At 46.0% G+C, this 554,390-nt stretch overlaps 2 protein-coding genes across 4 annotated transcripts; one reads left to right on the plus strand and one right to left on the minus strand.

The window, feature by feature from the left end:
* Nucleotides 1-98,190: 98,190 nt before the first annotated feature.
* cacna1g (calcium channel, voltage-dependent, T type, alpha 1G subunit) lies at nucleotides 98,191-470,722 on the plus strand. The gene is made up of 35 exons (XM_070857502.1): nucleotides 98,191-98,297; nucleotides 105,424-105,557; nucleotides 136,006-136,103; nucleotides 148,166-148,325; nucleotides 154,713-155,019; nucleotides 164,291-164,383; nucleotides 165,918-166,737; nucleotides 179,387-179,766; nucleotides 252,625-252,776; nucleotides 253,880-254,065; nucleotides 255,885-255,999; nucleotides 260,970-261,125; nucleotides 271,660-271,728; nucleotides 282,057-282,150; nucleotides 284,942-285,129; nucleotides 290,436-290,876; nucleotides 293,167-293,267; nucleotides 295,459-295,582; nucleotides 333,596-333,664; nucleotides 335,854-336,038; nucleotides 350,415-350,541; nucleotides 353,690-353,815; nucleotides 356,373-356,462; nucleotides 361,075-361,267; nucleotides 397,106-397,257; nucleotides 402,788-402,897; nucleotides 404,268-404,401; nucleotides 407,175-407,245; nucleotides 412,758-412,836; nucleotides 416,130-416,251; nucleotides 417,881-418,222; nucleotides 430,040-430,180; nucleotides 449,054-449,237; nucleotides 450,929-451,098; nucleotides 464,092-470,722. Exons 1-35 carry the CDS (start codon nucleotides 98,199-98,201, stop codon nucleotides 464,941-464,943), a joined length of 6,864 nt encoding a protein of 2,287 aa, XP_070713603.1. The 5' UTR covers nucleotides 98,191-98,198; the 3' UTR covers nucleotides 464,944-470,722.
* Nucleotides 470,723-510,666: 39,944 nt separating this feature from the next.
* fdxr (ferredoxin reductase) lies at nucleotides 510,667-549,582 on the minus strand. Of its 3 annotated transcripts, none has more exons than XM_070857504.1 (13): nucleotides 549,415-549,582; nucleotides 547,233-547,330; nucleotides 545,967-546,062; nucleotides 544,742-544,864; nucleotides 544,014-544,127; nucleotides 539,487-539,588; nucleotides 538,811-538,918; nucleotides 536,508-536,592; nucleotides 533,000-533,199; nucleotides 531,983-532,154; nucleotides 528,901-529,074; nucleotides 527,620-527,735; nucleotides 510,667-511,167 (listed from the first exon to the last, which is right to left on the minus strand). In XM_070857504.1, exons 1-13 carry the CDS (start codon nucleotides 549,515-549,517, stop codon nucleotides 511,156-511,158), a joined length of 1,503 nt encoding a protein of 500 aa, XP_070713605.1. In that variant the 5' UTR covers nucleotides 549,518-549,582; the 3' UTR covers nucleotides 510,667-511,155. The 3 variants fall into 3 exon arrangements, 2 of the variants coding, with proteins under 2 accessions (XP_070713605.1, XP_070713604.1); XM_070857503.1 differs by lacking the exon at nucleotides 510,667-511,167 and adding an exon at nucleotides 511,288-513,448; XR_011587296.1 differs by lacking the exon at nucleotides 510,667-511,167 and adding an exon at nucleotides 513,369-513,448 and having other exon boundaries at nucleotides 520,708-527,735; nucleotides 549,415-549,581.
* Nucleotides 549,583-554,390: the final 4,808 nt, after the last annotated feature.

The raw sequence follows: 554,390 nt of genomic DNA on the forward strand, positions 1-554,390 counted from the left end.
CACTGCCAGATCTGGCTGGACCACAAAAAGCATTACGGGGACCTACTCTTGTCTGCAAAAACTGCTCACTATTCCAGGATCACTCTGGAATGAAAAAAATAACTCCCAACTTCTATTCTCTACTGCTAACCGTCTTCTTAAATCCCTCTCCCCTGTCTCCACCACACTCCCCTCCAACAACAAGTGCGAGGAGCTCATGGACTTTTGTCTCTAAGATTGAAACCATCCAATCAGCTTCCCTTCCTTCCGCCAGCCCACTGGGCCAAACATCCTCTGAGGTTCCCCCCTGCCCTATCCCTGAACTCGCATCTTTCTCCAGTTTATCTTTGATCACCCCTCTTGACCTCTCCATATTTATCTTGTCCATGAGACTCACTTCCTGCTCCCTCGACACTATTCCCACTAAACTGCTGACCACCCAACATCATTTTCTGGCTCCCATGTTAGCCGACATTGTTAACCGTTCTCTCTCCTCAGGTACTGTCTCACTCTCCTTCAAATCTGCCGTCATCAACCCCTCCTCAAAAAAACAATCCTTGAACCCTCCGTCCTTGCAAATTACCGCCCCATCTCCAACCTTCCTTTCCTCTCCAAAATCCTTGAACATATTATCACCTCGCAAATCTGTGCCCATCTTTCCCAGAACTCCATTTTTGAATCCCTCCAAACAGGTTTCCGCCCCTGTGGTACAGTAACAAAACGGTTCTCATTAAAGTCACAAATGTCATCCTTTGTGACTGTGACAAAGGTAATCTATCCCTCCTCGTCCTTCTCGACCTATCTATAGCCTTTGACACAGTTGACCACTCCATTCTCCTCCAATGCCTCTCCACCATCGTCCAGCTAGAAAGGACTGCATCGACTGGTTCCATTCTTATCTATCTAATGGTTGCCAGAAAATCATCTGCTTCTCTTCCCGCTCCCGCATCATTACCCCTGGTGTCCCCAAGGATCTATCCTTGGCCCCCTCCTATTTCTCATCTCCATGCTGCCGCTTGATGACATGATCCGAAAACACAGTGTCAGTTTCCACATGTACGCTGACAGCACCCAGCTCTAACTCACCACCACTTCTCTCCAGCCCTCCACGGTCTCTAAATTGTCACACTGCTTTTCTGACATCCAGTTCTGTATTAGTCAAAATTTTCTCCAATTATATATTTGGAATACCAAAGCTATTGTCTTCGGTCCCTGCCACAAACTCTATTCCCTAGCCACTGACTTCATCCTTTCCCCTAACATCTGTCTGAGGCCAAACCAGACTATTCGCAACCTTGGTGTCATATTTGACCCTGCAATGAGCTTCCAACCACATAACCGCAGCATAACTAAGATTGCCTATTTCCACCCCCGTAAGATCGCCCATCTCCGCCCCTACCTCAGCTCATTTGCTGCTAAAACTCTCATCCATGCCTTTGTTACCTCTAGACTTGACTATTCTAACTATTCAAACGCATATTCACCCTTAACTTTCTAAATTCTAGGGAATACAACCCAAATTTGTGTAATCTCTCCTCGTAACTTAACCCTTGAGGTCCTGGTATCATTCTGGTAATCCCACGCTGCACTCTCTCCAAGGCCAATATATCCTTCTGACAGTATGGTGCCCAGAACTGCTCACAGTACTCCAGGTGTGGTCTGTGAATGTTAAACCAAAGCCCCATCTGCACTCTCAGGTTGACGTAAGATCATTTGGCAATATTTTGAAGAAAAGCAAGGGAGTTCTCGCCAGTGTTCCAGCCAACGTTTATCCCTCAATCAACATCACTACAACAGATAAAGTGGTCATTATCATAGTGCTGTTTGTGGCACCTTGCTGTGCGCAAATTGGCTGCTACATTTTCTATATTACAGCAGTGACTACACTTCAGAAAAAGTACTTCAATAGCTTTAAAGCACTTTGGGATGTCCTGAGGTCATGAAAGTCGCTATTGAAATCCAGTTTCATTCAGTCATTCATAGACGGTGTTTATCACCATGACGACCTCTTTTAGATTGATAGTCTGATCAACTGGAACCATTTTAGAAAATAGGTGCAGGAGTAGGCCATTCGGCCCTTCGAGCCTGTACCGCTATTCAATAAGATCATGGCTGATCATTCACCTCAGTACCCCTTTCCTGCTTTCTCTCCATACCCTTTGATCCCCTTAACCGTAAGGGCCATATCTAATTCTCTCTTGAATATATCCAATGAACTGGCATCAACAACTCTGCAGCAGAGAATTCCACAGGTTCACCACTCTCTGAGTGAAGAAGTTTCTCCTCATCTCAGTCATAAATGTCTTACCCCTTATCCTAAGACTGTGTCCCCTGGTTCTGGACTTCCCCAACATCGGGAATATTCTTCCCGCATCTAACCTGTCCAGTCCCGTCACGTCAGTATCTTATACGTTTCTATGAGATCCCCTCTCATCCTTCTAAACTCCAGTGTATAAAGGCCCAGTTGATCCAGTCTCTCCTCATACATCAGTCCAGCCATCCCTGGAATCAGTCTGGTGAACCTTCGCTGCACTCCCTCAATAGCAACAACGTCCTTCCTCAGATTAGGAGACCAAAACTGAACACAATATTCCAGGTGAGGCCTCACCAAGGCCTTGTACAACTGCAGTAAGACTTCCCTGCTCCTATATTCAAATCCCCTAGCTATGAAGGCCAACATACCATTTGCCTTCTTCACCGCCTGCTGCACCTGCGTGCCCACTTTCAGTGACTGATGAACCATGACACCCAAGTCTCGTTGCACCTCCCCTTTTTCTAGTCTGCCGCCATTCAGATAATATTCTGCCTTCGTGTTTTTGCCCCAAAATGGATAACCTCACATTTATCCACATTATACTGCATCTGCCATGTATTTGCCCACTCACCTAATCTGTCCAAGTCACCCTGCAGCTTCTTAGTGTCCTCCTCACAGCTCACACCGCCACCCAGTTTAGTGTCATCCACAAACTTGGAGATATTACACTCTATTCCTTCATCCAAATTGTTAATGTATATTGTAAAGAGCTGGGGTCCCAGCACTGAGCCCTGCGGCACCCCACTAGTCACTGCCTGCCAATCTGAAAAGGACCCGTTTATCCAGACTCTCTGCTTCCTGTCTGCCAACCAGTTCTCTATCCACATCAGTACATTACCCCCAATACCATGCGCTTTGATTTTGTACACCAATCTCTTGTGCAGAACCTTGTCAAAAGCCTTTTGAAAGTCCAAATACACCACATCCACTGGTTCTCCCTTGTCCACTCTACTAGTTACATCCTCAAAAAATTCCAGAAGATTCGTCAAACATGATTTCCCTTTCATAAATCCATGCTGACTCGGTCCGATCCTGTCACTGCTTTCCAAATGGGCTGCTATTTCATCCTTAATGATTGATTCCAACATTTTCCCCACTACTGATGTCAGGCTAACCGGTCTATAATTACCCGCTTTCTCTCTCCCTCCTTTTTAAAAAAAGTGGCGTTACATTAGCTACCCTCCAGTCCATAGAAACTGATCCAGAGTCAATAGATTGTTGGAAAATGATCACCAATGCATCCACGATTTCTAGGGCCACTTCCTTAAGTACTCTGGGATGCAGACTATCAGGATCCGGGGATTAACGGCCTTTAATCCCATTAATTTCCGTAACACAATTTCCCGCCTAATAAGGATATCTTTCAGTTCCTCATTCTCACTAGACCCACTGTACCCTAGTACATTCGGAAGGTTATTTGTATCTTCCTTTGTGAAGATAGAACCAAAGTATTGGTTCAATTGGTCTCCCATTTCTTTGTTCCCCATTATAAATTCACCTGAATCCAACTGCAAGGGACCTACGTTTGTCTTTACTAATCTTTTTCTCTTGACATATTTATAGAAGCTTTTGCAGTCAGTTTTTATGTTCTCTGCAAGCTTCCTCTCATACTCTATTTTCCCCTTCTTAATTAACCCTTAGTTCTCCTCTGTTGAATTCTCCCAGTCCTCAAGTTTGTTGCTTTTTCTAGCCAATTTATATGCCTCTTCCTTGGTTTTAACACTATCCTTAATTTCCCTTGTTAGCCATGGTTGAGCCACCTTCCCAGTTTTATTTTTACTCCAGACAGGGATGTACAATTGCTGAAGTTCATCCATGTGATCTTTAAATGTTTGCCATTGCTTATTCACCGTCAACCCTTTAAGTATCCTCTGCCCATCTATTCTAGCCAATTCACACCTCATACCGTCGAAGTTACCTTTCCTTAAGTTCAGGACCCTAGTTTCCGAATTAACTTTATCACACTCCATCTTAATAATGAATTCTACCATATTATGGTCACTTTTTCCCCAAGGGCCTTGCACATCAAGATTGCTAATTAGTCCCTTCTCATTGCCCAGTCTAGGATGGCTAGCTCCCTGGTTGGTTCCTCGACATATTGGTCTAGAAAACCATCCCTAATACACTCCAGGAAATCCTCCTCCACCGCATTGCTACCAGTTAGGTTAGCCCAATCTATATATAGATTAAAGTCGCCCATGATTACTGCTGTACCTTTATTGCACACATCCCTTATTTCTTGTTTGATGCTGTCCCCAACCTCACTACTATTATTTGGTGGTCTATACACAACTCCCACTAGCGTTTTCTGCCCTTTGGAATTCCGCAGCTCCACCCATACCGATTCCACATCATCCAAGCTAATGTCCTTTCTTACAATTGCATTGATTTCCTCTTTAACCAGCAACGCCACCCCGCCTCCTTTTCCTTTCTGTCTATCCTTCCTAAATGCTGAATATCCTTGGATGTTGAGTTCCCAGTCATGTCTCCGTGATGCCAATCAAATCGTATCCATTGACTGCCATCTGCACAGTTAATTCATCCACCTTATTCCGAATACTCCTCGCATTGAGACACATAGCCTACAGGCTTGTCTTTTTAACACACTTTGCCCCTTTTGAATCTTGCTGTAATGTGGCCCTTTTTGCTTTTTACTTTGGGTTTCTCTGCCCTCCACTTTTACTATTCTCCTTTCTATCTTTTGCTTCTGCCCCCCTTCTATTTCCCTCTGTCTCCCTGCATAGGTTCCCATCCCCCTGCCATATTAGTTTAACTCCTCCCCAACAGCACTAGCAAAAACTCCCCCCAGGACATTGGTTCCGATCCTGCCCAGGTGCAGACTGTCCGGTTTGTACTGGTCCCACCTCCCCCAGAACCGGTTCCAATATCTTTTAAAGAAGATATCTTTCTTTACTGATCCCTTTTATTGAAGGTAATTTGCTTTTCCAACCTATTTAAAGAGGGCATCTTGCTTCATGACTGTTTTTACAAAGGTGTCTCCCTCAAAGCCCCCTTTTAGAGGAGCATCACTTTCACAACTGCTTTTTTCTTCCAAGGGAAGCACTTAGTTTTCTTGCCTTACCTCCCTGAGGATCCCAGTTGAAGTCATGAAACCTCAATGAGAATCAATGCCCAAACACTCGACAGTGGAGCAGGCTGAGAGTACCCACAACACATCTCTTCTGTGTTTGCCGAGATCCCAGAATGTCATGTGTGTAATGTATGCACCTGTGAATATGCTCACAGGTTTGTTGATATTTGAATTGGAAGTGGCTTAGCCTGTCACGTGATGTTCACAAGACTCACTGGTTCTGTAGTTTAGTTCCACTCCAGCGGGGAGCTTATTGACTGTAAGGTGGAGCATGGCAGCGAGGAAGATTGAAAAGAGGGTTGGGACGATGACGCAGCCCTGTTTGACTCCGGTCCAGACATGGATTGGGTCTGTAATGGATCCGTTGGTAAGGATCACAGCCTGCATGTCGTCGTGGAGCAGGCGAAGGATGTTGACGACCTTTTGGGGGCATCTGAAATGGAGTAGGACGCTCCATAGACCCTCGCGGTTGACAGTGTCAAAGGTTTTGTAAGATCAAAGAAGGCCATGTATAAGGGCTGGCGCTGCTCCTTGCATTTTTTCTGCAGCTGTCGCGTTGCAAAGATCATGTCCATTGTGCCTGGTAGGGAATGAAATCCGCACTGTGACACCGGGAGGAGCTCCTCGGCCACAGGGAGAAGATGGTTGAGGTGGACGCTAGGACAGTAGACACCTCAAGTCACTGGAGAAATACCACCAATGAATGCTTCGCAAGATCCTACAAATCTCCTGAGAGGACAGACGCACCAACATTCGTGTCCTCGACTAAGCCAACATCCCCAGCATTGAAGCACTGACCACACTTGATCAGCTCTGCTGGGCAGGCCACATCGTCCACATGCCAGACATGAGACTCCCAAGGCAAGCGCTCTACTCGGAACTCCTTCATGGCAAACGAGCCAAGGGTGGACAGAGGAAACGTTACAAGGACACCCTCAAAGGCTCCCTGATAAAGTGCAACATTCCCACCAACACCTGGCCAAAGACCGCCCTAAGTGGAGGAAGTGCATCCGGGAAGGCGCTGAGCGCCTTGAGTCTCATCGCCGAGAGCAGGCAGAAATCAAGCGAAGGCAGCAGAGGAAGCGTGCGGCAAACCTGTCCCACCCTCTCTTACCCTCAATGACTGTCTGTCCACCTGTGGCAGGGACTGTGGCTCTCATATTGGACTGTTCAGCCACCTAAGGATTCATTCTAAGAGTGGAAACAGGTCTTCCTCGATTCTGAGGGACTGCCTATGATGATAAGACTCAATAAAACCCCAGCCTGTTGAGTTCGGGGGATCCATGGTGAGGCAGGTGGTTGTGAGCCTGGTATGAACTGGTAATGTGTAGTGTGATTGTTAAACCTTTTGCTAATAAATCAACTAGTTCTTAATACAATGTGTTGCTATGAATTCTGAAGCAAATACATTACAATGTAATGTCAAACAATATGGACCCGATCAACCTTAACAAATAGTCGCATGATAGAAATGGAAGTAATAGATCCAAGGCTCAATAGCATTCTATTAAAAGAAAAGAAGCTCACTGCAGATATGAAGTGAAATGTGGGCCTGGGTATTCGGAATGGGGGCAGAGGTGCAGTATTGTCGATTGCCACAGTTGCGTGTCTTGAACAGACTGGATTTTCAGCTGACTTGCACCCCATTTAGCACCTCGGCGGGGCACAACAATGATTTTTGGGGCGTAAAACAAGGCGCACAAGATTTTGCACCCTGGCGGAACTTTCACCAAAGGTTTTGTGGCGACGCTAAAACTTAGCGCCCCGCCGCTGTTTTGACGCTTTGGATGACATAAATCATCTTGCATCACTGCGCTAGTGCCCCGGGCAGAACCTTTGAGCATTTCGCCCGATTTAGCGTCCACCCGGGAACCCACCAAGAAAATCCAGTCGGACCCAGGCGCTAACGGCACCATGTTGAAAGCGAAGGACAAAGTTGCAGTTGTGAGTGATTAAAAAGATTGGGAAAAGAACGCTGCGTTACTGTATACTTTTGATTGTGACGTTTATGTGAGTTTCTAGTTTGTTTTATAAAGGACATTTAAGAACATTTTAAAAGATGGGGGCCATGCTAGGTCAGAAGCCATTCATCCTGGCTGCTATATTCATACGGCTTCAAGATGGATCATTTGCAACATAATCGAAGAGGTCACAGACGTATGGGGAGGAGGCCTTACTCCCCACGAGTTTACAGGGAACTTCATTCATACCTGCAGCTCTCTGAGGCACAGTGCGTTAGAAGGCTGCGCTTCTGAAAAGAAGTGCTGACAGAGATATGCCAGTTCCTACAGGCAGGCCTATGGCCTACCAGTGGCAACAGAACTGCACTGCCCATCGAGGTGAAGGTGACTGTGGCACTTGCCTTCTATGCCTCCAGCTCCTTTCAGGCATCAGCAGGGGACATGTGCTCCATCTCGCAGCACACTACACATTGCTGCAATCACCAGGTGACTAATGCACTATATGCATGCACGATGGACTTCATAAACTTCCCAATGACCAGGGAGACCCAGAATGAGAGGGCTATAGGTTTTGGATGATTTGCTGGCTTCCCCAAGGTTCAGGGTGCCCTTGACTGTACGCTCATCGTCCGCGAGCACCTTTACAGAATGCAGAGGTTTTTCAAAACCGAAAGGGATTCCACTTCATGAACGGATAGATTCTCTGCGACCATACTCAGCGCATCATGGCAGTCAATGCCCAATATCCAGGGAGCATCCATGATGCTTTCATCTTGCGTGAGACCTTGTTCCAGCGTCAACCACAAGGTCAGAACTGGATGCTCGGGGACAAAGGTTACAGCTTCGCCACCTGGTTCATGACCCCCCTCCGGAACCCTCAGACAGAAGCCGAGCATCGCTATAATAAGAGCCATGCAGCCACACGCAACATTGTCGAACAATTGGAGTGCTCAAGCAGTGCTTCCGATGTCTGGACCACTCTGGAGGCTGACTACAATACTCCCCTCAGCAGGTCTCTAAGTTTATTGTGGTGTGCTGCATGTTACACAACTTAGCCATCATGAGGGGACAGGAATTGCCAATGGGGATTGCAGGATCACCTCAGGAGAAAGGGGAGGAGGAGGAGGAGGAAGACGAGGAAGAGGAGACTAGTGAGGAACCCATACCACCACCTCAACCACAGGGGAGGCATCGTGGGGATTTTGCCACTGCAAAAGTCTTATGTCAGCAGCTCATAATTGAACCCTTTGCTTGAAGAATGAGTGGCACGATTGAGCGCTGCCCGGCCACTCTATCCTACCATGTTGACAATTCCCCCTCTTATTCTGCAAATGAGACACTGCACAGAAATGGTTAAGGTAAAGAAAAAATGTATTAAACATTGTAACATTGTAAACTTTGTAACCTTCATTGTGAGACTTAAATAAAATAAAATGAGCTGCATCCAGCAATGTGATAATTCAACAACTTTATCGGAACATGATCCAGCATCAAGCATCAACAACATAATCCAGTATGATACTGTATCATAATGATCCTGTAACACAAAACATACGATGCATCCAGCATCAACAACATAATCCAGCAACATCAATTCCTGCCCCACTATATTTTCCTTCTGTCTTTTGCCGTCCTTCCCTTCATCACCCTCCCTTGCCTGCCACTCCTAATCAAAGTGGCACCAGGGCATGCAGTAAGGCTGCCAGAGTGCTGCTGTGTTGGGGGGAAGAGACAATGAGACGCCATCTGGGGACACACTGGACCAACTCATGGCGTGGAAGGCCCGGCTTCTGACTGGCTAGCCTCTTCATCGGCATCACCAGTCACAGGTGGTTTGGGCGACAACCGTCATTGATGCTTGGTTGGCAAGTGAGTGAGGGGAGACGGAATGCTGTCATCTGGAAGAATGACACCGCCTCCCATATCCCTGAAGCCACTCAGTTGCTGGTCCCTAGCAACCGGAGTACCTTGCTGGCCTGCTTCGGTACCATCACTTTCCCGTGGGACAGTGGGGAACGCAGAGAGTATGGAGGCAGGCATGGACTGCATCACCTGCCCAAGCTGAAGCAGAGCTTGTGCCTGTGTGCATCACATTCCGCAAGGGCTCGCGCCACACTCTCCAGGACTCCACTGTCACTGCTGGAGGTCACCAGCCTCCGTAATGGTCGCTTTCAGACTCTCGATGGTCACGAGAATCCTACCCCAAGATATCAAGGAGCTGACGGCTGACCTGGATGCTCTCCCTGGACATTCCCACCATGTCCAGTTCCATGTCTGCCTGTCCGTCAGCAGACCGACTTTGCTGACTCACCCTCTGGAGAGATGGCCTGCGGGATTCCACCCCAGCACTGCTTTGCTGCAGGAGCCTCGAGAACGTCGCGTTGTCCTCAGGGTAGCTGAGTGTCGGTGGTGGAGCAGGGGTCGAATGACGCTGCACCAGAGTCGGCTCATCGGTATCCTCTTCTTCCTCCTCCTCCAGACCATGGCCTGACGTGGACTGTTCCCTTGAGGGTTGCTGCACCTGTGGCTGGTCATCTGGAAATAGAAAGCAACAGACGAATGGTTAGCAGCAGGGGAGGGGGCAGGGTGACATGGGGAAGGTTGCATAGCACAGGCTCATTTGAAGGACTGCCGCTACTCTATTATATCTAGTCCCGAGACACTGCATGACATTGCTCCATCCCAGCTCAGGGAATGTGCAGAACATTGCCCCAACCCTAGTCCAGAGGCACTGCAGGACATTGCCCCAACCCAGCCCAAGGAGTGTGCAGGACCTACCCTCAGTATCCAAGCGGGGGTCAGCACCCCCAGTGGCAGCTGCTCAACCTGAGATGCCGGTGATGCCTGTCACTCTCTCCTCGATGTCCGTGATTTGCAGAGTCTGAAGCGGACCACTGCCTGTCCGCAGCTGCTCACGGCAGTTATGGGACTTCTTTGCCTGCGAAGATGATAATGGGAATGGTTACAAGAGGGTCCATCTGCTCTTGTGCCACAGATAGCCACCAAAGCATTTATACCGTCTGAATGTAATACAGTTCTCTGTTTAATGGCCTTGGAAGTTCCATGTGGTTCTTCAGGAGGACATCGAAATAGGGAGCCATCTTATGAGATCTCAGAAAGCAATCTTAATAATGTGTAAAGATCATTCATCATTCATGGCAAATAGGGTGCCGAACTAAGCCTACCGATGTGTCATGCATTTTAGGAGGCAACCCACAGAGTGCTGAGTAGCACCAACAGCATGAGAACAAATAGTGTGTCAGATTTATAATTGAAGGAGTGTATGAATTAAAATTGTACTCACTCTGACGACCCTTGTCAGATCATTAAACTTCTTTCGGCACTGTGTGCCACTACTGACCACAGTGTCTGAGGCAGAGACCTCCTCAGCGATTTCCCTCCAAATCCATTTACATGTCGATGGCAGGGGTCTAGATCCACCCGAAGATGCAACTCCTGCCTTCTTCTCTCACCAGCCCACACGAGAGCTTCATTAGCCTTGTGACTGAGTCGCCTGGCACGCTGTCTGGAATCGTCGTCCTCCATCATCAAAATCCAAATGTGAAATGGCTGATTCAGCCCCGGGCTGACTGCGCATGCACTCAACTGCGCCCTGCATTAGGGTTTGCGACTGGAGACCAGACCAGAAACGCGGGAAGAAAAACAAATTGCGCATGCGCAGAATAGCCAATTTTTTTTTTTCAGTGCCGGAACGTTTGGCTCCGGTGCACAAAGTCTGTGGTGCAAAGCCGGAGTTAACGCTAACTCTCTTCGTGAACTTTCATTCGGCGAAAATTCCTCGCTCTGGCGCTAACGTTAACCAGGAAATGGGTGAAAATGCAAAAAGCCAAAAATCCAGCCCAATGTATTTTTGAAACTGATGATAATATTTGCAGGAGTGGTTATTTTTCGGGTGGCAACAGACACCTATTAACCGTGATGGTTAATGTTCAGATGCTGCCATTTTGGATATGTTGATTGGCAAGAACCCAATTGAGCAACATACATCAGGACTGCATTATGCACATTGAGAATCAATTGGTGCATGAGAACATTTTGCCTTTAAACATTATCGTTAATAGGTGCCTGTTGCAGCACTAAGCCAACAGTGCTAAGTAGTGCCCATCTGTTTCATATTGTTTTGTTTAAAGTCTAGAAAACCTTGTGTTTGTCAAAGATTGAACTAGTGCTTAGCTAGGCCATACCTGAGAGTACTTATCATTAGAAGGAAGGTAATGTTCCATTTCCCAGCATGTAATCCCTCACCCTAACGAGCACAAGAGGCTAAAAATAGCAGAGAAAGCTTCTGAATGGTACAGACCCCATCATTATTAATCAATGTTTCAACTTGCATTTCATTAATTGATGGGGGCCAAAATTAGAGGCTCGAATTCACATGGCTGCGCACTTTCTATAAGGACAGCAGCTTCTCCGGGGTTAAGATCATGTCTTACAATCCAGCAATGTTTCGAAGGGCCAGGGCTTCGGGTATTATGGGTACGCAAGGTAGCTGTGGACTGCAAACACAATCACTAGACCTCCAGAAACCGAGGCAGACACAACCTCAGACAGACAGGTCTCTGCTACTAGAGTGCAACAAGCACATACATAAGAACATAAGAATTAGGAGCAGCAGTCGTCCATTCGGCCCCTCGAGCCTGCTCCGCCCTTCAATAAGATCATGGCTGATCTTCTACCTCAACTCCACCTTCCTGCCCTATCCCCATATACCTTGATTCCCGTAATATCTAATGAATTACTGATGCACGGACCACCAAGGCAGCAAGTGGAGGCCCAGTCAGACAATAAACCACTGGGGCTGGACACACACTCACTACCTGATACATGCACACTCCCTGACACTCACTGATACACACACTTTCCCCCTGACACAGACTCTCCCTCTGACACACACTCTCTCCCTGACACGCACCCACTCTCCCTGACACACACTCTCCCCCTGACACACACACTCCCCCTGACACACACACTCTCCCTGACACACGCACTCTCTCCCGACACACACTCTCCCCTGACACACGCACTCTCTCCCGACACACACTCGCTCCCTGACACATACTATCCCCCTGACACACACACTCGCTCCCTGACACACGCACTCGCTCCCTGACACACGCACTCTCTCCCGACACACACTCTCCCCTGACACACACACTCGCTCCCTGACACACACACTCGCTCCCTGACACACACACTCACTCCCTGACACACACTCTCCCCCTGACACACATTCTCCCCCTGACACACGCACTCGCTCCCTGACACACACTCTCCCCCTGACACACACTCTCCCCCTGACACACACACTCGCTCCCTGACACACACACTCTCCCGACACACACACTCTCCCCTGACACACGCACTCTCTCCTGACACACATTCGCTCCCTGACACACACACTCTCCCTGACACACACACTCTCCCTGACACACACACTCTCCCCTGACACACACTCTCCCCTGACACACGCACTCTCTCCCGACACACACTCTCCCCCTGACACACACTCTCCCCCTGACACACACACTCGCTCCCTGACACACACACTCTCCCGACACACACACTCTCCCCTGACACACGCACTCTCTCCTGACACACATTCACTCCCTGACACACACTCTCCCCCTGACACACACTCACTCCCTGACACACACTCTCTCCCTGACACACACTCTCCCCTGACACACGCACTCTCTCCCGACATACACTCTCCCCTGACACACGCACTCTCTCCCGACACACACTCTCTCCCTGACACACACTCTCCCTGACACACACTCTCCCCCTGACACACACTCACTCCCCCTGACACACACACTCTCTCCCTGACACACACTCTCCCTGACACACACCACACACTCTCCCCCTGACACACACTCTCCCCCGACACATGCTCACTCCCCCTGACACACACACTCGCTCCCTGACACACACACTCTCCCTGACACACACTCGCTCCCTGACACACGCACTCTCTCCCGACACACACTCTCCCCTGACACATGCACTCTCTCCCGACACACACTCTCCCCTGACACACGCACTCTCTCTCGACACACACTCGCTTCCTGACACACACACTCTCTCCCTGACACACACTCTCCCTGACACACACCACACACTCTCCCCCTGACACACACTCTCCCCCTGACACACACTCTCCCCCTGACACACGCTCACTCCCCCTGACACACACACTCGCTCCCTGACACACACACTCTCCCTGACACACGCTCACTCCCCCTGACACACACACTCGCTCCCTGACACACACACTCTCCCTGACACACACTCGCTCCCTGACACACACACTCTCTCCCGACACACACTCGCTCCCTGACACACGCACTCTCTCCCGACACACACTCTCCCCTGACACACGCACTCTTTCCCGACACACACTCTCTCCCTGACACACACTCTCCCTGACACACACTCTCCCCCTGACACACACTCACTCCCCCTGACACACAAACTCTCTCCCTGACACACACACTCTCTCCCTGACACACACCACACACTCTCCCCCTGACACACACTCTCCCCCTGACACACGCTCACTCCCCCTGACACACACACTCTCCCTGACACACACACTCTCCCTGACACACACTCGCTCCCTGACACACGCACTCTCTCCCGACACACACTCTCCCCTGACACACGCACTCTCTCCCGACACACACTCTCCCCTGACACACGCACTCTCTCTCGACACACACTCGCTCCCTGACACACACTCGCTTCCTGACACACACTCTCTTCCTGACACACACTCTCCCCTGAAACACGCACTCTCTCCCGACACACACTCTCCCCTGACACACGCACTCTCCCTGACACACACTCGCTCCCTGACACACACTCTCCCCCTGACACACACTCTCCCCCTGACACACACTCACTCCCTGACACACACTCTCTCCCTGACACACACACTCACTGACACACACACACACACATACACACTCTCTCCCTGACACACACACTCTCCCTGACACACACTCTCCCCTGACACACACGCTCTCTCCCGACACACACTCTCCCCCTGACACACACTCTCCCCCTGACACACACACTCGCTCCCTGACACACACTCTCCCTGACACACACTCTCCCCCTGACACACACTCTCCCCCTGACACACACTCGCCCCCCCGACACACACACTTGCTCCCTGACACACACTCTCCCCCTGACACACACTTGCTCCCTGACACACACACTCGCTCCCTGACACACACTCTCCCCCTGACACACACTCTCCCCCTGACACACACTCACTCCCTGACACACACTCTCTCCCTGACACACACACTCACTGACACACACACACACACACACACACACTCTCTCCCTGACACACACACTCTCCCTGACACACACTCTCCCCTGACACACACACTCTCTCCCGACACACACTCTCCCCCTGACACACACTCTCCCCCTGACACACACACTCGCTCCCTGACACACACTCGCTCCCTGACACACACTCTCCCCCTGACACACACTCTCCCCCTGACACACACTTGCTCCCCCTGACACACACTCGCTCTCCCTGACACACACTCTCACTGACACACACACACACACTCTCTCCCTGACACACACACGCTCACTGACATACTCACTCCCCTGAGTCTGTACTGAGCTGATCTAAGGTCAGAGGGCAGTAAATGTGGTACCGCTGACTTTAGTGCCCAAGACTGCAAGGGCAAAATCAGTCCGAGATCCTGTCGCTTATTACTACTCCGAGTCCTGGAAAACATGTGTGTGGTGTGCCTGGTAAAGCTCAATTGTTATGTCCTCTACTGTCAAAGAAAGGATAGCACCATCCCCCACCCTCAGGATATACTCAAGCACTTAGCCAACAATTGATTATTTTTGAAGTGCAGTCACTGTTAGTTCGGGTGACGTAACAACCAGATGCATACAGCACGATGCCACAAAGAAAGAAAGAGGAAAAAACTTGCATTTGTACAGCGCCTTTCACAACCTCAGGGTGTCCCAGAGTGCTTCAGCCAATGAAACACTTTGGGAGCTTAGTCACTGTTGTAATGTAGGAAACTTGACAGCCAATTTGTGCACAGCAAGCTCCCACAAACAGCAATAAGATTAATGACCAGATAATCTGTTTTAGTGATGTCGATTGAGGGTATAAATGTTGGAGAACACCCCTGCTCTTCGAATAGTGGCATGGGATCTTTTATATCAACCTGTGAGGGAAGATGGGGACTTGGTTTAACATCTCATCTGAAAGACAGTACTCAACTGAAGCCCTGGAGTAAGACTACAACCTTCTGATTCTGAGGCAAGCCTGCAACCAACTGAGCCAACATATTACAGCGGACAATCCCACTGAAACTCAGGCCCCCAAACTCCTGCCGGAACAGCAGTGAGGTGGGACCACCATCTATCCGTCCACCCTGGCCCAGACCTTGGGGTCAGTGGGGTATAAAGGTTAGGCACCCGCACCATTCTGGCACCCGTGGGTGTCAGCTACAGGGGGTGGGTGGGAGGGTCCAGCAACTTCAGAGTCGCATCCTGCTGCTCGGTCAGGGAATGGGCTGGGCCATTCTGGACAAAGGTTTGTAGGAACGTAAACAAATTAATTGGAAACTGGCATTTTGGATCACACTTATGCCTGGATGTTATCCGGGCACTCAGACATGCTTTGTCTTGGGGGTGTGTGTACTGGAGGCAGAACTGTTCGGATTTCTGGTCATTCCATTGGTCCTCTTCTGATGTCAGCTGGGCGGGCAGACGGAAGAAGAATCCAGCCCCATTTCTGCTGAATTTCTCCACCTAAGAAAAGAAAGGTGACAGAGACCGGGGCAAAACCAGGCCCCAATTCAAACTCCTACGAGCACCTCTGATCTCCCGTCTCTTGTTCCTTCCAAGCTGCAAATACCCCGTTCTACCTGCTCTTCCTCCTCCCTGAATCTTCACGTGTTGAAAACATGATTCCTCACTCAGCTCTCCTACTCTTACTCATTCTTTCTCAGGATTTTCCAAGCTGTCAGCTGTGGCTCAGTGGATAGCACTTTCTCGCCTCTGAGTCATGAAGGTCGTGGATTCAAGTCTCACTCCAGGGACTTGAGCACAAAAATCGAGGCTGACACTCCCAGTGCTGAGGGAGCGCTGCACTGTCGGAGGTGCCGCCTTTTGGATGGGACGTTAAACCGAGATCCCGTCTGCCCTCTCAAGTGGCCGTAACAGATCCCATGGCACTATTTCAAAGAAGAGCAGGTGAGTTATCCTCGGTGTCCTGGGCCAATATTTATCCTCAATCAATATAACAAAAAAAACAGATTATCTGGTAATTATTACATTACTGTTTGTGGGAACTTGCTGTGCGCAAATTAGCTGCTGCGTTTCCCACTTTACAACAGTGACTACACTCTAAATGTACTTTATTGGCTGTAAAGCACTTTTGAGATGTCCGGTGGTCATGAAAGGCATTATATAAATCTAAGTCTTTCTTTTCTTTCTACGTTGCTGCATTCATATTGCTGGTGTGTCTGCTCTAAGTCTTGGTTATTTACCTAGCTTTCTCAATCCTTTTTTTTAAATGTTCAACCAAGTTCTGTAATCTCTTAAAGGGGCAGTTCCACAAAAGAATGGATCAGGCTTGAATGCAGTGTGACTGAATTTTCTTAACATTTTATGATGATGAAGCTCATTACAACGTCAAGTACTGTCACATTGGAAGGCAATCCACAGGAAATGGTGCCATTGATTCCATTTCTCCTGTGTGTTTTCATGGTGTCTCACTGTGTAGAGCAGCAGAAAGACTCTGTTGCTCTAGAGGTGGCAATGTCACTCCCAATCTTAGCTAAAGTGGTGGTTGCTATAGTTACATGAAGTTCAGCGGATTTTTTTGAGTTGGCAGCGATAGTTCAAAGAGATTTCCGGGTTCTACCAGTTCTGGCTCTTAGCCATAGTTGAGTCTCTGCGTGATTCACCAATAGGCATTGACTGCCCTCTGCTAAACGTCTCTGTGTTTTCAGGGCGTCGATAAGACTGCTCCCACGGGAATGTTTTTTAAAAAATTAGTTCCGGGATTGCTGGCAAGGCCGGCATTTATTGCCCATCCTTAGTTGCCCTTGAGAAGGTGGTGGTGAGCCGCCATCTTGAACCGCTGCAGTCCGTGTGATGAAGGTACTCCCACAGTGCTGTTAGGGAGGGAGTTCCAGGATTTTGACCCAGCGACAATGAAGGAACGGTGATATATTTCCAAGTCGGAATGGTGTGTAACTTGGAGGGGAACTTGCAGATTGTGGTGCTCCCATGCGCCTGCTGCCCTTGTCCTTCTAGGTAGAGGTCGCGGGTTTTGGAGGTGCTGCCGAAGAAGCCTTGGCGAGTTGGAAAGGAAAGAAAACAGTGCCCATGAATACACTGCTCCTTTAACTGCAGTCACTGGTGCAGATCTACAGCTCAGTGGCCTCACAATTCAACAGGTCGGTTTGCCTGACAACCGAGAACAGTGTGCGTTGAACCTGTAATTAGGTTTGAACTACATATCTGCTCACTGGCAGTGCGCTGTGTTGCCGTTTGAATTGCCACCTGTGTTTACGTTCAGTTAATAGCATTTCACGCCCGCATCTCACTCAGCAGGTGGAGTTGGATGCAGTTGAATAGGACCATCAACGGAATTACAGGATAATTATTAGTAATTAGAATTCAAGAAGTAACATTCAACAGCACCTTCAAGAAAACCATAACTTAATCCACCATTCCTTAATTATACCCCCCGCCCCCCCTCATAGTGACACCTTCATTTAATACCACAAATGGCATTGAACGAGGTTCTGTTATGTAACTCTGCATACTGCCACCCTCATTGCCCACCACAGGTTGACAAAACTGACAAAGGAATCACCTGCTTTCATTTTTTAATTCATTCTCGGGATGTGGGCGTCGCTGGCTAGGGCAGCATTTATTGCCCATTCTTAGTTGCCCTTGAGAAGAAGGAGGTAGACCTTGATAGAGCCGAATGGCTTGCAAAGGCCCCTTCAAAGGGCAGATAAAGAGTCAACCACTTCGGTGAAGGACTGCTGTCACATATAGGCCAGACCGGGTAAGGATGGCAGCTATCCTTCCCTGAAGGACATTAGTGAACCAGTTGGGTTTTTAACGACAATCTGACAGCTCCATGGTCACTTTTAACTGGTTCTCATTTCCAGATTGTTTTTTGAAAAAACGAAATTCAAATTCTCCAAAATGCCATGGTGGGATTTGAACTCATGCTCTTTGGTTACTACTTCAGTAACATAACAACCACATTGCTATTCCTCCTTGCTGCAACAGTGCCACAGCCACTGAAAAAGCTTCACATGCCACCTTTAACATCCACTATACAGCAGGAGGCAGTAGGAAACCCTTGAACTGAACAACGTCATTGTTGCCAAAGATAAATCTATGTGCATGAGTGCATGGGAGGAGGAACCTTGTGCAAAACCACCTTCCTTATTTTGTCAAAATGTGACAGCACCTTAAGCATGAATTTGATGAGTGACAGTCCAGTTTGACTGGTCTGGAATAATGGTGATGATTGACAATGGGATGAAGAGGAGTAGGAAAACGTTTGAACAGTGGCCCGCATGGTCTTCATAAGTAACAGGTTCACTAGGCCCAATTACATCATGCTCAATTGGAACTGACTATGTCTCATATTGGAGAAGATGTGGAGAAGTTGGAGAACTTTTCACATCTTCAGGAGTTGCCCATTGTTTAAGATTATTGGAGCATGGTCCTCAAATGGATTGGAGACCTTACACCATCTCCGGAGGTGGCAGGACATGTTGAGAAGGATGTTACAAAGCATACGGAATCCTGAGCTAGGGCCGAAATTGCCCCCCCTCCTTAAAGTCCATTACCGCCTCTAAGGTGGTAATGGGTAGTATGGCCTTTCCGAGCGGAGGCAGTGGATGGGCCGACCCATATGCAATTGCCCCCGGGCCGAGAGCGGCGGAAATGGGTTTCTGTCCCGCCTGTGTTCCCGCCCCGTCAGGCACGCGTCAACCCCTTACCGCCCAGCGGCAACCCCTTTTCCGCCACTGCTCAGTGCCCCCGACAGCTTTTCCTGGCGGGAAGTTGCCAGTGGCTGGGCGGCATGTCCGCCCTTAAAGGGGAAGGGGTGGCCGCCATTTTATTTTAATTGTTGACTATTCTAAAGACGGTCCGACAATGGCAGCCATGAGTTCGACCGGGCCACCAACAGGCAGCCTGGCACCCCCTCTTGGGTGCCAGGCCGCTGGCCCGGCTGAAGCCCTCCCTGGTGGCCCAGTGGGTGCCACTAAAGTGGCTGCAGAGCTCGCAACGGCCCTCCCCTTTAACTGAAGGGGAGGAACGTTGCCAAGTGTCAGCACGATGGGCCACATCCCGTTGATGTGCTCAGCGTTGCGCTGATGACATCGCCCGGCTTCTGCACCGCTCCCAACCCACTTCCACCCCTCAGCTGCCCGAAACATCGCCCGGACAATTTCCCTCGATTCTCCATCCCATGGATTGGGGCAGAGAATAATCATTTATTTCGAAATGTGCGCTGCGTTTGGGGCGGAGAGGAACTTCGGCCCCATAGAGTACAAACGCAAGGAAGTTATGCTAAACCTTTATAAATCACTGCTTAGGCCTCAGCTGGAATATTGTGTCCAATTCTAGGCACCACACTTTAGAAAGGATGTCGAGGCCTTGGCGAGGGTGCAGAGGAGAAATTACAAGAATGATACCAGGGATGAGGGACTTCAGTGATGTGGAAAGACTAGCGATGGTGGAACTATTCTCCTTAGAGCAGAGAAGGTTAAGGGGAGATTTAATAGAGGTGTACAAAATTATGAAGAGTTTAGAGTAAATAAAGAGAGACTGTTTCCACTGACAGTAGGGTCAGTAATCAGAGGACACAGGTTTATGATAATTGGCAAAAGAACCAGAGGAGAGATGAGGAGAAACGTTCTGATTTAGAATACACTGCCTGAAAGGGTGGTGGAAGCAGATTCAGAAATAACTGTCAAAAGGGAATTGGATATGTAACAACAACAACTTTCATTTATATAGCACCTTTAACATAGTAAAACGTCCCAAGGAACTTCACAGTAGTGTTACATGAAAAACAGATAAATTTGACACCGAGCAACATAAGAAGAAATTACGGCAGATTGGTCATAGAGGTAGGTTTTAAGGAGCATCTTTGCTCCTTAAACCACAAGGTGATAGGAAGGGACAATGTGTATGAATATAAAGGGGCTGCAGGAGGGGTCAAAACTAAAAATCATGGTTTAAAAACTAGTATTAAAACACTCTACCTAAACACACGCAGAATTCGAAATAAAGTAAATGAGTTGACGGCACAAATCATTACAAATGGGTATGATTTGGTGGCCATTACAGAAACGTGGTTGCTATGGGGGCCAAGATTGGGAATTCAACATACAGGGGTATCTGACAATTCGGAAAGATAGAAAAGAAGGGAAAGGAGGTGGTGTAGCTCTGTTAATAAAGGATGATATCAGGGCAGTTGTGAGAGACGATATTGGCTCTAATGAACAAAATGTTGAATCATAGGCCCCCAAATAATAATCAAGGGAATAATGGAGGCATGTGAAAAAGGAACGGCAGTAATCATGGGGGATTTTAACCTACATATCGATTGGTCAAATCAAATCGCACAGGGTAGCCTTGAGGAAGAATTCATAGAATGCATATGGGATTGTTTCTTAGAACAGTATGTTATAGAACCTACAAGGGAGCAAGCTATCTTAGATCTGGTCCTGTGTAATGAGACATGAATAATAAACGATCTCCTAGTAAAAGATCCTCTCGGAATGAGGGATCACAGTATGGTTGAATTTGTAATACAGATTGAGGGTGAGGAAGTAGTGTCTCAAACGAGTGTACTATGCTTAAACAAAGGGGACTACAGTGGGATGAGGGCAGAGTTGGCGAAAGTAGACTGGAAACACAGACTAAACAGTGGTACAATTGAGGAACAGTGGAGGACTTTTAAGGAGCTCTTTCATAGTGCTCAACAAAAATATGTTCCAGTGAAAAAGAAGGGCGGTAAGAGAAGGGATAACCAGCCGTGGATAACCAAGGAAATAAAGGAGAGTATCAAATTAAAAACCAATGCGTATAAGGTGGCCAAGGTTAGTGGGAAACTAGAAGATTGGGAAAATTTTAAACGACAGCAAAGAATGACTAAGAAAGCAATAAAGAAAGGAAAGATAGATTACGAAAGTAAACTTGCGCAAAACATAAAAACAGATAGTAAAAGCTTTTACCGATATATAAAACGGAGAAGAGTGACTAAAGTAAATGTTGGTCCCTTAGAAGATGAGAAGGCGGATTTAATAATGGGAAATGTGGAAATGGCTGAGACCTTAAACAATTATTTTGCTTTGGTCTTCACAGTGGAAGACACAGAAACCATGCCAAAAATTGCTGGTCACAGGAATGTGAGAAGGGAGGACCTTGAAATAATCACTATCACTAGGGGGGTAGTGCTGGACAGGCTAATGGGACTCAAGGTAGACAAGTTCCCTGGTCCTGATGAAATGCATCCCAGGGTATTAAAAGAGATGGCGGAAGTTATAGCAGATGCATTAGTTATAATCTACCAAGATTCTCTGGACTCTGGGGAGGTACCAGCGGATTGGAAAGCAGCTAATGTAACGCCTCTGTTTAAAAAAGGGGGTAGACAAAAGGCAGGTAACTATAGGCCGGTTAGTTTAACATCTGTAGTGGGGAAAATGCTTGAAGCTATCATTAAGGAAGAAATAGCGGGACATCTAGATAGGACTAGTGCAATCAAGCAGACGCAACGTGGATTCATGAAGGGAAAATCATGTTTAACTAATTTACTGGAATTCTTTGAGGATATAACGAGCATGGTAGATAGAGGTGTACCGATGGATGTGGTGTACTTAGATTTCCAAAAGGCATTCGATAAGGTGCCACACAAAAGGTCACTGCAGAGGATAGAGGTACGCGGAGTCAGAGGAAATATATTAGCATGGATCGAGAATTGGCTGGCTAACAGAAAGCAGAGAGTCGGGATAAATGGGTCCTTTTCGGGTTGGAAATCGGTGGTTAATGGTGTGCCACAGGGATCAGTGCTGGGACCACAACTGTTTACAATATACATAGATGAAGAGGGGACAGAGTGTAGTGTAACAAAATTTGCAGATGACACAAAGATTAGTGGGAAAGCGGGTTGTGTAGAGGACACAGAGAGGCTGCAAAAAGATTTGGATAGGTTAAGCGAATGGGCTAAGGTTTGGCAGATGGAATACAATGTCGGAAAGTGTGAGGTCATCCACCTTGGGAAAAAAAACAGTAAAAGGGAATATTATTTGAATGGGGAGAAATTACAACATGCTGCAGTGCAGAGGGACCTGGGGGTCCTTGTGCATGAATCCCAAAAAGTTAGTTTGCAGGTGCAGCAGGTAATCAGGAAGGCGAATGGAATGTTGGCCTTCATTGCGAGAGGGATGGAGTACAAAAGCAGGGAGGTCCTGCTGCAACTATACAGGGTATTGGTGAGGCCGCACCTGGAGTACTGCATGCAGTTTTGGTCACCTTACTTAAGGAAGGATATACTAGCTTTGGAGGGGGTACAGAGACGATTCACTCGGCTGATTCCGGAGATGAGGGGGTTACCTTATGATGATATATTGAGTAGACTGGGTCTTTACTCGTTGGAGTTCAGAAGGATGAGGGGTGATCATGTAGAAACATTTAAAATAATGAAAGGGATAGACAAGATAGAGGCAGAGAGGTTGTTACCACTGGTCGGGGAGACTAGAACTAGGGGGCACAGCCTCAAAATACGGGGGAGCCAATTTAAAACCGAGTTGAGAAGGAATTTCTTCTCCCAGAGGGTTGTGAATCTGTGGAATTATCTGCCCAAAGAAGCAGTTGAGGCTAGCTCATTGAATGTATTCAAGTCACAGATAGATAGATTTTTAACCAATAAGGGAATTAAGGGTTACGGGGAGAGGGCGGGTAAGTGGAGCTGAGTCCACGGCCAGATCAGCCATGATCTTGTTGAATGGCGGAGCAGGCTCGAGGGGCTAGATGGCCTACTCCTGTTCCTAATTCTTATGTTCTTATGTTCTTGAAGGAGGAAAGAGAGGTAGAGAGGCGGAGAGGTTTAGCAAGGGAGTTCCAGAGCTTAGGGCCACCAATGGTTGAGCAGTTATAATCAGGGATACTCACGAGGGCAGAATTTGAGGAGCTCAAACATCTCGGTGGCGGGGGGGGGGCAGTTGTGAGGCTGAAAGAGATTACAGAGATAGGGAGGGACAAGGCCATGGAGGGATTTCTAAACAAGGATGAGAATTTTGAAATCGAGGCGTTGCTTAACCGGGAGCCAATGTAGGTCAGCGAGCACAGGGGTGATTGAAAAGGAAACACTTACAGAGCTCTGGGGAAAGAGCGGGGGAATGGGACGAATTGACAGCTCTTCCAAAGAGCCAGCACGATATGATGAGCTGAATGGCCTCCTTCTGTGATGTATTAATTCATGATTAGCTCCAGACCTTGACACTGTACTTGAATACGATTTCAAATTCATTGGATCAGTCCATGGGGAGATTAATCGACACTGATGTGCAGAGCCAGAGGTCCATGTATACATTCTATCTTAATAGGATAAATGTCTGAGAATAAGTTGCCTTGTTGACAGGATGCCAAGCAGTCACCATATATTTTACCATGATTATCCCTTTAGATAGTAACAATCGGTGGAAACTCTCTCTAACTCCGGCTCACACTTCACATTTCTGAAAATATTGGGAGTGCTTCTCTAGAATTATTATGGACACACTTTCATTTTCTGTGGGATAAATGTATTTTCCCCATCTGTCTAATTTTATTATTGCCTTCTTATGTTGAGTGATCCAATATTCCAACCTCACTATTTAGCTGATCGACTGGTCATACTGCTGACTAAATATTTCTATTAATGAACTCTGCTGCCGTATTGCACTGTCAGATTTTGACCATCTTGTACGTTATTTCCTTCATGCAACAGGCACTAGCTGTACGGTATACCGCGGTGCCACTGTACACAGTACGCTGATTCAAAAACTGGCTGGATGAAAGATTAACCTGCAGCAGAAATAGCCATGTGTGGTTCTTAAAAGCATCATAAACTAGACCAGTTTCTTTTTTTTTTATTCCAGTTTATATACTGTGAAATATTCTTCACGCCATCACACCCAGGGATACTGCCAAGAACAGAGATACAAGTTGGATCACACAATCACTTGTACAGCACAGAATAGTCATGTTAGGACTGCTGTTCACAAAACTAATACAGATGGGGGCCATTCGGCCCAGCTATCTGCTCACTTACTAGAACCTAAGGCCCCTTGCCTCGCCCATCATAACATGTAGCTGTCTCTTGATTGAAGTACTTTTGAAGTGTAGTCACTGTTGTAATGTAGGAAACTCAGCAGCCAATCAGCACACAGCAAGGTCCCATAAACAGCAATGTGATAACGATCAGATGTTGGTTAACAGGTAACTATTGGGCAGGACATTGAGGAGAGCACTCTAGCTCCTCTTCACAATAATACCATGGGATGTTTTACATCCAGAGTGGATAGCTGAGGTCTCGGTTTAACAACTCAACCAAAAGGTGGCATCTCCAAGAGTGCAGCACTGCCTTCGTACTGCATCAAAGTGCCAGCCTGGAATTTGCACTCGGGCCTCTGAATTTGGACTTGAACCCACAACCTTCTAACTCAGATCAAGAGTGCTACCCACTGAGGCATGGCTGGCACCTTTATCACTCTTTGTGAAGTAATGATTCTTGTTGATGTTTGCCTGGAATGTACCTTTTGACCAGTTTGTATGTAACCCTTGTCTTGTTATCATGAACTCATAGAAATTTACAGCACAGAAGGAGGCCATTTCAGCCCATTATGTCTGTGTTATGTCATGGTTTAGCTTGAAATAGTGTTCCTGATTAATATTCCACTTAGTAACCTAACTACCTCTATTAGGTCCCCTTATGCCAAAGGTGTTCTGATGGCAAGATTTTCGTCTTGAAAAAGGGACCCGGTAGCAGGGAGCTGTCGATGGTGGGGCATTGTGTGAAAGAAGCCCTAATGAGACTCTAGGCCAGCAACTCCTCCAGCAGATCATCTTCTAAAGTCCCCATTTGATTTCATTTGGCATGCCCGTAACTGCGTCCAGTTATTTAATGGAGAGGAGTCAACACGGCCAGACTTGCCTGAGACTTACAACAACAACAACAGCAACTTATATTTATATAGCTCCCTTAATGTAGTGAGACGTCCCAAGCACTTCACAGGAGCGTTGTGAAACAAAATTTGACACTGAGCCACGTAAGGAGAAATTAGGGCAGGTGACCAAAAGCTTGTTCAAAGCGGTAGGTTTTAAGAAGCGTCTTAAAGGAGGAAAGATTGGTGGAGAGGGAGAGGTTTAGGAAGGGAGTTTCAGAGCTTGGGGCCTCAGCAGCCAAAGGCACGGCCACCAATGGTGGAGCGAATCAAATCAGGGATGCTCAAGGGGCCAGAGGTACAGGTGAACTTAAGATGCCAACTGTTTATCACTCGGACCATTAACAATCCGTACCTTTGCTGCAAGACAAGCAGCGGGAATTTGTTATGTGTGTTATACTGTATCTTCCTTCAGAAGGTTATTGATCGCGGATAACATGCCCCCTACCAGGCTGACATTTGCTATCCTCGGGCCTGATGGTAATTTGTTTGTGATTTCGGAGTCTCAGTGATACTGGCCCCCGCTGTGCTGGGACAAGATCATTTGTCTGTTTCATTCATACAGCGGAAGCTATAAAGCCGGGCCGGCTGTCTAATGAATGAGATTAAAGCGCAGATCTCGTCGGACAACCGTGGCAAAATCACAACCTTAGTGACCTGAAGTGGCAGGGAGCAGCTGAGGTAGATTTGTGATGTCAGCTTATCAGTAAAAGGGGGGGGGAAATAGAGCATTTTTACAAGGTTAGCAAATGGAAAGGAATTTTCCCATTCGAGCATATGTCCGTTAAAAAATGTACATATATCTATATTGTCCTCCCTCTTTGCTTGCCATCCCCAATCAATGCATTCTGATGTAGGCAAGAGCTGCCTACTTTGACTTGCCTTCGATGAGACAAAATGACTAGGCTCCTTTTCCCCCCTTCGAAATTCACCCCTCCCCGATGAACCTGTCATGGTCTCCACCCCATCCATGTAATCACCTGAGATAGAATTCTATGTAAATCCTCTCTGATCCCCAAAGATGATCTAGTATATCCGCAGACTACACATTCCTGCTCATAGCCCCAGTACCCAATCCTGGCCTGGCACTATCTGGACACCATCTTCACTCACTCTCAGGAGTATCGGAATCATTCCGCCCCGTGGAGTATTGGGCCATCTCTGTAACCACTGGCGACATTCCCAGACAGATGTTTATCCAGTTCCCCTTTAGAAGGTTTGTTTGTCTGCGCCTCTGCCAGTTTTACTGGCTACCTGTTCAATATACCAACTGCCGATGTTCCCTTTCATTTTCTTTTGGATGCGCGGCCCCTTTAAGGGGCTGTGTGGCCCATTCATATTACCGCGTTTGCGGGGTTGTTCCTGTATAAAAAGCCAGTGTGCCAGCTACGTGGGAGCTGCAGATTGGCCGTGCAGCTTAAAGGGAACATTGCCCAACAACAAATTGTATTTATATAGCGTCCCAAGGCGCTTCACAGGAGTAATATGCGATCAAAATTTGACACTGAGCTGCATAAGTAGAAATTAGGGCAGGTGACCAAAAACTTGCTCAAAGAGGTAAGTTTTAAGAGTGTCTTGAAGGAGGATAGAGAGGTAGTGAGGTTTAGGGAGGGAGTTCCAGAGCTTAAAGCCCAGGCAGCTGAAGGCACGACCAACAATGATTAAGCGATTATAATCAGGAATGCTCAGGAGGGCAGAATTAGAGGAGAGCAGACATCGCGGGGGTTGTGGGGCTGGAGGAGATTACAGAGATAGGATGGGGCGAGGCCATGGAGGGATTTGAAAATAAGGAAGAGAGTTTTGAAATTGAGGTGCTGCTTAACCAGGAGCCAATGTAGGTCAGCGAGCACAGGGGTGATGGGTGAGCGGGACTTGGTGCGAGTTAGGACACCGGCAGCCGAGTTTTGGATCACTTCAGTGTGTAGTGGGGGGGGGGAGGGGGGTGAGTGGGGAATGGTCTTTACTAGCTGTGGACTCACTCCAAACTTGCTAACTTTATACTAATTTGGCCCTCACAATCCACAATGAAGCAGCGTGCTTACATCTACACCAGACACGAGCACAGACACCTTCTTCACTTCCCAATACGCTCACAAGTAAAGATGTGTGTCAACACAAGCAAGGCCTGAAACCACGCCGGGTTGCGTTTGAAAACAAAGTAGTGGACCAAATCCAATGGCTCCATATTCTTTGAGGGATTCTACATAAAATAAGCACAATATGAACCGGAGTCTTCAGGAGAGGAGAGGACTAGAATCGCCAAACCCCCAAGGTTGTCCTCGAGCCACCAGCAATGAAGGATTCATCTCCAAGACACCAATCAAACCAGGGAGAAAAGAAACCATAGAAGCTTTTAAAAACAAAAGTGTTTTCATTTTCTCTGAACACATTTGTTTATTAGTCATAAAAATATTAGGGATGGGTTAAAACAAAAAGGCTGTTTGACAGACAGTCAAGAATTATGCAATCGAGGAAGGAAGTCTCTTTGCTTTTCAATTGGTGCAGGGTTACAGTGCCCTATGAGGTAGGATGTGTCAAGGTGACCAATGGCGGTGGAATGGGGACGGGAGGTCACGTGATGCAACCTCGAGGAATATATCCAATCAGAGTTGGCAACTCTAGAGAGGTGGGATGTCGGGGGGATGGGGGGAGGGGACATAAATTGACAGCGCTAACAGATTTGGTTATAAAAACAGAAAATGCTGGAAATACTCTGTGGGGAGAGAAATAGAGTTATTGGCCTTGAAATTCCGTTTTGGCCTTCCCGCGGACATTTTAGAGAAAAAATAAGCATCTACCTTAAGCTGCTGCCCACGTTCGACTTTCCGATGCCAGTTGCAGCACGTGCACGGTGGACGTGCGCAGGCCTAGAACTGGAGTCACATGGCTCTAGGCAGCCAATCAGGTAAAGTATCATAGTAATAGGAGTTCCGAAAGGTCCTAAACTCCTATTACATTGATTGAGAAACAGCCCCAAACACCCAAAACACTAATAAAAAATAGAAAATATACACTATATTCATTTAAATTAATTGTTAATATCTTAAAAAAATATTTTCCCGCTTTAAGTTTTTTTAAATAAACTTACCATTGCGGGGAGGGTTTTTAATGATAAAGTATGTTTTAATAACTTTATTTTTATATGTTTTTGTATTTTGTAAAACACTTGCGCCTGTAAAAGTAGGCTATCCGCCTGCTTTTTCAAGCACAAGATTTTTGAGGATATTTGTAAGTGTAAATATCTGAAATTTGCACTTACAAATGTCCTCGCTCTCGATCTGCAGAGGATCTGTCAAGCCAGAAACATGACAGATCGGAAAAGCCGGTTTTCAGCGCATGCGCATTGCGCGCCGAAAACGGGCTTTTCTGATGCCTTCCCGGGTCCGTAGAAACTTCGTATGGACCCGAAGAAACCGGAAATTCAGGGCCAACGTTTCAGGTCGATGACCTTTCATCAGAACAAATCTGAATAAGTAGCATGGGAACACCACTGCCTCCACGTTCCCCTCCAAGTTACACACCATCCTGACTTGGACATATATCGCCGTTCATTCATCGTCACTGGGTCAAAGTCCTGGAACTCCTTCCCTACCAGCACTGTGGGAGTATCTACACCACACGGGACTGCAGCGGTTCAAGAAGGCAACTCAAGGACAAAAAGGGATGGGCAATAAATGCTGGCCTTGCCAGCGACGCCCACATCCCAGGAACGAATAATAAAAAAACAGGTGCAGAATTTAATTTACTTTGGCCCTAAATGAGAGCAAAAAAAAGAAAATAGGCCCTAAATTGGTTCTATCGCTTTGCCCTTAATTTGCAATGAAGTCTAGCCTGGTTTATAGCCATCAGCATTTTGCATGCACTTTGTGAAGAGGCCAGGGGACCAAAGGGTCAAATGTGCTCCAGTGATCATTAAAAATGACTGTAAATGATGAATTATAAACTACCCTTAAGTATAACACAGGGAAATGAGAGAATAATAACATTTTTGAAAAGCTCTTGTAAGCGAGATCGAGCCTTTTAAAAAGAGAGTGCGGCTCCATGCAATAATTATATATATTATTTCTCGCTGAAATGCACTGCAGCCTATCTCCCTCTCCGTCGTCATCCTTCAAACCAATTTGTCGCACGGTTATCAAAAGGCACGACTGCTGCATGTGACCCACCAGCCAACTGAAGTCGACAGTTCTCATTAATTATTGAGTACGTTCCCACATTTTCTGAGTTTACTGGGAGTTGACGATTATTTGGCTTGCAAATCTGCTTGCCGCAAGCTAAATTTATCCCAAATAATCAATAAAATGCAAGACTATAGAAAGAAAACAACAACTTGGGATTTGTATAAAGAAAGAAAAGAAAGACTGGGATTTATATAGCGCCTTTCAAAGCGCTTTGCAACCAATGAAGTACTTCTGGAGTGTAGTCACTGTTGTAAAGTAGGAAATGCCGCAGTCAACTTGCGCACAGCAAGCTCCCACAAACAGCGATGTGATAATGACCAGATAATCTCTTTATTATGTTGATTGGGGAATAAGGATTGGCCAGGACTAGGGTTGCCAACTCTGCTTGGACATGTTCCTGGAAGTTTCATGACATGACCTCCTGGCCCCATGACCCCGCCATTGGTCACCTTGCACATCCATCATTCCGGGGATCATATTCCTGCCCCCGCCATTGGTCACTTCGCACATCCATCATCACGGGGGACCATATTCCTGTGCTAATTGGAGAGTGATCAGATGCCATTACTCGACTGTATGAATCTTGATGGTCAAACAGCCTTTCAAACAACCCAATAGTTTTATAACTAAAGTCTATAAAGAAAATTGAAAAAAAAAACATTTTTATTATCGCCCCTTTATTTTTTATCCTGGGTTGCCTGCAGTAGTGTCCTGGAGGTTAATCTTTAATTCCTGGAGACTCCAGGACAATCCAGGAGGGTTGGCAACCCTCACCAGGACACGGGGGATAACTTCCTGCTCTATATAGCGCCTTTAATATAGTAAAACAACCCGAGGAGCGTTATCAAAGATAATTTGGCACCGAGCCACTTAAAGAGATAGTAAGACAGGTGACCAAAAGCTCGGTCAAAAAGGTAGATTTGAAGGGGCGACTTAAAGGAGGAGAGAGAGGTGGCGACGTGGAGAAGGTTAGGAAGGGGATTCCTAAGAGAGGGATAACATTTTTAAGGTTTCAGCAATGCCCCAGGCCGGTTTCCCTGCACAATACATCCTCAGCAGCCAAGAGAACAGGTGGACAACCCGCTCTCTGGACTCTGTGAGTGCAGCTCTGTGTTCAGTTGCTAGGCAGTTTGTAGGAAAAGACCGGGGACGACTGATAATCCTTTTGTCCATATGGGGAAGCAGCAAGCCTCCAATTGACATCTTAACATGGCAACATTCGACACAATTAATGAGTGTGTGGGTGAGTGGGAAATGCTGGACTTCACATGTCGCTCTCAGTGCCACAGAGGGCTGGTGTTCCCGTCCAATATCTTGCACCAGTGTGCCGCCCACTCTTGCATTCTATTTATGCAGTGGGATTAGGGATGATTTTATTTAATCCAAATTTTTCTTGTTATAATTTCTCTTTAGTTTAAATAGATATTCAAGAGGGTTCTTCAATACTCTCCATAATGTAACGTGAGCCTGCCTCTCAACTTTTGCTGACTTTTTTAGGATTTGAATATATTTAAAGCAGAGATAGGCAGATTGTTTACGATAAGGGAGTGAAGGGTTATAGGGAGCGGGCGGGGAAGTGGAGTTGAGGCCAGAATCAGATCTGCCATGATCTTATTGAATGGCGGAGGGGCCAAATGGCCTACTCCTGCTCCTATTTCTTATGTTCTTATGAGGGTAATTCTGATTTTGGGCGACAGTGTAAAATGGGCACTATCTGATCAGCCATCCGTTATACACCGCTATAATAGCGTGGGCTATTATTGCAGCTCTAACACTTTGTGCAACTATTTGTCATAAGAGCCTGAATTCCAAAGGCATTTAATTTCTCAGTGCTAACATCCCTCATCTTTAATTACAATTTCACTAAAGGAAATATTTCTGCTATGTCTGCCATGCCATTACCTTACACTGGTTAGACCAAACTTGGAGTACTGTGCACAGTTCTGGTCTTCATATTACAAGAAGAATATAGAAGCACCGGAGAAAGTGCAAAAAAGATTAACAAGAATGAAACCAGAACTAAGTGGTTATAACTATCAGGAAAGACTGAACAGGCTGGGGCACTTTTCTCCAGAAAAGGAAATACTGAGATGTCGGAAAAGACTGATAGAGGCCTTTAAAACTATGAAGGGGTTCAATAGAGTAGATATAGAGATGATGCTTCCACTTGTAGGAGTGTCCAAAACTAGAGGCCATCCATATAAGATAGTCACTATTAAATCTAATAAGGAATTCGGGAGAAACTTATTTAACCGCAGTGTGGAGAGAATGTGGAACTTGCTATCATAGGGAGTGGTTGAGGCAAACAGCATAGATACATTTAAGAGGAAGCTAGATACGTACATGAGGGAGAAAGGAATAGAAGGATATGTTGATCGGGTTAGATGAAGGGTGGGAGAAGCATAAGCACCAATATTGACCAGTTGGGGCCGAATGGCCTGTTTCTGTGCTGTAAATTCTATGTAATAGCAACCAAAATAAATCTTCCTTGGCGTTACCTGCTGCACGGACAGAAATGCTATCACCCCACCCCCCCCGGTCTCCCCTCCCCTCCCTTGGCAGTTCAATTCCACACAACCACTGCAAGTTACAGCGCCACTGCCATAAAGTGATGGAATGTGGCAGCTTCGTGGCAGAAATGAGACTGGGGAGATGTCGTTGCCGTCCTGTGACCCTCGCACCCTGCCATCACCGTCACGATAGCTCGGATTAATCTCAGTTGATTTACATCAGCAACGTATCTGTGAAGAAATCTGACCGCTTTCTTCTGGTGACATGAACTGGTTGATATTCTGGCTGAGATTAATGTTAAAAATAGACACTGGGGGCCGATTGTGACCTTTTGGCCGCCTGCCCGTTCTGACGGCGAAGAGGCCCCGTGTTACTTTGCGGCTCCGGCCTCATTTACATTCGCCAGGCAAGCTGCAGCATGCCAAACAGCTTGCCAGATTGAAGCTTGAAAATCGCGCCAGAGCTGCGCTAGAAAGGTAAATAGTGCAGTGGGGGTGAGGGGAGGGGGCACAATCGCAGAGCGTAGCAGGGCCCAGATTATTCATGTGGTGTGCTCCTGCCCTTCCAGGGTCCTCAAAAATAATTGAACAACCATCTTCAAAGGGCTTTGTCTCTTCCATCGCCCATGGAGCTGGTCGGAGCCTGCGCAAGATCCTACCAGTTTCAGTCAGGGTTTACGTCCTAGGACCTCGCTTTCCATGTTAAAAGGGGCTTATTGCCTGAAACAGGCATCAGTGTTAATGGGGCAATAAAGCTACCGACCCCTTTCTGAGTCCATTACTGTAACGATATAATGTATCGCGCCCTCTAGCTATGAGGTCTAGAGTCATGGCTCTGTATTTTTAAGAAACCTGCTTGTCTGCAGTGGAACTCCATTTTAATCAGCACATGGCTGTCTGAGTGTTCAAGAGACTATAAAATACATGGTGTCAGAAGTTAATATCAGGCGAGGGCCACTCAAAATCAATCCCATTGTTCTTACACTGATCAAGAAGTGTCTTTTCGTTGAATGTGCGTTCAGGTTCTCCTTGCTTTGCCTAAATCCATTGGAGTTTAGATCTCAACAAATGCAGTGGATTACTAAAGCTCCCTGTCAGAAATGAATGTTCTTCATGTGGATAATTCATTGGCCGTGAATTGGACCTGAGGCATATATAAATATAGTTCCTTTGTTCTTTCTTTCTCTCTGCGCAGTTGGAATATGCCCACTGTCTTTAGAATTCTTATATCAAAAGCAGTCCTTGTATTTGTGCCTTTCAACAGATTGTGAAAAGAATATGAGTTTCCCCTCTTTCATAAGAACCAGTTGGATGCTCAGTCCCTGCTGTATGAAACAACAGCTGTGACTGAAGGAGTTCTACGTCACAAAAGAATGATATGAAATTCAATGGTTCCCCATTTTACACTGGTTGGGTTTTGCTAATCTGCTAAACCAAAATGTCATTTATTCTGTAAAGATTTTTCCCCCAAAATTATAGCAATTTGCTCACAAGTTGAAAAACAAAGGTTAGCTATAGAGGAAATGGTCCCGACTACAGTTGCCGCACACGTGTGCTATTTGTGCCTTTCCCATTTTACCACTTGCTCACTCTCTGATAGATTTCGCCTGCAAGACACAAATACAAACCAGTAATAGTCAGGTCATGGGCAATAGTACATTAGGGAAATGATATCTTTAAGAGAAATCAAAGGATGTCGACTCTTACTTTGAAATCAATTGTATTTTACTTAACGTGTTAATGATAATTTGTTTCAGAAACTTTGAATTTTCCTTTTATTGAACTGCAAACATGTAAGATGGTCAATTGGGTGGAAGTTACAGTGCGTTCATGCACAATTTGTGCTCCTCTGTAGGTTGTTCCTTTCCAAGTAAATCAAAGAAAGAATAGAAAGACTTGCATTTATATAACGTCATTCCCAACCTCAGGATATCCCAGAGCACTGAAAGATTATCATTATTGGCAGTCAAAGACTGGCATGAACTTGTGCCAATCAGGAGAAGAAGATTGTACCAGTGTGTCCTCCTGGTTCTGTGGTTACTGTCCTGGAACACAGGAATTATCCTAAAAACATTTTTTTTAATTTATTTGTTGAGCATCCCTAATTGCGCTTGAGAAGATGACAGTGAGCACCTTATACAACTCAGTGACTTGCTCGGCCATTTCAGAGGGTAGTTATGAGTCAACCACAATGTTGTGGGTCTGGAGTCACATATAGGCCAGAACAGGTAAGGACAGTAGATTTCCTTCCCTAAAGGACATTAGTGAACCAGATGGGTTTTTATAACAATCCAGTAGTTTTCATGGTCACCATTACTGATACCAACTTTTAATTCCAGGTTTATTAAATTAACTGAATTTTAAATTCCCCAGCTGCAGTGGTGGGATTTGAATTCATGTCTCTGGATTATTAGTCCAGGCCTCTGCATTGCTAGTCTAGTAACATAACTACTATCTACCATACCCGAGATAACTCTGGGTACATGAAAAGAATTAGCAATATTGGGTTTCATGCCAGCTCTTGAAGTGCTTTTTAAAAATTCATTGTTGGGATATGGGTGTCATTAGCATTGCCCATCCTAAATTGCCCTTCAGGAGAAGGTAATGGTGAGCCGTCTTCTTGAACCACTGCAATCCGTGTGGTGAAAGTACTCCCACAAAGCTGTTTAGGGAGGGAGTTCCAGCATTTTGACCCAGCGACAATGAAGGAATGGCAAAATATTTTCAAGTCAGGATGGTGTGTGACTTGGAGGGGAACTTGGAGGTGGTGATGTTCCCAAGCGCCTGCTGCCCTTGCCCTTCTAGGTGGTGGAGGATGCGGGTTTGGGAGGTGTTGCCAAAGAAGCCTTGTTGGGATGGTGCAGTGCCTGAAGAAGATGGTAGACACTGCAGCCACAGAGGTTTGTGGAGGGAGGCAACTTCAGGATCCATTGAGGAACATTCAACTACCTCAATGACAACCTGGACTTTGCATAAACATGTAATCGTGGCAAATGAAGCATATTTTATGCATTCACCAAATATTGTTATTTGAATGTATCACCCAAGACAGTTCTGCCCTTTGGCAGATCAGATCTTGAGGGGGCTATTAACCACTGAAGACTACTTCAAGGTCTCCACTTGACTTGTATCGTTGTCCTTGGCACATAGCAATATTTAAGCTTCTATTATTATCTTTGTAAAGCAGCCAGTTCCTGATCAATGTTTTAGCACTGACTGGCAGATCAGTTCTTGGTCGGTGCACAAACGTCACAAGGAAGACCGATTCCAAGTCGGTGGATAAACATTGAACAGCAGCCAATGACTGTTTGGTGTATAGCTCTGAAAGGAGGCTGATTTCCTGTCAGGGTATAAACACTCGAATAAGAACAGACTCCTGGGCCGGTGTATAGCGTGGAGACCGACTCCCAGTTGCTACATAAACAGTGATCAGTTTTGGATAGTCATCAGTGGCATTTTCAGGTTAAACACATCCCACTTGCTCCAAACTTACTTCTTTAAAATAAAAATATAATTTATGTTAACCCTTTGTATTATTCACAGACCCTGGATCTTGGTTGGCAGAATGAATAGGCAGCCAAATTATCCATAACCCTCCGTCAGTGTAAGTTGTGGCTCAGTGGGTAACACACTCGCCTCTGAGTCAGATGGTTGTGGGTTCAAGTCCCACTTCGGGACTTGAGCACATAAATCTACATTGACACTCCAATGCAGTGCTGAGGGAGCGTTGCACTATCGGAGGTGCCATCTTTTGGATGAGATGTTAAACTGAGGCCCCGTTTGTTCTCTCAGGTGGATGTAAAAGATCCCATGGCACTATTTTGAAAAAGAGCAAGGGAGTTATTCCTGGTGACCTGGCCAATAATTATCCCTCAATCAACATAGCATAGAAACATAGAAAATAGGTGCAGGAGTAGGCCATTCGGCCCTTCTAGCATGCACCGCCATTCAATGAGTTCATGGCTGCAAAAACAGGTTATCTGGTCATTATCACATTGCTGTTTGCGGTAGCTTACTGTGTGAAAATTGGCTGCCTGCTTTTCACTTTGCAACAGTGACTACACTCCAAAAGTACTTCATTGGCTGTAAAGCACTTTGAAATGTCTGGTGGTCGTGGAAGGCGTGATATAAATGCAAGTCTTTCTTTTTTTTCTTTCTGCCACAAGGAGTGTCGAGATGTGACTGGAGTGGGGAGACTCTCTCTCTCCCTCTCCCATTGACCGGCCATTTCACTTCCACTTGACAGCCTCACTGACATTGGCAAGTCGCTGTACGGGGAAAGCCTGAACAGAGGCATTGGTTGCGACTGGGCTGGTGGCCTTTTCTCTCATTTCCATATTGCAGTGCTGCATCTCTTCCTGGGCTGCTTTTATATCATAATCCCAAAAGCTATATGCAAGGCCCCTTTACAATGAGGAGCTCTAATTTTTGCATTGCTCGGTCTAGTCTGGCATGTTTTATTTTCCCCTTGAAAAACAAAAGACTTCAAAGTAGATTAAATGATCTCCTCAAGATGATGCGACGAAGTGAGAAAGCTGAACAAGACAAATTGTTCTCTATATTATTGCCCATGTAACAACAGTGACTGCACTTCAGGAGTAATTCATTGGTTCTAAAGTGCTTTGGGACATCCTGAAGATGTGGCAAAATGCTATATAAATGCAAGTTCTTTCTTTAATGAAGGCTTTAAATACCGTGTGACACAAGTTAAAAATTTAAAAAGGGGAATCAGTCAGAACGTTTTTCACCTAAAGAGAAATAGAGCTGTGAAATAAGCTAGCAGGGAAGGCCATTGAAGTGGGCAGTTTAAATCAGATTAATGGGCAATTAGGCATGTTTGTGGACAATAAAGGGACTGAGGGACATTGTGAGAAGGCAGTTAGATTGGATTAAGATCTTTCAAAAGGGGATCTAGTTGGCAGTCTGAAGCCTGTCACAAGGTAGACTATTCCACACTGGCTAGCTGTGGAAGGGAAATGGAGCTTTCTATGCTCTGACTTGATTCCTCCATTTTTCTTTGTCATACCTATTCAAATATTTATGATTCATTTCTGTAGCATTTGCATCCACCTGAGCTCCATGCCAAGCCGTGCCATGCTTTGTGTATGAGCCAAAGCAGCGGACTTGATATTCAGGTGACTGACAGGCCGTGCTTGTGCTGGAAGATTTCTTGGATTGATTTTGTAGTCATCTCAACATGATTCACCTCCTCTGAAAAATGGGCTTTGAGTCCCATCCATATGGTTCATCCCTCAATGCTTCCCGTGGAGGTCACTCCTGTCAAGCAACTTTTATTCATTATTTTTGGATTTTCCCCAAATATTGTTTTGTTATTAGGAAGCCGAGGTGAAGGGCAATGGCCCAGAGTCCACCAAGGCTGATAAGAGTAGTAGAGAAGAGATGTCAAGCTTGGGCCCTAACATAGAACCGTAGAGGTTTACAGCCCAAAAGGAGACCATTCCGCCTATTGTGGCTGTGCCAACTCTTTGCTGGAGCAAGCCAACACTAAACACCCCTGCATCTGAAGAGCTGTTAGAGCATTGGCATTGCCACCTTACCCGATGCAGCTGAACACAAATGAGCAGCACACCGAGAATTAAGTTTAATGAGCTGGTACATATGTGGAAAATCTCTCTCAGCGATCAGCTCCCATGTGCAACGAGAGAAATTGCTGCTCTGTGCGGGGACCGATATGTAAAGGTCTACCAGCTGCCTTACCTCAGCACAGAGCAGGCTGTTTTTATCATTCTCAGAGGTTTTTTTCACAGAAGCGCAGGTTGCCCACAGAACGAGAGAACAGGCTGTTAGCTCCACAGGCCACTGCACACCAGCTATGCAGTGGGCTTGGACTGTACACAGGGGAGCTGAGCTTAAGGACTTTTGTGTTATAGTTTCCAACTTGAGCCATACAAGCTTGTGAAGCTAGGCTTTTACTGAACTAGTTTTACCACCAGGGCTTCCAATAACTGAGCTGTATTGTCAGTGCCCCTTTAAAAAAGGACATGTTACCATCAATGCCCCATAAAAACGTAAGAACATAAGAACATAAGAAATAGGAGCAGGAGTAGGCCATTTGGCCCCTCGAGCCTGCTCCGCCATTCAATGAGATCATGGCTGATCTACCTCAACTCCACTTTCCTGCACTATCCCCATATCTCCTGATTCTCTTAATATCCAAAAATCTATTGAGCTCTGTCTTGAATATACTCAACGACTGAGCTTCCACAGCTCTCTGGGGTAGAGAATTCCAAAGATTCACAACCCTCTGAGTGAAGAAATTTCTCCTCATCTCAGTCCTAATTGGCCAACCCCTTATTCTGAGACTGTGACCCCTAGTTCTAGACTCCCCAGCCTGGGGAAACACCCTCCCTGCATCTACCCTGTCAAGCCCTGTAAGAATTTTGTATGTTTCAATAAGATCGCCTCTTATTCTTCTAAACTCGAGAGGATATAAGACTAGTCTGCTCAATCTCTCCTCATAGGACAATGCCCCCATCCCAGAAATCAGTCTGGTGAATCTTTGTTGCACTCCCTCTATGGCAAGTATATCCTTCCATGGGTAATTAAATGCAACATCACAGAGTTTTTTGGGGCATCTCGTTATCAATATCCCTTTCAAAAGAGCATCTTATTATCATTGTCCTTTTTTAGACATCTCTCCATTCAGCACTATCTCTTTTAAAGAGGGTATCTCAGTAGCAGTGCCCTGTTAAACATATTACTCATATAATTGTCAAGTAATTCAGCTACTCAGGAATACCCTCCCTAAACCCGTCCACCTCTCCTCCTTTAAGGCACTCATTAAAGCCCACACCTTTGACCAAGCTTTTGGCCACTCCTCCTAATATCTTCTTCTGTGGCTCAGCATCCAAGCTTTGATTATGCGCTTTCCCGAGATGTTTCTCTCCATGAAAGTCGCTTTATAAATGGGTGTTTTTGTACAAGAATATTACACCCACAAGAGGCTGCCGAAAGTAATTTCACGCAGGAATCTCACAGCCGGCACAAAGAAAACATGTACATCCCATCACTGCAAGCTGGATTTAAACTTGGGTCAACAGAGGTGACAGGCAATGAGCACAAACTCACTGTGACACCCTGCCTCCTGGGAAATTGTTTGAAAGCATATTTAGTGAAAGGTCAAGAGTGGCAGAAAGAGTTAATGGAAGGATGTTGTGAGTGGATAACAGTGAATCAAGGCTTGTTTGGCCTGCAGCAATTGTGTGGGCTATGTATCAAGTATAATTCCAGACTGCCATGTGTAGACCAGTAGCCGTCAGTAGCTTCAGGCTAAACCGCAGTGAATGTTAATTGAAGACGAGGTCTAACCTGACTAGGTCAGCCATGTAATATATGAAAGTTGCCTTGATGTTTCTCACTGTATATAATGTTGTTCCAATTTGGTGCTTTATTTTTTACTAGAATGATAGTGTTATGAATGTCTGTGTGATGTGTGTATTATATGGTATTACTTGTGAGTATATAGTGTGTCAATGCATGATGTGTTACATGTGTGTATGGTATATAGACGTATGTGGCTCTACAATGTGTTACATATATATTGTACATGTGTTTGTTGTATTGCATGTATCTGCGTGTGTGTTATGATGTTGTATGTGTATTGAATGTGTGTGTATGATGTGCTAGTAACATAGGAACAGGAGGAGGCCATTCAGCCCCTTGGGCCTGCTCTGCCATTCAATTAGATCATGGCTGATCTACAACTCAACTCCATTTTTCTGTCTCTGCTCCATAATCCCTTGATACCCTGACCTAACAAAAAATGCTACATGTATGCACACACACCGAGTTTGTCATATACAATGTACACATGCACAATGTGCTCCGTGTGTCTCCCTAAAACATCACAAACAAGCTTTCCCTGTATACCATGCAGATTTCTCCTTTCCAAACCTGCCCCATTTGTTTGTGGATCTCCTTGTATAAACCCAAAGAAATGAAAATACCAAGAAAGTCTAGGAAGTATAGGACTTGGGAACATAACCTAAATATTAGAGCCAGATCTTTCAGGAGTGAAGTTAGGAAACGCTTCTACACGCAAGGGGTGGAGCTCTCTTCCACTAACGGCAATTGATGGTAGGTCAATTGTCAATTTTAAATCTGCGATTGATAGATTTTTATTAACCTAACCTATTAAGGGGTATGGAGAGAAAGCAGGAATGGGGTACTGAAGTTGCATGTTCAGCCATGAACTCATTGAATGGCAGTGCAGGCTCGAAGGGCCGAATGGCCTACTCCTGCACCTATTTTCTATGTCTATGTCTAAGGGATTTAGGCCAAAGGGCGGGTATATAGTATTAGGTCACAGGTCACCCATGATTTCATTGAATGGTGGAACAGGCTTAAGGGGCTAAATAGCCTACTCCTGTTCCAAAAAGTGCAGGAAAAATGGCATTGTTCTGATAGATTGGACAACTGCAGCTGGTGGGGACATCATTGTTTGTTTGTTAATTCTAGTGAAATAGCAGCCAAAGATCTGAAGTGCTGCTCCCCACTTTAAACTCCTGTCTCATTTTCATCTAAATTAGCTCAAATATAACCTATTGTTTCTTATTAAATTTATTTTGTTATTGCTATATTCCTTCCTATTCGCCACATGCTTACTGGACTAATATCCATGTGTGAGCCTGGTCACTGATTATCAACAGGACTGATAAAGCACAGCGGGGATGGGGCATTAGATCACAGTTCAATCTGGACCTTACCCCAAATCCAAATACATGCCTTTGCCAGAAGGGGTCCGTACCCCGGAGGCACTGAAGCAAACTGCACCTCCAGCTCAAAACTAGGATAATCCAGGGCTGTGTGACTCAATAGAATGTGCCACACTCACTCACTGACTAGACTAATATCCTAATGATGTTCCTCCCACCACTCCCAGAAAGAGCGTACCTGAAGTGGAATTGTCCATATATCCAGGTTCAGGTCATTGCCCTCGGCCCAACATATCTCAAGTACTGGCCCGCCCTCTAGGAGGGCCCAACACCTAAAATAGAGGCAAACTCCACCCACTGCTGAAGCCCTAAGTGGCCTTCACATGTGGTAATGGCCGCTGACTGTGGGGGATTCTGTCTGTGGTCCAGAAACGGCATCTAGAAGGCTGATAACCCCTATCTACTGGCCACCTCTGGATAAGACAGGTGGCACTTGACTTTGTCAACCTCCATTGCCTTGCTGCCCACCCATCTCAGGTCGTCCCATCTGAGGAGAGCCAGGCTCAAGGTCTGATGACATCACACAGGTTGGTTGTAAGACATTTCTGCACTTCACCGTGAGGGGGAGCTCTCGAGTCTTCCATTGAGCCACTGACTTGTCATACAAACAGAAAGTTCTGGAAACATTCAGTAGGTCGTGCTGCATCTGTGGAGAGAGAAATATAAGGTTAACATTTCAGGTCGATGACCTTTCATTGTCTTGTTTTATAAGGCCCTTAACTGATGAACCAAGTCTGTTTTCAGAACCTAGCAATATTTGTGTGAATCACACAGGACTTTTGAGGCATATAATATTGAAAGCACGTACAAACAGTTAATCGATTTTTCTATTACTGCCTAAACCTCCTTCTCTTCTGGCTGGTCAACCCTCCATCACTTGCATTCGTCAGTGTGATGATTGAGCAGCCAGAAGTACATGGCTGGGTGGGACATGTGACTTTTAAACAGCTAAGTGGAGAATTTATGTGACTACAGATCATCTTTTCTTCAGAAACATTAAACGATAACATTTGGAACGGTATTACTTGAATCAGATAAACCGGAGCCAGATCATTTCCGTAGCAAAGCTAAGAGAAAAAAAGACCAGATAATCTGTTTTTTTGTGATGTTGGTTGAAGGATAAATATTGGCCAGGACACCAGAGAGAACTCCTCTGCTTTTCTTTGAAGAAAGGAGAGTGAAAGACTTGCATTTATATAGCATCTTTCAATGACCACTTTACAGCCAATGAAGCACTTTGGAGTGTAGTCACTGTTGTAATGTGGGAAATAGTACAATGGGATCTTTTTTTGTCCACCTGAGAGGGACAACAAGGCTTCAGTTTAACAGCTCATCAGAATGCAGCACCTACCTATAGTGCACCATTCTCTCGGTACCCCACTGGAGTGCCAGCCTAGATTTTGTGCTCAAGTCTCTGGATTGGGGCTTGAACCCATGACCTTCTGATTCAGAGGTGAGAATGCTACCCACTGAGCCACAGCTGACACCCTGGATGGACAATATGATAGTTAGCAGCTTCTGTAACTTTAGAAAGTATAGAAATAAGGGCAATCGCGAAAAGGGGGTTGGGTGGTTATGAGGGATCAAATTCCTCTGGGATAGAATGAACACAACAAATTTCTGAGGGGAAGGAAAGGTGACCTTTGATTTAGAGAGCCTGAAAAGGCAATTAAGACATCGATAAGGTGTACCTTTGGAGTCACTTTTATTGAGGACAGTAAGAGGCTACTATAAGGTGAAGAGATCTTATTGGGGTCCAGGGAACAAAGGATCCGGTAGTCATGATACAATAAAAGAAAGGTGGGCATTTATATAGTGCCTTTCATGACCTCAGGATGTCCCAATGCACTTTACAGCCAATGAAGTACTTTTTAAAGTGTGGCCACTGTTGTAATGCAAGACCATTGGGAACAAAATAATGTTGGGCAATTTGGTAGAACAGAATGGAGCAGGAGACGAAAGTTCTGTGCCAAATCGTCAAGATTAGAGTTGGAGAAGGAAGAAAGGGCAGCTTTTTTTTTTAGTAGAACACCACCAGGATAATCGAGGGTTGAACAGGAATAAGAAACAGCTTTGGCAAGGGAACAGAAGGAACGACTGCTGTTGAAACAGCAAGGCAGGGCAGGGCAGGGCAGCAGTTCAAGAAATTAGGGATGCATGCAGTAAAGGTACAGCAGTTATCATGGGCAACTTTAATTGACATATAGATTGGGCTAACCAAACTGGTAGCAATACGGTGGCCATCCACAATATGTCGAGGAACCAACTAGAGGGCTGGCCATCCTAGACTGGGTGATGTGTAATGAGAAAGGACTAATTAACAATCTTGTTGTGTGAGGCCCCTTGGGGAAGAGTGATCACAATATGGTAGAATTCTCTATTAAGATGGAGAGTGACACAGTTAATTCAGAGTCTAGGGTCCTGAACTTATGGAAAGGTAACTTCGATAGTATGAGACGTGAATTGGCTAGAATAGACTGGCGAATGATACTTAAAGGGTTGAAGGTGGATAGGCAATGGCAAACATTTAAAGATCACATGGATGAACTTCAACAATTGTACATCCCTGTCTGGAGTAAAAATAAAACAGGGAAGGTGGCTCAACCGTGGCTAACAAGGGAAATTAAGGATAGTGTTGAATCTAAGAAGAGGCATATAAATTGGTCACAAAAAGCAGCAAACCTGAGGACTGGGAGAAATTTAGAATTCAGCAGAGGAGGACAAAGGGTTTAATTAGGAGGGGGAAAAGAGAGTATGAGAGGAAGCTTGCTGGGAACATAAAAACTGACTGCAAAAGCTTCTATGGATAAGTGAACACAAAAAGATTAGTGAAGACAAACGTGGGTCCCTTGCAGTCAGACTCAGGTGAATTTATAATGGGGAACAAAGAAATGGCAGACCAATTGAACAAATACTTTGATTCTGTCTTCACGAAGGAAGACACAAATAACCTTTCGGAAATACTAGGGGACCGAGGGTCCAGTAAGAAGGAGGAACTGAAGGAAATCCTTATTAGGTGAGAAATTGTGTTGGGGAAATTGATGGGATTGAAGGCCGATAAATCCCCAGGGCCTGATTGTCTGCATCCCAGAGTATTTAAGGAAGTGGCCCTAGAAATAGTGGATGCATTGGTGATCATTTTCCAACAGTCCATCAACTCTGGATCAGTTCCTATGGATTGGAGGGTAGCTAATGTAACACCACTTTTTAAAAAAGGAGGGAGAGAGAAAACAGGTAATTATAGACTGGTTAGCCTGACATCAGTAGTGGGGAAAATGTTGGAATCAATTATTAAAGATGAAATAGCAGCCCATTTGGAAAGCAGTGACAGGATCGGTCCAAGTCAGCATGGATTTATGAAAGGGAAATCATGCTTGACAAATCTTCGAGAATTTTTTGAGGATGTAACTAGTAGAGTGGACAAGGGAGAACCAGTGGATGTGGTGTATTTGTACTTTCAAAAGGCTTTTGGCATGGTCCCACACAAGAGATTGGTATGCAAAATTAAAGCACATGGTATTGGAAGTAATGTACTGATGTGGATAGAGAACTGGTTGGCAGACAGGAAGCAGAGAGTCAGGATAAACGAGTCCTTTTCAGAATGGCAGGCAGTGACTAGTGGGGTGCCACAGGGCTCAGTGCTGGGACCCCAGCTATTTACAATATACATTAATGATTTAGATGAAGGAATTAAGTGTAATATCTCCAAGTTTGCAGATGACACTAAGCTGGGTGGTGGTGTAAGCTGCGAGGAGGATGCAACGAGGCTGCAGGGTGACTTGGACAGGTTACGTGAGTGGGCAAATGCATGGCAGATGCAGTATAATGTGGATAAATGTGACGTTATCCACTTCGGTGGCAAAAACACGACGGCAGAATATTATCTGAATGGCGGCAGATTAGGAAAAGGGGAGGTACAACGAGACCTGAGTGTCATGGTACATCAGTCATTGAAAGTTGGCATGCAGGTACAGCAGGCGGTGAAGAAGGCAAATGGTATGTTGGCCTTCATAGCTAGGGAATTTGAGTATAGGAGCATGGAGGTCTTACTGCAGTTGTACAGGGCCTTGGTAAGGTCTCACCTGGAATATTGTGTTCAGTTTTGATCTCCTAATCTGAGGAAGGACATTCTTGCTATTGAGGGAGTGCAGCAAACGTTCACCAGATTGATTCCTGGGATTACAGACTGACATATGGGGCCCAAGTTTCGGGCCGCGCCTAGAACGGCGCAGCCCCGACCTGGACGCCCGTTTTTCGCGCCATAAAGTGCGCCTAAAAAATACTTCCGGATTCTCCGGCTCCCTGCTGGTCCTCTGGCCCTCGGCGCGGCGCAGCATGAGCTGTGGGGGGCGGAGCTAGGTCCCTGCGCTGAAAACAGCTGGGACCTCTGCACATGCGCGCTACAGTGGGCGCGCATGTGCAGTAGCTCCAGGCGCCCAAAACTGTGTGGGAGGGGCCCGAAGCACGTAGCCCCAAGCCCTGGCCGAATGGCCTCACTGGGGCTGCGTGCATAAGGCTCCTCCCACGCCCAGCTCCTGCTTCCTCCCGACCCGACCTGACTTCCGCTCCCCCGCCCCCGGAGTGGACCCGACCCGCGCACCCCCCACCCCCGACCCGAACCGAACTGACCTCGATCCCACCACCCCCCCGACCCGACCCGCGCTCCCGACCTCCCCCCCCCCAACCCGGACCCGACCGACCCAACCTGACCTCCCTCCCCCCCGCCCCCGACACGAACCGACCCGAACCGACCTCCCTCCTCCCCCCCGGACTGGCCCCGACCCGATCCGACCCGCACTCCCGACCCGCGCTCCCCCCGACCCGACCCGCGCTCCCGACCCCGGACCCGACCCGACCCAACGCCACCTACCTGTAAATCTGGTGCTGGGGACGGGCCCTGCCCGAAGTCTTGGGAACGGCCGCCGGGCCCGGCCCGTTCAGCCTCCCCCCCCCTTCTCCTTCCCCCCCCCACTCCTTCCCCCCCTCTCCTTTCCCCCCCTTCTCCTTTCCCCCTCCCTCTCCTTTCCCCCCTTCTCCTTTCTTCCCCCCTTCTCCTTTCCCCCTTCTCCTTTCCCCCCTTTCCCCTTCTCCTCCTCCCCCCTTCCCCTTCTCCCCCACTTCCCCTGCTCCCCCCCTTCTCCCCCCCTTCTCTCCCCCCCTCCTTCTCCCCCCCCTTCTCCCTCCCTCCCCCTCTGCCTCCCTCCCTCCCCTCCCCCTGTCCCCCTCTCTCCCTCTACCCCCCTCCTCCCCCTCCCCTCACTGTCAGAAACACAGACACTGACAGACAGAGAGTGAGAGACACTGACAGAGACACACTGTGGGGGGGTGGGACATCCCAGCATGCTGTTGGAGGGCTCCTGGTGCTGCAGTCAGTAAGTAGAAAATGTTTTATTTATTGATTTTTTAAAAATTATTTCTTATTAATTTTTTTTGATTGATTTATTGGTTGATTTATTGATGTTTTTATCATTTATTATTGATGATGGCTCTTTATTTGTAAAACTGAAGTGTTTAATGTTTGTAAACTTCCCTTTAAACCCCCCCCATTCCCTACACCTGATTTGTAACCTCCGCCTGATTTTCTAAAGTGTAGACAAGGTTTTTTCGAGAGTACAAAAATCTTCACTTACTCCATTCTAAGTTAGTTTGGAGTAAGTTTTCACTGACGAAACTTTGAAAACAGGCGTAAGTGGCCGGTCATGCCCCCTTTTGAAAAAAAAATTCTGTTCCAAAGTGAAACTGTTCTAACTGACTAGAACTGGAGCAAGCTAAATGCCAAGAATTTGCCGAAACTTGGGCCCACGAGGAGAGACTGGATCGACTGGGCCTGTATTCACTGGAGTTTAGAAGGATAAGAGGGGATCTCATAGAAACATAAAATTCTGACGGGACTGGACAAGTTAGATGCAGGAAGAATGTTCCCGATGTTGGGGAAGTCCAGAACCAGGGGAGACAGTCTAAGGATAAGGGATAAGCCATTTAGGACTGAGATGAGGAGAAACTTCTTCACTCAGAGAGTTGTTGATGCCAGTTCATTGGATATATTCAAGAGGGAGTTAGATATGGCCCTTACAGCTAAAGGGATCAATGTGTCTGGAGAGAAAGCAGGAAACGGGTATTGAGGTGAATGATCAGCCATGATCTTATTGAATGGTGGTGCAGGCTAGAAGGGCCTAATGGCCTACTCCTGCACCTATTTTCTATGTTTCTATGTTTCAATGCATGGGGGATGTGTGACTTGGAAAGTAAGACGATCACACGGGTGCTGGACTGGGTGCTCCTGAGATTGGGATCATATTACTGAGCTACACTTGATGGGACTTCACATACAATTACGTTTTAGACTGTGATGGACTTTGTTCCTTTAATGTGTATTTGAAAGATGACCTAGAGGACTGTACTTTACTTATTCGCCTTGCCATGCATTAATATCCAGTAACTGGTGTATTGTCAGTCGAACATATTAAAGAGCCCATCCCCTTAATTGACTATGGACCAGTAGCAGACAGGAGCCACAAATCATCAGCTGTTCTTGTGGCATTTTTTTGAACTCTACATGACCTTTGACTTCTGCTACTCTGCTACTGATACCACTCTGTTGCAATGGTTTTATTTCCAGTTTTATTTCACCTGTCTGGTTGTATCATGTTAAATGAAGGAGCAATAGTGCTGAGTAAAATGTAGTTGCTGCATGTGTGGTGTTAATTGATATGTTTGACAATCCTGTTAGCTGAGCAGGGTACAGTTAAAGGACTAAAGACTCTGGGCTAGAAACTGCCGTCCGCCCCAAACGGGGCGGATAATTCGAATTGAATGAATATTCTCCGCCAAATCCATGGGGTGGAGAATAGAGAGAAATTGGCCTCTTTAACTTTTGCAAATCGTCGGGGCGGTGTTTGGGGCGGCTGAGGGGTGGAATTGCGTCGGGAGCAGGGCGGAAGGCGGACGATGTCATCAGCGCTGTGCTAAGCACATCAGCGCCCCTCTCCTTCAGTTAAAGGGGCAGGCCGCTGCAAACTCTGCAGCCACTTTAGATGCGCCCACTGGCCCACTGGAGAGGGTTTTGGCCAGGCCAGCGGCCCAGTACCCAAGAGGGGGTGACGGGCTGCCTGTTGGCGGCCCGGCCGAACGCACTGCTGCCATCGTCAGGCTGACTTCAGAGTCGGCCGACAATTAGAATAAAATGGCGGCCGCGACGGTGCGCCCTCCCCTTTAAGGACGGATGAGCCGCCCAGCCACTGGCAGCTTCCCACCGAGAAAAGCTGTCGGCGGCACCAAGCAGCGGCCACTCTGCTCCCCCGGGGCGGTAAGGGGTCGGCATTTAGCTGACATAACGGGAACACGGGGCGTGGCGGAAACCCGTTTCAGCCGTCCATGACCCGGGGGCAATTTCTGATGGGTCCATCCATCCGCCTGCCTCCCCATTGGAAAGGCCTTACTGCCCCATTACCACCTCTTAGAAGCATTAATGGACCTTTGGCCCAATTTTGGCCCCTCTGTTCCCTAGGCACAATCATCATCCCTCTCGCTGGTCACTGTCTGAGGCTGGACCAGACTTTTCGCAACCTTGGCATCCTCTTTTACCCTGAGACGAGTTACCGACCACATATTCAGTCCATCAACAAGATCTCCTACTTCCACCTCCGTAACATCGCCCTTGCCTCTGCTCATCTGCTGCTGAAACCCTAATCCATGCCTTTGTTACCTCTAGTCATGACACTTCCAATGCTCTCCTGGCTGGTCTCCCATCTTGCACCCTCCATAAACTTGAACTTGTCCAAAGCTCTGTTGCCTGTATTCTAACTCGCACCATATCCCATTCACCCATCACCCCTGTGCACACTGACCTACATTGGCTCCCGGTCTGGCAACTCCTTTGATTTTAAAATTCTTGTTTTCAAATCCCTCCAAGGCCTCGCCCCTCCCCATCTCTGTAATCTCCACCAGCCCGACAACCCTTCGTGATCTCTTCGCTCCTCAAGTTTTGACCTCTTGCGTATCCCCGATTTCCATCGCTCCACCATTGGCGGGTGTACCTACAGCTGCCTCAGCCTTAAGCGCAAGAATTCCCTCCCTAAGCTTCTTCGCCTCTCTAACTTTCTCTCTGTAATGTATTTGCTTCATGAGTTCTTTGCTTAAGAATTCAGAGCAACACATTGCCATTAAGAACTAGTTGGTTTATTCGCAAAAGGTTGAACAATCACATTACACATTACCAGTTCATCCACCAGGCTCACAACCATCTGCCTCACCGTGGATCCCCTGAACCCAACTGGCTGGGGTTTTATTGAGTCTTGTGAACATCACGTGACTGCCTAAGCCACTCCCAACTCAACAGCTCGATAAACCTGTGAGCATACTCACAGGTGCATACATTACACTCTCCTCCTTTAAGACATTCTTTGACCAAGCTTTTGGTCACCAGTCCTAATATCTCCTTATGTTGCTCGATATCAAATATTGTTTGCTAACACTCCTGTGAAGCGCCTTAGGACATTTTATTACGTTAACGACGCTATATAAATACAAGTTGTTGTTGTTGACGACAAAATGGTTCTATATTTTATATGGACATCTGTCTATTTTCGCATTTCTTCCAAGGAGATGAATGGCCTACTCCTACTCCTATGGTTTCCAGCATCACCTCTACCGGACTCTGGAAATGGCCTCCGAAATACAGGTGTGCCCAATTAAAGGAGGTGATGTTGGTGTTGCATTTTCCATCTTTACTGCCCCGGTAATGTTGGAAGTTACTTGCGCTGGTATGCTACAGGCAGTCAGCATTGCCATGTGGCACAGAATGTGTATGTGTAAAAAAATTACATTAATTCTCTCCAACAGGAAGTCACATCAATGGAGAGACTGTAGTCAAACATTGTTCTTTAATTGAATTGTCATCAGCGATAGCAACATTAAATTGACTTGGAGGCTGGCTGCCCTTTAAACTGCGGGTGTCTAGATCCTGCGGTGCCTGTCATCTACCGCCCCCGCCCACCCTTCCACCCCCGCCCGCACAGCAAGATCTCAGGAGCAGATGGCAATACCGCCAAGAGCTGACTGAAAATATGTAAATACTCCCTGACCCCAGAAAATTCGTCAGGGTCGCCACCAACTATCCTTGAGCGGATGCAATATAATTGGCAATGACATCTCTGTGTAAGTGTCCCCAATGAGCTACAGCCACTTTTTATTCCATTTCTATATGTGAAGGAAGAAAAGAAAATGAGTTTGATTAGTTAACTAGGCCCCAAAATGGCCGACAGTGCCTCAGCACTGTTTTCCTATAATTTTGACCCCTGCTAAGATAATAGCTTAATGATACTGATGGCAGGACAATAACACAGTGCAAAGATAGACTGTATTTTTTAAATTATTCAGCCATTAATGCAAGGTTCTCATTAGATTTAAGCAACGGGCTAATTACACAGCTACTCACTTTCGTGTTGTGTTCAAATTCTCGATTTGCATCCCTAATCCTGGCCTGGATTAAATGCCGAGCCAGCCTTGAAACTTTCCATATTTTGCCTTAATGGTGATCTAAAATGATGTGATCTTCAGTCTTCTGGTTTGTGATGTTATTTGGTTACACGGCACTAGCCCCATAATTGTTAGTCACTCCATTAATACTAGGATGGTTCCTGGGATGAGGGATAACAGTTACGTGGATAGACTAGAGAAGCTGGTGTTGTTCTTCATGGAGCTGAGAAGGTTAAGAGGAGATTTGATAGAGGTGTTTAAAGTCATGAAGGGTTTAGATAGAATAAATAAAGAGGAACTGTTTCCAATGGCTGAAGGGTTGATAATGAGAGGGCACAGATTTAAGGTGATTGGTAAAAGAACCCGAGGCGATATGAGGAAAGACATTTTTATGCAACGAGTGGTTAGGATTTGGAATGCACTGCCTGATGCGGTGGTGAAAACAGATTCAATATTAGCTTTCAAAAGAGAATTGGATAAATACTTAAAGGAGAAAGAATTGCAGGGGAGTGGGACTAACTGATTTGCTCTTCGAAAGATCCAATGCAGACCTGATAGGCCGAGTCCTCCTTCTGTGCTGTACTATTCTATGATTCTAATACTGCTCTGTGATCTTCATGAGTTAGTTTCAGCTTTGAACTGCAGCATGAGTGAAATAAAAAGTCTCACAAGAGCTACAAATTCGGTTTTCAGGAAAAACGGTATTTTTTTCACCAAAATTACATTTTCGCTTCGCTACCATTAGTAGGCCAGATATTTAATTTGCGCAGTGGCAAAAATTGGTGTTGCACGAGGATTCATGGAGCAAACCGCGAATTTCGGTATCTTTAGTCCAAGGCCGATAGTGCTGCGAGAGAGGCCTTGGGAAGGGGGAAAAAAAACAAAGAGAAAAAAATTCATAAAACATTCACAAACCTTTACCTACTAAATCGCTGAAAAAGCAATTAAAAATTAAAAATGTAACTTAACTTTTTTGCAGGAATTTATACTTACTGCTGTTGGCAGAGCTGTAACGCAGGTTTTTCCCCATCGGTATTCTGGGCGCAAAATACGTTTGAGAAGAGAGCCAAATTTTTGGCGAAAACGCTATTTCGGGTCTTGAACGGAGGCACTCCTCTCCCCAGTGGTACATGGAAAGTGCCACCGCAAATATGGTGAAACCCAAGTTGCAAAGTCGGCGAATTAAAGGCTGTAGAAAGAATGAAAAAAAGACTTGCATTTCTATCGCACCTCTGAGTCAGAAGGTTGGGGATTCAAGTCTCACTCCAGTAACTTGAGCACAAAAATCCAGGCTGACACTTCAATGCAATACTGTGGGAGTGCTGCACTGTCGAAGGTGCCGTCTTTCGGATGAGACGTTAAACACGAGGCCCTGTCTGCTCGCTCAGGTCGACGTAAAAGATCCCAAGGGCACTATTTAGAAGTAAAGCAGGGGAGTTCTGGCCTGGCCAATATTTATCCCTCAACCATCATCAGTAAAACAGATTATCTGGTCATTATCACATCGTTGTCGTGGAACCTTGCTGCGCTGCCACGTTTCCTATATTGCAACAGTGACTACACTTCAAAAGTACTTCATTGGCTGTAAAGGGCTTTGGTACATCCTGAGGTCGTGAAAGGCGCTATGTATTTTGTTTTATTAATTCACGGGATGTGGACGTCGCTGGCAACGCCGGCATTTATTGCCCATCCCTTCAGAAAGTGGTGAAGAGCCAACCTTTTGACAACTGAGTGACTTGCTATAGCCATTTCAGTGCAGTTGAGAGTCAACCACATTGCTGTGGTTCTGGAGTCACATAGAAACATAGAAAATAGATGCAGGAGTAGGCCATTCGGCTCTTCGAGTCTGCACCACCATTCAATATGATCATGGCTGATCATTCAACTTCAGTACTCCATTCCTGCTTTCTCTCCATACCCCTTGATCCCTTTAGCCATAAGGGCCACATCTAACTCCCTTTTGAATATGTCTAACGAACTGGCCTCAACAACTTTCTGTGGTAGAGAATTCCACAGGTTCATAATTCTCTGAAGAAGTTTCTCCTCATCTCAGTCCGAACTGGCTTACCCCTTATCCTTAGACTGTGACCCCTGGTTCTGGACTTCCCCAACATCGGGAACATTCTTCCTGCATCTAACTTGTCACATATAGGACAGACCGGGTAAGGACGGCAGATTTCCCTAAAAGTCATTACTGAACTAGACAGATTTTTGTGACAATCCAGTAGTTATACTGTCAGCATTACTGATACTAGCTTTGTATTCCTGATGTATTTAATTAACTGAATTTAAATTCCCCAGCTGCCATGGTGGGAATTGAACTCATGTCTCTGGATCATTAGTACAGGCCTCTGGATTACTGGTCCAATAACATAACCACTGTGCTACTGTATCCAGAGATGCATTGCTTTCTTTTTCCCCAATCTCTCTCTCCTGCACCAGTGTTATATTCCCAGTGTTAGAAATAACCAGTATTATATATTCCCAGTGTTATATATAACCAGTGTTATATTCCCAGTGTTATATATAACCAGTGTTATATTCCCAGTGTTATATATAACCAGTATTATATATTCCCAGTGTTATATTCCCAGTGTTATATATAACCAATGTTATATTTCCAGTGTTATATATAACCAGTGTTATATTCCCAGTGTTATATATAACCAGTATTATATATTCCCAGTGTTATATATAACCAGCGTTATATTCCCAGTGTTATATATAACCAACGTTATATTCCCAGTGTTATATATACCCAGTGTTATATTCCCAGTGTTATATATAACCAATGTTATATTCCCAGTAATATATATAACCAGTGTTATATTCCCAGTGTTCTATATAACCAGTTATATTCCCAGTGTTATATATAACCAATGTTATATTCCCAGTGTTATATATAACCAGTGTTATATTCCCAGTGTTATATATACCCAGTGTTATATTCCCAGTGTTGTATATAACCAGTGTTATATTCCCAGTGGTATATATAACCTGTGTTATATATTCCCAGTGTTATATATAACCAATTATATTCCCAGTGTTATATATAACCAGTGTTATATATTCCCAGTGTTATATATAACCAGTGTTATATTCCCAGTGTTATATATACCCAGTGTTATATTCCCAGTGTTATATATAACCAGTGTTATATTCCCAGTGTTATATATACCCAGTGTTATATTCCCAGTGTTATGTATAACCAGTGTTATATTCCCAGTGATATATATACCCAGTGTTATATATTCCCAGTGTTATATATAACCAGTGTTATATTCCCAGTGTTATGTATAACCAGTGTTATATATTCCCAGTGTTATATATACCCAGTGTTACATTCCCAGTGTTATATATACCCAGTGTTATATATTCCCAGTGTTATATATACCCAGTGTTATATATTCCCAGTGTTATATATAACCAGTGTTATATTCCCAGTGTTATGTATAACCAGTGTTATATTCCCAGTGTTATATATACCCAGTGTTATATGTCCATTCCCTTTGCCACCTGCCCGAATGATTTGCAAATTAGATGCTAAAATCAGGCCAGTTGTCTACTCGCCAGCTGAGAAATGAGCTGCAACTGCCCGACCTATTTCACACAGGACTGTGAGGGCCACGAGAGGAGATTTTCACCCCGTCAGGACGGATAAGATTCAAACGCAGTTGCCAGGTGTAAAAAGATTACGTGCACACTCACAGTGCCAACCAGTAATGCCCCCCCACCTCCCCGGCTCAGGTTAAACTCCATGCTGACGGTTGCGTTCCATGACACAGGAAAGCTGGCGAAAGATTTTGCAATTTCAAAGCTTCCTTTTGCACTCTCACTGCAGTGAGAGCTTGTTGAGCTTGGAGGGTGTTGTGTTACGAGCTGTCTGCTGAATTGCATCCTGCAGGTGTGCTGGCAGCACTGTTATCCCCACTAACACCTGGGAGTCCCTGGCCATAGACCTGGCCAAAGTGGAGGAAGTGCATCTGGGAGGGCGCTGAGCATCTCGAGTCTCATCGCCGGGAGCGTACAGAGATCAAGCGCAGGCAGCGGAAAGAGCGTGCGGCAAACCAGTCCCACCCCTTCCCTCAACAACTATCTGTCCCACCTGTGACAGAGCCTATGGCTCTCGTATTGGACTGTTCAGCCACCTAAGGACTCATTTTTAGAGTGGAAGCAAGTCTTCCTCGATTCCAAGGGACTGCCTATGATATCAGTCTCAGAGCAGGGAGAGAGAACAGACAGACGAACAGGAGATCAGGGCTGCTGCAGTAAGTTAATCCTGTCAGGTCACGCCAGGAGCTGGAACAGAAAACTGAGAAGTAAGTCGCTTCACTCATGAGCCCTGTCAAACGAGAGTCCTTTCTTCCCTTCATCACTAATGTACAGCGCTGCGCCCCAAGCCCATTAGTCCTGAAATGTTTCACGATTCACTTTGTTCTGTCACTTGTCCCCACCTGACCCTGCTCAGCCTTTCACCAGATGTTTGCAGCATTATGTAAGGAAAACACACACAAATAAGTAGCATTTCTCCTGTAGCTTTGGTCATAGTGCTTCAGAGAATTCGGTGCTTTATCGTACGAGGAGTGTTTGTTTCATGTGGGGCATAACATCAAGGGCCAGTGGTTTACAGTGACTGAATAAGTCATGTTCCATTTTTTGTTAAATGGTATGTTTTGAGCATAGAATCTTTTCGTCATTCTGTGAGAACCATAAATGATCAACTTTTCTTTTACATAGAATTTCCAAATGCATTTAATTTTTATCCCTTTGCCCGTTTTAAAGCTGAGGATACGTAGCCAGGTAAAGGTGCGCTGGGAATACCCTTAATCATTTTGAATGCCTCTATTAAGTCGCCCAGATTTTTAAATCAGCATTGATTTACAGTCTATCAATAGCCAATTTCTTTTAAACGGGGGACTCTGACATTAAAATAATACTGATCAGAAAATCTGGGCTTGTTTATCTTCATTTCCATGGAAATGCAATATTGCTCCCAAACATTGTTAAATATGATGAGAGTGAAAATTTCTCCCCTCATCCCATGGGTGGTAAGGTGGCCGAGCAGATTGCCTGCCCATTGTAGAACCTGCCCGGTTTTAACCCCACTGGTACAACGTCTGAAATCCAGCAAACCTCGGGACGGAGTCCATGCCGGTTTTTGGGTTTTGCCGGATTTCGGACAAGAAAATCAATAGTCTGAAATCCGGCAAACTCAGGACCGAATCCGTTCCCTTTTATGGGTTTTACTGGATTTCGAACCTCACTGTTGGCGCTCCTTTCCGCCGCGCCCCCACCCCGCTCCCCCACGGCACTGCGTTTTTTTACCAGTTTCCTTGTCCCTCGCCGCCCGATGTCGCCATCTTGGCCACTTCAAAAATATCCGGTTTTCGGACAATTCTGGTTTTGGAATTCTGGATTCGGGACGTTGTACCTGTGCTGATTATAATGCTAACCCGGCCATTCCCACGATCCTCCTGATAACGTGGAATGAACTTACAGGATCTGGCTCTTGCCTGGTGTGTCGGGTCTGGCTTTAGGCCGATGTGATCATTAAACGCAGCAATAGCTACTCCAATTTTTTTAGAATATTTTATCCATCAAATATCTTCCCTCTCCTCCAGTTTCCTTTATTCTGCTCCTCGTGGTCTTGGCCAATACTTATCCCTCAAGCAACATCACTAAAACTGATTATATGCTCATTACCATTAGGATAAAATTAGATAGAAATGTGATGCTAAATAAATTAACATCGCTCAATGTTAACAAGCCACTCGATCTAGGTGGGACGCATCATAGGTTGTTGAGGAAAGCAAGGATGGAGATAGCAGAAGCTCTGACGGCAATCTTTCAGTCCTCCTTGGATAAGGGAGTGATGCCAGAGGTTTGGAGGATTGCAAATGTTGCACCCTATTCAAAGAAAGGGAGATTGATAGACTGATTGGCCTGTATTTACCAGGTCTAACGTCAGTGGTGGTCAAACTACTGGAGACCATTGTCAAGGATAAATTAATTCTCACTTGGAGAAGCATGGCTTAATAAAGGACAGCCAGGATGGATTTGTTAAAGGAAAATTGTGTCTGACTAACCTGATTGAGTTCTTTGATGAAATAACAGAGAGGGTTGGTTAAGGTAGTGCAGTAGTTGTGTATATGGACCTTCAAGAGGCATTTGATAAAGTACCACATTACAGACTTATTCAGAAAATACAAGCACATGCAATTAAAGGGACAGTGGTAACTTGGGTGCATAATTGGCTCCGAGCTAGGAGGCAGAGAGTGGTGGTGAATGGATGTTTTCTGACTGGAGAGATGTTTGCACTGGGATCCCCAGAGATTGGTATTAGGGCCATTGCTTTTCTTGTTATATATAAATGACTTGGACTTGGGTATAGAGAGAACAATTTTGAAGTTTGCGGGTGACACAAAACTAGGCAACATAGTAAATAGTGAGGAGGATAGCAGCAGACATCACGAGGACATTGATAGACTGATAAAATGGGCAGACACATGGTAGATGCAATTTAATGTGGATCAATGCGAAGTGCTGCACTTTGGGTGGAACAACATGGAGAGGCAGTGTAATCTATGGTACTACTTTGAGGGGGTGCATGGACAGAGGGACCTGGGGGTGCATATTCACAAATTCTTGGAAGGTGGCAGGGCAAGTTGATAAGGTGGTTAAGGTGGCTTTGTAAATAGGGGCATTGAATACAAAAACAATGAAGTCATGCTAAACCTTTACCTATCTCTGGTTAGACCTCAGCTGGAGTATTGTGTACAATTCTGGGCCCCACACTTGAGGAAGGATGTCAAGGCCTTGGTGAGGGTACAGAGGAGGTTTACTAGGATGATGCCAGGGATGAAGGACTTCGGTTTGTAGAGAGCTTGGAGAAGCTGGGATTGTTCTCAGAGCACAGAAAGTTAAGGGAGATTTAATAGAGGTGTTCAAAATTATGAGGGATTTTGATAGAGCAAGTAGGGCGAAACGGTTTCCTCTGGCAAGTGCGGCGGTAACCAGAGGTCATAAATTTTAAATAATTGCCAAAAGAATTAGAGGAGAAATGAGGAGAATTTATCTTCATGCAATGTGTCGGTAAGATCTGGAATGCACTAACTGAAATGTTGGTGGAAACAGATTCTATGGACATTTTCAAAACACAATTGGACATCGACTTGAAGACTAATTTTCAGACTTATGGGATAAAGCGGGGGTGTGGGACTAAATTGGATAGCACTTTCAAAGAGCCAGCACAGGCCTGACGAGCCAAAGGCCTCCGTCTGTGCTGTAAGAGTCTATGATGCTATCTCATTGCTGTTTGTGAGATCTTGCTGTGCGCAAATTGGCTGCCCTCTTCCCTACATTACATCAGTGATTACACTTCCAAAGTACTTAATTGGCTGTATAGCACTTTGCGACATCCTGAGGTCATGAAAGGCGCGATGTAAATGCAATTTCTTTCTTTCTTTAACAAGAGACTCGTACACCGCTTGACTGTCAACACATTTGGGAGGTACTGCACGAATCAGCTCATGTCATTCTGGAATGACAAGAGGAGGTTTTATTGGTGCATCATCATAAGGATCTCAGTAGGAGGGAGCCCGGATGGGATTAATTTCATCAATGGATTGGTTCAGAAGTTGTACAATCGCTCTTAATCCCAGTAGGTTGGGTTCAATTAAGATGCAGATGTTCAGTGTTTTTACAGTTGTGGGTCTGTATTAGTTATACAGCTGCTGCTACACACTTCAGCCAAAACTAGCAGGGATGACATTCCTGCTATAAAATGTGTCTCCCCTCCTCTCCCCGGGCTCCTGTTGCCCTCTTTTACAACACCCCCCTCCCCTGGGGTTGTACTTCTATGTGTAAATTTAGATAGTGAGTGTGCACAGACTATTTCATCCTGGAGAACATCATAGGAACATTAGGAACAAGAGTATTTAAGGAAGGATATACTTGCATTGGAGGCAGTTCAGAGAAGGTTCACTATGTTGATTCTGAGAGTTGAGGGGGTTGACTTATGAGGATAGGTTGAGTAGTTTGGGCCTATACACATTGGAGTTCAGAAGACTGGGAGGTGATCTTATTGAAACTTATAAGATAATGAGGGGGCTCGACAAGGTGGATGCAGAGGGGATATTTCCACTCATAGGGGAAACTAAAACTAGGGGACACAATCTTACAATAAGGGCCGCCCATTTAAAACAGATGAGGAGAAATTTTTTCTCTCAGAGGGTTGTAAATCTGTGGAATTCTCTGCCCCAGAGAGCTGTGGAGGCTGGGTCATTGAATATATTTAAGATGGAGAGAGACAGATTTTTGAGCGATAAGAGAGTAAAGGTTTATGAGGAGCGGGCAGGTAAGTGGAGCTGAGTCCATGATCAGATCAGCCATGATCTTATTGAATGGCGGAGCAGGCTCGAGGGGCCAAATGGCCTACTCCTGCTCCTATTTCTTATGTTCTTATGTAGGCCATTCAGCTCCTTAGAACAGAGAAGGTTAAAGGGAGACCTACTAGAGGTGTTCAAAATTATATGGGGTTTTGGTGGAGCAAGTAGGGAGAAACTGTTTCCTCTGGCAAGTGGGTCGGTAACCAGAGGGCACAGATTTAAAATAATTGGCAAAAGAATTAGAGGGGAAATGAGGAGAAATGTCTTCACACAGAGGGTTGTTAAGATCGGGAGCTCACTACCTGAAAGGGTGGTGGAATCAGATTGCACAGGAATTTTCAAAGGTTAATTGGACATGTACACAATTTGCATATGCCTCAGCTGTACAGAGCACTGGTCAAACCCTATTAGGAGTGCTGCATTCAGGTGAATCTCCGCTGCACTCCCTCCAAAGCCAGCATATCTTTCCTGAGATGCGGTACCCAAATCTGAATGCAGTACTTCAGACGGGGTTTGACCAAAGCTTCGTACAACTGAAGCATCACTTACTCCCCTTTGTATTCCCGTCTCTTTGAGGTAAAGGTCTTCATTCCAATTTAAAACAGAAATGAGGAGTAATTTCTTCTCTCAGAGCGTTGTAAATCTGTGGAATTCGCTGCCTCAGAGAGCTGTGGAAGCTGGGACATTGAATAAATTTAAGACAGAAATAGACAATATCTTAAATGATAAGAGGATAAGGGGTTATGGGGAGCGGGCGGGGAAGTGAAGCTGAGTCCATGATCAGATCAGCCATGATCTTATTGAATGGCGAAGCAGGCTTGAGGGGCCGTATGGCCTACTTCTGTTCCTATTTTTTATGTTCTTATTACATTGGCCTTCTTTTCACATTGCACCAAAGCCTGATCCTATCCTCAACTATAATGAATCCACAAACACTCCCTTCCCAATAAGAATCATTTTGGATAGTGATTCAGAGCAGCACTCTGGCTGGTGTTGTGTTCTACCCCCTCCCGTCCCCCCCCCCCCACCACCGCAACCCCCATCCTAGCCCAAGACACTGAGTCCCAAAGGAGATCATTGCCCCATCTTGCCTGTACCTGCTCTGGAACTGAGTGGGACGGGTCTGAACCTGTGTCATAACTTGATCTTCACCCATTATTTAATTTTGAAGCAAGTGAATATAGTCAGAAGTTAAATGAATAGTTAAATAAGATGTTGGGAGCTAGATTACATACCTCACTATGATTTCAGCCCGAGGTATGAGCATTTGGCACAGGGTCTCAGATGACTACTGTGTTCTTTCGGATGGATCTCTTCAATGAAGCCGTGTTAAATTCAAGTTAATTACACAAATTGTCATACTCAGTGAGAGAAGATTGTACGGTGCTCTGCTCGATTTGAAATTGCCAATTGAACCGAGGTTGCCAACTTTGCTTGGATCTATTCCTAAGGTTTCAATACCTGACGTTCTGCATCCCTCCAATCACTCCAAGTGGTCAAGCAGCCTTTTTTCCCCCATCTCCAATAATGTTATAACTAATGCATTAAAGTATTCAAAGGAAAAAAGCGAGAACACATCGGGGCTGAATTTGTGACCCCTACGGGCACCTACCAAATCCGTGCACACCCATAGGGACCCCACAAGTTCCCAGTTTAGGCATGCACTGCGCATGCGCAGAAATCCGGAACTTGCGATCTGTCAAGAATCCTCTTAATCAATCGCACGAAAGTAAAGAGCCTCCACGGGCGGAGAGTTGGGCTATTTGCCCAACTTCTCCCCAGCGAATGCCCATGAAATTCTCATGCCTGGTAAAAGCAGGCATAAGGTTTGCTTTTCACAGCGTAAGAGTTTAAAAAAAATAGAAAAATAAAATGTTATTTATTAAAAACCCTCTCCAATAAGCTAAGTTTATTTTTAGCCCCATTAAAACATATTTTTAAAAAATCAAAAGTTAAATTTTTATTTAAAATATTGAATTAAATGGAATTTTAATTCATTTTAAATATGTAATTTTTAAAATACTTATTTCATGTGTTCGTGTATTTTGAAGCAATTCCCATTCATACTTATGAGGAGTTCCGTACAAACAGAACCCTCCATAAGTATGAATGGGGATTCTCTTCTTTTGTTGGTTGGGTTGGCCCATGTGATCGCAGGGATGTTTGCAAACCGCTTGCTCCCCTGGGATACATGAGCCTCTACCCGCGGGTACTTGGAGAGGCCCAGGAGCACGAATCTACGAACTCCTGGGCCACCCGGTAAATTCGTAGATTTGTTTGCAGGTCGGAGGCCTGCGGGATGTCTTCGAATGCCATTTCTACCCCATCATTTTTTTAATGCCTCTATGGTTTTCCTCCTAGGCTGCTCACGGGAGTGTCCAGGAGACTGATCTCCAATTCCCGGAGACCCCAGGGCGATCCTGGAGGGACGGCGACCATAACTGAACCCCTATTGGCGCAAGCTGTGGTCTCACAGATTTCATTGTTCATTTTTCCTCTTTTTAATTTTTGGGCAGTGCGAACTGCTGGGCTGCAATTCAGTACTTGTTAAAATGGAAGTGTTTCTTCCATGCGGTGTAACTCCACATCTGCCGAAGCTAGTTAAACCTTCCTGAAAAGCCGAAAGCTCCAATTGGCCAGTAAAAACATGCACTCGTTTTCTTCAAAGCAACTCACAATAACATTTTTCAGTCTTTCTTTAACCCAGATTTTGTGCTTTTTGAACAAGAAGAATTGTGTTGATTTCTTCCTGCTTGAGGAGGTAGTGTCTATTCGCTATTTTTTAAGAATTTGTCATTTTTCCGAAAGTGCATGGAATTTGTGGAGAAATGTTTTTTCTTCCCTGTGGGAACTGAAGGAAAAAATTCTTAATGGCGCAGAAGAGGTTTTGAAATCCATGCACAGCATGCCTACCAACATAGAATAAGTGCCATTTATTTCAATAATGGACAATCATACCCATATATAGCAGAGCCATTGGCAATCATACCAAATATGGTCGAGCAACATTAGTATTAATCCTCAATACTGACTGAGGCATTTTTCTTCAAGTTGCATGCTTTCTTCCTCACATCCTTTCTGAGTGGGGCGGGTTGTGGAGACTGTGGTGACTTTCAATGTGTTTGCCCTATTGTGTTCCTAACACAGATGAGGCTGCACACAGGGAGGTTAAAGTAACAGTGACCTCAGTCTTTAATAAGACACTCCAACGTGAGGAACAGGCCTTAGGGGCCGGCTTATATACAGTGCTCCCAAGGGATGCTGGGATCCCTTGGGACTTCAGGGGATGAGCTCCCTGGTGGCGGAACATGGAGTGCATGCTTTACAGATACACAACATCACTCTCCCTCAAAGTCAAAGTGAAAACTATTTACAAGGTAAGGCGGTCGGGAGCCTTTCTTTCCTTGGTGGACCGCCTCGGTACAAATGTCTGTTCTGGTGTGTTGGCTGTGCCCTCGCTGGGCTGGCATGTTGTTGGCCCTGCAGGGCTGCGAGGTGAGCCTGGCCTTGCTGGGCTGTTGGGCGTGTTGGGTTCGATTTCCTGGTCCGACGTGGTGTTGTTGATCATTTGGGTGTGTGTTGTGGGCTCGAAAAAGGTGGTGTCTGCTGTGGGTTGTTCAGGGCAGTCTGTGAACCGCAGCCTCATTTGGTCCAGGTGCTTTCTGCAAATTTGTCCATTGTCTAGTTTGACTACAAACACCCTATTCCCTTCTTTAGCTATCACCGTGCCTGCGATCCACTTGGGACCATGTCCATAGTTTAGCACATACACAGGGTCATTCAGATCAATTTCCCGTGACACAGTGGCGCGACCATTTTTTACATTTTGTTGCTGCTGCCTGCTCTCTGCCTGATCATGCAGGTTGGGGTGAACCAGCGAGAGTCTGGTTTTAAGTGTCCTTTTCATGAGTAGCTCAGCCATGGACACCCCTGTGAGCGAGTGGGGTCTCGTGCGGTAGCTGGGCAGTACTCGGGACAGACGGGTTTGGAGTGAGCCTTCTGTGACTCATTTAAGGCTCTCTGTGATTGTTTGTACTGCCCGCTCTGCCAGCCCTTTGGAGGCTGGTTTAAACGGGGCCGAGGTGACATGTTTGATCCCATTGCGGGTCATGAATTCTTTAAATTCGGCACTGGTGAAACATGGCCCGTTGTCACTGACCAGTATGTCAGGCAGGCCGTGGGTGGCAAACATGGCCCTCAGGCTTTCAATGGTGGCGGTGGCGGTGCTTCCCGACATTATTTCACATTTAATCCATTTTGAAAAAGCATCCACCACGTCCAGGAACATTTTACTGAGAAACAGGCCCGCATAGTCGACATGGATCCTCGACCATGGTCTGGAGGGCCAGGACCACAAACTTAGTGATGCCTCTCTGGGTACGTTGCTCAACTGAGCACATAGGCTGCATTGCCGTACACAGGACTCTAAGTCAGAGTCGATACCGGGCCACCACATGTGGGATCTGGCTATCGCTTTCATCATTACTATACCCGGATGTGTGCTGGAGATCCGAGATGAACGTCTCCCTGCCCTTTTTTGGTAGCACTACGCGGTTACCGCACAACAGGCAGTCTGCCTGAATGGACAGCTCGTCCTTTCGCCGCTGGAACGGCTTGATTAGCTCTTGCATTTCAACGAGGATGCTGGCCCAGCTCCCATGCAGTACACAATTTTTTACTAGGGACAGCAGAGGATCTTGGCTGGTCCAAGTCCTAATCTGGCGGGCCATGACAGGTGATTTATCATTTTCAAACACTTCCATGACCATCAACAAGTCTGCGGGCTGCGACACCATCAACAAGTTTGCAGGCTGCGCCATTTCCACCCCCTTGGTGGGCAATGGTAGCCAACTGAGAGCATCCGCACAGTTCGCGGTGCCTGGCCTGTGGCGGATGGTATAGTTATAAGCTGATAGCGCGCGTGCCCACCTTTGTATGCAGGCTGAGGCATTAGTATTTATCCCCTTGTTTTCAGTGAACAGGGATGTGAGGGGCTTGTGATCGGTTTCCAGCTCACATTTGAGGCCAAACAGGTACTGATGTATTTTCTTTATGCCGAACACACATGCTAATGACTCTTTCTCAATCATGCTGTAGGCCCTCTCGGCCTTCGACAAGCTCCTGGAAGCATAGGCAACAGGTTGCAACTTCCCCGCAACGTTAGCTTGTTGTAATACACACCCGACTCCGTACGACGACACGTCACATGCTACCACAAGTCTTTTACAGGGGTTATACAATACAAGCAGCTTATTGGAGCATAAAATGTTTCTGGCTTTCTCAAAAGCAATTATTTGTTTTTTGCCCCACACCCAGTTCTTACCTTTACGCAATAACACATGTAGGGGCTCTAAGAGGGTGCTTAACCCCGGTAGGAAGTTACCAAAATAGTTGAGGAGTCCCAGGAACGACCGCAGCTCCGTGACGTTCTGTGGCCTGGGCGCGTTCCTGATAGCCTCTGTCTTGGCATCTGTGGGTCGAATGCCATCCGCCGCGATCTTTCTCCCCAAAAACTCCACTTCTGTTGCCATGAAGACGCATTTCGACCTCTTCAGCCGCTGCCCTACGCGATCCAGTCGCTGGAGGACTTCCTCCAGGTTTTGTAGGTGCTCGGCAGTGTCCCGACCCATGACCAATATGTCGTCCTGAAAGATCACCGTGCGTGGTACCGACTTGAGTAGGTTCGCCATGTTTCTCTGGAAGATCGCTGCAGCCGACCCAATTCCAAACGGGCATCTGTTGTAGATGAACAGTTCCTTGTGCGTGTTGATGCAGGTGAGGCACTTCGAAGACTCCTCCAGCTCCTGCGTCATGTAGGCCGAAGTCAGGTCGAGCTTGGTGAGTGTCTTGCCTCCTGCCAGCATCGCAAATAGGTCGTCTGCCTTAGGTAGCGGGTATTGGTCCTGTAGCGAGAAACGATTAATAGTTACTTTATAATCGCCGCAAGTCCTGACCGTGCCATCACTTTTGAGTACTGGAACAATCGGGCTGGCCCACTCACTGAATTCCACTGGGGAGATGATGCCCACGCATTGCAGCCTGTCCAGCTCGATTTCCACTCTCTCCCTCATCATGTGAGGTACCGCTCGCGTCTTGTGGTGAACGGGTCATGCTGCTGGGACCAAGTGGTTCCGCACCTTCGCCCCGGAAAAGTTTCCAATGCCTGGCTCAAAAAGGGAAGGAAATTTGTTAAAAATCTGGCTACATGAGGCCTCATCGACATGTGATAGCACTCAGATGTCATCCCAGTTCCAGCAGATTTTGCGCAGCCAGCTCCTTCCAAGCAGTGTGGGACCATTGCCCAGGAGAGTCCAGAATGGCAGTTCGTGCACTGTGCCCTCGTAGGTGACCTTGACCATGGCGCTGCCCAGGACAGTGATAAGCCCTTTAGTGTACATTCTCAGTTTCATGTGGATGGGGCTCAGGGCTGGTCTGAATGCCTTGTTGCACCACAGTCTCTCAAACATCTTTTTACTCATGATGGATTGGCTAGCGCCAGTGTCCAGTTCCATGGCTATGGTTAAGCCATTCAATTTTACGTTTAGCATTATAGGTGGACATTTCATCGAAAATGTGTGCACCCCGAGTACTTCAGCATCTGCCTCCTCTCTCTGAGGCTTGAAATTGCTTTGATCCACCATTGACTGATCTTCCTCTGCCACGTGGTGATTAGCAGGTTTTGCAGAGCTTGCAGCTCGTTTGCAAGCTTGTTGGAGGTGCCCCATTGTTCCACAGCTCTCGCAAACATACCCTTTGTAAGGGCATGAATAGGTTGAATGGAAGCTTCCACAATGCCAACAAGGTGTGGTGGATTCTGAGTCATCTGGGCCACCTGAGGCCTGTTAAAGTTGCAGACTCGTGGGTTCTGCCCTGTACATTTCTGCTCGCAAACACAGTTCCAGTTAATTTATGAACATTGCTCGCACATGTGTGCTGAGAGATTTGTTTGGTGTTATCACTGGTGGACATAAACGCCTGTGCTATCGCAATGGCCTTACTGAGGATCGGTGTCTCTACAGTCAAAAGTTTTTATAGGATGGTCTCGTGGCCAATACCCAGTACAAAAGAGTCTCTGAGCATTTGCTCCAGGTAGCCATCAAACTCACATTGTCCTGCAAGTCACCTCAGCTCGGCGACGTAGCTCGCCACTTCCTGACCTTCAGATCGCTGGCACGTGTAGAACCGATACCTCGCCATCAGCACACTCTCCCTTGGGTTAAGATGATCTCGAACCAGTGTAGACAGCTCCTCATACGACTTATCTGTGGGTTTCACCGGAGCCAGCAGATTCTTCATGAGGTTGTAGGTCGGTGTCCTGCAGACTGTGAGGAGGACCACTCTCCTTTTTGCAGCGCTTCCTTCTCCGTCATGTTCATTGGCTACAAAGTACAGGTCTAGCCGTTCGACATAGACTTCCCAGTCCTCACCCTCTGAGAACTTCTCCAGGATGCCCACAGTTTGCTGCATCTTTGCATTGGATTCGTATTCTCGTCGCCAGATGAGGCTGCACACAGGGAGGTTAAAGTAACAGTGACCTCAGTCTTTAATAAGACACTCCAACGTGAGGAACAGGCCTTAGGGGCCGGCTTATATACAGTGCTCCCAAGGGATGCTGGGATCCCTTGGGACTTCAGGGGATGAGCTCCCTGGTGGCGGAACACGAGAGTGCATGCTTTACAGATACACAACATGCCCCTCATGCTTATTTAAAGAAGGATATACTTGCATTGGAGACAGTTCAGAGAAGGTTCACTAGGTTGATCCCTGAGATGAAGAGGTTGTCATAGGTTGAGCAGGTTGGAGTTTAGAAGACTGATAGGTGATCTTATTGAAACGTATAAGATTCTGAGGGGGATCGACCGGGTAGATGCAGAGAGGATGTTTCCCCCCGTGGGGGAATCTAGAACTAGGGGGCAGAGTCTCAGAATAAGGGGTCACCCATTTAAAATGGAAATGAGGAGGAATTTCTTCTCTCTAAGGGTCATGAATTCTCCACCCTAGAGAGCTGTGGAGGCTGAGATTGGGTCATTGAATGTATTTAAGGTGGAGATAGACATATTTTTGAAGGGAAAGGGAGTCAAGGGTTATGGGGAGAGGACAAGAAAGTGGAATTGAGGCCAAGTCAGGTCAGCCATGATCATATTAAATGGCGAAGCAGCCTTGAGGGGCCAAATGGCCTACTCCTGCTCCTAGTTCTTATGTTCTTATGCTGTTAAATCCTCTGTCAGATGGTGACATGCTGCCCCTGCCTGCAGAGGACATTTATTCATTCCTTCATACTGTGCACTATAATCCAAGGAGCCTCGTCAGTAAAGTAGGTCTTTCTACCCCTTCCCTACTGAATACCATCGCCACATGGCCTGCAGTGGCTCAAGGAGGAGGTCCACCACCACCTTCTTGGGGTGATTGGAGGTGGGCAACAAGTCCGGTCCGACCAATGAAACCGACCCCCGCCCCCCACCCCCGTCAGATCCTCAATTTGCACACTCCGCATTATGGATTGTATGAGATGAAATCTTGCAGAGAGAAGTGAAGGTTGCCTCAAAAAAAAATCTCCTTAAAACCTACTTCTTTGAACAAGAAGTGTCACCCTTTCTAAACCGTAGTGATTGCGCACACTGATTCTTATTAGCTTCTTTGTGCCAAACAAGTTTTTTGAGAGGCTGACCGCCTTCATGGTTGCTATTCCTGCTGTGCACAGGCGATTTTATCCTCCCACGTCTTCCCGCAATTTATTTTTATTCCATTTTTTCAAAGCTTTCCATTTGGCCTCCTTTCTTCAACATTTTGTGCTGGTCGAGCAAAAGAAAGAAAGACTTGGATTTATATAGCGTCTTTCACGTCCACCGAATGTCTCAAAGCGCTTTACAGCCAATGAAGTACTTTTGGAGTTTAGTCACTGTTGTAATGTGGGAAACGTGGCAGCCAATTTGAACACAGCAAATTCCCACAAACAGCAATGTGATAATGACTAGATAATGTTTTTTTTGTTTTATTGACTGAGGGATAAATATTGGCCAGGACAGCAGGGATAACTCCCCTGCACTTCTTTGAAATAGTGCCATGGGATCTTTTACGTCCACTTGAGAGGGCAGACGGGGCCTCGGTTTAACGTCTCATCCGAATAAGGTGGGAGGAGGCTCGTGTGGAGCATAACAACTGACGTAGTCCTGTTGGGCCGAATGGACTGTTTCTGTGCTGTATATACCATGTAATGTTTACCCCTCTCCCTAGCCCAGAGCACAAAACCCAGTTGTAATTACTCTGTTGCTACGTGTCGAGACCAGGTGTTGCACCTGTGACCCTCTGGGAAGTAGAGCTCAGTTACAAGCCGAGCTTACCAACTGAGAGATGGAGTGGGGGGAGAGAGTTGGGTGGGTGGGAAAGAGGGTAAGGGAAGAAAAATATCCTACACGTCTCGTTCAAGAAGAGAAAACAATAACTATCCGGCAGTGAATGATCTATAAAAAAAATGAAATAATTGGATGGTTTCCCAGAGTTAAATGTCTAAAATGGCGTGCGGAACTTTATTGTGTGGGTATAAGATTATAGACTGGGGAATAGTTGCTCAGATGCACACTCGGAGAGAAGGCACCAGGGTAGAAGTGGAACTCCCAACGACCGATCTGAAGCAACGAGTACAGCCAGTTAAGGAGGAAGTATTGGCAGAGTCCCGGGCTGAGGATACCCTACTCTCGACCTTTTGAGACAGGCATCAGAATAACATCAGGGAAATTTGAAAAATAATTCAATTTGTAAGCTATTAAAAATATCATTACAAACAAGCAATATCTTTCATTTTTGCTTTTCGTAATTTTATCTTTCAAACACACAGGGGTCGAAATTTGGTCCTGCCGTTTTTGAGGTGGTGTCACCGGCTGAGTGCTAATTTTAACGCCGGGCGGTAGGTGCCGCCTCAAACTGCAAAATTCAGTTTTGCCGCCCAAAGATGAGAGAGCAGCGCTAAAAGTGGCGTTGCAAACTCATCCTCGGGCGCCACGGAGCAGCATCTCAGGAGGCCGACCGAATTTCCCCACGGTCGGCTGCCGGCATGCGAGAGAAAAATAAAGAATAAAAAAAGTTTCCAGCATTTCTCCCTCACCCACACTTCCCCACTGGTCCCATTAGTATCTAAATGCTAAAAAAATTAAACTTAACTATTGTGTTCCTAACACAGATGAAACTGCACACACGGAGGTTAAAGTAACAGTGACCTCAGTCTTTATTAAGACACTCCAGAGTGAGGAACAGGCCTGAGGGGCGGCTTATATACAGTGCTCCCAAGGATGCTGGGATCCCTTGGGACTTCAGGGGATGCGCTCGCTAGTGGCAGAACATCTACCAAGATTCTCTGGACTCTGGGGAGGTACCAGCGGATTGGAAAGCAGCTAATGTAACTCCTCTGTTTAAAAAAGGGGGTAGACAAAAGGCAGGTAACTATAGGCCGGTTAGTTTAACATCTGTAGTGGGGAAAATGCTTGAAACTATCATTAAGGAAGAAATAGCGCGACATCTAGATAGGAATAGTGCAATCAAGCAGACGCAGCATGGATTCATGAAGGGGAAATCATGTTTAACTAATTTACTGGAATTCTTTGAGGATATAATGAGCATGGTGGATAGAGGTGTACCGATAGATGTGGTGTATGTAGATTTCCAAAAGGCATTCGATAAGGTGCCATACAAAAGATTACTGCAGAAGATAAAGGTACGCGGAGTCAGAGGAAATGTATTAGCATGGATAGAGAATTGGCTAGCGAACAGAAAGCAGAGAGTCGGGATAAATGGGTCCTTTTTGGGTTGGAAATCGGTGGTTAGTGGTGTGCCACAGGGATCGGTGCTGGGATCACAACTGTTTACAATATACATAGATGACCTGGAAGAGGGGACAGAGTGGAGTGTAACAAAATTTGCAGATGACACTAAGATTAGTGGGAAAGCGGGTTGTGTAGTGGACACAGAGAGGCTGCAAAGAGATTTGGATAGGTTAAGCGAATGGGCTAAAGTTTGGCAGATGGAATACAATGTCGGAAAGTGTGAGGTCATCCACCTTGGGGAAAAAAACAGTAAAAGGGAATATTATTTGAATGGGGAGAAATTACAACATGCTGAGGTGCAGAGGGACCTGGGGGTCCTTGTGCATGAATCCCAAAAAGTTAGTTTGCAGGTGCAGCAGGTAATCAGGAAGGCGAATGGAATGTTGGCCTTCATTGCAAGAGGGATGGAGTACAAAAGTAGGGAGGTCCTGCTGCAACTGTATAGGGTATTGGTAAGGCCGCACCTGGAGTACTGCGTGCAGTTTTGTTCACCTTACTTAAGGAAGAATATACTGGCTTTGGAGGGGGTACAGAGATGATTCACTCGGCTGATTCTGGAGATGAGGGGGTTACCTTATGATGATAGATTGAGTAGACTGGGTGGCAAACATGGCCCTCAGTCTATCAATGGTGGCGGTGGCAATGCTTCCCAACATTATTTCACGTTCAATCCATTTTGAAAAAGCACCCACCACCACCAGAAACATTTTACCGAGAAACGGGCCCGCATAGTCGACATGGATCCTTTACCATAGTCTGGAGGGCCAGGACCACAAACTTAGTGGTGCCTCTCTGGGCACGTTGCTCAACTGAGCACACACTTGCATTGCCGTACACAGGACTCTAAGTCAGAGTCGATACTGGACCACCACACATGGGATCTGGCTATCGCTTTCATCATTACTATACCCGGGTGTGTGCTGTGGAGATCCGAGATGAACATCTCCCTGCCCTTTTTGCGTAGCACTACGCGGTTACCCCACAACAGGCAGTCTGCCTGAATGGACAGCTCGTCCTTTCGCCGCTGGAATGGCTTGATTAGCTCTTGCATTTCAACAGGGATGCTGGCCCAGCTCCCATGCAGTACACAGTTTTTTTTTACTAGGGACAGCAGAGGATCTTGGCTGGTCAAAGTCCTAATCTGGTGGGCCGTGACAGGTGATTTATCATTTTCAAATGCTTCGATGACCATCAACAAGTCTGCGGGCTGCGACACCATCAACAAGTTTGCAGGCTGCGCCATTTCCACCCCAGTGGTGGGCAATGGTAGCCGACTGAGAGCATCCGCACAGTTCTCGGTGCCTGGCCTATGGCGGATGGTATAGTTATACGCTGATAGCGCGAATGCCCACCTTTGTATGCGGGCTGAGATATTAGTATTTATCCCCTTGTTTTCAGCGAACAGGGATGTGAGGGGCTTGTGATCGGTTTCCAGCTCACATTTGAGGCCAAACAGGTACTGATGCATTTTCTTTACCCCGAACACACACGCTAATGCCTCTTTCTCAATCATGCTGTAGGCCCTCTCAGCCTTTGACAAGCTCCTGGAAGCATAGGCGACAGGTTGCAACTTCCCCGCAACGTTAGCTTGTTGCAATACACACCCGACTCCGTACAACGACGCGTCACATGCTAGCACAAGTCTTTTACACGGGTTATATAATACAAGCAGCTTGTTGGCGCATAAAATGTTTCTGGCTTTCACAAAAGCAATTACTTGTTTTTTTCCCCATAACCAGTTCTCACCTTTACGCAATAACGCATGTAGGAGCTCTAAGAGGGTGCTTAATCCCGGTAGGAAGTTACCAAAATAGTTGAGGAGTCTCAGGAACGACCGCAGCTCCGTGACATTCTGTGGCCTGGGCGCATTCCTGATAGCCTCTGTCTTGGCATCTGTGGGCCGAATGCCGTCCGCCGCGATCTTTCTCCGCAAAAACTCCACTTCTGTTGCCATGAAGACGCATTTTGACCTCTTCAGCAGCAGCCCTTCGCAATCCAGTCGCTGGAGCATCTCCTCCAGGTTTTGTAGGTGCTCGACGGTGTCCCAACCCATGACCAATATGTTGTTCTGAAAAACCACCATGCGTGGTACCGACTTCAGTAGGCTCTCCATGTTTCTCTGGAAGATCGCTGCAGCCGACCGAATTCCAAACGGGCATCTGTTGTAGATGAACAGTCCCTTGTGCATGTTGATGCAGGTGAGGCCCTTCGAAGACTCCTCCAGTTCCTGAGTCATGTAGGCCGAAGTCAGGTCGAGCTTGGTGAGTGTCTTGCCTCCTGCCAGCGTCGCAAATAGGTCGTCTGCCTTAGGTAGCGGGTATTGGTCCTGTAGCGAGAAACAATTAATAGTTACTTTATAATCACCGCAAATCCTGACCGTGCCATCACTTTTGAGTACTGAAACAATCGGGCTGGCCCACTCGCTGAATTCCACTGGGGAGATGATGCCCACGCATTGCAGCCTGTCCAGCTCAATTTCCACTCTCTCCCTCATCATGTGAGGTAACGCTCGCGCCTTGTGGTGAATGGGTCGTGCCTCTGGGACCAAGTTGATCCGCACCTTCGCCCCGGAAAAGTTTCCAATGTCTGGCTCAAAAAGAGAAGGAAATTTGTTAAGAGCCTGGCTACATGAGGCCTCATCGACATGTGATAACACTCAGATGTCATCCCAGTTCCAGCGGATTTTGCCCTGCCAGCTCCTTCCAAGCAGTGTGGGGCCATCGCCTGGGACAATCCAGAGTGACAGTTCGTGCACCGTGCCCTCGTAGGTGACCTTGACCATGGCGCTGCCCAGGACAGTGATAAGCTCTTTGGTGTACGTTCTCAGTTTCGTGTGGATGGGGCTCAGGGCTGGTCTGAGTACCTTGTTGCACCACAGTCTCTCAAACATCTTTTTACTCATGATGGATTGGCTTGCGCCAGTGTCCAGTTCCATGGCTACGGGTAAGCCATTCAATTTTACATTTAGCATTATAGGTGGACATTTCGTCGAAAATGTGTGCACCCCGTGTACTTCAGCATCTGCCTCCTCTCTCTGAGGCTCGAAATTGCTTTGATCCACCATGGACCGATCTTCCTCCGCCACGTGGTGGTTAGCAAGTTTTGCAGAACTTGCAGCTCGTCTGCAAGCTCGTTGGAGGTGCCCCATTGTTCCACAGCTCTTGCCAACATACCCTTTGAAGCGGCATGAATAGGCTGAATGGAAGCCTCCACAACACCAACAAGGTGTGAATTGCCTTGCATTCATCCTTTGTTGGGGATTCTGAGTCATCTGGGTTACCTAATGCCTGCTGGCAGTTGCAGACTCGTGGGTTCTGCCCTGTACATTTCTGCTCGCAAACACAGTTCCAGTTAATTTATGAACATTGCTAGCACTTGTGTGCTGAGAGATATGTTTGGTGTTATCACTGGTGAACATAAGCGCCTGTGCAATCGCAATGGCCTTATTGAGGGTCGGTGTGTCTACAGTCAAAAGTTTTCGTAGGATGGTCTCGTGGCCAATACCCAGTACAAAAAGTCTCCGAGCATTTGCTCCAGGTAGCCATCAAACTCACATTGTCCTGCAAGTCGCCTTAGCTCGGCGACGTAGCTCGCCATTTCCTGACCTTCTGATCGCTGGCATGTGTAGAACCGATACCTCGCCATCAGCACGCTCTCCCTCAGGTTAAGATGCTCCCAAACCAGTGTACACAGCTCCTCATATGACTTATCTGTGGGTTTCACCAGAGCCAGAAGATTCTTCATGAGGCTGTAGGTCGGTGTCCCACAAACCGTGAGGAGGACCGCTCTCCTTTTTGCAGTGCTTCCTTCTCCATCCAGCTCATTGGCTACAAAGTACTGGTCTAGCCATTTGACATCGGCTTCCCAGTCCTTACCCTCCGAGAACTTCTCCAGGATGCCCACAGTTTGCTGCATCTTTGCATTGGATTCAAGTACTCGTCGGCAGTTATTGTGTTCCTAACACAGATGAGGCTGCACACAGGGAGGTGAAAGTAACAGTGACCTCAGTCTTTATTAAGACACTCCAGAGGGAGGAACAGGCCTTAGGGGCCGGCTTATATACAGTGCTCCCAAGGGATGCTGGGATCCCTTGGGACTTCAGGGGATGAGCTCCCTGGTGGCGGAACATAGGAGTGCATGCTTTACAGATGCACAACATTAACCACTTACCTGGCTCCCTGTACTTTGCCACCCGGGGATCCCCGATGTCCTGCCAGCTTTTCCAAACTGCATGAACGCCTGCTGGTAAGGCCACCGAACTTACCTAATTTCGCAGCCGCGGCAGCAAGGGAGCGTTGCACGCTCGATGACATCACCACATGGGTGGCGGCACAGTGCGCAGCGGTAGGTCTTGGCACCGCCCCCATCACCCAACTAAATTTAGGAACCTGGTCGCCACCGACGATAAGTCCTTAGCTGTCCCTCTCCAGCGGTAACGGGTGGCATTATAAACCGAAATTCGACCCCCACATTCCTTTCACCGAATTTTGCTCGCCAGACGGGCTTATAAATACCGTATATACTCGCGTATCATGCGACTTTTGAAGACCTAAATTGTAACCTAAATTTGGGGGGTCGCATGATACGCAAGATACAAAATTTGCGGGTGTGAAGTGCTGGCCAAGATTAGGCTGTTAGGCTGTTAAGCAGACCGTATCCACGCTGAATCTCGGCAGGTATCTCCTGGGCTGGATTGCAGCCTCTATTGTCACTTGTACTGTATCTTTGCTGTGGTCTAGAGATCGCCACCCACAACTCCCTCTGAAGTTTGCTGCATTATTAGAGGCTCCATCTATCTCAGCCCATGCTTCTTTTACCCGCAAACACAGTAGAGGCTGTGGCTGAACGATGCTAGTCAAGCCAGCTGGAACGATTGCTATATCGGTGTTCGATTCGCGAACAGCTTTCACAACAGAATCTACTCGATGTTTCATGATTCGGTTGTTAAGGTCTGTATTCGATCGTTGTTATGTGTTAGGGTACTTGTTACGTGTTGGGTACTTGTTAAACTTGTTTGAAAGCCTAGCCTAGTGGCATCTGGTATCTCAAAAAAGTGACTCGCATGATACATGAGATATATGATAAAATCATGTTTTGGGGATGAAAATTTAGGGGTCGCATGATACGTGAGATCGTAGGATACGCGAGTATATACGGTAGTTGTCATGGTCTCCAGCCTTTTAATTTGCGAGCCTTTGGGGAGCCCTTTACAATTGACAAACATGATCAATAAATAGTACGTAATGAAATCATAATTGGGGTGTCTCATAGTTTCCTTGTGAAAATTAATTTAGCCATAAAGCATGTCCATTTGCAAATTGCTGCTTAATACGTAATACGTAATGAACAGAGTGATAAAACTCTGCATTGAAGCTCTTAGTGTTTAACTGCAAGTCTCTGGTGAGTTTTCATTAATATTTACAGTAAATCAGAAATGGCAGGCTGCAGATAGCCGACAGGCTTGAGGCTGCACAGCAGCGCAGTCTCCACAGACACCATTTGGTTTGGCACTACACCACATGGATCAGAAGGTCCCAGGTTTGTTATTCTGTCTGGGCTGACTTGGCTGAGCCCAGCCAGGCTGGTAGTTTTGGAGGATGATGTGGGGGATTTCAATGGGGCCCAGGCGGGGGCGATTTTCGGCAGCATGTTCAGGCGCAAAAGAGCCTCCCAGCTGGCCAAGATGGGGCCTTGAGCCGAAACGTTGGTTTAGCCTGTATTTCCATAAGACGTCATCTTGGTAAAGGAGTTGAAGTGCACGCTGGGAACGGCCGCCCGGAGGATTGTTAAGGACCTGATTGCCACTTAAAATGCCCGCTGGCTTATTAATGAGGCTGCATGGCAGTTAGCAGCCACGCTTGTCCTAACGCCCTCTCCTAACATCGAGCACCTGTTTGGGGGTAAACTCGATGTTGATGTGGATTGCAAGCACTACTTAAAGGGATGCGCAAAATTTCATGTTTATTGCTGTGAAGAGGACCTCTGAAACACATCGGGAGACTTTCTGGGACATTTTATCAATACCAACACACTGGCAATTTATTTTTTAATGGAAATTCTCTGAGGAGTTCACTTAAAAAGAGTAAATGCTGTGCTACTCCACCTTATTGGACACCATATAGGAGTCACCAGGAGGGAGTGCTTGGTAATGCCCAGCTTGCTAGGGGCCCCCTTGGTCTGCAGGGGGAATGGGAGGAGGACATGAGGCCGGGCAGAGCAGCAGGAGAGAGGGACAGGAGAGCAAGGTGGGCAAGGTGGCATCCTTTCCCCCCCCCCTGCGGGTACAGGACATCCCTCCTCCTCTGGACCTCTTCCAGCAGGACCTCCAGTGCCGCGTCCGAGAACCTGTGCGCCCTCTCCCTCGGTCCCTGAGCCATCCTGCAACGCGCCGCTGTGTGCCAGCCAGAGCACTCCACACCTTCAGTGGAAGTGGGTGCGAGGAGTCCACATATACTGCCCCACAAAAATTGCATCCAATCAGCATTTGAGTGCTAAACCTGCCGGAGTCTGTTTAGCACCTCGAGGCAAGTTCAAATTATGTTAATCAGCAATTAGGACCAAAATTGTGTGCTAAATCCACACTTTCAAACAGGCGTGTCTGATTAGCACGGCACCCATTTAGCCCCTTTTTTCACCCTTTGGCCCAAATAGCCCCCAGCATCCTTGGGTTAAAGAAAATGAAAAATCAGCCAGAATTCCTACATCATTATGTCCAATTACCTGCCCCCCTCCACCACCACCCCTCCCCCCCCCCCCCCCCCCCCCGCCACGCCTCCCCCGCCTCCCTGGAAAGTTCATGGACAGAGTTCACGGGCTTGGTTGCGACGCCTTCCATGATCAACTAAATATTGACTGGAACATAGGAACAGGGTCTTTCAGCCCCTTGAGCCTGTTCCGCCATTCAATTAGATCGTGGTTGATCTGTATCTTAACTCCATCCACCTACCATGGTTCTGTAACCCTTAATATCCTTGCCTAACAAAAATCTATCAATTTCAGATTTGAAATTTTCAATTAACCCCCAAGCTTCGATGGTATTTTGAGGGAGAGCGTACCAGATTTACATGATCTTTTGTGTGAAGAACGGCTTCCTGACATCGCCTCTGAACGGCCTAGCTCTTATTTTAAGGTTATGCCCCCTTTGTTCTGGACTCCTCCACCAGAGGAAATAGTTTCTCTCTATCTACCCTATCAAAATCCTTTGAACACGTCAATTAGATCACCCCTTAATCTGACTTTAGTGTGGCTCCTACCTGTCAACCTGTCTGGCCCTATTACTCCCAGCGTAGTTCTTTGGATGACAGGAGCAGGTAAGCCTTCCCACCATGTCAGTGTAGACCTGAGGGGAGGCAGGAATCTGGGGCAAAATCCTGATCCATCCTGTGCAACTTGCGGCCTAAATTCCTGTCGGGCAGTTCCAGCCTCCACGCCCTCCAATAGGCCCAGCAGAACTCACTACTGAGACAAGATGCAGGTTCCGTGCTGGGCCTACAGAAGGTCCCAAACACTCCCTCTTTCCTGCAGCAGCTGGTGTTGCTCTGCCTGGCCTCATGTCCTTCTTCAGAGAGCTCCTGAGGGGGTGGATTACCCAACAATGGCCAATGTTGTTCCCCTGCAGGGGAACAAATAATCATTGGAGACTGTAATCTTCAGCCCGTTAAGGTCCTCTGTGTTTCTCGTATTTTCTATTTCTGCCTGCCGTAAGGGCTACTCTTTCTGATAGTCTCCAACCTGCGGTTGACGTATTGGGTTTCGTTTCGCTAAACCTGGTTTTAATGAAACAACTCACTTGAATGCTTTCATGGTTTAGCCCTCGAGGAGCAGTGAAACATGACTCGGAGTGCTGCATGGGCTCTGTGGAAATTCTTGGACCGTCCAACTTTTGTACCTAAAATCCATTTTTCCCCACTTCGGTATGTTCACATCAGCTGCTCAAGGAGTTTTTATTAGCAACAAACCAAGTATCAGAATTCAAGTCGTGCTCCCTTGCTCTGCCATGCCCCAGTCTCCTGCTCTCATTTGATTTTGGATTTCATAACTACTCAGAACGGATGGCGAAGTTTGAATGGGTGTGAATATATTACTGTGGTGGCGTCAGTGATGTGACACAGTTATCAGGAGCCCACAGAACACGTCTGTCTATCCCCCCCCATGAGGTTTGGAACTAAGAGTGCACACTGCGGGGAGGGGGATGTCTGAGGGATTCGAGCATCATTCACAATCGAATCTGATCTTGTACCAGACAGGCTCTTTAAACAGCATCATATTGTACGTTCTGGAGGTAGCGGTGGGGGAAAGGGTTTTCAGTTCATAAATCCTACCCCCCACACTCACACAACAGCCATGATCCCTGCACCACACACACACACACCAACCTGCGCGCGCGCACACACACACACACACACACACACACACGCACCAACCTGCACACACACACACCATACACACACACACCAACCTGCACACACACACCACACACACACACACACACCAACCTGCACACACACACACACACCAACCTGCACACACACACACATACACACACCCCCACACACACCAAACTGCACACACACACACACACACACACACACACCAACCTGCACACACACACCACACACACACACACACGCAAACACACACCAACCTGCGCACACATACACACCATACACACACACACACACCAACCTGCACACACACTCACACACACACACAAACACACACTACACACACACACATACACCAACCTGCACACACCACACACACACACACCAACCTGCACACACACACCACACACACACACACACACACCAACCTGCACACACACACACACACACACACCAACCTGCACACACACACACACCCCCACACACACCAACCTGCACACACACACACACACACACACACACACCAACCTGCACACACACACCACACACACACACACACAAACACACACCAACCTGCGCACACATACACACCATACACACACACACACCAACCTGCACACACACATACACACCCACACACCAACCTGCACACAGACACACACACCAACCTACACACACACCATACACACGCACACACACACACCAACCGACACACACACCATACACATGCACGCACATACACACACCAACCTACGCATACACCATACACTCACACACACAGAGCAACCTACACACACACACACACATAGCAACCTACATACACTATACACGCACACAGCACACACACCAGACACACACATTCCACACACACATAGTATTGAATAAGATTTGTCCTTTTAAGCAGAGGAAGTATTATTCAGTTTGTTCTGTTTTTTTATCTGTGTTGTATGAGAGGCGGCTATAAATCTCTGACTAGTGGTACGACTGAGTGCTCAGCTCTGGGCAACAGCATGGAGTACGACTTGGGGTGTTATTAGTACCAGGAATGGAACAGACAGTAGGAAGTCTGAAGTTCAATGGATTAAGTAGCAAATTGGGGACTGTAATGTATTTGCTTCTTGGGTCCTTGCTTAATAACAATGTGTTGCTATGGGTTCTTAAGAATAGTTAGTTTATTAGCAAAGGTTTAACAATCACACTACACATTACCAGTTCATCCACCAGGCTCACAAATACACCTGCCTCATCATGGATCCCCTGAACCCAACTGGCTGGGGTTTTAATGAGTCTTATGTGAACATCATGTGACTGGCTAAACCACTCCTAACTCAACAGCTCTACAACTATTTTAGTTGTGATTATTAAACAAGTATCCCCTGAAAAGGGAGGGGAGGTCACACTCCAGAAACTTTTCAAGTGCCCCTTGTTTTTTTTTGAGGGCACGAAAAAACACAAATTATACAAATGCCCCCTGGCTAAAACGGGGTGGGGAGGGGGGGTACACTAAAACAGGAGGGACACTAAAACCGACAAACATAGACAAATTAAACTTTAAACATTAAGGATCAAATTAAAATTTGTTTGCCGGGGGTGATGATGCACTCCAGTCCCTCCGGCGCCTACCTCTCGCGGAAGGCCGCGAGTGTACCGGTGGACACCGCGTGCTCCATCTCCAGGGACACCATGGCTCGGATGTAACCGTGGAAGAGAGGCAGGCAGTTGGGCTGAACGACCCCCTCGACCGCCTGCTGCCTGGACCGGCTGATGGCCCCCTTGGCCAGGCCCAGGAGCAGTCCTACGAGGAGGCTCTCCGACCTGCCCGCTCCCCTCCACACAGAGTGCCCAGAGATCAGGAGTGTAGGACTGAAGTGCAACCAGAATTTGAGGAGCAGCCTCTTCAAGTATTGGAAAAGAGACTGCAACCTCATATATTCAATAAAAACATGGAACACGGACTCTTCTAGACCGCTGAAATTGAAGGTGGCCTGGGAGCCCGTGAACCGACTTAAAAACTTATTGCACGGGACTGCTCCGTGCAACACACTCCAGGCCAAGTCCCCAATAAATAAAGGGAGGACTCCCACGTAGAGTACACTCTATTGGGGACCCCCGCGTCCTCCAGACGGCAAGATGGTGCACCATGGCATGACTGGATGGCAGACGAGGATGGCAAGATGGAGAGTGTGCAGGAGCAGCCTGTACAGGAAACCCCTCCATGCAGAACTGAAAGACACGGAGGTGATTTCCCCGAGGAGGCTCAAGTTGTAAGGCGCCGGCTTCTGAGGGAGGTTTTGGGGCTTGGCGCCAATGAGGAATTCCTCAACAGCTCTACAAACCTGTGAGCATACTCACAGGTGCATACATTTCAAGGACATTCATCGGACCTTTGTATTCCTTATTTCTCTTCCCCGCCACCCCCAACCCCCAGCATCAGACAGAATCAGTTAGTTTGGACACTATCAATTTGCAATATGTAGCGATTAGGAGTGTCTGTGATTAATGTGTCATGTCCTATAACCGATTTGTGGTCTAAATTGCTATTAAACTTTTTTCAGCTATTAGATTGGATTTTTGAAGGGGGAAAAGATATTCTTGGTGTTTAAAATAGGACTATGGCTTAAATCTCTTTGTGACAATGCTGGAAGGTTTTCGTCGCTACCAGTTAGGAAATCCTCCGATGAGACAGTGTACAGTTGTGAGGGTGTGTGCTGGTCCTCAGGTTGGGAAATTCAAATGTGGACTGGCGTTAGTACTGGAATGGCCATGTACCCACTAGGGTTGCTCAAAGCCCAATGCACCGCCGACATACAGTCAATGAAATTCCACCCTTTACTCAATGTAACACGTGGACTAACTATTTTAGGGCTTGTGATGTCAGTTTTCACTTTTTTATTCATTCCTGGGATGTGGGCGTCGCTGGCAAGGCCGGCATTTATTGCCCATCCCTAATTGCCCTTGAGAAGGTGGTGGTGAGCCGCCTGAGACAACTGAGAGGCTTGCTGGGCCATTTCAAAGGGCAGTTAAGAATCAACCTGTGGATCTGGAGTCACATATAAGAACGACAGGTTTCCTTCCCTGAAGGACATCAGTGAATCAGATGGGTTTTTACTCATTCACAGGGATGAGGTGTGAATGGGACAATGCGAGTCAGGATACAGGTAGCAGAGTTTTGGATGAGCTCAAGTTTATGGAGGGGAGACCAGCCAGGAGAGAATTGGAATGGCTGAGTCAAGAGGTAAGGAAGACATGAATGATGGTTTCAGTAGCAAATGAGCTAGCTCAGAAACCAGCGGTGTTACAGAGGTGGAAGTAGGCGGAGTTGGTGGTGGAGAGGTTTCCAGTGCTAACGCCAGTCCACATTTGAGTTTCCCAACCTGAGGATCATCACGCACCCTCACAACTATACACTGCCTCATCGGAGAATTTCCTAACTGGTAGCTCAGGGCAATATAAATTTGGTAACAAAAACATTCAATTGTCAGGGCAGAAATGAGAATGTTTTTCAGGAGAAGATACAGGCTCCAAGCACACTCCTGAACTGTCATAGTGAGTTCTAGCCGCAGACTCTGCAGTAACAACGCTGGTGAATTCACACAACCACCAGACAATAGAAGCAGTAACTATATCCAACTTATATTTACAATGGCGCTTTCAGTATAATTTGACTTTTGCCATTTTTTTGCAGCACCAGTGGTTGTGATTGAACACATACAGGGAACGTAGCTCGAGTTTAAGTAGAAACAGGTGATGTCAGAACATTCTGTCACCACGGCTTCACAAACTGCTTAGTTTTACATTTATGGGTTACAGCCAGCAGCTGGAACATCAGCAGTGAGCGCCCCAGTCTGAAGGAAGCTATTTAAAACTATTGTTACACAGCTTCAGCAGCATGAGGTACCGGGGCCAGATATATCAAAGCTTGCTGTACAGTTTATGTGCACTTGATATTATTCGGAACCACTGTGGTATTCTCAGCCAATTCAGTGTTGCTATAGACACAGTCAGCGCACTTTTCAACTGCCCTGTCTTCATCACAACATTAACCAGGAGATTTCTGAATCCCACCATTTCCACCTACTGCAAGCTGAGAGATGTGACCACCAAAACCAACCAGGAATCAATGCAATCATTCCCAGCATATCGAATTACATTTGTTTTTATAAGGACATTAGTTGCACCAAACTTGACTTGTATTCCCTTGAGTGTAGAAGATTGAGGGGTGATCTGATTGAGGTGTTTAAAATGATATAGGGATTCTTCAGTCGGGTAGATACAGATAAATTATTTCCTCTGGTGGGGGCATCAAGAACGAGGCAACATAATCCAGGCCATTTAGGAGGGTAATGAGGAAGCACTTTTTCACTCAAAAGGTAATGGGAATCTGGAACTTTCTCCTCCAAAAGGCTGTGGATGCTGGGGGATAATTGGAGCTTTCAAGACCGAGATTGATAGTTGAGTGTGAGTATTGTAATATATAGCTCCATCTAGTGGACTACTGCTCTACTTAATGGACTACTGTGGTAATGCAGCCATTGCTGTAAATAATAAAAGGTGACAGGTCACCTGACAAGTTCCTGAGTTGACGCCATCGTGTAAGTGTGTGTTTGTGATGTTGTAGAGAATATACCACAAATATCAAGCAACACGGAGCAAAGGTGGGTAAATGCAGTTGAGATACAGATGAGCCATGATCTAATTGAATAGTTGAGCAGGTTCAAGGGGCTGAATGGCCTCCTCCTGTTCCTATGTTGCATTAGTGGAGTGTAGAGGGTTGATACGAGCAGGAAATTTCACGTTTGATGGGAACGCCAAACTATATATCGTAGGTATTAAAAGCGAACAAATCTTCAATGAAGGAACTTCATGCCACAGAGAAGCTGTTCTGTGGAACAGATCTGCACCATAAGCAAAAGGAGCTGGGGAACTGAGTGGTGCATTGGGTTGAAGACTGGCCTTTCTTCCCTGATCTTGGATTCAATGGGATGAAAGTCTCTGCCAGCTGTAAGTGACCGTGTGAAATGGATTTGGACGGGCTCACTGCAGTTCCAAGTGGACTGGGCCTATAACACAGAACTCTCTCTTGTATGGCACCAATTGGCAGCAACACTCAGACAGGCCTGAGGATGGTTGGTGTGAGGAAATGGAACAAAATTGATGCAGCAGGGAGCACTCCTTGGAAATTGGAGTTGAGAAGCATGGGCAAAGCTTTACTCTGTTCCTAACTGTGGAGTACCTGACCTGGATGTGCTTAATGCTAATGCTGGGTACCTGAAATGGAAAGGGTTCCATTTGCTCGCAGTGGCATCCTCACAATCAGCACACAAAACAGTTGCATCTGGCCTTTTGTGCATCCCCCACTTCCTTTGCCTCATCATTGGTAGCCGTGCCTTCAGCCGTCTGGGCCCTAAGCTCTGGAATTTCCCATCTCAACCTCTCCCCCTCTCGTTCCTCCTTTAAAATGCTCCTTAAAACGTACCTCTTTGACCAAGCTTTTTGCCATCTGACCTAATGTCTCCTTAGTATTCATCTTTTGACACCCTTGATCTCACTGCTTTGTGGTTTGTATCTTCTCCCGGCATCTAGTCTTGTGCTCATTGTGGAAAGGCAGCTTCCACAAGCAGATGGAATCCCCGTGATTCCCGACCTTGTCCGAGATTGTGTGACCAGAATTTACCTCGGTGTTAATTTTTGTCGAATAGCACTCTTGTGAAGCGCCTTGGGTTGGTTTACTACATTAAAGGGGCTATTTAAATGCAAGTTGTTATTGTTGTTGAGTTGCTTCAGAAAAGCAGATGATTGAATGTGCAGGTAGGAGCAGCTTTGGTGGTTGTACATTTTAACTGGGACCAGGGGAGAGTGTTGCATGGGGAGCTCAGCAGGCTAAGAGGGTATAATAAGTATGGATGAATATTTAGAGTTTACCCTGATTATATTAATGGATCAGGGAGTATATACGCACTCTTTCACTAAAGATTAAATGCATGGAGTAGAGTCCATGATAGGACAGATTGTACATGATCTGTGGAAGGAGCGGGTTTGAATGACATTTCCTTGGTCTAGGCTTTCATTCGTTCTTCTAACCCACATCTCATTCGGATTTCAAATGGGTCTGGTATCTGGGGTGGCGTTGGGGATGTGCAACCCGAGCATATCCAGTCCACTGGCAGTGTTTTCCTGTCGCTTACTGCTTCTGTGTATTATACAGCCTGGGAATAAATCCAACTGTTAGATTAAGCCTGCATGCATGGGCCTCACGTCGTGGTATTTTCCTCCTTTCACAAGACCCGGCAACATGGTTATGTGATTTTGTCTGGTTTGTTGCCTCTCCCTGGATATTGCATGATTCCAGGTGGGATGGGGAGCCTATGTATCATGATACACAACTGTGTGGGTCAGGCTGGATGGACCAGTAGGTCTTTTCCTGTCCATCATTTCCGTATGTTCATATGGTTGGTATCTCGCCTATCTGAAGTGGTCAATGTAACAAACTAGAAGGTAACTGTTAATCCCGGGCACGCAATATCAGACATGGTTGCGATTCACAGGAGATTCGGTCCGCGTATGGAAAGTGTTTTTTCACAATGAACACAAGACGCGATGCGATGGGAAAAGACAAAGACCACAACAGTAGTTAGGTCAAGGATGTCAACAACAACAACACTTTGCATTTATATAGCACCTTTCAGATAATAAAACGTCCCAAGGTGCTTCACAAAAGTGTTATAAAAATACAATTTGACACAGAGCCACATAAGGAGATATATGGGCAGATGAACAAAAGCTGGGTTAAAGAGGTGGGTTTTAAGGAGCATCTGAAAGGCGGAAGAGAGGTAGAGAGGCGGAGAGGTTTAGGGAGGGAATTCCAGAACTTGGGGCCCAGGCAGCTGAAAGCACGTCCACCAATAGTGGAGCAATTAAAATCAGGGCATCTCAAGAGGCCAGAATTAAAGGAGCACAGATATCTCAGAGAGTTGTGGGGCTGGAGGAGATTACAGAGATAGGGAGAGGCGAGGCCATGGAGCGATTTGAAAGCAAGGATGTGAATTTAAAATTTGAGGCGTTGCTTAACCGGGAGGTCAGTGAGTACAGGGAGGGGCGCTGGTCAAACGGGCATTGGTGTGAGTTAGGATACGGGCGTCAAGTGTACAAAGGGTTGAACATGGGAGGCTGGCCAGGAGTGCGTTGGAATAATCAAGTCTGAGGTAACAAAGGTAACAAAGAGTTTCAGCAGCGGATGAGCTGAGGCAAGGAGTGGAGTCGGGCGATGTTCCAGAGGTGGAAATAGGCATGGGCGTGTGTATTTATTTGTGCGTTCGTGTTTGTATACGTATTTGTGTCGGTATACGTGTGGTTTTATGTGCGTATTTGTGTGGGCATGCTTGTGGTTTTGTATGCATGTGTCTGAATGGAAAGATGCAGGAGGCACTGAATCTGTCCCTCATTAGCCTTCCTCTCCCAACTGAAAAGAAAAATTCATGCAAAACAAGAATACAAAGAGACTCATCAATGAAATATCCCTCTGTCCCCAGCTGCTAACGTGAAATACGATTATTTTGTAGCTACATAACTTGACGAGACAAAGCAAGGTATTGCACAGAGCCTCGTGTTATGTAAACCACAATGTGGGATGTTCAGTAAAAGTGACACTTTGGAAATGACACGAAATAAAAATGCAAATACTTCCATTGGGAGAGCTCCTCTGAGTTGGAAGAAAATTGGTATTAAAATTGGATTTTAGAATGTTTCTGTTACAGCTGCGCTAAATGCTAAACTCCAGCGCTGCCTGCATGTCATTTTGAGCTGGAGTGTGAATTTTTTAAATACACTATAAAACTGATTTAAAATGCCAAATTACTTTTATGGTCCCATTGGGAATACTCCCCATTGTTTGCTGCTAATGCTCTTTCATTGTGCAGCACCTGTATGCAAAAAACTGTGTCGCTGAAATGTCATTTTGATTGTGAGTAAATTGGAGAGCCACTTAAAGTCAATTTAATTAAAATTAAAACATTGTATTCTGGTCACTAGCTTTTCATTAAATGTACTGCATTAAATCTCTCCATTCTGACACACGCACACACAAACTTACACACACATGCACACGCAAAGACATGTGTGCACAAACACACATGTACACAAACACACACACAAACACATGCAAACACACATGCACGTGCACACATGTACACACATGTACACAAACACACACAAACACACACATGCACACATATACAAACACACGCATATAATCACGTATGCACACATAATCATTGCCTGAGTAAACTGTTATCCTATGGCAGTCTGCAGCCATTTCCAGCCCTTCAAATCAATTGTTCCTCATACTGACATTTCTGCACAGACCTGGAGACAAAAAAAAAGGAACAGAATGAGAAAAGCCCATGTGGCCCATCAAACACATATGCATTCTACATTATTATGGACAACATGACTTAAATCCCATGAATGATTTTCTTCTATTTAATTTATAATGCATTAGGAAACCATGCCTCTAAATTGAATGTGGGATGCTGCTGGATCCTGGAACCTGGAGCTGGAGCTGTAAAATGCTGAGCTACCATTGTCTCAGCAGTCGAGTACTTAATTTTGGCTAGGTTGTTGCCTGATCTTGGCTGCATCCATAATGGTGTCTGTTAAATATGTAAACCTGTAAATACTCTGTTTAACTACCAGAAGGCTCAGCCCCTGGAGTCCTAAGGGACCCCACAATCCCTTGGGAGCACCCGTACATAAGGAGGCCTCACAGGCTGGAGAGGCACTCTGGAGACCTGAATAAAGGACTACAGTCACACGTTACTTTGAGCTCACAGTATCTGGTCAGATTCTTTATGCAAGACATAACAATGTCATAATGTAGAAGACAGCATTCTAACCTGCCTCATCAGCCAGTCTCACAGATCTGGACTGAACCTCCGCCAACCAACCTGAAAAGTGTTGTGAATAAAGCTTTCTAAGATTGGTTGGAAGGAAGTTCTCTCCTGGTCTGTGGGACTTGACGATGCAGTGTGTTAGAATGCTGCCTTCTCAACTCTAGCCAGTCCAGCCGAATGTGATGGGATTAAATACTCTGTCTGTGTGTCCCTCCCTCTTTCTCTTTTGCTCTTTCTCTCTCAAGGCCGTAGGGTCCTGGGTAGAGATTTATCTGGGGTGGAATTGATGGGCCGCCTGCGATATGCCTCGCTTGGTATGCAGTTCTATTGAAGTCAACTGAACTGAGCGTCAGGCGGGCCGTATAATGGGCGTCCGATTTGATACCGCCCACTTGTGCTACAATGAATTTCTACTCCCTGAAGTTCTTTGTGGATATGGCAGAAGGACCCATAACTAAGCACAATTCTGACTCTAAATTGTTATTTTGTTGGGAAAGACCACAACGTGGGTGGTGTGAGAAGTGGAGAAATTGTCTTATTTGGTATTAGAGCACGTTGTTGGGGCAGAGTGGAGGTAGATGTACTCTGTGTCTAACTGTGCGATATCTGCCAGCTCCTTATTGTTACTGGGCAACAAGAGTGAGCATTTAGGACTTCAAACAAATTCTGATTGCCAACTGATATGTTTGTGTGTGTGGAATGGGGGGAGGGCGTGTCTGAATTCCCAGCCCGCCTGGGAACGACCACTCTGTCCCAGTCTGCGATACACGGTGAGAATCAGCAGCAGTGGGAGGAAATTTGCCCCCTTTTTCCCGAAATACAACAGTGACTACACTCCAAAAGCACTTCATTTTCTGTAAAGCGCTTTCAGACATCCAGTGGTTGTAAAAGGCACTAGATAAATGCAAGTCTTTCATTCTTTTCTTTCTATTTTTCTCTTTGCCTCTCAGAGGCTATACTAGGCCATCCAGATCTAAACATCTCCCGATGTGCTCGAGGGATTGGTATCATGGCTTACTATTCCCCTTCTCAAACAATGGATATAGATGACTCAATATGGATCTATGAGAATTCATGCAAGAACCTCACTATCCATTAGCCATAATCTAACTGTAAGGTCTTCATAGTTTTTCCAAGTTCCCAGCTGGCTGGCAGAAAGGGTTTCTTTTAATAGTGGAGTCCAGCATTGCAATAGGAGAGTGCGGGGTGGGGGAGGGGAGCGGGGGTGGGGGATGGTTGGGGGAGAGGAGGGGGAAGGGAGGGGTGGGGGTGGGGGATGGTTGGGGGAGAGGAGGGGGAAGAGAGGGGTGGGGGTGAGGGATGGTTGGGGGAGAGGAGGGGGAAGGGTTGGGGGAGGGGTGGGGGAGGGGGAGGGTGTGGGAGTGGGGGAAGGAGGAGAAACAAGAAGCAGCAAACTTCCCATGTGATTAAGTGCAATTCAAGTTAGCTGTTTCGAACCATGGTCAACAGAGGCCCTTATCCTTCGCTTTAGCCTGAAGGACATCAAGGGGAAATGGGGATTCAGAAAATTGATGTAAAGTGTAGAATTACAAAAATAAAAAATAATCAATCCAACGCATTAAACGTTATTGCTGTTGGCATACATCGTTTATAATTTTTGTTTTCAGGGAAATCTATGAAAAGCAGAAAGCCAATCCATTTTAAGGTAAATCGCTGGCAAGTATGTGCTCAAAGGCATAATTGCACATTGGGTTTGCCATGCTTGGATGGGGGATGTGTTTAGTCAGACTTCACGTTAAGGACATCAGGATAGTTATAGATGGGAAAGAGTCATTTGGCCCATGGAAGTTCACCCCTCCAGTTCCTCAGCTCTCCGAGTGTATCATCTAGCTACATTTTAAATGTCTCGATAATGGTGTTGTCTCCAAACTGCTTGGCAGATTATTCCAAACATTTATCACTCTTTGAGAGAAGCTCCTTCCTGATATCTAGTTCAAATTTAATTTTCACCATTTTGAGATTTATGTCTCCTGGTCCCACATTCCTGTCTTAATTGGAAATGATGTTCTGAGTCGGCCTTAATTATTACATTGACTATTTTATATAACGTAATGAGGTCAACATTCAACCACCTTCCTTCCTACGCTGCAGAATTTGAGCAACTCCAATTATTCCTCACTGTCTTTTTTAAGTTCACGCCGCTGTTTCTTATTAAGCTATTACTGCACAGGTACTCCTCCAGCCAAGACCCTGGAATGATTCCCATTATGTTGCCTGTTAATGATTATTTGGCCAATGACTCTTAGTTGCATGAGTTGGATTGTCATGCTCTTTACGTATAGGTTTCCCGTGTTTGCTGGCTTCCCTTCCTTTGGAAACCCACTAGTGTCCCAATAATTCCTTCACAGCGATGGTCAATACTCCACAAATTCTTTCCCTCATTTCTTTCGGAGCCCTAGGATGCATGCCATCTGGCCCAGGTGATTTGTGCTCATCTTTAGATCCAAAATCTTGAGCTCTCCCGTTAATCACGTTGAGCCTTTGAGACATGGGATGGCTTGTTTGAACGAACATCGAGAGTGACTAATGGCAGTGTCTGTTGTGTCTGTGCTGAGCTGGGGGTGATTTCGAGTTGACTCAGAGTTCAGCGGTGACAGTGGAGCGGGGATGGGTAAAGAACAGCCCTGTCAAGTGTTTACCATAAAATGACAAAGAGAGAGAGATTTAAAACCACAGTACATCTCTTTACCATGTATAAACACTGCCTCTTTGAAATACAACATTCTGCTTTACGTCAATAATTAATGCCCACTCGCAAAAAGATCTCCTGCATACACTTAAACAGACTGAAAGTTACTGTACATAAACAATACAAGTAGGGCAAGTGCTGTCTTATATTAACAATAGGACAATTCATAGTTTATCTTATTATTCTTTGGGATGTGGGCATCACTGCCAAGGCTGGTATTTATTGTCCATCCCTAGTTGCCCGTGAGCAGGTATTGGTGGGCCGCCTTCTTGAGCCGCTGCTGTCCGTGTGGTGGAGGTGCTGGTCCTTTGGTTTTGACCCAGCTTAAGGTGTGATGTCCACTGGCTGGAGTGCAAGATGAATTTGGAACAGATATTTATTGTGGCCGGATGACTAGAGCCACATCTATACTGAAGAGCAACAGGCCCCAATAAAAACCAATGTTTATGGAAGAAAATGGGACATTTGTGTTTTATTTGAATCTTCAAGATTCTTTCTTTATCGGAAGTGTTTTTCTTATATTTTATTTCTTCCCCATTCAGTTCTCCTTATTCTAATAAACCCCAAAGAACCAGTGAGGCACCAGATGGAATAGGGGAAACTAAAACTAGGGGACATAGTCTCAGAATAAGGGGCCGCCCATTTAAAACTGAGATGAGGAGGAATTTCTTCTCTCAGAGGGTCGTGAATCTGTGGAATTCTCTGCCCCAGAGAGCTGTGGAGGCTGGGTCAGTGAATATATTTAAGGCAGAGAAAGACAGATTTTTGAGTGATAAGGGAATAAAGGTTTATGGGGAGTGGGCAGAGAAGTGGAGCTGAGTCCATGATCAGATCAGCCATGATCTCATTGCATGGCGGACCAGGCTCGAGGGGTCGTATGGTCGACTCCTGCTCCTATTTCTTATGTTCCTAAGCTCTTATGACAGCTGGACATGAATCTGTGATGCCAGGTGAATAAGGGAGGGAACTGGAATTAAAATGACACAGAAACCAGGACTACAAGCTCCGAGGTGATTCAGCGACTTCAGCAATTGAGTGCGACTGACCTTTCTTTGCAAATTACTTTCCAGAGTCCAAATCGTTCAGTATAGAGCTGGGCCATAGATATTACTCTTGTGGAGAACCAGCTATCCACACCATGTAGCTAAACGCAGAGCTGATTATCCTCTTAAGGAAACACCCTGTGTCCTCAGAGAATGCACAGGATTTTCAATATCAAATACTGTCATGCAATGTCCCCTGTAATTTTTTGGGGGCCCTGCGCAGTACCTTTATGGGGCTGCACAATCCATTCAAAATACCACACATGGGCGGTTTGTACATTGGAAAGCTGGCAAGCCAACTGCACAGGAGCCCTGTCAGGCTGCACAGCCACGCAGCTTACAGGGAACATTGCTTTCACGACACAGGGCCTTTGTTTAATGTCAGCAATCTGTATTATGAGACGGTAGGGAGCCGAAATTCACCGCCACCCGAAACGGGTCGCACCTACCGCTTTTCTTGTGTTTTCACTGCCGCGGACGGTGAGGTGGTCTCTTGAACGAAATTCAGCTCTTTGGCGTTTTTTCCCGAGCGGAGCGGAATTTGGTCATAATGGGGGCGGAAGTGGAGGCGGGACGGAATCTCCGTTGCTGTCATCCACCAGCGCAGCGTTGATGATGTCATGACGCCTGTGTGTCACCGCGTCTCACCCCTTCACTTAAAGGGGAGGGCCGCTGCGAGCTCTGTGATTATTTTAGTTAGGCCCACTGGGCCACCAAGGAGGGTTTCGGCCGGGTCAGCAGCCTGGCACCCAAGAGGGGGTGCCAGACTGCCCATTGGCAGCCCGGCAGAACCTGGGGGCATATTTTTCCAGCCAACAAAAAAAATAAGATGGCGGCCACGGCAGTGTGTCCTCCCCTTGACTGCCTGCCGCACCGCCATGTCACACACACTGCAAGCACAGTGCACCGACAAAAAAAACTGTCGGGAGCACCGATCGGCGGGCCAAAGTATTTTTCAGGTGAATTTTGCTTGCGGTGTGGGAGATTGGTGGTGCGGACTTTGATGACGCATTTAGGAGAGGTCGGCAGCAGCGGAGCAGAAGTGGGATCGGCCGGAAAAAAAACACCGGGGAGAATTTCGCGAGCAGCGGCCATTCGGCTCTGCCGCGTGGCTGAATTTCAGCCCCTAGGCGTCGGTCGTAGTTCAGTGGGCAGCATTCTCGCCTCTGAGTCAGAAGGTTGTGGGTTCAATTCCCACTCCGGGACGTGAGCATATTATCCAGGCTGACACTTTGGTGCAGTACTGAGGGAGATCTGCACTGCCTGAGGTGTCATCTTTTGGATGAGACGTTAAACCGAGGCCTCGTTTGCCCTCTCAGCTGAATGTAAAAGAACCCGTGGCACTATTTTGAAGAAGAGCAGGGGAGCTATCCCCGATGTCCTGGCCAACATTTATCCCTCAACCAATAGTTTAGTTGGTCATTTATATCATTTCTGTTTGTGGGAGCTTGCTGTGCAAACATTGGCAGCCACGTTTCCTACAATTCAACAGTGACCACATTTTTAAAATAATTAGTTGTCAGTGAAGCAGTTTGGGGCATGCTAAGGTCATGACAGGAGAAATATAAATGCAAGTCCTCTCTTCCTTTACTCAATCTTATACCATCTGACTGTTTACAGAGGGAACGTCAGCACTAGAGTGACGGTCATCCCTGAGCCTGCCTGACTCACACCAGCATTGGTTGGTTGCAGACTGGACGACAAGCCCAGTGCAAACTAGCCTTCACTTAATGGCAGGCTGGGGCAGTATGTCAGAATCCTAATCAGTTGTAAAGCTGGTTCTGTCAGGAGTAGTCACAGTCACAGACGGCTGGCTGGCAATTTTCAGCATCTAATTGCGACTGCTATGAATTTATTTATCAGCTAATCTGTCAAAAGGATTTCCTTTATCAATTTCCTGTTATTAAGGATGGAGATTTCTCAACTCGAAGACACAAGCTGTCATTCATTAAACGTTGACAGTCACTGAAGGATTAATAATTGGGCAGCTTTAAAGCAAGACTTTTTGTAACCTGCTTGGCTGATGCTCTGAATTTGTCTTTAATCAGATCTGTGCAACACGGATAGACCTCCGCCCTCGCAGTCAGGACCCATGTTTCCTGGATGAACGAGGGGTGGGAGGAGGCTCATGTGGAGCTTAAGCCAGTTCGGCCGAACGGCCTGTTTCCGTGCTGTACATTCTGTGCGATTCTATGTCATTTTTAAGGAGATGGGCGAGAAGGGGGGAGGGGTTTGTGTGTGCGTGTGTGTGTGGGGGAGGGTTGTTTGTGTGTGTGTGGGGGGGAAGGGGGTTTGTGTGTGTGTGGCCGGGGGTGGGGGGGGTTGTGTGTGTGTGTGTGAGAGGGGGGTTGTATGTGTGAGTGTGTGGGGAGGGGGTTTGTGTGTGTGTGGGGGGGAGGAGGGGATGGTTGTGCGTGTGTGTGTGGGGGGGGGGGAGGGAAGGGATGGTTGTGTGGGTGTGAGGGGGGGGAGGGGTTGTGTGTGTGTGTGGTGGGGGGAGGGGATGTGCGTGTGTGGTGGGGGGAGGGGATGTGTGTGTGTGTGTGTGTGTGTGGGGGGGGGGGAGGAGGGGATGTGTGTGTGAGTGTGGGGGGGGAGGGGAGGGAAGGGATGGTTGTGTGTGTGTGAGGGGGGGAGGGGTTGTGTGTGTGTGTGGTGGGGGGAGAGGATGTGTGTGTGTGTGTGTGTGTGTGTGTGTGGGGGGGGGGGGGAGGGAAGGGATGGATGTGTGTGTGTGTGGGGGGGGGAGGGGTTGTGTGGGGGGGGGGGGTGTGGAGAGGGAATGGAGCCTTAAACTTAGAGTGCCGTCCTCCATTCCCATTCCAATCCTACCTGCCACCATTTTTCCCAGGACTTTTAAAAGGGCAGCCCAGGTACCTGGGAAAGCCTGATTACGTTGTGTAAATCGGAAGTTTAATGATGTATATACGACCCCGATTACGATTGTGAGAAAAAGATGGGTGTAACATGTGCCATGCACTCTCGGCCCAGTTGTACTAGAGGGTTATTTGACATGTCTGTTGTGCCAGCACGGAGCCTTGCCCACTGGGAGCACTTATCGGAAAGACAAGCGTGCACTGGGTGCCTGTTTCGGAGCATGCCCCAACAGTCACAAAGCAAAGCGGGGAAATCAACAAGAGGCCCTGCTGGAAAGTGCGCCTATAGAGATCCAGCCGAGCACAGGATTAGCTCCCCATGGTGGAATAGCCTGCCTGAACGCATCCTTTAGGGTCAGACATAAACACTATTCCACGTGGGCAGGATAGCTGGGTGCTGCCGATATCCATGGGAACAAGTCTGCAGGAGTCAGACGAGAGGAGCAGAAGAGTGGGGAGTGGGGTGGGGGGGGTGCGGGGAAACCGGCTATGTACTCACAACACAACCCTGGGCGCATATTAGGGTTAAATTTTAACCAGCAGATGGAAGCTGGGGCCAGTCAGAGGCACAGGCCTCATTCCCATTCCCACTGGCGAGGTGCAATATTGAGCGGCTCAAATGTGGCACTGGCCTGAAGGTGAGTTCTGGGTAGGGGGAAGAGGAGGAGGGCAAGGTGTAGTGCGGGAGAGGGAGGGAGAGAGCAAGGTGTAGTGGGAGAGGGGGAGGTGTAGTGGGGGGGAGAGGACAAGGTGTAGTGGGGGAGGGGGAGGACACGGTGTAGTGGGGGAGGGGAGGACACGGTGTAGTGGGGGAGGGGGAGGTGTAGCGGGGGAGGGGAGGACACGGTGTAGTGGGGGAGGGGGAGGACGAGGTGTAGTGAGGGATGGGGAGGACACGGTGTAGTGGGGGAGGGGGAGGTGTAGTGGGGAGGGGAGGACACGGTGTAGTGGGGGAGGGGGAAGTGTAGTGGGGAGGGGAGGACACGGTGTAGTGGGAGAGGGGGGAGGTGTAGTGGGGGAGGGGAGGACACGGTGTAGTGGGGGAGGGGGGAGGTGTAGTGGGGAGGGGAGGACACGGTGTAGTGGGAGAGGGGGAGGTGTAGCGGGGGAGGGGAGGACACGGTGTAGTGGGGGAGGGGAGGACACGGTGTAGTGGGGGAGGGCGAGGACGAGGTGTAGTGGGGGAGAGGGAGGACACGGTGTAGTGGGGGAGGGCGAGGATGAGGTGTAGTGGGGGAGGGGGAGGTGTAGTGGGGGAGGGGAGGACACGGTGTAGTGGGAGAGGGGGAGGTGTAGCGGGGGAGGGGAGGACACGGTGTAGTGGGGGAGGGGGAGGACACGGTGTAGTGGGGGAGGGGGAGGACGAGTTGTAGTGGGGGAGGGGAGGACACGGTGTAGTGGGAGAGGGGGGGAGGTGTAGCGGGGGAGGGGAGGACACGGTGTAGTGGGGGAGGGCGAGGACGAGGTGTAGTGGGGGAGGGCGAGGACGAGGTAGAGTGGGGGAGGGGGAGGGGAGGACGAGGTGTAGTGGGGGAGGGGGAGGGGGAGGACGAGGTGTAGTGGGGGAGGACGAGGTGTAGTGGGGGAGGGCGAGGACGAGGTGTAGTGGGGGAGGGGGAGGACGAGGTATAGTGGGGACGGGGGAAGAGCCCAGACCAGCTCCTCCGGAATCACAAGGAGCACTTCTGCTCCTCCTGGCTCCGGAAAAATACAGGCCAGAAACACTTCGGGCCATCTTCCGAGAGGCCTCCCTTCAAGAAGCGCTGGCGAGGCCTCTTGACGCCCGGTCCAACTGCATGGGGAGTGCGTGGCACATGTTGCACTCGTTTGTATCTCGCAATTATAATCAGGGTCGTATATACATCATCGGCCCTCCGATTTACACAACTTAATCAGGCTTTCCCAGGTATCCGGGCTGCCCTTTTAAAAGCCCCGGGGAAAAATGGCGGCAGGTGGGATCGGAACGGAAATGGGGGAGGGGGTTAGGACTGCACTCTAATTTTAATGCTGCAACCCCGCCCCCTGCCCCTGCCCCCATCCCCTCTCCCCCCCCCACCCCACCCCACACAACCCCTCCCCCGTTGCCTTAAACATCACACATAATGTACAGCACAGAGACAGGCCATTTGGCTGAAGTGCTCCGTGCCGGTGTTTATGCTCCACACGAGCCTCCTCCCACCCCTCTTCATCGAACACTGTCAGCTTAACCTTCTAATTGATTCTAATTATTCCTTAATTGTTGCTTACAAGAATTGTGCCCGGGGGAACATTGTGCTGCTTGCTCGTACGTTGTCACAGTGAGCAGCAATGAACGGAAGTCATCGCTCAGTTCACAGGTTCCCTGGTGGGCAGGGCAGGATTGGCTTTGGAAGTCGGGGAGCATTTATCTTCACGTTGAGCAGATTTGTAAATGTATTATGGTGCTGTCATCGATCAGGATAACTCGTGATAGAGTTTGGACAAAATCAATTGTTGTGCCTACTTGGTAGTCAGGCCATGTTTTGGGTGACCACAGCTAAACCGTTCAACTACTTCATTGCTCCCCACAGTGGGACAGACAAAGTCATTTGCCAGAGGTAATTCCCAGGATGTTGCCTGGACTGGAGAATTTTAGCCATGAGGAAAGATTGAATAGGCTGGGTTCATTTTCTTTGGAACAGAGGAGGCTGAGGGGAGACCTTATTGAAGTGTATGCAATTATTAGGAGCCTAGATAGAGTAGATAGGAAGGACATATTTCCCTTAGCAGAGGGGACAACAACCAGGGGGCATATATTTAAAGTAATTAGTAGGAGGTTTAGAGGGATTTGAGGGGAAATGTCTTCACCCAGAGGGTGGTAGGGGTCTGGAACTCACTGCCTGAAAGGGTAGTAGAGGCAGAAACCTTCACCACATTTAAAAAGTATTTGGATGTGCATTTGAAGTACTGTGACCTACAAGGCTATGGACCAAGAGCTGGAAAGTGGGATTAGGCTGAGTAGCTCTTTGTCAGCCGACACGGACACGATGGGCCGAAATGGCCTCTTTCCGTGCTGTAAATTTCTATGATTCTATGGTACAGTGTAGGAAGATCTTCAAGGGCCTCTATTTAAATCTTGGCCTATCTTAGTCCGTCTACCCTGAAAGATCCTGAAACCTCCCCCATTGCAGTATCCAACTGTTTCTTCAACGACTGGAGTGTTTTCACCTCCACTACGGTGCCTGGGAATCCGTTCCATGTGTTGGTCATTCATTACATGAAGAAGAACTGCCTGATATCTGGCCCAAATGCACCTTTTACTAGTTTAAACCTGGCGAGGGCAGGATTGGACTTCGCTGTGACAGGACCTCCCAAGCCCACGATCTCCACCACCTGGAAGGACAAGGGCAGTAGGTGCATGGGGACACCATCACCTCCAAGTTCCCCTCGGTAATGTATTTACTTCATGGGTTCTTTGCTTAAGAATCCATAGCAACATATTGCTATTAAGAACTCATTGGTTCATTAGCAAAATGTTTAACAATCACACTACACATTACCAGTTCATCCACCCGGCTCACAACCACCTGCCTCATCGTGGACACCCTGTACCCAACTGGCCGGGGTTTTATTGAGTCTTGTGAACATCACGTGACTGGCTAAGCCACTCGCAACTCAACAGCTCTACCAGCCTGTGAGCATACTCAAAGGTGTACACAATACACCCTCCAGGTCACACATCATTCTGATGTGGACAAATATCACCATTCCTTCATCGGCGCTGGGTCACAATCCTGAAACTCCCTCCCTGAAAGACTCAGCAAAGTGCCCACTGTCTCGGCTCACACATGAACAGTGGCCACTTGACTGGGGCTCTGAAGAGCCATGCACTTGTGCTCCAGCGAGAGTCAGCACCTGCAGCAGACAAAGGGAGAAACCCAAGGGAAACATGGCAATAAAAAGAATGATGTGCAAAGGAAAGCTCTCCACTCCCAGTGTGAATATAATGCGTGTTAAAGTGTTTTGATACAAGTTCAGTTCGTCCTTTTGAAGCGTTAAGTTACAGTAATCATGGAAATCCAAATCCTTGAATGTGATGTATCCTCTAGGAACACAGGAGAGTGCTTCACTGACACCCAGATTTATGGGGGTCACTTCAACCTGACCTGCCTGGCAGGAAACTGACAGGATCGATATAATATAGAGGGAATGCAACTACTGCTGTAACTACAATAAAAGTCACATGATGTATTGGAGCCAGCTTGTAAAGTGTGTTTGTTGGTGATGTTGTAAAGAATAAATCACAATCGGATCAATTTCTTTGGAACAGAGGAGGCTGTGCCGTCAATCGGATTAGTTTCACACCCGGTCCGATTGACGGCACAGTTCAGGGCTGTGATGTTAAACGGGCAGCTCATCCGATCCCATCAGTCTCCCGCCAGCGGACTTTGATCCATCAGTGAATCATTTTCCTAACCCCGTTATGTTCTGTGTGTGTGTGTGTCACAGTGTGTGGCTTTCTTACAGTCGCAGTTTTGTTGTGTGATCATCTGCTGCAGTGTCCATTTCTGCAAAGTTTCCTTAACTCCTCCTCTCTCTTACGTGGTTCGAACGGATGAGCATGTTGGTCATCTTGCTGAACTGTGTCACCCTCGGAATGTTCCAACCCTGCGAAGACAACACCTGCATTTCGGAGCGCTGCAAGATTCTCCAGGTGAGCTCACGTTCTTTATCCTTCGAGTACCAATGTTGAATCTGGATGGGGTTGGTGGGTTGGCAACACCTCTTGAGATCTGAGTTCAGATGGCGCCCAGGCTAATGGGACCCAGATCTCCCCAGCCATCTGTGAGCTGCCTGTTGGGCCACCACAATTCCTCAATTTCCTTCTCCCTCCCTTCTCCCTCATGTTCGAAATTCAAAGCTCAGCAGAGCAAGCCTCTGGCCTGAAGGGGGCAGTGTGAGAAACTAGTCCAGGACTGCTTCTGCCAAAGAAACTTAATAATACAGCAGTTCTCCTTTAGCTTCATCAGCATGTGTTGGCTACACGTGAAAAACAGTGTTACATTGGAACTTACACAATGGGAGCAGAAAATAAGGAACAAAATTGGCAGTACAGTTTACGCCTTCTGCTCCAATATTGCATCCTGGTGATCTAAGTATCAGTTTTTCCTACTGCAGAGCTGAATTACCATAACTTTTATGGTTTCCAATAGTTAAGCACCTCATTAGCAGCATGAGAAGTGTGGAACTGCCCTATTGTGTCGTGATTATGAAATATTTGGCTACCAACACTAATGATTTCACTGAAATAAAAACCAAATGCTGTGGATGCTGGAAATCTGAACTAAAAACAGAAAATGCTGGGAAATACACAGCGGGTCAGGCAGCACCTGCAGAGAGAGAAATAGAGTTAACGTTTCAGGTCGATGGCCTTTCGTCAGTACTGGAAGATGTTAGAGATGAACAGCTTTCATCAAAGAACAAAAGGGAGGGTCTATGATAGGGCGGAGGGCAGGAGTGATTAAATGACAAAGGGATAACGGTGCATGGCAAAATGACACGTTGTAATTAATGAATTCACATTCAACAGAGCAAAATGGTCACTGTAATGTATTTGCTTCATGGGGTTCTTTGCTGAAGAATCCATCGCAACATATTTGGTTTATTAGCAAAGGTTTAACAATCACACTACACATTACCAGTTCATCCACCAGGCTCACAACCACCTGCCTCATCGTGGAGCCCCTGAACCCAACTGGCTGGGGTTTTATTGAGTCTTGTGAACATCACATGACTACCTAAGCCACTCCCAACTCAACAGCTCTACAAACCTGTCAGCATACATACATTACAGCCACCAACTGCCATTTTAATTCACGCCCATTAATATAGGGCGAGGGGGTGGGCGTTGGAAACTGAAGAAAACTTTTCTTTCCATGACAGCAAAATATAGACACTAGTGTTTCAGAATTTTAAAGAGAGTTACATTTGAAATGCAAACCATGAGATTAACAGTCAGTAGAATTTTCTCATCAGAGGCAGTTTTGACATAAATTGGAAAAGCTCTTTTGAAACCCTTCAAAGGTTAAGCAGCCATGAAGTATCTGAAAGCCATTATGTTTTCATTTTGTACATATTAGCATAGAGATTGTCTGTACATAAGTAGTACAAGATCAGATCTGCATACATCAGATGTATCTTCTTAAACATGTTAAAACTAATGGGTAACCAGACAGTGACAAAGGCCTTTGAAGTAGAATACAACTGCACTAGTGGCCATATTATGCAAACAATTTTCCCACATTGCTTATGGCGAGCCCGGTGGAAGAGCCTACACTCAGTGTAGGACACCACCAACAAGGAACTATGCTGTGGTACATCAGGAAAGAAGGACTAAGTGACACCAAATTTGTGTTTCAACTGGTTGCAGATGGTAGCAGGAAGTGATGATGGTTCAGGTCGGTCAGGAACGCTACAGTGTTGAGGTCCTGGGAAAGAATGAGTTAGAGTAGGAGATCCTACATGGAATTTTCATTTCAAATGAAAAGTGGGGATGTTGGGAGGAGGAGAGAATAGGACAGTGTAATGTATTTGCTTCATGGGTTCTTTCCTTAAGCATTCATCGCAACACATTGCTATTAGGAACTAGTTGGTTTATTAACAAAGGTTTAACAATCACACTACACATTATCAGTTCATCCACCAGGCTCACAACCACTTGCCCCATCGTGGATCCCCCAAACGCAACTGGCTGGGGTTTTATTGAGTCTTATGAACATCACGTGACTGGCTAAGCCAGACACAACTCAACAGCTCTACAACTATTTTGGTGTAAAACCATAAATCAAGTGCCCTCTTATTAAAGGGACACTAGAACCGACAAATGAACCAATCAAACTTTTTAAACAATAAACAGTCAAATTAAAATTTGGTTGCCGGGGATGATGATGCACTCCAGTCCCTCCGGTGCCCACCTCTCACGGAAGACCGCGAGCGTACTGATGGACACCGCGTGCTCCATCTCCAGGGACACCCTGGCTTAGATGTAACTACGGAAGAGAGGCAGGCAGTCGGGCTGAATGACCCCCTCGACCGCCCGCTGCCTGGACCGGTTACAGCTCTACAACTCTTTTGGGGGGGACAAAATAAACATTAGATCAAGTGCCCCCCGATCTGGGGGACATTCTAAACACTTTTAATTACCCTCTTTTTTTTTAATTTATTTTTTTTGGTTTTTTTTTTGTGATTTCTTTTTTGGGCATTAAAATGATATATTTTACAAGTGCCCCCTATAAAAGGGGAGGGGGACACTAAAACTGGCAATTAAAACAAATTAAACTTTAAAACATATAAAATCAAATTAAAATTTGGTTGCCGGGGGTAATAATGCACTCCAGTCCCTCCGGCGCCCACCTCTCGCGGAAAGCCCGAGCGTACCGGTGGACACTGCGTGCTCCATCTCCAGGGACACCCTGGCTCGGATGTAACCGCGGAAGAGAGGCAGACAGTCGGGCTGAATGACCCTCTCGATCGCCCGCTGCCTGGACTGGTTACAGCTCTACAAACCTGTGAGCATCCTCACAGGTGCATATATTAAAGATGGCAAGAGAGGAAAGTTCAGAGAAAGATTGATTGTAGTAGTCAATAGAAAAAGGTTGAGTCAGCTCACATCCGCAAATTTCTCCTATTCTCCTTTGACAACTTTATCCCGTGCATGCTGTATATGAGCCCCAGTTTCCACCTCCTGTGTGCTGTATCCTGCACTTGTCCATGTTGAACTGCATTTGCCACTCGGCTCAGGTGAAAATCCAATACCTTGACTGGGCTGATCTCTGCATTTGACTACCTCGCACTGAAGCTGTGTTACCATTTGCACAGTATAAATATATATAGCAACAGGACAGGTCGCTATATTGACTCTTGGGCACCAAACTCAGCACCTCCCCTCATTTCAGCCAAGCTCCCCTTATTATTGTCCTTTATTTCATGCTCTTCAGCTGGTCACTAAAACTGTATCAGTGTGAATGTTACTGCTGCCGCTCAGTTTGGTGTATAAAGGACACTTTCATGTCGTGTCTTTCAGAAACCTGACTAGATAATGCTTTCTGCCAATAACTTGGAATGTGACCATCTCAAAAAGTTTGAGTTTGTTCAGGCAAGGATATTCTCCCATTTTGCTTTATTATTAAGTTTATTTGTTTTTGAATTATTGAGGCTATGACAATGGATCTGCAGTTTCCAGGTATTGTTTTGTCCCCTTCTTGAAAATGGGAACTACATTTGCTTATTTCCAGTTGATCAGAACCTCCCCACTGTCACTGATTCCTTCAAAACAACCATCACTGCTTCACAGATCTCGCTAGCCTTTCTACTTACCTTGGGATATAGTTAATTTGTCCTTCAGGATGAATTAGTTCACCCTTTTGTTCTATCCTCCCCTCCCCCTATCACTGCCCCCTGCACTTCCTTAAGAATCTGTTACATCTCACACTTTTCCAGTTCTGACGAAGGGTCACCGACCTGAAACGTTAACTCTGTTTCTCTCCACAGATGCTGCCTGACCTGCTGAGATTTCCCGCATTTTCTGTTTGTATTAGTCCTCCGTCTCTTTAGCTGATCTGGAACCTTTGCTTCACTAAGGTCAAAGCCCTGGAACATAAATGGTGTGAGCTAGATGTTGGAGGTTATAGTGTCCTGATTGGTAACTGCCTGATGTAATCCTTTGACATGTTTGCTGTCTCCTGTCCACCCTCATTTTGAACGCCATAAGGGTCCCTTGGGGTTTTAACATTTCCTCCCTATTGCTGTTGACTCGAGCTGCCTCCTCCAAGTCTATAGTCTTTGAACCAAGATGAGACCAAACGTCGGTAGCCCGCGCAAGTGTCCATTCTTTATATGTGAGTAAAGGCAGCGAGCGTTGCTAGGCTGTTTTACCTCTAGGGGGCATCATAGCCGAGCTCTGACACCTGACCTGTGACAGGGACATTCTCCAGCAGTCACTGAACCAATACCAGGAGTGGGAACCCTGGCTGTCCCTACTGATAAGTGTGCATAATTGAAGGAAGCAGAGCGTGCGGAGCTGGAAGATTCCAGGTTTAGTGTCCGGTCTGTGCTGAGTTCACTGTAGTCTTGTGACCATTGACCTCTCAATGTCCATGTGCCACCCCTAATTACCATAAAGTGTATGTTAAGTGAGCAGAGAATCAGGCTCGCCTCTAATGCCTTCTTTAAAGCTCACAACAGAAGAATGGTCACATAGATCAGGTGTCAAAGGGCACCTGCAGCCTGTGAAATTAGACCCAGAATGCAAGAATTCCTTTCAAAGACAAATGGGCTTTTTAAAAAGGAAAACAAAATTTGCTTATCCCGTGATCAGCCATGATCTTATTGAATGGTGGAGCAGGCTCGAGGGGCCGTATGGCTTACTCCTGTTCCTATTTCTTATGTTCTTATGATTATGAAACCAGGTTAGGGTTACCGACTCGATTCGTCGCACTCCAGGAGGTTTCACTGCAGGACTCTCCATCTCTAACTGTCCCGCCCAGTCAAACAGCCTGTTTTCCCCACATATCCAATATTTTTATAACTAATAAACAAAAACGTTCAAACAAGATGGAAAAAAAACCCCACATCATTTTCCTTTTAATGAGTTTTACCCAGGGTTGCACACAACAGTGTCTAGGAGATTAATCTGTAATTCCTGGACACTCCAGGTTGACAACCCTAATTCAGATGCATGAATCCCAACCTTCACATATGTTCTTTGACACAAGTGATCTGTTGCCCCTCAGTCTCCTCAATATAAAAGGCAGGTGTGAGACTATCTCTTATGGTCCACTAAAATCAGCGACAGCCTCCTAAGCATTCAACTTCAGCAAATAATTGGGCTTCTTTTAGATGAGTTTACCTAATGCAACATTAAAATGGAAAGTTTGCCGAATTGAATTTCGAGTGATTGCTATTTTTTATTCCCCATGCTGCTCATACTTCACCCTGCCAATTACTGCATCGATGGGAATGTCAGCGGATGATAACTAGCATTCATATATTTTTTAAAGTATGTATATTTGTATTATTAGATTGAGTACAGATTGCACTCCCGGCAGCTGCGGTCATCCCTGTGGGAATATGTGTTTGCTTGAGCTGCAAATTGAACTGTCGAACAGACAATTGGCATTTGAATCAGATACGCCGGTCAGGTACCAGCTGTCCAGGTTGGACAGCCTGTGAGTAGTTTGGTGCAGTGTGGTTGTCCTGCCAGTAGAAGTCGCTAGCAAGATTCTAAAAGTGCTGTAGCTTAAACGACTGCAAACTATCGTAGGGTGGAACTTTGACCTAACCCACCTGATGGGAAAGGGACACAATTAGGTGGCCGCCCGATTCACACCCCACCCGATTCACACCCCGCCTGATACACACCCGGTCCGATTCACACCCCGCCCGATTCACACCCCGCCCGATACACACCCGGTCCGATTCACACCCCGCCCGATTCACACCCCTCCCGATACACACCCGGTCCGATTCACACCCCGTCCGATTCACACCCCGCCTGATACACACCCGGTCCGATTCACACCCCGTCCGATTCACACCCCGCCCGATACACACCCCGCCCGATACACACCCGGTCCGATTCACACCCCGCCCGATACACACCCGGTCCGATTCACACCCCGCCCGATACACACCCGGTCCGATTCACACCCCGCCCGATTCACAGCCCGCCCGATACACACCCGGTCCGATTCACACCCAGCCCGATTCACACCCCGCCCGATACACATCCCGTTCGATTTATCCCCTGTCCGATTTACCCCCCCGCCCGATTCACCCCCGTCCAATTTAACCCCGTCCGATTTACCTCCCCCGTCCAATTCACCCCCTGCCCAATTCACCCCCGCCCCATTTACCCCCGCCCCATTCACCCCTATCAGATTCACCCCCCACCTGATTCTCCCCTGCCCAATTTACTCCCCCCGCCCGATTTACTCGCCCTGCCCGATTCACCCCCCACGCCCGATTCACCCCCCCGCCCGGTTCAACTCCCCGCCCAATTTACTCCCCCGCCCGATTCAAACCCCCGCCCAATTCAACCCCCGCCCGATTTACCCCCACCTGATTCACATCCTACCCGCTTTACCCACACCCGATTTACTCCCTGCCCGATTTACCCCCCCCCGCCCGATTTACAGCACCTCATCCCCTCCCCCAATTGTACACCCCACCTGAAACTCTCTCCCCCAAAAAGCTGTTGAGGCTGGGGGTCAATTTGAAAATTTCAAAACTGGGATTGATAGATTTTTGTTAGGCAAGTGTATTAAGGGTTACGGAACCAAGGCGGGTAGATAGTTAATGTCCAGGTCAGCCATCATCTAATTGACTGACGGAACAGGCTCGAGGGGCTGAATGGCCTCCTGCCGTTCCTACAGTGCCACACTCAGATGTTCCAACTTTTTATTAGATTGATTGATATTCAGAGATTGAGATCCTTCTATCGTACAATCACATCTCACTGTGACTGCAACTTTGTGACTAGCAAGTTGCCCACCAGACAAAAATTGACGGCGCCTTTAATGTTTAATTCAGGACTGACGGTGAAGGCGATGGGACATAAGTGGAGACGGGTCTGATTCCAGGCTGAATAGCTGAGAGTGGCGCCATCACCAAATAGCATCAATAACTTTGCTCTGTGGGTTTTTGTTGGTTACCCGCTGACAGCTCCTCAGATCCAGTCCCATAAATGTCAATCCTTTTATAACGGTTGGCAGTAACATCCTCGTGCTTCTGCTCAGGCTCCACTCAAGTGCAACATACTGACTGGCAATTCTCTCTTTCAGGGTTTCGATGATTTCATCTTTGCATTCTTCGCTGTGGAGATGATTGCCAAGATGATTGCGCTGGGCATCTTTGGCCCGAAATGTTACCTCGGTGACACATGGAACCGTCTCGATTTTTTCATAGTTGTTGCCGGGTAAGTTCTCTGAGCTCTTTGTCTGTCCTGCTGCCACTTTGTCCGCTGAGTGTATTAGAGAATGGATCAGAGAATGGAGGTGCACTGAAGCCCATCGAAGTGCACACAGGTGGAATTCAGGCTTTTTTCAGAATCCAAATTCTTTTGTCGGTGTTAAGTACTCTGGTTAAGTGCCACGTTCTCACTTCATCGGCCCATTGTTACATGCAACGAAAATGTTTCATACCTTTTAGCGCAAATTCATCAGGTTGGATTGCTGAAGATGTGTCTGCCCGAGATATTGATAAACTGGCATGACGGCATACGGTAAGATCCAAGTCATCTTTCCAGCAGTTCCTGCTCTTGCTCCCACCTCCATTGCCGAAAATCAAACAATCACCACACTTCTAGACAAGTGTTTATGGCATGAATGAGGTCAGTGCTACACTGCCACTTTTAAATGTAGACCATCTTAAATTCAAGTGTGTACTGATTAACTTTAAAGTTCTTCCCTCCTTAACTTCAAATAGCTCAAATTATTCTTCAAACTCTGTTAGCTTGACATCTGGAATGCAGTTCCATGTATGTGCTTTTTCTTTCCCATTAAAGGGTTAAATCTGTTCAAACCTGTGATTTATTCCACTTGACTAACATTGCTCTCCCTTGTTACATCTATTGTCTTCAGAAGTATTTTGTTGGCTCTAAAGCACTTTGGGATGTCCTAAGGTCATGAAAGAGACTATATAAATGCACGTTTTCTGTCTTTCTTTCTTTCCTTCTTTCTTTCTTTCTTTCTTCTTTTTACTGCCTTTCTGTCTTACTTTCAGTCTTTCTTCTGTTTCAATATAGTGCTTCAGTCAGGAGGTTATAGGGAAACTGAGTTCTCGATAATGAACTCCACAAAGGTAATTGGCTTGCTTTACCGAAAAGTCTTGCCAAATAAGGAAGTAGCCTCTCCGGCCACTCTTGGCCACCCTTGCTTACACTCCACTCCTCTGGACACTCCCGTTCCACTCCCCTCCAAGGTCTCTCTGATCACCTTGACTCCTACTCCCATTCTACTCCTCTCACAAGGACTAACTTTGGCTGCCCTTACTCCCTGGATACAATAAAAAGCACCTGGTTACATATCATGCACATCTGTAAAATTCCACGCACAGAAGAGCTGCCAGTTTGATGTTGAGGTACATATGAGCCATGATCAAATAGATTGGCAGAACAAGCGACTGATTGGCCTACCCCTGTTCCTATGTTAACTGCGCAGCCAGTGCTTGCGCATGCACATTTTTAGCTGGCATGTGTATTTAAATGGATAGTGTCTTTCCATTGTGTTACAGCTATTTTCTGGCATTTTGGATAAGGTAATATTTTAGTCACATCATTAACAACATAGCTGTAATGGAGTCTGAGCCCAAAGCCCGTCCATTCTAGTCATGGCTGAAACCCATCACTCATTTTACTCAAGTCTGTCTGGAGTGCTGTGCAGCTACAGAGAAGAAATGCCTACCTAGTTGTAGGTTTCACAAGCCCTTTACCCACCAGTGTCCTCCCAGCCCCTAACCTATGATACCTCATATGGCTTTATTCTTATACCATGGAGAGCTACAAGAGTTGATCTATTATCTACAACAAATGGTCCAATGACCTGCAAATGCTAATTTCTAAGTTAAGAATATCTTGAAGACATTTTCAAAACCCTTTAGAGCCGAACTTGGTGCACTTACCGCCCGCTGCCACTGAGTTTTCTGGGTGGTCTCCCCTCCGAGGGAGTTTGGTGGAGGCCTCCCAATGGCGGGGAGGGAAGACCGCTTGGAACCGCCTGCTCACGTCCACAGGCACGCAACGTGCATAAGTGTCCTCCCGCCCGCCGAGTTGCCAGTTTGGTCCGGGCGGAAGTCCGCTGCAGCAGGGGGGAGGACCTCCGCGTGGAGGCAGGTCTAACCTCAACGGTAAGTATGAAGACCTGCAAAAAAAGGTTAGAAAACTTCTTTTATTTATTTTTTTCCAGCGATTCAGGCGGATGGGGTCCCCTGAAGGTTTTACATAAGAACATAAGAATTAGGAACAGGAGTAGGCCATCTAGCCCCTCGAGCCTGCTCCGCCATTCAACAAGATCATGGTTGATCTGGCCGTGGACTCAGCTCTACTTTACCCGCCTGCTCCCCATAACCCTTAATTCCCTTATTGGTTAAAAATCTATCTATCTGTGATTTGAATACATTCAGTGAGCTAGCCTCAACTGCTTCCTTGGGCAGAGAATTCCACAGATTCGCAACCCTCTGGGAGAAGAAATTCCTTCTCAACAATTTTGTGAAAATTTTTAATTTTATATGTTCCCCCCTCCCTGGGCAAGACTCAATCCTCGGCGGTACTTTGCCGAGGATTGCATTTGTCGCCAAGATTGGGAGGTCCCGCCTGCTGTCGCCCAGATTCACAGCGTAAGTCGTTTTTTTGCCGCCCGGCGGTCTTTCCAGGACGTTTCCACGAAAGTACTGTCAGTTATCTCAGCGGTCCTTTGGGTGGCACTTGGGTGGAATTTAGCTTCCACCAAGTTCAGGGCCTTTGTCTCTCGCACCTTCTAATATTTTCTCCTTCAGGTTTCTGTATTTCTGAATTCATGCATTTGGCGGGAAACGGGGAAAAATCAGCAACAGATGTATATTGTGCTTCCATGACTGGATATGGAACAATGTTTAATAATAGGAGAGGTGGAAAAAGTGGAAAATCTGGGGGTCGGCTGTGAAAATGAGGATAGAGCTAAATTTGGAAGTTACTGAATTCAATGTTCAGAACAGAGGGGCGTAGGGTGCCGAGGATAAACGTGAGATGTTGTTCCTGAAGCTTGTGTTGAGCTTCATTGGAACTGCATACAAGCTCAATGTCAGAGAGGGAATGGGGGAGGCCAGCCAAAGGTAGTTCGCGATCACACTTGTGGACAGAATGAAGGTGTTTGGCAAAGCAATCACCTAATCTGCCTTTGGTCTCCCCATTGTAGAGGAGACCGCATCATGGGCAGTGAATACTAAATAACAGATTAGAGGAAGTACATGTAAATGGAAAGAGTGTTTGGGGCCCTGGGCAACTGTGTGGGAGGAGGTGAATGGGAAGATGTTGCACCTTCTGCGTTTACACAGGAAGGTGCCTGGGGAAGAGCAGATTGAAGTGGGGTGAATGATCCAGGGTGTCACAGAGGGAACAGTCACTAAGAGAAGCGGAGTGAGGAGGGGAGTGGAAGATGTGTTTGGTGGTGGGAGAGATGTCCACTCCATTTTTAGTTGGTCCCTCACTCCACATTCACACACATGTTTATCCATGCACCGAGGAACAATGTAACACAATGTACTGAAACCTAATTATGTGCATTGCAAACCAGAGCAAAGTCGGAGTGAAAAAAGAGTATTTGGCCCATGACCATCACCCACACATATCATCGACCCTTTTCCTCAATGCCAGGCTCATTTTCCTCTACTTTCTGCTGAATTACAAATCTGTCCATGTCCTCCGTTAATGCATGAACTGAGTCAGCATGTGCTCTACCTGGACACGTGCCGAACTGAACATTAAGTTAACTTTTTAAGTAGTATTTAGCTCGTGGCTCCCTTGCCTTACAGTCATATGCTGTCCTTCTCTTCCCTGGTCTTGCAGAGACTGTTCCTGTTAATCTGCCTGCTGATTCCATTCATTAGGTTACAAACTTGGATCACGTCCTGGCTTCTCCATTTCACAATGAGAACAGATGTTGTTCCCTAATTGCGTTTAAACAACGAAAAAAAGTATTCATTTTCCTTAGGTGTCCCTAACAACGCCTTGCAACACAGGTTTTCATGAGCCTCATATTTTCTATAATTGTAGCCTTGTTACGTGGGAAGTGTGGGATCTATTTCCCCATCCCCTCCCATACCCATTGAAAGTAGGGGGAATCGCAGGAAATGGTCTAAAAAGACCAACTGCTCTGTGCCAGTGTTTATGCTCCACACGAGCCTCCACCCACTCTACTTCATCAGCATATTCTTCTATTCTTTTCTCCCTCATATACTTATCTTAAATGCAAATGTGCTATTCGCCACAACTACTCCATGTTCTAACCACTCTCTGGGAATTCCAGATTGGATTTATTAGTGACTATTTTATATTTATAGCCTCTAGTTTTGGACTTACCCCACAAGTGGAAATATCTTCTCTACATCTACCCTATCAGCCACTTTCACAGTGATCAAGACCTCTATTAGGTCACCGTTCAGCCTTCTTAGAGAAAAGAGTCCCAAACTATTCAGACTTTCCTGATAGTTATAACCTTTCAGTTCTGCTATCACCATTGTAAATCTATTTTGCACCTTCTCCAGATAGTTAACAAAGTTGGCCATTGGACTTTGTGCAGTGACCTGAACTCATTATTAATTGTACTGTCTTGCCTGAATTTTTATATTAAGCTCTTCAGCAGGGATTTTATTTTTCAAAGTAAAAGAATGCTTTTGCAGCAGATTGTGTTAAAACAAGGCTGTGCGGTTGGATATTAGCAGATTAAGAACATTCGCACACATGCATTTGAGCAGGAACTGGGTCAGTAAATGCTGCACGAGGATATAGTCTGATCCACAAGGGCCTTTCATCTGCCTATATACGGTTAGTGATGTAGGTTTCCAAGGTACAGTCTGGTGCTAGCTGTTCCAGGAACCACCTATCCCCGTGAAATTACTCCACCAGAAGACAGCACATCTCCTTAAAGCAGAAAGGAAAGACTGAGAATAAGTTAATTTCAAAGGGTTAGGCATCTCATCTGATTTGGGAATGTTAGAGGAATTCATTGATCCATTAGTATAAATAGTTGTGTTTTGTGAGAAAGTGTAGACCGATGGATAGGGTGAAGAGGCAGAACAGAATATAAGAGTTGCTGGACTAAAAAGACCTACTGGGGGAGAAATTCAGGGCATTTGCGCCCCCCGTTAAAGAGGTGCATATACATGGGGCGAGGGGGGACATCACCATGCGCAGCAACCCATTTTCGCCCCGGAGCGAAATTTCAGGAGAGCCCTCCCAGTGACAGCTTCAGGGGGCATGTACCAGGCTGTAGGCCACTCGTGGGGCAAAATTTAAAGGGAAGGTGGCGCTTAAAAAAAAATCGTCCTACTTACGGGTCGCGGCCTGCTTCAGGTTGGATCAGGGGGTCCATGCCGCCATCTTGCAGCCCGGCACTCCGCTTGAGTGCCAGGCTGATGCCACGGCACCACGCTCCCCGGTGGTCCAGGTAGGGACCCACAGAGTCGGCAGCTCGGCCCTCCCCTTTAATGAAGGGGAGGGCTCCTTCTACGACGCGTAGCACTGCACCCCTCACTCGGATTCCTTCCGCCCCACTCACACCCCACAGAACAAATGGAGTGTGTTATCTTGCGCTCCACTTGCTCTACAAGGTAACGCATCCCACTTGCTCTTGGGGGCGGTAACCCCAAGATCGCGACCGGGGCAGGACTTCCGCGCCTGCCGCAGGAAATCCCCTCTCATGGCTACTACCGCCCCCAAACGGGGCGCTTAGCAATCCCCCCCCCCCCCACACCACCACCACCAAGATCCATCATTTTGCCTTCTATCCTCCAAGTCGTCGCACGATATAGCGATAATGGAGTTGTTGACAAATCATTGCAATTAATCTCTATCATACAGACCTAGAAATACTACATGGAAAACCCCCAGTGATGCAGAGTTTTGGGAACCATGGGTCTAATGTCACCCGTTCCTCCCAAGCACGCTACACTTACCACATCATGTCTCAAATTATTCACATATTCTATTTCAAAAGGCTATTATTTGAAAGAAATCTATCTCATTTGCAGTTGGCACAATGAAAAAGGATTGGGTTTGTTGGGCCTCATAGCTTTTCCTGCTGCTAAGATTGCTTGTTTTCTATTATGTTGCTGTTCATGTAGTCTACTTTTGAAGTTCTTTTCTCTTTAGGCCTTTATTCAGTCTGTCCATCGGGTCAACACTCAACTTGTTCCTGACCTCTGCCAGTGCCCTGTGTAATAGATCACTGAGTGAATGGCTTGGCTGGGTTGACTCATACGAACAGTCAAAAGGTCAGTCAGGAAAAGACCAGCTGGTCCATCTAGCCTGCCCCATGCTCATGATGCCTGAAGCATCAGAACGAGACACTTTCTAACCGCACCCCCCCCCCCCCCCCTGCCTCGGACCCCCACCGTGTAGCCATGTAATCTCCTGGGAGAGGCAATAAAGCAAAAGAAACCCCAGGGGCCAATAAGGGGAAAAAAACTCCAGAAAATTACACTCTGACCCCCTCAAGCAATCAAACCCAGTCCGGGAGATCACTTGGACCATGCGTACGTTGACTGTTAATCCACTTACCTTCTGTATGATGTGATCTCTGCCACAGCCAAAAAACAGTCCAGCTCCTGTTTGAAGGTGTGCAGAACGACAGCCCTCCACCAGCCGGCAATGCATTGCAGAGGCTCACTACTCTCTGGGAAAATATTCACAGTTACATTTCTGTATGGGGGCATTAGCACTCCCCCAGAGTCCCAGAACAGAACCCATTGTGTGGGGGAAATCACCAATACCAACCCACCTCATTCCCGTTGCCTCACCCATGAGGTTGCATAGCTGTGGGGGTGGGGAGAGGAGATGGGTGGTAGGTGGTGGTAGGAATGGAAGAAATGTATAATCATGATGCTCCGGCCATCATGAGTGTGAGGCAGGCTTGTGGGACTAGGTGGTCTTTCCCTGTACGTGTGTATGCAATGCATCGACGCCACTTATGCCTTACGTTTGAAGAGTTTGAATTGCACGGTGCTGGTTGTCTCAACTCTTTAGTGGACATTCAGAAAAAGGATTCTGGGATTCTGCTCCTTAAACACCTGCACATTGTATCAATTAAAACTTAACATTTAAAGAAATTGAATTGAACATATGTGGCAGTAGCTGCGTGCTACAAAGTAATATTTCTTCCCGTAGCCTTAATGGTTTTGAAATATTGCTATAGTAGGGCAGGAAAAATGGTCCTGTTGTTCCTTTCAAGAAATAATTGTTCAGCACCTTCAATGCCCAGGATGTCTACTTGTGCAGCCAGGATACCATGTGTTCTGGCTTTATCCTGCTCTGACATCATTTTAATGGGAGGCTGAATGTTTGTATTTCGTGTGTGTTTCCCCTTTTCAAAGTCTTCCAGTCACCTGCTTTACATTAAATGCAATTCCTGCCGTCCAGAATGTACTGCTTTGCGCTTAGATTTTGACAAGGGAAGGTTTTCTAACTTAATCAAATTCCATTGTGTTCTCTTGGCAGGGCCGAGCTACCAGCATTCGTTTCTCATTTAATTTCTCCATGTCTCGGCCCCTGCCATTTTACCTATTGCAACATTCTCATCGGGCCCTGTAGCATTCAATCTTTATGAAACAAATTCTGCAGAAACATACGAAACAAACTGTTAGCTCTTTTTTTTAAACTATGTGTAATAGAACTGATGTAAATTTTGCAAAACTATGGAACACAAGATACGATTGAATTTAATATCTGACCAGGCGGTGCAACCTAAACTTTCAAAGCTGCAACCACATGAAGGGCTCTAAACGGTGATGAGGGAGCGTCCAGAATTTACTGCTTCGTACTTGGATTTTGACAAAGTTCCTCTGGTTGGGGAGTTTAAAATTGTCACTACGACAAGGAAGGTGAGAAGTTAGGATTTTTTTAATGCAAGGAGTTGTTAGATCCCAGAATGCTGTGCTAGAGGAAATAGTTGACCATTGTATCTTTTAAGAGAAAAGAGGATAAATAATTGAACTATAAGAAGATATGAGTCGATAGGGAGAGAGTAGGGCAGTTGAATTAGTTTTGAATTGCTCTACCAAAGTGCTGGCACGGACACAATGGGCTAAATGGCCTCCTTCTGTGCTGTAAACTTCTATGATGCTATTAAACTAATAGGACTCACAGCTAGAAACTTTGTACTCAAAGGATTGGTCTCCCTGCATGGAATTGTATAGAAGATTAAGGGGTGATCTAATTGAGGTTTTTAAGATGATTAAAGGAGTTGAAAGGCCCAATAGAGAGAAACTATTTCCTCTGGAGTGAGAAGAAATGACAAGGGGACGTAACCTTAAAATTAGAGCTGGGACGTTCAGGGGTGATGTCGGGAAGCACTTCTTCACACAAAGGGTAGTGGAAATCTGGAACTCTCTCCCCCGAAAAGCTATTGAGGTTAGGGGTCAATTGAAAATTTCTAAACTAAGATTGAGAGATTTTTATTACGTAAGGGTATTAATGAATATGGAACCAAGTCGGGCAAGTGATGTTAAGATACAGTTCAGCTATGATCTAATTGAATAATAGAACAGGCTCAAGAGGCTGAATGGCCTACTACTGTCCCTATGTTTTCACTACATACAACAACGTATAGAAGTACCTTTGGGGCATGGGGTGAAAGAAAAAATATTAATCCCCTTAAAGCTACAACGCCACTGCATTGAACTCCCAACTAAGTGAGACAAAGTCAAGCAGCAGTACACTTGTAACTCTGCATTCAATTAAGAAACACAAATTCCAGTCTCTCCTTACCTATAACGTTAGGCTATTTGAAACTCAATTAGGAGCCTCGTGATCCAATCACCATGTTGCTGCAATGTTCGGCCTGCCAACTACAATCCCCAAGGTCGAAATATTGATCGACTGTCATTCTCCCCTGGGATTCCCTGGCAGCAGTAACATCGAGACTGTGATCTGCAAATTTTAAACAGACTTTGAAAGGTTACTATACACCTCTTCTCTCTAAACCATCAAAGTAATTTGTGTATAATGAATGTGACTCACACTGGTATGCAACAGCAACAGGTACTTTTCAAACAAATAATATACAAATCTGTTAAATTGTGTTCGTCTTTGCCGACCTGTATAAAAGATAATTAACAACAATTAACTCCTCTCTATTTAAGTCTACATTCACATATTTAAAGAAAACAAATATTTTAACCTCTTAACATTGTTTATAGTTCTTTGTTTTTTGGATAGTAAGTGTAGCTAAAAGTCCTAAGAACAGGAAACACTGAAATTTTCCCTGACCTGCAAAGGCAATTAACTGAAAAACTCTAAGATATCAATCCAATGTTACAGTCTATCCTTTAATCAAACCTGCACAGTTCCATTCCATACATGGTAATCCCATGGCCCCAGCAGTGCTCCCGATAACATACTTACCCCTAAAGCCATCAGTCACTTTGATAACCACAGATTTATCCCTCTACTTTTAAAACTTTGTTAATATTCACTTCACAATTTTTGATGGGAGCTTATTTCACATATGTAGTTCCTGTGGAAGATCAAAATTCATGTTAACCAGAGCCCCTTATGAAGCTCCTCACAGATAATATCAACACTGGTCCTGGGCATGACAGCCATGTTGTGGAAAATATATTCTAAGACAGGGCATGTATTCAGTCCTTGTATCAGGATAGTAAAGCGAATTATATCACTGGATTAGGGAAGCGCAGTGTGGGGGTAATTTTTCCCTGGGATCAGACGCCTCCACCAACCCCCCCCACCCCCCAACCAAAGATCCCCCCTCCACTGCCGATCACGATTTGGACAGTTGCTGCAGGGTATCTTAGAGATGGTACATGGTACACACTGCAGCCATCATTCACCGGAGGTGAAGGGAATGAACATTGAAGATGGTGGATGTGGTGCCAATCAAGCGGGCTGCTTTGTCCTAGATGGTATTGAGATTCTTGAGTGTTGTTGGAGCTGCACTCATCCAGGCAAGTGGAGAGTATTCTATCACACTCCTGACTTGTGCCTTGTAGATGGTGGAAAGGCTTTTCCAGTTATAATTGTGCTCACGGAGCCTCCTCACTTCTAACCACTGGTTTCGCCTTAGAGTGTGATTGTTTGCTGCCAGCAGTGTTGTCTACCTTGACTCAGTGGGTAGCACTCTTACCTCTGCATCAGAAGGTTGTGGGTTCTCGTCCCCCTCCAGGGACTTGAGCACATAATCTCGGCTTTCATTCTGATACAGCACTGAGGGAGGTTCTGTTTTTCAGATAAGACGTTAAACCTCTCCGGTGGATGTAAAATCTTCCATGGCACTATTTGAAAAAGAGCTGGTAAGTTCTCTCCCGTGTCCTGACCAATGGGTCCCCCTCAACCGCCATCACCAGCAGATGATCTGGTGGTTATCACTAGTGCTGTTCGTGGGATCTCGCTGTGCACAAATTTGCTGCCGCGTTTCCTACATTACAACAGTAACTATACCTCAAAAATAATTCATTGGCTTTGGGAGGTCATGAGGTCTTGTTAGGCTCACGTCTTACTGTCACTATTCTTAAAGCCTGTCCATTTTCGACCATCACTACACTTTCAGCAATTGTTCCTGCAATACTTTGGCGGATTCCCACCACTGCTGTACCCTTGGAGCATGCTGCATCTTACCAATGCCGTCTGGTTGCAGCATGTCTACCTTCGAGCATCAGTGCCCATTCAGACCTCCTGCAGGTCCTTCCATCACGTGCTGGCTTAACCTCATCCACTTTCTCCGTTGGAGTTTAGGATCTTCGTGGATGTCGTTTTGGTCCATATCTGCTTCCCATTATTGGCACCACAAAGAAAGCAGATGCACCTCACCATTCGTATCCATTTGGAGCAGGCTCTGGCCAAGCTTCTGCAATATCCTAGCTAAAGAAAATCAGATAAAACACTGATGCAAAGGATATGAGGTGGCCACACTCCAAGAGGATGCTTTGGCTGACATTTCTGTCATAGGTCAGATGTTTGGCTGACTATACAGAGCCTACAAGAGCACAATGGAAGGGCTCTTAAACTGCGAATACTTTGATAGACTTTTCATAATAAATAAAAAGAAAAATGAACTAGCTGAGTCAAATGTAGGTTCAAGTCATTCCAGGTTATTCCTGAATTTTCTTTCTCTTTTATCCATAACAAATGAAATGTTTTGTGCGATGCACGCACTTGTGAACATTTCCCATCGATGATTTGCTGTCATAATCTTGCCACCATGCTTTTCTGTCACATTTGAACTTTCCTATTAATTCTCCTTCTCTTTGCTCGAGTCCTTGAACTTCTGTTTCTAAGGTCAGCGGTGCGGCATTCGATTCACGCTGACTTGCTTACCCAAGGTGGGATCCCGCTATTAGTGAGAATGGGGTGTAACTTTATTTAGCACTTTTAAAACTAATAAAAAGTAAAGCAGCGAATGAAATTTAAAGTCGGTTCCTGTTGATGGGCAGATAATGAGGCATGCCATGGAGCAGGCATACGAACCTTCGCTCCCGACGTTCCTGTCAGTTGAAGCTTTGACACCAGGAGAGTTATCTTACAAAATCTGCTCCATGGTCCAACGTCCTGCCTCATGATGCACCACTGTTAGCCACTCACCAAGATCAACACAACTCCCCCAGCTCAAGCCAACATTCACATTTAACATTCAAATGTTCATAAATATTTTTATTTTATCAAAATACAACATTTTCTATATAAATTATATTGTGCGCATATCATCTAAAAATGCCTACCTCCTCAATTCTCCCAAACTCTTCTCTTCAATCATCCCAGACCCTTGCACGTCCATCTTCAGTACTTCTGCACCACCTGACCCCCATATCTTGTAACCCACCCCCTCCCCTCCCCACCGCCCCTCCTTGCTAATAGTCTTGGACATAGGCCCCCTTTCCCAATACTCCTGTAGCCCAGGCACACCTTGCACCCGTCCCAGTTTTCAGAGTCCATCTCCTGTTGCCTCCTTATTCCACACCCCACATCGCTCCCTCCCACTTTTCCCACCGCTGCAGAATTTCCTTCAGTTATTCTCATCCCCAGCAACTCCTTCCTCAATGCTGCCACATCTGGCGAGTGCTCCCCATGCCTAAGACACTGCCACATCTCAGCAGTTTCCCCATGCCCCCCATACTGGAGCATTACTGACTACCCAAAGACCCCAACAGCGCTCCTCTTTCACCCCATTGCTTCCCAACCCCTGTACCCGACCCCCCCCCCCCCTCCCCCCACTCCCACAGCACTACCAAAACACATGAGTTTTGCTCCCTCTCCAGAGCTGGTACACAATTGTGACCCACATTTGCATCAACCGGATTATCTCCCTGCGTATCCAACACTTTAAAAAAAGAAACACAATACAAAATTAAGTACGAATTTAAACAAATATATAATAATAATCGAAGCCACAGATTTACAGCTTCCATGAAAATATGGACATAATCACACAATTTGATGCCAGAATTATTCCTAACAATCCCATCTATTCAATCACTATAACTTATTGGCCCTGATAATATATTACACAGGACACTGTGTGTAAGCAATGCCACTGGACGTAAGCTCGTTGTAATGTATTTGCTTCATGGGTTCTTTGCTTAAGAATTCATAGCAACACGTTGCTATTAACAAGTAGTTGGTTTATTAGCAAAAGGTTTAACAATCACATTGCACATTACCAGTTCATCCACCAGGTTCACAACCACCTGCCTCATCGTGGATCCCCCGAACCCAATTGGCTGGGGTTTTATGGAGTCTATGAATATCATGTGACTGGCTAAGCCACTCCCACTCAACAGCTCTATAATTATTTTTGTAAGAACGTTTAAATCAAGTACCCTTTTTTTTAAAAGGGAACTAGAATCCATAAATCCAAATTAACATGGGAACTTTATCAAATCAAATTAAAATCCTGTTCCTGGGGGTGATGATGCACTCCAGTCCCTCCGGCGCCCACCTCTCACAGAAGGCTGCAAGCGTACCAGTGGACACTGCGTGCTCCATCTCCAGGGACACCCTGGCTCGAACGTAACCGCGGAAGAAAGGCAGGCAGTTGGGCTGAACGACCCCCTCGACCGCCCGTTGCCTGGACCGGCTGATGGTCCCCTTGGCCATGCCCAGGAGCAGTCCTACGAGGAGGCCCTCGGACCGACCCGCTCCCTTCCACAAAGGGTACCCAAAGATCAGCAGTGTGGGACTGAAGTGCAACCAGAATTTGAGGAGCAACCCCTTCAAATATTGGAAGAGGGGCTGCAACCTGACGCACTCAATAAAAACATGGAACACGGACTCCTCCAGACCGCAGAAATTACAGGCGACCTGGGAGCCCGTGAACCGACTTAAAAACTTATTGCATGGCACCTCCAGGCCAAGTTCCCAATAAATAGAGGGTGGACTCCCGCATAGAGTCACAGCTCTACAACTCTTTTAGGGGGAGGCAAAATAAACATTAAATCAAATGCCCCCCGATCTGGGGGACACTCCAGACACTTATACCTGCCCTCTTTTTTTTGGGGGTTTTTTTTTGTGTTTTATTTTCCTTTTGTGATTTTTTTGGGGCATTAAAATCATATAATTTACAAGTGCCCCCTATAAAAGGGGAGGGGGACACTAAAACCGGCAATTAAAACAAATTAAACTGTAAAATAAATAAAATCAAATTAAAATTTGGTTGCCGGGGGTTACGATGCACTCCAGTCCCTCCAGTGCCCACCTCTCACGGAAGGCCGCGAGCGTACTGGTGGACACCGCGTGCTCCATCTCTAAGGACACCCTGGCCCGGATGTCGGCGCGGAAGAGAGGCAGGCAGTCAGGCTGAACGACCGCCTCGACCGCCCGCTGCCTGGACCGGCTGATGGCACCCTTGGCCGTGCCCAGGAGCAGTCCTACGAGGAGGCCCTCGGACCTACCCGCTCCCCTCCGCACAGGGTGCCCAAAGATCAGGAGTGTGGGACTGAAGTGCAGCCAGAAATTGAGGAGCAGCCCCTTTAAATAATGGAACAGGGGCTGCAACCTCGCACACTCCATAAAAACATGGAACACGGACTCTTCCAGACCGCAGAAATTACAGGCGGCCTGGGAGCCCGTGAACCGACTTAAAAACTTATTGCAAGGCACCCTCCAGGCCAAGTTCCCAATAAATAGAGGGGGAATTCCCGCATAGAGTCACAGCTCTACAAATCTGTGAGCATCCTCACAGGTGCATACATTACACTTGTAATCTATTGAAAAGAGATACATTCCACTGCAACAGATAGTTTAAAGGGTTACATTATGAGGACAGGTTGCATAGACTAGGCTTGAGTATGGAACATTAAAGGGTGATCTAATTGAGGTGTTTATGATGTATAAAGGAGCTGATAGCATAGATAGAGAGAAACAATATACTCTCGTGGGGTGTCCAGAACAAAGGGAGCATAACCTTAAAATGAAAGCTAGGCCGTTCAGAGGTGAGGTCAGGAAACACTTCTTCACCCAAAGAGTAGTGGAAATCTGGACTGCTCTCCCCGAAAAAATGTTCAGTCTAAGGGGTCAATTGAAAATGTCAAAACTAAGATTGATAGCCTTTTGTGAAGCAAAGGTTACAGAACTAAGGGAAATAGATGGAGTTAAGATGCAGATCAACCACGGTCTAATTGAATGGCAGAGCAGGATCGATGGGCTCCTCCTGTTCCTATATTCCTGTGCTTTTCAACATCGTGGAACTCCCACTACCCAGTGCCGCAAGAACCCCCCAGGAATAAAGTTGCTTCTTAAGTAAATACAGCGTGATACAAGTGGCTGATTTGATGCAGCTGTATTCTCTTCTCTTGTGAAAGGCAATCTGTTAGCAAATAAAACCCAGCACCTTGAGCGACGGCAGAGCCTTCTGCTTGGGCCTCTCTCTATCGAGCTCAGGGTTGAGCAGGTGGTCCCGTGTAGGTCAATGCCAGTCCCTCCTCGCAGGTGCATTGCCACTGAGCACGCACGCCCGCCTCGAGTTCGCCGAATGTGACTGCCTTCGCGTGACTTTTGCCAGATTATGCCTGCTCACTTTTTCTCTAGCCTCACTACTGTTTTCGTGTATGAGATTTTGCTTTTTTTGCATCTGGACTTCATCAAAAACAATTGATTTTGACAGAGCGCAACCAGATTTGAAACAAACTCATGAAGTAACATGAAGAAAAAGACCCATAGCAGTCGCACATGAAAGTGATGTTAACCCCTTTGAGGTGTTTATCCCCAGCTTCAGTGGGGATGTTGACACGCTCATGGAAGCTCAGTGGGTGAGGGCCCCGCCTGGTGCGGCAATGAGCCAAGTAGTTCAGAAAGGACCTGGGTTCAATCCTCCGTCAGAGCTGAATTAGCTGATCGCAGCCGGGATGGTGGTAGGGCCCCTACAGTTGGCTTTAGTGTCCAGTGGCCATGCACCCACTGCCTTCACACTCCTGCAAGCCTTGGCTCAGTGGCTAACACTCTCGCCTCCGAGTCAGAAGGTTTGTGAGTTTAAGTCCCACTTCAGAGACAAGTGCAAATCTCTAGGCTGACACTCTCAGTGCAGCGCTGAGGGAGTGCTCCACTGTCAGAGACGGTACACCAAGACCCTAGCTGCCCTCTTTTGTGGACGTAAAGGATCCCATGGCACTATTTTGAAGAGGTGCTGGGGTGTACTTCCTGGTGTCTTGGCCAGTATTCATCCCGCAACTAACGTCACTACAACATGGTCACCTTGTTTGTGGGACGCTGCTCGGGCCAGCTGCGACTCATAGGGATGGTGTTGGTTGTTCTTTCATTGGCTTGAAAATGCAGAAGTACTTAGTTGTCAGCTGTGGTTCAGTGGTAGCTCTCTCGCCTCTGAGTCAGAGGTTGTGGGTTCAAGTCTAACACCAAATCTAGGCCGACACTGTCGGAGGTGCCGTCTTTCAGATGAGACGTTAAACCGAGGCTCCATCTACCCTCTCAGGTAGACGTAAAAGATCCCATGGCACTATTTGAAGAAGAGCAGTGACGTTCTGGCCAATATTTATCCCTCAACCATCATTATCATGTTGCTGTTTGTGGGAATTAGCTGTGCGCAAATTGGCTGATGCATTTTCCATATTACAACACTGGCCACACTTCAAAAAAAGTACTTCATTAGCTGTAAAGTGCTTTGAGACATCTTGAGGTCATGAACGGCACTATAGAAATACAAGTTTTTCTTCCTTACATCATGGTAGCTCCACCCGGCTGTGTAGCGGTAGAAGAAATGTTAAGAGTGTTTCTCTTTTAAGTAAATGATTTGTGATAAATTATTGGGAATAACAAAAGTCTAACAGTAAGTTTAAGGCTATATTTCAGTCTTGTGGTTCTTCAGATTAGGGCTTTGTATTTTCTTGTTAACATATAGCCTTTGATTTTCCTGGCAGCCACTCATAATCCTCTATGTAAACAAGCTCTTAGGCTATTGGCTGTTGTCTAAAATCTGTTAAATTTATCAACTACCAATCCTCATTGTATAGCTTTTCTGATCCAAGCATTATAATTCCTGACTACTCCATGGATTTCTTAGTATTTGTCAGCAATAGTAATCTCTGTGGGTACATGCACTGTATGGTACACTACTGGAGGTGTACACTGCACAATGTTCTGTCACTGGTCGCTACTGGAACAGAAAAGAAAATACATATTTATATAGCACCTTTCATGACCTCAGGATGCTCCAAAGCTCTTTTTAGGCCAATGAAGTAATTTTGGAGTGTAGTCACTGTTGTAATGTAGGAAACACCACAGCCAATTTGTGCACAGCAAGCTCCCACACACAGCAATGTGACAATCACCAGATAATCTGTTTTTTGGTGATATTGGTTGAGGGATAAATATTGACCAGGACACCAGGGAGAATACCTTGCTCTTCTTGGAACTGTGCATGGGATCTTTTACGTCTGCACGAGAGGGCAGATGGGGCCTCGGTTTAATATTGCATCCGAAGGACGGCACCTCCAACATTGCAGCATTCCCTTAGCACTGCATTGAAGTGTCGGCCTAGATTATGTGCTCAAGCCTCTGGAGGGGGCCTTGAATAACGCCTGCGGCCACTCGTGTTGAGGCTCACGTGTGAAGGACGGGCATTTCTGTGAGTTATCAGCTTCTGATACCTGTGGATTTGGATCTCAGAATTAGATTCAGAAAAGAGATAACGGAAGATAATTGAACAGGAGTAAAAAAAAATCCCTTGCTGCTGTTATTTAAGGCCTGAGACTTATCTTCGAAAGGAAAATTTATCAGTAGATTTCTAAAGGAAAACCTTTACAACTTTAAGTGTGGAGAACTTTCAAAATTTCAAGTAACTTGTAACATCTTTGATAAAGTTAGCTTCATTCAAACAGGAGCTCAAAGCTTGGTTTTACTTCATAAGTCATCAGTTATATTTTAGGGTGCATTTGCACTACTAATGGAAGGTCAATGTGATGGTTTGCACCAATGCTGCAACTATAGTATAAATGAGGCCTCAGTGCAGTGAGTCAGGATTCAGCCTGACACTGGAACCAAGGAGAGTAAGATTCCCCTAGAGGCGACAGTCTCACACCGCTTCACTTTGGAGTCAGTTTGGATCTTTGCAAAATTAGAGCTCGACCATTCAGGGGTGATGTCAGGAAGCATTTCTTCACACAAAGGTTAGTGGAAATCTGGAACTCTCTCCCCCCAATATTTGTTGAGGCCAGGGGGTCAATTGATAATTTTCAAAACTGAGATTGATCAATTTTTGTTTGGCATGGGTATTAAGGGATATGGAACCAAGGCGGGTAGATGGAATTAAGCCACGTATCAGCCATGATTTAATTGAATGGCAGAACAGGCTCAAGGGGCTGAATGGCCTCCTGTTCTTATCCATCTAATTTACACTCTGAGTTTTCATTTTGGTGTGAACTACTTTGGAGAAAGCTGCGTTATGTGAAAGTCAGCTCGAATTGGCTGAGTTAACTTTGTTGGAGCGTCTGACTAGAATATGAATATAATAGTGGGCCTCTCGGATTGCTGCATTCCAATAAACAAACTATCAGCCGGTACTAGTGGACATAAGGTTTCATTGTTCAAATGTCTTCCTCAAGTCTTGTCATCTGCTGAACATGCTGACTCCTGCTGGAATACAATTCCATAGGTGCTGTCAGCCCTCAGTATCTCACCCAAATGACGATTCTGGTGGTTGTTTCTGCAGTGCTAATCACTCCCAAAAGTGACCTGCGTGTGTTTGGGTCTGTGCCCATACTGCCCAACATCCAACATTACCACAGCATAAGCATGGGGCATAATGTTAGTATCCTTTTCTGATCAGAATCAGATATTTGTGTCTCTTTCACACTGAGAAAAGACTTAGTAAGACAAGGTCAGATATCAATCATGAAGCTGTTTTGTTTCACAGCAAGTAAACATGCAGAGAAACATTATGTTCAGAGTCACTTAATAAAACTTGTCTTCATTTATGGTAATACAAAATAATAAATATGCTATGTTTCCCCACATCAATTTGAATTAAACAAAATAACTTCCATCTAACCTCTTGCATTCTACATCTGAGCCTAGCCAAAGCTGGTCTATGAAGCTTTCTATTTTAAAAAGAAATGTTTGCCTGATATGACTTCAAAATCTTGATTTTTTTTCTATAAATTTCTTTACCACCTTGCACCGCTCTACCTTCGAGTGTCCTCCAGTCCTACATTCCAGCAATCATCCTCCACACCTCTGATCTCAGTTGCTATGCCTCCCCTCTCCTTCGCTCCTCCATTTTGTACAGAGCCTTCAGCACCACGCTCCTGCACCCCCATCCTCCTTGTTGTGTGCCTGTCCTGATTCAAGAGCCTCCTCAAAAAAAAACACCTCTTCAACCACAGCTTCAGTCATCACTCTCACATTGCTGGTGTGCAACAGCCACCACACGTTTAAAAAAAAATCCATGCACAGGCATCTTCCACCCTTCAAAATTTAGTTCGAGATCTGGAATTTTGGGTCCTTCAGTGAAACATCTGTGAACTTTTTGACGTGGAAATAAGTCATTCTCGATTCGAAGGACTGCCTACGATGATGATTACATTTCCCCCAACTTCTGCTGGCCCCTTTCCCTGTGTGTGAGACACTGTGGGTGGATGCTACATAAAAGGTGCGAAGCAATTGCAAGTTGCCTGTTTATGAATGGCCTTATGAACGAAAGATCAGATTTTCACAAGGATTAGCTGTTAAAAAAAAAGTGTTTTTAGTTATGTAAAGATTCTGAAAAGATTCTGCTGTTGAAGGGTTATTGTTGCTAATAAAAAGTTGACTTTTCATTGATTAATGCCCTTCAACACAAATCACATTTGAATGTTGAAAGAGATTTTAATGAAAGCACACTGAAATGCTGACCAAGTTATTAACTAGTTTGAAAGGAGATATGCTTGACAGAGCTTTTCTCGGAACAAGGTTGCACAGAAATGAGGCTGGAGTATTGCTTGGATGGGCCACATATTTGCTCAGATTCCCCTTGGTACCGAGCCTTGAGTCAAAACCTCCGGAGCTCTGCATTTCCTGGATCAGTCACCAACTCAACAGCATCCGTTTTGCTACACGCCAGTTAAGGATTCCGATAATGAAGAGACGCTGCCTTTAGGGAAAACTGTTGTGTCAGCTGTGGCTCAGTCGGTAGCACTCTCCCCTCTGAGTCTGTAGGTTGTGGGTTCAAGTCCCACTCCAGAGACTTGAGCACCAGATCCAGGCTGACAGGCCAGTGCAGAACTGAAGGAGTGCTGTGCTGTCAGAGGTGCTGTCTTTCAGATGAGACGTTAAACTGAGGTCCCGTCAGCCCGCTCAGGTGGATGTAAAAAAATTCTATGGGATTATTTTAGAAGGAGAGCAGGGGAGTTATCCTTGGTGGCCTGGCCGATATTTATCCCTCAACAAATATCACTAAAACATAATATGGTAGAATTCTTTATTAAGGTGGAGAGTGACACAGTTAATTCAGAAACTAGGGTCCTGAACTTAAGGAAAGGTAACTTCGATGGTATGAGACGGGAATTGGCTAGAATAGACTGGCGTATTATACTTAAAGGGTTGACGGTGGATAGGCAATGGCAAACATTTAAAGATCACGTGGATGAACTTCAGCAATTGTACATCCCTGTCTGGAGTAAAAATAAAACGGGGAAGGTGGCTCAACCGTGGCTAACAAGGGAAATTAAGGATAGTGTTAAATCCAAGGAAGAGGCATATAAATTGGCCAGAAAAAGCAGCAAACCTGAGGACTGGGAGAAATTTAGAATCCAGCAGAGGAGGACAAAGTGCTTAATTATGAGGGGGAAAATAGAGTATGAGAGGAAGCTTGCTGGGAACATAAAAACTGACTGCAAAAGCTTCTATAGATATGTGAAGAGAAAAAGATTAGTGAAGACAAATGTAGGTCCCTTGCAGTCAGATTCAGGTGAATTTATAATGGGGAACAAAGAAATGGCAGACGGGTTGAACAAATACTTTGGTTCTGTCTTCACGAAGGAAGACACAAATAACCTTCCAGAAATACTAGGGGACCGAGGGTCTAATGAGAAGGAGGAACTGAAGGAAATCCTTATTAGGTGAGAAATTGTGTTAGGGAAATTGATGGGATTGAAGGCCGATAAATCCCCAGGGCCTGATTGTCTGCATCCCAGAGTACTTAAGGAAGTGGCCCTAGAAATAGTGGATGCATTGGTGATCATTTTCCAACAGTCTATCGACTCTGGATCAGTTCCTATGGACTGGAGGGTAGTTAATATAACACCACTTTTTTAAAAAGGAGGGAGAGAGAAAACGGGTAACTATATACCGGTTAGCCTAACATCAGTAGTGGGGAAAATGTTGGAATCAATTATTAAAGATGAAATAGCAGCGCATTTGGAAAGCAGTGACAGGATCGGTCCAAGTCGGCATGGATTTATGAAAGGGAAATCATGCTTGACAAATCTTCCAGAATTTTTTGAGGATGTAACTAGTAGAGTGGACAAGGGAGAACCAGTGGATGTGGTATATTTGGACTTTCAAAAAGATTTTGACAAGGTCCCACACAAGAGATTGGTGTGCAAAATTAAAGCACATGGTATTGGGGGTAATGTTCTGACGTGGATAGAGAACTGGTTGGCAGACAGGAAGCAGAGAGTCGGGATTAACGGGTCCTTTTCAGAATGGCAGGCAGTGACTAGTGGGGTGCCGCAGGGCTCAGTAATGGGACCCCAGCTATTTACAATGTACATCAATGATTTTGATGAAGGAATTGAGTGTAATATCTCCACGTTTGCAGATGACACTAAGCTGGGTGGCGATGTGAGCTGTGAGGAGGATGCTAAGAGGCTGCATGGGTGACTTGGACAGGTTAGGTGAGTGGGCAAACACATGGTAGATGCAACATAATGTGGATAAATGTGAGGTTATCCACTTTGGTTGCAAAAACACGTAGGCAGAATATTATCTGAATGGCGGAAGATTAGGAAAAGGGAAGGTGCAATGAGACCTGGGTGTCATGGTACATCAGTCATTGAAAGTTGGCATGCAGGTACAGCAGGCGGTGAAGAAGGCAAATGATATGTTGACATTCATAGCTAGGGGATTTGAGTATAGGAGCAGGGAGGTCTTACTGCAGTTGTACAGGGCCTTGGTGAGGCCTCACCTGGAATATTGTGTTTAGTTTTGGTCTCCTAATCTGAGGAAGGACATTCTTGCTGTTGAGGGAGTGCAGCGAAGGTTCACCAGACTGATTCCCGGATGGCAGGACTGACATATGAGGAGAGACTGGACCGACTGGGCCTTTATTCACTGGAGTTTAGAAGGATGAGAGGGGATCTCATAGAAACATATAAAATTCTGATGGGACTGGACAGGTTAGATGCAGGAAGAATGTTCCCGATGTTGGGGAAGTCCAGAACCAGGGGACAGAGTCTAAGGATAAGGGGCAAGCGATTTAGGACCGAGATGAGGAGAAACTTCTTTACTCAGAGAGTTGTTACCCTGTGGAATTCTCTACCGCAGAGAGTTATTAATGCCAGTTCATTGGACATATTCAAGAGGGAGTTAGATATGGCCCATATGGCTAGAGGGATCAAGGGATATGGAGAGAAAGCAGGAAAGGGGTACTGAGGTGAATGATCTTATTGAATGGTGGTGCAGGCTCAAAGGATCGAATGGCCTACTCCTGCACCTATTTTCTATGTTTCTATTATCTGGTCATTATCATAGTGCTGTTCGTGGAAGTTTGCTGTGCGTCATTTGGATTCAGCACTTCCCACATTACAACAATGACTAGCCTTCAAAAGTACTTCATTGGCTGCAAAGTGCTTAGAGACGTCCTGAGGTTGTGAAAGGCGCCATATAAATGTGAGTCTTGTTTTGTGAGCTTTTTTCTGTTGCTAGAAAGAGAAAAGTTCATTTCTGTTGCAATGACAAAGCCCTTTGACAGCATTAATGTCATGGAAGTGAACTCTCCCCTAAAAATCCACTCTCCAAAAGCCCCAAATCCTGAATTGCCACATTGAACTTAATTACCTGAATTCTGCAGTTTGCCTTTTTTTAAAAAGATTTTGTACAAAGTCTTCCAAAAAGTGATGTCATGGCTTGAACAAACATGGCTGAGAGTCAAACTGTGACTTCATCCATCAAACAGCCCATTGAGAACATGGACAGATTATCTGTTTGGATATCAAAGTTGTGATTACATCGTTAGCAAAGAATCCATCATTAGTCGGTCTATAAAAACATATGCTGCCAGTATGTCAGGCTGGAATTGCTTTAACTAGATGAGATGACAAAACAGTAAAAAACTAAGAAGGGATGAAAATAGAACAAACATAATTGACCCGTCAACCCAAAGAACTATATGTGAGGGCTCCTCCAGTGCCTCAGCTGGTATTATGGACTGTCCACTGTACAACTGAGCCATATTCCAGGTTGGGTCCCTGAATTCGCTGATCTCAGTGAGGGGCAGTTAGTACAGCTAGCCAGACTGGCCTGGCATTAGCAGACAGATCAGCCAAGTGTCCCGATGCAACAACAATTTGCATTTATATAAAGAAAGAAAGTCTTGCATTTCTATAGCGCCATTCACGACCACCGGACGGCCCAAAGCGCTTTACAGCCAATTAAGTACTTTTTGAAGTGTAGTCACTGTTGTAATGTAGGAAACGCGACAGCCAATTTGTGCACAGCAAGCTTCCACAAACAGCAACGTGACAATGACCGGATAATCTGTTTTAGTGATGGTGATTGAGGGATAAATATTGGCCAGGACACCGGAGATAACTCCCCTGCTCTTCTTCGAAATAGTGCCATGGGATTTTTTACACCCACCTGAGAGAGCAGACGAGGCCTCGGTTTAGCGTCTCATCTGAAAGACGGCACCTCTGACAGTGCAGCACTCCCTCAGCACTGCACTGTAGTGTCAGCCTCGATTTTTTTGCTCAAGTCTCTGGTGTGGGACTTGAACCCACGACCTTCTGACTCAGAGGTGAGAGTGCATGGTGAAAGGTGCCATGGCGGTTCACCGGAGTTTTATCAAACAAAGTTTGATGCAGATTGCTATCCAGCACCCATCCCACCCCACAGTGCATGTTGGGTCCCGGCGCTCAGGGATCAAACTTGGAATACGATTTTGTTTTGACCTGGACAGTCCCTCTACCACCTGAGCCACCGGAGGAGCCCTTACATATTCTTTGGAGTTGCCGGGGAGAGCTTGTTTCCATGACGATAATGCGGCTTGCCTGTGATGCTGTCTGCGGTCGAGCAGCCTGCTGAAGCTCACTGCCTGTGCTCGCACGTGAGGAATGCTCACTTGAGACAGTACTGGGGGACATTACCAAAATAAATTTTAAAAAAGGGGTTGTGTTTGTCTTTTTCTCTAAACGTTCCAGCTGTTGCTGTCGCGGAATTTGTCAAGTCTTTGAGTGGTGACATTCAACCTCGAACCCCATTTGCTCGTGCAGGTCCCATAAATAAATCAAGTCTTTCTTTCTTCACCTCAAGGGAGCTGGAATACAAAGGGGTGGTAATTATGCCACAATTATATAAAGCTCTTGTTCAATTGCATCTGAAGTACTGTGTTCAGTTCGGGGCACTGCACCTCGGGAAGGTTACATTGGCCTTGGAGGGGGCAGCGCAGGTTCACCAGAACGATACCGGGGCTAAAAGGGTTAAATTATGAGGACAGGTTGCACAGGCTAGGCTTGTATCCCCTCGAGTATAGAAGATTAACGGGTGATCTTATTGAGGGAATTAAAAGATTTGACAAGGTAGATAGAGAAAATCAATTTCCTCTGGTGGGGACAGTCCAGAACAAGGGGGTATCTTCTTAAAATTAGAGCCAGGCTGTCCAGGGGTGATGTCAGGAAGCACTCCTTCACACAAAAGGCCAGGGGAAATCTGGAACTCTATCCACCAAAAAGCTGGAGGCTGGGGGGGTCAATTGAAAATATCAAAGCTGACATTGATAGAATTTGTTAGGCAAGGATGGTGAGGGTTACGAAACCAAGGACGTCATGTGGTTGTGAGAGGCGCTATAGAAATGCAAGTATTTGGTTTGATCTATTCTTTGCTGCTACTGCAAATGCATAAATGCCACCCCTTTGTATTGCAGACCCCTTGAGATAAAGGCTGGCTTTCCATTAGCCTTCTTTATTACTTTTCGTACCTGTCCACTCGTTGTATCGACCCGTCAGTTCATCTGTAGGTATTCTCCGCCGTTCCAACTGGAGTTACCTCTTGCCCTTTAAGAACATAAGAAATAGGAGCAGGAGTAGGCCATTCAGCCCCTCGAGCCTGCTCCGTCATTCAATAAGATCATGGCTGATCTGATCATGGACTCAGCTCCACTTCCCCGACTGCTCCCCATAACTCTTTATTCCTTTATTGCTCAAAAATCAGAACCAGCAGAGGGAGAATGGGTACTGCCACTGGGAAATGTACCTGGCTGGTTTACCTCATGTTTACTGTACAGTACATTTCTTAAAAATGGTAGACATAATGGCTGATTCCTCAGTCGACTGACCCAGCGAGGAGTGGCCCCTAGAGGGAGCCCTGTGCCGGAATGAAATGGGCATCATTTATTTACTCACTTAAATTAATGGATGAAAAATCAAGATCTGTGGGCCCAAGTTCATACAATCATACTACACAGAAGGCAGCCATTCAGCCCATCATACCTTTGCTGGCTCTTTGAGAGAGCTATTCAATTAACTCACTCCGCCACTCTTTCCCCATAACCGTGCAATTGTTTCCTTTTCGAGTATATATCCAATTCCCTTTTGAAAGTTGCTATTGAATCTGTTTTCATCACCCTCAGGCAGTGCATTCCAGATCATAACAAGATGTACATAAACTAGATTCTCCTCGTGTCGTCTCTGGTTCTTTTGCCAATTATTTAAAATCTGTGTCCTAATTACTGACCCGCTATCACAAACCCCATGTGGTTTTGAACACCTCTATTAAAGCTCCCTGTAACCTTCTCTGCTCTAAGGAGAACAATCCCAGTTTCTCTAGTCTATCAACATAACTGAAGTTCTCATTGCTGGTACCCTCTCCAAGGCCTTAACATCCTTCCTAAAGTATGGTGCCCAGAATTGGACACAATACTCCAGCTGAGGACTAGCCAGTGATTATAAAGGTTTAGCATAACCTCCTTGCTTTTGTACACTATGCCTCTATTTTTAAAGCCCCGGATCCCATTTGCTTCTTTATCAGCCTTATCAACTTGTCCTGCCACTATCAAAGATTTGTGTATGTAACCCCTCAAGTCTCTCTGTGCCTGCACCTCCTTTAAAAGATTCCCCAACCAGTGTTCTCTGTGGGTGCTGGTCTTCTGTAAGGCCTTCCGATTGGGCAATCAGCTCTATAAACACGTAATGCAAAAATATTTACTGGCCCGACTTGCCTCCAGGTTCGGCCGGGCCGCCAACGGGCAGCCTGGCACCCCCTCCTGGTGGCCCAGTGGCCTAAGAGAAAAAACGTTCGAAAACCTCTCCTTTAACAGAGGCGAGAGAGCGTGGTGACTCGCACGCGCTGTGACATCACTACATTGATTGACAGCGGGCGGAGGGCCCAACCGACCCATTTTCAGCCAGTCAGCCTGACTTTGAGTCTAAGTCCCGCCCCCCGTTACGATCCATTACCTGCCTTTAAGGGTGGCCATGCTGCCGGGCCGCGCTCAGTGCGGAGATGGTGCACCGGCAGAAAAACCTGTCGGGGCACCGCGCGGCGGGGGATCGAGGGATTCAGCTGAAAATGGCTGGGAAGTATTTTTTCATTCCTTTAAACTGGCGGTAAGCAACTACTTGGGCGGTTTGGGGTCCAGGCCAAAAATTCCCCGACCTGAATTTAGGTCGGGTCGGCCTGTTGACCCCAAAGTGGCGGCCATTCGATTTTTAGGAATGGCCGCCGCAAACGGGCATTAACGGGTCTCTTTGAGGCCCTGAGTTTCGGCCACATTATCTCTACTCATTCTCCCTGCCAAACATTTGAGGTACAATGTCACGGTTTATGACACTATTGGGACCCGTTGATTAGATTATTGCCTCATAATCATCTCTGGGATCCATTATTTTCTGCATGGACTATATCTAGTTGTATGGTTGGTGTGCCACGGATGGGTTTATCTGCTCAAGGGTACTTTTCCTCGGCAGACTGTGGAATTGTTTGCTTTAACTTTATTTCAGGGCTGATCTTACAATAAACCAATTCTTATAGTCTTAGTAGCTTTATAACTGTAATATATGTGTTTGTTTCAGGATTACAGTGTGCAAGCAGGGAAGATAAACAAATTTAACTGTGCCAAGAAGACACAGGTTTCTCTCAAGCTGACTGCAGTCTAAGTGTGAAATCTGTTTTCTGCACTTGAGGGAAAGTAGATAGTAAAGAAAGAAAGACTTGCATTTATATCGCGTCTTTCACGACATCATGACGTGCCAAAGTGCTTTGCAGCCAATGCAGTACATTTGCAGTGTCGATATGTAGGAAATGCAGCTGGCAATTTGCACACAGCAAGATCCCATAAACAGCAATGAGATAATGACCAGGTAATCTGTCTTAAGTGACATTGATTGAGGGATAAATATTAGCCCGGACACTGGGGAGAACTCACCTGCTCGTCTTCGAAATAACGCCATGGGTTCCTTTTAAATCCACCTGAGAGGGCAGACGGGGCCTCGGTTTAACCTCCGACAGTGCATCACTCCCTGATAAAGTATCAGCTTAGGTTTTGTGCTCGAGTCTCTGTGGTGGGACTTGAACTCACAGCCTTCTGATTCAGAGGCGAGAGTGCTACCCACTGAGCCACAGCTGACACCAAAGCTTATAATAATACAGGAACTCCTCGATTTGGGAAGGTGCTGGTTATATTTGCAATAATTACACATTTTAGACAGGTAAAGCTGCAGCAGAGAAGTTAACAATTAACCAATCGGCATTTACAGTGAAAGCAACTTAAGTATTTTCAATGGAATAAAGATGCCTGGCAGCAGAATATTAAAAAAAAAATTGCTTTAAGCATTTAAACCAGTGCTGAGTGCCGATGGTTACCATGGAAACAGAACATTCTGTGGTTCAAAGCACATCACAGGCACCCGAGAGCTCCTCCTGACCAGGAGTGTCTTGATTATTTACATTGAACGCCAGTGCAAACTTCCCCAAAAAATCATTTAACTCACCACAGGCAGAAACCGCCAAGTGGCTGTGTATCCGAGACATTTTCTCTTGTGCTACCGTGATAGCAACCGCTGGCAAACAGAGCTGTGGTGGTCTCACCACCAGAACATCGGAGAACTTCTGTTGCCTTCTATCACACATGGTCCAATGCAAATGCCTTGGATGCTACTTTTGTAGCTGGTGGACCAGCTGTCATCAGGCATTCCTGAGTTTGAGTTTTTGGAAAAATGTCAAGCACAGCAGGAGCCCAATTTTCATTCTCTATTGAGCCTGAAGATAACCCAGTGAGGCCTCAATATCCCGCTCCCCACTATATTGGCCAGTGGTGTTCACTTCACAGCTTTCTCCAGCATCAAGTCCTGGATGAGTTTAACTTCCCGCAGTTCAACATCAGCAGAACTAGTGCCATCCCATTCAGCTCACCCTAACCGCGGACTCCATTCCCCACGTTGGCTGCTTACGTAGGTTGAGCCCGCTGATTGCCAGCCTCTGTGTTCTGTTCATCACTGAGCTGAGCTTTCTACCCCACGTCCAGTCCATTGTCAAAGACCTACTCCTCCCCCCTCTGGAATGTTTGCCCACTGACACGTTACCTCACGCACTCTGCTTCTGATATTCTCATTCACACCGTCAACAGCGTAATGATGAACTTTCAAATGTTCTCCTTGGCAGCCGCCCCAACTCCAGCTAATGGATATCAGCTCAGCCCATGGCACGCTGCACTGGCTCCCTGTGCCCCCAGCAGATCCAATTGAAGCTCTTCGTCTTCATTTATGTCCCTTCGTGGCCTCTTCTACTAAATACTTAACTCACTGTGCTCCTCTCTAGCCACATCCCTCACTCTGCACCTACTATTCCCCTCACTGTGAATTACTGCTTGTTCCTCACTCCTACTGCTCCTTCAAAGGCCAATCTTTCAACCACTGCAGCTGTGCCATGTGGAATTCTCTTCCGAAACCACTTTGCCTTCCTCCCTCTCCCCTGCCTGTAAAAACTCTCCTAAAAACCCATCTGTTTGACAGGGCTTATGATCCCCCTCCAGTGTGGCTCAGTGAGTAGCACTCTCATTTCTGAGCCCAAAGATTGTGGGTTCAAGTCCTGCTCCAAAGACTTGAGCAGAAACAAATCTAGATTGATGCTCCAGTGCAGTACTGATCACTAAAGCAGGTCATATGGTCATTAACTGATTGCTGTTAGTGGACAAATTGGCTGTCTTGTTTACAACAGTGACTACCCTTCAAAAGTACTTAATTGGCTGTAAAGCGTGTGGGATGTCCTGAAGTTGTGCAAGGTACTATAGAAATGCAAGTTCCTCCATAGTTTTGCCCCTCCCTATCTCTGTAATCTCATCCAACCCCACAGCCCCCCGAGATGTCTGCATTCTTGAGCATCCCTGATTATAATCGCACAGCCATCAGTGGCCGTGTCTTCAGCTGCCTGGGCCCCAAGCTCTGGAACTCCCTTCCTAAATCTCTCTGCCTCTCTACCTCTCTTTCCTCCTTAAAACCTAGCTCTTTGACCAAGCTTTCTCCTTTGCTTCCCTACTTTCTCCTTAAGTGGCTTGGTGTCAATTTTTTTTGACTTATAACGCTCCTATGAAGCGCCTTGGGACGTTTTACTACGCTAAAGGTGCTATATAAATACAGTTATTGTTGTTTTACTTCCTGCTCCGTGCCCACTGATAAAGTGCTCTGACACATTCTTTCATGTGATGAGTGCTACAAGCATGTCAATTCCTGTTTCAAATCACTTTACAAGATCTTAAGCCCATCAGCTACGTCATTGTGAAAGCATTCTGAACCCTGGGTCTCTATCTATTGTCCTCCCCCTTTGCTTTGGTCTGGACTATAGGTAGGGTTGCCAATCCTCCAGGATTGACCTGGAGTCTCCAGGAATTGAAGATTCATTTCCTGGACACTCCGGTGAGCAACCCAGGAGCAAAATCATAGCGGTATTATACAAAAGTGTGGCTTTTTTTCCAGTTTCTTTGAACACTTAAAAAGAAAAAAGAAAGACTTGGATTTATATAGCGTCTTTCACGACCACCAGACATCGCAAAGCATTTTACAGCCAATTAAGTACTTTTGAAGGGTAGTCACTGTTGTAATGTAGGAAACAGCAGCAGCCAATTTGTGCACAGCAAGCTCCCACAAACAGCAGTGTGCTAATGACCAGATAATCTGTTTTAGTGATATTGATTGAGGGATAAGTATTAGTCAGAATACCAGGACTAACTCCCCTACTCTCCTCCGAAATAGTGCCATGGGATCTTTTATGTCCACCTGAGAGGGCAGACGGAGCCTCATTTTAACATCTCATCCGAAAGACAGCACCTCCGACAGTGCAGCACTCCCTCAGCACTACACGAGAGTGTTAGCCTAGATTTTTGTGCTCAAGTCGCTGGAGTGGGACTTGAACCCACAACCTTCTGACTCAGAGGCAAGAGTGCTACCCACTGAGCCACAGCTGACACTTTCATTAATAAGTTATAAAAATATTGGAGATGAAGAAAAATGGCTGTTTGACTAACAGTCAAGATTAATCTAACCGGGTATCAAAGAGTCTATGTGCTTTCCAATTGGCAGGGGAAGGCGGAACGTCCGGAGAATGGACCAATGGCGAGAGTGTGGAGGAGGGCCAATTCAAAGTGGGAGGTCATTTGATAAAACCTCGGAATGCACCCCAAGCTATGGAGGAGGCCTGATCATGTTAGTTCTGCTGAAGTGTCTCACCTGGAACATTAACCTTATCTTTCTCCTTCAGGTGCTGATGGGCCTGTTGTGAATTTTCTGGTTGTGGTTCATATTTACAGGACTTGTGTTTTTTTTTCTTTCCTTTCTTTCTGTATCTACGCGATATCACAGAATCTGAAAAGAGATGATGAGAGCGTAAACCTAAATCATGCTCCTGTTGTAGAACTGTCGAGAATGGCAGGGATGAGGGGAAGAATTGAATGGCGTCCTACAACAATTACCTTGTGTACTGTCAGGAACGATCCACACTGGATAATCATTGCCTTCTCTTTGCTTTGCAGCATGTTAGAGTATTCACTGGACCTAGAGAATGTCAGTCTATCAGCAGTCCGTACTGTGAGGGTCTTGAGACCACTACGAGCCATTAACCGAGTTCCTAGTAAGTATATTTGTTCCTCAGTAATATTTAAACAGTTGATTCCTCCCCTATGTATTTATATTTTTGGGGGTAGCTGATGTGACTGCAAGAGCAGCGTGTGATAAATGGGATTTCTTCCCGCCCCCCCCTCCCGGAACATGTTAGTGATGGAATGTCCGGCGAAGGGCGATGGAAGAAAACAAAGGCTGTCCCATTTTTATAAAACAGTGGATGGCCTTGCATTATAGGCCTTTTACTGGGTCTTGAAGCCCGCTGGATGAGAGCAAGCACAGTAGTCAAGGATCCTCATGGTAAATCTTATCTTTGTGTGCTGGTTTAAAACATCTCTCCCAATTGAAGTTGATGGAAATGAAATTCGGGAGAGATGTAAGAGGGGCTGCCAACTTGCTCTCACCCGTTTTACACTCGCGCACAAAGTCAAGATCCATGAACAGCAGACTACAAACTGTTTATAGGAAGCTTCGCACTCAATGTCGAATTTCATTTCTTCCCATCCCTCACCCCCTCCTTACGACCAATAGAACTGGGCGGAGGGGGGCATTTTTCACCCGAGTGTTGAGTTCTCAATAGGACTGAGCACAGTACTAGGCCAAGGTGCTGAACCCTTTCAGTCTTAGCTAAATCAATGAAGTCATCTGTACAATGCAAAATGGCCTAGTGAATCTGCAAACTTAGTGCTTTGACCTCAGGCTTTGGGTTGATGAGCTACGATCAAACCTCAAACGGCCCAAGCCGGTCTCAATTCAGTCATTCCCCAATGAATCAAATGAGGTTGAACTGAGATCTGCCTTGATTGTGAAGTAGATACTCCAGGTGCATTTTGCTCTGTTGAACTGAGACTGGAGCTATACTGTTGTGGGAAAGGCAGGTTGGAGAACGGGGAAAGTGCTCACCAATCACTCACAACTCTTTCAAGTGACCGACGCTGAGTTCTGGTGCGTACTGGGGAGTGGTGGTCATTTGTGTCATGTATGTACTTTTGGGATCACTAGCCACTAGATGGCGTCACTGTTGGAGGCCATTGGGTTGTAAGCACATGTTTGCAGTCCAAGTATAAAAGGCCAGCCATTTTGTATATTAGTCACTTTGGGCTTTAATAAAGCAGAGCCATGGTCATACCTCTTGGAGTTAAACAGTACCCAGTCTAACAGTTATTGCATACACAACAATTTGCCATCAGGGAAATGTGAGATGCTTGATCAAACAGCAAGGCCGTGAGAGCTGAGCCAACCGACCCTCTTGTATTTAGGATGTTGGAGGTGCAGAGATCCCTTGACCCAGCCTGAGTGTTGCAATCTCTCACGTTTATGGAGTGTATGATTGTACCGATAATGAACCCTGTTTTCCTCTCAATTGGGCCTTTGGCTTGAACAGAGGGCTCTCAGTATGACCACAGATGATAGGATAGCCCTGTCCCTATAACTTTCGCTCATTGATGAGGGACTTCAGTTACGTGGAGAAATGAGAGAAGCTGGGATTGTTCTCCTTAGAGCAGAGAAGGATAAGGGGAGATTTATTAGAGGTGTTCAAAATTATGAGGGGAATTGCTAGAGAAAATAAGGAGAAATTCTTTCCAGTGGTGGGAGGGTCGTTCACAAGAGGGCATAGATTTAAGGTAATTGGAAAAACAACCAGAGGCAACATGAGGAGAATTTGTTTTTACACGGTGAGTGGTTATAATCTGGAATGCACTGTCTGAAAGGGTGGTGGCAGCAGATTCAATAGTAACTTTCAGAAAGGAATTGGGCATAGACTTGAAAAGGAAAAGGTTGCAGGGCTGTGGGGACAGAGCCAAGGAGTGGGACTAATTGGATAGCTCTTTCAAAGAGCCAACAGAGACACGATGGGCCGAATGGCCTCCTTCTGTGCTGTAAGATTCTATGATTCATCAGTACTAAATAAAAGGAAAGACTTGCAACTCCCACAGCATGCAGGCTGTGAAGACATTAGGGAGACGGAAATAGAGAAATGAGAAAGACAGGAGAAGAGGATAAGAACGTGGAGAGAACAACAAATGGATGCCAGTTGGCTGTTTCATGCGACAGACAGAGTTCCTACTTTTAACCATGTTTACACTGCACTGGGTCAATGCTTTAGGTCCTCAGCTCACAACCGAGACTCTGTCAACTACAATCTGTCCAGCGCTGACAGCTGTTTAAACATACGGGCCTGTGTTTACTTTACAGAGGGAGATGCTTTCAAATAAAGTTTCATTTTTATCCAAGGTGAATGAATCTCACTTCGATTTATCAGGCCTCCCAATCATATCGTATGCAGAAGTTTTTTTAATGGAAATTTCAGTTCTGAAGAAGGCCATTCGGCCCTTCGTGTCCGTGCTGGTGCTGACTACACAGTAGAGCTGCTTACTTCAATCTTATTTCCTGACATTCTTTAATAGTTTTCACCCCCAACTGTTTGTCTGATCCCTCCCAAAATGCCGTGATTGGCTCAGCTTCAATAACCACTAATCGTAATGGACTCCATATTCTACCAGCCCTCTGTGTGAAAACAGTTCTCCAAACTTCCCCATTAGTGTCAGCTTTGGCTCAGTGTCAGCATTCTCATCTCTGAGGCAGCAAGCCTTGTGTTCAAGCCCCACCTCAGAGGCTTGGGCTAATAATCCGGGTTGATGCTTCAGTGTAGCACTGAGGAAGTGTTGCACTGTCAGAGGCGCTGACTTTCAGATGAAGGGGTAGAAATTGGTATGCATCGCGCCCATTTTTCGGATGCAAAAAAGGCACAAAGCACGCCAGGTTAGCCGTGGGGACCTGCGCCCAGTCTGCACAGGCGTTGGTCCTACTGTTGAATTTGTGTGACCCATTTTGTAGGCGTTGCTGGCAGATGTCAAAAACAGGCATTCAGCCCCTTGTAAGCATTTACCAAAGGTATTTAATTCTTTCCAATCTGCTGATTTAAATGCCATGTAGTTTATTACATGGTCACCAAAGTCCAGGTCGCTGATTGGAGTGCAGGCAGGTACAGCAGGAGCGGCGAGATTGGGGTGCAGGAGCAGCGAGAGATTGCAGTGTGACGTGATCAGGGCCCAGGAGAGGCGCGAGTTCGGGGCCCGGAAGAGGCGAGGGTCCAGGGGCAGCACAGGCCAGCCCACACTGCGATATGTGTGCGCACTAGGTCCATGCAGCAGAGCCAGTCTCCAGTCGTCCTTGCCACAGGACCAAGACCTAGCTCTGTCAAACCCGTGTGGTGGCTGGTGTGCAACAGCCACCCCACGTTAAAAAAATCCACGCACAGGCATCTTCCACCCTTCAACATGTAGTTCAGGACCTGGAATATTAGGTCCTTCATTGAAACACCTGTGAACTCATCCCTTTTTGGCGTGGAAGCAAGTCATCCTCGCTTCAAGGGACTGCCTATGATGATATGGTAATTAGGGGCCTAATGCCTGTCGATATCTATCGATCCTCGGGCCCCTTACTTTCGCAGTGCCGAGGATTGGACCAGTGTTTACCCCGAGATGTTAAACTGAAGTCCTGCCTGTCAGCTCAGGTGGACATAGAAGATCCCACGCAGAGGTGCGAGGAAGAAACAGGTTGTTCTCTTGGTGTCCTGGCTAACATTCAGCCCTCCACCAACATCCTCAAAAAGAAAAACTGATCGACTGATCTCAATGCTGTTGGTGGGATCTTGCCGTGTGCTAATTTGCTGCTGCGTTTGCCTACATTATCGCAGTGACTACACATTGAAAGTACTTCATTGGCTGCAAAGCGCTTTGACAATGTGAAAGGCGCTATAGAAATACACTTTGGCAGGGATGTGCACAACTGGAGGTAGCAGATCAGCTGCCTGTTATGGACCCCATTTAGTGGAAAGGAAAATCAGGTGGAATGTATAACAGGCGGCTGATGTGTTACTACCTATCTTGGATCCCGACCAAAGTTGAATTTTAAGCCCTATGTTTCTAATGCTATCTGGAGTTACGAACCCAGCAATTGGTGGAAATAATCTTGTGCTAGCCTTTCCTTCCTCTTGCACCATTGCTGGCCGTGCCTTCAGCTGCCTGGGCCCTAAGCTCTGGAATTTCCTGCCTAAACCTCTCTGCCTCTCCACACTTCTCTCCTCCTTTAAGACATTCCTTAAAACTTAACTCTTTGACCAAACTTTTAGTCACCTGTCCTAATATCTGTTAATGTGGCTCTGATTTCACTCCTGCAAAATGCTTTGGGACATTTTACTACATTAAAGGTGCTATATAAATGCAATGTGCTGTTTGCTCTTCTTTCTTGTCTTTGGCCGGAATTCTGCCTACCTGAGCGGGTCCGCTGCGGGCGGTGTCCCTGGCAGGTCGCGACCCTGCTACTGGCTCCATCCCGTTGTAGAAAATGAACTTACCTTAATGGGGCCTATTAGCCGCCCAGTGCGTTACCCAGCCCAATGAGATACAGTGGGACATCACTTATTACATGTTTTCAGCCAGGATCCTTAAAGGGACCATGGCCACATTAGATTTGAAGTTTCATCTAACATACTGCTGTCACACTGCAGCATTGGAGTGCGACTAACACTGACACTGACTGCACAGAAGCAGCGGGCTGCACCCAGGTTCTCCGATGACTCTCTCTGTGTTTATGGAGGGAGTCAGAGCACGCAGGAAGGTCCTCTTCCCATCCGATGGGCAGAAGAGACCTCCCCCAGGAATCCTTTGCAGAGGATGCCACAAGCAGTAATGTGGTCGGGAGGACCACGCTGCAGTGTCGCAAACATTTCAGTGACCTATTAGATCAGGAAACATTAGTACAAAGCCGAACTTAACCTCATCCTGCTGTGCCCCTCATCACATCCCCATCACTTTGCCTTCCCTACTCCTACACATCCTTACTCACACCACTTACCTTGCAACTCTACCCATCCCTCTCCCTCTATCTACATTATCAGATCCCCATCTCACTAGCCATCCCTCATCCTAATGCAATCATAGCAACTGGCAACACACAAGGGTAGCCACTTTATGCAATCTTTATGTAAAGTTTTTGTTAATGCGCTGTCAAACATAAAAATCTTTATTTACTTTCCAGTCTTGGACAGATCTGTGTGCACCTTTGAAAGTGGCTTAGTGAGTTGCACTGAATAGTGAGACATAAAGCTACCCCCCGCCATAGTGATGAGCGTGAAAGGAATGGCTTGAGCATTGTAGGGATGCTTTATGGTGTTGCTGTGGGGTGGTACCAATCTGGCGCAGCATGTGGCAGCCATATGCGTGTACAGTGTAAGGTTAAATAAATCTGGCCATGATGAGGCCATCCCTGGCCTCCCAGGCAGCAACATGGTCGGGTGCTGATAACCTGTACCCTGTGCAGCATCAGGTGATTGTGGAGAAGCTTGGTGTTGTTGTTGGTGCTGCTGGTGTATCTGATGCTGCTGGTGTTGGGGCTTATCATGGTCCGATTCTGAGGATCAAGGTGAAACAGTATAAACGGCACCCATGTTGATGGAATAAATGGCAGGTGAAGTACAGATGACAGAAGCGATCTGTCAACGGTGAGAGAGTTCTTCCAGTGAGGTGACATTGGATGGAGACTTTGCTGGAAACACTTGCAGCCTGCAGAATCTGTGCTGGAAATGGATTGAGCAACAGCTGCCTGAGGAAAGTGCTCATCTGTCAGCGGGAGCTTTTACTGTACATTTGATGCTGTCAAGAGATCAGATGGAGCAATGGCCATGGAACTCCTGCCTCAGGTTGACAGACGTGGTTCCCGAGCAGCGTGAATCCCGTGGCCATGCAGGGAAATCTAAAAAGTAAGTAAACTACCTGATAATCATCTCCATTGGGTCGCCCACCGCTGCCGGTCGGGTCGGCTCCGCGATGACAGATGCGCCTGGGGGAAAGGCGTGTGCGAGCGGGATGACAGCAGGTTACGGATCCGCCACTGATCAGGCCCGCTACCACCCCGGAAAATTCCGGTCTTTGTTTCTCTCCTTTACTCTCTCCTGTCTTCTTCTTCTTCGGCAATCCTCCGGAGTCGAGGATGACTTGCTTCCACACTAACATGAGTTCTCAGGTGACTGATGAGACCAAAGCGGGATCTACAGTCTCTGTCACAGGTGGAGCAGACGGTGGTTGGAGGGACGGGTGGGTGGGGTGCTTGATTTGTCGTACGCTCCTTCCACTGTTTGTGCTTGGCTTCCTTGTGCTCTGGCGAAGGGACTCAAAGTGCTCAGCGCCTTCTCGAATGCTTCTCCCCCACTTTGAGCGGTCTTGGGCCAGGGATTCCCAAGAGTCGGTGGGGATGTTACATTTTTTCAAGGAGGCTTTGAAGCGTTTTCTCTGCCCTCCTGGGATGCGCTTGCCAAGACGTAGCTCGGAGTAGAGTGCTTGTTTCAGGAATAGAGTATCGGGCATGCGGACAATGTGATCCGGAGGGTCTCTCCTGTAGGGTTGCATTCACGGCAGGCCCAACGCATTTGGCCATTTTGCCCCATCCTCAACAATTGTTCTCACCAATTACTTTCAGCAGACAGCAGCAACTCCACAACTTCATTCGCAATTAGGCGTCTCCTGAAGATGGATGGCCCAGCATTGGCTATGCTTCAAAGTGTCAGATTAAAAGCCAGTCATTTAGGCGATGTCATTAATAACAATTATTTTATCGGTGGAAGTGCTGTTGCACCAGCTTTTCCGAGGCCAGAAATTATCATCTTTTGCAGTTTAATGACAATCTGATAGATGATATAAACCAAGCCTACGCTGTTTAATTGTTGCTATAATTAGGTAAATTCATTTTCAAATCAGCGAGCCTTAGCTCATATCTCTGAAATATAATTTTGGTTGAATCGAGACATAAGGTGATGTGATAGGACAAGTAATAATTGCTTTCATCATTTTCATCAATATTAACAGTTGTCGGGAGTGATTTTCTCACTGGCCGTTAATACTCTCTTTCTATGAAGTATTTTTGGATTGGATTAAATGAGTAATTTTGAAAGCAGGAGGCAGACACAAATGTCATTTGGATCCAGTTGCTTTAAGTGATTTTATTTCGGCAGAATTATTGAAGGGCTTTTTTCATCGTTGTTGGAACAGTTCGGAGCTGAAATTCTGACCATTATTTTTGGTATAAAAATGATGTTGTTCTGGCTTTGAGGGAACTGGAATTTGGGGCATGTCAGATAGGGCAATGTTCCACCCATTCTAAAGTACACCGTCGATTCTGGCCATTGGCCATTGGCTCAGGGTGCGCCTGCCCCAAGGTGGTCCATGTTTGTAAATGAGGGCAAGAAACTGCTGTGCCAGAAACACTGCCACCTACACCCGACCCAAGTTAACCCCGGTTCAGGGTCCTGCACGACTTCTCAAACCAGGAAGTGGTTGAGTTCACAAGCTTTGAATGTCCGAAGCACTAGCCTTGACTGGGGCGGTTAGAAAAATATTTTCCCTGCTGCACAGCTAAGTGTGGATTCCGCAAGTTGCCTTTAGCAGTTTCAGGCAGGGATATCTTCTGCAACCCTCCTGCACCATGGGGCTCATTGTGGCCACCCCCCAGGTTTGTCCCTGTAATTGAGGCAGAACCGGAGGCAGGAGGAAGAAGAACTGAGAGAGGCACGATGGATAAAGCCACATCCAAGAAGAGAAGACCGACTGGGAGGTCCCTTCCACCACAGTCCACAGACCTTGCTACTCTCTTGATGAGGTCTCAGAAGAGGTCTGCTTAAGGAGGCAGTGGTTCAGTGAGAAGACATTAAAGGGACTGACTCCTATTACACATTGATCCCCATACATCCTCTCAACACACAAAAAAACAAAGGACAGGCCCATTTCAGAACACTGGAGCTAATATCTCAAAGTGGTTTTACTCTGGTCTTCAGTGCATCTTAATCCCACCGTGCCCAATCCTGTGCTATATCGAGACCTATCCTGGTGGTGTGCCAAGGTGACCAGGGCTGCTGCTTGGTTGCTCCGTTAACACGAGCCTCTTGCGACCAGGGCTTCTGAGTCCCATGAGGACCCCAATAGGCTGCAACTCCACGGGCAGCCTGGTCCCGCATCTTCACACCAAAATGAGCAGGCATTTGAGGGGCTGCAAACCTCTGCCTATTTCAATTAACCAACCTCACAATTGTGGGCAAGGTCAGTGCCACTACCTGACGTCGCATCCTGCCTGGGTTCCAACGACGGAGTGGCGCCATCAGAATTTTGGGCCCCTTATGTTTTCCTTTTTTCCCCACTTCCCCTGAGGAAGCTGACGGGGTGCAGATATGCACGGTCCCCGATTGGTCTCCAAAACTCCCCCCTCAAGTGGCCATTCTACACACGTGAGCCTAAACACCGAGGGTTAGCAGGGGCAGCGCAGCCAGTCCCCCATCCCACCCTCATGCGATGCCCACACGTCAGTTCCTTCCCAGGAGTAGTCGCTGGATAGTGCTCAGGAGCAGTAACGCTGGCTGACCTTTCAGCTGCCGAGCCTACAGGTGCTGATGCCAATCGTAACGGACATCAGCTAGCTCAGCACTGGCTGGGATTGAACCTGTGCTTCGTGAGGCTCAGCGCAGCTCAATGGGACAGATCCTGCTGGAGCAGGGCAATTACTCTGCAAACCCAGCAGCTTCTTGACAATAGCCAGGAGACAAAATGCCATTTGTGCGAGGCAAACAGCAGAGTAGTGTAAATCAGTCAGCAACCTCTCGAGATTCGCCACTCGCGCGTATCTCTTCATCAACCGATTTGCACATTAATAACAGCGTGGATCGTTCACACTTCGTTATTTTCCCAGTAATCTTTCGCCGATTAACCCATCAGGGGAACCTGAAACTCCTTGGGGGGGGGTGACATTACCCCTCACCCCGCTGGGGGGCGATAAGTTCCCGAGGCCGGGACTTTTATCGCAATGCCTGGAAGTCCCGGCCCCAATGCGGAATTGGGCCTTACGCTCCTTAAAGGAAGCAGAGCGCTGTCTCTGGCACTCCACTTCCCTTGAGGGATGCTCCTGGGGCAGGGGCACGGCACTGAGTCAGGCACTACACAGATGCTCCACGTGGTGCCATTGCCCTACAACGCCCCTCCCCTTCCATTAAAGGGGAGGGCCACTGCGCACTCTGCACGAACTTTGATGGCCGCCACTGGGCCACCAGGAATGCGTGAGACCCTGTCCACGCTGGGGCCACCACGGTCCAGTCGACCCAAGAGTCGGCCGACAAATAAAGATGGCGGCCCGGAGCGCTGCAGCCCTCCCCTTCAAAAGAACGCCTTGCGGCGCATTGCACGACAATGATGTCATCGGCAGTTGTGCGCCGGACGGGGCCCTAATCGCAGGGTCCACGCTGCCGGGACAGCGCCACCCAAACCTCCGGGGCAATTTCCCGTGAGGCAGTAACGCCCTCCTCCCCAGGGCAAAAACGCCATTACGCCTGTTATCGCCCCCCCGGAGGCGCTAACAGCACTATAAAAAGGGCAATTTTGCCCCCCCTTATTATTTTTCAGGGGCGCTCTATTTGTTTGGTGCACTGAAGCCAAGGCTCCAGCGTTAAATTGTAAAATGCCCCCATACTCTGAATTTTATTATTTGTGCATTGTCTCAAAAGGGACCCATTGCGTATTGAGTAATATTTCCAGCCTTTGGAATATGGAGATTTCCTATCTGCAATGATTTTATGCAAATTTATCAGATGTTAAATATTTATAGATCATTCTTTCTGTGACACATTTCTATCTATTTTTATTTATTGAACTGATAATGCATTACCCACGAATGTCAAAAGCACATTGACGCGGTATGGACATTGAATAAAGATTTATGCTCAGCCACTTCTGCCAAAAGCCAGAGTCGTGAGACTGAATAAAGGTTTCTTTGAAAGCTGATGAGAGAAGTGTTGAAAGTCAATCACAGCATACTAGACACTGCCCAGTCAGTCTTCCTTTCTCTTAAGTCTTAACTCTCCAAATTTCTGCCCTCCACTCATAAAGGTGCTGACTCTTGTTGGGTGGGGTTCTATGACACTCGCCACCTTTCGGTACCTCCACCGAGCTCTTTCTCTTTATGTTCGAACGGGCTGTTCAACCATAAGGGGAGGCAGGAGGACTGATGATCGCCACAGGACCATATCTTGCCACAAAGCCCCACTTTCAAGAGGGGGTAAAAAGAAAGTAAGACTTATCTTTATGTAGCACCTTTCACCGCCACCAGATGTCTCAAAGTGCTTTACAGCCAATGAAGTACTTTTGGAGTGTAGTCATTGTTGTAATGTGGGAAGAATGATAGAATCATAGAATCTAATAGCACACAAGGAGGTCATTCCGCCTGCTGTGCCTTTGCTGTCCCTTTGAAAGAGCGATCCAATTAGTCCCACTCACTTGCTCTTTCTTTACAAGTAAATATCCAATTTCCTTTGGAAAGTTACTATTGAATCTGTTTCCATCACCCTTTCAGGCAGAGCGTTCCAGATCATAGCAACTCACTGTGTAAAAAATATCTCCTCATTTTCCTTCTGGTTCTTTTGCCAATGACGTTAAATTGATGACCTCTGGTTACCGACCCTCCTGCCAGTGGAAATAGTTTCTCCTTATTTACTTTATCAAAACCCCTCATAATTTTGAACACCTCAATTAAATTACCCCTTATCCTGTCTCTGCTCTAAGGACAATCCCAGCTTTTCTAGTCTCTGAAGTCCTTCATTCCTGATATAATTCTGGTAAATCTTCTCTGCGTCCTCTCCAAGGCTTTAAAGAGGGAGGAAAATAAAGGGACAAGATAATCCAGTGCCTCAGTTTAAAGCATTCTGCTGCACACAGATAGAAAGAAAGACTTGCATTTATATAGCGCCTTTCATGGCCACTAGACGTCTCAAAGCGCTTTACAGCCAATGAAGTACTTTTGAAGTGTAGTCACTGTTGTAATGTAGGAAATGCAGCAACCAATTTGCACACAGCAAGCTCCCACAAACAGCAATGTGATAATGACCAAATCATTTGTTTTTTTTGTTATGTTGATTGAAGGATAAATATTGGCCATGACGCCAGGGATAACTCCCTTGCTCTTCTTTGAAATAGTGTCTTGGGATCTTTTACATTCACCTGAGAGAGTAGATGGAGCCTCGGTTTAACATCTCATCTGAAAGACGGCACCTCCGACAGTGCAGCACTCCCTCAGCACTGCACTGAAGTGTCAGCCTAGATTTATGTGCTTAAGTTCCTGGAGAGGAACTTGAACCCGCGACCTTTAGACTCAGAGGCAAGTGTGCTACCTACTGAGCCACAGCTGACCCTATCGGAACACTGAAGCTAAAACGTAAAACCTAGAGCATTTGTGTGCGTGGTGCAATGTGGGACTTTCACCTCAAGCCCGCAACTTGAGGTGTCCATTTTTGACTAAGGCATAAATACAGTTAAAAAGCGACCAGCTGAATCTGTCACAGGGGATTGCGCAGTGACATTAAACGTGATCTGCTTCTCTCCTCCTGGCTTAAGGGATGTTCAATTAGTCTGTGTATTTCTATAACCCTTCATTCTAATGTTTGATCTTACAGATCTGTAGAAGCTCTAGATCTACAGACATTATCGTAATAAAAAAGTGCTGTGTGCTTCGATATCTGAAAAAATAGTTGGTGTTTTTGACTGCAACAAAGATGGAAATACCCTGTACTGATTAAAATACATCAATGAATCGATAAATTAAGTACTGATTGATAGTGATACAAATATTAATCAATATTTATTGATGGATATTAAAAGCTGGTAGAACAATGCTTAATTGGAAGATGGCAGATTAATATTTAATGTATTAATAATGTATTTAAATAATGTATTAATAATAATGTACTTAGATGAATGTGATAGATATTAATGAATAACTGATGTACGATTTGCATAGGGTATCTTAACTGATTAGCCAACATGGGCACAGAGCGGTATATGAATCTATTTGGAAACATATTGACATGAATAGATGATTGATGAACCTGACAGACGATTAATGCATTGATAAACTGCACAATTTGTCTTGCTGAGCATTGATAGGCTGACAAACAGTTGACAGCTGCTGTCAGATTGCTGCGCTCGCTGGGAACAGGAACAGCAAGAAATGGTTGATTCTTTTTCTGCTCTTGTCCCACAGGTATGCGGATACTGGTGACCCTGCTGCTGGACACTTTGCCTATGTTAGGCAACGTACTTCTCCTCTGCTTTTTTGTCTTCTTTATTTTCGGCATTGTCGGGGTCCAGCTGTGGGCAGGACTACTGCGAAACAGGTGCTTTCTCGAAGAAAACTTTACAATGTGAGTATTTCTCTTCTAAAGACCTGGTTGGATTGATTGACTACATAGCAACAAAAAATAAATGTCCGCAAGCCTGTAAATGCTAATGTGTATGTTGCAGGCACAACACTCAATCGGATACTGGCGCCGATGTCACTGTACATCACATGGGAGGGGAATGGCAGCTAATGTACATACACGAAGAAATCTCACAGGGAATTCAGAAGAAACTTCTTTACCCAATGAGTGCTGAGAATGTGGAACTCACTACCACAGGGAGTGCTTGAAGTGAATAGTATAGATGCACTTAAGGGGAGGCTAGACAAGCATATGAGGGAGAAGCGAATAGAGGGTTATGCTGATAGATTTAGATGAGGAAAGACAGGAGGAGGCTCGAGTGGAGCATAAACGCCAGCATGGACTGGTTGTGCTGAATGGCCTGTTTCTGTGCCGTATATCCAATGTAACAAGATGCGAGGCAAAACAGTACCAAATCCACCAGCACCAATGCTGGTTTCTCTGCTCTCTCAGTTTGCTCATGGCAGCCATACATTTGCCCAGCTGGCAATGAGACTTTATACTCGCTATACAATACCATATGTGCATGAATTGTAGGAACATAGGAACAGCAGGAGGCCATTCAGCCCCTCAAGCCTTTTCGTTCATTCAATTAGGGCATGGCTGACCTGTACCTCAACACCATTTATCCGCCTTTGTTCCATATCCCTTTATACCCTCGCCGAACAAAAATCTATCAATCTCGGTATGTAAATTTCAATTGATTCAACATCCACAGCCTTTGGGGGGAGGGAGTGCAGAGTGCGTCCTGATTTCACTCCTAAACAGCCTAGCTCTAATTTTAAGATGGTGCCCCCTAGTTCGAGATTTCCCCCAACAGAGGAATGTGTTTCTCCGTATCTAGCCTATCAAATCCCCTAATCGTTTTAAACACTGTTTGAATGTATTAATTGGTGAGTGTGGATGACGCTAAGGGGCTATCGAGCCTTACTGTGCAGAAGCTGATCCGGTGTGGATAGGAAGGCTGACAGGCTCGCTGGGATAATGCCAGTCGCTCGAACGCTCTCACAGCTCTCACACCATGCCAGGCTCGCTCCACCCACTAGTCATTCAAACTATTAAAAAAAAAAAGAGAGAAATCGGAAGAAAACGAGATGAGCGTGTAGACCATGTTAACAGTGAAAAACCCTTTTTAAACAGGAACAGAGACAAACATCACCATTTTGCTGGTGGGGGTGGGTGGCGGGGTGGGGCGGGGGTGAAATCCAAGAATAAGAAGCCTTGTCAAATTTTGGAATTTTAACACTTTAAAACCAGGAAACAGAGCAACTTTTCATCCTGTTAATCATTATTGGATTGAAGCGCTGGTTTCAGAAGAGAAAACCCAGCATTCTGACTCAATAATACAGCCACTTTCCACTCCATCCACCGCCTGCCTTCCATTCGAGAGTTAATAAAAATGTTCAAACAATTGTGAGTTTTAAACTCCATTAAAAGTTTAAAATTCTGCATCAGTTGAGGACAGAAGGTGTGAAAATGTTCTTACTCGGGGAATTGGCCTCAGCACCCCATGACCAGCGAGGAGACGAGTTCTCCAGAGGTCCCATGTAGTGTGTACACCTGTGAGTGTGCATCCTGTGCGGAGGGGAGCGGGCAGGTCGGAAGGCCTCCTCATAGGACTGCTCCTGGGCTTACCAAGGTGGCCATTAACCAGTCCAGGTAGCGGGCAGTCGTTCAGCCCAACTCCTGCCTCTCGTCTGCGGTTACATCCAAGCCAGGGTGTCCCTGGAGATGGAGTACGCGGTGTTCACCAGTACACTCGCGGCCTTCCATGAGAGGTGGGCACCGGAGGGACTGGAGTGCATTATCACCCCCGGGAACAGAATCTTAATTTAATTTGGCCACTTGAAGTTCCCGATTAATTTGGAAATGTCTGGGTTCTAGTGCCCTTACAAAGAGAGGGTACTTGATTTTAAGTTTCTATTCAAATAGTTGTAAAGTGGTTGTATTGTGAGTGACTTAGCTAGTCACGTGATGTTCACAAGACTCAATAAAACCCCAGTCTGTTGGGTTCAGGGAATCCACGATGAGGCATGTGGCTGTGAGCCTGGTGAATGAACTGGTAATGTGTAGTGTGATTGTTAAACCTTTGTTAATAAACCAACTAGTTCTTAATAGCAATGTGTTGCTATGAATTCTTAAGCAAATACATTACAGTGCTGTCGATCATCATCTCGTGACGTCTGGTGGAAAGTGTATCCCGTCGGGTGAGCACTGCGTCAGGCTCGGCCATGATTCCCGCAGCGTGTTAGGCCCACCCGTGAAGATTGGTCACGTCAAGGCTCAGGAGGGTCAACGGGCCCCATGGAAACTCCAACAGAATTCAGTGCCTTTAAAGAAAGAATTTACATTTTTATGTAGTCCCTTCACGGCCTCATAATGGCCCAAGCGCTTTACAGCTAATGAAGTACTTTTAGAAGTGTTGTCGTTGTTGTAATGTAGAAACACGGCAACCAACTTGCGCACAGCAAGCTCCCACAAACAGCAATGTGAAGATGGCCAGATAATCTGTTTTAGTGATAGTTGAGGGATAAATATTGGGCAGGATACCGGAGATAATTCCCCGCTCTTCCTTGAAATTGTGGGATCTTTTACATCCACCCATGATGGCAGGCGGGGCCTCGGTTTAACATCTCACATGAAAGTTGACATCCTCCGACGGTGCAGCTCTCCCTCAGCACTGCACTGAAGCATCAGCCTGGATTATGGGGTCAAGTCTCTGGAGTAGGACTTGAACCCATGACCTTCTGACTCAGAGGGGAGAGTGCTACCCGCTGAGCCACAGCTGACATCTTAACACTTTAGCGAAGGGAGAAAATTGGGACAGGGGAGGGAAGTAGAAGGAAATACGGTCTGATGCCAATGAAAGGTGGATGCGGACCGGGTGCCTAACAGTGAAGACTCTGCCTGCTGAGCGGGTCTTCCCTCTTCTCTCTGAAGTAGATCCGATTCACCTCGGGGATTGCAGAGATTTTTATTCCTGTGGACAGCTCTGGCCCTGACTTCTCCTTAAATACAATATTCAAAAGTATGTTCATGAGCGATTCAACTTTATTAAAAAACAATTAAATAATCACAATTGTTTGATCATTCTGATTAACTCTGTAGTGGAAGGAAGGCTGCAGATGATCGAGGATTCACTGTGTTCAGCGTATTGTCAGAATGCTGGGTTTTCACCTCTGGGACCAGCGTTTCAATCCAATACTGGCTAATAGAATAGAAGCCTGCTCTGTTCGCAGGTTGTGTGGAGCTTCCTCCATCCCACATTGTGAATCAAATATCCCCAATACTACTTCGATAACTCTCAGTTCCCTTTTCTCATTGTCAATACCACTAAGTTAAAATTAAAAAAAGACTTGCATTTATATAGCGTCTTTTGCAATGTCTAAAAATGCTTTACTAGCCAATGATGTACTTTTGAAGTGTAGTCACTGTTGTAATGCAGGAAACGTGACAGCCATTTGTGCACAGCAAGGTCCCACAAACAGTAATGTGACAATGACCAGATAATCTGTTTCAGTAATTCTGGTTGAGGAACCAATATTGGTCAGGAAACGCGGGGAGAACTTCCATGCTCTTCTTCGAAACAGTTCCAAGGGATCTTGTGCAGCCAACTGAGAGAGCAGTTGGTTTTACATCTCATTTGAAAGACGGCACTCCCTCAGTTCTGCACTGGAGTTTCAGCCTAGATGTTGTGCTCGAGTCTCTAGAGTGGGACGTTCACTTTGCAGCAAGAATGGTAGCATAGTGGTTATGTTGCTGGACTAATAATCCAGAGGCCTGGGCTAATGATCCAAGAGATATGAATTCAAATCCCACCATGGCAGCTGGGGCGTATAAATTCAGGTAATGAATAAATCTGGAATTGAAAGCTAGTTTCAGTAATGGAGACCATAAGCTACCAGATTGTTGTAAAAACCCATCTGATCCTTTAGGGAAGGAAACCTGGCCTATTTGTGACTCCAGACCCCATAACAATATGGCTGACTCTTAACAGCCCTCTGGCCTAGCAAACCACTCAGTTAATGGCATTTAGGGATGGGCAATAAATGCTGGCAACCCCCATCCTGTGAATGAATGTAAAAAAGAGTCATGGGATAGAACATAAGAAGGAGCAGGAGTAGGCCATTTAGCCCCTCGAGCCTGCTCTGCCATTCAATAAGATCATGGCTGATCTGATCTTGGCCTCAACTCCACTTCCCTGCTCGTTCCCCATAACCCTTGACTCCCTTATGAACAAAAATCTGTTTATCTCCATCTTAAATATATTCAATGATAGTAATCTGAAGTGCGTAAGCTGAACGATTATTCCCATCTAACCTAGTTTGAAGGCAGTTTTAATGCCCAAACTGGGCAGTGAATTCAAGTAATAGGCCACAGGCTCACTCCTTGAATCTTTGTGGTGAAGCAAGAGGCAAAGTCAAGGGAAGACCTGCGCCAAAAGAAGGAAGAGAAAGTTACAGGGGAAGGCATTCCTGCACTGTTCGGCATTGCCTTCAGAGCAATTTTAGGGGGAAGCCTAGGGGTCACCTTTGCTGTGAATGGTTACATGGCAACCAGGTGTGCAAGGAAGGCTGGGGCAGAAAAATACCTTTATAAGGCGAAGGAAACAACATGTTATAAACCTGAGGCACAGTAACATCCGTTTGCAACCAAATAGAATAACACCAAATGGTATCTCGAGGAGCACTTTACTGTTACCACGGCATGGTTTCTTTTCAATAACACTTTTGGTATCTAATCACTGGACAGGCCCTTTCATATCTTTAAATTCCAATTGTGTAAATGACTGCTAGTTGACCCCACTCTTTGCGAGCACTAGAACCAGAACATCTCTCAGTGCAATGGGAACGATTCAACACCGAGCCACTACTTGTAGTCCCCACTTAAAGCTATCTTTATGAGCTGTCGGAGAGAAAGCAGAGGACCCTTCGGAGCTGTTAATGATCCAGAATGCGAGTAGACCTGAATTAGATTGGGAGGTAATCTCAAATGCCACCTGCTGCTTTTAAAGAAGAACAGGCCAGTAGTGATTTCCTGGGCAGAGTGGCGTTACATAGAGTTACATAGAATTGACAACACAGCAATAGGCCATTCAGCCTAACAGGTCTGGGCCCGTGTTTGTGCTCCACACGAGCCTCCTCCCACCCCTCTTCATCTCACCCTATCAGCATAGCCTTCTATTCCTTTCTCCCTCTAGTACTTATTTAGCTGCACTTTAAATGCATCTACGCTATTCCCTCAATGATTCCTTGTGGTAGCGAGTTCCACATTCTAATCCCCTCTCTGGGCACTGGAGGAGCGATTGTTGACCCCAGGCCGTTAACATGTTCAGAACCAACGCCCTCTGTGGTTTTGGTGGTGCGGACGATCACGTCACTGTGTGATCAGAGTGCTCCCTTATCACAAGTTCAGAACAAGGTTCCTGTGAAGAGTTTCTGTTAGATAATTTTGCCCAGGCCTTTGAACTTGTAAGGCCCCATTGAGTCTGAAACAATGCAGGAAGAAGATCTGTCACCGCAATAACTCCAAGTATTGCATGGGTGAGAAATCGACTAAAACGTGTTGATTTTTTTGTTGGGATATCATTCCCTTTTTTAAAACTGGCTGCTTAAACCTGACACAAACACAAAAGCAAAATACAGCGGATGCTGGAACCTGAAATAAAAACAGAAAATGCTGGAAACCTCAACGGGTCAGGCAGCATCTGTGGAGAGAAAAACAGAGTTAACATTTCAGGTCAATGACCGTTCGTCAGAACTGGCGAATGTTTGAAATGAACAGATTCTTAAGGAGCACTGAAAGGGGGAGGGGAAGAAAGAACAAAAGGAAAGGTCTGTGGAAGGCAGGAGAGATTAGAGAGACAAAGGGGATGATGAGCCGACTTGAAATGGTAATGGCAGAAGTTAGAAAAAGGTTAGTCTAGATAGGGTGTGAATGGTTGAATAATTACCAGCTGCCATGGGAAACAGAGAGAAAAAAATGGCATAAAATCGGGGGTGTGGGGGGAAGGAGCCAAATATTGGCAGAGGTTATGGTCTGAAATTGTTGAACTCGATGTTGAGACCAGAAGGCTGTAAAGTGCCTAAACGAAAGATGCTTACACCTGATGCAGCCTCTGTTAACTTGAGGATAATTAATGGAAAATAAATGTTTGTCCTCATCTCCAGTGTGCATACCTTAGTCGCAACTCATAGGCTTTGAGCACACAAGGTGATAGGAACCAGAACAGGCCAATCATCCATCTATCTGACTTACTGAGGCCACTTTTCCCACCCTGGTGTCCAGCCTGTTTCTCTCTAATTCTGCTGCTTTTCCCTTTTCTCACAGACCTGCCTCCCAAGAGGAGGACCGATATTATCGCACCGAAAATGATGATGAGAACCCTTTCATCTGTTCCCTGCTGAAGGATAATGGAATGCGCTACTGCCGCAGTGTGCCCCACAGACGCGTGAACGACATGGAATGTACCTTGGACGATACGAATTACTACCTGTTACTGAGTAACACCACAGACAATGTCAGCTGTGTAAACTGGAATCAGTACTACACCCAGTGCCAGCCTGCTGATCACAACCCGTTCAAAGGAGCCATCAACTTCGACAATATTGGATACGCGTGGATAGCAATATTTCAGGTAACTTGAGTGTTTCTCCCTCTCTTGGGCTAAGACTTTTACAGAGAAGCAGACTGGGAGGCTCCATGTCCATTGGCCTCAAATAGTAAGTAAGAAGCTGTCACTTGCATTTGCAAGATAGTGCTACTGTTCATTAGTTGATACCAAGGACAATAGTCTTCGGTAAATGGCATCCAGAAGCAACAGTCATGACAAGGCAGCATCATTGGACAATAGTCTTCAGTAATTGAGGACAATAGTCTTCAAGACTGCACCTGGAGTACTGTGTTCAGTTTTGGGCTGCTTACCTAAGGAACTTATACTTGCCATTGAGGGTGTGCAACAAAGGTTCACCAGACTGATTCCTGGGATGGGAGGATTGTCTTATGAGGAGTGATTGAATAGATTAGACCTGTATTCACCAGAGTTTAGAAGAATGAGTGGTGATCTCATTGAAACATATAAAATTCTTACAGGGTTTGACAGGGTAGATGCATGGGGATGTTCCCCCTGGCTGAGGAGTCTAGAACCAGGGGTCACAGTCTCAGAATAAGGGATCGGCCATTTAGGACTGAGATGAGGAGAACTGTCTTCACTCAGAGGGTGGTGGATTTTTGGAATTCTCTACCCCAGAGGGCTGTGGAGGCTCAGTCTTTGAGTATATTGAAGGCAGAGATCAATAGAGTTTTGGATATTAAGGGAATCAAGGTATATGGGGATAGTGCAGGAAAGTGGAGTTGAGGTAGATCTGCCATGATCTCATTGAATGGCAGAGCAGGTTCGAGGGGGATTTAGAAGGATGAGAGGGGATCTCATAGAAACATATAAGATTCTGACGGGACTGGACAGGTTAGATGCGGGAAGAACGTTCCCGATGTTGGGGAAGTCCAGAACCAGAGGACACAGTCTTAGGATAAGGGGAGGCCATTTAGGACTGAAATGAGGAGAAACTTCTTCACTCAGAGAGTTGTTAACTTGTGGAATTCCCTACAGCAGAGAGTTGTTGATGCCAGTTCATTGGATATATTCAAGAGGGAGTTGGATATGGCCCTTACGGCTAAAGGGATCAAGGGGTATGGAGAGAAAGCAGGAAAGGGGTACTGAGGGAATGATCAGCCATGATCTTATTGAATGGTGGTGCAGACTCGAAGGGCCGAATGGCCTACTCCTACACCTATTTTCTATGTTTCTATGTTTCTATCCATCCAGAGAATAGGAATAAATGGGTAATTTTCAGATTGGCAGGCTGTTACTAATGGGGTACCCAAAGGATCAGTACTGGGGCCTCAGCTGTTTACAATCTATATTGATTATTTAGATGAAGGGACCAAGTGTAATATATTAATATTTACTGACGATACAAAGCTAGGTGGGAAAGTAAGCTGTGAGGAGGACACAAAGAGCCTGCAAAGGGATATAGATAGGTTAAGTGAGTGGGTAAGAAGTTGGCCAATAAAGTATAATGTGGGAAAATGTGAGGTTATTCACTTTGATAGGAAGAATAGAAAAACAGAATATTTTTAAAACGGTGAGAAACTATTACATTTTGGTGTTCAGAGGAATTTGGGTGTCCTTGTACAGGAAACAAGGAAAATTAACATGCAGGTACAGCAAACAATTAGGAAGGCAAATGGTATGTTAGCCTTTATTGCAAGAGGGTTGGAGTAATGAAGTCTTGCTGCAATTGTACAGGGTTTTGGTGAGACTACATCTGGAGTACTGTGCACAGTTTTGGTCTCCGTATCTAAGGAGGGATATACATGCCTTGGAGGGGGTGCAACAAAGGTTCGTGAGATTGATTCCTGCGATGAGAGGGCTGTCCTATGAGGAAAGATTGTGTAGAATGGGTCGACACTCTCTCTCTGGAGTTTAGAAGAATGAGCGGTGATCTCATTGAAACATATAAAATTCTGAGGACTTGACAGATGCTAAGAGGCTGTTTCCCTTGGCTGGAGAGTCTAGAACCAGGGGGCACAGTCTCAGGATAAGGGGTCGGCCATTTAAGACTGAGATGAGGAGAACTTTTTTAACTCAGAGGGTTGTGAATCTTTGGAATTCTCTACCCCAGAAAGCTGTCTTTGCTCAGTCGATGATTATATTCAAGGCTGAGATCGAGATTTTTTTTTGGACTCAAGGGATATAGGGATCAGGTGGAAAGTGGAGTTGAGGTCAATGATCAGTATGATCTTATTGAATGGCGGAGCAGGCTCGAAAGGACGTATGATCTTCTCCTGCCTCTTGTTCTCATGTAACGGGAAATAGTCTTTAGTAAGTAAAGCCAGTGAGCATTCATATTTTCAGTGAGTAGTTTTGGAGAAAAATAATAGAAACTTTGCCCTTTGACACCAAATACTCAGGCTATCAGTTATGCAATGCAGCTTAACTTATTGATATGAACATCAGTATAGACTGCAAGTTCTCAGGATATCGGTTAAACTATTTTGCCTCAAGTAATGGAGATGGCCTGGAGTGTATAAAAATGCCTCCAACTTGGTTAGTTGCAACTCACTCTCAGTCACTCTTTGATCCTGAGTTGCGTAGTTTCTTAGTTGTAATGTATGAACCTGTAGAGCTGTTGACTGCGCAGAGGGGTTTCCTGTACGGGCTGCCCTTGCACACTCTCCATCTTGCCATCCTTGCCTGCCATCCGGACACGCCATGGTGCACCATCTTGCCGTCTGGAGGAGGCAGGGGTCCCCAATGGAGCGTTCTCTTCGCGGGAGTCGTCCCTCTATTTATTGGGGACTTTGCCTGGAGGTGTTGCACGGAGCAGTCCTGTGCAATAAGTTTTTAAGTCAGTTCACGGGCTCCCAGGCCACCTGTAATTTCTGCGGTCTAGAGGAGTCCCTGTTCCACGTATATAGTGAATGTGTGAGGTTGCAGCCCCTCTTCCAATATTTGAAGGGGCTGCTCCTCAAATTTTGGTTGCACTTCAGTCCCACACTCCTGATCTTTGGGCACCCTGTGCGGAGGGAGCGGGTAGGTCCGAAGGCCTCCTCATAGGACTGCTCCTGGGCATGGCCAAGAGGGCCATCAGCCGGTCCAGGCAGCGGGCAGTCGAGGGGGTTGTTCAGCCCGACTGCCTGCCTCTCTTCCGCGGTTACATCCGAGCCAGGGTGACCCTGGAGATGGAGCACATGGTATTCACCGGTACGCTCGCGGCCTTCCGCGAGAGGTGGGCGCCGGAGGGACTGGAGTGCAACATCACCCCCGGCAAACAAATTTTAATTTGATCCACTAATGTTTAAAGTTTAATTTGTTTTAGTTTGTTGGTTTTCGTACTCCCCTTTAATCAGGGGGCATTTGATTCATGGTTTCAACTGAAATAGTTATAAGGCTGTTGAGTTGCGAGTGGCTTAGCCAGTCATGTGATGTTCACAAGACTCAATAAAACCCCACCCAGTTGGATTTGGGGGATCCACAATGAGTCAGGTGGTTGTGAGCCTGGTGGATGAACTGGTAATGTGTAGTGTGATTGCTAAACCTTTTGCTAATAAACCAACTACTTCTAAATAGCAATATGTTGCGATGAATTCTTAAGCAAAGAACTATTGAAGCAAATACATTACGTTAGTAAAGCCACAAACTGCAGTCATTGTGTAAATAACAGAGGGCCTTTTTTCTTGACAACAGTTCATTCCCGGTATGTAACCGGACTGCTGATTAATAGCTAACAGATTCAAATGGATTATTGAGATCTACTGTGATATTTTTGTATCATTCTTATTTGTTTAAATTCTTGTGTGACTGTTTAAACTGAATGAACCAAAAGCTGACTGGTGGGAAGCACCAGGGTAGCCAGTGGCTGTAAGCTTTGTGTGATGAATGTATGCGGATCAGAAAGCAGATCCCTTAGATCTCAGTCCAGCTAAAGCTCGTCTGCATTGTAATCAGTCCTGATGTTTTGGGTCAGTGTCAATACGGACAATCAGATAAAAGGAGCAGTTTAATTTACGCCAACTTGCCCCACCATCACAGAGTTCAACTGTGACAAGAAAAAAAAATCCTTTTACACTTTGGTGCTGGTTGCTATGGAGAATGTGTTGAGTTCGATGCTGGCTCTGTAACAGAGTGACCCTGGGTCCACTGTATAATAGGTGGGAGCTTATTTTATGTCACTCAAAAATGACAGAAGAGGAAGCATTTCTAGCCGACCAGCTTTAACATTTCTCATCAAACCTGAATGTTGGTGGCGAGCAATAACAATATCAAACCAAGCACTGGGATTCATTTCCAGAGGCATAGAATTGAAAAGTTATCGAACCTTGGTTAGACCACACTTGGAGTACTGTGAAAGGTTTTAGTCTCCATATTATTAAAAGGATATAGAGACATTGGAGAAGGTGCAAGAAAGGTTGACAAGGATTATACTGGAACAGAGAGGATATACTTATCAAGAAAGGTTAAACAGATTGGGACTCTTTTCTCTAGAGAAGAGAAGGGTGAGGGGTGACCTCACAGAGGTCTTTGAGATTCTGAAAGGGTTTGAAAGGGTGGACGTAGAGAAAATGTCTCCACTTGTGGGGGCATCCAAAACTAGAGATCATAAATATAAGATAGTTACTAATCAATCCAATAAAGAATTCAGGGGGTATTTATTCATCCAGAGAGAGATTAAAATGTGGAACTCGCTCCCACAAGGTGTGGTTGTGGCGAATAGCATAGATGCATTTAAGGGGAAGTTGGATAAGCAAATGAGGCAGAAAGGAATAGAAGGATCTGCTGACGGGTTTAGATGAAGAAGGGTGGGAGGAGGCTCATGTGGAGCATTGACCAGTTGGGCGGAATGGCCAGTTTCTGTGCTGGTGCCTTGATGTAACTCTATGAGCTACTAGGCTTTCAACATCATTTTAGAGATGGCATAATAAAATGACACTCTTCATACGCCCTCTGGAATACTTTAGAAGCTAGGAATCCCAGTCTGTAAATAAACCAGCTTGAGGAGGATTAAAGGATAAGAGGTTTATTTTTTATTTTGCGTAACAATAACCCAATTAATTCAACAGCCTGAAAAGATTGTGTTTTGGCACTTGGTTTTACCTCAGAGTGTGGTGTGCTGAAGTCGTGTTCATTACTGCCTGAGGGAAGCAGTATGTCGGGTGAAAGGCTTGTGGTGTTGGACAATACTATTTTGTCTCACTCTTTGCCTTCGGTGTGGGGGGTGGGAGGGAGATAGGCACCACGCTTTCTGTCATAGTTCCATTCCGGGCTTAGTCGCAATCCTTGACTCGGTTCTCAATTAATCCTTGGTTTTTTTTCCTCTCCTTTTAAACGGATTAATTAAAACAAATGCTCGAACCTAAAATCAAATTCCCAAGCTGACGTGCTTGGACTGGGAGTTAATCCATGCGTGTGGGAATGTTCAAGTGCAGATAATCTCTCAAAGCACACTTAGCGTTACAGAAGTTGGCGATCTGAACGCTTGTTTGACCTTAATCAACCGACGACTTTTAATGGTTGGTGTTGAGGGGATTGTGTAATGTTACTTCTGAAGCCAGACACCCTCCACCCACCCCACTACACTCCTGCCTAACCCCCTCCTCCAAACACATCCTGTGCTTGCACGGAGGAGAGAATGAAATTGAAGTTATTGCAACACATCGCTTAGGAAAATGCCTCCGTTGCGTTGCAATGGTCGGCTAATATTTACAGCTTGTGGTGTTCATTTTGCTGGGGAGTTCCCGGATGTTCAGAAGTTCACTGGTGGCTCTGTCCGGTATCAGCAGTTTTTTGTGTACTTTAATTTCCTTCTGTTTCTTTTTTCACTCCGCTCCCACAGACATCGGGGGGGGTGAAAGTAGTCTTGGGCGGGTAGCGAATCGACCGCCGTTTTACACCCCGCCCGATTTTCTTAATGGCTGTCGCCCACAACTTCCTTCGCTCTCAATTTTCACACCTTTTTCTTTGGCCACCTCTCCTGAAAGAAACGCCTCATTTCAGCTATGGCGTTACCCGGCTTCTTTCAAGCAGCTTACGAGGTCAGTCGGAAAAGCGGGCCAGGGCATTGGGTGCCAATACTTTACGGGTGAGTGCTACAATACTGCGCTGTCTCGGTCCCGGGTCTGGCAGAGCCGGTTTTCTGACTGCACGGGGGCTCCTGATCGGCAGCACGCAGTCCGAGAGCCAGCCCAGGTGTACCCTCTCTGTCGAAAATCAAAACAATCAATAGTTCTCTTGTCCATAATCTTCCTTGCATCAACACTCAAATAGAGAGGACTTAAAATCATTTGATATGATCACTGACACATTGCGTATGCTAATAAATAGTTCCAGATGCTAGTGAGACTAGTATTCCGCCACCCCCTCCACCCCCCCGACACTTCCCCAACAACGCCATATGTTATTTCAGGAGTGATAGATAATCCCTGATTCGTGCAACAGAAGTATTTTGGACCAGACGTGTGGGGTGTACTGTGGTGGTCCAGGCACTGTATACTGCGGATCTCGCGTGCCACTGCTGCAACTATTGTTCCAGCTCTGTGAGACAAAAGCCAATCCATCCCCTTCTCCCCCCCTCCACCCGCACCTCTCCGTCTATCCCCCCCCAACCTCCCCCCTCCTCCTGTATGCCTGCCGACTGGCAGCTGTTGCCTTTCTTCCCCAGCCGCACAGTTTCTCTCCCTACTTCAGCTGGCTTCGCTCCCGCACACATCTGTCCTTGCTCAGAGCCTTGCTCCTCTCACGCTCGCACATCTTTCTAGACGTTCCTTTTCACTGTTCCAATTTTTTTTTCCCCAAAGCTTCGCACGCCAGCAAGCGGGAGTCCCGTGGTGGTGATGCTTCCAGTCACGCTGACCCGGCAACATTAGGAACAGGAATCGGCCATCTAGTCTCAGCTGATCAAGGAAGGGGTGAACCAGGTGCTCCAGTGGCCCACCTTGTTTTTGTGAATCCCCGAGGGGCAGCCCTACTCCTCCTGGCCCCATGGAAATAATTAAAAACTTAGAATTTTAACTCTCCTTCGGTTGGAATTGATTAGGTTGGGCCTATATTCTCTGGAGTTTAGAAGAATGAGAGGTGATCTCATTGAAACGTATAACATTCTGAGAGGGCTTGACAGGGTAGATGCTGAGAGGCTATTTCCCCTGGCTGGAGAGTCTAGAACTAGGGGGTACAGTCTCGGGATAAGGGGTCAGCCATGTAGGACTCAGAGGGTTGTGAATCGGGGAGTTCTCTACCACAGAGGGCTGTGGATGCTCAGTTGTTGAGTATATTCAGGGCTGAGATAGATAGATTCTTGTGCACTAAAGAAATCAAGGGATATGGGGATCGGGCGGGAGAGTGGAGTTGATGTCAAAGTTCGACCATGATCTTATTGAATGGTGGAGCAGGCTCGAGGGGCTTTAAGGCCTACTTCTGCTCCTATTTCGTATATTCTTATGGACCGCCAAGTGTCACTATGTGGTGTTGTCCACCCACTTGTGTTCCAAGATGGTCCAATTTGCATAACAAAAGGGCTGACTGCCTTAAACAGGCAGGCCATAGTAAGGTAGATAGAGAGAAACTATTTCTGCTGGTTGGGGAGTCTAGGACTAGGGGGATATTGTCTAAAAATTAGAGCCGGACCTTTCAGGAGTCAAGTTAGGAAGCACTTCTACACAGAAAGGGTGGTACAATTTTGGAACTCCCTTCCGCAAACGGCAATTGATGCTCGGTTAATCGGTAATTTTAAATCTGAGATTGATAGACTTTTGTTAAGCAAAGGTAGTAAGGGATATGAGCCAAAGGCAGGTAGATGGAGTTAGGTCACAGATCAGCCATGATCTCATTGAATGGCGGAACAGGCTCGAGGGGTGAAATAGCCTCCTCATGTTCCTATGTTCGACTGGGGCCACCCAACGCTGGGTCCTTCTGAACATGATGTTGTGGATTGGGAACGGGGCAGTAAGCTTTTCCCCACCATTTTTGGGGTGCTACCACCCTGTTTCTGCCAGTGAAAAATCCCTCTCATAAGAGTCTTAAAATGGTCGGGGGCTATTGGGGGCTTCACCTGTTTATTAGTCTTGGTCCCCCTCCTTCTGCCTATCACCTTGTTGAAATAATTGGGCACACTGATTATGTCCTGAGCTTTGTAGCAGTGATCCTTGATAGCAATTGTTTGGAAAATTGGTCATCCAATCCAGGTAGATTGTCCAGTCAAATCGAATTCTAAGCCCAAATGTCTGATTGCATGTTATTTTTTTTTTAAATTGGGATAGTCTTCACTCTCAGGTTAAGTATACAATGCTACAAGTCTCTTCAGAGGCACCCTCCAAAGTCACATTACAGAGCCAGTTTAATATGGATGGGTGTCTGCTATTTTTGTTCTAATGCTTTTGTAAGGAGCACCTATGTGTGATACCTAAAGAAAAGGTACCCAGTCATCATATTCAACTGTAACTCCGACAGGAACGATCAATTAGTCGAATCATTGTGCGCTGCAACGTGATTGGCAGGTTTCTTTCACTTTCCTTTCTGGGGAGGGTCCAGCACAAAGGGGCAAAACCTTAAAATTAGAAACCAGGCCGTTCAGGGGGGTGATATCAGGAAGCCCTTCTTCACACAAAGGCTGGTGGAACTCTGGAACTCTCGCCCCCAAAAAACTGTTAAGGCTGGGGGGTCAATTGAAAATTTCGAAACAGGGCTTGGCAGATGTTTGTTAGACAAGGGTATTAAGGGATACGGAACCAAGGAGGGTAAATGGAGTTAAGATACAGATCATCCATAATCTAATTGAACAGGCAGAACAGCTCGATGGGCTGAATGGCCTACTCCTGTTCGTATGTTCCTACTTCGAGTTGTCTAAAACTGGCTGACGTTATTGAATACGCCAGAATGTCACTCACCCCTAGAATGGGCCATGAACCCCTTCCAGACCAATCTGACAAAGCCTTTGTTAGGGGAAGGAACTGCACTCATTTCAATGTATTAAGCTATACTATCGTGTTATTGCAAATATTAACATTTATAGATATAAAAATTCTCCATTTTCCTTACGTCAGAAATACATGTTGCCATCTAATAGCCTCATTTGGTTGTTAAGTCATGTAATTAATGTTCTTGCATAAATTATGTAATGTAAGTGCCCACACAAGTCTTGGCCTCTGTGGATTTACGACTTGGTCTGGCACATCAATGACTTAAAATCTAATGTTCAAAAGGTTTCTACAACCATCTAGATATGAGCAACAGTGGTGGTCAGCCCTTGATGTTATTGATTTAAAGAGCAGAATGTCTTGCTGAATTAGAACCAAGTCTATCTGATTTTATTTCAAACTCTCTGACCGGCTGAAATATTTGATTTTTCTCTCAGGTTATCACCCTGGAGGGATGGGTTGATATCATGTATTTTGTCATGGACGCTCACTCCTTTTACAATTTCATCTACTTCATCCTTCTGATCATAGTAAGTATTTAAGTAATAGTGTTTTCTAATTCTCCCTGTGGATGTGGGCATCGCCGGCAAGCTGGCATTTACTGCCCATCCCTAGTTGCCCTGAGAAAGTGGTGTTACACTGAGCAGCTCGCTGGGCCATTTCAGAGGGTAGTTAAGAGTTAACAATGTTGGTGTTAATGTTGGGACTGGAGTCACATGTAGGCCAGACCAGGTAAGAACAGCAGGTCTCCTTCCCTAAAGGACATTAGTGAACCAGTTGGGTTTTTATAACAATCTAGCAGTTTCATGGTCGCTTTTACTGATACCAGCTTTTTATTTTCAAATGTTTTTGGAGCATATTCTCAAATTGCTACTGTGAGATTTGAACTCCCATTCACTGGATTATAAGTCCAAGCCTCTGAATTGCTAGTCGAGTAACATAACCACTATGTTGGCCTTTATTGCAAGGGGTTGGAGTATAAGAGTAAGAAAGTCGTGCTACAATTGTACAGGGCCTTGGTGAGACCACACCTGGAGTACTGTGCACAGTTCTAGTCTCCTTATCTAAGGAAGGATATACTTGCCTTGGAGGCAGTACAACAAAGGTTCACTAGATTAATTCCTGGGATGAGAGGGCTGTCCTATGAGAAGAGATTGAGTAGATTGGGCCTATACTCTCAGGAGTTTAGAAGAATGAGAGGTGATCTCATTGAAACATACAAGATTCTGAAGGGGATTGACAGGGTAGATGCTGAGAGGTTGTTTCCCTGGGCTGGAGTGTCTAGAACTAGGGGTCATCATCTCAGAATAAGGGGAAGCCCATTTAAGATAGAGATGAGGAGGAATTTCTTCACTCAGAGGGTTGTGAATCTTTGGAATTCTCTGCCTCAGAGGGCTGTAGATGCTGAGTCTCTGAATATAGTCAAGGCTGAAATAGATGGATGTTTGGAGTCTAGGGGAATCAAGGGATTATAGAGATCAGGCGGGAAAGTAGAGTTGAGGTTGATGATCAGCCGTGATCTTATTGAATGGTGGAGCAAGCTCAAGGGGCCGTATGGCCTACTCCTGCTCCTATTTCTTACATTCTTATGTATGACACTACCGTTCCTGCTAACTAATATGTTGTATTTCCAGTGGGGACGGGCTGAGTGTGGTTTCCACAAGGTTTTCCCCGGCACTGAGCTGCGAAACATCTATTATTTAAAATAGATCGTGCACAGTATATACTTTTAATGGCAAATGCTTCCTAGCTCAAAACAGGAAAAAACCTCCACTGTTTAAAATACTTACTGAGTGGCTAATAATGGTGGGGAAAAGCTTGCTACACTTCTTGAGAGTTAAGGCATTTAACTGTTCTTCACCCCCTTCCTCCCATATTCCCACCCTGATCAACCTCAAGCATTTATACCTCCCCCCGACAACCTTCCCACTCAGTTCCAGTCCTGTGCTTTCCAAGGTTCCCTCCGACCACTTGTGACGGTTGAAGTATATCAACTGCAGCGATCTGGTTGAATACGATGTTCGTCTCGAATTATTTCATTCCTGTATTTTTTTTTCTCTTCAGGTTGGGTCATTTTTTATGATCAATTTATGTCTCGTTGTCATAGCAACCCAGTTTTCTGAAACCAAACAACGCGAAAGCCAATTGATGAAGGAACAGCGAGTCCGCTTCATGTCCAATGCGAGCACGCTGGCGAGCTTCTCTGAACCGGGGAGCTGCTACGACGAACTCTTGAAGTACATCGGCCACATGCTGCGAAAGGCCAAGCGAGAGGTCGTGCGCGTTTGCTTCGCGGTGGTGGCCAGGCGGGGGGCCCAGCCCGTCAGCAGGAGCAAGCCGAGCGCGCAGCCCCGCAAGCGGCAGCAGCGGAAGCGGGTGGCCTCTGTCCACCACCTGATCCACCACCACCACCACCACCACCACTACCACGTGAGCAACGGCAGCCTGCGGGCCCCCAGGGCCAGCCCCGAGATCGGCGAGGTAGAGACCAGCTCCGCCCACCACGGCGGCAGCAGGCTGGTGATGCTGCCCTCGCCCCTGCCCAACCTGCACCCACCGCCTGCCCCCGCCGCCCCCGGTAACACCGAGTCTGTCCACAGCATCTACCACGCCAACTGCCACATCGAGCCCATCCAGTGCCAGTCCTCCCTCGGGCAAGGCACGGGCCCGATCGCACCGGACGGACTTCAGAAGAATGCTGCCGATGCCAAGAGCTACCCGCCGGTGCACCCCAGCTCCCCGCACGAGGTCATCAACTTCAGCACCGCTGGGGAGAAGACACTTAAAGACGCAACAATGAATCCTGACAGCACGATGGCAAACCTCAACATCCCGGCTGGGCCATACCGGAAAATGCATCGACTCCTGGAAACACAGAGTGCCGGTGAGTGACCCAGTCCAAAGGCTCTGCATTACCAGAGTGCCAACCATGTGTGTGTGTGTGGTGATCTTTTAGAGCAGAGCCTTGCCATTGAGACCTCTCCTAAATATCCGACGTTTTATAAAAGAACCGTCATTTACTTTGACCTGCTTTGCTACACGTAAGACGGTTTCCGGAGATGGATTGGAGAACACAAAACCAGCAGATGACCTTCCCTTGGGACGTTAGCGCAAAATGAGCAATATCTGATCGACTGCCCTTTAGACGCCCGCCTGACTTTCAATTCCATTCACTTCAATAGAATTGAATATCGGGCAGGGAGAGCATAAGAACATGAGAATTAGGAACAGGAGTAGGCCATTCGGCCCCTCGAGTAGGCTCCGCTATTCAATAAGATCAGGGCTCCACTTTCCTGCTCTATCCCCATATCCCTTGATTCCCTTAATATTCAAAAATCAATCGCTCTCTGTCTTGAATATACTCAACGACTGAGCGTCCACAGCCCTCTCGGGTAGAGAATTCCAAAGATTCACCACCCTCTGAGTGAAGAAGTTTCTCCTCATCTCAGTCCTAAATGGCCAACCCCTTATTCTGAGACTGTGACCCCTGGTTCTGTATTCCCCAGCCAGAGGAAACATCCTCCTTGCATCTACCCTGTCAAGCCCTATAAGAATTTTGCATGTTTCAATGAGATCACTTCTCATTCTTCTAAACGCTAGAGAATATAGGTCAAGTCTGCTCAATCTCTCCTCATAGGACAATCCCCCCATTCCAGGAATCAGTCTGGAGTATAACAGACGGGCGATGCAGTGCCCACCCAACCGCTTAGACCTGCCGCACCAAGATTAATTTCTACCCTAGAAAGTACTAAATAAAAATCCTGAAAGACATGATAAATCTGCATTGAAAAGGCAAGGATTAATTAGGGACAGTCAGCACGGATTTGTTAAGAGAAGATCGTGTCTGGCTAACCTGATTGAATTTTTTGAGGAGGTAACTAAGAGGGTCAATGAGGGTAGTGCGTACGATGTAGTATATATGGACTTTAGCAAACCTTTTGATAAGGTCCCACATGGTAGACTGGTCATGAAGGTTAAAGCCCATGGGATACAGGGCAAAGTGTCAAGTTGGATCCAAAGTTGGCTTGGAGGAAGGAAACAAAGGGTAATGATTGCTGGATGTTTTTGTGACTGGAAGGATGTTTCCAGTGGGGTTCCACAGGGCTCAGTACTGGGATCCTTGCTTTTTGTGGTATATATCAACGATTTAGATTTGAATAGAGGGAGTATGATTAAAAAGTTTGCAGACGACACTAAAATTGGCTGTGTGGTTGATAATGAAGAGGAAAGTCATGGGCTACAGGAGTATATCATCTGGTCAGGTGGGCAGAGCAGTGGCAAATGGAATTTAATTCAGAGAAGTGTGAGGTGATGCACTTTGCGAGGGCTAATAAGGAAAGGGTATACACATTAAGCGGTAGGCCACTTAATAGTGTGGATGAACAAAGGGACCTTGGAGTGCTTGTCCACAGATCCCTGAAAGTAGCAGACCAGGTGGATAAGGTGGGTTAAGAAGGCATACGGAATGCTTACCTTTATTGGTTGAGGCATAAAATATAAGAGCAGGGAGGTTATGCTTAAATTGTATAATACTTTGGTTAGGCCACAGCTGGAGTATTAAGTACAGTTCTGGTCACCGTATTATAGGAAGGACATGATTGCACTAGAGAGGGTGCAAAGGAGATTTACTAGGATGCTGCCTGGAATGGAGAATCTTAGTTATGAGGACATATTGGATAGGCTGTGTTTGTTCTCATTGGAACAGAGGAGGTTGAGAGGAGACCTCATTGCGATGTACAAAATATTGAGGGGCCTGGACATAGTGGATAGTAAGGGTCTATTTCCATTTGTGGAGGGGTCTATTATGAGGAGGCATAGTTTTAAGGTGGTTGGAAGAAGGTTTAGAGAGGATTTGAGGGGGGGAGCGGGCTTCTTTACGCAGAGGGTTGTAGGGATCTGGAACTCGCTGCCTGGAAGAGTGGTGGATGCAGAAACCCTCATCACTTTTAAGAGATGGTTGGATGGGCACTCAAAGTGCAGTAACCTGCAGGGTTATGGACCTAGAGATGGTAATTGGGATTAGACTGGATGAACTTTTGTTGGATGAAGCTGATATAATGGTAAGTACTGCAGGGAATCGAATACGGCCAGGGTGATCTCCTGGACTAGTTTCGATCACCTGGGTGGGTCGGAGAGGAATTTTCCCAGATTTTTTCTCCCTAAATTGGCCTGGGTTTTTATCTGGTTTTTGCCTCTCCCAGGAGATCACATAGCTCCAGTCAGGGTGGAGTGTAGAATGTTTTAGTATAAGGTGTGTCGCAGTTGTGATGAGGCAGATTGGTTGGGCTGGGTGCTCTTTGCCTTTCCGCCATTGTTCATTGTTCATAGGTTTATTTGTAACCTTCAGGGCTGCTGACCAAGGGCCGTGCGGCTCTTTGTTGGTCAGCGCGGACACGATAGGCCGGAATGGCCTCCTTCTGCACTGTAAATTTCTATGTTTCTATGTTTCTAAAACACCAAAAAACAAAATTGCATGGACCCTTTTAAAGGTGGGGAAGGACACATCTTACCTGCCACTCTGTCCAGCTGTTGGCCCTGCCCCAAATCACAGGGATGAGGTTGTTTAGATTCTTGTGGGTGATGGATGCGCAACAGAGAAGCCCGCTCGATGAGTCAGCATAAGTCGGAGCAGCACCTTGTCACTCTGGGAAGACCCAAAGAAAAATGTCTGAAAAGTGTCTAATTAGAAGGCTTCTCAAGGAGTAAAATATGGTGGCCTATACAAGGCAACCAGCCTATCTGGCATTGATTAGCTGTCTCTTCAGCATTTCTGGGGCCTTCTTAAAGCCTGTTACAGTACCGGGCCCTCTCAGCAGACATTGCTCCTGCTGGAGTATCAGGTGGCGAGCGGGGGAGATTCCACAAGTGACCCATATCCATTGCTGGCTGCAGGCTTACTGGGGATGGGGACCCATGATTCACCCATCCTACCTTCCAGTTGTTACTCTTTGGACTGGGGGATAATTGCTACTGAACTGGGAGGGTCATTGTTACAGGACTGGGGGATAATTGTTACTGGACTGGGGGATAATTGTTACTGGACTTGGGGATAATTGTTACTGGACTTGGGGGGGGGGGGGGGGGGTCAGTGTTACTGGACTGCGGGGGGGGGAGGTCATTGTTACTGGACTGGGGGGGGAGGTCATTGTTACTGGACTGGGGGCGTGTCAGTGTTACTGGATTGGCCGGGGGGGAGGTCATTGTTACTGGACTGGGGGGGGTCAGTGTTACTGGACTGGGGGGGGGGGTCAGTGTTACTGGACTGGGAGAGTCATTGTTACTGAACTGGGAGGGTCATTGTTACTGGACTGGGAGGGGGGGAGGTCATTGTTACTGGACTGGGGGGGGAGGTCATTGTTACTGGACTGGGGGGGTCATTGTTACTGGACAGGGCGAGGTCATTGTTACTGGACTGGGGGGGTCATTGTTACTGGACTGGGGGGGGTCATTGTTACTGGACTGGGGGGGTCATTGTTACTGGACTGGGGGGGGTCATTGTTACTGGACTGGGGGGGTGGTCATTGTTACTGGACTGGGGGGTTCAATTTTAATGTACGTGGCAGCCTTTATGTGGATTTTCTACATTACAACAATGACTACCTTTCATTGAGTGTGACAGGAGGGGACAGAATGTATAAAAATAAGAGTGTATCAGAAAGTGTAAACAGAAAGCAGGGAAAAATGGTAAAAATACAAAATTAAAAGCTCTTTATCTGAATGCACGCAGCCTTCATCACAAGATAGAAGAGTTGACGGCACAAATAGATGTAAATGTGTATGATCTGATGGCCATTACAGAGATGTGGTTGCAAAGTGACCAAAGCTGGGAACTGAATATTCAGGGGTTTTTGACAATTCGGAAGGAAAGCCAGAAAGGAAAAGGAGGTGGGGTAGCTTTGTTAATAAAGGACGAGATCAGTGCAGTAGTGAGGAATGTTATTGGCTCAGAAGATCAAGATGTAGAATTAGTTTGGGTGGTGATAAGAAATAATAAGGGAAAGAAGTCACTGGTGGGAGTAGTCTATAGGCCCCCTAACAGTAGCTACACTGTAGGACAGAGTATAAATCAAGAAATAATGGAGAGAGGTATGGCAATAATCATGGGCGATTTTAATCTTCATATTGATTGGATAAATCAAATTGGCAAAGGTAGCCTTGAGGAAAAGTTCATGGAGTGTATGCAGGATGGTTTCTTAGAACAATACATTGTGGAACCGACCAGTGAGCAGACTATTTTAGATCTGGTAATGTGTAATGAGATCTCAAAGGATCCTCTTGGGAAGAGTGATCAATACCATGGTTGAATTTCAAATTCAGTTTGAGGGTGAGAAGGCTAGCTCTCAAACTAGTGTCCTGAACTTAAATAAAGCTAATTACAACAGTATGAAGGCAGAGTTGGCTAAAGTGTAGTATGAAAATAGATTAAAGGGTAGGATGGTCGATGAGCAGTGACAAACAATTAAGGAGATATTTCATAACTCTCAACAAAAATATATTCCAGTGAGAAGGAAAGACTTTCAGAGAAGAGAGAACCATCTGTGGCTAACTAAGGAAGTAAAGGATGGTATCAGATTGAAAACAATGGCATACAAAGTGGCCAAGATTAGTGGGAAGCCAAAGGATTGGGGAACTTTTTAAAAACCAGCAAAGGACGCCTAAAAAATAATAAAGAGAAGGGAAGATAGATTATGAAAGTAAACTAGCAAGAAATATTAAAACAGATAGTAAGAGTTTCTACACGTATATAAAAGGAAGAGAGTAGCTAAAGTAAATGGTCCCTTAGAGGATGAGACTGGGGAATTAATAATAGAAAATAGAGAAATGGCAGAGATTTTGAACAAATATTTTGTATCGGTCCTCACGGTAAAAGACACTAAAACTATCCCAATAATGGATAATCAAGGGGCTATAGGAAGGGAGGAACTTAAAACAATCACTATCACTAAAGAAAAAGTACTTGGTAAAATAATGGGACTAAAGGTGGACAAGTCCCCTGGACCTGATGGCTTGCATCCTGGGGTCTTAAACGAAGTGGCTGCAGAGATAATGGATGCATTGGTTGTAATCTACAGAAATTCCTTGGATTCTGGGGAGGTCCCAGCGGACTGGAAAACATCAAATGTAACGCCCTTATTTAAAAAAGGAGCCAGACAGAAAGCAGGAAACTATAAACCAGTTGGCCTAACATCTGTCATTGGAAAAATGCTGGAGTCCATTATTAAGGAAGCAGTAGCAGTTGGAAAAGCATAATACAGTCAAGCGGCATCATGGTTTTATGATAGGGAAATAATGTTTGACAAATTTGCTGGAATTCTTTGAGGATGTAACGAGCAGGGTGGATAATGGGGAACCAGTGGATGTCGTGTATTTGGATTTCCAGAAGGCATTCGATAAGGTACCACATAATAGGTTACTACACAAGATAAAAGCTCACGGGGTTGGGGGTAATATATTAGCATGGATAGAGAATTGGCTAACTAGCAGAAAACAGAGAATCGGGATAAATGGATTATTTTCCGGTTGGCAAAAGGTAACTAGTGGGGTACCACAGGGATTGGTGCTGGAGCCTCAACTATTTACAATCTGTATTAATGATGTGGATGAAGGGACCGAGTGTAATGTAGCCAAGTTTACTGATGATACAAAGCTGGGTGGGAAAGCAAGTTGTGAGAAGGACACAAAAAATCTGCAAAGGGATATAGACAGGCAAAGTGATTGGGCAAAAATATGGCAGATGGAGTATAATGTGGGAAAGTGTGAGGTTATCCACTTTGGCAAAAAAAAATTATTATTTAAATGGAGAGAAATTACAAAACACTGCAGTACAGAGGGACCTGGGGATCCTTGTGCATAAAACACAAAAAGTTAGTATGCAGGTACAGCAAGTAATCAGGAAGGTAAATGGAATGTTGGCCTTTATTGCAAAGGGAATGGAGTATAAAAGCAGAGAAGTCCTGCTACAACTGTACAGGATATTGGTGAAGCCACACCTAGAGTACTGCGTACAGTTTTGGTCTGCTTATTTAAGGAGGGATATACATGCATTGGAGGCAGTTCAGAGAAGGTTCACAAGGTTGATTCCTGAGATTAAGGGGTTGACTTATGAAGAAAAGCTGAGTAGGTTGGGCCTATACTCATTGGAGTTTAGAAGAATGAGAGGTGATCTTGTTAAAACATATAAGATACTGAGGGGGCTCAACAAGGTAGAGGCAGAGAATATGTTTCCCCTCATGGGGGAATCTAGAACTAGGGGGCATAGTTTCAGAATAAGGGGTTGACCATATAAAACTGAGATGAGGAGGAATTTCTTCTCTCCGAGGGTTGTAAATCTATGGAATTCTCTGCCTCAGAGATCTGTGGAGGCTGGGTCATTGAATATATTTAAGGTGGAATTAGAAAGATTTTTGAGCGATAAGGTAGTGAAAGGTTGTGGGGAGCGGGCGGGGAAGTGGAGCTGAGCCCAAGATCAGATCAGCCATGATCTTATTGAATGGTGGAGCAGGCTCGAGGGGCAAAATGGCCGACTCCTGCACCTATTGCTTATGTTCTTATGTTCTTAAAAGTAAATTGCTTCGGGACATCCTGAGGTCATGAAAGGCGCTACATAAATGCAAGTCTTTGATTCTATTTAAAACTGGATTTGCCAAATTCCATAACCCCCACTCCACTGTGCCGCATTTCTGCTCATTTTGTCCCCTGAATTTCTGGGCCAGTGTGTTCATCGCAGCCTTTGAACTGATTCATGGAGCTGGAGTTGAGTTGTCCATTAGTTGCAATGTTCCTCGGGAGCTGGTCATTTTCAGCTTTATTGAGCTCCCTCTTCCTGTCAGGCTCAGTAGCCCCTCCAAGTCTGTCACACTGATGACGTGATCGGCCCTCACTGTTTGAGCGAAAACATCTGAACAAAAACATCTGATAAAATGGGGGGAAAAGAGGCAATCCTCTTCCCTTCTTGTTCGATGTTTTTGATGGTGATGCCCTCTCGTTAAGTCTCATGAATAATAATGTCTTGTACACTCATTCGGGTGTGGCTAGTTTGCATGCTAAGGCAATTTAGTGTAATGGTATGTGTCAGTAAATGTACATCTTAATCATTATAACTGTGCTGTGCTTCGGAACACTTCCCCAGTTGGAGTCAGCCTAGTAGTTGCAAAGCACAGTACAATAATACGAGGGATGGTGCTCAAAGTCAACACTGGTGAAGAAGTTCTGGAGCTGCAACACTCGATTTATTGTTGAAAAGAGCAAAAAAACAAACTGTAGACCCTGATTTTCCCAACCAGTGCTCGCTGTGAACACTGCTCCTGATTGGGGAATCAGGCCTTGCGCATTCATATGTTTTGACAGCGCAAATTCTAAGTTGCATGAGGAGATCTGAAGTTGATAGAGGATTCAGTTACCATATTATTAATTGGTGAACTACCATTCTTATGAAGAAAGGTTGAGCAGGTTGGGCCGATACTCATTGGAGTTTAGAAGAATGAGAGGTGATCTTATTGAAACAAATAAGATACTGAGGGGGCTCGACAAGGTAGATGCAGAGAGGGTGTTTCCCCTCATGAGGAAATCTAGAACTAGGGGCATAGTTTAAGAATAAGGGGTCGCTCCTTTAGAACTGAGATGAGGGGGAATTTCTTCTCTCAGAGAGGGTTGCAAATCTGTGGAATTCTCTGCCCCAGAGAGCTGTGGCGGTTGGGTCATTGAATATATTTAAGGTGGAGATAGGCAAGAGTTTTGAGTGTTAAGGCAATGAAGGGTTATGGGGAGCGGGCAGGGAAGTGGAGCTGAGCCCAAGATCAGATCAGCCATGACCTTATTAAATGGCGGAGCAGGCTCGAGGGGACACTCTTGCTCCTATTTCTTCTGTTCTTATATTAATTCCTCTCCAGCTTAAACTGAAACAACAAACTGCCTCAGTGCAAATAATAACAATGAGCTCCGCAACAACCATGAAAGAACTTGACCTGTAGTCGACATCTTTCATGGTCGCCTGCTTGCCCTCAATTCCTCAGTACAGCCGTTCATCTGTTACTAATTAGCTCTGTTCACGTTGCACTTACTACTGAGATGAATCAACAATTGCAATCTTGGGCCCACAATTAAGTATTTTGTAATAACTGAAATTGAGCTGAATTAATACATTAATTAGGTACTGAATGGCAACTGAAGCACAACCAAAGGGCTCGGATGAAGTCATAGATTGCACAAGCGAATATTGTTTGCCTCTGAGGGTGTACAATCCGTTACTCAGTCTGCCAGAGGTCCTACTGTGTAAGGGACACAGTGGCCACATCATTTATGTGCCTGTGAAGAGTCTGGAGTGGCAGTGGAATTTACCTCTTCCCATAAACTTCCATCATGATGGTGTTCTGGAGACATCGGCCAGTGTGTCATATATCAGAGTGAGTGAAGACACAGACATGTCGGACATGTGACTAGAAGGACAGTGATACAGGCACATTTATACTGCGGTGGTACTGAAGAGGATGGAGCTAAGATATAAACTATGCTAGGCCTCTCATTTCTTAATAATGACATTATTTGTGGAGCCAGAATCAAAGGACAGAAATGTATGGGCTTTTTCATCTGAATTTTCAGTCAGGTTTTCAAGAAAGGCTTTGTCAGTTCCCCAGTTGCAATCGTTAAGTGAGGCATCAAATGATGTCACTCAGACACCCATGCAATTTCCTGGAGATTTCGCAGCAAAGCACTTTGTCAAAAATCCGCCCACATAAACCTTGTCCAGGGTTCTTACATGGAATGACATAGTATTTACAGCACAGAAACAGGCCATTCAGCCCAACTGATCTGAGCCGGTGTTTATGCTCCACACAAGCTTCCTCCCACCTTACTTCAGCACATCTTTCTAATTATAGGGAACATGTAATCTGGTTCTTTAAATCCCCTATGATTATGCTGCTGAAATAACTTCACATTCCGACATAATGGCTTTGAAATTATGATGGTCTTCTGAAGACGGTTCTTGGGAGCTATGTTACATCCATAAGAGTATTTAAAGAGGCCTATAAGCAGACTAATTTGTTGTTTTTGGAGGCCGCTATACCCAGATTGTGTTCCTTTTTTCCTTGTTCATTCTTAATTGCTCCGATGGTTTTATGCCAATTCTTTGTCTGTCCTATTTTTCGGAGTGTTCACAATATTGTCACAGCAGGTTGCCCCCTGAGAATTCCCCTTAACTTATATTTTTTTGAAGGAGAAAGAGGAGGTGCAACAGAGGGATGCAGACCTTGCTCACCTGATGGTGCCCTCACACCAGCATTTACAGGCAGGGCTACGCCTAACTGGATCAGGTAGATTTTCATCTCTAATACCTCGGGCTAGAAATTGCGGAGCGCCCCGTGTGGGGCGACAACTTTTGCGGGAGCGCAAAAGTATCGCCGGGCAGTAAACACTTTATTCTGCCGGGAACTTCCACTTTAGCATTCTAAGACAGAAGTGGAGTTAAATCAAGAGGGGCGGTATCGGCAGGGCACTACGCAATGTCCTGTGCAGTGCTACCACTTTTACAGGCTCCTTCCCTCCCTTAAAGGAAAGGGCCAATGCTGAGATCATTCATCATCATAGGCAATCCCTCAAAATCGAGGAAGACTTGCTTCCACTCCAAAAGAGAGTTCTTAAGTGACTGAACAGTCCAATATGGGAATTACAGTCTCTGTCACAGGTGGGACAGACAGTCGTTGGAGGAAAGGGTGGGTGGGGAGTCTGGTTTGCCGCACGCATTCATTGAAGGCTAAGGTTGTGTATGTTTGTCGATGGTACCTGCGCTACGGGCATAGCAGCCCCAAGCACTCAGAGTGCAGGGCTGAGCACTCGCGGGGTCCAAAGAAATCAAAATGCAACACACTGCGGACATAATTAAATTTTGCCATACCTGACCCACCACTGCCTTTAATTAGCGCTCCCCAAGCAGCCAGCCGAGGTGACAACGCCTCCTGCAGCTGCCATTGTTGACGCCCGGCAATGCTGCAGGGGGCAGAAACGAATTTTACATCCAGGGTGGTAACGGGGCTCTGCACACAGGATGACATCACGATTGCCGGCGAGGTAGCAAATTTTAGTTACTCCCATTGGGATGCTCAGTGGACAGCGGTAGAAATGCTTGAAAGGGCTTCTCAGTTTCCTGCAAAATGCAAAGAAATAAGCGAAAGGAAAAATCATGCCTTCTGAAAAGGAAAGAGTCACATTTAAATGTGCATAGTCAAACAGACATAAAAACAGAAAATGCTGGAAATACTTAGCAGGTCAGGCAGCATCTGTGGAGAGAGAAACAGAGTTAACATTTCAGGTCGCTGACCACACAGACCAGAATCACAAAGACTATAACTACACAGATCATAATAAAACAGACCATAATCACACAGACTCGTTCCTTCAACCACTGTCTGTCCCACCTATGACAGAGACTGTAATTCTCATATTGGACTGCACAGCCACCTGAGAACTCACTTTTAGAGTGGAAGCAAGTCTTCCTCGATTTCCAGGATGTTATGTCTGTAATGCACTTATGAATGACTCCACAAGGCAATGTGTTGTACGCAAACTGTAGTGACCTTGGTCCTTTATTCGTAACTCCAGAGTGAGGCACAAGCATGGTGGGCAGCCTTTTATACTGGGCCCTGCACACCTATGCAGATGACCCTCAGGTCTCCCACCACAGTGCCCTCTGGTGGACAACCTCTGCCACTGGGGCAGGAAACCCCGGTCTTCACCAGTTGCACCCTCTAGTGGTGCCAGCATAGTATATACACAGTATAAACCTTATTGATAGTCCATCAGGTAACAAGTCTCCATCTTATGCAACTATACAGTGACTACACAGAGAGTATATCTATTGTCTGCATATATAACAGAGGGACTGCCTATGATGATGATGAATCACACAGACCATAATCACACAGACCATCTTCATCAAGGTCATTCCCCTTTTGATTCTGGAGTGTTTTGAATTAGCAGTGTGATCAATCGAGACCTACAATATCAATGACAACAGGTTTGTATCTTGAGCACCAAGGACATCCTTCAAAACTCATGGATTTATTTTTGATGTCAATATGGATGAGAGCATTATTTGAAAGTATGACTTGAAGTTACTGGGCAATCGTCCATGCAGCAATTGGGCCCATGGATTACAACAGGCTTTTAATATTCCCTGCCTTTTGACCAATATTGTGTTGTTGAATCCAGCAGATAATCCCATAACTGCTTTGCTAAGGATTATCTTTGAGTTAAGATTAGCTGCAGTTTATGGCTATCCTAATTCAATGATAATTCTTAGCAAAGCATTTATGGGATTATCTGGCTTCAATAACAATATATCGTAACCTATCAATCGATGAGCAAATTAATCTCAACAGAAAGAGCAAACATTTGAGAAAAACATGTCTTTTACATAAAAGTGATTAACACGATGACCTGTACTATTTTATTCAGTGAGCCCTGGCAGTGCAGAAATATTGTACAAAAGCCAGGAAGTTTCAATAAACCTTTATAAAACACTAGTTCAGCCACAGCCCCAGTATTGTGTGCATTTCTGGGCGCCACACTTTAAGAAGGACGTCAAGATTTTGGAGTGGGTGCAGAAGAGATTTACTCGAATGGTTTCAAGGATGAGGGATTTCAGTTACACAGATAGACTGAAGAAGCTAGGATTGTTCTCCTTGGAGCAGAGAAGGCTAAGAGGAGATTTGACCGAGTTATTTAAAATCATGAAGCGTTTAGATAGAGCAAATAAAGAGAAACTCTTTCCAAGGGCTGAAGGGGCCATAACGAGAGGCCACAGATTTAAGGTAATTGGCAAAAGAACCAGAGGAAAAACATTTTTACGCAGTGAGTGGTTAGGATTTGGAAGGCACTGCCTGATACAGATGGTGGTGGATACAGATTCAATTGTAACCTTCCAAAGGGAATTGGATAAATACTTGAATGTGAAAAAATGGCAGGGATATGGGGATAGAGCGGGGGAGTGGGACTAACTGGATTGCTTTTTAAAGAGCTGGCGCCAGCTCTATGAGCCGAATGATCTCCTTCTGTGCTGTACTATTCAATGATTTGATGATTCTATTATTCAGCCTAAAGGAAAGGCTTGCATAATAGAAGACTGTCACATCCCGGCATTTGGCACTTCTGATATTGTACTTCGATCAGAAATACTGTCTGTGCTAATAAGTGGAAAAAGATGTAGCTTGGAGTGTGTTTATCTGGACACATACAACCCCGAATACAAACAGAAAACGCTGCAAACACTCAGCAGGTCAGGCAGCATCTGCAGAGAGAGAAACAGAATTAACTTTTCAGCTTGATGGTCTTTCATCTGAACTAGAAGATGCTGAAACAACCTGAAATGTTAATTGTTTCTTTCTCCGCAGATGCTGCCTGACCCGCTGAGTGTTTCCAGCATTTTCCGTTATTATTTTGGATTTCCCACATCCGCGAGATTTTTGCTTTTCGTTTTACGCAAGTTTTTTTTAAAAAAAAGACATTAAACATCCAAATGTGATTGTCCCCTCTCGCAGGCCCTTGTAAAGGTTCCTGCAAGCTGTCCGGCCACTGCCTGCCCTACGGCTCTCCCAGTGGAACGGCCGACATCCTGAACTGCGACCCACAAAGCTGCCCCATCTGTATCCGGAGCAACGAGTCCGAGGTGACGGATAACGAGACGCTGGACTCAGACAGCGAGGGAGTGTACGAGTTCACCCAGGACGCCTACTATAATGACCAGAGGGACCCTCAGGGGAGCCAACCGAGAGTCAAGGGAGCAAACAAATGCTGGGCCTTTTGGAACTTGGTCTGTGACACCTGCCGCAAAATTGTTGACAGCAAGTATTTTGGGCGCGGCATTATGATCGCTATTCTCATCAACACGCTGAGCATGGGGATTGAATACCACGAACAGGTGAGGCAGAATAAGTTGCTTCTTTAACCTTGTAATGCTTTTATCTTCCCAATATATTTAAAGTAAGCAAGTGTCATTTTGCCTTTCTATTTCAGTGCTAAGCCCTAGAAATGAATTGTCTGTGATAGATTGAGCACAATGTTACAACATATTGAATCAAGTAAAGTCATTTGTGCTGACATACTGATTTTCACCTTCAGAGATAAGTCTCGGAACAGTAATAGATGGAGCAAGAGACAGAGAACAGACTGACCCTCAAGGAACTGTTAAAAAATTAAAACCCTCAGATATTTTTCTGTCAGATCTAACTTAGTAGATCTCCACTTCTACGTTTGGAGATATAGGAGGTGAAGTTGGAGCTGGTCGGGAACACAAGCCAGGCAGAATTGCTTTTGCCGCCCTATATAGGACACAACCCATATTTGGTTCTATTGAAGTAAGTGGGACTGAATATCGGGTGGGGCGTATAATGGGCGGCTGATGCAAACTCGCCTGTGTTCCGTCCACAGACATGTCCAAATTCACCCGCTTAATGTTTTACAGTTGTAGCAAACGTTTCCCACAATTTCATTTCAAAACAGCAAAGAATGCTGTGGTTTTGGCATTGGTTGGTGGCAAATTAGGAAGTGTGTAAAGCAACACAAGTACAGAGAATGGATGTTTAATAGAGGGTCAGTCAGGCGATTAAGCTAACCTCGGTGCCAGGCAGAAAGAAACCACTCGGGTTTCTTGAGACCATCTCTCCCCGTTTCCTCTGCGGACACTCGGACACTCAGTGATCTCTGCGTTTGGGGACAGTCTACTTGGGGAAATTAGCAGCGCTTAATGTGAATAGTTCCAACTGCAATTATTTGTAGCCGACACTGCCTTTGAGGAATTAGAAACTTATCATTTAATCCGCTGCGCCTCCGTCTTTCTGCTCCTTTCAGACGCTGCTTAAAACCTATTTCTTTGACCAAGGTCACCTGTCTTAATGTCTCCTTCTTTACCTCAGTGTCAGTTTTTGTCTGATTACGCTCCGGTGAAGCACCTTGGGATGGCTCACTACGATAAAGACGCTATATAAATCTAAGTTGCTGTTGCATAAATACCGAGCGGGTTTGCTTTATCTTTTGTTTTGTGAAGCAGGGGAAAATGTGAACTCAGTCCACACACGAACACGAATGAGCCAGTCGGTTTTGTGCAACCGCTGCTTTCTTGGCTTCTAATCATGGCCCCAGTTGCCTGTCCTTGGTTTCATAAAGCAGTACATTCATCCCGTATCCCAGTAGTCTTGCTCCATGATTTAAACAACGTGCATCATTATACCTATCATATTGTTTTTGTTTTACAGTGAAATTTCTGGTCCCTAAGGCTAGTGGAGTAGGCACTGGACAGGCACTAGGGGATGAGAACAGCTGGCTCAGGGCCATGTAGCTGCATCTGTGCCACATTAGCACCAAGTGCAATTTTCCAGTGGACATTTTAGACGTAGCTAAAGTGGCCTTGCCAATATGGAGCCCTGGCTGCATTTAAATATTATAATGTATTGAAATGAAGTTTGGCGTGATTTTCTGTTTGCTGAGGCCAGAATTTCCGATAATATTTTTTCACAAATCTTTTGAAAAAAAAATTCTGAGGTTTTTTTTTCTTCTAACAGTACACAGACCTGCTCCCGCTCCACCACCACCATAATTTTTCTGGGAGCATGACTCAGTTCATCGGCTGCTGAAACCCTCACCCATGCTTTTGTTACCTCTAGACTCAACTACTCCAAAGCACATCTGGCCACCCTCCCACAATCTACACTACGTAAACATGAGGTCATCCAAAACTCGGCAGCCCATGTCCTAACTCGCACCAAGTCCCGCTCACCCATCACCCCTGTGCTCGCTGACCTACATTGGCTCCTGGTTAAGCAATGTCTCAATTTCAAAATTCCCATCCTTGCTTACAAATCCTATCATGGCCTCGCCCCTCCCTATCTCTGTAATCTCCCTCAACTTCACTACTCCCCCGCGATGTCTGCGCTCCTCAAATTCTGCCCTCTTGAGCATTCCTGATTTTAACTGCTCGACCATTGATGGCCGTGCCTTCAGCTGCCTGGGTCCCAAGCTCTGGAACTCCCTCCCTAAACATCTCCAACTCTCTATACCTCTCTTTCCTCCTTTAAGACGCTCCTTAAAACCTACCTCTTTGACCAAGCATTTGGTCATCTGCCTTAATTTCTTCTTTCGTGGCTCGGTGTCAAAGTTATTTGTTTTGCCTTATAGCACTCCTGTGAAGCGCCTTGGGACATTTTGCTATGTTAAAGGCGCTATATAATTCAAGTTGTTGTTGTTGAGCGTGGCAGAAACCCTGTTTGCGCACATTAACATAAATATGAACTTTCACAGAAGCTCAGGGAGAAACAGGTCATGTGTGAAGAATCGTTCAGCGTCAGCAATAGGGTTAGAGGTGCTGCTGGAGTTTTCATCACATGTCCTCCCGACTCCAATCGTCCCGCCCCCATGCTTCCGCCATTGGTCCTTCCCCACATCCCCTTCCCCCCGCCAATTGGAAAGCGAACAGACACTTTGTTACCCGATTGGATGGATTTTGACAGTCAGTCAAACAGCCGGTTTCCTCCCTATTGCCAATATTTTTATAACCAATAAACAAAAGTGAAATTGAAAAAAAACAGAGGGATAGAGATTCTGCTTTGGGCTCAATCGGCAAATTGTGTCCAGAATGCATTTGAAATTATGCTGTTTATTCTAGTTTCAGCAAAAGTTCATCGCATAAAGAAAAAAAGAAGGAAAGACTTGCATTTATATAGCACCTTTCATGACCACAGCCGGTCTCAAAGTGCTTTACAGCCAATGAAGTACTTTTGGAGTGTAGTCACTGTTGTAATGTGGGAAACACAGCAGCCAATTTGCGCACAGCAAGCTCCCACAAACAGCAATGAGATAACGACCAGATAAACTGTTTTTTGTTATGTTGATTGAGGGATAAATATTGGCCCAGAACATCGGGAATAACATCTTCGAAATAGTGCCATAGGATCTTTTACGTCCACCTGAGAGAGCAGACAGGGCCTCAGTTTAACATCACATCTGAAAGATGCAGAATCACAAACGTTAAATCTTCCATGAACCAGCGCAATCGGGCAACACAATAGAGCCTAATTGTTTCTTTCTTTCCCATTAAAAAGTATTCCTTGATATATTTAAGAGTGGTAACATGGCACAGTTTTATTAATACAGCTGAAACTGGAATCATCACCACAAAATGAGCATTTTTAATCAGGGTGGCCAGGCCTCCCCCTGTGAGTAACCTGATTTAAAATCACCGAAAATGACTTTATAAAGCTATACTGAACCATTTAATAGTTTCACTGGTGTACACTCGCCAGTTTCTTAGTAAATTAAATCTTTTTTAATATGAAAAACTTTTAGAATGTGCCTACTAGTGCCTGTATGTCTAAGATAATTATCGCAATTTGATGAGCCTTCCCGAAGGAGTGCAATAGGCAGAATCTCGCTATTCAACCTCGGGCCAGGGCTAGCTTTGTGGGCGGGGCCTGATTTGGGCAAATTGAATCTTAAACCAGAGTAAAAGATCGTGATTTTAGGTGTAACTCACTTATGTTATGGCAGCGTCAGCTGTGGGTCAGTGAGTAGCATACTCGCCTCTGAGTCCGAAAGTTGTGGATTCAAGTCCCACTCCAGGAATCTTATTGAATGGCGGAGCAGGCTCGAGGGGCCAAATGGCCTACTCCTGCTCCTATTTCTTATGAACTTGAGCACATAAATCTAGGCTGACTCTCCAGTGCAATGCTGAGGGAGTGCTGCACTGTCGGAGGTGGTGTCTTTCGGATGAGACGTTAAACTGAGGTCCCATCTGCCCTCTCAGGCGGATGTAAATGATCCCATGGCACTATTTTGAAGAAGAGCAGGGGAGTTATCCCTGGTGTCCTGGCCAATATTTATCCCTCAATCAACATAACAAAAACAGATTATCTGGTCATTATCACATTACTGTTTGTGGGAGCTTGCTTGTGTGCAAGTTGGCTGCCGCGTTTCCTACATTACAACAGTGACTACACTCCAAAAGTGCTTCATTGGCTGTAAAGCGTTTGAGACGTCTGGTGTTCATGAAAGGCGCTATATAAATCCAAGTCTTAATATTTAAAATTCCCCGATCTTACGCGCTGATATTACTAGTGGGACCGACCACATATCCGTTGCATCATCAAGACTGCCTATTTCCACCTCTGTAACATCGCCCGACTCCGTCCCTGCCTCAGCTCATCTGCTGCTGAAACTCTCATCCATGCCTTTGCGACCACTAGACTTGACTGCTCCAAAGCTCTCCTGGCTGGCCTCCCATCTTCCACCCTCCATAAACTTCAGCTCATCCAAAACTCTGCTGCTCATAGCGGTATCCAGGAGATCAATATTTAATTCCTGGAGACGTCAGAGCAATCCTGGAGGGTTGGCAACCCTACTCAACATGCCAAGTTGAAATTAGCTGTGGTGTTTGGGCTCCTAAAAAGAAAGAACTTGCATTTATATAGTGCCTTTCACAGCCTTAGGATGCCTCAAAGCGTTTACATCCAATGAAGTACTTTTGAAGTGTAGTCACTGTTGTAATGTTGGAAACGCGGCTGCGGATTTGGAATGTCAGCCTATTTTGTGCTCACGAATCCATGATCTTTTGACTCAGAGGTGAGAGTGCTACCACAGAGCCACAACGAACACCAGTGTGAAGGCAATAGGTGTAGTTATAAATGTAGTCACTGTGGTAATGTAGGAAGCACGACACGCAATTTGCCTATCAGTTTACAAGAGGTGCTTTTATTCTCAAAATATATGTGTCGACCCTTAGAATAAAGCCTTTGTTTTTTGCAGAAGCTAGCTAACAAGTGACTGCTTCCCCTCCGGCATTGACTGCCAACGACTGTCAGGCCTTGAGTTCATGTGTAGAGTGGTGTGAGGTGGGTGATTCACAAACTCGCTGCTGTGTTAATGGGACAAACTAAGCTCCAGGGCTGTCTCACGCTCGGTTTGATGTTATTCCTGTTAAAGTCACACAAGAGAATCCAAGAATCTTCGCTGAGCCTGACACACAAATCTAACAGCAGCCTTGCTGTCAGTAGCTGCATCAGAACACACACTGAGAATTGTGACACTTTAACAGAGGCCTTGTAGTGACGGCTTAGTGTAAATTTAGCCCATCATATCAGGCAGGGAGAGTGAAACGTCAAGAGTTGCAGACAAGCTATTAAGGGTCCCAAAGATAGGGCAGGAGACTTCAAACTAAATCCCTTCAGAGGGTTTGGATAAAGCACTGGGATTAGGTTGGAACTTTACAGATGAATCTGCCTGATCAGAAAATGGTGCTCATTACTTAAGTGTGATGCCAAATCAGAGTAAGGTCTGCTGTTGAGGGCAGTGAGTGACTGCTGCAAAGTGAGGAGCGGTTCAGTGCTGACAATAACTGTCCATGAGCCACTTGTTCACTTCTCATTTCTACCTGCGCTGTGATTGCTTTAAACCAAGTCAGTTATGCTCAGGAACACACCTGTCACCTTCCTCAGGAACACACCTGTACCTTTCCTCAGGAACACACCTGTCCCTTCCTCAGGAACACACCTGTCACCTTCCTCAGGCACACACCTGAACACTTCCTCAGAAACATACCTGTCTGCTTCCTCAGGAACACACCTGTCCTTTTCCTCAGGAAAAAACATAGAAACATAGAAAATAGGTGCAGGAGCAGGCCATTCAGCCCTTCTAGCCTGCACCGCCATTCAATTTCATGGCTGAACATGCAACTTCAGTACCCCCTTCCTGCTTTCACGCCATACCCCTTGATCCCCCGAGTTGTAAGGACTTCATCTAACTCCCTTTTGAATATATTTAGTGAATTGGCCTCAACTACTTTCTGTGGTAGAGAATTCCACAGGTTCACCACTCTCTGGGTGAAGAAGTTGCTCCTTATCTCGGTCCTAAATGGCTTACCCCTTATCCTTAGACTGTGACCTCTGGTTCCGGACTTCCCCAACATTGGGAACATTCTTCCTGCATCCAACCTGTCCAAACCCGTCAGAATTTTAAACGTTTCTATGAGGTCCCCTCTCACTCTTCTGAACTCCAGTGAATACAAGCCCAGTTGATCCAGTCTTTCTTGATAGGTCAGTCCCACCATCCCGGGAATCAGTCTGGTGAATCTTCGCTGCACTCCCTCAATAGCAAGAATGTCCTTCCTCAAGTTAGGAGACCAAACTGTACACAGTACTCCAGGTGTGGCCTCACCAAGGCCCTGTACAACTGTAGCAACACCTCCCTGCCCCTGTACTCAAATCCCCTCGCTATGAAGGCCAACATGCCATTTGCTTTCTTAACCGCCTGCTGTACCTGCATGCCAACCTTCAATGAACACACCTGTAGCTTCCTCAGGAACACACCTATGGCTTCCTCAAGATCACACCTGTCCCCTTCTTCAGGAACTCACCTATGGCTTCCTCAGGAACATACCTGTCCTTTTCCTCAGGAACATACCAGTAGCTTCCTCATGAACACACCTGTCCCCTTCCTCAGGAACTCACCTATGGCTTCCTCAGGAACACACCTATCCACTTCCTCAGGAATACACCTGTCCCCTTCCTCAGGAACACACTTCTATCTTCATAAGAACATAAGAAATAGGAGCAGGAGTAGGTCACCTGCCCCTCGAGCCTGCTCTGCCATTCAATAAGATCATGGCTGATCAGATCATGGACTCAGCTCCACTTCCCAGCCCACTCGCCATAAACCTTTATTCCCTTATCGCTCAAAAACCTGTCTATCTCCGTCTTAAATATATTCAATGTCCCAGCCTCCACAGCTCCCTGGGGCAGAGAATTCCACAGATTTACAACCCTCTGAGAGAAGAAATTTCTCCTCATCTCAGTTTTAAATGGGCGGCACCTTATTCTGAGACTATGTCCCCTAGTTTTAGTTTCCCTATGTGAAAATATCCTGTCTGCATCCACCTTGTCGAGCCCCCTCATTATCTTATATATTTCAATAAGATCACCTCTCATTCTTCTGAACTCCAATGAGTATAGGCCCAGCCTACTCAACCTATCTTCATAAGTCAACACCCTCATCTCTGGAATCAACCTAGTGAACCTTCTCTGAACAGCCTCCAATGCAAGTATATCCTTCCTTAAGTACGGAGACCAATACTGTACGCAGTACACTAGGTGTGACCTCACCAATACCCTGTACAGTTGTAGCAGGACTTCTCTGCTTTTATATTCTATCCACCATGCAATAAAGACTAACATTCCATTAGCCTTCTTGATTATTTGCCGCAGCTGCATACTAACTTTTTGTGTTTCATGCACAAGGACCCCCAGGTCCCTCTGTGCTGCAGAACTTTGCAATTTTTCTCAATTTAAAATTATAATTTGTTTTTCTATTTTTTCTGCCAAAAAGTGGATAACCTCACATGTTCCCACATTATACTCCATCTGCCAAAGTTCTGCCAACTGACTTAGCCTGTTTATATCCCTTTGCAGATTTTTTGTGTCTTCCTCACAATTTGCTTTCCCACCCATCTTTGTGTCATCAGCAAACTTGGCTACATTACACTCGGACCCTTCATCCAAATCATTAATATAGATTGTAAATATTTGAGGATCCCTGCGGCACCCCACTAGTTGCTGATTGCCAACCTGAAATTGACCCATTTATCCCGCCTCTCTGTTTTCTGTTGGAGCCAATTCTCTATCCATGCTAATATAATACCCCCAACTCCTTGAATATTTATCTTCTGCAGTAACCCTTTTATGTGGCATCATATCGAATGCCTTCTGGAAATCCAAATGCACCAAATCCATTGGTTCCCCCTTATCCACCCTGCTCGTTATATGCTCAAAGAATTCCAGCAAATTTGTCAAACATGATTTCCCTTTGATAAAACCATGCTGAGTGTGCTTGATTGAATTAGGCTTTTCCAAATGTCTCGCACCTGCTACCTTAATAACGCACTCCAGCGTTTTCCATTCCTCAGGAACACACCAGTACCTTCCTCAGAAACACACCTGTACCTTCCTCAGAAACACACCTGTAACTTCCTCAGGAACACATCTGTCCCCATCCTCAGGAACACACATCCGCCCCCCCCCCCCCTCCTCAAGAAGACACCTGAACACATCCCCAGGAACACGCTTGTGCCTTCCTCTGGAACACACCCGTGTCTTGCTCAGGAAAACACTTGTCCCCCTTCCTCAGGAACATAACTGTCCCCCTTGTTCAGCAACACACCTGTACCATCCTCAGGAACACACCTGTACCTTTTTCAAGAACATAGCTGTACCCTTCCGCAGGAACCCACCTTTAACTCCCTCAGGAACAGACCTGTCCCTTTCCGCAGGAACACACCTGTCCCTTCCTCAGGAACAAACTGTCACCCTACTCAGGAACACACCTGTACCTTCTTCAGGGACATAACTATACCTTCCTCAGGAACACACCTGTCAGCTTCCTCAGGAAAACACCTGTACCTTCCTAAGGAACACACCTCAACACTTCTTCAGGAACATACCTTTACCTTCTTCAGGAACACACCTGTACCTTCCTCTGGAACATACCTGTACCTTCCTCTGGAACATACCTGTACCTTTCCTCAGGAACGCACCTGTACCTTCCTCAGGAACACACCTGTCACCTTCCTCAGGAACACACCTGCACCTTCCTCCGGAACACGACTTGGAAGAAGGGACTGAGTGTAATGTAACCAAGTTTGCTGACGATGCAAAGATGGGAGGAAAAGCAATATGTGAGGGGAGGACACAAAAAATCTGCAAAAGGACATAGACAGGCTAAGTGAGTGGGCAAAAATTTGGCAGATGGAGTATAATATTTGAAAGTGTGACGTCGGGCACTTTGGCAGAAAAAAAATCAAAGAGCAAGTTATTATTTAAATGGAGAAACTTTGCAAAGTGCCACAATACAGCGGGACCTGGGGTTACTTGTGCATGAAACACAAAAGGATAGTATGCAGGTACAGCAAGTGATCAGGAAGGCCAATGGTACCTTGGCCTTTATTGCAAAGGGGATGGAGTATAAAAGCAGGGAAGTCTTACTACAGCTATATAAGGTATTGGTGAGACCACACCTGGAATACTGCGTGCAGTTTTGGTTTCCATATTTACGAAAGGATATACTTGCTTTGGAGGCAGTTCAGAGAAGGTTCACTAGGTTGATTCCAGGGATGAGGGGGTTGACTTATGAGGAAAGGTTGAGTAGGTTGGGCCTATACTCATTGGAATTCAGAAGAATGAGGGGTAATCTTATCAAAACGTATAAGATTATGAGAGGGCTTGACAAGGTGGATGCAGAGAGGATGTTTCCACTGATGGGGGAGACTAGAACTAGAGGGCATGATCTTAGAATAAGGGGCCACCTATTTAAAACAGAGATGAAGAGAAATTTCTTCTCTGAGAGGGTTGTAAATCTATGGAATTTGCTGCCTCAAAGAGCTGTGGAAGCTAGGGCATTGAATACATTTAAGACAGAAATAGACAGTTTCTTAAACAATAAGGGGTTATGAGAAGCGGGCGGGGAAGTGGAGCTGAGTCTATGATCAGATCAGCCATGATCTTATTGAATGGTGGAGCAGGCTCGAGGGGCCGAATGGCCTACTCCTGCTCCTATTTCTTATGTTCTTATGTAACCAACTCCCTCCTCAGGAACACACCTGTACCTTCCTCAGGAACACACCCATGTCTTGCTCAGGAAAATATTTGTCCCTCTTCCTCAGGAACAGACCATGTCCCCTTCCTCAGGAAAAAACATGTCCCACTTTTTCAGGAATACACCTGAATCTTCCTCAGGAACACACCTGAACTTTCCTCAGGAACACAGCTGTACCATCTTCAGGAACATACCTGTCTCTTCCTCAGCCACAAACGTGTCGCCCTCCTCAGGGATGCAGTTGTACCTTCCTCAGGAACACAGCTGTCCCCGTCCTCAGGAACACACTTGTACCTTCTGCAGGAATATACTTGTCCCCTTCCTCAGGAACAAATCTATCACCCTTCCTTAGGAACACTCATTTCCACTTCCTCAGGAACACACCTGTACCATATTCAGGAACACTACTGTCCTCTTCCTCAGGAACACATCTGTACCTTCCTCAGGAACACACCTGTACCTTCCTCAGGAACACACCTGTACCATCTTCAGGAATACACATGTAACTTCCTCAGGAACAAACAATTACCTTCCTCAGGAACACACATGTACCTTCCTCAGGCACACACCTGTACCATCTTCAGGAATGTACATGTTTCTTCCTCAGGAACAAATATTTACCTTCATCAGGAGCACACCTGTACCGTTCCTCACAAACACACCACAACACATCCTCAGGAACACACCCTTGTCTTGCTCAGGAAAACACATGTCCCCCTTGTTCAGGAACACACCTGTACCATCCTCAGGAATACACCTGTCCCTTCCACAGAAGTACAACTGGACCTACCTCATGAACACAACTGAACATTCCTCAGGAACACATCTGTACCATCCTCAGGAATACACCTGTCCCTTCCACAGAAGTACAACTGGACCTACCTCATGAACACAACTAAACATTCCTCAGGTACACATCTGTACCATCCTCAGGAACACACCTGTCCCTTCTACAGAAACACAACTGGACCTACCTCATGAACACAACTGAACTTTCCTCAGGAATACACCTGAACTTTCCTCAGGAACACACCTGTCCCCTTCCTCAGGAACACACCTGTCCCCTTCCTCAGGAACACACCTGTCCCCTTCCTCAGGAACATACCTGTACGCTTCCTCAGGAACACACCAGTACCTTCCTCAGGAACACACCTGTTCCCTTCCTCAGGAACACAACCTTCCCTTCCTCGGGAACACACCTGTACCGTCTTTAGGAACACTACTGTCCCCTTTCTCAGGAACACACCTATCACCCTCCTCAGGAACACGCCTGTATCTTCCTCAACAACACACCTGTACCATCCTCAGGAATACACATGAACCTTCCTCAGGAACAAACCTTTACTTGCCTCAGGAACACACCTGTACCATCCTCAGTAACTCACCTGTAATTTCCTCAGGAACACACCTGTCCCCTTCCTCAGGAACACACCTTTCTCTTCCTCAGAAACACACCTGCCCCATTCCTCAGGAACACACCGGTCCCCTTCTCAGGAATACATCTGTCCCTTCCTCAGGAACATACCTGCACCTTTCGCAGCAACACACCTGTAACATCCTCAGGTATACACATGAATCTTCCTCAGCAACAAACCTTTACCTCCTGAGGAACACACTTGTACCATCCTTAGGAATCACCTGTACCTTCCTCAGGATCACACCTGTACCTTCCTCAGGAACACACCTTTTCCTTCCCCAGGAACACACTTGTCCCCTTCCTCAGGAATACACCTGTGCCATTCTCAGGAATACACCTGTAGCTTTTAAAGGAACACACCTTCACCTTCCTCAGGAACACACCTATCACCCTCTTCAGGAACACACTGTCATGCTCCTCAGGAACACACTGTCATGCTCCTCAGGAACGCACCTGGACCTTGATTAGGAACACACCTGAACACATTCCCAGGAACACGCTTGTGCCTTCCTCAGGAACACACCCCGTCCCCTTCCTCAGGAACACACCTTTACCTTTCTCAGGAACACACCTTTACCTTCCTCAGGAATACATCTGTCCCCTTCCTCCGGAAAATTCCTGTCCCCTTCTTCAGGAACACACCTCAACACTTCCTCAGGAACACACCTATACCCTTACTAAGGAACATGCCGGTCCACTTCCTCAGGAAAATACCTGCAACTTCCTCAGGAATAACCCTGTCCCCTTCCTCAGGAACAGACCTTTACAATCCTCAGGAGCACACCTATACCCTTCTGCAGGAACACACCTTTCCCTTCCTCAGGAACACACCTGTCCCTTTTCTCAGGAACACATCTATCACTCCCCTCAGAAACAGACTGTCACACTCCTCAGGAACATAGCTGAACACATCTTCAGGAACATGCTTGTGCCTTCCTCAGGAACACACCCGTATCTTGCTCAGGAAAACACTTGTGCACCTTCATCAGGAACACACCCTGTCCCCTTCTTCAGGAAAACATCTGTCCCCTTTGTTCAGAAACACACCTCTACCGTCCTTAGGAACACACCTTACCTTCCTCAGGAACACACATATGCCTTCCTCAGGAACACACCTGTCCCTTCCGCAGGAACACACCTGTACTCTTCCTTAGGAACACACGTTTACATTTCTCAGGAACCCACCTGTTGCTTCCTCAGGAACAAACCAGTCCTCTTCCTCAGGAACAAACCAGTCCTCTTCCTCAGGAACACACCTGTACTTTCCTCAAGAACACATCTGAACCTTCCTCAGAAACATACCTGTAACTTCCTCAGGAACACACCTGTCCCCTTCCTCAGGAACACAACTGTCCCCTCCTCAGGAATACACCTTTAACTTCCTCAGGAACACACCGACTATTTCCTCAGGAATACTCCTGTATTTTATCAGGTGCACACCTCAACACGTCCTGAGGAACACACCTGTACCCTTCTTTAGGAACACATCTGTACCTTCCAAAGTAACACATCTGTCCCCCTCCTCAGGAACACACCTGTCCCCCTCCTCAGGAACATACCTGTACCCTTCCTCAGGAACACAACTGTACCTTCCCTAGGAACGCACCTATCACTCTTGTCAGTAACACACTGTCACCCTCCTCAGGAAAACAGCTGTTTCTTCATCAGGAACACACCTGTACCTTCTTCAGGAACAAACCCTTACCTTCCTCAGGAACACACCTGTCCCCTTCTCATGAACACATCTGTACCTAACCTCAGGATCACACCTGTTCCCCTTCCTCAGGAACACTCCTTTCCACTTCCTCCAGAACACACCTGTCCCCTCTCAGGAACACACCTGTAGTCTTCGCAAGAACACACCTTTACCTTCCTCAGGAACACACCTATCACTCTCCTCATTAATACACTGCCATGCTCCTCAGGAATACACCTGTATATTCCTCAGGAACACACCTGGACCTTGATAAGGAACACATCTGAACATATCCCCAGGAATACGCTTGTGCCTTCCTCAGGAACACACCCATGTCTTGCTCTGAAAACACATGTCTACCTTCCTCAGAAACACACTCTGTCCCCTTCCTCAGGAAAATACCTGTCCCCCTTGTTCAGGAACACACCTGTTCCATCCACAGGAACACACCTGCCCGTCCACAGGAACACACCTGTACCTCTCGTCAGGAACATACCTATACCCTTCCTCAGGAACACAACTGTACCTTCCTTAGGAACACACCTATCACCCGCGTCAGTAACACACGGTCACTCTCCTCAGGAAAACAGCTATATCTTCATCAGGAACACACCTGTGCCTTCCTAAGCAACACACCTGTACAGTTCTCAGCAACACACCTGTCCCTTCCTCAGGAGCACACCTGTCCCCATCCTAAAGAAACACACCTGTACCTTCCTCGGGAACACACCTCAACACTTCCTCAGGAAAAAACCTGTACCTTCCTCAGGAACACAACTCTACCATTCTCAGTAACAAACCCTCCCTCCTCTTCAGGAACACACCTGTACCTTCCTCAGAAACGTACCTGTCCACTTCCTCAGGAACGTACCTGTCCCCTTCCTCAGGAACACACCTGTAGCTTCCTCAGGAACACACCCTTACCTTCCTCAGGAACACACCTGTCCCCTTCTCATGAACACATCTGTACCTAACCTCAGGAACACACCTGTCCCCCTTCCTCAGGAACACTCCTTTCCACTTCCTCCAGAACACACCTGTCCCCTTCTCAGGAACACATCTGTCCCTTCCTCAGGAAGACACCTGTACCTTTCGCAGCAACACACCTGTATCATCCTCAGGTATACACATGAACCTTCCTCAGCAACAAACATTTACCTTCCTGAGGAACACACCTGTACCATCCTCAGTAATCACCTGTACCTTCCTCAGGAACACACCTGTCCCCTTCCTCAGGAACACACCTGTCCCATTCTCGGGAACACACCCGTAGCTTTCTCAGGAATACAACTTTAACTTCCTCAGGAACACACCTGTCCCCTTCCTCAGGAACACACTTCCATGCTCAGGAACACACCTGTAGCCTTCGCAAGAACACACCTTTACCTTCCTCAGGAACACACCTATCACCCTCCTCATTAATACACTGTCATGCTCCTCAGGAATATGCCTGTATATCCCTCAGGAACACACCTGGACCTTGATAAGGAACACACCTGAACACATCCCCAGGAACATGGTTGTGCCTTCGTCAGGAACACACCCATGTCTTGCTCTGAAAACACATGTCTCCCTTCCTCAGGAACACACCCTGTTCCCTTCCTCAGGAAAATACCTGTCCCCCTTGTTCAGGAACACACCTGTTCCATCCACAGGAACACACCTGCCCGTCCACAGAAACACACCTGTACCTCTCGTCAGGAACATACCTATACCCTTCCTCAGGAACACAACTGTACTTTCCTTAGGAACACACCTATCACCCGCGTCAGTAACACACAGTCACCCTACTCAGGAAAACAGCTATATCTTCATCAGGAACATACCCGTGCCTTCCTAAGCAACACACCTCTACAGTCCACAGCAACACACCTGTCCCTTCCTCAGGAGCACACCTGTCCCCATCCTAAAGGAACACACCTCAACACTTCCTCAGGAAAATACCTGTACCTTCCTCAGGAACCAACCTGTACATTCCTCAGAAACACATCTGTACATTCCTCAGGAACACAACTCTACCATTCTAAGGAACAAACCCTTCCTCCTCTTCAGGAACACACCTGTACCTTCCTCAGGAACATACCTGTACCCTTCCTCAGAAACACACCTGTATCTTCCTCAGGAACATACCTGACCCCTTCCTCAGGAACTCACCTGTCCCCTTCCTCAGGAACACACATGTAGCTTCCTCAGGAACACACCTTTACCTTCCTCAGGAACACAGCTGTCCCATTCTCAGGAACACACTTGTCGCTTTCACAGGAACATACCTGTACCTTCCTCAGGAATATACCTATACCTTCCTCAGGAACACACCTCAGCATTTCCTCAGGAACACACCTTTACCCTTGCTTAGGAACACATCTGTACCTTTCACAGTAACACACCTGTACCATCCTCAGGAACACATTTGACCCCCTCCTCAGGAACACACCTTTACCTTCCTCAGAAACATACATGGCCCCTTCATCAGACACACACCTGTACCTTTCGCAGGATCACAACTTTACTTACCTCAGGAACACACCTATCACCATCCTCAGGTACACACCTGTGTCTTCCTCAGGAACACACCTGTACCATCCTCAGGAATACACATGTACCTTCCTCAATAACAAACCTTTACATTGTTCAGGAACACACCTGTATCTTTCTCAGGAACACACCTTTACCTTCCTCAGGAACACACCATTCCACTTTGGTGGTAAAAACAGAGAGACAGACTATTATCTGAATGGTGACAGATTAGGAAAAGGGGAAGTGCAAAGAGACCTGGGTGTCGCGGTACATCAGTCATTGAAGGTTGGCATGCAGGTACAGCAGGCGGTTAAGAAAGCAAATGGCATGTTGGCCTTCATAGCGAGGGGATTTGAGTACAAGGGCAGGGAGGTGTTGCTACAATTGTACAGGGCATTGGTGAGGCCACACCTGGAGTATTGTGTACAGTTTTGGTCTCCTAACCTGAGGAAAGACATTCTTGCTATTGAGGGAGTGCAGCGAAGGTTCACCAGACTGATTCCCAGGATGGCGGGACTCACCTATCAAGAAAGACTGGATCAACTGGGCTTGTATTCACTGGAGTTCAGAAGAATGAGAGGGGACCTCATAGAAACATTTAAAATTCTGACGGGGTTAGACAGGTTAGATGCAGTAAGAATGTTCCCAATGTTGGGGAAGTCCAGAACCAGAGGTCACAGTCTAAGGATAAGGGGTAAGCCATTTAGGACCGAGATGCGGAGGAACTTCTTCACCCAGAGAGTGGTGAACCTGTGGAATTCTCTACCACAGAAAGTTGTTGAGGCCAATTCACTAAATATATTCAAAAAGGAGTTAGATGAGGTCCTTACTACTAGGGGGATCAAGGGGTATGGTGAGAAAGCAGGAATGGGGTACTGAAGTTGAATGTTCAGCCATGAACTCATTGAATGGCGGTGCAGGCTAGAAGGGCCGAATGGCCTACTCCTGCACCTATTTTCTATGTTTCTATGTTTCCTCAGGAACACACCTTTACCTTCCCCAGGAACACACCTGCAGCTACCTCAGGAACACACCTGTAGCTACCTCAGGAATACACCGTCCCCTTCCTCAGGAAAATACCTGTACCTTACTCAGGAACACACCGGTACCATTCTCAGGACACTCCTATCCCCCTCCTCAGGAACACACCTGTACACTTCCTCAGGAACACACATTTACCTTTCTCAGGAACACAGCTGTAGCTTCCTCAGGAACACACCAGTCCCCTTCCTCAGGAACAAACCTGTACCATCCTCAGGAACACACCTGTACACTCCTCAGGAACACAACTCTACCATTCTCAGGAGCAAACCTGTCCCCCTGCTCAGGAACACACCTGTACTTTCCTCAGGAACATGCCTGTACCTTCCTCAGAAACATGACCTATACCTTCCTCAGGAACACACATGTACCTTTCAGAGGAACACACATGTACCTTCCTCAGCAACCCACCTGTACCTTTCTCAGCAACCCACCTGTACCTTTCTCAGGAACACACCTGTCCCCTTCCTCAGGAACACACCCTTACCTTTCTCAGGAACACACCTTTACCTTCCTCAGGAATACATCTGTCCCCATCCTCAGCAAAACACCTGTCCCCTTCCTCAGGAACACACCTGTCCCATTGCTCAGGAACATACCTGTACCCTTCTTCAGGAACACACCTACCCCATTGCTCAGGAACACACCTGTACCCTTCCTCAGGAACACACCTGTAGCCTTCCTCAGGAACACACCTGTCCCATTTCCTCAGGAACAAGCCTGTAGCTTCCTTAGGAACACACATGTGCATTCCTCAGGAACACATCGATTCCTTCCTCAGGAACACACCTGTCCCTTTCTCAGGAACACAGCTGTAACTTCCTCAGGAACACACCAGTCCCTATCCTCAGGAACACAGCTGTACCTTCCTCAGCAACACCTCAACACTTCCTCAGGAACATACCAGTCCCCTTCCTCAGAACACAGCTGTACCTTCCTCAGCAACACCTCAACACTTCCTCAGGAACATACCAGTCCCCTTCCTCAGGAACACAGCTGTAACTTCCTCAGAAACACACCTATCCTGTCCACAGGAACATAACTGGACCTTCTTCAGCAACACACCTGTCCCCCTTCTTCAGGAACACACCTGTCCCCTCCTCAGGAACACACCTTTACCTTCCTCAGGAACACACCTGCCCCTTCCTCAGGAATACTCCTGTATTTCATCAGGTGCACACCTCAACACTTCCTGAGGAACACACATGCACCCTTCTTTAGGAACACATCTGTACCTTCCACAGTAACACAGCTGTAACATTCTCAGGAACACATTTGGCCCTTCCTCAGGAACACACCTGTCCCCTTCTCAGGAACACACCTGTACCCATCCTCAGGAACACAACCGTACCTTCCTTAGGAACGCACCTATCACCCTCGTCAGTAACACACTGTCACCATCCTCAGGAAAACAGCTGTATCTTCATCAGGAACACACCTGCCCCTTCCTCAGGAACACACCTCATCACTTCCTCAGGAACTCACCAGTACAATCCTCAGGAAGGCACCTGTACCTTCCTCAGGAACACACCAGTACTCTTCCTCAGGAACACATCTGAACCGTCCTCAGTAACAAACATGTACCATCCTCGAGAACATACCTGCCCCTTTCCTCAGGAATATACCTCTACCTTCTTCAGGATCACATCTGTACCTTCCCCAGTGACACACCTGTACCAGCCTCAGGAACACACCTGTTCCCTTCCTCAGGAACATACATGTCCCCCCTTCGCAGGAACACGCCTCTACATTCCTCAGGAACACACATGTAACTTCCTCAGGAACACATCTGTACCTTCCTCAGTAACACACCAGTCCCAACCTCTGGAATACATCTGTACCAACTGCAGGAACACACCTGTCCCTCTTGCTCAGGACCATACCTGTCCACTTCCTCAGGAACACACCTGTCCACTTCCTCAGGAACACACCAGTCCCTTCCACAGGAACACAACTGTCCCTTCCTCATGAACACATCAGTCCCCTCGACAGGAAAACACCGTTCCCTTCCTCCGGAACACAACGGTCAGGAATATACCTGTTCCTTTCCTCAGGAACACACCTGTAGCTTCCGCAGGAACACAGCTGTCCCTCTTGCTCAGAAACATACCTGTACTCTTCCTCAGAAATGCATCTGTACCTTCCTTAGGAACACACCTGTACCTTCCTGAGGAACACATTTGTACCTTCCTCAGAAAAATACCTGTCCCTTTCCTCTGGAACTCACCTGTACCTTCCTCAGGAACACAGCAGTACTCTTCCTCAGGAACACATCTGTACCTTTCTCACTAACAAATATGTAATGTCCTCGAGAACACACCTGCCCCTTTCCTCAGGAAAATACCTGTACCTTCCGCAGGAACTCATCTGTACCTTCCCCAGGAACGCACCTGTACCCTTCCTCAGGAACACAACTGTACCCTTCCTCAGGAACACATCTGCACCTTCGTCAGTAACACACCTGTCCCAACCTCAGGAATACACCTGTACCAACCGCAGGAACACACCTGTCCCCACCTCAGGAACACACCTGCCCACCTTCTCAGGAACACAACTTTACCTTTCTCAGGAACACACCTTTACATTCCTCAAGAAAACTCCTGAACATTCCTCAGGAAAATATCTGAACATTCCTCAGGAACACACCTGTACCTTCCTCAGGAACACACCTGTGCCTTCCTAAGCAACACACCTGTACAGTGCTCAGCAACACACTTGTCCCTTTCTCAGAAACACACCTGTCCCCTTCATAAAGGAACACACCTATACCTTCCTTGGGAACACATCTCAACATTTCCTCAGGAAACTACCTGTACCTTCCTCAGGAACCAACCTGTACATTCCTCAGAAGCACATCTGTACATTCCTCAGAAACATACCTATCCCATTCCTCAGGAACTCACCTGTACCTTCCTCAGGAACATACCTCATCACTTCCTCAAGAACACACCAGTACTCTTCCTCAGGAACACATCTGTGCCTTCCTCAGTATCAAACATGTACCGTCCTCGAGAACACACCTGTCCCTTTCCTCAGGAATATACCTGTACCTTCCTCGGGAACACATCTCTACATTCCTCAGGAACACATATGTACCTTCCTCAGGAACACAACTGTACCTTCCTCAGGGTCACATCTGTACCTTCCTCAGTAATACACCTTTTGCAACCTCAGGAACACACCTGTACCAACCGCAGGAACACACCTGTCCCCCTTGCTCAGGAACATACCTGTCCACTTCCTCAGGAACACACCTGTCCACTTCGTCAGGAAGAAAACCTGTCCGTTTCCACAGGAACGCACCTGTCCCCTTCCTCAGGAACACACCTGTCCCCTCCTCAGGAACACATCTTTACCTTTCTCAGGAACACACCTGGCCCTTCTTCAGAAACACACCTGGCCCTTCTTCAGGAACACACCTGTCCCCTTCCTCAGGAACACGCATTTACATTCCTCTGGAACACACCTTTATCTTCCTCAGGAAACGCTTGTGCCTTCCTCAGGAACACACCTGTGTCTTGCTCTGAGAAACACGTGCCCCCTTCCTCATGAACACACCCTGTCCCCTTCCTCAGGAAAACACCTGTCCCCTTGTTCAGGAACACACCTGTCCCATCCACAGGAACACAATTGGCCCTGCCTCACGAACACACCTGAACATTCCTCAGAAACACACTTCAGCCCTTCCTAAAGGAACACACCTGTACCTTCCTTGGGAATACATCTCAACACCTCCTCAGGAAAATACCTGTACCTTCCTCAGAAACACATCTGTACATTCCTCAGGAACATACCTGTCTCCTTCCTCAGAAACGCAACTGTGCCTTCCTCAGAAACACCCTGTACCTTCCTCAGGAACACTCCTGAACATTCCTCAGAAACACATCTGTATATTCCTCAGGAACATACATGTAATGTCCTCGAGAACACACCTGCCCCTTTCCTCAGGAACTAACGTGTACCTTCCTCAGGAACACACCTGTCCCCTGCCTCAGGAACACACCTGCCCACCTTCTCAGGAACACAATTTTACTTTCCTCAGGAACACACCTATTCCCTTCCTCAGGAACACATGTGATCCCCTTCTCAGGAACATACCTTTACATTCCTCAGGAAAACACCTGAATATTCCTCAGGAAAACATCTGAACATTCCTCAGGAACACACCTGTACCTTCCTCAGGAACATACCTGTACAGTGCTCAGCAACACACCTGTCCCTTCCTCAGAAACACACCTGTCCCCTTCCTAAAGGAACACACCTGTACCTTCTTTAGGAACATATCTCAACACTTCCTCAGGAAACTACCTGTACCTTCCTCAGGAACCAACCTGTACATTCCTCAGAAGCACATCTGTACATTCCTCAGAAACATACCTGTCACCTTCCTCTGAAACGCACCTGAACCTTCATAAGAATTAGGAACAGGAGTAGGCCATCTAGCCCCTCGAGCCTGCTCCGCCATTCAATAAGATTATGGCTGATCTGTAAGGTACAGGTGTGTTCCTCAGGAACATACCTATCCCTTTCCTCAGGAACACACCTGTACCTTCCTCAGGAACACACCTGTACCTTCCTCAGGAACATACCTATCCCTTTCCTCAAGAACACACCAGGACTCTTCCTCAGGAACACATCTGTGCCTTGCTCAGTAACAAACATGTACCGTCCTCGAGAACACACCTGTCCCTTTCCTCAGGTATATACCTGTACCTTCCTCAGGAACACATCTGTACCTTCCGTGTAACACACCTGTATCAGCCTCAGGAACACACCTGTCCCCTTCCTCAGGAACATACACATACCCCTCCTCAGGAACACATTTGTACCTTCCTCAGGAACACAATTGTACCTTCCTCAGGACACATCTGTACCTTCCTCAGTAACACACCTTTCGCAACCTCAGGAAAAACCTGTACCAACCGCAGGAACACACCTGCCCCCCCCTTGCTCAGGAACATATCTGTCTGTTTCCACAGGAACATACCTGTCCCCTTCCTCAGGAACACAACTGTCCCCCTCCTCAGGAACACACCTTTACCTTTCTCAGGAACACACCTTTACCTTCCGCAGGAACACACCTGGCCCTTCTTCAGGAACACGCCTGTCCCCTTCCTCAGGAACACGCATTTACGTTCCTCTGGAACACACCTTTACCTTCCTCAGGAAACGCTTGTGCCTTCCTCAGGAACACACCCGTGTCTTGCTCTGGAAAACACGTGCTCCCTTCCTCAGAAACATACCCTGTCCCCTTCCTCAGGAAAATACCTGTCCCCTTGTTCAGGAACACACCTGTCCCATCCACAGGAACACAATTGGCCCTTCCTCAAGAACACACCTGAACATTCCTCAGAAACAAACTTCAGCCCTTCCTAAAGGCACATACCTGTACCTTCCTTGGGAACACATTTCAACACTTCCTCAGGAAAATATCTGTACCTTCCTCAGGAACACATCTGTATATTCCTCAGGAACATACCTGTCTCCTTCCTCAGGAACACTCTGTACCTTCCTCAGGAACACCCCTGTATATTCCTCAGAAACACATCTGTACATTCCTCAGAAACGCACCTGTAACTTCCTCAGGAACACACCTGTCCCTTTCGACAGGAACTCACCTGTACCTTCCACAGGAACTCACCTGTACCTTCCTCAGGAACACATCTTTACCTTCCTCAGTAACAAACATGTACCATCCTCGAGAATGCAACTGCCCCTTTCTTCAGGAAAATACCTGTACCTTCCTCAAGAACTCATCTGTACCTTCCCCAGTAACACACCTGTACCAGCCTCAAGAACACACCTGTCCTCTTCCTCAGGAACATACACATCCCCCTCCTCAGGAACACACATATACCTTCCTCAGGAACATATCTGTACCTTCCTCAGTAACACACCGATTCCAACCTCAGGAATACACCTGTACCAACCGCAGGAACACACCTGTCACCCTTCCTCAGGAACACATCTGTCCACTTCCTCAGGAACAAAACCTGTCCCTTCCACGGGAACAGACCTGTCCCTTCCTCATGAACACACCTGTCCCCTTCCTCAGGAACACACTCTGTACCTTCGCAGGAACACACTGGCACCCTCCTCAGGAACACACCACTATCACCCTCCTCAGAAGCACACTGCCACACTCCTCAGGAACTCACTTGTGCCTTCCTCAGGAACACAGCCGTGTCTTGCTCAGGAAAACACTTGTCCCCTTTCCTCAGGAACACACCCTGTCCCCTTCCTCAGGGAAACACCTGTCCCCCTTGTTCAGGAACACACCTGTACCATCCTCAGGAACACACCTGTAGCTTCCTCAGGAACACACCTGCCCCCTTCCTCAAGAACACACATGTACCTTCCTCAGGCACATACCTTTAACTTCCTCAGGAACACACCCATCCCCTTTCACAGGAACACATCTGTACAGTCCTTAGCAGCACACATGTCCCTTTCCTCAGGAACACACCTGTACAGTCCTCAGCAACACACCTGTCCCCTTCCTCAGGTACACCTGTATCTTTCTTAGGAACACACCTGTCCCCTTCCTCAAGAACACACCTATACAGTCCTCAGCAACACACCTGTCCCCTTCCTCAGGAACACACGTGTCCCCGTCCTCAGGAACACACCTGTATCTTCCTCAGGAACACAATTGTCCCTTCTCAGGGACACTCCTTTCAACTTCCTCCAGAACTCACCTGTCCCTTCCTCAGGAACACACCTGAACATTCCTCAGGAACACACCTGAACTTTCCTCAGCAACCCTCCGTTGCCTTCCTCAGGAACACAACTAGACCTTTCTCAGGAACACATCTGTGCCTTCCTCAGGAACACACCTCGGCACTTCCTCAGGAACACAACTGTATCCTTCCTCAGGAACACACCTGTACCCTTCCTCAGGAACACACCTGTACCTTTCGCAGGAACACGCCATCACCCTCCTTAGGAACACACCCCTATCACCCTCCTCAGGAACGCAACTGAATACTTCCTCAGGAACACGCTTGTGCCTTCCTCAAGAACACACCCTGCCCCCCTTCCTCAGCAAAACACCTGTCCCCCTTGTCCAGGAACACACCTGTACCATCCTCAGGAATACACCTGAACATTCCTCAGGAACACAATGGATCTACCTCAGGAACACACCTGAACATTCCTCAGGAACACACCTGAACTTCCCTCAGGAACACACCTGTCACCTTCCTCAGGAACACACTGTCACACTCTTCAGGAACACACTTGTGCTTTCCTCAGGAACACGCACTGTCCCCTTCCTCAGGAAAACACCTGTCCCCCTTGTTCAGGAACACACCTGTTCCCTTCTTCAGGAACACTACTGTCCTCTTCCTCAGGAACACACCTGTACCCTTCCTTGGGAACATACCTTTACCTTCCTCAGGAACACACCCATCCCCTTTCACAGGAACACACCTGTACAGTCCTCAGCAACACACCAGTCCCCTTCCTCAGGAACATACCTGTACAGCCCTCAGCAACACACCTGTCCCCTTCCTCAGGAACACACCTGTCCCCTTCCTCAGGAACACACCTGTACCTTTCGCAAGAACATACCTGTACCTTCCTCAGGAACACACCTCTATCACCCTCCTCAGAAACACACTGTCACACTCCTCAGGAACACGCTTGTGCGCTCCTCAGGAACACACCTGTCCCTTCCACAGGAACACAACAGCACCTACCTCAGAAATACACCAGAATATTCCTCAGGAACACACCTGAACTTTCCTCAAGAACACACCTGTACATTCCTCAGGAACGCACCTGTGCCTTTCTCAGGAACATACATGTCCCCCTCCTCAGAAACACACCTTTACCTTACTCAGGAACACACCTGTTCAGTTCCTCAGGAACACACCTGTACCCTTCCTTAGGAACACATCTGTACCTTCCACACTAACATACCTGTCCCATTCCTCAGGAACACATTGGCACCCTCCTCAGGAAAACAGCTGTATCTTCATCAGGAACACAACTATCCCCTTCTCAGGGACACTCCTTTCAACTTCCTCCAGAACTCACCTGTCCCTTCCTCAGGAACACACCTGAACTTTCCTCAGGAACACACCTGAACTTTCCTCAGCAACCCTCCTTTAACTTCCTCAGGAACACAACTATACCTTTCTCAGGAACACATCTGTACCTTCCTCAGGAACATACCTCAAAACTTCCTCAGGAACACACCTGTACCCTTCCTCAGGAACACACCTGTACCTTTCGCAGGAACACGCCGTCACCCTCCTGAGGAACACACCCCTATCACCCTCCTCAGGAACGCACCTGAACACATCCTCAGGAACACGCTTGTGCCTTCCTCAAGAACAGACCCTGTCCCCCTTCCTCAGCAAAACACATGTCCCCCTTGTACAGGAAGACACCTGTACCATCCTCAGGAACACACCTGTCCCTTCCACAGGAACACAACTGGATTTACTTCAGGAACACACTTGAACATTCCTCGGGGACACACCTGAACTTTCCTCAGAAACACACCTGTACCTTCCTCAAGAACACACCCTGTCCCCTCCCTCAGGAAACACCTGTCCCCCTTGTTCAGGAACACACCTGTACCTTCCTCAGAAACACACCTATCCCCTTCCTCAGGGACACTACTGTCCTCTTCCTCAGGAACACACCTTTACCTTCCTCAGGAACACACCCGTCCCCTTTCACAGGAACACACCTGTACAGTCCTCAGCAACACACCTGTCCCCTTCCTCAGGAACACACCTGTCCCCTTCCTCAGGAACACACCTGTACCTTTTGCAAGAAGACACCTGTACCTTCCTCAGGAACACAACCCTGTCACCTTCCTCAGAAACACACTGTCACACTCCTCAGGAACACGCTTGTGCCTTCCTCAGGAACACACCTGTCCCTTCCACAGGAACACAACTGGACCTACCTCAGGAACACACCAGAATATTCCTCAGGAATACACCTGAACTTTCCTCAAGAACACACCTGTACCTTCCTCAGGGACACACCTGTGCCTTTCTCAGGAACATACATGTCCCCCTCCTCAGAAACACACCTGTACCTTTCTCAGGAACACACCTGTACAGTTCCTCAGGAACACACCTGTACCCTTCCTTAGGAACACATCTGTACCTTCCACACTAATACATCTGTCCCATTCCTCAGGAACACACTGGCACCTTCCTCAGGAAAACAGCTGTATCTTCCTCAGGAACACACCTGTACCTCTCCTCAGGAACGCACCTTTACATTCCTCAGGAACACACCCATCCCGGTCCTCGGGGACACACCTGTCCCCTTCCTCAGGAACACACCTGTCCCCTTCATCAGGAACACACCTGTCCCTTTCTCAGGAACACACCTGTCCCCTTTCTCAGGAACACACCTGTACCATTCTCAGCAACACACCTGTCCCTTCCACAGGAACACAACTAGACCTACCTCAGGAACACACCTGAACATTCTTCAAGAACACACCTGAACTTTCCTCAGGAACACACCTGTACCATCCTCAGGAACATACTGTTACCCTCCTCAGGAATACACATGAACTTTCCTCAGAAAGAAAGCTTTACCTTCCTCAGGAACACACCTGTACCATCCTCTGGAACATACCTGTCCCCTTCTTCAGGGACACACTGTCACATTCGTCAGAAACACGCTTATGCCTTCCTCAGGAACACGCTTGTGCCTTTCTCAGGAACACATCCATGTCTTGCTCAGGAAAACACTTGTCCCCCTTCCTCATGAACACACCCTGTCCGCTTCCTCAGGAAAACACCTGTCCCCTTGTTCAGGAATGCACCTGTACCTTCCTCCGGAATACAACAGTTCCTTCCACAGGAACACAACTGGATCTACCTGAGGAACACACCTGAACATTCCTCAGGAACACAAGTGAACTTTCCTCAGGAACACACCTGTCCCCCTTGTTCAGGAACACACCTTTACCATCCTCAGGAACACACCTGTTCCTTCCACAGGAACACAACTGAATCTACCTCAGGAACACACCTGAACATTGCTCAAGAACACACATGTCATCATCATAGGCAGTCCCTCGAAACGAGGATGACTTGCTTCCACGCCGAAAACAGAGGAGTTCACAGGTGTTTCAATGATATTCTGGATCCTGAACTACATCCTGAAGGGTGGAAGACGCCTGTGTGTGGAATTTTTTTAAGTGTGGTGGCCGTTGCACACCAGCCACCACATGGGCTTGACAGAGTTAGGTCTTGGTCCTGTGGCAAGGATTAAGCAAGACAACTGGAGACCAACTCTGCTGCACGGACCTAGTGCGCACACATATTGCAGTGTGGGCTGGCCCGTGCTGCCCATGAGCCCTCGCCTCTTCTGGGCCCCGAACCTTCGCCCCTCCTGGGCCCCAATCACATCCTTCTATCAACTCTTGCCACTCCTTCGCCCTGACCTCGCCGCTCCTGCTGTACCTGCCTGCACTGCAGTCATCTGTCGCCCTCCTGCAGCAGCATGCACTGCTCCCTGAAATGGCCCACCGTCGCACACTGCTCCCTCTAATGGCCCCGGCCTGCTGATGGTCTTGCAGGCTGGGACCACGCCGATTTCTGGGCCGGGCCGTCGCACGCTGCTCCCTCTTACATCATAGGAACTCCCGATTGCATTTTAACCCCAGCCTGAACGAGGAATCTGCTGCGATTTTCCTGTCCGGTGAAAGCAGGGTCTTCCACTGTAAGGAAAAACTTTCCTTACGGGAACACGAGAACTCCCCCGGACCCTATAACAAAAGTCTGTGACCACCTTGCACTGAACTTCCCACCCCCCACCTTTCCCCTCTCACTCCCTCCCAAAGCCGCCTCCCCATGACTTATCTCCTCTCCCTCGAGCCTGCCTTTGGTGCAGGCCAGAGACATCTAGCCGCCCAAACTTCCTCTGCAGCCTGCTGGCCAACTGTCATACACCACACATTTTGGGTGTACAGGTGACTAACTGCTGCACACACATGTACCTTCCTCAGGAATACACCTTTACCTTCCTCAGGAACAGAACTCTACCATTCTTAGGAACAAACCCGTCCCCCTCCTCAGAAACACACCTGTACCTTCCTCAGGAACAAACCTGTACCTTGCTCTGGAAAACACTTGTACCACCCTCAGGAATACAAATGAATCTTCCTCAGGAACAAACCTTTGCCATCCTCAGGAACTCACCTGTACACTTCCTCAGGAACACACCTGTCCCATTCTCAGGAACACAGCCATAGCTTTCGCAGGAACACACCTGGACCTTCCTCAGGAACACACTGTCATGCTCCTCAGGAACAGACTCGTGTCTTGCTCTGGAAAACATGTGTCCCCCTTCCTCAGGAAAACACCTGGCTCTCTTGTTCAGGAACACACCTGTACCATTCTCAGGAACATACCTGTAACTTCCTCAGGAACACAACTGTCCCCTTTGTTCAGGAACACAGCTGTACCATCCTTGGGATCATACCCATCCCTCTTCTGAGGAACACACCTGTCCCCCTCCTCAAGAACAAACCTGCCTGCCTCCTCAGGTTCACACCAGTCCCTTCCTCAGGAACACACCTGAACCTTCCTCAGGAACACACCTGAACCTTCCTCAGGAACATATCTGAACCATCTTCAGGAACACACCTGCACTGCCCTAAGGAACATACCTGTCCCATTTCCTCAGGAACACACCTGAACCTTCCTCAGGAACACACCAGTCCCTTCCTCAGGAACACACCTGTACCTTTCTCAGGAACACATCTGAACCATCCTCAGTAACACACCTGCACTGCCCTAAGGAACATACCTTTCCCATTTCCTCAGGAACACGCCTGTACCTTTCTCAGGAACACACCAGAACATTTCCTCAGGAACCAACCTGTAAATTCCACAGGTTCACACCTGTACCTTCCTCAGGAACATACCTGTCTCCTTCCACTGGAACACACCTGTACCCTCCTCAGGAACATACCTGTCTCCTTCCACTGGAACACACCTGTACCCTCCTCAGGAACACACCTGTAGCTTCCTCAGGAAAACAACTGTACCTTCCTCAGGAACACATCTCTCCCCCTCTTCAGGAACACACCTGTACTATCTTGAGGAATGCGCTCGTCCCCTCCTCAGGAACACACCTGTCCCCCTCCTCAGGAACACACCTGTACCATCCTCAGGAACACACCTGTAGCTTCCTCTGGAACACACCTGTACCATCCCCAGGAATACACCCATCCTGCTCCTCAGGAAGACAACTGTACCTTGCTCAGGAACACAACTGTACCAACTTCAGGAACATATCTGTCCCCTCCTCAGGAACACATCTGTACCATCATCAGGGACTCACCTGCCTACTTCCTCAGGAACACATCGGTACCTTCCTCAGGAACACACCTGTAAACTTCCTCAGGAACACACCTGTAACTTCCTCAGGCACATACCTGTCTACTCAGGAATAGATCCATTCCCCTTCTCAGGAACACACCTGTATCTTCCTCAGGATCACACGTGTCCCTCTCCTCAGGAACACACCTGAATACTTCCTCAGGAACACACCTATCCCATTCCTCAGGAACACACCTGTCCCTTCCTCAGGAACACATCTGCATTTTCCTCAGGAACACACCTGTCCTCTTTGCTCAGGAACACACCTGTACTTTCCTCAGAGTCACACCTGTCCTTCTCAGGAACACACATGTCCACTTCCTCAGGAACTCACCGTCCCCTTCCTCAGGAACACACCTCTCTATTCCTCAAGAACACACCTGTCTCTTCCTCAGAAACACATCTGTACCTTCCTAAGGAACACACCAGACCATTCCTCAGGAACATACCTGAGCCATTCCTCAGCACCACACACCTGTAGTCTTCCTCAGCACAACACTGACTAATTATTAGTTAGAATTGCACAGAAGCAGCAGTACAGGATCATGCCATGTGTTCTATGCCGATGTTTATGCTCCACGTCTGGACCGGGGTCAAAAAGGGTTGCGTCATCGCTCCAACCCGCTTCTCAATCTTCCTCGCTGCCATGCTCCACCTCACTGTCAACAAGCTCCCCGCTGGAGTGGAACTAAACTACAGAACCAGTAGGAGCTGTTTAACCTACGCGGCCTCCAGGCCAGGTCCAAGATCACCGAAACCTCTATCGTTGAACTGCAGTACGCGGACGACGCCTGCATCTGCGCACATTCTGAGGCTGAACTCCAGGATATATGCAAAGTATTCACTGAGGCATATGAAAGCATGGACCTTACGCTTAACATCCGTAAGACAAAGGTCCTCCATCAGCCTGTCCTCGCCACACAGCACTGCCCCCTAGTCATCAAGATTCACGGCGCGGCCCTCAACAACGTGGACCACTTCCCATACCTCGGGAGCCTCTTGTTAACAAAGGCAGACATTGATGCGGAGATTCAACATCGCCTCCAGTGCGCCAGTGCAGCCTTCGGCCGCCTCAGGAAAAGAGTGTTCGAAGGCCAGGCCCTCAAACCTACCGTCAAGCTCATGGTCTACAGGGCTGTAGTAATACCCGCCCTCCTGTATGGATCAGAGACATGGACGATGTACAGAAGACACATCAAGTTGCTGGAGATATATCACCAACGATGTCTACGCAAGATCCTACAAATCCCCTGGGAAGACAGACGCACCAACATCAGTGTCCTCGCCCAGGCTAACATCCCCATCATTGAAGCACTAACCACACACGATCAGTTTCGCTGGGCAGGGCACTTAGTTTGCATGCCACACACGAGACTCCCTAAGCAATTGTTCTACGTAGAGCTCCTTCATGGAAAACGAGCCAAAGGTGGGCAGTGGAAACGTTACAAGGACACCCTCAAAGCTTCCCTGGTGAAGTGCGACATCACCACTGACACCTGGGAGACCTTGGCTGAAGACCGCACAAGGCGGAGAAAGTGCATCCGGGAAGGCGTTGAGCTCCTCGAATCGCAATGCTGCGAGTATGAAGAGGTCAGGCACAGACAGCGGAAGGAGCGTTTGGTAAATCAGTCCCACACCCCCTCTCCCCCTACACCTTCCCCCAACGAATAACTGTGACAAGATCTGTGGCTCTCGTATTGGACTGTTCAGCCACCAAAGAACTCACTTTAGGAGTGGAAGCAAGTCTTCCTCGAAACCAAGGGACTGCCTATGATGATGATGATATGCTCCACACGAGTCTCCTCCCACCTTATTTCATCTAATTCTATCTGCATGTCTGTCTTTAAGAGCAAATTACTGCGGATGTTGGAAATCTGAAATAGAAACACAAAATGCTGGCAATTATCAGCTAGTCGGGCAGCATGTTTGGAGAGAGATACAGAGTTAACGGTTCAGGTTGATTCCTCGACCTGAAGCTTAACTCTGTTCTCTCCACAGTAGCTGCCTGACCTGCTGAGTATTTCCAGCAGTTTCTGTTTTTACTGCATGTCCTTCTATTCCTTTCTCCCTCATGTGTTTGTCCAGCTTACCCGTGCATGCACCAATGCTCGTCACCAAACCTGTTCCATGTGGTAAGGTGATCCACATTCTAACTGCTCTCTGGGTAAAAAGGTTGCTCCTGAAATCCCTGTTAGATTTAGGCCCCACGGATCTCCCGCCCTCACAAAACAGCGCACTGCTTCCAGCACGGAGAGTGCACCAATAAGGGAATGGTAGCATAGTGGTAATATTACTGGACTAGTAATCCAGAGGCCTGGACTAATAATCTAGAGACAATAGTTCAAATCCCACCACGGCAGCTGGGGAATTTAAATTCAGTTCAATTAAGTTAATTTAAAAAATCTGGAGTAAAAGGCTAGTAATGGTGACTTTGAAACTACCGGATTGTTGTAAAAACCCATCTGGGTCACTAATGTTCTTTAGGGAAGGAAATCAGCTGCCCTTACCCAGTCTGGCTTATATGTGATTCCAGACCCACAGCACTGTGGTTGACTCTTAATTGCCCTTTGAAATGGCCCAGCAAGCCACTTGAGCAATTACAGATGGACAATGAATGCCAGCCTTGCCAGCAACGCCCACATCCGGTGATCAAAATCTTAAAAAAATAGAATGTGAGCAAGAGTCTGACTCTCCAAATGGTCTCCACTGTCAACATCAGGCGGGCGTTGCGATTGCTCGGCCCACCGGCAGCCCGATAAAACATTGGCGATGAAGATCAGTTCCGTTGCACCATAGTGAACACAGTGGCCACTGAATGTAATGAATAACTGCACGGGAGCAAGGTCCCTTTAAAACTGGCTCGGGTTTCAGACCAGCAGTCAGGACTCTGCAACGCCCGAGTGCTTTTTTGAAGTGCTAGGCAGGACCAGCGAGATCTGATTTGATGCGACTTTTATCAGGACTATTTTTCTCTCTCTCTCTTTGGGAAAGAGCAAGTCAGCTTTGATGAATGCCAGACCTCAGCAGGTTTCTACTTCTAACGAGTATATCCTGGAACTCCATTTGACACACCATTCATATTTTTCGCCCGAGAGAAAGAGGCCAAAAAAAAAAGCAAATCTCACATTCGTATAGCAGTAAGGTTGTGACTGTAACAGATAGCCCAGGCACAGCAGGGACTCACTGGGAGGGGAATTAAATCAGGGAAAACTAAAATGTATTAGCAAAAGTAACAGTTGACCTCTGATAATAAAAGGGGCAGAATATTCACACAACTCTCTGTGATTGGCACATTTTTATGTCTCTTCAACTCTATGGCCTCCCTGAGTCCGTACGGAGGTCTATGGACCCGGCAAGACATCGGAAAAGACGGTTTTCAGCGCACGATGTGCATGCACTGAAAACCGGCTTTTCCGATCTGTCAAGCTGGAGTTTCACAGATCATCCGCAGATCGGGAGCGAGGACATTTGCTTGGGTAAGATTGTGGGATTTACGCATACCTTGCCCAGCAAATGTCCTCAAAATTCTTCCGCCTGAAAAAGCAGGCACATAGCCTACTTTTACAGGCGCAAGTGGTTAACAACATACATAAACATAATAAAATTAAATTACATAAACACATTTTATTGTTTAAAAACTCTGCCTACTAAGGTAAGTTTATTTTTAACCCGAATTACAAAACTTTTTTAAAAATTGGAAAAATATTGTTTTTTTCTAAGGCATTTATTAACTTTAATTTCAATTAATTTTAATTATGTGAGGTCTGGTTTTAATTTTTTTATTAGTGTGTGTTTGTTTTTTTTCCCCATTAATAGCAATGAGAACTCGTAGGTACGGAGTTCCCATTGCTATTAATGGGAAAGCTGTAGAATACTGTACCTGATTGGCTGAGCAGTCACATGTGACTGCACCTTCTGTGTGGGAACCCTCCGGACGGGAGCGCGCTTCGCAGTGCGGGAAGAGAAGGCCTCCCCAACAGAATCCAAGGCGCCTCCAAGACCACCAGGTAGATTCGTAAAAATTCTCCGGTCGGAGGCAATTGCCTGCGGGAAGCCTCCGACCGAAATTTCAGGGCCTATTTCTAGATTTTTTTCAGCTTTCGAATTTTAGCCTGCTCTCTTTAATTCTGCTGTTCCCGTTAATATTTTTGTTGGGGTGGGCGACCCCTTTAAGGGGCTGAGCGGCCCATTCAATATATTTAAAAACCGGGGAGTCGGCTGTGCATGGGGCTACACTGCCGTACAGGCCTGCGGCTTAAAGGGAACGGAGATAAGCCCAAACTCCCTATGACTTCAAGAGCAGCTTGATTTTTTTGACATTTATCAATGATTTAGACTTGACTATCGGGGGTATGATTAAGAAGTTTGCAGATGATACAAAAATCGGCTGTGTGGTTGATAATGAAGAAGAAAGCTGTAGACTGCGGGAAGATATCAATGAACTGGTCCGGTGGGCAGAACAGTGGCAAATGGAATTCAGTCCAGAGAAGTGTGAGGTAATGCTTTTGGGGAGGGCTAACAAGAAAAGGGAATATACAATCAACAGTGGGATTGTAGAGGAACAGAGGAACCTTGGAGTGCATGTCCACAGATCCCTGAAGGTAGCAGGCTAGGTAGATAAGGTGGTTAAGAAGGCATACGGAATAGGTGCCTTTATTAGCCGAGGCATAGAATACAAGAGCAGGGAGGTGATGCTTGAACTGTATTGCACACTGGTTAGGCCACAGCTGGAGTACTGCAGTTCTTGTCACATTACAGGAAAGATGTGATTGCACAAGAGAAGGTACAGAGGAGATTTACGAGGATGTTGCCTGGACTGGAGAATTTTAGCTATGGAGGAAAGATAGGATGAGCTAGGTTTGTTTTCTTTGGAACAGAGGAGGCTGAGGCGAGACCTCATTGAGGTGTATAAAATTATGAAAGGGCCTAGATAGAGTGGATAGGAATGACCTATTTCCCTTAGCAGAGGGAGCATAGATTTAAAGTAATTGGTTGGAGGTTTAGAGGGGATTTGAGGGGATATTTTTTAACCAGAGGGGGAACTCACTGCCTGAAAGGGTGGTCGAGGCAGAAACCCTCACCACATTTAAAAAGTACTTGGATGTGCACTTGAAGTACCGTAACCCACAGGGCTACGTTCCAAGAGCTGGAAAGTGGGAATGGCTGGATAGCTCTTTGTCGACCCGCACGGACACGATGGGCAGAATGGCCTCCTTCCGTGCTGTAAATTTCTGTGATTTCTATGATTCAGTGAGTAGCTCCACCAGCTTTCACTCCAGTTACATTTTAAGAAAGCTGTTTGTGGGATCTTTGACATTAGCTGCCGCGTTTCTCACATTACAGCAAGTGAAACATTTTGAATAGCTCCAGCAAAGAGCTGGCATGATGGGCCGAATGACCTGGTTCTGTGATGTAAGTGTCGGAGGTTCTCCGGGAGAGATATATAGAAACGGCTTTTCCCTGTTACCACTGATCTCGGGTGGCTGGCAGCTTCCATACAACTGTCAGGCTCAGTAACTCCAGTGAGCAAGGTCCCTTAGCTGATGGCACCACTGTTTGCACAGAACACTTCCCTGATTTTTACAGTATTAGACAAAACATGATAGCCTTGCTAATCTTGATACTTCCGAGGGCCTTAATTCAGAGATTCCTTGTACAAAGTACCTGTTGGGATATTCTGTCAACGATCTATCGACCCTGATAGGCATCTAGTTATAAATCAATTTATTTCCTATTAAATATAAACATATTTATGTAAATCCTGAATGGTTGTTTCGTATTTACCTTTCTTCCGATGTGAATAACGGAAAGCACCAGATAGTTGGATATTGCAATTAGCTTTACAATTTAAAAAGCACTTGAATTTATACAGCATTTCCTCAAATGTCAAAAACGCATTTCAGACAGTGACTTGCATGGAGTGTAGTGACTGGTGTTCTGTCAGCCGACATGGCGCTGATTCTGTACCCGCATTCTCCATGATCAGTAATGTGAAGAATGAGCCTGTTTTTTGTTCTACTTGTGCTGGGGAGAAAGTTCTCCAGGAGAGATGAAGCAGACTGAAGCTCAATTGACTGCTGCAACTACTGCAAAAAGAAATAGACAGGCTAAAAGTGAGTGGACAAAAATTTGGCAGATGGAGTATAATGCTGGAACGTGTGAGGTCATGCACTTTGGCAGAAAAAAATCAAAGAGCAAGTTATTATTTAAATGAAGAAAGATTGCAAAGTGCTGCAGTACAGCGGGACCTGGGGGTACTTGTGCATGAAACACAAAAGGATAGTATGCAGATACAGCAAGTGATCAGGAAGACCAATGGTATCTTGGCCTTTATTGCAAAGGGGATGGAGTATAAAAGCAGAGAAGTCTTGCTACAGCTGGACGAAAGGATATACTTGCTTTGGAGGCAGTTCAGCGAAGGTTCAGTAGGTTGATTTCGGGGTTGAGGGGGTTGATTTATGAGGAAAGGTTGCGTAGATTGGGCCTCTACTCAATGGAATTCAGAAGAATGAGAGGTGATCTTATCAAAACATATAAGATTATGAGGGGGCTTGACAAGGTTGATGCAGAGAGGATGTTTCCACTGATGGGGGAGACTAGAACGAGAGGGCATAATCTTAGAATAAGGGGCTGCCCATTTAAAACAGAGATGAGGAGGAATTTCTTCTCTCAGAGGGTTGTAAATCTGTGGAATTCGCTGCCTCAGAGAGCTGTGGAAGCTGGGACATTGAATAAATTTAAGACAGTAATAGACTGTTTCTTGAACGATAAGTGGATATGGGGTTATGGGGAGTGGGCGGGGAAGTGGAGCTGAGTCCATGATCAGATCATCCATGATCTTATTGAATGGCAGAGCAGGCTCGAGGGACTGTATGGTCTACTCCTTTTCCTATTTCTTACGTTCTTATATTCTTAACAGCAACATCCGCAGTAAGCAACAGCACCTCCAACAATAAGTCCCTCCCCTCAGTAATGCACCAGAGTGCATTTCACTCGTATCTGCCCTAAAGTCTTGGTTTTGAGCTGGAACAATTAAGCTTCCGACCCAGAAACAGGAATCATAGAATCACAGAAAATTATGTCATAGAAGGCCATTTGGCCCATCATGTTCGTGTCAGTCAAAAAAGGACTACCCAGCCTAATAGAAATATAGAAACATAGAAAATAGGTGCAGGAGTAGGCCATTCGGCCCTTCGAGCCTGCATCACCATTCAATAAGATCATGGCTGATCATTCACCTCAGTACCCCTTTCCTGCTTTCTCTCCATACCCCCGATCCCTTTAGTCGTAAGGGCCATATCTAACTCCCTCTTGAATATATCTAACGAACTGGCATCAACAACTTTCTGTGGTAGAGAATTCCACAGTTTAACAACTCTCTGAGTGAAGAAGTGTCTCCTCATCTTGGTCCTAAATGGCTTACCCCTTATCCTTAGACTGTGTCCCCTGGTTCTGGACTTCTCCAACAACGGGAACATTCTTCCTGCATCTAACCTGTCCAGTCCCATCAGAATTTCATATGTTTCTATGAGATCCCCTCTCATTCTTCTAAACTCCAGTGAATACAGGCCTAGTCGATCCAATCTCTCCTCATATGTCAGTCCTGCCATCCCGGGAATCAGTCTGGTAAACTTTCACTGCGCTCCCTCAATAGCAAGAATGTCCTTCCTCAGATTAGGAGACCAAAGCTGAACACAATATTCCAGGTGAGGCCTCACCAAGGCCCTGTACAACTGCAGTAAGACCTCCCTGCTCCTATACTCAATTCCCCTCGCTATGAAGGCCAACATGCCATTTGCCTTCTTCACCGCCTGCTGTACCTGCATGCCAACTTTCAATGACTGATGTACCATGACACCCAGGTCTCATTGCACCTCCCCTTTTCCTAATCTGCCGCCATTCAGATAATATTCTGCCTTCATGTTTTGCCACCAAAGTGGATAACCTCACATTTATCCACATTATACTGCATCTGTCATGCATTTGCCCACTCACCTAGCCTGTCCAAGTCACCCTACAGCCTCTTAGCATCCTCCTCACAGCTCACACCGTCACCCAGCTTAGTGTCATCTGCAAATTTGGAGATATTACACTCAATTCCTTCATCTAAATCATTGATGTATATTATAAATAGCCGGGGTCCCAGCACTGAGCCCTGCGGCACCCCACTAGTCGCTGCCTGCCATTCTGAAAAGGACCCATTTATCCCTACTCTCTGCTTCCTGTCTGCCAATGAGTTCTCTATCCACGTCAATACATTACCCCCTATCCTATGTGCTTTAATTTTGCACACCAATCTCTTGTGTGGGACCTTGTCAAAAGCCTTTTGAAAGTCCAAAGACACCACATCCACTGGTTCTCCCTGGTCCACTCTACTAGTTACATCCTCAAAAAATTCTAGAAGATTTGTCAAGCATGATTTCCCTTTGATAAATCCATGCTGACTTGGACCGATCCTGTCACTGCTTTCCAAATGCGCTGCTATTTCATCTTTAATAATTGATTCCAACATTTTCCCCACTACTGATGTCAGGCTAACCGGTCTAAAATTATCCGTTTTCTCTCTCCCTCCTTTTTAAAAAAGTGGTGTTACATTAGCTACCCTCCAGTCCATAGGAACTGATCCAGAGTCGATAGACTGTTGGAAAATGATCACCAATGCATCCACTATTTCTAGGGCCACTTCCTTAAATACTCTGAGATGCAGACTATCAGGCCCTGGGGATTTATTGGCCTTCAATCCCATCAATTTCCTTAGCACAATTTCCTGACTAATAAGGATTTCCTTCAGTTCCTCCTTCTCACTAGACCCTCGGTCACCTAGTATTTCCAGAAGGTTATTTGTGTCTTCCTTCGTGAAGACAGAACCAAAGTATTTGTTCAATTGGTCAGCTATTTCTTTGTTCCCCATTTTAAATTCACCTGATTCTGACTGCAAGGGACCTACATTTGTCTTCACTAAACTTTTTCTCTTCACATATCTATAGAAGCTTCTGCAGTCAATTTTTATGTTCCCAGCAAGCTTCCTCTCATACCCTATTTTCCCCCTCCTAATTAAACCCTTTGTTCTCCTCTGCTGAATTCTAAATTTCTCCCAGTCCTCAGGTTTGCTGCTTTTTCCGGCCAATTTATATGCCTCTTCCTTGGATTTAACACTATCCTTAATTTCCCTTGTTAGCCACGGTTGAGCCACCTTCCCCGTTTTATTTTTACTCCAGACATGGATGTACAATTGTTGAAGTTCATCCATGTGATCTTTAAATGTTTGCCATTACCTATCCACCTCAACCCTTTAAGTATCATTCGCCAGTCTATTCTAGCCAATTCACGTCTCATACTATCGAAATTACCTTTCCTTAAGTTCAGGACACTAGTCTCTGAATTAACTGTGTCACTCTCCATCTTAATAATGAATCCTACCATATTATGGTCACTCTTCCCCAAGCAGCGTTGCACAATTTCCAGCACTAGGTCCATAGCCCTGTAGGTCACGGCTCTTGAATTGCACATCCAAGTACTTTTTAAATGTAATGAGGGTTTCTGCCTCTACCACCCTTTCAGGCAGTGAGTTACAGACCCCCACCATCCTCTGGGTTACATCATTTTCCCTTAAATCCCCTCTATTCCTTCTACCAATTACTTTAAATCTATGCCCCTTGGTTATTAACCCTTCTGCTAAGCGGAATAGGTCCTTCCTATTCATTTTATCTAGGCCCCTCATCATTTTATACACCTCAATTAAATCTCCCCTCAGCCTCCTCTGTTCCAAAGAAAAGAATTCCAGCCTATCCAATCCAGCAGTGCTACCAACTGACATTGAAATAAAATAAATATAAATTAAAAAAGAAATGAAGGGAGCAATGTCCTGATTCCATTTTACCAGCGGGCTGTTGCACTGATGAAATTAGATCATAGAATTGGGGCTGCAATGTTGTTGTGGCCCCATCTCCATCCCTGAGAATGCCTCCCCTTGCTGGAAGCAGAGGGTCATGGAATTACCCCTTGAATGGGATTTTAAAACCAAAGCTGCCATCATTGCTGACAACACACACACACACAAGACAAATTCTCGAATGAAAAATGGATTGAAAAAGTGTCACAGATGTGCTACTGTATCACTTGAGAGAACATTAATGGATGTATATGACTGGCAGTCAGGAACTCTGGAAATGGGACAAATTGCTCCAAAGGGAGTTGAGCTTCACAAAAAATATGAGCGACAAAGAAAATGACGTGTTGCCTTTCGTTCAAGTCTCTGAGAGTGTGTGCGCAGACACTGCAGTGCAAATGGGTTTTGTCAGAATTAATTGAAACTGCAGTCGGAAAGTTCCAACAAAAGAGGCGGTAATTAGTCGACAGGAGTTTATGAGTCACGCAACAGAAAGAACAGGCTCCTCGTGGACTAATAACTTGCTTATACCAGAGCTGTAAATCTGCATTACTTCCAAATTAGCAGCATAATCAATCACCTTTCCCTAGTCAGCTGTCAACCGTGCGTAAGGGACTGGGTGACAGAGTGGATCGCAGTACAGTCATGTTGCTTCTGACAGTCGAATTTGCATCTAGCTATGGAATGAAGGTGTGAAGACCATTCTCTCTCTCTCTGGGACCCTTGGTGATACCGAGACAGAGGTGTAGTGGGGAATGGTCCGTAGCTTTGCGGGTGGTACCAGGTTTTGTGCAAGTGTTAGGACAGTGGCGGAGACTAAACTACTGCAAGCAAGATCTGGTGTCGGGGGAATGCGCCCACTTTCTGCAAATGGCATCTAGCTTAGAGAGGCGCATTGTTATCCCTATGGACTGGATCAACACTAAGCATGCTTGCACCTTACAAGGGAACAGAACTGAAGCCTATGATTACAGAAAAAGATCTTGGTATCGTAATTTGTAACTCTCTAAAGATTCACGACAAATGCCGTGAAGCTATAGCTGAAGCAAATGGTGTTTTGGGCTGAATTCACAGGACTATCCATTGCAAAAACAAAACATACCATTTTATCCTTGTACAAGACCTTGACTAGGCCTCATTTAGATTATTATGTCCAGTTTTGTTCCTCTCATATAGTGGGTGATATTGAGGCTTTGGAAAAGGTTCAGAGGAGGGCCACAGGAATGATTCCCAGATTAAAACAGGTTAGCTACCCAGTTAGGTTTAAAGAGCTAGATATATATGCTTCAGAAAAGTAGACAGGCAATTTGATTGTCAGTAAGATAAGGAAGGGACGACATTATGCGCACACTGATAAATTATTCCAATTAGATTGAGGAGGGCCATGGGTCATGCATATAAATTACGCAAGGGAAGAAGTATCCCCACTGGTCTCTGCAGCCAAGTTGGATGTTAGGTAGTTCTTCTTTTCCCAGAGAATAGGAAGACCGATGGGACAAGTTGCTGGCTTGTGCAGTGAGTGCTGGCTCACTGTATACATTCAAGAGACAGCTGGACCGACTCCTGTCTGGGGTGGAGATTGTTATGTCTGTAATGTACTTATGAATGACTCCACGAGGCAATGTGTTATACTCAAACTGTATTGACCTTGATCCTTTATTCGTGAGGCAGCCGCATGGTTGCTGCCCTTTTATACAGCCCCTGCCATCAGAGCAGGAAACCTCGGTCTCCCTCAGATGCACCTTCTAGTGGTGCCAGCATAGTATATAGATAGTGTAAACCTTATTGATAGTATATCAGGTGAACAAGTCTCCATCTTATGCAACTATGCAGTGACTACACAGAGAATATATCTATAGTCTGCATATATAACATCACTCCCCCCAAACCTTTGTGCCAATTACCTTTGCACGATGTGCTCTGGCTTAACTCTCCCCAGACTTAAGTGCCAATAGCCCTTGCACCTTGGCTGTGCTTTGGCTTGGCTCACTCCCTGTTAACCCCCAATCCTTTTGCCACAACGTTGGATAGTGGTTACCAGTTTGGATAGTTTGATGATGCAGTGGAGGTTCCAGTGGGTTCTGGGTGTGATCCATGTGTGTGTCCATGGCTACATACATCTATCACCCCACCCGCCTCCCCCCCCCCCCCGCGCCCACAGCGAGATCATGCAGCTGGCCCGTTACATTAACATACAGGATCAGACACAGTGCAAGCACAAAGAAAGGAAGAAAAAAAAACAGTTTGTATTGTGACACCTTGGTTCAGTGACTTAGATTTGTACGTTTTACAGTCGTACGCCAGGATTGGGTAGATTGCATTCATGGTTCAGTCATGGTCAGTACTGAGGTAGCAGTACAGGTATGCGAGGACGCTAGTTCCAGAGCAACCAGACGGGGTCCTAGTCGTCTGATGGTGGTGCTGCGTCCCCTGCTAGTGGGGTGGGCTCGGTTCGCTCACCTTGTCAGGACCCAGGGCCTTTGCCGTTGCCTAGTGGTGGGCAGAGCCACAGATGTGTGTGGCCTCCCTGTCCTCCTTTGAGGGCTGCAGAATTTTCTGCCTGCTCTCTAACGGTGTTGGGAACCTGGCTGTTCCAGGTCCCGTTTGGGGAACTCGTTGGTTCTGACCTTTCAGTCCCGGACATGGCCGAGGTAGCGACTGGGTCTGGGGGCTGCGCCGTCTCCACCCAGGTGGTGGGCAACGGCGGCCTACTGTGTATATTGGCACTGTTTTCATTTCCAGATCCGTGCCAAATTGTGCCATTGGGTGCCTGCAGCGTGGGATAGACCTGGGGCAGGGTATCAGGATCAGTACCTTCACCCTCCTGAGGTCGCTGGCCTGTAACTTGTGGAGCACCTGGGGCAGGGCATCAGGATCAGCTCCCTTACCCTCCCGAATTCGCTCGCTTGCTACTTTTGGGGACACTCTATTCCCGACATCTCGCAACAACATTTTGTTCTTTACATTAGGAATGGTACCGACATCTCGCAACAACATTTTAATCGGTTCGTTACATTGATTGCCATGCATACAATGTCTCTTTAAGTTCAATGGTTGCAGGTGTCCTTTAAGAGAACTCTGCTGGCTTTACCCCAATCAAATCCTTTGTTAGGCACCACATGTTGGTCCCTCAGCGTTGCACCTCGTGGTCTGGCCGTGGCCATCTTTTGTTTCAGCCACGCTGCACCTTGCTGCAGCAGGGACGCCATTTTGCCTCTGTCCTCGAGGTCGACTGCCTTGATCCTTCTCTCCCGTGATTCTGCCACAAAAGCTGGAAGAGTACCTGTGAATCCGATCTTCCTCCCCAGGAGTCCTGCCACTGGAGCCGGGAAGGTACTTTTAGGTCGTTCCGGTCGGATCATTGCCACACAGTCGTGATGGATGGTGGTCTGTGCCTCAGGTGCTGCGCTGGTCTGTCCTCTGGTGCCTGGCCCAAGCGAAGGTGAGGTTTTACTCTGCCTCTGGGGACATCGATTGCTGGAGTGGAGAGGTCTTTCCATTTCCACTGGATCTTCCCCATTCACCTTCTTCCGAGTAGCGTTGGACTATCACCTGCAACAATCCACAGAGGTAACTTGTGCACCACGTCATTATGGATTACACTTACATCCGCACTACCAAGGACTGGGATCAGTTCCTTGGTGTAGGTGCGCAACTTTTCCTGTACTGGAACCAGCTCGGGATGTTTTCGTTCCACAGCCTCTCTAAGGCATCCTGGCTCATCACTGACTGGCTCGCTCCCGTGTCCACTTCCATGAAGACTGAAACGCTGTTTATCTCAACTTCCATCTTCACTGCAGGACAATTGGTGGTGTAGGTATATAGTCCATTTACTTCTCCTTGGGGCTGAGCTGCCTCTCTGGCCAATTCATCATACTTCCCGCTGGGTTCAAAGTCATCTACTGACTCCTTTGCTAGACAGTAAGTCGTATTTCTTTTACATATACGCTAGAGGTGGCCTTTTGTGTTACAGGCTTTGCATACGTACTCAGCAAACTGACACTGGTGAGCCCTATGGTTTCCTCCGCAACCCCAGCATGGTGCTACTCGATTAGCACCCCTTGGCGGACTCTGAGTTCTGGAACCCTGAGGTCTGTGCTCTCTGCCCTGGTCAGAGCCACGTTCTACAGTCTTGCCTGTGAAAGGCACCATTCTGTGTACAGTACTTGCCGGGTTTGAGTCCACAGGATGAATAATTTGCTTGGTGCTGCAGGTCGAGGTCATGAACGCCTGACTGATGCTGATGGCCTTCTGCAGGTTGACTGTGGTGTCTGCAGATAATAGCTAGTGAAGGAGGCCCTTGTGGCCAATTCCTATAACGAAGATGTCTTTCAATGCTTCGTTGAGGTGCGTGCCAAAATCATATGGTGCCGCAAGTCTCCTGAGGTCGGCAGCATATTTTGCAATCTCCTGGCCCTCAGGTCTGCGGTGAGTGTAGAATCTGTGCCTGGCCGTGAGGATGCTCTCTTTTGGTTTGCCAAGGCCAAGTTAAGTCCTTCAGAGACACTTCTGCTCATTACCCCCGCGGGTATAACTATTGTTTAATTGGGACTTTCAGTCTCAATCTCGGTCAATCTCAATCAACATCCTGTGCAAACAATAGGCAGTCCATTCATTAGCTGCTTTAATAAGGACCAGTTCTTTGAATCTTCACCCCTGAAATCTTAAATAGCACCAAAAAAAAGTCAATGTGGAATTTTGGGCCGCTTATACGTGCACTGATGAGCATGGTGCTGAGGCGCACAGATCAGGAAGGGTCCATTCTCCCGTCTGTGCTAGGTTAGTTGATTTCAGTGGGTGTAGCGCTTGTTTTGGCCTCAGTGCCTTTTGGGCTGGGGCAATCAGGGTTCTCGCTCCTGACTACTGCCCAGTGACCTCTGCCTTAATGCATGGATGTTGGGTGGGGGCAGGATTAGTTTTGGCTGTGGTGTCCCAGGATCCCATCAACTGCCAACAAGCGGTCTCACAAGTAGAAGATTGTCACCTATTTCAGTGAGGCACTGGAAGATGGTCGGCCCCGATGGAATCATACTTCAGGTTGAGTCAGTGACTTCATGAAAGGAGGGAAGGAATAAAAGGGAAACATGTTTTTGGTATTCAAAGAGATTTGGGGGGTTCTTGTACACGAATCACAGAAAGTTAACATGCAGGTACAGCAAGCAATTAGGAAGGCAACTGGTATGGTAGCCTTTGTCGCAATGAGATTGGAGTATAAGAGTAAGGAAGTCTTGCTGCAATTATATAGGGCTTTGGTGAGACCACATCTGGACTACTAAGTACCGTTTAGGTCTCCTTACCTAAGGATGGATTTACTTGCCTTAGAGGGAGTGCAACGAAAGTTCACTAGATTGATTCCTGTGGTTTCTCTGCAGTTTAGGTTGTAATGTATGTATGCCTGCGTTTACCTGCCACCAGGGGGAGTGACCATCGGAGGTCATTGGGCCACAGACACACACGTGCAGCCCTTGTACATAAAGAAAGCCTCCATGTTTAATTCTCACTTTGAGAGCTAATAAAGTAGTCAGGTCGTACCTGATTGAGTTCACGGTACTAAGCCTATTGAGTTATTGCATGCACAACAGAGGTGATCTCATTGAAATGTAGAAAATTCTGAGAGGGCTTGACAGGGTAGATGCTGAGAGGCTGTTTCCCCTAGTTGGAGTGTCTAGAACTAGAAGTCACTCAGGATAAGGGATTGGCCATTTAGGACTGAGATGAGGAGAAATTTCATAACTCAGAGGGTTGTGAATCTTTGGAATTCTCTAACCTAGAGGGCTGTGGATGCTCAATCGTTGGGTATATTCAAGACTGAGAGCGATAGATTTTTGGGCACTAAGAGAATCAAGGGATATGGGGATAGGATGGGAAAGTGAAGTTGATGTAGGAGTTCAGCCATGATCTTATTGAATGGCGGAGCAGGCTTGATGGGCCGTATGGCCTACTCTGTTATGTCTGTAATGTACTTATGAATGGCTCCATGAGGCAATGTGTTGCACTCAAACTGTAGTGACCTTGGTCCTTTGTTCGTTACTCCAGAGTGAGGCACAAGCATGGTGGCTACCCTTTTATACAGCCCCTGCCACCAGGGCAGGAAACCCCGGTCTCCACCAGTTGCACCCTCTAGTGGTGCCAGCATATTATATACACAGTGTAAACCTTATTGATAGTACATCAGGTAAACAAGTCTCCATCTTATGCAACTATACAGTGACTACACAGAGAGTCTATCTATAGTCTGCAGATATAACAGACTCCTGCTCCTATTTCTTATGCTCGTATGTTGATGATCTGACTGGACCTAATGCACTGACAACTTCATCGACATTGTGTTGTGTTGTTGGGGTCAGCATCATAACAGTTATACTGTACTGATCTTGACTGAGCATCTTTAGGTGTCAGCTGCTTCAGTAGTCCTCTCACCTCTTAGTCAGAGTGTTGTGAGTTCAAGTCCCACTCCAGAAACTTGAGTGCACAATCAAGTGGTGCTGGTACTTGGGTGCAGTGCTGAGGGAATGCTGCACTGGAGGAAGTGCCATCTTTCGGATGAGACATGAAACTGAGGCCCTGTCTGTCCTCTCAGGAGGATATAAAAGATCTCACGGCACTATCGTGAAGAGCAGGGTGATTCTTTCCATTTCCCGCTCACCCATCACCCCTGTGCTCGCTGACCTACACTGGCTCCTGGTTAAGCAACACCTCGATTTCAAAATTCTCATCCTTGTTTTCAAATCCCTCCATGGCCTCGCCCCTCCCTATCTCTGTAATCTCCTTTAGCCTCACAACCGCCCCCCCCCCCCCACCCCTCCCCCAAGATGTCTGCGCTCCTCTAATTCTGCCCTCTTGAGCATCATGATTATAATCGCTCAACCATTGGTGGCTGTGTCTTCAGCTGCTTGGGCCCCAAGCTCTTGAACTCCCTGCCTAAACCGGTCCGCCTCTCTACCTCTCTTTTCCTCCTTTAAGACGCTCCTTAAAACGTACCTCTTTAACCAAGCTTTTGGTCATCTGACATAATTTCTTCTTATGTAGGCTGGTGTCAAGTTTATCTGTTTTGTTTTATAATACTGCTGTGAAGCACCTTGGGACATTTTACTCTGTTAAAGGCGCTATATAAATACAAGTTGTAGTTGTTATCCTGACCAACATTCATCCCTCAACCAACATCACAGACACAGAATATTTGGGCGTTATTACATCGCTGTTTGTGGGACCTCGCCATGTGAAATTTGGCTGCCGTGTTCTTTACATTACAACAGTGACTACACATCCAAAATGTAGTGTATGGAGAAAGAGTCAGACTGAACACTGTGAGCTCAAAGTAAATTGTGACCTTAGTCTTTTATTGCAGGTTTCCAGAGTGCCTCTCCAAACTGTGAAGCATTCTTAAATACCTGTGCTCTCAAGGGATTATGAGATCCCTTGGGACTCCGTGGAATGAGCCCTCTGGTGGCTGTAAAGAGTATATACAAGTCCAGATATATAACACGTGTTATGGATGTAAACCTGTAATTACCAGAGGGTTTATCCCCTGGAGTCCCAAGGGATCCCACACTCCCTTGGGAGCACCTGTATATAATGAGGCCTCACAGGCTGGAGAGGCACTCTGAGATCTGTAATAAAGGACTACGGTCACACTTACTTTGTGCTTGCAGTATCTAGTCTGACTCTTTATCCAAGACATAACACAAAGTAGTTCATTGTAAAGCATTTGGGACTTCCTGAGGTTGTGAAAGATGCTTTCTAAATGCAAGTCTTTTTTTCTTTTGTGGTTATTCTAGCTGCGAGTAACTGTTTTGCTGGTCCATTATCAGCTAATGTTCATTTCCCAGCTCAGAGTATCAGACAGTTGACTCATTCAGAGGCTTGCATGTATTTGAGCTAAGGCCCTCCTTGACCTCTATGCTTAACCTGTTGAAAGTAAGACCAGAGATCTTTGAAGTAGCATTCTCTTCCTGCATTCAGTTGACAAGTCCCCAAAGAATCGTGGAAGCTTAGTATGAGTGGCAAGTGATATAATTGAGTCACTCGTGGTTCTTTACAAGAAAATCTCCTTTAGATGAGTGTATGGATGGGTTCTGAGCTGGCTTTATGGGATTCCAAGTGAACTAATTCAGTTGCTCTGAGAGCTGGCAATAGTTTGAAATGAACTTGAAGTCCTGGGGCCCGAACTTGGTCAAAGCCAAGGCCCACCTAAGTACCGCCCAAAGGACCGCTGAAGGCCGCCGAGAGACCGGGCGGTACTTTGCCAGGAAGATCCCTCTGAAAGAGATGGCAGTACCGTCCGACGGCAAAATAATGGCTTACGCCGTCAATCTGGACGGCAGCGGGCGGAAGCTCTCAATCTCGGCGGCAAATGCGATCATCGCCAAAGTGCCGCCAAGGATTGAGTTGGGCCCGGGGGGGGGGGACACTGAAGAATAAAAATCTTCACAAAAAAAACCACCAGGACACCTTCAGGTAAAATGCGTAAAAAAATTTTTTTTAGAGATGTTCGCTAACCTTTTTTGCAGGTCTTCTTACTTACCGTCAGGGTTAGACCTGCTTCCACACAGCGGTCCTTCCCCCTGCTGCACCAACATGGCAGCTCGGTGGGCGGGAGGTCACTTACGCGACTTGGCCGCCAGCGGTAGTCAGCGGGCGGTTCCCGGCGGTGCTCCCCTCCCGCCGGCAGCAGACCAAGAGGAATCTGTCACCGAGGGGAGAGCGTCGAAAAAACTCGCCAGCAGCCGGCGGTAGTGGACGGTAAGGCCATCAAAATCAGGCCCTTGGCCTCTGAGCGAACCCATGTGGGACAATTAGTGATCTCTTTCTTAGTGACAGTACAAAGTGAAATGACGAGAGCACTATCTCCTCAGGGATGTCGGTAATTTCCTGCACTGTGTTGAGAGTGACACTGTCACATCCTCTTCTTATTTCCCTGTTGCTGAGGTAGCTGCAGTCTCTGGGTATTGGAGTTTACCAGTCATAACGCTGGGAATTATAATGGAAACAGAAGTAATACAAACCCACAGGAGACTTTCTACTGAAAGCAGAACCTGTAACTCAAAGTGGGGAGCATTTACGAGTTAAGATCACCTGAACATGCTCCAGTTTTCCGAATTGTTGGTTGTTTCATGATTGTGATCTATTTTCACAAAGTCAGTGAAAAGATCCCAGCCTTGGGAATCTATCAATGATTTTTGATGTCCCGTTTGATGTTCTAAGCAATTCTCCTGCAACAATGGTAATTTGCATTTACCATGCGCCTAACAGTGAAAAATGGCGTAAGTGTATCACAGATACACGGCTACACAGGTATAAGGAAAACAGATACCAAGCCAAGAAGGGAATGATTAGGAGAGCTGAACAAAGGTTTGGTCAAAGAGGTGGGTTTAGAGTTTCTAAAGGGGAATGGAGAGGTGGACAGGTTTGGAGAGTGGATTCCACAGAGTCGGACCACAGAGTCTGCAACCAATGGGGGCAAAGGGAGGGGGAGGTACAAAAGATCCCAGTCAGAAGAATGTTTGGAGGGGTGTACACAGTGGATGGAGGAGATTGCAGAGATAGGGTGGGGCGAGGTCATGGAGGGAACTCAAAACTAGGGCAAGAATATTAAATTTACTGTGTTGAAAGTCAGGGAGCAAGTGTAGAACAACGAGGTGATTGGTGAGCAGGAATGAGTGTTGGGCAGGATGTGAGCAGCAGAGTTTTGGACAAGTTGGGGTCTGTGGTGGATGGACCATGAGAGGCCAGCAAACAGAATATTGCTGTCATCCGGACTACAGATGACTATGGTATATGTCGGGGTTTCAGTGACTGAGTGGGTGAGGTGGGACAGAGGCGAGCAGTGTCGCGATGCTGGAAGGAAGCACTCTCAGTGACTGAAATGATATGGGAGCTGAAACTTAGCTCTATGTCAAACAGGACATCAAGGTGGAGAGCAGTTTGGTTCAGCCTGAGTCAGTGACCAGGGAAAGGGATGGAATCAGTGACAAGGGTGCAGAATTTGTGGTGAGGCCCAAGACGATGGCTTCAGTTTTCCCAATGTTCAGCTGCAGAAAGTTAAACTCATCCCAGACTGAATGTCAGACAAGCGGAGGCGGACGAGGGGTCAGCAGAGATGCTAGGGAGGTAGATCTGGGTGTCATTGGCGAACTTGTGGAGGCTGATCCTTTGACCCTGGAAGAAAACCCCAGTTTTTCTAACCTTTCGTCGCAACTATAACCTCTCGCTCCTGGTATTAGTCCAGTGAATCATCATTGAATCCTTTCCACAGCTCTAATATCCTTCTTATCTTGCACAACATACAATACTCTGATTGTGGATAAACTAATGCCTTGATTTTCAATTTCTCACTCGTGCTCAAATCTCGTGGCCTCTTCCTCCCTATCTCTGAAACCTCCTCCAGCCCTACATCTATGTGTTCATCCAATTTTGGAATGCCCGACTTGCTTCGCTCCACCATTGGTGGGTGTACCTTCAGCTGCCTGGGCCCTAAGCTCTGAAATTCCCTCCCTAAACCTCTCCACCTCTCTCACCTCCTTTAAGATGCTCCTTAAAACCTACCTTTTTGACCATGTCATTTCCTAATGTCTCCTTCCTTGGCTCGGTGTCAATTTATGAGTGATTATGCTCCTGTGAAGCGCCTTGGGATATTTTACAATGCTAAAGATGCTATATAAATGAAAGTTGTTTCATATTAAATGAGCCAATATATTGGAATTGGAAGTGATAAAGAATTGACAGTATCTTGACTTCCTGCTTAGCTCCCTAAACAAAGAGCAAAATAGAAAAGAACATGGAGAGATAATGGGGTAGAAATTGCCTGGGCGCAATGGATGCGGCGGCCTATCCGGCGAAATTCAGCTCCTCTGGGGTTTTTTCCAGTGGGGCGGAAGTGGCCTCATCATTGGGGCAGAAGTGAGAGTGGAGCAGAGTAGCCGTCACTAGCGGGGTGGAAGTGGGGACAGGATGGACTATCCAAGGCTGTCAGTCATCAGCGCTGCGCTGATGACATCATCACGCTGGTGGGTCACAAGGTTAAAGGGGAGGGCCACTGCGAACACTGTAGAGTTTTCAGTTCAGTCCACTGGGCCACCAGGGAGGGTTTCAGCCGGGCCAGCAGACTGGCATCCAAGAGGGGGTGGCAGGTTGCCTGTTGGCGGCCCGGCCGAACTCGGGGGCATAATTGTTGGGCTGACCTGGCAGTCGGCAGACAAAAAACAATAACTTGGCGGCCGCGGCATTGTGCCCTCCCCTTTAAGGACGGCCTTGCCGCCATTTCACACAGAGTGCACCGACAGCAAAAGCTGGCGGCGCCAATCAGGCGGGGCAATTTCGCGAGGGGGTATCCGCCAGATGGTAAGGGATCGGCGCCTGCACGCCGCGGCGGGTAAACAGACAGAGCAGTCCCAGACACCGCTCCGCTCCTGAGGAAGGGCAATTTACAAAATAGCGGCTGGTCCACGGAGAGTCGGCGATCATTCCGTGCTGCCCTGTGGCTGCCACTTTCCGGTGGTCAGAGGCCTTATCGGAAGGGCCAGTTGCAGCCCCAATGAATACTTTTAGCTTTCAAACAGGATGAAAACTTCTAGCCAGATTTTTCTGTGACAAGGCACAGTTGTGTACAAGTCTGACTTCCTTGCTTTTGAAGAGCTTATCCAATTTAGTACAGATGTCAAGTGCTTGTTGGAAGCTCAGAGGTTCTTATCTCTGGGATCCTGCCTGTCATTGCATTTAATCTTAATCAGTGGCAGCTCAGCCTGTGGTGCCTCGTAATTAATCTTGTCTTCAGCTGTGGGGAGGAGTGCAGCGGTTTATCTGTATCCGAAGAATAGGCAATTCAGATTTTAGCATTGGACACCAATCATTAGGTGCTGTACTCTTGTGGTTATGACCTCACTTGTTGAGAGGTCCTGACTGTAGTCAGCAACAGTTAGGGTGGAAGGTACTGTAGTGTAAAGAAGGGAGAAAGACTTGCATTTATATAGCGCCTTTTATGAACACCGGGCATCCCAAAGTGCTTTACAGCCAATGAAGTACTCTTGGCATGCAGTCACTGTTGTAATGTGGGAAATGCAGCAGCCAATTTGCACACAGCAAGCTCCCACACACAGCAATGTGATAATGACCAGATAATGTTTTTGTTTTGTTGATTGAGGGATAAATATTATCCAGCACACTGGAGATAACTCCCTTGCTCTTCTTCAAAATAGTGCCATGGGATCTTTTGCGCCACCTGAGGAAGCAGACGGGGCCTCAGTTTAGCGTCTCATCCGAAAGACGGCACCTCCGACAGTGCAGCACTCCCTCAGCACTGCACTGGAGTGTCAGCCGAAATTTATGTGCTCAAGTCCCTGGAGTGGGATTTGAACCCACAACCGTCTATAGTGGTTATGTTAACTGGACTAGTAATCCCGAGATTCAAAATCCAGATTTAATAAAAATCTGGAAATAAAAAGCTGGTACAGGGTATCTGTAAAAATGGCCTTGAAGCTGTCAGCCTTAACTGATATATGACTCCAGGCCCACAAGACTATGGTTGACTCTGAAAGGGCCTTTCCAGCCATCTAGTCAAGGCAACTGGGTATATAGGGAATAAATGCCAGCCTTGCCATCGATGCCCACATCTTGAGAATTATTTTTTTTAAAGAAAGATGGAGGGCCATGCCCAATGAAGAAAGAGAGAAAGACTTGCGCCTTTCACGACCACCGGACGTCCCAAAGCACATTACAGCCAATGAAGTACTTTTTGGAGTGTAGTCACTGTTGTAATGTAGGAGACGCGCCAGCCAATTTGCGCACAGCAAGCTCCCACAAACAGCAAATGAAAGAGAAAAGGATAATATATCCATGTTATCCTTGTGAGCTTTGTCCGTCTCTCTTCTGTGCACCAGTGGACTGTGACCTCGCACTACTCCCTGTTACCCTTTAAGCTGTGCTGTTACCTTGAGCATTCCACCCTGGAGAATGGAGCAACATCAGGAAATGACCGAAATGTGGTTGCGGGTCATCCCTCAAACCTGCGAACAGAGGCTCCCCACATGAACCTCCTCTTTACATATGTTTTGGGCACATTTCTCTTTCATTGAGAACAAACTGTCCTGCAGCTGACAACGATGAACGACATAGCCAAAACAATGCAATACAAGTCAGAGGAAGTCATGATCCAACTATGCAGTGCTCTGGTCAGTCTGCACCCTGAGTGCTGTGTCCACTTCTGATCATTGAGACACAAGTGAGACATTCAATTGTCAGAGGAAGTGCAGGGAAGAGTCGCAAGGCTGATTCCTAGTGTCAGGATTCTGAGCTATGAGGAAAGACCGGTGAACGTTTGCTTTATCCCTCAACCAACACCTAAAAAACAGATTACCCGCTCATTTATCTCATTGTTATGTGTGGCAGCTTGCTGTGTGCAAATTGGCTGCCATGTTTCCTACATTACAACAGTGACTACACTTCAAAATTACTTCATTGACTGTGAAGCGCTTTGGGATGTCCTGAGGTTCTGAAAGGCGTTGTAAAAATACAAGTCTTTCTTTCATAAGAACATAAGAATTAGGAACAGGAGTAGGCCATCTAGCCCCTCGAGCCTGCTTCGCCATTCAATAAGATCATGGCTGATCTGGTCGTGGACTCAGCTCCACTTACCCGCCCTCTCCCCGTAACCCTTAATTCCCTTATTGGTTAAAAATCTATCTATCTGTGACTTGAATACATTCACTGAGCTAGCCTCAACTGCTTCCTTGGGCAGAGAATTCCACAGATTCACAACCCTCTGGGAGAAGAAATTCTTTCTCAACTCGGTTTTAAATTGGCTCCTCCGTATTTTGAGGCTGTGCCCCCTAGTTCTAGACTCCCCAACCAGTGGAAACAACCTCCCTGCCTCTATCTTGTCTATCCCTTTCATGATTTTAAATATTTCTATAAGATCACCCCTCATCCTTCTGAACTCCAACGAATAAAGACCCAGTCTACTCATTCTATCATCATAAGGTAATCCCCTCATTTCTGGAATCAGCCTAGTGAATCGTCTCTGTACCCCTTCCAAAGCTAGTATATCCTTCCTTAAGTAAGGTGACCAAAACTGCACGCAGTACTCCAGGTGCGGCCTTACCAATACCTTATACAGTTGCAGCAAGACCTCCCTGCTTTTGTACTCCATCCCTCTCGCAATGAAGGCCAACATTCCATTTGCCTTCCTGATTACCTGCTGCACCTGCAAACTAACCTTTTGGGATTCATGCACAAGGACCCCCAGGTCCCTCTGCACCACAGCATGTTGTAATTTCTTCCCATTCAAATAATATTCCCTTTTACTGTTTTTTTTCCCAAGGTGGATGACCTCACACTTTCCGACATTGTATTCCATCTGCCAAACCTTAGCCCATTCGCTTAACCTATCCAAATCTCCTTGCAGCCTCTCTGAGTCCTCTACACAACCCGCTTTCCCACTAATCTTAGTGTCATCTGCAAATTTTGTTGCACTACACTCTGTCCCCTCTTCGAGGTCATCTATGTATATTGTAAACAGTTGTGGTCCCAGCACTGATCCCTGTGGCACACCACTAACCACTGATTTCCAACCGGAAAAGGACCCATTTATCCCGACTCTCTGCTTTCTGTTAGCCAGCCAATTCTCTATCCATGCTAATACATTTCCACTGACTCCGCGTACCTTTATCTTCTGCAGTAACCTTTTGTGTGGCACCTTATCGAATGCCTTTTGGAAATCTAAATACGCCACATCCATCGGTACACCTCTATCCACCATGCTCTTTACATCCTCAAATAATTCCAGTAAATTAGTTAAACATGATTTCCCTTTCATGAATCCATGCTGCGTCTGCTTGATTGCACTATTCCTATCTAGATGTCCCGCTATTTCTTCCTTAATGATAGTTTCAAGCATTTTCCCCACTACAGATGTTAAACTAACCGGCCTATAGTTACCTGCCTTTTGCCTGCCCCCTTTTTTAAACAGAAAGGTGATGAGAGGTCATCATCTAGGAAGGTATATAAGAACATAACAAATAGGAGCAGGAGTAGGCCATACGGCCCCTCGTGACTGCTCCACCATTTAATACAATCATGGACTCAGCTCCACTTCCCTGCCCGCTCTCCATAACCCTTTATTCCCTTATCGGTTAAGAAACTGTCTATTTCTGTCTTAAATTTATTCAATGTCTCAGCTTCCACAGCTCTCTGAGGCAGCGAATTCCACAGATCCACAACCCTCAGAGAAGAAATTCCTCCCCATCTCAGTTTTAAATGGGCGGCCCCTTATTCTAAGATCATGCCCCCTAGTTCTCGTCTCCCCCATCAGTGGAAACATCCTCTCTGCATCCACCTTGTCAAGCCCCCTCATAATCTTATACGTTTCGATAAGATCACCTGTCTGAACTCCAATAAGATAGTTAACGGTGTGGAATAGGTACATCCAGAAAATGATTTCACATCAAATTACAAGAATAGGACAAGGAGGCACCGGTTGAAAATATTAAAAGGCACCTTTGGGACTAATATCAGGAAGTACTTCTTTACACAAAGAATCATCAACAGCTGGAATTAACTCCTGGATAATGTTGTGTAGCTGAAAACCCTGGAATCATTTTTGAGCCAATAGATTTCTGGAATGGGGGTGGGTGGGGAGGAGGTGGGCTTTAGTGTGTCTCTGGACAGATAAACTAAGATGGGCCCAATGGCCATCCTCATCCTTGTCATCTCAAATGACCATGGGCTATGAGCAGCTGCTCATCTCTTGAACCCCCTGCCCCAATCATTGCTTTATGTAGCACTCCATACCCGTCATCTCTGTCTCTTTGACCACTTTCTGTTCAGTCACCAGTTTCCCTTCATCAGCTCTGCTACCAAAACTGGACCTCCTTCGCCCCGTTCTGTTGCTAATTCAGAAACAATTGTAAATTTCAAATCTGCCTTTCGCAATCTGTATCACAGCTTGTCGAGTTCACACCCTGTCTGCAATCTACCCTTTCTAAATCTGTTGATCGGTAATGATGCTGCTGAGCTGTTGCGAAAACACTTAATACTGACACCATGAATTTAATCGTGCATGTTAATTTTCTTTGTGCATCTTTATCACAAACTCCCCTTCCCCCATTTCCTCCTGTCCTCTCCTGAAGGCACTGAAGCACCAGCAGCTCTTTGGAAACTCCCCAATGTGGCCACTTTTCATGCATCATCCTATTTAGTGAGTATTGGCCGGCTACTCAGCTGTGGGAGCCAGCATCCACTCACTTTCTAGTTACACCCACGGGATAGCAATCAAGTGCAGGAACTCTTTCTAATTTATTTTCCCCCTCCCGAGCCTCTGGGGTATCAAGGCCATTCAAAGCATCCCCACGACTCCTCTGACTGAGATGGGCTGGCTCATTGGAGATCGGGGATCAAATCTGGGACATTCCTGGTCTGTGTGGCTCATTTCCACATCGGCAGGGCACTTGCCAACTGAGTACTAAATTTGTACATTTATCATGGCACTTATTAACTAACAGAGAACAGAGAGTCGGGATAAATGGTTCATTCTCTGGTTGGCAACTAGTAACTAGTGGGGTGTCGCAGGGATCAGGGCTGGGACTCCAACTATTTACAATCTATATTAATGACTTGGACTGAGTGTAACGTAGCCAAGTTTGCTGACGATACAAAGATGGGAGGAAAAGCAATGTGTGAGGAGAACACAAAAAATCTGCAAAAGCTCATATAGAGGCCAAGTGAGTGGGCAAAAATTTGGCAGATGGAGTATAATGTTGAAAAGTGTGAGGTCATGCACTTTGGCAGAAAAAAATCAAAGAGCAAGTTATTATTTAAATGGAGAAAGATTGCAAAGTGCTGCAGCGGGACCTGGGGCTACTTGTGCATGAAACACAAAAGGATAGTATGCAGGTACAGCAAGTGCTCAGGAAGGCCAATGGTATCTTAGCTTTTACTGCAAAGGGTATGGAGTATAAAAGCGGGGAAGTCTTGCTACAGCTATATAAGGTATTGGTGAGGACACACCTGGAATACTGCGTGCAGTTTTAGTTTCCATATTTACGAAAGTATATACTTGCTTTGGAGGCAGCTCAGAGAAGGTTCACTAGGTTGATTCCGGGGATGAGGGGGTTGACTTATGAGGAAAGGTTGAGTAGGTTGGGCCTCTACTCATTGGAATTCAAAAGAATGAGAGGTGATTTTATCGAAACATATAAGGTTATGAGGGGTTTGACAAGATGGATGCAGAGAGGATGTTTCCACTGATAGGGGAGACTAGAACTAGAGGGCATGATCTTAGAATAAGGGGCCGCCCATTTAAAATAGAGATGAGGAGAAATGTCTTTTCTCAGAGGGTTGTAAATCTGTGAAATTTGCTGCCTCGGAGAACTGTGGAAGCTGGGACATTGAATAAATTTAAGACAGATATAGACAGTTTCTTTAACGATAGTTTCTCCTGTTCCCATCGGGTTACCTCACGAGTCCGAAAAGACTCCATCCTCGGCTGACTCCTGTTCCTTATCTATTTGGTGGCTTTCTCACATCTAGACGGTTGGGGATTTGACGCCACTCCAGATCATAATCTAGACTGGCACTTTGGTGCAGTACTGAGGGAGTCCTGCATTGTCAGAGGTGCAGTCTTTTAGATTAGACATTAAAATGAGGCCCCATCTACCTGTCGGATCTAAACGCTTCCATGGCATTTCTTAGAAACAACAATAGGGAGCTCTGCTGATGTCCTTGATGACAGCTGTTGTCATTTATCCTACATGGCTGCTGTTGGTTCTATCACAAGGTGTGCCACCAGAGGGTACAGCAGTGGGAGACTTGTAGGTTACCTGTACAGGTGTGCCTGGCCTAGTATAAAAGGCAGGCCACCAGGTGTGATCCTCACTCTGGAGTTAACAAATAAAGAACTAAGGTCACTACAGTGCAAGTACAACATTTTGCCTCATGGAGTCAATATTAGAGCATTTAAGGACACAACAGCTGTCTCTCAATCAATACTACCTAAACCAGTTTAATTGCTTAGTCATCTCATTTGTTCTTTGTGGGTTCTTGCTGTGCATAAATGGGCTGTCAAATTTGCCTCTATAACAGCAGTGACTACACTTTAAAAAAAAGTAACTCATTCAATGTGAAAGACTTTGAGGTGTCCAAAGATGCTATTTGAATGTAAGTTTTTTTTTTCTTTCTTTTACACTACCCCGCTCCCCGTGACATCAGCTTCCATAGGTATATTTATGGCACCCAGCTCTACCTTTCTGCTATTACCTTTGACACCAGTGTGCCATGAAACTATTTGTCTAACATTAAGTTGTAAATTGGCCAGTCCTTTCTCCAACTTGGCATTAGAAAGCTTAAAGCTATCCTGTTCCAGTGCAAAGGTTCTGCACGTGACCCTGATTTCATCTCTATCTCCTGCTGCTCACTCAGGTTGAACTGGTCAGAGTGAATATTTGGTGTCCTGTTTGATCCTGAGCCAGGCTTCAAACCCCATATCCTATTCATCACAAAGGCTGCCTCTTTCCAGCTCTACCTTTACCCCAATATCATGTTTTTGTCTTCTCCCTGGTTGACTACTTCAGCATTTCCATACCAGATTGCCAAACTCTACCCTACGCAAACTCCAACATTCCAAAACTCTACTGCCAGCGTGCTATCCCGCCCTAAGTCCGACTTCCCCATTCTCGTTGACCTCCACTGGCACCCCATCCCCCAATGCACTGCATTCAAAATCTTGGTGCACGTTTACAAACCCCTCTATGACTTTTACTCACTGTGGGGGTGAGGTGTAATTCAGCTTGGGTAGCAGGGCAAAATGGTGCATCAATGGAATATAAATTGAGCAGAGTATAAAATAGGCAGTTAATGCACTCCATGTATCTCTGCACCATCCTCAAATGCTGCGTGCCAGCCCATATCCCCCCACTCTTTCAATTCCACCTTTGCTGGCATAGCCTTCAGACATCTTGGGCTGGATTTTTGGCTTTGCTGATTTCGGGGCAGTAATGGTGGCGGGGCGGTAAAGTTTGTGCCGGGGAATAGTTTGCGCCTCAGTCAGCAAAATTGGGCATCAGGGGGGCGCAGCGCTAAGGGAGGCATTGTACACCTCTCTTGGGTGTTAGCATGGGAAACTCCGGAGCTAAAGAGCCGCGCCGGGAGATGCCTGGGGGGGAAAAAACCTGAAAATAAAACCAACTAAACCTTCCCAATACATAGCCCACGCCACCAGAACATAAATCACAAAAAAAAATATGTAAAGAAAAAACAATCACATTTACCTTAGGACTGCATTACTTACCTCTCTGCAGTCACTATCGTTGGACCATCTGATTTCCCAGGCGGTCACTGTGGGGCATGCTGCAAGACATATAGGTTGGGCGGAAGTCAAAACTCGCGCCAGTGTTGCAACCAGGGGCGTTGCACACCTGGTGCAGCTCTTCCGGGCGGTAATGCTCCGCGCCCCCGCAAATCCGGCCCCGAAAACCCCCACGGAGCGTTGGGGGCTGACCGCCGCCATTGCTGCCGCTCCGGGGTGAAAAACAGAGCACAGTGGACCAGAAAATTCGCCCCAATGGTCCTACATTCTGCAGTTCTCTCCTTCAACTCTTACACCTTACTCTCTCCACCTTAAAAAGCCTCCTTAAAAACTATCACTTTGGCTGCAGCATTGGTCCTTTTCACTGATCGACTGGTGCTCAGTGCCCAACTTTGCCTTCGGGATGATCCAATGTGTTAATGCTGCTTTTTAAAATGCAAGTTGTTGGTGTTTTCTGAAACCTTAGTGTCCCAAATGGTTCCGGTCTGTAAGTACTTTACACGGTTTTATATTCTGCTAAAAAGTTCTACAGTCTCTGAAATCCCCAGTCTAAAATTGGTTAATGACGGTTAATCTCACCAGTTGTAGAGAGGGGAAGAATGTTACTTCTCCAGCATTCGGCTATATGGAGCTTGACACCTTGTAATTGACTTCTTCGCGAACGTCACTGAAACCGCATCTTGTAATGAAGTGCCTCGGTTTCTAGTGTTGTGCTAATTCTGGTAGCAGCTTGTCAGCACCCTTCCACATGCTTCCAAAGCCCAAAAACCTTCGGGAGGGATAATCCTCAAGTAGCTTATCACAGCATTGCATGAATGACGATATCATAAGAAATAGGAGCAGGAGTAAGCCCTACGGCCCCTCGAGCCTGCTCCGCCATTCAATAAGATCATGGCTGATCATCGACCTCAACTCCACTTTCCCGTCCGATCTGCATAATCCCTTGATCCCCCTAGACTCCAAAAATCCATCTATCTCAGCCTGGAATATATTCAGAGACTCAGCATCCACAGCCCTCTGGGGCAGAGAATTCCAAAGATTCACAACCCTCTGAGTGAAGAAATTCCTCCTCATCTCGGTCTTAAATGGCCGACCCGTTATCCTGAGACTGTACCCCGTAGTACTAGTTCCATATCAATACTGGGCTTACCTCTAGCCTCCATTCTTTCTCTTCTGCTGCAACCTTTCTTGTCTCCTTTTTAATACTGCCATCATCATTTTATAAATAGGTGCACAGAGTACACGAAATAATGATAGATATGGTTAGGCCGTATTCATTTCATTTTCCCAGCACCATTTAGAGGCCTTGTACTTCCCATTGGGTTTCTCTGGCCCTGTGCAAAATCTACCCCTCTCTGTGTTCACAACGTTTGGAGTCCTGGAGACTCCCTCAAACCAACATGTATATTTAGCATTCTCTCTCACCAAGCTACATTTTGAAAGTCAATTCTTCATGGAACATGTAAGTTCTTTGGTCCTGAACAGGTGTGACAATCTCAGGGGCAAATATAAACCGAGATGGTCAGATATTCCACGGAGCTCATTGGTTGCTGTGGGCTGAGACTATGGCAGGGACATCTGTGCAAAGCAACCAGCCAGTGTTGAATAATGAAGGTAATGGCGCTTAATAGATATTCTTGAGTTTCACTCCATTACCTCTAGGAGTCAGGAAGAGATATTGAAGTTCTTTCACCCCGGGAGATTTAGTAAGCTGGAAAGAGGCCTTGGCAGAACAGATGTGGAAGAGCTGAATGCCCTTTTCTTGTTCCGTACTCTCAAGCGTTAACAAGTAGGCACAATGGGATAGCTAAGCAGTGTGTTCCTTCACTTATACTAATGAGAGCCTGTGACCAGCTTGTGAAAGGACATTGTTATGTGGTGGGCTGGGATGAGGTGATCCATTCCTAGATAAAAAGCAACCAGCACTGAGGTGCAGAAATAGACCAGAAATGTTTCTGCCCTAATTGTGCCTTTTCTATAATTTCATTGGAATAGAATAGCTGTCACACAATGCAGGAGAGAGGGATGTATGTGCCTGCCTGAATAAAGTTGGAATAATAGCCGAGTTTGGCAGGACATCAGACCTAGCTATAGACATCTTGCTAAGGAGCTTAGATATCTGTGGCAGGGAGAAATTCAATGTCCACTACGGGAAAAGTTAAGTATTGAAGGGTAACCATTAGATGAGTATTTTAACCTAGAAGCTTCGAGGAGACAATGGCAAAAGTGTAGAAAATGAATTGGGCCATAGCTTTTGGTTTGTATAGCTAGCGACAGGCTAAATAGGTCTCTTTGAGGTCAAGGTGACATGCCTGGAAGTTCAGAGCCGAGTCAACCCGCTGCGATAGACTTGCTAATCCAAAACCTGTCAGGCCTGCGTTGCAGATTGCTGATTGACCAACCTGGCTCACAAATAGAACCTGAAGGTGTGGACCTCTTACTGGAGACCACGACACATAGTAGGGAAGTAATAGGTAAGTTGCCAGTGTTTAGCTGGTTAAACTCCAACAGTAATATTGTGCACACTTGAGGGGTCCCGATTCCTTAACTCTGCCAACATGCGCTTAAGCTCTGACTTATGTCAGTGGAGTGTGTCCCTATGGGGAGAGGGCGTGCCTTCCATATTGGGCAAACGGAAACCAGGCACGGAAGTCCCGCCCCACTCGAAAAATTCGGGTTACCGTCCCCAAAAGGAAGTGGAGCGCAAAATAACGCGCTCCATTTCCTTTCTGAGGTGGTAGTGCGGCGGACGGGTCGGGAGCGGGATGCAGCGCCATGTACTGGGCTGTGTAAGAGGAGCTCTTCCCTTTATTACTGCACAAGATAAAAGTTCACGGGGTTGGGGGTAATATATTAGCATGGATAGAAGATTGGCTGACAAACAGAAAACAGAGTCGGGATAAATGGTTCATTCTCTGGTTGACAATCAGTAACGAGTGGGGTGCCACAGGGATCAGTGCTGGGACCCCAACTATTTACAATCTATATTAACGTCTTGGAAGAGGGGACTGAGTGTAATGTAGCCAAGTTTGCTGACGATACAAAGACGAGAGGAAGGGTACGGTAATGTGTGAGGAAGATGTAAAGAGGCTGCAGGAGGACATGGACAGGCTAAGTGAGTGGGCAAGAATTTGGCAGATGGAACATAATGTTGGAAAATGTGAGGTCATGCACTTTGGCAGAAAAAAAATCAAAGAGCAAGTTATTATTTAAATGGAGAAAGATTGCAAAGTGCTGCAGTACACAGTGGGCCCTGGGGGTACTTGTGCATGAACCACAAAAGGATAGTATGCAGGTACAGCAAGTGATCAGGAAGGCCAATGGAATCTTGGCCTTTATTGCAAAGGGGATGGAGTATAAAAGCAGGGAAGTCTTGTTACAGCTGTACAGAGTATTGGTGAGGCCACACCTGGAATACTGCGTGCAGTTTTGGTTTTCACATTTACAAAAGGATATACTTGCTTTGGAGGCAGTTCAGAGAAGGTTCACTAGGTTGATCCCGGGGCTGAGTGGGTTGACTTATGAGGAAAGGTTGAGTAGGTTGGGCCTCTACTCATTGAAATTCAGAAGAATGAGAGGTGATCTTATAGCAACGTATAAGATTATGAGCGGGCTTGACAAGGTGGATACAGAGAGGATATTTCCACTGGTGGGGAAGACTAGAACTAGAGGGCATGATCTTAGGATAAGGGGCCGCCCATTTAGAACTGAGATGAAGAGAAATTTTTTCTCTCAGATGGTTGTGAATCTGTGGAATTCGCTGCCCCAGAGAGCTGTGGAAACTGGGACATTAAATAAATATAAGACAGAAATAGACAGTTTCTTAAACGATAAGGGGTTATGGGGAGCGGGCAGGGAAATGGAACTGAGTCCATGATCAGATCAGCCATGATCTTATTGAATGGCGGAGCAAGCTCAAGGGGCCTTTTGGCCTATTCCTGTTCCTATTTCTTATGTTCTTATTAAAGGGAAGGGCCCAAGCTGCAAACTCTGCAGGGATGAAACGGGTCTTCAAGGATTACCAGAGATCAGGGTTGCCGTGCCAACAGGTCGCGACACAAACTCTGCGATCGAGGTGCCAACAGAATGCAGAAGAAAAACGGCAGATTTTTTTAACATGGCCTACACCTCCCTTTTAAGTATCGCCCCACAAGCAGCCTGCAGCCGGGTTTATGTCCCCTGAAGCTGTCGCTGGCATCACCCGGCGCAGCTTCAGGGGGCGCGCCCCAATTTTTGGTCCGGGTCGATAATGGGGCACTACGCACGGTGATGACGTCGTCAGCGCCGGATCAGCAGAGCGAGGCACTACGGGTTAATGCTGTCGCTAAATTCCCACAAAGTTTAGCGGGAATCATTAGCAGTGCCGCGGCCGGGCGAACAGTCGTTTGCATCCCGGGCGCTAACGGGGGGCGCAAACAACCCGAATTTCTAGGCCAAATAGTCCTTGGCCTCCCGATGCTAGATGAAGGTGAGGAACCTTCCTCTTCATCAATTAATGTCTGGGTGAGAGTCAGTGGCCTTGCTTGTCGAATGTTTCGCTGCATTGCACTTGGGTTCACAGTTGGGGCGTTTGATGGTAATTGAGCAGGTAAGATAATCTCAGGTGTGCTGTATGGTTGAGCGCACCTGATTTCAATAGGCATGGATCACAGGAAGCGAGAATGATTAGCCACTTTAAGTTTTCTGACATGTCTATAATGTGAAGCGATTTGATTAGCCCCAAATGTTGATTGAAAAGTTACGGAGCGGTAACTATGGATACGAAACAGCAACTATGGAACTGAGCAAGGTGTGATGGCTCCTGGGAACTTGGCTTCTTGTGAATACCCATTTATGTTTGGCAGTTAAGTGGCATTGACTGAATAAATCTTTTGAGATTAAAACAAGACGGGCAAGGCCTGCTCATGCTCAGTCCTGAAGACGTTACTGCGGCACACTCACACAGAGTCTAACAATTGCACCAGTGACAGACCCAGTTCCAAACTAACTGGTGCAGGGCAAGCTCATAGAGTTTCCCTTCCGTTTCTCATTGGCCTGAAAAACTCACAAACAAAACACCACTATCTGTCATTGAACAGCTGAAATGTTTCACCTGTTATTGAATTGGTAGAGAAATATAAATAAAAATTTGGGCTCAACTTTCTCTGGTCATTTGCGGCGCTTTTAAAATTAAAGCTTCCCCAAGGAATCTGCGCCAGCATAACTGAGTTAGGTACGATTTTTTTTAGGTCATAGGGGGCGTTCATGTCTACCTCATGTCTGTGACAGTTTTTATCATTTTTCAAAGTTTGCCCCCAGTAAATTTCTCCTAGGTCGGCGTATCTGGCCACTCCCAAAAAACCTTCTGGTGAGTTAAGAGAAAGCAGCGCACATTGAGAAATCGGTGCAGATAGACACCATTGTTTTCATCGAGGTTTTGGAGGGAGATAGGAACACTTTAAATATGCCTAATAAAGATTAAATTTTTTTACCTTTCAACGGAGTAGATGGAAGTTTGATAGAATTCTGAACTTTTCTTTTTTTTTTAAACTCACACGCCACCACCCTGCAAACAGGGCTGGCGGGTCAGAGCGTCGGCCGACAGAATCGGTCCCACGCCCGGACACAGGCTTGGGGCTCGGCTGCAAAACAAGCCCGGGGGGGGGAAGTGGCGATCAGAAGACCGCACTAGGCATCAAATGAGCCCGGGGGGATTTGGTGGGGGGGGGGGGGGGCGGAACGGGGTGGAGATGGAAGGTGCTGTTGAACGCGTTCGAAAGAAGTCACAAGACTACAATGAGCCCGGGACATTGGGGGAGAAGTGGCAGATGTGGAGAGCCCGACTTGGGGAATGGAGTGGGAGTGGCAGTTGATTCTGTCAATGGGCGCGGGATCTGGGCATGTTCCCTTATTGCAGCAGCTAACTGCAACATGCCGTCCCTCATGTGCCCTGACAGTGTCTCAATGACCTCCAACATTCCCTCCCTCATGTTCACTGAGAGTGTTTGAATTACCTGTGACATTCCCTCCCTCATGTTCACTGAGAGTGTTTGAATTACCTGTGACATTCCCTCCCTCATGTTCACTGAGAGTGTTTGAATTACCTGTGACATTCCCTCCCTCATGTTCCCGGACATCGTTCCCATTTCTCATGAGAGTGTTGTTACTTCTCCCGACAGTCCAGATACCTACTGCTCTGATGATGTCCAGCAGTGATTGCGTAAGGTCAATGCTCGCCGCAGTCATTGACATCATCTGAACCACATCTGTTAGATCCTGCACCTCAGGAGAGCGCGGTCGAGCTCTCCTTCCCCTCCTCACCCTGACTGTGGCTCGCTGTATCCCACTGGAATCCCCAGTTTCGGACAGTGGGAAACCATGGAATGTCCCACCAACACTCAAACCACTAGTCAGGGAAGGGGCTAGCACCTCCTCAAAAGTGAGTACAACAGTGTGGGCTTCATCCATCACCTCACCCTCCCCCCCATGCTCTTGGTCTGGAAGCTGGGATTGGAAGATGTTCTCCTCTTCAGGCTCGTCCTCATCTAAATCTTCTTCTGCATCATCAGGGTTGGCCTCAAGTTCTGCAAAATATAACAGAACAGACAAATGGTTAGCAGCAGAGGAGGGGGCAGGGTGGGTGGCATGAGTAGGCACACACAGCGCAGGCAGCAGGCTCATTTGAAGGACCATGATGAATGATAGCACATTGCATCAACCGGAGCGTAGCTGAGGGAGACATCCCCATGAACCGAAGCATGGCTAGCCCGCGCAGTACTTAACATTTAGCAAAGCCAGACTGTGGAATTTGCAGGACTTACCCTCTCCCTCGAGTGTGGGCCCAGCTTGTGCAGTGGTGGTTGCTTTTCTCCAGGCAGGACCCATCAAAGCAGCGACGCTCTCTTCCAAGGGTGTCAGTGGGTGCAGATATCCTGGGCCTCCTCCTGTTCGAGATCTTTCCTGTTTGTTGTGTGCAACTTTCCTCTGCAAAGATGAAAATACAGAGAGGGTGTCTTTCTGTTGGGAGAGACATATACAGCTTGTCACATTTACATTAAAATTGCAATTGCATTGAATAAATGAAAATATTACTTGTACTAACTACTTGACCAAGGTCCTGCCAATTCTTTTTGCACTGGCCTCCAGACCTCGGGGTGGTCACCATTGCACAGTAATCGTCTGCAAGTTTGTTCCAGTGTTTCTTCATTTCTTTGAGTGGAACTTTTATGTGACCTCTGCTGGTGTCCAGCTCGTGCCATCTGCCCTCAATCACAGTAACCAGTACCTCCACTTCATCCTGTGAGAAATTCTTGGTCCTTGAGCCATGTTGCATCTTGTATTGCAGCTCCGATTTTTCCAGTGTTCTCACACAGCACTCAATTTTCTCACACACACAACTGGCTCTTTAAAAATGGCCGATTGCAGATCGGGAGCTGTACTGCGCATGCGCGCCCATTGGAATCACGTCAAAAACGTCCTTTTTTTCCCCACGCATGCACAGAAGGTGTGGCATCGCTTTTTCAGCACAGCCAGCAGGCTCCACCCCGCGAGGCGACTGGACAGGCAGGCGCGGTGACAATTTTGAAAAATACAGCGGGGAAACTATTTTTGGAGTATTTCTGGCCTAGAAAAACGGGCGTAACTCTGGAAATACGCCAGAAAACGGCTTTGGGCAAAATTGAGCCCCTTGAGTTCAAATTTCAATGATCTGTAATTTGAAGGAACTGTTGAAAGAAAAATTTGTATATTGGAGCGGTTAACCTATTCGCGTATCCTAACCAAATGTCTCCTTCTTCAGCTTGGTGTCAATTTTTATCTAATTACTCTCCTGTGAAGTGCCTTGGGGGGCGTTTTGTAACGTTAAAGGTGCTATATAAATGCAAGCTGTTTTATCAATCAAACCACCAGCTTAGTAACCAGGAATGTTGTTTTCAGGCATAATTAATTTAACAACAGCAAGTGGCCTATCATTAAATCAACAGCTTATCAAGAAGAACTGTTCTACTAAGGCCTAATTCTCTTAGCAACAGCAAATGGTCTGTGACTACATCAGCGCTTTAGCAACAGACCGTGGAGTGGTCAGTAATTAATTCAGATCAATCATTTATATAAGATACTGGGGGCTAGATTTTAGGCTTTCCTGTATTCTGGGCGAAAACGGAGGCGGGGCGGGAAAGTTACTGGCCGGCAATAGTTTGCATCTTGTTATTTAAGTTTGGGCAGCTGGGCCCTGCATCAGGGTACGCAGCACGAAGGGAGGCGTTGTACACTTCTCTTGGCGCTATGGTGGGAAACTCCCGAGCTAAACTGCTGGGTCGGGAGTGCTCCAAGAGAGGCGGGGGCGGAGGCGGGGGGGAGGGGGAACACAAAAACATTCCCAAATATTGCCAACGCCACCACAATAAAAATCGTAAAAAAATTAAAGAACAAACACTCGCACTTACCTTTGCAATCCATTACCTTCCTCTCCGCCGACGGGATCGCTGGACCGCCCTGATTTCCCAGGCGGTCATTGTGGGCGCACTTTCTGGTTGACGGGTCGGGCAGGAGCTCAAACTCACGCCGGCATTGCAACCAGTGGCGTTTCACACCGGGCGCAACTCTTCCGGCCGGTGCTGCTCCGCGCCACCGCAAAACCGGACTGGAGGATCACTGCGGGGAGCAGGAGACCTCACTGCTGCCTGTCACGCCGCTCCGCAGCGAGACTTGGAGCGCAAAGGACTGGAAAATCCAGCCCTGGAGATCTGTAGACTCCATGCAGCTTCCAACATCTGCCAAGTCCATCACTTTGGGCCTGATGTGGCTGTACATTCGGGAAAACTAATGCACTGGCCTAGATCTTCCGATCTGGTTTGCCCAGTGAACGGGTATAAATTGGGATGAATCCAAAAATAAAGGGGACGGGGGGGAATCCAAATGGCAGATCTTAATTTCACAGATAAAACAAAGCCGATTTCAGGAGCTTGACTAAACATTGCTGTGAGTGCTTTCACTCTAATTGTTTAACTGTTTCGCTGGCCTTTTTATTCTTTTCCTGCTGTTCTGACTTAGGTGGAACTTGGGGGATAATTTTAACACAATTCGTGGGGAAGGCCGGTTTTATAGCCAGCCTAATGTTGCTTTCTGTTGACTTCACTGGAGAGTAAAATCGGGCAAAACCAGCCCGATCCCATCGGTTTCCCGGCAGACGGCTTAGGTTAAAATTAGGTTAAAAGGGCAGTTGTAGCATGGCCATTAATTTGCTCATGGCAATAGTGGCTCAATGGGTGCATCCCCCCATCTATGTTTATGCTTCTTGGAGGAAGGAGGACCAGCGGAAAGAGGCCAACACAGGTCAGACTGCACCAGAGATGTTTTGCACCCACCCAGTTCATCCTGCACACCCACATCTATTGTCAGAAGTACACAAATTTCACTGCCAGAGGATGAATCCCTATTCCAGCAGGTCGAATGGCATGAATGCGAGAAGTCAAGGCCAGACTAAGTTTGATTCTGGATGGTACGTCAAAAGTTCCCCAGTCATGGTATGACACCTAGTAAGTGGTGCTGAATGAAAGAAGGCGTGCCACAGTGATCAGCCAGCTGAGCCTGATTATCCGCACCTGCCATGTTGCCAACAAACAGGGCTGCAAGCCCTGCCACACCTACTTAACAATAACCGTGATGTTGGTTGAGGGATAATTATTGGCCCTACACTTCTTCAAAACACTGCCGTGGGATCCTTTTCATCCACCTGGGAGGGTAAACAGGACCTCAGTGTAACGGTTCATCCAAAAGCCAGCACCTCTGACAGCAGCTCTCCCTCAGTACTGCACTGGAGTTTTTTTTTATATGATCCTGGGATGTGAGCATCATTGGCAAGGCCAGCATTTATTGCCCATCCCTAATTGCCCTTGAGAAGGTGGTGAGCCGCCTTCTTGAACCACTGCAGTCCTTGTGGTGAAGGTACTCCTACAGTACGGTTAGGAAGGGAGTTCCAAGATTTTCACCCAGCGACGATGAAGGAACGACGATTATTTCCAAGTCAGGATGGTGTATGACTTGGAGGGGAACGTCCAGGTGATGGTGTTCCCATGCGCCTGCTGCCCTTATCCTTCTAGGTGGTAGAGGTCGTGGGTTTGGGAGGTGCTACCGAAGAAGCCTTGGCGAGTTGCTACAGTGCATCTTGTAGATGGTACACACTACAGCCACGGTGCGCCAGTGGTTGAGGGAGTGAATGTTGAAGATGGTGGATGGGGTGCCGATCAAGCGGGCTACTTTGTCCTGGATGGTGTCGAACTTCTTGAGTGTTGTAGGAGCTGCACTCATCCAGGCAAGTGGAGAGTATTCCATACTCCTGACTTGTGCCTTGTAGATGGTGAAAAGGCTTTGGCAAATCAGGAGGTGAGACACTCACCGCAGAAAACCCAGCCTCTGACCTGCTCTTGTTGCCACATTATGTATGTGGCTGGTCCAATTAAGTTTCTAGTCAATGGTGAATCCCAGGATGTTGATGGGGGGGGATTCGGCGATGGGAATGTCGTTGCATGTCAACGGGAGGTGATTAGACTCTCACTTGTTGGAGATAGTCATTGCCTGGCACTTGTGTGGTGCGAATGTTACTTGCCACTTATCAGCCCAAGCCTGAATGTCGTCCAGATCTTGCTGCATGCGGGCATAGACTACTTCAGTATCTGAGGAGTTGTGGATTAAACTAAACACTTTGCAATCATCAGCGAACATCCCCATTTCTGACCTGAGGTTATTGATGAAGCAGCCTGAAGATGGTTAGGCCTAGGACACTGCCCTGAGGAACTCCTGCAGCGATGTTCTGGGGCTGAGGTGATTGACCACCAATAACCACAACTATCTTCCTTTGTGCTGGGTATGACTCCAGCCAGAGGAGAGTTTTCCTCCTGATTCCCACTGACTTCAATTTTACTAGGGCTCCTTGATGCCACACTCAGTCAAATGCTGCCTTGATGTCAAGGGCAGTCACTCTCACCTCACCTCTGGAATTCAACTCTTTTGTCCATGTTTGAACCAAGGCTGTATTGAGATCTGGAGCCGAGTTGTCCTGCTGGAACCCAAACTGAGCATCGGTGAGCAGGTTATTGGTGAGTAAGTGATGCTTGATAGCATTGTCGACGAAACCTTTCATCACTTTGCTGATGATTGAGAGTAGACTGATGGGGCGGTAATTGGCCAGATTGGATTTATCCCGCTTTTTATGGACAGGACATACCTGGGCAGTATTCCAGATTGTCGGGTAGATGCCAGTGTTGTAGCTGTACTGGAACAGCTTGGCTAGAGGTGCGGCTAGTTCTGGAGCACAAGTCTTCAGCATGACAGCCGGGATGCTGTCAGGGTCCATAGCCTTTGCTGTATCCAATGCGCTCAGCCTTTTCTTGATATCACATGGAGTGAATCGAATAGGCTGAAGACTGAAGATATGGGGACGTCAGGAGGAGACCGATATAGATCATCCACTCGGCACTTCTGGTTGACGATGGTTGCAAACGCTTCAGCCTTCTCGGCCTAGACTGTAGAGAAGCTCAGGTTTGACGACCGAGAGTGAAGAAACTCAAATTAAGACTTTATTGAGCTCTGTAATATATAGTATGAGGTCAATCCACAATTTATTTCAAATTCAGTCAAACTTATAGGAACAGAGAACATAAATTTGAGAAAATTTTAAAAAGAAATGTTAGATAGATCTTAGATGTTAACAGATCCCAGCATCCGTAGTATTTTGCTTTTGTATTAGATAGATCGTCGTTACTCAAATATTTGGATTGTCTGCCATGCATAAAGTAGAGACAATTAAGGGCATTTAATATGCAGTTGGATGTTTTGCGAGAATGGTTAGGGTAGCTCAGGGACAATGTTTAATGGACGAATGACCAAACTTCATTGTGTATGTTATGTTCCCAAGGAGAGCAATGAACCACAGATAAATGCTGTAGGAAGATAAAGCTCTGTGAACATACCCAGACTTCTAAAATTAATTGAAGAGGACCCAACTATATTAATTCAATCTTACAATTCAGGCTATTCAACCATGAGTAGCTGCACTCCATAAATGAGTCGTCCATAGCCTCAGAACGTGACCATTCATGCCTGTCCTTGCAACCTTCAATCCTCTTCTTGCTCCAATTTTAAGAAGCACCCATTAGTTGCCATATTGTCAACTAAGGGTCGTCCTTTAAGAGGCTTGTTGCAGTATATTTCTGCAATGAGCAATGTGTAGAACCCATCTGAGGGAATTATTAGACTGTAAGTAATTATTGGTGATGTGACTTTTCATTTCACAGTCCCCACAGAAAAAACCTAAGCCATATGAACTTTTATTTTTGATTTAAGCTCTTCATTATTACTGTCTGGCTAACGGTCTGGTGCAAAACAAATTTAATGAGGAGCGCTGCGTTTAACAAAGAACTCATGAGGTACAGTAATTGTGTTAGACACTGAGAGACATGTTTTCAACTGCCGGGTAATTTGGCAGGGAGCTACAGAGAATTTCAAGTGTTTTGGGGGGGTTTAATGAATCCGATTTTAATAACATCGACAAAAGATTTTGAAACTAATCTTCCGCTCCATCTGGAAGACTGAAAATGTTTTAGGTCCCCCAAACTCTTCGAGCTGGATTTTCACTATGTTGCCGCCTCTGCTCGCGCCCCGGAGGGACGATAATGGCGGCGAGGATGATTTCCGGGCAGACGGCCAGCTCCCAGCGACTCGCCGGGAAATTAGATGCCGGTTTTGCGGGGGCGCAGAGCAGCACCGCCTGGGAGCATCAAGACGGTGTGCATCGCCGCCGCTTTCGACTGCGCAGTGAGATTTGTTGTGCACTGACCCTCTAGCGCCCTGTAGCACCGTGGTGGCACCATCTGATAAACCGAGCTGTCCCGGCTGGGTGAATGATAGAATTGGTGAATGAGGTAAGTTTGATTGTTGAGTTTCGTTTTATTTTTGTGATGTAGCTTAGTGTGGGCTGTTTAAGGTATTGGGAATGTTTGCCGTAGTTTTAGGTGCGATTTATTTTTGCCACAGAATCCTCTTCGAGGGCGCTCCGAGGCCGGCTTTTTAGCTCGGGATTTTCAGTTGCTCAGCCGGCCTTGCGCCCCGAGAGCTGTGTAAAGCCTCCCTTAGCGCTCCGCCCCACACTCAGGGCCCAGCTGATTAATTTTGCTGACTGAGACGCAAACTGTTTCCGGGCCTAAACTTTACCGCCCCGCCAGCCTTACCACCCCAAATGAGCAGAACCGAAAATCCAGCCCTCAGTTCTTATATGACATCAGTAGACGTTTTTAACTTTGGATCTAACTCCTAACTATGTCAGTATTGATAACACTGTCCCTATGATGTACAAATTTCAGTGTTCTTTCGATCTATTTTTTCCAACTTGTTCTGCTCACACGTTTGATGTCTTCTTGTGAACGCTCATAACTGTGCTTCAAAAAACTTCTCCTTGTAGGTGGAGAAATGTGGTACTTTGAGGGATGGAGACACAGGAGACAGTGGGGGTGAAATTGATCTACATCAGCAGCACTAAAAGGGCTCATAGCAAAAAGTTGACAACCATCTTTTACATTGTTTTGTATTAATGTATTACATGGCACCCGATTTTCTTTGAAGTCAATGGAAAAGAAGCTCGGGCATGGTGTATAGCGGGCTGCCGATTCACTATGAGCACATTGCACACTATTGCTTTAGACCAATTTCATCCCCCACCACTTGCTGAACCCTACATATACATTTTATTAAATGATCTTTGGGGGGTGGGAGTAAAGAACTGATGGCTCAGTGGGTATATCCACTACCCAATGTGGTATTCCATCCAGGGAAGTTCCAGGTTCACTCACTGACCAGGGCTGAGATAGCAAATTTCAGCTGAGGGTGAGGTAGGAATATCAGTTAGCTCCCCAGGCTGGGGAGAGAGAAAAATCAGCTAACCTGCTCACTGCTGATTATCATGCCTGACCTCCGCTGCAATGAGTATATGGCCGTTGCAGGATCAAGCATGGAATTCACAGACTGCTTTAACTGGAAAGCCATGTAAACAGGTAGCTTCCCTCCTCCCTTCCACAGTGGAGTCTGTTCAGAGAAGGTTCACTAGATGGGGAGATTGACTTATAAAGATAGGTTGAGTAGGTTGGGCCTATACTCATTGGAGTTCAGAAGAATGAGAGGAGATCTTATCGAAACATATAAAATAATGACAAGGTGGATGCAGGGAGGATATTTCCACATAGGAGAAACTAAAACCAGGGGACATAGTCTCAGAATAAGACCATCCAAATTACCACCCATTTAAAACTGAGATGAGGAGGAATTTCTTCTCTCAGAGGGTTGTAAATCTATGGAATTCTCTGCCCCAGAGAGCTGTGGAGGCTGGGTCATTAAATATATTTAAGACAGAGATAGACAGTTTTTTGAAAGATAAGGTTATAGGGAGCGGGCAGGGAAATGGAGCTCAGTCCATGACGAGATCAGCCATGATCTTACTAAATGGCGGAGCAGGCTCGAGGGGCCTAATGGCCTACTCCTGCTCCTAATTATTATGTTCTTATGTTTTTATGTCAGCGTCAGTTCAGTTCCTAGTGGGCTTGGGCATCATAGAGCACGAATTGAGAGTGGTCTTCAGAGAGGCCACTAGATGGCTCATGTAGGGAAGTGGAAAAATTCACACTGGTGCAATAGGGCATGCTCTTGTGAGTTTGTGGTTCAGGCACGCTGTTGAGGCAGAAAAGGGAGAGCTTTACTCTGCATCTAACCATGCCACTCCTCATTGGATGATAACAATCAAACAACTGTTGCATTCCACAGTACTGACATCCTTTGCATCGATAAGTGCAAAAAGTAGGCCCCAAAAACAATGACTGAGGGAAGTACTGCCCTGACAGCTGGACTAGACACAAACATGTATCTCTTTTCATTCTGATGCATTTTTCATTTTCTTCCTCAGCCAGAAGAGCTGACGAATGCCCTGGAGATCAGCAATATTGTCTTCACCAGCCTGTTTGCATTGGAAATGCTCTTGAAGATCCTGGTGTACGGGCCGTTTGGCTACATCAAGAACCCTTACAACATTTTTGATGGCATCATTGTAGTCATTAGGTAAATTGTCAGAAGTAAATGCAAAATCTTTTCTTGCAACCATTAAAAAAAAGGTGCTCTCAGTGTAAATGGAGTACTAAATAGTAAAATAGCACATACAAGAACCTTTAAAAACACAAGCATTAGGAAATTAAAAAATTGGCAGTGATGTCAAGCTGGCTCTCGATTCACTATCGCTCATTTTACACCATGGCACAAAGTCAAAATCTACCCCCCTGTCTCTTCCGTTATGTGTCCCTCATTCCATCTCCTTTTTCCCCGTCTCACACATTTTATCTCTTGTACAGTCACCAGCTCCACCCAATCTCACGAAGTCCAACTGATGCCGCCCCTCCAGGTAACACTGCGTGAGAGTGAAAGTTGCCCATTGTGAGGTATGCACCCAGTGCATCGCACCAGCTTCTCTTTCAATACGTTTTGGCCTTTGTTGAATCTCCAGCCAGTAACTCATGATTGTCAGACTAGTACAATGCTAGTTGGCCACCTCAATATACCCTAAATCGTGAAAGATGCAGAAATCCTATGTGCTGTACATGACGGTAGTGTGAGGGCACTGAATCCTATGTAAATATATATAGGACTCCATTTCATCAATTATTAAGATTTGGCAATTTAGAAATGTTTTGTGGTTGCTGTTTCAACTTGCTGTTCAACTTAAATTTACTGAATTACTTCTATATCCTGAGAGGCATGGGACCATATTGGAAATCAATCAAGAGTTGATGGAGGGTTAACCTACTATCTTGGTAAAGGGAAAACTGACAGAACCAGTGATGTCACGGTGCTAGTTTTGTGAAGTAATGACGTTTTGTCAAATGCAATTGTTTCTTCCCGCTGCAATGATCCCAGTGTGATGTAACTCAATCACGTTTCGCGAACGGAGCCAGCAGCTTGTCAGGAATCACTCTGCCTTTTCTGCCAGTCCGTGGCGTTGCATTTGAGCGCGCGATTTTCTGAAGCAGGCCACCCAATTTCACTTCGGGCTCCCGTTGAAATCTGTGCCTTTTGCGAGCTTCGAGAGTTGACTGACATCTGTTTGCAAGTTCTCATACTAACATTCCGCTTTTCGCATTTCATTTGATGTGCCCATCACTGCTCCGCAGTGTGTGGGAGATTGTAGGGCAGCAGGGTGGGGGCCTCTCAGTGCTGCGTACCTTTCGGCTGATGCGAGTGCTGAAGTTGGTGCGGTTCATGCCGGCCCTGCAGCGCCAACTGGTGGTCCTGATGAAGACCATGGACAACGTCGCCACCTTCTGTATGCTGCTGATGCTTTTCATCTTCATCTTCAGGTGAGCGGGCAGCAGTTCCTCAAAACTGCAACTCGAGAGTCTATGAGCGCATGGGCCGCAAAGCATCGCCCGACAGAGCGGAGCAGAGAGGAAAATGAGGCAGAGAGGGGAATTACCGCCATTAACAAAGCCTGCCTGATGTTCCTTCCGTTTGAATTAATGGACAGAAAATCGGGTGGGTTCCATTGCAGGCATTCAGTCCTCCCGCCTCATGTTCTTCTCTGAGCTACACCCTGACGATGCTTTCTGCCAAGTACCATTTACCCCCATCCTTTGGATATTTTTCGGGGGGGGGGGGGGTCAAATCTCCATTGCAATCAGTCGGCAAATCAATGTGAATCTGACAAATGGGCCACTGGACTTTTCAATGTTTTTTGTTACAGGGGTTTTTGTTTAATAGGAAACTCATGACTAGAAACAAATAAGTTAAGCTTTCCATCCCCATGATTCATTTCCCTTTTACAAGTGCACTCTTTAAATCTTCGTATCTACTGGACTGGAAAAGATTGGAGTCACAGTGAATGATTAAGATGCAATTTGATGAGGTGACACTTTGCTTGTATTGAGAACACAAAGTGAGGGGCAGGCCCAATAGAGCAGAACACGGTCAAGGTGAAAGGTATACAAAGGAACAAGAGTAGGACATTCAGCTCCTCGAGCCTCTTCCACCGTTCAATTAGATCATGGCCGATCTGTTTCTGAACTCCATCTACCCATCTTGGTTTCATATTCCTTAACAAAAATCTAGCAATCGCAGTTTCAATTTTTTTTTGTAAAAGAGATGATGTGAATCAGGAAGTAAATGGTTAGGTGATGTGCAACTTTGGTGATTGTCATGGGGGAAAAGAGCAGCTAAAGATGTAAGGACAGAAAGGCAATTGTTAGCAGGTAAGGTGGACTTTTCTTAAAGATAAGGTGAGCACGAGTAAATTTCCACAGAGAAGGAAAGGAGAATTGGGAGTAAAAGTAGGATAAGGATAAATTTGGAGGCATCTATCTTCAGGGTGATGAAAAGAAAAAAAGACTTGCATTTATATAGCATCTTTCACAACATCAGGGCATCCCAAAGTGCTTTACAGCTAATTATGTACTTTTGAAGTGTAATCACTGTTGTAACACAGGAAACGCAACAGCCAATTTTTCACTAGTTTCCACGAGCAGCATTATAATAATGACCAGATAATCTGTTTTAGTGGCATTGGTTGAGGGATAAATATTGGCCAGGTTATCAGGGAGAACCTCTCATCTGAAGGACGGCACCTCCAACAGTGCAGCACTCCCTCAGCACTGCACTGGAGTGTCAGCCTAGATTTTGATGCTCAGGTCTCTGAAGTGGGACTTGAAGCCAATACTCCTGACACAGAGGCGAGAGTGCTGCTCACTGAGCCACAGCTGTAAAAAAATTCCTATTTGGCAACCTAGGGATGAATGGTGGCACTCACCTCAGGTGTACCCAGGGCAGATGAGTGATGTAACCAGATGACCACCATCGCCATGTCACCTTCCTTAGTCTCAGATGTCCCACATGAGGTGCCTTATGTGGTATGAACTGACACAATCTACTCCAACAGTGCCTCCTGTGACTGAGCTCCGGATCGATCTGATGGTAGACAGGGAGAAATGCCTGATCCACCGAATCTCTGCTACCGGAAGGAAAGGGGATTTTGGGAGAACACTGGGATGAGAGGATAAAGCTTTTTAAAGTATCAGCCCTTTGACATTACCACCAATGTACCTTCAATGATATAATTATGTACTGGAAAGATATGCTGTCCTTTACTTCCAGTGGTTATATTATATGTTCTTTGTTCCATTACAGTATTCTGGGAATGCATCTTTTTGGCTGCAAGTTTGCAACAGAAAAAGAAGGAGACACTCTTCCCGACAGAAAGAATTTCGACTCACTTCTCTGGGCTATTGTAACTGTTTTCCAGGTATAGAAAATTATGCTCAACCTTCATAAATCACTGGTTAGGATTCAACTGACGTATTGTGTACAATTCTGGACACCACACTTTAGGAAGGGTGTCAAGATATTGGCGAGGGTGCAGAGGAGATGTACTTAGAATGATGCCAGGGATGAGGGACTCCAGTTATGTGGAGAGACTGGAGAAGGTGGGACTGTTCTCCTTAGAGCAGGGAAGGATAAGGGGAGATTTAATAGAGGTGTTCAAAATGTTGAAGGATTATGATTAATAAGGAGAAACTGTTTACATTGGGAGGAGGGTCGGTTATCAGAGGTCACAGATTTAAGATAATTGCCAAAAGAACCAGAGGTGATGAAGAGGATAATGTTTCTGTGTTCGGTGAGTTGTGGTGATCGGGAACGCGCTGCCTGAAAGGGTGATGGAAGCAAATTCAAAAGTAACTTTCAAAGGGAATTGGGTAAATACTTGAAAGGGAAATATTTGCAGGCCCATGGGGAAAGAACAGAGGAGTGGGGCTAATTGGATAGCTCATTCAAAGAACAGGCATGATGGGTTGAATGGCTTCCTTCTGTGCTGTCTGATTCTATGATTCTAAGAAAGTCACCAGGGTGCAATTGAAAGTAGGCAAACCATTTCCTAATCTTCCGACCAAGTGCTTCCACAGCAACTTTAATTTTTCCTAATTAATTTTATACTCTTATGATTAAAAAAAAATCATTATTTTCTTTCTCTCTTAATGTTCTTCCCAGGCAGTGCTATGTACCCGATCAAACTGTCACCAGTTATAAGAGGTGCAAAAGAGTAGCTGTTACTTTGGGTCAGGGTGCCCATATAGGGCTGATTTTCCTTCCCTTCCTGTGCTGAAGTCCTTCAGCATTTCTGAGCACCTCTTGTTAGCACAGCTGATGTTGATAAGTTAGCATGTGGAGAGTCACAGCATGCTTCTAACTACTTTCCAAAAAGAATTGGCCTGAATTTAGAGAAGTGTGATCGAAGGCGCATCGCTAATTGATTGATGAGGCTTTCCAAATACAATTGTTAATTATGTGCATAATACCATGAGTTGGACAAGCCTGGTTTCCTGCTGGAATTCAGTAATAATAGTCACACTACAACACTGGCACCAATACAGGAATTCATCTTGTTTTCAACTCTTGGAGTTATGCACAAATTAACATCTGTACTCGGTTTTAAAATTCTCATCCTTGTGTTCAAATCACTCCATGGCCTCACCCCTCTCTTCCTCTGTAGCATCCCTCCAGCCTTACAACTCCCCAGCTCTCTGCCCTCCTCCAATTCTGGCCTCTGGCACATCCCTGATTTTCAACACTCCACCATTGGTGGCCGTGCCTTCAGCTGCCTGGGCCCTAAGCTCTGGAATTCCCTCCCTAAACCCCTCCGCCTCTCTACCTCCCTCTCCTCCTTTAAGTTGCTCCTCTTTGACCTAGATTTTGGTCATCTCTCCTAATATCTCTTTATGTGGCTCAGCATCAAAGTTTGTCTGATTACGCTCCTTTGAAGTGCCTTGGTACGTTTTTACTACATTAAAGGTGCTACATAAATACAAGTTGTTGGTGTTATACTTGTCCAAATATTCTCACGTGCCAAAAATTAATCTGTTTCTTCTATGAACAAATGTTGTTGGCTGTAATGAATATCTCATTAAATATACCTCAAGATGATTAATGCTGTGACAATGTGTTTCTCTAATGATTGTAAGCTTAAGTGCAAATGTACGCAGAGTTAATACTTTGAAAGGCTTTATATCCAGAGTAGTCCCAGTGGACATGTACACTTTTCCATCTGAGGGCTGTATTCAATTGATGAGGGGAGAATAACAGGAGTGTACCACAGATGTCAAGTTTATGTCAGACAGTAAACAAAGTCTGCACAAACTTCACCAAGCAACTGTGCCAATCTCCCACAAGGTGATGCAAAGATGAGCAGCTTCACACTCGGCAGACTGGACAGCTGCAGCGAAGCCTTCCAGGAGTAGTAGTGATGGGTGTGGGGGATGCAGCGTCTGCAGTTATCCATAGAATGCTGCTCGATGTTACTCTATTTCAACGTTGTACGTTGTGTGCAATGGAAAGTAGCCTACTTGGAGTTCACTCAAGAACCAGGCCAAAGACCCATGAGGCAGTCACTTTAGCCAAACTGCTCGATGTTAATACAGTTGGATCGCCAGATTGCTTTGCATTTTAGAAACATTTTGCCACCATGGGGCCGGCCTGTCACCTATTGACTTGCGGATCGTCCTTCATGGCAGCACGCAGCAAACAAGGTCACATCAATACCCGACCGTACAACAACAACTTGCATTTATATGGCGCCTTTAGCATAGCAAAACGTCCCAAGGCGCTTCGCAGGAGCTATGACTTGCCTTGGTAGAACTAGTGCACAGATGGTGACAGTATTGCTTTGTAGGGCTGCCAGCTTCCCACAAGCAAGATCTAGAATCAAGTCATTTCTAAGTCATTTCTCAAGGAGAGAAAACTCTGTTGGCTACAGATTTCCATCAGCCATCTGCCGATGATTCCCTTTTCACCCATTTATAAAATATCACTGGTCCAATTAAACCCCCTACAATGCCCTGGACCCACCATCCTCCAGATCAGTGACAATATACCAGGAAGATTGACAGGAAGCAAATCATGAGACCCTCTTGTGCTTTCCTGTGAAGTTGATAATGGCCCTCGTCCAGCTTTAGCAGCTACTTGGATCTAACACTGACTCCCACAATCACCTGAAAGCATCGACAAAGGACCAGCTGGCACCTTGTAATCTGCATCCAAGCGATCTTTTGTCGAAAGGAATAATAAGTATACGAGTAGAGAACAGTTGGAACAATCTCAAACAGGAAGTTGCGACCTTGCATTGGCATCTCGTTTGGTCAGTCAAAAGTTTGAAATTTCCTCGGGGCACAGACCAAGCGGTTCATGTTTGGCACCTCATTAAATATAGTACAGTCTCAAGGAGAGAACTATGAACCAAGCACCTCGACACCGGCATCAGCCCACAGCCGTGGCTTCATGAAAGGCATGCTTCAACACTGGCCACAAAAACAGAACTGACTTGGGGTGATCAGGGAAGCCTATCTCCAGAGAGTCCCAGTATGGAATGCTTCTATGTCATCTGTTTATCAGAGGTACAGATAAAAAGCCAGTGCAGAGCTGCATGAATCACAGGCAGATGACAAGGACCGGTGGGAAAGTCAAATTCATTAAAAACCTTGGCTTTGTGCGATATCAGATGCAAACACTCTATCACCCATTTTACACTATCATACAGCCAAGATCTATCCCATTAAGTCATTTTCTCTTAAGAATAGAATTAATATTCCACATGGAACTTGAAGAATTAACTTGGTGTTAGTTGAATCATGCTGTTATATTTCACTAGACACAGCACCAGAACACTATTGATCTCTTACATTTCCAATTAGATTGCTTCCTTAGTAAAGTCAGTGCAATGAATATGTTACAATACCAGTCAGTTTACTAGGTGTAGATTCAATGGGCTGATCATGACTTTGTGCAATAGTGTATAAAACAGGTGCTAACAAATCGGCAGTATGTCAAACATCTCTCCCTAATGGAAATAAAAATCAAGAGAGATGTAAAATGGGCTGTCGATTCGTGATCACCCACCTTTCAGAGGGTATTAATGAGGCCACACCTAGAATACTGTGTACAGTTTTGGTTTCCATATTTAAGAAAGTATATACAGCGTACTTGCTTTGGAGACAGTTCAGAGAAAGTTCACCAGGTTGATTCCGCAGATGAGGGGGTTGACATGAGAAAAGGTTGAGTAGGTTGGGCCTCTACTCATTGGAATTCAGAAGAATGAGAGATGATCTTACCCAAATGTATAAGATCATGAGGGGGCTTGACAAGGTGGATGCAGAGAGGATGTTTCCACTGATAGGGGAGACTAGAACTAGGGGGCATAATCTTAGATTAAGGGGCCGGCAATTAAAACTGAGATGAGAAGGAATTTCTTCTCTCAGTGAGTTGTAAATCTGTGAAATTCACTGCCTCAGAGAGTTGTGGAAGCTGGGTGATTGAATAAATTTAAGACAGAGATAGGCAGTTTCTTACCAGTAAGGGAATTATGGGGAGCGGGCAGGGAAGTGGACCTGAGTCCATGATCGGATCAGCCATGATCGTATTAAATGGCGGAGTAGGCTCGAGGCCCACTCCTGCTCCTAGTTCTAATGTTCTTATATTTTTACACTATCACACAAAGTCAAGATCGACCCCGATCAGTCTTGTACGAGATGGGAGTCAGGTCCTGTACTCTACACTTGTGGATAGAATTAACTTGGTGCTGATGGAATCATGCTGTTACACTCCACTAGATATACATAACACCATACATTCCAACCTAGAATGGTAACGACGGCTGGTCAGCATTTTTTTTAAAGCTACTACAGCCCCAAAAAACTGACAATTCCAAAACTGCCCTGAATATAATTCTATGACAAGGATAAGAAGGAATTACACCAAAAGCGCAGTGGAATACAGTCTTACGTTTTAGGTGCATTGAACATTTTGTCACTCGTATTGGAGTACAGGAAAGCCTGAGCAGATAGAAGTGTTGCCAGCACATGACCATTGTTTTTCAGGAGGGTCTGGGGGCACAAAGGCCCCAGAAAATTTAGGTTAGGAATATGGAACTAAAGCAGGTAAATGGAGTTGGGGTACAGGTCAGCCATGATCTCATTGAATGGCCGAGGGGCTGAAGGGCCAACTCCTGTTCCTATGTTCCTAGGTTCACAAAGGCCAGGTCTCTGAATCCTACTGTAGTACATACAGATAAACATTGCATTAATTTGTGGATAGGATCCTGGTTGTAGAAAATGTGGATATCTACTTACTGGGAATATAACGAACTGAAGATCTGTGTAGTGCAGTTGGAAGTTTAGGTCTATGTTATTTCATAATGGATAATAATTTGTGTTTTGTCTTCCACAGATATTGACTCAAGAGGATTGGAACAAGGTCCTGTACAATGGGATGGCCTCCACCTCCCCATGGGCAGCTTTATACTTCATTGCCCTCATGACATTTGGGAATTACGTTCTCTTTAACTTGTTAGTTGCCATTTTGGTGGAAGGATTTCAGACCGAGGTAAAATAATATGTGACAAGTCTTTGAATGATGCATGTCAGTCAGTATTGGACAATGCCATGTAGCTTAATGCTGTACGTGATTGCTAATGTTCACCGGCATTCCCAGCTACCTGATAAATATGCGGCACACAAGAAAACATAGATAATGGGGTCCTGTGTCACCCTGAACAATGACACAAGAATGGAAATAAACGATTGAATCTAAAGGTCCCGTAGAGGGTCCTGGGAGAGCCAGGCAGTCTTGTCAATCACCACTGAATTTGCTGACATTCAAGAAATTTTTGAAATTATCAGTAACAAATGTATTAAAATGCTTAATTAACATTCTATTAAATCCCACTGCTCAAGATGGATAAGTAAATTGGCTATAAATTGGTTATTATTGATTGACTAACATCAGTTCTACTAAGACCGTAAAAATATAATTTTAAAAAGTTATTTCCACGATACACTGTGATATACCAATATATGTGATATACAATGATATACAGCAAAATACCATGATACGCTGTGATATACAATGATATATTGTGATATGCAGTGATGCACAGTGAAATACCACGATATACTGTGACATTCAATTATATATTGTGAGATAGAGTGATGTGCTGTCCCACAGTGCTATCCTGTTTTGAGCTGTGATACTCCACATTATCTGTTTGCTGTCAATAAAAAAAGAGGTTTGTCAGTAAAAATAGCCTTGTCTGTCAGCACAGTGGTTAGCAACCCTGCCACATTCTATCCTGTAATAGGTTAATCTGACATTGATCTGACAACTTAATCTGATGATCTGAGTTTGTCACTCCGCTGTACTTGTCACTTAAAGGGAAACTATTCGTCAGAATTGCCGTATCATTCCAAATGTTATGAAACGATACCTGTATATCTAGTCGCACTTTTCGATATGCCCCACATGTTTATTTTATTGTGCTTTAAAACTGCTGTTTGGAGGGTATCTGGAGGCGGATGTTTGCACAGGATTTTCCCATCAATGATATCCTCAGGTTCTGCTTCCGTGACACCTATGTGGACAGAGAGCTGAGTGGCAGCTTTCAAGCATTAAACAAGGGAAAACTATGACATCAGTTGGTGCACCATCTAATCCTCCCTTTTATAATATCAAAGATTATGCGACAATTCAGATGAATGCACTCTCCCTTTAAGGACAACTGATGGCAGTTTGAACCATGGCTGAACTTGGGACGTTTATTTCTTTCTAAGTTCATGTGGTGTCGGCTTCACCTGTTACCTATAAAGTGTCTTGATACAAAAAGATGCAAGCATCTTATGGAATTACTATAGGGTTTGTTGTAAACTGATTGTGAAGTCCATTTCTAAATTCCTGTGCTTTTTGTCACTGATTGATGGTTAGTCTTCATTACTGTGCCCCATATCCAGACGCACTGTACCATTTATTATGGGCCCCTGGAACACCTTCACTTGGAAATTTTTAATTGTGCCACAGAAGCAAAGCCATTATGACTGGGAAAGTGCCAAGTCTAATCCACAGTTTGGGCTGAGTCACTTGGTCTTACCCGGGCTAGGGGAAGCTGAGCTTCAGTTGTCAGCACTCTTGGGATTGGGTGGGGGGTGGGAGAATCAGTCTAGGTCCCTGATCCTTGCTCGCTATCCAGTGAAACTCTTTTAGAGTTTATCTGTAAAACAAAACATTAAACCGTGCCACCCGAACTGGGTGACACACAAGACATTTACAAGGCCCTTTTTTTCCTTTTTTTTTTGTGTTTTTCTTTTTTTTGGGTTTTTTTTTGGGCACTAAAATCACAATTTTTCCCCAGTGCCCCCTATAAAGGGAAGGGGGACACTAAAAGCACCGGCAATTAAAACAAATTAAACTTTAAAACGTAAAATCAAATTAAAATTTGGTTGCCGGGCATGATGATGCACTCCAGTCCCTCCGGTGCCCACCTCTCGCGGAAGGCCGCGAGCGTACCGGTGGACACCGCGTGCTCCATCTCCAAGGACATCCTGGACCGGATGTAAGAGCGGAAGAGAGGCAGGCAGTCAGGTTGAACGACCCCCTCGACCGCCCGCTGCCTGGACCGGCTGATGGCACCCTTGGCCGTGCCCAGGAGCACGCTATCCAGTGAAACTCTTTTAGAGTTTATCTGTAAAACATAAAACATTAAACCGTGCCACCCGCCCTGGATGACACAGCAGACATTTACAAGGCCCCTTTTTTTTCTTTTTTTTTGGTTTTTTTTTGGGGCGCTAAAATCAAATTTTTTCAGGTGCCTCCTATAAAAGGGAAGGGGACACTAAAAGCACCGGCAATTAAAACAAATTAAACTTTAAAACGTAAAATCAAATTACGCTATCCAGTGAAACTCTTTTGAGTTAACCTGCAAAACATAAAACATGTATCCGTGCCACCCGACCTGGATGACACACACAAGACATTTACAAGGCCCTTTTTTGTTTTTTTGGGGGTTTTTTTGTGGGTTTTCTTGGGCACTAAAATCAAATTTTTCCTTTTTCCAGTGCCCCCTATAAAAGGAGAGGGGGACACTAAAAGCACCGGCAATTAAAACAAATTAAACTTTAAAACGTAAAATCAAATTAAAATTTGGTTGCCGGGCATGATGATGCACTCCAGTCCCTCCGGTGCCCACCTCTCGCGGAAGGCCGCGAGCGTACCGGTGGACACCGCGTGCTCCATCTCCAAGGACACCCTGGACCGGATGTAAGAGCGGAAGAGAGGCAGGCAGTCAGGTTGAACGACCCCCTCGACCGCCCGCTGCCTGGACCGGCTGATGGCACCCTTGGCCGTGCCCAGGAGCACGCTATCCAGTGAAACTCTTTTAGAGTTTATCTGTAAAACATAAAACATTAAACCGTGCCACCCGCCCTGGATGACACAGCAGACATTTACAAGGCCCCTTTTTTTTCTTTTTTTTTGGTTTTTTTTTGGGGCGCTAAAATCAAATTTTTTCCGGTGCCTCCTATAAAAGGGAAGGGGACACTAAAAGCACCGGCAATTAAAACAAATTAAACTTTAAAACGTAAAATCAAATTACGCTATCCAGTGAAACTCTTTTGAGTTCACCTGTGAAAACATAAAAACAATAAACGGTGCCACCCGACCTGGGTGACACTCCAGACATTTTCAAGGCCCTTTTTTTCCCCCCTTTTTTTTTTTTGTTTTTTTTTTTGTGTTTTTCTTTTTTTTTTTTGGTTTTTTTTTTTTTGGGCACTAAAATCACAATTTTCCCCAGTGCCCCCTATAAAAGGGAAGGGGGACACTAAAAGCACCGGCAATTAAAACAAATTAAACTTTAAAACGTAAAATCAAATTAAAATTTGGTTGCCGGGCGTGATGATGCACTCCAGTCCCTCCGGTGCCCACCTCTCGCGGAAGGCCGCGAGCGTACCCCGCTATCCAGTGAATCCCAGCTGGCAAGTACACAAGTGGAAACCATCACAAGAACCGGAGTGAGTGTCAACACTACTGTGTCAGTCAATGAGTTGGAAGTGGGGCGGGAATTACGGCACAGAAAACAGGGTCTATTCAGCAGCAAACAATCTATTTACTCAGCAAACAGTCTATCTTACAGCAAACAATCTATTTACTCAGCAAACAGGATCTATTTAGCAACAAACAATCTATTTACTCAGCAAATAGTCTATCTTACAGCAAACAATCAATTTACTAGCAAACATGATCTATTTAGCAACAATCTATTTACTCAGCAAACAGGATCTATTTAGCAGCAAACAATCTATTTACTCAGCAGTCTATCTTACAGCAAACAATCTATTTACTCAGCAAACATGATCTATTTAGCAACAATCTATTTACTCAGCAAACATGATCTATTTAGCAGCAAACAATCTATTTACTCAGCAGTCTATCTTACAGCAAACAATCTATTTACTCAGCAAACAGGATCTGTTTAGCAACAAACAATCTACTTACTCAGCAAACAGGATCTATTTAGCAACAAACAATCTGTTTACTCAGCAAATAGTCTATCTTACAGCAAACAATCAATTTACTCAGCAAACAGGATCTATTTAGCAACAATCAATTTACTCAGCAAACAGGATCTATTTAGCAACAATCTATTTACTCAACAAACAGGATCTATTTAGCAGCAAACAAACTATTTACTCAGCAAACAGTCTATCTTACAGCAAACAATCAATTTACTCAGCAAACAGGATCTATTTAGCAACAATCAATTTACTCAACAAGGATCTATTTAGCAACAATCTATTTACTCAGCAAACAGGATCTATATAGCAGCAAACAATCTATTTACTCAGCAGTCTATCTTACAGCAAACAATCTATTTACTCAGCAAACAGGATCTATTTAGCAACAAACAATCTATTTACTCAGAAAGCAGAGTCTATTTTGCAACAATCTATTTAATCAGCAATCAGAGCCTATTTAACAGAGTCGCTACGTACTTCAGCAAACAAAACTCATGTCCAAAACTATAGCAGTGCCTCCTGATAAAAGCAGGTGACTTCTCTAGGAAGATGCAGTGAGTGAAGGATAATTACATACAAATTACACACATAAGCTCAATCCCAGCCATTTACAGCAGTGCAATCTCCAGGCGTGATTGACCGGGGGCGGGGGGGAGATTGCCCAATCATCTCTATTACTGCCAGGACTTGTGGTGCCCCTATATGTTGCCCATAAGAACAGGGCCATGTTCAGCTGTGAGATCGAACAGACGACTGTCTAGGCTCCACGTTGCTTGGCTGAGATCTCGGGAGCTGCAGAGCCTTACCCAGAGCCAGCCACCTGAGGGGAGAAAATGATCAAAACAAACCTTTGCTGTCAGATAGAGATTTGCCTTAATCTGTAATGGTTTAGTGATGCCGAGAGATAGATTGGATATAGCTTTGCTTCTGAGATTTACTGCCATTAAAGGCTGTGCTTTTGCCTCTGTAATTCAGAGCACCATTAACAGGTTACAAATGAGCACGCAATCCTTTTTGATGTGTAGCAAATGGTTTTTTAATGTTGATCCCTGTTAAATAGCTGGAGTTCCCTCTGCTTTTAAGATAAAGTGATGGGTGGTGGTGTTTCACATCTTTTTCCATCTGTTTTGGATGTGGCAAGGCAGAGCATGCCATTTCCTGATTTGGTGGCACTTTAATGAAGAGTAAGCAGAACAGGCTCTCTGGGTATGACTGCAATCTGCTACATCAGAGTACATCAATCTCCAAGTGCTTCACATTAGCAGGCAACTTTTGACTGGCTGATTTGTTTTAAAGAATTATCTTTTTTTATCTTCCGACTCAGGCTGGGTATGTTGATGATTGGGAGTGGTAAGATCAGACTGTGGCCATCTTTCAGTGGTTCTGCTCTCTCATCCTAGTACCGCTCTAGAGCAGCAAACGCAGTGGGGGAATGCTTTAGAGAAGGGTATATTGTCAAAAAGGTCGGACATCAGCCATACCATTGGCTTTGCCACCCAGTTTTTTCACATTCTCTTAATCCTACCATGGTCAGGGACAATACCAGTTCGACATGATGAATTTTGGAAGGAAAAAGGACGAAAGGCAGCATAAACTAAATGGTACACTTTTAAAGAAGTTGCAGGAAAAGAGAACCTTGGGGGTTCACACACACAAATCTTTGAAGATGGCAGAACAAGTTGAGAAGGCTCTTATAAAGGCAAAGGAGATCCTTGGCATTATAAAAAGAGGCATAGAGTGCAAAAGCAAGGAAGTTATGCTAAACCTTTACAAATAATTGGTTAGACATCAGCTAGAATATTGTGTCCAATTCTGGGCACCGCACTTTAGGAAGGATGTCAAGGCCTTGGAGAGGATGCAGAGGAGATTTACCAGAATGGTTCCAGGGATGAGGGGCTTTAGTTATGTGGAGTGACTAGAGAAGCTGGGGCTGTTCTCCTTAAAGCAGAGAAGGTTAAGTGGAGATTTAATAGAAGTGTTCTGAATTATATGGAGTTTTGATAGAGTAGCTAAGGAGAAACTGATTTCACTGGCAGGAGGTTTGTTAACCAGTGGACACAGATTTAAAATAATTGCCAAAAAAAGTCTGGACGGAGAGAAGGGGAGATTTTTTTTTTTACTCAGCGAGTGGTTACGATCTAGATTGCACTGTCTGAAAGAATGGTCAAAGCAGATTCAATAGTAACTTTCAAAAGGATATTGGATATATACTTGAAGGGGAAAAAATTGCAGGGCTGTGAGGAAAGAGCAGTGGAGTAGGACTAATTGGATCGCTCTTTCAAAGAGCCAGCTCAGATACAATGGGCCGAATGGCCTCCTTCGATGCTGTATCATTCTATGATTCTATGCTGATTTAATGCCCACTATGGTCACCTGATTCAAGTCCTTAGTCATCTCTCTTCTGCAGCCAGGCAGTCGAACCCTATCCTTTGGTACTTCAACGCCACTGAAGCTTTTTAACAAATGGCCCTCAAGAAACATTCCAGCTCCCCTCAGGCTAAGAAAGTGGTCATTTCAAAGTATTGGCTGGACACTGGCTTATTTTAAAGTTGCTGCAATTGCTGCCAGTGAAAGAAATGATTTCTTAGCGATTAACCCTCTTTTGCCAAAGAAAAATAGCATGGTGGAATTCCTCTCCCCTCACCTCACCCCTCAATTTTGAGATCTGTATGTGAGAGGAGTGAGCACATGCCCAAAGGTAAGTGTTTTACTCTTCCCACATTGGTGGTTTTGTTGACACGGCTTTCTATACAAGAGAAAATTCTCTCCCATTTGCTTAACCACTGGTTCGGGCAACCCTGAGAGGAGGAGTTGGCCAACTTTCCACGGAGTCAGTGTTGTCCATTCCCAATGTTGTTGCTAGAGGGAGGTGTTTCACTTTGTTTGCAGAGCAAATCTCTTGCTTCCCTTTGGAGTATCCCACTTCAGTCACGCCTGACATTCAAACTTGAGCAGAAGTTGTCAGTTCTTGCCTGGGCCTCTACACGGACCACTTCATATTGGTTCCTTCCAAGGGAGAGGGTAAATCTGCGAGGTGGGGGGACATGACTTATCCTGCACAGTAGGACCCTTGTTAGCTGGCATGGAGTCATTTTACAGCCTTCTGTGGTGCGAATTATGATGTAGTACGTACCATTTTCCTGGCTGAAGGAACAGGGCAGGAGCACTGAAAGTCAAAATAGAAAAGGAGGCAAATAACCTTCCAGCCACTCCAACAACAAAAAAATCTACATTTTAAAGATTTCATTAATCATAGTTACTGAATTCCAGCCTGTAGAAGTAACCAAACTGTACAATTTTCTTTCTATGCCACCTATTTGTAATTTGAAAAAAGGCAAATGGATAATAAAATTGATGTGGTCTAATTAGCAATGATAGAACAGGATAACAGCAATGTAGAGTGGTAGATACATGGGAGTGATCATAGGCCTGTAATCCAATTAAAACATTCCAGTGAAAACATGTATGGAATGAATGGTTCAGGTTCTGAACCCCAGGACTGAGTAACAGCCTTGAAGTCACTCCCTGGTAGCTATTACTTTTTTTCATAACATGTACTGTTATTATCCTACAAGAAAGGTTTAATTTTGTTTCCGATGTGTTGAATTGATGGTGGCCATCAGTCCATCAGTGCACAGTGTACTCCAGGTCATTGATGTCAAAAGCTGTCCGTCCAGGGAATCAGTGGTCTCTGAAGTCATAGTTGCTAGTTTACTCAAAGTAATCTGGAGTTGACTCGCATTCCCAGCATGTATTATACAAAGCATCATTGATAACATGTTTTCTCTTGTCAAGAACCATTTTATTATACACCTGAAGTCTTTTGCTCCCCACTCTTCATAACCCAATGCTACATATGATAGTAGCACTTGAAATATTTGTTCTCCAGCAGTAGAGCACTATATCTGTGACCACAGTTACTGGTTACCATTAATGCCAAGTTCAACCTAAATGAGCTTGCCAAATCTCAGAAGGCTGCTTGCTTCTTAGTAGCAAGCAAGGGTCTAGCTGATTGGCTTTGTCTGATGAAAGTCTCCAACCATTTTATTTGCATCGAGTTGAAGCTACACCCAACAAAACAATGATTGCCTTGCAGAGCTACAGGATTCTTCCACTACTACAGATTGATATCTGCATCTGCGCAAAGTCACATTGTACTTGTCTTATCAAAGTTGCCAAACATTGACTTGGGCAGGTGTTCAACTGTCCCCCCAAAAAACATAATTTCACCCAAAGTATTTATTCAGGTCTACAGTAAGATGGTTCTTGATGGAGTGCTGGGAACCTCTGTGTATCTGAAGTGATTGTGACAATGTAGTGCTGGGTCACTCAACCTTGTCCAAGCCATTTCCATTCTCCATTGACAGTTCTTCACTTGAGCAAATTGACAATTATGCTACATTTATCCCTCCAGCCCGCCAGTGATTTACAGTATATAAACACCTTTTGTTATCTGTAGTGCATGGCTCTGCTAACAATGGTGGTTGCTAGGTAGCAGCAATAGACTAGAAAGGAGACAGCTCTATAAAGCATGATTTGGCTGCTACACGATGTTTGGGGGAAGAGGGGAATCTTTTGCCTGATGGATGCACGGGCTGTGTGTGGAATACACTTGCTTTCTTCTCTTTATCCTGCTTTCAGCCTCTAACCACTGCTGCTTCTGCTCGAGAGTTTGGTACATATTGGTGGCTTTGACAGAAGGTGTCATGTGATGTGTGAAGTGACTGGCTGGCTGGCTGTGTGTTATCACAGGGTAAATTAAGTCACTCGACTTATATACAGTGCGAGGTGCGTTGGATGTCCGCTAGAAAGTTAATCATTTACTGTTGACAACGCTACCCTTGGGCATAAGTGCCAACTTGTCAGAAATATGCCATGTTGTCTAATAATGTCAGGTGAAGAAGAGCCATTTGTTTTGTTTCTCTCATCCCATACATTACTTCATGCCTGTATCCTTCCCTATCGATTTTTAAAAGATATTTTCCCCACTGCCCCTGCTTTACCCTATACCACACCTTCACTCACTGTTTTACTCGTCATCCCCTGTGTTGTTCCAGCTTTGTTCCTTGTTATGTTACAGGTGCTGTATAAGTGTGAGTTGTTAGTACTGGCAACATCTCTCTGTAATAGATCGTGTTTTCTCTCTTTCTCTCTCTCTCTCCTTCCTACAACACCATCTTCATTCGGTTTACTTGCTGTAAGATTTCAACTCGCAATTGAAACATTGTGATTTGCCTCCAGACAGCAGACATCTCCCCCATAACCAGCTCCATCCTAACAATACCCTGTATTATTGTCACAGCCTCCAGTAGTACGAGTATTAATCCCTACCTCAGAAATATGTATGTATTTGTTGCCAAGACATGAATTATTAACATTCACTGTTATTCAGGAGTGTCTATTCTTCCCCCATTTCAATCGGGTTATCCATTTCCCCAAATCTCCTATACATGCAGAATAAATCCTTATAGAGGAGCAGCAAGCCACATTGCAATATAGAGAGCTCTGAATTCATTTTCAGATACAGTGGAGCCCTCTAAGGATAATTTTTATTATGGCAATAAATATTGATACTTTAACCGGTAGTTTATTTTTTTGTCAGAGATGCTTTCTGCAGACAATAACTATTTCTCTCTTCAATTGGATGTCTTTTGAAACACTTTCACTTACCAATGTCCGCTTCTGAAACTTTTTTCTCTTGCATTTTGCACCCGTTAAGTTGAGGGGTGATTATACTTGACAAGTGGAAGCTTTGCCTTTCGGTCACCCGGTGTCTACAGTTCGATACAGAGTTACGTTCTTGCTCTACTCCCGATAATGTGCCCTTACTGCGACAGCGTGATTTTTAAAAAATCTATCTCTCGCACCGACCATCCTATGACCTCGGAATGAAATTGGTGTCAATTAGCGGCGGATTAATGCCAGCCCAGTGCTGCTGACTCTGGAGATGGGGTTGAGCCCGCATAAGCTCATTTCACATAGACTATGAAGCAAATTCGAGAGATAGCTAAACTACATCAATACTACAGCAAGTAACGAACCCTTGTTAGCACTACTGTATTGCTCATAAAATAATGGCTGCAAGTAAATTACACATTGAGAAAGGGAAGGGGGGGTGGGGGGTTATTTTGTTACACATATTTCACATTGGCTTTGATTTCAAATGAATTGTAGAGGTCTATATCAATCTGACTTGGAAATCTATGTGGCCAAAACAAATCATTGCCACTTTGTTCTTGAAAGGAAGCAACTATTCAAATTGATGCTTATTAGTACAACTTACTGGCAGCAATAAGACATAAACACTACCTGGGTACATCATTCTTTCATGTCTGATATATCCTGTATTATGGATATTGGTTACCCCGATATTATTGTGTCATGTTTTGTCTGTGCCTGTGTGTGTGTCTGTGTGAACTGCTCCTAACCACAGTGCAAATATTTGAAAAAGGTAATGGTGATATTTTTTTAACCTTTTTTTGCAATTAACTGTGTTTTTTTTCTCAAAGTGCCTGAAATATTTAAGTTGAGCTTATTTCAGTCACCTCAATGTCGACACCATCTTTGTTTCACTTCAGGAGGTCCCGAAGAGGGAGGATGCGAGTGGGCAGTTAAGCTGTATTCAGCTGCCTGTCGACTCGTCTGGGGTACGTAACTGTTCAGCGCGAATTCACAGGCGCCAAAACCCGACAGGGGAAGGGAAGTTGGCGGCCTCAAGAGCTGCTTTTATAGCATGAAATCATTTTTGTCCGTTTATTGATTTTTTTCCCCCCCTCATATGCAGTCCCTTAACTTGATCTGATGAAAGCTTAATCATTTCACCTGACTGTGGAGCCAGTCAAGGATTGACTCTCTTTCTCGATTGAAGTCAGTTCCCTTTGCAAAGTTTTTTTCCACAAGGATATTTTTTTCGACAGACTGAAAAGGCCAATGCCGAATCAATATATTTCTTTATCAAGTTGGATGTTCGTGATTCTGAATTTGATTTGAATGTGTAACACAACAGATCAGTAACAATGACACAAAGATGTTATTTTATCTGTTTATAAAGCAGTATTTCAGTGCTCACCGTGATGGCCACCTTAAGGTTAAAAACCATTAGAAATGGCGAGTCTGCTGTTTTGTTCTCTTGAACACACAAAATATAAAAAAGGATGTTGTGAGGAAAGGTTGCATAAACTTGACTTGTATTCCCTTGAGTTTAGAAGATTGAAGGGTGATCTTATAGAGGTGTTTAAAATGTTAAAAGAATTTGGTAGGGTAGATACAGAGAAACCATTTCCTCTGGTGGGGGAATCAGGAACGAGGGGAAATAATTGTAAAATTAGAGCCAGGCCATTCACGAGGGAAATCAGGAAAAACATTTTCAGACAAAAGGTAGCAGAATTCTGGAACTCTCTTCCCCCAAAAGGCTGTGGATGCTTGGGGACAATTGGAGCTTTTAAGACTGAGATTAATAGAGTTTTGTTGGGTAAGGTTATCAAGGGATTTGGAACTAAGGCAGGAAAGTAGAATTGAGTAGATCAGCCATGATCTTACTGAATGGCGGAGCAGGCTGAGAGGCTGAATGACCGACGACTAAGTTCATGTAAAGGAGCCCTACTCTTTGGTACTGTAATTCCTTGAGAGCATAGAAAGACAAATTGTACCAGAGCATCAAGAGGCAGGACATAGATTTCCTGCAGTCTAAGACATGCTCCATTCGCCCTGGTTTAAAATCAGATGCAGGGTAAAGTGCCCTCTACTCTGCCCCAATAATATATCCTACTTCATCACTGTGACATTTTCCATCTCTCACACCATTCACTCTATGGCCTCTTTGAGTGAGATTGTGCCGATTAGTGCCAGTTTAATACTGTGGACCTGTGCCCACTGTGAATTTGATTGTACCTGCACACACTCTCATTTCACATGGTCACCTCTCCTTTTGAACTTCAGTACAGAAGGGGACATAGTTCAAGGTAGTTCAACATTGTCGGAGAGAGAGCACCATATGTGAGGAGGGTTGTGTGGAGTTTTGTTACTTATACACTGTTCAGGGAGTTTGAACTGATACAGAATGTTAAAGTGTAGGTGCAGCATCTTTTGCATTACTGACACACAGATGGAGCAGCAACAACTCCTGTGGTGCTGTTCTGGCAGTGGTTTTTGTGGAGGACTCACAGCCCAGTCACATCTCTTTGATGTTAGAGAGGGGTCCTGGCATGGGATAGGTTATCTTAGCAAGCACACTGCACGGCTTTGGATTACACTGAATCTTAGTTCCTCTCCAGACTGCCAGACAAGCAATAAAATATTGCACCACTTGGCAGGAGTAGCTTCATGGAACACTGTTGACCGTGGTGAGTCACATTCCTGCTCATATTCCAGATTATCCAGCCATCTGTGGCCTTGATGAGATGAGATGTGAAAACCAAGCCAAGGAACTGATCTTTGGTAACTGAAGAAAACTTACAGTTCATATATATATATATATATAGTCTTTAAAATAATTAAGGGATTCGATAGGGTAGATGTAGAGAAGATGTTTCCACTACCGGGGGAGTCCAAAACTAGAGGTCATAAATGTAAGATAGTCAGTAATAAATCCAGTAAGGAATTCAGGAGAAAGCTCTTTACCCAGAAAATGGTTAGAATGTGGAACTTGTTACCACATGGAGTGGTTGAGGCGAACAGCATGGATGCATTTAAGGGAAAGCAAGGTAAGTACGTGAGGGAGAAAGGAATAGAAGGATATGCAGATAGGATGAGATAAAGTAAGGTGGATTGAGGCTCTTGTGGAGCATAAACACCGGCACAGATCCATTGGACCAAATGGAGTGTTCCTGTGCTGTAAATTCAATGTCATTTGATGTAATATAAAGTGACAACATTTTGGCCAATCTTTCTTGAAAGGTTGTTGACCTAATCTCAGTGCCAAAAGTAACACTTTATTTTTCCACCCTCTGTCAACTCCAGTCTATCTCTGCCTGCAATGATTCAGTTGGCCCTTGTCTCGAATATAATTCTGCAGAGGCTGGTTTTATCAGAAAGAATAATGTCACTTTAATATTATTAATGGTGATGAGAAACAGAGCTTGGCTGGGCCCACTTCCCTAATGGCCCCTATGTAGCCATTCTGATAAAATGGCAAATATCCATTTGTCCTTGTGTCCATGCCCATGCTTGCATCCTCGAGGTCAAAAGCTCACCAAATGCATCACAGAAACCACGAGCTTATCACTGAGGCTCGTTCTAGAAATGTTGAAGGCTATTGATTTGACTTTTCGTTGGACGCCAAATGAAAAGTTTTCCGTTCTGTTCTATCAGATTGAAATATCACAAGTCAACCCATGTGCTATGACACCAGACTGGTGACTGAGAGCAGGTTGTTGTGATTGAAAGGTTGCAACAGTTTGATACACAGCACAATTAGCAGTAGAGATATTGGTCTGTAATGATCAAGATCTGATTTTTACCCCTTCTAGGATCTATGCATAGCCCTATCCTCTTCCTCATCTACATGTTTCCCCTTGGCGATAGCATCCACAGACATGGGGGTCAGCTTTTCATATGTATGCTGACAACACCATGCTCCATCTCTCTTGACCCCTCTGTGTTGTCAGACTGCCTGTCCGATATCCAGTCATGGGTGAACCGTTATTTCCTCCAGTTAAACTTTGGGAAGACTGAAGCCATTGTCTTCAGCCTCCACCACAAACTCAGTACTTTCGCCATTTATTCCAGCCCTTCCCCAGCCATTGTCTCAGGCTGGACCAGACTATATGCAGTTTCAGCATCCTCTTCAACCATGAGCTGAACTTCTAACCGCATATACACCCCATCACAAAGGCTATCTCTGTAACATCGCCCATCCCTGCCCCTGCCTCAGCCAGTCTGTTGCATGGTGAAAGTACTGAGTTTGTGGTGGGGGCTGAAGACGATGGCTTCGGTCTGTTACCGAAACCCTCATCCATGCTCTTGTTACCATTCTCGACTGTTCCAATGATTGCTTGGTCACCTCCCATCCTTCACTGTCCATGAACTTCAGCTTAACCAAAGGTCTTATGCCCATATGCTATCTCGCAACAAGTTCCACTCAGCCACCACCCATGTCCTACTTGGCTCGGAATTCCCCAATGCCTCAGATTTAAAATTCTGAACCTCATATTTGAATCCCTCCATGGCCTCACCCTTCCCAATCACTGTAACCTCCTCCAGCCCTATAATGTACTCGCTTTCCCCCCTAGAACCCTCTGTTCATCTGGCTCTGGACGAGGTGCATTACCCTCTCCCTTTGCCCACTATGGGCGGTCATGCCTTCAGTCACCTAAGCCCCACACTCTGTAATTCCTTCCCAAATCCCTCTGCCTCTCCATCTTCTTCTCTTCCCTTAAAGCCCACTGCTTTGGCCAAGCCTTTAGTCACCCTCCTTATATTGCCTTTTTGGATCAGCCCCTATTTTTGTCTGATTATACATCTATGTAGTGCCTTGGGGCATTTTTCTACAATAAAGGTGCTATTTTTTTGTTTTTCATTCATGGGATGTGGGCATTGCTGGCAAGGCTGCCATTTATTGCCCATTCTTAAAATGCACATTGAGATATTCAAATTAATAAAACACAGAGATAATGACTTGATATTGAAAAGCAGAACAATGGGACACAAGCGTAAGCTGAAAGGAGGTAATTTGGATGAGACATAAGAAAGCATTGCTTCTCTGAAGGTGCTCAGTTTTTAGACTAACTTATCAAGGGAGTTTGTGGGGGGGCAACCTAGGTTCAAGGTCAAAAGGGACACAATACATTATCAGTTAAACTGCTTGGTCTGTAGGACAGATTAATTGGACCAACAGTCTTCAGATATGTTTCTAACCTTTTAAAATAGATGCTTCACTTCCTTGATCCCCTCCACATCTCTTGGCCCCTCCACTGCTACCTTGCCAGATTGCTTGTCCGGTATCGAGCCGTAATATGGTTGATTGAGTTGCTGCAGTTCAGTGACACCTTTGGCACCTAACCTTGGAGTTCAAATGAAACTTCAGTGAGTCTGAAGCCTGACACTGGATATAGTTTTGAATGTATTTCATTCGTCCTTCGAGCACATTTCTAAATTGAAAAGATTGAAGCTGATTTTAGACTTTTGATGAGCTCAGGACTGAACCTTTTCTGTGCTCGCACCCTTCGGAGGTAGGCTTCCCCGTAGTTGCCTTTTCTTTCTCCTTTAGGATAGCATTTCTACTTTTTAATAAATACTGCAGGACACAATGACATAACTTAATTAGTGTGAGTCCAGGGGAAGTCGGGGTCTGTTTGCTAATAGGTAGGTTTCCAATCTGAGTCATCTTCCTCTTTGAAACTTCTGATTTATGCAATCACACGGCCAGATCTCGCAGTTGGCATTCCTTGTATGAAGATAGTCATCATGGTCATGACCGAAATACACGCTGAGAAACATTCTTGCTTTATTCCAATGTGTTAATAGATACATTTTGGCTGCACAGTATGTCCTCCACTCCTACTGATTTACCTGAGAGATAAAAGAGGACAAAGTAACTAAGACATTGGATGGAAGAGAAAGGATTACTTTTTTCATGCTGTCATAAACTGGCCATGCAATTTTACAACTATGAAACAAAATTGATTTTTCAAAGCACTGAGCGTGCAGATTGCAAAGCAGGGGAGAGTACAGGAACTTCCATACTATTCAACAGTGCTTGGAAACAGGTATCAGGAGAGGATTTAGGATTGTACCACACATTTCTCCAGTCCATCATTGTAGGCCACTTGCTGAAGTATTCTAGCCAGTCCTTAGTTCCATAGCAAAGACTAACCCCACCCTAGCCAACAGAATGAGTCTCTGTCACCAAAAGTATTTCATTCTTTTCTTCATGATTTGCACAGGGTACAATTATTCTGTAGGTCTACAATTGTCAAAGAACCTGAAGAGATACAGATTGTTTGCACATTTGTTGCAGTCTTGTCTGCCAATCACATTCTGGATATTGATAGTCATTCTGAGATCCTCCATAGATCACAGAAAATTCCAGAAGAATAGAAGGAAGTACAAAATACTGAGCTCCATCTCTTAAGTGTTCAGACTAATCACGCTTACCTGAAAAGATTGACTATATCATTATTTTAGACATCCTAGTGCAACAGACATCCATTCAAAGGGACTTAAGGAAAACAATACGGAGTGTTTTGGAAAACCCCAAATCTGTTCAGCAGTGCAGCGAACAAGTTGACTCACTCACTACCCATTCCCGGACAAATAAAACTTGTGTCCTCTACCCATCGTGCTTTTGCTCCATTTCTTTTCTACCTGAACCACAGCAAGCTCTGTCAATGCAAACTCAGTGCAATCTTCTCTGAACACTCATGCTTCCATTTCCTATGCACCTTCCAAGTCCTTCAGAATATAAAGGAACATGCAGTTGTACTACATAAGTAGTTTACCGAGCATTAATTAAAATTTTCTTTCATAAACCCTTTTTCTTTGCTCAGAAAGTCAAACTGGGACAAGGACCTCAGGTAAATAATGTCGCCCTGGTGCATTCCTTGCCTGCTTGCCAGCTAAAGTTAGGTGATAGGTTGACAAGGGCTTGTGGGATGTTGGTATGTCGCTACCATGGTGTTGCTGCACTAGTCATAGAGAGTCACGTTTTGCGCTCTTAGGTGAGGGTGGCTGTCTTTTTCTGTTTCGCTACTTTATTCTGTCGCAGCTTTTGTTGGGTTATGAGGATCTGAAGTCCTACATCTCTGCTTGCTGGCACGTTTGGCTCACAAGAGACCTGAGGTCACAAGCTCCCCAATGTATTTTAAAGCATAATCAGTGATGCAACAATTATTACAACAAGCTGTCAGCAGCCTATGCCATTTTATTGTTGATAAATAAAAGTTAGTTTGGTTGGCCGAGATCCACATAGGAAGTGGGTCAGCAGTCTGAGGTATGAGTCAGAATTCATAATGAACCCTCAAACTCAGATCCAGCCCGATACAAAGTGTGCTATCGGGAGGGCAGAGTGACAAATGAACATTTATGCGAGATAAACTAAAGCAATACAAACCACATAAATAAACCTAATCCATGTTGGAAGCAAGTGTTAGGTAATTGGCTGCAATGTTTGTTGGTTATATCACATGATACCGCAAACTAAAAACCCAAAGTAGTTGAAGTTGGTTATTTTTGGCCCAAATCCGTTGACATTTTGGATTTATTGGTGCATGTCCCTTAGACGTAATGGTGAGTATGCAGCGGGGCACACTTCCTGTACATGGTCAATGGCATTATCTACATCCTGTCATTGTAATGACTTGGACCTGATCAGTATCAAAATCAAAGACAGATGTTTTGTTTTTAACATTATTCAATTCCACATATTTTCCAACGTATTTGACTCTCAATGATCTAACCAATGATTTAGTTATCAAGTAATCTAGAGGGGGCGAGGTCCTCCATTGGTGAGTTTGGGAGTCGAGGAGAGCCAATGGTGGGAGAGCTCAGTGTACTTTTAAACCTAGCATTCTGACACTAGCACTCCCACATACAATTCCAGAACTTCAATCAGTAAAAGTACAGAAAAAAATATAATGTTGAAAATTAATGTAGAAAACCAAACTTTAACAACATGATAGGATACAAGATATCTTGCACGCCATGAGTGTTCATTGGAAAAATAGCATGAAGCCAACCTGCCATGCTCTGATGTGCGTTCACTGTCTGAAAGTACATCGCAACTCGTGAGGACTTAGAGAATCTATCCTTTGGTCTATAATGAGTGCAGGTGAATCTTGGAGCACATCAATGCTTCTCCAAGCTTTAATTTTCAGATTTGAACAGCTTGGATTCTTTCTATAGGATTTACCTACAATACATACTTAGATGTAAGGCTAGATCCAACCATTTTAAAGGCATCACAACCAGCTGTCCATTATTAGTTTGACCATATGGTGTCAGCTATGATTCAGTGGGCAGCACTCTCACCTCTGAGTCAAAATATTGTAGGTTCAAGTCCCTCTCCAGAAACTTAAGCATAAAAATCTAGGCTAACTCCAGTGCAGTTCGGATGAGACGTTAAACCCCCCTCTGCCCTCTCAGGTGGACATAAAAGATCTTATAGCACTGTCTTTGGAATTCTCTGCCCCAGTGGGCTGTGGATGCTGAGTTTTTGAGTATATATCAAGACTAAGATAAATAGATTTTTGGGGGCCGAAATTGCCCCTTTCTATAACAGCCGTGACCGCTTCAAAGAGATGGCCACGGGTCAGTAAGTACTCACCGCTCGGTCGGCATGGAGGGGTCGCCATTTTGTAAATTGCCCTCTTTGACGCGCCGACCCCTTACCGACCAGCGGCGACCCACTTCGCGACCCCCGCGGGAAATTGCCCCACGCGGAATTGCCCTGCGGGAGCGCCACCACAAAGGGAGGTCGCGATGCCGGCGACTCCATTTTATTTTTTCTTGTCGGCCGACTGCCCTGTCGGGCTGCCAATTATGCCCACGAGTTCGGCCAGGCCGCCAACAGACAGCCTGGCACGCCCTCTTGGGTGCCAGGCCACTGGCCCGGCCGAAAGCCTCCCTGCTGGCCTAGATTTTGCCACTAAAGTCGCTGCGAAGTTCACAGCGGCCCTCCCCTTTAACTGACACGGTCGCGCTGATGTCTTTGGGCGACTGCCGTTCCGACCCACCCCCAGTTCCGCCCCTCTCCCGACCCCAAAATTGCTCCGACCAGAAACAAGAAACAAAGTGCTGAAAATCGCTGGATTGTCCGCCCCATGCATTAGGGGGGACAGAACACTTAAAAATCGTTAGGTGCGCCCCGTTTCGGGCGGAGGGCAATTTCGACCCCTTGGACTCTAGGTGAATCAAGGGATATGGAGCTCGGGTATGAAAGTGGAGTCGAGGACAATGATCAGCCATGATCTTATTGAATGGCGGAGCAAGCTCGAGACGCCGAATGGCCTACTCCTGCTCCTATTTCTTATGTTCCTATTTTGAAAAAGATCAGGGTAATTCTCCCCGGCGTTCTGGTCAATATTTATCTCTAAACCAATATCTCTAAAACAGATTATCAGGTCATTATCACATTGCTGTTTGTGGGTTTTGCTGTGTGCAAATTGCCTGCCGCTTTTCCTACATTACAACAGTGCCTACACTTCAATGGTACTGTAAAGCGTTTTGGCATGTCTTGAGGTTGTGAAAGGTGCTAAATCAATGCAAGTTCCTTCTTTTCTATCTTTCTTTACATTAGCTAGCCAGTGATCAGGGAAATAACTGGCGACAATGAACTCACATTTCTCAGCTAAATTCTGTTATCATATTATGTTTTCTGAGGTGAGGGAAGTTGCAGTAAATGTAAATGCCAAATGCTGCCATAGTTCCGAAGCTCGCTCCACTCTGCTTTGTTGTAGGCTGAGTGGCTGGGTCTCCAATCTGCATTCTTAATGGGTGATGAGCACACAGGCTGCTGGCTGGGAAGCGTTGTGCCGGCACATCACACGGGAGGAAAGCTGCCATCTCTTCCATTTTGCCGTGCACCTCTGAAGTGGTTGTGCAAGGACCAGCATCTGCTGGAAGACGCAGTGAGTTGTGCAGCCAGGAGAAGAGAATGTTATTAAAATGGAGCATTGCCAATGAGCAGCTGGGCGGCGAGATGGAAGGAAGGTGGTGCAGCACCAGAAGAGAGAGAGGAGGGAAGAATTGGCCCTGGTCAAGTGAAGTCTCCTGCTGAGTGATCACGGAATGGCATTGTAGGGAGGTCATGTCATACCCCCTAGTGTCAGCATGCTTGGCTCAGGAGCATCTAAAGAGAGGGATGGAAACAACTATAATCTTAAAAAAACAAGCAGGTACTACAACTCACAGTAGTTATTTCTTCAGCCGTCAAAAATATGGCTTGAACTTTACCTCAAGAAGATGCAACCCTAACCTACGATAAACTACACTTCTGGTGCAGATAAAGATTGAGTCAAGGAGCGCATGATAATCTACTCCAGTCTGCAAGAACCCAATGTCATGAAGAAAGTAAAGAATAAAAAGCAGCGGAGGGGTGATGTATTATACTTTCTGCAAGATGTTTGTTATCCTACCTAGAATTTTGCAGAACTGCTATATAAGCTGCCAATGGCTCAGTGGGTAACACTCTCACTCAACTTGAGTCAGAAGGTTGTGGGAGACTTGAGTACAGTATCTAAGCTGACCCTTCAGTGTAGTACTGAGGAGGTGCCGTCTCTCCGATGAGACGTTAAACTGACTGCCCTCCCAGGTGGATGTAAAAGATTCCATGGCGCTGTTTCATGAAGAGCAGGAGAGCACTGGCCAATATTTATCCCTCAACCAACATCACTGAATGAGGTTATTTGGTCATTATCTCATTGCCATTTGTGGGAGCTTGCTGTGCGCAAATTGGCTGCTGCGTTTCCTACATTACAACAATGACCACATTTCAAAAAAGTACTTCATTGGCTGAAAAGTGCTTTGGGACATCCTAAGGTTGTGAAAGGTGCTATATAAATGCAAATTCTTTTTTTATAAGTCTATCTTACCTCCCAGATAAAGAATGACGCGTGACGCTTTGCTACCTGGAAGGGAAGGAGAAACAGGTGTCAAAAAAGAGCAAAAAGAAAAACTAGCGTTTTATTATTTTTGTTTAATTGCGACATTAGCTTGGGGTTAACAAGGAGCACTTGGTGCTGCATGAGCTGCTCACAGCAAGCATGTTTCTTCATGTTGTAATAATTGTTGCACGGCTGAAATTAAAATCAATTTCAAAGACTAAAATCAAAGAAACTATTTAATAGCTTTTTCAAAAACATCTCCAATAATCGAGGTAAGGACGGTAATATTTTATTTACATTGTTAAATAGAATTTTTCTTCTAAAATTTTAATTTAGTGAAGATTACTGTCAGTGACTGGGAACATTGAGGCGATTGTGCCTGAATTCTGCACCATTTCGTGTCTATAACTTAAGCCTCTGCTTCACTCACACTCAAGGGAGACATATCGAAGTCGGACTCGGAGGCTGACTTTTTCTGTCAGAGCCTGGAAGATGACAGTGGAAGCAAAAAGGATCTTCCAAACACCACGTGTAAGTTCAGCTGCTGCGTGGCTCGTGAGTTTTAGGAAAAGGCAGATGTTTTTGTGTAAGCTTTGGGCATATCCATCATAGACTGTCCCTCATATCGAGGATGACTTGCTTCCACACCAACAAGGGATGAGTTCACAGATATTCCAGATCCCGAACTGCATGTTGAAGGCTGGAAGATGCCTGCGCATGGATTTTTTAAATGTGGGGTGGCCGTTGCACATCAGCCACCACACGGACTTGATAGAGCTAGGTCTTGGTCCAGTAGTAAGGATTAACCAAGGTGACTGGAGACTAGTGCGCACACACATCGCAGTGTGGGCTGGCCCGTGCTGCCCCTGGGCCCTCGCCCCTTCTGTGCCCCAAACTCACGCCACTCTTGGGCCCCGATCATGTCGCTCCACGCTATCTCGCCATATACAACATGACGACAGCTATCCAAATCCATGTATTTCTGATAGCAGCATCAGTTCAAAAGCTTGTCTTTCAACATGATTCAAAAGCAGGTTTAATGTATTTAAAGGTTGAAGCAGACCTCCACTTTTGCTGGCTGGTAAACCTGTGTGTAACTTGGACTCCTCAAATATATATATATATATTTTTGTGTATATATAAAGTTAAAAATTTGCATAGGTCGCATGCAGGAGGTCCCAGAAACCTTGAATTCCTGACTTCACAAGTCTTGAGTGAGGTTTTTATGTCAGTATTTGCGATGATATAATGTTACAGCCCCGCTCGTCATTCTGGTGCTGCTCCTTTATTCTGCTGGTGTCTTGGCCGAATTCACCTTCCCAACTCTCCACCTTTCCCAGACCCACCGGCCTACCCAACCTCGCATCTCTCATCCCCACCGGCCTATCCAACCTTGCATCTTTCCCACCGGCCTACCCAACCCCACACACCTCATCCCCACCGGCCTACCCAACCCCACACACCTCATCCCCACCGGCCTACCCAACCCCACACACCTCCTCCCCACCGACCTTCCCAACCTCACACCTCTCATCCCCACCGGCCTACCCAACCTCGCATTTCTCATCCCCACCGGCCTACCCAACCTTGCATTTCTCATCCCCACCGGCCTACCCAACCTTGCACCTTTCCCACCGGCCTACCTAACCCCACACCTCTCATCCTCACTGGCCTACCGAACCCCACACCCCTCATCCCCACTGCTTTACCCAACCCTGCTCCTTCTCATCCCCACCGGCCTACCCAACCTTGCACCTTTCCCACAGGCCTACCCAACCCCACACCTCTCATCCCCACCGGCCTACCCAATCCTGTACCTTTCCCACTGGCCTACCCAATCCCACACCTCATCCCCACCGGCCTACTTAACCCCACACCTTCTCATCCCTACTGGCTTACCCAACCCTGCTCCTTTCTGGCCCCATCGACCTAACCAACCCTTCCATGGCACCAAGTCTTTTACCACATTAATGGACCAGTGCAATTCCCAGGACAAAACACCAAAGGCGGATTCTACGAAGCTCCGTGCCACCAGCGGGACTTAACGGGCAAACGGCTTCTGTGCTATTGCCTGGCGCCATGGAGGAGTCAGGTGGGCAATTGTGCTTGCCGTTATCCATTTCCTGATTGGGTGATGGCACAAGATGGAATGTCAGTGGTTCTCCACAGGAGCACGTCACTCTGAGCCACAATAAATAAAATCCTGGGTGTGTTGCAAGCGATTTTTCTCCCATTAAGGTCAGTGGATGAAAAATCACAGGCAAAGTACCCGTGATCTTCTGATAAGTCGACTACTGCGGGCCTGGTCTGCCCAAGGGAGGCGTAGGGCTGCCAACTCTGATTGGACATGTTCCTGGAGGTTTCATCACATGACCTCAACCCGCCCCCACACCCCCGCTATTGGTCACCCCACACATCCATCCTCACGACGCACCGCCTTCTCACGGCCAATCAGAATGCAAACTGACTCTTCATTACCCAATTAGATGACTCTTGCCTGTCAGTCAAACAGCCTTTTCTTTCCACGTTTGATATTTTTATAACTTAAGAAACTAAAAGAAAACACCATTTTTGCAATGCCCCTATGATTTTTCTCCTGGGGATTTGCTCCCAGCAGTGTCGTGGGGATTAGGCTTTAATTCCTGGAGACTCCAGGGCAGACCTGGAGGGTGGCGATCCTAGTGATGCGGTGCCTCGGAAAGTTCTGCCCAGTACTCTCCAAAAATTTCAACCCGATGGTAACGCCAGCCCTGTGCCTGTGCGCAGAAATGTTTGGAAGGAATGAAAAAGAATGGGTGAAATTGTCAGATTGTCATGTCCAATGGGCTTGATTAAGTGTCAGCTATAGCTCAGTGGTAGCACACTCTGAGTCAGAAGGTTGTGGGTTCAAATCCCACTCCAGGGAATTGAGCACCAAAATCTAGGCTGACACTCCAGTGCAGTGCTGGGGGAGTGCTGCACTGTCGGAGGTGCCGTCTTTCGGAGGAGACGTTAAACCGAGGCTCCGTCTGCTCTCTCAGGTGTACGTAAACGATCCTATGGCAATATTTCAAAAAAGAGCAGGAGAGTTATCCCCAGTGTCCTGGCCAATATTTATCCCTCAACCAACATAACAAACACAGATTATCTGGTCATTATCACATTGCTGTTTGTGGGAGCTTGCTGTGCGCAAATTGGCTGCCGTGTTTCCCATATTATAACAGTGACTACACTCCAAAAGTATTTAATTGGCTGTAAAGCGCTTTGAGACATCCACTGCTCATGAAAAGTGCTATATAAATACAAGTGTTTCCCTTCTTTTTATCGCCTTTCTCACCAACAGTGATGGCAGTGAATGGTCATGTGGACGTCAAAACCAGTCTGACCCCACCGCTCATCATCCACACCAATGCCACACCGATGCCGACGCCAAAGGGGATGCTCTGTGGTGACTCTGTGCATTTGTACAATGAGTCCCGCAGAGGAAGCAACGTCTCGATCGATCCCAACTATTACGAACAAAAGTCACCGGTGAGTCCATTTGCATTTTCTTTGAAGCAGATATTGGTCTGTTTTCTTTGACTTTACATTTTGCATATTCCACGATTTGTTCGCGCTATCTTCTTGCAACTTGTGGATTGTCCTGATTGGATTGGTGAGACCGCACCTGGGGGCCGAAATCGGTGAAGGTCAAGTGCCGCCCGAAGGACCGCCGAGAGACCACCCGGGGGCCAAATGGCTTACGCCATCAATCTGGGCGGCAGCAGGCGGGAGCTCTCAATCTCGGCGGCAAAGGCTCTTGCCGCCCAAGTGCTGCCGAGGATGGAGTCGGACCCAGGGAGGGTGGAAGACCTGAAGATAAAAATCATAGGAACCCCATCCAAGTAAGTCGCTGTAAAAAAGACATGTTTAATATTTTCACTCACCTTTTTTTCGTTTCTTCGTACCTACCGTCAGGCTTAGACCTGCCTCCACGCAGGGGTCCTTCCCCCTGCGGGCGCCAACTCTCACTCGCACCAATCTGGCCTCTCAGCGGGCGGGAGGCCACTTACGCTACTTGGCCGCCAGAGGGCGTCAGCGGGCGGTTCCCGGCGTTACTCCCCTCCAGCCCAAGTGGAAACTGGGAGTGAGAGGAAACCGGAGACGAAACATGGCGGCAGCCGGTGACAGCAGGCGGCAGTGGGTGGTAAGGCCACCAATATCGGGCCCCTGGAGTACTGCATACAGTTTTGGGGGCCGAAATTTACTGTCACCCGAAACGAGTCACACCTTCCGCTCCAGAGGTGTTTTTTCCGACGTGTGGGAATGAGGTCGACTCTTTCGGTAAATTCAGCTCTTTCTTGGGTTTTTTTCCCGGCGGACCGGAAGTTGGTCATAATAGGGGCAGAAGTGGGGCGGTAAGTACTCAGGCGGGACAGAGTCGCCACCGTTGTCAGTCAGCAGCGGAGCGGAGATGACGCCTCGACGCGTGTGTGCGTCACCACACTCTCCCCTTCACTTAAAGGGGAGAGCCTTCGGCATTTAGAAACTTCGGCCACCAGGGAGGCTTCCGGCCGGGCCAGCGGCCTGGCACCCAAGAGGGGGAGCCAGACTGCTTGCTGGCGGCCCGGCCGAACCCGGGGGCATAATTGTCGGCCCGACCTGGGAGTTGGCCGACAAAAAAAAATGGCAGCCGCGGCAGTTCGCCCTCCCCTCGAAGGACCGCCGCGCTGCATGGCTCACAGAGTGAAAGCAAGGTGCACCGACAGAAAAAGCTGTTGGGGGCACCGCGCGGCAGATTATAGATATTTTAACCTAAATTTCGCGGGAGGTGTGATGGAGGTGCGGGAGATCGGCAATGCGTGCTTTGATGACGCACTTAGGATGGCCAGCAGCAGCAGTGGGGCGGAAGTGATGACCGCCAGAAAAATCCCCAAGCTGAATTTCGATCGCGGCGACCTTTGGACCGGAAGTCATCGGCCGCTCGACTCTGCCGCCTGGCCGCTTTCTGGCGGTAAGTGGCCTTTTAGGGCAGCTGAATTTCGGCCCTTTGGTCTCCTTATTTAAGGGATGGAGTACAAAAGCAGGGAGGTCCTTCTGCAACTGTATAGGGTATTGGTGAGGCCACACCTGGAGTACTGCTTGCAGTTTTGGTCACCTTACTTAAGGAAGGATATACTAGCCTTGGAGGGGGTACAGAGACGATTCACCAGGCTGATTACGGAGATGAGGGGGTTACCTTATGATGATAGATTGAGTAGACTGGGTCTTTACTCATTGGAGTTCAGAAGGATGAGGGGTGATCTTATAGAAATATTTAAAATAATGAAAGGGATAGACAAGATAGAGGCAGAGAGGTTGTTTCCACTGGTCGGGGGGACAAGAACTAGGGGGCACAGCCTCAAAATACGGGGGAGCCAATTTAAAACCGAGTTGAGAAGGAATTTTTTCTCCCAGAGGGTTGTGAATCTGTGGAATTCTCTGCCAAAGGAAACAGTTGAGGCTAGCTCATTGAATGTATTCAAGTCACAGATAGATAGATTTTTAACCAAAAAGGGAATTAAGGGTTATGGGGAGCGGGCGGGTAAGTGGAGCTGAGTCCACGGCCAGATCAGCCATGATCTTGTTGAATGGCGGAGCAGGTTCGAGGGGCTAGATGGTCTACTCCTGTTCCTAATTCTTATGTTCTTATGTAAGACCACACCTGGCAGTACTGCGTACAGTATTGGTCTCCTTATTTAAGGAAGGATGTTCTTGCATTGGAGGCAGTTCAGAGAAGGTTCACTCGGTTGATTCCTGAGATGAAGGGGTTGACTTGCGAAGAAAGGTTGAGCAGGTTGGGCCTGTACTCATTGGAGTGTAGAAGACTGAGAGGTGATCTTGTTGAGATATATAAGATTCTGAGGGGACTCGACAAGGTAGATGCAGAGAGGATGTTTCCCCTCGTGGGGGAATCTAGAACTAGGGGGCATAGTCTCAGAATAAGGGGTCACCCATTTAAAACGGAAATGAGGAAGAATTTCTTCTATCAGAGGGCCGTGAATCTTTGGAATTCTCTGCCCCAGAGAGCTGTGGAGGCTAAATATATTTAAGGCGGAGATAGACAGATTTTTGAAAGATAAGGGAGTCAAGGGTTATGGGGAGCGGGCAGGGAAGTGGAGTTGAGGCCAAGATCAGATCAGCCATTGATCTTATTGAATGGCGGAGTAGACTCAAGGAACCAGATGGCCTACTCCTGCTCCTTTTTCTTATCTTCTTATGTCTGTAGCTGCACTAAAATCTTTTTCTATGCTGGAGACATGAAAGCTACCAGATTGTCATATAAACCCATCTGGTTGACGAATGTCACATTAGGGAAGGAATTCTGCTGCCCTTACCCATTCTGGCCTATATGTGACTGTAAACCCACAGCAATGTGGTTGACTCTTAACTGCCCTGTGCGGTTCAAGAAGGCGGCTCACCACCATCTTCTGAAAGGGCATTTCGGGACGGGCAATAAATGCCAGTCTAGCTAGTGACGCCCACATCCTAACAACAAATAAAAATAAATAAAGGCTACAGAACTCAGGAGGACTTTGTTAGAGTCTTAACTGCACAGTCTGGTATCAGGAACTTCCTTCTTTCCTACACAGCACCTCTGTCTGTATAATGGTGTCAGCCGTGGCTCAGTGGGTAGCACTTTCACCTCTGAGGCAGTAGGTTGTGGGTTCAAGTCCCACTCTCGAAACCTGAGCACGAAATCTAGGCTGACACTTCAGTACTGCATTGTCAGGTGTCGTCTTTCGGATTCGATGTTAAACCTGAGGCCCCGTCTGCCCTCTCAGGTGGATGTAAAAGATCCCACGCTGCTATTTCAAAGAAGAGCAGGGGAGTTCTTCATAGTGTCCTAGCCAATATTTATCACTAACACAGATTATCTGGTTATTATCTAATTACTATTTGTTGTGTGCAAATTGGTTGCTGGGATATAGACAGGCTAAGTGAATGGGCAAACATTTGGCAGATCGAATATAATGTGAGAAAGTGTGAGGTTATCCACTTTGGCAGAAAAAATAAAAAAGCTAATTATTATTTAAATGGAGAGAGATTACAAAATGCTGCAGTACAGAGAGACCTGGGGGTCCTTGTGCATGAAACACAAAAAATGAGTATACAGGTATTGCAAGTAATCAGGAAGGCAAATGGAATGTTGGCCTTTATTGCAAGGGGGATAGAGTATAAAAGCAGCGAAGTCCTGCTACAATTGTACAGGGTATTGGTGAGACCACACCTGGAGTACTGCGTACAGTTTTGGTCTCCTTATTTGAGGGATATACTTGCATTGGAGGCAGTTCAGAGAAGGTTCACTGGGTTGATTCCTGAGATAAAGGGGTTGACTTATGAAGAAAGGTTGAGCAGGTTGGGCCTGTACTCACTGGAGTTCAGAAGAATGAGAGGTGATCTTATTGAGACCCGAAATGATGAAGGCCTCCGCCCGCCCAAGGCCGCCCAAAGGGCAGCCGATGACCACCAAGGTACCTGACGGTACTTTCGGCGGGATTTTCCTCGGTGAGGTCCCTCGAAGGTCAGCGGGCATCAAATGAGGGACAAACCGCCAATCTGGGCGGCAGCCGGCGGGAGCTCTCGTTCTCATTAGCAAAGGCTGCCGAGGATGGATTCGGGCCCACGGAGGGTCGAAGAGCTGAAAAGCAAAAGCATAAAAAAAAAAATCTGAAGACCTTCAGGGGACTCCATCCAGGTAAGTCCTTGTAAAGAAAAAAATTACAAAAAGCGTACTAACCTTTCTTTCACCACCTTCCTACCTACCGTCTGGGACAGACCAGCCTCCAGCCAGCGGTTCACCCCCGTTCTGCCGCCGACTCCCGCCCGCATCAATATCGCAGCTCAGCGGGCGGGAGGTCAGTCGCGCGGCTCAGCCGTCCGCTGTCGTCGGCGGGTACTTCCCGGCGGCTCTCCCCTCCCGCCCACTCCAGGCCACGTCGAAAGTGGCACTGGGCGGTTCAACCCGAGGAATGTTGGCGGCAGTCAGCGGTAAGTTCTTCAATTTCGAGCCCATAAGATAGTGATGGGGCTTGACAAGGTGGATGCACAGAGGATGTTTCCACTCATGGGGAAATCTAGGACTAGGAGACATAGTTTTAGAATAAGGGGCCGCCCGTTTAAAACTGAGATGAAGAGGAATTTCTTCTCTCAGAGGGTTGTAAATCTGTGGAATTCTCTGCCCCAGAGAGCTCTGGAGGCTGGGTCATTGAATAATTTAAGGTGGAGATAGACAGATTTTTGAGCGATAATAAGTAAAGGGTTGTGGGGAGTGGGCAGGGAAGTGGAGCTGAGTCCATGATCAGATCAGCCACGATCTTATTAAATGACGGAGCAGGCTCGAGGGGTCAAATGGCCTTCTCCTGCTCCTATTTCTTATGTTCTTATGTTTCCTACATTGCAACAGTGACTACACTTAAAAGAAAAATTACTTCATTGGCTGTAAAGTGCTTTGGGATGTCCTGCTTTATAAATGCAAGCTTTTTTTTTCTTCTTTCTCTCTTTCTCTCATTCTCTCTCTTTCCTTCCTTCCTTCCTTCCTCCCCTCCCTTTTTCCCTTCCTTCTTCCTCCCCTCTTGCCCTCCCTCCTTCTCTACACTGGCTATGCCAACCGTCTAATAAATGTGATGTTCTTTTGATCTCCAGCAATAATGATCATTGGCATGACACTCTCCTTTCATTGAAGGTGCTGAACCTTGCTTGGGTACAAACCCTATGGTCACTATGAGCTCTGCTACATCTTCTCCACGTTCCAACTCTGAGCCTGGGCTGCGGCTAAGGTTTATTGGTCTTTTATTCCAACCTTTCTTTCCTTTCAGACCAGTGCACGTAGCTCCCCCTACGCTCCCTGGAGCACAGCCAGCAGCTGGAACAGCCGCCGCTCCAGCTGGAACAGCCTTGGCCGAGCTCAAAGCCTGAAGCGCAAGTATCAGTCGGGCGAGCGGAAGTCCCTCCTCTCCGGTGACGGCAAGGAAAGCTCCGAAGAAGGCGACGGATCGGAGGATGAGAGAGCCAGTCGAGCAGGTAGCGGGAGGGGACCACAGCGCATGGAATCACTGGAGATAAAGAGCTCGTTCGACATTCCCGACACCCTCCAAGTACCAAGTCATCACAGATCCCCCAGCATCCATAGCAGCAGGGCCCCACCGACGGACCGGCAGGACTGTAATGGTAAAACCTCTCCGGCCGCTATGCTCCACCAGTTCCATATGGATGAGCAGAGAGCTGAGTTTGAACATACTGAAGATGATGTAGATATGGTGAGTGATGCCAGCGACGGAAAAATACAAGAAATCAACAATGTTTGGTAGAACTCAGCAGCGTATTGTATTTGAATATTTTCTCTGGGGATATGTGTTTGAACTTGGTGCTAACAGAGGGAATGGAAGTTCTCTCACACTCTCTCTCTGCAAGTGTCTTCTTCACCACGCTCCCCACTTCAAACAGACGGTGAGAGCAAACTGGGTATAGAGAGGCATGGCAAGGCGGAGAGGACGCTCTCTCTATCTACTCTTCCCATTTCTCTCTCTGTCTCCATCTCTTGCTTCTCACTCCCTCTTCCCAGTTCTCTCTCTTTCTCCATCTCTCCTTCTCACTCTCTCTTCCCCTCCTTCTCTCTATCTCTCCTTCTCACTCTCTCTTCCCCTCCTTCCCTCTATCTCTCCATCTCACTCTCTCTTCCCATTTCTCTCTGTCTCCATCTATCCTTCTCACGCTCTCTTCCCCTCCTTCTCTCTGTCTCCATCTCTTCTCACTCTCTCTTCCCCTCCTTCTCTCTCTCCATCTCTCCTTCTTACTCTCTCTTCCCCTCCTTTTCTCTGTCTCTACCTCTTCTCAGTATCTCTTCATCTCTCTCTCTCTTCCCCCTCCTTCTCTCTGTCTCCATCTCTCCTTCTCACTCTCTCTTCCCCTCCTTCTCTCTGTCTTTATCTCTTCTCACTCTCTCTTCCCCTCCTTCTCTCTCTCCATCTCTCTTTCTCACTCTCTCTTACATAGAAAATATGTGCAGGAGTAGGCCATTCGGCCCTTCGAGCCTGCACCGCCATTCAACAAGATCATGGCTGATCACCCACCCCAGCACCTCCCCCCCACGCCCCCTCCACACCCCGCCCCCGACCCCCCCCAGCCGCAAGGACCACATCCAACTCCCTCCCGAACACATCCAATGAACTGGCATCAACAACTCTCCGCGGCAGGGAACCCCACAGGCCAACAACTCCCGAGTGAAGAAGTCTCTCCCAATCCCAGCCCCAAACATGCCAGCCCCCATCCCAAGAGCATGCCCCCCTCCGGCTCCGGACCCACCCAACACCGGGAACACTCTCCCCGCACCCAATCCTCCCCGTCCCGTCCTTTTCTCTGTCTTTACCTCTTCTCACTCTCTCTTCATCTCTCTCTCTTCCCCCTCCTTCTCTTTGTCTCCATCTCTCCTTCTCACTCTCTCTTCCCCTCCTTCTCGCTGTCGCCAGCTTTCTCTCTCACCCTCTGTCTGTATCTCTCACCCGCCATGGTTGATAAGAGTTTCACTCTGATTATGAGCTTGACTGGTCTAGTTCTCAGTGGACATTCCTCAGTAGAAAATTGATGCAAGTTATTTTGTTGTTCTCCAACATCTACATAAATACAATACATTTGAAATAACAGCCATGTGAGGCATAGCAGATGTGGATTGCCTGGACAATCAGGTAAATCTGACAGTTTTCCCAAACCCAATGCATTAACAGTAAGGCACATTTGTGAGTTGACATCAGTCTATCAGTTTCCTGCAACTTTCTGTACTTCAAGAACTGCAGTTGCAGGAGATATTACCACATCAGAAATGATTTGATTTGAATCTGGAATCATTTTACTCTCTGTGTTGTTAATGACGTTACTCATTTGAAAGTTTGAAGTTCTTATTAAGTCCATTACAAATGCTTGCATTTTATGTGCAGTCAATTGCAAGAGAATTTATTCAAATAGAATTTTTTAAATCATTTTTACATTCAAAAATCTATCAAATAAGTTGGTGAAAAAGATTTTAATTTATTTTTCAAAAAATATTTTTTTTGTTTTAAATGTTTAATTAAATTGTACTTTAATGAATTTGAAACATGTAATGATTATTTTCTATTTCAGTGTGTAAACATTTATTTTTGGGGTGATTCCTATTAAGCATATGGGGATTCCGTACGCAAACGAACTCCTCATAAACAGAGTGGGAATACCCTTTCTGATTGGTTGGGCTGGCCCACATGATCCCTGGGATGCTTGCGCACCGACTGCACCCCTGGGATACATGGGCCTCTACGCAGGCCTGCACATAGAGGCCCAGGATCGCGAGTCTCCGTGGATCCAGGACTATCAGGTGAGTGCGGAGTTTTATTGCGGTTTGGTGGCATCCGCCCGCGGGAAGCCTCCGACCGCAAATTCAGGCCCAATATTGTTTGTGTCCCGACAAATAAAAAGAATCACCTCCAGTACTGAGCTGGAAAGTGAAGCCTCCCCTTTTCAGTGACTGAAGCTGGTATACAGACACCAGGATTGACATGTGCCAACTTGTTTCCGCAGAGTAAAGGGGCACGGTTACGGGCATGGATTCAAGCCAAGCTGCCGCCCTGTTTCCGGGAGCGCGAGGGTTGGTCACTCTACCTCTTCCCACCACAGTCCAAGTAAGAAACTATAAACCATGGACTTTGTGCTGGTCAGTAAAAGGAAATGTTTTCTTATTTTGCCAAAGGGATTAGAAAATAGCAGGTCAGCGCGTCCTCCCAGTAACACAACAACTTGCATTTATATAGCGCCCATTAACATTGTAAAGCATCCCAAGGCGCTTCGCAGGAGTGTAACCAAACAAATTTATTAGAACTGGTGACCAAAAGCATGGTGAAACAGGTAGGTTTTAAAGAGTGCCTTAAAGTAGGAGAGAGAGTTAGAGAGGCGGAGAGGTTTAGGGAGGGAATTCCAGAGCTTAGGGCCTAGATGGTTCCAAAGGTGGAGCAATAAAGATCAGGGATACACAAGAGACCAAAATTGGAGGAGTGCAGAGATCTCGGAGGGTTGTAGGGCTGAAAGAGGCTGCAGAGATAGGGAGCGACGAGGCCATGGAGGTATTGGAAAACAAGAATTTTAAAATCGAGGCGTTGCCAAGCCGGGACCCAATGTAGGTCAGCGAGCACAGGAGTGATGGGTGAACAGAACTTGGTGCGGGGTAGGATATGGGCAGCAGAGTTTCATATCACTGACTATATTGAGCTGCCTGCCAGGGTTTGCCCACAATGGGGGAAAGGAAAGAGCAACTATTTCAAGAGCTCTTGTCAAAGATGCAAGTGGTTTCGGGAAGGGAAAGTGGCAAAAGTAGCTTCGAGAAGTGGGGCCCGTCTTCCAAGACTGGGGAGGAAAAGTCAGTTTTCTCATCAGCACACATTCACTTTTTTTTTTATATTCGTTCCTGGGCTGTGGGCATCGTTGGCAAGGCCAGCATTTATTGACCATCCCAACTGCCCTGGAGAAGGTGGTGGTGAGCCGTCACCTTGAACCGCCGCAGTCCATGTGGAGAAGGTTCTCCCACAGTGCTGTTAGGGAGGGAGTTCCATTGACGATGAAGGAACGGCACTATATTTCCCAGTCAGGATGGTGTGTGACTTGGAGGGGAACTTGCAGGTGGTAGTGTTCCCATACGCCCGCTGCCCTTGTTCCTCTAGGTGGTAGAGGTCACGGTTTTGGGAGGTGCTGCCGAAGAAGCCTTGGCGAGTTGCTGCAGTGCTTCTTGTAGAACTAAACTGGCACAAAAGGCAAAAAGGATTACTAATGTTAACTCATCTTTGTTTGAAGGTGTTTTTTTTTAACGTGTATGAACATTGAGACCGTTATTTGCTTTGTTCTGAAGTGAATGCAGCAATGAGAAGACGAGTACATCGTGCTATATGTGGCATGAGCTGACCGCCTAACAAAAGCATCCGGAAAGGTTCATTTGTCTCTTGTACGAGTTCTGAAGAAAGTTCACTCCACTCATGGAGTATCTTGATTGCAAGTTGCTAGTGGGGGTTAGACTCTTGGGCTTGGCTGGGTGGGGGTGTCACCAGGACTCGGGGTAGCTTGAGGGATGCACTTATTATGGTCTGGCTGCTATCCACCATCAATGAGTGCAGACTGTAAAAAAAAAAAGGTAAAGGATAGCGAAAATGCTGGAAATACTCAGCAGGTCAGGCAGCATCTGTCTTAGGTTGATGTTTTAGGTTGATGACCCTTCATCGGAACGTTTCGTCGACTTGAAAGGTTAACAGTTTCTCTCTCCACAGACGCTGCCTGACCTGCTGAGTATTTCCAGCACTTTCTGTTCTGTGAGGTTATTCACTTTGGTGGAAAGAATAGAAAAACAGAATATTTTTTTGAATGGTGAGAAACTTTTAAATGTTGCTGTTCAGAGAGATTAAGGTGTCTTCGTACAGGAAACACAGAAAGCTTGCACGCAGATACAGCAAGCAATTAGGAAGGCAAATGGCATGTTGGCCTTTATTGCAAGAGGGTTGGAGTACAAGAGTAAAGAAGTCTTAACTACAATTGTGCAGGGTTTTGATGATACCACACCTGGAGTTCTGTGTACAGTTTTAGTCTCCTTATCTGAGAAAGTTCATAGTTGCCTTGGAGGCGGTGCAACGAAGGTTTACTGATTGATCCCTGGGATGAGAGGGTTAACCTGTGAGAAGAGATTGAATAGATTGGGCCTATCAACACCCTTCAAGGTTTTGAACTTATAGAGTAAGGTAGTGTCTGCTCGGTTTGGTCACTGGTTGCGGGTGATGGTTGTGCCTCGCTGTAATTGTTGTGTGTTGAGGGTAAATGGATATTTTTCTTTTTCAGGATCCGTCTCATTTGCAGCAAAATTATTTCGCACAAGATGTTCGACCACATTGTTCTGGTCATTATCTTCTTGAACTGCATTACTATTGCCATGGAGAGACCGAAGATTGATCCCAAGAGTGCAGTAGGTTTTACTTCTCCAAATCATTCTTTATTGCCGGTTTGATTTGCATGGTTACAGTGAATGCCCCAGGGTGATTTATGGTGGGTTAGAGGACTGAGGTCTAATTAAAATGTAGGATGAACTGGAATGGATCTCAGTCCAGGAATGCTGCAACATGAATTTTTAAAATGAATGACAGAGATAACAGCAAACCAGAGTGTTTGGTGGTTGAAGACATTGTGCTGTGTCACTTTTGATCTGGTTTCATCTGGCATTTGAGGAAAGGGTAACTCTATGGGTATGTCTTGTCACTGGTAGGAACTTTTCCAGAGAATTCCTCCGGAACTGCCTCTGATAGAAAGAGTGAGAAATAGTTCGGCACAAAGTTAGACAGACAGATAAACATATACTGTAAGATAACTAAGTAGACAAATAAATGGATGGACAGACAGACAGACAGATAAACTTATAAATAAATAGATGTGCGCAGGCAACCCTTTGAACAATTCTGTTCCACCTATATCCTTCAAATGAAATCTCAAAACCACTCACCCAGTGGCAGAAGCAGCATGTGACTGAGTTGTATTAACTGGAAGATCAGCTAGGGCTTCTGCTCCGGATCGTGATTCGGTGCGTCAGTGATTCGGTGAGTTGGTGATTCGGTGCGTCAGTGATTCGGTGCGTCGGTGATTCGGTGAGTTGGTGATTCGGTGAGTTGGTGATTCGGTGAGTTGGTGATTCAGTGAGTCGTGCTGGAATATTGGAGCACCAACAAGGACAGGATTGGTCATGGCTATGTTGCCCCCGAAATCCAATAGCCTGCCAACTCACCCCATCCAGGCTTCCAATTTGCAGGAGGTATTGGAAGGCTACAGTTCCCCTAGAGATGCACCAAAACAGCACCTACCATTTGTTATTCTGACTCTCCTTCTAATGTTAACCATCCCTCCCCTTTGCCATTATTGGTACACCTTTCAGTCATCAGGCCACAGCAGTCTAGTATTCGTTCTTAAACCCCTCAAAAAGCCTCCTCGAAACCTACCATTTCAATTGTACTTTTGGTCACCTCTCTTAACCCTCCTCCCAAGCTCGTGCCCAGTATCTAATCTTTCCTTTGCAAAGCAACTTGAGGCATTCTGCTATGTTAAACATGCTGTATAAGTGCAATGTCCTCAGGCAGAACTGCCACTGCGATGACATGGTCCTTATCACCAGGTTTCATCTTTCCCCGTCCCCTAATTCCTCTGGCACCTTCTCTTTCTTTGCGTACCTCGCGTTGGATGATCCGTCTCACCTGTCCTTATTCTCTACCCTCCTCCAAGTTCTCTAGGAATAATAATAATAATATTTGTATTATAATAATAGTACTTGAACGTGTAGTTGCCTCCCAAATCCGTAATCATCTTTTCATGAATTCAATGTTTGAATCCCTTCAATCTGGTTCTCGTCCCCACCACAGTACCGAAACTGCTCTCATCAAAGTCACAAATGACATCCTTTGTGACTGTGACAAAGGTAAACCATCCCTCCTCATCCTTCTGGACCTGTTTGCAGCCTTTGACACAGTTGACCATTCCATCCTCCTCCAACGCCTCGCCACCATTGCCTAGCTGGGTGGGACTGCACTTGCCTGGTTCCATTCTTATCTATCTAATCATAGCCAGAAAATCACCTACAATGGCTTCTCTTCCCACTCCCGTATCATTACCTCTGGTGTCCCCCAAGGATCTGTCCTTGGTTCCCTCTTATTTCTCATCTATATGCTGCCCCTTGGCGACATCATCCGAAAACACCAAGTCAGTTTCCACATGTACACAGACGACACCCAGCTCTACCTCTCTACCACTTCTGTCGACCCCACTTGGTATATAAATTGTCAGATTGCTTGTCCGACATCCAATACTGGATGAGCAGAAATTTTCTCCAGTTAAATATTGGGAAGACCGAAGCCATTATTTTTGGTCCCCGCCACAAACTGCCTTCCCTAACCACTGACTCCATCCCTCTCCCTAGCATCAATCTGAGGGTAAACAAGATTGTTTGCAATCTAGGTGTCATATTTGACCCTGAAAGGAGTTTCCAGCCACATATCCGCGGTGTTATGTATTTAATAAAGAGTCTGACCAAATACTGTGAGCTCAAAGTAAGGTGTGACCGTAGTCCTTTATTACAGGTCTCCAGACTGCCTCTCCAGCCTGTGAGGCCTCCTTATGTACAGGTGCTCCCAAGGGATTGTGGGATCCCTTGGGACTCTAGGGGATAAGCCCTCTGGTGGTTAAACAAGGTATTTACAGGTTTATATACATAACAACACTAACCACCCCCCGCCCGCCCCGCCCCCCCCCCCCCCCCCCGCCCCGCCCCCCCCCCCCCCCCCCGCCCCCCAAGGTCAACAGTGTAACTATTTACAATGTGAGTCGATCTGGGGGCCTTCCTTTTCCTGGTTGATCATCTCGGTGCAAATGCTGGTTTTGTGAGTCGTTTGTTGGGCCCTCGCTAGGCTGCTGTTCAGCTGGCCTTGCTGGGCTGCCTGGCGTGGCGAGTCCAGCTGGGCTGCTGCGAGTGATTGCTTCTGCTTTGTGGTCAACCGCTGGGTCGGTTGCCACTGGTGTGTGTGTTGGAGGGTCAAAAAAGGTAGCTCTGGATAGTCTGTGAATCTAAGTTTGGTTTGGTCCAAGTGTTTCCTGTAGGTGAGTTCATTTGAAAATTTGACCACAAGCATCCTACTCCCCTCTTTGGCCACGACAGTGCCAGGAAGCCACTTGGGACCTTCTCCATAGTTCAACATAAATACAGGATCATTAATCTCGATTTCACGTGACACATTTGCGCGATCATGATATGTATTCTGTTGAAGCCGCCTGCTCTCTACCTGTTCGTGTAGTTCAGGGTGGACTAACGAGAGCCTTGTCTTAAGTGCCCTTTTCATGAGCAATTCAGCAGGGGGAACCCTGGTGAGCGAGTGGTGTCTTGTGCGATAACTAAGCAGGACTCGGGATAGGCGAGTCTGCAGTGAGCCTTCAGTTACCCTCTTCAAGCTTTGCTTGATTGCTTGCACTGCTCTCTGCCTAACCATTGGACGCTGCTTTAAACGGGGCAGATGTGACATGTTTGATCACATTATGGGTCATGAACTGTTTGAACCTGACACTGCTGATGCATGGCCCATTGTCACTCACAAGGACATCAGGCAGGCCGTACGTGGCAAACATGGCCCGCAGGCTTTCAATGGTGGCAGCGGACGTGCTTGCCGACATTATCTCACATTCAATCCATTTGGAGTACGCATCTACAACCACTAGGAACATTTTTCCCAAGAGGGCCTGCATAGTCGACATGGACCCTGGACCACGGGGTTTGGAGGGCCAAGGCCTTAAACTTAGTGACACCTCCCTGGGTGCATTGCTTAACTGTGAATATGTGTTACATTTGTGCACGCAGGACTCTAAGTCTGCACCGATACCAGGCCACCACTCATGGGATCTGGCTAGCGCTTTCATCATTACAATGCCTGGGTAGGTACTGTGGAGATCACAAATGAAAGTGTCCCTGCTCCTTTTTGGTACCACTACCCGATTACCCCATAGCAGGCAGTCTGCCTGTATAGACATTTCATCTTTGCGCCGCTGGTACGGCTTTATTTCTTCCTGCATTTCTAATGGGACACTAGACCAACTCCCGTGGAACACACAATTTTTTTTTACCAAGGACAGTAAGGGGTCCTGGCTCGTCCAGGTTCTAATCGAGTGGTAACAGGTGATTGCTTACGCTCAAATGCTTCCATTACCATAACTAAATCTGCAGGCTGTGCCATCTCCAACTCTGTGGCGGGCAATGGCAGCCTACTGAGAGCATCAGCACAGTTTTCTGTGCCTGGCCTATGGCGGATGGCGTAGTTGTATGCAGACAACGTGAGTGCCCATCTCTGGATGCGGGCCGATGCATTCGTATTTATCCCCTTACTTTCAGAAAAGAGGGATATCAGTGGCTTATGGTCGGTTTCCAATTCAAATTTGAGCCCAAACAGATATTGATGCATTTTCTTTACCCCATAAACACATGCTAATGCTTCTTTTTCGATCATGCTGTAGGCCCTCTCAGACTTAGACAGACTTCTGGATGCATAAGCAACCGGTTGGAATTTCCCAGATTCATTAGCTTGTTGCAATACACACCCGACACCGTATGATGACGCATCACATGCTAGTACTAAACGCTTACATGGATCATACAACACAAGCAATTTGTTTGAGCATAACAGCTTTCTAGCTTTTACAAAGGCATTTTCTTGGCTTTTACCCCATACCCATTCATCTCCTTTACGCAGTAAAGAGTGCAGTGGTTCTAACAATGTGCTAAGTCCCAGTAGGAAGTTACCAAAGTAGTTCAGGAGTCCTAGAAACGACCGCAGCTCCATCATGTTCTGTGGTCTCAGTGCGTCCTCGATTGCCTCCGTCTTCGAATCGGTGGGCTTGATGCCGTCCACCACGATTCTTCTCCCCAGGAACTCCACTTCAGGCGCCAGGAAAACACACTTCGAGCATTTTAACCTGAGCCCCATGTGATTAAGCCGACTAAGAACCTCCTCCAGGTTCTGCAGGTGCTCGACGGTGTCCCGACCTGTAACCAAGATGTCGTTCTGGAAGATCACGGTGCACGGGACCGACTTCAATAAGCTTTCCATGTTCCTCTGGAAAATCGCCGCGGCTGATCGAATCCCAAACGGGCACCTGTTGTAAATGAAGAGATCTTTGTGCGTGTTGATGCAGGTGAGGCCCTTCGGTGATTCCTCCAGCTCCTGCGTCATGTAGGCTGAGGTCAAGTCTAGCTTCGTGAACGTTTTTCCTCCCGCCAGCGTCACAAATAGGTCATCTGCCTTTGGTAGCGGGTATTGATCCTGCAGGGAGAAACGATTGATAGTTAATTTGTAATCACCACAGATTCTGACAGTGCCATCTTCCTTGAGGACTGGAACAATCGGACTGGCCCATTCGTTGAATTTGATCGGCGAAATGATGCCCTCTCATTGCAGCCGGTCCAACTCAATCTCCACCCTCTCTCTCACCATGTAGGGTATGAATGGAAACCCCGCAGCGCCAACAAGGTGTTAATGGTCTTGCATTCACCACCCTTGATGGTGGACTCTGAGACACCTGCGGACGTGCAGCTGCAGGCATGTGAGGCCTGCCCTGTACGTTACGATTAGAAAACAACTTTACTTTGTTCGCAGTACTTGCAGCAGCACTCCTGTGCTGAGAGATTTGTTTGGTATTGTCACTGGTGGCGATGAATGCCTGGGCTATCGCTATGACTTTACTCAAGGTTGGGGTCTCTACAGTCAAAAGTTTGCAAAGTATTACTTCATGGCCAATGCCAAGTACAAAGAAATCCCCGAGCATGTGCTCCAAGTGTCCTTCAAATTCGCAATGTCCTGCAATGCTTCTTAGCTCGGCGACGTAGCTCGCCACTTCCTGGCCTTCAGTCCTCTTGTATGTGTAGAATTGGTACTTCGCCATCAGAACGCTTTCCTTAGGTATAGATACTCCCGGACCAGTGTGCACAAATCATCATACGACTTCTTTGTGGGTTTCGCTGGAGCGAGCAGATTTTTCATGAGGCCATACGTTGGTGCCCCGCAAACGGTGAAGTGGATCGCCCTTCATTTGGCAGTGTTCGCTTCTCCTTCCAGCTCGTTGGCCTCGAAGTATTGGTCGAGTCGCTCCACGAAGGTTTCCCAATCATCTCCCTCCGAAAATTTCTCCAGGATGCCCACTGTTCTCTGCATCGTTGCAGTGGGGTTCGCCATCTGTATCTCGTCGCCAGTTGTTATGTATTGAATAAAGAGTTTGACCAATTACTGTGAGCTCAAAGTAGGGTGTGACTGTAGTCCTTTATTATAGGTCTCCAGAGTGCCTCTCCAGCCCGTGAGGCCTCCTTATGTACAGGTTCTCCCAAGGGATTGTGGGATCTCTTGGGACTCCAGGGGATGAGCCCTCTGGTGGTTAAACAAGGTAGTTACATATATAACACACGGCATAACTAAAACCACCTTTTTCCATCTCCGTAACATTGCCCGCTTCTGCCCCTGCCTCAGCTCTTCTGCTGCTGAAACCCTCATCCATGCTTTTGTTACCTCTAGACTTTACTACTCCAACTCACTCCTGGCCAGCCTCCCACATTCCACACTATGTAAACTTGAAGTCGTCCAAAACTCAGCAGCCCGTGTACTAACTCGCACCACACCAAGATCACCCATCAACCCTGTGCTTTCTGACCTACATTGGCTACCGGTTAAACAACACCTTGTTTACAAAATTCTCATCCTTGTTTACAAATCACTCCATGGCCTCACCCCTCCCTATCTCTTAATTTTTTTTCAGCCACACAATGTCACAAGATGTCTGTGCTCCTCAAATTCTGGCCTTGGGATGTTTTAGCACATTAAAGGCGCTATATAAATAAAAGTTATTATCTATCCTCACTTAGCTTCTACACCAAGCGACAACCCATTGGTGATTTCAACGCTCGCCTAAATTCCTCCAGCCCCTCCTCCTATGATTTCTTCACACCCTGCACATCAGGACCCCCCCACCCACACTCATGGCCAAGTTGACCATGTTATCTTGCAGAGACTTTCCGTCTCTGAGGTTTTCCTCACCAACTGTTGTGTATGTATATACCCTGTACACTCAATGTGCAGTTACATAAGACCAATGAATGTATCTCTACACTGTATACAAAATGCCTGAGGGTGCAACAGGTGGAGACCCTAGAGGTCACCTGTACACCACAGGTAACCAGGTATAAAAGGGAGCCCATCTTACTGTAACCTCACTCAAGAGCTACAATAAATGGACTAAGGTCACAACAGTTCAAGTGCAATTCCTTACCTGTGGAGTCATTACTAGAGTGCTTGCAAACACCATACCAACAATGCCATTTCCAATCACCTTCTTGGTCTCTAGAAGAAATAACTTGCAATTATATAGTGTGTTTCACGTTCTCAGGTCATCCCAAAGTGCTTTGCAGCCGACGAAATACTATTGAAGTGCAGTCACTTTTGTAATGTAGGGAAACATCCACATCTCTATGGCCACCGGCAGCCCGTAACCTCACCTTCCAACCCTGGGAAAGAACTACCCCCTTTCCAGCACGCTGTCAGATTCTCAAACTTCTCTCCTCCATCTGCAATAACAGCACACCACTGTTGACCTGATCAACACCTGCCTTACCTGCGGTCTCAATACCTTATCGTCCCTTCATTCCTCACAACCGCCCTACCCCCCCCCCGCAACCATTCTCCCAGCCCCACTGGAGTTACCTCTTCTGCATGCTTATAGCAAAGGGCTGCAGGCTTAACCATAACTGGTGCAAGACTAGCTTGGCCATTCACTGCCAGATCTGGATGGATCACCTTGAGCATTAATGAGCCTTCCTCTTCACAGACAAATCCTTCAACTCCAGGATCATTATCCTTCTGAATAACAAACCACATTCTTTGACCCTGTTCTTTTGCCCCTCACCCCCTCCGCCAACCCCAATTTTCACTTTCAACACCGGGAAGAGCCCATGGAATTTTTAATCTCAATGATCATGATTATTATCTTCTCCCTATCCTTGTGTCAGCCTCCACTTTTCTCTTGCCTCAGAATCTTCCTTCTCTTTCCCCTCCTCCCCTGTCCCCACCAAGCCCCTGGCCTCTTATCACTCTGTAGCTTCTCCCCACCTTCCCTCCTCACCCAGCCCTCATCAAGTTACTCTCTTCCATCAGACCTACCTCCCAACCAATTCCCAACCACACAGCTATTTCCCCTTTAGCCCTGTGCTAGCTGATATTGGAAAAAGTTCCCTTTCATCAGTCTCCATCCCCACCGCCCTTTAAAATTGCTCTCATCAAAAAGCCCGCACTCAACCCATCCGTCCTCTCCAACCATTGCTCTATCTCCAAACTCCCTTTCCTCTCTAAGGTGCTCAAATATGTCATTGCCATCAGGCTCTGTGTCCCATTAGTCCTTGTTTGAAACCCTTCCGTGTGGTTCCATCTTGACCACAGCAGTGGTTGTTCTGGTCAAGTCACCAATGACGTCCATTGTGAGAAATGTGCTGTTTCTCCTTGTCCACGTGATCGTTCCATGACTTTCAACACAATCGGCCTCTGTTGTCTCCTGTGGTCAGTGCCATGATACCACCCAATGCATTCACATGAAATAGTTGGTAGGGTGGAAAAGGAAGCTGGGAACAGTAAAGACTGGAGCTAACACGTTGAAATTTATAGTCGACATAATATTTAGCAGTTAGCAACTGCAGATTAATTCTTAATGAACTTGCAGCAAAATTGTGAGTCATTATAGTTCTGGTGTGAATGCTGTTATGTTTTGAGGACTTGAAGACCACTGACAGGTGATATCTGTATTCATAACTATTGCTGGCAGAAAAACTGACCTATAGTTGACTTATTTTGTTTCTAGCCAATCCTTACTCCCCACCCAGCCAACCTCTCATCCTCTGTCACTCTACCGTTTCTTTCCGCAATCACTTCTGCCCTTCTTCCATGAAATCATATCATTAAACGATTTGCAATAGACATTTAAGCATAGAAATCGCTGTTGGCAATATCAACAGGCAAATGTTTATCACGTTCGTTTGACGCTCTTCTGTCCACTCTTATGGGCTGTGCGTTAAAATAAGAGAGCGAGGATTAAACGTTGACCTGTTAACATCACCAGCACTAACTCCTCGGCAAAATCCTGATAGCGCCACATGTTCACTAGCCTGGTCAGGACCATCACTCAGTCACTTCCCAGTCTGACACATGCTTACATACAATGACATTCTTTAAATTGAGGGATGCAAAACTGTCCTTTAAAGGCTATTGTGAACCAAGGGTTACTCGGTACTTTGGAATTTGTTCCCAACTCAAGCTAAAGGTTGAGAACAGAATGAAGAAAAATGGTAAATTTTAATTTTACAAAAGAGTTGGAAGGTTCAAGTCGAAAAGGAGAAATTTGCAGGGCTTGGGATTAATTGGATAGATCATTGAAAGAGCCGGTACAGACTCGAAGGGCCGAAGGGCCACCTTCTGTGCTGTGTGATTGTAATACACATTCTATAAAATCCTAAAAAAAAACTTTTGAATCAAAAACATGACTGCAGAAATTCTTCATATGAAGGAAGTAACAGGCTAACAATAATAAAATTAGGGGCGAGAGAGAGAGATTCGAAGGAAGCAGATGATGACAGGACTAGGACTAACCACTAGGCTAGAATCCCTACTGCGCCACATGTATTTACCAGCCCAGACCTTATCCGACTCCTGAGACCACCAATTGGGGCACTCATTGAGAGAGTCATATTCCAGTTTGACGCATGTTTACATTCTTAAACGCAAGAGCAACAAGTCAGATGTTTATATTTTTAAATGTTTAGAAAATGTTGGATTTGAGGTTGCTTTTGTAGTTTAGCATTGTAGTAATTAATCTCCTGCATGTATTTAGGTGACAGTCTCGGCTTCACTGTGTGTGTGAATAGCTAACTGAGAAGAGGAGATAGGTACATGCTGGCTGTCCATGGGTTAAAGCAAAGCTCGTTCATTGTGCCGAGAGTTGACAGCCATGTGTAGTTGTTTAAGTTCCGAGACTAATGTTTGTAATGGATTAACAACGCCTATCATACAACAATTCCGAAACTTCTGAGCAGGTTACAGTTCTGTATTTACAGTGTGACTGAATCATTACTAGATACTTATTACAGCGATTAAAAGATCACGTTGATTGAAGATGTGCTACTTATTTATAGCAACCGTACTAGTGTTGTTAAATACATGGTTTTATTTTAGTGTTGGGTTATTGCCTTTTGTTAAGCATCAATTACTGGCCTCTGGCAGACACTTAAATGAACTGAGGCCAGAAAAAGAACTGACCTGTGGAAAGAGAGGAAAAAAAGATTTCTACTATCAGAAATAGTTCTACTATACAAAACACTAGTTAGGCCACAGCTAGAGTACTGCGTGCAGTTCTGGTCACCACATTACAGGAAAGATGTGATTGCAGTAGAGATTTACAAGGATGTTGCCTGGATTGGAGAATTTTAGCTGTGAGGAAAGATTGGATTGGCTGGGGTTTGTTTTCTTTGGAAGAGAGGAGGCTGAGGGGAGACTTTATTGAGGTGTATTAAACTATGAGGGGCCTAGAGTGAGTGGATAGGAAGAACTTATTTCCCTTAGCAGAGGGGGCCAACAACCAGGGGGATAGATTTAAAGTAATTGGTAGGAGGTTTAGAGAGGATTTGAGGGGGAATGTTTTCACCCAGAGGGTGGTGGGGGTCTGGAACTCACTGCCTGAAAGGGTGATAGAGACAGAAACCCTCACCACATTTAAAAAATACTTGGATGTGCACTTGAAGTGCTGTAATCTACAGGGCTACGGACCAAGAGCTAGAAAGTGGGATGAGGCTGGATAGCTCTTTGTCGGTCGGCGTGCACACAATGGGTCAAAATGGCCTCCTTCCGTGCTGTAAATATTTGTGATTCTATGAAAGGATGCGGAGAGCAAACCAGACTAGGCTGACACTACATGACACCCTGCCGAAGCAGTTTATATTCACTGCCAGTGCTGTAATAGAAACAAGGCTCTGTGAGTGTCAGCTGTGGCTCAGTGGGAAGCACCCTCGCTTTTAGATCAGAAGGTTGTGGGTTCAAGTCTCACTCCAGGGACTGGAGCACAAATTCCAGGCTGACACTCAAGTGCTGCACTGTCAGAGGTCTCGTTTTTTCAGATGAAACGTTAAACCGAGGCTCCGTTGTTAGAAATTTCCTTTTTACGACTATCTCTGGTCACTTTAAATAATTAGGTTCAAGTGCAAACCAATATGGTGAATATTATGGGCTAGGAGTTCCATAAAACCCGCCACCCAAAAAACCACTAAGATTATTAAATTAACACTCACGAAAAACTGCACAAAAAAAAGAAACAATTCCATCCCCGAGAATAATAATGGGTCTTACACGCAGATTCTTGGCGGAAAACGCAATCCTGGGCCAATTGGGCGGTTCTGAATCAAATTTAGTCCGAGGCTGCGGGTTGGGAGTGGAGGGGAAAAACACAAAAAATATTTTTTCCAAAAAACGAAAAATAAAAAAATCAGAAAACATTCTCAGGACCATTTTCCACTTAATCGCTGTAAAACAATTTCAAAAGAATTATAAAAAACGCTTTAACTTACCTTTTTTTGCAGGGCTTCATATCGACCGCCCAGCTCTGGCAGGTTTCTCGTGGGCCTACGGGTCACCACTGAGACAAAACTTGGGCGGTTGTGGTTTTTTCGGCGGTGCATGCCGGCAGTCTACTCCCCAGCAGTATTTCAAAACCGCCGGCGGAAATCTTTGTGGAAATTCTCGGTGGGTGGTATTCCGCCGAGAAACCCGGCGGGAATGGTGTGGGAATTCTAGCCCATTGTGTTTAATCAGAGTTTAAGACGGAATATAACACATTAGTTATACAGTAAAAATATACGACTAACAATAGTTGAAATCGATCTGATTGGAGAGACGGTTGACACATGTGAGCAGTTCTGTTCCAATAGGGCTTCTTTCACTCTCTCTCTCTCTCTCTCTCTCTCTTTCTCTCCTTCTGTCTGTGAGCCCCCTTTTCTTTCTTCCGTCTGTGACTACAAACTTCCAGGAGATCACTTTTAACCTATCTTTAGGGGTGGGTCTGCACCTGAATATTGATAAGACCTTTTGACCGATAGAGGTTCCCCTAAAAACTTAATAGCCAATAAGGCTTGTAGTTCTTTGTCTCGATTCTTGTTTCAAGAACTCGCCTTAAAGATGTCTTACAATTTTGTTCACCTGTCATTGTTTATACTTTCTCGAAGTCGCTTTTCTGTAGAATTCCTTTTATCTCTCTCTGTCCCTATTCCCTCGGGTACAATCAATACAAAACCGAGTCCTCTATCCTTTGAACTGTGAGGCCCAAACCAGAGCTTTGTCACCTCTAACCAGTGGTCAACATCGTTACGACGTCATAAACTGCCTGTGTTTACGTTTATTCCTACGAACTTCCTTCGATTCTAAGCCTTTCCTATATAAATTGTCTTAAAGATCCATCAACAAACTGAAGCTTTAACCTGAAAACCACAGATAATTAGCATCTTTAAGCATTCCCTATCATTCTAAGCAGACACCTTGTCTCCAGTCCAAAACAACAATTTAAATACAGCATTCGTATCAGCCTTATACATTTTCAGGCATCCTTTGTTTGCAACACCATCGGATGTCTCAGCTGGACGTAAAGATCCTATTTTTAAGAAGAACAGGGAGTTCTCCCCAATGTCCTGGCCAATATTTATCCCTCAACTAGCATCACTAAATTAGATTAATGACTAATGTGACAGTCATTATCACATTGCTGTTTGTGGGAGCTTGCTGTGCGCAATTGACTGCCACTTTTCCTACATCACAACAGTAACTATACTTTAAAAAGTACTTCATTGGCTGTAAAGCACTTTGGGACTTCTGGAGGTCATGAAAGGTGCTATATAAATGCAAGTCTTTCTTTTTTTTTTGTAACTCTGGACACAGTGCTGTAATATAAACACGGCTCTGTGAGTGCCTCTAGATCCAGTGCTGTAATATAAACACAGCTCTGTCAGTAACTCTGGAGACCGTGCTGTAATATAAACATGGCTCTGTGACTGCCTCTGGATCCAGTGCTGTAAAGTTGAAAGCACGATGCTTTTATTGTCACTACTGTGAATCTGTCCCAGATGTAAATGGGTCAAAGTGAGAGCACTAGCTGTCCCATCATATTGCAGAAACACTTGCAGTAGATAGAGCTTACTGCATGACATTAGGCAGAATTACAGCCACACTCTACAGTATGAATGGGGTATCAGATGCGCCTACGATATGGCTCTATGTTATAAACAAGGCTTTAGGCAGACTGCGCTATCGATCCGCACAGGGGCAGATTAACCGTGGGGCAGAAGCCCCAGGCCCTCCAAAGAACATAAGCCCACCAAATAACTGTAGTAAAAAAAATATAAGGCCTCCCAAATAGGCTGAATAGATTAGACAATAAAAGAGGAAAAACAAGACCGAGGAAAATAGATTCACTTGTTTATACCTATATATAGAAGTACCTATATACACTAATGTACCTATATACAGAACAGAATATGTACTAGCCTGTTTTATTTCACATGTTATTGAGAGAAATTTGCATATATGTGTAGGAATCTATTATTGCAATACCAGAACCAATATATACCTATTTGATACAGAATATATGCTTTCATCGTTGAATATACTGGCCTATGTTTTTATACTCAGAATCAGAATCATATAAGTCTTCTCTTCTTCTCCTCTTCTTAGACAGTCTCTCGGAGTCGAGGATGACTTGCTTTCGCACTAAAAATGAGTTCTCAGGTGACTGAAGAGTCCAATGCGGGATCTACAGTCTCTGTCACAGGTGGGGCAGACGGTGGTTGAAGGAACGGGTGGGTGGGGGGGCCTGGGTTGCCGCACGCTCCTTCCACTGTCTACGTTTGGCTTCAGCTTGTTCTCGGCAAAGAGAATCGAGGTGTTTTGCGCCCTCCCGGATGCTTTTCCTCCACTTTGGCTGGTCTTGGGCCAGGGATTCCCAGGTGTCAGTGGGGATGTTGCACTTTTTCAAGGAGGCTTTGAAGGATGTCCGTGAAGCGTTTCCTCTGCCCACCTGAGGCTCGCTTGCCATGTCGGAGCTCTGAGTAGAGCGCTTACTTTGGGAGTCTCGTGTCAGGCATGCGAACGATGTGGTTCATCCAGCAGAGCTGGTTGAGCGCGGTCAATGCTTCGATGCTGGGGATGTTGGCCTGAGCGAGAACAATGACGTTGGTGCGCCTATCCTGCCAATGGATTTGCAGGATCTTGCGGAGGCAATGTTGGTGGTACTTCCTACTGTTTTGAGGTGCCTGCTATACATAGTCCATGTCCCTGAGCCATGTAGGAGGGCGGGTATCACTACTGCTCTGTAGACCATGAGCTTAGTGCCGGGTTTGAGGTCCTGGTCTTCAAACACTCTCTTCCTCAGGCAACCGAAGGCTGCACTGGCACACTGAAGGTGATGTTGGACCTAGTCATCAATGTCTGCCCTTGTTGACAGCAGGCTCCCGAGGTATGGAAAATGGTCCACGTTATCCAAGGCCTCGTCCTGGATTTTGATAACCGGGGGGCAGTGCTGTTTGGTGGGGCCAGGTTGGATAGAGGACCTTTGTCTTATGGATGTTTAGTGTAAGGCCCATGCTCTCATACGCCTCGGTGAAGGTGTTGACGATGGCTTGGAATCCTCCTCAATCGCCTTCTCCCTCTGGCTGAAGAGCTCCTTCCAGAGTCGCAATGCACATTCTGCCCACTAAGGGGCACAATGTACTTGATCTTCACCATGCGGCAGATACAAGAGAAATGCAGGGAACAACATCAACCTTTGTACATGGCCTTCTTCTGTCATGTATTCTACTGTCATTGTAATCCATATATAAACTGACCGAAGTTGTACACTGTGAGAACACTGACCACTAGATGGTGAACTTGTGAGAGACACTCCTAACCTGGACTTTCAGGTAGAAAAGGGGAAGCTCCACCCATCTTCTCGACTTCAGTGCTGGCAAATAAAGGTTACTGGTCACAGAGTGACTTTCTCTCTAGTATGGGCCTCACGTGCATTTGTACTGTATAGTAAGGACATATTATTGGCGACGAGAAACTGGGATTTAAACCACGCGAGCGTGGCCACTAACAGCACGGAATAGAGGTACTGTGTTGGTGATGATTGGAATGATTTTATTGAGAGACTACAGCAAAGTTTCGTCACTAAGGAATGGCTGGGACAGGATTCGGCCGACAAACGCAGGGCTCATCCCCTGACGGTTTGTGGATCCAGGACGTACTCCCTGATGAAGGACCTTCTAGCGCCAGAGAAGCCGGTGGACAAGACTTTTGAAGAGCTCAGTAAGTTGATCGGGGAACACTTTAAACCGGCGAGCAGCATACACATGGCGAGACACCGGTTTTACACGCACCGGTGGCGAGAAGGGCAAAGCATTCCAGACTTCGTGGCAGACCTCCGGTGACTGGCGAGCCTATGTAAGTTCCCAGATGCATGCAGAGAGGAGATGCTGCGAGACTTTTTTATTGAGGGCATCGGGCACGCTGGGTTTTCAGGAAACTGATTGAGACCAAACTGATTGAGACATTTATCTCAGGGGAGGAAGAGACCAGAATGATGTTTGACAAAAATCTTGGTTTAAATGCAGCAAATGGACAGGGAGTCAACATTGTTAACACGGCAGACAGTTCTCCAGGCAGACAGGGACAATCGGACATGCCCGAGCATGTAGTCGAACCCAAAGGGGGAATTCAACAGAGACAATGGCTAGCTGAACGGCGATTCATGCCATCGCAAGGGACGATGTGGCCAGTAATGGGGCCATCAACACCTGTCAATGGTGCGTTTAAGGACAATTACAGAGACAGTCAGAGATCGACTGGTAATGGACCTTTTGTTTCCAACAACGGTTCATGTTGGTGGTGTGGAGGCAAACACACAGCCAGAGCTTGCAGGTATCAGCAATTGCAACGTCAGCGGTCACTTGGCGCGTATGTGCAGGATGCCTGCAACCAGGTTGATGTACGAGGAGGACGGGCCTGATGTAAGCTCTACGAGGCCAAATGGACACTGAGGGAAATCGTTGGAAGCTGAAGTTCAGCGAGTTCATGTGGAGCACATATACAGTTCATACAGGACGCCACCGATAATGCTGAAAGTGCTCCTCAATGGCATCCCAGTATCAATGGAGCTAGACACGGGGGCCAGCCAGTCCCTGATGAGTATCAAACAGTTCGACAAGTTGTGGGCGTCCAAGGCCAGGAGGCCAAAATTATTGCCAATTGACGCACAGCTACGAACATATACAAAGGAGATCATTCCGGTGCTAGGCAGCGCCACGGTAGTCGTGACCCACAAAGATTCGGAGAACAGGTTGCCACTCTGAATTGTCCCATGAGATGGTCCCACACTGCTGGGGAGGAGTTGGCTTGCTGTCATGAACTAGAAATGGGGCGATGTCAATGCAATTTCTTCTGTGGAGCGAATATCATGCTCACAGGTCCTGGACAAATTTGACTCACTATTTCAACCTGGCATCGGCATTTTCATGGGGACCAAGGTAGTGATTCACATAAACCCGGACGGCAGGCCAGTACACCACAAGGCCAGAGCGGTGCCGTACGTGATGCGGGAAAAGATAGAAGGTGAATTGGACCGCCTGCTGAGGGAAGGCATCATCTCGCCAGTCGAATTCAGTGACTGGGTGAGCCCAATTGTGCCGATGCTCAAAGCGGATGGGTCGGTCAGGATATGTGGTGATTACAAGGCCACCATCAATTGGGTGTCACTCCAAGACCAATACCCGCTACCGAGAGCGGAGGACCTCTTTGCGACGCTATCCGGTAGCAAACTTTTTTCAAAATTCGACCTGACCTCAGCTTACATGACCCAGGAGCTGGCAAGTGAGTCGAAGAAGCTGACCACCATCACGACACACAAGGGATTGTTTCAGTGCAACAGATGTCCGTTCGGGATTCGCTCAGCCGCCGCGATCTTTCAACGAAACATGGAAAGTCTCCTCAAGTCGATTCCAAGGACGGTGGTTTTTCAAGAAGACATCCTCATCATGGGTTGCGATACTGAAGGGCACCTCCACAACCTGGAGGAGGTGCTACGCAGACTGGACCGGGTAGGCTGCGACTGAAAAAGGCAACGTGCGTTTTCCTAGCTCCAGTGGTAGAATTCCTGGGGATGAGGGTAGCAGCAGACGGTATCAGACCTACTGCATCCAAAACGGAAGCGATCCAGAGAGCACCCAGATCCCATAACACGACGGAGCTGCGTTCGTTCCTGGGGATCCTGAACTATTTTGGTAACTTTCTTCCCAAATTGAGCACATTGTTAGAGCCGCTACACGTGCTCCTACGCAAAGGTCACGAATGGGTCTGAGGGGACAGCCAGGAAAGGGCTTTTGACAGAGCACGCAATTTGTTATGCTCCAACAATCTGTTAACGCTATATGACCCATGTAAGAAACTTGTTTTAACGTGCGAGGCGTCGTCCTATGGGGTCAGGTGTGTGTTGCAGCATGTTAATGCCAAGGGTCAGTTACAGCCGGTAGCTTATGCCTCCAGAAATCTGTCCCAGGCAGAATGCTGCTGAGATGGTCATGGCTGTTGAAGCTTTCGAAAGCAAAGGCTCACCCATGACAGCCCGTCAGGTCAAAGTCTGGACAAATAGAGACCCACTACTGTCTTTAGTCAAGAAATGTGTCCTGAATGGGGACTGGGCAGCCGTGTACGGGGCATGCCCTGAGGAATTTAAACCATTTCACAGGCGCAAGGTTGAACTCTCGATTCAGACCGATTGCCTACTGTGGGGAAACCGCGTAGTCATGCCCCAGATGGGCAGAGTGGCGTTCATCTGAGAACTCCACAACGAGCACCCGGGCATTGTCATGATGAAGGCAATTGCCAGGGCACACGTTTGGTGGCCAGGGATAGATGCAGACCTGGAACTTTGTGTTCGCATGTGCAACACGTGTGCCCAGCTGGGTAATGCGCCCAGGGAAGCCCCCCTTAGCCCCTGGTCCTGGTCCGCCAAGCCATGGTCATGCATCCATGTGGACTACGTAGGTCCTTTCATGGGAAAAATGTTTTTGGTTGTAGTAGACGCCTACTCCAAATGGATCGAGTGTGACATTCTCAATTCAAGCACATCCTCTGCCATTGTAGAAAGTCTACGGGCAATGTTCGCCGCCCATGGTCTACCGGATGTCTTGGTCAGCAACAATGGCCCGTGCTTTACAAGCATTGAATTCCAGGACTTCATGGCAGGAAATGGTATCAACCATGTCAGAACGGCACCGTTCAAGCCGGCCTCAAACGGCCAGGCGGAACGAGCAGTGCAGATAATCAAACAGGGGATGCTCTGAATCCAAAGGGGTTCCCTGCAAAGCTGCTTATCACGCCTCCTATTGGCCAATAGATCCCGACCACACTCGCTCACAGGGGTTAGCTGCTAATGAAGAGGATGCTCAAAACCAGGTTATCCCTTATACACCCCACCATGAAAGAAATTGTTGAGGGCAGGCGTCGGTCAAAATGTGACTACCATGACGGGAATGCGAGGGTGCGATGTATTGATGTCAATGACCCTGTCTTTGTCCTCAACTATGTTGCAGGGCCCAAATGGCTCGCATGCACTGTGACTGCCAAAGAGGGGAATAGGATTCTGGTAGTTAAACTTACCAATGGACAAATCTGCCGCAAACACATGGATCAAACAAAAAGAAGGTTCAGCAACCCCGTAGAAGAAGCAGAAGAAGAACATGATGTAGAGTTCACTCCACCACAGGTGACCAAACACCGGAACCAAGTGGAGGAGAGCTCAGTCACTGTGGGCAGTCCGGACAGGCCTAAGGTACCGCAAATAGCAGACACTCAGGCCAATGCCCAACAACCGGAGCCCTAACTCAGGCGCTCTACAAGGGAGCATAAACCACCAGAGAGACTCAACCTGTGACGGGGTTAGACAGGTTAGATGCAGGAAGAATGTTCCCAATGTTGGGGAAGTCCAGAACCAGAGGTCACAGTCTAAGGATAAGAGGTAAGCCATTTAGGACCGAGATGCGGAGGAACTTCTTCACCCAGAGAGTGGTGAACCTGTGGAATTCTCTACCACAGAAAGTTGTTGAGGCCAATTCACTAAATATATTCAAAAAGGAGTTAGATGAGGTCCTTACTACTAGGGGGATCAAGGGGTATGGCGAGAAAGCAGGAATGGGGTACTGAAGTTGAATGTTCAGCCATGAACTCATTGAATGGCGGTGCAGGCTAGAAGGGCCGAATGGCCTACTCCTGTACCTATTTTCTATGTTTCTATGATCCCAATAAGACTTTGGGGGGGAGGTGATGTCACGTATTCTACTGCCATTGTAATCCATGAATAAACTGACCTAAGTTGTACACCGTGAGAACACTGACCACTAAGTGGTGAACTTGTGGGAGACACTCCTAACCTGGACTTTCAGGTATAAAAGGGGAAACTCCACCCATCTTCTTGACTTCAGTGCTGGCAAATAAAGGTTACTGGTCACAGAGTGACCTTCTCTCTAGTATGGGCCTCGAATGCAATTGTACTGTATAGTAAGGACATATTATCTTCGACCTCACAAAAGCCTTCAACACTGTCAACCGTGAGGGATTATGGAGCGTCCTCCTTAGATTCGGCTGCCCTCAAAAGTTTATCACCATCCTCTGCCTGCTGCATGATGATATGCAAGCTGTAATCCTGACCAATGGATCCACCATAGACCCATTCCACGTTCAGCCTGGGATCAAGCAAGGCTGAGTCATTGCACCAACGCTCTTCTCGATCTTCCTTGCTGCAATGCTCCATCTCACCCTCAGCATGCTCCCCGCTGGAGTGGAGCTAAATTAGAGGACAAACGGGAACCTGTTCAACCTCCGCCGCCTCCAGGCCAGATCCAAGGTTGTCCCATCCTCAATCATCGATTACAGTACACAGACGACTCTTGCGTCTGCGCACACTCAGAGGCCGGACTCCAAGCCATCGTCAACACCCTCACCTGTGAAGGATTATGGAACATAATGAACATGAACAAACATAGCTATAAGCCCATTTAGAATAGTTTGCTCCAGGCCCATCAGGCCCTTAATCCGGTCTTGGACCCACAGTATAAGTGAGGAATTACACAGATTGTGCTTCTGCTGCACAGTATATATGGGATAATAAACAAACGTGCGATATTGCTGCGTAGTACATACCTGTGGTACAAGATAGTCCCGCAGTATAATCAGGGTATTAGACAGTCTTGCAATACCACGCCGCAGTGTAAACTATACATTAAACAGGTTTCCGCTCCGCATGACCACATGATTAACAAAATATTGCAGTACGTGTGCGATGAGATCCCAGATCTTATTAAAAATGCCTTGCCTATTCGGAGTATGGAATCCCTGGCATTCTGAGGTAAACTCTCCATCATTTCTTTTGACCTGCAATTGAAGTGTCAGCTTTGGTATTTTCATGCTTGCCAGCACAAATATCTAAAGTGTTTAAAATAAATGCCTGAGGGATGCTAAAACCTACATGCAGCATCTGTACTTACTATTTCACATTTCTTTTGTGCAGTCAACATTCTCTGATCTCTGGCCCATTGTGTAAATAAAGAACATGTGACAAAGCTGAAGTTTAACTAATCATTCTGATGGCTTTTTAACTTGGTACTTGCGTGTGAGAGACACTCACAGAGCAGATTTTGATGAGGAAAAGGGGTGACCCGATAACTCTCATTGCTTGCTTTGACTTGAATCACTTTTCTTTCACTGCTGGTGGAAGGGCCGATAACCAGAGGTCAGAGATTAATGATAATTGGCAAAAGGAACCAGAGAGGAACTTCAGAGAATGTTTTTTTACGCAGTGAGTTATCACGGTCTGCAATTCACTGCCGGAAAGGGTGGTGGAAGCAGATTCAGCAGTAACTTTCGAAAGGGAATTGGATATATCGTTGAAAAGGGAAAAAAAATGCAGGGCTACAGGGAAAGAGCGGGGGAGTGGGACTAATTGGACAGCTCTTTCAGAGAGCCAGCGCAGACATACGGCCAGAGTGGTCTCCTGGACTAGTTTAAGTCGCTTGGATGGGTCGGAAAGGAATTTTCCCAGATTTTTTTTTCCCCAATTGGCCTGGGTTTTTATGTCTTCTTGCCTCTCGCAGGAGATCACATGGCTTCGGGTGGGGAAGAGTGTAAAGTGTTGCGATACATGGGGTATTGCAGTTGTGTGGGGCGGACTGGTTGGGCCAGATGCTCTTTACCTGTCCGCCATTGTTCATTGTTCATAGTTTTTGAGGTAACTTTCAGGGCTGCTGACCAAGGGCCGTGTGGCTCTTTGTCAGCCGGCGCGGACACGATGGGCCGAAATGGCCTCCTTCCGCGCTGTAAATTTCTATGTTTCTATGATGGACTGAATGGGCCCATGTGTGCTGTTCCCTTCTCTCTTTATTCTCCCTTTCTCTGTTCACTTATACTCTCCTCTCCCAACTCCTGTCTCTCAAGCAGGTTGGATTTATGATTTCCACGGTTCGGCTGATTTGATGCCGCTCGAATTATTTTCTGAGCACTTTATGTAACTGAATTCAAATGTAGATAAAATCATTTTTTGAGATGGCGTGCTTTTTATGTGTTTGTTAAAATGTAGTATACATAAGAACATAAGAAATAGGAGCAGGGGTAGGCCATACGGCCCCTCGAGCCTGCTCCGCCATTTAATTCAATCATGGCTGATCCGATCATGGACTCAGGTCCACTTCCCTGCCCGCTCTCTCTAACCCCTTATTCCCTTATCGTTTAAGAAACTCTCTATTTCTGTCTTAAATTTATTCAATGTCCCAGCTTCCACAGCTCTCTGAGGCAGCGAATTCCACAGATCCACAACTCTCAGAGATTTAGTGCAAATCCTAGATAGTTTTATGGTACAGGTTGGTAGCCACTAGAACTGGATAAAGAGTGCCCCGGAATAATTTCACCTTGGATCTTTGCAGCAGGGAGACAAAGAACCTTTCATTGCTTTAGGCTGGCTGTGAACCAGAAGTAAAAGGACAGCTAACTCATTCATCATTCTGACCTCCAACTTAAATTCAAGTCAACTTATTTGTCTTATGAAAGCACCGTGTCATAAATATGAGTGTTTGAAGGGACTTTGGTAGCGCAGTGGACTGGGAATTTAACCAAAGGGCTACAGGCTATTAATTGAATTCAAAATACGCCTCTCACACTTGACCTTAAACCCTTTGATCATCTCTTGGTTTCTGTTTCAAGCTGCGAGTGACTTTTCAAAATATTTTGACTTGACTTAATAGTTATTCTAACCCATGATTTCTTCACCAATTGCCCCTTTCTATAAAGCCTCTGGCTGCCTGACAGCGGCAGCCACGGGTTGGTGGCGGAATGGCCACCGAGTCTCCGCGCAAGGGTCGCCATTTTAAAAATTGCCCTTGCTCATGTTCGGAACGGTGTAGGGGACCACGCCGCCCATTTTCCCACCGCAGCGTGCATGCGCCCAGCTCTTACTGACTGGCGGGGACCCCTTCCCGAAATTGCCCCTTTCCCAGAATTGCCCGCGAGAGCAGCACCGTTGCCGATCGGCTTTTGCCGTCAGCACCCTTTGTATGGCTTGGCAGCTCGGCCGCCCTTAAAGGGGAGGTGGCGCTGCCGGTGACAGTTATTTTATTTTTTGTCGGCCGACTGCCAGGTCGGGCCGACAATTATGGCCACGGATTTGGCCGGGCTGCCAACAGGCAGCCTGGCACCCCCTCTTGGATGCCAGGCCACTGGCCTGGCTGAAGCCCTCCCTGGTGGCCCAGTGTTTGCCACTAAAGTGGCTGCAGAGTTCGCAGCGGCTCTCCCCTTTAACTGAAGGAGCGGGACATTGTGTCGTGTCACGGTGACGTCATCAGCGTGGCGCTGTTGACTGGTCGGGGCAGCTGACCTGCTGCAAGAGTACCTCCACCCCGCAGCCGACCCAGCCCGAGCCCAAAAAAATCTCAAAGATGTGAATTTCTGCGGTATCTCCGCCCCATGGACTGGGGCAGAGAAAAACATTCAAAATCGGTAGGTGTGTCCCCTTTTGGGGAGAGGGCTCAATTTCAGCCCCCAAATATTTGTAATCAATTTAAATTTAATGGATTCAAACATATCAATACAAGCCAATCCCAGGATTCTCCTTGTTTCCATTAAAATAATGGGATTGAAACAGAATCCGAGAAACAGTACTTAATTCTGCATCAGTTAACACCTTTAACTAAGGTGGGTAGATGGAGTTAAAATACATGTCAGTCATGTTTTAATTGAATGATGGAACAGGCTCGAAGGGCTGGATGGCCTGCTCCTGATCCTATGTTCCTATTTGATTCACATAGAGATGAGGAAGAGACTATTGCAAGCCAGGTGTGGTGGGGCCTGGTTCCTGACTCAGATCGTTACTCATGGACTGGGAAAGCAGCAGGCTTAATGGGCCAAATGGCTTTTTCTCATTCCAAGCTTTCTTACTGCTCATGTGTGACCTCCTTTAGACTTATTTAGAATGTCTATCCCGAGAACCAGTTTAGTTCAGCAGACATTTCAATCCCACCGTTTGATAGCGTGGATACAGAGAAAATGTTTCCACTTGTGGGGAAGAGCATAATTAGAGACCATCGATATAAGATAGTCACCAAGAAATCCAATCGGGAATTCAGAAGAAACTTTTTACCCAGAGAGTGGTGAGAATGTGGAACTCGCTGCCACAGGGAGTGGTTGAAGCGAATAGTATAGCTGCATTTAAGGGGAGGCTATACAAGCATATGAGGGAGGAGGGAATAGAGGGTTATGCTGATAGATTTAGATGAGGAAAGACGGGAGGAGGCTTGAGTGGAGCATAAACACCGGCATGGACTGGTTGGGCTGAATGGCCTGTTTCTGTGCCGTATATCCGATGTAATAAATCAAGAGACAAACTCTTAAAAATCAAGAAATTTGGTATAAAAATCATGAGTTGCTATTCCAAACATAAACCAATATAGATTGACAGTTGGTTTATAAACATCATTGGTGGCTTATTTAATCTTAACACATCACTGCTCTGTAAAAAAAACGATATTGGTGCATCTGAAAAAGCTTTCCCAAAAACTATTTTAAAATCCGACCTGTGGCATCTGTAGTGGTGCTGCTTATTTAGATTTTTCTTTTCCTGTTTCAACATGGCTAAAAGACAGAGACAGTTGTTAAAAAGCGAAACCTCCTTGTAACCGCCTGTCAAATATTAACGGCGGAGAAACTAATGACCTCATTGTCCTCCAGAAAAAAAAAGTGCAGCAGTAATGTGTAAATCGAGGCAATGATTAACAAATTAAAGTGCTCGATAAGCGAATATTAACAAACCCCTGGGTTCTGTGATAAAGGATATTACACTGAACTGGAAAAACAGAAGTCAACGGGGCTTGAAAGCCGACTAAATTTATAATGCAGCTATTTGCACAGATAGCTTCTACTTTCAGGGCCGGTTCTCAGTCCAATTAAATATATGGGGTGGAAATTTGGTCGCGCTTGTGTTGCTGCGTTAACCCGGGCAGAGCAGTAAATTTTGTGCCGGCAAATAGTTTGCGTTTGCCGCCGCAAAATTCATCAGCTGGGCCCGGAGTTTGGAGCGGAGCACGAAGGAAGCGTTACACATCTCTTTCAGGGTGCTAGAACGGCTGAGCAAGTGAAAACCCTGAGCTAAACAGCTGGCCTCAGAGCAACCCAAGCGAGACATCGGGGGGAAAGAAATCTGAAACAAAACGGCAAAAATATTCCCAATAAATAACTCACGCCACCACAACATAAATCGCGAAAAAAAAAAACAATCACACTTACCTGAGGTCGGCATTACTTACCTCACGGCAGTCGCTACAGCTCGAAATGCCCGCTTCCACAGGCGTTCCCAGCAGGGGGCGCTCCAGGGAGCACTATGGGTCGCGCGGCAGCCAAATATCGAGCCGGTGTTGCAACCAGGGGCGTTGCACACCGGCTTGCCTCTCCCGGGCGTTAACGCTCCGCGCAGCGCCGAAACTGGCCCCGAATGTCCAGGCGGGGCGCCGGAAGCTAGCTGCCCGCCTGGAAGTGCTTACTGCCGCCATTGCCGCCCCTCAGGGCGCTCACAGGAGCAGCAGGAGACCGTAAATCTAGCCCTAGGTGTTTGCACCTTAATAAATAGTTGGAAATGTGCTCACGGGCCTGACGAATCTTTCACTGACCTTCCACTGTAAGATATAAACAATTCAGAGAAAGTGAATAAAATCGCGGCACATAACGGAGGGACAGATCCCTCGGGGGCCGTGATTGAACCCAGCCAACTCCCCCAGAGAAGTGCGGGGGGTAGACCCCGGCCCTGGGGGGGGCCCCTGGGCGATCCCAACCCCTGGGGTGGTGGGCGGGCGGGCCCTGTGGGGGGGGGGCACTGGGCGATCCCAACCCCCGGGCGATCCCGGCCCCTGGGGGTGGGGGCCCTGGGGGAGGGGCCCACCTCTATCAGCCACACAGTGTAACAGGTCGGATCTTCCTTGTTTTCTCAGGAGCGCTGAGCCGATTGCTGGAGACCTCCCCGTGCCCGGTAACTAACCATTGCTCAGTAATTATCCCCCGGGGCCGCCCCAGCAGCTCAGGTCTATCCTCCTCCCCGGCCCCGTGGGTTGCGCGATGAGTTTTGCTCTGGAGGAGTTGGCCGCATCCAGTCACGACCCCTGACCCTGCCCCGTAATGTGCTGCGGTGGGAGTTTGGTGAGCAGCAGGCCCGGGCCTGGTCACTTACAGGGAAACAAATCGGTTACAGCAGGCCCCGAGTGCGGCTGTGGATCCGCGCTGGCAGCTTGCCAATATTATTCTAATGGGGCCCGAACCTCATGGAAAGCCTCCCCCTCTTTAGGGAGGGGGCACTGCACGTGTGTGAGAGTTCGGGAAAAACAAAATCATGAGATCACGAGTGAGGCTTCATTTCACTCAGCAATCGCATCTCTCTCGATAGATCCGCGAGAGCTGGCGTGTCTGATTCAGTGAATACGGCTGATTCGGCCCAGATTCACATCAGTCCATCAGCCAGCACTTGGAGAGGCCTTGATGGAATGCCGCAGCTCACGCCCTATGAATCAGGATGCTATCCCCCTTTAATAAAGCCTAATGTGGAACATGCAGGCAGGGTAAGGAAAAGTGATTGGCCTCGGATTTCATTGACTTCCCGCCAGCTTATGGTTCGACAGCAGCATTTCCCTGGAAATTCCTTTAATACTTCCCTTGGCGTTTTGAGGGGAATACTCCATGGTCTGCACGCAAGCCTCTGATAGCTTGCCAGACCGCTGAAGTCTGTATTGCCCGTCCACAGCACGCTGGATTAGGAAGCCAAGTGGTAATTGCTAGCAGCTGAAGATTTTCTCATGCAAGCAAACCTTCGATCAAACTGTTAATCAGCTCCTCCTCCTCTTAAAGGATGAGGATCCCAGTTTATAACTTTGAGAGGATTCTGTTGTACCCCTCCCACCCCCATCCCCACCAGTTTTCTCTCTCCTGCTCTGAAGGTAATTTTTGTCTGGTTGCACTCCAGTGAATGAAAATAAAGACGTGCATTTATATAGCACCGATCACGGCCTCAGGGTGTCCCCAAACCACTTTACAGCCAATGAATTACTTTTTTTGAAGTGTAGTCACCGTTAAAATGTAAGAAACGCAGCAGCCAATTTGCGCACAGCAAGCTCCCACAAACAGTAATCTGATAATGACCAGGTCATTTTTTTTTTTAGGTGTTGCTTGAGGGATAAATATTGGCCAGGGTAAAGGGAGAACTCTCCCACTCTTCTTCGAAATTGTGCCGTGGGATCTGTTACGTCCACCTGAGAGAACAGACAGGGTCTCGATTTGACGTCTCAGCTGAAAAACGGCAGTGCAGCACTCCCTCGGAGTGTCAGCCTGGATAATGTGCTCGCGTCTCTGGAGTGGGGCTTGAACCCACAACCTCTGACCCAGAGGCAAGAGTGCTACCCACTGAGCCATGGGTGAGGGTTGGAAGGTTGTCCTGCATTAAAGGCGCAATATAAATGCAAGTTGTTCATGTGGAAGGCACTGCACCAAGCTTGTGTTTGGTCCATAGTTGCTGGCAGCATTCAGTCTCTTGCCCAAGTGACCGTTCTCCAGGCAGGATATTCCACAGGAGTAATACCAGTTCCATGCTGAGAGTTGTTGATGCCAGTTCGTTGGATATACTCAAGAGGGAGTTAGATATGGCCCTTACGGCTAAAGGGATCAAGGGGTATGGAGAGAAAGCAGGAAAGGGGTAGTGAGGTGATGATCAGCTATGATCTTATTGAATGGTGGTGCAGGCTCGAAGGGCCGAATGGCCTATTCCTGCACCTATTTTCTATGTTTCTATGCTCCTATTATTTCCTGAATTTCCTGCTAACAATGAGGGGTTTGGGAATGATGTAGAATATGGCAGCCCAAATATGGGCGAGTGTGTGCCAAGAAAGCTCAGAATTCAACACATTTCCCATGATGGTATCCTGGGTTACTTAAGAATGAAAGGATGGCTGTAGCCTGTGTAATGGATCACAGGACCACCAACAAGATAGGTTAGAGCCAGATCGGGCCGCAGTTCAAAACAAAAAGATGTTTATTCGACCAGCCCAGGAAACCGCAGCTGTGGCCCGAGGCCTCTTACAACCATTTTCACTGTATCCGCAGCAACCACCTGCAGGCTCCCCATCGGAGCTGCGTCTCGTTGTCCAGATCGAACCCCCTCCCCCTCTCCTGGTCAGCCTCAAGACCCTCTCTGGGTCACCCCCACCCGATCACCCCCGACCGGCCTGTGTGTCACTGCTGCTATCGCGGTCCACTAAACGCTGGTGTCATCCCCCGGCGAGCTGCCTGGGACTCCCAGGGTCAGACAGTCAGCAGGAGTTGGAAAAGTGAAGGGAGGTGCCCAAAGGCATGGTTAAAGAGTTTGGCATTGGAGAGGTAACGCAGGCTGGGAGAGAGACAGCGAGGTAACAGGATTCAGGAAAGGAATTCCAGAGTGGGAGTGTATGTGAAGCTGTGCCACCATTGGTGGAGTGGAAGGAGGGAGGGGCTACACGGTAGTCAGTAGAACAGAGGTTGTGAGCTGGGAGGCAGAGGTAGAGAGGTAAGATGGAGCCAGGCCCTGTAGGGATTTGCAAATGCGGAGGAGGATTTGGAACTCAATGCATGGGGGTGCAAGGAGCCCAATAAAGTTTGGTGAGAACAGGGGTAACAGGTTAGCAGAGTTAGTCCTTGACCAGGCCAACATCCCCAGCATCGAAGCACTGACCACACTCGACCAGCTCCATTGGCTGGGCCACATCATCTGCATGCCCGACACAAGATTCCCAAAGCAAGCGCTCTACTCGGAACTCCTACACAGCAAGCGAGCTCAAGGTGGGCAGAGGAAATGTTTCAAGGTACCCTCAAAGCCTCCTTGATAAAATGCAACATCCCCACTGACACCTGGGAGTCCCTGGCCAAAGACCGCCCTAAATGGAGGAAGAGCATCCGGGAAGTCGCTGAGCACCTCGAGTCTCGTCGCCGAGAGCGTGCAGAATCCAAGCGCAGGCAGCGGAAGGAGCGTGCGGCAAACCAGACTCCCCACCCACCCTTTCCTCCAACCACTGTCTGTCCCACCTGTGACAGAGACTGTAATTCCCGTATTGGACTGTTCAGTCACCTGAGAACTCACTTTTAGAGTGGAAGCAAGTCTTCCTCGATTTCGAGGGACTGCCTATGATGATGATGATGATGATGTTAGTATAGAGTAGAATGCGGGTGGTGGAGTATTTGGTGAGTTGAGGTGTGTGTAAGGGTGAAGCTCGGTGACGAAAGTGTTGAAGAAGCCACACCTCGACTTGATTATTTTTTTCATTCATTCACGACATTTACTGCCAATCCCTAATTGCCTTTGAGAAGGTGGTGGTGAGCCACATTTATGAACCGCTGCAGTCCGTGTGGTGAAGGTACTCCCACAGTGCTGTTCGGGAGGGAGTTCCAGGATTTTGTCCCAGCGACAATGAAGGAACAATGATATACCTCCAGGTCAGGATGGTGTGTGACTTGGAGGGGAACGTGGAAGTGATGGTGTTTCCATGCGCCTGCTGCCCTTGTCCTTCTAGGTGGTAGAGGTCGCGGGTTTGGAAAGTGCTGGAAGAAGCCTTGGCGAGTTGCTGCAGTGCATCTTGTAGATGGTACATGTGGATCAGGCTTTCAACGGTGAAGTAGGGTAGAGGTGGACGGTATTATGGAGATGGTGGAAGTAGCACTCTCACCAAGGGTGGTGTTTGAAGCTCAGCTCAGTGTCGAATGAAACACCTGGGTTATGAGCTGGTGCATGCATCAAGGAGGGATTACTGCTCTTTCTCAGAGCAAGACTGGCACTAGACGGTATCAAAATAAGTCCGAACCAATAAGAATGAAAATGCTGCATAGATTTAATTTCTGCTTATTACTTCAGCCCAGCATGTATCCTGAAGGATCAGCTTCAGAACCCCCTGTTGTCAACACGCTTCAACGAAGCCGTCCATAAGCTGTTGTTCTGCATTATATGGAGGAAAAGCAATTTGTGAGGAGGACACACAAAATCTGCAAAAGGACATAGACAGGCTAAGTGAGTGGGCAAAAATTTGGCAGATGGAGTATAATATTGGAAAGTGTGAGGTCATGCACTTTGCCAGTACAAAAATCAAAGAGCAAGTTATTATTTAAATGGAGAATGATTGCAAAGTGCTGCAGTACAGGGGGACCTGGGGGTACTTGTGCATGAAACACAAAAGGTTAGTGTTATGTATTTAACCCCTTGTAACCTTGTAACCTGCATCACACCTGTCCATCAGAAGGCCTACCTGTTGGCGTCCCAAGGGATCCCAGTATCCCTTGGGAGTACAGTATATAAGCAGGCTACCCATGAGGTACCTGCACTCTGGAACTACAATAAAGGAGCTAAGGTCTCACTTGCTCATTACACACAGTACTCGGTCTGACCATTTATTATGAGTATAACAGTTAGTATGCAGGTACAGCAAGTGATCAGGAAGGCCAATGGAATCTTGGCCTTTATTGCAAAGGGGATGGAGTTTAAAAGCAGGGAAGTACAGGGTATTGATGAGACCTGGAATACTGCGTGCAGTTTTGGTTTCCATATTTACGAAAGGATATACTTGCTTTGGAGGCAGTTCAGAGAAGGTTCACAAGGTTGATTCCAGAGTTGAGAGGGTTGACTTATGAGGAAAGGTTGAGTAGGTTGGGCCTCTACTCATTGGAATTCAGAAGAATGAGAGGTGATCTTATCGAAACGTATAAGATTATGAGGGGGCTTGACAAGGTGGATGCATAGAGGATGTTTCCGCTGATAGAGGTGACGAGAACTAGGGGGCACGATCTTAGAATAAGGGGCCGCCCATTTAAAACTGAGATGAGGAGAAATTTCTTCTCTGAGGGTTGTGGATCTGTGAATTCGCTGCCTCAGAGAGCTGTGGAAACTGGGACATTGAATAAATTTAAGACAGAAATAGACAGTTTCTTAAACAATAAGGGAATAAGGGGTTATGTAGAGTGGGCAGGGAAGTGGAGCTGAGTCCATGATCGGATCAGCCATGATCGTATTAAATGGCGGAGCCGGCTCGAGGGGCCGTATGGCCTACTCCTGCTCCTATTTCTTATGTTCTTATGTTCTTATATTCATCTTTTGTGAGAAAACTGCTTATTGAGTCAGCTGGAAAAAAAATAATCTTTTTTTTTCTTTTAAAATTGCCACAGTGGCAGGAAAGTGACAGTAATCACAGAGTGAAGCTGAGCTTAAACTCAGTAATGTTGACGTGGTGGGGTAGCCTTTGAGTCATGGATTTGCAGCCTAAGCATTTTGCAGTGTCCTGTTGTTATTATTAAACTGACAGCCAGTCGCAAGGAGCTGCTTCCCTTGTAGCGGTAATTCTGTCATGGGGGGGCGAGCGGCAGTAGGATTTGGGGCCAGCGCTCCCATTAAGCTGCGTGGCCGCGCAGCAGTCTGGAGGTCCCACACAGGCCGCTCACCGGCTTTTACATGGAACAAATTGCTCCCCGAGAAGATTTGAATGGGGCAGCAGCCAGTTAAAGGAACTACACACGGGAAAAAGAATAACAGGGGACATATTATGTCGGAGGCTTCCCGCGGGCGGATATCTCCAACCACAAAAGTATTTACAAAGGTACCTGGTGGTCCAAGAGGAACGTAGGCTTGCGCTCCTTGGTCTAGCTGCGCAGCCCAGTGTAGGGGCCCACGTATTCCAGGAGCGTGTGCGCAGCCTAGGATCACGTGGGCAGAACCAACCAATGAAAATGGCGTATCCCCATTCACAGTGAGTTCCATTTGTATGGAGATCACCGTTTCTGTGAATAAGAATACCCCCCAAAACACAAACATTTAAAATAAATAAGAAAAACACTTCACATATTTTAAATGAATTGAAATTGAATTTAATTAAATGTTTTATACAAAAATTTATATTTTTATATAAATTTACCTTAATGGACAGGGTTTTTAATGTAAAAATTATTGATAACATTTAACTTTGCTATCTTTTAAAACTCTTATGATGGTAAAAGTAGTCCTTACGCCTGCTTTTACCAATCGGAAAAGTTTGAAGGACATTCGCTGGGCAGGAGTTGGGCACATAGCCCAAATCTCTGCCCGCGAAGGCCCTTCTCCCGGGGATGCGTTGGAACTGTCTCTTTTGACAGTTCGCAAGTGCCGGATTTTGGTGTGTGCGCATCGCGCGGCGAGTATCGGCACTTGCAGGACCTCTACGGGTGTGTGCGCACATGGTACATGCCCGTAGTGACCGCGATTTTTGGCCATTTTTTGGGACCACCATAAAAAGCAGGTGACCGATGTTACTGATTGCTGATTGGCTGTCAGGTATGCGAGCCACGCCCCCGGCCGGGAAAATCTGGAACGGGGAAACTCTCATCAAATCTCCCCAAATTGAAGAAATGTAGTTCATCATCAGTTTGTGCTCCAAATAATGGTTAGAATTATGGACTAGAAATCTCTGTTTACGATAGCACCGTGCAAATACTTGTAATGCGTTCATATAGCATTCCTCTCTCTGCTCCTTTATTGCAAGCGGTAACCTGGTTATTTTAAACAGGTTAACACGAAAGAATATCGCATCAATGAGCAAAGCCTTTGTTCATACTCGTACCCAGTTGTCTATTCGAAGTTGTAGTGGACTCCTGAGCATTGTTTTTTTTTAAACATACACACAAAATTGACAGGCAGGAAAAGACCAACTGATCCATCAAGCCTGGCCCCCACCAGGATGGCCAGAGCATCACGGCTAAACACCTCCCTGCCCACCTGCCAACCCCACCCTTACCAACTGGGGGCAGGCGGAGGATGTGGCCCATCTGCAATTGCACCCGAGCCTGGGACAACGGAAATGGGTTTCCACCGCGCCCCGACCTTCCACCCCGCCCGGCACTCCAAACCCCTTGTCGGCCGCGCGCCGACCCTTTACCGCCCCTTTTTCCACCCCGTGGGGGAAGTTTCCCCATGGGAGAGGGGCCACCACCGGTCGGTGCCACTGACAGTTTCATAAAGGGAGGGCGCACCCCACCGCGCCGCCTCTTAATCTGGCTGGCTGTGGGTGGGTGGGAAACAGTTAATTCAGCATTGCCTGTGAGAAACCCGTTCTCCCGGGTCTCCCCACCGCTTCCGGGCCCCCCATTCCCAACCCACCTCCCAATTAGAGTTCAACCCACTTGGGCACCTTTTCACCTTCACTTCCTGGAGTGGAATTTGGCAGTGCAGATCTTTTGGTTTACTTATTGTAAAAGGCTTAGGGATAGACACTACAGCATGCACTGCAGCAACTCGCCAAGGCTTCTTTAGCAGCACCTCCCAAACCTGTGACCTTGAAGGAACAGGGCAGCAGGTGCAAGGGAATGCCACCACCTCCAAGTTCACCTGACTTGGAAATATATCGGCCGTTCCTTCATCATCGCTAGGTCAAAATGCTGCAACTCCCTCCCAAACAGCATTGTGGGAGTACCTTCACCACACGGACTGCAGCGGTTCAAGAAGGCGGTTCACCACCAGCTTCTCAAGTGGAACTAGAGTTGAACAATAAATGACGGCCTTACCAGCGATGGCAACAGTCCGAGAAAGAATTAAAAATTTAAACAGGGTTCACAGTGCAAGAACAAAAATGGACCACTGGGCTATAAAGAGCTAAATCTATTCTCATTGAAAGAAAGGTTATTGAAGAGAACATGACCTAAGTTTTAGAAATCATTCACAACAACAACAGTTTGCATTTATATAGCGCCTTTAACATAGTAAAACATTCCAAAACACTTCACAGGAGTGTAATCAGAGAAAAATTGATAGCGAGCCACAGAAGGAGACACAGTAGGTAGGATTTAAGGAGTGTCTTAAAGGAGGAGAAATAGGTGGAGAGTTTTAGGGAGGACATTCCAGAGTTTAGGGCCGATTAAGTTTTATAGAGTGGAACTGTTTAAGTTACAGACAAGATAACTAGATAAGAACTAGGTGAAATGATTATAAGGTAAGGATACCTAATTTAAGAGGTTGAACGGCACTATTTTTAGCATTCTGATTAACATGTTTGCACTGTACACTACTTTTAAAGAAAGATTTTGCATTTATATAATACTCAGGATGTCACAAATAACTTCAGAACCAATGAAGTACTTTTGAAGTGTTGTAATGTAGGAAATGCCGGCAGCCAATTTGAGCACAGCAAGCTCCCACAAATAGCAGTGTGATAAATCAGCAAGTAATTTGTTTTTGTGATGTTTAGCAGTCTGGTTAACACTGCATCAAATTCCTATGCGCGCTATTTAACAAAGTCATTAATCCATTTATTTTAAACAAATGCATCAACCAGTGCAATAAAAATAGCAAAATTCCAACTGCTTCGCAAGTGACTACTTCCCACCTGGTGGGATATTTCTCTCTTGATGTTTAATTTAATGAATAAGTCAGTGAAAGGAGATGGAAAATGTCCATGGACTGTCTATCCATTCATACCTCTGCTCTTGTCTTGCTCCCATCCTAAAATGTATTAAAATTAGCAGCAACAACAAAAAACATAGAAACATAGAAACATAGAAAATAGGTGCAGGAGTAGGCCATTCGGCCCTTCGAGCCTGCACCGCCATTCAATGAGTTCATGGCTGAACATGCAACTTCAGTACCCCATTCCTGCTTTCTCGCCATACCCCTTGATCCACCTAGTATTAAGGACTACATCTAACTCCTTTTTGAATATATTTAGTGAATTGGCCTCAACAACTTTCTGTGTTAGAGAATTCCACAGGTTCACCACTCCCTGGGTGAAGAAGTTTCTCCTCATCTCAGTCCTAAATGGCTTACCCCTTATCCTTAGACTGTGACCCCTGGTTCTGGACATCCCCAACATTGGGAACATTCTTCCTGCATTCAACCTGTCTAAACCCATCAGAATTTTAAACGTTTCTATGAGATCCCCTCTCATTCTTCTGAACTCCAGTGAATACAAGCCCAGTTGATCCAGTCTTTCTTGATAGGTCAGTCCCGCCATCCCGGGAATCTTCGCTGCACTCCCTCAATAGCAAGAATGTCCTTCCTCAAGTTAGGAGACCAAAACTGTACACAATACTCCAGGTGTGGACTCACCAAGGCCCTGTACAACTGTAATAACACTTCCCTGCCCCTGTACTCAAATCCCCTCGCTATGAAGGCCAACATGCCGTTTGCTTTCTTAACCGCCTGCTGTACCTGCATGCCAACCTTCAATGACTGATGTACCATGACACCCAGGTCTCGTTGCACCTCCCCTTTTCCTAATCTGTCACCATTCAGATAATAGTCTATCTATCTGTTTTTACCACCAAAGTGGATAACCTCACATTATTCACATTATACTTCATGCATTTGCCCACTCACCTAACCTATCCAAGTCACTCTGCAGCCTCATAGCATCCTCCTCGCAGCTCACACTGCCACCCAACTTAGTGTCGTCCGCAAATTTGGAGATACTACATTTAATCCCCTCGTCTAAATCATTAATGTACAATGTAAACAGCTGGGGCCCCAGTACAGAACCTTGCGGTACCCCACTAGTCACTGCCTGACATTCTGAAAAGTACCCATTTACTCCTACTCTTTGCTTCCTATCTGCCAACCAGTTCTCAATCCACGTCAGCACACTGCCCCCAATCCCATGTGCTTTAACTTTGCACATTAATCTCTTGTGTGGGACCTTGTCGAAAGCCTTCTGAAAGTCCAAATGCACCACATCAACTGGTTCTCCCTTGTCCACTCTACTGGAAACATCCTCAAAAAATGCTCGTCAAAGAGCAGAATTACATCGGGGAATATAAAGGGAGCAAAAAATGAGTTCTGAGCTTTCTGAAACAATTGCTGTTGAGAAAGAGCAAGATTTTGAAATATTGCCACAGCACTGTCTGTAATGTATGCCCCTGTGAGTATGCTCACAGGTTAGTAGAGGTTGAGTTGGGAGTGGCTTAGCCAATCACGTGATGTTCACAAGACTCAATAAAACCCCAGCCAATTGGGTTCGGGGGATCCACGATGAGGCAGGTGGTTGTGAGCCTGGGGGATGAACTGGTAATGTGAAGTGTGATTGTTAAACTTTTGCTAATAAACCAGCTAGTTTTTAATAGCAATGTGCTGCTATGAATTCTTGAGCAAAGAACCCATGAAGCAAATCCATTACACTGTCCAACTCTAATAAGTAAGTTGATCACTTGATGGGACACATTTTCTTCCAGAGTGAAGCAGTTCCATAATTTGACCATTGAAAAACGATTAAGATGCGGTAAATAGCATGAAGACCAGTGGTGTGTTTAAATGGCGTGGGGGTGGGGGTGGGGGTGGGGGTCAGTCCTTTAAATGGCCAATCAGACTGAAGCAATTCGAGAAACCATGGCTTTTGAGAAAGAGAGGCTTAATAAAACTACAAGCTTTTCAGGTGTTTTGCGTTTAGATGGGAAAACTAATTGGTGTACAAAGTAATAAAAGTTAAAATAAATAAAGGCGCTTTCCTGTAATGGTGGAAATGTTACTGTTCAAAGCAAAATCTATTTAACCCGTAAATTTGAGATTGCAAAAGCCTTATTGATTTTCTAATATTCGGGGTATTTACTGCTATTATTTAGCAGCGATATATTTCCAAACATCTGGAGAGGAATGCTGTGGTGTGTATCATGCAGTTGAATGTATCTCCAGTTTCATAATGGCACGAAAATTGCGTCCTTGCCGTGTGCATACGATGTGCACACGCACCCAAAGAGGCCTCACAAGTCAATGTGTGATGCGCAAGCACTGAGAACCGGCTTTTGCGATCTGTAAAAATGTCTTTTGATAGATCGCCCGCATCCTCGGGAGAGGGATATTGGCGGGCAGAGATTTGGGCTATTTGCCCAAGTAATTTTTATATTAAAAACCCTGTCCATTAAAGTAAGGTTATTTTTACCCTATTGAAATATATTTTTAAAAATTTCAAAAAATATTTTATTTACTAAAACATTTAATTTCAATTACTTTTAAATATGTGAGGTGTTTTTTTAATTTATTGTGTTGTGTTTGGTGGGGGGCGGTATTCTCATAGTAATGGGAGCTCGTACACACAGAACTCATCATTATTATCAATGAGAATACTCCATGTTCATTGGTGGTCCAGGCCCACGTGATCCCAGGTTGCGCTTACATTCCTGGGATGTATGGACCCACACACTGGGCTGCACATCTAGACCTCGGAGCGCAAGTCTATGTTCATCCGGGACCACCAGGTACTTTCAAGAAAACATTTTGGTCGGAGGCATCCGCCCACAGGAAACATCGAAACATAGAAAATAGGTGCAGGAGTAGGCCATTCGGCCCTTCGAGCCTGCACCGCCATTCAATAAGATCATGGCTGAGCATTCCCTCAGTACCCCTTTCCTGCTTTCTCTCCATATCCCTTGATCTCTTTAGCCGTAAGGGCCATATCTAACTCCCTCTTGAATATATCCAATGAACTGGCATCAACAACTCGCTGCGTCAGGGAATTCCACAAGTTAACAACTCTCTGAGTGAAGAAGTTTCTCCTCATCTCAGCCCTAAATGGCCTACCCCTTATCCTAAGACTATGTCCCCTGGTTCTGGATTTCCCCAACATCGGGAAGCCTCCGAACGTAATTTTTGGACCATTATGTTATTATTAATCAATCCCAAAAACCTGTGGTCAAAGAAAAAATATTGAGCCTTTTAATGAATTTTTCCTAAGGACCCACCACTTGCTACATCCGTCCCATGTTCAAAATCTCCACTCCCTAGCCTAACTCCTGAGAATCTCCAACTCGATCTCAATGTCCGCATTATGCAGTCATTTGCTGAAGAAGTAAAAATACATGGTTACTATCAAGAGACTCTTCAATTGTAATTTAGACATGGACATTTCAGAAGAACCAAACTCAGACATCTCAAGGCAGTTAACTAACATTAATGGGATTTACTTGGAGTTCCCTTGCCTATGATGAGGTGCTGATGGCAAAGGAATAAACAAAGAAAGACTTGCATTTACATAACGCTTTTCATGACCACAGGACAACCCAAAGCTCTTTAGAGCCAATGAAGTACTTTTGAAGTGTTGTCATTGTAATATAAGCAACACAGCAGCCAATTTGTGCACAGCAAGCTCTCACAAACAGCAATGAGATAATGACCAGATAATCTGTTTATTAGGTACTGGTTGAGGGATAAATATTGGCCAGGACACCGGGGAGAACTCGCCTGCAATTCAAAATAGTGCCATGGAATCTTTTACATCCATCTGAGAGGGCAGATGGGATCATTCTAAGACAGGGAGGAAAGAACATAAGGGAAGGGTGGAAGGCAGGAGAAATTAAATGACAAAAGGGATGATGGTGCAAAGCACCAACACTGGACTCAACATTGAATTCAACAATTTCGGATTACAACCACTGCTCCCATTTTTTCTGGACAGCATGTAATGGTTCTGCTGTTTCCATTTACACCTCCTCTACACCCATCTTTTGTTTCTTTACTAACCCATTACCCCACCCCCTTTTGCCTCGCACCATCATCCCTTTTGTCATTTAATCTCTCCTGCCCTCCACCCTATCACAGACCTTCCCCTTTTTTCGCTGCCTCTGCACTTGCTTAAAACCTGTTGCATCTCTAACTTTTTCCGGTTCCGATGAAAGGTCACTGATCTGAAACGATTGTATTTCTCTCTCCACAGATGCTGCCTGACCCGCTGAGTATTTCCAGCATTTTCAGTTTATATTTCAGATTTCCAGCGTCCGCAGTACTTTGCCTTTGTTCTAATATTGAATCTTTTCTTCTATTAAAGGAGCGAATCTTCTTGACGTTGTCAAACTACATCTTCACGGTGATCTTCCTGACTGAGATGGCAGTAAAGGTAAACCTCAGCCACCGTGTGTTTTAAAGGTCAAAACGAGGCCAAATAATTGTCTGTCTCTGACAGAGAGGGCCCCATGCATAACATGATAACATAACCCCTCTGGGAGCTGGACATACACTGTGCAATCAGTTCGCTTTCTGTCCACTTTAGTTTCCATCAAGGGGTCAGATTAAATTAAGAACCCATAAAATGATCACATTGAACAAAGGACTATTGTGGATTCATTGGATGAGAATAAACCCTGGTTAGTAAAAGCTTCCACTAGAGTTATAATGGGTGATCAGGAGAACATCTGAGGAAATTCCCACTGTTTGTGCTTATCAAGATGGAATGCATCAGTGCTGGGAATGGAATATTTTCCCACACTTTCCCAACTCAGCATCACCAACAGGCACCCCCCCTCCACACCGCCCCCCCCACCCCGAACAGTTACAGCAGGATAAGGTACAGAGTGAAGCTTCCTCTACACTTCCCTCTCTAGATCATGTCCGTCCACTTCAATCAGCTTTGAGAAGAGATTTAGTTCTTTATAGCCCAGTTGTCCATTTTTGTTGTTGTACTTTGAACCCTCCCTTAAAAAAAGTATTCATTCTTGGGCTGTGAGTATCGCTGGCAAGGCCAGCATTTATTGCCCATCCCTAGTTGCCCTGAGAAGGTGGTGGTGAGCCTCTTCTTGAACCGCTGGTAGCAGTTTACACAAGAAATAGGAGCAGGAGTAGGCCACTTGGCCCCTCGAGCCTGCTCCGCCATTCAATAAGATCATGGCTGATCTGATCTTGAGCTCTGCTCCACTTCCCTGCCCACTCCCCATAACCCTTCACTCCCTTATCATTCAAAAATCTGTCTATCCCCACCTTCAATGACCCAGCCTCCACAGCTCTCTGGGGCAGAGAATTCCAAAGATTCATGACCTTCTGAGAGAAGCAATTCCTCCTCATTTCCATTTTAAATGGACGACCCCTCATTCTGAAATTATGCCCCCTAGTTCTAGGTTCCCCCACGAGGGGAAACATCCTCTCTACATCTACCCTGTCCAGCCCCCTCATAATCTTTCAATAAGGTTGATACAGAGTTGGTTGCTAGGCCACTTCAGAAGACAGTTAAGAGTCAAACAAAATTGGTGTGGGAATGGAGTTACATATAGGCCAGACCGAGTAAGGATGGCAAGTTTCCTTCCCTAGAGAACATTAGTGAATCAGTTAGGTTTTTACCAGAATCCAACAGTTTAATTGATTTTTATAGAAACAGCTTTTCATTTCCAGATTTATCTTTTTTAAACTGAATTCAAATTCTCAAACTTGCATCGTGGGATCTGAACTCATGGACCTTGATTTTCACCCGCCCCTCCGACGTGCAGGAGAGGGTTAGGGGATTGGGGGGGCGGGGGGGAGATGCTAAAATATCAGAAGCAAGCAACCCAAACCCGACCCCATTCCTATTCGTATAAATTTTTACTAACACAAATCAGGCCATCGACGAGGCTCCCACGCAAGGCAGGCAGGGGCCTGAATTACATTCAATCGTCACAGCCCAACGACATCATCGCCGCACGAGTTAGTCTTCATGGTAGGTCATGAGGAGGCCCGAGCTGTGGGATTCCCAGCAGCGGACCCGAGGAGGAGGGAACCGACTGGCCAATGTAAGTAGTGAAGATCGGGTCCTTTTAGCTCTCCTTGTAGGCCGGGAAAGGGTAGGCGCGCTCCCCCCTCACAAGCCTCACAAGGAGGCCTCTGCCTCCCTCCTCACCCCAGCCCAGATCATGGTCCGTTGACTTCTTACCTCGCCCCACTGACCATTGAGAACCATATCCCACTGCCTCCTGCCTCTAAGGGAATAAGGGATAATGGGGAGCGGGCAGGGAAGTGGAGCTGAGTCCGTGATCAGATCAGCCATGATCTTATTAAATGGCGGAGCGGGCTCGAGGGGCCATATGGCCTACTCCTGCTCCTATTTCTTATGTTCTTATGTTCTTACTTACTGCTTCCGCCCAGCTGGCAAGTGCAATTGGGGGGGGCGGCGGAGCGGGGTGGGGGGGTGCGGGGGCAGCCTGCCCAAAATTATTCAACTGAGGCCCTGCCATTAAGATCGGCATGACTGCCACAACCCCGGATGACTTGTCTCGTATAATAACCAGTGTGCCGCCATACCTCGGCAGTAAACACTTCTTTCCTGCTCTCCCCTTGCAGCTGGTGGCATTGGGCCTTTGCTTTGGTCAGCGGGCGTATCTCAAGAGCTCCTGGAATGTGCTGGATGGACTGCTGGTGATGATTTCGGTGATCGATATCCTGGTCTCCATGTTTTCCGACAGCGGGACGAAGATTCTGGGAATGCTGCGGGTCCTTCGCCTGTTGCGCACTTTGCGCCCGCTCCGGTAATCGAACTCGCCGTGTGCAGACGGGGCTCGGCTTTAGCGGCCTGGCCGGAAACAGGGCCCAGATTCTCAATACCGCAACTGATAAACGGGTCATTTTACACATCTATCGCCTGCACCTAACTGTAGGCGAGACCCGATCAAATTCCTCGTGTGTGTGTGTGTGTGGTGTTGACAGGCGAGTCTCCCCCTTAAATACCTCAATTCGATCACCCATTAATCTTCTATTCTCAAGGGGATACAAGCATAGGCTATGCAACCATTTCATTTCCTAATGAAAACTTGTGTATAAATAATACCTGGTTCACGACGGCAAAACTCAAGTATGCTCTTCCATTTTCCCATCTCCATGAATCAATCTTGACCTGCAGTCCTTCACATGACACTAAACCCTTCCCAGTCTCTCCTGTCGCAGTAGCAGAGAACTATCAAGCTGGTCGAACCTCTTACTTATTCTACCCACTGTCAACTCCACCAAGTTAAAGCGTTGCTCCTTTGTGAGCAGAGCTGCGGAGGGAAGTTTACGAGTCCGCGCTGGTAGCAAGGAGCCTTGTTTACCAGCTGCACTTATCCAAAATTTGGGTGGGCACTGTGCACAAATTTACGGATAGACCCGTCTGTCGGCCTGTCAGCACCACACACACACGAGGAATTTGGTTGGGTCTTGCCTCGGCTCAGTGGATAGCACTTTCGCTTCTGAGTCAGAAGGTTGTGGGTTCCACTCCAGAGGTTTGAGCACAAAATCTAGGCTGACGCTCCAAAGCAGTGCTGAGGGAGTGCGGCACTGTCGAAGGTGCGTCGTTCGGATGTGACGTTAAACCGAAGCCTCACCTGCCCTCTTGGGTCGCGTAAAAGATCCTATAACACTTTTTTGAAGAAGAGCAGGGGTATTATCCCTAGTGTCCTGGCCAATATTTATCCCTCAATCAATATAACAAAAACAGATTATCTGCTCATTAGCTCATTGCTGTTTGTGGGAGCTTGCTGTGCGCAAATGGGTTGCCATGCGGGAGAGGACCTGAGGGAGGGAGAGGGTCAGTAGGAACATGTGTGTGTGTGTGTGTGTGTGTGCGTGTGCGAGGCCCAAGCAGCAGAGCCTGGTTTCCAGTCGTCTTGGATCCCCTTGCCATTGGACCAAGACCTTGCTCTGTCAAGCCCGTGTGGTGGCTGGTGTGCAACGGCCATCCCACATTAAAAGAATTCACACGCAGGCATCTTCCTCCCTTTAAAATGAAATTTGGGACCTGGAACATCAGGACCCTCATGGACAACCCCAACAGTGCATCAGTCAGTCACCTTAGAACTCATTTTAGTGTGGAAGCAAGTCATCCTCAACTCAGGGGGACTGCCTAGGAACGATGACATTACAACAGTGACTACATTTCAAAAAGTATTTAATTGGCAGTAAAGCACTTTGGGATGTCCTGAGATCATGAAAGACGCTAAAGAAATGCGAGTCTTTCTATCCTTTTCTTACATTATGGCCTGAAAATTGTGCATGATGCCCACCCAAATTTTGGATAAGTGCCGCTAGTAAACAAGGCTCCTTGCTGCCAGGGCAGACTCATAAACTTCCCCCCGTGTCTCTGCTCAGAAAGGAGCAATACTTTAACAAAGGTGGCGTTGGCAGTGGGTAGAATAAGTAAGAGGTTCGATAGTTCTCTGCTGCTGCGACAGGAGAGACTGGGAAGGGTTTAGTGTTATGTGAAGGACTGCAGGCCATGATTGATTCATGGAGATGGGAAAATGGAAGAGTATACTTGAGTTTTGCTTGGTTGCTGCTAGGAACCAGGGATTATTTATACACAAGTTTCATTAGGAAATGAAATGGTTGCATAGCCTAGGCCTTTTTCCCCTTGAGTATAGAAGATTAATGGGTGGTCGAATTGAGGTATTTAAGATGATTAAAGGAGATGATAAGGTAGATAGAGAGAAACTATTGCCTCTGGTGGGAGAACCCAGAACAAGGGGCTATAACCTTAAAATTAATGCTAGGCCGTTGCGGGGTGATGTCAGGAAGCACTTCTTCACACGAAAGGTAGTGGAAATCTGGAACCCTCGCCCACAAAAAGCCGATGAGGCTGGGAGTCAATTGAAAGCTTCAAAACTGAGATCGATCGATTTTTGTTAGGCAAGGGTATTAAGGGATATGGAACCAAGGTGGGTATATGGAGTTAAGACACAGATGAACCATGATCTAATTGTTTGGCGGAACAGGCCCGCGAGGCTAAAAGGCCTGCTTCTGTTCCTATGTTCCTTGCTGAGAATCATTTTCATTTCTGTAGTGTAAATGGATTCAGGAGGTAACTCAATGGATTTCTGGAGACTAACAGGATTGGGTGGGATACCTAGTGAGAAGATAGTTAGCAAAAAGGAATGGGCTTGTTGAGCCTAATGGCCTTTCCCTGTTACTGACATTTCATCTGGTTCAATTTGACTTTCAGAGCATCCATTAAGGAATCGTCATTGTGGGACTGTAGCTAATGGCCTCTCCTACATTTTCTAGGATTTCTTTAGAACCCACAAGGACATCACTAGCTTTGCTGATCAGGTGGAGGCACAGTTTCATAGAGTTACTTTTCTCTCTTTTAATGTGGAGCAGTGACCTTCCTCTATGCTTGTTCAATCACGTAAGAGGAACTCTAGGAGTGTTGCGATCAGCCTCTGTGTCCTTCCACATATGCTACATGTGTGAAGCAGCGGGTAAATAGTTCAAAGCAGATTTCTCGGCAAAGTTTATCAGAACATGAGAATTAGGAGCAGGAGGAGACTATTCGGTCCCTCGAGCCAGCTCCACCATTCAATAAGATCATGGGCCTGAAATCCCGGTGCTGGGCTCCCCGCGGACGCTCACCTGAAAATAAGGGAAAAGATCCGCATCTACCTTTTGCTCCTGCGCCCTCCAGCGATCCCGGTCGGAGGCCTCCTCTCCCTGCGCATCGCAGCACGTTCATGTCTTGGAGATGCGGAGGGAGAAGCTGCAGTCACATGGCACTGAACAGCCAATGAAGGTACAGTATTCTCATTCATAATAATGGGAACTCGGTAAGTAGGAGTTAAAGAGGAGATTAATGCAATAGTTAGGAAAGACAGTAGCTTGGATGATGTGGAATCTATATGGGTAGAGCTGCAGAACACCAAAGGGCAAAAAACGTTAGTAGGAGTTGTGTACAGACCTCCAAACAGTAATAGGGATGTTGGGGAGGGCATCAAACAGGAAATTAGGGGTGCATGCAATAAAGGTGTAGCAGTTATAATGGGTGACTTTAATATGCACATAGATTGGGCTAGCCAAACTGGAAGCAATACGGTGGAGGAGGATTTCCTGGAGTGCATAAGGGATGGTTTTCTAGACCAATATGTTGAGGAACCAACTAGGGGGGAGGCCATCTTAGACTGGGTGTTGTGTTATGAGAGAGGATTAATTAGCAATCTCATTGTGCGAGGGCCCTTGGGGAAGAGTGACCATAATATGGTGGAATTCTGCATTAGGATGGAGAATGAAACAGTAATTTCAGAGACCATGGTCCAGAACTTAAAGAAGGGTAACTTTGAAGGTATGAGGCGTGAATTGGCTAGGATAGATTGGCAAATGATACTTAGGGGGTTGACTGTGGATGGGCAATGGCAGACATTTAGAGACCGCATGGATGAATTACAACAATTGTACATTCCTGTCTGGCGTAAAAATAAAAAAGGGAAGGTGGCTCAACCGTGGCTATCAAGGGAAATCAGGGATAGTATTAAAGCCAAGGAAGTGGCATACAAATTGGCCAGTAATAGCAGCGAACCTGGGGACTGGGAGAAATTTAGAACTCAGCAGAGGAGGACAAAGGGTTTGATTAGGGCAGGGAAAATGGAGTACGAGAAGAAGCTTGCAGGGAACATTAAGGCGGATTGCAAAAGTTTCTATAGGTATGTAAAGAGAAAAAGGTTGGTGAAGACAAACGTAGGTCCCCTGCAGTCAGAATCTGGGGAAGTCATAACGGGGAACAAAGAAATGGCAGACCAATTGAACAAGTACTTTGGTTCGGTATTCACTAAGGAGGATACAAACAACCTTCCGGATATAAAAGGGGTCAGAGGGTCTAGTAAGGAGGGGGAACTGAGGGAAATCTTTATTAGTCGGGAAATTGTGTTGGGGAAATTGATGGGATTGAAGGCCGATAAATCCCCAGGGCCTGATGGACTGCATCCTAGAGTACTTAAGGAGGTGGCCTTGGAAATAGCGGATGCATTGACAGTCATTTTCCAACATTCCATTGACTCTGGATCAGTTCCTATGGAGTGGAGGGTAGCCAATGTAACCCCACTTTTTAAAAAAGGAGGGAGAGAGAAAACAGGGAATTATAGACCGGTCAGCCTGACCTCAGTAGTGGGTAAAATGATGGAATCAATTATTAAGGATGTCATAGCAGTGCATCTGGAAAATGGTGACATGATAGGTCCAAGTCAGCATGGATTTGTGAAAGGGAAATCATGCTTGACAAATCTTCTGGAATTTTTTGAGGATGTTTCCAGTAAAGTGGACAAAGGAGAACCAGTTGATGTGGTATATTTGGACTTTCAGAAGGCTTTCGACAAGGTCCCACACAAGAGATTAATGTGCAAAGTTAAAGCACATGGGATTGGGGGTAGTGTGCTGACGTGGATTGAGAACTGGTTGTCAGACAGGAAGCAAAGAGTAGGAGTAAACGGGTACTTTTCAGAATGGCAGGCAGTGACTAGTGGAGTGCCGCAAGGTTCTGTGCTGGGGCCCCAGCTGTTTACATTGTACATTAATGATTTAGACGAGGGGATTAAATGCAGTATCTCCAAATTTGCGGATGATACTAAGTTGGGTGGCAGTGTGAGCTGCGAGGAGGATGCTATTAGGCTGCAGAGTGACTTGGATAGGTTAGGTGAGTGGGCAAATGCATGGCAGATGAAGTATAATGTGGATAAATGTGAGGTTATCCACTTTGGTGGTAAAAACAGAGAGACAGACTATTATCTGAATGGTGACAGATTAGGAAAAGGGAAGGTGCAACGAGACCTGGGTGTCATGGTACATTAGTCATTGAAGGTTAGCATGCAGGTACAGCAGGCGGTTAAGAAAGCAAATGGCATGTTGGCCTTCATAGCGAGGGGATTTGAATACAGGGGCAGGGAGGTGTTGCTACAGTTGTACAGGGCCTTGGTGAGGCCACACCTGGAGTATTGTGTACAGTTTTGGTCTCCTAACTTGAGGAAGGACATTCTTGCTATTGAGGGAGTGCAGCGAAGGTTCACCAGACTGATTCCCGGGATGGCGGGACTGACCTATCAAGAAAGATTGGATCAACTGGGCTTGTATTCACTGGAGTTCAGAAGAATGAGAGGGGACCTCATAGAAACGTTTAAAATTCTGATGGGTTTAGACAGGTTAGATGCAGAAAGAATGTTCCCAATGTTGGGGAAGTCCAGAACCAGGGGTCACAGTCTGAGGATAAGGGGTAAGCCATTTAGGACCGAGATGAGGAGAAACTTCTTCACCCAGAGAGTGGTGAACCTGTGGAATTCTCTACCACAGAAAGTAGTTGAGGCCAATTCACTAAATATATTCAAAAGGGAGTTAGATGAAGTCCTTACTACGCGGGGGATCAAGGGTTATGGCGAGAAAGCAGGAAGGGGGTACTGAAGTTGAATGTTCAGCCATGAACTCATTGAATGGCGGTGCAGGCTAGAAGGGCTGAATGGCCTGCTCCTGCACCTATTTTCTATGTTTCTATGTTTCTCATTGTCATGAATGAGAAACACCCCCCCAAACACCCAAACACAAATAAAAAATAAAAAAACACCTCACATATTTAACATTAGTTTAAATTAAAGTTAATGAAATGTGTTAGAAACAAATATATATTTTTCGGATTTTTTTCAAGTTTTGTAAGTGGGGTTCAGAATAAACTTACCTTAGTGGGCATGGTTTTTAACATAAAAGTGTGTTTTTAAATTTTATTTTTATATGTCTTTTATATCTTTTAAAACTCTTACGCTGGTTTTACCAGGCGCAAGAGGTTTAAGGACATTCGCTGGGCAAAAGCTGGGCAAATAGCACATTCTCGCCCGCGCGGATGTCCTTGCTGCCGAGATGCGTGGATCTGTCGAGCTAATACTTGACAAGTCGGAAAAGCTGGTCTTTGGCGCATGAGCATGGCGTGCCGAAACCCGGGTTTTGCGGGGCCTCGCCGGGTCTGTACACACTCCATATGGACCCAGTGAGGCCGGAATTTCAGGCCCCATGGCTGATGTTCTACCTCAACTCCACTTTCCTGCACTATCCCCATATCCCTTGATTCCCTTAATATCCAAAATGAAATGAGGGGATTTTAAAAAAACTAACTTGAATGCTGGGAGACTAAACTGTTCACATTGTCAGTTTCACAGATCAATTTCAATCACATCTCATCATCTGGTAAGGGATGTGCTGATCATTGTCTCCAAGGAAACCCTGATGTATTCTTGGCTTCGCCCTCACAGCATCTTCCCTTTAAAGACTCCTGTGGTTATAGTTTGCGAATGTCCAGAAAACATTCTACAAAGTTGAAAAAAGAATTGCTGCAGTTTTCTGTTAAAAGAGACAAGGGACAACTGGGATTGTTCTCCTCAGAGCATAGAAGGTTACGGGGAGATTTAACAGAGGTGTTCAAAATTGTGAAAGGTTTTGCAAGAGTAAATAAGGAGAAACTTGATTTCAGTGGCGGGAGGTCGGTAATGAGAGGGCACAGATTTGAGATCATTGGAAAAAGAACCAGCGGGTAAATGAAAATTGTTTTTTTGTGCAGTGAGTTGTTATGATCTGGAATGCACTGCCTGAAAGGGTGGTGGAAGCAGATTCAATAGTAACTTTCAAAAGGAAATTAGATAAATACTTGAAAAGGAAACTTTTGCTGGGCTATGGGGATGGAGCAGGGGTGTAATGCTGATGGGCACGATGGGCCAAATAGCCTCCTTCTGCGCTGTCAGATTCTCTGATTCTCTATGATTGTCCTAGTGATGAAAAAAGGCCACCAGAGAACCATTGGGAGTAATCTTCAACGTCGGAGGGGGCAGAAAGCTGCTGATTTCAAATCGGCTGCCCGTTATACACCCCATCGGATTCCTCTTGCCATCGAAGACAATGGAAATCAGACAGGGTATATAAGAGAACATAAGAAATAGGAGCAGGCGTAGGTCATTAGGCCCCTCGAGCCTGCTCTGCCATTCAATAAGATCCAATAGCTCCAGCTTTCTACCCCTGCCGACATTGAATATTACCCCTTCTCCTTCTCCCTGTTGTCTTTTGCCATGTCCAGTCTGGCAAAGGTAGATAAATAAGGGCTGACGAGAGGGTGGAATCATAGCTTGAAGTTCTGACCTTTGTCTCACTAATGGTGAGAATTCATTGAAAATGTAATTTTGCTCAGAAGTACGTAGAGACGGTTTCCTTTAATAAAACTGCCCTATGTTGTTCAGTTTAGAATGTTTTTTAAAATCCAGAGAGCCCGCTTAAAAATCCGAATGTCCAGTCCAAACCAAGCTGGGTGAAAACCCCAGCATTTCATCACACAGGGCTGCATTGCATATTTGCAAATAGTTGGAAGTGCATCAATAATCTTGGTGGAGCCAAAGGTCAACTTGGCTCAGTTGAAAGCAATTTTGCCTCTGAGTCAGCGGATGTGGGCTCAAAGTCTCATTCCATGACATTATCTGGGACACTCCAGTGCAATACTGAGATAACTCTTCCCTTCGGGAATGGCCCCTTGCACCAATAACCTTCCAAAAGTGAAAACCCCTCACATCAATAACTATTCAACTGTGACCAATATCCTTCCAAAAACAATGGACCTTCTAACTATTAATCTTCCAATACTAATAGTGCCCCAACCAATAATCTTCCAATAGTGATAATTCCCCCAACCAGTAATCCCACAAACAATAATCTTCCAATAGAGATAATTCCCCCAACCAATAATCTTCCAATAGAGATAATCCCCCAACCAATAATCTTTCAACAGTGATTCCCACCCACTATTAACCTTCCAGCTGAAGATTCCTTGCCACCAATAAGCCTTCCAACAGTGTCAGTCTTTGCACCAATAACCCTTCATCTGTGTTAGAGCAGGAGCATACAGTCTTTCGGGTGAGATGTTAAATCGAGGTCCCATCTGCTCTCTGAGGTGGACGTAAAAGTTCCCACAGCACTATTGAGTTATTCCTGGTGTCCACGCCAATATTTATCCCTCAATCAACATCAAGAAAACAGATTATCTGGTCATTACCACATTGCTGATTGTGGGAGCTTGCTGTTCACAAATTGGCTGCTGCGTTTCCCGCATTACAACAGTGACCACACTCCAAAAGTACGTCATTGGCTATAAAGCGCTTTGGGACATCCTGAGGTGCTATATAAATGCAAGTCTTTCTTTAAAGGAGTTCGGTTTCTGAAGTATTTTCTAATATATTGTTATTTCCTACACTGTTGGTAGTACCAGAGTTCCTGTCCTGTGATGACGTAGTGCAAAATCTAGCTCATTATCACTCGGTCACATCACAGTGTGCTAAAGTTAATGAACTATTTTTTTTGAATTGCTATTTTGAAAAATAAACTACAGAATATGTAGTCTCAGAACTAACAATTGTCAGGCAGAGAGAGCAGGAGGCAGTAATTTAATCGCAGGATTCTGCTGATGTTTGTGAGCCATTAGACTTTCACCTACGTAACTGTGGGATTGAGTTACTCCCTTATACTCCCACACCGACATTTGATATTCCTTAAAATGCTGAAGGCCAGTTTTCCTTTATTGCAGCCATGGCCCCAGTAATGCCCAACACATTAGGCCTCCCACTCCATTCTCTCCTCTCTATAGCTGGAGCTGAACGATGGCAAATGAATCTCCCCTTATACCCCATTGTTTATTATCGCTTCTTCTTTGTTTAACAGCTTGTGGATCTCCCGCACTGTGTCACTCGAGGTGAGAAGACACCATTTCATTCCGTGTCACATCCCGAATATTAACAGGGCCGCTGACTCTAATAAATCCCACTCTTACTCCAGTGAGATAATTGGAATGCTCCCAGAAATTGGCAGCGATCTGGTTGTGCCAGAGCTCAGCCGTTTCTGGCAGTCTCCTCTTTGCCAAATGACCGCCATGGTTGTCGGTGGGGGGGGTAGGAGGGAGGGAGGGTGGAATATCTGCAACATTTCTAATATAGTACCAGAAAATCTCCGGTGGCTTTACTCCTGGCGAGTTGAAGGATAAGTTTGTAACACTACTGGTGTGACAGGGAAAGACTTTTAGTATATTATTTATGGATTATGCCGTAGAAATGTTGAACTCAGTTGACGTAATATAAAGAGCGCTTCCAAGATGCTGCCAACCATTTAGTGTTCTGTATTGCCCGGACAATATCCCAACTTTCAAAATTCTGCCCGTCAGAAGTGCTAATTCCTCAGTCTCCAAGGGCCCGAATTTGATGAAGGCCTCCGCCCGCCCAAGTGTTGCCCGATGGCCACCGAGGTCCCTGATGGTTCTTTGGGCAGGGTTTTCATCAGCAAGGTCCCTCGAAGGTTGGCGGGTGGCAAAGCAGCGACGTACGCCGCCAATCTGGCAGCCAGGCGAGAGCTCTCATTCTCGGCGGCAGAGGGGCTTGCTGCCCAAGTGCCGCCGAGAATGGAGTCGGGCCCAGGGTGAGTCAAAGGCCTGAAAAACAAAAGCATTAAAAAAAACATCTGAAGACCTTCAGGGGACGCCATCCAGGTAAGTCCCTGTAAAGAAATACATTTAAAAAATGTCACAAACCTGTTTTCCCCACCTTCACACTTACTGCTGAGGACAGAGCTGCCTGCACTCAGTGGTTCACTGCCGTGCATGAATATGGCACCTCGGCGGGCGGGAATCGACTTATGCGCATCGGCCGTCTGCTGATGTTGGCGGGTACTTCCCGGCGGCTCTCCCCTCCCGCTCGCTTCAGGCCACGACGAAAGTGGCACTGGGCGGTTTGAGCAGAGGAATGTTGGCGGCAGTGAGCGGCAGTGGGCGGTAAGTTCTTCAATTTCGGCCCCTTGAGAATTCCACACATCTGCTCATTCCCACTCTGTCGGTGGTGCTGGTGCTGGAAAATGTTGCCATTAATGTCATCCCGCATTGGAGACAGAACAATATTTCTGGGTGCTTATACCAAGAGGCTCCACCTTTCCACGAGTTGGGATGTCAGTTTGCAGAGTTGCAGAACTTGTGTGCCACCACAACAGGTGCCCGTTGAACCCACACCCCGTGTTTGATGTGTGGCAGTCTTTGTCCCTTTTACCCGGCCCATTATCCGAGCTAAGTAGTCAATGCTCCCATAGTGACGTGTGGCAAGCTTAAAGCTCGAACAAACTCCTGGCCCTTTGGGCGAGGAGCCATCAGCACTTCAATCAGTGACACGTCAGCAATGTAACTGAGGTTGAACTCATTTTATGAATGTGTGTGTCCTTTAGCTTTCTTCTGGTTATGCATCCCCTGTGTGGTAACGTAAAGATCACAGATGGAATTTCTTTAAGGGGAAGCTAGATAAGAATCGAGGGATATGCCAATTGAGTGAGCTGAATAGGGGAGGAGGAGGCTCATGTGAAGCATAAACACCGGCACGGACCAGTTGGGCCAAATGGCCTGTTTCTGTGCTGTATGTTCTATGTAATTCTATGAACCTTGCATTGTACTGTGGTACTTTGTTTAAGACTTTAAATGGGAATACCGCGGTGAAAGGATTTGGAAGAGCTGTCCAGGGAAGATAAACTGCTGCTGTGCTCTCAGCATTGTGTGGCAGCTGCCTTACATTTCTATCCCCAGTGGATTTCAGGGAACCAACAGATGACCTCACGACACAAACCACAAAACTGCTGATCATTCACATGAGTCACCTGTTTTGGTAAACTAAAACTTGCCTGTGGGACAGAGGAATCTCCACATCAGTCCTTCAGCACAATTCCTAAAGAGTTTAGCAAACTCTGCTAATATTTTTAGCGTGCAAAAATAAACGATGTCGTCAAATAGAGTAAGCGAGAGACTCACTTGACAGGCGAGTGTCATTTTTCCGATAACGGAGCCCACCACTTAAAACGTCCACGGTTAAAACGGGCAGTCGCTTATATCGGCCAAAGAGCAATAACCATTATCCATTCGCATTAATGTGAGTTTCTAAGTTGCCGGTTGTGGTGTTTTAAGAGGTCCGTTTATTTCGGGCAGGAACAGTTGTGTTTACCCACTAGTCTGCAACTTGTTCAGGTGCACGGAATGCAAGAACACACAGAAGTAAGTGAATAAGCAAATAGCACCTTGTTAAATAAAACCGAAAATGCTGGAAACACTCAACAGGTCAGGCAGCATCTGTGAAGAGAGAAACAGAGTTAACGGTTCAGGTCGCTGACCCTTTCGTAAGGTGACAGACCCAAAACTTTAACTCTGTTTCTCTCTTCACAGATGCTGCTTGACCTTTCCAGCATTTTCTGTTTTTATTTCCGATTTCCAACATCGCAGGATTTTGTTTTTGTAACAACTCATTAATGTTCAATTACCTTTTGTGTACTTAAGCCCTTCTAATCTGCTCCATGTGCTGGGGTTACAGTTAGTACTTGGCACTGACTGCAGTTTAAGTTAAGCAACTGGGCAAAAGGTCACTGCACAAAAGGAACGTTCTCGTTGACCACCACGTACAGCGGGCAAATTGCGTTGGCACGAATCTTTGGGTCTTGATTTCGCTCTTCCCCTCGCCCCCCCCCCACCCCGAAAATCTTAGTCTCTTGTTCCCACCCTCAAACTTCCTCCCAAATTGCCCATCCCTAGTCACCCTTGAGAAGGTGGCGATGAGCCGCCGCCTTGAACTGCTGCTGTTAAGGAGGGAGCTCCGGGATTTTGATCCAGCGATGATGAAGTACCGGTGATATATTTCCTAGTCAGGATGGTGTGTGGCATGGAGGGGAACTTGGAGGCAGTGGTGTTCCCATGCGCTGCTGCCCTTGTCCTTTGGGGTTTGCTAAATGCTGCTGGTCTTAGTGTGCTATTACCTCGATTTTGTTCCTTTGACAGTTTATCCAGTTAGCAGCCTGATGTTGTTGTATTGGCAAATGTTATGGTTCTAATGCGGGTACTTTTTTTAACATGCCCCCATGGATATTTGTTCTCGAGACCTCTTTGGGCTAGTGCATTTATTAGTGTGCAGTTTGGGAATTTGCTTCAGTGTTCGAGAGAAGCCAAAATTAGTTCACAGGACCAATAATCCCTGTGGGAATATAACACTCAGTAAGACAGGGCACTGCAGAAATATGGAAATCATTCACTGATTTGAAAAGTTGAAACTAGGCAGTACCAAAGGAATGAAATGAGATGCAGTTTAAAAAGAGCTTTCTGACACACCCCTGACAGATGAATAATAATTGCATTTTAATCTACATGCAGTTCACTGAGTGGGCAACAGCTGAGCTAAGTATCTTCGTGACATTGATGAGTGACGAGCTTACAGCCAGAATTTAGCTTTCAGTGAACTTTGAAAGAGATGATAGTGTGTTTTCTCATGGATAATCCAAAACTTTGAGAAACAAAACTGTCTAAGAGGGCCCGTAAGTCCCTTTCAGATGTTTCGATGTAGGTGAGTGCGAGGATATATTTATTAGCGAGACGTAATATAAATTCCTAAAACCGTGGAGCCTAGAGGTTACTGCGTGTGATACCATTGTACCCACACTAAATATTTCACTATATTTTAATGGAGGCAATAACCCATTTAAAACAAAATTGCCTCTCTTAAGTTAGGGGATGAAGCGATGTTATAGGAGTATCCATGTGCTCATATTGCGCTCAGTGGGGTGTAATTTTGACATTTAGGCAACCAACCAGCCAAGGGCATGTTGGCGCTCGGCCCGACCCGAGGCAAGGAAGCAACCAACACTTTTACAGGCCCCAGCCTCACTTCCGTTGGGCCGAAGAGCATCGTGGCTTCAAGCAGTCATCCAGAGTGAACTTTCTGCATTAAAAAGAAAAATTTGCATTTATATAGCACCTTTCACGACCACCGGACATCTCAAAGCTTGACAGCCAACAAAGTAGTTTTGGAGTGTAGTCACTGTTGTAATGTGCGAAACGCGGCAGCCAATTTGCACACAGCAAGCTCCCACAAACAGCGATGTGATTATGACCAGATAATCTGTTTTTGTTATGTTGATTGAGGGATAAACATTGACCGAGGATTAACTCCCCTGCTCTTCTTTGAACTAGTGCCCTGGGATCTTTTACATCCATCTGAGAGAGCAGACGGAGCCTCGGTTTAACGTCTCATCCGAAAGACGGCACCTCCGACAGTGCAGCACTCCCTCAGCACTGCACAGGAGTGTCAACTTAGATTTTTTTTGTGCTTGAGTGGGACTTGAACCCACAACCTTCTAACTCGAAGGTGAGAGTGCTACCCATTGAGCCACAGCTGGCCGGCCAATATCGCCCCCCCCCCCCCCCCCGCGACCGCAATGTAAGCGCCGGGTGGGGTGGTGGAAATCACGGGGCGGGCGGGATAGTTCTGGGGCAGTAGCGACCCAGATTATTTTAGAGGGGTTCGAAGGTTCCAGACTTTTCCGGACTTTTCCAGCTCCACCGCCCACAGCTGAGGCTCCGACCAGTTCCAACCTAAAGTGCCATTCGGGGGGTTCCAGGACCCCGGTTGGCCTGTCGGAAGAGGTCTACCGCCTGAAACAGGCGAGCTCTTTAGACACCCGGGTGGCAGATCTCTTTCAAAATGGCGGCGGCTGCATCATCAAGGCGGTGAGGGCACCGGCCCCATTGTGAGGCCGTTAACAGTAGGCCTAACATTGGGAAATCGCCCCCCAATGATTTCTGGACGATGATCGTGCAAGAGTTGACTCCCTTGACAGTTTGGGCAGCACAATACAGAGTGCCAATTGGATGTTGAAGCAGCCACTTACAATTTACCTCAAGCCCACACGTGACCATATGCAATCATACATTTAACTCTCAGTCGCGTACCACCCACTTTTATTTTTAAAAGGCCGAAGGTAAAACGGTGCAATTGTTAACAACATAAAATAGATTGCAATAATGTACGGGTGTATTTAAGCCTAACAGTTAATGAGGAAGTGGTTGAGGCAACGAGCCTTCAAAAGGACACTAGATGGTACATGAGAGAAAAGGGAATAGAAAGATATGCTGAAAGGCTGAGATGAGGCCGATGGAATGGGAGGATACTCGTGTGAAGTATAAACACCAGCACAGACTAGTTGGAATGAATAGCCTGTTTCTGTGCTGTGTATTCTGTGTAGTTAATGATGTTAGAAGCCCTCGCCTCAGTCACATTGATCATCCCTAACACAAGCTCTCCTGCTCCTCACAGGGTAATCAGCCGAGCACCAGGCCTCAAACTCGTGGTCGAAACACTGATGTCATCCCTGAAGCCCATCGGGAACATTGTGGTCATCTGCTGCGCTTTCTTCATCATCTTTGGCATCTTAGGAGTGCAGGTTTGGACCCGCAACAAATCAGAGCTCAGCATGCTGGGGTGGGGGCTGTGTGTCTGGGGGGAAGCTGTGGATGGGGGAAGGGCCTCTGTGTCTGTGGGGGGGGGCCTCTGTGTCTGGGGGGGGGCCTCTGTGTCTGGGGGAGGAGGTGATGTGTGACCCATGGGGGGGGCGGGGGGAGGCTGTGTATCCGGGGCGGGGGGCTGTGTGGGAGGCGGGGCTGTGTGGGTGGGGTGGGGGGGGGGGCCTGTGTGTCTGGAGGGGAGCTGTGTGGGGGGGGTGCTGTATGTGCGGGGGGGGGTTGTGTGTCCGGTGGGGGGAGGGGGCTGTGTGTGCTGGCGGGCTGGGGGTGGAGTCCCAGGCAAGGACTAGGGATTTTGTGTCCGTGGGGGGTGGGGGGGGGCGTGTGTCCAGGGTAGGCTGTGTCTGGGGTGGAGCTGTGTGGGTGGAGGGAGGGGCTGTGTGTCTGGGTGGAAGGGGGGGGCGGGGCCGTGTGTCCCGGGGGTGGGGGGGCTGTGTGTCCGGGAGGGGGGGCTGTGTGTCGCGGATGGTGGGGGGTGGCGGGGGCTGTGTGTCTGGGGGGGAGCTGTGGGTAGGAGTGGGGCTGCGTGTGGGGGGGGGGTGGTGGCTGTGTGTCCCGGAGGTGGGGTGGGGTGGGGGAGTTGTATGTCTGGGGGGGGGTGGGGGGGGCTGTGTCTGAAGTGGGGGGGCTTTGTGGGTGGGCGGAGGGACTGCGTGCCTGGTGGGCGGGGGGTGCGAGGCTGTGAGTCCGGAGGTGGCTGTGTGTCCCGGGGGTGGGGGGGGGGGGTGCTATGTGTCCGGGAGGGTGGGGACTGTGGGTCCGGGACGAGGGGATCTCTTTGTGTCCTGGGGTGTGAAATCAACGTGCGGGGGGCTAGCCCACACCAGTGGTGTCAATCTGCCGTTTGCTTCTCCCAGCTCTTGACGAGCAGAAACTTGCTCCACTTTACCAGGTTTTCCTGCTTCCATTTCTGCTGCTTTTACCCCCTCTCCGCCACGCCTCAAGTCTTGTAAGTGTCTGATTTTTCTCAGTGTGCTCTTAATGGCTCACTTCAGCCTATTAACCACACTCTGTTGCTCACCTAAGCAGTTTACAGGTCATTTTACTTCCCGTATGTGTCTGTGCATGTATGTACATGATTTACTGTGATCGAAAGGCTGCATTCGAGGGAGCAGCGTGCGGTGGCATGGTCCCAACCTGCGGGGCCATCAGAGGGAGCAGCGTACGGTGGCATGGTCCCAACCTGCGGGGCCATCAGAGGGAGCAGCGTACGGTGGCATACCACTGCAGGAGGGTGATGGCTGCGAAGTCAGGTCGCTGATTGCAGTGCGGGCAGGCAGAGCAGGAGAGGCAAAGGAGTGGCAAGAGTTTGTAGAAGGAAGTGACCGGGCCCAGGAGAGCAGTGAGTCTGGGACCCAGAAGGGACAAAGGCCCAGGGGCAGCACGGACCAGCCCACACTGCGATATGTGTGCGCGCTCGGTCTGTGCAGCAGAGCTGGTCTCCAGTCATCTTGGGTAACCCTTGCTACTGGACCAAGACCTAGCTCTGTCAAGCCCGTGTGGTGGCTGGTGTGCAACGGCCATCACAGATCAAAAAAAAATCTAAGCACAGGCATCTTCCACCCGCCAAAATGTAGTTCGGGATCTGGAATATTAGATCCTTCATTGAAACACTTGTGAACTCATTCCTTTTTGGTGTGGAAGCAAGTCTTCTCGCTTCGAGGGACTGCCTATGATGATGATGATGTACATGAGCATATGTGTGTGCACATGTATGCATGTGTGTGTGTGTGTGTGTACACAGTGTGTATGTACATCTATGTATGTGTGTGTGTGTGCATGGTGTGTATGTACATGTATGCATGCGTGTGTGAATGTGGTGTGTATGTACATGTATGCATGCGTGTGTGTGTGTACACGGTGTATATGTACATGTATGCATGCGTGTGTGTGTGTCAATGTGCGTGTGTGTACGCATTTTATGCCTCTTCCAATCCTTTGCTCTTCTTCAGCAATTTCTTCTTAGTTCTATCGGAGGACCTACACTCAAAAGTCAACTGACCTGCTCTCTCCAAAGATGCTGACTGCCCTGCTGTTTGCAGCGTGTTCTGTTTTAGTTTCAGTGTATTGGTAACTGTTCGTGGGTCAGCTCACTGTTCACACGCTGCACACATATTTCAACTGCTGTGCGCTTTCTTCTGCAGAAACGATTTTTTGTGTAACAATGATATTACAGCTTGGAAAGATTGAAGGCAGGGATGGAGCAAAGGTTGTGAAAGGGGAAAGCACAGCTTGCATGGTAGGATTTACGCTGAGAGTGGGGAGAAAGGAATTCAGTCTTGGGTCTGATACTGAATTGCACTGGCATGGGTCTGAATTGGCTCCCACAGGAAACCAGTCCCTGAGATAACTCTCATTCACGTCAATCAGATGGAATATGTTGCATTTCAGCTCTGCTATTGATATCCAAAACATATTCCAATGCTGGGGGTGAAATTGGTCGACACCAGTAGCGTGAAACAGGCTCATCGTGAATCAGCAGCCCATTTTACACAGAATTTCTTTTCCTTGGACTCCGAGGGACTGTGTGGCCTACTCCTGTTTCTATGTTTCCAGAAGACCAGGCTTACTCGCATTAAATTTTGCTTTCTCCCTGTTTACCTCTCTAACCTGGTGGCTTCCCCAATGGACTAGCTAAGTTGAAACGCTACTGAGTTGGAAAAATGGGATTGGGCGGGGATGTTGGAGGGGGCGGGGGGAGGGGGTTGAAGAACCTGAGCCTTTCTGGCTGACAGGAACCACCCAATTCATGTGACCCACACATTGTTATATTGGTTTTTTGCAAATACTTCTGGAGTGTTCTGATCTGAATGCACTGCCTGAAAGGGTATTGGAAGTGAATTGAATAGTAGCATTCAAAAGGGAATTGGATAAATACTAGAAAAGGGGAAATTTGCCATGGGAAAAGAGTAAGAAAGTGGGACTGATTGGATAGCTCAGGCACGATGGGCCGAATGGCCTCCGTCTGTACTGTATCATTTCATGATTGTAGCTCATGACAGTCTTCACAAAGGAAACAACCCTGACACATCAACGATTCCAAAGTTTGTGCATCTATTTTTATTTCAGCTCTTCAAAGGGAAGTTTTACTTCTGTCTTGGAGAAGACACAAGGAATGTCACCAACAAATCTGATTGCTTTCAAGCCAACTACAAGTGGACCCGTCACAAGTACAACTTTGACAACCTGGGGCAGGTACGGGAGGATTTGAAAGGCATGTTATGCAGGCGCGCGCGCTCCGAATTCGGTAGGGAGGTTGCGGGGCTGCTGATGCAGTCTGGAACATTCTAGTGTCAGGGCCGCTCACTGGGCACCAGCCGCGCCTACACCCAAAGGCCAGCTCATTTAAATATCCCCGGTGTGTCGGCAGGTCGTGCCTGGTGCCACCAGGAGTGGCACGAGAAGTCAGGGCCCAGGATGTCAGGAATCTGTGAAGTGCGGTCAATTTTGAGGTGGTGGGAGGGGGCTCCCATAATGCAGTGGGAATTTTGGTCAGAGAAGGCAATCCTCGAAGATGGAGAGAGCGACCTAGATCAGATTTTAGAGGCAGGCCTTTACTTCAGCAACCTGTTGATAACGGGCTCAGTGCGTCTAGGACACTAACCATCCACATTACGGAGAGGCCCCCTCCATTTGCATAATCGTGGGGGTGGGGGTGGGGGTGGCGTTAATGAGTCTTGTACACCGATTGTGCTGGATGTGCAAGGTGTGTGGTGGGCCTGAGACCTCCACATCCAATAACAACGGAGCGCCCACCATCGCAATATCTGTCCTCCTGCGTTTGAGTATCAGTCGTGGCACAGTTGCTAGTGCCGCCCCGCAGAGTCAGAAGGTCGTGGGTTCAAGCCCCACTCCAGAGGTTTGAGCACAAAGTCTTGGCTGACATTAGGCCCTGCCCAGAGCTGCTCCCAAACCATTTAAAATATCGAGACAAGCATTCCAGGTAATGCTCTGGACAAGTGCAAGCCAACTCTGCTGTGCTGGTCCTGTTTAGTGCTGGGAAAGGGACCCGGAAACTCGGCACCTTGTTCCACAGGGATGATTCCTTGACCTAGTGTTCCCAATGGGAAATGGAACTCAGTGGAACCACATCTTATAGCTATTTTATTTTACTAACACTTCACAGGGTCGCTATTAATTCCTCAGTCTAATATTCTACAGATTTACTGATAAATCACAAAAAAAATTTTTGCCTTAATCAAATGTAATAACTCTTTCAGAGTTTGGTCAACTGTAGCACATAGCCGTTTCATTACTTACTTAATTTGATTATACGGGTACTTTGCTACTTATTTACTGCTTTTTGCTTTTTTTTAAGCACTTTTCAATATTAAGTGCTATCCGTGATTCATTTATCTGCCATTATGTCTTCATTAATTTCTTGCCCTCCGAATATTGTGCTTTTCTTCATAATTTAGTGTCATCTGTAAATTTAGACATGCTACTAATGACCACAAGATCATTCACAGTTATTGCGAACAGCTGGTCCCAACACTAATCCTGCAATACTCTACTGATGACAAATATCCAATTAGGCTTGCTACATTGGACCAGTGCCCTTTTTCTAATTATTGAGTAAATTTAATATCCAATATATTACTGCACCCTTTATCCCAGACGTTTTCAACTGAGGCAAGCAATGTTGTGAGGCAATGTTGTGAGGCAGCCTTTCAAGTGCTTTCTGGAAATTAAGATGTTCTATCTTCAAAGGGTGCTTATAATGTCATTAGCCCTGTATCATGTGCAAATGCCTCAAAACACAACAAACTACTTTTGGAATGCAGTGACTGTTGTTACGACAGCTGAGGCAGTGGCCATTTTGCACCCTCGGTTGTCATTTTGTACCAGCAGCATCCCACCAACATTTAGATTGAGGGAGGAACGTTGGCCAAGGCATTGGAAGAATTCTTGTTCGAATTAGTTAGTGCAGTTGCACCTTTAACATTCATTTAAACGGGTAGATTTGGCCTCAGTTTGACATTTCACTGAAGGACAGCCTCACTGGCAAACAGTGATGCCACACGACTGCACTCCTGTGCCAGCCCGAGGTTATGTGTTCAAGTCTTGGTGTGGGGCCGATGCAGAAGTGGGAATGCTACCAACTGAGCCAAGCTAACATATAATAAATGTATTAGGCATCACCTGCCTTTGGGTTGGAATTATTATTTTTATCCTGTTTATTCTGAATGATTTACATTACTAGAGTCTACTATTTTTCCTACGATAGGTATTTTTGGCAATGGGTCAACAATTCCCTGGATCATGCTTCTGACTTTTTGGGGGAAAATCGGAACATCAATGGCCATTTTCCCATCCTCTAATGCTATTGCTGCATTTCCCAAACTATGAAAAATTGGGACCACAACTCTTGCATTATTCCCCCCCCATTACTTTAGCATATTGTACTCAGTTGCCCCCTATTCTTATATGTTAGATGTCCACATTGTTAGCTTGTTCTAAATTCTGAACCATTTAGCATTCGGTTGTTCTGACATTTAGCACGCGCTAAATCTTGGAAATGAACATGATATACTGCTGCAGTGGTGGGTGCTCTGACAAGAGGTGTTTGCTGGAAGGGAGTGTAGGGAGCACCACTGACCTGTGCAGTCCTGGGTCAGAGAGAGTGATGCTTATGTCTCTTCAATAGAAAATAATTAATTCCGCTGTCAATAATCAATGATCACTGCATCATAATATATGATAAATCATATGTTACTGCATCTAATGAGCTGATATTTTCTCCGACTAACAGGCCCTGATGTCCTTGTTTGTTCTCGCATCGAAGGATGGGTGGGTCGACATTATGTATGATGGTTTGGATGCAGTGGGAGTGGATCAACAGGTAATGTGGAGCTGCAATGTCAGTTATTCTGTGTGAAATTGCAAACCCTGTCTAGACATGGGGCTCAATTCTCCTCTTTGCCGATTTTTGGCACCCAGGAGGATTAACAGCCGATTATTTTATGCCCGATTGCGCCGGGAAAAAAAGTTGGAACTTTCACCAAAGTAAATTGTTATTTTGGCGTTGCGGTATCCGAAATTTAATCTGGGGCTGGAGCTTCAAGTCTGCGTCAAAAGCTGAGGTTTCCAGGGTAACGAGAGACACACTGAGGGAGGTTGCCAGGGTAATGAGAGGCACACTTAGGGAGGTTGCCAAGGTAACGAGAGACACACTGAGGGAGGTTGCCAGGGTAACGAGAGACACAGTGAGGGCTGAAGCTCCCCCTGCGAGTTGGCGTTCCACGGCCAGGGCCTGCAGTGGCAGGGTGGGGGGAGCATTCGGCCCGGGATTGCAGCGGGACCAGGAGGGAGGGCCCAACGGCAAAACGAGTAATCTGTAATGTAAAGAGATAAAAAAAAGAACGTTCTTTAACATGATCATTATAAACTATCTTTATGAACAAGACTAAACTGCAAAGAAACAGCCCCGATATAGACCTGAGCACCGATTTTCTTAACTTAACGTTTTCTGATCAGTACTTAAGGCCACTCTGCGTCCTTAAAAAGATCGGTGTTGGGGAAAATCGCTTAAATGGCCAAAAACGGCGCAGAAATCAGTTTTTACCCAGACCTGCGCCAAAAAATCTTGCATACAAAAAATCCGACACTGACCGTTGCCGCTGGCGTACAAACTTTGAGGAAAGTTGCAAAATTAAGATTGCTCAAAAAAATCCATGGAAGCCAAAATAACGGCGCCCCCTGGTGGTGAAAATTGAGCTCATTGTGTCTATATTTGATATGACTGTGCCTGCTCCTCACAATCTCCATGAGTTCCTATAACCAAGGCCTTCACTTAACCATTTGAGAACTCCTGCAACATTTTGCATCATGTTTAAATTTAACTGGGCCTTTCCCCCCATTTGGGTGTGATGGTAACCTTTCTAAAATAAGATGCTTTGTGTGGAGTGGTATAAAATGCAAGTTGACTGCAATGATAGACGCACCAACATTCCCAATAGAGGAAAGAAAGACTTACATTTAAAGCACACTTTTCATATCCTCAGGATGCCCCGAAGCGCTTTACAACCAATGAAGTACTTTTTTAAGTGTAGTCACTGTTATAATCTGTTTGAGATGTTGGTTGAGAGAGAATTATTGGCAGGACATCAGAGAGAATTCCCCTGCTCTTCGAATAGTGTCGTTGGATCTTTTACAGTGATACAGGAATTACCATTCCCGAGTACAAGAATCACCATTCCCAGTGATACAGGAATTGCCATTCCCAATGATACAGGAATCACTATTCCCAATGATACAGGAATCACCATTCCCAGTGATAGGAATCACCATTCCCAATGATGCAGGAATCATCATTCCCAGTGATACAGGAATTGCCATTCCCAATGATGCAGGAATCACCATTCTTAATGATATAGGAATCATCATTCCCAGTGATACAGGAATTACCATTCCCGAGTACAGGAATCACTATTTACAGTGATACAGGAATCACCATTCCCAGTGATACAGGAATCACCATTCCCAGTGATACAGGAATTGCCATTCTCAGTGATACAGGAATTGCCATTCCCAATGCTCATGGCACCAACATTCCCAACGCTGGTAGGACCAACATCCCAATGGGAGTGACGCAACCGTTATTATGGCACTTTAGCCTGGTAATTGTCGGTATTCCCTGTCAGATTATTTGGCTTCACACTAAGAGAAAAGGAGTTGATCAAATGTTACCGAAGTTTACAATGAAAGCTGTAGTCTGTGACACTGCCCATGTAAAGTACCAACTCTCAAGCTGAACAATGTATCTACATTTTATATTAGTAGCTAGTGATTCCAGACTGAGGGTGGGGGGCACTTGTAGATGCCCCTGGAGCTGCTCTATAAATTGGATTGCAAACCTTCTATCCTATGCATCATCGGCACAACATGCAAATGGGCTGTAGGCTCCTTCACACTCATCCCCATGTGCTGAAAGCTGTTGGACATGCTCTCCAATGGCTGCAACTTTCATGCTCAGAAATCATCCTTCCTTGAAAAGAAGAGCCCCTGAGGTCCACATCACTGTCCCCAGCAGCTGAGAATGGACATGAGCTGAATCTCCATCCAAATGTTTCCTCCTCTTCCCATGCCACTTACTCGCATTCTGTGCACCACCCAGTGCACTAACCTCAGAATTATCTCCATGCCCCACAGAATTACTGCAGCGTTAGATTGAAGGTAACAACAGGCCGTGCGTTGCACGGGTTGTCCACTTCCCTAACTGCTGCCTCAACTTTCTTTGGCACACCTATAGAATGAGAACAGGAACAAGTGATACAATAATGTGTTAATAATAACTTCATTAGATGTGGCAGCCAGCTAAATGAGTGGTAATGCTTAAGTGCAACAAGTGACCGAATAGGATGGGAAATAAATGAAGGATCACTTTGCTATCAGTCCTGAGCTGGGGCCAGAATCCCAAGTTCCCCGTCGCCTTCTTCCTCTACATCCCTGCTTCCCTGGATATGCAGGTCTGCACAAATGGTGTAAGAGGACATGGAATTGGGGGCTCTCCTACCATACATTCTCTCCTTCTTATTATATGCAGTTTACTCTCAAAATAGTAGAATGCAGTGAGTGCTTGAGAATGTTGGCGTGAGATACATGGAAGGAGTTATCAGGCCGTGCAGCAATTGAGTTAGTAAAGGAGATGTTATTGGTAAAGGCAGGTGCTGGGAAGTGTATCTTAAGCCATAAAGAACAAGTATGGGGATGTAGACAAGTAGTGTAAGGGCGGGGGGAGAATCTTAATTCTATTCATACTTGGTACGCTGGGTACCTGTGGGTGGTACTGGGGGTCCCCCAGCAGAGCACTCCTGGCGAGGTTCTGAAACAATTTCTGACACAGTAGCCAGGGCCGCTCCATAGTGCTGCCAACACTGACGCGATCCTCTACCGCCTGCCGAGCACCTGGACCACCTGCACCAGTGGGGGCGAGGACCACCTTCCTCAGCTGCACCAAACTTTCACCAGCTCTTCGGAGAACTGACACAGGGGAGGTCCTGCTTCCTGCAACGCCTCCTCACTGCTGTGGCTCTCTGCTTTGAGGGGCGATTTCCACCCTCCACCAATGGTCCCAGAAGGCCTGCAGCAGCACTCGGCTTTTCCACCCCCTAGAAGACCCGCAGCTGTGTCCCAATGCTGCCTGGCCTGAGTATTCCCAGCGTCTTCTCTTTTTAGTTCTTGCTCACTTGTCGGTACCTTGTTTTTTCTGTATCAGTAACCTGAGAGAGTGAGTTCAGAGCACAAATCTCACGGGTGTAAATGGTCGTAAACTGCTCCACTGTTCCAGATTAGCATCATTAATAGATGCATTAAACGGAAAGCTAGAAAAGCACATGAGGGAGAAAGGATATGCTGATGGGGTTAGACGAAGAGGGGTGGGGGCCTGGGAGGAGACTCATGTGGAGCATAAATAGTGACATGGAACAGTTGGGCCAAATGGCCTGATTCTGTGCTATATCGATGTAATTCTATGTAATTTTAATGAGGGTAGGTGTTCCATCACAACTGGTCCACCTCCATTCTGTGTTACTGCACTGAACCTGCAAATACAGATGGGCTCAGTTCGTGTCTGGTGCATGCAAACATTGCACTGCTGATTTATGCTAAGCTGTCGTGGCTGCACGAAAATGGCCCCGCCGAGTGTCCTGGATGGGAAAGTGCGCCATTCACTGGCACTAACACCCACCACCCCTAACGAGCACAGTCGCACTGACGACCATTGGCACCAAATCTCACAATGCGAGCAAATTTACAGACCATTGCAACGAGTGCAGTAGAGTGCCATGACAGATTCCTTCGGTTAAAAAAGAATCTGGGAACCTGAGCATTTTGGAGGCATAGAATACAAAAGCAAGAAAGTTGTGCTAAACCATTTATAAATCACTGGTTAGGCCCTAGCTGGGGTATTGCGTTCAATTCTGGGCACCACGCTTTAGGAAGGATGTTAAGAGCTTGGAGAGCCTGCAGAGGATGAGGGATTTGGGTGAGAGACTTCAGTGATGTGAAGAGACTGGAGAAGCTGGGATTGTTCCTCTTAGAGCGGAGACGGTTGAGGGGAGATTTAATAAAGATGTTCAAAATCATGAGGGGTTTTGATAGAGTAAATGAGGTGACCACTGACAGGAGAGTCCGTAACCAGAGCACACAGATCTAAGGTCATTGGCAACAGAAGCAGAGGCGAGATGAGTCCTTATTACGCAGCGAGTTGTGCTGATCTGGAATGTGCTGCCTGAAAGGGTGGCAGATTCAATAGTAACTTTCAAAGGGGAATTGGATAGATAGTTGAGGGGGAATAATTTTCAGGGCTATGGGGAAAGAGCGGGGGAATGGGACTAATTGGATTGCTCTTTAGAAGAGCTGACACAGGCACAATAGGCTGATTGGCCTCCTTGTATGCTGTATGAATCTATGATTCCGAGCTCCTTACTAAGTTGCTGCCTTCACGTTTGCAGCCGGTCATGAACTACAACCCGTGGATGCTCCTTTACTTCATCTCCTTCCTGCTGATCGTGGCCTTCTTTGTGCTCAACATGTTTGTCGGCGTGGTGGTGGAGAACTTTCACAAGTGTCGCAAGCACCAGGAGGTGGAGGAGGCCAAGCGGCGTGAGGAGAAGCGCCTCCGACGTGTGGAAAAAAAGAGACGGAGTAAGGAGAAACAGCTGGCTGGTCGGTAGTCTTTCCTGTATCTTTCTGAGTCGTGCTTGACCTTTGACACCACTCCCCAAGTGCCTGACAATTGGGACATCCCACAGCATGCCAGTTAGGCCTCTGCATGGTAGAATGAACTGGTCTAGAAATAAAATCCCATCGGCCCATGCAAACAGTTGCCCTGTCATATCTCGCTTGCATGTTTTGGCAGCAGCCTCTTCAGAGGGCAAACTGTCTTTTACCCAAAGCATTCTCATGAGTATAGTACACGAAAAGTGCGACACACAGTAGTGCAAAGATATTACTGGCTCCAAAGTGCCATCAGTTGATGATCACTGTTCCAAGGTATTCCTCCAGTTGAAGGGGGCGATGTCTTGCACTATTGACCTGTAAGTGCACTCACTGTTTGCTTTATTGGGTTCTTTTGTTACAACACACATCACGACTGCTTTTCAACCGTTCACTGAAAGCTACAGCTTGGGGAACACCTGCGAATGGTCTTCAACGCAGCATATCTGCAGGCAATACTGTGCTTCTTGTGTACTTCAGTCAAACGGTGTCCTGCACGGAGGCCCGTTCTTTTTAAAGCTGAAGTCTATCGGGAAATAGAAATGGAAAAGGAAAACATTCCCACTAGAAATGATTGTGTCACGTATTTCAGTGGTGGCGGAATCGATGAATTCACGAGACACTGATCTCTTCCATGTGCTCAATAAAAATGGCTTGGCTAAAGTGGACAGCCAGCTGTAAGGTGCTATAGGTTATTATTGGAAGGAGCTGTGTTGTGTGTTAATTTGTTAGGAAGCCTTACAGAGCATGATATGATATCAAGCTACTTGACCTGTTGTTGAGTATTGGTATGCCATCCTACCGTTATATATGGGTAGATGGTATATGTTATATATTTCAATATACTACTGGGATATCTTGGAGTGTCTGTCTGTTAGCTTAGCATTGCATTTACAAGTTCTGTTCCCCAAAGGCGTTTTTTCATGCTGTATTCACAATATATCTCTCTGAACCCACTTTAAATTTACTTTATGGGGTGGGTAGGTTGTCTTTTATTTTCAAACTGGGAATGTAAGTGTCCTGCTCCTTAATTGTCAAAACATGTTTCTCTGTATGGTACGTGCCAATGCCAGACAGGCTTGTAATTGCTGAGTTACAATTAGTTGTGGCTGGTACAATTTGTGCCATTTTGCTTCCAGTTTCTGGATTTGGCCAGTTGCTAGATTCTTTCTGTCGGGGCAATTATTTGTTAAAAGCTCAATGTTGGACATTCCAACTGTAGGGAAGGTAGGAGGTCCCTAAAGTTGCAGTGGCCTTGTGTGTTTGAGAAGTTTCCCGAACTGATTCTTTTGGAAGTTAATTGGCATTGTTACAAAGTGAAAAACTGCAGGGTTCTCACCAACGGCTCAGTTGGTAACTTCTCAATCCAATCTTGAACAAAGTCTTGCAGACCAGGAAGGCTCTAGGCTCAATCCCCAGTATGTACAGAGTTATCAGGTCTCAGCCAGGGTAGGTGTGGTCAACCCTAGTATGTACAGAGTTAGCTAATCTTGGCCAAGTTAAGTGTGTTGGGTCCCTAGATGTAGTTAGCAGATCTCAGCCAGATTAGGTGTGGTCCAACCCTAGTATGTATCGAGGTGTATCAGGTCTCAGCCAAGTTAGGTGTGGTCCAACCCTAGTATGTACAGAGTTAGACAATCTCAGCCAGCATAGTTTTATGGGGTGGCCTCAATACCCTTGTGATGGGAATGGAGACAAAGCAGCCAGGGTCACTGTTCCTGATCACTATGCCTGCTGGATCGTGTGGACATTGGGTGAGGACAGAATCAAGCGTGGCTGTGATTGCTTGCCCAGTTGACTCCCCTGCCAGGACTCATGAAGATTAGACAAAGCAGCCAGGGTCACTGTTCCTGATCACTATGCCTGCTGGATCGTGTGGACATTGGGTGAGGACAGAATCAAGCGTGGCTGTGATTGCTTGCCCAGTTGACTCCCCTGCCAGGACTCATGAAGATTAGACAATCGGGTGAGGTATCTTGCTGCACAACCACACCCATTGAACTGTACCCCAGCAGAAGTCCGCAACATCAGATGATGAGGCGGTCAGAAAATTAGCACGAGATAGGCAACGGATCAAAAATGACTTGTTTCTCTGTTTCTGAAAGCAAAGTGGCTTCAGAATATTTTTCTTCAGCAAAGTTCTGCCCGAGGACATCTATAGAATGTGTTTCTAATTAATGAGTTTTGTTATTTTTGAGTTTCTCTCTGACTTTAATAGAAATGTTTTCATTCTTTATTCAAAGATATCCAATTAAAAATAACTATAAAGCAAATTAGTGTATCACGTGAAATGATTCATAGCAAATTCTTCAACCTAACCCAAGTGTAAAAGCAAAAACAAAAATTTCACGAATTTCCAGTACAAGTCAGGCATAGCCAAAAGCTGAGAGTGATGCAGACACAAGAAAGCTCCGAAGGTGAAACCTGCTCCGACCACAGTCCATACATGACTACCTCAATTATGGACTCTCCCCTACCCAAGACCTCTATACACACCACCGAATCCTCAGCTGAGAGTAATGGGGTGACATTTTGCAGCTATACAAATATAAAGAATAGACGGACAGGGAAGGGCCAGCTGATCCATCAGGTCTGCCCCACACCATGATGGCCGGACCATCACAGCTAAACTCTTCTTCCCCCCCCCCCTCCACCCAACTTCCCCCCCACCCAACTTCCCCCCATCCAATTTCCCCCCCCCAACTTCCCCACACCCAACTTCCCCCTCCCCCCAACTTCCCCACACCCAACTGCTCCCTCGCCCCAACTTCTCCACACCCAACTGCCCTCTCCCCTCAACTTCCCCACACCCAACTGCCCCCTCCCCTCAACTACCCACACCCAACTGCCCCCTCCCCCCAACTTCCCCACACCCAACTGCCCTCTCCCCTCAACTTCCCCACACCCAACTGCCCTCTCCCCCCAACTTCCCCACACCCCCAACTTCCCCACACCCAACTGCCCTCTCCCCTCAACTTCCCCACACCCAACTGCCCCCTCCCCTCAACTTCCCCACACCCAACTGCCCCCTCCCCTCAACTTCCCCACACCCAACTGCCCCCTCCCCTCAACTTCCCCACACCCAACTGCCCCCTCCCCTCAACTTCCCCACACCCAACTGCCCTCTCCCCTCAACTTCCCCACACCCAACTGCCCCCTCCCCTCAACTTCCCCACACCCAACTGCCTTCTCCCCTCAACTTCCCCACACCCAACTGCCCCCTCCCCTCAACTTCCCCACACCCAACTGCCCCCTCCCCCCAACTTCCCCACACCCAACTGCCCCCTCCCCCCAACTTCCCCACACCCAACTGCCCCCTCCCCCCAACTTCCCCACAGCCAACTGCCCTCTCCCCTCAACTTCCCCACACCCAACTGCCCCCTCCCCTCAACTTCCCCACACCCAACTGCCCCCTCCCCCCAACACCCAACTGCCCTCTCCCCCCAACTTCCCCACACCCCCAACTTCCCCACACCCAACTGCCCTCTCCCCCCAACTTCCCCACACCCCCAACTTCCCCACACCCCCAACTTCCCCACACCCAACTGCCCCCTCCCCCCAACTTCCCCACACCCACCTGCCCTCTCCCCCCAACTTCCCCACACCCCCAACTTCCCCACACCCAACTGCCCCCTCCCCCAACTTCCCCACACCCAACTGCCCCCTCCCCCAACTTTCCCACACCCCCAACCTCCCCACACCCAACTGCCCCCTCCCCCCAATTTCCCCACACCCCCAACTTCCCCACACCCAACTGCCCCCTCCCCCAACTTCCCCACACCCAACTGCCCCCTCCCCCCACCACCTCACACCCACCCCATGGGAGAGGCAAAAGAACCAGAGTAAAAAGCACGGTTAGAAGATAGCCAGTGATGTGCTGTCACAGAGTGCCGTGTTTGGTAGGACAATGGTTTCTATGGGGTAATAACTTGTGCACATCTGGATCACGTGTATCACAAAATTATACACTCCAGGCCTGTGATTGTCCAACGATTAAGCTGAATTTTGATCCCTTTATGACCAGGCTGGTTTGTGTACGTTAAATCTTCCTTCGACACATCAACCCTATTCACAGATAACATTGAGCAACTTTTACTGAAAAATAAAGCATCCAGTGAAAACCAGGTGCTGCAAGCTTCAAACCTGTAGTCTCTGAAATGTTTTGGTTGGAGACAGTGGGCTAGAAATTTGGTTGGAAGGTTCTGAAGGCGATAATGTTGGGCGGTCGGTAAATTTAGCGCCGGACAATTTTTACTGACGGGAACAACAAAATTCAATTTTTGTGCCCTGACAGTGGAGTGGAGCACTAAAGGAAGTGTTCCGCACCTCTCTTAGGGTGCTAGACCGGGTGTGCAACTGAAGATCCCGCGTTAAAGAGCCAACTTTATAGCGCCCTAAGAGAGGCCTCCCTACAAAAAGAAAAACGGAATAAATAACATTCTCCATACATTACTCACCCCAAGTAAAGTTAAATCGGAAAAAAAATATCAATCACACTTACCTCGTGCAGTAATTCCTTCCCTTAGCACCCCAGGACAGCTCTGCACACCAGCTTTTTCTGGTGGGGTCACTAGGGGGCGCTGCAGGTGTCACGCAAACTGAATGTTGTATCCATCTCGATACGCTCCCGGGCGATACTCCTCAGCGCTGCCGGTACCAGCACACTGAATTTGCCGCACGACATGAATGTCGGCGCTCACAGCTACAAACCCTTTCACGCCCCCGTAGCGCCCCTCGCGAGGGGGACTATCCAACCAAATTTCTCCCCCCCCGCCCCCCCACTTATGTCCAAACAGAGCTGTAGAAGTTTGGTCATGGCCACCTTTTGTCATGTCAGAGACCTGACGACACTCTCGCTTTTAACTGAGATACTTCAAAGAGGCTGCAGGGATAATGTCAGGCACTGCGAATCCGGCAACCTTCACACTCGGCCCTGCCAGTGAATCAAACACAGCACACTCCGCTCTGGGGTGTTAGGAGGCTGAGAGGATCTCATTATCCAGGATAGTGTGAGGACCACAAATAAGAGTGTTAACACCAGGGTAGTGCAGGAGCAATAATGTTGTGACACTTGGATACAATGGGATCAGAAATAACAGTGTCACACTGGGACTACAAATACCAACATGACACCCGGGTAGTACAGGGACCCCAAGCACTGGGATTCCATAGAAGTGGAGGGGAGTGGGGAGATGGGGAGGGGTGGAGAATGACTTTTTTTTGTATTATCTTTGGCATCAGGTTCATATTCCAGAAGTTTTTCAAAGAGCCTGATCAAAAAGTCAGACTGTATGAACTAAAAGCCCATGGCCCTGGATTTCGAGGTACTGTCTGTTTTCCCTTCACAGCCTGTGTTCTCCTTCAGCTTTGCGTGCCATGACTTTAACAGCAAACCGTTTCGGCTCGACCTGGCTCATTCAGATTTGCTGCCGCACTCCTTGCAAAAAAAACGTTTGTGAATCTTTACTATTGTGCACGATAGGTAGATACCCGGACCACATTATGTCGAGTGACTGGACATAGGCTCATCCGGTACAACAGGTATTGGGGGAAATGGCTCCGGGATTCATGACGTTTGTGGACTAACAATCTTTGCCCCGCAGCCTCCGTTATATTTCGCCTCACACCCAGATCAAAACAGGTGGACAAATCGCTTTTGTGCCAATTTTACGACAATGTACGGAATGAGGAATTGAAGGAGCCCTTCCAATACTGAAGCAGTCGTGTTTAAGGTTGTAACTCAAGCATCCAATAAGTCAAACAGTGCAAAGAAGACCAGAATTTAAAATCCATCAAATGCCACTTGAGAAATACAGATAACGGTCATGCTGTAGATGTAACAGCTCGCTCTACATTCTTAATATTTAAGTAGGACATGAACTGCCACACTTGTGACAATTAATCTTTAAACAGAGGAAATGCAAGTTTGCTGCAGTCAGACACAGCAAACCAGTTTTTATTGGTGATAAAAAAAAATTTTATTAAGATTCTACCTTTTTTTATATATACACTGTAGTCTTACAGATATATGTGCATCAGATATTAAATTAATTAATCTTTGCCACTGTTGAATCGAGATGTACAAGTTTCTCTTTTTTCGCTGATTCAAAGAGTAAAGGTGCTTCAGCAGGACGTGATGTAATTTGATTTGCCCACAGGTCAGAGGTCCTCAATTTGCTTTGCATGCCTCCTCCTCCTTTCTATCGATGGTCAGTTCCTTTCTGGTGGTGTCAGCTCAGCTTTACTATCGTCCGCGTCTCCTTCCATCCTCTCACACTTTCTGCACCTTCCTCGCTTTCCTTCACTCTTTCATTTTCAAATGAAATTAGCAGACTTGGAGCCTGAATAACTAATTATGTCTCTCACTCAATAGATATATATATTTTTTTTAATCTGTAATGGGTAAATATGAATATTTAGACAGAAAGTGGTGGATGGAGATGGCTGTTTTAAACTTGCACAAATTAAAGCGTTTACTTAAGTAACAAGAAACAGTAAAAAGAATAAAACCTTCAAGCTATAGGGAAAGGCATGCGAGCTATTGCAAAATAATTTAGCAGTCTTGCAGTTCTCCAACTGTTTAACGAAAGGATTATTCGTGTTCCGCCATTTGCTCCTTGTAGATGTAATGCTGGAGGAACTTTGGAAAGTTGAACCAGCACGAGACGATGCGTTGAGATGTGACCTACCTGTCCAGTGCCTGGCCAAATTTTACATTTCTTCTCTAACTGCTAATGTGAAGCGTCACATTCAAATCTGCCCCCGCTAAGCTGTTCTGAAGTGTTGTCTGTTCAATACGCCACACAAATCCACAGTCAGAGACCACTGAGTTAAAGTGTTAAAGGCAAATTGTTCCCAGGTTGGATCTTGCGAATTGCAAGTTCCAATTTTGACGGTCGTTTGAAAGAGGAGGAAAATCACAGACTGCTCACTGAATCAGTACTTTTATGTTCAGTTTCATTCAAGGGGAGAGAAAGAAAGAAAGACTTGCATTTATATAGCGCCTTTCATGACCACCGGACGTCTCAAAGTGCTTTACGGCCAATGAAGTACTTTTGGAGTGTAGTCACTGTTGTAATGTGGGAAACGCTGCAGCCAATTTGCACACAGCAGGCTCCCACAAACAGCTATGTGATAATGCTCAGATAATCTATATTTTTGTTATGTTGATTGAGAGATAAATATTGGCCCAGGACACTAGGGATAACTCCCCTGCTCTTCTTCGAAATAGTGCCACAGGATCTTTTAGGTCGACTTGAGAGAGCAGACGGGGCCTCGGTTTAACGTGCGACTATCAGATGTTACATCTGCTTTCAACATTTGCTAAAAATGTTCAGCGTTCAGTGTTCTATAAGGAAAGCCCAGTCATTTTAATATCTACGTATCAGTTGACTAATTGTTCCTCATGGACAAGCATTAAGCTTCTCAGTATTGTGCCCAATGAGTAGAAAAATCAGGTCTCTGCTGTCCTTTTGAGAGATGGTGGAAGACTGGCGGAACCCCCGAGGGATTAGAGGCCCCTGTCTATCCTATAATTTGTCATCAAGTAGTCTTCACCTGCAGGGGGGCCCTCAGACTATCCCAGCTGGTCTCAGTCGATGCAGCCGTTGGACGCCATTCACCCTGAGTGCCCGTGGACTGGGCAAGGGCAAAAATCAGCAACAATTCCCATTATTGATCGCCATTTTCTCTTGGACGTGGACATGTGTGGATATCGGGTGAAGACAGGATCGGGCTCACCTAGGATGCTCTCCCCCCACTTGAATGGTCTACCATTGGATGGCACTGACCATCGAGGCTCACTTGTGGACAACCTGTGTGAGCTGCTGAGGTCCAACACGCACTGCCTGGGTCGAATGGCCTGTTTCCATGTTGTAACTTCTATGCCACACACAAACAGTTGATTTGACCCAACCAGTCCTTGTCTGCGTTTCTATGCAGTAAGTTAGCAAATTGCTGCTTTTGTTATTTTTTAAAGTGAAGGGATGCATGAATGAAAAGTTCTATTAAAAATAGTATAAGCTGCTGTATTGTCGCTTGCTGCTGTTAAATTATGATTATGAATAAACCTATTCGAGTTTATAGCCTAAACCGTGGTCTGATAGCGTGGATATTCTTCCAGTATCCACAGTCAAGAGATGATGAGAGAGCCCCCTCTGTCATAGGCAGTAAGTGGTTTGAAGTAACAAAGGTTTGTGGCAATGCTATAATAGCAGATACTGTGTGTATAAGAAAGAAAGACCTTGCATTTAGATAGTGCCTTTCACCACCTTAGGACGTCCCAAAGTGCTTTCCAGCCAATGAAGTATTGTGGTAATGTTGGAAACTCAGCAGCCAATTTGCGCACAGCAAGGTCCCACAAACAACAATGAAATAAATGACCAGATAAACTATTTTAGATCGATGAGGGATAAATATTGACCACAACACCAGCGAGAATTCCCATGCTCTTCTTCTAAATAGTGTTATGGGATCTTTTACATCCACCTGAGAAGGCAAGCGGGGCCTCAGCTCAACATCTCATCCAAAAGATGGAACCTCCAACAGTGCAGCACTCCCACAGCACTGCACTGGAGTGTCAGCCTAGACTTTATGCTTAGTGGGACTTGAATCCACGACTTTCTGACACAGAGGCCAGAGTGCTACCCACTGAGCCGTGGATGCCCCGACTTTATAGGGTGAGGGGTTCGTGATGCGGAGCAGAAGTGAAATATCTGATCGAAGCCTAAAATGTCCCAATGATTGTGTCATTATTTCCAGATAATTCCCCCTCCACCCCCCCACCAAAGAAAAAGTTTGAAAACCGCTGTCATAAGTGACTGCACGATCCCACAGGTTGTGCAAGACCCAGGGAGCATTCTGGGGATTTGTTAGCGTATGAATAGAGTCCATTAAGGCCTACAGTTAAATGAAAGATAGGCCTTGATCATTATCTTCTCATAATAGCAAACGTGGAGTTTAGATGGTCCGTGAAGCAGCGATGGGGCACACTGAAGTTTACGATCCAGGTCTCCCAGCGGGACCTTGGAAAATCAGAGCTCCTGAGGGAGCTTAGCCTCGAGTGTCATCTGAGTTAAAGTTTTGGTTAATAACCTTGAGTTTTCCATCTGTGCTGTAATCGGTGCATGGTCCCATTGCAGTGATTTTCCTCCTCATCCTGCTAACATGATATTTAAATGTATCAATTGCTAAATGTTATTTTCTGACACCGGATCACACTTAGGATGCCAGCTTTAGTTACACCTTTGACAGTGGGGTTTAGCTTATACAATATATTTTGGAAGACACTATTTCAGTGACTGGTTGATAGACCCACCAACAAATTCATAATTTAAATAGAATGATATGACAACCCTCCTCAGAAATTGGCATTCAATAACTAAATGTTGGACGGCGTTTAGTGAAGTGTAGTTAGCCTTCTTTGCTTCTCTACCTCTCTATATTATCGCTGCTCTTGTGACGTTTCCAAAACCTGTCTTCTCCTGTTTCTTTCCTGTCTCAATACTGAAATTTCGTATTTATCTGTAACACATTCCAGAGAGAGCCCTTCACTATTTTCTTTTTGGAAATGACGAGCATTTTTACAGAAAGCAAGTCAGACTTATGTTGGTCTTTTTGTCATTATCATTATAATTAGGTAAAAGGGCCCCTGTGTCTGTCTGCCCCTTGAAAATGTTGTCTACTCTTGAGCGCTCAGACTGTAGCCCAGCCAGAGATAGTGAGTTCGGGGCCTAGGGAAAGTAGGGTCTGTCGCAGGGAGTCAACCTCTTGGCCAAAGCCGCTCACATCAAGACCTAGATTAAGGATTTGGTAAAATAAGTCGGTATGCACTTTGGATTTGGATGTCTAGGGGACAGGCACATTGCAAAGTGTCCTACAAGGGTCCTTTTACCCCATTGAAAGTTTATTCCATTGCTTAGTTGATGAGGGAATGCCTGGACTTAGGACGAGAGCTGCTGGAGGCATTAAGCTGGAGGCTGGGTATGAAAACATGCTCCAAGGTTCGCTATCTACCATGATTTGGTTGCAGAGAGGAAAGCAGGTATTACCAAAACTGTATGCCTCCATTCAATGGGGTGTTGGTGTGCACCCTGACAATGGTTAGCAGGTGGTAATGCACTTACACATGCTCCCGTTCGGAGTTCCTGATGCCTGCTGTCCATAGAGCAAGTGGTCAAACCTGTGCTTGTCCACATAGTGACGTGGGGAGTGGGGGAGTTACAAGCAGCATCTGTCTGTGGTCACGGTGGCTTCAAGATCAGGGCTCTGAAATTCCGACGTCCCGGGTCTGTTCGAAGTTTCTACGGACCCAGGAAGGCATCGAAAAAGCCGGCTTTCAGCGCACAATGTGCATGCGCTGAAAACCGGCTTTTCCGATCTGTCAAGTTTCTGGCTTGACAGATCTCACGCATATTGGGAGCGAGGACATTTGCCTGGCAAGATTTTCGATATTTACCTTGCCCAGAAAATGTGATTTAAAATAAAAATTTAAAAAACACATTTATGTTAAAACCCTGCCCATTCAGATAATTTTATTTTAAACCCTAACCCTAACTTTTTTTAAAATTCGGGAATTTTTTTAAATTAAAAAATGTGTAACATTTTTAATTTCTATTACCGGTAGTTTATTGTGTGAGATGTTTTTAAAATGTTTTGTATAGTGTTTGTGCGTTTTGGAATTTTTCTCATTCATAGTAATAGGAGATTGATAACTTACGAATCTCCTATTACTATGAATGAGAAAATACTTACCTGTGATTGGGTATCCAGGCACACGTGACTCCTGCGGACGTCCTGACGTGCACACACTGCGCGTCGTTGGGAGAGGAGGCCTATGGATCGGAAGTCCCAACGTGCGCAGCAGCTCCAGGTAAGTTTATTTCTATTTTTTCAGGATTTACCCGTGGGAAGCCCTCTTCGGAATTTCAGGGCCAATATGCCCAAAAACAGGAGAATGTAGCTGCCAATTGTCTACGGCAGACTTGGTAATCTGGTACCTCAACCAAGCAGGTTCACCACACTCCAGGGCATTGTTGGCCAGCTAGCCTGCCTCATCGACGGGACCGAAAGCGACAGACCTGTCACTTGGAGCTGGTATTTGTCCCACTCAACTGCAGATGGCCCTGCAAGGGAACTGATAGGGTGATCCTAGGTGGACAAGCAGCAGGTAACTTATCAGTGCTGAAAAGCTGTGCAGTTTTAGGTAGTTAAGTTCCAGCAATACCCCTACACACAGACTTGTGGGTCCCTAAGTCTTGGCTTATGCCAACCTGTGCCGGAGATCTCTGGACTCGGGTTGGTGAGGTGTTTCTCTATGAGGTGAATGTGCGTACCTAATTTCAGGTGAGGAGAAGCTCTTGTGTGAGTTTCTCAGTAGCTTGGTCTGAAGTTGCTGGAAGAGCGGTGGGTTTCCACCTGTATCAGCCACCCAGAGGGCACACAGGACAACTGTGACCAGTGACCTCACAGTTAGAGCACAATATGATCTCAGTCAGCTGTACTGCGGATTGATTGAGCAGAAATGTGGTACTTACCCTCGGCCGTGAGAGTCACTTGAGGGTGCTCTTGGCCGACTTCTGATAGCAAGTCACAGATTTGCAGAGGCAAAGGTTTGCTGCAAGTTTGCCTGCTCCCTTGTGCATGCTGCCCAGCCCAGAAGACCCAGCCCCAGTGAACCCGTATCACTATTAGAACTGAGACACTGATCTAGTGAACTCACACACAGGTCAAATCTAAACACGGTGGACAATTCACCACCTGACGAGACCTTTGACCTAGTCTGTACCCAGACCCAAACTGTACAAATCTGAATGTCCTGTATCACCAGCAAGCTTATGAGACAAAACAGAGAGGTCCTGATTTTTTTTTTTGTAAATCTCAGCTCATATTTCTATCTGTCACAAGTAAATTAATCGGCACTGTGAGAAAGATGCCATTCTCTTCAAGGTGAATCTCTGCAACTAAATAAAAGAAGGAAAAAAAAGCAAAGAGTTGCATTTATGTAGCGCCTTTCACAACCTCAGGATGTCCCAACGCATTTTACAAACAATGAAGTACTTTTGAAGTGTAGTCACAGTTGTAAGTTAGGGAAACGCGGCAGACAATTTTCACACAGCAAGATTCCACAAACAACAATGTGATAATAGCCAGATAATCTGCTTTAGTGATGTTGGTTGAGGGATAAATATTGGCCAGGACTTCCCTGCTCTTCCACGATATAGTGCCATGGAATCTTTTACGTCCACCCGAGAGGGCCTCGGTTTAACGTCTCATCTGAAAAATGGCACTTCCGACAGTGCAGCACTCCCTCAGCACAGTACTGGAGTGTCAGCCTAAATTTTTGTGCTCAAGTCCCTGGAGTGGGGCTTGAACTGCCTATGGGAGGGAGATTGGTTCCTAGCATGCTCGAGTGCACTCCCCAGCAAGTGCAAAGATGAGGGCCATGAGGTTCTTCATATGCAAGACTCTTGCTCCTGAGAATGTTAGCCCCTGCGTGGGTGCTGAGAGTGGTAGGGACTAGCATGTGAGGTGGCCCACAGAAAAAAAGTGATAATAGTTGTCAATTCAGAACATGGAAGTTATATTCTAAAAATAGATTAGACAAAGTAGAAAAATAATCATAAGTCCGCATAAGTCTGACTTCCTTTTTTTGATGTAGCGCCTATTGTAAAATCCAAGTATCAGGATCAGGAACTTCTCCTCGTAGGAGAAGTCCAAGTATGGGCAGAGCTGTCATTGCAAAATGACCCTGCATTGATTATGAAGGGTGTAATTGGCTAAAAAATATAAAAAAAGTGTTCATCAGATTAAACCCAGCTGCCATATTAGATTGATAATGTAATTAAATAAATTAGAGAATATTCTTTTCATTCATCTCCTCTTCCAACTGTGCCTCTCACACTAAGAATATCTTCTCTAACCGGAAGAGTACGGTAGTGTAGTGGTTCTATTACTAGACTAGTAATCCAGACAACGCGAGTATAAATCCTACCATGGCAGTTCGTAAATTGACGGATTGTGGTAACATCTAAATTGGTTCAATAATGTGAGTAAGGAAGTAAGACGTCCTTACCTGGTCTGGCCTATAAGTGACTCCAGTACACAGTTGTAACAAAACACTACCTGAAGCACCTTCTCAGGGCAACTAGGGGGGTGGGTAATAAAGGCCGGCCTTGCCAGTGATACCCACATCATGGGAATTAATTTTAAAAAGCCAACTTGACCCATCTCCAAAGATGCAATGTGTCACTTCTGGATCTATGAGAAGGTCCATTCCTACAGTAGCTTGGTCCCCATTTAATTTCCTTTTCTTTCCGATTGGATTGTGTCTAATAAGTCTGGCAAAATTTGCACACCTTATGAAGAAAATACAAATGCAACTATCAACAGAGAACAGGATTTGATGCTAGGCTCTCATCCTTTCAATTCAGTCTGACATGAAGCCACCATTATTTATATTACGTATTTAATAGGTAATGTTTCAGCCTCTTGGCGGCGTGTAATTTGAATTGATCATTGAATGCTCTTTAATTTGGCCAACTGAATAGAAACAGTCTTTGTACAAATTGCTTACAAATACACATGTCAACATAAAAACCTTTGAAAATGATGAACAACAATAAGACATTCCTTGCCAACAGTTTACATAGTCATGGACTCTATCCAATTTACTAACCTCCTGACTCCATGAAATTACTCCCTGATTCCCCAAGGTAATCAAGTAAAATCTCCAGGATATTGATCTAATATTGCAGTCCACATTATTGATCAGTTGTATTCTATAGTTGCTGTTTTCTGTGCTGGGGCACAGGGGCACTTAAAGACCCAGCTAAGAGACCCTCTACAGCCAGCACCACACAGCTAACCTGGTGTGCCTTGATGATCCTGAGACGCAGAATGCCAACAGCACTTGGTCTGCCCTCCTGGCCTCCATAACCAGTGCCTGCGAAGAGACGCTTGGTCACTCAACCAGAAAACACCAGGACTGGTTTGATGAGAATGATCAGTGTCATGTATGTATTCTTGGTGTTACTAGCCACCAGGTGGCGCCACTGTTGGAGGTAATTGGGTTGTACGCATGTGTGTGCGGCCCAGGTATAAAAGGCAAGCCATCATGTAATGTAATCACTTTGGTCCCTAATAAAGCAGAGCCAGGTTTGTACCTGTGTTAGTTTACAGTATTCAGTCTATCGAGTTATTACATACATAACATTTGGCAACGAGATAACCTTTGCATGCAAAAATGAGCACAATTGGAATTCTGGAGAGATTCATGGAGGGAGAGGACTGGGTAGCTCACCTGAACCAGTACTTCGTGGCCAAAAAATGGACGAACCCACTAACGCAGTTAGGCAGGGTGGTCTTCCTCACGGTTTGCGGTCCAAAAATTTATGGACTCATAAAGAATCTTCTCTCGCCTGCAAGTCCAACGGACAAAGGACTATGAGGAATTGTGTGCTCTGGTACGTGACCATCTCAAACCAGAAGAAAGCATCATCATCTCACGATATCGATTCTACAAGCACGTTCGTTCTGAGGGCCAGGATGTGTTGGAATTCGTTGCCGACCTAAGACGTCTAGCTGGACCGTGTAAGTTTGAAAACGCGTTTGGAGACGTGCTGCGGGACTTCTTTGTAATCGGCATTAACCACAAGGTGATCTTGTGTACGCTACTGGTGGCAGAGACGCTGAATTTGAGCAAGGCTATCACGATTGCCCAGCCATGCAAGATGACGGAAAAAACTTAAAGCAGATATCATCGAAAACTCGGAACTCGGCAAGTACTGTAAACAAGATTGTATCGTCGTTTGGCAGAGCTGCATATGGCAGAGCCTACTCGACTGCGTATGCGAAACCTGTGGCTGCCCAAAGTCCACCAACAGAAATGAATCTGATTTCACCGTGTTGGCGTTGTGGGAAAAATCATCGGCCTTATCAGTGTCGGTTTAAACAGTATATTTGTAAAGGTTGTTCGAGACTGGGGTATCTCCAGCGTATGTGTCCACAACTGAGCGAGCGTGCTGCAACACACCATGTGGAGGATGATGACAGGTATACCGCGGATCCGGTATGCAATCTGAGATATCAGAGGAGGAAGTGTATGCACTGTGTTCGTTTCTAACAAAGAGCCAACCGATAATGATTAATGTGAAACTTAACGGTGTGCCGGTACCGATGGAATTGGACACAGGTGCGAGTCAATCAATAATGAGCCAGAGGACATTCGACAGGCTGTGGGATACTAAGGCTGAAAGGCCTAAGCTGAGTCCAGTCAATGCCAAGTTACGTACGTACACTAAAAAACTCATAACGGTGACTGGCAGTGCAGTAGTCAAGGTGTCGTATGATGGTGCGGTTCATGATTTACCGTTATGGATTGTTCCAGGCAATGGTCCAACGCTGTTCGGCAGGAATTGGCTAGAAAAAATCAAATGGAATTGGAACAATATCAAAGTGTTGTCGTCGGAGGAGGATACTCCATGTGCTCAAGTACTGAGCAAGTTCCCCTCGCTGTTTGAACCAGGCATCGACAATTTCACGGGAGCCAAGGTGCAGATCCATGTGGACTTGGATGCAAGACCATCCATCAAAAAGCTCGGGCGGTTCCGTACATGATGAGGGAGAAGGTTGAAATCGAACTGAACAGACTCTAGCATGAAGGGATCATATCACCGGTCGAATTTAACGAATGGGCCAGCCCCATTGTACCTGTGTTGAAGAATGTTGGCACTGTCAGGATTTGTGGAGACTATAAGGTTATGATCAACCGAGTTTCAAAACAGGATCAATAACCATTACCGAAGGCTGATGACCTGTTTGCAACGCTAGCTGGGTGGAAGTCGTTCACTAAACTGGATCTGACGTTGGCCTACATGACACAGGAGCTGGTCGAGACGTCGAAGAAACTTACGTGCATCAACACATAACGGACTGTTTATCTACAAAGATGATCTTTCGGAATTCGATCAGCTGCTGCTGCCATATTTCAGAGGAACATGGAGAGTCTACTGAAGTCCGTACCTCGAACCGTCATGTTCCAAGATGACATCCTGATCACAGTCGTGACACCGCCGAACATCTGAACAACCTGGAAGAGGTTTTACATCGTCTGGACAAAGTGGGACTCAGACTGTAACGTTCGAAGTGCGTCTTCATGACAGCGGAAGTCGAATTCCTGGGGAGGAAAATTGCTGCTGATGGCATCAGGCCTACGGACTCGAAAACCAAGGCCATCAAAAATGTACCTAAGCCTCAGAATGTGACAGAGCTGCGTTCGTTCCTTGATCTACTCAACTACTTCGGTAATTTCCTACTTAGATTGAGCACTTTATTAGAGCCACTGCACATGCTGCAAAGAAAAGGTGGCAACTGGGTTTGGGGTGCGTCTCAAGATAGAGCTTTTGAGAAAGCTACTAATCTGCTTTGCTCTAACAAGCTGCTGGTAGATTATGATCCGTGTAAGCATCTAGTATTGGCTGGTGATGCTTCGTAATATGGAGTTGGTTGCACGTTCCAACAAGCTAATGAGTCGGGTAAACTACAACCTGTTACGTATGCTTCTAAAAGTTTGTCAAAGGCGGAAAGAGCCTACAGCATGGTAGAAAAAGAAGGATTATCCTGTTTTAAAAAGATGCATCAGTACCTGTTTGGTCTTCGGTTTGAACTGGAAACAGATTACAAGCCACTCATTTCATTGTTTTCGGAAAACAAAGGCATCAATACCAATGCATCGTCCCGCATCCAGAGGTGGGCGCTGATATTATCTGCCTATGATTATGTCATTCGCCGTAGACCTGGCACCAAGTATTGTGCCGATGCACTAAGCTATCTGCCGTTGTCCACACTGGAGGTGGAGACGCCACAACCTGCAGACCTACTGTTAGTTATGAATGCTTTTGAAAGTGAAGGACTTTCACGTCTCAACAAGTTAAGACCTGGACCAGCCAGGACCCGATATTATCGGTTGTGAAACGTTGTGTCCTTAGTGGTGATTGGTCTGCCATACCCAAGCAAATGGGTGATGAGACCAAACCTTACAACCATCGCAAAGACGAACTATCCATTCAGTCAGATTGTTTACTGTGGGGTAATCGTGTTGTTATACCGAAGAAAGACAGAGAGAAATTTGTACATGGTCCACATGGCACTCATCCCGACACTGTTATGAAGTAATCCATTGCCAGGCCTCATGTATGGGGGCCTGGAATTGACTCTGATCTGGAATCATGTGTATTGTGTCCCTAACACAGATGAGACTGCACACAGGGAGGTTAAAGTAACAGTGACCTCAGTCTTTATTAAGACACTCCAGAGTGAGTAACAGGCCTTAGGGGCCGGCTTATATACAGTGCTCCCATCATCACTCTCTCCCCCGCAAAGTCAAAGTGAAAACTATTTACAAGGCGAGGCGGTCGGGAGCCTTTCTTTCCCTGATGGACCGCCTCGGTACAAATGTCTGTTTTGGTGTGTTGGCTGTGCCCTCGCTGGGCTGGCGTGTTGTTGGCCCTGCAGGGCTGCTGGGTGAGCCTGGCCTTGCTGGGCTGTTGGGCGTGATGTGTTCAATTTCCTGGTCCGGGGTGGTGTCGTTGATCCTTTGGGTGTGTGTTGTGGGCTCAAAAAAGGTGGTGTCTGCTGTGGGTTGTTCAGGGCAGTCTGTGATCCGCAGCCTCGTTTGGTCCAGGTGCTTTCTGTAAATTTGTCCATTGTGTACTTTGAATACAAACACCCTACTCCCTTCTTTAGCTATCGCCGTGCCCGCGATCCACTTGGGACCATGTCCATAGTTTAGCACATACACAGGGTCATTCAGATCAATTTCCCATGACACAGTGGCGCGACCATTGTTTACATTTTGTTGCTGCCGCCTACTCTCTACCTGATCATGCAGGTTGGGGTGAACCAGCGAGAGTCTGGTTTTAAGTGTCCTTTTCACGAGTAGCTCATCCGGGGGCACCCCTGTGAGCGAGTGTGGTCTCGTGCGGTAGCTGAGCAGTACTCGGGACAGGCGGGTTTGGAGTGAGCCTTCTGTGACTCGTTTGAGGCTCTGTTTGATTGTTTGTACTGCCCGCTCTGCCTGCCCATTGGAGGCTAGTTTAAACGGGGCCGGAGTGACATGTTTGATCTCATTGCGGGTCATGAATTCTTTAAATTCGGCACTGGTGAAACATGGCCCGTTGTCACTGACCAGTGTGTCAGGCAGGCCGTGGGTGGCAAACATGGCCCTCAGGCTTTCAATGGTGGCGGTGGCGATGCTTCCCGATATTATTTCACATTCAATCCATTTTGAAAAAGCATCCACCACCAGCAGGAACATTTTACCGAGAAACGGGCCTACATAGTCGACATGGATCCTCGACCATGGTCTGGAGAGCCAGGACCATAAACTTAGTGGTGCCTCTCTGGGCATGTTGCTCAACTGAGCACACACGCTGCATTGCCGTACACAGGACTCTAAGTCAGAGTCGATACTGGGCCACCACATGTGGGATCTGGCTATCGCTTTCATCATTACTATACTCGGGTGTGTGCTGTGGAGATCCGAGATGAACGTCTCCCTACCCTTTTTGGGTAGCACTACATGGTTACCCCACAACAGGCGGTCTGCCTGAATGTACAGCTCATCCTTTTGCCACTGGAACGGTTTGATTAGCTCTTGCATTTCAACGGAGATGCTGACTCAGCTCCCATGCAGTACACAGTTTTTTACTGGGGACAGGATCTTGGCTGGTCCAAGTCCTAATCTGGCGGGCCATGACAGGTGATTTATCATTTTCAAACGCTTCCATGACCATCAACAAGTCTGTGGGCTGTGCCACCATCAACAAGTTTGCAGGCTGCGCCATTTCCACCCCCGTAGTGGGCAATGGTAGCCGACTGAGAGCATCCGCACAGTTCTCGGTGCCTGGCCTGTGGCGGATGGTATAGTTTATGCTGATAGCGCGAGTGCCCACCTTTGTATGCGGGCTGAGGCATTAGTATTTATCCCCTTGTTTTCAGCGAACAGGGATATGAGGGGCTTGTAATCGTTTTCCAGCTCAAATTTGAGGCCAAACAAGTACTGATGCATTTTCTTTACCCCGAACACACGCTAATGCCTCATTCTCAATCATGCTGTAGGCCTTCTCGGCCTTAGACAAGCTCCTGGAAGCATAGACAACAGGTTGCAACTTCCCCGCAACGTTAGCTTGTTGTAATACACACCCGACTCCGTACGATGACGCATCACATGCTAGCACGAGTCTTTTACACAGGTTGTACAATACAAGCAGCTTGTTGGAGCATAAAATGTTTCTGGCTTTCTCAAAAGCAATAACTTGGTTTTTTTCCCCATATCCAGTTCTCACCTTTACGCAATAACACATGTAGGGGCTCTAAGAGGGTGCTTAACCCCAGTAGGAAGTTACCAAAATAGTTGAGGAGTCCCAGGAACGACCGCAGCTCCATGACATTCTGTGGCCTAGATGCGTTCCTGATAGCCTCTGATAGTTCCTGGTGGTGGTGGATGGGTTGTGCCTCTGGGAGCAAGTGGATCCGCACCTTCGCCATGGAAAAGTTTCCAATGCCTGGCTCAAAAAGGGAAGGAAATTTGTTAAGAACCTGGCTACATGAGGCCTCATCGACATGTGATAGCGCTCGGATGTCATCCCAGTTCCAGCGGATTTTGCCCAGCCAGTTCCTTCCAAGCAGTGTGGGGCCATCACCTGGGCCAATCCAGAGTGGCAGTACGTGCACCGTGTCCTCGTAGGTGACCTTGACCATGGCGCTGCCCAGGACAGTGATAAGCTCTTTGGTGTACGTTCTCAGTTTCATGTGAATGGGGCTCAAGGCTGGTCTGAGTGCCTTGGTGCACCACAGTCTCTCAAACATCTTTTTACTCATGATGAATTGGCGAGCGCCGGTGTCCAGTTCCATGGTTACGGGTAAGCCATTCAATTTGACATTTAGCACTATAGGTGGACATTTCGTCTCAAATGTGTGCACCCTGTGTACTTCAGCATCTGCTTCCTCTCTCTGAGGCTTGAAATTGCTTTGATCCACCATGGACCGATCTTCCTCTGCCATATGGTGGTTAGCAGGTTTTGCAGAGCTTGCAGCTCGTCTGCAAGCTCGTTGGAGGTGCCCTATTGTTCCACAGCTCTTGCAAATATCCCCTTTGAAGCGGCATAAATAGGCTGAATGGAAGCCTCCACAACACTAACAAGGTGTGAATTGCCTTGCATTCACCCTTTGTTGCGGACTCTGAGTCATCTGGGTCACCTGAGGCCTGCTGACAGTTGCAGACTCGTGGTTTCTGCCCTGTACATTTCTGCTCGCAAACACAGTTCCAGTTAATTTATGAACATTGCTAGCACTTGTGTGCTGAGAGATTTGTTTGGTGTTATCACTGGTGGACATAAACACCTGTGCTATCGCAATGGCCTTGCTGAGGGTCGGTGTCTCTACAGTCAAAAGCTTTCGTAGGATGGTCTCATGGCCATTGCCCAGTACAAAAAAGTCCCCGAGCATTTGCTCCAGGTAGCCATCAAACTCACATTGTCCTGCAAGTCGCCTTAGCTCGGCGACGTAGCTCGCCACTTCCTGACCTTCAGATCGCTGGTACGTACAGAACTGATACGTCGCCATCAGCACGCTCTCCCTCGGGTTAAGATGCTCCCGAATCAGTGTACACAGCTCCTCATACGACTTATCTGTGGGTTTCACCGGAGCCAGAATATTCTTCATGGGGCTGTAGTCGGTGCCCCGCAGACCGTGAGGAGGACCGCTCTCCTTTTTGCAGCGCTTCCTTCTCCGTCCAGCTCGTTGGCTACAAAGTACTGGTCTAACCGTTCGACATAGGCTTCCCAGTCCTCACCCTCCGAGAACTTCTCCAGGATGCCCACAGTTTGCTGCATCTTTGCGTTGGATTCGTGTACTCGTCGCCAGTTATTATGTTCCTAACACAGATGAGACTGCACAAGGGAGGTTAAAGTAACAGTGACCTCAGTCTTTAATAAGACACTCCAGAGTGAGTAACAGGCCTTAGGGGCCGGCTTATATACAGTGCTCCCAAGGAATGCTGGGATCCCTTGGGACTTCAGGGGATGCATTCCCTAGTGACGGAACATGGAAGTGCATGCTTTACAGATACACAACACTGTGTGCATCAGTGCAACACTTGCATGCAGCTAAGTAAAGCACCAGCAGAATCGCCGCTGAGTCTGTGGTCGTGGCCATCTAAACCATGGTCCAGGATCCACATCAACTTTGCGGGTCCTTTCCTGGGAAAGATGCTATTAGTTGTGGTTGATGCATATTCCAAATGGATAGAGTGTATAATCATGTCATCCAGTACATCCACAGCTACCATTGAGAGCCTTCATGTCATGTTTGCCACTCATGGTCTGCCCAACATCGTTGTAAGCGACAACGGATCTTGCTTCACTAGTCTGGAGTTTCAAGAATTCCTGAAACTCAATGATATCAAACATGTGAGGTCAGCACCATTCAAACCCGCATCTTATAGTCAAGCAGAGCGTGCTGTCCAAACCATCAAGCAAAGTATGAAACGTATAACTCAAGGTTCACTGCAGACTCACTTGTCATGCATATTGCTTAGTTACAGGACAAGACCCCACATGCTTACCGGGGTCCCCCATGATGAACTATTGATGAAGAGAGATCTCAAGACCAAGCTCTCTCTTGTCCACCCTGACTTGAACCATCATGTTGAATACAGATGTCAAATTCAGCAGTAGTATCATGGTCGCGCTGCTGTGTCACGCGACATTTCTGTTAACGATCCTGTGTATATACTAAATTATGGTCAAGGTCCCAAATGGATCGCCGGTACTGTTACGGCCAAGGAGGGTAACACAGTGTTTATCGTTAAGCTCAAGAATGGGCAAACATGCAGGAAACATGTCGAACAGATAAAGCTGCAGCACACGGATGAACCAGAAACTGAGGAAGACACAATCAGTGACCAACCAACCTACCCTCAGTCATCAGAGGACTCCGCTGTCATCAATGAATCTGGACTTTCAATCCTTGACATGGTCATTGCCACTCCCATCAGATCGGCTACCCAGCCCCCAGTCATAACACACTCAGAACGCTCGCCCAAGGCTGGAGCTGAACTGAGACGATCAACTTGGGAGCAGAAAGCTCCGGACCATCTCAATTTGTAAAAAGACCGTTACTAATATCTTAAAGGGGGATATTGTCATGTACATATGCTTGGGGTTACTATCCACCAGGTGGCGCCACTGTCAGAGGTCATTGGGCTGTATGCATGTGTGTGCAGCCCAGGTATAAAAGGCAAGCCATCATGCAATGTAATCGCTTTGGGCCCTAATAAAGCAGAGCCAGGTTTGTACCTGTGTTAGTTACAGTATTCAGTCTATCGAGTTATTACATACATAACAATCAGGAGATCCAAGAACTAATAGACCACAAGCGCAGAGCATTTCTGAGCCTTAAGCAACAACCCAACTCGGGAGCAGCAAAGCAACATTACAGGCGGCTCAAGGCTGAGATCCAACAAAAAACCTGGGACCTAAAGAACAGGTGGTGGATGGAGAAAGCACAGGAGATACAACAACTGGCTGACAGCCATGATGTGCGAGGATTCTTCATCGCAGTCAAGGCCACCTACGGTCCAAACTCCCAAGGCCCCACCCCACTACTGGCCAGGAATGGGGAAACACTCATCAAGGACACCGAGGCAGTCAGGGCCCGCTGGAAGGAGCACTTTGAAGATCTCCTCAATCAAGACTCTGCCTTTGACCCGAGTGTTCTCGTCTCCATCCCGCAGCATGCGTCCCGCCACCACCTCAGGTGAAACCCCAACGTTGCATGAGGTAGGAAAAGCCATAAAACAGCTCAAGAACAACAAGGCTACAGGAGCAGATGGAATCCCTGCTGAGGCGCTAAAGTATGGCAGAAAGGCGCAGTTGGTGCAGATACATGACTTCATCTCTCTCATCTGGAGGGAGGAGAGCATGCCGGGAGATCTCAGAGATGCAGTGATCGTGACCATCTTTAAAAAAGGGGACAAGTCCGACTGCGGCAACTACAGAGGAATCTCCCTGCTATCAGCCATTGGGAAAGTTGTCGCTAGAGACCTCCTCAACTGTCTTCTCCCTGTGGCTGAGGAGCTCCTCCCGGAGTCACAGTGTGGATTTCGTCCCCTATGGGGCAGAATGGACATGATCTTTGCAGCGCGACAGCTGCAGGAAAAATGCAGGGAACAGCACCAGCCCTTATACATGGCCTTCTTCGACCTTACAAAGGCCTTTGACCCTGTCAACCGCGAGTGTTTATGGAGTGCCCTCCTCCTTTTCAGATGCCCCCAAAAGTTCATCAACATCCTCTGCCTGCTCCACGACGACATGCAGGCCATGATCCTTACCAACGGATTCATTACAGACCCAATCCATGTCTGGACCGGAGTCAAACAGGGCTGCATCATCGTCCCAACCCTCTTCTCAATCTTCCTCGCTGCCATGCTCCACCTCACAGTCAACAAGCTCCCCGCTGGAGTGGAACTAAACTACAGAACAGTGGGAAGCTGTTCAACCTTCGCCGTCTCCAGGCCAGGTCCAAGACCAACCCAACTTCTGTCGTCGAGCTACAGTACGCGGACGCCGCCTGCGTCTGCTCACATGCAGAGGCTGAACTCCAGGACATAGTCGATGTATTTACTGAGGCATACGAAAGCCTGGGCCTTACGCTAAACATCCGTAAGACAAAGGTCCTTCACCAGCCTGTAACGCCGCACAGCACTGCCCCCTAGTCATCAAGATCCACGGCGCAGCCCTGGAAAACGTGGACCATTTCCCATACCTCAGGAGCCTCTTATCAACAAAAGGAGACATCGATGAGGAGATTCAACACTGCCTCCAGTGCGCCAGCGCAACCTTTAGCTGCCTGAGGAAAAGTGTGTTCGAAGACCAGGCTCTCAAATCTACCACCAAGCTCATGGTGTACAGGGCTGTAGTAATATCCACCCTCCCGTATGGCTCAGAGACATGGACCATGTACAGTAGACACCTCAAGTTGCTGGAGAAATACCACCAATGATGTCTCCGCAAGATCCTACAAATCCCCTGGGAGGACAGACGCACCGACATTAGCGTCCTCAACCACGCCAACATCCCCAGTATTGAAGCACTGACCACACTTGATCAGCTCTGCTGGGCAGACCACATTGTCCACATGCCAGACACAAGACTCCCAAAGCAAGTGCTCTACTCAGAACTCCTTCACGGCAAACGAACCAAAGGTGGACAGAGGAAACGTTACAAGGTCACCCTCAAAGCCTCCCTGATAAAGTGCAACATCCCCACCGACATCTGGGAGTCCCTGGCCAAAGACCGCCCTAAGTGGAGGAAGTGCATCCGGGAGGGCGCTGAGCACCTCGAGTCTTATCGCCGAGAGCATGCAGAAATCAAGCGCAGGCAGCGGAAAGAATGTGCGACAGACCTGGCCCACCCTCCCTTACCCTCAACGACTGTCTGTCCCACCTGTGGCAGGGACTGTGGTTCTAGTATTGGATTGTTCAGCCACCTAAGGACTCATTTTAAGAGTGGAAGCAAGTCTTCCTCGATTCCGAGGGACTGTCTATGATGATGATGATGATGATTTCTGTGCTCCCGACAAGATTGGAGCTGTCGAGTAAGAGGGTTTGGTACCATTGTTATCATCAATCCCCACTCTCATTGTTGTGTTGTTATTCGGACCCAAGGGACTATGCTAACAAACAGCATTCCAGTGAGCACCATGTTTACATTTTAAAACATTAAAAAGTACAAAAAAATAGCCATTTGCCCCATCTAGGCTGCTTTTCCCCAATCCACGTACAGTCTATCTGCCCCGCTCTGCACATTTAATCTCCTGAGGAAAACTGTGCATAATTCCGTCCCCGAAACCCACAGCTGATCAAGAAGAACTCTAAAATGGTCATCTATTTTCACACCTCTGTGGTTTGTCCCTGACCTGACGTCTCTAGATAATACTTTAATTGCAATGACGATGAAATACTGAAATACTCCATAAATCCCAACCAACCTCCAGACTTTGAAACTTAATGATACAGCTACAGATATAGGCACAGATTAATGAGGCCAGAAATATGACATGAAGTGCAGTGATTGGTGCCTTTAGTTGTTGCAGAGACAGAAGAAGCTCTAAGTAGGATGCTACTCACACTTAACTGCTGCCATAGCAATCAGATTAAGCTTTGGGGTTACGCCATGACACAAAGCCAATGTCTGGAAAAACACTCGCTAACTTACTCTGAGGTGGAGTCCTTACCAAATTCAAATGTGAGCTGACCCCACAAATCTTCCACTAGCCTGCTCTGGAGCGTTTAATCCAGGTGAGCAGAGGAAACGTTTCAAGGACACCATTAAAGCTTCCTTGATAAGGTGCAACATCCTCTTGGACACCTGGGAATCCCTGGCCAAAGACCGCCCTAAGTAGAGGAAGAGCATCCGGGAGGGCGCTGAGCACCTCGAGTCTCGTCGCCGAGAGCATGCAGAAACCATGCGGAAAGAGCGTGCGGCAAACCAGACTCCCCACCCACCCTTTCCTTCAATCACTGTCTGTCCCACCTGTGACAGAGACTGTAATTTCCATATTGGACTGTACAGTCACCTGAGAACTCACTTTTAGAGTGGAAGCAAGTCTTCCTCAATTCCGAGGGACTGCCTATGATGATGATGAATCTAGTGGTAGTTGATCTCAAAAGGAGTCCTCGCGCTGTTGTTCCCATGGCGATAAGTCCTCCTCGTTCAGAGCAGGTCATAGAGACATCAATATTAGGCTTTGACAGCATCGCCATATTTGGAGATGTCCCTCACATAGCCAAAGCACCCAACTGGCAAAATTGTATTCAGCTGGTTGAGTGTTCAGTGACACCCCAGTGTAAATAGGGAACCAGATCTGACAAATCCACTGTTAAAAGTTTATGAAATAAAATTGTGCAGGCAAGGAGCTATCAATTTAAGTCAGGACTAGGTTTATTCAGCCAACATTCAAGTAAATACTAACTTTTAAATGTCAAGTTAATCTAATAAGGCAGCTGCGGGATTGTTGGATTCGTTGCTTTTCAACGTGGCTTATATAACAAATTATCATTTTTCTGGAAAGCGGAGTACTAATTTCACACTTCCCAGCTGTGTCCTTTCCTGATACCTTCACACCAAAACCCACAGAGCAGTTCCAGGACTGTCATCTCAAACTAGAAAGCTCTCTCTGGAATATTTCTGATTCTTTTGTCTGTTTCGGCTAATCACTGTTAATTGGAAAGTCCCAACCTGGGAAATAGCGCAGTGATGAATCAGAATATTCTCATTTCAGTTGTGGAACTAAGTCCAAAAGGTTTTTTTTAAATGTTATTGTCAGGGTTTTCTTCCGCGTATTAAGTTATTGTGTACTTCTGCCAACAGCCTTTCAAGCAAACTGGCAGACCAGCCGGATTCTCGGTGTCAAGAGAATAGGGCTGTTGCCAGAGGTGACACTCAGCACAGTGATGGTACATCTCAGTGACGTTGCCTTCTAAGGCACCAGACTGCGGCCTTGAGTTTGGATCCTTCAAGGCCAATGTCATCTTTATTGGGGGGGGCGGGGGGGCAGGGGAGGAACAAAAAGCTCTTGGTCAACCTTTATTTATTTGTAAACCAATGGCTCGAATCTCACCTTGTTCCCATTCATGTGATGTTACTGTGGCACACGTAAGAACATTAAGACATAAGAAATAGGAGCAGGAGTAGGCCATTCGGCCCCTCAACCTGCTCCGCCATTCAATAAGATCAATGGCTGATCTGATCTTGGCCTCAACTCCACTTCCCTGCCCACTCCCCATAACCTTTGACTCCCTTATCATTCAAAAATCTGTCTATCTCCACCTTAAATATATTCAATGACCCAGCCTCCACAGCCCTCTGGGGCAGAGAATTTCAAAGATTCACGACCTTCTGAAAGAAGAAATTCCTCCTCATTTCCATTTTAAATGGACGACCCCTTATACGGATCTTCCCAGCTTTTGCCCTTTTGCCCAAACAAAATAGGTTTGGCAGATACTTATTTTTTCGGGGGGAGACAACAGGGGTAGAGTTTCCCCTGGGGGGGTCCTCCCATCTCCCGCTGTAACCAGCAAAAATCATGGAGAAAGACGAACACAGCCATTCATGTTTCCACTGATGGGGGAGACTAGAACTAGAGGGCACGATCTTAGAATAAGGGGCCGATCATTTAAAACAGAGATGGAGAAATTTCTTCTCTCGGAGGGTTGTAAATCTGTGGAACTTGCTGTCTCAGAGAGCTGTGGAAGCTGGGATATTGAATAAATTTAAGACAGAAATAGACAGATTTTTGAATGATAAGGGAGTGAAGGGTTATGGGGAGCGGGCAGGGAAGTGGAGTTGAGCCCAAGATCAGATCAGCCATGGTCTTATTGAATGGCGGAGCAGGCTCGAGAGGCCAAATGGCTTACACCTGCTCCTATTTCTTATGTTCTTATGTTCTAATGTAAGAGTATGTTAACTAATAGGTTAACCAGGCTCGCGTGAGTGAGCATGTATAAAGGTGAGCCCTGTGCTATCGAGCGTGCATGCAGCATTGTGTTGTTGCTATCAAATGACAAAGCATTGATGTTAAAATAAACACAGATAATGCCATGCACCATTAGTCACAGAGCATAATGTAGCAGTTGCACAGAGTTCATGTTTATTCAGCAGGGTAAGGCTTAATACATAAAACTATCGAACTCAATAAAATCATTGTATGGCCTAACTCCCTGCCCAGGTTTAATCTAACACTGCCTCTTTAAAATCTCTTTAAAATTAGTACAGATAAGCAGAGCTCAGTAAAATAAAAATGATTTACCAAGCGTAGGAATGAATACATGCAAGGCCATGCTTGGGGAATATTTGTAGGAATCCCGGTGGCAGTTGCTGTGGATAGTCTTATAGACAATACTGATGTTGCTGCTGAATTTCACACCACAAATTGTAATTTAAAAGCAGATCTTAAATGCTTCATTCAGTAATATCCAAACCAATAGCTCAAATATTCTGCAGTCTAAGTAAAATGCTGCTCTTTGGGATGGATTTCAAGCAGTGCTTAAATCAGATTTGCTGGGCCAGAAAAGCCTCTGATTTGGAAGGCAGTAAAACTAACAGGACACCCTTGTGTCGAAGAAATTCTGATGGGACGCAATCCCCCCAACCTACCAATGACGTTATCTGAGTAATGTCCCAAACATCACAAAGCATAAGGCTCTCATAATTTTACTTTCATTTTCTCATTCCAAAGATTCCCACTCTTCAAATGCAGACTCAGAAAGACCACTGCGGTTTGTCTCCATGTGATTGTCATGTTTTGTATTTAATTGTTTAGTACTGTCTGCGTGAAATATGTGTTCGTATCGACTCTTCATAGTTTGTTCACTGTCTATTGTGTCGCAATGTTTCAGTATCCCCTTGCAAATGTGTACTAATGATGTTTGAAACTAGCGAGCGCCAGTAAGGACACTAACGCATTTTTTTATCAATGCAAATGTCTCTTTCCCCAAAGCCTTCAGAGCATTACATGACAAAGTTTGATGCATACTGCACAAGTTATATTTACGTTATAAATTCCTATACCTTCATACCCGCAAACCATTTTTCATGTACTATAGATATAAATTTACATCCTTCGGACACATTTTTAAAGTACAGCATTTAATTTGCATTGGGTCAGTCTACGTACATCTGCTATGCCTACAGTCACCACATGTTAAAAAAATCCACGCACAGGCATCTTCCACCTCCTCAATTGGAGTTCAGGACTGGAACATCGGGTCCTTCATTGAAACATCTGTGAACTCATGTGGCGTTCAAGGGACTGCCTATGATGATGATGATGCTATGTTTAGGTGATTAAAAAAAGAAAATCTGTTTTATTTTGCTGGAATGTTTTTCAACTTTTACGAACATACGAACAATGACGGACAGGTAAAGACCATCTGGTCCTTCAAGCCTGTCCCACACAACTGCGATACCTTGTGTATCACAATGTGTACACCCCACCTCACCTGAAACCATGGGATCTCCTGGAAGAGGCGAAAAATCAGGTTAAAAAAAAAGACAGGCCAATTGGAGGGAGGAAAATTTAGGAAATTCCTCTGCGCCCCATCTAGGCGATCGAAACTAGTCCAGGAGATCACTCTGGCCCTGAATTCACTGCAGTACCTACCTTGTGTAAGAGGTGATCTCCACCCCAGCCAAACCAGATCCAGCTCTCACTTGAAACAATAGTAAACTTCCAGGCACCTAAAAAATTTGCAGTACAATGCATGCATAGATCTGTAAGGAAAGAAACAGGAAAACAGGCAGGTCAGGACATTATCTGTAATCAAGCAGTATCGAACATTCAGCATTCTTACTGCCTGGCAGAACGATGACGGACTGTGATTGAGTTATTTTCTAAGTCATATTCTGAAGCATTTTGGAGTCTAGATTTTATCAAACACTCTCAGACAGAGGATCTACAAATAAACAGCACTTCAAGCATGTAGCGAAGGACTCCTTCACCCACACATCTTGCATATATATAAAGTGCCCCCAACATAGAAAAATGTCCCTGTATGCTTACACACTCATGCACATCACAGTGACACAAACTCTCAAATCAGCAAGAATGGAATATTAATGGCTCCAATGATTCCTTGTGTGGTTAGAGTCACTATCATGGCATGTTGCAAGGTGCAATGTTACTGAAGGATTTCCTGGGTTGAAAGAGACATTTTGCTGATGTATCGCTGCAAAAAGCTGTAAAATTAGCCGTAACCATCAAACTATATTGCACCCTCTTGTATTTTCAGCCTACCTGGCTGCTGACACATGCTATAAGTGAATTTAAATGAGCAGGCTCTATTCCGATGATGTACCCTGAACACATTTTGGAAGTTGAAGTGTTCAAGCTAGTGTGTCGAGGAGATTTGAATTTTGTTGATTTTTAAGTTAAGCCTGAGGGAAAGATTGTAAAGAGTTCAGTCACATGCCCCCACCCCACCAGCAAGCAAGATCCACTGAATTCTCAATGCACCAACAGATGGCTCACCAAGTAAACAAAGGTGCATTCTCTCGCCATGTCAGAAGCAATGAGTGAGCTCAGGGTAAAACCCCTGTCGTAGTAACATAGAAACATAGAAAATAGGAGCAGGAGTAGGCCATTCGGCCCTTCGAGCCTGCACCACCATTCAATAAGATCATGGCTGTTAGCCTGCTTCAGTTTACATTGTGAATTCAATTAATCTTGCCAATGGTTGTGGAGGGGAAGCGACAGAACTCTCTATCTCTCTTCCTGGGCCAAATCTCCGATAGCTGTGCTCAAAGTATCAAGCCAAAAATGTCAAACTCCTATGTTTTGTTGTCCAATGGCTGGATTTACAGCTTGATCGTGTCCAACGTATGTGTTATGATGAACTGTGCGACTTTCATTTGCTGATTTGTTTCCTGTTCCCCAGTTGTTCCAAGCCACATGATCTAGCGTTTGATTACCTGTTAGGTTTGGTGTCAGTCAGTCTAATCCAGTCCAACCGAGTGTTGAGGATGTGGATATGATCTCAGAATCCGATCCCCACTCTTTGTTCTCTGTAATATCTTTCGTCGGCTGTGCAAGCGTGTGTATTCTGATGTGTGACAATGGGCACACACATTGTCTGTATTTCCCAAGACTAAACTGTTTTCTGTTTTAACCACTGTGCAGATTATAAGGAGTCACGGACTACTGTCAAAAAAGATTGCTGAATTGCAAGCAGAGAATGGTCTCGTTAAACCCATCACCACTTCGATTGGATGGTTTTGCTTTGTTGCTTTGATCAGACATAATGATCCTTAGGAAATAAAACACAGTCAAAGGGCTGGAGGCACAGTGGCCGAGCACGCTGTCCTTTCACCTCTCAGATCCCTGCATTTGAAACCAGCATGGATCAATGGGACGGAAGTCTCCTCCCTCTTAGGGCTATAACCATTCTACATCATTGGGCAATCTTAACCCAATCTTCCTATTAAGTGCAGGAGTACAGTATAAATCTGCCCACAGTTTGGCACAGACGAGCAGTGTCGCTCAAAAAGGCTAAGGGAATGAATGGTGCCGTGGACTATAAGATGTGTGCAATTTAAGAGGGGTCTCCAAGTTAGACCAAAACAAGTAGCCCTCATCCCAAAAGTATTAAAAACGTGTCTGCCTAATGAGTGAACTCATAGCAGCGCATACTGACTTTTATATTTCCTTTGTTGACTCCGTTTTCATCTCCTCAAGAAGATAGTGTCATTTGGGCTTGCAATCTCAATAATTAACTACTTTTAGTCGGCAGATGACATGACACAAGCGAAGCGATCAGCTAGAGCCACCTTTCCAATCTCCTCCTCATACAATGCCACAATACATAATTTCCAGGCTATCAACCTCACTACTAAAAAGAATTGGATGTTAAATGGTCAACTAAAATGGAGGTGAAAGCAACAGCTGTTGGGTATGGGCTCCCATTAAGACAAATGAATGAAATTAATGGGCAATAGCCAATCAGCAGCCATTTTACACCCTGTGCGATTTTCTAAAACAGGCTGCCAATTTGCTATCACCCCCCTTGCACTACCGATAAAGACTAATTTCATCCCCAAATTCATAGAATCATATAAACTTACAGCACAGAAGGCGGCCATTCAGCCCATCATGCCCGTGCTGGCTCTTTGAAAGAGCAGTTGTGCTTAGTCCCACCCCCCGGTTTTTTGTCCAGAACCCTGTAATTCCTCATCCCCAAGCACCTGCCAACTCCCTTTTAAAATCATTTATGGAATCAGCTTCCAGCAGCTTTTCAGGGAGAGCGTTCCCAATCCCGACAACTCTCAGTGAAAATATTTCTCCTCATCTCCCCTCTCAATCTGTTGCCAATGATTTTGAATCTATGACCTCTGGTTATTGTCCCAATCTTCAGAGGGAACAGTTTTTTTCTATCTACTCTATCAACACCTCTCATCATCTTGTAAACCTCTATTAGGTCACCTCTTAACCTTCTCTGTTCTAAGGAGAAGTGTCATAACTTTTCCAACCTCTGCTCATAACTGAAGTCCCTCATCTCTGGTAACATCCTGTTAAACAACAACAACTTGTATTTGGATAGCACCTTTAACATAGTGAAACGCCCCAAGACGCTTCACCGAGCCACATAAGAAGTTAGGATAGGGCTTGGTCAAGGACGTAGGTTCTAAGGAGCATCTTAAAGGAGGAAAGAGAGATAGCGAGGTGGAGAGGTTTAGACAGGGAGTTCCAGAGCTTGGAGCCCAGGCCACCAATGATTGAGCGACTATAATCAGGGATGCTCAAGAGGGCGGAATTAGAGGAGCGCAGGTATCTCGGGGGGGTGGTGGGGTTGATGGAGATTACCGAGATAGGGAGGGGCGAAGCCATGGAGGGATTTGAAAATAAGGATGAGAATGTTGAAATCAAGGTGTTGCTTAACCGGGAGCCCATGTAGGTCAGCGAGCACTAGGGTGATGGGTGAGCGGGACTTGGTGCAAATTAGAACACGGGTAGCCAAGTTTAGGATTACCTCTAATTTACGTAGGGTAGAATGTGGCCAGGATTGCGTTGGAATAGTCAAGTCTAGAGAGAAAAAGGCATGGGTGAGGGTTTCAGCAGCGGATGAGCCGAGGCAAGGGTGGAGACAGGCGATATTACAGAAGTGGAAATAGGCGGTCTTAGTTATGCTGTGCATATGTGGTCGAAAGCTAATTTCAGGGTCAAATATAACACCAAGGTTGCGAACAGTGTGGTTCAGCCTCAGACAGATGTTGGGGAGAGGGATGGCTAGGGAATGGAGTTAGTGTTGGTGTCCGAAAACAATGGCATCTGTCTTCCCAGAACTGGATGTCAGGCAAGCAGTCTGACAATTTAGAGGTTTGGAAACCTCCCCTTCCTAAGGTTTTTACATCTTTCCTGGAGTGTGGTACCCAGAATTTCCCACAATACTCCAACTGAGGCCAGACCAGTGATTTATAAAGTTCCAACATGATCTCTTTGCTTTTGTTTTTATAAATTGCCAGAAAAATAATGATGGGGATGAAGTTTAAAGAGACCATTACAATTCTGAACTTCGTACATCCATGTTTCAAAATGATTGCATTTCTTTTCACTCAGCATTCAGTCAAGGTGTCAAACCAATAGTCTAAAATGGATAAAGGTCCATGCCTCCTTATTAAAGACTTTCCATGAAGATTGTCTTATAATAATCTAAACTTTACCAACTGCATGCAGCTACATTCTGCTGTTAAAGACCGAAGGAAAAGCGACTGTTATCGGTATTCAGCTGCATGATCAGCATGTTAGATCTTCGAAACATTAGAGTGGATTGCTTAAGTTTAAAAGTTATTTCTGGTTAAACGATCAGTTGGTTTGAATTACAAAGAAGCGACTCTGCAATCTGAAAGTACTAATTACAAATCCGGGTGTGAATGAAGGGACTGTTCAGTAGATCAACGCACATTGTGCAGAAAGGTTTAAAGCATTGACAAGCTTTAAGAATAAGAAATAATGGACGTTATTGGGTATAACTGTTAATTAGTGCAATTTTTTATGATTTTGATCTCTTTAATTTAGATCTTAGCCCTCATTTGTTGTTACTTGCATCTACTTCGCACCAACCATTCTCCTTGAAGTTGAAAGGGAGCGCCATTATACAACACCCATGGTCCCATTGGTTAGCAATGTGTATTGTTGTTGCCATGCAGTGATAGGCCAATACAAATATATTATTCAAATAAATATAAATATAGGATAACTGAGATTATGTCACCCTAACTCCATCATGGATGCCTTAGCTCCATGTGGCATACATTAACTGGGCTGGCTACTTTCTCAACTCAGCCATTGACATAGAAGGCTTCAAGTCAGTGGAGGTCAGTGCCCTGATTGAAGGAAATATTCTACTTGTGTGGATGTTTGGCACGCATGAAATCTTTGTCCTGATGTTAAATCTGTATTAACCTGGTTTAATGTAATTTTTCCTATGGGAATCATATCACAAGCTAATTGAATTTTGGCTCAGTTTCATTGGACATGCTTAACTGTGTCACTCCAGTTCTCCAAGGACCCACATTTAAAAGTATCATAAATATTTTAAGACCATAGATCAAAATGTTTATATTTTAAATAAATATTTAAGAAATTGCTTATCTTGAGATATGCTCGAATCTGCAAATAGTTTAAAACAGTAACAATAAATTGCATTATGATAGCATCTGTAACATAGCTAAACGTCCCAAAGTACTTCACAGCAGCGTAACTTTGACACCAAATCAAATAAGGAGGTATTAGGACAGGTGACCAAAAGCTTGGTCAAAGAGGTAGGTTTTAAGGGGCGTCTTAAAGGAGGAGAGAGAGGTAGAGAGGCAGAAAGGTCTAGAAAGGGAATTCCAGAGCTTGGGGCTTCGGCAGCTGAAGGCATGGCCGCCAATTGTGGAGCGATTAAAATTAAAAGCGGGATGCACACGAGGCCAACACCCTGGTTGGTCTGTATCTTAACTCCATCTGCCAGGAAGGGGGAGCTGCTAAATTGGAAAGGGAGAAAATGGGGGAGGTAACTTTTATGTTTAGTTTAAAAAAAAGAAGCGAACTGGCCAGAAGACCCTATGGCAAGACATGTTCATTATGACTTCAGAAGGATGTTTGGTGATGATGCAGCTTGCAGATTTACTCCTTCTGCATATTTGGCCCATGATTGTAATGAGCAGTCCCTTGTACAACGCAGTTAACTGAATTATAGCACGCAGCTTAAAGTGTTGAGAGCTTCACAAAGCTAATGGGCTGCAGTCAGGTCGCTTTGGAGACTAATTATACCTGCATGTTACTCGTGATTATCACTTCAGGCATTCAGTGTCAAAAGAACAATTCTGTCAACCTTGGTGTCTCACTGAATGTGGGATTTGCAAGAATTTTGCAGGAGAGCTTTTTTTAAAAAAACAAAATGGAGCTGTCAGTTGTAAAGTATACACAAATGGAAGAAAGCAGTGCCATTTATTTGGTAAGATACGTGTCTCGTACTCAGTACCCGTGAGAAAAAGTTTTATTTCCACCGAACACGAATAGTTTTAGACTCACTAATGTAATGTTCCCGCATACATCCTTTGTTCTATTTTAAGCTTGGTTGATTGCACCATAATCGGTGACTGACATCATTTTCTGATGACTGTGATTAAAAGAAAATTCACAGAATTCTCTCAAGTGACGAGTTCTGAAAGTCTGAGCTAGAAGTCCTTATTTAATGAGCATGTCCGACCAAACTAAGATATCAGGTTGCCTTGCGACTTCAAAGTCATGGGTCCTGGGTGGGATGGGAGCTCTTATTCACATTATCAGCTGCTTAAGGTACTGGATCACCCATTTATGAATTGATCCTAAGCCTTTGAAAGCCGAGGTAGCCAGCCAATCGAGCTACATTCCAGGCAATTTTGTGATATACACGTGGAGCTCAGCCTCCCCGAACTCAAGCCACTTGTGATCGAGAGCAAGCCTTCATGGATTTCTGTGATGCCAAATTGAGGTGTTCCGCAGATCTGACCTACAAGAGATGGGATGCCTTTCGGTTTTCTGCAGGTTGCTTTTGACACTGAATAAACACTGGAGTTCTTGTTGCAGGAAATTAGCTCAATTGTGCGTGGCAAAATAACAGCGATAAGAAAATGTCATGGTTTTGAAACCTAAAAGTTTTTTTGTTTAATGTCTTGCCTCCACATTTAGAAGCGCAGTGTAAGCCTTATTACTCTGACTATTCTCCTGCTCGACTTTTCATCCACAAAATGTGCACAAGCCATTACTTGGATTTGTTCATCACTGTAGTGATTGGGCTGAATGTAATCACCATGGCAATGGAACATTATCGGCAGCCGAAGGTAAGGGAGATTATTTTGTAATCAAACTAGAAACAGAAAAATTGCATTGGTCACAGTTCTGAAGCTGACCACCTCCAGCTTCCTAACACCAACTACTTTTAGAAGCAAGTACGAGTTGGCAGGAGATATGACCAGAGCCAACAAATGGCAACTCATCTCGTACATTAGGACTGAAAGGCCTGTAAAGTCCTGATGGTGGTCTTTGCTTGGTGACGTCTGTAGGTGATGCAACCAATCCTGCTGAAAGAGTCTGTGGGACGTAACAGGCCAATAGTATTGGACTGCGGTGTTGCTACGAGATACCTCTGGCAAGGCAGAGAAATGGGACTCGAAAAAATAGTTCTAGTTGAAGAGCTAGCACCAATAGACACAATGACCTTACAGTCACTCTCTGCATTGGAAAGCCTGGGAATTCGCGTTAGCAATATTGGTGCACAGTCTCAGGATAAGGGGAAGGCCATTTAAGACAGAGATGAGGAGGAATTTCTTCACTCATAGAGTTGTGAATCTTTGGAATTCTCTGTCCCAGAGGGCTGTGGATGCTGAGTCTCTGAATATATTCAAGGCTGAGATGGATAGATTTTTGGCATCTAGGGGAATCGAGGGATATGGAGATCGGGCGGGAAAGTGGAGTTGAGGTCGATGATCCGCCATGATCTTATTGAATGACAGCAGGTTCGAGGGGCCGTAGGGCCTACTCCTGCTACTATTTCTTATGTTCTTATACCGAACCTCTTCCTACTACATTCCTCTGTTGGCTATTTTAATGGAGGTGTTAACCCCACTTATTTTTAAAATACCAGAGAGAGGAATGTGTTAAGCTTTTTCCGCTAATATCCACAACAATCATTTCTAGCTTCAGATAATTAACTCGCCCTTATTTGTCTTCAGGTGAATCTTACCTGCTGCTCTCCAGTTCATGACGTTGCATTGTAACTAAAGCTGTGGAAGATGGAGATGCCTCAATAGGACAATCTGCAGAAATCTGCCAGTATGCTGATGATGCAATAGGGTGAAGGTCAAGAAATCTCTGCTTAGATCAGATTTTTCCCCATGGCAAACTCCACCAGAGAAGGAAGCAGTGGCTTCACTTCAGATCCTTTGGATTGGATGGGTTTGACTAACTTTGGGTCAAACAATTCCATGATCTGATGCAGTGTACTCAACCCCAGTCATTGATGTGATACACCAATATCCTGTAACACAGCAGTGCCAGTCTAACTGAACTGTTTTTACCCCAGCTTGTGAATTAGAAATGACTCAGATAGAACAAAATACACTTTGAAAGGTCATATCTCATTGGATAACCAACAAGTTTAATGAAAGAGTAAAAAAAACATTTATTTATACAGCACCTTTCATGACCTCAGGGCATCCCAAAAGTATTTTACAGCCAATGAAGTACTATTTTTAGAAGTATTGTAATGTAGGAAAACAAGGCATCTAGGACACCGGGGAGAAATCCCCAGCTCTTATTCTAAATAGTGCCACATGATCGTTTACATCCACCTGAGAGGGCAGACGGAACCTCAGTTTAACATCACATCTGAAAGACGGCTCCTCCTACAATGCAGCACTCCCTCAGCACTGCACTGGAGGTCCAGCCTAGATGTTGTGCTCAAGTGTCTAGAATGGGGCTTGAAGCCACAACCTTCTGACTCAGAGACAGAACCATAGAAACAGAAAATAGGTGCAGGAGTAGGCCATTCGACCCTTCAAGCTTGCATCGCCATTCAATGAGTTCATGGCTGAACATGCAACTTCAGTATCCCATTCCTGCTTTCTCGCCATACCCCTTGATCCCCCTAGTAGTAAGGGCTACATCTAACTCCTTTTTGAATATATTTAGTGAATTGGCCTCAACAACTTTCTGTGGTAGAGAATTCCACAGGTTCACCACTCTCTGGGTGAAGAAGTTTCTCCTCATCTCGATCCTAAATGGCTTACCCCTTATCCTTAGAATGTGACCCCTGGTTCTGGACTTCCCCAACATTGGGAACATTCTTCCTGCATCTAACCTGTCTAAACCCGTCAGAATTTTAAACGTTTCTATGAGATCCCCTCTCTTCTGAACTCCAGTGAATACAAGCCCAGTTGATCCAGTCTTTCTTGATATGTCAGTCCTGCCATCCCGGGAATCAGTCTGGTGAACCTTCACTGCACTCCCTCAATAGCAAGAATGTCCTTCCTCAAGTTAGGAGACCAAAACTGTACACAATACTCCAGATGTGGCCTCACCAAGGCCCTATACAACTGTAGTAACACCTCCCTGCCCCTGTATTCAAATCCCCTCGTTATGAAGGCCAACATGCCATTTGCTTTCTTAACCGCCTGCTGCACCTGCATGCCAACCTTCAATGACTGATGTACCATGACACCCAGGTCTCATTGCACCTCCCCTTTTCCTAATCTGTCACCATTCAGATAATAGTCTGTCTCTCTGTTTTTACCACTAAAGTGGATAACCTCACATTCAGATGAGAGTGCTACTGTTGAATTATAGAAATTTACAGCGCAGAAGGAGGCCATTTCAGCGCCAGCTGACCAAATGCTATCCAGCCTAATCCCACTTTCCAGCTCTTGGTCCGTAACCCTGTAGGTTGCATCACTTCAAGTGCACATCCAAGTATTTTTTAAATGTGGTGCGGTTTCTGCCTCTACCACCCTTTCAGGCAGTGAGCTCCAGACCCCCACTACCCTCTAGGTGAAGAAATTTCCCCTCCTATCTTCTATAAACCTTCCATGCAATTACTTTAAATATGTCCCCTGGTTGTTGACCCCTCTGCCAAGGGAAACAGGTCCTTCCTATCCACTCTATCCAGGCCCCTCATCATTTTATACACCTCAATCAGGTCTGCCCTCAGCCTCCTCTGTTCCAACAAAAACAGACTCAGCATCTCCAATCTTTCCTCATAGCCAAAATTCTCCAGTCTAGACAACATTCTTGTGAATCTCCTCTGCACCCTTTCCAGTGCAATCACATCTTTCTGTAATGTGGTGACCAGAACTGAACACAGTGCTCTAGCTGCGGCCTAACCAGTGTTTTAAATAATTCAAGCATAACCTCCTTGCTCTTGTATTCTATGCCTCGACTAATAAAGGCAAGTATTCTGTATGCCTTCTTAACCACCTTATCTACCTGGCCTGCTACCTTCAGGGATCTGTGGATCTCCACTCCAAGGTCCCTTTGTTTCTCTACACTTTTCAGTGTCATACCATTTAATGTATATTCCCTTGCCTTATTAGCCCTCTCGAAATGCTTTACCTCACATTTATCCAGATTGAATTCCATTTGCCACTGTTTCGCTCACCTGACCAGTTGATTGATATCTTCCTGCAGGCCGCAGCTTTCTTCTTCATTATCAACCACACAGCCAATTTTTGTATCATCTGCAAACTTCTTAATCATACCCCCACATTCAAGTCCAAGTCATTGATATATACCACAAAAAGCAAGAGACCCAGCACTGAGCCCTGTGGAACCCCACTGCCCTCCAGTCACAAAAACACCCATCAACCATTACCCTTTCCTTCCTGCCTCTGAGCCAATTTTGGATTCAACTTGCCACTTTGCCCTGGATCCCATGGGCTTTGATTTTTGTGACCAGTCTGCCATGTGGGACCTTATCAAAAGCTTTGTTAAAATCCGTATACACTACATCATACGCACTGCCCTCATCGACCCTCCTGGTTACCTCCTCGAAAAATTCAATTAATTTAGTCAGACACAACCTTCCCTTAACAAATCCATGCTGACAGTCCTTGATTAATCCATGTCTTTCCAAATGAAGATTTATCTTGTCCCTCAGGATTTTTTCCAATAATTTTCCCACCACTGAGGTTAGGCTGACTAGCTTGTAATTACTCAGTCTATCTCTTTTTCCCTTTTTAAACAAAGGTGCAACATTAGCAGTCCTCCAGTCCTGTAGTCAGAGAGGATTGGAAAATGATGATCAGAGCCTCTGCTATTTCCTCTCTTGCTTCTCTTAACACCCTGGGATACATTTCATATGGGCCTGGGGATTTATCTACTTTCAAAACTGCTAAGCCTCTTAATACTTCCTCTCTCACTATGTTTATCTCGACTAATATTTCACACTCCTCCTCCCTCAGTACAAAGTCTGCATTGCCTCTCTCTTTTGTGAAAACAAATGCAAAGTATTCATTAAGAATCCTACCCACATCTTCTGCCTCCACACACATTGTGGTCTCTAATAGGCCCCACTCTTTCTCTAGTTATCCTCTTGCTCTTAATGTATTAATAAAACATCTTTGGGTTGTCCCTGATTTTACTTGCCAACATTCTTTCATGCTCTCTTTGCTTTCCTGATATCTTTTTTAATTGCACCCCTGCACTTCTTATACTCCTCTCGAGTCTCTGCAGTACTGAGTTCTCGGAATCTGTCATAAGCTTCCCTTTTTTTCTTTATCTTATCCTGTATGTCCCTTGACATCCAGGGGGCTCTAGATTTGTTAGGCCCACCCTTTTTTTTAAAGGAAACATACTTGCTCTGTAACCTCAGGATCTCCTCCTTGAATGCTTCCCACTGCTCTGACACTGATTTACCATCAAGTAGCCGTTTCCAGTCCACCTTGGCCAAATCCCATCTCAGCTCAACAAAATTGGCTTTAACCCAATTGAGAACTTTTTTTTCCTGGTCCACCTTTGTCCTTTTCCATAATTACCCTAAATCTTACTGAATTATGATCACTAGCATCAAAATGCTCTCCCACTGATACCCCTTCCACCTGCCCCTCTTCATTCCCCAAAACTAAGTCCAGAACCGTCCCCTCCCTTGTTGGGCTTGTTACATACTGGCTAAAGAAGTTCTCCTGAATGCATTTTAGGAATTCCGCACCTTCTGTACCATTCACACTGCATTTTTCCCAGTTAATATTAGGGTAGTTGAAATCCCCCACGATTACAGCTCTATAGTTTTTGCACTTCACAGCAATTTGCCCACATATTTGTTCTTCCATCTCCCTCTCACTGGCATTGTGGAACATCATGGTTATCAATGTATCTTGGTAATTAACATAATATATTATTTATTTTATTGGAACAAATGTGCAGTCTCCAACTGGAAATTCATCAGGAAATAAATCAGCATGAGATAGTATTAGATTAACAAATTGTTCATAGTTAGGTAAATTTGGAGGAGGAAGGACAGTAACCAGAGGACACAGAATTAAGGTGATTGGCAGAAGAATCAGAGGCAACATGAGAAAAATTTTTTTGCAGAGTGAGTTGTTGTGATCTGGAAGCAGATTCAATAGTAACATTCAAAAGAGAATTAGATAAATACTTGAAGGGAAAACATTTACAGGACAGGGCTGTGGGGAATGAAGAGTGGGGGAGTGGGATTAATTGGTTAGCTGTACCAAAGAGCAAGCACAGGCCAATGGACCAAATGCCTGCTTCTGTGTTGTATCATTCTATGATTCTATGTCAAATATAAATTTGGAGGACAAATCTGTAATTGTTCTAACAAAATGCTTTACCTTTAATCTTAATCTCTAATCTTCTCAGGTCCTTGACGAGGCCCTAAAGATCTGTAACTACATCTTCACCATTATCTTTGTCCTGGAGTCTGTGTTCAAACTAGTTGCCTTTGGTTTCCGCCGGTTCTTCAAGGATAGGTAAAGTACTGCAGCACTGCTGAAGTAGGGGGAACAATGCTGGTTTCATTGTGTACATGGTTTGTTATGGTTTTGTTGGCACAGAGGAGAGATAAGAAGATTGTCCTTCATCATCTTTCCTACCTTGTTTACATGGAGCAGCCATCGCGAAAATACTTTCATGTTGTCCAAAGACACAATAATCTCAGAGTGGAAATGTTTTCTGCTGTTACCACATCATACCCCCTCCGCCCCTGGCCAAATGGCCTACTCCTGCTCCTATTTCTTATGCTTGCCCCATTCATGTACAAGGTGAGTCACAGAGTGGATACAGTGCATGGCAGCAGATACTGCCATGTGTCAGTTAACAAGGAAATAAAAAGTGAGTGAAGCTGTTAAGTGAGATACTAATAATTTGCATCTATTTTGCCAATGAGCATTCGAGTTTCACATCGTCATGGGGCCAAGTCAGGATCATTTTAATTTCCCGAAGCCGACGTTAGTGGGGTGACATCGGCCTCGAACTGGGGTCGGAAGACTGACCGCCCATTAGCGCCGATGCTCTGCTCTCTGCCGCTTTTACAGGGGCCTACTACAGGGCGGTCAAAGCACCTGCCTGTTTCAGGCAGTAGGTCCCCTTTGAATAAGCGAGTTTAGGGCCGTACATATGACCCAGATTGCCAATTTTAGGACATGGACTAGTCGGAGAGTGCACGGCAAGAGAAGCCAAGAGGCGCTGAAAGGGGGTTATGTTTCCAATCATTTTGCGAAGCCAGGAGGAGGAGGTCTGCTCCACCAGGCCCCAGAGAAATAATCTGGGCACTGCTGCCCTGGACTTCCCCATCACCCATCTATGCGATAACCCTCAACCATCTAAAACATTAGGCCTATCAAAGCCACCGTAGATTTGTCAAATCTTCTGTGTTATATAAGGTTGACCAACTTAATATTGCATGTGCGAATTGGAAATTATTTTCAATGAAATAAAATCCCTTTAGCCCTCAACACTATATTAATAAATTTGAAGATTGAAAACTCTCTTCTCCCCCCCCCACCCACAACATTGTAATATCTAGGAGACAAGTGCCTCACAACAAGCAAGGAAATTCTCATGGCCTTTGATATTTCATTGATTACAATTGGCACTGACCAATGACATCAAGCATTCTGCAGCTCGGTACCGTAATGCAGCATTACCATCAGCTTCAGAAATAAAAAATGCAAGGTTTTAACATACTAATTTCTTAATTTGAATGTTAAAATCAAAACAAAGCTTCGATGTGCCCTTGTGTTTAACTGCGGCTCTCTAGGTTTCCAACGCATGTTGATTGTGAGTCAACTGCTATGTTTTGAGGGTTGCTTGTGAGACCTCCTTTGTGGTTTAACCCCAGGTGGAACCAGCTGGACCTCGCTATTGTACTGCTGTCCATTATGGGCATCACCCTTGAAGAGATTGAGGTGAATGCTTCCTTGCCAATCAACCCCACAATCATTAGAATCATGAGAGTCCTCCGGATTGCTAGAGGTTAGTAAAACCAGAACTTGCTATTCACTGCAGTGTATTTAAAACTCCTCTCGGATAGTAGAATTCATGTCCCTTCTTAGAATAACTCCTAGTTGATTGTGTGTGTGTTTTTTGACATTTGAATTTCGATATTAGATTTTTGAACGATCAGGGAGTCAACAGTTATGGGGAGCGGGCAGAGAAGTGGAGTTGAGGCCAAGATCAGATCAACCATGATCTTATTGAATGGCAGAGCAGGCTTGAGGGGCCAAATGGCGTACTCCTGCTCCTAATTCTTATGTTCTTATGATATTGGGTGAAGTGAGAACCAGAGGGGGAGATAAGGAGAATTTTTTTTATTCAACAAGTTGCTATGCTCTGGAATGCCCCGCCTGAACAGGTGGTGGGAGCAGATTCCGTAGTAATTTCCAACAGGGAATTGGGTAAATACTTGAAGGGAAAACATTTGCGTGGGCTGCGGGGAAAGAGCTGGACTAATTGTATAGCTCTTTCAAAGAGCCGACACAGAAATGATGGGCCGAATTACCTCCTTCTGTGCTATATGATTCGAGGTTAGGGTCAGTGATGCCCCACATAGTCTGATAGCCAGGGACACTGCCATAGCTCACACACGAAGGCCGCTCAGTTCATCAAGGTACCGCAGGATGAATCATTCCCTTGGAACTGTAGCACAGAATGAGTAGACACAATAGTACTATAACTGAAGGCCCAACAATTCGGGAAGGCCCATTCCACCAGGGGATAGTACTGCAGGATTGGACCTCCATTCTACCCCCTCCAAATCCCAGAGATAGGGTCACTTAAAGATTTGGGTTGGGCGCCTGTGCCTGGGATGGCACTGTTAGGGAACCTGTCCTACAGGTCCAGGAGGATTTGGGAGCATTGCCTTGCAGCCCCTGTGGCTTAAGTGTTGCCAGGCAAAAATATTAATCGATCATTGATCCCTCACTGGTCGACCATGCTCCAAAAGGGGCAAATCAATCTCTCTTAAACCGATGGTATTGTGGGGCTCACTTACAGCACTTGTACATCATGTGCACCGCTGGTGTACACTATCGGTGGAACCAGTAGGATTGCCAATGATCCAGTCAGTCCCGTCTCCAATATTGACATCGTGATGGGTCAGAGTGGAACACCGCTCCCCCTCTCCCCCACCCCCGCAACCCAGTCAGAATTTCTCAGTGGCACCACAAAGGGATGGGAACCTGCTAGAACATGTGTCCCAGCTGAAAATCTTCCCCTCACATCCGCCCAGATTACAGTCCCTTGTCTAGAGTGGGGTTTTTCCCCACTGGAGGGAAAATTATCATCTTGTTAGAAGTGAGTGGACCACACAAGGGAAAATCACAGCCCCTAGTTCCTTCTTAACTTGAGGGGACTGGAATACAAAAGGAGGAAGTTATATTTCAGTTTCTGGAGCCTTGGTCAGACCCCATCTGGAGTATTGTGTTCAGTTCTGGGCACCAAGGCTCAAGAAAGTTATATTGGCCTTGGAGAGGGTGCAATGCAGATTCACCCGAATGATACCGGGGCTAAAAGGGTTAGATTGTGAGGACAGCTTGCCTAAGCTTGGCTTGTATTCCCTTGACTATAGCAGACTGAGGGGTGATCTGATTGAGGTGTTTCAACTATTACAGATACAACGTCCGAACTCCGGAATCCTCGGGACAGAATCCGTTAAGTTTATTGGGGTTTTCCGGTTTTCAGACAAGAAAATCAATCGTCTGAAATCCGGAATCCTCGACTGAATCTGTGCCGGGTTTGGAGCAGCAAGGTCCGAAATCCATCAAAACCCAAAATCCGGCACGGATTTGGGCGAGGATTCCGGATTTCAGACTTGATTTTCTTGTCTGAAATCTGGAATCCTCGACCTAATCCGTGTCGGGTTTTGGGTTTTGCCTAAAAAATGTCTGGTTTTCAAACAATAATTCCAGATTCCGGACGACTCCATTAGCTACGCGCAAAATGTCCAGTTGTCGGACAATTCCGGTTTTCGGAGTTCCAGATTCGGGTTGTTGCACCTGTATAAGGATTCGATATGACAGATACAGAGAAGCCAGTTCCTCCAGTGGAGGATTCAAGACAAGGGGACATCATAAAATTAGAGCTAGGCTATTCAGGAGTAAAATCAGGAAGTACATTTTCCACACAAAGGGTAGCAGAAATCTGGAACTCCCACCATCCCATGTTCCCCCCACCCCCAAAAACTGTGAATGCTGGGGGTTAATTGGAGCTTTCAAGGCTGAAATCGGCAATTTTGTTGGGTCAGGATGTCAAGGGATAGGGAGCATAGGCAGGAAAATGGAATTGAGTTACAGATCAACCATAATTTAATTCAATGGCGGAGCACTTCCGGGGTACTGAATGACTTACTCCTGCTCATAATGTTCATACGTTCTGTAAAAACCTTATATAAAAATCTCATTGGCTGCTCAAGAGAGCCGAAGGGACTTCACAATCCTGCCTGTTCATTTTGAACAACCGTTGAGCACCGATTAAAAATCAGATGAGAATAGAATTCCTTATAAGGCTGGCACCAGCTGGATTTGAAGCAGCAGCTATTTTGTCCTGAATGGCAGAAGAATGTCATTAACCTTATCCAGGGATCTTGGCATTTGGATCAAACGAGGCTTATTAATCGAATTATTTCAAACAGAACATTATTAGACGATGTACTGTGTTGCTTGGCAACACAAGAATAAGTGGTTAGGAAACATCTGCGACATTGTGGTGTCTGTGGCATTTACAACGTTTGCTTGTGTCCCCAAAAAAGTCCTCAAGCTCTTGAAGATGGCGGTGGGGATGAGAGCCTTGCTGAACACCGTAATCCAGGCTCTACCGCAGGTGAGCGCATTGCTGTAACTTCATAATCGCAGGTATGGTCATGTCAGGGGATCTGTTCATAGCTCTGGAGTTCACTCTGCTTCCATTCATAGCTCGTCCTGTTTTATGGCCCCAGTTTGAGAACCTGTTCACTGCAACAGCTCAACATTGTCTCGATATCGCGGGAAACGAAAGTTTTCACTGTCAGGTCTGTGTAGCATTAACATCCCAGGCCGCTATGCCATCACACCTGGCTCAGTTGGTAGAGTCTTGTTTCTCCGTCAGAAGGCTTCAGTTCAGGCACCATATTGGGAATTGGAGCATGTAATTGTCGGCTGTGGCTATCACTCCAGTGCAGTACTGCAGGAGTGCTGCACTGTCAGAGGCCACATCTCTTTGTAGAAGATACTAAACCAAGTTTGGCCTGTTCTGGTGGTTCAGCTGGATGTGAAAGATGGAAGTACAAAAAGGAATACTTCCCTCAACTCAGCACTGATGCGACACTACCCAAGCTGATACTCGCTGTCGTCATTCTGACACTCCCGGCGCTCATACTCCCGGCGCTGACATTCTGACTAACATTCAGGGTTAACACTCACGGCTTAAACTCAGCCCTAGCCTTTAGAATGAACACTTTGAACTGGCAATCAGCTCTAACACTCACCAGATCAGGGATAGCCAGAGCTTTGAGTCCTGCTCCACTTAGTTCCTGATTTGAGTTGCATCCAGTGGGGGAGGTGGTTACTGGAGATTGCAGAGACTCCAATGGAAATGTGCTGAGCCCAGTCTGCAGCGTCTCCCAGTGGCACAATACTGAGCACAGACAGCAACAGCCCACAGTCAGGAGGTTCGGCAGAACGGCAGTGTCTCCCAGTGGCGAAGTGCAGAGACTGTATCAGAATGGAGACTGGACCAAATACTAAGGCAGAAGAATCCTGTGGATGCTGGAATCTGAAATAAAAACAGAAAATGCTGGAAGTACTCCGCAGGTCAGCCAGCATCTGTGGAGAGAGAAACAGTTAACGTTTCAGGTCGATGACCCTTCGTCAGAACTGGCTGTCAGACAGGATTTCCATTTGTCTCTTTTACCGTGTTCATCTTCATTGCGTTCTGTTTCCCTTCTCGCTTTCGATCCCAGTTCAAAGAGTGTTTGCAATCTGGGCGCCCTATTTTGACCCGGACTTGCGCTTCTGACCCTGTCACAGATCCCGCTGACTTCTGTCTCTGTAACAGTGCCCGCCCCCCGCCTCTGCCCTTCTGCTGCTCAAACTCTGATCGATGCCGTTGTCACCTCCAGACCCAAGGGCCACGATAATTACAGGGAGGCGTGAGGTTGTTGGGGGGTGGGAGTGGGGAATGGTTGCAAGGGGGATCCTGGATATCCCGGGAATGTGGAGATCATGCCAAAGATAATGGCAGGATCTCATTACCATTTGTTTAAATCCATTTCCTGCCCAGATTGACAGGCTGGCCGGCTGCCTGGTGGGAAAGCCAGTGGGAGAACATTACGTCTGGCCCGGCTATCGGAAAAGATCGGGGTATGGCGGGCGGGGCACTGAGCTCAGCAATTGGAAAGGAAGGCAACATCACGAGGCACAAGGGAGGGTTCGGATGACAATCGGTAGGGAGGGTATGGGAATCATGGGCCCAGTGTCCCTATGTCACACTAGAACAGTAGAGGACACAGAGGGTACAAGACTGGCAGAGGTCATGCCTGGATATGGAGGCTCAAGGAATGGAGAATAAAAATGCCGATCAGCTTAGTAGGCAAACCCAAATGTGCACTTCAGTTCAGAAGTGAATGTAAGGATGCAGAGGGGGGACTGTCGCCTGTTGCAGCCGGTTTCCCACCTGAACAACGGGTGGCCGGCAGAGAAACATCGAGTGGTGATTTTGATGACCTCTTTCCCCAGCGGATTCATTTTTCAGGCCAGCCTTTAATTGGGCACCCAGCACTCATCGCAGAATAGGCGGGCGGGCCGGGGGGGGTGGCGGGGGGCTGCTTAAATTTGCAAATTGAGGTCCTACGCCGATTGTATGTGTTATATCTTGGATAAAGAGTCAGACTAGATGCTGCAAGCTCAAAGTAAGTGTGACCATAGTCCTTTATTACAGATCTCAGAGTGCCTCTCCAGCCTCCTGAAATACAGGTGCTCCCAAGGGATTGTGGGATCCCTTGGGACTCCAGGGGATAAGGTGGTTAGACATGGTAATTACAGTTTTACATACATAACCGTATGACCCCCCGTGCAATTTCCATAGAGCAATGAGCTGAGCAAGCAAAGTAAATACTTGTCCCAGGTTCCTCAGACCTTGAGTGACCGAGCCAGCAGTCTTTAAAGAGACAGCCACTGCAGGCTGATCAGAAACAATAGGTTTGTCTTTTAATATTAATGCTCCTCCTAGCCCTCCAAAAATCTCCCCACCCCCGCCCCCTCCTGCCTTGGGCAGGCGCCAGAGGAACATCGCCAATAGTGTGTTCCTTTCAGGCTTGACTTGAAACTGTCACCTCCTCTCCCCTTCTCCCCCCCCCCCCCCCCCCACCCAACTCCCACCCTATTCAAGGACCATGGGCTGGATTTTAGGCTTTTTTATTTTCGGGGCGATAATGGCGGCAGGGCGGTAAAGTTAGCGCCCAGGAACAGTTTGCGGCTCAGTCAGTAACATTGGGCAGCTGAGCCCTGAGTCAGTGGCGCAGCGCTAAGGGAGGCGTTGTACACCTCTCTTGGGTGCTAGCATTGGAAACTCCCAAGCTAAAGAGCCGGGCCAGGAGCGCTCCGACAGACGCCTGGGGGAGACCTAAATAAACTCTACAAAAACATTCCCAAAACATTGTCCACGCCACCACAACACAACACGCTAAAAAAAATTAAAAGAGAAAAACGATCACACTTACCTCAGGAGACCATGACTCACCTCTTCGGCGACGGGATCGTTGGACCGCTCTGATTTCCCAGGCGGTCATTGCGGGTGGACGGGTCAGGCAGGAACTCAAACTCACGCCGGTGTCGCAACCAGGGGTGTTGTGCACAGCGGGCGCAGCTCTTCCGTGCGGTGATGCTCCACGTCGCCACAAAATCGGAATGGTGGATCGCTGCGGGGCGCTGAGTACCTCATTGCCGTCACTCCGTAGCGAAACCCAGAGCGCAGAAGACCGCAAAATCCAGTCCTAAACATTTTGCAGACCATTCTCTGGAGTGCGTCGATTACTCCCAGGTCAGTTGCCACAGGGTTGTGCTGCAGTTCTGCACTCTCTCTCTGTCTCTGTTGTAGCAGTGGACCTTAACCCCCTTTCCTCAGCAGAGAATCTTCATGGTAACAATATGACTCATTCTATTTCTCACGCCAGCCATCTTAACGCTTGCCGAAGTGTGATTGTCACATCAGTGCAGATCTCAAGGTCCCTGCATGGTAGGTTGAGGAGGCCTCAACTTAATTTACTTAGGGTCCTCAATAGCCATAGGAAGAACAAGACTTTAATTCTATCCTAGTTCAGATTGAAACTCAGGTCCTGGAAGTATCCTAATGCAATGTGACACCCAGACCAATGCAAGAGAATGGACTTGCGGCCTGGGTCCAATTGCCAAAGGAGAACGGGCAGTATTCTTATCCAAATTGGTGTCATAGATTTGGAAGTTCATGTAGTTCTTGAATCTGACAGACTGAAAATTTGCAGTACATTCAGAAGAATCGTGTAGTAATTAGACAGTTTTTCAAATGTTCTCCAATTTAAAGAAATAAGAATCACCTCCGAGCATTGAAAGGGCTGAGATTTGCATTTTGGCTTGCTGCCGTGAATGGAGCACGTTAGTGAGAATTACTTCAATAAAATAACCTCATTTGCAAAGTACTGCACTGAACTGGGAAGTCAGAAGCAGTTTCATAACTTTAACATTCAATTCCACATGTTCCCTTCCTCCGCCAACTAGGGCAGTTGATCTGGTGTGACTCAGATCCACTTAGAAAAATGGACATTTTCACTGCCACCAGGACCTTTTCTACTAAATTCCGGTACTCAAATTGCATTCCTTATTGGTTAGGGAAGAACTTGCAGGATTCAACCCCGCTGTGATTATCTGCACGAATATCGCTGCGGCCTTCTGCACATATATCCCAGAGCCAAGCGTGTGCACCTGCTGCACCTGCTCCCCTTCTGCGCGTGCGCACTGTTTATCGATGCACCGTAGCCAATAGTTGCAGCTTGCACCGTGGGCCACGCTTTCCTTGGCTCCATAAGGAGATGGTCATTGGATCCGTTGGTGGCCGGGGGGGGGGGGGGCAACGGAAGGGAAGAGAGGATCGAAAGGGGAGAGAGAGAGATAGGGTAAGAGTGAAAGGAGGGGAGAGAGAGGATTGAAGGGGGAATAGAGAGGATCGGAGGGGAGAAGAGGGGAAGAGAGATAGACAGGGTGAGAGAGAGATAGGGTGAGAGAGAGGATTGAAGGGGGAAGAGAGAGGATCGGAGGGGAGAGGAGGGGAAGAGAGATAGACAGGGTGAGAGAGAGATAGGGTGAGAGAGAGGATTGAAGGGGGAAGAGAGAGGATCGGAGGGGTGAGGAGGTCAGAAACACGCTGGGAGAGAAACCCAAGCTTAACTCCACCTGAGCATTCTGCACATTGAGCCCTGTCCGTTCACTTGCGTCTCTTAGCTTTAAACAAAAATACAAAGAATTTGCATTTATATAGTGTCTTTCACAACTTCAGGACATCCTAAAGCATCTCACAGCTGCTGAAGTACTTTATAAGTACTGTTGTAATGTAGGAAACACAGCAACTATCTGTGCACAGCAAGGTCCCACACACAGCATTGTGATAATCTGTTTTAGTGATGTTGATTGAGGGATGAATATTGGCCCAGGACACCGGGGAGAACTCTCCTGCTCTTCTTTAAATAGTGCCATGGGATCTTTTATATCCACCTGAGTTGGTCTAAAGACTCACCTCAAAAACAATGTCAGTCTTTTCTTCAGTCTCCTCTCCATAACCTCAAACTTGATGAAAGCATAAAATGATTGAGTTTGTTTTACTGCAGTAACATTTGAAGTATGTTAATAATCGACTCATTATTGGCAGCTAGATGAGATATTTATTTCAGAATGTAATATAAATCTAGAAGTTCCCATTTGCGATATTGGTCGATGAATAGTTAACTGTTCATATGACATTCTTCTGTTATTTTATTTTAATGCCTCCGTTAAAATGAAAAGCAATGTCATATGAACACTTTCAATATCTGTATGCTAATATTCCAATCAGAAATTTCTAGCCTACAGTTTCAGCTTGCACCCTCCATGATCTACACGTCCCTATCATAATTGATTCTGGAAGCTTCTCTGAGATGCTAGTTGAAAGTTATTCAGAGGAGAAGCTTCCAGCATCAATTAACCAAAAATAAAAATTTGCATCGATTTGAATAATCCAAGGTTGGTGGTCAGAAGATAGAAGATGAGATAGCTATTTTAAGCCATCCTTTGTACGAGACCTGCACAATCAACAATGGAGAAATCCTTCATAGTCTTTATCTCTCTTGCAGGTCGGGAATCTTGGTCTCTTGTTCATGCTGCTCTTTTTCATATTTGCAGCTCTTGGAGTTGAACTTTTCGGGGATCTAGGTAAGATACTGCAGGCACAAGTACATTATTTTGAGCTAATATTCCTTTGCACTGCTTAATACCCATTCCTAGACCTGCATTCTTCATTTTAATATGGCTCATGTAACTTGGCTTATCATAGGAACATAATGAAGTTGTTGATGAACCATAGCAACAATCTCTATCAATGAGTCTACAGACCCAGACATGAGGTGAGGAAACCCTGGTGGTGGAGAGCTTTTGGGAACCATCGGTCCAGAGTCACCTGATCTCCCCAAGCATCGCTACACTCACCACATCATGTCTCAAGTTACTCGTATACCGTATTCCAAAATCTTATTTTCTTAAATAATAACATGGCCAGAGGTTTGAGAACATATCTGTGAAACCTCTTACATAGATTCATTGCCACTAAATCCGAAGAATATAGTGCCATTTAATTTTAGTTCTTTCAACAAGGCTGTCTTAAAATAGTTTCTGGTTGCGAACTTGATAGAAATTGCTGAGAAAGATTTGTCTTTGTTCATCTCTGATTGTTTGCAGGACCTGTAATTTATTGGGTCTTCAATTACTATAATCCTAACTGTAACAAAGAAATCGAATCTAGGGTGTATCCTAAACCCTCATTAGGATTGTACTAACATTGGAGGCCCTGGAAATGGAAAATTTCAGTTTGAAACCTAATAAGTGTCCTGAATTTCACATGCCTGTAGGTGACTCTCATCACATCAGTTTCTATATGTGTGTGTGCAATAATAGGCAGCACTTGGGAGATTTCCTTACAGGGTTTATGTTTAGTTTCGTGACATGAATAATCTGAGGTAGGTATTTTCTGTGACAGATTATTTCAGTTTTGAATGAAAATGCTAATATAATGGTGGAAGCAGAGCTTAACAGCAAAAATGCTTTGTGTTGGCCAAATTGTTACATTAATAATCTAGTTGGGATGGAGATTGAGAATTCAGCTTCAATGACACAACATGGTCCAAAGCCAAACCTTTGGTTTTCCTTGAGTATATTGTATATTGAGTATATTGGGCCCAAGTTTCCATATGATTTGCGCCTGATTTTTAGGAGCAACTGGTGGAGAACGGACTATCTTAGAAATCGCAATACTCCACATTTTTTTTCTGCAGTTCTAGTCAGGTAGAACAGTTCCACTTTGGAACAGAATTTTTTCTTCAAAAGGGGGCGTGTCCGCCACTGACGCCTGATTTCAAAGTTTCCACAGTGAAAACGTACTCCAAACTAACTTAGACTGGAGCAAGTGAAGATTTTTGTGGAACTGAAAAAACCTTGTCTACACATTAAAAAATCAGGCGCAGGTTACAAATTAGGCGTCCAGAACGAGGTGGGGGGGGATGGGGGGGAAGGGAAGTCATTAAATTCTATAATAAATCCTTATTTATACTTATACAAATATTATACAAATAAATCCAACCTGAATAAAAACTTATAAGCAAAGAAAAGATTAAATAAACCATCTTCCTACCTGTGTGAAAGTGCTTCAGGCACGGAGAATGCTGCGGGGGGGGGGGGGGGGGGGGGAAGAAGGCAGCCGTTCGTTCCCGCGGGGGGGGGTGGAGGAGGGAAACGGCTGCCTCAACTTTCTGAGGCTTCCTGCAGCCTTCTCACTGTTGCAAGAAGCCTCAGTGTTGATGTGCTGATGGCAATGTGCTTTTATTAAAAAATGTTCAAAAATTAAACAGCTACAAAGAACTACAAAAATGGCCGAGTGCCAATGTTTCCTTCACACTGCAGCGTTGCCGGCAGGAAAAAAACTAATTTAAATGGTACCCGCCCCCTCCCACTTACAAAATCGGCACGAGTGTAGGCTCCGCCCCCCTGGGCGCTGCGCCAAGCAGACATGGAGCTGCAGGGCTCTCCAGAATCGCGCGTTTTTTTTCCGGCGCCGTTTTTGGCGCGATAAACGGGTGCCCAGCTCAGAGGGGCGCCCGTTTTTTATCGTGTGGAAACTTGGGCCCAATAAGTTGTATTCCCTTGAGTATCGAAGATTATGGGGTGATTGCATTGAGATGTTTAAGATGATTATTGGAGTTAATAGGATAGATAGAGAGAAACTATTTCCTCTGGTGGGGGGAGTCCAGAACAAGGGGTCGTAAACTTAAAATTAGAGCGAGGCCGTTCAGAGGTGATGTCATGAAGCACTTCTTCATACAGAGGGCCCAAGTTTCAGGCCGCGCCTAGAACGGCGCAGCCCCGACCTGGACGCCCGGTTTTCGCACCACAAATTGTGCCTAAAAAAACTCACCTATTCTCCGGCTCCCTGCAGGTCCTCTGGAGCTGGGGAGGGAGGGAGGGGAGGGAGGGAGTGAGCGGAGGGGGTGCACAAGCTGTGGGAGGCAGAGCCAGGTCCCTGCGCCGAAAACAGTGCCGGGACCTCTGCACGTGCGCGCTACAGTGGGCGCGCATGTGCAGTAGCTCCAGGCGCCCAAAACTGTGTGGGAGGGGCCCGAAGCACACAGCCCCTAGCCCTGGCCGAATGGCCTCACTGGAGCTGCGTCGATAAGGCTGCCTCCCACGCCCAGCTCCTGCTTCCTCCGGACCGGGACCCAACCCAACTTGAAGCCCGCTCCACCGCCCCCCTCCCCCCGACCCAACCTCCGCTCCCGATCTCCGCTCCCGACGCGCCCCCCCCCGACCTCCGCTCCCGACCGACCTCCGCTTCCGACTTTCCCCCCGACCGACCTCCGCTCCCCTCCCGACCGACCTCCGCTCCCGACCTCCCCTGACCGACCTGACCTCCAATGCCGCCCCCTTTTTAAAAAAAAATCTCTTCCAAACTGAAACTGTTCTAACTGACTAGAACTGGAGCAAACTAAATGCCGAGAATTGCAATTTCTAAGATACTCCATTCTAAACCAGTTGCTCCAAAAAAACAGGAGCAACTCAGGCCGAAATTTGGCCCCAGAGGGTGGTGAAAATCTGGAACTCTCTCCCCCAAAAAGCTGCTAAGGCTGGGGGGCGATCTTCAACACAGAGATTGCTAAATTTTTGTTAAGCAAGGGGAATTAAGGGTTATGGAACCAAGGTGGGTAGATGGTATTAAGATACAGATCAGCCATGATCTAATTAAATGGCAGAACAGGGTTGAGGGGCTGAATGGCCTATCTCGATTCCTTTGTTTTGTTGATTAATTTAAGTCTCTAATTCCAAAGTATGGTCCATCAGAAACCGTCCCCATCCAGTTACCATATAGCTCGTTATTGCAACAGAAACAGAATATTTGTCCCCTATCCTCTGAGGATTATTTGTTTCAATAAATGTGAATTTTTAAAAATATCTTAATGTAGAATGTGACGACTATCATCCCTGTGAGGGGTTGGGGCGACACGCCACGTTCAGAAATTTTGGGATGGCATTCCTCACCTTGTTCCGAGTATCAACTGGAGACAACTGGAATGGAATAATGAAGGTGAGCTTTTTCCTCCTTTAGCAACTTCCCCAACACCCCAGTGGAACATTGCTGCTCTTGGTTTAACTGGACATTGGTTGCCTGGTATGTTTCAGAGCAAGTCTTTGACAACCACGATATTACAACCCAGATCTTACAACCCAGATCTTACAACCCAGATATTACAACCAAGATATTACAACTCAGATATTACAACCCAGATATTACAACCCAGATATTACAACCTAGATATTACAACCAAGATATTACAACTCAGATATTACAACCCAGATATTACAACCCAGATATTACAACCAAGCTATTACTACCCAGATATTACAACCCAGATATTGCAAATATGATATTACATCCAAGCTATTACAACCAAGATATTACAAGCATGCCCAAAGCCATCGGGGTGGAAATTCGTCTTGGGCGCCAATGCTATACCAGAAATATCACTTTGGCCAGCCATTTTACGCCCCGCCCGATATTCAGTTCCATTGAGGCGTATAACGGGCAGCCGATGCGATATGGCCCGTACTGCAATACCGCCCAAGACCAATTTCTACCCATAGAATTTTACAGGTCCCAAGCTGGCTGGAGTAATCCAAAACTAATGCCACTGCCCTGCTCTCACCCCATATCCCTGGATCTCCCTCTGCTTCAACTATTTATCCCAAGGTACAATAGTCTCTGCCTCAACTATTCCTTGCAGCAATGCATTCCATGCAAAAGAACCAAAGGCGATATAAGAAAAAACTTCTTTACGCAGTGAGTGGTTAGGATCTGGAATGCACTGTCTGGAAGGGTGTTGGAGGCAGACTCAATCATGGCTTTCAAAAGGGAGTTGGATAAGTACCTGAAGGAAAAGAATTTGTAGATCTGCAGGGAAAGGGCAGGGGAGAGGGACTAGCTGAGGTGGTCCCACAGAGAGCTGGCACAGGCTCGATGGGCCGAATGATCACCTCCTGTGCTGTAACCATTCTATGATTCTATGCTCTAACAATTGTGTACAAATGTCAACTAATCTCTCTTCTCCCTCACTTAGTGAATAGTTTAAATTGATGATTTAAACTGACTTCCCAATCCAAAGTCTTTATTCACTTTATCAAATCCCTTCATAATTTTAATGACTTTTATTAAATCTCCTCATAGCCTTTTCTGCTCTAATGGAAATAATTCCAATATCTCCTCTGGTATCATCCTGGTGAACCTTCGAGGTGTGCTCTCAATGACTTTAATGTTCTTTCTAAATTGGAGCACCAAATAACTTTAATTTTGCATTGTTTTTCAGTTCTGCATTAAATTGAAAGTCACTGTTTTAATTGAGCCAAGTGCCTGTTACACTTGAGGGCAGTTTACTGACAGGACAGCTTGAAGTACATTAAAATTCAATTCCAAACTTACATACACAAGAACATAAGAAATAGGAGCAGGAGTAGGTCATTTGACCCCTCGAGCCTGCTCCGCCATTCAATAAGATCATGGCTGAGCTGATCAGCCATGACAACTTGAGAAAGTTATTTGTTTAACTTCTACCTTCTTCATCTTGTAATCATATTTTCTCACTGCAAACATTCACTTCATTCACTCTGTTATTTGTTTCATTTTGTTTTTAAATGCTTCTTTATTTTACTCATTTGGCAGGATACTTTACGAGACTGTAACCAAGAGGGCACCTGCTATAACACAGTGGTGTCCCCAATCTACTTTGTGTCGTTTGTGCTGACGGCTCAATTTGTGCTGGTGAATGTAGTCATCGCGGTGCTGATGAAACACCTGGAGGAGAGCAACAAGGAGGCGAAGGAGGAGGCAGAGCTCGAGGCGGAGCTGGAACTTGAATTAAAAATGTTAAATACCAATCAAGGGAATGTGGACGGTGTGACCTGGGGAGGCAGTGAAGGTGGAGAAGCAGGAGACAGCCCAGGGAGTCCATCGGAGTCACTCCAAATCAAAATGGATTCTCCATTTTCCTTAGAACCACCACTGGTAAGAAACAGAATTTTAGGCTAACTGCTTTTCATCGTAGAGTTTTAATGGAAAACACATTGCACTGTATGGTATTTCTAATCACCATAGTACAACAGTGGAATAGGTCCAAAAGAATAGGATACTAAGAATAGAATAACTCTGATCAATAGAAGATTCTGTTTATTTTACTCCTCAATCCATGCATTCATTATGTCAGGTGTCAATAAAAAATAATTATTTGTAATACATTAAGGTAGATTGATCCCATTAGTTGTAAGTCAATCAATATCTCGAGATGCCTTTGTATTATGTAGAACTCAGTCCATTGGGGTCTTCAGTATAATAGGTCAGTTCATATTTAAAGGTTCCCTTCACGATGCCCTATTTTATTTCCAGAGGTTCGGTCGGTGCATTGCTCATTATTGATGTCTTCATAATCTTCCATTTTAAGAAAACATCTGGAAGTCAAAGTGCTAAAGGGACCAGGAAGAAAGATCAAATTTGCATTTATATAGCGCTTGTCATGACCTCAGGATGTCCCAAAGTGCCTTACAGCCAATGGAGTACTTGTGAAGTGTTTTAATATAGGGAAACGTGGCAGCCAATTTCTGCACAGCAAGCTCCTACAAACAGCAATGAAATAAATGACCAGATCATGTTTCAGGTGTTGGTTGAAGGATAAATGCTGGCCAGGAGAACTCCCCTGGTCTCTTTGAATAGCGCCACGGGATCTTTAACCTCCATCTGAGAGAGTGGATGGGGCCTCAATTTTACGTTTTACCCAAAAGACAACACCTCCGACAATACATGCTTCTAAAATCATTCTTCTAAAATTCTAAATCTTCTAAAGTCGTTGGGGGCTAAATTGCCCTGCACCCAGTTTGGGGCACACAATTTAAATTGAGTGAAGATTTAGCACCTGGAGAAATGGGCTGCTAAATCATGCTGAATTGAGCACTTGGAAAGAGAAAAAGTTGTGGGGCGGGAATGGCCTCCGCGGGGCGCTGCCGGGGTGGAAGCGGGGCGCTAATGGGTCACAAGTCCCTCCCTTTTTAAAGGGGAGGGTCGCTGAGAACTCTGAAGCCTCTTTCGTGGCGCCCGCTGGGCCACCCGGGAGGGTTTCGGTCGGGCTAGCGGCCCGGTACCCAAGAGGGAGTGCGGGCTGCATGTTGGCGGCCCGGCTGAACCAACGGCCACCATTGTCGGAGCGACTGTAAAGTCAGCCGACAAAAAAAAGATGGCAGCTGCAGCGCCCTTTAAGGATGGCCAGGGCACCCCAGCCACGCCAACCTCGTGTTCCGCGGGTCAGTTTCCCCCATGAGACGCAAAGGGGTCGGCGCATGGCAATAAGGTGTCGGGGCACATGGCGATTACGTCATCACCATGTGCCCCCCCCTCCCCTCCCCCTGAGACGAAAAGTACAGGGTGTGTCGCAATTCCGTTTTCACCCACAGAATCCCGGGTGGGGGGGGAGGGGGTGTTCTGGCCGCCGTGCCCGGCGATAGAAAATTAGCGTCCCGTTAGCGCCTAGCGCTAAAGGGCCTTTCCTAAATGGCCAATTTCGCCCCCATTATATCTTGGAACCAGCAAGGAGCAGAAAATACATGATTTTATGATAGTAATGAACCAGAAATGGTAATCAGGTAATTAGTAAGCATCTTTGGAACAATAGTATGGTTGGATTCACGATTGACAAAGGTTTAGACTTGGACTAACTTTCAGGATGAAGAGGGAATTAACTACAATCGAGTGGAAGAAATTATTAGTTGGTAAATCAACACATCAACAGCAAACTCATTCAAGGAGTTAATTAGTGGATAACAAGTAGGCGGGTTTTAACCCCTGCATGAACAACCGTGCTGTATGCGAGTGATTAGAACCAATATTAAACAAAGTAGGAAAGCTTATGTAAAGGCAAAGAATAGTGGCAAGTATAAGGAGAGCAAGAACTATAGAAAGGAACACAAGTAGACTAAGGGAATAATGAGTGTCAAGACAGACAAAACACACTTGCAGTTGGTATCAAGATAAATAGAAAATACTTTTATGTGCATCAAGAAAGGACTGATTTAGGTATGACAATAGTAGAACATAAGGAGATAACTGCGTGGGTAGAAGATAGCAGATGTGTTTCAAAATATTCCATCTGCCATTCTTGTATTCATCGTAAATTTTGGATGTAAGAATGGCAGATGGGAACACATTATGAGTGGGCAAGCACTGAGGGTGTAATTTAGGGGCCCAGGTATAAAAGTCATTAGAAGCTAGAGTACAGGCTGGAAGTGACTGAAAAGGCGAAATGGATGACGGGTGTCGTCACAAGAGGTAACAGTAAATAATGACAGCAACAGTTATACAGAGTGTAGGTCAGATCCCATTTGGCGCATTGTGTCCAGTTTTGGCCACCTCACTTTAGAAAGAATATACAATATACATAGATGACCTGGAAGAGGGGACAGAGTGTAGTGTAACAAAATTTGCAGATGACACAAAGATTAGTGGGAAAGCGGGTTGTGTAGAGGACACAGAGAGGCTGCAAAGAGATTTAGATAGGTTAAGCGAATGGGCGAAGGTTTGGCAGATGGAATACAATGTCGGAAAGTGTGAGGTCATCCACCTTGGAAAAAAAAACAGTAAAAGGGAATATTATTTGAATGGGGAGAAATTACAACATGCTGCGGTGCAGAGGGACCTGGGGTCCTTGTGCATGAATCCCAAAAAGTTAGTTTGCAGATGCAGCAGGTAATCAGGAAGGCGAATGGAATGTTGGCCTTCATTGCGAGAGGAATGGAGTACAAAAGCAGGGAGGTCCTGCTGCAACTGTATAGGGTATTGGTGAGGCCGCACCTGGAGTACTGTGTGCAGTTTTGGTCACCTTACTTAAGGAAGGATATACTAGCTTTGGAGGGGGTACAGAGACGATTCACTAGGCTGATTCCGGAGATGAGGGGGTTACCTTATGATGATAGATTGAGTAGACTGGGTCTTTACTCGTTGGAGTTCAGAAGGATGAGGGGTGATCTTATAGAAACATTTAAAATAATGAAAGGGATAGACAAGATAGAGGCAGAGAGGTTGTTTCCACTGGTCGGGGAGACTAGAACTAGGGGGCACAGCCTCAAAATACGGGGGAGCCAATTTAAAACCGAGTTGAGAAGGAATTTCTTCTCTCAGAGGGTTGCGAATCTGTGGAATTCTCTGCCCAAGGAAGCAGTTAAGGCTAGCTCATTGAATGTATTCAAATCACAGATAGATAGATTTTTAACCAATAAGGGAATTAAGGGTTACGGGGAGCGGGCGGGTAAGTGGAGCTGAGTCCACGGCCAGATCAGCCATGATCTTGTTGAATGGCGGAGCAGGTTCGAGGGGCTAGATGGCCTACTCCTGTTCCTAATTCTTATGTTCTTATAGTTGCCTTGGAGTTCAGTGGTGATTCACAAGAATACTATCTGGGATGAAGGCATTGAGCTGTGATGAGAGGCTGGGTGAATTTGGGTTTTATCCCCAGAGATGAGGAGATTAAGAAGCAACAACAACAACAACTTGTATTTATATAGCGCCTTTAACGTAGTGAACCATCCCAAGGCTCTTCACAGGAATATTATGCGATTTCAGAATTTGACACCGAGCCGCATAAGTAGAAATTAGGACAGGTGATCAAAAGCTTGGTCAATGAGGTAGGTTTTAAGGAGCGTCTTGAAGGAGGAGAGAGAGGTAGCGAAATGGAGAGGTTTAGACAGGGAGTTCCAGAGCTTGGGGCCTCGGCAACAGAAGGCACGGCCACCAATGGTGGAGTGACTATAGTCAGGGATGCTCAAGAGGGCAGAATTAGAGGAGCGCAGACATCTCGGGGGGTGGTGGGCCTGAAGGAGATTACAGAGATAGGGCGGGGAAAGGCCATGGAAGCAAGCAGTCTGATTGAGGTTTAAAATAATGAAGGGAATTCAAAAACCTTCATCGATTCTGCACCTATCAGTTCCTGGGGCAGTGCAATCGACAACTTCTTAAGGAAGTTCATACTGATTTATTTTTAACTAATTTGTTTCTAATTGTAAGATTATGTCCCCTTGTTCTGGATTCCCAACTAAAGACTCATTCAAGGAGGTAATTAGTGGATTACAAGACAGGTTTTTACCCCTGAATCACCAGCAGATTTTTGTTCTTTCCGCCCCAGTTCCCACCACTTCTCAGGCTGGCACGTGGAAGGTGGCAGTGACCTCAGGAAGTAGCAGTAAATGCCCAGAGTTCCCCCAATGGAGGTAGCGAGCCTTGGTCACCACCAAACTTCCTTTTCTGGTTCCCCTGCTAGCTACTCTCCACATATACTGTCCCACTCCCTTTCAAAACTCCCATCATCACCCCTCTGTCCTTGCAAATTACCGCCCCATCTCCTAAGTCCTTGAACGTGTTGCCATGTCCCAAATCCATGCCCGTCTTTTCCACAACGCCATGGATGAATCTCTCCAATCAGGTTTCCACCTCTGCCATGGCACTGATATAGCCCTTCTCAGTCACAAATGACATCCCCTGTGACCATGGTCCACTAGCCCTCTTCATTCTCCCTCTTTGACTGTGACCGTGGGGCATTACCTTTCATAGAAACATAGAAACATAGAAAATAGGTGCAGGCGTAGGCCATTCGGCCCTTCTAGCCTGCACCGCCATTCAATGAGTTCATGGCTGAACATGCAACTTCAGTACCCCATTCCTGCTTTCTCGCCATACCCCTTGATCCCCCTAGTAGTAAGGACTTCATCTAACTCCTTTTTGAATATATTTAGTGAATTGGCCTCAACAACTTTCTGTGGTAGAGAATTTCACAGGTTCACCACTCTCTGGGTGAAGAAGTTTCTCCTCATCTCGGTCCTAAATGGCTTACCCCTTATCCTTAGACTGTGACCCCTGGTTCTGGACTTCCCCAACATTGGGAACATTCTTCCTGCATCTAACCTGTCTAAACCCGTCAGAATTTGAAACGTTTCTATGAGGTCCCCTCTCATTCTTCTGAACTCCAGTGATACAAGCCCAGATGATCCAGTCTTTCTTGATAGGTCAGTCCCGCCATCCCGGGAATCAGTCTGGTGAACCTTCGCTGCACTCCCTCAATAGCAAGAATGTCCTTCCTCAAGTTAGGAGACCAAAATACTCCAGGTGTGGCCTCACCAAGGCCCTGTACAATTGTAGCAACACCTCCCTGCCCCTGTACTCAAATCCCCTCGCTATGAAGGCCAACATGCCATTTGCTTTCTTAACCGCCTGCTGTACCTGCATGCCAACCTTGCATTTGCCCATTCACCTAACCTATCCAAGTCACTCTGCAGCCTCATAGCATCCTCCTCGCAGCTCACACTGCCACCCAACTTAATGTCATCCGCAAATTTGGAGATACTACATTTAATCCCCTCGTCTAAATCATTAATGTACAGTGTAAACAGCTGGGACCCCAGCGTAGAACCTTGCGGTACCTCATTAGTCACTGCCTGCCATTCTGAAAAGTACCCATTTACTCCTACTCTTTGCTTCCTGTCTGACAACCAGTTCTCAATCCATGTCAGCACACTACCCCCAATCCCATGCGCTTTAACTTTGCACATTAATCTCTTGTGTGGGACCTTGTCGAAAGCCTTCTGAAAGTCCAAATATACCACATCAACTGGTTCTCCCTTGTCCACTCTACTGGAAACATCCTCAAAAAATTCCAGAAGATTTGTCAAGCATGATTTCCCTTTCACAAATCCATGCTGACTTGGACCTATCATGTCACCTCTTTCCAAATGCGCTGCTATGACATCCTTAATAATTCCCCATCCTCCTCAACCTCTGCAGCCTTTGACACAGTCGATCACACCATCTTACTCCACAGCCTCTCCTCCATTGCTCAGCTCAGTGACACTGCTCTTGCTTGGTTCCATTCTTAACAAACCAATCGTAGCCAAAGCAACGGCTTCTCTACCCGCTCCCATATCATTACCTGTGGAATCTCTCAAGGATCTATCCTTGGCCCCCTCATCTCCATGCTGCTCCTTGGTGACATCACTCGTGGACATGAGATCATCTTCCATGTATACGCTGATGACATCCGTCTCAACCTCTCCGCCACCTCTCTCAACCCCTCCACTGCCTCTAAGTTGCCAGACTGCTGTCTGACATCCAATCTTGGATGATCCACAATGTCTTCCACTTAAACATTGCAAAGACCAAAGTCATCACCTTCGTCCCCTGCCACAAACACCATGCTCTGGCCAGTGGTTGCATCCTACTCTCTTGCTACTGTCTCGGGTTAAACCAGATTGTTTGAAACCTCAGCGTCCTATTTGACCCAGAGCTAAAATTCCCACCTCATATCCTCTTTATCACAAAGATCATCAATTCCACCCCCGTCGCATTGCCCAGCTGTTGCCTCCGCCCCAGCCTTAGCTTATCTGCTGCTGAAGCCCCCAACTATGTTTTTGTCACCTTCATACCCCAATGATCTGCTGGCCAGCTTCCCCTCCTCCAGCTCATCCAAAACTCGTGCCCGTATTCCTATTCCCATGCCAAGTCCCACTCACCTATCAACCCTGGCCTTGGTGACTTAAATTGAATCCCCAAATTTATAATTCTGACGCTTATGTTAAGTCCCCTCCCTATGTCTGTAAGCTCCTCAAGTCCTACATCTCCACCCCCCAAACTCTTTGCTCCTCTGATTCTAACCTCTGGTGCATCCCTCCTCCCTTTGGCTCCACCCTTTCACTCCACCATTGGCAGTTGTGCCTACTTTAAATGAGTTTGGGCAATGTAACCCCGACCTTTAGTATCCATGAGCCCACAACACAATAAAACTCCAAATTCGCCACTAAACTGGAACGTTCACTTGGAGGCACCACAAAATGGCTGGTTTGGGAAATGTAAAAATATCCCTTTAGTGACATAAGGAGTGTTCTTCTGAAGTTGGAGTTATCACCCACTATTTGGCCAAAGTAGAGGAACTTTTACTCTCCACCTGACCTGGGAGTACTTGTTGCGGTGACACTGGGTGTCCTAACTGAAAAATGTGCAATACTCCAGCACAAATCCTTCATGTTGAAGCGCATAATAAATAAACTTAATTCTAATGAATAGGGGTTTCTGTATTCAGTGTCTCCATACAGACTGCAAGTTCCCCTTATCTGCAGGTGTACCATTGGTCGTAGATACCTGCAGGTACATTTTTCTCTTGTTCTGCTTTTTGATCCCTCCCTCCCTTTGCTCCACCATTGGCAGCTGTACCTTCAGTCGTCTAGGCCCCACACTCTGGAATTCCCTCCCTAAACTTCTCCTGCTCTCTCTTCCTTTAAGACCCTCCTTAAAACCCACCTCTGTTGACCAAGTCGTTGAGAATATTCAAGGCTGAGATAGATAGATTTTTGGACTCTAGGCGAATTAAGGGGCATGGGCATCGGGTGGGAAAGTGGTGTTGAGGTCATAGATCAGCCATGATCTTATTGAATAGCGGAGCAGGCTCGAGGGGCCGAATGGCCTACTCCTGCTCCTAATTCTTATGTTCTTATGTTCAAGCTTTTAGTCACCTCCTCCTAATATCTTTTTTTTGTCTGATGACATCTCTGTGAAGCACATTGAGATGTTTTTGCTATGTTAAAGGCGCTATATAAATGCAAGTTGTTGTTGCCATAAGGTTCATTGAGAAAATCAGAGCACTAGGTTTCAGCTATCAGGTAATGCATGTTTTTAAATAATTCCTCAGGTTGCACTTTTAGAGATCAGACAGGCTGAGATTTCTAACCCTCAGCCAACAGGATCCAATCAAAACATGCTGCCTGGTTGAATATTTGTAATATGTGCTACAGAGCAAAAATGTTGCTCCATGGTGCTTATATAGATACTCAGGTGAGATACATGCCTCGGGTGCAAAACTGCCTTTTTTGCTACCATGGAGCAATGACCATATCCCCCAAACGGAGAACCCATACTGCAGTCTTATGCGGACAAGCCAGGTTAAACAAAGCTCACTCTAGCAGCTAGACATTAAAATCATGCTGCATACCTCAGACTAATCTGTAAAATATTGTGTAAAGAACTGTGTGTATATTGATTAAGCCCGACATGGAAATGTGTGCAAAAACCATTCAACTCGCTAATCACTGATCTGTACCTTAACTCCATTTACCTGCCTTGGATCCATATCCTTTACCATCCTTGCCTAACAAAAATCAATCAATCTCAGTTTATAAAATTTTCAATTGACCCCCCCAGCCTCAACAGCTTTTTGAAGGAGAGTGTTTCATATTTCCATGACCCTTTGTGTCAAGAAGTGCTTTCTGATATTACCCCTGAATGGCCTGGCTCTAATTTTAAGGTTCTGGAGTCCCTTACCAGAGGAAATTGTTTCTCCCTATCTATCCTATTAAATCCTTTAATTATCTTAAACACCTCAATTAGATCATCCCTTAATCTTTTATACTCAAAAGAATATATGCCCTTAAGGGAAAGCTAGATAAACACATGAAGGATAAAGGAAGAGAGGGTGACGCTGATGAAGTTGGATGAAGATAGGTGCGACGAGGCTTGTGTGGAGCATAAATACCAGCACGAACCAGTTGGACTGAAAGAGCTGTTTCGGTGCTGTAAATTACATGTAATGTAATTCAATGTAACCCAGAAAGATAAATACATAAACTTAAACAAAGCCAATTACATAGGTATGAGGGATGAGTTGGCTGAGGTAGATTGGGAAATTCGATTAAAGATAAGCAATGTCAAACATTTAAAGAAATATTTCATTATTTTCAATGAATATAACATCTATTTAGAAATTAAATTCCATGGGAAAAGTTATCCATCTGTGGCTAACTAAACAGATTAAGGATAGTATTAGATTAAAAGAAGAAGCTTATAATATTGCCAAGAAGTAAGAAGTTGGAATAGTTTTAGGAACCAGCAAAGGGTGACCAAAAAATTGATAAAGAAGGGGAAAAAAGAATGAGAAGTATAAAAACATATTGTAAAAGCTTCTACAAGTATGAAAAAAGGAAGAAAATAGTAAAAGTAAACATGGGTCCCTTAGAGGCTGAGACAGGAGAAATTACAATGGGGAATAAGGAAATGGCAGAGTCGTTAAACAAATATTTTGTATCAGTCTTCACAGTAGAAGACACAAAAAAAATACCAGAAATAGTGGGGAACCAAGGTTCTAACGAGAGTGAGGAACTTAAAGTAATTAATATTAATAAAGAAAAAGTACAAGAGAAATTAATGGAATTAAAAGTCCACAAAACCCCTAGATCTAATCGCCTACATCCAAGGGTTCTAAAAGAGGTGGCTGCAGAGATAGTGGATGTATTGGTTGCGATCTTCCAAAATTCCCTGGATTCTGGAACGGTCCCAGCGGATTCAAAGGTAGCAAAGGTAACACTGCTATTCAAGAAAGGAAGGAGAGCAAAAAAAGGGAACTACAGGCCAGTTAGCCTGACATCATTCTTTGTTAAAATACTGGAATCCATAACTTAGAAATCATAATGGCCCAGAAATTCCTCTGGGGGTCTTCCTGCGTGCAATTGCCTCCTCGCTAGAGATTTTTTATGAAAGTACTTGGTGGTCTAGGAGGCGTCCTGGATTCCGATGGGGAGGCCTTCTCTTCCCGCGCTGCGAAGCGCGCTCCCATCCCACGTAGAAGATGCAGTCACGTGTAACTGCTCAGCCAATCAGGTAAGTATTTCACAGGTTCCCATTAGTAGCACTGAGACTTGCGTAGCTATGAGTTCTCAGTGCTATTAATGGGAACAAAATCAATCACACAAAATAATAAAAAATAAAAAACAGACAACACATATTTAAAATTAATTGAAATTAAAGTTATTATGTCTTGTAAAAGTAAAATATTGTCCAGATTTTTATAAAGATTTTTAACTATGGTAAAAAATAAACTTACCATAATGGGGAGGGTTTTTAACAACAAACTTTGTGTTTATAATTTTATTTTACAATTGTTTTTGAATGCGCCGGTAAAAGTAGGCTATGCTTTTTCAGGCACAAGATTTTTGAGGACATTTGCTGGGCAAGATATGGGTAAATAGCCCAATCTTGCCCGTACAAATGTCCTTGCTCCCGATCTGGCTACGATCTGTCAAAACTCCACCTTGACAGATCGTAAAAGCTGGTTTTCAGTGCATGCGCACTTCGTACGGACCCGGGACATTGGAATTTCTACTCCAATATGATCAGGCAGTCAACATTGTTTTATGAGAGGGATATTGTGTCTGAAAAATCTATTAGAGGATGTAACAACAATAATAGATAGTCTGCTGAGTATTTTCAGCATTTTCAGTTTTTGGTTTAGATAGTCTATTATCAGTGTTGGGGTCAAAGTATCATTCAATCAAGGTTAGGGTTACCAAATCTGGTTGGATATATTCCTGGAGGTTTCATCACATGATCTCCCACCCCACACCCACACTCCCACCATTGTCCACCTGACACGTCCACCCTCGCGACACACCGTCTTCACATACCAAGTGAAAAGCAGACTTGAGGGATAAAGGAATAGAGGGTGATGCTGATGAAGTTGGATGAAGACAGGTGCGAGGAGGCTTGTGTGGAGCATAAATACCAGCACGAACCAGTTGGACCGAAAGAGCTGTTTCGGTGCTGTAAATTACATGTAATGTAATTCAGTGTAACCCAGAAAGATAAATACATAAACTTAAACAAAGCCAATTACATAGGTATGAGGGATGAGTTGGCTGAGGTAGATTGGGAAATTCGATTAAAAGGTATGATGGTAGATAAGCAATGTCGAACATTTAAAGAAATATTTCATTATTTTCAATTAATGTACATCCTATTGAGAAATTAAACTCCATGGGAAAAGTGATCCATCTGCGGCTAACTAAACAGATTAAGGATAGTATTAGATTAAAGAAGAAGCTTATAATATTGCCAAGAAGTAAGCCTGAGGCTTGGAAGAGTTTTAGGAACCAGCAAAGGATGACCAAAAATTGATAAAGAAGGAAAAACAGAATGAGAGTAAACTAGCAAGAAGTATAAAAACATATTGTAAAAGCTTCTACAAATGGTTGATTCTTGACCATCAGTCAAACAGCCAATTTTCCTAACTAATAAATGAAAGTGCTCAAAGAAAATTAAAAACAAAAACATACAATTTATTTTCATGCTGCCGATGATTTTTCTCCTGGGGTTGATCACAGCAGTGCTCTGGAGGTTAACCTTCAATTCCTGGGGACTCCAGGCCAATCCTGGAGGGTTGGCAACCCTAATCGGGGTTGGGTCCAAACAGTTTGTACCTCACTGAAATCAGACCAAATGTGTGCCTGAGGAAGGGTGACCTTTGTGGCTTTTCTTCCTTCCCTTGCCTCACTCCAAATCATTTTGCTGCAGGGATGGGGAAGGCTATATTATAAGGTATTTACAAGTACAGGAAAATAAAATTTACAGATCACCAGATTGAGAAATCACAGCGTTGTTGATTAGAACTGTTAATGGCTTTTAATCTTGTTCTGTCTCAGACAGATCATTATTTAGTACTTCATGCCAACATAAATTATGCAAAACAAATAGGTGTCTGCAAGTAGGATAACTTCATACCTCATGCGAAACAAAGATTTCTTACAATGTACAGCTTCAGTGTACAATTAATCAGTTTGTATTTTGAATTTATGCACCAATGCTTTCACTGTGACTAAAGTGTGGATTTTGTTCATTGGCATCTTCTTTTCTCCTTCTATCTCCTACCCATGCCTTGTTCTGTACTCATGTAACCCTTCCCCTGCCATCATTCCCCTCCCCTGTTCACCCCTCCTCCCCATTCACCCTTTTCTCCTGCATCCCTTGCGCACACAGGACAAGCAATTCTTTGACAACGTTTCCCTGCTGATCCAAGGTTCACTGGAAGGAGAATTAACCCTCATGGACAACCTCTCGGGTTCTGTCTGCCACAACTACGCCATCCCACAGCAGAACAAATGCTGCGTTGAGAAACAGGTTAATAATTCGAGCTTCTCTGCCAAAATCCTGTGTTCAGATCTGGAACCAAAGAATGGCTCAAAAGACCAAGGCTAAATTTGGCAAAGGGAATGCATTAACGAGGATACATTAGGGGCCTTTAAATAGTGTCACTTTTGGCCAATATAGTATGAGGGTCATGTTTCACCACTGCAATCAGTGTTATTCTGCAGGAGTGGACATTGATAAAATATACTGCACATAAGTTAATATGGTTTCTATTTACATATATAGTTCCAGGCTTTTTATAATTGTTTGGTAAGTGTTTCACCTTCTGAAGGAGATGAAAGAATGCACCATCAAGATCAAGCTGCCTTCTACTTTGGCAAGTTAAAAACCCTTAAAGAAAGATTTGCATTTACACAGCGATTTTCATGACTTCATGACATCCCAAAGCGCTTTACAGCTAATGAAGTACTTTTGACAGGTAGTCACTGTTGTAATGTAGCAAATGCAGCAAATTGTGCAAAGCAAGCTCCCACAAACAGCAATGTAGCAAATGATTAGATAATCTGCTTTTTACTGATGATGGTTGAGGGATAAATATTGGCCAGGAGACCAGGGAGAACGCCTCTGCTTTTCTTCGAAATAGTGGCGTAGGATCTTTTACGTAAACCTGAGAGGGCGGACAGGGGCCTCAGTTTAATGTCTCATCTGAAAGATGACATCTCAGACTGTGCAGCACTCCCTCAGCACTGCACTGGAGTGTCAGCATAGATTTTATGCTCACATCTCTGGGGTGTGGCTTGAACTCACAACCTTCTGACTCAGAGGCAAGAGGCCTGCCCACTGAGCCAAGGCTAACACCTGTAGAAATAGACATGGACGTGCCAGAGAGAGAAAGGCTGGAGGCTAAAGTTGAGAGAAGGGCCACCTATTAACTTTTCCTGCATTCCATCCAATCGTGCGAGGCGATTGTTATAAGAGCTCCTGTACACATGGCAGCTGTATTCAAGTCTTGGACAGGCTGAGCTTGCCAGATGTCAGAGCTGTGTTCGTCTTGGACAGACTAAGCCTCTCCAGATGGATGGGCAGTATTCAGGTGTTGGACAGACTCCACTTCGCAGCTGTGTGAGCAGTATTCAAGTCTTGGACAGCTTTGGACTTTGTAGAGAATTGCGGGATCAGCATTTGATGTTTCAGTGTTATGTCTGAATTTAAAATCCTGAACAGTAGACGTGGAAGGAAGGTGGTTGACGCCTTGAAATTCTATTGTGCTTTTATCAGTGAGCCGCAAAGCTAATTGCAGTGACATTTGATCATGTTCTTGCCTTTTAGGAGATTATAGGGCCCATTGTCTGAATACATTCGGCCAACAAGGAACCTCATCCAGTGGCTATGAATATTGTGCCTGCAATACCATGCTATGCATTGGCCAGCTGGTGAGATTCCCAGCTAGCAGTGCAAACTCTGTAAGTCAACTCTTAACCAGTTCAGTAGTGGAGGTGTGAGACTGGAGGTATATTCTGACACTTAACCTTGGGAGATCAGGCAATATTTATGCAGAACCTTCCTACTAGGAATTAGTAGATAGATAGAGTCCATGATGAGGCAGATTGTACATAATCTGTGCAAGGGGCAGGCTTGATGGGCCAAATGCCGAGCTACTGACTTTCTCACTTGGTGGCAAATTTAGTTTAACTAAATTTAATTAGAAGCAGTATGAGATGCAGACTTGGAGTCCTACACTTGTAAGCCACCAAGTTCTACACAGCAAGGACCTTAAAAGAAGATCTTACATTTATATAGTGCCTTTCACAAACTCAGGATGTTCCAAAGTGCTTTACAGTACTTTTGAAGTGTAGTCATTGTTGTAATGTAGGAAAGGGCAGAGCAACATACCCCCTGGTATAGTACTAATCGATACAGGTTAGGGAAGTTCTAGGTTCAATCCTCAAACTGAGTGGATCTCACTGGGCAGCAATAGAAAGGCTTCAGTTCGTAATTGCACCCTTGTGTGAAGGGAATGGAAACTCACCTTGGATTCCTGCCCTGATTGCTGTCCAGTGCTCCTCACTGTGAAATGAGTGTTGGTTGAGTATAGGATTGGTCAAATCTATAGCGCCCTTCCCCCGTGATAAAATAGCCTGCAGACACTCATTGTCTCGGCTCACTCATGAAGAGTCTGCTGCCTCGGCAATGGCTGGCAACCTCAGAAAAGACAACAGGAGAACATTGAAAAAGATTCTCTAGACTATCTCCGTCTTGTTACCTTTCAGCTATTTCAGGGTCGGTGTGTTTGAATACTCTTTTGCTTCCTCTCCCTTACCTTTATTGAGAGATAATAGTCCATTTTATTGATTTGGAAGTTACAACGGGGTTGGGGGAAGGATAATCAGAAGGAAATTCTGAGTTTCAAAGGCACTTGGTTCTAGGCTAAGGAAGCCTCTACATTTCAAGTTTGCAAATCGTAGGCCCTTCGTAAAGCTTGCCCATTCCAGGCCTTTCAGGTCTTGCCTGAAGGTTAGGCTGAGGTTCTTGGTCTGGAGACAGGACTGTTTGCTTTGCATTGTGTGTCATTGTAATTCTGATCCCTATCCCCTTTGGCTGGGGTCAGTGTTCACTTCAGGGGTTGTCACAAAGCTTGTGGACTGGTGCCAACTTAATGCGATCAGCTTAATACTTTCAGTCCTCACAGGGCCCAGACCATGATGCATTCAAGTCAATTGGAATATTTTCTATTGCACACACCATGAAACCAGACGTGAATGATCATAGTTGCTCCGACAGAATGAATTTGGAGAAGCCACAACACTGGGGTCTGTGGGAGCCATTGGAAATATTTTCTTTCCCCCGCCTCTCCCCTACTCCCCATGGCAGGGACCATTCTTGATTGAAGGTAGGCAGATGACTTCCTCCCAGGCCTCTGCCGATAACCTGCTCCCAGGCCTCTGCCGATAACCTGCTCCCAGGCTCCTGCCGATAACCTGCTCTCAGGCCCCTGCCGATAACCTGCTCCCAGGCCCCTGCCGATAACCTGCTCCCAGGCCCCTCTGACCGTGCTCCCAGGCCTCACTGACCATGCTCCCAGGCCTCTCTGACCACGCTCCTCGACAACTGGACAAAGGAGTTGCATGACTGTGGAAGTAACAAGAAAAAATAAATGACCTCAGTGAAAACATTTAAAGAAATATGTCTCCGTGTGCATATGGAGCAAAAGAATGTGCTCGGGAATTCTGATCAATCCCCTTTTGTCACCCCCTCCTCACTCTTACCTTATCTTGAGTCAGTGGGGTTTTTCCATTCCTCGCAGAACATGTTGCCTTGAAGTGAACACTGCCAGAAACAGCACTGGGTAATCGCCGATCTTTGTTCAGTACCAGCACATCCGGGCATGCCTGAACCTTGACATAACGTACACAACACAGCTTTCATTGCGATCCCGGTTTTAGGGAGACGGTGAGGTGGAGGGGTAATTTTCACTTTGTGCGACAGTGTAAAATGGGTGATGACAAATCACCAGCCTGTTTTACAGCTCGCCGGATGGAAGTTGAACTGCAATCAGGAGTGGGAGACCGGACTGATTTTCCCCTCTGTAACCCACGGAGGCAAACTTTCGTACCCCACTGCTCGGCCTGAGATCAGCCAGCGGCGCATACCGTGGACTGCTCCTGGGACCTTCCTGTTCTGTGTGATTCAGTTGCTCACTCAATAACCGTGCTCACCCTGTGAGAAAGCAGCACGGTTTAATATTTCACATTATAACAGCGATATATGTTTATCCCATTCAGCTCCTGGTAGTGCGAGAGATTATCATAGAATCACACAGCACACAAGAAGGCTATTCGGCCCATCGTGCCTGTGCTGCCTCTTTGAAAGAGCGATCCAATTAGATCCACTCCCGTGCTATTTCCCCATAGCCTGACAAACCTTTCCTTTTTAAGCATATATCCAATTCCCTTTTGAAAGTTACCAGTGGATCTGCTTCCAACCTTTCAGACAGTGCCTTCCAGATTAATTGGTTTATTGATAACGTTGTAGCAGGTCGTAACAATAGAAACCAATAATAACTGTAATTGTGTTTCTAAAATGTACTTACCATATCCAAGCTTTGATCCTGACAGGCCACCATGACTTCCTGCCTCATAGAGGTAACAAGGGCGAGTACGTATCCCTACACCTGGTTAGCTGGCGGCAGGTACACCTGGGACTACTTTATCACTCTCATTCATCGATTTATTTTTTAACTCCAATCCTTATGGGCATGGTTATTTACCAGAGAAAATGGTGACGCCATTTGTCCGTACAAATTAGTATTGCCCACAGAAAACAGGAAGTAGGACTGGGAAGAGGCAACGTAATGTAGGAACATGGCTGTGCTGATATTGACGCCAAGTCAATGAATGGAAAAAAACATTTAAAATGTTACAGTGGAAGCTCATTTATATACGAGAAGAACGCAATTCAAACAAATTGAAATTCCTTGTTCTCCCCATCATGGGAACTGTTTAAATGACAGGAGGCAGTTTGATCATTAGTTTAATTCAGACCTATTCCATTCCCCATTCAGGAATTCACTGAGCTGCAGCCCTTGTCAATCTTGACTGTGACAATGTCTACCTTGGATTTTTTTACCTCTGTGCATAGAGTTTTGTTTGTTCACTGGCTGTCCCGCTGACCCTAATACTACTGGATTCTGAGTTCAATGATTTGCTCATATGGTACAGCACGCAGCAGAGCAGGTCTCCAGTCGTCCTGGTTATTCCTTGCCACTGAGTAACCCTTGCCACTGGCTAAAGGCCTAGCTCTATCAAACCCGTGTGGTGGCTGATGTGCAACGGCCACCACACGTTAAAAAAATCCACGCACAGGCATCTTCCACCCTTCAATTGGAGTTCAGGACTGGAATATCGGGTCCTTTATTGAAACATCTGTGAACTGTGGAAGCAAGTCATCCTTGTTCAAGGGACTGCCTATGATGATGACAGCGCATTCCCCACTGTGCAACTGGAGCATACGGGCCAGGAACGGTTTCAGCTCCATCCTGGGTCTGTACTGAGTCAGTGAATCTCAAGCAAGGCACCAATGGGCATGCTCCAATTGGCCTCTGCAACGGCGAGTTAGGGATGGGGGGAATCTGCCCCTGGTCACTGATCCCCGTTAGACAGTGTGTAAGTGTGATTACCAATGAGCATACGATCAGTGATGCTCCCCATGGAAAAATAGCCCATTGACGAGCACTGCTTAGGGTCACCCCTGTGAAGAATGGCCATTTACGTGAGGTACTGGAAGCCTACAAACATTTGTGGAACTACCCCAGCAAGAGCCGGAAACAAGGAGAGAAAATTACTCTCAACAAAACTAAGCCATTTGAGCTGCACTTTTGTGCAGAAAACGGACCTCACAAATTCTTTAACAATTGGATTGCGAACAATTGGATTGCAAATGACTGCATCCCAGCTGATTATTAACAGTGAAATGAGCCTGTTTATGTATGTAGTGCGTGATATATAAGTGATATTCCACTCTGTGGTGTTAATGATCTCTCTTCCTTTACTGACTTGCTTTTCTCTCTGCATGGCTGAATCAGAGTGGTATGGTATAGTTTGCTAGCAGCACGTTTGGTAAGGAGCACTGCTTTAAGTCTGATATTTCTTTAGCATGTTACTGTGTAAGTGAGGTGTGTAAATAGACGGACGCCAACAGACAGCAGCCTCTCACTAAAGTGCAGCAACTCCTCGCTAGTTGACCTGGTTTATTCCCTTTCATCCAGCTGGGATATAATTTTAGAATAAACCAGTCAACGTTCACCAGTTCAAACATTTAAGAACCATGGCCCGATTAACTTGCTGTTTTCAGACTACAGCTACGCTGATTGCTGATAGGTTATAGGAAGAACAGGTACGAAAAGATTCACTCACCGTTCAATATCTGAGGTTATTGTTCCATTTTTTTCTCTTGTGGGATGACAAGTGTTGGGAGATCAGGGCTTTATTCCAACAGCTCCAGACAGGCTCAAATATGGTGTAGAACTCGACCTTGCAGTGTCTTCACAAGATCTTCAAGGACCACTTCTTGCTACAGGACAGTGTCACTTCCTTGATAAAATTACAGACAGGAGGGGTTAACCTTCACCTTGACCTCTTGGGTAGTGAACTGGCAGAGTCGCCCGTTAGGAACCCGCCCGGTTTTCATGTCCACGGCAGGAGTCCTCTAAAGCAGAGATGTGGATCATCAATTTGGATCAGATCTATGCTACTCTCCATTTTGTTTCCTGCCAGCCAAAATTTGACGTAATTCTCACTTGCTGTATTTTTTATCTTGAGGTGCAGGTGTTGACCACTGTTATGTATTTGCTTCATGGGTTCTTTGCTTAAGGATTCATAGCAACACATTGCTATTAAGAATCAGTTGGTTTACTAGCAAAGGTTTAACAATCACACTACACATTACCAATTCATCCACCAGGCTCACAACCACCTGCCTCATCGTGGATCCCCGAACCCAACTGGCTGCGGTATTACGGAGTCTTGTGAACATCATGTGACTGGCTTAGCCATTCACAACTCAATAGTTCTACAACTATTTTGGTTAACAGATAAAGCCGAGTGCCCCCTTATTAAAGGGACACTAGAACACACAAATTAACAATAAAACTTTGTGAACCTTAAACGATCAATTAAAATTTGGTTGCCAGGATTGATGATGCACTCCAGTCCCTCCTCTCGAAGAAGGCCGCGAGCGTACCGGTGGACCATCTCCAGGGACATCCTGGCTTGGATGTAACCGCGAAAGAGAGACAGGCAGTCGGGCTGAATGACCCCCTCGACCGCCCACTGCCTGGACCGGCTGATGGACCCCTTGGCCGTGCCCAGGAGCAGTCCTACGAGGAGGCCTTCGGACCTACCCACTCCCCTCCACACAGGGTGCCTAAAGACCAGGAGTGTGGGACTGAAGTGCAATCAGAATTTGAGGAGCAGCCCCTTCAGATATTGGAAGAGGGGCTGCATCTCGCACATTCAGTAAAAACATGGAACACGGACTCTTCCAGACCGCAGAAATTGCAGGCGGCCTGGGAATCCGTGAACCGACTTAAAAACTTATTGCACGGGACTGCTCCGTGCACCACCCTAGAGGCCAAGTATCCAATAAATAAAGGGGGGGCATCAGCATAGAGTCAACAGCTCTACAACTCTTTTCATTGCAAAACAAAATAAACAATTAAATCAAGTGTCCCCTGATTAAAAGGGGGGGGGGACACTCCAAAACTTTCAAACAAGTGCCCTTTTTTTTTTCTTTTTTCTTTTTTTTGGTGGTTTTTTTGGGCACTAAAACCACAAATTATACAAGTGCCCCCTGGCTAAAAGGGAGGGGACACTAAAACCCGGCAATAAAACAAATTAAACTTTAAAACATATAAAATCAAATTAAAATTTGGTTGCCGGGGGTGATGATGCACTCTCTCCGGTACCCACCTCTCACGGAAGGCCGCGAGCGTACCGGTGGACACCACGTGCTCCATCTCCAGGGACACCCTGGCCCGGATGTAAGCGCAGAAGAGAGGCAGGCAGTTGGGCTGAATGACCCCCTCGACCGCCCGCTGCCTGGACCGGCTGATGGCACCCTTGGCCGTGCCCAGGAGCAGTCCTACGAGGAGGCCCTCAGACCCACCCGCTCCCCTCCACACAGGTTGCCCAAAGATCAGGAGTGTGGGACTGAAGTGCAACCATAAATTGAGGAGCAGCCCCTTTAAATAATGGAACAGGGGCTGCAACCTTACACACTCCATAAAAACATGGAACACGGACTCCTCCAGACCGCAGAAATTGCAGGCTGCCTGGGAGCCCTTGAACCGACTTTAAAATTTATTGCACAGGACTGCTCCGTGCACCACCCTCCAGGCCAAGTCCCCAATAAATAGTGGGAGGACACCCGCGTAGAGTCAACAGCTCTACAACTCTTTTGGGGACAAAAATAAACATTAAATCAAGTGCCCCCGATCTGGGGGACACTCCAGACACTTTTCAACGGCTCTTTTTTTTTGTGGGTTTTTTTTGGGCTTTAAAATCATAAATTTTACAAGGGCCCCCTATAAAAGGGGAGGGGGACACTAAAACCCGGCAATTAAAACAAATTAAACTTTAAAACATATAAAATCAAATTAAAATTTGGTTGCCGGGGGTAACGATGTACTCCAGTCCCTCCGGCGCCCACCTCTCGCGGAAGGCCGCGAGCGTACCGGTGGACACCGCGTGCTCCATCTCCAAGGACACCCTGGCTCAGATGTACGCGCGGAAGAGAGGCAGGCAGTCAGGCTGAACGACCCCCTCGACCGCCCGCTGCCTGGACCGGCTGATGGCACCCTTGGCCGTGCCCAGGAGCAGTTCTACGAGGAGGCCCTCGGACCTACCCGCTCCCCTCCGCACAGGGTGCCCGAAGATCAGGAGTGTGGGACTGAAGTGCAGCCAGAAATTGAGGAGCAGCCCCTTTAAATAATGGAACAGGGGCTGCAACCTAGCACACTCCATAAAAACGTGGACCACGGACTCTTCCAGACCGCAGAAATTGCAGGCGGCCTGGGAGCCCGTGACCAGCTTAAAAATTTGTTGCACGGAATTGCTCCGTGCACCACCCTCCAGGCCAAGTCCCCAATTAATGGTAGGAGGACACTCGCGTAGAGTCAACAGCTCTACAACCCTGTGAACATTACAACCATAATGTAATTCTCTTTAGGTGAAAGTCAGTGATTTGCTGTGATTATACAGCATGCCTGATTTCCATGTGACATTTGGAGGAACTCTCAGCATTAAACGCTTGCAATTTCAGAGATCATAAAGTGCAAAAAATCTCACATCATGAATCCACAGTGAGCACCTATTAAAACAACAATGCACTTATTATTTATTCTGCTGTACAGTATTTGTTTCATGGCACATATTTGTATGGAACAGGCCGTTCTCTCCGTTAACCAAGCCCTTTCCCTGCTATGACTGGCTCCTCTTTTGCTCCCAGTCATTTGAGGAAGATTAGAAGCCATCAAATGTTGATGCACTTGGCTGAGCGTCTCCTCAAGCTTGAGGTGCCCAGCGGTGATTGGGGTTAGATCCAACCACCCTGCCTTCATTCCCCAGCAATGACACACCTCGCATCAGCCTCGGCAGCTTTTGATTTATCTTCTGAAGCACCGTCGCATCCATTTTGCAAAATAATTTGCAATATCCTGACATTGTGATCAAGTTAATAAATCGAGGTTCAACCAGGAAGAGGCCTGTCAGGTCAACTTTCAGCAGGTCCATCTGAGAATCACCTGCTGATCGGCTGAACAAACTCACACGGTTTCTGGGGTAATCCCTCAGTGGTTGGGCCCTGTGTTTTGATGAATGAAAACACTTTTCGAAGATTGGTTTAAGTGATGTAATGATACGCTGAATACCTTTGCTGAATTGTGTCTGTCTGACATTAGATAGGAGCTGCCTTCACCAATAGCACTGGAAGTTATAAATAATGGTACAAGGAAGGTTAACCTCCAGCCCTCCATCTGTATACCCCTCCCCCCACACCCACAGCTGATAGGTTACGAGTTCACATCCCAGTGAGATAATTGCTTAGCCTCAACTATCCTCTTTGGGAGAGTCTGGCCAATCCCAGGCTAAGTGGACCACTATGGGCTGGGTGGGGAGAGAGGGAGAAGAGATTTTAAAAATCTGTTAAAAGCCCTTGTCTGACCATGAAGAGAGGCGTTAGTCCAGATCATCATGCCCCTGGTGATGGAGGTGGTGTGGAGACATAACTTACCCTCAGGAAGTGGAGCGATCCCCAGCCCAGACCATTCAAGTAGGGAAAACAGAGAGAGAAATAGAACAGAGGTCAAAGCCCTTCACTGAAATAGCTGAAAAGAGATGGTGTCCCTTTTGCCGTATCCGCTGATGTCTTTCTCAGATTTCATGCCGATGACTACACATCCTTGAAATGATTTCCTTTTGACAGGACTTAGGTTTGATCCCTGGTCTCAACTGAGGAAAGGGCTGTGATAGCCTGCACAATTAGGGCCACAACTCCGCCTGGAATTATTCCTGGAGGCTTCATCACATGAGTGCTCTCCTCCATCCACCCCGCCCAATCAAACAGCCATTTTGCCCCATTCCCAGAACTTTTAATTACAATTAAATGAAAGTGTTCCAAGAGAGTGAATAAAACACAGATTTTTTTTTAATGGTTTTTCTCCCAGGTTTTGCTCGCTACAGTGTCCAAGAGATTCATTCCTGGACAATCGTGGCGGCTTGGCCCCCAAAGCACAATTGAAAATTCTGCTGACATGAACTGTCCAGTCTCTGACACAGGAAGAATAGTCACTGGGGTGAGGGTATCAGAGGGATCCCCATACCAAGGAACCATATCTCAGCCAAGGCCCAGGCCTTAGAAAAATAGATAACCAGTCTAAGCCAACATCACACGTTCACATTGTCCCCAGCTGAAGTGAAACCAAACCATAAAGGAATACGATGCATCAATTAACCTATCTTACATAAGAAATAGGAACAGCAGTTGGCCATATGGCCCCTCGAGCCTGCTCCGCCATTTAAAAAGATCATGGCTGATCTGATCATGGACTCAGCTCCACATCCCCACCCACACTCCATAACTCCTTATTACCTTATCGTTTAAGAAACTGTCTATTTCTGTCTTAAATTTATTCAATGTCCCAGCTTCCACAGTTCTCTGAGGCAGTGAATTCCACAGATTAACAAACCTCTCAAAGAAGAAATTTCTCCTCATCTCTGTTTTAAATGGACAGCCCCTTATTCTAAGATCATGCCCTCTGGTTCTAGTCTCCCCCATCAGTGGAAACATCCTCTCTGCATCCACCTTGTCAAATGCCCTCATAATCTTATACATTTTGATAAGATCAGCTCTCATTCTTCTGAATTCCAATAAGTAGAGGCCCAACCTACTCAACCTTTCCTCATAAGTCCCCGGAATCAACCTAGTGAACCTTCTCTGAACTGCCTCCAAAGCAAGTATATCCTTTCGTAAATATGGAAACCAAAACTGCATGCAGTATTCCAAGTGTGGCCACACCAATACCTTATATAGCTGTAGCAAGACTTCCCTGCTTTTATACTCCATCCCCTTTGCAATAAAGGCCAAGATACCATTGGCCTTCCTGATCACTTGCTGTACCTGCATACTATCCTTCTGTGTTTCATGCACAAGTAACCCCAGATCCCGCTGTACTGCAGCACTTTGCAATCTTCTCTTCTACCTCTTAATCGAACTGACATTTAAAATAGGGTTTTTGCAAAGACCTGCGGGATATGATGCTGACCGTAACTACATTGTGACTTTGTCACCAGGTCAGTGCACTGCTCTTGGATTACATTGGGCAGACTTCGAATTTGTAAAACTGAGACCTTCCATGATCAGAAGCAAACATAAGAAACATGAGCAGGAGTCGGACCGACCGCCCCTCAAGCCTGCTCCGTCATTCAGTAAGATCATGGCTGATCATCGACCTCAACTCCACTTTCCCGCCCAATCCCTTGATTCCCGTAGACTCCAAAATTCTATCTATCTCAGCCTCGAATATACTCAGAGACTCAGCATCCACAGCCCTCTGGGGCAGAGAATTCCAAAGATTCACAACCCTCTGACTGAAGAAATTCCTCCTCATCTCGGTCTTAAATGGCCGACCTCTTACGCTGAGACTGTGCCCCCTAGTTCTAAACACCCCAGCCAGGGGAAACTACCTCTCAGCATCTACCCTGTCAATCCCCCTCAGAATCTTGCATGTTTCAATAAGATCACCTCTTATTCTTTAAACTCCAGAGAGTGTAGGCCCATTCTACACAATCTCTCATCATAGGACAACCCACTCATCCCAGGAATCAATTTAGTGAACTTTCGTTGCAGCGCCTCCAAGGCAAGTATATCCTTCGTTAGATAAGGAGACCAAAACTGTGCACAGTACTCCAGGTGTGGTCTCACCAAAGCCCTGTGCAATTGTAGCAGGACTTCCTTCCTCTTATACTCCAACCCTCTTGCAATAAAGGCCAACAAGCCATTTGCCGTCCTTATTTCTTGCTGTACCTGCATGCTAGCTTTCTGTGTTTCTTGCACAAGGACACTCAAATCTCTCTGAACACCAACATTTAAAAGTTTCTCACCATTTTTTAAAATTCTGTTTTTCTATTCTTCCTACCAAATTGTATGACCTCACATTTCTCTACATTATACTCTATCTGCCACCTTACTACAAATGGGGGTGGGGGGTGGTTTTCAAAGGAGACTGGAAGGTGGGAAGAGGAATGAATCTAAATTGAATGGCCCGAGGGGCTGAAAGACCTACTCCTGTTCCTAATGTTACTATTGCAGGCAATGTGCAACCAACTTGAGCGAGCGTGCATTTGTAACTTTTTCACACCTTCAGGCAGTGTCGTCTGTTCTTTCAGAGAGTGCGGCCTGTATTTTCAGGCACTGTATGGACTCCCAAAATGGGCTTTTAAAACCAACAAACAAAAAATCTGGGTCTCATTACAGAATTAAGTTAAGCCCAGGAAACAACTTACAAGGATTGTAGTCAACTAAACGAGGACAGTCCCAGTCAGTGTACTGGTGAGTACGCCTATGGTAATGCCCCCATGAGTTGAATAGCCCTCAGACACTCATTGGGATGAGGTATGAAGAAAGGTGAGATACCCGAGAGCTGCTGTCGTAAGTGGAACTGTACCCCAGCATGAGTCAGCGTCTCTGGGAGAAAATGTGGTGGGAGGGAGAAAATAAAAAATGAAAGTATAGTTGCTGTAGCGACCCTGTACACAAGATGTTTTTGCTACTGGTTCGAAAAGAGTTCTGGTAAGTGAGCGTGCAGTCTTTTGAGGTGTAAAGTCCATCTGTGAACTGTTGTCCTAGTTTCTCACAACTGGTCGTCTCTCCCCTGTTTAGATCCCTCTAGCTGAGATGGAGGCTGTTTCTCTGACGTCTGATATTCAGTCTGAGAAATCGTGGTCGTTAGCACTGACGGATGACTCATTGCCCGATGATGCTAACGTATTCTTACTAAATACACTGGAAAGCAATGTACATACTCCACACCTGTATTTCGCTTACAACAGGGCTCAAAATACTCATCCATTTTACTTTACTTTATCTATTTATAATGCGAGCAAAAGGACAGGACTGCACCGAACCCTGATTGACCTCCACCTCTGTACTTGGTGATTTCAGGGATTGAAGTGATTAACACATCGTTCTCAAGCTGTTTGAAGTCAGCTCCAAAAACATCCGAGACACGACATGTGGCTAAAAGCCGCCTCCTTTGAAAGGTTTTACCCAACAATACTTAAAATCACCAGCTCAAACTCTAATCGTGTTGTAATTCTGTTTTTGTAAACTCCAAATTGCGTGGTCGCTGTCAGCAATGTGTGGGTACAGCACTCAAAGCAGGCTGAGTACAGAGAGTTTATACTCTTGTCATCTGCTACGTCCTGTCGATACCGATGCAGTAGACACCTTGATAGGTCCGTTGTCTCACCATCAAGATACCGTTCAGGTAACCACTACATTTCTCGATAGGAATCACACAGTTATGCTCTGAAGATTTGTTTTTTAATTCGTTCACTGGATGTGGGCATCGCTGGCAAGGCCAGCATTTATTGCTCATCCCTAATTGCCCTTGAAAAGGTGGTGGTGAGCACCTTCTTGAATCGTTGTAGTCCATGACACTTCTTTGTAGCGGCTTAGTACAACTGAGTGGCTCGCTAGGCCACTTCAGAGGGCAGTTAAGAGTCAACCACATTGTGGGTCTGGAGTCATGTATAGACCGGGTAAGGGCAACAGACTTCCTTCCCTAAAGGATATTAGTGAACCAGTTGGGTTTTTATGACAATCTGGTAGGTTCATGGTCACCATTACTGATACTAGCTTTTTATTCCAGATTTATTTTATTAACTGAATTTACATTCCCCAGCTGCCAATTTGTACTTTGAAAATTCTCTGGTTTATTAGTCCAGGCCTCTGGATTACTAGTCCAGTAACATAACCACTTTGCCACTGTCCCTGTGGTGGAATAGTTAGACGTTTCTTTAGAATTTACTAGTTGATATAGTTGCCCATCTCGGAGCTGACTCAAGCACTGACTGTTTGTATTTGGTGTTATTGATCTTTTATCTCTGCAGTTTATAAGCACAGTGATTCACGTACAGAACGGCGTACCATGTAAGACTGACTGAGCTCCCTCACGTGGTTCAGTTATTGCCCTGTGCGTGTCTGTGGCACTGAAGTATGCAGACCAGGATTGCCCCAGATTGATCGCTACTCTGAAGGGTTTCCAGCTCTGTTATACACAGAGGAATACTTTCCCCTCAGAGTTGTTAATTTTTTGAGTGGTTGGACGTATTCCTGGAGGTTTCATCACAAGACTTCCAAGCAGTCTTTTCTTTTACCCATTTCCAGTATTTTTATAACAAATAAACAGAAGTTTTCAAAAAAAATGGAAAGAAAACACAATTTGTTTTTTATGTCCCTATGATTTGTCTGCCAGTTTGCACACAGCAGTGTCTAGGAAATTAGTCTTTGATTCCTGGACACATAAAGCAATGCTGGGAAGTTGGCCAACCCTACTGCTCAGCGCTGAATTGCTAAGCTGGATAATTGGATTCGGCATCTAAGCTCCAAGTGGGGAGCAGAAGGTTGGCTTCAGCTCCTGATCCTGGTCACGGATCCCTGCTGGAATTGCCCACACTCATTAGGGACAGTATTGGATTAGTCTGTGATGCCCCACTGGCTGCATACAGGCCTACGCTTATTGTACAGGCTTGCACCCTGAGGAAGCGGGCAGATCCCAGCACCCGTGGAACAATCCAGCATGAGTTGCCACCTTCAGGAGAGAGAGGGAAACATTGAGGGGGGGTGAGAATAAATCGTTCTCGGTGTTAGCCCACTGAGCTGGGGAGAGAAGCAAAGGAAGAGAAATTGATTCTTATTGGAAAAGTAAAGAGTCTGGTGTAGGTTTTAAACCAATAAAAGTAATCAATCAAGTAGCTACAGAGAGACATACAGGGGCCGTGACTATGAACTGATGAAGTCATGCCTGGTTTAATTTAAGTACCTTCTCAGCACTATGGAGAATATTTCCTCTCATAGCAAATCGTAAATGCGTTTACAATTTTAATACACAGAGGAATACTTTTCCCTCAAAATTGTTAACTTTTTGAGTGGCCTGCAGTTAACACGAGCCCAGTGAAGTGTTCAGGAGGAAAAGGAAGAGACTGTATTCATCTGAGAGCAGGTATGGTTGGCAACATGATAAAATGTGAACAGATCGGATCCTGAAAGCAGTCCTTCCAGAGACAATGAACTTGATGCGTTAAAAAGCCTTTTTTTCTTTCTACACTCATGGCACAGTAACGTAGGAGAGTCACATGATGTGACATCACTCCATTTGAGATGTAAGAATCCAGTGACAGCCTATGTTGCCATGCAAAGTCTGATCGATGCTTGCTACCTGCGCTCAGATTCCACGGGCCATTAAGATCCTCTGACAGTTCGCCACCCACCACAGCAGAGTACGTTGTTAAAAAGAATTCCAATGTTTTCTCCCCTCTCCTCCTTTCTTGGAGGTGGTGACTCCTTGCTGGGTTCCGATTCCACAGGTGTTAGTCGGCCCTCCGTCACCTCACCCAAATGATCATCCTGGAGCCATGGCAACGAGTGTCAGCCAACTGTTGAGCAGAGAGCATCAAAGCTAAGCCCAATTCTGTCCTCATTCAATGCTCACACAAGGCAAGACTTCCAGACAGAACAGGACGAAGAACCCTTTCAAAGGTCCAGAGGTCGGTTGTAATGGCCATACCGTGGCCCCTAGCTGAGATGGGCCAACCTCACCCAGGTCAAGGGTCGAGGAGTTTCCTGGTTCAGCTGCTGACCAGATAAGCCGATTAAGGACCCAGCAGCATACCATACATAAAAGACTTATTTCAAAAAATATACATCATTTAACAAAAATAGCCCCGAGGCTGAAACTCACCGAGTTGTTCAAATGATGTTAATCAACGACAGAAAAACAACATTTAAGCAATGAATGACAATATCTGAACTCCTCAATTTGTGTCAGCCTGGATGGCAAGGCCCAATTATACTCTGCATCTGGAGACACCATGGTGCCAGAAGTTGACTAATATTCTAACGTTACAAGCTCATAATGGAGGGTAAGGAGTTCCATCTTGTAAAGCCATCAGCAGCTCACGTGACTCTGGACGTTTCAAACAAAAGACAAAATATTATGGGAAACGACCTGTGGGGTATCAGGTTCTATTAGTGTGATATTGTGCATTTAATTTGGTGGGAAATTCACAAAGGAAGAGTATTTCTAGCCCTGATTTATATATATATATATAACCATCTGCTCCTCTCCACTGCCCAAGCATTCGACATTTCCAGGCTGATTTGTAGACTAATGCTTTCATCTGTCACGCAACAGATCCTTTTTCTCAAGCCAACATTTCTGGGCCTTGTATTTGTCTTCTGTTAGATCTGGCTGTGCTTCTTGTTGGTGCCATTCCATCATTGACTATGTCTCCTGTGGTAGAGTGGTACAAAAATGCTGTCATGCCATGTTGTAGCTGTTGCCTATGACAATGAGTACTATTCCCATCATGCCTCATGCAAGAGCATGTGATTAATGGGCAATGTTTTATCCAGAATGAATGGGTTGTGTTAAGCAGCGAAATGGCCCCTGTGTATAGAGATGTGAAATGGTAGATGTAGGTCAACAAAAACAACACTGCCTATGGCTGCAAGTATTTAGAATTTGTGCACGGTTTCCTCCAAACTTGCGATGGCAGCTCAACAGAATGCATTCTTCCAGTTCCTGTGTATTTTCTGTTTTTGCTCATTGTTTTTTTACAATATTCTAGGTTAAGGCTTCTCAGCCTGAGCTGAAAGGGGAGCACGCAATTTTTGAAAAGGTGGGAGAAGTTAATGCCACCTCTGGTGTCCTACTCTTAGACTTTTTCACCCATCCTCCCAAATGTGGCTGCAGCTTCAGTTCATTGCTGAGCTCCAGTGCTGCAGCAGAAGGTTTCATTTGTGCACCAGATGGGAGTCGATACTTGTAGACAATGGGTAAGGACAAGATCAGCCCTGGTTGTGATGCCCCTCACTCCCCCCCCCCGTGGTCAGATAGTCCGTGGCTGTCCAGGTTCATACATGGACATTTGGGTGAATCTGATACTAGAGGACAAGCAGTGTCCGTGAAAGCAAGGTGTCACCCCTTGAGGATTGGAGAGAATTGACAGAGAAAAACTACAATCTAAGTGGAAAATTGATCATTTTGAACAAAGTGTTGCAGAATATATCCCAGAATAAGGTCACACAGATGGAACATGACTTGATAACAGAAGGGAAGCTTTTGAAGTGGATAATCAACTGGTTAAGATGAGGATGCATGGGGTAGCTGTTATGGGAGCAGTGTCTACATGGAAAGAGCTAGCATGTGGCTTACCGCTGGAGTTGGTTTTGGGACCAAGAGGTAGCATAAAGTAACACCATCTAACGGATATATTGGATGAGGTAACGCCATCAACAGATATATATAGGGTGAGGTAACAACAGCTAATGGATATATAGGATGAGGTAACACCATCTAACAGATATATAGGATGAGGTAACGCCATCTGACATATAGATATATATATATATATTGGGTGAGGTAACACCATCTAACACACACATATATATATATAGGATGGGGTAACAGCATCCAACAGATATATAGGGTGAGATTAACACCATCTAATGTATAGGATGAGGTCACACCACCTAACGTATAGGATGAGATTAGCACCATCTAGTACATAGGGTGAGGTCACACCAACTAATGGAAGCCAAGCCGAATTTCACCCTCTAAGTAGCCGGAGATAACCAGTTTGTCAATACATCTCTGACTGGTCTTTCTTGGACTTCTCCAAAATGCCATTGACTCCAGCAGATTCCGAGACCCAGGCTCATTCAATCCCCCAACTTTCTCTTTCCCCGCCCTCTTTTCTAGGCAGATGAGGATATGTGGAGAGTAGATGAGTTGGGGTATAAAATAGTCACATCTTCATCTGAACCATAGACTCCAGCCTGCACTTCAGTCCTTGACATCCCTTCATGCAGCTCTAATATTTTTAAAGTGGCACTAGTAAAAAAAAAGGAAGGGAAGAGATGGGTGTAGAAATGTGTCTTGGTCGGTAGCACAAAGCAGGCGGTATAGGCTTGGCCGCCATTGAGTTCAATGGACTGAACATTGGGTGGGGCGTATAACTGGCAAGATAAACTTCTACCCCGTGGTTTTTATGTTCAGTTTGAATTTTTTTCTGGATTATCAATTACACTCTATTTTTAATGATTATCCTCTGCTGTTAAGCATACCTTTCCCAATTTATGTAAGAGCTAACTAGTTTGCGTTAGTAACTTCAAACAGACTACTAGTAAAACGGCTGGTAGCTTCTCGTCCTTCATTTGATGATGCTGTATTCCCTAATGGAGACTATTGCAGGTATGCAGAGAGGTTGAAATGTTGCATGAAGCAATTGACTGATGGAATTAGCATTGTCATGGTTTGTGTACTGTAGAGTGCCCAGTATTGTGACCTATCAACCTGTGACACACCACTGTGTCTGTTGTATTGCAGTGTAACTATATTGTGATCCATCGCCTTATAGCAAAGTGATGTAACGTGTCCTGCTCAAATGTTTTTTGAACTTGCTCTTTTCATTGTGTTTCTGTTGCTGTTACTGTAGGATGTTTTTTTGTGCCATTGATGACCTTCTGCATGACTATGTTTTTACATTATCAGCAGCTCAGCCTCCTTCAGTTTTCATCCTTGCCTGTGCCCCATCAATCTAACGGAGCCCTTTCCTCTCCTTGCAGGCTGAGTACACTCAAGAGCACGAGGTTCAGGAGGAGGTCCCAGAGAAGAACCTTCTCACCGTGAAGAAGCCTTTTGTGGGCCGCACACACTCGCTGCCCAATGACAGCTACATGTTTCAGCCTGTCGACCCTGCTCCCTTGCCGGGTCTGCAGAGGTCAGAGAGCAATCACAAGTTACAGTCAGGTAGGTTCCATCCGAGCATGGAATGAAAGAGTTTTGGTCAGAGACCAACCGGTATTTTGATCTACCCAATGCAGCAATACTCCACTATTTCTGCCCAAGAGAATTCAAGTTGTAAAACAGACCCATTTTCTTTTTCAATCCAAACTAACTTTCGCCGAGCACAAAGTCCCATTTCGTCATGATGGGAATTAGAACATAAGAATTAGGAGCAGAAGTAGGCCATTCGGCCCCTCGAGCCTGCTCCGCCATTCAATAAGATCATGACTGATCTTCTACCTCAATTCCATTTTCCCACACTATCCCCATATCCCTTGATTCTCTTAGTATCCAAAAATCTATTTCTGTCTTGAATATACTCAACGACTGAGCATCCACCACTCTCTAGGGTAAAGAATTCCAAAGATTAACAAACCTTGAATGAAGAAATTTCTGCTCAACTCAGTCCAAAATGGCCAACCCCTCATTCTGAGACTGAGACCCCTGATTCTAGATTCCACAGCCAGGGGAAACATCCTCCCTGTCAAGCCCTGTAAGAATTTTGTATGTTTCAATTGCTGGGAGAAGGAATTGCCCCTGGTTAAATCTGTCTTTTTCTCCAGACAAATATGACTGGAATGTGGTCGATTCCTGCCCTTTAATGGCACCATTTGCCAGCTGTAATCAACTGGGCATCTTCACTGCTGTGACTCCAGCACAGTTAATAATCAATCGGTCTCTTGCATCGACCACATGGGTTCTGCTGATATTCACTGTGACAGCTCTCACCAGCAAAACTGCGGACCCAAACCACAATATTGTTGCCTCCAAGAATTTCCCAATATCTATTTGGGGGAAAATTAACACAAGGGAGTGGCTGCAAACTTTCAGTTCATCTCAGGGCTCACATTGCCATTCTAAACTCTCATTGTTTATGATGACATCTGAATTATTTGATTAGATTCCAGGTAGCCCTGGTTCTTTCTGTCTTTAAACAAACCATCGAATCTCTTCAATTAGATTCCAGCCCGACCGTCCATTAAATTTTTCTACATAGAAGCCTTTAGTTCACTTTCATGACTATGGTTATACTAACTGAATCCCTTGATTAAATTCCAGCCAGTAATTATTTCCCTCTGCGTCAGTTTATGGGTTCAAGCCCCACTCCAGGACTTGAGTATGTAAACTGGTCTGACACTTAAGTGCAGTACTGAGGGGGTGCTGCACTGTTGTCGGTGCTGTTTCTTGGATGAGACGCTAAACTGGGTTAAACTCCCATGGCACTATTCAAAGAAGAGCAGGGGAGTTCTCTTGGTGTACTCACCGATATTTATCCCTGAAAAACAGACTGACTGGTTATTTATCGAATTTTGCTCTACCCACATTTGCTGCCACATGTGTCGACAAAATAATAATGACTACAGTTCAAAAAGTAATTCATTGGCTGTGAAGCACTTTAGGATGTCCTGAGGATGTGAAAGGTGCTGTATAAATGCAAGTTCTTTTGTTCTTTATTTCAAGGGGAAAGCCAGAAAAATGTCTTGTCTTGCGCAGGTAAACTTGGTAAATAACTGTTTATTGGTTAGAAACTTGGTAAATAACTGTTTTTTGGTTAGAAACTTGGTAAATAACTGTTTCTTGGTTAGAAACTTGGTAAATAACTGTTTCTTGGTTAGAAACTTGGTAAGTAACTGTTACTACAAATTGTTCTCCAGGTTCAACCACATCGGTTCAATCTCAGCCCACAGAAACCAGTGGCCAACTCCAGGTTCCTATCGAGTTGTTGCTCCCAGTCAGCCGTCAAAACAGTTTTGATTCTGAAAATATCCCGCAGATTCCTCCCCCCAGGAGATCTCTGAGTGCCCACAGAATGCTGCGTAGGCAGGTAGGTGTCTGTCTGCGGGCCCAAGTTCCCTGTACCAGTCTCGGCGCAAGGTTTTGATTCACCGATTCCCTTCAAGGGCGTTTTCTAAAGGCAGAATTTGCTTCCTGATTGGTTAAATACACCTGGAAATACACTCATGCCTTCAAGCCAACGATTATTTGTATTGGTTTTGTCAGTGCTTTCATTCTGAAGTGTAACACTAAAACAGAATGGCTCTCACTGAGTAATAATGATTGACTCTAAGTTTGCATTTATTACTTGCCCTCGAGCTGGTGCTGTGAATCAACTCACAAGTCTTTATAGAAATATACAACCACTGGGATCTATGCCTGACCTTTCAGTGTGTCTGTCATCCAAGCATCATGTTCCCTTTGCTGGTATTATGTACCCTTCCCATCCTGTGTACATGTACCTATCCTGTCCTGTGTATTCTATCATGTACCCATCCTGCCCTGTGTATTTTGTCATGCAACGATCCTGTCCTGTGTACTGTTAGCATGTACCCATCCTGCCTGTGTATTTTGTCATGCAACGATCCTGTCCTGTGTACTGTTAGCATGTACCCATCCTGCCTGTGTATTTTGTCATGCAACAATCCTGTCCTGTGTACTGTTAGCATGTACCCATCCTGCCTGTGTATTTTGTCATGTAACGATCCTGTCCTTTGTATTCTATCACATACCCATTCTGTTCTGTGTATTCTATCCCATACCCATTCTGTCCTGTTGTCCTGTCTATTCTATCACATACCCGTCCTGTCCTATGTATTCTATCACGTACTCGTCCTGTCTTGTGGGGATGCTGAGTATTTAACATGTGTGCTCTGTGCTCACGAGGTCAGTGCAGTTTGGAATTGCACATCTTGTGGGACAAGCACCAAAAGCAGACCGGGGAGAGCCAGAAGGGGTGGGATTGTTTACTTGACATCCAATATCAGTTTGCAGGTGAAGAACATTCAGTGGAAACTTTAATAACTAATGCTTCCACATTGCGAGGCACAGAAGCAGGTGAAGAAAAAAGAAAACATTAAAAAAAACACCCTGCTCCTTCCGACCTTGATGGTGGTTGTATATTCGGCAACACTGTGCTGTAAGCTCAATCCCCAGCCAGCTCAGCCCCCCATTGGGGAGTACACGATTGCTGAATGTACCCTATTGTTTCTCCTGCCGGTACACTGCCCATCGAAGAGAACACAGCTGTAGCAAGAGCTGGGCCATCCTCCCAGCTCCGTGACAACGGTCTGAGCCCGCAACTGGCCAAATTGTAGGACCACCGTCAACACAGTGTGAGGCAAAGGATTCGCCTCAAGTGATGCAGCCATTCTCTATTTCTCAACAGCTGCGCTCTTAGCAAACTCGGTGATCCGTGATGTTCCAGCCATCGTTCATTGATTTAAATGACTCCAATCTGACATTTCTTTACACTCACCTTTTTCTGTTAGCCCTTTGCTCACACCCCAGAGCAGTTTACCAGTGATTCTAGTTGGACCATCTTCCAATCTATTCATTCACCTCCAGACCTATTCCCACGCCACAGTTTTGCTCCTAAATCCAGCACTGACGCCCCCGCCCCGCCCCCCCACCAATCTCCTGTCTGGAGCCGGCACCATTGAAATCGTAGCTGCTATTCTTCCTACAAGTTTCTTCACTCTCCTTTCTAATTCCGCCACCATTCTCCCCACAACTACCCGAGGCAACTCCTGCTGCTGTCCTCTCATACAAGTGCAGTTGGTGTCCGTGTGATATATTCTTACAACATCACTAAGGAACACAAGATGGCTCCAATACAGAAAACCTGTGATCATGTGACTTTGCCACATGACCCTTTTATTATTTACCTCAGCAGTTGCATTACCACAGTAGTCCACTAAGGGGGGGAACACTATTACAGTCCATTCTCTCAAAAACCATCAACAGTTGGTGCCGAGTTGCTGCTGATTTCGAGTGATCTACGCAAGATAAAAATTCCCACGTGGCAGGGTGCACGCCAAGAGTGCATGGCGCAAAATTCACACGCGGCCAGCATGCGATTTTTTTTTTGTCCATTAAAGTTAATGGTTGGAGGCCTGTAGGCTGGGAGTTGCAATATGTCCAAATTAGGGGTAGGCGCACTGAAATCTTCAGCCCCATAATTATATGAAGCTCGTGTGTGCTCCTGTCCACGTATTGTTAACCGTAAAATTAGTCACCGCGTATTTCATTCTCTGTCTCAACTCCGAAGATGAAAGCAGAGCTCCCAAGTGTTCTTGGTCTGCATTGAATTAGCTGATCTCAGTGTGGGGTAACAGTTGGGGCATTGATGTTGATTTTAGTGCCCCGTGGGCTAGGGAGGGGGGGTGGCGGGAAATCATCCAGGGGGTTCCCACTTCTGATCAATAGCCAGTGAATCCCACTAGAAAATGTTGGATGCACTTAGCAGGTCAGGCTTCATCTGTGGCGAGAGAAACAGGGGTCACATTTCAGGTCGATGACCTTGCGTCAGAACTGACAGGCCTCAGCTGCATCCCCTTACGCCCTCCAACTCAATGAATTTTGAGCCTGGCACGATGCTAAGCTCTTCTGTTGCCTTCATCTCCATGCCCACTTCTTTGGCCAGGAGTCTTCTCCTCCGTAGAGCTGACCCTTTCTCCCATCTTCAGGACCCCTCCCTTTGGCTTTGTACATTCTCTAGATCGATTCATTGGGAACTGCCAGTTTGACATCGGCCGTCTCAATTTCTCTGCTCCCCTCACTCATTCCAACCTCCCTCCCTCCCTCCGAACTTGCAGCACTCTGTTCTCTCAGAACCAACCCCAACCTTGTCATTAAACCTGCTGACTAGGGTGGCGCTGTTGTTGTTTGGTGAACCAACCTCTACCTTGCAGAAGCTGATCACCAACCCTCTGGCACGTCCTCCCAGCTCCCCCTCGACCGTACCCCCACCACTGAATATCAAGCTGTTCCAGCATCCACAGTATTTTGCTTTTATATTAATGCCCTTGTGGATGTTGTTTTGAGAATGGGATAAGGCCGTCCGCTGGTCAAATAACCTCCTAACTCTATCTAGGCTTACAGGTGAAGGCTGACATGTGTTGAATCATATCCCAGCAAGAGTCAGCAGCTTCAGGAGAGAAAATAGTCAAGAATAGAAGTTCTGCATGGGGTAGGTTAATGCCAGAACAAGATGTCATTCTGAAGGTGGGACTGGACATTAGCATCTTGTGTTAATTGCTTCTAAGCAGAATCAACTGAGAATCCTGAGATGAAAGTCTCCTTTGCTGACTTTTAAGATGTCTTGAGTGAAATGGATTGATTAGACAGATCTATGACACAGAGTTGTTCATGATTTGGCACAAGTTGCTAACCTTGCTTAGAGAGACCACAAAATGGAGATGTGGAGAATTGAAGTGTCACACTGGTGCAGCAAAAGGGCGCTCTTCTGCAGTTGAGACACAATCGTGGACAGCAGAGAGGGAACCTCACTCGGCATCTAACTGTGCCATGCCTGACCTGGGAAAACTAGATTCCAGCACCGAATGCCAAAAATGGAAAGCGTCTCATCTTGCAGCACCTTGATGCGCGCAAACAATTCAAGGGAAAAGGGAAGAGGCTGTCGAGTTCAGTAAAGGAATCAGGCTAATGGAGTCTGAGGTCACCAGTAGCATTATCCAAGAAGGTGATAGGCTGCCCAGCTCTCCTCAGCAATTCGAATTTAAGTTTACAGAGTGAAATTTGATGTAGAAGCCTGTGTGTGAATATCACACTGTTTCACCTCTTCAGAAGTAGTGATACTCACCATATAGTGCCTGACTTGCAGTGTCTGGCTACATAGAATGACACAGGGGCCAGTTCCATTATAGATAAGAACATCTGGTTTATGACCGAAAGGGGGTGAAATTGCGTAACGTCCCGTTTGAGGCGATAACTTTTGCGGCAGCACAAAGGTATCGCCGGGCACTACGTGAGGGACTCTGACGCAAACTTCCGGTTTAGCGCTCGAAGAAGGAAGTGGAGCACTAAATAAAGCGCTACCACTTCCCTTGGAGGGCTAAAACCATCAAGAGGGGCGGTAGTGGTGCAGCGTGCCCAATGTCGAGGGCAGCGCTTCCAGGGTCCGAGGCTCCTTCCCTCCCTTAAAGGGAAGGGCCATCGCTGCAGGCTCTGCGTGATATCGATGTCCTTCGTCGCTGACAGCAACCGCAGTCCGCGGCGATCAGCCCCAAGCTCTCGAGCAGAGGGCAGGGCTGATCCATCGCGGCACATCAAGGTTTTCAAAACACAACCTAAAGGATAAAAAAAACAAGCGACCTTACCTTTAATTATCGCTCCCAAGCAGTCGGCCTCCCGAACAACACCTCCTGCAGCTGTCGGTGTTGTCGCCCGGAGAAGCGGCAGGGGGCGGAACTGAAGTTCACGTCCGGAGCGCTACCGGGGCGATGACATCACGATCTCCGGGTGCAGGAGATCGCAGAGCTTGCTAGGGGTTACCGCCGCCGCTAACCTCCAGGTGAATTTAGCGGGTGTTGGTACTCTCGCCACGCTCGGGCGCACACCCAATAGCGCCCCGTTATTGCTCCCCGGAGGTGCTAACGAGGGGGCGCAAACGAGGCCAATTTCTCGCCCTAAATTTCCTAATAACAACTTACCCTTTTGTAAAGATTATTTATTAGGATCGAAATGCAGTGACATTTTTATTATAGAGTACATTTGAAGGAACTCACATTTCATTTTGTATTACTTGCTTTATTCTTACTCTTGAATTTTTTTCATTTCTGTCTGATTTTTCTTTTCTCCCTTTTATGTTTTGACAACACGTAGTTGAGTCTTTTTCATCCTGGTTGTCTTGGTAATAACCCTGTCCATCACAGAAACTCTTGTTGTTAATCCATTCCCTACTTACTCCCTCCCCACTCCAAGGATGACAACCATACTGCTGTCATGCACACATCATTAACTAAAGTGTGTTCACAATGAATGTGTTGATGTGTGGAGCCTGTTTCCCTCGTGTATTGAAGCTGTATTTCCAGCAACTCACACTAACACCAGCCTTTCCATTTCTTCAGTACAAATGGTTACACGTATGATGTTTGACAGGCTTACCACTGGAGCTTTATTTGCTTTTTGACCATTAGGCTCAGATTTTCATGCAAAAAATGTCGATCATTGAAAATATATTTTTAAAATAATTTGATTTAAAATGTGCAATCATTGTCAAATAAATCATTCGCATGCAAGTGCTCTAATTCTGTTGAGTAAAGGAAGCAAAAAAATTGGAATAAATGGAGCCATGTGCGATTAAAAGTTTAGAAAGAATGAGGGTAATTGTGCGAGAGTGTAAAATGGGCGATATCGATTCAGAAACCCAGTACACATCTCTCCCGATTTCCATTGACTTCACTTGGAGAGTTGTACAAGGGGCTGCTGAATCCAGATCTCCCGTTTCACACAATTGCCCAAAATTAAAGTTACCCCTCATTGATCATCATGTCGAAACTTCTGCCAGAAAAGAATCTCATTTAAAGGGCTGCTGGCATGCCAGTACAAAGGTCGGGGCAAAGGAGCGACGAGAGATTGTAGAGGACGTGATCTGGGCCCAGGAGAGGTGAGAGTTCGGGGCCATGGGCCCAGGGGCAGCACAGGCCAGCCCACACTGCAATATGTGTGCGCACTCGGTCCGTGCAGCAGAGAAGGTCTCCAGTTGTCTTGGTCAATCCTTGCCACTGGACCAAGACCTAACTCTGTCAAGTCCCTGTGGTGGCTGGGGTGCAATGGCTACAACACTTTAAAAAAATCCACGCACAGTCATCTTCCACCCTTCAAGATGTAGTTCAGGATCTGGAATATTAGGTCCTTCATTGAAACACCTATGATCTCATCCTTTTTTGGCGTGGAAGCAAGTCATCCTCATTTCGAGGGACTGCTTATGATGATGATGACAACAGAGATCTCTGGCAAGCTGGGTCCTGGGCAATTAAGAATCTGTGGTTGAGCTCTCCTGCTAACTAAGTGCATTAACGCACTGCCTATTTGACACTAAGGCATGCACAACAGGAAGGTCTGGAGTTGGAGTCCCGGTCTCTGTTGAGTTAGTTGACCTCAGTTGGGATGATGGTAAGGGTGACACACAAGGTCTCAAGGCCCCGCGATCGAGAGGGTGGGGAAAGAATTGAGTCAGGGTTACCAAACCTGACCACAGCCCATTGACCCATGCTGGAAAGTGTGTGTGGATAAATGTGAGGACAAGATGGCACTTGGCTGGGTCTTCATCTCTTCTCACCCAGGAATAGCCTGCCAATACTCACAGCTCGATCTCTCATGTGCAGAATGGTCTCTTGAATAAAGTGCTGAAGGACTGTTGAATCTAAGTCCATAAAGTACATCTTCAGGAGAGGCTGAAGGGAAATAGGAGAAGAAGAAAAAAACAGTGACAAAGAGTGATACAAAGATAGGTGGGAAAGCAAGTTGGGAGGGGGACGCAAATAATCTGCAAAGGGATATAGACTGAGTGGGCAAAAATTTGACAGATGGACAATAATGTGGGAAAATGTGAGGTTATCCACTTTGGTAGGAAAAATAAAAAAGCAAATTATTATTTAAATGGGGAGAGATTTCAAAATGCTGCAATACAGAGGGATCTGGAGGTCCTTGTACATGAAACACAAAAAGTTAGTATGCAGATACAGTAAGTAATTAGGAAGGCAAATGGAATGTTGGCCTTTATTGCAAGGGGGATGGAGTATAAAAGTAGGGAAATCCTGCTACAGGGCATTGGTGAGACCACACCTGGAGTACTGCGTACAGTTTTGGTCTCCTTATTTAAGGAGGGATATATTTGCATTAGAGGCAGTTCAGAGAAGGTTGATTCCTGAGATGAAGGGGTTGTCATATGAAGAAAGGTTGAGCAGGTTGGGCCTATACTCATTGGAGTTTAGAAGAATGAGAGGTGATCTTATTGAAATGTATAAGATTCTGAGGAGCCTGGACAGGATAGATGCAAAGAGTAATCATAGCATGATTGAATTTCAAATCCAGATGGAGGGTGAGAAAGTTGGATCTCTAACCAAGGTATGAAGCTTAAATAAAGGAGACTATGAAGGTATGAGGGCAGAGTTGGGTAAAGTGGACTGGGAAAATAGATTAAAGTGTAGGACGGTTGATGAACAGTAGTGTATATTTAAGGAGATATTTCACAACTCTCAAGAAAAATATATTCCAGTGAGGAGGAAAGGGTGTAAGAAAAAAGATAGCCATCCATGGCTAACTAAGAAAATTAAGGACGGTATCCAATTAAAAACAAGGGCCTACAAAGTGGCCAAAACTAGTGGGAGGACAGAAGACTGGGAAGCTTTTAAAAGCCAGCAAAGAACAGCTAAAAAAATGATTAAGGTAAAATAGATCATGAAAGTAAACTAGCACAAAATATAAAAACAGATAGCAAGACTTTCTATAGGTAAATAAAAAGGAAAAGAGTGGCTAAAGTAAATGTTGGCCCCTTAGAGGACAAGACCGGGAAATTAGTAATGGGGAACATGAAGATGGCAGAAACTCTGAACAAATATTTTGTATCAGCCTTTACGGTAGAGGACACCAACAATATTCCAACAGTGGATAGTCAAGTGGCTATAGCGGGGGAGGAACTTAACACAATCACAATCACTAAGGAGGTGGTACTCAGTAAGATAATGGAACTAAAGGCAGATAAATCCCCTAGACCTGGTTTGCATCCGAAGGTCTTAAGAGAAGTAGCGGCAGGGATTGTGGATGCATTGGTTGTAATTTACCAAAATTCCCTGGATTCTGGGGAGGTCCCAGCAGATTGGAAAACTGCAAATGTAACGCCCCTATTTAAAAAAGGAGGCAGACAAAAAGCAGGAAACTATAGACCAGTTAGCCTAATATCTGTGGTTGGGAAAATGTTGACGTCCATTATTAAAGAAGCAGTAGCAGGACATTTGGAAAAGCAAAATTCAGTCAGGCAGAGTCAGCATGGATTTATGAAGGGAAGTCATATTTGACAAATTTGCTGGAGTTCTTCGAGGATGTAATGAACAGGGTGGATAAAGGGAAACCAGTGGATGTGGTGTATTTGGATATCCAGAAGGCATTTAACAAGGTGCCACAAGAAAAGGTTACTGCACAAGATAAAAGTTCACAGGGTTGGGGGTAATATATTAGCATGGATAGAGGATTGGCTAACTAACAGAAACAGAGAGTCAGGATAAATGGTTCATTCTCTGGTTGGCAACTAGTGAGGTGCCACAGGGATCAGTGCTGGGATCCCAACTATTTACAATCCATATTAATGACTTGGAAGAAGAGACTGAGCATAACGTAGCCAAGTTTGCTGATGACACAAAGATAGGAGGAAAGCAATGTGTGAGGAGGACACAAAAAATCTACAAAAGGACATAGACAGGCTAAGTGAGTGGGCAAAAATTTGGCAGATGGAGTATAATGTTGGAAAGTGCGAAGTCATGCACTTTGGCAGAAAAAAATCAAAGAGCAAGTTATTATTTAAATGGAGAAAGATTGCAAAGTGCCGCAGTACTTGGGGGTACTTGTGCATGAAACGCAGAAAGATAGTATGCAGGTACAGCAAGTGATCAGGAAGACCAATGGTATCTTGGCCTTTATTGCAAAGGGGATGGAGTATAAAAGCAGGGAAGTCGTGCTACAGCTATACAAGGTATTGGTGAGGCCACACCTGGAATACTGCGTGCAGTTTTGGTTTCCATATTTACGAAAGGATATTCTTGCTTTGGAGGCAGTTCAGAGAAGTTTCACTAGGTTGATTCCGGGGATGAAGGGGTTGACTTATGAGGAAAGGTTGAGTAGGTTGGGCCTCTACTCATTGGAATTCAGAAGAATGAGAGGTGATCTTATCGAAACGTATAAGATTATGAAGGGGCTTGACAAGGTGGATGCAGAGAGGATGTTTCCACTGATGGGGCAGACTAGAACTAGAGGGCATGATCTTAGAATAAGGAGCCGCCCATTTAAAACAGAGATGAGGAGAAATCTCTTCTCTCAGAGGGCTGAAACTCTCTGGAATTCGCTGCCTCAGAGAGCTGTGGAAGCTGGGACATTGAATAAATTTAAGACAGAAATAGACAGTTTATTAAACGATAAGGGGATAAGGGTTAGGGGGAGCGGGCAAGAAAGTGGATTTGAGTCCATGATTAGATCAGCCATGATCTTATTGAATGGCGGAGCAGGCTCGAGGGGCCATATGGCCTACTCCTGTTCCTATTTCTTATGTTCTTATATTCTTATGTTCTTATTAAAGAGGATGGTTCCTCTCATAGGGGAATCTAGAACTAAGCGGCATAGTTTCAGAATAAGGGGTCGCCCATTTAAAATGGAAATGAGATGGAATTTCTTCTCTCGAAGGGTCATGAATCCTTGGAATTCTCTACCCCAGAGAGCTGTGGAGGCTGGGTCATTGAATATATTTAAGGTGGAGATAGACAGATTTTTGAATGATAAGGGAGTGAAGGGTTATGGGGACCAGGCAGGGAAGTGGAGCTGAGGCCACGATCAGATCAGTCATGATCTTATTGAATGGTGGAGCAGGCTCAAGGGGCCAAATGGCCGATTCCTGCTCCTATTTCTTATGTTCTTATTGAAAATTGATAGCGACAGACGTACCTGCCTTGGGAAGGTCCTCATACTATTATTGCACTGTTGCACACCTCTCAATTTAAAAAAAAGAATCCAGTCCGACAATTTAGGGCTTCCCCTCCACCTCTATGCTGGCCACACCCACAGGGTACTCTTCCTGACCTCACCTGAACCCGCCTGGAATTCTGTGTCCAGAGTAGTAGTTTATGCCGGACACACCCCAGCACAGGCTTGCCCACGGCAGGGTCTTGCAGTTGGAAACAATGGGACCTAAATCCAGCCCGAGAGGTCTGTAGCAGCAATAATAGCTGTCCAAAACAGCAACCAGAATGGCCGCCACACCTGAGGATGATGGCCTGTACCTAATAAAGAATGCTACTTACCTTTTTCCAGCTTCCATCTTGTCTTTCCTTCCTTAATCTCAAATTTGGGCACAGGGCCTGAAGCCTTCTGGGCGCCCCTCAAAATGGGCACCCCTTCGCTGTTGGGGTGAGAAAAATGAGGCAGATGGGGAAGTTGTGGCCCCTTCCAGCTCATGCCATGATTGAACCTGTTGGGAGTATTAGTGCTATGCACCACCCTTGCCGATGTGCTGGGAATGGAGTGAAGACTCAGTAACAGGTCCTTGTCTCTCTTACCCCATTTTAGAACTGAGTGCTCCACAGCTGCTCAGAAGAGGAAAGTCAGCCCTTTTACATACACCTGCCCCTTCGGAATTTTAATCTGGAGACGTTGAAGGACCAGAAGCCAATATAAGTCAGCAAGGGCAGAAGTGCTGGATCAACAGGATTTGTTGAGGGTTAAAATATAGGCAGCGCAGTTTTATTAATAAGCTGACATTTACAAGGTTATAGAGGATGGGGAGGTCTGCCAGGAGAGCACTGGAATATTCTAGTCTGGAGGTGACAAAGGCATGGGTGAGGGTTTCAGCCGCCAATGAGGTGGAGCTGCCAATGAAGCAGGGGTGGAGGTGGACGATATTACAGAGGTGGATGTAGATGGTTTTTGGGATCGAGTGCATAAGGAGTCAGGCACTCAGGTTTTGACCAGTCTGCGTTAACCTGAGACAGTGGCCAGGAAATGGTAATGGTACAGAATTTGTGGCGGGGGCCGAAGATGATGGCTTTGGGAATGGGTTCCAGGCAGCTGGGCCTCATGGACATGATGAGCTTGGAGAGGTCATCAGGTGAAGATAGAAGAGAAACTAGAAAATGATGCGGTACCAGGACTGGGGCAGAGTCTCTGGTAGCGGGGGTGGGGAGGGGGGCGGGGTGGGTGGGGGGGGTTGGCTTGGTGGGCAAAAGGAAAGGAGGGAGGCAGCTGAATGGATCGTCTCAATCTTATCGACAGAGTTCCATGGGCTCCTTGCACTTGTTGGATGCGAGAGGAGTTTAAAGTTGGTAGTGGGGAAAAGAAGTCTGAGGTTATCTTTGTTCTCCAGAATGATCCTGGGATAGTGGGTGGCTCTGACCCGTAATATGCTCCAGCCAAATATGGGGATGAATGGTGAAACCAGTTGTGAGCAAGATGCGTAGGAACAGGAGTACATCATTTAGCCTGATCTGCTATTCAATGAGGTCATGGCTGATCTCTGACCTAACTCCATACACCCTTCTTTGCCCCATATACCTTTGTTTAACAGAAATCCATCAATCTCAGATTTAATACTAACAATTGACCCAGCATCAACTGCTGTTTGCAGAAGGCTGTTCCAAACTTATATCATCCTTTGTGTGTAGAAGTGTTTCCTAACTTCATTCCTGAAAGGCCCCTATCGCCAGCCTTTCCCAGGTCCCGATCCCCAGTTCTCTCTCCCTCCCCCACTCCCCACCAGTCCATTGCCCAGCCCCCTGTGTTTTCTCTCGACCTCCCCCCAATCCATTGCCCAGCCTCCGGTGTTCTCTCCAAGCCGCCCCCACCCCCTTCCCGATCCACTCTCCACCTCCCCGATCCATTGCCCAGCCCTCAGGCCTCACATGAACCCTCCCTACTTGTTCCGTGCGGCGCGGGATACCACAGCCTGACATGCAAATCAAGCCTTCTCATTAAAGTCGGCAGGGCCTGCGGGGAAACCCTGCCTCCCAAGTTTCCCGACCTCATCGGAGCCCGCTCGCCCCCAACCCGCCTTTCTCCAGAAAATTCCGACCCGTATGTTTACATCTTGTCAGCCAGGACCATTAGCAGCACAGATGATGGTCATCAAAAGTTCAGGCCTATCATCCAGTGTGGAGGACACTATGCTACCAGTGACCCTTGTACATCTCATTGTGGACGACATCAAATTGCGGGCGGGCGGGGGGTTAGTTAATACAGAGGAGGACTGCGGCAAAATACAGGCAAACATGAATAAATTTGCAGACTGACAATGTTTGGGCCATCGAGCGTGGTTTTACAGTTCTAATCGGAGAGCTAGCTTTCTTCATGTCAGCCTAGACAGTGAGTGTCAGCAGGCTACACTCCACCTACACTACACGACACGCCCAGTCCAGGCCATTGTCTGCTCACCTAATATTCACACCCACAGGCTTGGGAAATGGAGGTTGGAAAACCCTGGGAATGGTACAGACTCAACACAACCCAAGAACATTGGGTGCCGTTGTTGCAGTAGCACTGGGTGGCAGAGAATGTTGTGGAAACTGGGGTAGGTGGTAATTTAATGATTTAGTCTCCCTAATTGCGCTGGATGCAAATTGTTTCAGGAAAGCATTGTTTTCTTATGCAAGTATGCTGTTCTGTTCAATCTTGCGCTCTCGGCGAAAGGTGAGAGGGGGGGGGGAGTGGGGGTAATATTCACCTTCACCCTTGGGCACTAAACTGGCAGAGCGGACTGCCCACCCGTTACCGAACCCACCCAGAAAATCGGGAAAGCCGTCCCGCCAGTTTTCCGCCCAAACAGGAAGGTGAAAATTACCCCCGGCATCACTGCCGGACGTGGCCACTGAATCTGGCACTCCTCCCACAGACCATGTGCAACCTTTTGCAGCCTCATTTCATCCCCCGAAAGGGAAAGAGCTGTATAAAAACTCACTGGGTGTGAGGAGAAATATATGATGGCAGCATAAATATCAAAATAAAGTCAATTTGCTTTTCAAACATTAGAAAGTTCAAAATCCCTCAATTCTAGTCGAATACCTTCATTATAGAATTGTATACTGCCTGTATTTAATCATTACTGGCTCATTTAGTGTGTTAACCAGTACTGACAAGCACAGATTAATTAGTTATGCACTGAATCTTTTGCCTTTTATAATTTTGCAAGAAAAGCAATAGTTGGCATATGTTTTAATTACCACAGCACGAAAGAGATCTAACAATTGTAATCAAACTAACCTTCCTTTGGCCTGTTCTGTTCCTCCCACTCCCCTCCGCCCCCACACTTTAACACCCAACTTAGGTCGCTGTAACAAATGATTCTCTGGATCCACTGTACACGGAGTCCAAGGAAAACGTGCAAATACAGCCGAACGAACCATCGTCTTTGAATGAGTCTGTGCCCCATGTGTCCGGTGTGCAGCCGCCTGTGGTGTTAGTGCCTGCCTCACCCAACGCACCCACCAAGCACAGTGTCCATATCCAGCAGCACAGCCGTAACCAATGCAACATCACTAACTATGGGACAGCTTCGCCGCGTCACGCCCGGAATCCCTTCAGGGAACTCCCTGACTCAGCAGACCAGGAAGTCTCTCAGATCAACAGCAGCAACAAGAGAGCCTCCAAACCTCCCCTGTGCCCTCCGGTGCCCTCGAAGGTCTGCAGCAGCACCGGGAACCTCACGATGAGAGACGTCAAAAAGTACTACAGTGTGGACACGCAAGGATTCTTGGCCAAGCCCACCTCGTGGTTGGACGATCCTCGGAGACATTCAATTGAGATCTGCTCCTCCGTGGAAGCCAGTCCGCAGCAGCGATTCTCCTCGTCGTCCTGCTGCACCATTGGCCAGCCAGCGACGGAACTGGACAGTCTGCACACAGCCCGGCAGAAACAGAAAATGAGCCCCCCCTGCATTTCTATAGACCCGCCAGAGGACCACCACACGGCGATGCAAGGTACTCACGGGCAAATGTCCTCTAGTGACAACATGTGTTTGAGAAGGCGTGCCCCGTCCTGTGACTCGGCCCCTCACAAGGACTCTGTGGACCTGGCGGACCCACTGCTTCCCGAAAGCACGCCCACCTCTCCTTCTCCGGCAAGGGATTTGCTGACTCTTCCCAGTTTTTCCTTGGATCAGGCCGAGGGGGACCACTGAACTAGAGCGTTGATCTGTTTATGTTGCCAAAAAGACAATTTTTGTTCATCCTTTCCTAACATTAACGAAGAATTTTGCATTCTGACTGGCACTGGAGGTCAAGCCCCCACTAACACCTCCCCCACCCCTTTCCCCCATCCAATCAGTAACCAAGGTTACTGGAGCCCTCACAATGCTGCTCTGCCTTGCACTCAAGCAGGTGGTTGACTGACCATTGATCCAGATAGTCCAGAACAGTGGAGCGTCACTTTTTTTCAAATGTAAAAGGTTTTTTCTTTTGAAATTGGGAGGTAATATGCCGAATGGTAATATTTTCACAACAAAATACCGGTACATTCCAGGATTTGCTTTGTAACTCAGTTTGGGGCAACTAAGGATGGGCAATAAATGCCAGCCTTGTCAGCGACATTCACATCCCGAGAATTATTTTTTTAAACAAAATATTAATTAAATAATAGTAGTTGCCATTCATTTTAATCAGAATTCAATTGAGTTGGTCTGGACATTTTCTTTATTTTCCAAAAGGCAAAAAACAAAGATCCAACCATTAATATATTTAGAAAAAAGAATAATATTTATAAATAAAATAAATTGCAATATTTACTCAATCTGTGTGGTTAACTGAAATTATTGGTTGCCTGGTATCGAAAAATGGCACTCCACTGTAACCGAGACTCTGTAAGGTCTTCTCAATTTCTAACCAAGACACGATTTTAATACTGTAGCTGTTGTATGTATGGGTTACACTTCTGTTGCAGGGTACTGCTGTTTCTGATGTTTATCTCCTGATCTGTTATCCTTATTTATTTATCAATTGGTTTGCTCATTGGGACATTGGTCGAACTATAACTACTCGCACCAGTTAGGTTTGGTGAATTGGTCCCATTTTCATTATTTTTTCAATTCTAAACGATTCGTGACTTCTGAAACTATATTGGCTGCAGACAACTCCCTTGGTTCTGCTAACGCTGTCCGAATTTAATGTTGCTCTAGCTGTTAACTGGACGCGGTTCGTTTCAGTTCATATAGACTCGATTGTGAAGTAATATATGTTTGTAATAAGAGATCAGGGATGGTGCCATGATGTGGCCAAAGATAGATGACAGCTAGAACTTGTGTTAAATATATTGAAGATTCCAGTCAGTTAATCTCTGCAAAATGTCACAACCCATACTCTTTAAGCAAAGGTTGTTTTTTTTTATTTCAAATGGTCATCCCGAATCAATAAATTACCTGACCTAGCATCTTCTTGACACTGGAAAATGTATCTCCGATGACTGTGCATCATTACATTTTGCTATTTCCCATGTCCAGGATTGTCATAGCAACTCAATAATAAAGGGTGGGGAGTGGAATCCCAAAGCTTAATATTTGTCAATGACAACCATGGCTGGTTGCTCCTTAAAAATCCCCATTGCTTCAAAAAATAAAATTATTGCTTGAATTCAACCTTCTGTTCCTCTCGCTAGGCATGGTACTGTTCTATAATTGTGTAGAAAATGGCATCCCTTTCAGGCAATTCTTCCCGCATATCTCCAGATGTGATGGAACCCTGAATATTTACCATCTCCAATTCCAGATCGGATTTTTATTGCTTTCTGCCAAAACTTGAACCCGTGCTGATTGGGCGTCCACTTAATACCAGACAGGGAGTCAACTTTTTTGAGGAAGATCATTTCTTTTGCCCATATTAAGAACGCATCCAATAATTACCGTTCCTTTTGTAAGTGATTTATACAGTGCTAGATGTATGGTCCCTGACTTTGAATCTCTCAGAGAAATACATTGCTGGATACATCAGTCACACTGTTCACGCCCTGCAGGAAGTCTAAGGAAGTCAGGCAAAACATTCTTCTAAATGGTGGGACAAGGGGAATGGATATCCGAAGGCCCTTAACATTGACAGCTTTGACTACATTGATGGCACCTTATGTTGAGCAGCTGTCAAGGTCTAAGTTCTGGGTCATCGCATCAAAAGCAGACAAGGCTGAATTGAAATGATACCATGAATTTTGTAGGAGTGTTAATGAATTCTGATACTACAGATGACAAAGAGCAAATTGTTCTACTGATGTCCAATATATGGAGCAGTATTTAAATCCCTTACTTTCTTGGGGCGCATACCCAGCCTTGGGCTTTCCAGTGCTATACGTGTGCAAGATCTTTGTTCGAGAACATTCTGCATTGTACCCTTGTAGCTCAATCACATTGATTCGATTAGTTCGAAGCACACCAGCACTTTAACATTGCAGATTACTGTATGCAGACAGTCTGAGCATTACAGTGATCTCTACCATTGCTAGTTTGTGCGTGCGTGGGTGGGTGTGTGTATGTAAGTGTGTAAGCGTTTGTCAGATTACTGTAGGTTATTCATCTACAGCCATTGCACATACCTTATAGGACCACTCTCGTTAAGATCTTACCAGCTAGAAATCATGTTTATTTAAATGTAAGTATTTGTAACACGTTCCTTGGGCTTGAGTAGAATTCACTCCAGCACAAGGGGAAAGTTACCGACAATGTAAAACTTCAGAGGTTTAAAAATAGCCACTGCTGCAACCTGTTTCTTCCTATCCTGCTATCTTCCATATAGAATACATTGCAGAGAAAATACTGATCAAAATAGACACAGTGCAGTGCAATGTTAATATTTATGTAGTATATATTATAGAGAAATTGTATTTAATAGTTGTTAAATTCTATGCTGTATTCAGGTATTTTTTTGGACCATATAGTGGGTCTGTGCGATCAGGGCAACAACATTGGTGGCTCTTCAATGAGAAACTAAATTAAGGTAAATGGATTCTTAGGGCAGAGATTCTTCAGAGTTAAGTTCGGGATCACCTAGACATTCAGAAATGTGACATATATAATTTTGTTGATCTCATTATGCTCTTTTTGGATGCATTGATTGCTAGTTGTAAAGTGCTTTCCAAAGACCTGGCACTGGGGTTTGGTGTCACATTTGAATACCTGGATAGTTTACAAAGCCGGTGTAACATTAAAGTTTTATAGTTCAGCCTAAGTTACAGTCGTAGTCCCTTGCTTGCTTTCAGCACCTGTTGGAAAAGCAATTTTCTGCTAGTCGATTTCAATCAATACACAGGCAGGATGTTGAATTTGAACCCGGTCACAGGATTGGAGTCATCGGGCCAGCATCATCAAGCACCGGCTGAAATAAGCCGTCTGCTGCCCTAGAGAGAAACTACGTCCTCTGGTGTAGGAGGGCGGGGGAATAACCTGAATGTTAGAGCTAGGCCGTTCAGGCATGATGTCAGGAAGCACTTCATCGCACAAAAGGTTGTGGAAATTTTGAACTCTCTGCCCCCCAAAAAAGCTGTTGAGGCTGGGGGTCAATTGAAAATTTGCAAAACTGAGATTGATAGACCTTTGTTAGGTAAGGGTATTAAGGCGGGTAAAGGGAGTTAAGACACAGATCGGCCATGATTTAATTGAATGGTGGAACAGACTCGAGGGGCTACTAGTCCTATGTTCCTAATGTGATTATTTTGGCAAGAAAAGTATGAAGTAAGATCAAACTTAGGAACCTGAAAAAAAAAGGATGGTGATCTGACCAATCCACCTTTTAGTCACTCCAAACCGTCACTCTGTTCAGCTCGGCCTTTCAACACTATTATTACTTCAATTGGCTGAAGACTTTTTCTGCACCAAAAAGCTTCATATTCACCAAACAGCAATTGTATTAATAATGCAACAGGTTCCTGAAATTTTGTAACAGTGCTTACATTTTTAATTCACATCTCACCATTAGAGAAACAGGAGTGTTTCAGGTCTCCAATAGTACGGGTCCTTTCCTCTACGCTTAATGCATCTAAAATCACTTCATTTACTCCATTCAATGCCTCCACGGTTTAAAAAAAACGTATTGTACAGACACCCTTATATAAAAAAAATTCGAGAATTCGATAATTGGCGCAAGTGTTGCTAGCTGATGGTTGCTGACAATCGGTTTAATTCTCATGCCAGCAGTGCTGTAAAAAGGTACGTGTAGAACACTTCCTGTAGAGTCCCACTTAAATAGAAGCAGGAAGGATTTCCTGATTTTTTTCTTTTTATAGGTAGGTACATGTTAATAGATTTTGCCAAAGATAGATTTACATTTGAATAAAGTCCAGTGCGAAAAGCGCTGTTGGTTATAACGCAGATAGGTGAATGAATTAATGAATGTGTGAGTGAATGATCACTTTAAGCACTGTCTAATTTTTTTTCCATCAAGACTTGCCCTCGAAAATATTACAGTTCTGTGACAGAAAACAGGAACAGGTTTCAAGAAGCCCTGTTTCTTTTTTTAAAAAAACGATACTTTATTCATTATTAAAACACATACACACACAAGACAGAAAATCTGCATTTGTTTTTTAACCATTCAAAATTTATACTGGGGGACATGCTGAAGAGGACAGGCAAGTAAATCAGACCGGGGGCGGGGTGGGGGGGAAGAGATGGCATTCTGCTCCAAGATTTGTACATCTGTTTAAAAATCAACACTTTTGAAAATTGTTGTAAGACTATTGAAGCTGCAAAGAGACTATTTTTGCAAAAAAAAAGAAAAAAAATGAAAAAGTTACTTCATGACAGAGCTGTTTTATTTTCCAAAAGATTGCTCCAGGTCACAGGAAGGTCATTCAGAGGTGATAATTCTGGTTTCAGGCATCTATTTCCGATCAGACATTAAAATAACCGATGATGTCATTGGAGTTTCAAGTCAAATGTATACTGCTACATATACATTGAAAATAGTATTTTACCAAAAAGTAAGGAATGCTAATTGCGCTGAAATTGCATTCCTTTATCAGCCAGCAGGGATAAATTTGATTTAAAATTTATTGTGCTCACGAGCCTTGTGATATTCAGGTCACAGTAGGTTTTATTTTGGGAAGAAGGGAGTTTAAAACTTACAACAACAAAAAAAAGTATTACCTTTCAAATGACAGTGTTATATTAGTCTAACATTACCTGACTGCTGGAGTTCATTGTGGGTTTGATAATTATAATCATTATCTAGTAAGCGATAGATTGTTCAGCCTAGCCCTCCCCCACCCCAAAGTTGTCAAAATTCAGTAACCTTTTTCTAATTCGTTCAAGTTTCCTTTATCAATAAAAAGCTGTAGGGATCAATGTCACCAATCTCCTGTAAATTCAATTTCTGTACAGGGAATAGTATCTAGTCTGATGTACAACTCTTTAGTCAAGTACATTCTGGAAAATTGAACATATTTAACAATATATATTTATATACTTGTCGTTACCAACATGAACTGAATCCTCTCAATAGTCAATATGCAATGTTTGAGATGAAACAATAAACACACCTGTGCAGGAGAAGATATGATGTTTTTGTATAATAGCCAAAACAGGATAATGGTATAAAGTATCACACTCTCTACTCTTCTGTTCCTGCTGGCTTGTAAGCAGGGGAGATCTCCAGCTTTTGCAACGTCTGAAGATCACTGTCTGAAAACAATGTCTGAAAATGTCCAAATTCTCTCTGAGTGGACCAGCAACCAATGGCTTCACTGTTTTTCGCAGCAGTTTTGAAAGAGATGAGGGAACCTCCAATAGCAAAGCAGAGAGGATGTGTGTCCAGTGACAGACGTGTCTTGTATTACCACATTTTTGCTCCATATTCTCGTGCAAAACGTTGGTTCCTTTTAGATAAACTGTGTCCTGATTTTCTCAAATGTTTATGCAGTAGCCCTACTTTTATGTAGATGAAAATGAATTTTAAATTATGCTTTAAAATAAATAGAGAAGATTCTCAGTGTGTCGGTGGTGCCCTCATTTGCTGTGTCCTTTGATTTGAAAAGTAATGAGATTGAGTCTTCAACTTGTGACCTGGTCTTCACAGTCATGCTCCTTCCGGATGGTGAGTTTTCCGAGACTCAGCCAGGTTCCAAGTTAACGGAGTGAAGGGAAGTAAACAGAGTTCTTATTGCCCAACTCACTTCCTGGGAACCCAAGGACAAGAGAACAAACTTTTTGCACATCAATCACCAATCCATGTATTTCCTTTCCGGATGCTTCAGCTGAGTGGCAACATAACGTGCTTGACCGCATTCTCTTCTATTTGTGAACAACTGGGAACAAAGAAATGGCAGACCAATTGAACAAGTACTTTGGTTCGGTATTCACTAAGGAGGACACAAACAACCTTCCGGATATAAAAGGAGTCAGAGGATCTAGTAAGAAGGAGGAACTGAGGGAAATCCTTATTAAATCGGGAAATTGTGTTGGGGAAATTGATGGGATTGAAGGCCGATAAATCCCCAGGGCCTGATGGTCTGCATCCCAGAGTACTTAAGGAGGTGGCCTTGGAAATAGCGGATGCATTGACAGTCATTTTCCAACATTCCATAGACTCTGGATCAGTTCCGATGGAGTGGAGGATAGCCAATGTAACCCCACTTTTTAAAAAAGGAGGGAGAGAGAAAACAGGGAATTATAGACCGGTCAGCCTGACATCAGTAGTGGGTAAATTGATGGAATCAATTATTAAGGATGTCATAGCAGCGCATTTGGAAAGAGGTGACATGATAGGTCCAAGTCAGCATGGATTTATGAAAGGGAAATCATGCTTGATAAATCTTCTGGAATTTTTTGAGGATGTTTCCAGTAGAGTGGACAAGGGAGAACCAGTTGATGTGGTGTATTTGGACTTTCAGAAGGCTTTCGACAAGGTCCCACACAAGAGATTAATGTGCAAAGTTTAAAGCACATGGGATTGGGGGTAGTGTGCTGACGTGGATTGAGAACTGGTTGGCAGACAGGAAGCAAAGAGTAGGAGTAAATGGGTACTTTTCAGAAAGGCGGGCAGTGACTAGTGGGGTACCACAAGGTTCTGTGCTGGGGCCCCAGCTGTTTACATTGTACATTAATGATTTAGACGAGGGGATTAAATGTAGTATCTCCAAATTTGCGGATGACACTAAGTTGGGTGGCAGTGTGAGCTGCGAGGAGGATGCTATGAGGCTGCAAAGCGACTTGGATAGGTTAGGTGAGTGGGCAAATGCATGGCAGATGAAGTATAATGTGGATAAATGTGAGGTTGTCCACTTTGGTGGTAAAAACAGAGAGACAGACTATGATCTGAATGGTGACAGATTAGGAAAAGGGGAGGTGCAACGAGACCTGGGTGTCATGGTACATCAGTCATTGAAGGTTAGCATGCAGGTACAGCAGGCGGTTAAGAAAGCAAATGGCATGTTGGCCTTCATAGCGAGGGGATTTGAGTACAGGGGCAGGGAGGTGTTACTACAGTTGTACAGGGCCTTGGTGAGGCCACACCTGGAGTATTGTGTACAGTTTTAGCCTCCTAACTTGAGGAAGGACGTTCTTGCTATTGAGGGAGTGCAGCGAAGGTTCACCAGACTGATTCCCCGGATGGCAGGACTGACATATCAAGAAAGACTGGATCAACTGGGCTTGTATTCACTGGAGTTCAGAAAAATGAGAAGGGATCTCATAGAAACGTTTAAAATTCTGACGGGTTTAGACAGGTTAGATGCAGGAAGAATGTTCCCAATGTTGGGGAAGTCCAGAACCAGGGGTCACAGTCTAAGGATAAGGGGTAAGCCATTTAGGACCGAGATGAGGAGAAACTTCTTCACCCAGAGAGTGGTGAACCTGTGGAATTCTCTACCACAGAAAGCTGTTGAGGCCAATTCACTAAATATATTCAAAAAGGAGTTAGATGTAGTCCTTACTACTAGGGGGATCAAGGGGTATGGCGAGAAAGCAGGAATGGGGTACTGAAGTTGCATGTTCAGCCATGAACTCATTGAATGGCGGTGCAGGCTCGAAGGGCCGAATGGCCTACTCCTGCACCTATTTTCTATGTTTCTAAGTTAACTCCAAGTAACATCACAGTTTCAGACAGGAGAAGATCTTTGGACCATCTAGCCCACCTTTGCGCACCTTGGTGCATTGCTAAATAACCCTGAATCCCATTTGTTGATACAAAAAAAGGAAAGGGCAAGCAATTTATATAACGCCTTTCATGACTTCAGGACGTCCCAAAGTGCTTTACGGCCAATTAAGTACTTTTGAAGTGTCGTCGCTGTTGTACTGTCGGGAAACCAGCAGCCAATTTGCATACAGCAAGAACCCACCAACTGCAATGAGATACATGATCAGATAATCTGTTTTTAATTATGTTGGTTGAGGGATAACTATTGACCTGGACAATGGGGAGAACTCCCCTGCTTTACTTCAAAACGGTGCCATGGGATCTTTTATGTCCACCTGAGAGGGCAGATGGGACCTCGGTGTAACGTCTCATCCAAAAGATGGCACCTCAGACAGTGCAGCACTATCACTGAGCCAAGGCTGGCACCTCAAGAACCTATCTCCTGTCTTGAGACCCGTTAAGGTTTCTTGTTCCATGACGTATCGGTAATCTGTTCCACATATTTACCACCTTTTAGTAGAAAGGTTTCTCCTGCATTTCCTATTTTCTTTTGTTGCCCTTAATTTGTAAATATAAGATTTCTACTCTAAATGAAACATCAGGGGTTGTGGTTTCCTAAGTTCATACTCACGGCTGAAGCACCCAATATTAATTCCATTATTTCAGAAACGTGGATCATAATGCTACCCTGATGAGAACAGATTCAGCCTCCTCCACCTTTTCACAGCACCACGATCTAAAACCTGGAGCCAGTGTCACTGTTTCTGATCAGCTCTTCTCTCTGTATCCATCCGCAACTGGTCCAACAGTACTTGAAGTAGCTTCCTTGGACCTGGTCTGGTTATGACTCCAATATTTTATTGGAACCTGGGATACAATCTGGGTGGTTCATCCTTGCGAGTCATAAAATCAGTTCTCTGAAGGTTTGGCATAGTCCTTTTGTAAACCTTCCCTCCCCTACCCAAGCAGCAACATTAGATATAATGAGCAGGAGATGAGCCTCGTGTAAATACAAGATTTAGTGTGGCAACTATGTCTTGCCTCCCACTATTCCCTCTCTCCAGTTGTTATATTTTTGGGGATCTTTTCTACCTTTTTACTCTATAGCAGCTGGACTTTCGGCTTTGCTGATTTCGGGGCAGTAAAGTTTACGCCCAGGAACAGTTTGCGCCTCCGTCGGCAAAATTGGGCAGCTAGGCCCTGAGTGTAAGGCGGAGCGCTAAGGGAGGCGCCTCGCTCAGGGCGCTAGGCCGGCTGAGCAAGCGAAAATCCCGATCTAAAGAGCAGGCCCGGGATTACACTGAGCGAGGCCTGGGGAGAAAAAAAACACCCAAAACATTCCCAATCCATAGCCCACGCCACCACAACATAAATCGCAAAAGGAAAGTAAAAACAACCACACTTACCTGAGGTGGACATTACTTACCTCACTGTAGCCGGTATAGGTCGGACCACCCATTTTCACCGGCGGTCCCAGCAGGGGGGCGCTGCGGGGCGTACGGGTCGGGCGGGAGTCAAAAAGCGAGCTGGTGCCGCAACCATGGATGTTGCACACCGGCACGCCTCTCCCGGGCGGTAATGCTCCGCGCCTTCGCAAAATCCAGCCCTATATTTTTTTTTGGCCTCTGTGCATTGGATCGTCAGTGTCTAACAGGTGCCCCACAGGCCAAATCTGACCCATAAGCTCTTCGCATTTGGTCCATACTTATCTTAGATTAAACGCCCAAAGCAAATTTCAATTGCAGTTCGTTTCATCGGGAGCTGCACTAATCACTCCTCTGGCCCAGGTAGTTTTAGGGAACCGATGCTGAATCTATCTAGTTTTCAAGCTTTGGGAGAGGGAAAGGACAGGAGTGAGAACAGGGGGAGTGAGAAGGATGGTGGTGAGGACAGGGGAGGGAAGGATGGGGGTGAGATCAGGAGGAGAGAAGGATGGGGATGCGATCAGGGAAGGGAAAGGGAGCGAAGAATGGGGGTGAGAACTCGGGAGGGAAGGTTGGGGTGAGGGTAGGGGGGAGAAGTTGGAGGTGAGGGTAGGGGAGAGAAGGTTGGGGTGAGGGTAGGGGAGGGAAGGTTGGGGTGAGGGTAGGGGAGAGAAAGTTGGGGTGAGGGTAGGGGAGAGAAGGTTGGGGTAAGGGTAGGGGAGAGAAGATTGGGGTGAGGGTAGGGGAGAGAAGGTTGGGGTGAGGGTAGGGGAGAGAAGGTTGGGGTGAGGGTAGGGGAGAGAAGGTTGGGGTGAGGGTAGGGGAGAGAAGATTGGGGTGAGGGTAGGGGAGAGAAGGTTGGGGTGAGGGTAGGGGAGAGAAGATTGGGGTGAGGGTAGGGGAGAGAAGATTGGGGTGAGGGTAGGGGAGAGAAGGTTGGGATGAGGGTAGGGGAGAGAAGGTTGGGGTGAGGGTAGGGAGAAGTTGGAGGTGAGGGTAGGGGAGAGAAGATTGGGGTGAGGGTAGGGGAGAGAAGGTTGGGGTGAGGGTAGGGGAGAGAGGGTTGGGGTGAGTGTAGGGAGAAGTTGGAGGTGAGGGTAGGGGAGAGAAGGTTGGGGTGAGGGTAGGGGAGAGAAGGTTGGGATGAGGGTAGGGGAGAGAAGGTTGGGGTGAGGGTAGGGAGAAGTTGGAGGTGAGGGTAGGGGAGAGAAGGTTGGGGTGAGGGTAGGGGAGAGAAGGTTGGGGTGAGGGTAGGGAGAAGTTGGAGGTGAGGGTAGGGGAGAGAAGGTTGGGGTGAGGGTAGGGGAGAGAAGGTTGGGGTGAGGGTAGGGGAGAGAAGGTTGGGGTGAGGGTAGGGGAGAGAAGGTTGGGGGTGAGGGTAGGGAAAAATTGGAGGTGAGGGTAGGGGAGAGAAGGTTGGGGTGAGGGTAGGGGAGGGAATGATGGAGGCGAGGGTAGGGGAGAGGTTGGGGGTGAGGGTAGGGGAGAGAAGGTCGATAGTTTGGATGGTGTGAAGAGTGGGAGGGTGTAGATATTTTTGTGCAAGGTTGTTGGAATTTTTGTGTGTAAGAATCTTTGTGTCAGGCTTGTAGTGTGTAATGGGGTTTGGCTTTTCATGTATAATTAATGATAAGCCAATGCCCTAGAGTAGGAATGGTTTCTGGACTTGCGCCTGGATGTGTTTATTACAGTTTATTAGTATGAAAATGATCTCTCAACTGAATATATTCCAATTCCAAAGGAAATGAAGTTAAACATAATTATAAGATAAAGACAACCTGAGAAACATGAAATCCAGACATGGTTTATTGATCATAAACTCTTATGCAATTAATTGTTCTCCGCATCATTTCTTAAGGCAAGAATGAAGTTGGATCAGAAGGCAGATGTATGTGGTTAATGGATTGGATGAAGGTCCCATGGCAGTGTGACAGATGATGCTGGACTAAATGTTCTGTTAATGGAGACATTGGATCCATCTGTAGGTAGTGCACATACCCTTATGTTGCAATGCTTACCCATGCACGTGATTTGATGGATAAGTTTCTCAAACCCCCAAAACCATTTAAAATCCATTTGTTTGGGTGAACATGAAGGAATCTTCTCAAGCAATCAGCCATTATATTGTTTAGTCTTGCTTGGTATAGAGGTGTTGGCTCTATAATGGCACTGTTTTCAGGGCAGCCACACTCCCTGTGAATCATAAATAAGCTCTCACCCTTTGTTTAGAAATGCCACCAAAGTAGTTCTACCGGTTGAGAAATACTTATTGCGTGCTATATTTGTGGGAAAACTGTGCTATGTGACAAGGAATCCAGATTTGACATATCACTTGGTCTTGGAAGGTATCTCATCGACATGTTTTGAAGGTGTGTATCTCACCTAGTTGTGATACGTTTCACACCTGGACCAGTGATATGGATGTTGTTATGTATGCAACCTTAGGCAACCTGTATCACACCGCCACCAGAGGGCTTACCTGTTGGAGTCCCAAGGGATCCTAGCATTCCTTGGGAGGACTGTACATAAGCAGGCCTCCCATGCTGGACCAACACTCTGGAGTTTGAATAAAGGAGCTAAAGTCACACTTACTCATTGTCTACAGTACTCAGTTGCATTACTTTATTATGAGCTTAACAACTGGCAACGAGATAACGAACAACCACGCGAAAATGCAAAGAACAGTTGGTATCCTGGAGAAATTCTCAGAAGGGGACGATTGGGAGGCCTTCGTGGAGCGACTCAACCAATACTTCGTGGCCAACGAGCTGGTAGGGGACGAGAACGCTGCCAAATGAAGGGCGATCCTCCTTACTGTCTGTGGGGCAGCAACCTATGGCCTCAAGAAGAATCTTCTAGCTCCAGTGAAACCATCAACCAAATCCTATGAAGAACTGTGTACGCTGGTCTGGGAGCACCTAAATCTGAAAGAAAGCGTTTTGATGGCAAGGTATCGATTATACACGTGTCAACGGTCTGAGGGCCAGGAAGTGCCGAACTACGTCGCTGAACTGAGGCGCCTTGCAGGACATTGAGAATTCGATGGATTCCTTAAGCGAATGCTAAGAGACTTTTTTGTGCTTGGCATTGGCCATGAGACTATCCTTCGCAAACTATTGTCTGTTGAAACACCGAATCTGAGCAAAGCCATAACGATAGCCCAGGCATTTATATCCATCAGCGATAATACCAAGCAAATTTTGCAGTATAAAGAAATTTCGTCTAGTCCTGTACACAAAGTAACGTAGTTTTCAGGCAGGAATGCATATGTCAGAATGTACACGCCTGCAGCTGCACGACCTCAGATGACTCAGAGTCTGCCATCAATCGTTAATGCGAGGCAGTTACCCCCTTGTTGGCGCTGCGGAGGTGATCATCGAGCCCATCAATGTCGCTTCAAACATTGTGTGCAAAGGCTGTGGAACAATGGGACACCTCCAGCGAATGTGCAGACGAGCTGCAAACCCTGCAAACCACCATGTTGCAGAGGAAGATCGATCCATGGAGGATCAGGCCGAACTAGAGACTCGAACTGAGGAGGCAGAAGTGTACAGGGTACACACCTTCACCACGAAATATCCATCAATCATGCTAAAAGTCGAACTAGACGGAATTCCAGTATCCATGGAACTGGACACGGGTACGAGTCAGTCCATCATGAGCAAAAAGGCGTTCGACAGGCTGTGGTGCAATAAGGCCCATTCATACCAAGCTAAGAATTTACACTAAAGAGCTGATCCCTGTTATTGGCAGCGCAGCAGTAAAAGTCTCCTATGATGGAGCAGTGCATGAACTCCCACTATGGATTGTACCAGGAGATGGCTCCACACATTTCGGCAGAAGCTGGCTGGGAAAAATCCGCTGGAACTGGGACAACATCCAAGCGCTCTCGTCCGTCGCCGACTTCTCATGTGCCCAGGTTCTGAGCAAGTTCCCGTCATTGTTTGAGCCAGGCATTGGAAGTTTCTCGGGGGCGAAGGTGCAGATCTACTTGGTTCCCGGTACACGACCCATCCACCACAAGGCACGGGCGGTGCCATATATGATGCGGGACAGGCTGCAGCCAGAAGGCATCATCACGTCGGTGAGGTTCAACGAGTGGGCCAGTCCGATTGTTCTGGTTCTCAAAGGCGACGGCACGGTCAGAATTTGTGGGGACTATAAAGTAACAATTAACCGTATTTTACTACAGGACCAGTACCCGCTACCCAAGGCAGATGGCCAATTTGCGATCCTGGCTGGAGGAAAGACGTTCATCAAGTTGGACCTGACCTCGGCCTACATGACGCAGGAGCTGGCGGAATCTTCGAAAGGCCTCACCTGCATCAACACGCACAAAGGTCTATTCATCTACAATTGACGCCTGTTTGGGATTCGATTGTCCGTGGCAATTTTCCAAAGGGACATGGAGAGCCTGTTAAAGTCGGTTCCGCGCACCGTGGTTTTCCAGGACGACATACTGGTTACAGATCGGGACACCATCGAACACTTGAAGAATCTGGTGGCTAGATCGTTTGGGACTCAGGTTGAAACACTCGAAGTGTGTTTTCCTGGCGCCAGAGGTCGAGTTCTTAGGGAGAAGAATTGCAGCAGACGGTATCAGACCCACGACGCCAAGACGGGGGCCATCAAGAACGCGCCGAGACCACAGAACGTGACGGAGCTGCGGTCGTTCCTGGGACACCTCAACTCTTTCGGTAATTTCCTACCTGGGTTAAGCACCTTGCTAGAACTCCTACATGTACTGCTACGCAAGAGAGACAACTGGGTATGGGGAAAATCACAAGAGACTGCTTTTGAGAAAGCCAGAAATCTGTTATGTTCCAACAAACTGCTTGTTCTGTATAACCCATGTAAACGTTTAGTGCTAGCTTGCGATGTGTCTTCATACAGGGTTGGGTGTGTGTTACAACAAGATAACGAAACGGGAACTTTGCACCGGTGGCCTATACATCCAGGAGTTTGTCCAGGGCTGAAAGGGCCAACAGCATGATTGAAAAAGAAGCTCTGGCATGCATTTATGGGGTGAAAAAAATGTACCAGTACTTATTTGGCCTCAAGTTTGAGTTAGAAACTGACCATAAGCTGTTCATATCGCTATTCTCAGAGAGTAAAGGGATTAACACCAATGCCTCTGCCCTCATCCAAAGATGGGCGCTCACGCTGTCTGCATACAACTATGTAATCCGCCACAGACTAGGCACAGAGAACTGCGCTGATGCTCTCAGTCAGCTACCATTGCCCACCACCGGGGTGGAAATGGCACAGCGTGCAGACATGCTCTTGGTGATGAATGCATTTGAAAACGAAAAGTCACCCGTTACAGCCCACCAGATCAGGACCTGGACCAGCCAGGATCCTTTACTGTCCCTTGTAAAAAACTGTGTCCTCCATGGGAACTGGTCCAGCATCCCAGCGGAGATGCATGAAGAGATCAAGCCCTTCCAGCGGCGCAAAGACGAAATGTCCATACAGGCAGATTGTCTTTTGTGGGGCAATCACTTGGTTTTGCCTAAGAAAGGCAGGGAAACGTTCATACCCGACCTGCACAGTACCCACCCAGGCATAGTAATGATGAAAGCGATAGCCAGACCCGTGTGTGGTGGCCCGGCATCGATTCAGATTTAGAGTCATGCATGCGCCAATGCAACACTTGTTCTCAATGTAATTTTGTCATTTCGTCTTTGCGCCACTGGAATGACTTGATCTCTTCATGCATCTCCTCTGGGACGCTGGACCAGCTCCCATGGAGGACACAGTTTTTTACAAGGAAAAAAGTAAAGGATCCTGGCTGGTCCAGGTCATGATCTGGCGGGCTGTAACGGGTGACTTTTCGTTTTCGAATGCATCTATCAACAAGAGCATGTCTGCAGGCTGTGCCATTTCCACCCCGGTGGTGGGCTATGGTAGCCGACTGAGAGCATCAGCGCAGTTCTCTGTGCCTGGTCTGTGGCAGATTACATAGTTGTATGCAGACAGCGTGAGTGCTGTCTGCATTGCACCCAGAGAGGCACCGCTAAGTTTGTGGTCATGGCCCTCCAAACCATGGTCTAGGATCCACGTTGACTTTGCGGGCCCGTTTCTTGGCAAAATGTCTTTGGTTGTTGTGGATGCTTATTCAAAATGGATTGAATGTGTAATAATGTCTGTAAGCACGTCCACTGCCACCATCGAAAGTCTACGAGCCATGTTCGCCACGCAAGGCCTGCCTGATGTCCTTGTCAGCGACAATGAGCCGTGCTTCACCAGTGCTGAATTCAAGGGATTCATGACCCGCGATGGGATCAAGCACATCTGCCCCGTTCAAGCCCGCATTCAACGGCCAGGTAGAACGGGTAGTCCAAACTATCAAGCAAAGCTTGAAACATGTGTCGGAAGGTTCCCTGCAGACCCGCCTGTCCTGAGTCCTGCTCAGCTACCACACCAGACCCCACTCGCTCACCGGGGTTCCCCCAGCCGAGCTGTTCATGAAAAGGGCACTCAAAACAACGCTCTCTCTTGTCCACCCTGATCTCCATGATCACGTCGAGGACAGGCGGCATCAACAAAGCATGTACCATGATCGCGCAAACATATCACGCGATATTGACGTCAATGACCCTGTATTTGTACTCAACTATGGACATGGTCCCAAATGGCTTGCTGGCACCGTCATAGCCAAAGAAGGGAGTAGGGTGTTTCAGATCAAACTTTCCAATGGACTAACTTGCAGAAAGCATTTATACCAAACCAAACTGCGATTCACAAACAGCCACGAGCAACCCGAAGAGGACACCACCAACTTCGACCCTCCAACACACACACAAATGGCAACCGACATCACGGTTGACCACGAAGCTAAACTCACCATCCCCAGCAGCCCAGCGAAGAGCCAACCAACTCACCCACACCTGCATTTGTACCAAGACGATCGACAAGGAAGCGAAAAGCCCCAGATCGTCTCACCCTGTAAATAAGTGTACTATTGACTTTAGGAGGGAGTGATGTTATGTATGCAGCCCTAGGCAACCTGTATCATACTGCCACCAGAGGGCCTACCTGTATATAAGCAGGCCTCCCATGCTGTACCGGCACTCTGGAGTTTGAATAAAGGAGCTAAGGCCACACTTACTCATTGTCTACAGTACTCAGTTGCATTACTTTATTATGAGCTTAACAGATGTGAAGGAGATATGACATTGGAAATGACATTGGAAAGATGAGATTAGTAATGAGACAAGTGCCTTTAAAATAGAAAGTGGGGATATATTAAATAAACTAATCAAATTCAAAGAGGATAAAACCCCTGGTCTGGATGGATTGCATCCACGCATTTTAAAAGCATCTAGCGAAGAGATAGCAGAGGCATTACTACACATATTTAATAACTCATTAGAAAAATCTGTAGTGCCAGAGGACTGGAGGATGGCTAATGTAATACACAAGATTGAGAGGCCAGATTGAGAGGCTTTCTAGCTGCAGGTGGGTAGGCCTGGAGATGCCAAGGGGTCGGTCCGGTGGAAGGATGGGGGGCGTGGTCGGGGATCGTGGTAGGGGTTCGGTGATCGGCGGAGGAGGGATCAGGGATCGGGGATGGCCAGAGAGGATCAGGGATTGGAGATCGGCAGGGCATCGGTGGGGGGTGGGGGAGAGAGGATGGAGGCTGGCCACCGGATGATTGTGGCCAGCGTTGGCATCATCGGTGGGGTGGCGGGGGAGGAATCATGGTGGGGATCGGAAGCCTGGGGAGGGTCTCCAATCGCGAGGGTGAGTTAGGTAGAGACTCTGGATCCACAAATTGTGCAAAACCCGTCCACATGCAGTTAAATTCAAAATGGAGATTAAAAATTAGGCTTCCAGCCTCATTGTAATATTTAAATTGACATTCCTTCCCATGGAGTGGGTAAGTGTCCCGGCCTCGTTAAAACCACAAGTGGGCAGGATGGAGGCAGGATCAGGTTGGGAATCCCATTTTTAACAATTTAATTGCCCCCGCGCTTCAAACCCACCCGTTTTTTGGGGGGGGAAATTCCGTCCGTAGTCACTGTTGTCAGGTTGGGAAATGGAGCAGCCAATTTGTGCACAGCAAGGTCCCACAAACAGCAATGGGATAATGACCAGATGACTTGTTTTAGTGATGTTGGTTGAGGGATAAATATTGGCCAGGACAAGGATCCTTGCTCCTCAGTTTTCTTCACGGATGAAGTATCGATCACATGCATGGCCATAATTTTCAACTTGCCACCTAGAGGCCGTAAAACTGGTGCTGCAGTTTGGCAGCCTGTTACAGAAAATGCCCTAATTTTCATTTACATTGACTTCAACTCTGAATTGTGTTGGTGGCCATCTCCAGAGCGCATTTGTGTTTGCTCGATTAACCGCTTGCCAATTCTGAAACTGAAGGAAAAAGCTAGATCATAAGAAGTGCGCAAACCCAACTGTATGTTGTGACATCTCCCAGTGCTGCGTTGGATGGGAGGAAAATAGGCTGGGAACGATGCACTGGGCAGCGATTGCAGCGGGGGCAGGAAATTCAGATCTGGGCCTGGGGCTGGTAGTAGGCCTCACCACCCAATTTTGCCCTGTTTTTTTTGTTGCCAATTTTTGTGGAATTAGCAGAGGGAAAAATCCAACTGATCATGTGCAGGTCCTTTAAATCAACAGCACACAAGTTACAACATATAGAAATAGCACGTAAAGTTGGTGGTACATATTTCCTGCACGTGTTTTGGAACATAACTGCAAAAGGCCTCTCACTACCTACCCATCAGCGAGTCACAATCTAGCTTTGACAAGAAAAACAAAGTAATTTGGAAGTTTGCATCGGCATGTCCACTCCATCCAATTCTAATCCATAATCAATGTAGCATCGACAGGTTTAATCCATCCAATTCTAATCCTTAATCGTCATTCCTTTCCCCTTGTTTGCTGCAACCTGATCCAGTGGAGACTGCCTACCTGCAGCATCCCAAATATTGTTTGGAAATAATTCAGTCATCTGCATACAGTCCAGGAAATATTTTCACGGAGCTAAGAGTTACTTTATGCTAATTGTTTTTTTTAAAGTCCCACTTACCAAGTATGAAGTGTCTGTCCAGCTTTTTTAGACCAATATGTCGAGGAACCAACTAGGGGGGAGGCCATCTTAGACTGGGTGTTATGTAATGAGAAAGGATTAATTAGCAATCTCGTTGTGCGAGGCCCCTTGGGGAAGAGTGACCATAATATGGTGGAATTCTGCATTAGGATGGAGAATGAAACAGTTAATTCAGAGACCATGGTCCAGAACTTAAAGAAGGCTAACTTTGAAGGTATGAGGCGTGAATTGGCTGAGATGGATTGGCGAATGATACTTAAGGGGTTGACTGTGGATGGGCAATGGCAGACATTTAGAGACCGCATGGATGAATGACAACAATTGTACATTCCTGTCTGGCATAGAAATAAAAAAGGGAAGGTGGCTCAACCGTGGCTATCAAGGGAAATCAGGGATAGTATTAAAGCCAAGGAAGTGGCATACAAATTGGCCAGAAATAGCAGCGAACCTGGGGACTGGGAGAAATTTAGAACTCAGCAGAGGAGGACAAAGGGTTTGATTAGGGCAGGGAAAATGGAGTATGAGAAGAAGCTTGCAGGGAACATTAAGACGGATTGCAAAAGTTTCTATAGATATGTAAAGAGAAAAAGGTTAGTAAAGACAAACGTAGGTCCCCTGCAGTCAGAATCAGGGGAAGTCATAACGGGGAACAAAGAAATGGCGGACCAATTGAACAAGTACTTTGGTTCGGTATTCACGAAGGAGGACACGAACAACCTTCCGGTTATAAAAGGGGTCGGGGGGTCTAGTAAGGAGGAGGAACTGAGGGAAATCCTTATTAGCCGGGAAATTGTGTTGGGGAAATTGATGGGATTGAAGGCCGATAAATCCCCAGGGCCTGATGGACTGCATCCCAGAGTACTTAAGGAGGTGGCCTTGGAAATAGTGGATGCGTTGACAGTCATTTTCCAACATTCCATTGACTCTGGATCAGTTCCTATGGAGTGGAGGGTAGCCAATGTAACCCCACTTTTTAAAAAAGGAGGGAGAGAGAAAACAGGGAATTATAGACCGGTCAGCCTGACATCGGTAGTGGGTAAAATGATGGAATCAATTATTAAGGATGTCATAGCAGTGCATTTGGAAAGAGGTGACATGATAGGTCCAAGTCAGCATGGATTTGTGAAAGGGAAATCATGCTTGACAAATCTTCTGGAATTTTTTGAGGATGTTTCCAGTAGAGTGGATAAGGGAGAACCAGTTGATGTGGTATATTTGGACTTTCAGAAGGCGTTCGACAAGGTCCCACACAAGAGATTGATGTGCAAAGTTAGAGCACATGGGATTGGGGGTAGTGTACTGACATGGATTGAGAACTGGTTGTCAGACAGGAAGCAAAGAGTAGGAGTAAATGGGTACTTTTCAGAATGGCAGGCAGTGACTAGTGGGGTACCGCAAGGTTCTGTGCTGGGGCCCCAGCTGTTTACACTGTACATTAATGATTTAGATGAGGGGATTAAATGTAGTATCTCCAAATTTGCGGATGACACTAAGTTGGGTGGCAGTGTGAGCTGCGAGGAGGATGCTGTGAGGCTGCAGAGCGACTTGGATAGGTTAGGTGAGTGGGCAAATGCATGGCAGATGAAGTATAATGTGGATAAATGTGAGGTTATCCACTTTGGTGGTAAAAACAGAGAGACAGACTATTATCTGAATGGTGACAGATTAGGAAAAGGGGAGGTGCAAAGAGACCTGGGTGTCATGGTACATCAGTCATTGAAGGTTGGCATGCAGGTGCAGCAGGCGGTTAAGAAAGCAAATGGCATGTTGGCCTTCATAGCAAGGGGATTTGAGTACAGGGGCAGGGAGGTGTTGCTACAGTTGTACAGGGCATTGGTGAGGCCACACCTGGAGTATTGTGTACAGTTTTGGTCTCCTAACCTGAGGAAGGACATTCTTGCTATTGAGGGAGTGCAGCGAAGGTTCACCAGACTGATTCCCGGGATGGCGGGACTGACCTATCAAGAAAGACTGGATCAACTGGGCTTGTATTCACTGGAGTTCAGAAGAATGAGAGGGGACCTCATAGAAACATATAAAATTCTGACGGGGTTAGACAGGTTAGATGCAGGAAGAATGTTCCCAATGTTGGGGAAGTCCAGAACCAGGGGTCACAGTCTAAGGATAAGGGGTAAGCCATTTAGGACCGAGATGCGGAGGAACTTCTTCACCCAGAGAGTGGTGAACCTGTGGAATTCTCTACCACAGAAAGTTGTTGAGGCCAATTCACTAAATATATTCAAAAAGGAGTTAGATGAGGTCCTTACTGCTAGGGGGATCAAGGGGTATGGCGAGAAAGCAGGAATGGGGTACTGAAGTTGAATGTTCAGCCATGAACTCATTGAATGGCGGTGCAGGCTAGAAGGGCCGAATGGCCTACTCCTGCACCTATTTTCTATGTTTCTATGTTTCTATGTTGATATCTCTGCTGTAACCCAGCCATATCCGTACACTTAATCTGCAGCTTGAGGCAAATTCAGGGATTTCTTTTCACATCAACAACAACAACATACATTTATATGGCACCTTCAATGTATAAAAGTGTCCCAAGGCAATATTCAGGGAGAAAAATTAAATTAAATGGAGCTAGAGGAAATGACAGGACGCTTAGGAACAGGAGGAGGCTGTTCAGCCCCTCAAGCCTGCTCCACCCTTCAATTAGGTCATGGCTGATCTGCACCTTTGATTCCATTTACCCGCTTTTGCTCCATATCCTTCAATACCCTGACCGAACAAAAATCTATTGATCTTGGTCTTGACTGAAAAGATGGGTTTTAAGAAGGTGCAGAGAGGAGAGGTGGGTGGAGGGTTTAGGGAGGGAGTCCCAGAGAGTTGGCCTGAGGAAACAGAAGATGCTGCCATCAAAGGTGAGGCAAAGGGAAGGAAGGGGATGGCAGTATATCTTTTTTCAACTGCATGCTACTCAGTCCTTCAGCTTTGCCAAAACATTTGCATTTCTGCAACAGAAGACATACAAATAAACTCTCCAATTAGGCAGCAGATGTCAGATAGTGGGGATTGGTTGGAATTTGGTACAGTAATAGGAGCATGCAGCACAACTCAAAGTCAGAAGTGTTAAGGAAAAGTCTGGTCTGTTGGCACAGAGATGAGCTATGAACCCTTTCTGTTCCAAAATCAAAACATGAATTAGTTATTCTACTTTCCATATCGCTATAGCAACCTTTGTAAGTTCTATTGTCTTTTAATAAATATTTATTGGTGTTCTGAATCATTACATGTGTTATGTCTTTAATACTCTTATGAATGACTCCACGAGGTCTAGTATTGCACTTGAGCTGTTGTAACCTTAGTCCCATTTATTGTAACTCCAGAGTGAGGCACAAGCATGGTGGGCAGCCTTTTATACTGGGCCCTGCACACCTATGCAGGCGACCCTCAGGTATCCCACCGCAGTGCCCTCTGGTGGCACACCTTATGTGACTATACAGTTAGTATACATGGTCTACATACATGACAACATGGACTCTGTGTAGATGGTATATTAATATTGTTAAATTTACCTCGATGCACATTCCCTAACCTTCCATTTCTGTTAGATCTACATTGAACTTAAAGTAGAATCTGATATGAGAAAGAAACAACTGGAAATACACAGCAGGTCGATCAGATTCTGAAAGAGAAAAAGGCAGGTTAACATTTTTCATCAGATAAAGTTGACTTGTCTTCTCTCCTCTCCTAAGTTGGGAGGCACAGTAAGTTGTAGGAATGAGAGCAAGAAGTTACAAAGGGACGTAGACTGTCTAAGTGAGTGGGCAAGACTATGGTAGATGGAGTTCAATGTGGAGAGGTGTGAGGTCATCCACTTTGGAGGTGGGAGCACAATTATGTTCCTATTTCTTATGTTGAGTATATTTAAGACCGGGACCGATAGATTTTTGGATACTGTGGGGATAGTGCGGGAAGGTGTTGAGGTAGAAGATCGGCCATGATTTTATTGAATGGTGAAGCAGGCTCGAAGGGCTGAGTGGCCTATTCCTATGTCTTATGTTCTTATGGGGCCAAAATTCATCACCGCACCGCCCACTGCCGCCGACATTGCTCTTCTTGATCGGCCCAGCGCCACTTTCCATTTGGCCTGGAGCGGGTGGGAGGGGAGAGCCGCCGGGAACCGCTCACTGATATCAGCGGACGGCTGAGTGGCACAACTGAGCACCTGCCCGCCGAGCTCTCATATTGATGCGGGCGAAAGTCGGCGCCAGAACGGGGGTGGATCGCTGGCTGGAGGCTGGTCTGTCCCCAACGGTGAATATGAAGATCCTGAAAAAAAGGTAAGTGAACATTTTTTTAAAATTCCACAGCGACTTACCTGCATGGGGGAAGTAATGTATATACATAAGGTCTGCAGTTAAGCAATGCCCCAAAGGGAGCTCTGCTCAGTCTGTGGTCATGGCCATCCAAACCGTGGTCTAGAATCCACATCGACTTTGCAGACCCCTTCCTCGGTAAAATTTTTTTTCTGGTGGTGGATGCATACTCCAAATGGATAGAATGTGTGATCATGTCATCCAGCACTTCCACTGCCACCATTGAGAACCTGAGAGCCATGTTTGCCACACATGGTCTGCCAGACATAATTGTCAGCGACAACAGACCATGTTTCGCGAGCCTGGAGTTTCAAGAGTTCATGAAATGCAACGGCATAAAACACGTGAGGTCAGCCCCGTTCAAACCCACGTCCAATGGTCAAGTGGAGCGGGCAGTTCAAACCATCAAGCAGAGCCTGAAACACGTAACTCACGGTTCCTTGCAGACACGCTTGTCACGCATACTGCTCAATTACATGACAAGGCCACACACGCTCACCGGGGTCCCGCCTGCAGAACTATTGATGAAGAGAGGCCTCAAAACCAGGCTCTCTCTAGTCCATCCTGACCTTAACGACCATGTCGAAACCCGACGTCAACTCCAGCAGTGGTATCACGACCACGCCACAGTGTCACGCGACATATCTGTAAATGACCCAGTGTATGTACTTAACCATGGTCAAGGGCCCAAGTGGCTCCCAGGCAATACTACGGATAAGGAGGGTAACTGGGTGTTTATGGTTAAGCTCAAGAATGGGCAGATGTGCAGGAAACACATTGATCAAATCAAGCTAAGACACACTGACGAACCGGAACAGTTGGAAGAAGACACCGCGAGTTTAGACGACTAACCAACTCACGTCAGTTCACTGGATATATTCAAGAGGGAGTTAGATATGGCCCTTACGGTTCAGGGAATTAAGGGGTATGGAGAGAAAGCAGGAAAGGGGTACTGAAGGAATGATCAGCCATGATCTTATTGAATGGCAGTGCAGGCTTGAAGGGCCAAATGGCCTACTCCTGCACCTATTTTCTATGTTTCTATGTCCAGCCATCAGAAGAACCCACTGTGGTCAATGCCCAGCCCCAAGTCGTGAGAGACTCGGAAAGCACTGGAATTGTACTGAGACGGTCAACCAGGGAGCGAAGAGCTCCGGACCATCTGAACTTGTAATATGGACTTGTGCCAAGAACTGGGGGTGGGGGGAATGATGTAATGTATGTACATAAGGTCTGCCCACCACCAAAGGGCACTACCATCGGAGGTCCTAGGGTCATAGGTACACTCGTGCTGGGCCCGGTATATAACCTGAACTTCACCTTTGTATTGTCACTTCTGGAAGCCATTAAAGACTGACCGGGTTACACCTGGTCACTGGCTCACAGTACGGAGTTCATACACCATAGGATCCCCTGGGTCTATCTTCCGATAGTTTTTGTATTTTTTACTGCTGATTTTTATTTTCAGCTCTTCGACCCTCCGTGGGCCCAACTCCATCCTTGGCGGCAATGTGGGCGGCAAGTGCCTCTGCCGCCGAGCATGAGACCTCCCGCTCGCTGCCACCGAGATTGGCGATGTACGTCCGCCAACCTTTGAGGGACCTCGGCCATGAATATCCCGCCCAAAGAACCGTCCTGTATCTCGGTGGCCATTGGCGGCACTTTGGCGGGCGAAGGCCTTGATGAAAATCGGCCCCTATGTCCTTGTACATAAATTACTAAAACCTAGTGCATGGGTGCAAAAAGTAAGCAAAAAAAACTAATGGAATGTTGGTCTTTATTTCAAGGGGATTGGAATTCAAAAGTGTGGAAGCGACGCTTCAGTTGTACAGAGACTTGGGCAGATCCCATCTGGGGTACTGTGAGTAATTTTCATCACAAAACCTCAGGAAAGATACATTGGTGTTAGAAGGGAGGCAGCACAGATGCACCAGAATAATATCAGGATTTAACAACAAAAACCTGCACCTTTAACGTAGTAAAATGTCCCAAGGCGCTTCACAAAAATTAATCAAAAAGGCTAATGTTGGCCTCGTGTTGGCCTTTATCTCAAGGGGATTGAAATTCAAAACTGGGGAAGTGATGCTTTAGTTGTACAGAGCCTTCAACAGACCTCATCTGGCCTTGCAAGGAATTCTGTGCAGATTCATCAGAATGATAACAGGCCTAAAGGATTACATAATGAAGACAGGTTGTATAGACAAGGCTTGCATTCCCTTGAGTTTAGAAAGTTAAGGGGTGATCTAATCGAGGTGTTCAAAGTGATAAAAGGATTCAGTAGGGTAGATACAATTAAACTACTGCCTCTGGTGGGGGAATCCAGGTTATAATCTTATAATAGCAATAAAATTAGGAAGCATGTTTTCATGCAAATCTGAATTTCTCTCCTCAAAACAAGCTGTGAATTCAGGGACAATGGAAATTTTCAAGTGAGAGATTGATAGATTTTGTGGGATAAGGGGAAAATTGAAAAGTTCCGCCATTCAATGAGATCATGGCTGATCTGCGACCTAACTCCATATACCTGCCTTTGGTCCATATATCCCTTAATACCTTTGGTTAACAAAAAGTTATCACTCTCAGATTTAAAATGAACAATTGATCTAACATCAATTGCCATTTGCAGAAGAGAGTTCCAAACTTCTACCAGCCATTGTGTGTAGAAGTGTTTCCTAGTTTCACACCTGAAAGGCCTGGCTCTAATTTTTAGACTATGCCCCCTCGTCCTAGAATCCCCAACCAGCAGAAATAGTTTCTCTCTATCTACCCGATCTGTTCCCCTTAATATCCTGAAAACTTCAATCACTTCACCCCTTAACCTTCTAAATTCAATTAAATACAACTCTAATTTGTGTAATCTCTCCTCGTAACTTAACCCTTGAAGTCCAGGTATAATTCTGGTAAACCTACACTGCACTCCCTCCAAGGCCAATATATCCTGTATAAGATGTGGTGCCCAAAACTGTCACGTATCTCACATTACTGTACATAACTGTATCTTACCATGCTATACATGACTGTAACCAGATATGACCTGTAACCACAAGCTTACCTTACCACCAGGGGTGCACTTGCAGGAGACAAGGGATACCTGTTCTACACAGGTATATAAAGACAGGTCTCAGGCAAGTGTGGCATTCGAGAGCTGTGTAATAAAGGTGCAGGTCCTGAGTGACCTTGACTTCAGCGTGTGCCTCGTGTGAGTCTGTACTACAGGGACAGGACTTTACAGTGGCGACGAGTTACGGGATTACAGAATCCACAGAATGGCGACCAATGGCTCAGATGAAAAATACAATGTTGGAGATAATTGGGAGGACTTTATAGAAAGGCTCCAGCAAAGCTTTGTAACCAAAGACTGGTTAGGTGACGATAAGCCAGACAAGAGAAGAGCCCATCTCTTGACCAGCTGTGGCTCGAAAACATACGCCTTAATGAAGGACCTGCTGGCACCTGAGAATCCAACAAGCAAGTTGTTTGAAGAGTTGAGCACACTGGTAAGAAACCACCTGAAGCCAGCGAGCAGCCTACACATGGCCAGACACAGGTTCTACAACTACAGACGCTGTGTGGGCCAGAGCATACCCGACTTCGTGGCGGAACTTTGGAGGTTGGCTAGCTTATGTGAGTTCTCCGATGAACTAAGGAGAGAAGTACTGAGAGACTTTTTTATTGAAGGAATAGGCCACGCAGGCATATTCCGAAAGCTCATAGAGACCAAGAACTTGACCCCAGAGGCAGCAGCACTGGTCGCACAGACATTCTTGGCAGGAGAAGAAGAAACGAGGTTGATCTACACTGCGGGTACGACAACTAACGAAACATTGGAACAAGGAGTTCACAGCATGAAACAAGCTGCTACCCCCACACACAGACAAAGGCAGGAGAGCAGGCCCTCAACAGCAGGCAGTGGCGCCAGAAGCCATCAAGGGCCACATGAACGGCCGTTCACACCTCATCAACCCACAATGCGAGCAATCAACTACAAACTGAGAGAAGCTCAAGAGAGATCAGCCAGACGCAGATCATCCTTTGGAAACAATGGAAGCGGTCTGTGCTGGAGATGTGGGGGAAGGCACTCATCAAGGGGGTGTCGATTTCAGCATGCCGTTTGCAGAAACTGCAACTATACAGGACATCTGGCCCGCATGTGCAGAAAAACGGCAGCTCAGCTGGTATACGAATCGGAAGGGTCGGAAAGCGGACCAGAAGACGGTGGGGACAGTACCCGGGACACCGAGGTACAGCGGGTCAACACGATCAATGGCCACTGCTCTTACAACAAGACGCCTCCAATAATGATGAGGGTCCTACTCAACAGGACTCCCGTCAACATGGAGCTGGATACGGGAGCGAGTCAATCTCTCACGAGCACTCAACAATTTGAACAGCTGTGGCCGCACAAAAGCGACAGACCAAAACTCACAAGGGTCGACACCAAACCAGACCAGAGAAATCGTCCCAGTCCTTTGCAGCGCCATGCTCTCAGTCACACACAAAGGGACAGTGAACCGAACTGCCCTGTGGATTGTCCCCGGAGATCTCCCAGCACTGCTGGGGAGAAGCTGGCTAGCAAAACTAAATTGGAAATGGGATGATGTTCACGCCATGTCGTCAGAGGAACTGACCTCCTGCTCAACAGTTCTAAGTCGATTTGAACATCTCTTTCAGCCAGGTGTGGGCACCTTCAAAGGGGCTAAAGTCAAAATCTACATCACACAAGATGTAAGACTGGTCCATCACAAGGCTAGGGCTGTGCCCTATGTGATGAGGGAAAAGATTGAACATGAACTAGACAGGCTTCTGCGGGAAGGCATTATCTCACCCGTGGAATTTAGCGACTGGGCAAGTCCCATCGTCCGAGTCATGAAGCCTGATGGATCCATACGAATCTGTGGGGATTACAAATCTACCATAAACAGAGTCTCCCTACAGGACCAATACCCGCTGCCCAGAGCGAAAAACCTATTTGCCACATTGGCTGGAGGAAAACTTTTCTCAAAACTAGATCTCACATCTGCGTATATGACGCAAGAAATGACCGAAGAGTCTAAGCTACTCACCACCATCAACACACATCGAGGCCTTTTCATGTACAATCGATGCCCATTTGGCATCAGGTCGGCAACTGCTATATTCCAGCACAACATGGAGAGTCCACTCAAGTCCGTCCCGGGGACGGTTGTATTTCAAGACGACATACTTATCACGGGCAGGGACACCGACTCCCATCTCCGCAATTTGGAGGAAGTACTAAAGCGGTTGGATCGGGTAGGCCTAAGAGTTAAGAAACCCAAGTGCCTGTTTCTCGCGCCCGAGGTTGAATTTTTGGGCAGAAGGATTGCCGCTGATGGAATCCCCCCAACAGAGTCCAAAACCGAAGCAATTCGCCTAGCACCCAGGCCCCGGAATGTCTCAGAATTACGAGCCTTTCTCGGGCTACTCAATTACTTTGGGAACTTTATGCAGAACTTAAGCATGCTGCTGGAGCTTCTCCACGTGCTACTCAGAAAGGGGTGCGATTGATTTTGGAGGGACGCACAGGAATGTGCCTTCAATAAGGCACACAACCTTCTATGTTCCAACAGTGTTTTGGCTTTCTTTGATCCAGGTAAAAAGCTAGTTCTCACATGTGATGCATCAGCGTACGGGGTCGGGTGTGTTTTACAGCATGTCAATGATGCGGGTAAATTACAACCCATTGCTTATGCCTCCAGGTCACTTTCGCGGGCGGAGCGCGGGTACGGAATGGTGGAGAAGAAGGCGCTCGCGTGCATGTACGGTGTCAAAAAGATGCACCAATACCTTTTCGGAGCCAAGTTCGTGTTAGAAACCAACCACAAGCCCCTCACATCCCTACTATTCGAGAGCAAGGCAATAAACGACAACGCCTCGGTGCACATTCAACGGTGGGCATTCATGCTGGCGTCTTACGACTACACCATAAGGCACAGACCAAGCACAGACAACTGTGCCGACACGCTTAACAGGCTACCCCTGGTGACCACGGAAGGGTCTGATGAACAGGACTGTGAGATAGTCATGGCAATCAATGCCTTTAAGTCCACAGGTTCGCCCATGACGGTTCGCCAGCCAAATCAGAGCCTGGACGACCAGCGACCCCAATTTATCCTTCGTAAAAAGATGTGTTTTAACTGGTAACTGGGCAGAGGCTCGCGATGCCTGCCCCGAGGAGATCAAACCTTTCCATAGGCGCATGCATGAGCTGTCACTACAAGCAGACTGCCTGATGTGGGTCAGCCGAGTAGTTATGCCTCTGCGAGGCAAAGAGGCATTTGTCCGTGAGTTCCACCGCGAGCACCCGGGGATCGTTCTCATGAAGGCCATAGTCAGATCCCACGTCTGGTGGCCTGGCATTGACGCGGACTTGGAGCTCTGCGTCCGACGGTGCACCATTTGTGCCCAACTCAGTAATGCCCCCAGGGAGGCCCCCCTGAGCCCCTGGCCCTGGCCCACCAAACCGTGGTTGCGGGTGCACGTAGACTATGCGGGCCCATTCATGGGCAAAATGTTCCTCGTAGTTGTCGATACATTTTCAAAGTGGATCGGATGCACCATTTTAAACTCGAGCACCACCTCCACCACTGTGGAGCGCCTTGGAACTATGTTTGCAACGCACGGAATTCCTGACATATTGGTCAGTGATAATGATCTGTGCTTCACCAGCACAGAATTCCAAGATTTCATAAGTGACCACAGCATAAACCACGTTAAGACGGCACCATTCAAGCCGGCGTCCAACGGCCAGGCGGAGCGAGCAGTGCAAATCATTAAACAAGGCATGCTCAAAATCCAAGGTCCCACGTTGCAGAGCCGCCTGTCGCGACTGCTGCTGGCATTCGTTGACTGGGGTTCCCCCCGCGTAACTATTGATGAAACGGACCTTAAAGACAAGGCTCTCATTAATCCTCCCAGACATGCATGAAATCGTTGAGGCAAAGCGCCGTAAGCTAACTGAGCACCATGACCGAAATTCGAGGGGAAGGTGGAATGAGATAGGGAACAAAGTGTTTGTGCTAAACTACGGCAGGGGTCCCAAATGGCTTGCAGGGACAGTAACAGGAAAGGAAGGAAACAGGCTACTGGTGGTACAAATGGACAATGGCCAAACCTGCCGGAGGCATGTAGACCAAGTCAAAAGTAGATTCACCAACAATACTGCTGAACCAGAGGCAGACTACAATGTGGAACTCACACCACACCCGGTGGACAGACAGAGGGAACAACCTGAGAAAAGAGCAATCCAAACAGACAGCCCAGGCGAGACACCAACAATCATACTGAACGAAACAGACAGCCCAGGCAAGATACCAGTAATCACACCGAAAGAAAAACAGGCACTAAGGCAAATAACTGAACCACAACTAAGACGCACCACACGAGAGCGTAGACCACCTGAGAGACTGAACCTATAAAGACAATAAGACCTTGGGGGAGGGTGATGTCATGTATCTCACACTACTGTACATAACTGTATCTTACCATGCTATACATGACTGTAACCAGATATGACCTGTAACCACAAGCTTACCTTACCACCAGGTGTGCACTTGCAGGAGACAAGGGATACCTGTTCTGCACAGGTATATAAAGACCGGTCTCAGGCAAGTGTGGCATTCGAGAGCTGTGTAATAAAGGCACAGGTCCTGAGTGACCTTGACTTCAGCATGTGCCTCGTGTGAGTCTGTACTGCAGGGACAGGACTTTACAAAAACTGCTCATAGTGCTCCAGGTGTGGTCTAACCAGGGTTTTGTATAGCAAATGGCGTTGTGTTACAGGTCAGCCATGATCAAATTGAGCGGCGGTACAGGCTCAAGGCCCTACTCGAGGTCCTATGCTTCTGTTTCAATGCCATCAGACCTGCTGTAAATTTTGAGAATTTGCAGTTTTTAAAATAGAACCTGCATGGTTGTTGTTTTCATATCTTCACATTCTTCCCCTGGAGAACAGTGCGAAGTGGTGGAAAGGTTAGCAGGCTGATTAACAGTCTGACAGGCCCGTGAATGCTTCTTCCATGGCCGTATCCATCTTATACCAGCCGATAGGGTGGTTAGTCCTATATAGCGGGAGGGTTTTATGGGCTCCACATCATATACAGCTGTACAATGAGTGGGAGGGGGCCACTCACACACACTGGACACGAGTATCCAGCTTGGATGTCAACACAGAATTCAAAGCTGGAGCTCTGGTCTCCATTCGCAGGGAGTGTCTGGATAGGGGTTCAAGCCCTGTACCTTCTGACTCAGAGGGGGGGAATCCTAGAGGCAGGAATGCTATCACTAAGCCAAAGGCTCACTTCAGACCTGCATGTCAGAAGGTTGAGTAGGTCGGGCCTCTACTCATTGGAATTTAGAAGAATGAGAGGTGATCTTATCGAAACATATAAGATTATGAGGGGGCTGGACGAGGTGGATGCAAAGAGGATGTTTCCACTGATAAGGGGAGACTAGAACTAGGGGGCATAATCTTAGAATAAGGGGCCGCCCATTTAAAACTGAGATGAGGAGGAATTTCTTCTCTCAGATGGTTGTATATTTGTCGAATTCACTGCCTTAGAGAGCTATTGAGGCTGGGACATTGAATAAATTAAAGACAGAGATAGACAGTTTCTTAACCAATAAGGGAATAAGGGGTTATGGGGAGCAGGCAGAGTCCATGATCAGATTAGCCATGATCTTATTAAATGACGGAGCAGGCTCAAGGGGTCGTATGGCCTACTCCTGTTCCTATTTCTTATGTTCTTATGTTAAGGTTGTTTTAATAAGTAGTTATTTGAAAGACATCGAAAAATGGTTTCTAATATTTCTAGTGTCTGTATCACTGAACTCCCTGGAATATTGTGCTTTCTGGGCAGAAACCTGACTGCCCAAGGGCCAAGATCTTTATCACTCTTGATCATGAATATTATTTGGGTTGTATTTTACTTTACAATTAATAGACTATTCTATACATTATTACCAAAATTTCTATCAATCAATTTAGGAATACAAATGAACATCTGCGGTACTTCCAACCCTACTATTGTCCTGGCAAATGTATGTGTTTGACAGTTAATATACAGAGAATGATCCATAAATGTCAGCTTGATTCAGTGCTTGGACTCTTGTTTCCAAGGCTCTGTTCAAGGCCCACTCCAGCATAGAAGCTGGACTGACCTTTCATTATGATACGAAGGCTGCATTCATTGTGGGGGGTGCTGTCTTTCAGATTGAGATGTTAAACTGAGATCCCATTTGCAGATGCAAAACTAAATCATGTGGCACTTTTTGAAGAAAAGCTGGGAGTTCTCCCAGTGTGGCCAATATTCCTCTCTCAACGAACACCTAAAAACAAACTGATCTATTATCTCGTTTGTAGTGTTTGCCCAGAAAAGTGAAGACAAATGTAGGTCCCTTGCAGTCGGACTCAGGTGAAATTATAATGGGGAGCAAAGAAATGGCAAACCAATTGAACAAATACTTTGGTTCTGTCTTCACGAAGGAAGACACAAATAACCTTCTGGAGGTACTAGGGGACCGAGGGTCTAGTGAGAAGGAGGAACTGAAGGATATCCTTATTAGGCGGGAAATTGTGTTGGGGAAATTGATGGGATTGAAGGCTGATAAATCCCCCTGGGCCTGATTGTCTGCATCCCAGAGTACTTAGGGAAGTGGCCCTAGAAATAGTGGATGCATTGGTGATCATTTTCCAACAGTCTATCGACTCTGGAGCAGTTCCTATGGACTGGAGGGTAGCTAATGTAACACCACTTTTTAAAAAAGGAGGGAGAGAGAGAAAACAGGTAATTATAGACTGGTTAGCCTGATATCAGTAGTGGGGAAAATGTTGGAATCAATTATTAAGGATGAAATAGCAGCGCATTTGGAAAGCAGTGACAGGATCGGTCCAAGTCAGCATGGTTTTGTGAAGGGGAAATCATGCTTGACAAATCTTCTGGAATTTTTTGAGGATGTAACTAGTAGAGTGGACAAGGGAGAACCAGTGGATGTGGTATATTTGGACTTTCAAAAGGCTTTTGACAAGGTCCCACACAAGAGATTGGTGTGCAAAATCAAAGCACATGGTACTGGGGGTAATGTACTGGTGTGGATAGAGAATTGGTTGGCAGACAGGAAGCAGAGAGTCGGGATAAATGGATCCTTTTCGGAATGGGAGGCAGTGACTAGTGGAGTGCCGCAGGGATCAGTGCTGGGACCCCAGCTCTTTACAATATATATTAATGATTTGGATGAAGGAATTGAGTGTAATATCTCCAAGTTTGCAGATGACACTAAGCTGGGTGGCGGTGTGAGCTGCGAGGAGGATGCTAAGAGGCTGCAGGGTGATTTGGACAGATTAGGTGAGTGGGCAAATGCATGGCAGATGCAGTATAATGTGAATAAATGTGAGGTTATCCACTTTGGTGGCAAAAACACGAAAGCAGAATATTATTTGAATGGCGGCAGGTTAGGAAAAGGGGAGGTGCCCCTCAAAATGGGAGACCTGGGTGTCATGGCACATCAGTTATTGAAAGTTGGCATGCAGGTGCAGCAGGCGGCGAAGAAGGCAAATGGCATGTTGGCCTTCATAGCGAAGGGATTTGAGTATAGGAGCAGGGAGGTCTTACTGCAATTGTACAGGGCCTTGGTGAGGCCTCACCTGGAATATTGTGTTCAGTTTGGTCTCCTAATTTGAGGAAGGCCGTTCTTGCTATAGAGGGAGTGCAGCAAAGGTTCACCAGACTGCTTCCAGGGATGGCTGGACTGACATATGAGGAGAGACTGGATCAACTGGGCCTTTATACACTGGCGTTTAGAAGGATGAGAGGGGATCTCATAGAAACGTACAAGATTCTGAAGGGCCGGGACAGGTTAGATGCAGAAGAATGTTCCTGATGTTGGGGAAGTCCAGAACTAGGGGACACAGTCTTAGGATAAGGGGTAGGCCATTTAGGACTGAGATGAGGAGAAACTTCTTCATGCAGAGAGTTGTTAACCTGTAGAATTCCCTGCCGCAGAGTTATTGATGCCAGTTCATTGGATATATTCAAGAGGGAGTTAGATATGGCCCTTACGGCTAAAGCGATCAAGGGGTATGGAGAGAAAGCAGGAAAGGGGTACTGAGGTGAATGATCAGCCATGATCTTTATTGAATGGCGGCGCAGGCTCCAAGGGCTGAATGGCCTACTCCAGCACCTATTTTCTATGTTTCTATGTTTCTAAAACAATGACTGCACTTCAAAAGTAATCCCTTGGCTGTGAAACATATTGGCAGGTCCTGAGGATATGAAAGTTGTTATGTAAATACAAGCTCTGTATTTCAATGATTTTACCACTTACTAAATTAAGCATTGGTACTTACTCACCAATAAGCTGCTCACTGATACTCAGTTTTTGTCCCGCCAGGACCTCAGCATAGCTTTGGTCCAAACATGAACTTGGTCCTAACAAGAGCTAAATTCCAGAAATGAGATGAAAGTGACGGCCTTTGACATCATGGCATCATTTGACCAAGTGTGGCATCAAGGAGCCCCAGTAAAACTGAAGTCAATGGAGGATCAAGGGAAAACTCCATTGGCTGGAATCATACCTGGCACAATGGAAGATAGTTGTGGTTATTAAAGGCCTATCATCTCAGCCGCAGAGCATTGCTATAGGAGTTACTCAGAGCAGCGCCCTAGGCTCAACTATCTTCAGCTACTTCATCAATGTCCTTGATGACCCTCCATCATTGGGTCAGAAGTTGGGATGTTCTCTGATGAATGCTCAGTGTTCAGTTCCATTCGCAACTCCTCAGATAATGAAACAGTCCGTGCCCACATGCAGCAAGACCTGGACAACATTCAGGGCTGAGTTGATAAGTGGTAAGTGAAATTCATGCCACACAAGTGCCAGGCAATGACCATCTCCAACGAGAGAGAATCTAGCCTGCACTTGACATTCAACGGCATTACCATCGTCGAATCTCGCACCATCAACATTCTGGGGGTCACCATTGACCAGAAACTTAAATGGACCAGCCATATAAGTACCATGACTACAACAGGTCAAAGGCTGGGTATTCTGTAGCAAGTGTCTCACCTCCTGACTCCCCAAAGCCTCTCTACCACCTACAAGGCACAAGTCAGGAGGGTAATGGAATACTCTCAATTGAACAGCTCTCAAGAAACTCAACATCATCGAGAACAAAGCAGTCCCACTTGATCAGCACCCCATTCACCACCTTAAACATCCATTCCCTCCACCACTGTCACACCGTGGCTGCAGTATGTACTATCTACAGAATGCACTGTAGCAACTCACCAAGACTTTTTCGGCAGTACCTCCCAAACCTACAACATCTACCTCCGAGAAGGGCAAGGGCAGCAGGTACATGGGAACACCATCACCTCCAAGTTCCCCTCCAAGTCACATACCATCCTGACTTAATAAGAACATAAGAAATAGGAGCAGGAATAGGTTGTACAGCCCCTCAAGCGTGATCCACCATTCAATAAGATCAAGGCTAAACTTCTATATCAACTCCATTTCCCACACTCTCCCCATATCCCTTGATTCCCTTAGTGCCCAAAAATCTATCAATCTCAGTGTCGAATATACTCAACGACTAAGCATCCACAGCCCTCTGGGGTAGAGAATTCCAAAGGGTCACAACCCTCCGAGTTAAGAAATGTCTCCTCATCTTAGTCTCAGGATAAGGGGTCAACCATTTAGGACTATGACCCCTAGTTCGTGACTCTCCAGCCAGGGATAACAGCCTCTCAGCATCTACCCTGTCAAGCCCTCTAAGAATTCTGTACATTTAAATGAGATCACGTCTTGTTCTTCTAAATTCCAGAGAATATAGGCCCAATCTACACAATCTCTCCTCATAGGACAGCCCTCTCATCCCAGGAAACAATCTAGTGAATCTTTATTGCACCGCCTCTAAGGCAAGTATTTTGTTCCTTAAATAAGGAGACCAAAACTGTGTACAGTACTCCAGATGCGATCTCACCAAAACCCTATATAATTGCAGCAAGACTTCCTTACTCTTATACTCCAACGCATTTGCAATAAAGGCTAACATACCAGTTGCCTTCCTAATTGCTTGCTGTACCTGCATGTTATCTTTCTGTGATTCGTGTACAAGAAACCCCAAATCCCTCTGAATACCAACCTGGACAGACATCTCCGTTCGTTTCTTCATTGTCACTGGGTCACAATCCTGGAACTCCCTGCCTAACAGCATTGTTGGAGCACCTTCACGACGCAAACGGCAGCAGTTCAGGAAGAAGCCCCACCACCACCTTCTCAAGGGCACCTAGGAATGGGCAATAAATGCCAGCCTTGCCAGCGACGCCCACATCCCGAAAATGAAAACAAAATTGGGCTGGTCTCAGGCAAACCCATCATTCCATAACTATCCGCCACTATCAGTTATATCTTGAAACTATATTTGTAGTGACAGATGAATACATGAATATGCACAGTGACAGATGACTAGGTACACACAGGGCATTGTGCATCAGTCGGTATTTTTGCAAGTTCCAACATAATCATTTAACATAATATTGTCTGTGTCACAGCTATATTAAACTTTGCTTAATGTTTGTACCTGCTCAAGAAGTGTTAAAGGATCATTGGAATTTGGATTGGGATTGGGGAGTAAAAAGAGCTGTCTGTGAATCCTGTCACGAGTGCACCACGATGATGCGAGGCATTTTGAGCTGATTTGCGTCGCTGTGTCATGTCTGAAAACAAGATACACATAAATGTTGACCAAGCACATTACCAGAATGGCAGTGCCCCTTTATGGTAGTGTTTGTGAGCTAATAGCACCACCTTGTGAGGAAAGGTATGTTTCTCATGTGTGAGCGTGAGAGAGAAAAAGAATGAGAATGATTTCTATAAAATCGAGTTGTTCTTATATCATTCAAGTTAATGTTGACATTGTAAGCTGTGGTAGTGAATTACATAGAATTAAATAGAATATACGGCACAGAAACAGGCCATTCAGCCCAACCAGTCCATGCATCTATGCTCCACTGAGAAGCCTCCCCCCGTCCTTCCTCGTCTGCCTCTAACAGCATGATCCTCTATTTCATTTCTCCCTCATATGCTTATCCAGCCTCCCCTTAGATGCATCTATACTATTCGCTTCAACCACTCCCTGTGGTACGAATTCCAAATTCTCACCACTCTCTGGGTAAAGAAGTTTCTTCTGAATTCCCTATTTGATTTCTTGGTGACTATCTTATATTGATGGCCTCTCGTTATACTCTTCCCCACAAGTGGAAACACTCTCTCTGTCTACTCTATCAAAATTTTATAATTTTAAATAACTCTATTGGGTAACCCATCAGCCTCCTAATGCCCAGCGCTAAACTTACAGTGCGACACTGTTCTGTTGGCGTTCGTTCTGGCAGGAGGCCCCAATGTTGCATCATTGCAGCAAGAACAGCATTCTCCTGAAGCAAAGCTCAGAAAGCAGTTCAGTCTCTTAAAGGAGAACTGCCTTCTGAAATAAAAACAATTGCCAAATGGAAGTCTTCAGCTCTTAAAGCTGAATTCCCTTCCTAAAAAAATAGGAAAACTGCTTCAGCACCAACACAAATGGCTCAGCAAGCCAAGGAAGGAGCACACAGGGTCTTGCATGCAGCACTCCAGCTTTGTGCAATGGGTCAACACTGCAAGAGCAGCCCCCTACCCACAGGGACCAGGAGGCCCTCCAACATCACCAAGGTCGTCACTACGACCTAGCTCCAGTGCCCAAAGAAGCTTCATGACCTCAGCCCTGGGGTCAAGATCAGTGAATGCATCTTCAAAAACCATCTCCTACCAACTGCCCAACTCGCCTCACACACGTCTCAATGCACGATTCACCCACCCCCCTCCCCAATCGTTCACCTACCAACAATCTGTACCAAACACAACACGCACCTCCCATTCCTAATTTCAGTGGAGGAGACAGTGCTGGTCATTCTTGGCAGGGACATGGCAAGGATGGGGGGGGGGGGGGGCTACTGCGTGACATCAGTAGGATAGGCAAAGGCACACATAAGACAATCACTAAGGGAATGCATAAGGGTGATGAGTTGATTTCTTGATGATATAGTGGATGGATAGATATATAAAGTTGGATTGGAACGTTTGCGTTGTGGTGGCTTTTATTTCAGCATCATGGCCAAGAATACACTGTGATGCTCAGTGACAGAGGGAAGGTAAGGTGTGGGACAAAAGGGGAATTCAGGTTGTAGTCACTGAAACCACAGGTGGATGACTCCATTCCAGATATCCCAGTCAGAAAGGGGCTGTCTGCGTTACATCCTTCCTTTCGCTTCCTCCTCTTCTGCATCTTCCTCTTCCCTTTACGAACAGATGCTCAAAATCTGGAATAGAAGCAGAAAATGTTAGAAATACTCAGCTGGTCAGACAGCATCTCGACCTGAGACGTTAACTCTGTTTCTCTCTCCACAGATGCTGCCTGACCCGCTGAGTATTTGAAGCATTTTCTGTCTGCTCAGAGGCCTTCCTCTATCATCTGAGGCCTTGCACGCATCCAGCAGCACTTACTGCACACTTAAAAAAACTTTTAACATGTATTGTACCAAGCAACTGCTTCAATAAAGTGTTAAAAATCCAGTCCAAAAGCTTACTTGATAGATGTGTGTGTCCCTTTAAGAAGTGCTGACAGCATCTCTTTAGTCTGCTGAACACCCGCTTTTCAGAGCGAGCTTAAGACCCGGCGCTAAACTCAGCGCTAAGATCAAAGTTTGCAGAGCGTGACATTAGGTCAATGTTGCACGCAGACTGACATCACTCTCTCCGCATTTGCATCTCCAGGGTCAATGTTACTATCGGCAACACTAAGGTCCTCACCGAAATGACGGCTGCCGAGTCCCGTGCCAGAGAATGGTGCTAGATTGGCAGCTGCCATTTTACGCCAGGATAGCAGCACAAAGGGGTGGCAATAAGGTAGGGAATTTCTACCCTTGAGCTTTTTGACCTGGAAAGAAGACATCCGAGAGGTGATCTTATATATGACATAAAATGGTATGGAAAAGGTTAATGTGGAATATTACTTTAAACAGTGAGAGTAGGACAAGGCGGAGATAGACACATTTTTGAACAATGAAGGAGTCAAGAGTTATGGGGAGCGGGCAGGAGTTGAGGTCAAGATCAGATCAGCCATGATCTTATTGAATGGCGGAGCAGGCTCGAAGAGCCAAAATGGCCTACTCCTGCTCCTATTTCTTATGTTATTATGTGGGGGACGCAGGTTCAAACTTGTAAAAGGTAACTTTACAACTGCTGTCAGAAGCTTCTTTTCACAGAATGTGATCACCACTTGGATTGAACTCCTGGACAAAGTGATGGAGGCGAAAATCACTTAAGAAACAAACAGATAAGGGGATGAATGAAGGCGGGCTGAATGGCCTTCCTCACCTCTAAGTATCTTGTGATTTGATTCCCAGCGTTACATCACACACTCAGAATTACTTAAGATACTTATTTATAACGTACATGGTTTAACTAATAGAGCAGTGGTAGATGGCCTATAATCGACCTGTCTCTTTGAACAATAGAGGGAAAATACAATGGGGCTGAAATTGCGGTCGGAGGCTTCCCGCGGGCAATTGCCTCCGGCCTGAAACATTTCTACTAATGTACCTGGTGGTCCGGGAGGAGCCTACGATTCCGCCTTCTCTTCCTGCGCTGCGAAGCGCGCTCCCATCCTCAAGGTTCCCACGCAGAAGATGCAGTCACGTGTGATGGCTCAGCCAATCAGGTACAATATTCCATAACTTTCTCATTAATAGCAATGAGAACTCCGTATCTACCAGTTCTCATTGCTATTAATGAGAACAAAAACCCAAACACACTAAACACGTAATAAAAAATAAAAAACATACCTCACATAATTAAAATTAATTGAATTTTAAGTTAATAAATATCTTATTGTGCGCCAAAAACCATCTTTTGCGATGCCTTCCCGGGTCTGTAGACACTCAGTATGGACCCAGGGAGGCAGGGATTTCCAGCCTTGCCATTTCTGATCACTGTCCAGAAGGTCCACCATCGGCTCCCGAATCGTCAATGCCTCGATTTTAAAGTTTTCATCCTTGTGTTCATATCCTTCCTGGAACTCACCCCTCTCTTTGTCTGTAACTTCTTCCAGCCCTATAAGATCTTATGCTCGCCTCCAAATCTGGCCTCTTGTGTATCTCCAATTTTCATCGCCCTACCATTGGTAGCCGTGCCTTCAGCTGCCCAGGCCTGAAGCTCTGGAATTTTCTCTCCAAACCTATCTGCCTCTCTCGTCTCCCAAGACACTTCATAAATCCTACCTCTTTGACCGAGCTTTTGGTCACCTGCCCCAATATGTGGCTCGGTGTCAAATCTTTTTTGATAACATTCCTGTGAATCGCCTTGGGACATTTTACTATGTTAAAGGCGTTATATAAATGCAAGATTTTGTTGTTGGAGTATATGCGCGAAGACAGAATCAGCCTCAGCTAACTTGCTGCCACTCACTGTCAAGGATCATACAATAAAGACTTGCATTTCTGTAGCACCTCAAGCTATCCCAAAATGCTTTACGGCTAATGATCTACTTTTGAAGCATACTGATTTTTATAATGTAAGGAAATGCGGCACCCAATTTGTGCACAGCAAGCTCCCACAAGCACCAATGTGATGATGATCAGATAATCTGATTTTAGATGTTGACTGAGGGATAAATATTGGCCAAGATACAGGGGCAAACCTCTCTGCTCTTCTTCAAAATATTGCGGGGATCTTTTACGTCCACCTGAGAGAGCAGACGGGGCCTCAGTTTAACATCTGATCTGAAAGATGCACCTCCGACAATGCAGCACACCCTCTTTACTGCAATGGAGTTTCAGCCTAGATTTGTGTGCTCAAGTCTCTGGAGTGGGACGTGAACTCACAAGTTTCTGACACAGGGGCAAAAATGTGACCCACTGAGCCGCGGCTGTCACTCAGTGGCCAGTTGGGTAAGGTCCCAGACGGAGGCCAGCAGCCAGAGAAGCACAATAGAGGAATAATCTGCATCGTTATGAGAGTGTGGGAGAAAATTAAGCATTGGAAATTCTAGCTGCCAATATTTTAAAATGCAAGAGTTAGTCAGATTACAGCAGCATCAGTGTGGGTATGGCCAGGCTCCTCAGGTGCTGCTGAAGGGTTACACCTTCAGTTTCTGGCTCCTCTTCTTAGGCAGTCCGCCAGAGTCGAGGATGAAGTGCTTCCACACTATAATGAGTTCTAAGGTGACTGATGAGACCAATGCGGGATCTACAGTCTCTGTCACAGGTGGGGCCCGTTGGAGGGATGGGTGGGTGGGGTGCTTGATTTGTCGTATGCTTCTTCCGCTGTTTGTACTTGGCTTCCGCGTGCTCCCGGCGAAGAGACTCGAAGTGTTCGCCGCCTTCTCGGATGCTTCTCTGACTGACTGACGTGCTGTGCCTTGCCAGTAATCCTCACCCAAGCTTCCCCCACACCTTGTGGACTTTATGAATCTGGTGGCTGAGGGCACGATAGGGTTAGCCTCCGACTGACATGAACGAGTGAGCGAAAAAGAATCCTGGGAGAGCGGTTGAGGCTGAGACTATAAATAGTGTGAAACCACGAGCAAATGTAATGGAAACGAGCAAGAGACTGTGTGCTTGGATGCCACTGCCAGAGTCAATGGAGTGTAGAGCATGACAAGATCAACAGGCAGTATTACACAGCAGAAACCCTGTTCTAATTAAATTGCACAATCCCATTGTTTTTACGAAAGCAGCATTCGCTCCAGATGGCTGCAGCACCTGACAAAAGATATACACACGACTTGCTTCAACCAACATCATCAAAAACAGATTAACTTGTTATTCACACATTTGCTGTTTGAGGGACCTTGCAGTGCACAAATTGGCCGCTGTATTTGCATACGTAACCACAGTGATTACAACCCTCTGGATTGCCTTTCAAGTATAAAGTGCATAGGTAGTCCCTAGGGATAAGGCGCTATATAAATGCAAATTCTTTCTTACCACCCTGCACTGGTGTACTGTAATGCAGTCATATTGCAACATCAGCAACCAGGGACAGTAATGAAGCTAATTGATTTGAGCTAATTTTATTCATACCATACATTGAAAGCTTGAAAATGAATTGCTGATTAAACAATGTCTCTAGGCTCACTTTGGTTTATTATCCTGACGTAATGTCCTGGTTATACTGTAAAATGGCAATGCTCTTCCATTAATTCCTTTCCTTCCGTGTTTACAGGTGGGGAAGTGCAGTAACATTATGCAATAGTCCCCATTACTCAATAGCACAGAGTGGGTCGGGACACAGATTCCAGTCTCAGCTGACTCAGGTTGTGTGGGTCAGGATGGCATGAGCACAGGCTCCAGTGTAACCCAACCACATGGGTTATGAATGCTGGAATCAATCCGTAGATACAATGGAGAAATAAAACACATCTGTTCCCCCCTCCCCTCCCCAAATGTTGCTCCCATTTTAGATCATGCTCATTTGTGGAGAGTACACTCTGCTCCAATTTACCTGAACCAAAACCTAGAAAGGGAGCGGGGGGTGGGGGGGAGACTTGGACATGAGGGGGAGGAGGGCATGAGTGAGGATAGATGGGGATAGAGTAATGGGAAATGAAAGTAAATATAAATTTGATGAGTTTTTGAGGAAGAACAGTGGATGAGGTAAATGCAGTAGACTTCATCTACCTGGACTTTCAGAAAGCTGCTGAAACGGTACCTCACACTAGGTTACTTCACAAGATAGTTGTGGTATCAGTGTGGGAACTTAATATGTTGGATTCAGAACTGGCTCTAATCTCAGCCAGAAAGTTGTCGTTAAGAGATGTGGATCAGCCTGGAGGCATATTACTGGGCGTTTCCCCCAGGGATCAGTCCTATTTATTAATGGCCTGGACAGTGGTGTGGGAAGTATGGTCAATATGCTTGCAGATGATACCAAAATCTGTACAGGGTTAAGACAGTAGAGGAGTGGAATCAAATGCAAAGAGTTTTATATGCGCTAGGGGAGTGTGCCACACATTGGCAAATGGCATTCAACGTAAATAAATGTAGTGCCATGCATGTTGGAAAGACCAAAAGAGAATACACTTATCATTTGCAAGACACAATATTAAAGGTTAAGAGAGAAAAGGATCTAGCTAGGTGTTCTTGTGCACAGATCACTGAAGGTTCATGACCAATGTAGAGAAGCTGTAGCTAAAGCTAACAGGGTATTGGGCTGTATTAATAAAACTATTCTGTCATTATACTGAGGGCTGGTTAGACCACATCTGGAATACTGCACCCAGTTTTGGTCTCTTCACCTGCTGGGTAATATAGTGGCATTGGAAAAGGTTCAGAGAGCTACGAGAATGATTCCTAACTTAAAGAACTTCAGATAGGCTCAAGGACCTTGGTCTATTTACTTTCGAGCAGCACAAACTTAGATGACCCGATAGAGGTCCATAAAATAATTAAAGGGCTGGATAGCTTGTCTATTGATTATTCCAATTTGACAGATTGCAGAGGACCAAGAGGCACAAGTTTTAATGACACGTGAGTAGGAATAGACTGGTCTTTTCCCCAAGAGAGCAGGAAGCCTCTGGAATGCGTTGCCGTCTGGCGTGGTGGGTACTGACTCTCTGCAGCCTCTTCGTTTAAGACTCTAGGATGTACAGAGATAAAATTCCCTGGATTCTGGGGTGATCCCAGCGGATTGGAAAACCGCAAATGTAACATCCCTATTTAAAAAAGGAGGCAGACAGAAAGTAGGAAACTATAGACCAGTAAGCCGAACATCTGTCGTTGGGAAAATGCTGGAGTCCATTATTAAGGAAGTAGTAGCGGGATATTTGGAAAAGCATGATTCAATCAAGCAGAGTCAGCATGGTTTTATGAAAGGGGAATCATGTTTGACAAATTTGCTGGAGTTCTTTGAGGATGTAATGAGCAGGGTGGATAAGGGGGAAGCAGTGAATGTGGTGTATTTGGATTTCTAGAAAGCATTCGATAAGGTGCCACATAAAAGGTTACTGCAAAAGATAAAAGCTCACAGGGTTGGGGGTAATATATGAGCACGGATAGAAGACTTGCTAACAGAAAACAGTGAGATGGGATAAATGGTCATTTTCCGGTTGGCAAACAGTAACTAGTGGGGTGCTGCAGGAATCGGTGCTGGGGCCTCAACTATTTGCAATCTATATTAATGACTTGGATGAAGGGACCGAGTGTAATGTAGCTAAGTTTGCTGACGATACAAAGATGGATGGGAGAGCAAATTTTGACAAGGACACAAGAAATCTGCAAAGGGATATAGACAGACTAAGTGAGTGGGCAAAAAATTGGCAGATGGAGTATAATATGGGAAAATGTGAGGTTATCCACTTTGGCAGAATAAAAAGAGAAGCAAATTATAATTTAAATGAAGATAAATTGCAAAGTACTGCAGTAGTGGGACCTGGGGGTCCTTGTGCATGAAACATAAAAAGTTAGTATGCAAGTACAACAAATAATCAGGAAGACAAATGGAATGTTGGCCTTTATTGCAAGGGGGATGGAGCATAAAAGTAGGGAAGTCTTGCTGCAACTGTACAGGATATTGGTGAGGCCACACCTGGTGTACTGCATAGTTTTGGTCTCTGTATTTAAGAAAGGATATACTTGCATTGGAGGCAGTTCAGAGAAGGTTCACTAGGTTGATTCCAGAGATGAGGGGGTTGGCTGAAGAGGCTAGGTTGAGTAGGTTGGGCCTACACTCATTAGAGTTCTGATTGAGAGGTGATCTTATCAAAAACATAATGAGGGGGCTCGACAAGGTGGATGCAGAGAGGATATTTCCACATTGGGGGAACTAAAACTAGGGGACATTGTTTTAAATGGGCGGCCTCTTATTCAGAGATAGAGGTGAGGAGGAATTTTTTCTCTGAGGGTTGTAAATCTGTGGAATTCTTTGTCCCAGAGAGCTGTGGAGGCTGAGTCATTGAACATATTTAAGGTAGAAATGGACATATTTTTGAGCGATAAGGGAATAAAGGGTTATGGGGAGTGGGCAGGGAAGTGGAGCGGAGTCCATGATCAGATCAGCCATGATCTTATTAAATGACGGAGCAGGCTCGAGGAGCCAAATGTCCGATTCCTGCTCCTATTTCTTATGTTCAATAGGGAGCTGGTCCAGTTCTTGACTGGGACAGAGATTGTATCAATGTAAGTGGCTTTATAGATAATGGTTATGTGATCTCCTGGACGGGTTCCGGTCACCAGAGAGGAATTTTCTAGTTTATTTTCCCCTCAATAGGCACTGGATTTTTCTCTCTTTTTGCCTTTTCCAGGAGATTACATGGCTGCAGGGTGTAGGAAGTGTCCAGCTAATCAAGACTGTGGGCAGACTGGATGGACCATCTGGTCTTTTCCTTCCCGTCATTTTCGTATGTTTGCACCCACAAACAAAAAGATAAATGGTCAATTAATCTATTTTTCGTGGCAATAATGAATGTGGTTCAGAATCCCCGCTTTCCTTCAAATAATTCTGTGAACAAACAAAGACTGCACCTCTAACAATGCAGCACTCACTCAGTAGTTTGAGAAATGTTTTGTGCTCACATTCTGGAGTGGGGCTTGAACCCATAACCTTCTTACTCAAAAGGCAATACTACCACCAACTGAGCTAAGCCGACACTCGTTAGCAAAGATCCACTGCTCAATCAATTCCAATTTTTCAAGTCTCCTTACCAAAATCTAATTTAAACTATTCTCAATTATGGTTTCATGTTCCAAGCCAAAAACTTTGCTGCCAATCCTGGTTACAAAGAGAAATTGTCTAGAACCTCCTTGCAGCAAATTGTGCAGTATCGACAGGAATCCTTGATAAATGTATACGCTATGCAATCTAAAAGGAATGTTTTGGGAAAAGCAGTATATCTAACAATTGGCAATTTTCCCATTTTATTTTATTAAATAGTACTATTTCATAATAGCTTGATTTCAAGTATATTTGGAGTCAATCAAACTTGTACAAAAGCATACATGTTCACAAAACTATAATGTTCTACATTATATTTTATGCACCAAACAAATGAACATGTTCTAACAGAGATAGAAAGGCATTAAAAGTATTAAAAGGCACCGTCAATAGGACTGACAGATTGCCACTTAAGTCCAGGTTTACAAGTAGTCAAGTCTTTTATTCAGCTGACTCTAGGGTTTCCACCTTTAGTAAGTAGCTGTGGTACAAAATACAAGCTGTGGGGTCTGTTGTTGCAAATCTCAGGTCTTAAAATGCAGCCGTCTCAGGAAAAATATGTCACACCATCACATAATAATGATACTGTCCAGATTGTTCAGAGCCAACTCACGCAGATCAAAAGGGCAGACAAGGGCCTAGTTTACACAGGGTTAACGACACAATGGAGCCTCAGCAGGGATGAGTTCTTGTACTGATTCAAGGATGTGCCTGTAACACATGGGATTTACTCCACAATCAGCTGCGGTGTGCAACAGGGAATCACACTCACCTGCACCTCAGGTCTAATAGTGTTAGATCTCTTAACTTCCAATGAAATACGAACTCCGATTGTAGTTTTAATGTAACTTTATTCTGGCAGCAGCAACAAGCTCTTGGCTTTAAGCCAGGCCTTTGTCCTTCTGAGACCACATGGCCAAAATGGCTGGACTTGTACCTGGTTCAATTTACAGAAAAGAACTCGCCTTCTTTGACCTTATTGACTCATTTGATAATCTTTTAACCTTTAATTGCCTCGCTAGCCAAGGTCCTAAAATGTCAAGTTGATTGATGACTTAATGCAATGTGGTCTGTGTTTTCTCAAAAACTGCAGCCAGGCTGCAGAGCTTGAATTCTCCATCAATCCCCCCTTTGATTCTTTCACAAACTGAATCATAAAACATCAGCTATCACTGGTTAAACATTCTACAAAATAATTTCATACATGTTAATAGTTTCCTTCTAAAATTTGTTGATGTGTTTCGCCACATGTCCGGACTAGTCACTTCTACACAAATTTACACCAACCCGAGTTCCATCGTGACCACAATGGAAGTCTGGTTTTAGTAGGTTAATTAACCTTATTCCAATTTAATCCAAATCAATATCTTAATTCAACCAGTAAACAACGTTCCCTTAAGCATAACATACCCCTGTGCCACGTACAGACGGTTTGCTGGGACCTGCTAGGCGCCTCACCTGCGGGACAGCAGCTGCAGCCACCTGGTTGCAACAACATTTAATCAACATAAACAAACAATATAAAAGTAAAACAATTACAACAAATAGAATTAAACCTTCCACCAATGAAGTTCCTATTGAACCTAGCCATTCAGTGGCTCCGCTCCACAAAGTGAATGATGGGGGCTGCTTAAGTTTTTCTACCTCCTTTTGGATATGCTCTGCTAAGTGGGTAATTTCTTCGGAGCTACCTGGGATACATGTGCAACACTCAGTTCCGAGTAGGGGCAAGTACCTCCCTTTTCAGCCAGGACGTAATCAAGGGCCAGTCTATTCTGTAGGGCTACTGTGCAGATTGCTACCATTTCTGCATTGATTTTAACTAGGGCCTCTGAGGTATCATTGGCTACCCGCTCCACAACGGATGTCATGTTAATGGATTCCCTTGCCAGTCTGGCGATCCCATGCCTGGGGATCAGAATGGCAAAGAACCTCTCTGTTTCTGTGATAGCTCTCTTAGGACGGTGTAAATGTTCCGACAGTGACTTTATATGATACATATAAGGCACAATGTAGGCTAAATAGCAGGATCCCGTCCAATTCTGGGGCAGCCAAGGGTAGGCCTTGTGGCCACACACCCAATAGGTGCCATTATAGGTAATGAAGGTTAGCTGTTTCTTTGTCAGCAACACTCCGGGGCCTGTCCAGGCTTTTCCATCTGTTTTATTCAGAATCCCTGTTACGTTAAAAATTCCCACATCGGCCCAGTTTGGATGGTTCCGTGGCTTGATGATATTATAATTCCAGGAGCAGTTACTATACCCCATATTTTGGCCTCCTTTGATGTTTCTAATCAGACAGACCGATTCCCCCGGTCTTCCTATTCCCATTGTATTAGTGATAACAAAAAATGGGGGCCGTTTGGAATTATTGTAGCACGGTTGGTATCCCCTTCAAAGGTAGTCAGATTGTAACCTGCTGACTTCCATTTACGTGCCCAGTTTTCCATATCCTGAAACGCCTTGCCTGTTTTGATTTGATTAATTATCCACTCAGCCATTTCCGAGATAGTCAAGGGAACTGGCCTCAAGGGAATCCCTCCCTTTGAGTGAATAGGAATATGCGTACACACCCAACAACTAGAAATGTTACCTTGTTTGGCATAAATGTATGACATATATAAAAAGTTATTTACATGTAATTCCCTTGCTACCCAACTATTTCCCTTTGGTGCAAAGGGTCGGCTAGTAAGAAGTAGGCAAATGCCTAGAATACCTACAATCAATACTACAGTAAATTTATACATTTTGGCACAAAGTAATTGTCCTTATTAGATTTCAGCTTCAGTTACGGGTGCTCTTTTAACATGTGAAGCGTGGATCCAGGCTTTCTTTCCTTGGACTTTAACAGCTGCCTGGGTGGTCAATAACACTTGATAAGGTCCCTCCCACTTGGCACCCAAAGGTTCTTTGTGCAACTTTTTCACATACACCCAGACTCCCGGGATGATGTCGTGTCCTCCTTCGGGTGGATTACCCCAAGCTGCTGATACCTGTCGGGAAACAGAACTAATAGCATTGGTTAGGTTCTGACAGTATAATAACAAAGTGTCACTCATTAAGTGAACATCAGCTTTCCTTAAATCAATAGTTCCTGGCAGCGACATGGGTCTTCCTGTTATAATTTCAAATGGGCTTAGACCTGTAGTTCTGTTCGGGGTTGCCCTAATACTACATAGCACTATTGGTAGTGCCTGGGGCCATGGTGTTCCTTCTTGGTGATATTTGGCAAGCTGTTGTTTCAGAGTTCGATTCATTCACTCTACTTGTCCTGATGATTGTGGATGATAAGGACAGTGTAAATCCCACGTAATGTTCAGTAACCTACAGACTTCTTGGCAGACAGCACCTGTGAAGTCAGTGCTACTCAGGACTCCCCATCGTGGAATGTAATCCTTACACAAGACCTTTGCAGTGTGATTGGCTGTGGCTCTTTTAGTTGGGACAGCTTCTACCCATCTAGAGAATCTGTCAACCATGACAAGAATGTTAATGTATCCTTGGCATGAAGGAAGAGATATATAATCAACCTGCAGATGCTGGAATGGTCCGACAGGGGTAGGGGGCCTCAGTTGGGGCATTACCGTGATGGGTCCAGAATTATTTTTCTGGCAGACCACACAGCAGTCTGCTACAAGCTGGGCATGTTTTTTAAATCCCCGACCCCACCAGCTTTTCTGGAACAGTGCTGTCATCTGTTGTGAGGCCAAATGTCCCCACGAGTGGATCTGTTGGGCTAAAAAAGGCATAAGCGCTTGTGGCGCGACTGGCTTGTCGGTAACTCTGTTTCCAGACACCATCTTCACATAGCTTAATTTCTGCCTCAATCCATGTCCATTTTTCATCTCGGGAGCACTCGCCTTGCATTGTTTGAAGGTCTCGTGTCAGAGTCCTGAGTGCTCTCAATCTGCACATCTGTGTTGGTTCTTCTGGGGGAACGCCCTGTGAGGCGGCATCTTTAGCTGCCTGGTCGGCTACGGCATTTCCCTGTGCTTCCGTGGTATTTTCCTTGGTATGGGCCTTAGACTTCAGGATGGACACTTTCTGAGGTAATTATATGGCCTCTAGCAAGTCTTGGACTTCTTTTCCAATTCGGATAGGTGTACCAGCAGCAGTGAGGAATCCTCTTTTCCACCATAACAGACCAAAGTCATGAGCGACTCCAAAAGCATAACGCGAATCTGTGTAGACATTAGCTGTCTGTCCTTCTGCTATTCGACATGCTTCTGACAGGGCCCGTAACTCGGCCTGTTGTGCTGACGTACCTGAGGGTAAACATCCTTTTGCCACTACCTCATATAAGGTTGTAACTGCCCATCCTGCTTTTCTGGTACTATTGTCAACAAAGGAGGAACCATCTGTAAACAGGATGAGGTCTGGGTTGTGCAGAGGCTCCTCTGTTGCTCAGGCTGCGTCTTCTGTTTCTTTTAAAATCTCCATGCAGTCATGCTCTTCACATTCTCCCCCCTCTTGCTCCCTTGATTCTGACATTGGGAGCATAGTTGCGGGATTAACCGGGCTGGCCCGGACGAAATGGAGATTAGGAGCTTCCAAAACTGCTGTCCAGCGGGTCCATCTAGCTGCCGTCACCTGAGACATTCTAGTCATAGACAGCAAAGCATGTACGGTGTGGGGACACTTGACAATCAGCTTTTGGTCGAGGACTAGACCCGCAGTGATCATTACCGCTCGACATGTAGCTTCCATGGCCCTTAGACAACTTCCCCATCCGAGGGCTACCGCATCTAGTTTTGCCGAATAATAGCCAATAGTTCTTTGCCGATCCCCATGTTCTTTTGTCAATATAGCGGTCATATATCCTTCTTTCTCATGGACAAACAGGGTAAATGGCTTACCACTGTCGGGGATTCCCAGAGCCGGTGCCGAACACAAAGCCTTTTTCAAACTCAGGAAGGCCTCTTGCTGTTCCTTAGTGAGGGTGATGGCTTCTTTAGAGGCACGTTTCCCCTTTAAAATATCATTCAATGGCTGAGCAAGCTGTGTGAAGGTGTCAATCCAATTTCTGTCAGTTACACAATCCCAAAAAAGACCTTAGTTCCTGAATAGTGGTGGGTTTTTTAGCAGCCTGAATGGCTGCAGTTCTATCCTGGGTAAGTTCTCTTTCCTTGTGAAATCTTTTGTCCCAGGTATACAACCGCTTCTTGGGATATTTGTGCTTTGTCGATGCTGGCTTTATGTCCTTTCAGCCGAAGGTGGTCCAGCAAAGCTCGTGAATCTTGTTCATGCTGTTCTTCCGTGTTTGACGCTAGCAGGATATCGTCTACATATTGGATGACTGTGGATGACAGGGGAGGTAATTCTCGCAAATGGCTTTGTAAAGCCATGTGGAATACCATAGGGCTTTTGTGGAAACTCTGCGGTAACCGGGTCCAAGTATACTGTTGTCCTTGGACAGTGAAAGCAAACCACTATCAAACCTCCAGTGCCAGAGGCACCGACCAAAATCCATTGGCCATATCTATAACTGAGAAATATTTATGTTCCGGTTTGAGGGCATTAAAAATGGTGGAGGGATCTGCGACCAAAGGAGCTTTTTGATCAATACACTAGTTAGCTTTCCTATAATCGACAGTCAAACGCCAAGTCTCATTAGATTTCTGTACCGGCCACATGGGGCTATTGGAGGAGCTATGCGTTTTAATAAGCACCACTTGTTTCTCCAATTGCTGAATAACCGGTAAGATTCCTGCGATGGCAGTTGGACTGATGGGATACTGTTTAGTGCATGGAGGCTTGGTCCCGGTAAATGACGCAGGCTCCATCTGGAGTAGGCCACAATCATTCTTATCTTTAGCCCATATCGGGTGTTCCTTCAATTCTTCTTTCTTCAAAGTTCTAATTGACCATGTCACCCGACCATCCTCAAAATGCAACGATGAATCTACTTGGATTAGAAGGTCCATTCCCAAAAGGGGTTGATCTACTGGGCCTATCCAGACGGCGTAGTTAGTTCATGTGGACCCAGCCCTATAATTACTGGTGTTGTTCTTTTAATTTCCATTTTATGGGCCCCAACTCCATAGGCTGTACCATCCAACGGCAAAAAGTCTCCATATTGTAGGGGTAAGCATGTTAATTCCGCCCGTGTCTAAAAGACAGTCCACCTTATCGCCCACCCTCACAGTTATATATAGCCCATCTCCCCTTTGTTGAATTAGTGCGAGGAGGTGGACCAGGGTGGGCTCTAATCGTTTTTTGCTATTCCAAGTAACTCCTTCTGTTGTTATATTGTCAGTCGTTTAAATGCTTCTGAGGTCATTATCTTGTGACAAGCCTGGATTGTTGGCTGAATTGTATCACTGGCTGCGTCCTCTTCCCCGGCCGCGACCTTGCCCTGCACGTCTTGGCCCAGTGACCTTCTTTCCCACAATAATGACATTTTCCGGGTAATTTTCCTAATAACTGTTTATCGGAATCCTGGGATTTCCATCCCATAGCCTGTACAGCTCGGACTTTAGCTCCCATATCCCAATCTAATTGGTTACATCGATCCACCAATGCTGCAAAGGTAGTTCCTCTACCTTCCCAGTCCGGTAACACTACCTTAAGCATTTTGGACAGTTCTGGCTTTCGACCTGCCACGAAAGCTGCTTTCAGAGGTCCAAACACTTGTTCATCCATTTCCTCATCCGTATTATTTATACCCGAATGTTCTAGCCGCGTGCATCTAAACCAGTCGTCATACTCCAGGACCTCCTCTGTTCCTTTCTGTTGGCAGGCTGCAATTTTTCCCCAGTCTGTCTTAGCTGGACTGAAGGCTTGCAGCCAGTGTTTAATCGCCTCCCATCCTGCATTTAATTCTTGCTCATCCTGCCCCAAAGCTTCTTCTACCTTGTCGTGCAATTTTCTTCCTTGTGTTTTTGGCACCATTATGGTCAAAATTTGCACTCCGTCCCAGGGATGAAGTTAATATATATTTCTTAAGCGGTCCAATTGGTCCCACGTTTTCACTCCCCCTTTCTTTGGATTGGGCAACTTCTTGGACCATTTATCAATTTTCTCTGGGCGTGCCAGATCATGAACTAAGTATTCTGCATACACCCTTTTCCTCGTTTTTTTGGTTCCGCCCTCATCCGCAGTCTCTTCTGATTTGACTACAACTCGTCTTTTTTTAAATGGGGCAAAGCGCACCCCTAATTCTTCATCCTCCGACCCTGTATCGTCAGAGGATTCAGAATCCGTATCTATTCCTTGGTCGTGTCTTCGGGTTTGCGCTTTTAATTTATCCAAACATGGGTACCCTGGGAATTGACCGAGACATTTTCCTTTTCCTATTACTGTCTCTTGACCTAATGATTTTTTCCATTCTTTAATTTCACCTTTAAGATCTTTAACTTCCGCTTCCTACTTTTCAAGTTCAAATCTTTTCTGTCGTAGCTGTGCACAAACAGCTTGCAATTGGTCCTTTGTACTGGTCAGTTCTCGATCATGTTGGGAATGCATTATAATTTCATTCCGCTTTTGGGTCTGTCCCATAACGGCTAGGGACCATCTAGTTCGCTCTTTATTTTTCATATGGGTAGTTTTTCCCCAGACCCTTTTAATCTCGTCCAAGGACCATTGCCCTTTGGAGGTTCCGTACTTTTGTTCGATCTTAATACAGGTTTTAGATAAGTTGAATTGTTGCTCTATGTGTTCTTTCAACAGTTCGAGGATTTCATCTATCGAAACCTCAGGTGGTGCCCGCCCACCTTTTACAGTTGTAGGCAATTCTTTGCTCTTATCTCCTGCTGCCATAATACTGATTTCTTTATTGGGGTCTCGAGTCGTAGACTTTCCAGCTGATCAGTGGGTCGGTGATTAATTAACTAACACATCGCCGAAGTTAGACGTCTATGGGACCTCGAGCCAACTACCAACCGGAGGCTTTCGGAATCGCGTAGGAGAGGCGAATTTAGACTTTTGACCGAGGACTTTTATAAAGTGGAGTCCTTACCTCAGTATGTAGGTCCGATGTCCAAAATTCAGTTTCTTACCTCAGCGATCCTGTTCGTGACGCCAAAATTGTTAGATCTCTTAATTTCCAATGAAATGCGAACTCCGATTGTAGTTTTAATGTAACTTTATTCTGGCAGCAGCAACAAGCTCTTGGCTTTAAGCCAGGCCTTTGTCCTTCTGAGACCACATGGCCAAAATGGCTGTACTTATACCTGGTTCAATTTACAGAAAAGAACTCGCCTTCTTTGACCTTATTGGCTCATTTGATAGTCTTTTAACCTTTAATTGGCTCGCTACCCAAGGTCCTAAAATGTAAAGTTGATTGATGACTTAATCTGTGTTTTCTCAAAAACTGCAACCAGGCTGCAGAGCTTGAATTCTCTATCAAATAGCAAACCTGTTTTACAACTTTTCATCTTCACTGCATTAGCGATCCACAACACTTTGGCAGCAGTATTTCTGTATTGGGAATGCTGTTAAGGTTGCCAGAATCCAAATTTTGATGTAGATCAGAAGCAGCCAATTGCCTTTTTCCACACTGTAGCTCATCAGTTCAGGCTAGGCAGCGTGTCATAATCCTTACTGATCCACTTCGAAAGGTTCTCCCTTGCTCAATCTGGGCTCTGCCGCGAGGTGGGCCCGCTGTTCGAGCCTTTTCCAATACCACAATTAAACTGCCCAGAAAGTGTGGCCAAGACTCACTCGCACTGGTTTTATTTCCTCATGCTGCAATGTCTTTTAGTCTGTAAAATGCTTGTAAACAGAAACTTGCACTAAGTGAATAGCAACCTGAATAATTATGATGGGCAACCACTGTTTGTATCAGGCGCTTCAAGATCAAGTGTAGCTTGTTAAAGATACAAAATAAAGCTCCCTTCACTCAGTTTCAATGATGGTCGCAACCACATCCTCAGAAAAGAATTCCCCACTGTATCAGTGTGACATTTTCCATTTCCCATCAGGCATTCTGGCCGAGACTGACACGTTAATTTATGCTGTTGGCTCATACCCACTGGGAATTAACTGAAACTGCCTATTCGCACACAGCAAACACAGGTGACTCTCATTCCATCAATTTGGCCTAAATTTCAATCCAGATCCAAGCTAATTGAAAGGGTAATTGTCCAACTCATTATAGCCAGTCCCCAATTGTTGGAGGTTTCAAGGAGAAACAGACAGCCTGTTCTACAACCACAAAGTTAGTGGAGACGGAGTCATTTATGCAGAAACAGACAGTAGTTCTAAAATTATTTCAAGTGCATAAATATGAATTGTTTTTGTTGTATAGCTCTGAGCAGCGCAGAACAGAATACATTAAAAAATTAGTTGTGTTTACTGTGGCAGTTAGTACACATTAGACACATACTGTGATACATTAGACACATACTTTGTCCCTCGCTCACTCATCAAACAAATAAAAGGATTGCAAAGTTTATGATCAACACAACGCAAAACTTTGAGGAAAATAATATAAAAACTCAACATTATACAGAATGGCTTAACTGCATTAGCCAAACTAACCACATCCACGCTGCCGGCCTTCACAGGCCTGACCGTCAGTAGCAGTATTCCTTATTGCAATCAAAGCATTACCTTTATTCTTAAGGCTACATTGGCTACTTCTCTTGAGGTTTAACTGGAATGTTTTTTCACCAGTGAAGGAACTTTTCTGCATTTTAAAATTGCTTTCACATTAGCCTTGGAGGGATGCTTGGGCCAACAGTTCCCAAGGCACAAGTTGTGCGTCTGGCAGCAACCTCAATGCAATTGGATTTGCCATGACCTGCCTGATGGAGCAAGAACTCTCCCAAGGCCAATGTAAAAGCTTAAGAGCTATATTACTGACCTGGAACTTGCTAATCAAGCAACCGCAGCAGTTCCAATTTAAACTTTAAAAAAAATTGCATTCCAACTGAAAAACATTCAAATTGCTAGCATTTTAATCAAACACATTGTTGTTTGATCTCTACAGGCCTAACTGTAGTAATTACAGGTTTTGCATTATAACCTTTAGTCAAATAATATAGAATGGAGGGATAAATAGCAACACATGTACATTTATTCCACTATATCTCTACCTGCACAGACAGGTGGATTAAATTCCTCAATTGCAGACTATAAATCTGATTAATGCAAGTTAGTCCCAATAAACCAACACTTTGGATATTATTCTTTTTTTTTTTACAAACAGTAACTAGCAAAACTGCTATGGTTTCCCAGCTATAAGCTAGGTTTCGCATTGGTTATGCACACTAAATACAGTAAGATCCACAAATTGGTTAACATTACTTACATTTTAAATGTTTCCCAACTAGGCTGGGACGAGTTAGTTCTCAGTTCTGGCGGACTGAAAAAGAAACCAGCTCATCACTGTGCGAGTAGTTTGTGCACATATCTTGTCATCCACTTTCCTTCTCCATTTGCTCACTGCTTTAAGCCCTGTGATCTGTTGCAGCTTTTCATGATTCAATTCCCAGTGTCCAACAGAAAGTGTATACCGTTCCATTCCCAGGATTGAACTCTCTCTGGTTAAGTTATGAGGAAAGATTAGGAAAACTTGGGACTGTCCAGTCTTGAAAGTACGTGAAAAGAAAGGGAACCTTATAAGATGGATGCAAGATCATAAGTGGAATAGAAAAAGGCGGGAGTGCGAGCAGCAGGAGTCCGGGGACAGCGGAGCGGCCTATAAAGGCCCAGCATCGTTCAGAGAGTCGTGCTTGTGCAGCTGCAGCGGGGAGAGAAGGTAAAAAAGTACAAAGAAATCGCAAGGTGACGTCACAGCCAAGGGGATAAGTGATTGGCTGGTGATTGGTGAATAGCTTTTATTTTTCTTTACTATAATCAGTAGGTAACCCTTAGCATTGCTGTTGCCAAATTAAGTTAATCTAGGGGTTAAGTCATGGCAGGACAGCTCGGACACGTGTTATGCTCCTCCTGTACCATGTGGGAAATCAGGGACGCCTCCGGTGTCCCTGACGACTACGTATGCGGGAAATGTATCCACCTCCAGCTCCTGACGGACCGCGTTGCGGAACTGGAGCTGAGGGTGGATTCACTCTGGAGCATGCACGATGCGGAGAATGATGTGAATAGCACATTTAGTGAGTTGGTCTTACCGCAGGTAAAGGGTCCACAGCCAGATAGACCAACAGGAAGAGCAGTGCAAGGAAGGTAGTGCAGGGATCCCCTGCGGTCATCCCCCTGCAAAACAGATACACCGCTTTGGGTACTGTTGAGGGGGATGACTCATCAGGGGAGAGCAGCAGCAGCCAGGTTCATGGCACCGTGGCTGGCTCTGCTGCACAGGAGGGCAGGAAAAAAAAAGTGGGAGAGCAATAGTGATAGGGTATTCGATTGTAAGGGGAATAGATAGACGTTTCTATGGCCGCAACCGAGACTCCAGGATGATATGTTGCCTCCCTGGTGGAAGAGTCAAGGATGTCTCGGTGCAGGTGCAGGACATTCTGAAAAGGAGGGTGAACAGCCAGTTGTCGTGGTACATATAGGTATCAAAGATATAGGTAAAAAACAGGATGAGGTCCTAAGAGACGAATTTAGGGAGCTCGGAGTTAAATTAAAAAGTAGGACCTCAAAAGTAGTAATCTCAGGATTGCTACCAGTGCCACGTGCTAGTCAGAGTAGGAATCGCAGGATAGCTCAGATGAATACGTGGCTTGAGCAGTGGTGCAGAAGGGAAGGATTCAAATTCCTGGGACATTGGAACCAGTTCTGGGGGAGGTGGGACCAGTACAAACCGGACAGTCTGCACCTGGGCAGGACCGGAACCAATGTCCTAGGGGGGAGTGTTTGCTAGTGCTGCTTGGGAGGAGTTAAACTAATATGGCAGGGGGATAGGAACCTATGCAGGGAGACAGAGGGGAATAAAATGGAGACAGAAGCAAAAGATAGAAAGGAGATTAGTAAAAGTGGAGGGCAGAGAAACCCAAGGCAAAAAACAAAAAGGGCCACTTTACAGCAGAATTCTAAAGGGTCAAAGTGTGTTAAAAAGACAAGCCTGAAGGCTCTGTGCCTCAATGCGAGGAGTATTCGGGATAAGGTGGACGAATTAACTGCGCAGATAGCAGTTAATGGATACGATGTGGTTGGCATCACGGAGACATGGCTCCAGGGTGACCAAGGCTGGGAACTCAACATCCAAGGGTATTCAGCATTTAGGAAGGATGGACAGAAAGGAAAAGGAGGCAGGGTGGCATTGCTGGTTAAAGAGGAAATTAATGCAATAGTAAAGAAGGACATTAGCTTGGATGATGTGGAATCGGTATGGGTGGAGCTACGGAATACCAAAGGGGCAGAAAACGCAAGTGGGAGTTGTGTATAGACCACCAAATAGTAGTAGTGAGGTTGGGGACAGCATCAAACAAGAAATAAGGGATGTGTGCAATAAAGGTACAGCAGTAATCATGGGCGACTTTAATCTACATATTGATTGGGCTAACCGAACTGGTAGCAATGCAGTGGAGGAGGATTTCCTGAAGTGTAATAGGGATGGTTTTCTAGACCAATATGTCGACGAACCAACCAGAGAGCTGGCCATCCTAGACTGGGTGATGTGTAATGAGAAGGGACTAATTAGCAATCTTGTTGTGCGAGGCCCCTTGGGGAAAAGTGACCACAATATGGTAGAATTCTTTATTAAGATGGAGAGTGACAAACTTAATTCAGAAACTAGGGTCCTGAACTTAAGGAAAGGTAACTTTGATGGTATGAGGCGCGAATTGACTTGATTAGATTGGCAAATGATATTTAAAGGGTTGACGGTGGATAGGCAATGGCAAACCTTTAAAGATCATATGGACGAACTTCAACAATTGTACATCCCTGTCTGGAGTAAAAATAAAAACGGGGAAGGTGGCTCAACCGTGGCTAACAAGGGAAATTAAGGATAGTGTTAAATCCAAGGAAGAGGCATACAAATTAGCCAGAAAAAGTAGCAAGCCGGAGGACTGGGAGAAATTTAGAATACAGCAGAGGAGGACAAAGGGTTTAATTAAGAGGGGGGAAATAGAGTATGAGAGGAAGCTTGCCGGAAACATAAAAAATGATTGCAAAAGCTTCTATAGATATGTGAACAGAAAAAGATTCATGAAGTCAAACATAGGTCCCTTGCAGTTGGATTCGAGTGAATTTATAATAGGAAACAAAGAAATGCCAGACCAACTGAACAAATACTTTGGTTCTGTCTTCACAAAGGAAGACACAAATGACCTTCCGGATGTACTAGGGGTCCGAAGGTCTAGTGAGAAGGAGGAACTGAAGGATATCCTTATTAGGTGGGAAATTGATGGGAGTGAAGGCCGATAAATCCCCAGGGCCTGGTGGTCTACATCCCAGAGTACTTAAGGAAGTGGCCCTAGAAATAGTGGATGCATTGGTGATCATTTTCCAACAGTCTATCGACTCTGGATTAGTTCCTATGGACTGGAGGGTTGCTAATGTAACACCACTTTTTAAAAAAGGAGGGAGAGAGAAAACGGTTAATTATAGACCAGTTAGCCGGACATCAGTTGTGGGGAAAATGTTGGAATCAATCATTAAGGATGAAATAGCAGCACATTTGGAAAGCAGTGATAGGATTGGTCCAAGTCAGCATGGATCTATGAAGGGGAAATCATGCTTGACAAATCTTCTGGACTTTTTTGAGGATGTAACTAGTAGAGTGGACAGGGGAGAACCAGTGGATGTGGTGTATTTGGACTTTCAAAGGCTTTTGACAAGGTCCCATGCAAGAGATTGGTGTGCAAAATCAAAGCACATGGTTTTGGGGGTAATGTACTAACGTGGATAGCGAACTGGTTCGCAGACAGGAAGCAGAGAGTCGGGATTAACGGGTCCTTTTCAGAATGGCAGGCAGTGACTTGTGGAGTGCCGCAGGGATCAGTGCTGGGACCCCAGCTCTTCACAATATATAATAATGATTTAGATGATGGAATTGAGTGTAATATCTCTAAGTTTGCAGATGATACTAAACTGGGTGGTGGTGTGAGCTGTGAGGAGGATGCTAAGAGGCTGCAGGGTGATTTGGACAGGTTAGGCGAGTGGGCAAATACATGGCAGATGCAATATAATGTGGATAAATGTGAGGTTATCCACTTTGGGGGAAAAAACACGAAGGCAGATTATCTGAATGGCGGCAGGTTAGGAAAAGGGGAGGTGCAGCGAGACCTGGGTGTCATGGTTCATCAGTCATTGAAGGTTTGGCATGCAGGTACAGCAGGCGGTGAAGGCGGCAAATGGTATGTTGGCCTTCATAGCAAGGGGATTTGAGTATAGGAGCAGGGAATTCTTACTGCAGTTGTACAGGGCCTTGGTGAGGCCACACCTGGAATATTGTGTTCGTTTTGGTCTCCTAATCTGAGGAAGGACATTCTTGTTATTGAGGGAGTGCAGCTAAGATTCACTGGGATGCCTGGACTGACATATGAGGACAGACTGGATCGACTGGGCCTGTATTCACTGGAATTTAGAAGGACGAGAGGGGATCTCATAGAAACATATAAAATTCTGACGGGACTGGACAGGTTAGATGCAGGAAGAATGTTCTCGATGTTGGGGAAGTCCAGAACTAGGGGACACAGTCTAAGGATAAGGGGTAAGCCATTTAGGACTGAGATGAGGAGGAACTTCTTCACTCAGAGTTGTTAACCTATGGAATTCCCTACCGCAGAGAGTTGTTGATGCCAGCTCACTGGATATATTCAAGTGGGAGTTAGATATGGCCCTTGCGGCAAAAGGGATCAAGGGATATGGAGAGAAAGCAGGAAAGAGGTACCGAAGGAATGATCAGCCATGATCTTATTGAATGGTGGTGCAGGCTCGAAGGGCCGGATGGCCTACTCCTGCACCTATTTTCTATGTTTCTATGTAAGCTTATCCTGAACACGATTATACGACATGAGGAAAACATTGAAGCCCCATCCCAGGATCAGTGCAGATTCCAGTGTAAGATGACGAGAGCTATGAGCAGTCCCACTGATTTGTGACAAATGCAAGACATGGGGTCATAGGTACAAAATAATAAATTATGTCAGGTGGAACTTCTTCACAAAGTGATTAATACATGAATGTAATGGTCTTCTGAGTAAGGGAGTGAAGGCGAAAACGCAGGAGTTATCAAGAGGCAATTAACTACTGTGATGGGGAAAATTGTAGATTCCTATGGAAGGATTAATTTAATGGGCTGAAAGACCTCAGTTATATTGGTGAAACCTAAACTGCTGCAGTTGGTGACTAGAAAAAAATGAATGGGGATGGGGGGGTGGGGGGTGAAAGGAGGATGAGACAAAGTAGTACAGACACAAATGTACCTTCTTCAGTTCTACCTAGCATTGGCCATGAAGCTCCTCTTCAGACAGGGATACGAAATAAAATTAATCCTACGATAGCAGTAAATCTTTTAATATTTGTTTAAAGATCGAAGAAAACTGCAGTGTGCATTTCAATTGAAAAGGAAGCGCAGGAATTTAGGGCCGAAATTGCTCCCCCCCCCCCCATCCCCATTCATTTTTTTCTAGTCACCAATCCATGGGGCAGAAAGTACAGTGAAATTGAGGTCTTATATGTTTTTTTTCCTCCGGGCGGTTTGGAGCGACTCGGTGGGGGGCGGAAGGCGGGTGATCCCCTTTAGTTGAAGGGGATTGCCGCTGTGAGCTCTGCGCAAAGTTTAGTTGGGCCCACTGGGCTACCAGGAAGGGTTTCGGCTGCCGCCCAACCACTAGCAGCTTCCCGCCAGGGAAAGCTGTCGGGGGCACCGAGTAGCGGCCGATCCACTCCCGCGGAACAATTTCCCCTGCAGGGCAGAAAGGGGGGTCGCCGCCGGTTGGCAATGGGTCGCTGTGTGCCCAACGGGGCGGGAACACGGGCGGGCGGCGGCGTGCAAAGATAAAGGAGGACAATTTCTCAAATGTTGGCACCTCCACCCCGACTGAGGCCCCCACCCCCGTTGGGCTCTTAAAAAAAAAAGGGGGCAATTTCAGCCCCTTAGCCTCTTTAGGTTTGCCAAATTGTGCTTGATAAAATGGGGGTGGAGGAGGAAGAAAAGTATTGGGGTTCCTACAGTTTGTTATTTACATCAATGACTTGGACTCAAACTCAATGCAAGCTGGTCAAAGAACAGGAGAGAAAAAGGGTAAAGTTTGAGGAGGCAGCTAAGAATCCACAAAATGAGCTAGAAAAAAGATTAGTGGGTGGAACAGTGGCAGATGAAATGGGTAAGTGGAAGGTACAATCGTTGGAAGAAAATGGAAGTTGAGGTTGCCCACATTGGAGAGGCTGAAGAAAATGTGCAAGAAAACGGAATGATTTGGGACTAGTCCTGATAAGTAAGAGTACGCACATTACCCAGCACTACGATGGAAACATATTTATGTCCTACATAATGGTGTCAAAATAGTTTTGGATGAAATTGAAAGATCCAGGGTTATTCGCAAATTCAATACTTAACATATCCAGTCATTATGGAGCAGCAATCAAAGCAAATGCAACGCTGAACTATGGTCCTAAATCACAGAGAATGTCACGCTGAAATTGTCTAAGGCGCTCTCCCTGGACCACATCTTAAATGTTGTGCCCAGGGTTTCTCACTAAGACACAAGGAAAGCATTCAAGTGGCCAGGGGCCTTGCAGATTCTAATGCAAGATAGCTGAACTATGGGCAGGCCACACGGATTTATGGTGACCGAAGAATATACAGAGTTTAATTATTATCTGGTATTCTAGGATTTTTAGGGATCTCATTCTGAAACTTGGTGCTTTTTGTTCTGTGAAAATCATACATGAGTGGCCTTGATTACGAAGAAAAACTGAAGAAACATGGGCTCGTCAACCTTCGCCAGGAGACCTTATAAAAGATGCACAAGATAATAAATGGCACACAGAAAAAGCAAATTAGGAATAACACTTCCGACAATGGAAGTTGTGAAGACAAAAACTGAACTGCTTTCAGAACCAGTTGATAGCGATGATTCGCAGAGAAGGGAATGGGAGGCTTTTCTACAATGACCCAAGATGGGCTCCCTCATTCATTTTAATCTTCGTGATCCTGCCTCTTTAAACCAAGAAGAATGGAGAGATATTTTTTTCCTGGATAAAACCAGACACTGAGAATGATCTCTGAGGTAAGATACATCCAATCTGTAGAGCTTTTGATTTCACTGTGGACCTCTCCATCAGTTCACTGACTGGCTACCTTTATCATCTCTTGCACACCCAGCAGTTTCTCTCTGGGCTTGCCTGCTTTTTCTCCCTTTGCCACTTCAACGGCATCAATCTTTTCCCATTCGGAGAACGAAACTGGGCGTACACCTAAAGCCAGATTTTAAAACCCAGTTATATATACATTCACAAAAATCTTTTTTAAATATCTGTTCAAAATGTCAGTGTCATCATAGTAATCTGCACACACAATGTAAAACAGTGGTGTACTCCTGACTCTATAAAAACAAAGAACATTTCACAAGAAGTACAAGTATAACATGACCTCAGAACATCTCAAAGCGCTTTATAGTTAATGAAATACTTTTGAAGTGTAGTCACTGTTGTAATGTAGGAATTATTTTAAAAGGGTAAATCATTTATACAGGCAAACAATTTTGCACATAGCTATTTGTGGGATTTTACCAAGTGCAATAAATTGAATAACCAACAAGATGTGTTTTTGGTTGAGGGAGGAGAACTCCCTGATCAAGTTATCTCATGAACTCCCCAACGTGCTCCTGAACCACCAGAAGAGAGAGATGGGGCCTCGGTTTGGCCTCTCCTTCAAAAGATAAAGTCCTTCCAATGGTGCATCACTCCCTCAGTGCTGCACTAGACTGTCACCTCAGGTGCTCAAATCCTGAAGTGAACCCACAATCTTCTGGCAAGAGGCAAGAATGTTATCCTACTAGCATTATGCATTAACTCTGGGCAACCGTGTCCTTAGGAGATAAGCTTTCTCAAATCCTGTGGCTTTGCTTTCCCATGTCCCGAGATGGTGCATCCACACCCGCGTTCAAAAGATAGCTCAGATTATGTAAAAACGATCCAGAATTAATATCATTAAGCTTATCCTTCCCCATCCCCCAGAACTAAAATTGAGATTAATCTCTGTTGTGTCCTTAGATGCTCTACTAATGACTCCACGAGGCAATGTGTTGTACTTGAACTGTAGTGACCTTAGTCCTTTATTAGTTAACTCCAGAGTGAGGATCACACCTGGTGGCCTGCCTTTTATACTAGGCCAGGCACACCTGTACTGGTAACCTACAAGTCTCCCACTGCTGTGCCCTCTGGTGGCACACCTTGTGATAGTACAAGCAGTAACCATGTAGGATATATGACAATCTCCGTGTGAGTGCAGCTGTTGTGTGACTGTGAATTATATAAATCACAGAAAGGAGGCATTTTCGTGAGGACACAATTCCATTAGAGTAATATCTTTAAAAATTGCTCAATTCATTTTGTGAAGAACCTGTTTTAAAGTACACACCTCTTTGTTTAAGCAAAGCCTCAATGTCTTTAAATCCTCCTTTTGAAGCAGACACGTTCAGTGATCCTAACCGCACATCTTCCAGCACAGACACAGCGGTTTCAAAACCATCATTCATCGTTGTCACGATGACCCCTGTTGGTCCCCTTTTCACCCAGCCACTGCAGTAAAGGCCTGAGAAGGTTGGACGGTTAAAGACGACGGATTAAGTCATGAAAAAACACAACAAAATAATGCAACGTCCAATGTTTGAGAATTATTTCACACCCGAACTTGTACATTTAAAAAATATGTGAGTTCCAAGTCTTTCCAGTCTCTTTCCACTGTCTCAAAATGCCTTGCTGCTCAACTCAGCAAGCCCCCTAGTTAATTTAGTTCCCAGATTCACTGGTACATTTCCTTCATCATGAAGTCCACTTGGTGCTGTTGAACCAGCATGACTCAATTACATCCAGCGTAATTTCCAATTCATCTACCTGGCAAACACTAACCTGCATAATTTGACCACTGCCACAGTATAAATTTTATTGTAATTAATTCTCGGGATGCAGGCGTCACTGGCAATGGCACCGTTTCTTGCCCATCCCTATTTGCCCTGAAGTGGTGGTGGACCACCTTCTTGGTACGACGGCTAGGTCACTTCAGTGAGCAGTTAAGAGTCAACCACATTGGCTTTGGGGCTGGAGTCACATATCGGCTAGACACAAGAACATAAGAATCAGGAGCAGGAGGCCATTCGGCCCCTCGAACCTGCTCTGCCATTCAATAAGATCATGGCTGATCTTCTACCTCAACTCCACTTTCCTGCACTATCCCCATATCCCTTGATATCCAAAAATCTATCAATCTCTGTCTTGAATATACTCAAAGACTGAGCCACCACAGACCTCTGGGGTAGAGAATGCCAAAGATTCACCACCCTCTGAGTGAAGAGGTTTCTCCTCATCTCAGTCCTAAATGGCCGACCCCTTATTCTGAGACTGTGATCCCTGGTTCTGGACGCCTCAGCCAGAGGGAAACATCCTCCCCTACATTTACATTGTCAAGCCGTGAATTCTTCTAAACTCTAGAGAATATTAGGTCTAGTCTACTCAATCTCTCCTCGACAAGGCAAGGACGGCAGGTTTCTTTCCTGAAAGGACAGTAGTGAAACAGTTGGGTTTTTATGATAATCCAGCAGCTTCATGGTCATTTTTACTGATACCAGCTTTTTAAATTCCAAAAAAAAAACAATTCAAAGTAACATAACTATTACTCTACCGTACAAAGTTCACTGCACTACAAGGTTTAAATAACATTAGAATAGAAATAAAACATTAAGACTGCATTTATCATGCAGTGCTCAGTGTTTGCTGCGAGTGCACTTCCTGCTGCACCATCCTGACTTTATGCCCGAATTTTAAAAATAGTTTTCAATATTCTACCTTCAACAGCTGCAGCGTAAGTTTTAAAGCTGACCCAACGTTTATCTAATATCAATATGAGCATTGCAAAAGGGACTGTTCTGATGAGATGGACTTAAAGTCAATAATATCTAATAAAGACTGCGAACCGGTCAACCTTTGGACACAGCAGAAAGTACCTGCAACATAAACAAGTCTGAGATCAGTCGCCTCCTCATTGGCTTCTTAAGGAGTGTACTTTCCCCATATTTTCAACTTCCTCCAAAGTACAGGCTTTCAAACTGCCCCTTGATTAAATTTATGCCAAAAATTAAAGTTTATGCTATAAATAACAGGATGAATTTTTCATTTTGCTACTGGTGCAACAGTAAAGTGATCTTTAAACTGGGTCACTGTAAAAATCTGTATTTCCTACATCCCCTCAGTGCAGTGAGCTACAAGAAGGTACCCAGGGACATGAATTTTAAAAAGTTAGACCTCACAGGCCTCTGATTAACAAAATGACTTTGATTGTGCAGCAATACATTCCTTGAGGATATAATTTTCCCTCACAAAAAACCAAGGTTCCGGAGCTGAATTTCTTCACTATAGATCAGAAGTGGTCTCAAACACAGTAGGAAACCAGAGAGTTTTAGTCTAATTTCAAACTTCTTTAAAATTATTGAGGGAGGCAAAAAAAAACACTGGACATTAACTGAAATATGCAGTAGCACATTTGGTGCATTAAGTAATGTTATCCTATGTGGAATACATTTTCTGATGCAAAACACAGATGAAGGGGCTGAGGAAACATTAACACTGCATAAAACCTAGTCACAACCATTAAAGCAGCCCAACACAATGCAAAGAGGTGTTCCATTCTGGAGATATTGAACTGCAAATGCTGAAAATACATAGAAGGTCCTTCAACATCTGCGAAGAGTAAAGTGGGTCGATGTTTTATTGCAATTACTGCAATTGTACAAAGCCTTGGTGAGGCCTCACCTGGAATATTGTGTTCAGTTTTGGTCTCCTAATCTGAGGAAGGACGTTCTTGCTATTGAGGGAGTGCAGCGAAGGTTCACCAGACTGATTCCAGGGACGGCTGGACTGACATATGAGGAGAGATTGGATTAACTGGGCCTTTATACACTGGAGTTTAGAAGGATGAGAGGGGATCTCATAGAAACATATAAGATTCTGACTGGACGGGACAGGTTAGATGCGGGAAGAATGTTCCCGATGTTGGGGAAGTCTAGAACCAGGGGGACACAGTCTTAGGATAAGGGGTAGGCCATTTAGGACTGAGATGAGGAGAAACTTCTTCACTCAGAAAGTTGTTAACCTGTGGAATTCCCTGCTGTAGAGAGTTGTTGATGCCAGTTCATTGGATGTATTCAAGAGGGAGTTAGATATGGCCCTTACGGCTAAAGGGTTCAAGGGGTATGGAGAGAAAGCGGGGAAGGGGTACTGAGGTGAAGGATCAGCCATGATCTTATTGAATAGTGGTGCAGGCTCGAAGGACCGAATGGCCTACTCCTGCACCTATTTCCTATGTCTCTATGTTTGATGCGAAGACTTCCTGGCAGAACTCTGGTTCAGACAACGGGTCCACGCCTGAAATGCTAGCCCATTGTTTCTCTCTACAGGTGCCGATGGACGGTCACTCAAGATCTTGCTCTTTACAACTACCAACTAACCTGGTGCCTGCAGGACCCGTCCCAAATTATTTGGGATAATCCCTTGCTGCTGATCAAATGGAACCGAGGGGTCAATGGGATAGCTTTTATAGCCAACGCTGCTCAGCACTAATCCACACTCCAGATCTTCAACGTCTTCTGTCTGAACGGCCTTTGCAGACTTTCCTGAACCCTCAGGGAAGAGAAAAGTTCTCCAGTAGTCAAACCAAACACATGCAAGCTCAGTAATCTCATCATTCGGCATAGATGCAGCACGGTAAAGTACTCTTAATTTGCAACATTAATTGTCCAGTTACCAAAAGATCGAACAAAATAGGCAGCACTGAATGAACATTTGATACAACTTGCATTTATATAGTGCCTTTAACATAGTAAAACATCCCAAGGCACTTTGCAGAAGTGTTATCAGAAAAAACATGGAGATATTAGGAGAGATGACCAAAAGCTTGGTCAAAGAGGTAGCTTTCAAAAAGACAAAGACTTGGACTTATATAGCGCCTTTAACGACCACCGGACGTCTCAAAGCACTTTACAGCCAATGACGTACATTTTGGGAGTGTAGTCATTGTTGTAATGTGGGAAACGCCGCAGCCAATTTGTGCACAGCAAGCTCCCACAAACAGCAATGTGATAATGACCAGATAATCTGTTTTTTTTTTTATTATGTTGATTTAAGGAGCATCTTAGAGGAGGATAGAGAGGTGGAGGGATTTGGAGAGGGAATTCCAAAGCTTAGGGCCTAGGCAACTGAAGGCACGGCCACCAATGGTGGACAATGAAAATCGGAGATGCGCAGGGCTCCAGAATTGGATGGATGCAGAGATACAGCAGCATGGCAAGCATCACCGAATTACAAATTCACCAGCAGTTGCATTTAACTTAACTTCTTCTACCCTCCAACCCCAACACACCAAACAAACTTTGAATCCTAGCCTCACACCGGTTACAATAGGCGCACTGATAATCTTGGATGCCTCACAGATATGGCAGATACAGAATGCTAAGCACAGTGCCTACCTCAAGTTTGGTAACAGCCAGCCGAATCCCAGCCACCCGCTTGCCATCGTTACTCGGTACAATCTCCACGGGGCTCCGCAGGAACTGAAGGCCCCATTCTTTAGTGGCTGCCGCTCGGTGCTCAGCTTCTTTCTCAGAAGGCTTTTCAAGAGCAGCTTTTATCATGAGCTCAGTTAGCCGTTTCCTTGGCCTCGGCAGGTCTGGAAAGTTGCAGATGGCAGAATCTAGTAATTGCATTTAGGTTTAATGGTTTCTTTATGGCTAAAAACTTTCTCCGCAAGGCAAGGAGCAGTCAGTTTTGGTCTGCACAAAATGATCTTTTAACCACCACTTTCTAGGCAGAAGAGCTGACTGGAGATGATCAATAATTGCTATAAATATAATACATAGTTTGGTACTCCCGAGGCCTTGTTGCCTAAAACATCTGTCTTTAGACACAGTCACGGGAAAAACATGAGGAGGTTCCCCAAAGGAAAGGGTCATTTTTAGATCTGATCAAGTTCTTTGTATTGAATTAAAACTTCGAATGGGATAACTCAAACCTATCTTCATAACTACATCGCACATGGTAGGGTCATAGAAACATAGAAACATAGAAAATAGGTGCAGGAGTAGGCCATTCGGCCCTTCTAGCCTGCACCACCATTCAATGAGTTCATGGCTGAACATGCAACTTCAGTACCCCATTCCTGCTTTCTCACCATACCCGATCCCCCTAGTAGTAAGGACTTCATCTAACTCCTTTTTGAATATATTTAGTGAATTGGTCTCAACAACTTTCTGTGGTAGAGAATTCCACAGGTTCACCACTCTCCGAGTGAAGAAATTCCTCCTCATCTCGGTCCTAAATGGCTTACCCCTTATCCTTAGACTGTGTCCCCTGGTTCTGGACTTCCCCAACATTGGGAACATTCTTCCTGCATCTAACCTGTCTAACCCCGTCAAAATTTTAAACGTTTCTATGAGGTCCCCTCTCATTCTTCTGAACTCCAGTGAATACAAGCCCAGTTGATCCAGTCTTTCTTGATAGGTCAGTCCCGCCATCCCGGGAATCAGCCTGGTGAACCTTCGCTGCACTCCCTCAATAGCAAGAATGCCCTTCCTCAGGTTAGGAGACCAAAACTGTACACAATACTCCAGGTGTGGCCTCACCAAGGCCCTGTACAACTGTATCAACACCTCCCTGCCCCTGTACTCAAATCCCCTCGCTATGAAGGCCAACATGCCATTTGCTTTCTTAACCGCCTGCTGTACCTGCATGCCAACCTTCAATGACTGATGTACCATGACACCCAGGTCTCGTTGCACCTCCCCTTTTCCTAATCTGTCACCATTCAGATAATAGTCTGTCTCTCTGTTTTTACCACCAAAGTGGACAACCTCACATTTATCCACATTATACTTCATCTGCCATGCATTTGCCCACTCACCTAACCTATCCAAGTCGCTTTGCAGCCTCATAGCATCCTCCTCGCAGCTCACACTGCCACCCAACTTAGTGTCATCCGCAAATTTGGAGATACTACATTTAATCCCCTCGTCTAAATCATTAATGTACAGTGTAAACAGCTGGGGCCCCAGCACAGAACCTTGCGGTACCCCACTAGTCACTGCCTGCCATTCTGAAAAGTCCCCATTTACTCCTACTCTTTGCTTCCTGTCTGACAATCAGTTCTCAATCCATGTCAGCACACTAGCCCTAATCCCATGTGCTTTAACTTTGCACATTAATCTCTTGTGTGGGACCTTGTCGAAAGCCTTCGTTAATGTAAGGCACAGGTTTTCAAATTAGAGTCTGAGACCTTTGGGAATCTGTGAGGAAATTATAACTAGTCTATGTCTGCTGGTCATTAAGATGAAGGCGGCAAATGGCATGTTGGCCTTCATAGCGAGAGGATTTGCGTATAGGAGCAGGAAGATCTTACTGCAGTTGTACAGGGCCTTGGTGAGGCCACACCTTCAATATTGTGTACAGTTCTGGTCTCCTAATCTGAGGAAGGACATTCTTGCTATTGAGGGAGTGCAGCGAAGGTTCACCAGACTGATTCCCGGGATGGCAGGACTGACAAATGAAGAAAGACTGGATCGATTAGGCTTATATTCACTGAAATTTAGAAGAATGAGAGGGGATCTAATAGAAACATATAAAATTCTGACGGGATTGGACAGGTTAGATGCAGGAAGAATGTTCCCGATGTTGGGGAAGTCCAGAACCAGGGGTCACAGTCTTAGGATAAGGGGTAAGCCATTTAGGTCTGAGATGAGGATTGTGAACCTGTGGAATTCTCTACCACAGAAAGTTGTTGAGGCCAGTTTGTTACATATATTCGAAAGGGAGTTAGATGTGGCCCTTGCGTATAAAGGGATCAAGGGGTATGGAGAGAAAGCAGGAATGGGGTACTGAAGTTGCATGATCAGCCATGATGATATTGAATAGTGGTGCAGCCTCGAAGGGCCGAATGGCCTACCCCTGCACCTATTTTCTATGTTTCTGCATTCGTTAACTTGCAACATTATTTCTAAATACATAAACATTTTCTGCAATGATGAGAACTTTAATTTGTATAGCACCTTTTAGGATGTCCCATAGAATTTCACAATGAGTTACATCTGAAATTTGGTCACTGTTGTTACACGGGCAAACGAAGCAGCCATTCTGCACTCAAACAGCAAGTGAGATGTGTGACTAGTTAATCTGTTTGGGTGGCGTTGGTCAAGATATGAATTCTGGACAGGACACTGGGAGAACGCCCCTGCTCTTCTTCGAATTGAAACGTGGGATCTTTTACATCCACCTGACGAGGATGACAGGGCCTCGGTTTAGTGTCTCATCCAAAGATGGATAACCCTTTCATGTAATTTTAAGCGCTTTGGGGGATTACCCGGACATAAAAGGCTTTATATTGATCAATGCAAGTTCTTTCTTTTTCGTCTCTGGACTGCACTCTTGTCAAAATGGAACATCTGCACTGCAAATCTGCACAAGGTGGATTCTTCGTTCTCCTATGACCAACAGTAGTGAGCTTCAACCTCTGCAGAAGAGATTGCTGCAGTGACTTCATGGCAGTGCGCTGCAGAAAATCACGCCAGGGCAGAAATGAAGAAATCCAAATTTTATTGGCCTGCTCATGAAAAAAAAAATTCGCCTTGACTCTGCAATAATTAAAAACATGCCTTAATAACCTAAATTTCGGGCCTTGAGGCAATCTTATTGACCGGGAGAAGAACATTAGTGTTCTGAAGATGAATTCTCTGTTGTAAAAACAAAATATGGCAAAAATCACAGCATGCAACCACTGAAAACATTCCAGTTTTGAATTTTAAACATAGGTTTATACAACAGAAGTGCAAAAGCTATTTGGACTTCCTAAACGAGACTGCAGCCATTTGAAAGTCTATTCTTAGCTTTACTTTAACAAAGTGCTTTTGAAGCAAAAAAAAATATTTATTTAGGGATGCAATGAGTTCTCCAGCAAAGCAGCTACTAAACAGGTTATTGTACGCTCACCTTTAATCATCTGTTGAAGCCCCTCAAAGTCACTGGGATTGAGCAATGGACAAGTACCAGGCAAATTAATCATCTCACGCAGCTCCTATTAGGAGGGAAATAAGAGAATAAAAGTACTTTATTCACATTAATCATGTACACACCCACCACCATGAATAGTGAAAGATACTTCAGAATGGCAAAATGTTAGAATTTCAAGATTTAAAAAAAAAATGTTTGTCTCTCTCTATAGTTTTCGGAAAACTCCGATAAACAGAACTTCTCTCCCATGATCAAGAAATTGCACCTTTTCAGTTGTCAGCCCTGCAGTTTTATAACGCACATTAGTGGTTACTTTATTTGCAGTAATCTCTATATTCAATTAAATGTGTCTTGCACTACAATATCACTATACAAACTGTTAGATTAAAATGTTTGACCAGGGCTCATATTGTTGGTAGCATCCAAGCCTGGCAACTGACAACACTCCACTGGAAAGCCCTTTTGAGAGCGAGTGCCAAGTACTCATCAAATACTCATCATCTACGGAAACTTTCATTACCTTTCTCATCAATGATTATTACTGAACACTGTCCAGAAGCAAACGGGAAAAATGTTAATAACCTAGAACGAGTTCCACACCAGCAGTAGGTTTGGCCAAGTCTGTCGGCATGCAACTTGATCTGCGTCAGATTAAGGGGCCGAAATTACCCTCCACCCCAAACAGGGCGCATGTTTCAAAATAAATAATTATTCTACGCCCCAATCCATGGGGCGGAGAATAGCATGAAATTGGCATCTTTAAATGTTTTTATTTGTCTGGGCGGTGTTGGGGGCGGCTATGGGGCAGAAGTGGGTCGGGAGCGGGACAGAAGATGGGCGGTGCCATCAGTGCCGCACTGAGAGCACATCATCTGACCTGCAGCAACGTTTTACTCTTCAGTTAAAAGGGAAGGCTGCTGCGCGCTCTGCAGCCACTTTAGTAGTATCCACTGGGTCACCAGGGAGGGTTTCAGCCGGGCCAACAGCCCGGTACTCAAGAGGATGTGCCGAGCAGTCCGTTAGCAACCCGGCCGAACCTGTGGTTGCCATTGTCGGGCCGACTTCAGAGTCGGTCGACAATTAAAATAAAATGGCGGCCGTGGCGTTGCACCCTCCCCTTTAAGGGCAGATGCGCCGACCAGCTTTCCACAGGGGAAAAGTTGTCGGGGGCACCGATCATCACCCGCTCCGCTCCCGCGGGGCAATTTCCCTTGCAGGACAGGAAGGGGTCGCCACCGGGCAGTAAGGGGTCAGCGCGTGCCAGACAGGGCGGGAATGCTGGCAGGGCGGAAACCCGTTTTCCACTATTGCCGGTTCAGGGGCAATTTCTGATGGGTCGGCCCATCCACCTTCCCCCAGACAGAAAAGCCTTAGTCAGAGGCAGTAATTGACCTTAAGGAGGGAGGCCATTTCAGCACCTAAGACTCCAATCCAACCTACAGATTGACCATTGTGTGAAAAGACCTAGTGCTTGATGTAGGGAGCTATTACAACTAGAAAACTTGCACCACGGTGTCAACTGTGGCTCGGTGGTAGCACCCTCGCCCGAGTCAGAAGGTTGAGGGTTCAAGTCCCACTCCAGGGACTTGAGCACATAAATCTAGACTGACACTCCAGTGCAGTGTTGAGGGAGTGCTGCACTGTCGGAGGTGCCGTCTTTTGTGGGAGTTTGCTGTGCACAAATTGGCTGCCGGGTTCCCTACATTACAACAGTGACTACACTCCAAAAATATTTCATTGGCTGTAAAATTCTTTGAGACATCCGGTGGTCGTGAAAGGCGCTATATAAATGCAAGTCTTTCTTTCTTCACCAGGAGAAACAATCGAGACACTTTGAGCTACCTGTTGACCAGTGTGGAGCTCTGCACTATCCTGGAATATTTTTTTAAACAAGTTTGCAACAGGCTTGCCATGACACTACAGTGGGTACATGTTCCAAACAATGCACCTCCTGAACTGGTCTCACACCACTCGCCCAAGTGCGAGTCAGGCTTTCAAACCTAGGTTATACTGCAGTTTGCATTGGCACAAAGCCAAAGCTGTTTTACAGAGACTCAAATATGTAGTGTAGCTGGCCTGTTAATGCAAGTGAACGGATTATATTAACGCGTGCAACAAAACATGTCATAATGGGTCCAGTGTTCAAGATATTGTGAACTAAAGTGATACAAAAAAAGTTGTATCCAGCTCCGGTTAACAGTACACTTGACAGGGCAAAGTAAAGGTAAAACCGGGGATTTTTACTGGAATGGGACGGGTTGCAACTTTACATAACACCATACCTTTATGGTAAATGCCACCTGGAGAGGTCCTCTTCTCCCAACAAGTAGCACCCGCTTTACCTTACTGGCTGCTAAAGCCTCCAAAGCATGTGTGGCAATATCTGTTTTCTGTAAATATATATCCAGCTGTAAGTTCACGTAAACAGATAAATATCATCTACTTTTAGAATTATATGAAAGCATTAAAAACTTCTCTCTATTATCTATATTAAAAATCTTCAATTGCACACAGTCTATTATGAATTACTATATTCATACGTATAATGGAAATGGCCTCTGTAAACATGCCATGTTACAATTCATCCTCCCACCAGTGATGGCACTGTAACCCCTCAGTTTTGCACCTCACAACTGCTCAGCCTACACTGCAGAAAAAAAAAACCTTGGCTCCAACCAACTCTAATTCTCTGTTTCCCAAATTACTGTTCAGTTTTGCTGCTTACATTATTTCTACGAATAAACAAAATTGCTGGGTAGGAAAAGACTAGCATGTCCATCACCATGATGGCCAGAGCACCATAACTAAACCATGTATTTGGGATTGTTTGAGGATATATGTTGTGCAAAGGAGTTTAAATATTCTCTTTTTAAGACACTGCGTTTCGATGACCATTTTATGAGAATAAACTATTCATGAACCATACGTTGCCCCAAGCAGGATAAGGAGTTCACAAACCTTAAGCATGTCAATGGGAGAAAGGAGAATCCTGGCTACATCCAACGCCACATTTCCTTGCCCCAGGATAACCGCCGTCTCACTGCTCAACTCAGGGTTCAGCTGCAAAAGAAAATACCACAAGATTTTAGCTCCTTGTACTTGAAAAGGTAACCCACTCAATGTCCAACACTTCAACCGGGACTGTGTAACACTCCTGGCTAAAGACAACTTTGTACAAAGTTAGATTTCTCAGAGCTGCCATTTCCAAATTTTGACTCCCTTTTTATGGCCTTTACGCCAAATATGAGCTTGTAATGAAATAGCATCCCTCCTAGAGCATCCGAGACTTTTATAGGAGGATTTTGGTAACACTGAACAGGAAGTAAAGAAGTTGGGGGAGTGGGGGGGGGGGGGGGGGGGGTAGATCAAAGGATGACCAAAGGCAGGGTTGAAAATGGTACATTAATGGGAGGCTTTTGAAGGCACAGTGGTTTGGGTAGTGTATTCTAGAAGACAGGGGCATAGTGGCTGAAAGAAATAATCAGCTTCTGGCAATGGATCAGGGAACAAGCAGCAATTCAGAGTCAAAGAAATAGATGCATAGCTGGGGAAGATAGGGTGGGACAAGCTGACGAAAAGGTTTGAAAAAGAAGGATCTTGAAATCAACCAGCTGGGATACAGTGAGAGTGTAGAACTTGGCAAGACTTGGTGCGGTAGCAGCCTCCATCGGTGAAAACTGAGGAGCAAATAACTTAAGGTTCTGCAGGACTCAGGCTGTGAAGTTCGCGCTTAGCTGAATATTGGAAAGGTGGAAGTGGGGAGCTTGGCTCGGAAAGCAATTGTGAAATCAATCCATTATGTGATTTGTCCTAACTGGCCTCCCATCTTCCACCCTTCATGTACCCAAACTCAGTTCCCAAAATCCTAATCCACCTGCTGGTGTTCAAATCCCACAGCCCTACAACCCTCCCGAGAACTCTGCCTTCCTCCAACTCTGGCCTCCTGTACATCCATCACTTGCTTTGTCCCTCCATTGGTGGCTGTGCCTTCAGCCATCTAGGCCCCAATGACAAGTGGCGTCCCACAGGGATCGGTGTTGGGGCCTCAACTATTCACAGTATTTATTAACGATTTAGATGATGGAATAGAAAGTCATAAATCTAAATTTGCTGCTGACAAATTTGGGAGCACCATCATCTCCAATTTACACTTATTCCTTGGTAATTCCTTTGTATTTCTTCACCACTGATGGGTCAAAATCCTGCAATTCTCGACCTAACCTCATTCCGGCACTGTGGTTCAAAGTGAAGACCCACTATCACCTTCTCAGGGTAACCAAGGATGGGCCTTGCCTGTGTCGTCCACATCCTCAGCACAAATAATAATAAAATCAGCATATTTCAGAGACCAGTCACTGAATTAACCCTCTCATGTAAGACCAGTTGCAGTTTTCTATCTGTGCAATGCTGATCCTTGTTTCGTAAACACTGAGCTCAAGGCTTTTTCTTTCCCTTATTTTTCTTAATGTTTTACTCTTAAACATTTACCTGGTATTCTGCAGATGTTTATGCTGTATTTTGAAGATATTTACCTGGTATTCTGCAGAGAAAATGCAATCCTATATTTTTACAGATGTCAATGGCACAAAACTGACACTATAAAGACAGGACTTTTAAACTAAAGGGTAATCTTCGGATTCCACACTGCCGGCGGGAAGCCCTGCCTGCCCGCCAGCCACAACCACTAGGAAGCGGCAAGCACCATGCTTGCCATCTTTTATCCATTAAAATCAAGTCAATTTTATTTTAAAATTTTCTGGTTTCTGGCTTGACAGATCTCGTGCATATCGGGAGTGAGGACACTTACAGGGCAAGTTTTCCAATATTTACAAATACCTTGCCCAGCAAATGTCCTTTAAAATCTTGCGCCTGAAAAAGCAGGCCTATAGCCTACTTTTACAGGCGGAGTGTTTAAAAATACACACAAACATTTTAAAATAAAGTTATACAAACACATTTTATAGTTTAAAAACCCTCCCCACTACGGTAAGGTTATTTTAAGGCTGGAAATTTTTTTTTTTTAAATAACAACTTTAATTTAAATGAATGTTAAATATGTAGTTTATTTTCTATTTTTTTATTGTGTTTTGGGTGTTTGTGGAGGGTTTCTCATTCATAGTAATAGGAGTTCTGGACTTGCGGAACTTCTATTACTATGAATGAGAATCTACACTACACGTGATCGGGAGCTGGAGACAGCAGCCAGCCTGCGCGCGCGCGTCCCCACGTACACGCGCTGCGACGCACAGTCACCAGAGGCCTCAGCCTCGGAAGTTCCTACGGGCGCAGCAGCAACAGGTACGTGCGCATCTTTTTTATCTTTTTCTGTCATTTGCCTGCGGGAAGAGCTCGAACGAAATTTAAGGGCCAATATGTTTATGTTATGTTGATTGAGGGATTAATATTGGCCGGGACACCGGGGATAACGCCCTTGCTCTTTTTCGAAATAGTGCCCTGGGATCTTTTACGCCCACCTGAGGGGGCAGACAAGGCATCGGTTTAACATCTCATCTGGAAGACGACACCTCCGACAGTGCAGCACTCCCTCAGCACTGCACTGGAGTGTCAGCCCAAGATATTTTTTTTGTGCTCAAGTCCCTGGAGTGGGATCTGAATCCACAAACTTTTGACTCAAAGGCGAGAGTGCTACCCACTGAGCCACAGCTGACACTCTGCGTATTCTTAAGAAGCACGTACACAAAATGATTTGTGGAATGATGGTTGAGGAGGGTTCCCGAGATGGCGCATCTGCAATTACGGTAAAAGCTTGCGCTCCATACTTGAGCTCATTTACTGCTCAACTTAACAGTGCCTGGCTCACTTTTTACTCTCAACAGTCAACAACAGGGTATCGATTCTGTAACGTGACTAGGGATCATTAAAGTAAGTTTTTGCCGATTTCCAGCACTTACTCCCAGGTTTCTTCGGGCTGGTGGATCGGTTTAAAAAAAGATTCCTCCCAACGTGAAAACTAAAATGTGTAACATTCCATGGTCTTCATGCTACAAACCGGGTCCCCAGATGAGTGCGCATCACACCCGTGATGTCAGCACGAATACTCCCTGTGGTCCGTGCAGCCCTTCTGCAGAGTGTCGATTGACACCACTGTGTCAGCAATGAGTTGGGGCTGGATTGATAAACATAGTCTATTTTACCCCAAGGTCCATTTGCTCAGCAAACAAAGTTTATTAATACAGCGCATTACAGCAGTCTATGTACTCAGCAAATAAATCTATTTTTATTATAAAAAAAGTCTCCACGAGCTGCAACAAACAGAACTCCTGACCGAAATTACAGCAACATTTCCGATAAAAGCAGGGATGATTTCTCCAGTAAAATGCAGAGAGTGAAGGATAACAACACAAAACAAATTATGTGCATAAAATCAATCCCACTCACTTTGACGGGGTAGTTATCCAATCATCTCCATTCTGACCAGAATAGTGCTGTCACTATGTGCAGCCAGGCTTCAGTCACTAATGCAGCAAGCACATATTGCAGGACCCGATTTTGGGCAGGAAAACAAACAAAGGCTTTGGCATCATTTATTTTTAAATATATATGGGGGGGGGGGGGGGGAGGGGGAGGGGGGAACCTGGATCATTTTGTCCTACATTATGTAATTTAAAGCATCAGGGCCAAAACCAGCAGCTTTAGCCTTTCAGGTATTTGTTAAATAATTGGATTTTTTTTAAAATATAAACCTGCATTTAAAACAGTCCATGATTCAATTTATTTATGGCCCATATCAATGCTCAGTTCTCTCGACATTCCTGCATTTTCCAATGTCTACAGAAAAGGTAATTCTACACGCAAGGGATTCATAAATATTTTAATTACCCTGTACTTCTCCATTTCCTCCAGACAGCACTGTGTATATCATGAGGTCACTGAGCTGTCCGATTAGGGGACTAGTCATCTTTAGAAAACTTTAAATGTAATGAGGACAGACTGGTGTGTGCTGTTTTTCTGACCAAGTATCTGGTACATATTAGCAACAAGCTAAACTGTTATGGATTCTTTCAAAATTAAAAATATTTGTATTGTGCTGCTTAAGCCTTCCCGATTCTGGTGCAAACAGCTGTGCTTGATTGTCTCTGAACTTTTAAGATCCAGTCCAACGGGGTACTGACTTAAACCATTAGCATTTTTAGGAATAGGAAAATAGCCATCAAGTCCATCAAGCTGTTCCCTCTTTAAAGATCAACCAGACTTGTTGTATTCTCTCAAAAATTCCGACTGATGAACCAATATTTTTTTTTCCCCCCAATTGCTTTAAGTTTTACTGATGTTCCAAATAAATAGCATTTTTTAAATACATTTTTATATACAGATTTTTATTTTTAAGCACATTTCCTCTGACTATACTATTTTTTGATACCAAAAAATGGGAGCAGCAAAACACCCTCAAAAAAACTTTAAACAATCTTTAAGTATGCGGGTCAGAGTATTATAAAATATAATGTAGATCAACAGTTAACTTACATTTCTGTTTTCAGGTAAACCGTTATACCAGCCTACAAATGTTCTGGCAGAATAGACACCCAGTAGATTCTCCCCAGGAATGCCAAGTATCCGATTAGCTTCAGCTCCATAGGTCTGGGATGACAAAGTTCATTGTAAGCCAGTAACGCAATAAAGCTTGCTTTTATATAGTATCACAGCTGGTCAAAACATTTTATAACACTTCATACAATGACAGTACCTCCCAACCCGCCACTTCTACCGCCTAGAAGGACAAGGGCAGCAGGCGCATGGGAACACCACCACCTGGTTCCTGAAGTCGCACACCATCCTGACTTGAAAATATATCACCCTTCTTTCATCGTTGCTGGGTCAAAATCCTGAAACTCCCTCACTAACAGCACTGTGGGAGTACCTTCACCAGTTCAAGATGGCGGCTCGCCACCACCTTCTCAAGGGCAATTAGGGATGGGCAATAAATGCTGGCCTTGCCAGCAATGCCTACATCCCATGAATGAATAAAAAATAAGTGCAGTGGTTGTCATCTAGAGAAATAAAAGCAAAAAGTAGAGGTACACCAAGGATTTAGCTCAGGCCATGAGGGAGAAAACCACAGTCGTCAATTAACACTTTTAATAGAGCTCCTTGACTCAGAGTGTTTTGAGGATTAGATTAGCCAAAACATTTCACTTTATACATTTGGAGACTGCCAAATAATCAGCAGGTTAATAATTTCAATCGCTTCTTACCAGTATCAGAGCATGGTATGCCTGTTTCAGCTCCTCTATGCTTATATCCTTCCCAACTGAAACATTCCCATAAAATGAGCAGCGGTCATGATGTGCTATCTGGGTGAACGCATTGATGACATTCTGTGGGGTGGAAACATTGAGAACACATTGGTATCTAAAGGGATCATTACACAAAAGAGATATTTCACACAATGTGAGCTCGTGTTAGGTTATGGTGGCTGATTTGCTTTTCAGGTTTGTTCATTGTTGGCTTAAACTACACAAGCACAGAAGTAGGAACAGCAAAAATGTTTAATTGCCACCATATCTGCCTCTATTAATAACTCAAAAATTATGCAATGCAGAGGGCACTCCCTCACAACCCCCCCCAATCAATAGTGGGTACCTTACTGCACTGTGTATTACAAGTGAATTCTACAAACCTTGAAGTAAAGGTATTCTAGATTTGTTTCATTACTTACAATGTTACGGTCAATGTAAATGGCTGCAGACCGGCACATACAACCTTGTGGACTATATCTGCGAGGAGCTTTATCTATCAGCTGCAAGCTTTCAGCACAAGACGCAACTTAAGGCACTGGACAATACTTTTACACTGGAAGATCTCCTGTACCATTACTCATAGTAGGTTCCAAAGATACAATGTGCATAGAACATAACGCACTTCTCCTTATAGAAGTTTTATCCTGCAACACGCCATAACGTAAGCAACGCCAAGGAACATCTGATATGCATGGAGAGCAATCTACAGCTGTCATATAGGGGGGGGGAATTGTACCTTTCTAAAAATTACAACCACACCAATAAGCAAACAGCAAGTGTATTAAAGAAACATTAACATTAAGGACACTTCAATAGTAAAAATGACAAGATGTGCCAACATCTGCTCTTTGTAACAGTTTTTGTTTAATGTTTAAATGAGGTACAGAATACCTTAAATTAGATCACCGCCAAGTAAATTCAAATGCATACAATCACAGCTGTCAACTTTATTCTATTTGGATGCAGAAATACTTCTCCAATTTATGAAAATTAATGTATGTTTAGGGCATTTTACATGTCCACTTTTATCTTTTCATTCGATGATCTACATTTAATTGAATATTTGACTGCAGGCACAGGCACTAATTACAGTTCAATTCTGTAAATGGCTCAATCGTCCTCCACACCATCTCAGGTTGGCAGCTGGATTCTGTCCAACACTGATAGATACTGGACTAACCTTCACTTCTGGATGGTCGGGAGCAACCCCAAATCTCACAAGGCCAAATGGGACGGGCAGTTTCTCATAGATGTCAACTACAGATGATTTATGATACTGGAACAGAAGAATAAATACAGCAAATGATTTAGCATATTACAAATATCAAGATTCACTATGTAAGAAAGAGACTGGCTATAAATAATGCAGAAAAACAAAGAGTAAACACAATTTTAAATTAAACAGCTTCCACCCCTCACTACTTATATATAAATACAATTCTGATTTAATTAGAAAGCAAAAACACATAGGATTCCAAAGTTAATTCTAATATGAATTAAAGAATTACCAGAAATTTCAAAAGTATTTCCTGTAAAGTATTATTAGAGCGAGCTACAGAGAGGCTTTTTCTGTATTAAAATACGCTTAACATCCTTTTGCTTGACTTGAACAGGGGAAAGAGTTCTTCTGTGCATTTTGTCCGTGTACAAAACTGTAAGCACATTCTTTATGAACGGGTTTCCGACTTTGTTAAGCAGACGTAACATGCAGAGAAATCTTTCTGCAATATTATTAGGGAGCTGGTTTGGAGCCACTACACCCAGTGTAAGGGAACAGAGTTAACATGTACACTTGAAGCCAAAGCACTGGGGCTAATAAATACATTTCTAAGGCTGCTATGTCAGCTCCCCAAAAGTACAAGTCACAGCAACTTCTCCAAACAGTTTCACCCAATGCGGTCATATAACCTTTTAAAAAATAACAGGGAAGAGAGACAATATTAATTAGAATTGTACTTCAATTTGTAAAAATGGATAACGGTAAGGGGTCTCATTGCGAATATATAGTTTGTAAATACATCCTGATCAAACTGCATTTATTTCAGTACTCACCACACATTGGACAAAATACAAAATGCTCCACCATTCAATTAGATCATGGCTGATCTGCACCTCAACTCCAATTACCCGCCTCAGTTCAATATCCCTTAAAACCCTTAACGAACAAAAATCTATCAATCTTAGCTTTGACATTTTACATTTGACCCCCAGCCTAACACCTTTTTGGGGATAGGGTGTTGCAATTAGCATGGAACCACATTTCTGTGAAGAAGTCAATGGTGATGTGATAATTTGGGGAAAACAAAGAATTTGGATACAATTGTTCAACTTCAAGTATTATTTACTGAAAATAGATGGTTGATAGCAGAAATATTCAGCAGAAAACTGGTGCATACAAAAGCGGCAATTTATATGCGCCACTGGGTTTTCTCTTATACAAGATTACCTTGAGCAGGTGTTGTGCAGTGTAGAAACCCGCAGGACCACTACCGACGATACAAACTTTAAGCTCAGGCTCTGCCAACGAGGAAAACCATTGCACTCCTAAATTGAACACGAGACACACACATTATTGCAAGAAGTCACAGTGAATCCAAGACTGGACAGCAAAAATTATGGTCCAAGTTGTTATGTTTACAAAAAGTGGTCACGTTTTATATATAATTATATATAATTGTTAATAGCAAAACATAGATACATGTGCTTTATATTCCTAATGTAAAATTTAATTTAGAAAGACATCACAACAGGCAGGATGTCCGACATACATCACTGTACCTTTTACGAATATTTCACTTCATTGAAACCCACTGCCCCGATGTTATTTGACAATGTGAATTAGAGACTACAGCACTTATCACACCTGATGACTCTAAGTTGCAGATTAAAATGCAAAGCTTCAAGTAGAACAGTATTTCTAGTAAACAGCAGCAAAAATGATTGCATAAACATGAAAATTCATCAGAAATCTACACCCCATACACCAGCTGCATCCAGTACAATGCCACACTACTTAAGAGATAAATGAACAAAAGACCAAACAGGTTATTGGCAGAAATCAGAGAGTGAAATAAAAGAACCTGTAAAATAAAGATTTCAGAGTAAACATCCAAACTAAAGATATGGCCCCTCAATAGAATACTCTATTCATCAGACCCTATACAGACACAGTGACTAGATACACTTCTATAATACAAACTGGTCCACTCTCAGGGATGTGACCTCCACGTGCCACTCTCCCAGACTGCTCTGCAAAACAGAATAAAAGACAAGAAATATGCTGGAAATACAACCAGCACCTGTAAAGAGAAAAAAAGGCAGGCTATGATGTTTTGGTGAGTGTACCCTTTCTTAGGGTACATGGCCACTGCACATCTATCAGTGAGCCAGAAAAGGAGGCAGTAATCCAGCAGATAACAAGGTCCATGCAAATGCAGATCAATGCTGCCGGAATTGCTGTGTGGCTGTCTGCATTCAATCGCTTATAAATAAATACAAGTTTTCTTTCAATTTACTGGGATGCCTCAGACAAAAATCTCTAATATGGGTCTGTTGTAGACCATTGCTAGGATAAGCCAGCAACTCCATCATGCGACTACCAGGATGGTATGTTTGAGTTGGTCTCCAGTTGTTTTGGATCCCCTTGCCACTGGACCAAAACCTTGCTCCATCAAGCCCGCGTGGGGGCTGGTGAGCAACGGCCACCCCACGTTAAAAGAATTCACGCAAAGGCATCTTCCACCGTTTAAAATGAGTTAATCAGTCACCGGAGTACTCATTTTTAGTGTGGAAGCAGCAAGTCATCCTCGACCCCGAGGGACTGCCTATGATGATGATAGAAGGCAAACTAGTTAGACTGTAGGTCCTTTTATCCTCTAACAATTCCTATGTTTTTTAAAAATATTGCACCAAGATCAATGTTAGCACCACTAACCCAGGTCTTGCAGTGCTGGCTACAGCCCTGAGAGCAGTTGCTTTTTGCACTGTGCCCGGGCCTCAAAGCCTCCCTGATAAAGTGCAACATCCCCACCGACACCTGGGAGTCCCTGGCCAAAAACCGCCCGGTGGAGGATGTGCATCCGGGAGGACGCTGAGCACCTCGAGTCTCGTCGCCGAGAGCACGCAGAAATCAAGCGCAGGCAGCGGAAAGAGCGTGCGACAAACCTGTCCCACCCACCCCTTCCCTCGACGACTATCTATTCCACCTGTGACAGGGTCTGTGGTTCTCATATTGGACTGTTCAGCCACCCAAGGACTCATTTTAAGAGTGGAAGCAAGTCTTCATCGAGACTGCCTATTATGATGTCCGTGCTATCACTCTCTGCAGCCCCTGACAACAGTTGCTTTTTGCACTGTGCCCGTGCTATCATTCCCTGCAGCCCGAGGGAGAGCTGCAGGATTCACCAAGCTCTGGGATGAGTCAAAGTGGGGTACGGGGGGTCAAAGGTTACTCCCCGGGGCTGCGCGAGCCATTACATCAGAGGGATGGAATGACTCCTGACCTCCAGCGCACAGCGGCCCCCAGCCCCCCCACCCCCCCCCCCACCCACCTCTGCTGGCCGATCCCCGGCCCCTCGCCGCCGGGCCCACGGCGCCTCCGCGCACCAACTACCGCGCGGCTGTCTCACCGGAGAAGGCCCTGCCGCTACTGCTGCTGCTGCTACTGCCGCTGCCGGTCGTCCTGCAATAGACCCGAGCTAGAAGAGCAGCGAGCGGCCGAGGAACGATCATAGCTCCGGCCCAGCCCCACAGCCTGTTCGCTTGTCCACGTTATGCCCCCGCAGCAGAGGTCAAGAGCAGCCCGCACGGTGACGCCATGGAAACGGCGAGGCAGGCGGTGCTCGGATGCTCTCGCCAATCAGAGTGCGCCGTTCCCGAGCCTAGCCCCGCCCTCTGCCTGGGTGAATCAGAGATGTATTTCTATTGGTCATCGCGAAGGGAAGATTATGAATGAGGGATTGTGATTGGTTAGAGCGCTGGTGGCGACCAGGACTGTCCAAGTTTGTTGCCTTGGTGTTGTAGTCTGGGTTCAAGGGAAGAGAATCACATAATAAAGAAAAACTTGCATTAAGATAGCGCCTCAAAGCGCTTTACAGCCAATGAAGTAATGGCATGCAGGTGCAGCAGGCGGTTAAGAAAGCAAATGGCATGTTGGCCTTCATAGCAAGGGGATTTGAGTACAGGGGCAGGGAGGTGTTGCTACAGTTGTACAGGGCATTGGTGAGGCCACACCTGGAGTATTGTGTACAGTTTTGGTCTCCTAACCTGAGGAAGGACATTCTTGCTATTGAGGGAGTGCAGCGAAGGTTCACCAGACTGATTCCCGGGATGGCGGGACTGACCTATCAAGAAAGACAGGATCAACTGGGCTTGTATTCACTGGAGTTCAGAAGAATGAGAGGGGACCTCATAGAAACATATAAAATTCTGACGGGGTTAGACAGGTTAGATGCAGGAAGAATGTTCCCAATGTTGGGGAAGTCCAGAACCAGGGGTCACAGTCTAAGGATAAGGGGTAAGCCATTTAGGACCGAGATGCGGAGGAACTTCTTCACCCAGAGAGTGGTGAACCTGTGGAATTCTCTACCACAGAAAGTTGTTGAGGCCAATTCACTAAATATATTCAAAAAGGAGTTAGATGAGGTCCTTACTGCTAGGGGGATCAAGGGGTATGGCGAGAAAGCAGGAATGGGGTACTGAAGTTGAATGTTCAGCCATGAACTCATTGAATGGCGGTGCAGGCTAGAAGGGCCGAATGGCCTACTCCTGCACCTATTTTCTATGTTTCTATGTTTCTATGTAGGAAACGCAGCAGCCAATTTGCGCACAGCAAGCTCCCACATACAGCAAAGTGATGCTGATCTGATGATCTGATAATCTGTTCTAGTGATGTTGGTTGAGGGATAAATGTTGGCCCAGGTCAAAGGTCCTTGCTCCTCACTTTTCTTCACGAATGAAGTACCGAACACATGGGCCATAATTTTCAACTTACCACATGGGCGTAAAACCGGTGCTGCAATTTGGCAGCCCCTTATAGAAACTGCCCAATTTTCAGTTACACTGACTTCCACTCTGCATCGTGTTGGTGGCTATCTCTAGAGCGCATTTGCATTTGCTTGATCAGCAGATTGCCAATTCTGAAACTGAGAAAAAGCCAGATCATAAGAAATGTGCAAACTTGGGGATAGCTCCTCTGCTCTTTTTCAAAATAGTGCTGTGGGATATGAAGCAGATTCGTGTCAATTGCATATGGCTTGAAATGCAGATACAAACAAATCTTCATACCCTTGGATTTATCCACCAATGAGGTAACAGCACCAATAGCAACCCTTTCCAGACCCACAAAGTTCAAACAGGACAAATCAGCTAATAAAAAATATTAACACCAACAGGACAGTTTTCTGGGCATTAAGAGCCTGATTGCCAGTGCTGGAAAACCGCATGGGACACAGTTTGAATGCCCCTGTACTTGGGAGACTGTTACCAAGATGCGAGTGTGAGATGGCGAGGCTAAGGTCAGGACAAAGGTGAAGTGTACAGAGATAGGGAGGGTAAACCACTATTCAATTGCTTTAGACCCTCGTTCCGGCCAATAAATTACTCTCAACAAATAAAAGGTAAAAGAGTCTAGAACTAGGGGGCATAGTCTCAGGATAAGGTGTCGGCCATTTAGGACTGGGTTGAGAAATTTCTTCACTCAGAGGGTTGTAAATCTTTTCAATTCTCTACCCCAAAGGGCTGTGGATGCTGAGTGGTTATTTCAAGCCTGAGATAGATAGATTTTTGGATTCTAAGGGATATGGGGATCAGGCGGGAAAGTGGAGTTGGTCGAAGATCAATCATGATCTTATTGAATTGCGGAGCAGGCTCAAGAGACAGTTTGGCCTACTCCTGCTCCTAATTCATATGTTCTTATGTTCTTAGAAACAACTTATTCCTCACCTATATGTGTTGCTCCAACTCAAATCCACCCACTGGCTGACTTTACTCAGCACTAGCAGCAATGGCCCTGGGAAACCGGGAGAAAACAGTAGAAAAAGGCCTGATACTACATTGAATCTGCTTACAATTGACTAGTGAGGTTCAAGTGAGCAGCATTATCCCAACTTCCTAATAGCACTGTCTTCCAAAGATAAGTACAGATGAGGGAGGCCATTCAGCCCATTTTTCCAGGAATACCTACATTTCCGCAATAACAATAACAACAACTTGCACCTTGAATCCCAAGGTATTTCACAGCTGTGTTAGCAAACAAAGTTTGACACTGAGCCACATAAGGAAGTATTGGGATAGGTGACCATAAGCTTGGTAAAAGAGGTAGATTTTAAGGAGCACCTTAAAGTGGAAAAGAGAGGTACAGGGAGGGAATGCCAGAGCTTGCAATTATACAACGTATTTATGTAGATAAACATCCCATTCTTCACAGAGGACACTGAGCCAAAGAATGGGACATTAGGAAGGGTGACCAAAAGCTTGGTCAAAGAGCTAGGTCTTAAGGAGGTAACCAAAAAGGCTAATGGAATGTTGGTCTTTATCTCAAAGGGATTGGAATTTAAAAGTGTGGAAGTGATGCTTCAGTTGTACAGAGCCTTGGTCAGACCCCATCAGGAGTATTGCGGTCAGTTTTGGGCACCAAACCTCAGGAAAGATACACTGGCCTTGTGGGGGGAGTGGTATACATCATAGATTCACCAGAATTATATAATCATGAGGACAGGTTGAATAAACTTGGCTTGTATTCCCTTGAGTTTATACAGCTGCAGGGTGATCTGATTGAGGTAGTAAAAATTATTAAGGGACTCGATAGGCTAGGTACAGAGAAACTATTTCCTTTGGTTGAGGAAACCAAAACAAGAAGGCATTATCTTAAAATTAGAGCGCGGCCATTTAGGAGTGCAATCAGGAAGCACTTTTTCACACAAAGGATAGTGAAAATCTGCAGCTCGCTTACCCAAAGAGCTGTGGGTGCTGGGGCCAATTGAAATTTTCAAGACTGAGATCGATAGATTTTTGATAAATAAGGGTATCAAAGGATAGAATCTTAGGGCTAGAAATTCGGCAGGTTTGCGCCTGTTTTACTGCCATGGCGGAGCGGAAAAAGTAATTTTTTGGGGCGGTAAATGTAACGCACCAAATTTAGCGCCCGGGCGAAAAATTCAGCAGCGATTTTGCGCTGGCTTATCGCCCGCATGTTTTCTTTTACCGTTTTTATGACGTCAATCGACATGCAACGCTCCCCTACTGCCACGGGCGAAGAATTCACCGATATCGCCATTTTTATCACCCGCCCAAAAACACACCTGAAAAAAACAGGTCGGACCCACAACACACCCAGAGCTAACGATGACTTCTTGAAAAACAGAGCAGAAGTTCAGTGCATAAAAGGATTTGGAGGGAAGGCTGCGTTTTACAATTGAGGTTTTTGTGAGTTTATAGTTTCTTTTTAAGGCTATCTGAGGACATTTAAAAGAATGGGGGCTATAATATCTCTACCATTATTGCTGGCTGCTTATTCTATGCAACATCGAGCTGGAAGAAGGCTTATTCAAGAGCATTTTGAGCGTAATCAAAGAGCTCGCAGACGTACAGCGAGTAGACCTTACTCCCCATGGATTTACAGGCAACAGCTCTCATAGTGGAGTGTGGGAAATTGCACTCCGCTTCCATTGAGGGGTGGTAAGGCCAATTCTGCGGCGGGAGCAGGACTTCCACATTGGGGGCTAGAAATTTCCTGCCCCAGAAGGTTACCGCCCCCAAGATGGGAGCCTGTGCGGGGAGGCAGAGGGAAGTTGAGGGGAGACGGGGACGGGGGATGGAGGGGAGAGTGGTGGAGGTGGGGGGTGGAGAAACCCAGGGCGGGGGACAGGAGGGGCCACATTGCAGCGGAGGTCTGGGGGGTCGAAGTGTGTTGGAGGGGCAGGCCTGGGGGCTCTGTGCCTCGGTGCGGGGAGTGTTCAGAGTGGGGTGGACGGGTTGACTGCGCAGATGGCGGTTGGTGGATGTGGTGTGGTCGGCGTCGCGGGGGCGTGGCCGGGGCTGGGGGCTCGACATCCGGGGGTGTTCGGCATTTGGGAAGGATTCTGACGGGACGGGGTGGGTTGGATGCGGGGGGAGTGTTCCCGGTGTTGGGTGGGTCCGGAGCCGGGGGGGTTGGGGGGCATGCTCTTGGGATGGGGGGGTGGGCTGTTTGGGGCAGGGATTGGGAGAGACTTCTTCACTCGGGGAGTTGTTGGCCTGTGGGGTTCCCTGCCGCGTTGTTGATGCCAGTTCATTGGATGTGTTCGGGAGGGAGTTGAATGTGGTCCTTGCGGCTGGGGGGGGTCGGGGTGCGTGGAGGGGGCGTGGGGGGGAGGTGCTGGGGTGGGTGATCAGCCATGATCTTGTTGAATGGAGTGCAGGCTCGAAGGGCCGAATGGCCTATTCCTGCACCTATTTTCTATGTTTCTATACCTGCAGCTGCCTAAGGCACAGTGCGTTTGAAGGCTGCGCTTCCTAAAAGAGGTGGTTACAGAGATATGCCAGCTCATAAAGGCAGACCTACAGCCTACCAGCAGTAGCCCATCGAGGTGAAGGTGACTGCAGCACTTGCCTTCTATGTCTCCGG

The sequence above is a fragment of the Pristiophorus japonicus genome, chromosome 16 (genome assembly GCF_044704955.1).
Source record: "Pristiophorus japonicus isolate sPriJap1 chromosome 16, sPriJap1.hap1, whole genome shotgun sequence".
NCBI classification, from domain to species: domain Eukaryota; kingdom Metazoa; phylum Chordata; class Chondrichthyes; family Pristiophoridae; genus Pristiophorus; species Pristiophorus japonicus.

What these genes read in the sequence shown, in the direction of transcription:
- cacna1g (XM_070857502.1), top strand. Translation starts at nt 98,199, where the DNA reads ATGAGCATGTTGGTCATCTTGCTGAACTGTGTCACCCTCGGAATGTTC. An exon ending in AGTCCTCCGGATTGCTAGAG is followed by an intron (nt 404,402 to 407,174) that starts GTTAGTAAAACC and finishes TCCCCAAAAAAG; the next exon opens with TCCTCAAGCTCTTGAAGATG. An exon ending in AATGCTGCGTTGAGAAACAG is followed by an intron (nt 430,181 to 449,053) that starts GTTAATAATTCG and finishes CTCTCCTTGCAG; the next exon opens with GCTGAGTACACTCAAGAGCA.
- fdxr (XM_070857503.1), bottom strand. Translation starts at nt 549,517, where the DNA reads ATGATCGTTCCTCGGCCGCTCGCTGCTCTTCTAGCTCGGGTCTATTGC. An exon ending in CCGACCATCCAGAAGTGAAG is followed by an intron (nt 544,865 to 545,966) that starts GTTAGTCCAGTA and finishes TCCACCCCACAG; the next exon opens with AATGTCATCAATGCGTTCAC. An exon ending in GTTTACCTGAAAACAGAAAT is followed by an intron (nt 539,589 to 544,013) that starts GTAAGTTAACTG and finishes TTTCTTTTGCAG; the next exon opens with CTGAACCCTGAGTTGAGCAG.